The 484205-nt window shown below is 53.4% G+C and overlaps 173 protein-coding genes across 173 annotated transcripts; 83 read left to right on the top strand and 90 right to left on the bottom strand.

The window, feature by feature from the left end:
• Nucleotides 1–247: 247 nt before the first annotated feature.
• Nucleotides 248–2029, bottom strand: AYL99_04293 (hypothetical protein; the record flags this gene model as incomplete). The annotated part of the gene is made up of 1 exon (XM_018835807.1): nt 248–2029. One exon carries the CDS (start codon nt 2027–2029, stop codon nt 248–250), a length of 1782 nt encoding a protein of 593 aa, XP_018695457.1.
• Nucleotides 2030–2906: 877 nt separating this feature from the next.
• On the bottom strand, nt 2907–7122 carry AYL99_04292 (hypothetical protein; the record flags this gene model as incomplete). The annotated part of the gene is made up of 2 exons (XM_018835806.1): nt 2907–7013; nt 7069–7122. The coding sequence occupies 2 exons, from the start codon at nt 7120–7122 to the stop codon at nt 2907–2909; spliced, it is 4161 nt and encodes a 1386-aa protein (XP_018695456.1).
• Nucleotides 7123–7719: 597 nt separating this feature from the next.
• Nucleotides 7720–9897, top strand: AYL99_04291 (hypothetical protein; the record flags this gene model as incomplete). The annotated part of the gene is made up of 1 exon (XM_018835805.1): nt 7720–9897. One exon carries the CDS (start codon nt 7720–7722, stop codon nt 9895–9897), a length of 2178 nt encoding a protein of 725 aa, XP_018695455.1.
• Nucleotides 9898–9961: 64 nt separating this feature from the next.
• AYL99_04290 (hypothetical protein) lies at nt 9962–10786 on the bottom strand (the record flags this gene model as incomplete). Its single annotated transcript, XM_018835804.1, has 3 exons — nt 9962–10425; nt 10479–10610; nt 10669–10786. The coding sequence occupies 3 exons, from the start codon at nt 10784–10786 to the stop codon at nt 9962–9964; spliced, it is 714 nt and encodes a 237-aa protein (XP_018695454.1).
• An 859-nt stretch (nt 10787–11645) lies between these two features.
• Nucleotides 11646–13529, top strand: AYL99_04289 (hypothetical protein; the record flags this gene model as incomplete). The annotated part of the gene is made up of 1 exon (XM_018835803.1): nt 11646–13529. The coding sequence occupies one exon, from the start codon at nt 11646–11648 to the stop codon at nt 13527–13529; it is 1884 nt and encodes a 627-aa protein (XP_018695453.1).
• A 2588-nt stretch (nt 13530–16117) lies between these two features.
• On the bottom strand, nt 16118–17558 carry AYL99_04288 (hypothetical protein; the record flags this gene model as incomplete). Its single annotated transcript, XM_018835802.1, has 5 exons — nt 16118–16523; nt 16596–16682; nt 16764–17184; nt 17286–17387; nt 17480–17558. The coding sequence occupies 5 exons, from the start codon at nt 17556–17558 to the stop codon at nt 16118–16120; spliced, it is 1095 nt and encodes a 364-aa protein (XP_018695452.1).
• Nucleotides 17559–21088: 3530 nt separating this feature from the next.
• AYL99_04287 (hypothetical protein) lies at nt 21089–22390 on the top strand (the record flags this gene model as incomplete). Its single annotated transcript, XM_018835801.1, has 1 exon — nt 21089–22390. The coding sequence occupies one exon, from the start codon at nt 21089–21091 to the stop codon at nt 22388–22390; it is 1302 nt and encodes a 433-aa protein (XP_018695451.1).
• Nucleotides 22391–23459: 1069 nt separating this feature from the next.
• AYL99_04286 (hypothetical protein) lies at nt 23460–24275 on the top strand (the record flags this gene model as incomplete). Its single annotated transcript, XM_018835800.1, has 2 exons — nt 23460–23474; nt 23583–24275. 2 exons carry the CDS (start codon nt 23460–23462, stop codon nt 24273–24275), a joined length of 708 nt encoding a protein of 235 aa, XP_018695450.1.
• Nucleotides 24276–24941: 666 nt separating this feature from the next.
• AYL99_04285 (hypothetical protein) lies at nt 24942–25784 on the bottom strand (the record flags this gene model as incomplete). The annotated part of the gene is made up of 1 exon (XM_018835799.1): nt 24942–25784. The coding sequence occupies one exon, from the start codon at nt 25782–25784 to the stop codon at nt 24942–24944; it is 843 nt and encodes a 280-aa protein (XP_018695449.1).
• A 1632-nt stretch (nt 25785–27416) lies between these two features.
• Nucleotides 27417–30666, bottom strand: AYL99_04284 (hypothetical protein; the record flags this gene model as incomplete). The annotated part of the gene is made up of 2 exons (XM_018835798.1): nt 27417–27889; nt 28017–30666. The coding sequence occupies 2 exons, from the start codon at nt 30664–30666 to the stop codon at nt 27417–27419; spliced, it is 3123 nt and encodes a 1040-aa protein (XP_018695448.1).
• Nucleotides 30667–31267: 601 nt separating this feature from the next.
• On the bottom strand, nt 31268–32329 carry AYL99_04283 (hypothetical protein; the record flags this gene model as incomplete). Its single annotated transcript, XM_018835797.1, has 2 exons — nt 31268–31316; nt 31365–32329. 2 exons carry the CDS (start codon nt 32327–32329, stop codon nt 31268–31270), a joined length of 1014 nt encoding a protein of 337 aa, XP_018695447.1.
• A 2213-nt stretch (nt 32330–34542) lies between these two features.
• AYL99_04282 (hypothetical protein) lies at nt 34543–35823 on the bottom strand (the record flags this gene model as incomplete). The annotated part of the gene is made up of 1 exon (XM_018835796.1): nt 34543–35823. One exon carries the CDS (start codon nt 35821–35823, stop codon nt 34543–34545), a length of 1281 nt encoding a protein of 426 aa, XP_018695446.1.
• Nucleotides 35824–36542: 719 nt separating this feature from the next.
• AYL99_04281 (hypothetical protein) lies at nt 36543–38205 on the top strand (the record flags this gene model as incomplete). The annotated part of the gene is made up of 2 exons (XM_018835795.1): nt 36543–36637; nt 36693–38205. The coding sequence occupies 2 exons, from the start codon at nt 36543–36545 to the stop codon at nt 38203–38205; spliced, it is 1608 nt and encodes a 535-aa protein (XP_018695445.1).
• A 719-nt stretch (nt 38206–38924) lies between these two features.
• AYL99_04280 (hypothetical protein) lies at nt 38925–39815 on the bottom strand (the record flags this gene model as incomplete). The annotated part of the gene is made up of 1 exon (XM_018835794.1): nt 38925–39815. One exon carries the CDS (start codon nt 39813–39815, stop codon nt 38925–38927), a length of 891 nt encoding a protein of 296 aa, XP_018695444.1.
• A 21-nt stretch (nt 39816–39836) lies between these two features.
• Nucleotides 39837–42619, bottom strand: AYL99_04279 (hypothetical protein; the record flags this gene model as incomplete). The annotated part of the gene is made up of 2 exons (XM_018835793.1): nt 39837–42502; nt 42568–42619. The coding sequence occupies 2 exons, from the start codon at nt 42617–42619 to the stop codon at nt 39837–39839; spliced, it is 2718 nt and encodes a 905-aa protein (XP_018695443.1).
• A 414-nt stretch (nt 42620–43033) lies between these two features.
• AYL99_04278 (CCR4-NOT transcription complex subunit 4) lies at nt 43034–45487 on the bottom strand (the record flags this gene model as incomplete). Its single annotated transcript, XM_018835792.1, has 3 exons — nt 43034–45217; nt 45312–45378; nt 45441–45487. The coding sequence occupies 3 exons, from the start codon at nt 45485–45487 to the stop codon at nt 43034–43036; spliced, it is 2298 nt and encodes a 765-aa protein (XP_018695442.1).
• Nucleotides 45488–45944: 457 nt separating this feature from the next.
• Nucleotides 45945–46890, top strand: AYL99_04277 (NADH-ubiquinone oxidoreductase 30.4 kDa subunit, mitochondrial; the record flags this gene model as incomplete). Its single annotated transcript, XM_018835791.1, has 2 exons — nt 45945–46137; nt 46190–46890. 2 exons carry the CDS (start codon nt 45945–45947, stop codon nt 46888–46890), a joined length of 894 nt encoding a protein of 297 aa, XP_018695441.1.
• Nucleotides 46891–47541: 651 nt separating this feature from the next.
• On the top strand, nt 47542–49229 carry AYL99_04276 (hypothetical protein; the record flags this gene model as incomplete). The annotated part of the gene is made up of 3 exons (XM_018835790.1): nt 47542–47695; nt 47756–47902; nt 47983–49229. 3 exons carry the CDS (start codon nt 47542–47544, stop codon nt 49227–49229), a joined length of 1548 nt encoding a protein of 515 aa, XP_018695440.1.
• A 968-nt stretch (nt 49230–50197) lies between these two features.
• AYL99_04275 (phosphoglycerate dehydrogenase) lies at nt 50198–52067 on the bottom strand (the record flags this gene model as incomplete). Its single annotated transcript, XM_018835789.1, has 2 exons — nt 50198–51525; nt 51593–52067. 2 exons carry the CDS (start codon nt 52065–52067, stop codon nt 50198–50200), a joined length of 1803 nt encoding a protein of 600 aa, XP_018695439.1.
• A 585-nt stretch (nt 52068–52652) lies between these two features.
• Nucleotides 52653–53927, bottom strand: AYL99_04274 (hypothetical protein; the record flags this gene model as incomplete). Its single annotated transcript, XM_018835788.1, has 1 exon — nt 52653–53927. The coding sequence occupies one exon, from the start codon at nt 53925–53927 to the stop codon at nt 52653–52655; it is 1275 nt and encodes a 424-aa protein (XP_018695438.1).
• Nucleotides 53928–54935: 1008 nt separating this feature from the next.
• On the top strand, nt 54936–55968 carry AYL99_04273 (lactoylglutathione lyase; the record flags this gene model as incomplete). Its single annotated transcript, XM_018835787.1, has 2 exons — nt 54936–55083; nt 55142–55968. The coding sequence occupies 2 exons, from the start codon at nt 54936–54938 to the stop codon at nt 55966–55968; spliced, it is 975 nt and encodes a 324-aa protein (XP_018695437.1).
• Nucleotides 55969–59027: 3059 nt separating this feature from the next.
• Nucleotides 59028–60920, bottom strand: AYL99_04272 (dihydroxy-acid dehydratase; the record flags this gene model as incomplete). The annotated part of the gene is made up of 1 exon (XM_018835786.1): nt 59028–60920. The coding sequence occupies one exon, from the start codon at nt 60918–60920 to the stop codon at nt 59028–59030; it is 1893 nt and encodes a 630-aa protein (XP_018695436.1).
• A 1386-nt stretch (nt 60921–62306) lies between these two features.
• On the top strand, nt 62307–63593 carry AYL99_04271 (hypothetical protein; the record flags this gene model as incomplete). Its single annotated transcript, XM_018835785.1, has 1 exon — nt 62307–63593. One exon carries the CDS (start codon nt 62307–62309, stop codon nt 63591–63593), a length of 1287 nt encoding a protein of 428 aa, XP_018695435.1.
• Nucleotides 63594–64158: 565 nt separating this feature from the next.
• AYL99_04270 (hypothetical protein) lies at nt 64159–65385 on the bottom strand (the record flags this gene model as incomplete). Its single annotated transcript, XM_018835784.1, has 2 exons — nt 64159–65248; nt 65330–65385. The coding sequence occupies 2 exons, from the start codon at nt 65383–65385 to the stop codon at nt 64159–64161; spliced, it is 1146 nt and encodes a 381-aa protein (XP_018695434.1).
• An 821-nt stretch (nt 65386–66206) lies between these two features.
• On the top strand, nt 66207–71105 carry AYL99_04269 (hypothetical protein; the record flags this gene model as incomplete). Its single annotated transcript, XM_018835783.1, has 1 exon — nt 66207–71105. One exon carries the CDS (start codon nt 66207–66209, stop codon nt 71103–71105), a length of 4899 nt encoding a protein of 1632 aa, XP_018695433.1.
• A 993-nt stretch (nt 71106–72098) lies between these two features.
• On the top strand, nt 72099–76998 carry AYL99_04268 (hypothetical protein; the record flags this gene model as incomplete). The annotated part of the gene is made up of 2 exons (XM_018835782.1): nt 72099–72241; nt 72288–76998. The coding sequence occupies 2 exons, from the start codon at nt 72099–72101 to the stop codon at nt 76996–76998; spliced, it is 4854 nt and encodes a 1617-aa protein (XP_018695432.1).
• A 1883-nt stretch (nt 76999–78881) lies between these two features.
• AYL99_04267 (hypothetical protein) lies at nt 78882–81368 on the bottom strand (the record flags this gene model as incomplete). The annotated part of the gene is made up of 2 exons (XM_018835781.1): nt 78882–78962; nt 79017–81368. The coding sequence occupies 2 exons, from the start codon at nt 81366–81368 to the stop codon at nt 78882–78884; spliced, it is 2433 nt and encodes an 810-aa protein (XP_018695431.1).
• Nucleotides 81369–81994: 626 nt separating this feature from the next.
• AYL99_04266 (hypothetical protein) lies at nt 81995–82568 on the top strand (the record flags this gene model as incomplete). The annotated part of the gene is made up of 2 exons (XM_018835780.1): nt 81995–82003; nt 82065–82568. The coding sequence occupies 2 exons, from the start codon at nt 81995–81997 to the stop codon at nt 82566–82568; spliced, it is 513 nt and encodes a 170-aa protein (XP_018695430.1).
• A 186-nt stretch (nt 82569–82754) lies between these two features.
• On the bottom strand, nt 82755–84244 carry AYL99_04265 (hypothetical protein; the record flags this gene model as incomplete). The annotated part of the gene is made up of 2 exons (XM_018835779.1): nt 82755–84122; nt 84215–84244. 2 exons carry the CDS (start codon nt 84242–84244, stop codon nt 82755–82757), a joined length of 1398 nt encoding a protein of 465 aa, XP_018695429.1.
• Nucleotides 84245–84758: 514 nt separating this feature from the next.
• On the bottom strand, nt 84759–88985 carry AYL99_04264 (hypothetical protein; the record flags this gene model as incomplete). Its single annotated transcript, XM_018835778.1, has 2 exons — nt 84759–85631; nt 85680–88985. The coding sequence occupies 2 exons, from the start codon at nt 88983–88985 to the stop codon at nt 84759–84761; spliced, it is 4179 nt and encodes a 1392-aa protein (XP_018695428.1).
• A 642-nt stretch (nt 88986–89627) lies between these two features.
• AYL99_04263 (hypothetical protein) lies at nt 89628–89978 on the top strand (the record flags this gene model as incomplete). The annotated part of the gene is made up of 1 exon (XM_018835777.1): nt 89628–89978. One exon carries the CDS (start codon nt 89628–89630, stop codon nt 89976–89978), a length of 351 nt encoding a protein of 116 aa, XP_018695427.1.
• Nucleotides 89979–90312: 334 nt separating this feature from the next.
• On the top strand, nt 90313–92127 carry AYL99_04262 (phosphoribosylaminoimidazole carboxylase, ATPase subunit; the record flags this gene model as incomplete). The annotated part of the gene is made up of 1 exon (XM_018835776.1): nt 90313–92127. The coding sequence occupies one exon, from the start codon at nt 90313–90315 to the stop codon at nt 92125–92127; it is 1815 nt and encodes a 604-aa protein (XP_018695426.1).
• A 3544-nt stretch (nt 92128–95671) lies between these two features.
• AYL99_04261 (hypothetical protein) lies at nt 95672–96740 on the bottom strand (the record flags this gene model as incomplete). Its single annotated transcript, XM_018835775.1, has 3 exons — nt 95672–96171; nt 96228–96573; nt 96675–96740. 3 exons carry the CDS (start codon nt 96738–96740, stop codon nt 95672–95674), a joined length of 912 nt encoding a protein of 303 aa, XP_018695425.1.
• Nucleotides 96741–98471: 1731 nt separating this feature from the next.
• On the top strand, nt 98472–100079 carry AYL99_04260 (hypothetical protein; the record flags this gene model as incomplete). Its single annotated transcript, XM_018835774.1, has 1 exon — nt 98472–100079. The coding sequence occupies one exon, from the start codon at nt 98472–98474 to the stop codon at nt 100077–100079; it is 1608 nt and encodes a 535-aa protein (XP_018695424.1).
• A 3004-nt stretch (nt 100080–103083) lies between these two features.
• On the top strand, nt 103084–104136 carry AYL99_04259 (hypothetical protein; the record flags this gene model as incomplete). Its single annotated transcript, XM_018835773.1, has 1 exon — nt 103084–104136. The coding sequence occupies one exon, from the start codon at nt 103084–103086 to the stop codon at nt 104134–104136; it is 1053 nt and encodes a 350-aa protein (XP_018695423.1).
• Nucleotides 104137–105263: 1127 nt separating this feature from the next.
• AYL99_04258 (hypothetical protein) lies at nt 105264–108524 on the top strand (the record flags this gene model as incomplete). The annotated part of the gene is made up of 2 exons (XM_018835772.1): nt 105264–105489; nt 105541–108524. The coding sequence occupies 2 exons, from the start codon at nt 105264–105266 to the stop codon at nt 108522–108524; spliced, it is 3210 nt and encodes a 1069-aa protein (XP_018695422.1).
• A 1613-nt stretch (nt 108525–110137) lies between these two features.
• Nucleotides 110138–112687, bottom strand: AYL99_04257 (hypothetical protein; the record flags this gene model as incomplete). Its single annotated transcript, XM_018835771.1, has 2 exons — nt 110138–111302; nt 112212–112687. 2 exons carry the CDS (start codon nt 112685–112687, stop codon nt 110138–110140), a joined length of 1641 nt encoding a protein of 546 aa, XP_018695421.1.
• Nucleotides 112688–113090: 403 nt separating this feature from the next.
• Nucleotides 113091–113563, top strand: AYL99_04256 (S-methyl-5'-thioadenosine phosphorylase; the record flags this gene model as incomplete). The annotated part of the gene is made up of 2 exons (XM_018835770.1): nt 113091–113204; nt 113318–113563. The coding sequence occupies 2 exons, from the start codon at nt 113091–113093 to the stop codon at nt 113561–113563; spliced, it is 360 nt and encodes a 119-aa protein (XP_018695420.1).
• Nucleotides 113564–117657: 4094 nt separating this feature from the next.
• Nucleotides 117658–119480, top strand: AYL99_04255 (hypothetical protein; the record flags this gene model as incomplete). Its single annotated transcript, XM_018835769.1, has 3 exons — nt 117658–117917; nt 117977–118041; nt 118099–119480. 3 exons carry the CDS (start codon nt 117658–117660, stop codon nt 119478–119480), a joined length of 1707 nt encoding a protein of 568 aa, XP_018695419.1.
• Nucleotides 119481–120891: 1411 nt separating this feature from the next.
• AYL99_04254 (hypothetical protein) lies at nt 120892–122970 on the bottom strand (the record flags this gene model as incomplete). Its single annotated transcript, XM_018835768.1, has 3 exons — nt 120892–122481; nt 122529–122675; nt 122740–122970. 3 exons carry the CDS (start codon nt 122968–122970, stop codon nt 120892–120894), a joined length of 1968 nt encoding a protein of 655 aa, XP_018695418.1.
• A 485-nt stretch (nt 122971–123455) lies between these two features.
• Nucleotides 123456–126436, top strand: AYL99_04253 (hypothetical protein; the record flags this gene model as incomplete). The annotated part of the gene is made up of 4 exons (XM_018835767.1): nt 123456–123535; nt 123607–123813; nt 123886–124145; nt 124203–126436. 4 exons carry the CDS (start codon nt 123456–123458, stop codon nt 126434–126436), a joined length of 2781 nt encoding a protein of 926 aa, XP_018695417.1.
• Nucleotides 126437–127512: 1076 nt separating this feature from the next.
• AYL99_04252 (hypothetical protein) lies at nt 127513–127977 on the bottom strand (the record flags this gene model as incomplete). Its single annotated transcript, XM_018835766.1, has 1 exon — nt 127513–127977. The coding sequence occupies one exon, from the start codon at nt 127975–127977 to the stop codon at nt 127513–127515; it is 465 nt and encodes a 154-aa protein (XP_018695416.1).
• A 1475-nt stretch (nt 127978–129452) lies between these two features.
• Nucleotides 129453–130219, bottom strand: AYL99_04251 (hypothetical protein; the record flags this gene model as incomplete). Its single annotated transcript, XM_018835765.1, has 2 exons — nt 129453–129856; nt 129910–130219. 2 exons carry the CDS (start codon nt 130217–130219, stop codon nt 129453–129455), a joined length of 714 nt encoding a protein of 237 aa, XP_018695415.1.
• A 736-nt stretch (nt 130220–130955) lies between these two features.
• Nucleotides 130956–131851, bottom strand: AYL99_04250 (hypothetical protein; the record flags this gene model as incomplete). The annotated part of the gene is made up of 3 exons (XM_018835764.1): nt 130956–131131; nt 131182–131755; nt 131810–131851. The coding sequence occupies 3 exons, from the start codon at nt 131849–131851 to the stop codon at nt 130956–130958; spliced, it is 792 nt and encodes a 263-aa protein (XP_018695414.1).
• Nucleotides 131852–132528: 677 nt separating this feature from the next.
• Nucleotides 132529–136393, top strand: AYL99_04249 (hypothetical protein; the record flags this gene model as incomplete). Its single annotated transcript, XM_018835763.1, has 9 exons — nt 132529–132570; nt 132633–132785; nt 132865–132974; nt 133051–133445; nt 133523–133672; nt 134525–134605; nt 134663–135538; nt 135589–135661; nt 135712–136393. 9 exons carry the CDS (start codon nt 132529–132531, stop codon nt 136391–136393), a joined length of 2562 nt encoding a protein of 853 aa, XP_018695413.1.
• Nucleotides 136394–136555: 162 nt separating this feature from the next.
• Nucleotides 136556–137633, bottom strand: AYL99_04248 (aldehyde reductase (GliO); the record flags this gene model as incomplete). The annotated part of the gene is made up of 2 exons (XM_018835762.1): nt 136556–137215; nt 137313–137633. The coding sequence occupies 2 exons, from the start codon at nt 137631–137633 to the stop codon at nt 136556–136558; spliced, it is 981 nt and encodes a 326-aa protein (XP_018695412.1).
• Nucleotides 137634–138300: 667 nt separating this feature from the next.
• Nucleotides 138301–139660, top strand: AYL99_04247 (hypothetical protein; the record flags this gene model as incomplete). Its single annotated transcript, XM_018835761.1, has 3 exons — nt 138301–138750; nt 138818–138890; nt 138945–139660. The coding sequence occupies 3 exons, from the start codon at nt 138301–138303 to the stop codon at nt 139658–139660; spliced, it is 1239 nt and encodes a 412-aa protein (XP_018695411.1).
• Nucleotides 139661–139853: 193 nt separating this feature from the next.
• Nucleotides 139854–140475, bottom strand: AYL99_04246 (hypothetical protein; the record flags this gene model as incomplete). The annotated part of the gene is made up of 3 exons (XM_018835760.1): nt 139854–139921; nt 139984–140050; nt 140242–140475. The coding sequence occupies 3 exons, from the start codon at nt 140473–140475 to the stop codon at nt 139854–139856; spliced, it is 369 nt and encodes a 122-aa protein (XP_018695410.1).
• Nucleotides 140476–141067: 592 nt separating this feature from the next.
• Nucleotides 141068–142029, bottom strand: AYL99_04245 (hypothetical protein; the record flags this gene model as incomplete). The annotated part of the gene is made up of 2 exons (XM_018835759.1): nt 141068–141228; nt 141309–142029. The coding sequence occupies 2 exons, from the start codon at nt 142027–142029 to the stop codon at nt 141068–141070; spliced, it is 882 nt and encodes a 293-aa protein (XP_018695409.1).
• A 549-nt stretch (nt 142030–142578) lies between these two features.
• AYL99_04244 (hypothetical protein) lies at nt 142579–143095 on the bottom strand (the record flags this gene model as incomplete). The annotated part of the gene is made up of 2 exons (XM_018835758.1): nt 142579–142860; nt 142943–143095. The coding sequence occupies 2 exons, from the start codon at nt 143093–143095 to the stop codon at nt 142579–142581; spliced, it is 435 nt and encodes a 144-aa protein (XP_018695408.1).
• A 537-nt stretch (nt 143096–143632) lies between these two features.
• AYL99_04243 (hypothetical protein) lies at nt 143633–144382 on the bottom strand (the record flags this gene model as incomplete). Its single annotated transcript, XM_018835757.1, has 2 exons — nt 143633–143927; nt 144006–144382. 2 exons carry the CDS (start codon nt 144380–144382, stop codon nt 143633–143635), a joined length of 672 nt encoding a protein of 223 aa, XP_018695407.1.
• Nucleotides 144383–145089: 707 nt separating this feature from the next.
• Nucleotides 145090–146689, top strand: AYL99_04242 (hypothetical protein; the record flags this gene model as incomplete). The annotated part of the gene is made up of 7 exons (XM_018835756.1): nt 145090–145193; nt 145267–145496; nt 145559–145833; nt 145894–145950; nt 146004–146205; nt 146266–146519; nt 146588–146689. 7 exons carry the CDS (start codon nt 145090–145092, stop codon nt 146687–146689), a joined length of 1224 nt encoding a protein of 407 aa, XP_018695406.1.
• Nucleotides 146690–147355: 666 nt separating this feature from the next.
• Nucleotides 147356–147901, top strand: AYL99_04241 (hypothetical protein; the record flags this gene model as incomplete). Its single annotated transcript, XM_018835755.1, has 1 exon — nt 147356–147901. The coding sequence occupies one exon, from the start codon at nt 147356–147358 to the stop codon at nt 147899–147901; it is 546 nt and encodes a 181-aa protein (XP_018695405.1).
• Nucleotides 147902–148790: 889 nt separating this feature from the next.
• Nucleotides 148791–150574, bottom strand: AYL99_04240 (hypothetical protein; the record flags this gene model as incomplete). The annotated part of the gene is made up of 4 exons (XM_018835754.1): nt 148791–149051; nt 149111–149551; nt 149613–150272; nt 150341–150574. The coding sequence occupies 4 exons, from the start codon at nt 150572–150574 to the stop codon at nt 148791–148793; spliced, it is 1596 nt and encodes a 531-aa protein (XP_018695404.1).
• A 1020-nt stretch (nt 150575–151594) lies between these two features.
• Nucleotides 151595–152776, bottom strand: AYL99_04239 (hypothetical protein; the record flags this gene model as incomplete). The annotated part of the gene is made up of 3 exons (XM_018835753.1): nt 151595–152168; nt 152221–152361; nt 152424–152776. 3 exons carry the CDS (start codon nt 152774–152776, stop codon nt 151595–151597), a joined length of 1068 nt encoding a protein of 355 aa, XP_018695403.1.
• A 465-nt stretch (nt 152777–153241) lies between these two features.
• Nucleotides 153242–154315, top strand: AYL99_04238 (hypothetical protein; the record flags this gene model as incomplete). The annotated part of the gene is made up of 3 exons (XM_018835752.1): nt 153242–153379; nt 153439–153648; nt 153704–154315. The coding sequence occupies 3 exons, from the start codon at nt 153242–153244 to the stop codon at nt 154313–154315; spliced, it is 960 nt and encodes a 319-aa protein (XP_018695402.1).
• Nucleotides 154316–154623: 308 nt separating this feature from the next.
• Nucleotides 154624–156509, bottom strand: AYL99_04237 (hypothetical protein; the record flags this gene model as incomplete). The annotated part of the gene is made up of 2 exons (XM_018835751.1): nt 154624–155648; nt 155708–156509. The coding sequence occupies 2 exons, from the start codon at nt 156507–156509 to the stop codon at nt 154624–154626; spliced, it is 1827 nt and encodes a 608-aa protein (XP_018695401.1).
• A 1326-nt stretch (nt 156510–157835) lies between these two features.
• On the top strand, nt 157836–159640 carry AYL99_04236 (hypothetical protein; the record flags this gene model as incomplete). The annotated part of the gene is made up of 7 exons (XM_018835750.1): nt 157836–158099; nt 158157–158198; nt 158249–158483; nt 158538–158628; nt 158682–158935; nt 158992–159072; nt 159132–159640. The coding sequence occupies 7 exons, from the start codon at nt 157836–157838 to the stop codon at nt 159638–159640; spliced, it is 1476 nt and encodes a 491-aa protein (XP_018695400.1).
• A 403-nt stretch (nt 159641–160043) lies between these two features.
• AYL99_04235 (hypothetical protein) lies at nt 160044–161645 on the bottom strand (the record flags this gene model as incomplete). The annotated part of the gene is made up of 1 exon (XM_018835749.1): nt 160044–161645. The coding sequence occupies one exon, from the start codon at nt 161643–161645 to the stop codon at nt 160044–160046; it is 1602 nt and encodes a 533-aa protein (XP_018695399.1).
• Nucleotides 161646–163448: 1803 nt separating this feature from the next.
• AYL99_04234 (hypothetical protein) lies at nt 163449–164009 on the top strand (the record flags this gene model as incomplete). The annotated part of the gene is made up of 1 exon (XM_018835748.1): nt 163449–164009. The coding sequence occupies one exon, from the start codon at nt 163449–163451 to the stop codon at nt 164007–164009; it is 561 nt and encodes a 186-aa protein (XP_018695398.1).
• Nucleotides 164010–165351: 1342 nt separating this feature from the next.
• On the bottom strand, nt 165352–167666 carry AYL99_04233 (hypothetical protein; the record flags this gene model as incomplete). The annotated part of the gene is made up of 4 exons (XM_018835747.1): nt 165352–165643; nt 165698–167288; nt 167356–167533; nt 167589–167666. The coding sequence occupies 4 exons, from the start codon at nt 167664–167666 to the stop codon at nt 165352–165354; spliced, it is 2139 nt and encodes a 712-aa protein (XP_018695397.1).
• A 2397-nt stretch (nt 167667–170063) lies between these two features.
• Nucleotides 170064–171848, top strand: AYL99_04232 (hypothetical protein; the record flags this gene model as incomplete). The annotated part of the gene is made up of 1 exon (XM_018835746.1): nt 170064–171848. One exon carries the CDS (start codon nt 170064–170066, stop codon nt 171846–171848), a length of 1785 nt encoding a protein of 594 aa, XP_018695396.1.
• Nucleotides 171849–172955: 1107 nt separating this feature from the next.
• Nucleotides 172956–173810, top strand: AYL99_04231 (hypothetical protein; the record flags this gene model as incomplete). Its single annotated transcript, XM_018835745.1, has 1 exon — nt 172956–173810. The coding sequence occupies one exon, from the start codon at nt 172956–172958 to the stop codon at nt 173808–173810; it is 855 nt and encodes a 284-aa protein (XP_018695395.1).
• A 1632-nt stretch (nt 173811–175442) lies between these two features.
• Nucleotides 175443–176802, bottom strand: AYL99_04230 (hypothetical protein; the record flags this gene model as incomplete). Its single annotated transcript, XM_018835744.1, has 2 exons — nt 175443–176528; nt 176590–176802. 2 exons carry the CDS (start codon nt 176800–176802, stop codon nt 175443–175445), a joined length of 1299 nt encoding a protein of 432 aa, XP_018695394.1.
• Nucleotides 176803–177630: 828 nt separating this feature from the next.
• On the bottom strand, nt 177631–178469 carry AYL99_04229 (hypothetical protein; the record flags this gene model as incomplete). Its single annotated transcript, XM_018835743.1, has 2 exons — nt 177631–178349; nt 178418–178469. The coding sequence occupies 2 exons, from the start codon at nt 178467–178469 to the stop codon at nt 177631–177633; spliced, it is 771 nt and encodes a 256-aa protein (XP_018695393.1).
• A 509-nt stretch (nt 178470–178978) lies between these two features.
• On the bottom strand, nt 178979–181071 carry AYL99_04228 (hypothetical protein; the record flags this gene model as incomplete). Its single annotated transcript, XM_018835742.1, has 6 exons — nt 178979–179671; nt 179728–180074; nt 180141–180380; nt 180473–180543; nt 180593–180762; nt 180823–181071. The coding sequence occupies 6 exons, from the start codon at nt 181069–181071 to the stop codon at nt 178979–178981; spliced, it is 1770 nt and encodes a 589-aa protein (XP_018695392.1).
• A 1970-nt stretch (nt 181072–183041) lies between these two features.
• On the top strand, nt 183042–187856 carry AYL99_04227 (hypothetical protein; the record flags this gene model as incomplete). Its single annotated transcript, XM_018835741.1, has 9 exons — nt 183042–183379; nt 183436–184353; nt 184417–184724; nt 186224–186284; nt 186351–186840; nt 186895–187215; nt 187278–187327; nt 187386–187446; nt 187533–187856. 9 exons carry the CDS (start codon nt 183042–183044, stop codon nt 187854–187856), a joined length of 2871 nt encoding a protein of 956 aa, XP_018695391.1.
• A 157-nt stretch (nt 187857–188013) lies between these two features.
• Nucleotides 188014–189144, bottom strand: AYL99_04226 (hypothetical protein; the record flags this gene model as incomplete). The annotated part of the gene is made up of 2 exons (XM_018835740.1): nt 188014–189027; nt 189082–189144. The coding sequence occupies 2 exons, from the start codon at nt 189142–189144 to the stop codon at nt 188014–188016; spliced, it is 1077 nt and encodes a 358-aa protein (XP_018695390.1).
• Nucleotides 189145–189825: 681 nt separating this feature from the next.
• On the top strand, nt 189826–190779 carry AYL99_04225 (hypothetical protein; the record flags this gene model as incomplete). Its single annotated transcript, XM_018835739.1, has 2 exons — nt 189826–190321; nt 190400–190779. The coding sequence occupies 2 exons, from the start codon at nt 189826–189828 to the stop codon at nt 190777–190779; spliced, it is 876 nt and encodes a 291-aa protein (XP_018695389.1).
• A 772-nt stretch (nt 190780–191551) lies between these two features.
• Nucleotides 191552–194065, top strand: AYL99_04224 (hypothetical protein; the record flags this gene model as incomplete). Its single annotated transcript, XM_018835738.1, has 12 exons — nt 191552–191718; nt 191784–191827; nt 191903–192097; nt 192181–192270; nt 192324–192470; nt 192521–192873; nt 192930–192966; nt 193034–193163; nt 193220–193268; nt 193353–193454; nt 193569–193726; nt 193831–194065. 12 exons carry the CDS (start codon nt 191552–191554, stop codon nt 194063–194065), a joined length of 1707 nt encoding a protein of 568 aa, XP_018695388.1.
• Nucleotides 194066–194415: 350 nt separating this feature from the next.
• AYL99_04223 (hypothetical protein) lies at nt 194416–198266 on the bottom strand (the record flags this gene model as incomplete). The annotated part of the gene is made up of 8 exons (XM_018835737.1): nt 194416–194976; nt 195043–196191; nt 196242–196386; nt 196458–196582; nt 197318–197647; nt 197699–197938; nt 198005–198018; nt 198068–198266. The coding sequence occupies 8 exons, from the start codon at nt 198264–198266 to the stop codon at nt 194416–194418; spliced, it is 2763 nt and encodes a 920-aa protein (XP_018695387.1).
• Nucleotides 198267–198940: 674 nt separating this feature from the next.
• AYL99_04222 (hypothetical protein) lies at nt 198941–201191 on the top strand (the record flags this gene model as incomplete). The annotated part of the gene is made up of 11 exons (XM_018835736.1): nt 198941–199012; nt 199062–199102; nt 199178–199306; nt 199360–199504; nt 199569–199857; nt 199907–200002; nt 200062–200296; nt 200352–200432; nt 200483–200586; nt 200638–200735; nt 200847–201191. The coding sequence occupies 11 exons, from the start codon at nt 198941–198943 to the stop codon at nt 201189–201191; spliced, it is 1635 nt and encodes a 544-aa protein (XP_018695386.1).
• Nucleotides 201192–202084: 893 nt separating this feature from the next.
• On the top strand, nt 202085–204204 carry AYL99_04221 (hypothetical protein; the record flags this gene model as incomplete). The annotated part of the gene is made up of 7 exons (XM_018835735.1): nt 202085–202440; nt 202507–202716; nt 202771–202928; nt 202990–203308; nt 203371–203645; nt 203703–203910; nt 203985–204204. The coding sequence occupies 7 exons, from the start codon at nt 202085–202087 to the stop codon at nt 204202–204204; spliced, it is 1746 nt and encodes a 581-aa protein (XP_018695385.1).
• A 383-nt stretch (nt 204205–204587) lies between these two features.
• AYL99_04220 (hypothetical protein) lies at nt 204588–205693 on the top strand (the record flags this gene model as incomplete). The annotated part of the gene is made up of 4 exons (XM_018835734.1): nt 204588–204627; nt 204686–204910; nt 204995–205011; nt 205103–205693. The coding sequence occupies 4 exons, from the start codon at nt 204588–204590 to the stop codon at nt 205691–205693; spliced, it is 873 nt and encodes a 290-aa protein (XP_018695384.1).
• Nucleotides 205694–205939: 246 nt separating this feature from the next.
• On the bottom strand, nt 205940–207633 carry AYL99_04219 (hypothetical protein; the record flags this gene model as incomplete). Its single annotated transcript, XM_018835733.1, has 4 exons — nt 205940–206159; nt 206220–206641; nt 206697–207189; nt 207242–207633. The coding sequence occupies 4 exons, from the start codon at nt 207631–207633 to the stop codon at nt 205940–205942; spliced, it is 1527 nt and encodes a 508-aa protein (XP_018695383.1).
• A 1042-nt stretch (nt 207634–208675) lies between these two features.
• On the top strand, nt 208676–210856 carry AYL99_04218 (hypothetical protein; the record flags this gene model as incomplete). Its single annotated transcript, XM_018835732.1, has 6 exons — nt 208676–209015; nt 209079–209530; nt 209591–209908; nt 210011–210287; nt 210353–210441; nt 210551–210856. The coding sequence occupies 6 exons, from the start codon at nt 208676–208678 to the stop codon at nt 210854–210856; spliced, it is 1782 nt and encodes a 593-aa protein (XP_018695382.1).
• An 882-nt stretch (nt 210857–211738) lies between these two features.
• AYL99_04217 (hypothetical protein) lies at nt 211739–213914 on the bottom strand (the record flags this gene model as incomplete). The annotated part of the gene is made up of 2 exons (XM_018835731.1): nt 211739–213788; nt 213844–213914. 2 exons carry the CDS (start codon nt 213912–213914, stop codon nt 211739–211741), a joined length of 2121 nt encoding a protein of 706 aa, XP_018695381.1.
• A 658-nt stretch (nt 213915–214572) lies between these two features.
• On the top strand, nt 214573–216075 carry AYL99_04216 (hypothetical protein; the record flags this gene model as incomplete). Its single annotated transcript, XM_018835730.1, has 1 exon — nt 214573–216075. One exon carries the CDS (start codon nt 214573–214575, stop codon nt 216073–216075), a length of 1503 nt encoding a protein of 500 aa, XP_018695380.1.
• A 461-nt stretch (nt 216076–216536) lies between these two features.
• AYL99_04215 (hypothetical protein) lies at nt 216537–221353 on the top strand (the record flags this gene model as incomplete). Its single annotated transcript, XM_018835729.1, has 3 exons — nt 216537–216605; nt 216653–219487; nt 220463–221353. 3 exons carry the CDS (start codon nt 216537–216539, stop codon nt 221351–221353), a joined length of 3795 nt encoding a protein of 1264 aa, XP_018695379.1.
• A 1249-nt stretch (nt 221354–222602) lies between these two features.
• On the bottom strand, nt 222603–223874 carry AYL99_04214 (hypothetical protein; the record flags this gene model as incomplete). The annotated part of the gene is made up of 1 exon (XM_018835728.1): nt 222603–223874. One exon carries the CDS (start codon nt 223872–223874, stop codon nt 222603–222605), a length of 1272 nt encoding a protein of 423 aa, XP_018695378.1.
• Nucleotides 223875–224562: 688 nt separating this feature from the next.
• AYL99_04213 (hypothetical protein) lies at nt 224563–225788 on the top strand (the record flags this gene model as incomplete). The annotated part of the gene is made up of 2 exons (XM_018835727.1): nt 224563–224918; nt 224972–225788. The coding sequence occupies 2 exons, from the start codon at nt 224563–224565 to the stop codon at nt 225786–225788; spliced, it is 1173 nt and encodes a 390-aa protein (XP_018695377.1).
• Nucleotides 225789–226948: 1160 nt separating this feature from the next.
• Nucleotides 226949–228554, top strand: AYL99_04212 (hypothetical protein; the record flags this gene model as incomplete). Its single annotated transcript, XM_018835726.1, has 2 exons — nt 226949–227314; nt 227403–228554. The coding sequence occupies 2 exons, from the start codon at nt 226949–226951 to the stop codon at nt 228552–228554; spliced, it is 1518 nt and encodes a 505-aa protein (XP_018695376.1).
• Nucleotides 228555–229312: 758 nt separating this feature from the next.
• AYL99_04211 (hypothetical protein) lies at nt 229313–234094 on the top strand (the record flags this gene model as incomplete). Its single annotated transcript, XM_018835725.1, has 1 exon — nt 229313–234094. One exon carries the CDS (start codon nt 229313–229315, stop codon nt 234092–234094), a length of 4782 nt encoding a protein of 1593 aa, XP_018695375.1.
• A 2295-nt stretch (nt 234095–236389) lies between these two features.
• AYL99_04210 (hypothetical protein) lies at nt 236390–239162 on the top strand (the record flags this gene model as incomplete). The annotated part of the gene is made up of 2 exons (XM_018835724.1): nt 236390–238070; nt 238126–239162. The coding sequence occupies 2 exons, from the start codon at nt 236390–236392 to the stop codon at nt 239160–239162; spliced, it is 2718 nt and encodes a 905-aa protein (XP_018695374.1).
• A 2144-nt stretch (nt 239163–241306) lies between these two features.
• AYL99_04209 (hypothetical protein) lies at nt 241307–242650 on the bottom strand (the record flags this gene model as incomplete). The annotated part of the gene is made up of 1 exon (XM_018835723.1): nt 241307–242650. The coding sequence occupies one exon, from the start codon at nt 242648–242650 to the stop codon at nt 241307–241309; it is 1344 nt and encodes a 447-aa protein (XP_018695373.1).
• Nucleotides 242651–244552: 1902 nt separating this feature from the next.
• AYL99_04208 (hypothetical protein) lies at nt 244553–245166 on the top strand (the record flags this gene model as incomplete). The annotated part of the gene is made up of 2 exons (XM_018835722.1): nt 244553–244619; nt 244754–245166. 2 exons carry the CDS (start codon nt 244553–244555, stop codon nt 245164–245166), a joined length of 480 nt encoding a protein of 159 aa, XP_018695372.1.
• Nucleotides 245167–247006: 1840 nt separating this feature from the next.
• AYL99_04207 (hypothetical protein) lies at nt 247007–248479 on the top strand (the record flags this gene model as incomplete). The annotated part of the gene is made up of 1 exon (XM_018835721.1): nt 247007–248479. One exon carries the CDS (start codon nt 247007–247009, stop codon nt 248477–248479), a length of 1473 nt encoding a protein of 490 aa, XP_018695371.1.
• Nucleotides 248480–248737: 258 nt separating this feature from the next.
• Nucleotides 248738–249936, bottom strand: AYL99_04206 (hypothetical protein; the record flags this gene model as incomplete). The annotated part of the gene is made up of 8 exons (XM_018835720.1): nt 248738–248935; nt 249003–249070; nt 249117–249284; nt 249335–249532; nt 249586–249685; nt 249735–249782; nt 249835–249867; nt 249916–249936. The coding sequence occupies 8 exons, from the start codon at nt 249934–249936 to the stop codon at nt 248738–248740; spliced, it is 834 nt and encodes a 277-aa protein (XP_018695370.1).
• A 1364-nt stretch (nt 249937–251300) lies between these two features.
• Nucleotides 251301–255122, bottom strand: AYL99_04205 (hypothetical protein; the record flags this gene model as incomplete). Its single annotated transcript, XM_018835719.1, has 5 exons — nt 251301–251318; nt 251376–251411; nt 251470–252153; nt 252547–253103; nt 253169–255122. 5 exons carry the CDS (start codon nt 255120–255122, stop codon nt 251301–251303), a joined length of 3249 nt encoding a protein of 1082 aa, XP_018695369.1.
• Nucleotides 255123–256483: 1361 nt separating this feature from the next.
• On the top strand, nt 256484–257408 carry AYL99_04204 (hypothetical protein; the record flags this gene model as incomplete). Its single annotated transcript, XM_018835718.1, has 2 exons — nt 256484–256647; nt 256697–257408. 2 exons carry the CDS (start codon nt 256484–256486, stop codon nt 257406–257408), a joined length of 876 nt encoding a protein of 291 aa, XP_018695368.1.
• An 821-nt stretch (nt 257409–258229) lies between these two features.
• On the top strand, nt 258230–262385 carry AYL99_04203 (hypothetical protein; the record flags this gene model as incomplete). Its single annotated transcript, XM_018835717.1, has 2 exons — nt 258230–261451; nt 261510–262385. The coding sequence occupies 2 exons, from the start codon at nt 258230–258232 to the stop codon at nt 262383–262385; spliced, it is 4098 nt and encodes a 1365-aa protein (XP_018695367.1).
• Nucleotides 262386–263127: 742 nt separating this feature from the next.
• AYL99_04202 (hypothetical protein) lies at nt 263128–264244 on the bottom strand (the record flags this gene model as incomplete). The annotated part of the gene is made up of 3 exons (XM_018835716.1): nt 263128–263863; nt 263942–264001; nt 264069–264244. 3 exons carry the CDS (start codon nt 264242–264244, stop codon nt 263128–263130), a joined length of 972 nt encoding a protein of 323 aa, XP_018695366.1.
• A 667-nt stretch (nt 264245–264911) lies between these two features.
• AYL99_04201 (hypothetical protein) lies at nt 264912–266930 on the bottom strand (the record flags this gene model as incomplete). The annotated part of the gene is made up of 1 exon (XM_018835715.1): nt 264912–266930. The coding sequence occupies one exon, from the start codon at nt 266928–266930 to the stop codon at nt 264912–264914; it is 2019 nt and encodes a 672-aa protein (XP_018695365.1).
• A 288-nt stretch (nt 266931–267218) lies between these two features.
• On the top strand, nt 267219–268940 carry AYL99_04200 (hypothetical protein; the record flags this gene model as incomplete). The annotated part of the gene is made up of 1 exon (XM_018835714.1): nt 267219–268940. One exon carries the CDS (start codon nt 267219–267221, stop codon nt 268938–268940), a length of 1722 nt encoding a protein of 573 aa, XP_018695364.1.
• A 398-nt stretch (nt 268941–269338) lies between these two features.
• Nucleotides 269339–270982, bottom strand: AYL99_04199 (hypothetical protein; the record flags this gene model as incomplete). Its single annotated transcript, XM_018835713.1, has 1 exon — nt 269339–270982. The coding sequence occupies one exon, from the start codon at nt 270980–270982 to the stop codon at nt 269339–269341; it is 1644 nt and encodes a 547-aa protein (XP_018695363.1).
• A 2658-nt stretch (nt 270983–273640) lies between these two features.
• On the top strand, nt 273641–274258 carry AYL99_04198 (hypothetical protein; the record flags this gene model as incomplete). Its single annotated transcript, XM_018835712.1, has 1 exon — nt 273641–274258. One exon carries the CDS (start codon nt 273641–273643, stop codon nt 274256–274258), a length of 618 nt encoding a protein of 205 aa, XP_018695362.1.
• A 1273-nt stretch (nt 274259–275531) lies between these two features.
• Nucleotides 275532–276892, top strand: AYL99_04197 (hypothetical protein; the record flags this gene model as incomplete). The annotated part of the gene is made up of 2 exons (XM_018835711.1): nt 275532–276673; nt 276730–276892. The coding sequence occupies 2 exons, from the start codon at nt 275532–275534 to the stop codon at nt 276890–276892; spliced, it is 1305 nt and encodes a 434-aa protein (XP_018695361.1).
• Nucleotides 276893–277294: 402 nt separating this feature from the next.
• On the top strand, nt 277295–278008 carry AYL99_04196 (hypothetical protein; the record flags this gene model as incomplete). The annotated part of the gene is made up of 1 exon (XM_018835710.1): nt 277295–278008. The coding sequence occupies one exon, from the start codon at nt 277295–277297 to the stop codon at nt 278006–278008; it is 714 nt and encodes a 237-aa protein (XP_018695360.1).
• A 90-nt stretch (nt 278009–278098) lies between these two features.
• AYL99_04195 (hypothetical protein) lies at nt 278099–279310 on the bottom strand (the record flags this gene model as incomplete). The annotated part of the gene is made up of 3 exons (XM_018835709.1): nt 278099–278938; nt 278990–279073; nt 279134–279310. The coding sequence occupies 3 exons, from the start codon at nt 279308–279310 to the stop codon at nt 278099–278101; spliced, it is 1101 nt and encodes a 366-aa protein (XP_018695359.1).
• Nucleotides 279311–280621: 1311 nt separating this feature from the next.
• Nucleotides 280622–281656, top strand: AYL99_04194 (hypothetical protein; the record flags this gene model as incomplete). Its single annotated transcript, XM_018835708.1, has 1 exon — nt 280622–281656. The coding sequence occupies one exon, from the start codon at nt 280622–280624 to the stop codon at nt 281654–281656; it is 1035 nt and encodes a 344-aa protein (XP_018695358.1).
• A 1471-nt stretch (nt 281657–283127) lies between these two features.
• On the top strand, nt 283128–284768 carry AYL99_04193 (hypothetical protein; the record flags this gene model as incomplete). The annotated part of the gene is made up of 3 exons (XM_018835707.1): nt 283128–283369; nt 283474–284277; nt 284765–284768. The coding sequence occupies 3 exons, from the start codon at nt 283128–283130 to the stop codon at nt 284766–284768; spliced, it is 1050 nt and encodes a 349-aa protein (XP_018695357.1).
• A 585-nt stretch (nt 284769–285353) lies between these two features.
• AYL99_04192 (hypothetical protein) lies at nt 285354–287249 on the bottom strand (the record flags this gene model as incomplete). The annotated part of the gene is made up of 1 exon (XM_018835706.1): nt 285354–287249. The coding sequence occupies one exon, from the start codon at nt 287247–287249 to the stop codon at nt 285354–285356; it is 1896 nt and encodes a 631-aa protein (XP_018695356.1).
• Nucleotides 287250–287599: 350 nt separating this feature from the next.
• AYL99_04191 (hypothetical protein) lies at nt 287600–289189 on the bottom strand (the record flags this gene model as incomplete). Its single annotated transcript, XM_018835705.1, has 1 exon — nt 287600–289189. The coding sequence occupies one exon, from the start codon at nt 289187–289189 to the stop codon at nt 287600–287602; it is 1590 nt and encodes a 529-aa protein (XP_018695355.1).
• Nucleotides 289190–290196: 1007 nt separating this feature from the next.
• On the top strand, nt 290197–292050 carry AYL99_04190 (hypothetical protein; the record flags this gene model as incomplete). Its single annotated transcript, XM_018835704.1, has 1 exon — nt 290197–292050. One exon carries the CDS (start codon nt 290197–290199, stop codon nt 292048–292050), a length of 1854 nt encoding a protein of 617 aa, XP_018695354.1.
• A 1866-nt stretch (nt 292051–293916) lies between these two features.
• AYL99_04189 (hypothetical protein) lies at nt 293917–295294 on the bottom strand (the record flags this gene model as incomplete). The annotated part of the gene is made up of 5 exons (XM_018835703.1): nt 293917–294155; nt 294249–294354; nt 294432–294599; nt 294672–294735; nt 294807–295294. The coding sequence occupies 5 exons, from the start codon at nt 295292–295294 to the stop codon at nt 293917–293919; spliced, it is 1065 nt and encodes a 354-aa protein (XP_018695353.1).
• Nucleotides 295295–296287: 993 nt separating this feature from the next.
• On the bottom strand, nt 296288–296962 carry AYL99_04188 (hypothetical protein; the record flags this gene model as incomplete). The annotated part of the gene is made up of 2 exons (XM_018835702.1): nt 296288–296889; nt 296947–296962. 2 exons carry the CDS (start codon nt 296960–296962, stop codon nt 296288–296290), a joined length of 618 nt encoding a protein of 205 aa, XP_018695352.1.
• Nucleotides 296963–297617: 655 nt separating this feature from the next.
• Nucleotides 297618–301247, top strand: AYL99_04187 (hypothetical protein; the record flags this gene model as incomplete). Its single annotated transcript, XM_018835701.1, has 2 exons — nt 297618–297746; nt 297801–301247. The coding sequence occupies 2 exons, from the start codon at nt 297618–297620 to the stop codon at nt 301245–301247; spliced, it is 3576 nt and encodes a 1191-aa protein (XP_018695351.1).
• An 815-nt stretch (nt 301248–302062) lies between these two features.
• AYL99_04186 (hypothetical protein) lies at nt 302063–302949 on the top strand (the record flags this gene model as incomplete). Its single annotated transcript, XM_018835700.1, has 2 exons — nt 302063–302227; nt 302287–302949. 2 exons carry the CDS (start codon nt 302063–302065, stop codon nt 302947–302949), a joined length of 828 nt encoding a protein of 275 aa, XP_018695350.1.
• A 1585-nt stretch (nt 302950–304534) lies between these two features.
• On the top strand, nt 304535–306508 carry AYL99_04185 (hypothetical protein; the record flags this gene model as incomplete). The annotated part of the gene is made up of 3 exons (XM_018835699.1): nt 304535–305102; nt 305170–305644; nt 305713–306508. 3 exons carry the CDS (start codon nt 304535–304537, stop codon nt 306506–306508), a joined length of 1839 nt encoding a protein of 612 aa, XP_018695349.1.
• Nucleotides 306509–307182: 674 nt separating this feature from the next.
• Nucleotides 307183–311529, bottom strand: AYL99_04184 (hypothetical protein; the record flags this gene model as incomplete). Its single annotated transcript, XM_018835698.1, has 1 exon — nt 307183–311529. One exon carries the CDS (start codon nt 311527–311529, stop codon nt 307183–307185), a length of 4347 nt encoding a protein of 1448 aa, XP_018695348.1.
• Nucleotides 311530–313012: 1483 nt separating this feature from the next.
• AYL99_04183 (hypothetical protein) lies at nt 313013–314095 on the bottom strand (the record flags this gene model as incomplete). Its single annotated transcript, XM_018835697.1, has 1 exon — nt 313013–314095. The coding sequence occupies one exon, from the start codon at nt 314093–314095 to the stop codon at nt 313013–313015; it is 1083 nt and encodes a 360-aa protein (XP_018695347.1).
• Nucleotides 314096–314588: 493 nt separating this feature from the next.
• AYL99_04182 (hypothetical protein) lies at nt 314589–316059 on the bottom strand (the record flags this gene model as incomplete). The annotated part of the gene is made up of 2 exons (XM_018835696.1): nt 314589–315704; nt 315820–316059. The coding sequence occupies 2 exons, from the start codon at nt 316057–316059 to the stop codon at nt 314589–314591; spliced, it is 1356 nt and encodes a 451-aa protein (XP_018695346.1).
• A 1074-nt stretch (nt 316060–317133) lies between these two features.
• Nucleotides 317134–318561, bottom strand: AYL99_04181 (hypothetical protein; the record flags this gene model as incomplete). Its single annotated transcript, XM_018835695.1, has 1 exon — nt 317134–318561. One exon carries the CDS (start codon nt 318559–318561, stop codon nt 317134–317136), a length of 1428 nt encoding a protein of 475 aa, XP_018695345.1.
• A 284-nt stretch (nt 318562–318845) lies between these two features.
• Nucleotides 318846–320913, bottom strand: AYL99_04180 (hypothetical protein; the record flags this gene model as incomplete). The annotated part of the gene is made up of 2 exons (XM_018835694.1): nt 318846–320796; nt 320846–320913. 2 exons carry the CDS (start codon nt 320911–320913, stop codon nt 318846–318848), a joined length of 2019 nt encoding a protein of 672 aa, XP_018695344.1.
• A 1864-nt stretch (nt 320914–322777) lies between these two features.
• AYL99_04179 (MFS transporter, SP family, general alpha glucoside:H+ symporter) lies at nt 322778–324705 on the top strand (the record flags this gene model as incomplete). The annotated part of the gene is made up of 5 exons (XM_018835693.1): nt 322778–323044; nt 323121–323378; nt 323435–323683; nt 323736–324039; nt 324125–324705. 5 exons carry the CDS (start codon nt 322778–322780, stop codon nt 324703–324705), a joined length of 1659 nt encoding a protein of 552 aa, XP_018695343.1.
• Nucleotides 324706–325135: 430 nt separating this feature from the next.
• Nucleotides 325136–326803, bottom strand: AYL99_04178 (hypothetical protein; the record flags this gene model as incomplete). The annotated part of the gene is made up of 1 exon (XM_018835692.1): nt 325136–326803. The coding sequence occupies one exon, from the start codon at nt 326801–326803 to the stop codon at nt 325136–325138; it is 1668 nt and encodes a 555-aa protein (XP_018695342.1).
• A 497-nt stretch (nt 326804–327300) lies between these two features.
• Nucleotides 327301–329557, bottom strand: AYL99_04177 (hypothetical protein; the record flags this gene model as incomplete). The annotated part of the gene is made up of 3 exons (XM_018835691.1): nt 327301–327456; nt 327507–329307; nt 329355–329557. The coding sequence occupies 3 exons, from the start codon at nt 329555–329557 to the stop codon at nt 327301–327303; spliced, it is 2160 nt and encodes a 719-aa protein (XP_018695341.1).
• A 1309-nt stretch (nt 329558–330866) lies between these two features.
• On the top strand, nt 330867–332096 carry AYL99_04176 (hypothetical protein; the record flags this gene model as incomplete). Its single annotated transcript, XM_018835690.1, has 1 exon — nt 330867–332096. The coding sequence occupies one exon, from the start codon at nt 330867–330869 to the stop codon at nt 332094–332096; it is 1230 nt and encodes a 409-aa protein (XP_018695340.1).
• Nucleotides 332097–333091: 995 nt separating this feature from the next.
• On the top strand, nt 333092–334861 carry AYL99_04175 (hypothetical protein; the record flags this gene model as incomplete). The annotated part of the gene is made up of 1 exon (XM_018835689.1): nt 333092–334861. One exon carries the CDS (start codon nt 333092–333094, stop codon nt 334859–334861), a length of 1770 nt encoding a protein of 589 aa, XP_018695339.1.
• Nucleotides 334862–335447: 586 nt separating this feature from the next.
• On the bottom strand, nt 335448–336026 carry AYL99_04174 (hypothetical protein; the record flags this gene model as incomplete). The annotated part of the gene is made up of 1 exon (XM_018835688.1): nt 335448–336026. The coding sequence occupies one exon, from the start codon at nt 336024–336026 to the stop codon at nt 335448–335450; it is 579 nt and encodes a 192-aa protein (XP_018695338.1).
• A 698-nt stretch (nt 336027–336724) lies between these two features.
• AYL99_04173 (hypothetical protein) lies at nt 336725–339222 on the top strand (the record flags this gene model as incomplete). The annotated part of the gene is made up of 2 exons (XM_018835687.1): nt 336725–337123; nt 337180–339222. 2 exons carry the CDS (start codon nt 336725–336727, stop codon nt 339220–339222), a joined length of 2442 nt encoding a protein of 813 aa, XP_018695337.1.
• A 2211-nt stretch (nt 339223–341433) lies between these two features.
• On the top strand, nt 341434–342222 carry AYL99_04172 (hypothetical protein; the record flags this gene model as incomplete). Its single annotated transcript, XM_018835686.1, has 1 exon — nt 341434–342222. The coding sequence occupies one exon, from the start codon at nt 341434–341436 to the stop codon at nt 342220–342222; it is 789 nt and encodes a 262-aa protein (XP_018695336.1).
• Nucleotides 342223–342516: 294 nt separating this feature from the next.
• On the top strand, nt 342517–344728 carry AYL99_04171 (hypothetical protein; the record flags this gene model as incomplete). The annotated part of the gene is made up of 3 exons (XM_018835685.1): nt 342517–342564; nt 342639–342902; nt 342956–344728. 3 exons carry the CDS (start codon nt 342517–342519, stop codon nt 344726–344728), a joined length of 2085 nt encoding a protein of 694 aa, XP_018695335.1.
• Nucleotides 344729–345047: 319 nt separating this feature from the next.
• AYL99_04170 (hypothetical protein) lies at nt 345048–347031 on the top strand (the record flags this gene model as incomplete). The annotated part of the gene is made up of 3 exons (XM_018835684.1): nt 345048–345103; nt 345162–345562; nt 345695–347031. 3 exons carry the CDS (start codon nt 345048–345050, stop codon nt 347029–347031), a joined length of 1794 nt encoding a protein of 597 aa, XP_018695334.1.
• A 328-nt stretch (nt 347032–347359) lies between these two features.
• On the bottom strand, nt 347360–349942 carry AYL99_04169 (hypothetical protein; the record flags this gene model as incomplete). Its single annotated transcript, XM_018835683.1, has 1 exon — nt 347360–349942. The coding sequence occupies one exon, from the start codon at nt 349940–349942 to the stop codon at nt 347360–347362; it is 2583 nt and encodes an 860-aa protein (XP_018695333.1).
• Nucleotides 349943–350846: 904 nt separating this feature from the next.
• Nucleotides 350847–352806, top strand: AYL99_04168 (retrograde regulation protein 2; the record flags this gene model as incomplete). Its single annotated transcript, XM_018835682.1, has 6 exons — nt 350847–351063; nt 351262–351401; nt 351460–351479; nt 351537–351575; nt 351626–352043; nt 352153–352806. The coding sequence occupies 6 exons, from the start codon at nt 350847–350849 to the stop codon at nt 352804–352806; spliced, it is 1488 nt and encodes a 495-aa protein (XP_018695332.1).
• A 1048-nt stretch (nt 352807–353854) lies between these two features.
• AYL99_04167 (hypothetical protein) lies at nt 353855–354824 on the top strand (the record flags this gene model as incomplete). The annotated part of the gene is made up of 3 exons (XM_018835681.1): nt 353855–353997; nt 354078–354333; nt 354450–354824. 3 exons carry the CDS (start codon nt 353855–353857, stop codon nt 354822–354824), a joined length of 774 nt encoding a protein of 257 aa, XP_018695331.1.
• Nucleotides 354825–356227: 1403 nt separating this feature from the next.
• On the bottom strand, nt 356228–358333 carry AYL99_04166 (hypothetical protein; the record flags this gene model as incomplete). Its single annotated transcript, XM_018835680.1, has 3 exons — nt 356228–356265; nt 356337–356405; nt 356488–358333. The coding sequence occupies 3 exons, from the start codon at nt 358331–358333 to the stop codon at nt 356228–356230; spliced, it is 1953 nt and encodes a 650-aa protein (XP_018695330.1).
• A 753-nt stretch (nt 358334–359086) lies between these two features.
• Nucleotides 359087–361927, top strand: AYL99_04165 (hypothetical protein; the record flags this gene model as incomplete). The annotated part of the gene is made up of 1 exon (XM_018835679.1): nt 359087–361927. One exon carries the CDS (start codon nt 359087–359089, stop codon nt 361925–361927), a length of 2841 nt encoding a protein of 946 aa, XP_018695329.1.
• Nucleotides 361928–362241: 314 nt separating this feature from the next.
• On the bottom strand, nt 362242–364177 carry AYL99_04164 (hypothetical protein; the record flags this gene model as incomplete). The annotated part of the gene is made up of 5 exons (XM_018835678.1): nt 362242–362582; nt 362679–363004; nt 363125–363186; nt 363351–363974; nt 364040–364177. 5 exons carry the CDS (start codon nt 364175–364177, stop codon nt 362242–362244), a joined length of 1491 nt encoding a protein of 496 aa, XP_018695328.1.
• Nucleotides 364178–364888: 711 nt separating this feature from the next.
• Nucleotides 364889–366196, bottom strand: AYL99_04163 (hypothetical protein; the record flags this gene model as incomplete). Its single annotated transcript, XM_018835677.1, has 3 exons — nt 364889–365953; nt 366000–366103; nt 366154–366196. The coding sequence occupies 3 exons, from the start codon at nt 366194–366196 to the stop codon at nt 364889–364891; spliced, it is 1212 nt and encodes a 403-aa protein (XP_018695327.1).
• A 796-nt stretch (nt 366197–366992) lies between these two features.
• On the top strand, nt 366993–368900 carry AYL99_04162 (mitochondrial Rho GTPase 1; the record flags this gene model as incomplete). Its single annotated transcript, XM_018835676.1, has 1 exon — nt 366993–368900. The coding sequence occupies one exon, from the start codon at nt 366993–366995 to the stop codon at nt 368898–368900; it is 1908 nt and encodes a 635-aa protein (XP_018695326.1).
• Nucleotides 368901–369398: 498 nt separating this feature from the next.
• On the top strand, nt 369399–370094 carry AYL99_04161 (hypothetical protein; the record flags this gene model as incomplete). Its single annotated transcript, XM_018835675.1, has 1 exon — nt 369399–370094. The coding sequence occupies one exon, from the start codon at nt 369399–369401 to the stop codon at nt 370092–370094; it is 696 nt and encodes a 231-aa protein (XP_018695325.1).
• Nucleotides 370095–370656: 562 nt separating this feature from the next.
• AYL99_04160 (proteasome subunit beta type-5) lies at nt 370657–371559 on the bottom strand (the record flags this gene model as incomplete). Its single annotated transcript, XM_018835674.1, has 2 exons — nt 370657–371154; nt 371206–371559. 2 exons carry the CDS (start codon nt 371557–371559, stop codon nt 370657–370659), a joined length of 852 nt encoding a protein of 283 aa, XP_018695324.1.
• Nucleotides 371560–372635: 1076 nt separating this feature from the next.
• AYL99_04159 (hypothetical protein) lies at nt 372636–374825 on the top strand (the record flags this gene model as incomplete). The annotated part of the gene is made up of 2 exons (XM_018835673.1): nt 372636–373068; nt 373120–374825. 2 exons carry the CDS (start codon nt 372636–372638, stop codon nt 374823–374825), a joined length of 2139 nt encoding a protein of 712 aa, XP_018695323.1.
• Nucleotides 374826–375883: 1058 nt separating this feature from the next.
• On the top strand, nt 375884–377071 carry AYL99_04158 (hypothetical protein; the record flags this gene model as incomplete). The annotated part of the gene is made up of 1 exon (XM_018835672.1): nt 375884–377071. One exon carries the CDS (start codon nt 375884–375886, stop codon nt 377069–377071), a length of 1188 nt encoding a protein of 395 aa, XP_018695322.1.
• A 1496-nt stretch (nt 377072–378567) lies between these two features.
• On the bottom strand, nt 378568–379308 carry AYL99_04157 (hypothetical protein; the record flags this gene model as incomplete). Its single annotated transcript, XM_018835671.1, has 1 exon — nt 378568–379308. The coding sequence occupies one exon, from the start codon at nt 379306–379308 to the stop codon at nt 378568–378570; it is 741 nt and encodes a 246-aa protein (XP_018695321.1).
• Nucleotides 379309–380626: 1318 nt separating this feature from the next.
• Nucleotides 380627–381114, bottom strand: AYL99_04156 (hypothetical protein; the record flags this gene model as incomplete). The annotated part of the gene is made up of 2 exons (XM_018835670.1): nt 380627–380936; nt 380990–381114. The coding sequence occupies 2 exons, from the start codon at nt 381112–381114 to the stop codon at nt 380627–380629; spliced, it is 435 nt and encodes a 144-aa protein (XP_018695320.1).
• Nucleotides 381115–382197: 1083 nt separating this feature from the next.
• Nucleotides 382198–382803, bottom strand: AYL99_04155 (hypothetical protein; the record flags this gene model as incomplete). The annotated part of the gene is made up of 2 exons (XM_018835669.1): nt 382198–382626; nt 382681–382803. 2 exons carry the CDS (start codon nt 382801–382803, stop codon nt 382198–382200), a joined length of 552 nt encoding a protein of 183 aa, XP_018695319.1.
• Nucleotides 382804–383918: 1115 nt separating this feature from the next.
• Nucleotides 383919–385789, top strand: AYL99_04154 (hypothetical protein; the record flags this gene model as incomplete). The annotated part of the gene is made up of 6 exons (XM_018835668.1): nt 383919–384140; nt 384198–384238; nt 384286–384724; nt 384774–385173; nt 385229–385418; nt 385528–385789. 6 exons carry the CDS (start codon nt 383919–383921, stop codon nt 385787–385789), a joined length of 1554 nt encoding a protein of 517 aa, XP_018695318.1.
• Nucleotides 385790–391953: 6164 nt separating this feature from the next.
• On the bottom strand, nt 391954–392384 carry AYL99_04153 (hypothetical protein; the record flags this gene model as incomplete). The annotated part of the gene is made up of 2 exons (XM_018835667.1): nt 391954–392227; nt 392308–392384. The coding sequence occupies 2 exons, from the start codon at nt 392382–392384 to the stop codon at nt 391954–391956; spliced, it is 351 nt and encodes a 116-aa protein (XP_018695317.1).
• A 3899-nt stretch (nt 392385–396283) lies between these two features.
• Nucleotides 396284–397732, top strand: AYL99_04152 (hypothetical protein; the record flags this gene model as incomplete). The annotated part of the gene is made up of 1 exon (XM_018835666.1): nt 396284–397732. The coding sequence occupies one exon, from the start codon at nt 396284–396286 to the stop codon at nt 397730–397732; it is 1449 nt and encodes a 482-aa protein (XP_018695316.1).
• Nucleotides 397733–399419: 1687 nt separating this feature from the next.
• Nucleotides 399420–400553, top strand: AYL99_04151 (hypothetical protein; the record flags this gene model as incomplete). The annotated part of the gene is made up of 1 exon (XM_018835665.1): nt 399420–400553. One exon carries the CDS (start codon nt 399420–399422, stop codon nt 400551–400553), a length of 1134 nt encoding a protein of 377 aa, XP_018695315.1.
• A 235-nt stretch (nt 400554–400788) lies between these two features.
• On the bottom strand, nt 400789–403914 carry AYL99_04150 (hypothetical protein; the record flags this gene model as incomplete). Its single annotated transcript, XM_018835664.1, has 2 exons — nt 400789–401874; nt 401914–403914. The coding sequence occupies 2 exons, from the start codon at nt 403912–403914 to the stop codon at nt 400789–400791; spliced, it is 3087 nt and encodes a 1028-aa protein (XP_018695314.1).
• A 303-nt stretch (nt 403915–404217) lies between these two features.
• Nucleotides 404218–407693, bottom strand: AYL99_04149 (hypothetical protein; the record flags this gene model as incomplete). The annotated part of the gene is made up of 2 exons (XM_018835663.1): nt 404218–406277; nt 406325–407693. The coding sequence occupies 2 exons, from the start codon at nt 407691–407693 to the stop codon at nt 404218–404220; spliced, it is 3429 nt and encodes a 1142-aa protein (XP_018695313.1).
• A 450-nt stretch (nt 407694–408143) lies between these two features.
• Nucleotides 408144–409836, top strand: AYL99_04148 (hypothetical protein; the record flags this gene model as incomplete). The annotated part of the gene is made up of 3 exons (XM_018835662.1): nt 408144–408233; nt 408288–408767; nt 408802–409836. 3 exons carry the CDS (start codon nt 408144–408146, stop codon nt 409834–409836), a joined length of 1605 nt encoding a protein of 534 aa, XP_018695312.1.
• Nucleotides 409837–411226: 1390 nt separating this feature from the next.
• Nucleotides 411227–413734, bottom strand: AYL99_04147 (hypothetical protein; the record flags this gene model as incomplete). Its single annotated transcript, XM_018835661.1, has 1 exon — nt 411227–413734. One exon carries the CDS (start codon nt 413732–413734, stop codon nt 411227–411229), a length of 2508 nt encoding a protein of 835 aa, XP_018695311.1.
• Nucleotides 413735–417094: 3360 nt separating this feature from the next.
• Nucleotides 417095–422596, bottom strand: AYL99_04146 (hypothetical protein; the record flags this gene model as incomplete). The annotated part of the gene is made up of 7 exons (XM_018835660.1): nt 417095–417634; nt 417679–418592; nt 418672–419090; nt 419147–419202; nt 420040–420415; nt 420467–421463; nt 422386–422596. 7 exons carry the CDS (start codon nt 422594–422596, stop codon nt 417095–417097), a joined length of 3513 nt encoding a protein of 1170 aa, XP_018695310.1.
• Nucleotides 422597–422740: 144 nt separating this feature from the next.
• AYL99_04145 (hypothetical protein) lies at nt 422741–423058 on the bottom strand (the record flags this gene model as incomplete). The annotated part of the gene is made up of 1 exon (XM_018835659.1): nt 422741–423058. The coding sequence occupies one exon, from the start codon at nt 423056–423058 to the stop codon at nt 422741–422743; it is 318 nt and encodes a 105-aa protein (XP_018695309.1).
• A 904-nt stretch (nt 423059–423962) lies between these two features.
• AYL99_04144 (hypothetical protein) lies at nt 423963–425416 on the bottom strand (the record flags this gene model as incomplete). Its single annotated transcript, XM_018835658.1, has 3 exons — nt 423963–424233; nt 424302–424542; nt 424609–425416. 3 exons carry the CDS (start codon nt 425414–425416, stop codon nt 423963–423965), a joined length of 1320 nt encoding a protein of 439 aa, XP_018695308.1.
• Nucleotides 425417–426492: 1076 nt separating this feature from the next.
• AYL99_04143 (hypothetical protein) lies at nt 426493–429968 on the bottom strand (the record flags this gene model as incomplete). Its single annotated transcript, XM_018835657.1, has 3 exons — nt 426493–426796; nt 426857–426907; nt 426967–429968. The coding sequence occupies 3 exons, from the start codon at nt 429966–429968 to the stop codon at nt 426493–426495; spliced, it is 3357 nt and encodes a 1118-aa protein (XP_018695307.1).
• Nucleotides 429969–430400: 432 nt separating this feature from the next.
• AYL99_04142 (hypothetical protein) lies at nt 430401–431381 on the bottom strand (the record flags this gene model as incomplete). The annotated part of the gene is made up of 4 exons (XM_018835656.1): nt 430401–430660; nt 430712–431037; nt 431090–431188; nt 431242–431381. 4 exons carry the CDS (start codon nt 431379–431381, stop codon nt 430401–430403), a joined length of 825 nt encoding a protein of 274 aa, XP_018695306.1.
• Nucleotides 431382–431599: 218 nt separating this feature from the next.
• On the top strand, nt 431600–433141 carry AYL99_04141 (hypothetical protein; the record flags this gene model as incomplete). The annotated part of the gene is made up of 1 exon (XM_018835655.1): nt 431600–433141. One exon carries the CDS (start codon nt 431600–431602, stop codon nt 433139–433141), a length of 1542 nt encoding a protein of 513 aa, XP_018695305.1.
• A 1634-nt stretch (nt 433142–434775) lies between these two features.
• On the top strand, nt 434776–436404 carry AYL99_04140 (hypothetical protein; the record flags this gene model as incomplete). Its single annotated transcript, XM_018835654.1, has 1 exon — nt 434776–436404. One exon carries the CDS (start codon nt 434776–434778, stop codon nt 436402–436404), a length of 1629 nt encoding a protein of 542 aa, XP_018695304.1.
• Nucleotides 436405–436980: 576 nt separating this feature from the next.
• Nucleotides 436981–440865, bottom strand: AYL99_04139 (hypothetical protein; the record flags this gene model as incomplete). Its single annotated transcript, XM_018835653.1, has 1 exon — nt 436981–440865. One exon carries the CDS (start codon nt 440863–440865, stop codon nt 436981–436983), a length of 3885 nt encoding a protein of 1294 aa, XP_018695303.1.
• A 795-nt stretch (nt 440866–441660) lies between these two features.
• On the bottom strand, nt 441661–442995 carry AYL99_04138 (hypothetical protein; the record flags this gene model as incomplete). The annotated part of the gene is made up of 1 exon (XM_018835652.1): nt 441661–442995. The coding sequence occupies one exon, from the start codon at nt 442993–442995 to the stop codon at nt 441661–441663; it is 1335 nt and encodes a 444-aa protein (XP_018695302.1).
• A 268-nt stretch (nt 442996–443263) lies between these two features.
• AYL99_04137 (hypothetical protein) lies at nt 443264–444535 on the top strand (the record flags this gene model as incomplete). Its single annotated transcript, XM_018835651.1, has 1 exon — nt 443264–444535. The coding sequence occupies one exon, from the start codon at nt 443264–443266 to the stop codon at nt 444533–444535; it is 1272 nt and encodes a 423-aa protein (XP_018695301.1).
• Nucleotides 444536–444566: 31 nt separating this feature from the next.
• Nucleotides 444567–446174, bottom strand: AYL99_04136 (hypothetical protein; the record flags this gene model as incomplete). Its single annotated transcript, XM_018835650.1, has 1 exon — nt 444567–446174. One exon carries the CDS (start codon nt 446172–446174, stop codon nt 444567–444569), a length of 1608 nt encoding a protein of 535 aa, XP_018695300.1.
• Nucleotides 446175–447010: 836 nt separating this feature from the next.
• Nucleotides 447011–447466, bottom strand: AYL99_04135 (hypothetical protein; the record flags this gene model as incomplete). The annotated part of the gene is made up of 3 exons (XM_018835649.1): nt 447011–447063; nt 447127–447359; nt 447426–447466. 3 exons carry the CDS (start codon nt 447464–447466, stop codon nt 447011–447013), a joined length of 327 nt encoding a protein of 108 aa, XP_018695299.1.
• A 372-nt stretch (nt 447467–447838) lies between these two features.
• AYL99_04134 (hypothetical protein) lies at nt 447839–449041 on the top strand (the record flags this gene model as incomplete). Its single annotated transcript, XM_018835648.1, has 1 exon — nt 447839–449041. One exon carries the CDS (start codon nt 447839–447841, stop codon nt 449039–449041), a length of 1203 nt encoding a protein of 400 aa, XP_018695298.1.
• An 806-nt stretch (nt 449042–449847) lies between these two features.
• AYL99_04133 (hypothetical protein) lies at nt 449848–451836 on the bottom strand (the record flags this gene model as incomplete). Its single annotated transcript, XM_018835647.1, has 1 exon — nt 449848–451836. One exon carries the CDS (start codon nt 451834–451836, stop codon nt 449848–449850), a length of 1989 nt encoding a protein of 662 aa, XP_018695297.1.
• A 1143-nt stretch (nt 451837–452979) lies between these two features.
• AYL99_04132 (hypothetical protein) lies at nt 452980–454844 on the bottom strand (the record flags this gene model as incomplete). Its single annotated transcript, XM_018835646.1, has 2 exons — nt 452980–454530; nt 454581–454844. 2 exons carry the CDS (start codon nt 454842–454844, stop codon nt 452980–452982), a joined length of 1815 nt encoding a protein of 604 aa, XP_018695296.1.
• Nucleotides 454845–455696: 852 nt separating this feature from the next.
• Nucleotides 455697–458900, top strand: AYL99_04131 (Ca2+-transporting ATPase; the record flags this gene model as incomplete). The annotated part of the gene is made up of 2 exons (XM_018835645.1): nt 455697–458250; nt 458302–458900. 2 exons carry the CDS (start codon nt 455697–455699, stop codon nt 458898–458900), a joined length of 3153 nt encoding a protein of 1050 aa, XP_018695295.1.
• Nucleotides 458901–459864: 964 nt separating this feature from the next.
• Nucleotides 459865–461072, top strand: AYL99_04130 (hypothetical protein; the record flags this gene model as incomplete). Its single annotated transcript, XM_018835644.1, has 2 exons — nt 459865–459981; nt 460497–461072. The coding sequence occupies 2 exons, from the start codon at nt 459865–459867 to the stop codon at nt 461070–461072; spliced, it is 693 nt and encodes a 230-aa protein (XP_018695294.1).
• Nucleotides 461073–461572: 500 nt separating this feature from the next.
• Nucleotides 461573–463791, bottom strand: AYL99_04129 (hypothetical protein; the record flags this gene model as incomplete). The annotated part of the gene is made up of 3 exons (XM_018835643.1): nt 461573–461590; nt 461644–463499; nt 463569–463791. 3 exons carry the CDS (start codon nt 463789–463791, stop codon nt 461573–461575), a joined length of 2097 nt encoding a protein of 698 aa, XP_018695293.1.
• A 2607-nt stretch (nt 463792–466398) lies between these two features.
• AYL99_04128 (hypothetical protein) lies at nt 466399–468087 on the bottom strand (the record flags this gene model as incomplete). Its single annotated transcript, XM_018835642.1, has 2 exons — nt 466399–467666; nt 467724–468087. 2 exons carry the CDS (start codon nt 468085–468087, stop codon nt 466399–466401), a joined length of 1632 nt encoding a protein of 543 aa, XP_018695292.1.
• A 717-nt stretch (nt 468088–468804) lies between these two features.
• Nucleotides 468805–469840, bottom strand: AYL99_04127 (hypothetical protein; the record flags this gene model as incomplete). Its single annotated transcript, XM_018835641.1, has 2 exons — nt 468805–469310; nt 469393–469840. The coding sequence occupies 2 exons, from the start codon at nt 469838–469840 to the stop codon at nt 468805–468807; spliced, it is 954 nt and encodes a 317-aa protein (XP_018695291.1).
• Nucleotides 469841–470176: 336 nt separating this feature from the next.
• On the bottom strand, nt 470177–471313 carry AYL99_04126 (hypothetical protein; the record flags this gene model as incomplete). The annotated part of the gene is made up of 3 exons (XM_018835640.1): nt 470177–471099; nt 471145–471173; nt 471222–471313. 3 exons carry the CDS (start codon nt 471311–471313, stop codon nt 470177–470179), a joined length of 1044 nt encoding a protein of 347 aa, XP_018695290.1.
• A 572-nt stretch (nt 471314–471885) lies between these two features.
• On the top strand, nt 471886–473098 carry AYL99_04125 (guanine nucleotide-binding protein subunit beta-like protein; the record flags this gene model as incomplete). The annotated part of the gene is made up of 3 exons (XM_018835639.1): nt 471886–471965; nt 472030–472474; nt 472673–473098. The coding sequence occupies 3 exons, from the start codon at nt 471886–471888 to the stop codon at nt 473096–473098; spliced, it is 951 nt and encodes a 316-aa protein (XP_018695289.1).
• A 473-nt stretch (nt 473099–473571) lies between these two features.
• On the bottom strand, nt 473572–475938 carry AYL99_04124 (hypothetical protein; the record flags this gene model as incomplete). Its single annotated transcript, XM_018835638.1, has 1 exon — nt 473572–475938. One exon carries the CDS (start codon nt 475936–475938, stop codon nt 473572–473574), a length of 2367 nt encoding a protein of 788 aa, XP_018695288.1.
• Nucleotides 475939–477287: 1349 nt separating this feature from the next.
• AYL99_04123 (hypothetical protein) lies at nt 477288–479329 on the top strand (the record flags this gene model as incomplete). Its single annotated transcript, XM_018835637.1, has 5 exons — nt 477288–477730; nt 477783–478524; nt 478621–478856; nt 478918–479274; nt 479326–479329. The coding sequence occupies 5 exons, from the start codon at nt 477288–477290 to the stop codon at nt 479327–479329; spliced, it is 1782 nt and encodes a 593-aa protein (XP_018695287.1).
• Nucleotides 479330–480164: 835 nt separating this feature from the next.
• AYL99_04122 (hypothetical protein) lies at nt 480165–482008 on the top strand (the record flags this gene model as incomplete). The annotated part of the gene is made up of 2 exons (XM_018835636.1): nt 480165–480410; nt 480464–482008. The coding sequence occupies 2 exons, from the start codon at nt 480165–480167 to the stop codon at nt 482006–482008; spliced, it is 1791 nt and encodes a 596-aa protein (XP_018695286.1).
• Nucleotides 482009–482233: 225 nt separating this feature from the next.
• On the bottom strand, nt 482234–483817 carry AYL99_04121 (hexokinase; the record flags this gene model as incomplete). Its single annotated transcript, XM_018835635.1, has 3 exons — nt 482234–483106; nt 483160–483716; nt 483778–483817. 3 exons carry the CDS (start codon nt 483815–483817, stop codon nt 482234–482236), a joined length of 1470 nt encoding a protein of 489 aa, XP_018695285.1.
• Nucleotides 483818–484205: the final 388 nt, after the last annotated feature.

The raw sequence follows: 484205 nt of genomic DNA, 5'->3' as shown, positions 1-484205 counted from the left end.
AGATATACTCGGCTTGGGAATGGAACAGGCATTTAGTCTCAACTCAGTGGTGAATACAGTTTGGGCTGCAGCAGGTTGACTGATGGCTGTCCTCGTTCAGTGCCACCAGAGTCGGAGCTTGCTTCACAGCGACAGAAAGTAATGGCGCAATAATTACAAAGTGTGCCAGTATACATAGTTGAATACTCATATTTACAGCTCTTTGCACCCACGGGGATCACGAGAGTCGATGCAAGCGACCAGGTCCTCAACGAACCACGTCTTCTTCTGCTTCAGGCAAGCTCTGCTCGTCACCCAGCTTAGGATCGCGGAGACAGAATGCAAACATGATCAAAAGCGTGCAGACACAGATGCCCGTAATGCAGAGCAACCTCTGTGCATGCTGATATGCGGCGATGATGGCTGTTCGCACCGGCGTGCCGACAGGATATTCGTAGGCGACCGTGAAGGGGTCGGCGTAGGTCGCAGCTGCCAAGGTCGAATTTCCAAGTGGCGCCAACTTGTCCTCAAGCGTCGACGGCAGCACGTTGGTCCAGATTGTTCCGGAGATGGCACCACCCAGAGCAGACCCAATATTATAGGTGGCCAGATACAGACCAGTGATGACGGCGACGTGCTCGTGTTTGGTCGCGGCTTGGATCGACGCCTGGGCCGGGTATGGAAACATGCCTCCAGCAATACCCAGGAGGACCTGCGCACCAATAACGCCCGACTGCCCGGCGGAGGTGGGAGACCCGCGATAGTGGATGAGGAGTCCAAATGCAACCATGAAAAGACAAGTTCCGGCAACGATGAACCATTTTAGGCGTCTGACCTTGTAGACAACCATACCCAGAAGGAAGCCCGTGACGACAGAACAAAAACTGTACAAGGAAGAAATTCGGGTGGCGCCCATGACGCTGAAATCAAAAGCAATGATCAGCACCGTGTACAGATAGTCGCCTTGCATGTACCAGGCAAAATTCAAGGTACACGCGATCCCAAGTGCCCCCCAGACGCCGCGATCTTTGAGGAGATGGAAGGGCACGAGTGGTCGAGGTGCCTTGAGTTCCCACAAGACAAAAACCGGGACACAGAGGACCCCAATGACAAGTGGTGCAATGACGTGTGCAGTACCCCACGAAGAAGTTGATCCTCCAGCAATGGTCAGGGGCACAAGGATGAGAGCAAAGACCGCGATCAACAAGAGGATGCCAGGGATGTCCAGAGCCCAAAAGAGCTCGAGAGTCAATCTCCTTGCACCCATCATCTGGTACGGTGTTTTGTATTTCTCCAAGACGCCAGCGCTGCGCGCACGCCGACCAACGAAGAAGAGTGATATCATGAGTGGGAGCGCACAGACTGGGTAGATTATGCACCACATCCCGATCCCCCATTGCCAGGTTGTCGCACCCAGCACAGCCGAAGTAATGTTGCCGCTAATCCAGGTATTCACCAGAAATGGCAATGCAGGAATGTAGCTGAAGAAGAGTCGAGCTCGCAGGGACGTGATGTCCGCAATGATCACTTCCACCAGCAAGATGACGCACGTATAGCCGATCTGATATAGGACGGAGCCTCCTGCAAAGGTGTCGATGTTGGTCGCACAGGCCTCGATAATAGTTCCCACCACATAGAAGACCACGCTGACGAAAACCAGTTCCAGACGGCCGAAGACGTCGGCGATTTTGGCGGCAGTCGGCTGGGCGGCGGCAGCGATGACGGCACGAAGCGTGTTGATCGTGGCCAACAGAGAATGATGGCCCATCGATGCAGTGGCTGTAGTCTGGTACGTATATCGAACCGTGCCATCCAGTCCATAAGCGTAGGCGATGAGAAATACGCCAATGAAGAGGAATACACGATCTTTCCTGGTGAGGACTTCGTTGATGGCCTCGATCCTCACGACACCAGGCGATTTCTCTGCTTCAACAATAGAACTGCGTCGACGGGTCGGTTCCGCGACGGCATGAGGAGCATTGTCGTCCACAACTTTGGGATCTGATGCCATGTCTGCAGGCTTGGGACGGGAATCGTCCGAGAACGACATGAGAAATGAGAAACCGTGGTCTCACGTAGGCCTCTATCAGCGTATAGACGGTCAAGGATATCATTCAAGACAAGGAATCACAGAGAGGGAAGCGGAACTACTTATGTGGTAGTCGAAACACAAAGGCGAGTCTCGCTCGGCGACGCCGGCCTTGAGTTACTTTGCAGATGACTTCTCAAGCATTTCCAACATCCTTGGCAAAGACTCGAGCACATTATAGATCCCCAGCGGAGCGGCGCAAATGCCACAAGGGACATTGTCGCGCAGAAATTTGTCTTGATGTGGGAGGCAATGGTGGGTATGGAGTCGGCGCAAGGCACAACCCATTGGACAACACATCGTGATCTAATCAGATCATCAGATAAAAATTTTCATGGCGGGGCGGGAAAAGCGGCATTTTAGAACGAGACAGAAGTTGTACTCCGTAGCGTACTGACGCCAAGGGCATGGCCGAGAAGATGATTTCATTTGGTTCTGTTGGTGACAAGGAATTTTGCTTGTCAGATACATGGGTAGTGCGCAGGGATGGGAGCAAGCGAGCTGTGCCATGACCAAATCCAGGATCTAATCGGTGATCACAGGATCTAATCAGATATCGGGTCCTCTTACCCGATCAAAGAGTTTGACGGCGTCGGTGGCGTTGGATCTGTCAAATCAGGTTCTGCATAACAAGTACGAAGTGAGGTAGTGGCGGCCAGCAACGTCGCAGTTTGCACGACACAGTACCTCAGAAGTCCAGTGCCCAGCCTGCTCTAATTTGCAGAGTTAGGCCGCTTAGCCAAGAGAAACTAGACTGGGGACAGGGATTGCATATAGTGTAGCATTTCTGTGAGCATTGCGTGCCACCATGGTCCGAAGTCGGACATTGTCCCACCTACTAGAGGGTCTGCCCCAGCAGTTGCGCACCTCTAATCGCCGTCGCAATGTGCCAAGGCAGGCACTCGCTGTTTGGATCCACGCAGCCTCGAGTAGCGCCGAGAGTAACAAGGCCTCGATACTGCTTGATCAAATCTTCGAGCAACTCATCTGGCGACGTCTCGCTCGATGTATTCGATATGTGGATCGTCGACGTGACTAGGCTGAACTCAATCATGCTGTATCCGTCCTCCCACTTGGTCCCTCTGCGTTTAATGAGGTATCCCGTGACTTGAGAGGGTCGAAGCTGGACGAGACTCCTCGCCTGGTTAACCCCGTACGGTAGGATGACGCCCCAACTCTCCTCAGAAGGATCCAGTAGTATGAGATCACTCTCACTATTCGGATCGAAACCTGGGTCGGACGGTGTGGGAGCATTCATGAACGAACTGCCACCAGGCGTTGGGGTCGCTGGCACAGTTTGTTCAGGAGACGTCATACTGCCCTGCGGTGTCGAAGCAGGTGTCCCATATAGGTTCTGCGCCCCCGTCTGGGCACTTTTTCCTTGGTTCGCCGGTGGAAATATCTCTAACGTCGGGTCGAGTTGGACGGACAGAAGCACTAGGAGGCATCGTTTCTGTGACGTAGGGGCATTTTCGAAAAGCTGGTGCCAGTCGAGTAGCTCTGGTTGCTCATAGTATTCGTGCTTGACAACCGCCAGTCGCCACGGCCCCCGGACTTTGCTCATGAGGTCTTGTGAAACGTCCCACATCTCGCGGAAGATGTCATGCCGGGGCCTGCTCTTCCCTGATTGGCTGATGCGAAGACAGTAGGACATGCTAAGTGCAACCCGTCCTGACTCGTCCGTCCAAGCAGCTGTAAGCCACCTATTGTCATGGCTGACAGAGTATGCGAGGTGTAGGCATGGTCCATTCTTCTCCAGAGGCGAGCCATACGTGGGAGTCAGTTGCAGATGCACCGAATTTTCCGATTTCGAGAGCACCACGGCGGAGCTGCAAGCAGCTGGAGGCGCTGGTAATTCTGACGGGGGGAGCCGGTTGTAAACCTCAATGGCCAGCCGAATGTAGGCTGTCTGGGAAGGAATCACCAAAGCTTCCGCATCAGCGACAAAACTTTGCGGAATGACTTGCAAAGCAATGTCGGTGACGCCCTGGTTGTCCGTTCGCGCCTCGGTGAATGATTCGAACAGGCTGAAGAAACCAATGCAGGCCTCCAGGTACGAAATCGCGCTTTGGTTTCTGGCAATCATGCAGATAAGGATAGTGCCTTTCACGTCTGAGGCTTCCGCGAGAGCTGAACCGACCTTGTGGCACCTCTGGAGGAGGTTATGTTGACCTGTATCATTCGGACTCCATGATATCAGTCCAGTATCTGTCATACCAGGAAGTCGTCCAACCGTATGAGTCCCTAGCGAACAGGAGGTGTAAGTTTCTGTAAGTCGCTGCAGCAGACTAAAACATCCCTCTGTGACATTTTCTTGACTTGGATGGATACAAAAAGCCGTTACATCTTTCGGTCCGCTCTCCGGTTGGAGGTTCAACGAATCCCAGAAACTCAAGATAGCCATAGAGGCGGTGAGGGGCCTTTCCATCCGTCGAATGCGAATCTGATCTGGTTGGATTCTCGTCACCCTGCCAGGAATGCCGCCGTTGTTTGGTTCGGTCTTGGGGTTAGTAAGTTGAAATACACTCGAAGGCACCGCAGAAGTATTGATCCCGCTCAAATCAACGTTCACGTCCATCTGATCACGAGGAGGAACCTGTATCTCCCTCTCAAGCTCTCCGCGGGGGAGTAAGGTTGTCTGTGACATCTGCTCAACTAATACGTGAGCGATCTGCAGGAATTTCTGTGGTGATACTGGAGGAATTCTCCGAGGGCGGGGGTCATCCAGCTGGAAATCAGATAGCGTGGGAGGGTCTACCAAGCCGGACCTCAAACCCCCTAGTATCTGTTGCACGTCCTGATAGAACGTCTTCTTGTCGATCTCACTCTGACGATTGGCAGCGTTTGGCGATGGAGAACGATACTCAGTCCACTGTCTGAATGGCACATGGGTTGCGTTTTGCCAAGACGCACGTTCTGGCGAGTTGCTGGAACTGGTCATCAAGCTGTCACTATCTGATGAGCTCGATGCAGGCCTCTGAAAGACCGGATTTGGCTTCGAGGAGCCCTTCTTGTTCAGAATCGGCGTTGGATCAAACCAATAATCCCCGCCCGCTCCATATCGGCTGTCATGGCTCGACACGGACGGAAGCGAGCGTAACCCATCATACACACTTGAACGACGTCCACGATCAGCACCAATTGTTTGTTCCGGGGCAAACTCTGGTTGCCACAAAGGAGGAGGGCCCCGTTGGGGCGGAGGTTGGAGGATCTGCTTGCCTTTCACTTCTGTATCCATGGTCGGCTGCTCCATCTGGTCTTGGAGTTGCAGCAACTCGGCATTTGCAGGCGCCCTCGGTGCAGCATCAGGACCCATGCTTTCGCCCTGCACAACAGTTGGACCTTGAGAAGCGGCGTCTTGACCAGTGACTTCATCATTGGCTCTCATCATCCCTGGCTGTATCTCGCCACGCACCGCTGTCTCTTCACTCCGCCCATGGCTTACAGACCGCGCAGAGTTAGGGTCTATCCCAGGACGGTCAAAGAAATCCCAATTAGGCTCATCTCCATTGGCTTCTGCACCGAGATTGTCATCAGGGTTCTCCTCGAAGAGGTCTTCGTCATAAAATGTCTGCAGTCCGCTTGTTGTTGGTTCGTCCTCGAAATCCGGCATGTCTTCATCCTGCGGTTGAGGCCTTTCGACAGGACCTCGAGGGGGGTTTGCGGGAGTCATGGCCATCCCATCGACGGATGAGAAGCCCGGTGTAGGGTGTGTCATTCCAACGTCAGGCGGAGTCGGATATATCGTTTGGCCAGGACCAAAACCCGGAGGCCCAAACGGATGAAAATGCACTGGATCATCAAATGTACCTTCATCAGCAAATAGTGGTTCATCATCCTCATCCATCAAATTTTGCCGACCAGTCTCAACCTTTGACGTGCCGCCGCCCGTGCCAAGGATCCAGTCCCGCACAAATTGCATTGGATCCTGCTCCCCTTTCGTCTGAGTTACCGCAGCAGGTTCTTCGTTGCTGAAGATAAAGCACAGGTGCGCAGGCCAAAAGATTGTTCTCCAAGTGACCGAGTCGTAGTTGACATTATTGGGACTTGTATCATCCGGTTGGCTGTCGTTGGACGCGTGATCAATCTCTTCTATAGGTACCTCAACCTCGACCCAATCATCTTCCATTGCTTCGATACTTGTGTTCCTGTGCTCCTTGAGCCAAGAAGGTAGCAATTCTCTCCAAACTTCTCTTTGCGCATTAGAAAGCTGGTTCTCGTCACTGGGTTGATTGCCACTGGTGCCGTTGAGTTTTTTATGGGTGAGGATTTTTGATCGCCTTGTTCGCCCAATGCGTCCGATAGGTGCGAGGTATATGGCGGTTGCTTCAGAGTTTGCGTGCCCACTCCAGTTTAGCTTCATAGCACCGTCTCGTACACGAAAGAAGGAGAACGCACCATCCTTCGCGATTGTGAGGATGATTTGGCCACCTGGAATTACCTGTAGATCGATGCGGTAGAGAAGCCACCTTTTGATTTTGTCAAAATGGTGGATGTCGGTCGCAGACGGAGCTTGCTCAACCAGATACAGATTGGGGCCAAGCGGCTGAAGCTCAGCCTCGCCAATGGGGGTAAACTTGATACTGGATACAATCGCAGTAATAAACAGTCTGTAGAGCCGAGCCTGTTCCGGTTTCAGCAAGTCGGGAAGGCGCGCGGCGGTCTTGTATGCGATTGTACAGGTGTTAGCCCGCAGCACGTAACCAAATTTCAGTAGCAAAGTCTTTTGGTCTCTGGGAGCAGTAATATCCACCTTCTTGTAGAAGGTGAAAAGTTGGCGAGCTTCGACATCTAGTGCGGCAAGAATTGACGCCTCTCTGAACTGACGCTCAGTTTTCCGGAGTCGAGCAAGAGTGTTCTCTTTAGTGTTGGCAAATACTGCGGGATCCTGCGTGGGCGGAGTTGCTACCGTGCATACGATATAAGCTATCTCGCCAAAATCGGGCTGGACGTTCATTAGCTCGAGCGGGTCCGACATCCATTGCAGTTCGACAACTCACAAGGGTGTAGATATTGGTGGAACAATTATTCGGGAACTCCAACGAGGTATTCATGTCGTCAACCGTTCGGAGGAATGAGAACTGCTTGTCGGAAACAGCAACACGATATAAAATAGTCGAGTTTTAGGTGCATTGCACGAGTGTCTGCAAGGATTCGAAATTTTGATCGTTCCAAAGGACCCCTCCAGGCTGTAAGGACAATGATGCTGCGGTGTGTCGGCTGACTTGGTAAGATGACCGCAATACAAGCCGATCTAATTCGAATGTTTGGCAGTACTAGCTTTGATTGGGATGAAGACCCTTTGTCCTTGATGGCAATTTAAGATATAGAGAGAATGGAAGAGGCCAGCTCTGCTATGTTACAAGATGAAGGGAGAGGTTTGTCGTTGGAAAGACCAACAACGACCGCCGGAAGACTTGGACAGCCGCGCACGTGACAAGACCCGAAATCTTGGCGTGTATTTCGTGTGACCCGCATCTTTTTGGAGATTTCAGTTCGCCCGAAAAAAAAAGTGGAAGTGCCACCAGGTATGAAGTGGCTCCCAGTCTTGCCGTTCAGCAGCAGACGACTAACAAAAAGCAGTTGACATGCTTGCCTTCCTGATGGTTTTATACTGGCATGCTTAGTCTCCCTTCCTCTCCGAGCCCAACATGAGACTCACCAATAGTGCAGTTCCAGTCTATACGGTGTCTGGTTCGTCGACTTCTCGCAGTCTCCCCGACTGGCTTCCCAAGCAGCAGAAACGAAAGAAAGACCCCGAATATGCCAATCGTGTCGAATTGCTACAAGACTTCGAGTTTGAGGAGGCCAGTCAATGCGTGCGGGTCAGCGAAGATGGCGAATGGGTCATGAGCACGGGGACATACAAGCCACAAATCCATACGCATTATCTGCCCAACCTCGCGCTGTCATGGGCAAGACACACCAAGACCTTGAACAAGACGTTCATCTTCCTCTCATCCGACTACTCGAAGTCTGTCCATTTGCAAGAGGACCGCTCCTTGGAATTTCATACACCAGGTGGACTTCATGATTCGCTGCGAATACCCCGGTATGGTCGTGACCTTGCGTATGACCGGAGCAGTACCGAATTGCTGGTGCCAGCTGTCGGCGTCAATGCGAATGGTATGGGAGAGGTGTTCAGGATCAACCTTGAGCTGGGAAGATTCATGAACGAGTTCGAGGTCGATGTCGGAGGAGACGACTTGAACTCCATGGGCGGGGGTGCGTTGCAAGGAGGGATTGGAACTGGCAGTGTCAATATTGCCGCTGTGGCAGAAGGCAGTCACAACCTGTTGGCATTTGGCACGTCACTGGGCACTGTGGAATATTGGGATACCCGCTCCAGAGCCCGAGTGGCTACCCTTGGTGTACCTCCAGACCTTGAAGGGCGGCCGGAGGTGACGGCGTTGGACTTCCATCAATCTGGCATCAACATGGCTGTTGGAACTTCTTCCGGTCTTATTTATCTTTACGACCTGCGATCCTCACTCCCAACCTTAAAGAAGGACCAGGGCTATGGTTACCCTATTCAGTACGTGCAGTTCTTGACGCAAGGTGTCAGGACCCGAGACTCCATTGGAGATCCCAAGATCGCCTCAGCAGACCGACGGATATTGAAGCTCTGGGATGAGCGGGACGGGACGCCGTGGACTTCGGTAGAGCCAGCGGTGGACATCAACTGCGTTGCTTGGTGCAAAGACAGCGGAATGTTCCTGACGGCCAATGAAGGTCGACAACAACATGCATTTTTCATTCCTCAGCTTGGGCCGGCTCCAAAGTGGTGCTCGTTCCTGGACAATGTCGTCGAGGAGATGGCAGAGGATCCAAATGACCCATACGCCTTCTCGAAATCCAAGATTGGGGAGGTCTACGACAACTACAAATTCCTCACGCCATCGCAATTGCGGATGCTCAATTTGGACCACCTCGTGGGCAAGACGAATCTTCTTCGACCTTATATGCATGGTTTCTTCGTGGCTCAGGGATTATATGAGGAGGCCAGGCTGATTGCCAATCCGACCAGCTGGGAAGAAGAGCGAGCAAAGCGGGTCCAGGCGAAGATTGACAAGGAGCGCGAAAGTCGAATCCGCGGCAAGAAGAAAATCAGTGTCAAGGTCAACCGGAAGATGGTGGAAAGGATTCTTGAACGCGAAGAGAAGAATGAAAGGCGCCGTGCAAAGAGGGTCCTGGCACAGGGAGGTGATGAGGCTGCTGCTGCCGAGGCTTCTAACACCCTCTCTGCTCAGGACGAAGAAAAGGGTCTTCTCGCAGATTCACGTTTTGCCAAACTCTTTCAAGATGAAGATTTCGCTGTGGATGAAACATCGAGAGAGTTCCAGCAACTCAACGCTGGCACCAAGGTGCCTATGTCGGATGGTGACCGAGAAAAGAGACTGACCGCTGTCGAAGAGGAGGCGATCGATGAAGTTCCCGGTTCGAGTGACGACGACCGGACGGATGACGACGATGACCCGTCCAGATACAGAACGACCGACCGAATCTCTACCGCGGACTACAAACGCTGCACAGGCAAGAAACAGAAAAAGAAGGGGGATCAGATTCAAATGCGCGTCACTTCTTCTACGTCGAATAATGCTGTCAGAAGGCCAAATGACCGCTCATTCGGCTCGCGTGCTGAAAGTTTTCGACCAGTCGAACGGGCAAAAAGAAGGACTGGGTTTGGCGATGCTGTCGGTGACAAGGTCATCTCTTTCGATCCTACGAAAAAACCAAAACGCGCAGACATTACGAATGCTAGTACTAGCAAGATATCGAGAGGTCAAGATCGAAGAAGCGCATCGGGAAACACGTTCAGGAGAATGTGATCTCTCTGGATATCAAAGAAGGAGTATCCGATGAATGTTGTCTTTTGCGCGGCATGCTCGGAGATCAGGCCCACGTTTGCATCGCTTCGATTATCTTGCCTGACTGTGACACAGCGCCGAAGATACCACCTTCCATTTTGACCGACTCCAATGCAAATTGATGCAACTTGGGCGTGGCTGCGGCTGTGGCATCTTCGAGCACAAGGCAGTCAAAGCCGCGGTCATTCGCCTCCCGCATGGTTGTGGAAACGCAGACGTCTGTTGTTACTCCTGTTAGGATTAAATTCCTGATGCCACGCAGCCGCAGGATATGCTCAAAATCCGTGTGAGCAAATGCCCCCCTGCCAGGTTTATCGACAATGATCTCCTGGGGCAGTGGTCTCAACTCGGAGACCACATCGTGACCAGTTTCACCACGAACCAGGAACCTTCCCAGCGGACCTCTGTCTCCAATCCCCAGATGTCGAGGATTGTTACGAGATCGGAAGCGCTCCCGACTCGATAAAGTGGAGAGGTCTGGCCTGTGACCTGCAGGGGTTTCAGCAAAGCAGGACTATATTTGGAGGAGCTCAGATTCGAACCTTCCCGAGTGAAAAAGACTGGGAACGAGCCTTTTCGCGCGGCAGAAAGAAGGCATTGAATGGCCGGGATGATGGCACGGGCATCTGCCACATCGTACCCCTGACAGTCGAAATAGCCGCCCTTTTCGCAAACTGCAGCAGAGAATAGTCAGCGCGGCACCTCAAGCAGCCTGCTGAGCAGTCATCCTACAGTCTCGTTGCATATCGATGATGACCAGGGCGGTTGTTTCGGGAGACAGGGAAGCGTCATGCGGATATGGGTAAGGATCTGCCGGGACCTGGTCCCAGTGAGAGACTTCTTGAACCATTGGATGCGAGGAGGGGTGCTAAAACATCAGACATAAACCAAGTCTGGACATGACCAGTGTTACGAGTTTGGCCCAGTCAAAGACGTGTAGGAATAGAACAGTGCACGAAGAAAAAATTGAATGCCAATGGTCACGTGAACTCCCGCCTCGCATGACAATCTCCTAGGGCAATACGGAGTAGTCCGTACTACGAGGTACACAAGAAGAGCCTAGGTTGACACGAGGAGAGCTGCGCGTGGATCAGTCACGTGGAGATGCATACGAGATACATAGAACACGAAGATAATACTCGGTACAATCGGAGAATTACGCAGTAGCAGTTTGTGCACGAGATGACAGATCGGCTTTGCTTGGCAGTCGGGTGTTGCCTGTGCAGGTGCCCGTCAGCGGAGTGAGCGTTCATTGATGCCCCCAACCCCCCCGGGCTAGTGGGTTAGTGGGCTAGTGACGCCTAGTGCCTGGTGACCCGTTGTTTTGTCGTTAGACGTGCCTGCGTTTATTTGCTGCCCCTTCTACCAACTTTTGATACAACAAAACGGCGCCTCCATTGCCTTCTGCTGGGACCGTCACCCCAGCGCAGGCTCACCCTGCGAATACTAACCATAGCAGCAGCAGCAACAGCATCGCCCCCGAGTCCCCTGCGACCGCCAAATATCTCAACAACAAGCCCACCGACACCGACCACACCGCCTCCGAACCCGCGTCGCAATCAATTGGACTCCAGCAATAGCCCATCAACAACCCCTAGACGACTCACCACGACAGCCAGATCGCCCAGATTTCAGCCTTGACTCCGTCAAACAGAGCAACAACACTAAGCGACCACGATCAGCCGACCGAAGCACCACCAACGCCCAAGATGGCACATTCAGACGCCGTCCCTTCGTCCCCCCCTGGACCTAGCTCCTCTCTTGAGGAGTCACTGAAGTACTACAAAGCACAATACGAACTGCTGGAGGCCGAACTCGCAGACTTTCAAGCTTCCAGTAAAGACCTAGAAGCGGAACTTGAACGCGATATTGACGCATCAGAAAAACGTGAGCGCCAACTGAAAGAGAGAGCGGCCAATCTCCAGTATGAGGTCGAGGAATGGAAGACCAAATACAGACAATCCAAGACCGAAGCATCCAATGTCCAAAATACGCTGCAGAAGGAGATTACGGAACTCCGGGAGACCAACCGCGAGTTGAACCTGCGCCTTCGCGATATCGAAGTCGCCAATGACGACTACGAGCGCAAACAACGGAACACCGAGTCTTCCCTGGAAGATATGGAACAGAAATACAACCAGACAATCGAGCGGAGCGTCATGATGGAGGAAGAAATTCGTTCGGGGGAGCAGGAAAGGGAAGCCCTGCGAATTGAAGCGCAACGACTGCGCGACGAACTCTCTGACCTCAAGATTGAGACCGACATCACGAAAGAGAAGCTGCAAAAGGCCGTCGACCAACTGGCCCGGCGAGAAAAACACCTGTCGTTGCGACCCATTGCCACGTCGGCCTCGCCGCGGTCAGATCTATCTCCCACTACCACGAATGCTTCGTCGCCTACCTTTGACACTCCCCCTACAAAGGCCGGCTCCTCGTCCGGCCTATCCGACACACCCACCCCTCCATCCCCTCCAATCTCAGAGAAGTCGTCCCAGGTCTCCAAAGCGTTTGTCACGCCGGGGATTCCCAAGACGCGACCTTCTCTGACGGCCAATGGCCCGACATCCCGCCCATCCACTTCAGGATCTACCGGTGCGAGACCTGTCGGTCATGCTCGTGGCCCTTCAATCGCCGCGATAGCACGTACCGCACCTTCATCATCATTCCGTCAGAGCTTGTCAAGACCTGGAAATGCTCCGCAGCGGCCGTCAGGACTGCCCCAGTCGGCGTCGATCATCCATCTCAGAAATCTCCGCGGCAAGATTGCGACATTGGAAGAGAGGGTACAAACTGCTCGCTCGAAACTTCCAGCTCCTGTCCGCACTCCACCCAGATCTTCTCCACGAAGTGGTTCGGCACTTGGCAATCACATCCCTGCATCGGTCACTGTCCGCAGTCGAAAGAGGACAGGCGGCAGCACCATCAGTGGGAACGACTCTCTGATGGAGAAGGTCCCAGAGACGCCATCCGTACCCCGAACAAAAGCCAGTCGATCATCATTGAATCAGCAACCTCCGTCTCCCACGAGGACGGATTTTTCGATACCCAAACACAAGACGAGTCGACCGTCACTGAACCAACCTCCTCCTCCGTCCCCAACCAGGGGCGACATGGCCGCCCCGCCTCTGCGTCCGGCTTCACGAACTAGCGGACTTACATCGGCACGCTCGTCTTTCGCACCGTCACACAGCCGTCCCGGAAGCCGGGCCAGTGTCTCTGGCTTCCCGCGAGCGCCTCTCGGTAGCGGCATGGGGGCAAACTTCGCCCCGAACGCATCGACGGACCGGGTTCGGCCTAAAAGCAGCCTGAGTAATTATGGCAGCGGGTATGATGGCACCATGGACGAAGAGAGCGAGAACAGCCTCCACCACTTTGACAATGATACCGGCGTCACGCCCGTCGCTAGAAGAGCGACGTTTGCTCGGGGACGCACCAGTGATGTGGGTTCTGGAATTCCAAGTCCGACCAAACGGGCCAGCATCGGTGGGACTTCGAAACTGCCCAAACGACAAAGCATGGGTCTGAATGGGGGTCTAGCGGGGGGAGGCCTGAACAACGTACAGGAAGGGTACGACGTCAACGAGACTTTTTGAGTATGATTTGGTCTGGGAGGAACATGTCCAGACACCTGCTGAACCGCTGGTTAATGGTGATGATCATGAAAATTGAATAGCTTTGGTATAGCAAGCAGAGACGGTCTACAGATGTGAGGTTTGATGGGCGCCCTTCGCAAGTGATGCATCCGAGACGACGAGCACCGGGTCAGCATTTGCGATCTTAGCAGAGTTGATGATGATACCCTCGTTCGTTGGAAATGACATTAACCCGGAAAATTGCATACGATACTCTCCCGTCGCTCAGATCCCTGTTGACCCATACAAGCCCGCCTCATCCCCCCGTCCCAATCCTCTTTCTCGTATCCTCACAACTCCTTCCTCGAAAGAATACCCCGTCTTCTTGACCACACTGGCAGAGCTGGCGATATATACAGCAATATGTCCGTCCTGATGCGTCTTGTGCCTATCTCCCTTGTCTCACACTGATGGAAGGCAGCTTACTCGACTCTGATATATACCTCCAAACTCACCCGGGTTCTCCGAAGGAAAAATGTGGTCGGTATGCCTTGGCAGAGGAGATTCAAAAGTCATAATTATGCTCGGCCCGGTGGAAATGTTGTGAACTCTCTCCTGGTGCTCCATCACATCTTCAGTCTGTGGGAGACATTTCACGTTTCGATGTCCTATTCGGCCCCTTTGCGTGATGGGAGGGATCCTCGCTTCATGGAGAGGTATCTCAGTCGCTTTTGTGTTCTGCGGTGTCTCGATCAAAGAATCTCGTTGCCACCTCCAGATTGACCAAGTCTCGCAGAGAACGGGGTTTTTTGGCTTCTTTTCGACGAGACGACCATCGGCTTACGATACAAACACACACGTCTTGCCAAGGTGACTGTCCGAGAGAAGACTCTGCCGTCACGAAAGCCTCTCAAAACAATATGACAGCCATGAGATTCACCCCGGGCCTTGAAAGCCCTGGGTGACTGCCTCAACGTGGCACGAGCATGAACCGTCTCTATATCGAGCATCGCCCTCTTGCATGTGTGTGTGTGTGTGTGTGTGTGTGTGTGTGTGCACAGAGAAGCATGTGGACGTCTCTGGCCGCGAGGGCTGTCGCTCCATCACGCGCACATTCGAAACTGTCACCTTGTTTTACTTCGCTACGGCCTCACTCAAGTCCATCTCCCGTTCAACTTCGGTGACATGCTCACGGAGAGCCTCCCGATAAGATGACCGACACGAGAGCACGCTTGACCGGGGCATCAGCAAGCTCCCGTACCGTCTTCCGGGTATGTACAGCAACACATCGGGATAATATGACTTGTACTTGTTGGCACTCGGCTCGTCTCGATCGTGAGTAATCCCCGTGCGTGAGGGATTCATTCCTAACCTATGTCTCGCGGTGTTATGTATCACCGGATCCGGCAAACGAGAATCTTCTACTGCAATACTACTGCTCCTCGGACATGGTCACTGTGGATGAGAAGAAGATCGGAATGGAATCAGACACGGACGACTTCGTCCCCACGCACCCAACAACAGAGTCGCATTGCCGTTGCGTTTCTCACGCAGGTCCTGTATGCCTCGAAACGGGAGACACAAGGAAAAGCTAATCATTATTTTGTTGGAGTTTCCGATTACATGCGACTGAGTCCATCTGTCGGGACATATTACATCTCTTTGCCGCCCTTTTCCCTTGTTCGGTCGCGCCACACACACGGGTACATAATTAGTTACTCGGTCCATGATAGGACTAAAAGATGACCTGACCAGACCAGACCTGTTTTTGCCAGAGCGGAGTTCGAGGAATTGAATTGAACTAATAACTGGATGAGTGCACGTCAGATCTGAGCCCCTTCTTCCTTCCTGCCTTCTTCCCGCCGTCATGGCGGAGTCCTCGATCGGCGAAAAGCAAGAGGGAATAATAATGCTAATATTATTGTTATCACCATGATCATTGTCTGATCCGAGATTCGTCCAGCTTGTGGCGGAAATAAGACGATTTGCTACGGAGGGTTCCCATGTGGAAGGGAATTGTTCCTCGTGATCGATCTGATCTGGTCACAGACAGATCAATCCATTATCCTAGTGGTTCTACCGAACGCGAGATATACGGTTCACATACCACATCCCTCCCTACCCACCTACGTTGACTACCTTTCCCGAACTCAACCGCTATTTTTCTTCTCGATGGATCCGCCTTCTCACAGGACCTAGTGATGTCGTGCCGGGAATCCGGGCGGACGTTCATTGAGCGGGAATGAGTCTCCCTCAGCCACGCTAGGGCAAAGTGAGCCAAGGGCCATGTCTCAAAACTCAAGGTATGCATGCCTTCATTGGGGCTTTTGCGTCTAGCGGGCAGTTTGCGGTTGTCGAGTCGAGCAGGTTGGGGCTCTGGTTCTAGCCAGATGGCACACAGCAGGAGGACAGACAGGTAAGTGATGATCTCGGCCTTTGATTGCGACGAGTGAGGGAGGCATTCTTTCTTTTCTCGACTATACCAGTTTCCTTGACCTCCGAGATGCAAATGGGAGACAGTTGCTCTTCGACTGGCGATTTTATATCCAGCTTCTCATGTCTGTGCAACACTCATCCCTACGCTGGGGATCGTATATGTATGTACTCGCTCAGTCATAGTACCGAGCCTTGACACCTTTAATGATACTCTCCTCCTCCTTGCCAACGCGACTGACGTTCTTCGCGACCCGCGCCTTCACCCACTCGCCAGCGGTCAACCCGACGGTCGCCGGGTCCAGGGCCTTGTCGTACCCAAGGCGCTCCAGCACGGGGCTGCCCTGGATGGGCACCAGCTCGGTGTCGTCCTCGGGCCGGACAAAGTACAGGACACCGTGGCGGTCGACGTCGGCCTGGTCCGCCGGTGGCGCCACGACGCGGTGGATGCTGGACTTCAGGAACCCGTTGGTCAGGAACTGCAGCACGTCGGCGATGTTGACCGTGATGCTCTCCGGGTACGGCTTGACGTATTTCCACTCGCCCTCGGGCGTGCGCACCTGCAGGGCGGCCACGGGTTGTCTGGTGGCCCCCATGGATGTCAGTAGGACGGTCTTGAAGATCATTGCCCTCTGCTCCAACCTCTGGACTTACCGAAAAAGCAGGGTTAAACTCCCAAAGTCGGTATGTCCCTTGACCCAGACGTTATCGAGCTGTTTATTGACCTCCGGCGACCGGCGGCTGTGAAGAAAAAGGGAAGTCAGTCTTATACTCCCCCACCCGTGAAAAAACCGAAGATGAAGGGAGCTCTAGGAGACGCACTGGTACTTCATATAACGGAAGTGGCAATCACTCTTCTCGTCATAGCGATGGATCTTCAAAAAGTAATCCTCGGGCAACTCGAGCACCAGCGCGAACAACACGAGCAGCTTGCGCACGATCTGGGAGTGAATGTGCGTGGCAAAGTACTGGATCTCGTCCCAGTGTTCCTGGATGATGGCCGGGTGCGCCCGCTCGTACTGGGGGATGAACTTGGGGATGTTGTAGATCTCCGTGTTGTCCTTGACGCCGTTCTTAATCTCGCGGATGCCCAGGGGCTTGTAGCCGTTGTAGCCTCCGTGCTCGAGGTCGGCACGGTACTTGATCTTCTCCTCCGTTGGGAGGTTGAAGACCTGCTTGCACAGGCTGAATTGGCGGTCGACCTCCTCCTGCGAGAGGCCGAAATTGATAATGTAGAAGAAACCTGTCCAGGGGCGACAGTGAGCCACCTCCGTTTTCTCTCCACAGGCTTTCTTTTATGACCTTGATGGATTGTTGCAATTGAGGGAATATAAGAAGACTCACCTATCCGATTCACGGCATCAAAGAGCTGAGATGCCAACTCTTGTTTACCGCCAGGCTGGTCAAACTTGCTGAGGTCTAGGGTCACCAAATCGGCCCAGTCCACTGTCCACGACACGGCCGTTAGTTGTCACCGGTCAGACAATCAAGCCAAAGCCAAGGGGGGACTTGGAAGCTTGTGAGGGGGAAGCATTTACATTCATGTTTGGTTTCCGGAACCTGGTTCCATTTCGGTAAGGACAGAAACGCTGGACGCGTGATTGTCTCGGTTGCCATTTCTTAGGAAGAAACCCTGGTTCTTTGTTACCTATGGTATGCCGAAGGTGTGAAAAGCAGTTCTCCTACGGAGGAGGCGGCCCCTTCAATCAGTCATGCCCAAGACTGCAAGATAAACAAAACGGCAAGAATGATGCCATCCAGGCCGAATATTGCTCAATGCGGGGTCGGGGTCAACTCCGTCCTGATGTTGGCCTATGACGGTCGATGGTTGGAGATAGCGCTCCAATTGCTTACATATAGTATTGGGATACAGGAGCATCTCGTCGAGGATCAGCCAATAGCCTCGGTAACGGGGAGAGAAAAAAAGAGATTGCTGAGTTTTCTCTTTGGGCAGAAGTCCAGAGCCAGGTAATGCAACTCCCCAAGAGGGCGGAGAAACATGCTGCTTTAGAGGTATATGAGACGGGAGAGATGATAGCGACGGGTTGTGTGCCCTATGATAGGACGAAACTGACGGATTGGCTGGTTCTCAACGTCGAGTGCTCTGATAGCGGCACCATGCGGCATTGGAGAGTGCCGGCGAGCAGGTATCAGATGGACACTACCCTTCCATTTGTCTCGGAGTTTTGAGTGAGAGTCTGGTATATTTCGAGGAGCAAAGGTGGTCGTGGTAGCGGGCCCTTGCGCTGGGATCTCTCTCAATCACCACGTATATGAAAGAAGCTCCTCTGGAGCATGGCAAGATATTTTCACCCGGGATGATCACAGAACATGTTTGAACGCGACCATTGTAAAATTTGAACCACAAGAGCAGGAGCAGGCGCACAGACTCCTGTGGATGAGGTTAGCAACTGCCCCAACCCACTCACCTCTGCGTTCGACTGTCAACATTCCGATCCTTGGGCATAGGGAATACACTCTGCATAGAGGCTATTGTGCTGGAAGTCCCCAAACCGCCAGGGGAAATATTCGTAAGGAGTCAAGTTTCCGTCAACCCTTCCAAAGGTTTCTGGTAAAGAAGCACTAGCGAAAAGGGACCATGAAGGCGTCCACCTCACTAGCCCTTAAGTTCTAGACAGATATTTTCTTTTTCCCACTCTTGGAGACACTGCAGGAACGAGAGAGTCTCTGTTCGTCCTCCCATTCATCAAATTCCGTTCGTGGAACGCCGAATACGAGAAGGAGGTTTGGTTACGGTCAGTAGGCAGGCTGGACACTTCTGCAAATCTGTGCTCCTTTTGCTGTCTCCCTGATCGCCGTGAGCATCGGCGTATCACACTATTGCCGCGCCCCGATGACTCAATTCGAAGGAAGATTGCGTTTGGCGGTGCGGTTGGGGCCCGAGATCGCATTCTCACTCTGGATCTGCTATGATTCCCCGACATTACTCCCACTCCGTTGGGATGGCGAACGAGATCTCTGAGGGAAGATGGACAGACGCTTCCCCGACGGTTTTCAAAAGATAAAACTCCACGTCTTGCACGGTCTGTGCTGATGCTGCTCCGAGACATCAATTTCGTGGATCTCACGCAGAGATGTTCATGCAAGGCGTCGGGCTCCGGGGAAATAGATCCTGGGCGCTGATCGGCCAAGGCCCTCCGCATGGAGATTGCTTTTCCTATCCTCGACAGGAGCGAACATCGAGAACAAGTTGGTCTCTAGCTATCGAGCGGACTGCATCCAAAAAAGATTGAGGCACAAAAGAGTAAAAGAGAACATTAACTGGGGACGGGAAGTGGCCGTAGGTTAGCAGTATCATGGATTTCTCGCATCTGGTCAACACCTGGAAAATCCCGATGGGACACGTGGTCCGAATGACCGATTCCTGAGTGTGTTGCTTGCAGATGTTATGTACGAAAGGGGACAGTAAGCAGGGTCTCGACGCAAAAAATCAGCAACGGCTGGTGATCGCACGTAGGGGTAAGCCCTGCGGCCATAACCGGTCCTGTTCTCGCTCGGGACTTGCTCGTCCGCCTTGAGGTTGTCCTCGTATGACCGGAAGACGGGGAAGCTCCTCACGGCAATCGATGAGACGAGTGTCGGTACCTGTATCGGGTAGCAGTGGAAGGCCTGGGATGTCGCTTGGTTCGTTCTCCAGCTGAAGAACAATCAAGCTTTTTTTTTTGCGTGGTTTTCTACCGAGCACTGTGATAGTCTTTTTGCGGGGATAGCACAGCGTCAGCTCAACGAAGTCTGTGTTGCCGGAGTGGGATGGATGTTCTTACCTCTTTTGGTAGGGCAGGTAATACGAGTATGGGGACATGCACAGTGTGTAGGATCCTGGATAAGAGAGTGGGACGAGGAAGGAGGAACGACTGACTTTGGGCTCGTATAGCCACAATATGAGGCTGGACCCCTTGCGGGTGGTAATAGTGGTGGATGAGTGACAAACGAGGAGGCCGTGCACGATGGTTAATAATAGGTGGTAAAAATAGGTCCTGTGGGGTCAGCAACGTCCCACTGGCCAATGAAAGAGCCCAAAGAGGCCAAGCACCAGTGCCGAGGCAGCTTGCTCAGGTCAAGCCTTTTTTAGCGTCGCCCCTCTTGGCCCCCTCTGTGATTGGCCACATCCAACCTCGCCTGTTCCTTTTTTTCCCTCTCGCTGGCAGCTCCCTATTTTGAGCGCATCTCTTTGTCATCTTCATCACCCCCCCCGGTGCTGGGTGGCTGCTGGGTGGCTGCTGGGGGGTGCCATGGCCCTCAGATCTAGGTTCATCAGCACTAAGCCTATCACGTCTATCGCAATCACCGCCATAGCCCGATCTGTGCAAGCGCTGACCCTCCGGCAGCCCTCCAGCAAAATCTCCCGAGTTGGTTACACCTCCAACACCCATCCTCCGGATTTGGCCTTTTGTCCCCCCCCCTTGGATCGCACCCTAGTAGCATTGCGCTGAGCGAAGCTAGTTGCGAACACCCGTCGCTGACAGCAAAGGTAGGTCCTTGCCATTTCCACACAGTTTCGCTGTCCGCAACGAAATTGAGGATGTTGCTGGAAGCTAGTGTGTATGACGTGGGAATGGAAATTTGCCCGGGCCACCGAGTGAATCCTCCTTTTCTATTGTCGCCCATGCTCTTTGTGGTATCAACAGGGTTCGTGCGTGCATGTACCAGAGCGATTCCAAATGCAGGCCATGTGGGCGGTGAGCAACCAACGGCTGGAGGGACGGCCAGCTGTCGAGCAACCCAGCACCAAATCACCGCTTCGCCGCCCGGGTCAGCATGAGGGCAATCTCCTTCTCTGCGCTATGCCACAAGTCTAAGCTTGCAGGTCAAGCTTTGCCTCAACGACTGCTTAGCCTGGCCCCCCGGAATGGCGAATGCTAGCTTGCCACACGATATGGCTCCTACCGCATCCTCTCTGACGCACGTCGTCTATATATTCAGCTGTGGCTCTCGCTTGAAGTTAGGTCTCACTCATACAACAATCACTTCATTCTTTACTTCACTACATTAACAGCTCAGCTGCCTTCATTTTTGCAACACATTCTCTCGCTCATTCAAGCAACTTGCAACTAACACCAACAATAATCTTTTCGATTTCCTTTCGTTGAACACACGCTCACTACCACCAAAGCCACATATTCATAATGTATTCCAAGCTCGCCCCAGTCCTCGGCTCCTTGGCCATCGCTTCGCTCGTTGCGGCAGTCCCTGTTGACATCGAGAAGCGTGGCGACGTCTGGTTCAAGGGTACCGGCGACGGACGCCGACCTCATCTCGAGAACTACCAGGGCGGCCAACCTTCTGCTTCCTACTCTGGCGGTGCCAACGGCTACTATACCGCATCAGCGACCAGCGGCAGTGGCTCGTACTCCACCTCCGCCCCTCCGGCGTCCACTGCCTCCGGCTCCAGCGACGGCAGCAGCAACCCGTTCAGCTTCCCGCTGTCCAACGGCTTCCCCAACATTCAGAACCCGTCGTCCCAGCTCACTGCCATTGAGGCCCAGGCCCACGGTCTCCTGCCCAATGGCCCCCCGCCCCCAAGCGCCCCTGCCGCTGACGATCTCACGTCGCTGAGACTCATTGCCTTCAACGAGCTGTGGGAGGTGGCCTTCTTCACCGAGCTCCTGTACAACGTGACCCACAACGTTGCAGGATACCAGTTCCAGGACGAATCCCAGCGACAGGCTGTCATTGACGCCATCACGGCCGTCCAAGCTCAGGAGGAGCTGCACGCGTTGAACGCCAACGGCGCTCTCGCCCACTTCAACGCCGGCCCCATCCAACCCTGCAAATACATCGCCCCCGTCTCCGACTTCAAGAGCGCCATCACCTTGGCCCAGACCTTCACTGACGTGGTTCTCGGAACCCTCGGTGACGTCCAGACGCATTTCGGCCAGAACGGCGACAGTGGTCTCATCCGTGGTGTCGCTGCCGTCATCGGTCAGGAGGGTGAGCAGAACGGCTTCTACCGCAGCCTCCTCAACAAGATCCCCTCGGCCAACCCCTTCTTGACTGCCTCGACCCGTGAGTTCGCCTTCTCGGCCTTGAACCAGGACTTCGTCGTCCCCGGCTCGTGCCCCAACAGCAACACCATCAACCTCCCCATCTTCGGTGCCCTGAACGTCTTGACCCAGAACATCCAACCCCAGGACCAGCAACTCCAATTCTCCTTCTCTGCCACCGGCTCTTACTCCCAGTACGCCAACAACTACCAGGGTCTGAGCCTGGTCTACATCAGCCAGCAGAACGTGCCTGTCGTCGAGCCCATCACCCAGGCCTCGGTCAGCGGCAGCACCGTCACCTTCTCTGCCAACTTCCCCTTCACCGCGAACGACATGTTCGGCCTGACCATCGCCGCCGTGGTTGAGGGATCTGGCCCGTTCGCCTCCGTCGCTGACGTCGCCGCCGCGACCAAGTTCGGCCCTGGACTGATTGAGGTCAACTAAGTGCGTGCATATGCATATGACCCTTGACCGGAAAGAACTTTCTTGTGACGGGATTATGAAAAATTGGTACGACGCATTTTTGGAAGAGCAATTGTAATCTGGGTTTTTTGTTTTCCCTGGTAGCTGATTTGAAAAAACGTGTCACCGTTGGGATGTTCAGCTCGGGGGTTGTTTTTGTGTTCTGGCAAAATCTGGCGTTTCCTGGCATTATATTATACATACCGTGGTGAGATTCTGGGGGTTACCCGGGATCTGGAGAAGGTAGTTCCAATCTGAAGCTGTTCTCCCTTAAAAGCTTTCTGTCTTTCTTTCCCTTTCCCCCTTTGGCTCTCTATTAGAGTAGACGAAGGACTCGTGGGAGAGGCCGGTCGGCTGCTGATCGGTAGGAGCTGTTCGGTGATTTCCTTTTCCCACCGGCTTCGACCTGACCTCATCGGACGAGCGAGTAGATAGCCACTCTGATTCCTCCATCATAGATGGCAGGCCCACAGCAACTCGAAGGGGAGTCTCTTTTGATGGATAGCTAGCCGACAAGAGGGAACGAATGCTCGCTTCGACAGAGCAGGCACGGAATGGCATCTCTCTCTCCGCCTCCTCCCAGCACCTAGACGACCCCCATTTCTTGTCTGGCAGCCACCTGGTAGCACGTTTTCATTTTAGGCAAAATCACCTTCGGACCCATAGGGCGCGGGGATCTCATGGCATCCCTCGGCGACATGGCGGGGATGGAATGGATTGGGACGTGATCCCTGCGAGCGAGAAAGCGGGGTATCGCATATACGCATCCATACAGACATACATACATACCTTGGACCGAATGGTTCGTGACGAGGAGGGTCACTCCATACATACTTACATAGACGAAGACCGGGGTCAAAGCAGAAGGGCTATCTATATTGAGATCAGGTAGGGCGTGCGTTAGTTATCGTCGAGGCTGCTGTTCTTCCCCCATCCATCCACTCACTCACTCACTCGCTCGCTCAGACTCCCATATTGACAGCGGAAGAAACAAAAGAAGAAGAAGAAGACGAAGAGAATTGGACTACTCCAACAAAACTCCCGAGGCAACATGTCGGACCAGACGGTGTATTTTGTCACGGGGACCACACAGGCAAGTCAACGAACGACACCTCCCCAGCCAGCCAGACGGGGACCAGTGCACTGACGTGCCCCTTTTGGGAGAGGGATATAGGGGATCGGATATGAGTTCGTGCGGCAGCTGAGGGAGCGGCCGGGGGCGATCGTCTTTGCGACGTCGCGCGACCCGGAGCGCGCCACCAAGCTCCAGGCGCTGACGGACAAGGGCAACGTGCACCTCGTCAAGATCACCAAGCAGCCCGAGGCGGTGGCGGAGGCGCTCGCGGCGGCCGAGCTGGTCAAGAAGATCGCGGGCAAGGTGGACGTGGTGGTGGCCAACGCGGGCATCATCGGGCACGAGACCAGCATCGCCGACGCGCCCATGGGCATGTACCAGGACTTCCTGGACGTCAACCTGCTCAACAACATCGCCGTGTTCAAGGCGCTGCGGCCGCTGCTGCTGGCGGCGCCGCGGCCCAAGTTCGTGGCCATCAGCACGCAGTACGGGTCGCTGGCCATGGTCGAGGACCTGCCGGGCCAGTCGTCGGCGTACGCCATCTCCAAGGCCGCGCTCAACATGTTCATCCGCCACGTCGCCTACGAGGAGAAGAAGAACGGCATCGTCGCCTTCCCCATCCACCCGGGCGTCGTCGCCACCGAGACCGTCGAGCCCCTCGCCGCCCGCATCGGCCTGGCCACCATCTCCCCCGCCGAGAGCATCGCCGGCATGCTGAAGATCATCGACCGCGCCACCGTCGACGACGAGGTGCGCTTGTGGCGGTACGACGACACACACCTTCCGTGGTGATGATGATGATCCAGAGAGAGAGAGGGAGAGAGGGAGAAAAGGAGAGAAAGGAGAGACAGGGAGGGAGAATACAGAATGCTAAGCACCTTGTCTTTGATGCTTGAACCGCTGCTGATATCACAACATTTGATGGGTGGACGATGACTCGCTCGCCGGGTGATGATGGGTGTGATGTGTGGCCGTGCAATGTCGATCTCTGATGGCTGTCTGTGTCTGAATCCATACAGGCTCTTGCGTGGGCCAGAGTTCTCGTTGCTGCACATATTACTTTCGTCGTATAGCAAAAAGCAAAGCAATCTATTCCCACTGCTGCTCGATGTACCAATTCCACGGGCGTACGTACGGTACCTATTTCGCTGACTGTCCTTTCGAAAGAACGTTGGCAATAAAATGAGCGGCTTTTTGCTCTCCCACTTCGCAGTGGCAGCGTTCTGTCCACGTGTCAATAGAGTAAATGGTTCGAGGATTCTTGGGTTCGGCCATGTAGGGGATATAAAGCAGTATAATTCAATGTACCGACTGACTGACTAACTGACTCCTCGTGTCTAAAATACAACAAGCCCATGGCAAAGCGCAGCCATATGCGACCTTTTTTTTCAACATCAAGACGAGATCCCAACACGCCTGCACCAGCATCCCCGCCGTACCTCCGTTCAGACCTCTCGTTCACCTCGCCCTCCTCCTCTTCCCCGGTCGTGACTCTCCATCGGACTGCTCCCCCGATCCGACGGTGGAAGGTGATCCCTCCGACTTCTCCCCGACGCCGTGCCTCAGCTTCAGGTGCCTCTTCACCGCGTCCGGCCGCACGTGGCTGTACTGGCACAGATGGCACTTCGCCTTGTCCTTGTCCGTCGCCAGCCCATGCACTGCCTGGACGTGCTGGATGCAGCGTCGCTTCTCGGCGAAAGGGCGGCTGCATTGCGGGCATTGGAACGGTTTGGTGTGCTTGTATTCATGCCGCCTGAGTTCGCATGGGCGTGCGAATGATTCCGTGCAGTCGCCGAACTGGCAGCGGTGTTTGTGTGCTGGTAGAGGGGAAAGACTCTCAGCCGGCGACGGTGCTTCCAGGGCTGGGAATAGATCGGCATCGGTGAAAGGTGGTTGGATGAAACTTTCGTCGGATGGGAACAAGACGGAGTCGCCGTAGCTGTCGTACTCAAAGCTACTCAGGTTGCCGTCGTACCCAAAGTCATCCAGGTAGCTGAGATTGTTCAAGATGTCGTAGTCCAACCCCAAGCCTTCCATGTTGGAATATTGGTCGGGTGACGAATCAAAGGATAGAGGAGATGTTGATTGTGTGGAATGTGTAATCGGGCTTTGGGCCACGAGGGCCCGGTGCTGATGATGTGCTTGCTGAGCTTGATATTGTTGTAGTGGTAGGATGCTCTCCAAGGGCTGACACGTCGCTCCTTGGAGGTGGAAAGTATAAGGTGGTTCCCAGGTTTCGGTGTGGGTATGACCTTGCAACGGTTGACGAGGGTTCAAGTAAAAGGGATGCTGGGACGCCATGATTCCGCGTTGCGACTGCGTGCTCGATGGCGTACCTTGTAGTGCAGTCCGAGGACCCTCATTCTCTGATTGCGTTTTCCTCTGCCTTTTCGGCAATGGAGAGAGCCTCGATGATGAATAGGACAATCGATCAAGGAAGGCCGGGAACTGTTTGGCGAAATATCCTTGGTAGTCGTCGAATCTTCATCCGAGTCCTTGTCGGCATCAGGATACCCGGGATTGTCAGAACGCGGACCGTCCTTCCAAATCAATAGATCGCTATCCCAATCATCAGACCGTCCCGAATATTTCGTCCTGGGGATTTTCCCCGGTATCTTCAATTGCATTGCACATGCAAGGCATCCACAGCATCTACAGCATCCACGTAAAGATGGTTGATGGTCGTCAAGCATTGGGTACTCGAAGTCACTATTGTCGTTGTCAGAAGCAGACCGCTGGGTCGCCTCGTCAAAACCGCCCCCGGGACGTCGTTGGTTTACGAAGAGGTCATTGTTGTGCTCTTCGTCAATCGAAGCAAAGCTGGGTGTAAGAAGTATTTTTTTGCTGCCAAGTTTTTTGTATTCGGCTAAGAGAAATGATTAGCGATGCCAGGCGGGCCTCCTTCGAGCTGTGGCCATACGAGAATTGCGATGTGCCTGTAAAGCCAAAAACATTGCACCACCACCGCCAAAATCAATGGATCTCAAAGCCCGTCCAAAAGCCATCTGCCGCCGCTTCTCGACGTCGTCTACCCCGGCGGCACGATGGGATACTTCCAGTCGGATTGAGAGGCGGCCGTCGGAGGAAGGCGACATCGAGGGGGCTTAGTGAGACCGAAGAGTGAGAATTGTCAATGCGTTGAGGCGGGCTGAAGCCCGTGAGGATCTGTGCGGGAGAATGACAGTGAGGGAACTCGAACTAAAACAGAAAGGACCAAAAAGACTTGTAGAGAGAGAGGTGAAGGAAGAGAGAGAGGTCCAGGCGACAAGGCTGGAGGGATTGACGGGGTTTTTGACTCGGACGCTGCGCGGGGTGGAAAATGTGGCCTACAACTTTAGGGTTGGCGCTAATGTGGCTAGCCGTGGCGGTGCTGTGTGTATGGACTTGTTATTGGCTGTTATCTCGTCGGCCACACGGCACTAGGCGGCGCTAGCCCACGCTAATTGCATCATTTGAGGCTGACTCGGTGGAGAGGGACAGACACCACAGACCACATTCTCCTGCTGCGCCTTGACTCATCTCCTCCTCCTTGTCCCCGTATTGGACCATCTGGCAACGCATCTGTACTTCGTTAGATCCAATGGAGATCAGATCACGACAGACTGGCCATGGGGTGTCGAGATAGACTCTGGAACACCTCCATCGGCAGCCATGCTCGACTGATATGGGATAAGCGAGGTTTAAGACTCTTTCACTGGTCGGGCTGGTCCAGACAGTCCTTACGCTTATTCTCACTTTCCCTGTGTGGGAGAGAGTGCTTGATTGAGCCCGGAGAACAGACCCGTCTCACCTTCTACCACGAGTTGGGGACGGGCAGGAACATGGATTACTATCGAACAAGTGACTTGTCCAATGTACCTTTTTAGTTTCATCTGCTCTATCGGCTGGTGTCTATTCTGGTCCCCTCTCTCCAATGGCGCCAATGCTAGTCATTCACATGAATTCAATCTCCTGATCATCATCATTATCATCATCAACAGCGTTGTCGGCACTAACATCCAGATCCACCGCACGCTCTTTCCCTTTCCCTTTATCCTTCTTTTCAGCCTCGTCGCCATTGACCGATAGGCCCAAGGCTTCCATCTCGTCATAGTCGTCTCCCAGTTCCTCGATCCTGCTATCCCTGGAATTCGAATTCCTGTCCGCTGCGGCAGCCGTCGCCCTTCTCGCCATGTGGCTTTGGGCACTGTCCTTTCTGACCACCCTCGCTCGCCCGTCACTTCCCAGGCGCACCTCCAGTTTAAGTTTCTCGGTCGTCTCTCTGATCATCTCGGCGTCCTTGCCATCCGGTGGAGGGACAACTTCCCTTGCCTCGAGGGAGGAAACGAGCGCTTGGTTTTCGGGATTGTTCTCCAAAAGGAACTTGAGACACATCAGGGCGTGTTCTTTGATGTAGGGATTGCATGCTACACATTCCAGAAACCGTCAGCGAAATACAACAGAGAGACAACAAGACGACCGACCACGAGCAAATTCCTCCACGAACAGGACGTTTATTGGCGCATCAGAGAAACGGAATGGCTGATTACGTACCATCATAGGTTGTACAACTCAGGATCGTCTCAACCCCACCATACTCGCGGATCTGATTTTGTACCGTCGGGGACTTCCAGACCAGGCTTGACAACACCAGCACGATCAGTTTCTTGAGGTTGCGCCATTCAAAATCTGCCGGTTCCTCAGTCACAGTAGTTGCGGCGGGGGGAGCCTGGGCAGGGGTGGACGGTGAAGGGTGGTCACCTGGCGGTTGTGGGAGCGACTCAGGTGCGGTTGAGGTGCCGTTCTGTTGCGCAGGTTCTTCCGTTTGGGCAGCAGTTTCATACGGTCTTTCAACAGCAACGTGTGCAGGAAGTGCCGATGCTTGCTCCGGAGCTTCGAGATCGGTCGTGCTGTGTGGTTCACCGCTTCCATTCGTCGTCGCTTTCACAATCCCATTCGCACCTGTCCGAGCGGGAGGCAGAGTCTGCGTCAATCCGACCTTGGCAATACTTTGGTCCAACTCCTTGATCAACGTCACCAAATCATACACAATCTCCCACTGCACCAACAACTTCTTCCAGTCGTTATTCTCTGTCAATACCGCAAAGAATTCCAGGAACTGGTACACCCCTTCGTACACACGTTCCATATCCCACAAGTTGAGTGGGAAATCCTCCGCCAGGGCGAGGCCGGCGCGAATTTGTCCTTGGAGGTAGATAAGGGCACAGGTTTCAGGGATAATGTTGCCCCGGAAGACGATGAAAATATACCGGACCGTCAGGACATCCACACGGCTGAGTGGAGAGGAACTCAGACGAGGTTTCTGCTGTTGTGCTGCAGGTGGTTGTTCACCTGCCGCATTCTGTTGCTGTTGCGCCGCCGAAGGGGGGCTATATTTCGCACGGAAGATGTGCGTTAGAATCTTGATGACAACAGCTTGGGCTGGGGAGATGATGTCCTTGGGTTGCCCAAAGTCCGCGTACGCATGGGACATCAGCCCATTTTTCAGGATAGCTTCCATGATCTGCACCATCATTTTAAAGTAGAATTCATCATCTGGCAAATCCCACGCGGCGATAAAAATCAACAGCTCCCGCAGGACGTTGCGTCCTGCTTCTTGAGCGAGTAATATGTGACAGCGAACCGCCTGCATGTTTTTAAGACCTTGCTGGTGAGCAGTGGTGCCGTTCTTGGACCCGAAATTGTCCACAATGCCTGCTTGGATGATCATGGGTAATGCTTCGATTTCAGTCGGTCCAAGGACCAGGGGGACATCGGTGAGGAGGCCGCGTTCTTGGTCCCCTGATCCGCGGTAATCGTCGTCTTCCATACTATCTCCGACGCTGATGAGGTCGTCCTCATCATCTTCGAGTTCATATTCTTCTGGATCAACCTCGTCATCGTACTCGGGTCCGTCATAATCTACCATGGGAGGAGGCCGGGGGTGCAGCCGCGCCATGAGTTCATCTTTTGCTTCTTTCAACGTCGCAGCTGCAGACTGAGCGGTCCGGGGCATGCTCAAGTCTTCTTCTGTCAAATCCTGGGTGGATTCATTCAGGTCGCCGTACGAACCAGGCTCTGGGAGATCGCTCCAGTGAGAGTCCTTTATCTTGCCACCGGATTTGTAGCCATTGACCTGGGTTAAAGCCATAATCTTCTCGGCAACCTGTTTGACTTGCGGCGAATGGGTCTCGGTGGCCGCAGCATCTTCCTTAGTCTGTAACCAAGCACGCAGTTCGGCTCCCACTTTCAACAGCACATCCGGGCTGTCGTCCAGCTGATTCGCGTTCATGCCCGACAGATTTTCCATGTCAGATCTGATCTTGTCCATGAGCACCTTGGCCGCCTTCTGGGTCCGCTCATCATACTCCTTGTTGGTGCCTATGAGGTCGAACAGAGCATGGACGTCGTCGATGTTGTAGCCCGGGTCATCTCCATCTGCCGCAAACCGACCCACTCGTCGCGGCAGTTTCTCGACGGTCGACCTGATTCTGTCCTCCTTCGCAGCCGTCTCTCTGCCTTCCTCATTGAGAGTTTGCTGGTCTGTCTGACTGCTTTGGTCGTCACCCTCATTTGTTTGGGATTGTCCGAAGAGATCCAGCCACAGCACCAGCTTTCGCTGCTCATTGTGCATAATAAAGTTGTGCAAGAACTGCAGACACGTAATCAACAGCCTCTTGTACAAATTCACCACCTTTTGCCATCTCTCCTCATTCCGCGGGTTTGCCTCGCCGTCGAATCCCCGAGCTGTGACCTTAACGCAGACATCGATGAGTTTCAGGATCTGTTGATCGAAGCCCTTCTCCGCCGCGAGGTTCTGGGCCTTTTTGGTGGTGGCGAGGAGATTGCGCGCGATCGTGCATAGGTCGTTCAGCCGTTCAATGTCCTTGACGAGACTGAGGTAATGAGCAGCAATGAGTTCGGAGCTGCTGCCGCCAAAGCCCAGCTGCGGAGGGTGCTTGTAGGTAAAGGACTGTTGTTCCAGGGCCGGAAGAGCGTATTTCAGCACCGAAGTCAGACCCTCCCATATTCGAGGGTTGAATCCCAGCGCAGATCGGACATCACTCTCTTGATGCGACTTATACAGAATTTGTTTACCAGCGATCAACAGGTGCTCCAATCTCTTCTCATCGATCAATCCGGGGCTTTCGTAATGAGTTTGGGTGCCGGTGAGGACTAATTGTAAGAGTAACGAGGCGCTCATGCTGAGAGCTGGCACTCATAGTCGTTGGAACCTTGGTACAGCGTGTAGTCAATTTTTTTCCTAATGTCTTTGACGGAGGATTTCACCTGGAAACTCCGCAGTCTAGTTTTCGGTGAAGCAAACGATCCGCAAAGGGATGTTGCGGTCGCTATACTTGCCTGTTCACCGGCAAATAAAAAGTGCCGAGGATACGGAGAGGTACCTGGTCTGGACACAATTTTTTTGCTTTGCATCTGGCACCATCTATCAACAATTCTTTAGGATTAGCTACCTATCAACGCCCAAAGGATGCTAGATTTGTGCTGTATATGACATCTGCTAGAGTGCGCCATTGTTCCAAGGGTATATGCCACAGATTGTCGACCTGCCTGCCATAAATCACATCTATGACCTGACCCTGGAGATCGAGCGATATTCGGACCTGTCAGCCTGGAAGACTGTGCCGTGGACTGCTTCTGTGTCCCCTCTTTCGACTTTGGATGTCTCTTTGCGCTTTCATTCTTTTTGTGTTTTCTCCAATCCTACGGCTGGCGCCATTCTTATTCAACATAGCTTGACCGCGTGTCGACTCTTTCCAACCGTCGAATTCGGACCGGACGACTCAGGCCGTGATCAATTTCAGATAGTCGGCAACGATCAGGGTGATCATTCTATGCCACGTCAGCCTGCGAACATGTTTGGAGGGGTCTGTTACTCACGCATGGGGAGCGATCCTGACATAGTAAGTGCCGAATCCACGGTAAAATCTCAGCCAACCCTCATCGCGGATAACCTTCTTCGCGCAATCAAAGAAACCGTTGTACGGGAGCTTGCCGTCAGGCCCCCTCTGCTGTTTCTGCAACCGCGTCTTGATGAAGTCAAACGGCAAGCTGAAGAACGAGGCAAAGAACCCAGCAATCGCAGATGCGCCAAAGCGGTTCGAGGACTCTGAGATGTCGGGGAAATAGTGCTTCAATTGAGCCTTGGATTCGGCGAAGAATGTGAGTTGACCAAAGTTGAGAGCCATGGCACGGATGACGGTGGGGTACGCTCCGGCCCAGAGAGCCGTGACGCCTTCGGCTTTGGCAATGCGAGTTAAAGCGTCAAATACTGATCTATAGTTTGCGCGGGCTTCTTTGGGTTTCAGGCCATCAGATTGCATTCGAATGAGGGCGAGATCCGCGGGGTTGCCAACCATGGCAGCCAAACCACCGGCTGCCAGACCGGCCGCGCCTCGCTCCGCGAATGTGACCTTGGTGCCGTTCTGATCAGCCCGAGTCTGCAGCATGTTCTGGAAGGTGTCGAAGAACCCTAGTCTTGCGGTGGTATAGACTGCTTGTCTCAACAGACCCGCTGAGAGACCATTATAAAGGTCCAGCACCTTCCCTTGAGCAATGATGTCTCTTGTGATTCCCAGAGCCGTGGGCCTGGGACCTGTCTTCACACCCTCGCCCGCCAGCTGTAGGCGCACTTTGACCATGTCTATGGGCTGGATGCAGCCCGTCGCAAACATGCCCGCGAGACCTCCATTGACAAAAGGCAGAGCGGCGCGCACGACAGGGAAGTGGAGGAAGTCATTTTTGGCCTGAACCGGGTTGTTCACTGCCTCGGTCGCCGCTTCTTCGACCTTTGTGGCAGCTGATCGAGCGCCCTCCTTGATCCGGTTGGCAGTGCCACTAGACATTGTGCTAGAGGGGGAGGGAGGAGAGATACGAGGTGAGGTGACAAGGAACGCAGCCCGAAGAGGTCGGTATCTGGGATGTCGCAATGGTCCGTTAGCAATTTCCCCACTTTCGTCCACGCATTCCTAGGCTCGCGGTCGGGTATTGCAGAAACAGCTCCATTGACCGGATCGTTTTGCTCCTGAGGGTGTGTCTGGACATTGGGTGGACAGGATCAAAAAGAACCACTTACCAAGCAGGAACAAACTCCAGCAACTGTGTGGGAGTCGACGACTTGTCTCGTGCGGTGAAGAAGGCGGTCTATTACCTTATACACAGAGCGGGGAAGGACGACCTTGGTGCGGAGGCCTTGGAGCTGTCGTCAGACACACACACACACACACACACACACACACACACACATGCACACACACAACGCGATTGGGACGAGACGAGACGAGACTCGATTCGACAGCAAGGCGACTGACTAACTCTTTGATGTCGGTGACCGACAAGTATGGAAGGAGAGCAGAGGAGAGGAGAGGAGACACGGGCGGAGATGCGGGTGTGTGCTGGAATAAGAATGAAGATCAAAGGATGACCCAGCTAGGAGACAAGGAAGAAGTCGGTCGGAAGAGAGGTTGCCAACTCGGTCCAGGAGAACGTAGCAGAGTTTCGAGGGCAGCAGCCCGTGGCGGTTGTGCGTGTCTGTCAAGGGACTGCCTCGCCAGCTGTCTGACCCTGCTCAACTGCTGAGTACGAGCAACAAATGACGGAGGTGACCCCGGGTGGCACCCATGGCAGGGAAAGATGGGCATTATTCGAGTCACCAGGATTGGATGGAGGGCCGGGTTGATGGGCTCTGCCATACTCCGGACTCGGCAGCGATCAGATGGGAAGAAGGCGCCAGAGATGCGGGGAAGGCATTTTGGTGAGCCAACAAGCATCATGCACCGCCCGCCGCCGCCGCCAGTTAGCACCCACTACAACAAACTTACCACCAGCTCATGCCCACGCAGCCCTTTCCAGGCCCCTGTTTGTTGAAACTGCCATTGACGAGCCACCCATTACGCCGCCCGACCAGCCCTGTCCAGGCGAAGCATTGCACCGCATCTCACCACTTTTTCCTTTTCCCCCAATCCCTGTGATTTGGAGGTGCTACTGTATGTACGGACAGACACCTGGAGCCCATTTCCATCCCCTCATCACATGCCACAGACTTTGTGCCAATTCTCCCTCGACTACTTTCCCCCCTCCCCACCCCTATCGTAAGATGACCCTCTCTCTCGTCTCTAAAACAGCTCGGATATTGCTTTTTGGTCACTACCAGGCCGCCAAGTGGCGGGCGTACTCAACAAAGACTCCCTGCTCATCATCGGGACTGGGCCTTGTTCCCCGAAATGCCGGTTGGCAGCGGAAAGATTCGGACTATTCCTGACGCTCAATGGCCCACTGTTCCCAGGGGTCCATCGAGGCCGATCTAAATTGCACGTGTAACGAGGCTGACGGAAGCATTGCTTAAGGATTTGGTGGATTTGGTGGTTGAGCTTTGCAGAATTCATCAGCCTCGACTTGTTGGCGTCGGGATGTTGATGTCATGGGCTGTTGTTTGCTCCCCACTTGTTCAACACCTCGGTCACCCTTGGCCACCGTCGCCGCCCAAGTCAAAGCTACAGTACCTCGCCCTGCTGAAAGTTGCTTAGCGGGCCCCCCCCAATGTAAATCTGGGGAAGGCTAATAGTTAAGCCTACCCACTGTGGTCACCCTGCAACCACCGGTGCGGGCACTCTTTTCTCCAGCACACACATACCGACTTCAGATCCAGGGTAGGAGAAACTTTTTTCTACTACCTATCCAAAATCTACGACAACTTCAGCTTGGTCGCCATACGACCACGCTCTAAGATGAGGGCCTCGGAGAGTGGACAACTGCAGCTTCCGCCCCTCTGCTGGAGCAGCTTTTTTCCCGGAAAGTTCCGAGCATCTTCCGACCGAGTACCCTCGCACACGTGTATGAGATCCGGCCTGGCTCCCGAAGCATGGCTCGATGCCTCACACCAATGCCTTGAATATCAGTGGCCCCTAGCCGGTCACCACTCCGGATAGGACAATTTTCGGATCCTGTCCTGGCTGGAACAGGTTGAATGCGCCATTAATTTCTCGACGCGGAGGTTCTAGACGCCGAAGGCGATGATCTTGTCTGTGCAGCCCACTGTACCTACATACAGTAGATCTGGTCAAGCCTTTGGTTTGTCCTTGCGCCTCAGGAGGGCTTTGACGTTGAAGGGTTTTTTGATCTCCTTGATCCTCCGCAGTAAATCTTTCATTCTCTTCTCACGCTGTTCTGGTGTCGTGGACTCAGTACCATGTTCGCTCGCCACGGTCTCGGAGACTGCAGTTGAGGGCGTTGTGGTGGATCCTCTTCTCTGTTTGTTGTCCTTTGTGATCGCTTGATACACCAGTACCCAACCTGGCACTCGCTCTTTCTTCGGCACAATTTCCTCTCCCGTAGTGGTCTTACTGTGCCCCGTTGGTATTTCGGTGTCTTGAGCCTCGGCCGACCTCCACGGGCAATATTCTAGGTGGTTGTCAATGGCGTCCAATTTCTCGATCGCAGGTGATTCGCCACGATATAACCACAGACCCAGCGAGCGGAAACAGTGACGGCATTCAATGACATCGTCACACTTCCTCTCCCACCCACAGACTGCGAGTCGAAGCGTGTCGAAGTGAGGTCGTTCTTGCCCACCGAGTCGGAATTGTTCCAACTCGTGAGGATTCTCAACAGAGGCCAAGGGTAGAGGCTCAACCTGGGGTATTTCGTCTAGATGGCTGGCAAGACTGACATAGCGGGCTCTCAGGCTGGACAGGGCCGAGGCGGTGTTCAAGAGACCTTCAATGCGTTGAATTGAAGCGTCACATCCTCGCTTTCGCCAGAGACAACTCTCTGCATGCGCGGTGACAATCATGCCCTGGTATGTTTTGACAATCTTGTCGTAGATCTCAAATGAGATGGCGAAGCTGTCTTCCTCGTCCGCAGCTACGTCCTCATCCGCACCTTTGTCGCCCTCCTTCTCCGAGGACTTGAGCAGCTCCTTGTCGACATTTAGATCAATGTACAACCTCTCCTTACAGACACCACATGCCACTGTATCTGTATCGACACAAGTCCAGCCTCTTTTTGCCCACGCCGCAGCGTTGATGGGGTCGGTCGATGGGACATGCCACTGGGTCACATGCCGAAATGTCTCTAGTCGTTGAAGAAATGCGGCTCGGCTCGACGGGAGATACTGGCCGCTCAACGTGACTGGCGCAGAGGTATGCGATGCGATAGCCCTGGTGGGAGTTATGCGACGTCGCTTGGAGGAGTCAGAAGCGGCATAGAGAGAGAGGGAGGTGGTGGAGGCGTTGATCGAAGAGTGCGACGGTGAGGCGGGAGGAGTCGAGGCGGCACCGTCGGTTAGGGCCTCGAGGATGCGATCGAATTTGCGCTTTTTGGTCTCAATAGCATACGACATGGCCGGTAGAGGCACTCAACAGCAGGGTAGATGGATGATGCAGTTTCATGGATTCTGGTGCTGAAGTCGAGAAGGTCGGTGGCATTGCGCATCCATATACAGAAACATAAACATGCGCCAACCAAATACGGTTAGTGCCTTTTCTGGCTGAGGAACCGACGACATACGACGACTACGGACTACATACGCATCGAACTTGGCCGCTATGAGTCTGGTACTGAACAGGGAGACCCAGGGTCGACGACATGGAGAAGCTATGCACTGCGTTCATGTGACGGCGAGGACAGCTGAAACAGATGCAAAACTGATTGCTGCCATACAGGAGGCAAACCCCATTACACATTCTCTATCCCAATGCCAACTGCCGCACCTGTTGTCACCAACCCCTTTCAGTCCACGTGCACTCTGCAAATCTCTGAGTTGTGAAGTTCAAGGCGGTGAAAGAAAATCCACAAAGAGGCTCAAAATGACTCCTGCACTGTGGAATCACACCTTTTCAGTTGCAGCCAGTTCTGCTCCTGTGACAGACGGACTGCCAAAGTCATCCATTCCACGCCCAAAGTATTGGCTTTTCTCACAGACGACGTCGTCCTTCTTTCCAACTTTCATTCTCTGCTCCACCATTCTTTCCTTTGAAGATTTTCATCCTTAGAGCTTCGAGCTGTTGTCAAGGCTGTTGTTGTGGCGTGTGGAGCCTTGTCCAAGCCAAGTCCTTTGCAATGAGCTCCCCCCCATCCGCCTTGGGCTGGGTGTCCAGCAGCAACTGGGATGAACCCCAGGCAGTGATTGAAGTGGAGGCTAAGTTACCTGTCTGGTAGGGTTTCTGCCGGCAGACTGCCATAGCAACAGAAGAATTCTAACAATGGCAGGCAAAACAGTTGGACACCGATCAATCCGTTACCCACATCCACCATAGCTGCACTTCCTGCTCTTCCGCCACCTCCGTCAGATATCAATGACAGTGAGGAATCATTTATAAGCGCAAGTCTTCTTCGCGAGGCGATCCTCGACTCAGCCCTGCGCCTGGAGCAACGTCGCAGGGGAAGGACACGGAAGGCCCTCTCAGCTGTACTGTTGTCACTACGACGGGCAAAGCGAGTTACTTATGTCAGTTCTGGAGATGCCTCCAAAGGTGCGATGCTACTGAATGGAAATAAGAAAACCCCCCCAAAGAAACCTCGGGCCGTTGGGAAGCCTTATAATCGTCAATTTGAGATCGACCAGAGTCTCATGCCCATTGCCCGAACCACATTCAACATCGTTGCATCAGGACATAAGCGGACGTCTTCGGAGGCCTTTTCTACAGATGTAGAGACATTTGTAGCAAAGAAGATGCTCACTATGAGGGGAATGGGTCAGGGAACCACTTCGGTTGCTACGGGCGTCTTCATGGCACAGGAACAGCACACAACGCCAATGAAACCGACACAACCCGACACGAAACGTCATTTTGCCGCTGTCGATGCCTCCAACAGGGACAACCAGGAAGACCTCTTCGATGATGATGACTTCGCTGACATTGAGAACTTTCTCGAAGCCGAAAAGACACTGGTGGCCAGGACGACATACCCAACTCCGACTTCTTCCCGACCAGAAACCTTCAGGGCCCTCAAGACACCATCGTCACCTACTGAAGCCAATGTGACAGCGCCAATGAAGCCGGTCATCGGTCCTTTGCCTTCCCTTGCCTCGCCAACGGGACTGCCCACGAATTGCTCTGCCTTGCACCCCTTTCCAATCTGCCTCGGCATTGGAGAGGCTCTCCGCCACGTCTCGCTCGCCTTCTCCTCTTCACCACCGGCCACTCCAGCCCGTGCCGGGACGGGCTTTTGGATCACCACTACCACGTCGTTGAATCTGGAGATCTATGCTGTGGTGCACACCACTCGCACCATGGGAGCCAGCCGGACCGTCACACTCGCGGACTTGTACTTTCCAGACCGACCACCCTACCTCACCGGCACCACCGTTCCGCAACCAGCCTCGGGCGCCGCCACGGGACCCGCATTTTCCCAAAGATTTCCAGACAGATCTCTCGTGCGCGTCTTCGCCCAGATATCCCCGAAGCCCGTCTTCTCCGGCGCCTTGACCGCATTGGGAACAAATGCACCTCAAATCTCGTCGTGGAGTCCTGGCGTGAACACTTTACCCGTGACAGCAGCAGAAAAACACGACGTCGATGTCATCGTGTTGAGCATCCGTCGCTCCGATTGGGAAGAAATCCAGCGCGTGAAGGACATTTGTGACCGAGCTTCTGGGGCTTTGACGACAACGACCACCAGCACCACCACACCTGGTATGGCTTCGGTCTCGACGACGACGCGGGGGCACTCCCAACAGGCCAAAGCAGAAGTTGCTGGAAAGACACGCCGTTTGAGTTGACAATTGACCCAGACGTGAAGGAGCAAAGAAGAAGAAAAAAGGAGCAGCAGCAGCAGCAGCACAAGACAAAATACAAATCTGTGAGAGAAACTCAAGCCAAGACATTCATTCATTTAGCGTCCCCCAACGCACCCAGTGAGGAATGGATTTTGTGTGGAAAAAAAGAAAATGTCGAGCTAGCCAGACAGACAGATAGAGAGGGAGGGAGGGGTGAATGGATGGATGGATAATTGAATAATTTGATGGATGTGCTGTGCTGCTTTTGATCCAAATCGAGAAATGTCGGGGAAGCAAATGCATACATAACGTGGCGCACGATGTCTAGGACAGAACACACAAAGTTGCTAATTGCTCTTGCTTGCAAGACCTTGAGCTTCATTCAACCCTTGTGACAGATCGGAGATGGAGGGAACTCCACGGCAGAATGCTTGTGAAAGAATTATTGATTAATTACGTGCCAAATGCATGTTCCTATGCTTGGTACCATACCGGGCCTGATCATAGTCAGCAACAGCAGCAGCAGGACGATGCCCCATGCAGAGCGTCTAATAATACAAATACAAAGACGATGCCATGCTCTCTACCTGCCCGGAGCAGCAAAGATTCGAAAGGCATGACAGCCAAACCCGTTCCTGGTTCCGTTCCCATTCCCAACCCCATTGATACACATGGCAGTAACATTGCACTTCTCCCCTTCCACCAAGAGCTCCATCTATCCATCAATTGCTCCTCCCCCAGTATCCCCAGGATTTTCTTCCGGTCTGAAACCCCGCAATTAGAGTCAACGCGTCCAGACAATCGAACGCCCATTCCCAGAGCTTGCCTCTTCGCGTTGGCTTCTCGAACGCTTCGGTTGGCATGATCTCCTTGTGCTCCAATTGATGACGGCGATGGATGATCTCTCGCAGGAAGAGCATGGCCTTGACCTCTTTAGGATTCAACTTCCTCAGCCTCAGCCTACGCCCAAAGCTCCCCAGAGATCCACAGAGCTGCTGGGTTTCTGAGAGCGGAGGGCTAGCAGCGGCAGGGATGGGGGCGGCAAGAAGGCTGCTCCTGTTCTCCCACGGCTGGCGGATTGTCTTGGTGACGATCAGCCAATCGCGCATTCTCCTCCGGGGTGCAAAATCGCTTCTAGTCTCATCGAGATCGATGCCATCAAGTGCCGCAGCCGCAGCAGCAACATGTTGAATCAGGCGGTCCGGTCCACGCAGTCGGGCCACTGCGCCTTTGATATCGACTTGATCGTCGTGATAGCGCCAATCCCATTCCTCCATGACCAAGATCTTTGTGCAGAGAGCCTGGCCGTCGAAGAGAACAGTACCTTTTAGAAATTCGACCATTTGGATTTCTCGGTCATTCAAGGGTCGTCCGGTAGTTTCTGGAGGGTTGATATCTAAATTCCGTAACGCGTTGGGACGGCGTGAGCCCTTGATAGACATGGCACGAATTGGGGCATCCCAATCGGTCTCGAAGATATCAAGGAAGCGTGGGAGTAGTGGCATGGGCGGGGTTGGGGGTACCTGCCACTTGTCGGTGCTTGTTTGTACTCTCCCTTTGCCTTTGGTCTTTCCTGTGGCCTTTTGTAACGTAGCCTCTGGTGCTTTTGCCATTTGAGAATTGGAAAGGATCTCCTAGCCCTTCACACCCAATGACCCGATGAGGCCATCTCTCCAGCGGCCGATGTCCTTGGCCTTCTTGTTCCAAAGTTTCTCAGTCTTCTCCATGTCCTTTCGTGCGGCGTCGAGTGCCTTTTGTGACTCTTGGACACGTTTTTGCAGGGCATCGGCGTCAAGAAGACGCACGTTAACGTTTTCCGTCGTCGTTGCGCTCGCTGCATTTGCAGTTGCTGATGGTGGCCGGGGTTGTTTGCTTGCGTTTTGGGGAGCCGTGCTGGGACCAGCAGTAGTAACACGGTTGTCCTGTTGCGCTGGATCTTCGGGGCCGATCGGTGGGCCTCTTGAAGGCAGTCGCAGAGCATTCGTCCTAGAATGCGGTCCCAGGCCAGGAAGAGAGTTAATTCGCCCGCCAGAACCAACCCGAGTAGCATGGTGAGGATCCCGAGGTGGGTTATCCCAGCCACCTGGCATGTTGACCGAGTCGTCGGCTTCGAACTCTTCCTCACCCTCATCATCCAGGCCTTCTCCGTCGCCGTATTCCTCGTCTTCGACTTCTTCGTCGCTGTCCCCGATTTCGCCGTCAATCTCACCGTCTTCGTCGTCGAATGGCTCAAACTCGTCGTCATCGACAATTTCACCATCCTCACCCATGATCCAAACGACACCGTGCCGCTCGCCCTGTCTCGCAAGCCTCTCCATCCCGCCGCTGAGGTTGGTGTAATCATCTGTTTCCAGCGCACCCAAACCCCCCATGGTGCCCAAGTCTCCAAATTCCTCGAGGTATATTTGTCGTTTTTCCTCAAGCTCGAGGAGCTTTTCACCCTCATCAGCGCTGAGATGCCTCAGGACCCATCCATTAGGCGTCACCAGACATCTCTTCAACAGGTCGTCTTTTCGCTCTCCTGCGTCCGCAACACTGACGGCATTGCCGTCCTTCAGCGCTTGTTTCTCCTTAAGTGGCAGGTAGATATAGCCAAACGCATCGTTGGCGCTGTATCCGTTGCCGTCCAGGTAATCTTGCCCGCGTCGGGAGTCTGGCGGTAATTTGTACGTGGCTGAGTTGAAAGAGGGTGGATTGAGCCACGGATGATCCCTGGAGAGTTCCCCTATTTGGATGAGCGAATGAAAGATCTTAGGCATCGACGAAATATGCTCGTTGAGCAATTTTTGAATGGCGGCATGGGTCGAAAGGCCGTCAGTGGCTGCGGCCATCTTCTCAGCTTCATTGTACAGGTCGCGCATCGTGTAGGGGCCCTTGGCTTCTTCAACTTTAGCGACAGACTCTTGCCTAGGTGTGGCTGTTCGAGGAGTGCCCGGTTTCTGAGGCTGATTTGCAGATTTTTCGACCTGCTGCGAAGCGAGAAGGGCAGCCTTGTCTTTCTGCTCGATCTTCTTTTGGTCGACTCCATCTCCGGTAGTTTCCAATTTCTGTTTCTCGATTGCTTCTTGCAACTTTGTGCCGATCTCCTGGCTCTTTGGTTTCGCTCTCTCGTCGCCACTAGCCGGAGCACTACTCTCAATCCGTTGTTTCTTCTGCTTCTTTTGCCGAGCAATGACCGGTGCAACCTCTTCTACCACGGGCGTAGTAGCAGCGCTAGGGACTGCGTCAGCCGGTTCAGCTGTCTTCTTAGCTTTCTCTCGCCGTTCTTTCTTTAGTTGAGCCTTGCTTTTGGTTCGTTCCGGAGCAGAACCAACAATGCTCGGGGGTGGAGAGCTCGCGCGGGAAGCGTCATGAGAAGGCCGCTCGGACATCGCTGGAGTTGAAGGCCTACTAAGCTGGGCCGAAGAGAGAGATGGTCGCCGTGAGCCTTTCTTGAAAGCCGAAACGGGAGGTACAGTGCTGGATTTCTCGGTGGTAGCGGAAGCAGGGGTCTGCTCCAGCGCCTTGTTGACCATTCCAGTCGTTAGGCGGAGAGTTCTTGGTCGGGGCACGGATGTCTTTGACGTTTCCGACGGAGTTGTAGTCACAGGAGTGATCGGTCGTGGGCTCATTGTCGCCGGTGTGCCAACAACAGCAGAATCTAAAATTGGCGTAGCAGACTTGTCCAAGCCACCAGTGCTGACAGATGTTATCGGCGAGTTAGTACGGGCATCCGAAATGGTTCCTTGAGGTAATTCCGACTTCCCAGCCTTTGCTGTCGCTTTCCCTTTGCCCTTGGGGTCCTCAGCCTTTGTAAGAGGCCGCGGGTCATCTTTCTTCTCACTCTTCTCTTCAACCTTTCCCGCTACATCCGATTTCTTCTCCATTCCAGACTTTTGGCGGCTTGACTTTGGCTTGGGCGAGCCTAGACTGATTTCATTCAACCCGATGCTAGGCTTTTTGCTCGAAATCGGTGCATCGTCAACCAGTATGGCCTTGCTGTCTTCTTTCGGGAGATCGGAGCCTTTTTGCTTCGGAGTTGATGTGCGGGGAGCTAGAGGCACGATTGGAACTGCCGGAGCGATAGGTGCAGAACTGATCGATGTGCTTCGTTGTCCGATCGCCTGAGCAGGCGGAGTTGGAGACACCGACCTGATGGGAGCTGGATGTCCATGGCTGAGCTCGAAACCCGGTGGGACCTTCGGTGTGGATGATCGAAGACCCGAGCTGTAATGACTCTGGAAGGACGAGACACGGGAATGTAAAGGTGGAGGCTGTGTTTCTGGCCGGGTTGGTAGCGGCGGGAAATTCTTCTCATCCACTGCGGCGATAAGGTCAGCAAATCATCCAAGCAAAAGATAAAACCAGAAAGGACACAGCCAGAACCATCAAACAACCCGGCGGCGGGTACTCGAAACGGGCTCATGGGTACAGGCATAGACAATCAGGCTTTTCGCATCATCAGATCCCTCAGCACAAGCTTTTTACTGTCTCTAGAGCATTTCACCTAAAAGGAATTGTAAGAAATTGTTTTTCTGATCTGCCTGACCGTTCGTAACATGGTCAGAGAAGGGTACTAACATACATAACAGAACCGTGAAAATGGGACGATGGATGCCGCTGAAGAAGCCTGATGCCGATAGATTGGTTTTTCGATGCGTCCCACGCTCGCCCGGGACCATGACTGTGACCATGCCGTTACTCCACTAAGTTTTCGCCATTCAGCTACTAACTTATGCATTGCTCGCTGATCCGAATAATAAGGCCTCGTACCACCAACGCCAAGCAGAATCCATCATAAGAAGAGAGAGAAAGAAATGGGCATTGAGTGTTTTGGTCGGAATGTCTTCGATCACCATCGATTGTACCCGCCGCCGCCGCCGTATAGGTTTGATTGCTGGTACCCACCTTGATTACCCCCAAACAGCCCCTGCCCTGCCGTATTGCTCTGGTGGACTCTCGCTGATGCGATGCTCGGGTCTGCAAGATGCTCTACACCACCTCCTGAAGAGGAAGTGTTAGCGTGTCTGTGCTTCTTGCCCTTTTTCCTTTGCTTGACAAGCCCAGGATCTTGGTATGTTTGATATTGAGCGTAGAGCGGGTTGAGGACGCCAGGGGCAGGGGCTGATAATGGGGGTGACCGAAGGGGGTTACTTTGCAAGGAAAGGAGCAACTCACGCTTAGACAGATCATGACCTTGATTTGTTCCACTGCGATTCCGCGAATAGACTTCCGCGTTGATGTCTTTGGAAGTTCCAAAACCAGGGTTGGTGAAATTTTGGCCATGGGCGAACATGCCGCCTCCACTAACCGGAGGTGTACCGGCTGTTGGCAAGCCGGGAGGGGGTCCTTGAATTCCACTGGAGTAGAAGCTCTGCTGCTGGCCTTGAAAGCGACTGCCGGAGCCTGCTTTGGTATCGTTGTTGAAGTATCTGGAACCGTGGCGTTGATGACTGCTAATCTGTTCATACTGCGCTTGGCTATACTGTGGTCCTCTTCGGTCAAAGTCTGACATCTCGAAAGCGATGTTCTGGGAGCTTGGTTGCCCGAGGCCTGGAGCCTGTGGCAAACTACTGGTGTTAAGCAGAGCCAATTGTTGCCGCTGTTGAGGCGTCAGACTGCGATTACTCAAACCCATTGACGCAAATTGATCGCTCAAAGACTGGGTCGGGCGCCCAATTGCTCCACGTGCGGAAGAGCCCCTGGGATCATCCTCTGGTTCTCCACCGAGAGCGAGGCTACCAGCAACGACGTTGTCTTCTTCCAGTGTTTCTTCCGCGGCTGAGGTGGCTTGGGCCTCGAGTTTCGCTTTCGTTTCGGCCTCCAGCTTTGCACGCTCGGCTTGTTCTTTCTCCCGCATGGCACGGCGTTTGGCACCGCCATAAGGGTCGATAAAGCAAGGCATGTCATCCACCGCGGCGCGAGCTTCTGGACTGAGACACGAATCGTCGTAGATGAATCGATAACTCCGCGATACACATCGCAGGACCTCTTCGTATTGTTTTTGTATTGGGTCCAACGGTTTCGACTTCGGTTTGGAAATTGTCTGGTCTGGTCTAGGCGCGGTCTTCGGGGGAACTGTCGAGGTAGGTGGCTGACTAGCAGGAGGGTCCTTAGCTTTGTGGTCATCCAGCTTCTGGGCCGCGAGCGAAGCATGAGTGACTTGGGGACTCGGAGTAGCTCTACTGTTGGTTTGGCTTGCTCGTCTCGTTCGTACGACGGAAGCATTTGCAGTCGCCCAGCTTGCAGTGGAGGGCAGGGCAGAACTATCCTGAGAGTTCTTCCTGCTAATGTCGTTTTCTTTGCTACCTTGCCGAGCCATTGGTTGAGTATTCGCATTTTGGACGATTGACTGAGGTCGTGGTGGAGGGTTCATTTGCGACGTCTGGGTGGACACGGCAGGTCGAACGGGCAGTTTTGCTCCATGGGGTTCATTTTGTAAGGAGCTGTGCTGGCCATCTTCGCCAGTCTCATGGAGGAAGCTGCAGTTTTTGTTCGTGCACGTCTCCCCTCGCAAATAAGCCGAGCAGTATTTCGTGGTGCCAAATTGGGCCCTGAGGACGCGATCGCCGTTGAGAGACCCATCAACCGTGTTGATGCAGAGAGCAGCATCCTCTTTGCGAGCATAAGTCACGTAGACGCCGATTCCTTGGTTCGCAGCTCCTGGTTTGGCTTTACTGACGACGATCTTCTCAATTTCGCCGTATTGGCCGAAATATTCTGGACCGCGGAGAGTCTGCAGCAGTGCCTGCTCATCTTTAATCTGCGGAATGAGGCCGATAACATAGACAAGATTCTGTTGCTTGACACGCACACCAGCGAGGTTGCGACGTGATGAATTTTCCACCTCACGCTTCTCTGTCTCCTTTCGTTTGGCTGCGGCTTGCTTTTTATTTTTGTTCAACTGATCGAGTTTGAATTCTTCAGCTGTCGGGATTTTGTACTGTATGGTCTTCTCATCGTAGGGTCTTCGACAGTTCGGGCATGTACTCTTTTCGTATGTTGTCTTAAGACTGTTGAAGCAGAACTGACAAATCTGCGTCGAGCATCAGTATCGGCCAAGCGAAATCGAATGAGACGACGGAATACGAGGGGAGTCGCAGGAAGTGATAACGGGTGTCCAGACATACCTGATAGCCACAAGGACACGGTCTGAAGTTCTTGTCGGATAGGTCAAACTCTTCGATGCAGAGTGGGCTGTTTGTCACGTAATCAGCATCGAGCCAACATTGCGACAGACCGAGGGTAGCTACACTCACCAGGTTTCCTCGTCATCATCGATGACGGTGTCCTGCGACCGACTCATAACGGTAGATGCGATAATATTATTGTGAAGTGTTCCACCTCTGTCGACGCCTGCACCGGTGAATACAGGTCAAGAATGTCCTCCATGCACTACGGGTTTTAATGTCGAGTTTGGTGTGTCGTAGTCATCTGATGGGGGACTGGGCAGTCGGTAAACCAGTTCTCAGAAGCAATATTGATCAGGACGAATGGCTGGAATGAGGCAAAAGGGTGTGTTCAAAGTGAAGCGAAATGAAATATGCATCGAAAGCCACGGAGAGAAGGCGAAAGGTTGCGTTGCAAAGACTCGCGACTGCGGCAAGAACCTCACGCTAACCTCAATATCGTCTAGTGGACTAGCTCCGGTCTTGGCATGGCAAAGAGCTCCGTCATGACCACCAGTATGAGATGCTCCTGCAACCTCTCAATGAGACTCTATCAGATCAAGGGCCGCACATCTACGGTCTGGGACCTGTGAAATGTCGTCGACGAAGGCCATACTGCGTCTTGCCAGCAAGAGGCCTCTAGGGGCGGCTGCGCAGGCCAAGGGATGCGCCCAACGTGCCACCCTTTCTCAATCGACGAGGAGTTATGCCGCCGACAAACCGGCACCCGACATGAGGACAGCTGGGTCCGATCTCCTGTCTGAGTTGCGAAAGGCTCCTCGCCCACGTGAGTAGTGGAATACAAAAGAGCTGGCACAGATTGCTGACATTCGGAGCAGCCATGGGCAAGCTCTCCGCACCCATCGTCAACGATGCCGACAAATACGCAGATAAAGCCCTGCCACTCCATCAATACGGCCAATACCTCATGTCCTGCTTACCCAAATATGTCCAACAATTCTCGGTATGGAAAGACGAGCTTTGCATTTACATTTGTCCGACCGGCGTCATCCCCGTCTTCACGTTTCTCAAGTACCACACGGCGGCAGAGTATACCATGGTTGCGGATATTACTGCGGTAGACTTTCCCACCAAGAGTTATCGATTTGAAGTAGTGTACAATCTGCTCAGTGTGCGACACAACTCCAGAATACGAGTCAAGACATATGCGGATGAAGCGACACCGGTACCCTCAATCACGTCCCTCTACGATGGCGCAAACTGGTATGAGAGAGAGGTTTACGACATGTTTGGCGTGTTTTTCACAGGCCACCCCGATCTCCGTCGAATCATGACGGACTACGGCTTCGATGGGCATCCGCTGCGCAAAGATTTCCCTTTGACGGGATACACTGAAATCAGATACGACGAGGAGAAGAAGCGAATTGTGGTGGAGCCCCTGGAGATGACACAGGCGTACCGAAACTTTGAAGGAGGCACAAGCGCTTGGGAACAGGTTGGTGTTGGCTCGGACAGGAAACCAGCAGAGTTCAAGCTGCCCACGCCCAAGCCTGAAGAGAAGAAAGAAGAGAAGAAATAGGCAGACCTGGCATGCTGATTGAAGGCTGGGCAGGTTCATGATTTGGTGAGAAGAAAATGCGGAGCGTCTCAAGACGCCATTGTACATATGGGAGTCAATACATCAACACGGTCCCTTTCAGCCCGTCGCCTCCAGGGTTCTCGGTTAGATATATCAAGTGTTCGACGCCATGAACTGTACGACTCGCGCCACGGCACTCGGTTCACTAAAGCTTCCTGTGCGATTACGCCAAAGGTGTCGATGTCCGGTTCCCCAACACGAGTGTGCTTCCGGTTCCGGTTCTTGAGATATGTCGGCCCATCCCGAAACGGGTCATCCGGACCGTTAAGAGACGCCAACTACTTCTACGCGCTTATGAGGGCTGCCACTTGACGCTTCAGGACTTGGCTGACTCGAAGCAGGGATTTCCGGCTCGACAGCATCTCATACTCTCTCAAAGTTTGATCAAAATATGGAAGCTGGACTAACAAGCCGGCCTTTGTCGATGTCGCTGCTGGCATCATTTATCCGAAGAGCCTGATTCTCCGGTTTGTATATTCAGAACTTGGGCCGAACACTTATTGTTAGAGATCAGATACTCGTCCGTCCATAAGAAGAATCCCACTGCTTGCTCTCGGCCAATCTGTCCTAGGGTTGCCTGCGTCGTTCTCGATGGCTGCAGTCAATCCAATCATCCCGGGTTTCGCACCGGATCCATCGATCGTCCTGATTGACAACACATTCTTCCTGATCAACTCAAGTTTCCATCTGTTCCCCGGTCTGCCGATCTACGCTTCGCAGGATCTGGTCACATGGAGACAAATAGGTCAGCTACGCAAGTCCGTGTGTGGGCTCTGGGATGAATGAAGCTGACGTCTCTACCAAGGAAACGTAATCAATAGACGGACCCAGCTAAGTCTTTCAAGGTCTCCCACCGGCATCTTTGCTCTCAATGAGCGCGGCGACGTGTTGGTGGGCACAGGTGGTCTCTATGCTCCGACCATAAGATACCGCGATGGGGTGGTATATGTTGGTAAGACCCGACAAAAACTTCATCGAGCACATCAGAAAACCTGAACTCGAAATTGAGTTGAACCGCTAACGACGCGGCAGTGTGTACCAATATCATAGCACCAACAGGTGGCTCTCTGGAACCGGCCTGCGCAAATTTCATCGTCTCAACGCAAGACATCTGGTCGGACAATTGGAGCGATCCCGTCTACTTTGACTTTTGCGGGATTGATCCGAGCATCTTTTTCGACGATGACGGTCGCAGTTATATCCAGGCTTCAGCTAACCCCGGACCAATGAACAAGATAAAGCTCTTTGAAGTTGACCTCAAAACCGGTCAAAAATTATCCGAAGAGAGCATAATTTGGGACGGGACTGGCGGCGTAAACCCAGAAGGCCCGCATCTCTACAAGAAGGACTGCTGTTACTACCTTGTGATCGCCGAAGGCGGTACACACAAGGGCCACATGGTCACCGTTGCAAGGTCTAGAGCCGTATTTGGGCCCTATGAAGCATTTGAAGGTAATCCCATCCTCACGGCGCGTGGGACCGACGAATATATACAATTCACAGGGCACTGCGACATGTTCCAAGACCGGGCAGGGAACTGGTGGGGAGTTTGCCTCGGGGCGCGAAAGGACAGAGCAGGCCGCTTTATCATGGGCCGGGAAACATTCATCACTTCAGCGACATGGCCGAAAGGAGGTTGGCCCTCATTGGATCTCGTGACGTCCAATCCACAAGGACTAGCTCACCGGAACAGGACGGCTCTTACTGCTAACTCGATGGTCGATCTGGTGTACATCCGCGACGCAAACCTGGACGACTACGAGATCTTGCATGGCGGCCGCGATATCACCCTCAACGCACGGGACGTCGACCTCCGGAGTTCCTCTGCGTCTCCTACCTTCATCGGCAAACGCCAACGTCAACTGGAGGGTGTCAGCTCGGTGCTCATGGCCCATCCAGCGCCGCAATCGCCAAACGACGTCAAAGCCGGGCTCGCTGTATACAAAGATGAGCACCGCTACGCGAGGATCTTCTACGACACCCGGGAATCAGCCGTCATGTTTGAGGTGCGAAATACTGCACACAAGATCCACCGGACCATGACCCATATCATCGAGCCGCGCGACAGCCTCACTTTCAGGCTCAAGTACACCGAGCAGCAGTACCAATTCTCCTACAGGGTGCCGGAGACGAAGTCGTCTGCGGGCTGGATCTCCATCGCCACCGTTGACACCTTGGACTTGACAGATCTGGACTTTGTCGGTCCTGTCGTCGGCATCTTTGCCGTGGCGGCCGGCGAGCCGACCCCGGTTCGCTTCAGAGATCTGGAGGTCAACTGACCAAAGATATCGGTGGCCCCCGACGATGACATGCTAGAATCTTTGCGGGGGCCTGGTAATCCGACGGGTGAGGGCTATGTGTCGATTCGTCGCCGCCAGGGCCCTCACGACCATCTCCATCTTTGCACGACACCCACTTCCAAAGCAGGAACAATGGCAATACCTCAATCTTCGGACACATGTGCTCTCAAAATGCGGCCATACTGCAAGTCATTCGGTGCAGTCAAATTGAGTGGGTCGCTTTGGCAACCGACAATCCGAACTATATATTCTTGCTCCTCGAGGATCTCTCTGTGCTGTGGATGGCGATTTGCTCTGGGATCTGTCTGCCCGAGCGAACTATCGGCACTGGGGAGGAGGAACGACTGTTCTCGAACGAGAGATGGACACGAGCGACATCTAATTCGTCCAGTGTCTGTCAATCCTTGACGAAGGGCTGAACTCCTTTAGCTATCTGTCTGGGGGTAATAACCGCTCGCCTTCAGGCCAAAGTCGAGTACCCGTCATCCAAACCGTGCGTGAACAGGAAGAACAAAGGAGGAGAGAGAGAAAAAATCTGGACTGAAAAAGGTATTTGTGAACATTTAGTCTAGTGATCTAAGAAACTGTCCACCTGTTAAAGAGAAGTCGTTGCTGGATTGATTTGATATATTCCGCTGGGAACCTTTACTGGATTTTAGAATTTGCTTTGCTTTTTCGTCTTTCTCTTTTCTTCTTTTTTCATATTTTACCCGGACGACAACCCCATTGATAGGTTTATATGCCTCCAAAAACAAGATTCTTTCCACCGATGCTTTGATGCTTTGATTATTGTGCAAGATGTTGAAAGTTGGCAGACGGTGCCTGATTCCGTCTAACTGGTATATATATCTATTGTTTTAAATCCATGGGAACCCCCTTTTCTATCCGTTTTGGTTGAACAATTCCGGACGGACTTGTGGTCCATGTCATCTCTCTTTACATTCCCACTAAAGAGTGACGCTGCTGACGCTCAGCACGCCCTTTGCTCCCACTAGCTCTCTCTTGACGTTCTCGTCCACCTCCTTGTCCACGCCCAGGATCATGAGCGCCTCGGTCGTCTCTTTGGGTGCTGCGAGGCCCTTTGTGGCCCCAGTATGGGAGAACGTTGCGGGTGCCACGCTCATGAAGTTGATGTTGACACCTTCTCGGCCGAGGATGCTGCCCACGACGCCAATCTTCCCGGGGGAGTCGTAGTTGTGGCAGATCAGCAGGGTACCGTCAGGCACAAAGGAGGTGGCGAAGCGATCGAGCCGGGAAATGAAGGGCGAGTTGTCGCTGCAGTAGCCCGAAATTATGTGCTGCTTGCTAGCAGGTTGCCCTTGCTGGTCCCCCGCCACCGTATTGGATGATATCGAGAGCCCTTCGAGGGCACTGGAATGTCGACTCAGGGACGGAGCTCTGCTGGCGGGCCGTGCGACGAGGGTCACCAAGCTCGAGTACGCCTGCGTGGACGGATCTCGCGACTTTTGCTCGTTGACGAATATCCCTCTCTCTTTGGCGACCATCTCGGCGTTGACGATGTTGACGTTGAATCCCTCCGCGTCGGAAATGGGCAGTGTCAGCCCTTTGATTAGAGCCGCGAAGAGCGGTTTCGTACTCGACATGTTCGCTATCTCACCCTCGTAGATCAGGTCAAACGTGTTCATGTTCCTTTGATGGAGGGGTTGCGTCGGGGAGGTGAAGTGCTGCGTGTACAAAGATCCCATCTTTTCCACGAGCCGCACGAAAGGTTGGAGAGTCTTGTACTCGGCGGGTAGAATGATGGGCGCGTTGACGGCGCTTCTGGGTAGATCCCCGCCCAGGATCTGTAGGACCTGTTCACAGACGTCGATGGAGACGTTTTCTTGTGCTTCAACCGTCGAGGCACCGAGATGTGGAGTTGCGATACACTTGGGATGTTGGACAAGTCTGGCTGCAGAGGACTTTGGGTCTTTGTGGGGTGGTTCCGAAGTAAACACATCGATTGCCGCGCCGGCTATCTGTCCAGATTCCAACGCAGCAAGAAGGGCCTCTTCGTCGATGATGCCCCCACGGGCCACGTTGAGGATGCGAGCCCCCCGTTTCATCGAGTTGAGTTCGGATGTGGACAGCATGCCGCGTGTGGCAGCAAGCATTGGTGTGTGAATGGTCAGGAAATCAACGACAGGCAGGAGCTCAGACAGAGATTCGACTAGGTGGACGTTGGCGGCAGCAGCCACTGACGGAGAAGCATAGGGATCTGCTGCCACCACATTCATACCTAGGCCGCGAGCCATTCGAGCGACAATCAGGCCGACTGAAGAAGAAACCAATAGTCAGAACCAACCTCAACCCTCGAGGAAGATGGAGAGATCGTTGTATACCTTTCCCTAGTCCCACCACACCTAACGTCTTCCCCTTGACCTCCACGCCGACAAGCCTGCTTCTCTCCCATTTCCCGGCCTTGACGCTCGCACAAGCGTCGGGGACATTCCTGGCCATGCTCATCAAAAGAGCAATAGTATGTTCCGCGGCTGCCTGTATATTTCCACTGGGGGAATTCACCACGACAATGCCCAGCCTCGTGGCAGCGGGTACATCGACATTATCGACACCGACACCCGCTCGGGCGACTACCTTCAATTTTCGGGCTGCTTTTAAGAGATCATTCGTGACTTTTGTCTCAGAGCGCACAAGAAGTGCATCGTATTCCGGAATGATCGAGATGAGTTGCTCAGGGGTTAGACCTTGCTTCTCGTCGACGATGAGGGTTTTGCGAAGGAGGGCGAGGCCATCCGGGGACAGTTTCTCCGGACAGAGGACTCGGGCCTGGACCGTTTCACCGTTGGTGGTAGCCATTTGACTCTTCAACTTGCTGGTCAAGCTTTGTGTCCGGAAGGCAGAGTGGCGGTGTACGAATCACTTGTAAACCGAGGCGATCGACCACGAAAGATTTGTTCAAGGTGAAAATAGAAAGATCTCAAGAACTCCAGACCAAAAGGACAGTGATGAAGAGAGGATGGACTTGTGAGGCCAATGACAGGGACAGATAGATTGAACTGAGTTTTCTCCTACTTTTTGGCTACCCTTGATGTTCAGAAGAGAAGGACCAGTGACCGAACCGTTTTGTGATGCGTAAAGACATTTTCAATTTCTCCGTGGGCCGGCCCATGCTCCAAATCCATTCGTTGGCCGGATGTTGTGCGTCATGCACATTGGCGAGACACGAGCAATGAAGTCGAGGAATGGGGGGCAGTAAGTGGCCGAAGTCGCAGGGAGGATTTTGATGCCAACCCCGCGATCTGGGGGAGTTTGTTCAGGGGAATTCGGGGGGAAGACAAACCGTGCAAACACAGCAAACAATTTTGTCCCAAACCAATACCAGCAACACAGCCAGACCATGCTCTGCCTCCACCATAACAAGAATATACGCCGCAATCTTTCTCAATACTCGAGTGCCTCTTCGAACAGGCCTCTCAATTGCTCTCTTTCCTCATTCACTTCCGCGCTCAATTTGGGCGCCAACATGAGGACTCTCCTCTGAGGCAATGTTCCCTCTACCAAATCGTCAATGCTCTCACGGGTGAAACCCAGTGGCTTCAAGCCGCGTGGCTGGTCTCCTAAGCCGATGAGGAACTCTGCCAATGCTTCACTCAGAACCTCGCCAGCGCTTTCTTTCTTGACGTTGGAGATATCTTTGCCAAACACCTCTGCCGCTGCCAGGTGTCGCTCCGGATTGCTTGGACCGGTAAACTTGAACACAGCAGGGGCAGTGACAGCAACACTGACGCCGTGGGGAATGATAGGTGTCTCAACCACGTAGCCAGCATGTTTGTAGCCCGGGTTCTGACCACTGATCGGATAACTCATGCCGTGGCACAGATGGACACCAGCATTGCCGAAGCCGACACCAGCCAAAGTCGCCGCAAGAAGCATTTGGCTTTGAGCTTCGTGGTCCTCGGGGTCTTTAACAGCTCGAGGCAAGTATTTGACTGTCGATCTCAGCGCGGTCAACGAGAATATATCCGAAATAGGATTCGCGCCCTGATAGGCAGGGCGGTTGATTGGATTCGTGGGTCTCGGCGTTCTCTCGTGGTAGGGAATAGCGGTCCAGGACTCCAGTGAGTGGCAAAGCACATCCAGACCAGAGGAAGCATGAACAGCGGACGGCATAGTGCGAGTATTGAGGGGATCGCAAATGCCTAGGGTTGGTTTGAGGTTTCGGTGGGCGATGCCGGTCTTGGCCCGCTTCTCAACTAGATCGAAGATAGCTGTTCCTGTCGTCTCTGATCCTGTGCCTGCCGTGGTTGGGACAGCCACAAGCGGCTTGAGCGGCTTCGTGATTGGCAATCCCTTGCCGAGGGGAGCATTGACAAAATCCAGGAAGTCCGCATCCGGGAAGCAAGTGTATAGGTTCATCAATTTCGCCGTGTCAATGACCGAACCCCCTCCCACAGCTAGAAAAGCATCTGGTTGATATGGTTTGGCAAAAGCAATAGCATCCTTGACTGAGCTATCCTTGGGCTCGACCCGACACTTGTCGTATACGGTGAACTCAATTCCCTCCTTGTTCAACCCTTCAATAACTTGCTTCATTGCGTTCAGCTTCGAAACATTGCCGTCTGTGACGACGCAGACCCGCTTGGCGCCCATGTTTTTGAAGTCCATGCCCACCTCTTTTGTGCAGCCTGGCCCGAAGCGGATCGAGCTGGCGGCCATCTCGAACGCGTACTCCTTGGTTCGCGAGCTGTCAATGGGAGTTGCCAGGCGCCTGCGGGCCTCACCAATAGTCCCGGGGGCATGATGGAAATTGGGGTTTGAATGACAAGGGCAGTTAGGAGGATGGCCAAATTGAATTGCTCGCAACAAAGAGGTCGAGCGCTGGGAAGCTGTCCTCGCGACACGTACTGCGGGTGAAAGGACCATGGCTGCGAGCGACGAAACGAGTCTAGCTCGGGCTGGAGTGGTTGCAGAACTCGGTGCTGGCGACAGTGCAGCAGGTATAACAGGAGAGGGGAGGTTATAGCAAGTTAGATGATCGCCCAACCGTTTGCTGGAGATGTTCACCAGCAGCAAAATGTCTTATAAGAGAGAGTGCGAACATCAGGGAGCCCCATACGCATCGCTTGTGTCTTTGTGGAGGCAGGCCGAGGCAAGTGTGGAGGAAGCTCTCCCAGACTGGGTGAAGCTGGTGAGCTCATGAGCCCTCGTGATTGGGGGTTTCCCGGGCGGGAGTTCTGTGATTTGACGCCCAGAGCTGAGGGGCCGTGGCAGCTGGCAGCTCTTCAAATCTTCCACCGGAATGTCGCGTGGATGAAACTCGGGCACCCGACGGTTGGTAGAAAGGCGTGCGTCGTATAGGCATGGCGGGGTTCGACCGCCTAAAAGGGGAGCGCCCGCTCCGTGTCACAGGTGCCGTGAGGGGGAGAAGTGCGCAACCCCATTTCGTAAGCCCATCGATTGCCCCACGTCATGCTGCGACACTATGCATCATCCAGAATTTCAATGAGCAGTCGAGCGCAGTGAACGGTCTTTCGTGTGTTCTGCTCGACTGCTTTCTGAAGCTTACGTCGTTTGTATGTGGAAATCTGCATTCACTGGTATTCCATGCTATCGCGCCTCACATCACGCCTACCTCGACTCCAGCAACTCCTGCAACACTTCCAAGTCCCCAGCACAACTGCCGCGTCGAAGCCATTCACCACCTCTACGTCTCAGTCTGCCACCATGACGGATCACTCGAAATGGAAGTTCAATCACACCATGCTGCGGGTGAAGGACCCCCAGCGATCCATTGAGTACTATAACCTCTTGGGTCTGAGCCTGATCAACAAGTTGGATTTCCCCGACAACAAGTTTAGTTTGTATTTCCTGGGTACGATTCCTATGTCCTCCTTTCCTTGACAGATCCCCTCTCTAACGTATCGCAATAGCCTATGATGGCCCCTCCTCCTACTCGAAAGATGCACACTGGACCGACCGTGAAGGTGTCATTGAACTCACCCACAACTACGGCTCCGAGTCGGACCCCGATTTCACCATCAACAACGGCAACAAAGAACCCCACAAAGGCTTCGGCCACATCTGTATCTCCGTCGACAACCTTCAAGCCGCATGCCAACGCATTGAGGATGCCGGGTACAAGTTTCAGAAGAAACTGACCGACGGGCGCATGCGGCACATTGCGTTCGCGCTGGATCCCGATGGATACTGGGTGGAAGTCATCGGGCAAAAGCCGATCGAGCAGACTGAGGGTGTCACGACAACAGAGACAGGCACTTATAGGATGAATCACAGCATGATTCGGGTCAAGGATCCCGAGAAGTCCTTGAAATTTTACCAGGAGGTCATGGGCATGTCGCTCATGCGGACATCGGAACAAAAGGCGGGTGGTTTCACTTTGTATTTCCTAGGATATCCCGGCGAGTTTGGAATTCCCAATCCTGAGGACTCGCCCAACGGGGTCAACCCACTCGCGGGCAAAGAGGGTTTATTGGAACTGACCTGGAACTATGGAACTGAGAAGGAAGACGGCAAAGTATACCACAACGGCAACGACCAGCCCCAGGGGTTCGGACACATTGCCATCAGTGTGGACGATTTGGACAAGGCGTGTGCCTTTATGGAGGAGAAGGGGGTGAACTGGAAGAAGCGTCTCACGGACGGCAGGATGAAGAACGTGGCATTTGTGTTGGATCCAGATGACTACTGGGTTGAGATCATCCAGAATGAGAGACTCAAGAAGTCGACAGATTGGTGATTGCTTGCAGTCTTGTACTCGAGACGAGGTATAATTCCATAGGGCTCTGGAGAAGGCCGAAGCAGACCGGGTCCATGCTCTATGAACATTAGCGAACGTGAGACCCAGAGAGGAAGACCGCCCCGTTTTATCTTCTTGAATGATAACCCTCTCTCTCTCTCTCTCTCTCGGGGGGTGCTCCTCTGACAAATCAACAATATCCTTTGATCAAGGGAGTTTCTTTGGTGTGAGGTATCGGTGGTTCCTCAATTAGACCGATAGATTAATACATACATGTCGATGTATTACCTCGGGGCGTGGTCGAGATGCCGTAATAGGAATACATATATCTCTCTAACGTCTCCCACTCGTTTACTTACCTACCTACCTATCCAACTACCTGCCGATGAATCTCCTCTACCAATGGCTCGGATCCTAGGAGGCAGCAGGTAGGAAGTAATGGGTGAAGTACTGTAGGCGAGTTGACTGACCAGGTTGTTCCGACTTCGTGAGGACAAGGGGCAAAGACAAGAGCAGAGAAGAGCAGAGAAGCGTGGATGGACGAGGCACGGTGTCCACTGTTATCCCCTTGTATGTATGTACATGAATGTATGCATATCGTTCCATTCCTTCTTATGTACCTATCTCACTCACTCACTCACTCACTCAACCCCGCCAACGATCCTCTCTCCTATTCTGCTCTGTTCTTCTGGCAAGTATGCAGCCTCCACGATGCAATGCCTTGTTTGAGGAAACACCATCTTCGGCCTAGTCTTACAGTTCTACAGTTCTTGCAGTCTTAGTCGGCCCCCCCCTTTCGCTTCCTCGTTTCAGCCGTATGCGAAACGCTGTGTTCAGTCCCGGTAGGGCTGGCTTAGCTGATCTGCATTAATACATACATAATTATTTTTGTGCCGTCGTCTCTCCTATCGCCTATTCCCTGAAAAGGTGTCCACCCCCCGAACGGTTCGTTCCTGGGAGAAAGGGAAGTGTTTGCGCGACGAACTTGGGCCTGTGTCTCGTTCTGGAGACGTTTCGCGACCTGCAGCAGCGGACACGGAAGCAGTAGGCAGAACAGGATGGATTGAACTTCCGAGACTACTGCCTGAGCTGCGCTTTCTTTCCTGGCGAACACGGCACCCCCAGGAAATCAGACAGGTTACGCTGGCTCATTTATTTCGTGTTGCTCAATGGGGTTTCCCCAGTCTTCCAATCCTCTTCATGCGATGGATTTCCGGATCAGACTTACTTCCTGTCCTGGAGAAGACGTACTCGGCACGCAGCGCGTAATCATGATTTTGTTCCGTCAACCCATTCTACCTCTTCTGAAGCTCCTCGGAGTCCGATCTACATCGGGAAAGTGTAGCGTTTCTCACCAGGGCCTCTGCAAAGAACAACTTCCCCATGGAGAAAGACCACCAACGAGCCAAAGGTGACCAAGAGCTGCTACTGAGCTCGCCTCTCGCGGGCTGCTCGTTAAGAGCTGCGGAACAGATGATCGGACGTGGTAGCCTCGATCGAAGCGTCGTCTCCCTTGCTGCACCCTAGCGGGCCTCTTAGTGGGCAGAACCTGTCTCCTCTTTTGGTAAGTTGACACGGATGACACGAAGCCGGGTTAACGCCCCCTGGTCACGGCCAACGCACGTAACGACCACCCTTATGCAAGGCTTGGGAGGCCGAGACGAAGCTAGCTGGCGCAACAGTTGAGCCATTCCTGGGGATGGGTTCGTCATGGACCGCTGATGCTTCTTCTGTTGGTTTGGCGGTTTGACACAGGGGATGAGGCTAGTGAGGCTTCCTATCCGCTAGACCGAGGACATATGCTACGATGAACATGATCCTCTTTGAATGCTCGGCGGAAAGATAGAGACAAAGGTAACAGATGGAAGAAGATCGAGACAGACAACTAGCCCAAAAGAAAACAGGGAACTGAACGGTCCCCAAGACAATAAGCTTTGGTCGTTGGCCTCTAATTTCCTCAAATGGCAGAATGTTGATTGAAGAGCTGCTTCGGTAGGGATCCACGAGTCCAGACGGTGGTCGGGGAACAAGGGAAGCCTCTGACTTCAAAAGGCTTGCCCCTGTCGAGTTTCCCCATGCTACAGGCGCCGCCGCCGCCCAGACCGGCTTTGCCTGCATCCATCTCATCCATTTCCCGAAGTCTTCGAATTCTATACTTCCTGAAGCGGCAACAGCTCCAAGTCGCTGGTTCATGAAAAGCCCCTGGGACTCTCAAACATGGCAATTACATTGCTGGTTTGAGTAGTTTGACGAGAATGTCAGCTGGTCGTACCTTGACAAGATGGCACAGTCACCTCATGCTTGGTAGCCAGCGTTCATCCTTGCCCTAGATGGGGAACTGGTTGTGGGTTGCGATATGTTGTGGCAACCATGAAACCCCTGTACGCGGGGAGACAGCCCACTCAGACACCTCTAGTCTCGTGTCCGACCGGACATTGGCTCTTTCGATCAAGGATCCTCCCCTCGTGACGCTGTGTTAGGCCATAGAGTCATTTCTACCCCTTGAGTCTTGCCCTCTGTATAGGAACAACATATGGCTCAATTTGACACTCGCCTCACGACTGTTGTCGGATATGGAAGTCCAGTTTGGCCAGGACGCAGATCGTTCAGTGTAGAGCTGGAAGTAGGAAGTTGTTGGATTCCCCTTTGTGGAAGCTAACGGACATCAGGCTGCAGGAGATGATACCCGGCGACCCAGTCAAAGTCACAACGGTGGATACAAGTTGAGGCGATTCCTGCCCTTGACTGGCACGCATTAGGTGCCATCCGATTCGAGCCAGCAGTTACCTGTTAAGGTAAAAGGCTTGGTGGGTTGACTCCAAATGCTTTACGTAGCACTGTCCAATAAGGAACACGACAGGTCAATGAGCAGTGAGCACGACAAAGAATACGCTTCATAAAGAGTCGGAAAGCCTCGAAGGTCAGCTTCCTGCTCCAGGTCGACTTGGAGCTGTACATAACCCATTCGTGGTTATCGCAGAGGTTGTCCGCGCTGTCGCCGTGGCAGTGGCAAGTAATTTCACAAACACCCAGTATGGTAAATAGTGGATAGAGCAACATCAATGGCCTAACGGACCTTGGGCTGTAAGGAAGCCAAAGTCGCAGCCAAGGTGTGCTTGGTTGACCTCCCGCTCGTAGAGGCCTCGATAACCTCTCCGGCCAGCTCTCTCCACCCAAGGTTCTGAGTTGTTAGACATTTGTCCGTCAGTAGGTCCAGAAGAGGAGGCGACCTGGGACCGCGCTTTGCGATCAGCAATACGTCTAGCGATCTCCTGGTCTTCTACGTCCAGCAGTAGTTTCCTCTTCTCGATGTCGCAAATGATCTTATCACCCGTCTGTACAATACCAAAGACCGAGTCAAGGTCCGCGGACTCTGGTGATATATGCAATATGATTGTGCCACCAGCAGTGCCGCTCATTCGCCCATCACTGATCCGCAACATGTCGGTCACGCCTTGTTTCCCCAGCTTTTGAGGGATAGGGATCAGTCCAGCCTCGGGCATTCCCGGGTTGCCGACCGGACCAATACTCTTGAGGATCAATACCGAGTTCGCATCAACTTCCAGATCTGGGGAGTCGATACGTTGGCTCATGTCTGCAGTATTTTCGAACACGCAGGCCGAGCCACGGTGGTGCAAGAGCTTCCGATCCTTTGAGGCAGAGGCTTTCATGACAGCCCCTTGTGGGCAGATGTTGCCATGCAAGACCACCAAACTCGAGCTAGGGTAGAGTGGATCTTCAAGAGACCGAACAATCTGCCTGGAGTATTGGAACGACTTGAAGGGAGTGGTGTCGAGAAGCTCGCCCAGGGTCTGACCAGAGTAAGTCCTTGCACCGAGGTGTAACAATGGCCTTAGTGTATGCATCAGTGCCAACATGCCACCTGCGTTGTGGAAGTCTGTCATGTAATTGTCACCGCTGGGCTTTAGGTCAACCAGCAACGGCGTCTTCCTGCCAATCTCGTCAAACGTATTGAGGTCAATAGTGCCAGCCACTTTCGGGTGTCGGTTGATAATGGCCAGCAGATGCACCACAGCATTCGTGCTCCCACCAATGGCTTGGAGAACGATAATGGCGTTGAGAAAGCTCTCCCGTGTAAGAAGATCTTGTGGTCGCATTCCTTCCTTCTTGAGCATGGCCACTGCATTACGACCTGCCTGCTCAGCGACTCTCAGTCTGGCCGAGCTCACAGCGGCGGCGGTGGCACCAGATTTAAGTTCAAGCAGTCCCAGGCCTGCCGTGATGCAAGCCATAGTCGACGCGGTGCCCATCACGCCGCATGTGCCTCCTGTGGGTGCCAGTTCCTCATTGACGGACATGATGTCCTCCAGGTCCACGGCGCCAGCTCGGTACCGTGCCCAATAGCTTCGGCAGTCCGTGCAAGCTCCTACCCTGACCCCTTCCACTGAGCCGGGCATCATTGGGCCTGTGATGAGAGGAATGACGGGTTTATTTGCAGAGATGCCGCCCATCAACTGGGCTGGGACTGTTTTGTCACATCCACCTATCATGACCACAGCATCTACCGGCTGAGCCTTGATCATTTCCTCCGTGTCCATACTCATCAGATTCCTCAGATACATGCTGGTCGGGCTGGCAAAGCTCTCATGGATACTGATCGTCGGGAAATCGACAGGTAACCCTCCGGATGCCAATACCCCTCGCTTGACCGATTCGATGAGTTGGGGGACATTAGAATGACAAGGATTGAATGAGGAGTAGGTGTTGATGACGCCGATGATGGGCGAAGACAGTGCCGAGTCCGAATACCCTAAGGCTTTGATGAAGACTTTTCTAAGAAACAGTGAGAAATGAGCGTCGCCATATGAAGTGAGGCCGGAGCGAAGCCCGGACGTCGAGGTAATGGGCTGGGATAGATCATAGTCCTTAGATATCGAGCTACCACCGTCGCCGTTCTGCACTGCGGCTGTCGACGTGTGGTTACTCGCCATGATCGCCGAAGGAATCTGTCACTTCACTTGTAACACTTGACTCTGGTCCCAGGAACGTGGGCTTTGAGGTCTCAAGACCGCGCGAATGGAGGAGAAAACATTCGCTTCCTGATGGTCATCAGGTTGCACACTATTGGAGAAATTGCAGTCGCGCAAGCCAGAGTCGGAGGAAGGCCGGCTATTTGACCCTCTCGGGACAAATATCACCGACGAGGGTGGAGAGCAAAGTATTGGATCTTTGATAGAATTGGGGTTTGTCCCTTCCGTTCCGTGACGAGGAAGATGTCGCGGTCGCGAGCCCTGAACATGTCTTTCCGACGGCTCGGAACTGCCGTTGCCCCCAGAATTGTACTGCTTCGTTTGCCATGTTCCCATATAGATGGATTTTCCACCGCTACCTCATGTAGAATCCAGGCCAAGGTTGTGAGCTTGTATACAGGAGTATTCGGAGTATTGTAGACCTCCCAGGACATACATTGGTCACCAGGAAGGGATAAAATTCTTTTCTCAGAATGAAGAAATCTAAATCTTGGTACCAAGTAACCAAATATATGGGTTGTTTGAGAGGGAACACCCGCCTGCTGTTCTGCAGAGTAGTGTGCGAAAGTTTGTCACTAACGTAGTAGCAGTGGTAGAGTAGCCTGCCTGGTGGCACCGTAACTTTGTGCCCATGACTCAAGCCCATCGAATCCCTCTCCACAGTGCGAAAATAAGGGTATATAATTTATAATACAAGACTTTCCTTCAACAATCACCCAGCACTGCCGGGGGTAAGTCATACCAACTCAACCACCTCATCAGTTTCTGACAATCTCTACAGTAGCTCGTAAGTTCCTGTTTCCAGGCCCTTGCCGCCTCTGATCAGCCTTCTAACGTCCTCCTCAGAATCGGTAGAGCGTGTGGCTCTTAGCAAAGACCAACCTCAAGGTTGCGGGTTCGAGTCCCGCCTTGTGAGTAACCTGCTTCAAATAAAGTGTGACATTCAACTAACATCCATCAAGCGGCTCAATTCCCAAGGAAAACCTCTTTTTTTTTCTCGTTTAGAGAATTTTTTTTGGTCAGTGTGTGTGTGCGATGGCGGGGTATTAGACTTGATCTTCCCCACCTACGTCATAGGCTCTATACCCTACAGTGGTGGTGATTGATGGCTTTTGATACATCCGAATGCTCCTTCAGGCTCGCCAGTTCGGGGTGTGGCCCTGGACGGGAATAGCTGTAATCGGTGGGACGAATATGTGGGATTCCGCCTAAACCAGTCCTGGTCTCTGATAGAGTCAGGCGCCGCGTTTCTTACCACGACTTTACCTCATGGACATCCCCCGACTCCTCGCCTGTCGCATTCGAGTTTTGTTCTCCCCTATTCATCCCTTGCCGCTCCGCAGAAATATGGCGACCTCGTCGACGCAGATCACCCCCACCGTAGGTATCCTTTCCATCGGCGACATGGGCATGGGGGTTGCCCGCCTGCTTCGTCATCACGATCACACGGTCTACACGGTCGCCAAGGGCAGAAGGCAAGTGGCTCCAGATCTCCATCCAGATGACATTGAACTCTTTGCTGAGCGGCCATCAAGCCAGCATACCCTTGACCGCATCAAGTCCTCGCAGATCACCACCTTGGAGTCGGATGAACAACTCGTGGCCGAAGCCGACATCATCCTGAGCATTGTGCCGCCTCGCGATGCCATCGCCACGGCCCGAAGGGCGCTCGAAGCCTGTCGCTCGCAGACCGCCATCAAGCGGCGCAGTGAGCGACGAGGCACCGCAGCGGTGTCGCAGGCTCCAAGTCTAACGTACATCGACTTGAACGCCATCAGCCCCAAAAGCGCCCGATCCATCGCCGCCATGTTCTCGACGCCCGCGTCTCCTGCATCGCCCCGAAGAGCGTCCATCTCCCGCACCTTCTCATTCCACCCGAGAAGGGAATCTGAGCCCGAACTCGACCCCATCCCGATTGACTTCCTCGACGGCGGCATCATTGGGGGTCCTCCATCACTCAGACAGGACCACAGCTGGAAAAAGCCGTCGGTCGTCATCTCCGGGCCCAAGCATGCCGAGCTCCTGACTCCGGCGTTCATCGACCTGTTAAACATGAAGATTCTCGGCCCCCAGATCGGCACGGCCTCGGCCTTGAAGTCCTGCTTCGCCTCCCTGACGAAGGGCATGACGGCACTGTCCATCTTATCCTTCACCACCGCACACACGTGCGGCGTGCTCAAGGAATTACAGGCCCACTTACAGGAATTCAGCCCGCAACTGCTCGCATTCGCCCAGGGGGGCCTGGTGAGCATGCCGCCCAAGGCGTACCGCTGGGTGGAGGAAATGCGTCAGATCAACGAGACTTTCACGGAGGAAGGTGGTTTCACGAGCGCCGTTCTCTCCTCCAACGGCCACAGTAACGGTAACGGCCACGACAACCACCACGGCCATCAATCCCCAGACAGCAACGGCAAGCATGCAGCCGCGGCCGTGTTCGATGGCATCGCCGAGGTGTACAACCTGGTCGCGAACGACACGATGCTGGGCAAAGAACGCGTCGAGCATCGCAAAAGAGGCACCAGCGCCGAGGACGTGGCCGAATGCATGAGGGATGGCATTGCGAGGAAGAAAAGAAAGTTAGCTGGCGAGGAGTCCGAACTGGAGGCCGCATGGAGGGGCAGCTGGGGTGCTTGAGGCGTACAGTCAGAACTCTGCTTCTGCCTGCGGCCTCTCTCTCTCTCTCTCTCTCTCTCTCTCTTTCTCGCATTGTCTGGAATCGGCCGCGGAGAAAGCTAAGCTTGGGAAATGAGTTGCGTGGGGGAAGAGACACAGATAACGGAGGACAAGGAGACTGGGAACGACACTAACAAACCTCGCACCAAATGTTATACACTCATCGAGTTTTGCGGTTCCCGACAAATGAGGAAAGGACTGGTCGAAGGATAGATTGATCAATTGGTTACAATGGCACGACTTGCACCCCATATTATAGACCGGTTCGACGGAAGCTGTCATCGACATGATGTGAACAAGGCGTATTTGGCCTTTCAGATCATCTAAATTGCAACGCGGGTGATAGGATTTTCAATATCATTACGACTGCCACAGCCATTTCTCAGGGGGGTCTAGAAGATATCGTCCTATCAGTCCCAGTAATTTTAAAGAGGAGGGCCCTTTTCTCCCTGGCCTTGCGTGATCTAATTCGACATGTAAGAAGGCAGGATGTCATGTCTCCACCTTGCTGACGATATAGTCCATTTCATGGGCGAGTTGAAGCCAGCGTCAGCACTGGAGCGTGGCAAGCGGTGGCCGTATCCCGCATTCTCTGAGCATCCCCACTGGCACCATAAAGCAGCGTCAACTTGAAGCCGAGCGTTACCTGTGTCGTGAACAAGGACAAATTGAAGTCGGAGTCGTCTTGTAGATACTGCTCCATGTGCGCTACTGCTGGACCAAACGGCGATCCTGCGACGCTGACCGGGTTGGCTTTCTCTGTGCCCGGACAGTAAAACTTCTGCCACCGCCACAACGTCCACTTCATTCTCATGCGGTAGGCCCGTAATGCAACCTTCAGTGCCTCATATGCAGAGAGCTGCTCAAGCTTGGCCAGGAGCCCATCGATCCAGGCCTTGGCCGAGGTAACGACCGAGATTGCATATACCATTCGAGCTTTCCTCGTCGTGGCCGACATTGGTGGGAACGGTTGTAGAACAAGGTGCATGGTTTCGATAGAAGTCAAGAGGTCTCCCTCCACGTATTCGCCCTTCATACGTACGTCACGCCCTAGGTCACGACAGTAATAGATGTGTCGATTGAATTCCTCCCAGCGTCCGGTCCAGGCACATACGATGGCGATCAGCAACGCGGCCAGTACGGTGGATAACGCCGGTTGTCTCTCTTTGAGGATGGCTTGTATGGCCATATGCATCTGAATGACGGACTGTTTCGACAATGTTGACTGGAGCTCCTGGCTCATGTTCGCAGCTCGAGCTTCCAGAACTAGGGCTGTGGATGCAGCAGAGAGTAAACTGTGCCTTACAATATCCAGATTCCACGCCGCTTGTGGAATATAAGACCCGAGAGTGTTTCGAATTACATCGGCCGGACAGTCGGTACCCGCTGGAGTGGTCAGCCGTAGCCAGAATTCCAAAGCAGCTCGAGCTTCGCGTGTCTTGTAGGGCGAAGTCAACACGTCGTCGGAGAGCCGCACAATGGATATAGGTTCTCCGCAGAAAGCAGTCGGAGCATGATTCTCGCAACGACGATCGGCACGGTCGCTCCAAGGGTCAAATATCCAGGGTTTCGGGTTGTCTGCATAACCGCCACATATTTTACCTGCAAGAATGCAACTGCGGATCTGATTAGCCTGTGGACCTGTTCAAGGGAGGGTAGTTGACGATACCGGAGACACTGTGGTTTCTCTTCGGTACATTTCACATGGCGGGCTTTGCAGGTTTTGCATCCAGTCCGGGCCTTGGAGTGCCATGCTTTCCGCCGCTTTGGCAAGACTCGATCAACCATCACACTCGAAAACTATACTGTTCAAGTAGTATGCAATGCTAGGAAAAAGGAGGCCGTCTGCAAACGGGGCTTCTGAAAGCCTGATCGGGAGTTTCAACCGGGATCTGAACTGTCAAAGGTATATCTTTGTCTGATGGATAGCATGCGATGAGCTGCACGCTCAGACTCGACTTTCATCCCTGACTCTCGTAAGTTGCGCGTGAGAGAGAGAACACAGTGCGGGTAGAAGTGCTGCAAGGGAGCAGCAAGGCCACCCAGGTGGCAGACGGGGAAAGCCGGTTGGCCAATCATTAGCACCAAGGCCCTTCTGGCTCACCTGCTGCATACCCTCTGGGAGTCCTTGCTTAGTGTCACCGAAGTGGATATTGACTGGGAATAGAGCAATGATGAGTGAAGAAGGGTGAAGCCTACACAGCTCGACAGATCGGATCAGCGCAGGCAGGAGTGAGGGAATGCTCCACCGTGGCAGAATGGAGGCCACGTGACCTCTCCGTCAAGCAACCGACATCATCAGAAGTAACGACCACCTGGGCACTAGTTAATGCTGCCCACCAGACTGCGCCGCACCCCAGACGTTTTGTCCATTTCATCTGCTATTTGTTACCCTTGGAAAGATAGGGACTCTTCTCTCCTAACACGCACCCAAAACAAAGACAGTGAAACCTTAGGACTGTCATTTCCTTTCTCCTCCTCACCTCCGCCCTACGATGGCTTGAGTTCATCGCCTTGCCGATATGCAAATCGTGGAACACCCTCCAAACCGTACTTCCGTCTGTGTCAGACAAGATGCCTCCCGATCCGTTCGAAGAAAGACCACACAACACCTTAGCTCGTGCTGCCACTCGCAGAACCTCTACCGGTACTGCGGGCAATGAAGAGGGACAGGACTACTGTCGTATCTGCCGTGGTGAAGGCACCAGCACGCAGCCTCTATATTATCCGTGCAAGTGCTCTGGCAGTATCAAATTCGTCCACCAAGAATGCCTCATGGAATGGCTCTCACATTCCCAGAAAAAATACTGCGAGTTATGCAAGACTTCGTTTCGATTCACCAAACTCTACGACCGGTCGATGCCTGCCAAACTCCCGTTTCCCCTCTTTCTCCGTCAACTGGTTCGCCATGGAGCCGCTGAGTGTGCTCGCTGGTCACGCTACTTGCTGGTGGGCATTATCTGGACTTGTTGCTTGCCTTGGTGCATCCGACAGATATGGAGAGGTTTATTCTGGCTCGCTGACGGAAACTGGGTGGACGAGCCCAACCTGCAAGCCACATCCGACCGATCTTCAAACATAACCGGTGCCGTCTTCGGGTCTGAAGCCTCACTTGCCGCCTCCGTGAATTCCACTATTATCGAACAGCTGGAGAAGATAAACTTAGTGTTTCCTCCGATCCAGATTTCCTTGGCTGACATTGCGCGACTGTTTCTTGGTCAAAGCATGTTTGGAAAGATACTTCGCTTCTTTCTATCCATCTTCATCCCACGTTTGAGACAAATTGATACGCCTGGGCATGGCCAGAATCCCGTTTCGGAAGTGTCTCCGTCAGCCACGAGGCCTCCATCAATGCTATCCGACGTTCAATTTATAGCGACATGGTCGACTTCTCCCATGGTCAACCACATCACCATTGATGTGATCGAAGGCCAATTAATCTGTGTCTTGCTGGTTGCGGCATTCATCCTCGTGTTTCTAATCCGAGAATGGGTCATCAACCAACAACCCATCCTGAACATGCCCGACCCGGATGAAAATGCTGAGGCTGATGAGGGAAGACTACGAGTACGTCCTAACCTGCCGCGCATTGCCCGCGCTGGCGAGAATGCCGCAAATGAAATAGCTGCTATTGAGCAGCTCGCAGCACAATTACATGCCGATGAGATAGCTCCGATGAGACTACCTGCCCACCGACAGCGCATTCCCCAGTTTGGTGATAATATGGCAGATGAAATGGCTTTTGAGCGTTTTGCTGCACAAACCCCTCCAGAGGATCCACGTCCACGGACTCTGTCGGCTCTGTCGGACGATACCGTGGGCAGTGGATCGGAACATGACTTTGAGAGACCGGTTCTGATGGCTAGATCGCATAGCGCATCAGCAATTCCTGACGCAGTTCAGGAGCAGAGTGCCGTCTGGGAAACTTTTGCGAACCAGGACGTGGCGGCCAATGAACCTTGGAATCAGCCATTCAGAAGACACAGCGCCGACGATACTGAAGCTAATCACTACCTGCCTATAGTACCTCCAAGTCGACAGCTCGTTAACACGATTGTTGGCGATGAATCCCCCATTGAGATGGAACATTACCTGTTTCCTGGGAATATTTCTGAGATGTCCGGAGCAGGACGAATGCAATTTTCAGAGCATCAGCTAATTGGGCAAGAAGAATCTGAATCAGCGGACGCATCCAGCCGAAGAATGTCGTTCACCGGGGCGTCAGATGTAGTTGATGATGCAACAAACGGGCTCCTAGACCCGAATTTTGATGGACAGGGGTCTGATTCAGACGAGCCAGTCATACCCACACCAGAGTCCAATGATGCCGATCAACTTCCTCTACCAAGGGAAAGCTTACCTGGTGGCGAAGACCAGGAAGCTCCTGTTGACGGTGCAGGTCGGACGCAACCGGAAGAGGTCCATACGCCCATCGATGAGGATGTGCTAGAAGATACGACAATATGGGGAAAACTATCACAGTGGCTGTGGCACATCGATTTTGAGGCTAATGACCGGCTTCGTGCGGAGCCTGGCGATCCCGTACGCGCAGAGGATCAAGACGAGGAACGCATCGTGGAAGACGTCAACGCAGAAGCGCCATTCGTACCGGTCCACAACCGAGATGCTGCACCGGGGCCGCTGCCTCCTGCAGCCATTGACGCACCACCTGCTGCTGCACCCGCAGAACCCAGGGAGCCCAACATGCTATTCGGCGTCGACCTCAACGAACCTAACCCGGACGATGCAGAAGACCTTGATGGCATCCTGGAACTCCTTGGTATGGAAGGTCCCATTTTTGGCATGGTTCAGAATGTCATCTTTTCCTTCTTCCTCATATCGGTGACCTTGTCGGCGAGTGTCTGGTGTCCCTACATCTGGGGGAAGATTGCATTGTTGTTCCTCTCAAGTCCTACCAGCATGCTGGTGAAAGCCCCGTTATTCGTATTGTCACGGACTGCGGATATTGTGGTCGATATCATTTTCTTCGTGGCAGGACTTGCCGGTTTCCTCCTGAACCAACCTATCAAAATCATAAAAGCTACGATGTCTCTAGTCATGCCTCGTCTTGGCGGCATCCTTGACACTGCTACGCTGGAAGGCTTTAGCCTCGACTTGAGTCAAAAGAGTGGTCTCCGCTTGGAAAGGACACTCTCCGCTGCGATCCTCAGCTTGCGGCCGGATTTGCCAACATTTTCAATGCAGTCGCATCGAGCACTCATCTCTTTCAAGACCTCCCTACATACAGCCGTCCAGTGGATCAGCTCCACCTTAATGCAGGGCCAAACGATGTTGACAATGGACCGCCAGGACTCCAGCGCCCTGTTGACCTCCTTCTGGTATACCTTGAGATCTGTTCCTCAACTACTTGGAAAGATCCCTCAGCTCGGTGAATATGTGACCAACCACTTCCGGTCCCTGGTTACGGATCTAGGTGCCTCGCCATCTAGCAATGGAGATGGTATGGATACTTCTCTGATTCAGTGGGGTACAGAAGACCGGATCCTCACGATTCTGCTCGGTTATGCTTTCTTCGCCATTGCGGGAGTCGTGTTTCTTGAGATTGCTCATCTCGTCCTTGGCCTGAAAGATGGCGAGAGGGTCGACGGCTATTTTGCGGATTCCTTACGGCAAGCAGGTGGTGTGATGAAAGTCATCGTCATCATCGGAATTGAAATGCTGGTCTTTCCTTTGTACTGTGGACTGCTCTTGGATATGGCACTGCTTCCCCTGTTTGCCAAGGCCACCGCTGCGAGCCGCATTGCTTTCCTCATGCAAAATCCTTTCACTGGGATTTTTATACATTGGTTCATCGGAACCTGTTACATGTTTCACTTCGCCCTTTTTGTATCAATATGCCGGAGGATCATGCGAAAAGGAGTCCTGTATTTTATTCGAGACCCCGACGACCCGACATTTCATCCGGTGCGCGATGTCCTAGAACGGCCTGTACCGGCACAACTGGGCAAAATTGCGTTCTCGGCGTTGGTTTACGGTGGCTTGGTCATTGTCTGCTTGGGTGGCGTGGTATGGTCGATAGACTGGTTCGGCGGCGTTCTACCGATTCAATGGTCGACCTCGGAACCCAGGCTGTCGTTTCCTGTCGACATTGTCTTTTACAATTTCCTCCTTCCGTTCGCCTTGCGCAGGGCCGAGCCGTCGAAAAAGATCTCCGCAATGTATCAGTGGTGGTTTCGAGGATGTGCCAGGTACTTGAGATTGACTAATTTTCTCTTTGGGGAAGAGCGCAAAGAAGAAACCTTCAGTCACCCGAAAGGTTTTCCCTGGAGCCTATTCACCAAAGACAATGTTGCAGAACCGAAGCGTGATGGACGCTATGTGCGAGCGCCTGCATCTGACTCTGTGCGCATCGCGAAAGGCCGCGCAGTGTTTCTCGAAGTTACAGAAGACAACGAGAGGCTAGATGGCTCACCAGAGTTACACTATGCGCCACATGGCAAGAAAAATCCCCAGTTCACCAAGGTCTACCTTCCTCCGAACTTCAAAGCTCGGATTGCGGCCTTCGTGGTCCTATTGTGGCTCTTTGCAGCCTCGACTGGTGTCGCCCTCACTGTGGGACCCCTGGTACTCGGTCGCAAATTGATCCGACTCCTCTCGCAATCAACACCTCCGCCAAACGATCTGTATGCTTTCACTGTTGGCATACACATCTTCGCAGCGATCGGTTACGGTGTTGCCTACGCCCGGCCCGCTCGAGACTACCTGCAACAGAAGTTCAACTGGTCTGGAAAGCAGTTCCTCGCCACAACGCTCCACGTCCTTGGCCTGACGTACCTCGGGGTTTTCACTGCCATAATTCTTCCGTTCACTCTTTCTCTGATCATGGAGCTGTACATTCACATTCCACTCTTCGACTTGCTCGAACTTCTTAATCGTCAAAAGCTCATCCACGACTCTTCACCGTCTTCGTCCTCAGCCGCAACACCCTCTCCAGGAACGGCGACCACCAGGCCTTTTCCGCCTCCTACAATCTTCATACTCCAGTCCTGGACGATTGGTCTCGCTTTTCTACGCTTGACCTTCCGCATCCTGGCTCACGTCCTCCCACCAACTGTGCGACCTGCCAGGGCTCTCGTGGGGATCGTCCGCAACGGAATTTTCCGCGCCGACGTTCCTCTCGCATCCCGGGCTTTCGTTCTTCCTGCTATCATTATCTGTATTACACTCCTCATCGCACCTCTCGTCTGCATGCGAACGATCATCACCATCCTCCAGATTTCCGACATCGGAAAGCGACTTCGGCTGTACCGTTTTGCTTACCCGGCTTTCTTGTACATGATGGTCAACTATATAGGCTTCCTGTACTTGAGGAAGAAACTGGAGAATTGGAGGGTCAAGATTAGGGACGAGGTATACCTGATCGGCGAGAGGTTACATAACTTCCAAGAACCGAAGCCAAGAGGGAGAAGGGAGGCTGTGTCGAAACGGAAAGGCAAGGAGCGCGCTTTTTGAGGATGCGATGGCTTTCCAGGTATTGCATGATAAGGACGTGGACATGAGTCATGATTTGGTATAGAGATAGGCGGACATGGCGGATCAAGCATGTCACATCAGACAGGCATCTCAGTCAAAGGGTGCAGTCCCTGTGTTCCAAAGACACAGACAGGTACTGACAGCAAACAATACCTACAATATTAGTTCCAGAAGCAAGTGGCAATGTCGTAACGTGGCAGTACGATGGGGCACATGTCGGTCCGGTGCAACTACGGTGGGCTATGCAGTCCGTGATTGTGACGCGATGGGGCCCGCAGGCAAAAAGCCACAGTATCCCACAATCCACACAATCCACCATCCCATCCACCACTGAGCCGTTCCGTTGGTTGTCATTGAACTGAGCATGTGCAGAGTTGACATCATTCACCAAGAATCAATTCTCATCGATGATACAACTGTCGATCTGACAGCTTAATCTCTTGCTTATCACAAACACCTCCTCCTTGGTCCCTTGGTCCTTAGGGGTTGGCCACCCCTACTTGACTCTTCCTGGCAGTGACTGGCTGCCACCGAGCTGCTACGGTCCGTGTCGCAGGTTTTATGCCATTTTGGTGCCGGGTGACGCACTGGCTGCAACTTGTGCCTCGCAAGTTTGACGCTTGAACCCCGAACCACGCCTCCAAGCTTCACAGTCTCCTCACTCCAGACATCCTCCACAATTTTCGAACAACGGGAATTCAGCTACCACTTACCTGCTCATCCCGTCCACCACTCGTCCTCGGCCATCATTAATCACACCACCAGATTTGCTCTGGAATCTACATCTCTTTCCACTCCTCCTGTCTGCGTCCACTCTCCCTGCTGCATTGTTCCGTTTGAACATCGGCATTTGAGTAGTACACTTCCTCCACCGGGTTGTCCAAAGTGTATCTGTGCTCTGGAAAAAGTTGGCAGCACACACTGCACCTTAGGCGGGAGCGAGGAGCAATCCTCCAGGGTACATCAGCTGCGATGGCAGTGGTTGAGAATGGAAGACCTATAGAGAGTGTCAAAGACAGGCCCAATGGGCACGCTGTAGGTCCGCCTGCACGGCGACCTGCTCACCAGCGTTACCGCAGGAGCTGGACCTCCTGGCTATTCAACAACTCAGCAAGGTATGTCGCAACTTACTCATCGAAAACATCTCTGACCGTCCTGTAGGCTTGCCATATGGTACTGCCTCTTCACAATCCTGTTCAGCTGTCCCTCTACTCGGACTGCCCTCACCGATACCTCTCCGCGAATATGTGGACCATACCTTTCCGCAAAGGAATACATCCAACCTCATCTGCAACCATATTACGATGAATATGCAGCTCCGTACGTTACCAAAGCCGAGCCATATGCACACCTAGTGAATAGCCGCGTGGTGCGGCCTGCGACCAAAATTGCCGTGGTCAACTATGAGAAATATGCCGCTCCGCAGTTCGATGCTGCGAAGGCCTACTCTCAAGCGCAATGGGACAAAACTATTATGCCTCAGGTCAATCTCGCTCGGGGAAATGCTGTCAGGTTCTATGAGAAGCATGTAGGACCTCATGTTGACCAGGTTGTGGCGTTGGCTGGTCCTTACTACACCCCGGCACGGGATCAGGTCTATCAAGTATACCGACAGCATCTTCTTCCGGCAATGGAATACACCCAGCCACATCTCCACAAAGCATACAATTTCTGTCAAGACTTTGCACTGAACACCGCGTATCCTGTTCTGCGACATGCTTGGTCAGACCTGGTTATTTTCATGGACGGCACTTTCTGGCCCTTTGTGAAGGGTCTTTACAGCGACAACGTTAGGCCTCAGCTGGTCATGATCAATGAGAGGATTGCCAAGTATCGAGAGAGCCGCCAGTTGAAGGCCGCCATGGATGAGGTAGATAGCACCCAGTCGACCTTCACGGCCTCTGCGACTTCAACCGCAACCACCGGCATCCTGGATGATGTGTATGCTATGTTTGAGTCGGAAGATGAAGCAGAGTCCTCTACTACGACCACGTCCCAACAAGCTCAATCGACTCTTCAAGAACGAGTGAAACGGCCAATTGAACATGCTACAGAAGAACAAATCACAGAGGATCTTCGAAGCTGGCAAAAGAAATTTGCTGTGGCGGCAGATAAGGGTAGCGATGACCTTCGCGAGCGGGTCATCTCCATCGTCGGTAGTCTTGTCACGAGCGACATTGACGGAGTCGGTCGAGGATTGGCCAAAGCTTTGGAGAAGACGGCGGAAAATGAGTTGGAGAAGGTCAAATCGAAAATAAAGTCAACTGTCGCTTCCCTTCCTGCCGATGCGAGTGCACAGACAGTGAAAAAGGCGGCAGAAGATATTCTCGGGTCCATCCGATCCTCAGGCACTGAGATAAAGGAACGCGCCCGGAATGTCCGTGACTGGTCTAGGAACTTTGAGCAAGGCTTGATACAGAGACTGGAAGCCGCCTCCGCGTCCACTCTGGAGGTCTTGGATGGAATAAAGGACATCGGGCTCCAAGAAGTTGGAATGCGCTGGGCCTGGATGGAAGGAGTCACCTACAAACATTGGGAGAAGTTCCATGAGGTCCGGAAGACGCTCGACGAATGGAAAACTGAGGTCAAAGACGTTGCCATGAAGAGCCCAGAGGCGGAAGAAGCAATTGCCACGGCACGACAAATCCTGGAAGAAAGCATGGCAATTACTGAAGATGCCGCAAAAGAACTGGTGAGGCTCAAAAGCGTTGCTCAGTGGAAGCTGAAAGCCCGCGATTCCTCAGATGATTTCGAGACTCGAAGTATGCCCGCAGAAGCTGTTTCAGCAGCTTCTAGTCTGGTTGCTGAGCTTCGAGACGCACCCTCAGCAGCGGCGGAGTCCGTCAGCTCTATTCTCGCAGAAGGGAGTGCCGCTGCTACCGAGGCGGTCTCGTCTGCATCCTCTGCAGTCGTGGGCACCACTACCGGCGCCATCGAGTCTGTGACGTCCAAAGTTGATGAAGCTGCAGATGACGCACTTTCGTCCGTCTCCTCCATTTTGGACTCTTCTATCGTGGAGCCTGTTGGGTCACTTGAGTCTGATATTAGCGCCACGGCTGGAGATGTGTATGATTCTGCATCTTCGGCCGTCATTGGAAGTGTCCCTGGGACTGCCGAGTTCATCCTTTCTGACGCCTCGGAGACGGGCTCAGACTTCACGGAAGACGTGATGGAGTCGGCGAGCTCGACATCATCGACGGTGGAATTCATCGCTTCACCCTCATCAGATGAACTCTCCTCCGCCTCCGCCGCCGTAGATTCAGCAAGCACGAGAGCAGCAAAAGTCTTTGCAGGCGCTATGGCCGCAGAGGTGAAGGGCTCTGTACCTATTCTGGATGACATATTTGACAACAACGAGTCGACATTCTCCGAGAGTGTCCAGAGCGTGATCAACCAAGCAGGCGATCGCTATGCAGAGGTTACTCGCGCGGTATCTGAAGCCATGTTCGGAACACCTCAAGGCACAGTAGAAAGCATCACATCTGTGGCGAGTGAGCAGTATGCCAGCGCTTTAGCTGCAGCTTCCAATATCTTGTATGGTACCCCTACTGGCACGGCTGAAAGCGTCGCAGGAGTCGCGTCTGAAAAGTATGAGCAAGCTGTGGCTGCTGCGAGCTCAATCATCTTTGGTACGCCAACCCCTGTCACGGAGTCATTGCTTCACAAGGCCAGCTCCCTCTACAGCGAGGCTATCAGCAGAGCGGAAGATAATTACCACGCCGCAAAATCGATTGCTTCTCAACAGATATCCGGCACTCCGAAACCTATTCATGAGCAAATGTTCTCTTCGATTGAGTCGGCCTATTCTGGTGCCGTGGCTGCCGCGAGTGACAGACTCGAATCTGCTCGAAGTTCGGCCTCGAGTGTGCTTCCAGAGACTAAACCCCTTGAATCTGTGTCGTCGATGGCATCGTCAATACTGCAAGACTCTCTGGCCGCCGCTTCGGCTCAATACTCGAAGGCGAAGGCTGCTGTTGGAGCCACTCCCACACCGGCTCGTGCAAGATATCTCCAAGAAGCAAGGAAGAACTACTATGCCGCTGTTGGATTGGCGCACGAGCAGTACGATGACTTTGTTGCGGCGGCTTCCAGCGCAATTTATGGGACGCCAACACCCGTGTTGAGTAGCATGTCAAGCGCTATTTCGTTTGGAGTTTATGGAACGCCGGTGCCTGCATACCAAAGCTTCCTCGACGCAGCCGCTTCGCAATATTCGGAGGCCTCATCAGCAGCCGCTTCCAGCTTGGACTCGTTCAGATCTGCCTCGGGTACAACTGTTCAGAGCCTCTGGGACGAAGCTGTGGCGGCTTATTCAAGTGCTGTTGACGCAGCCTCATCATCGCTGTCTTCGGCATCACATGCTGCAAGCACTGCTGTCTACGGCACTCCTGCGCCATTCTATCAGACCGCTTTGGATGCGGCGTCGTCACAGTACGAGATTGCCTCCTCCGCAGCCGCTTCTCATATGTCAGAACTGCTCGAGTCAGCGTCCTCTGCCCTTGGTAAGGAAGAGACCTCTCCAGCACAGAGCATTCTTGATTCTATCTCGTCACAATATGATGGGGCCATTTCTGCCGCCTCTTCATCTCTCTCCGCAGCCAGCTATGCGGCGAGCACCGCCATTTACGGCACGCCCGCCCCATACTATCAAAGTGTTCTGGATGCAGCGTCGTCTCATTACGGAGCAGCATCCTCAGCGGCCGCTTCTCAAATGTCCGCGTTGCTGGACTCGGCCTCCTCCGCTATGGGCACGGAGGAGACATCCCCGGCGCAGAGTGTTATGAATTCTATCTCTTCGCAGTATGATGCTGCCATCGCTGCCGCTTCTTCATCTCTCGCTGCGGCTAGCTACGCGGCAAGTACGGCCGTCTACGGTCCTCCAACCGGCTCCGTTCAATCAATCTCCAGCGTGGCATCTGAGAACTGGCAAGCTCTCGTCGCCAAAGCTAGCGAACAAATCTATGGCACTCCCAAGCCCTTCTATGAAGATTTTGCTTCCCAAGCTGGAGAATATTCTGCCCAGGCCACGGACTTTGCGAACGATAAATACGTCATTATCCAATCCTATGTCTCGGAGCTGATCGTGGGCAAGGAGCCCGATTTCACCGAATCGGTCATGAGTCGCCTCAGCTCCGCCTACTATACGGGCTACAGCTCAGCTTCGAGTCTGGCGAGCGAAGCTTACGACTCGGCATCGTCCATGGCTTCTTCTGTCTCGTCCGTTGCATCATCTTATTTCACCCCTCCCCCTGAGGTCTCTTCCATTCTGGATTCCGTGACGGGACAGCTGAATGCTGCTGTCGACGCAGCAAGTGCACAGATTTATGGCACACAAAAGGGAACCATCGAACAAGCAACTTCCGCCGTCGCCGACAGCTACTCCTCGGCCAGCGCGGCAGTTAGTGAAGCAATCTACGGTACCCCCGTCGGCTACGCGGAAGCTGCATCGTCCTCATTTGCAGACTTGGCCAAGAGTGCGCAGGATGCCGTAAGCGTTGCTATCTACGGCACGCCCACGGGTACAGTTGAATCTTTGACCAGCGCTGCGGCTGACACATACGCATGGGCATCGTCCATCGTTTCCGAGAATGGGGCGGCGGCAGCTTCTGCAGCCAGCGATGGTGTCGAGAGCCTCACCGCCATGGTTTCCGAGGCCATCTATGGGCCTGAACAGAGCTACATGGAGAGCATCAATTCACAGATCCTCGAAGCCGCGAGCAGTGCCAGCAGCAGGATCGCCGCCATGGCAAATGAAGTCAGTGACGGCGCGGCCGGGGCGGCGAGTGCCGTGAGCGAAAGTGTGGAGAGCATCGCCAGCGCAGTGAGTGAGACGGCGAGCAGCGCGACCAAGTATGTGAAGGACGAGTTGTGAGCAGATTAGTGAGTGAGCGGAGAGTCGCAAGGGGGTCACGAGCATGTTCAAGTGCATGGCAGGAGAGGCATGGATGAACAACGACTTGATGATGAAGCGATGTGAAGGACGAGGGCGCGAGGTTTTCTCCCTGTCTGCCTCCCTCTAATCCTCGATCAGACCCTTTTTAAAAGTACCTATTTATCTGCACAAATCAAACCCCATCGCCCTCCCAGAAGCTCGATCGAGTCCGACAAGCAATGTTCAAAGGGAGCTAGCTCGTTGAGCCACTCGAACCCACGCTGGAGCTGATGCGAGGGCAGAAGGAGAGGCAGAGAGAACAGTTGACAACTCTGTCTGTCTGCTCTGTGTGTCTGTCTCCATTGATTGTCATTGATTCAGCGACCATCAGCTGGGGTCATATCTCTTGCCCTGCCCCTTCCCCTCCCGGCGTCTTTGTCAAACCAAGTCACGGCCTCTCTATCGCTGGTTTGGCTGGTGTTGGTGTTGGACTCTCACTCAGACGGCATGCGTGGATGGATGGGAGATGACATTGTTGTTTTCGGGCGTTGCTATTGCCCAATGAATGATACCACCACCTTTTTCCTTCCTCCCTCTGTCTGTCTGTCTGGCTATCTGGCTGTCTGTTGTATATGTGTATTTATGTATGTTTGTATGGTATGTGCGTATGTACGTATGTAATCGTGGTATGATGACTATTGCTTGCTGTCTGGCTTGCTTGCTGTTTGGCTGGTTTTTTTCCCCCCGAAATACTATTCATTCAATAATAGTCTTCCTTGGCTGGCTGGCTTGCCTGGGATCTAGTTAGTTTTGCAGCTACAGTACATGTATACCGACTAGAAGAAAAATTGCTCCATTTTCTTGTTGCTTACTACCAACTACTACCACTTCCCATCTACGGTATAGACAAATCTGTACCTCGTATACAGTCCTGGTTGCGTGTTCGTTCATTTAGGACAATTACAATAATATTATTGATTGATTGATCAATCGATCGATATCGATGGAGGAACGGAGTAAATAGGTCTGTAGGTACCAGAGGTACACCGGGGCTCATCCATATGGACGGACATCCGTAGAGCGTTTCAGCGGCGAGAGAACTCCATGCGTTTTGCTGCTCTCGTGCGTGTTGTGTGTCCATATCCGTGTCTCTGACGAACTGTCAACCGTGACTGTAAACCGTGTGTCGCTATGCTAATTCATGCCATGCCATGCCAAACCAAACCAAACCAAACCATGCCTGTGCCGTGCCGTGCCGTCCCGTGCTCAGGCCCCATGTTCATCGTCGACTCCGTCAGGTGCAACAAGACGCTCGAGCTTCCAAGGCTGATAGCCCGTAACCGCAAAAATACAGCTCCGAAGAATGCGCTCAACCCATTGCAGTACACATGCGTGTGCTCCGCCGGCCCATGCAGAAAGCACAAGCCAAATACACGCCCTTCCAGTCCATGCAATAAAGTCGGAAAGGTGCCCAGGGACGGACTTTCCGCATCAGAACGCCTGAAAGCAAAGAAGAATTCCAGAGCCTGCTTTCGAGGGTATAACTCTCTCTCTGCGAGCGAGAGCTGGAGTCGTTTTTCATTGTCAATTCCCTTTTCTTTGCTTCTTTGTATCCACAAAAGTGTCGTGGCATCTTCAATCCAACCTCCTTCTATTCCACTGGATGCGTGCATTCGTGGAGGATCCGAAAAAAAAAACACATTAAGATGGTAGTACCCAACATGTGATCAGCGCTCGTCGCGCTAACATGGACGATATTAGTCCGAATAATGATCGGGACGTTGTTGGGAAAACATGAACAAGGCCGAGGGTGACGATGAGTAATCGCCCTCCGGAAGCAGATGGAGCGTATGTGGAAAGAGAAAGAAGTATCAGGATCATCATCACTCCATGTCTTCATCCTCATCGTCGTCGTCGTCATCATCATCCAGACTCTCCATTGCGTCTTTGATGAACTGAGCGGCCTGAGTTCCATGTTAGTCACCCTTGAGCCACGCGAAAAAAGTGCAAACCCTTACCTTTGGATCCAGGTTTAGCGCCATCGTAAAGGCCCTCACCGCATTACCTTTGTCTCTCAAGGTCTTGTATAGCCGTCCCATCAAGAACCACACATTCGCCTCATCCGGTACCACATCCCTCAAGATCATCAGTTCGACAAGCGCTTCCCTCGGACGCCCTAGGCTCATCAAACATCTTGCCTTCTTGAATCGACTCAAGGCCGACTGAGGCGCCAGGCTGCATGCGCGAGTGTACATAAGTAGGGCGTCTTCGGGATGTTTCTGTTTTTCGAGAACCAGGCCGATACAGCAGATTAACACGGCGTTGGTGGGATTGATCCTGGCTGCCGTTCGGTAATGCTGCTCCGCAATATTCCACTTGCCCAGTTTCTCGTAAACCTTTCCTAACCCATACCATGCATTGTAATGTCTGCCATCTGCGGCGATGGCGGCTCGGTAGGCTTCCAGTGCTTTCTCATATTCCTCATTGGCGATGTATTCGTGACCCTGGAGCGTGAATCCGTACGCGAATTGTGAGTCGAGTTGGGTCGAGCGCTTGAAGCATTTCAGCGCCTGTTCATGTTCGCGCTGGAGAGAAAAGGAATTCCCGATCGCGCACCACGCTTGAGGGGATAATCGGTCAATTTCGATGAGCTCATGCGCCAGGTAGGCAAGTTCAATCTCTGATTTCAAGTGCCAGAGAACGGTGGAGTAGACTTCCATGTCTTCGAGACGATTGGGGGCGAGTTGATGCACGCGGATGAAGAATTTCTCTGCCTCGGTGTACGAGGCCTGTTCGTAGTACGCTTTGGCAATTTGACTGAGGACATAAGGCGTTTCACGTTGTGACGAAGGAAGGGCATTCAATACCTGGATGGCGGTTTGACAGTCATAATTGGACAGGCAGAGCTGAGCAGAAGCAATTCTCCCGCACAGGTCTAAGAGCGTCTGGAGTGCTTCGATTTCTCTATCCGCGGTCGACGGTGCTCGTGTTTTGTGGTTTGGGAGAGGCGGTACTGGAGGAGCTGCGTTGGCGTTCGGCATATTTTTCTGTTCTTTCGTGTCCACATCCATTTGATCTGACGATCCGGTCCTCGTTCTATTCCCGCTCACGACTCTGCCCACGGTCGATGTGTTTGCTGTCCTGCCCTTCGGGGCTGGGGCCTTCGCTTTTCTGATATCCCGTCCTTCTCGTAGACCGAGCGTATTCGCCAGAGACGAAATCTTGCTCCCAGCCGTGCTGGTCGCACTGGGTGGTCTGGTGGTGTTGAGCAGTCGATTGCTTCTTCTCGTTCCTTCGGCAATGCTTGAGGGAGCAGCATGAGACGACGTTGGCGCAAGCTGGCCCGAGACCGTTCTCTTAGACGGTGCTGCCGGTAGTGGCTGCGGAGGGGGATCTTGTAAGACGGTAGTAGAATCATCCGATGAACCTTTTGCTTTTGCCCTTATCCGAGTAGATCCTGACTTCCACCTAGGAGGGGGATCTGTCTGTGTTTCCGTCAAGGCCTTGGCTTTTCTGACTGGGGCCGGCGGTGGTTCGTGAAATTGGTTGTTGAGTGGCGCGCCGTGAAGGACACCTTCCGCTTCGGCCTCTGTTGAGGAAGTAGCAAGACCCTCCTCATCCAAAATCGTGCTGACCGTGTTGACGCTCATTTTGCTTCCATTGAGCTTTTCCCATAGCACTGAGTTGCCCGATTGTTGCTGCAGACTTGACTTTTGTGTCGAGACAAATGGATCTGATGGTGCTCCCTTCTCGGCCGGTACGTTCTCAACCCTTACGCTCTGCTGTTGTGCTGAATGCGCGGCCGCTACCATCTCATTATTCAGCTTGTAGATATTCGGCACACTAATCTTCGCGCCTGAATCGCATAACTCGGTGAAGGCATCCCACATGAACGGGTTCAGTTTCAGAGACGCCGCCCAACACTCGACAGCCTGGTTCAGATTTTTATGTGCCTTCCAGAGCTTGCCTTTGAGGCATAGGATGGCCGCGGCATCAGGAAGATGCTGGCGTCTCGACTCGTTGTGCTGACCCCACGTGTTTCTGTTCTGCCAGAGGTGTTTGCACATTTCCAAGGCCGTGAGACCTTCGACAATCCGACCGAGCTCGAGAGAAGACTGAGCGAAAATGTAACTGCATCCCAAGTGGGTACCTTTCACGGCGGCGGCGCGTGAAGTGTCCCATGCAGCCTTCAGGAACCCTGATTGCAATTGACAGGATGCGAGCAAGTAGGCCGCTTCGGGGGAGCGAGGTTCATAGGCGACGAGACGGGAAGCAAGGAAGAGGGCGTTCTTGAGCAGGTTGTTGTCCAGGTGATAGTAGATAAGTTGGCGGAGCTGAGCCGCAACGTGAGGTTGTTGTGTAGGAGCCATGATGGAATGAGGCGAGGTGACGAGTCGATCGACCCGAGACAAGCTGAAGGATGTTGTTGCGGGGATGAAGACGCGGTCGAGAGGTCATGGAATCAAACCCCCCGGGAGGCTGCTGTGACTGAAACAAATGCGCCACCCATCCGTGAAAGGCGCGGCAGAGGGTGGTCGATTAATGCATGGAAGGCAGTGAGTGCTCAAGGCCAGCAGAAGCAACGTATAAGGGAGGATGAAGTGCAGATGACGGGGGGTGGGTGAGTATCAATAGAATAAAATGCGATGCGGGCGGTTAGTGTTGTTGTTCAGTGTTTCTGTTTGCAGCGCAGCAGCAGAATCGTGAGGCAAAAGCTGTGGCTGGAAACCGAGAGTCCATTGTGGCTGCGGCGGGGAAGTGCACAACCTCTTTCAACTGCCAGTCACAGGCTTCTTTCTCTACTACTGTCAACACCAGATTAGTCTGTCGACCTTTCCGGTTTTCTCGAGTCTTGCACGGTGCAAGACCTACTGCAGGCCAGTAGGGATTGTGTTCTTCTGTGTTCTGCCAGCTCCCGTCGCCTGCCACACATATTGAGCACGAGCACGTCTCTCCCAACCTCCTGCCACCTCACTGGCTCATTTACTACTCAATCATGGCTCAGGTGAGTGGCCGTCCTCTCGTTGATGTCCTGATGTATCTCTCTGACTGTGCCTTCCGACTAGAAAGCTGCCAAAACCCTCGCCACTCGCAATACTGCCCGCCTCCGCCAAACCCACCTCATAACCCTCTCGATCCATATACTGTTCCTCTTCTTGAAATTCACGATTCGCCGCTCTCTATCCTTATGGCGTTATCTCCTGTTCAGCGCTCCAGGTTTACTTATTGAAGTATACCTAGACGTCCTCGCCCGTCCGACCTACCACGCCAACGGCGAGTTGAAGAAGGCGGGAGAGGATCTCGACGCAAAAGGCCTCACCGAGTTCATGTGGGACATCCTGTACTGGACCTGGATTAACCTCATTGTAGTCCTGATCTTTGGGAATCGCGCATGGTGGCTCTACTTGGTCGTTCCTGCATATGCCGTATATTGCATTGCTGGGGCTGCCAGGGGTGTCAAGGGCATGCTGGGAGGACTGGCTGGAGGAGGTGCAGAGGGTGATGACATGGCACACAGCAAGAGGCAGACAAAAATAGAGAAAAGAGGACAAAAAGTCAAGTATCGCTAGACAAGGAACGAAAAGAAAAGGAATGTTTTAAGCCTGGAACAGCATCTGCCAAAACCTGTGTGCGCACATGTTTCCATCCCACCGCTCCGTGTGCGCCAATCCATCCACCAATTTACTGCCGTTACATGTTGCTCTGGAATGCTGTTCCGCCATCCATTCACCGACTAGGGAGTCCTTCTGCAATTCTCACCTCTCGTCACTCGACTTGTCGAACCATCGGGCCAATCCCACCGTCCCATACAGCTCCTTCCATTTCTCCCCGAGCTCGTCATCCTCTTCCACGTACTCTCCCACAAATTCCGCCGTCTCATTTGCTTTCGTTCCGACACTTTCCTTGACTTTCTCGGCCGCCGCCTCAATCTTCTCGGACGCCCGTGCCATTGCGAGATTGTAGTATTCGACACTGGCTTTGGCTTTTTCTGCAAGGCGCTTTGCACTTGCCTCGCGGCGCTTCTTGTAACGTCCGAGAACGATGGACACGAGGTAGTAGGCTTTGACGAGGAAGCGTTGGATGATCTGCTTCACCAGCATGGTGATTCCATGGGAGAAGAAGGCCCTCAGTACCTCAACATGTAAGCCCTCGTAAAGGGCGCTGATACCTTCCGTCTGCGCAATGGTGAGGACGGTGCTGAAGATTGTGGCTCGGGCGGCTTTCCGAGTTTCTTCATGTTTGAAATCTTCGCTGATGACTTCTTTTTCGTCCTGCTCCTCTTTTTTCGACGACGCACCGCCGGCTTGCAGGCGAGTTTTCGCCAGGCTAAAAGGGTATGTAATTGAAGAGGCACAAGCTTTGCTGATGGCGGATAGCAGAAATGTGAGGCTCGGTGGTGGATTGTGACGTGACTCTCTGCGAAGGAGAACCTTCTTGAGCGTTTCAAACAGAAAGAAAGTGAGTGTCGGATTGAGCGTGAGGACTAAACTCGCCGAATAGCCGGACCAGAACCCAAGAGCACCTTTCTCCGAGAGGATGTCTCGGGCGATTTGTCGCGCGGTGGGCGTCCTTGTTTGTTCGCCTGCCTCCGACGCCGTCAGCAACGCCGCCGCTTGCTTCCGTGTGACTATATTCGCAATCGGGGTTGTTGCCAACTTCGTGAAACTCCCCGCAACGAATCCAACACCCAACTCTTCTAACGCAGGCAGACTGACTTTCTTGCCGCCATTCAGCCTTGCGTGTTTAGCGATCCGCCGATCCCTCAAGAACGAGTATAGCAAAAAGAACAAGAAAGAATCCACGATGGTCTTGCCGGTATCCTGCAGCAGGCCCGTGTATAATCCTGCTATTCCCCCTTCTTTGTGGTAGATCTTCTGGAGTCCATCAAAGAAGCCTTTATATTCCTCCTGGGCAGGCCGCGACTGGTCTTTGCGGAGTTGGCGCTGTATCTGGAGGCGCGTTATGATGAGGTCAACGGGGTAGAGCGCGGCATTGGAGATGGCAGCGCCGAAGGAGCCCGAGAGGGCGTGGCCTAGAGCCTCCAGGGCATGGGACCTCGGTGGTCGTGCAGACGAGCGAACAACATCCTCTTCTTGGACCAGATGGAAGAGTTCAAAGGCGTCCTGTAGCGGGAATCACATGAATTAGCCCATGGCATCGTGTAAATGGACAGACAGAATGAGGCGGGAGAAAGCCCTGTATAGAGCGGACGTACGAGTTGGCTATTGTACACAAAGTTCGCCATGGTCACTGTGTAGAGCCTGTCTGCACCATATTGTTGATGACGAGGAACAAGTTGACCGAGTGTGACGAAGAGAAAGACAAGACACTAGGAAGCATGGATGAAGGTGGAATGGTTGAGATCGTCCCTCGGTGAGCGATTGAGCAATGATGTTATTACCCCACACTTTGCCCTTTGCTCGGCCTAAGACGGACGTCCTCGTCGTCACGTGCAAGGGGTAGTTTGATATATGCTATATAGAGGAAGATGCAAGAACCGGGGGAAAATGTACATTGGAAAGCTCACGGTAGTGCCCTCGGGTATCCATCGCGCTTCGAGGGTATTTTATTGAACAGAAATCACGCACGCGAAATTCCCCAAGCCAACCAAATCTCACTCCTTGGTCGTCCTCGAGCAGCGCAAGATGGCATCCCGAATTCAATCCATTGCTGTCCCAGGCTCCGACACCATCTGAACGCCATCTTCCTCTGTCATGTCATCATAAGCTGCTGTCCCCCGGGGCTCAGCCGAGGCCCCTCTAAGCCCTCATACTGGTCCGACGCCTTAACCCATTCTCTGCCGCTTGCAGTTCTCTGGCAAACTTTTCGTCGTCTGCATTCACATCACTTTCTCCCCCTATACTTCCTCTGCTCACAGGTCGAGCAGGGGTTTCCAGAGACGCACTACGTCTGCTGGTCAGGATGGCCGCGATTTGGTGCGTGGTACCCGAAGTATTGCTAGATGAACGTTCACTCTTGACACTGGTCACCACCGTGTGTACGCTCGCAGCGCTCGATGCCCGTCGATCGTTCCTCTGGGGCTTTGGATGCAGCTTGGTGGGCGATCGTTTCTCTTCGGGCGTGTATCTTTCTACTTGTTTGGGTTGGCGAGACGATTGTCTCGATCCAGGCGTCCAAGCGTAATGTCCAGAAATCTCGCCGTCGACAGGTGCACCATTTTGATTCGTGTTCGGAGTGGAAAGATTGTTGTTTTCGTTCAAGGCGCTCGTGTCTGCCGATCCTGCAGTTGGATCATGCTCGGTTTTGATAAGTGCTGCTTCTTCCTCCATGCTCTCTAGAGCGGGATCGACCACTGCGGTATTTTCGCCGACACCATTCGTCATGAAGACATCTTCATCTGCGTGTTTGTCTTCACTAGTTGGGCTCCCATCGTTCGCAGGTCCTGGCGTATGAAACGTCTCGTCGTCAACATCATGGGCTAATTGAGAGGTATCACCATTGATCAGGGCAGGGTCGATTAAGTCCTCGAGGTTGTCAATTTCTGGTCCTGGTTGTTTGGTCTCCTCATTGGCGTGGGTGCTGCGTTTTACATTCGTTGACCCGCGAGGCTTCGAAGGCTCTGCTACTTTCGCGGGGTCGATGCGACCATATTGATCGTGAACACAACGACGCTGGGCTCTGTCAGTAGGAGACAAGTTCACCATGCCAGGACCGCTTACCTTGCTTTTCCTGCAGTCTTCACAAGCTTTGCTCCGACTTTTCTTCGATGAGGACTGAGGGTCAGCCTGCGCAACTTCTGCACCAACCCCGTCGGGTATCCGGGTTTCTGGGGAGACAACCTCTCCTAGGGTGCCGTTGGTAAACGCTGCTGCGCCAGCTAGGGAATGGTGATCGGCACTAGAGAAACTCCTGGGACGAATCTCCGGCGTGCGGCGAGGTGTTTCACCACCCGACTTATGTCGACATTTTATACGGCGTTTCCGACAAGGCTCACATGCGACTCTCAATCCGTTTCCTCTGGGTCCGTTTTTGGCCGGAGGTGTTTGAGCCTGTGTTTGCGCGTGGACCTCTGCTTGTGCCGCCTGAGCCTGTGCTTGCGCGACTCTTCGAGAGGAACTCCTTTCTCCTGCCACGCGAACAGGCTCGGGCTTCTTGGGCTTCTCCACCTCTAATGGGCCATCTGAGTAAACCCAATCTGGCGCGGTGGTGTTACCGATCTTCCATGCACACCAGATTGCGAAGATTTTCGTCATCGTGAGTGGATCACCATAGCCCTTGGGTATAGACGCCTTCACAGCATCGATCTGTTTCTTGGTGATATCTGGTACCGGCAAGCCCGCATCTATTCGAGCTGTCCGATACAGAAAATCTCGTAATGCCGGCCAACCGTCCACCTCAGACTTCGGGTAATGCCTTGAATTGTAAGCTGGATCACCAGGCTGTGCTGTATTTTCAGACTCTCCCATTTTCTGCCAAATCGGGTTTGTTCGTGGGAAAACATAGGCATGGTTATCGCGGAAGTCATTCAACATCTCTTCCGGTACGGGATCTTGGTCCAGGTATTGGATCAAAGCATACCACATGACTTTCTGGAAGTACGGATAGCGGAATTTGGGCGCCACCTTGGTGGCCTTCTCAATGCTCACGATTTTGAGCTGCATCTCGTAGTCCAGACGAGTCAAAAAGTTACCGCCGATCACCAAGCTGTCTTCCGGTGTCCAGACTGAGTGGATCCAGCCTGCGGGAATGAAAGCCGTGTCTCCTGCGTGGAGGTCAACTCTTGTACAGTTGCCACCGCAGAGGTCTCCCAGCCACGTCTCGTTCTGAGACTCTGAGTTGCACCATTCCTCATACTTCTTTAGGTACTTGTCCTCCGGCGGTATGAAGAAGAATGTCTTTGTCCCTTGCAGAATGTGATAGTACACAGAGGAGCCTCCAAAATCAATATGGAAGTCCGTGTAGCTGTCAGCAACTGACATCAGGCAATAGAACGATACTGGCCTCTTCTTGAGTCGGGTCTCAGCATCAACCACCCAAACATGGTCGTCCAGGTCGAGATCTCGAACTACTTTGGGCCGCTGGATAAGTTTGCCGAGTGGAGTGTGTGAAACTTCGAGGCTGATAACATTTTGGACAGGCTTTTCACCTTCCTGCTCATAGTAGCCCGCCCATTCTCGGAGGGTGTAATAGCCCTTGGTCTCTTGAGACTTGACATCGATCACGGGCACAGGTTCATCAGGGCCACAGAGCTCGGCAACTTTTCGGACTGTCAAACCGCGTGGCATCACCATATCCATTGAGTCCTGATCACAGTCGATGACCTCTTGTTCCCCAAGTTCCAACGGCGGCGTGGCGTCAGGATCTGGGTTTCTTCCGGCGCTGTTGATGAGTGTGAAAGCTGTGGAATCTTTGGCAGGACGAGTCGAACCACGTTCGACAGGACCGGGCCTCACAAGAGTTCGAGGGTTCCATTCAGCCGGAACCACAAAGGGCCGTTTGAATCCCTCAAAGCTTTCCATGAACTCCATTGTAAGCTCTTCTGGCCGGACTCGAGCGAAATCATCTGGTATGGTCCTCATCTTGCCTTCTTTGATTGGCAGGATATAGTGGTGATTCGTGGTCTCTATAGATGACTTTACCAGACCTTGGTTGAGGCCAGCGTAATCAATGGCAGTCCTCGGACGGGACGACTTTCGCACGTATGTGGTTGGCCCATGTATAGGTTCACAGTCTTTGCAAATGTACTTATCCACACTCCTTGCTTCTGCCTTTGTCTTGAAACCAGCACATTCTGCATGAAACCAGCGTTTGCAGGCGTCACACCTGATCCAGAAGGTAGAAGTGTCTTGTTTATCCACCTTTTCCAATTGTAGGCGCTGACATGCTGCGCAAACCTCGGCTTCTTGTTCTGGCTTGATACGACGCTGCTTCTTGGACGGTTGCTCCGCTTCGGTCACTTCAGGCTCGGGAGGTTCTGCAGACACCGGTGGCAGGGCATCATCAGCAACGTGGGTTCCTGTGGACTCTTGTGTTGGAACGTCCGGAGCGTTTCCCCCGTTCGCCGCTTCCAGGTGTACCGACTCGGATTTCTCTGCCATGGAAACACCTCTCACACTGGACACATCTTCAGACATGTGCTGTTCTCTAGACCAACTCTTCACGCTCGGATGTAACTGTGTGGTTGGGCTTCCTTGATTCCGCGGCTTGGAGGAGGACTGGGGAGAGATGGGTGACATCGACAGCTGGCATTCAGGCACCGTATCAAGCTTTGGGGTAATTGTATGATTTTTGAAATTGACTTCGTTCTTCAGCTCAAGTAGTAGAAGTGCATCTTCATGGTCGACATCTGATGTACTATACCCTCCGCTTGTTTTTGGTCTGTCCGCACGCGGCGACCACTCGAGGCTGGGTATTCGCTCGGATTTGATGCGTTTTGCGGGCGGACCATTTGAGGGACCTTCATGACTATAGCGACGGATATAGGAGGTAGAAGGGCGAGTAGCAGTGTACGAGCTTCCCTTGGGTAGAGAAGAAGTGGTTGCGCTAGCCAAAACGGGGCTTGTTGCAATTGCGGCGGTCGCAAGGTCATCGATCGTAGAGCCGGAGCGCGTATGTCCCTTTCCATGGAGGCGTCGATTGTCTTGCAGGAAGCCGGAAGTAGGATTGGCGCTTCTGGTCGCCCAGTCTAGCGACCCGACTCCAGAGTGCCCGAAACTGGTACTCGCGCCACCTTTTATCTTACCCGCAACATGGGCTGCGCCGTCCTGGTCATAGTATAGGTGATCTGGTTGTAGAGCGGACTCATTGTTCTCGACTTCTCCAATATCAGAGAGGCCAAGTCCTCTCAATGTGTAGCCGCCATCGGGTGAATACCGTAGAGGGAGCGAGGCGACTTCGACGGCAGGGGATTCGAAAGTGGGATCAGGGGACAGGCGTTCGATGAGTTCGACCGACGGACGTACAGGGCTCGCTCGCCGCAGGCCTCCCAGGTCACGGCCCCGGCGCCAGATGGTCGAGGTAGGCATAATCACCCTCGAGCGCGAGCGAAAGATCAGGGTCGAAGTTGAAGTCGAACTGGTTGCGGAGGCGGGGTTCGCGAGTCGGGAGTCGAGTTAGCTGTGGGAAGGAGGGCCACAGGAGGATGGCTACATTGGTGAATGTGCCGATCTGACCTCCGACAGGAGGCCGCAAGCAGTGACAAAAGAATTGAGTGTCGTCGGGTGGTGGACGAGGAGTTGTCACGGTCGAGGTGGTTGTTCGGAGCAGGGTCGAGGTAGACCGCAGACGGGAGAGTCGATTGTGACAATACGGCGCGTACCGAGATTTACAAGACAACTTTACAGCACTGCATTTGCTCCCTGCGCCGCCCGCCTTTCAGCTTTGTCTTTCTCTTCGTACTTGCGTTCCTCTGTGCACTGTGCTCTGAAGACACCTTGAAGATAGTTGGATTCCATTCCATGTGTGTGGCAGTTGCAGGACCGCTCAAAACCATCGGAACACCGATACACGCTCTTGTACGTGCATTTACCAATCTGCCGTAAATTCTCCTCTCGCATCTTTCCCACGTCCTTCAACACAACAGGCACGCCACTCCCCGCTCAAACCTCGTCGTCGACAACTCCCTGCCTCTCAAAGGAGCTGCAGTCTTCTTATTCTACCCCTCCGCAATGTCACGCAGCAACAAGCTCGCGCCCGAAGCAAATCGGATCCTCTTTGTCAAAAACCTTGCCTACGACATCGACAGCCCGGCCCTCTTCGATCTCTTTGGCAAATTCGGGCCTATACGTCAAATCCGCCTAGGCACATCGAATACTACAAAGGGCACGGCCTTCGTGGTCTATGAAGACGTCTTGGACGCAAAACAAGCGTGCGACAAGCTGAATGGGTTCAACTTTCGCAACCGCTATTTGGTAGTACTGTACCATCAACCAGAGAAAATGAAGATGGAGGTCAAGGAGGACATTGCGGCGAGGCAGGCAAATTTGGAAAGGATGAAGAAGGAGCATGGTATCGAGTAAAGGACTGGTGGTACGCAGGCTGGAGGCCCGCAGCCAGAGCGCTGAGGGCGCGAGCGGCGTGGACCGAAGTTGTGCCGCGAAAATAAATTTTGGTCGACCGCCGAGTCTTCACACAACAAAAGGTCCTGATATAAAGGTGTTGGGGCTCTTTCAATTGACCCAGGACATTGCAGAGTCAAGAGTCCTCACAGGCGTCTGGAAATTTACTGGATTCGCAGCAAATTCACAAGTGGGTCTTTTTTCATTCACCATCCAAGTCAGGAGCACGACTGAGATTTCTCTTTCCGATCCCTATTGCACGGTTACTCTTATAATCGCAGCCACAACTGCAAACATGGACGACCATATCGTGGGTGTTCTCGGTGGCGGCCAACTAGGACGTATGTTAGTGGAGGCGGCGAACCGACTCAATATTCAGGTTGGAGTCCTTGATGCCGACAGCGCCCCTGCAAAATATCTTGCAAACTCTGATAGGCATGTTACTGGGTCCTTCGCAAATGCGCCCGATGTCAAGGCACTTGCTGCCAGATGTGATATCCTGACCTACGAGATCGAGCACGTTGGCACCGAGATTCTTGAAGAGCTAGATTCTGAGAGACCCTTTGTCGAGGGGACCAAATGGTCGAGGTTCCAGCCTAGTTGGCGAACAGTCCGCACGATCCAAGACAAATTCACTCAGAAGCAGCATTTTGCGAAATATGCAATTTCCATCGCTAAATCCATTGCGGTTAGCCCGTCACAGCAAGGACTGAAAGAGGCCGGCGAGGCGCTTGGGTACCCTTTCATGTTAAAATCTCGAACCCAAGCATACGATGGGAGAGGTAACTTCCCGGTAAAGTCGGAGTCCGATATAGAGCCTGCCATCTCAGCACTTGCGAATCGACCTCTATATGCGGAGAAATGGGCTCATTTCAAAATGGAACTCGCAGTCATGGTGGTGAAAACAGCCCAGGAGGACGATCCGGACGCGTGGGAGAAGAACACCTTGGCGTACCCTACCGTCGAGACCGTCCATGAAGACAGCATCTGCAAGCTTGTGTACGTTCCACCTCGAGATGTCTCACAGCAAGTGGCACGCGCTGCCCAAGACCTGGCTCGACGTGCCGTTTCAACCTTTCAGGGAACTGGCGTCTTCGGGGTTGAATTGTTCCTCCTTCCTGACAACACCCTCGTCGTCAACGAAATCGCGCCCCGACCACACAACTCTGGGCACTACACTATCGAAGCATGCCACATGTCCCAATTTGAAGCACAGATCCGTGCTATTCTGCCTGATCTCGCTTCAAAGATCCCTGCTGGAGCAACGGATCTGGCGGTCAACGCAGCTATGATGTTGAATATCCTCGGAGGACCACAACCGGACTCACATTTGCTGGTCGCCAAAGCCGCCCTTGACGTTCCAGGAGCTAAAATTCACCTGTACGGAAAGGGTGAAGGTCGACCTGGACGGAAGATGGGACACATCACTATCACCGGGTCCAGCTTATCGGAATGTGAGGTCAAAATGCATCCTTTGATTCAGATGGTAGATGCAATACGCGTGCATCGCAACGACAGATCTGGCCAGTCCTCTGCTACTTCGATTCTGAAGACTCAGGCAGAACTTCTTGATTCCAATCCGACACCGTCTGCTCGAGCTGTCGTAGCGGTAGTAATGGGATCTGACACCGACCTGGCTACACTTCGCCCAGGCTTAACGCTGCTTGATACCATGGGCATCCCTTACGAGGTGCACATCACCTCAGCTCACCGCACGCCGCAGTACATGCTCGACTTTGGCAGAGCTGCGGCTGGTCGTGGACTTAAAGCCATCATTGCCGCCGCCGGTGGAGCGGCACACTTGCCTGGCATGATGGCCTCGGAAACCCCTATACCCGTCATTGGCGTGCCCGTAAAAGCTAGCTCTTTGGACGGGCTGGACAGTCTATTGAGTATTGTGCAGATGCCGCGGGGCATTCCTGTGGCGACAGTGGGAATTGGGAACTCGGTCAACGCGGCGATCCTGGCGGCGAGGATCGTGGGATCAAGCGATGAGAAAGTACGGACGTGGGTAGCTGACCACCTGCAGCAGATGGACGATGAGAACATGGAGAAGGAGCATCGACTGCAGAGAGAAGGCTGGAAGATCTACAAGAAATTGGATGGGTGAGTGGGTGGCTCCGTGCTTGGGAGGGTTTGCTGTTATCGATTCTTTCAAGGGGGGATCGGATGTTGGGCACAGGATCTTGCTGGAGTGAGAAATTTCTGAGCCTGCGACACAGCCGCCTCTGCTCAATCCCCCCGGGCCCGTGACAGAAGAAGTAGTAATACTGGGAGATCAGACATGCGCTCTACCTGTGTCACACATAATCTCTCCTGGGAAGCTTGTCATCAAGCTACGGCCACTCTTTTGCCTTGTTTAATCACGGTCGTTCAAGGAAAGCAGGAAATCATTGCCCCCGTAATCCCACAGATTCCCGGAGCGTGGCTTCCGGGGAAGGCAGCCCATGTACATATCGTTGCACGACAGCGGCATGGATGGGCAGACTTATGATTTTGATTTTTTGATTTTGATTTTGGAACAAGTCACAGCATCATCGGTGTGTGACTTTCCGGGATGGGAGGAGAGAACGGACCACGATGTGAGGTTGAAGTTGCGGTCGAGTTGGAAAGCAGCCAGGAGTGGCACCTGTCTAACATGACTGCTGTAATAATTACATGGTTGTGTCCTAATGTAGCCCGCCCTCCCCGGTGGGTGCTTGATCGTAACCTCGAGCTGGTGGTGGTGTTGTTGGAGCTAATCTTTGTGTACGAGTATACTGGAGGATACTGGAACGCCACTGCGGCCAAATGTGAATGCAATAGCTGCATGTCTGTAGGCAGCAAACTTAAACACGAGGCACACACCTTTCAAAGCTAACGGTAACCAGTACGAGGTCCTGATCCTCTTTCTCATCACACCGCTTTACTGATTTTTTTTTGGCTTTGGCTTTGGCTTTGGCATTGGCATGAGGCTGCAAGGACTGCATCGAGTAAATCGCGGCGAAAGGCGAGCGAGCGAGCTAGGGCGGAGAATGAACAACGAGCATGTCAGGATACCCATCATGAGACCAGGGCTCCCAGAGTTCCAGAGTTCCAGAGTGCCAGGACCCAGTAGTATTATGAGCCAACGGAGTAATTGTGATCAGGGTGAAGGCCAGTTCATCAGTTTGATTCGATGTGCATTGATGGGCACGGTGATACAAGGGACGATCGCCTTGGACTCGACCTCGTTTTCTCCAGTTTTCCTCTTGCTCATTCCTCATCCCGGCCCCCAAGGCGCCTCGAACCCGACAATCACTCCCTGCCTGAGGCTTTTGTACGCAAGGGCTTACTTGTTTCCGCCTGGGCAACCTGGCTGTCGTATTTTGTTTTGCGGAGAAGCTCGCACATTCCCCAGTACCCCTCGCGATGGATTGAGTAAAGGAAATGAAATGAAATGCTGTGTGTCCACGGTTCACCGGTCGAACGTGTCCAGGCCTCACTCACTCATCCACACACTCATTCCACGCCCTTTCATCACAGTGACCTGCTCGACCTCCTCGGCCCGCTCGGTCGGTGTATTGGGCATCAATGCACTCACACTCGCACCCTTGCGTGAGGTGATGATGCAGAGCAAAAGGTTCGGGGGAGCTCCACAGCGAGGAAAGGACAGTATTACCAGGAGGAGGAGCACAACGCACAAACAAACACAGCGGCCTCATAATAATATCCAGCTAAAACAACCTTTCTGTTGCCCACATTTCGCTTATGGCCAAAAAGGAAGAGAAGGGAAGGGCAAGAGAAGGAAATGGGGCGCTGGTCACATCCGGCGCCAGCCGTCATCCCCCCGTGCTGTGGTGACATCCACCCTGAATTCCTCTATCCTGGCGCCTTTTGGTTTCCCGGGTTGCTCATTCCGCGCGTCCACCCACACACGGCGGCCGAGGAGAGGAATGGAGAATGGAGGCTGTCCTTTCGGGCTTTTCTAATCCACCCGGGTCGCCCAGCCCAGACGGACCGGGGGAATACGAAACGCTGGCAAGCCCCCCTCCAAAACTTGGAAAATCACAAAAACAAAACAAAAAAACCCTTGCAACCGGGATTCGGTGATGGGACTCGTCTGAAGCCCCGGCATAATACGAGCGTGGGATGGGGAAAGGAAACTTTGCATCAAATAGGCTGTTTGTGACTTGGCAGCTCTGCAAGCCTCAAAACGATGGTGCAGCTTTTTGTGTGTCTCCAGTCACCGACCAGTGGATCATACCAACGAGTCAGGACTCTCTCACTCCTTACTTTGCCTCCTTCGATGCTTGCACCGGTAAGTTTCCCAAAGCATCGGGATTGGATTTGCCCACTCTGCCTAGCCGAAATACGGGGAGGGCGACAAGTCTGCTGTGCTTCGGATCCTCTTTCAAATCGATCGAGCGCACGTCACCCCCTGCGACTTGCAGCTTGCAGTAGGCAAAAAAGGGGGCGATCAATCAATCGCCTCACGGATCCCACCGACGCATACCACGAAAAGGGCGATCAATTGTCTCAGTCACGGCTCAGAATAACAAACCACAGAAGCCAGATAAGCCCCCCCCAAGGCAAGGGAGGGAAACTCACGGTCGGGCCCCCGTGTCCGGGACAAACACCATGGAATTGGATGGTCCTGAAGTCCTGCCGTCAATGACCGAATGGGCTTGATGGAATTGCCATCGGCTCGACATTTGCGGCCTAGCCCTTTGGCCCTTTGGTTCGGGTCCATTCCTTCCCCCCTGCTCCCTGGCACGGCGCGCCTCGTGGCGCTCCGGGGAAACCTCTGGTGGCTTTGGGGAGGAGCTTGCAAGGTCCAGCCGGATTCGTTTGAAATGCGACAATCCCACGTCGCCTTGACCGCTAGATTTTTGGGGGGAACCGAACATTTGCTGAGCACACTCCCACTCCCACATTGGCTTGCGAAGGGGTATATTTGATTCAGGCTCCCTCGAAAAAAATCTCCCTTCCTTCTTTCCTCTTTGCTTTCTTCATCCATCATTCAGCCCTCTGATATAATCATCCTTCAGTTTCATTGTTGATCCAGGATCACTATCTTGTTCCATCCTCCACCAGCCTTGGGCCCGTGGACATTTGTACCTGCAGCAATTGCCGATCAACGCGGCTACCGAACAGACCAAGTGCCGAGCACCAGGCGTCGTGAGTTGATCTTCACCTCGATAATACTAGGTCTGCATGGATTAGCACTGACCAGCTCTTGACAGCTCCAGCACACCTCTGTCCATCTACATAATCTAAACACATCAGACCTTTGACACCCTCCCATATCCGGCACCATGCAACGCATCTCCTACCGCTCCACGGTGCTCGCGTCGGAAACCTCGAGCCGCGACATGCACAAAGCCTTCGAGGCATCTCCACGTCCCAAGTTTGTCTCCTATTCCGATCGACGACAATATCCTGAGCATCACCCTCCTCCACCGCCACCGTCACCCGTTCACTGGACCCGTGAGAAGCAGAGCCGCTAGGTCTATATTTCCAGCACGGCGTTTCGGGATTCATCGAGTTTGGCGGGCGAATAGTGTGTTGTTTGTTTGGATTGATTGGCTTCTGTACTGTCATTCTCATAGGGATTGTTATTTTGCACTATGTGTTTTGAAAAATGGGCTAATGGCAACAACGTCTTGCGAGCGAGAATGGGTGTTCTGCTCCTGTTACATAGTTATGTCGGCCTCATCGTGGGCCTCTGCAGGTCTCTCTGAAGACTCTGGAATCTGAGAGGCCTTGCCATCAGACTGAGAATAGATTTCTTGCAATCTGACGAGAGCATCTGGGTTTCCCCGAAGCACTTGGACATTGAGTTCTTGGATTTCGTCACGATGCGATTCATGTACCCGTGCCAGGTCAACCGACGCAGTCCTTTCGTCCACGAATGTGCGAACAAGATCTGTTTCGCCGCGCTGCCGTTTCACTTGCATCAATTTTTCCAAGAAGGAAGCCTGTTTGCTCGCCTGATCCTGGTCGTGTCGGGCTTGGGCGAGCTCGCCACTCGCACCCGCTTGGGCACTGACAAGCGGATCATCTATCCGGGTTTCTTCCGCCGGTTTCTCTTTCTTCAACATCTTGGCTGCCTGACCGACCAGCTTGATGCGTGACAGGCCTATCAGGTCGTATTCGTCGGTTGATCGCAGAACGTCGGCGCCGTCCAACACGCCTGGAAGGGTGAAGAACATGTTTGTACCCACCATGTCGGCCCACGTACAGCTATACACTTGGCTTGGTAAGAGATGATGGGGTTGAGTGTGGCCAAATCAAGAATCTGCACACGTGAGGGTGCGGGCAGGTGTGCATTCTCGTCATCATTGTCATCTTGTTCATTCCGGGAAGGTGTCTGGTGCGGTTCCTGCGTCGAGTAGTCACGGCCTTCGCCTGCTCCGGGTTCTGCAGCCTCAAGACAGCCGCCGCCGCCGCCGCCCACGGGGTCGTCCGGGCCAGGCGCGGGAGTACCAGAGTCGGGTCTTTTTCTTTTGGCCGGCGTCACGGGCTTGAGAGGGACGGGGAGGTGCGACTTGATGTTAGAGTTCAAGGAGGACAGATCAATATCCACGAAGAAGGTCTGTCCATAAGAAAAGTGTCAAGGAATGAACAGCTTTGTGAATTTGGGGGCCGGCAGCACAGAGGCGGCTTGGTTTCAATTCATTTGCAGCAGGCCCCTACCTCTGTCTCGATGTCATCGTATTCATATTCAAAATCCTCTTCTGATATGTGTTCAGGTGGGTTCATAGCGGCTCATTACCAAGCCAATGGCCACGAACCCGGAAAGTCTTGTTTTGAGATGTTGATTTGCAGATGGGATAAGACAGGAAGAATCACTTCAAAATCTCAGTAGCTCCCATCCACTACCCGCTTGAGGCTCTGATTAATCCGAGGGCTTTTAGCGGCACGTGATACAACAACGAATGTTTCAAATGACACGTCACCGATCTCCGTCCTTGTTTGTCCCTTGCTTGATCCAGATTCCAATAGCCCCTCCATGATGCCATCCCACTCTGATCCTCTGTCTCGTCCAACGTGCTAAAAATTACTGGCTTCATTGGAGGTCTCACCCACCACGACCGCCCTTGTTCTGTTCCCATATTTGCGAGGAAAAAGAAACTCACGCCACGGCTGAAACGGCCATGTGTAACCGATGAAACAAGTCAAGATCAGCGGCTAGACAAGATGCCAGATCAAGGCAGGTGGCTGGATTGGTTCACCGACTCAAGTCCGCACCAGGCTCTACTTCCGAAGTACTGGTAACCTTTGCAAGGTGATGGTTGGGGCCGTTGCTACGTTTAACCACAGCAGGCTTGACGCCGGACTAGCGCCCGGGTCCTGACGAACGAGGGATGAAGTCATTGACAACAATTCGGTAAATGACAAGTCAGGCCGAGCCAGGAGAATCCGAGACAATAATTGAGGGAGACGGAGAGGGAGCGGAGGGAACAGCTGGTGCCAGTCAGACTCCGTCATTATTCCCTCCTCTCTCTCTCACCCCCTCTCAGCTCCTCCTTCATTCCAACTTTCTTTTCACTCACACTCCTCACATGTGTCCCATCTTTGACATGGGCATTTCATCTCTTTCTTTGGCAATCATTCATCCGCCACCCCCTGGCATGACTGACCTGACTGTCGACTGACTAAAGTAGCCGCCCCGCCCAACCACTTGTCAGACGCCGATAAGGTACCAACGAAAACAGAAAACACCCCCTCAAACGAGGTCCCCCGGACAGTCGGACATTCGGTCAGCCTGCGTCCCAACCACCAATCATAGCAAAGAGTACGTCAATGCTTGTCTTTTCCTGGCCCTGAGACCTGTATTACACATTCGGCAAGCGGATGTTGGCGGAATGGCCTCTTCACCACAGTATTATTCATGCCCAGCGGGACTCCCAGCACACCCACCCCCCAGGAAGTTCTTCGGTCGCTTACGGCGGCGGAGAGTGATGCGGTAGTGATGAAAGTCCATCGCATTACCCTTGCCGTTGCAACGCTTTGGTGCTCCTCAGACATATTTCTCTCAATGCAGTCACCGCGCTGGCCTTCCGGGGCGCCTTGCTGGGCCGCGTTTCCGCTCTCGCCGTAACATCCGCGTGGGTGGATGAGGCTGTGATCAAATCACATTCCTTCTCTTGTTGTCAGCTTGACTTCTTCGTGATATTCTGGCTAATCCTTTCGGGTTCGCTCTCATGTACAGTGGCCTTGGCCTTGGGGTCTCATTATGCTAGCCAACCATCGCTTACCCGAGCATTATATGCCACTTCGGCGGAGCCGTCTATATCTCCCATCACTTCCTCCCCCGCGGCCTGGGTCACTCCAGCACACGACCAGCACCCTCTCGCTGCTCAGCCTTCCTCAGACACAGCACTCGACTCCGAAACCTTGACTGTTATCGTCCCTGCCGACCCCAACACTACTCAATCCCATCCTCCATATGAACCGGTGACCGGGAAGGCCTTGGAGGGAGAAGAGCAGATGGGTCCAGTCAAGACAAAGGCCACCATTGGTGTGCTATCTACCATCATATTTTACATGTGCGCCAACAGCATCCTGCGGGCCACACGTCCAGAGGTATTCATTTGGCAAGATGAAGACCGAGAGGAATCCAGCTGGATTGCTACCTCCCGGTATTGGCTCGACCGGAAATGCTGTCGCTGGCTGGGCGTCTGTGGTGCATTCCACATGCATTACATCTCGGAGCACGCCAAGTTCGGTCATCGTCCCTCGATAGGCCATCGAGAGCGGTTAGTGGTTCCCACGCCCGACTGGGACTGGCAGCATGCCTGGACAGAGGGCAACGACCGGCCTGAAGACTGGACTCACGACGAACGGGTGCTGAGGGAGATCCCAGACTACGTGTTTGAGTATGCTCCTCTCGTCCACCTCTACTCGGGAGAACAGTTCTGGCCCTGCGACATTGCCGAGCACCTCTACCACATCACCCCAACCTTGAACTACACGGCAGTGCAGTCCGAGCAGCAACACCCAACCCTCCAAAACTTGGACGAGCTGAACCAGTGGGACGGTGGTCGGTGGGTGTTTCTGACTAGCAACGACAACGTGGAACAACGGCCAGACTGGTTGGAGGGAGAGAAGAACATCCCAACAGGACCGTCGAGTCCAGATGACCCATCCGATGACAACGAGGGCTGGGTCCACAAACCAGGAAGAACATACCTTCAGGGTGTGAAGGATGCATTGGATGACGCGAAAGAATGGTTTGCACCGGACTTGGATGGCTTTGAGGAAAACGACGATTTTCAAATGACGGCCTCGGGCCAATCAGAGCAGACGGAGGCCGCACGCCGGATTCATCACGAACTGAGACGCTCAACCACTTCGAATCACGCGCCGCCAGACAGGCTCCGAGGGGGTCGGAGCGATGCGCCTGCGGTCCTCGTCACTGTCAACAAGGGCCATGGCATCGTCGACGCCTTTTGGTTCTTCTTTTACAGCTTCAACTTGGGGAACGTGGTACTCAATGTCCGCTTCGGCAATCACGTGGGAGACTGGGAGCACACCGCCATTCGATTTCAACACGGCAAACCCAAAGCGGTTTTCTTCAGCGAGCACAATTTCGGATCCGCCTACAGCTATGAAGCGGTGGAGAAGATCGGGAAACGCCCCGTCATCTATTCCGCTTATGGGACTCATGCTATGTACGCGACGCCTGGCACGCACCCTTACATCCTACCATGGGGAATCCTTCACGACATGACTGACCGTGGTCCTCTGTGGGATCCGGCCCTGAATTCACACGCGTATACATATGATCACAAGAACGAGACCCTGCGGTCGTCGAACCGTACCCCCAACGCCCCAACCAACTGGTTCCACTTCGCTGGACATTGGGGGGATAAATTCTACCCTCTGGGTGATAAACGGCAGTATCGATTCGCCGGACAATACCACTATGTCAACGGCCCACTGGGCCCGAAATTCAAGCATCTGGGGCGAAAGAAGATTTGTCAAGGGCCAGACACTGCCCCTTGCGTGGTCAAGAACTGGCTCGGCAGCGGGGACAAGATTGCCCATTTACATCTGTCTCCTCTTGAAGGGGAGGAAGGAGACAACGCCATATAGATGAGTGCGCGAGGATGTGCAGACGAGACACAGGATACTGACATGACTCTTGCTATGTGTTTTTTTACCTTGTTGACAGTCCTTTGATGACCAGCATCATGATACCCTTTGCGATACAGGATTTTGGGGGCCGGGATGGGCTTTGGCGGACGGCGTTCTGGGAAGATGCACGGGATCTTCGTTTTGATTTTTCACTTGATACCCTCCTGCCCTAGACTCGGTTGGATATCTGTGACTACATACTGTACCAACGGCTGCAGACAAGAACAGTGGGTGGAGTGAGGGAGTGGCCTGAATAGGAAAGTTGAACAAGACTGTTCTCAAACTACAACACCCCAACGATGCTATTCATTTCCTGCTCTACAGTACGCCTAACTGGAACCCAGGCTCTGCTTGGGCGACAGGGACCCCAGCTTGGAGTTGCCAGCTTGGAGCTAGAAATCCCCCCGAGGTTCTCAAGTATTATTACAAATAGCGGCGTGCACAACTACGGAGGACGGGTGCCCGTTGGGACCGCACATTAGGAACCACAGATCGACCAACACACCGCTGATAAGTCTGGACCTTGTTGTCCCGTACTCTACCTATGGATGTAGCATGTTACTCGCCCGACTAGATCCACCCTGAACATCCGGGACTTAAGCGTCCCAGCGAGCCAGGGTGCTCGTTATCTCCGTAGAATGCAGGGAAACTTGGTACTTGTGTAGTCCGATCCCGGCCAGGAACTACCAAAGAGACTTGGGTAGGTCAACACCCGTCGTTGATACGCGAGGACTTGTTGTGGTTAGGGAATTGACTAAACAATATGTCTGTCCTGTACATAGGTAGCTATCTTCTCCGTAGCTACTGTACATACATACAATACTTGGTGGATCCGCAATGTCTCAGTCCATCTGGGCCTCGTCCTCATCCTCGTCCTCGCCCTTCGCTTTTATTTTCGTCCGTTCCCAGCCTCCTCCATTTGTTCGCTGTCACTATCCACAGTCAGTGCGGGGAATTATAAGCGATCGGCATGGTGTATGGGGGATGGAGGGAGAGGGAGAAGAAGAAGAAGAATGTTTGGTGCGTGATCTGCTAAAGAGAGCCTGCCAGCCGATACTCTGCATAACTTTTATACATAGGTACACAGATCCCCGCCTGGTCTGGTCCGCCTGGTCAGCTAAATGACCACTGCTGGTGCCGCTCTCAACCTGATCGATAATCTTGTCATGCTCCAAAGAAGGGGATATAATACAACTACGTTTTACCCCGTACCATATTACATCTACGTCACCCTGGTGTGTCAGTCAAGATCTGAGGCGAACCTGCATCCATCTAACCTATAATATATCTGTCCGCGTACATACTCTCACCAGATCTTCCCCCAGTTTGGTCAGGTCAAAGCTCCCCCCTCCCCTCTCACTCAGCCCACAAACCTGGTGCCGCCAGTTCTCCAGTGGGCAAGTATACAGGTTTCCTCTTCCATCCTCCTTTTTTGCTGCGCGTGATGTTCCTTCTTCATCGCGGGCTTGATTGGTAGGCTGAATGAATAGCCGGATCCCGCTCTGGCTCCCCAGCAGCCCGGCAGCTGCGGTGCATTGCAGTGGGACAAAGCGGTATCACCCGGATGTCAATATCCAGGAAGATGTTAAAGGGGTACGTGGTGACCGATGACGATGTCGATCATGGGTGATGGTCATCCATCTGGGGACTACCACACCAGAAACCATCACACATCGGCCGCCTCGGAACCTCTGACTAACCTAGGTACATGGCGACCAAGCGAGCAAGGGGTAAGGATCAACCTTGACAATGACGCGGTATCTTTGTACGGAGTACACACAACACACAGCACACACCACCTCATCCAGTCCAGTCTGCATGGTTGTCTTATCAGTTTCCTCGTCGTCACGAGGCCGGTCGGGTTGGGGTTGTGTGACGGAGAGGCCATGGTCGCGGCAAAGGTGAGAGAAGGGAAAATCTCAAGGTTGAACAAAGTTCAATAATGTTCCCTCATACCACACATTGTTTAGACCTTCCTTCCTTACCCTGGTACATCCATGGAACTTCGTTCTGAACCAAGACTCTCCTCTCTGCACAGGTCCATGGGTTACTAAATATTTCACTGTAAAAGCCCATGCCTTTCAGTCCTGGACTTCTTGCATCGTCTCGAGTCTCGACCAGGTGGCAGACTGACACAAGCCCACAGATGTGGATTCCGAGGTGGTTTGGAATCTGTCATGGACGGTGATGATCGCGAGGTTGTTGTCTTTTGGCTATATGAGTGCGAATCTTCAACTCCCAGGCGCTGGTGGCATGGAGTTCAGAGTTGTTTGCAAGATCACTTGTTTCCGGGTACTCTGCAGTCGAAAATGCAAATTTGGAGTTGTTAGTATTTCCCCTGTGAATACTTCCAAAACAACTGCCTGTAATAGAGATTGGCATTCGAACCAAAATGTAGGTCGTCAACCTCGAGAGACAGTCCAGCGATTCGCACTTTCCTCTCGTATCCTTGACTTTGTCCCGAATTCGCATCATTCCGTAGTTTCTCCTCATCTTTACCTGCATCGCCCTGGAGACCCTATACCGGCTCAGGTCAACCGATAGCCGTATAAGGAGTCACGGCTCAGTCACTAGGAGGCTGTAAAGAAGCCACAGACTCAACTTGCCTATGTTCATAGCGTTCTCCCCGCCATGGGGCTCCGCCTTGGCTGATTGGCAGGGCCGAAGAATGTCTTGGCACGGTCATGACGCCAAAAGGCCCCCGCCAACGGTCCTTGATACTTTCCCAACGAGCTGCGCCTCCAGCATCTGACCAAAATTGCAACATCTTCAGCCGCAGGTTTTCTGAGCAAGTTGATAAGAACTTGCCGTCGAGACGAATACATGGGACGATAGCCGTCACAGCAGAGCACCGTCCCGGCCTCCGCACATGCACCCTCCCGATCTCTCACCCTCAGCTACTGAGTTGCACGATGGTCTCGTTTCAGCATTCCAGTCATCTGACCCTTCCACCAGCCTGGCTATGGCCGCTACATCTATCCTCTTCAGTATAGCGACAGCAGCGGCTTCGCCTCTTTCCACCGCCATCCCCTCGCCGACTTCGTCGCCTGTGGCGAGCATGTCCGACGACGAGAGCAGTGGCGAATGTAAACTACTGGGCCCTTTTGCTATACTGGTGCAGGGAGCGCTGGGCGCTCTGGCTTTATTGTCCTTGGTCTTCAAGAGATGGAGAGAAAGGCCGCAACGACCTCTCAAGGTCTGGTCCTTTGACGTGTCGAAACAAGTCGTCGGGTCGATTCTGCTCCATCTGCTGAACCTCCTCATGTCGCTTTTCTCCTCCGGGCAGATTGGAGAGACTGTTGTGAATGCCGCAGCAAGCACACTCGGAGCCGAAACAACCGCGGAGTACCAACCAAACCCGTGCTCATTTTACCTGCTCAACCTGGCCATCGACACGACCATCGGGATACCCATCCTCATCGGCATCCTCAAGATCTTGACCATGGGCGCACGGTATACCCCACTCGCGAAACCCCCCGAATCGATCGAATCTGGACGTTATGGCACACCACCGAAGGCCTCCTGGTGGGCCAAACAGTGCCTCCTCTACTTTCTAGGGTTAATTGGCATGAAGATCTGTGTATTTATCATTTTCCAGCTCTGTCCTTGGTTAGGACGCGTTGGCGACTGGGCACTGGGCTGGACGGAGGGCAACGAGGCGGTTCAGATTGCATTTGTCATGTTTATATTTCCCTTGATCATGAACGCTGCTCAGTACTACATCATCGACACATTTATCAAACAGAAGGGATCACAAAACGAGGGACAAGAAGACACCGAACATGAAAGAAGTGAAGAACACGGCTCTCTCCTGCCAGATGCAGGACCTGATCATGGTCGCTCGCTCAGTGAGGATGAGGCCTGCAAAGCCAAATCCTCCAGCCAGCTTGAGAGAATTGTTTCATATGACCCTGACAAGGACGGGGAAGTTGTTGTGAGGGAACAACCGGGCGAGAGCAGCGGGCTGACCGCTCATGCAGAAGAAGAAGGTCTGGAAGATCGGCCTCGGATATGATGACTTGGATTTTGTCTGCATTGCGTTGGATGGTATACCGGAAATGGGAGAGTAGCCGCCTGGGAGCTCACGGGATCATTGTATATTTGGATACTGGCAGGAGGAATATACGTAGGGAATACCAGACCGCCACATGCGGCCCGGTCTTCGTCGTCATGATCAATCTCTGCATTCTGATTACGTCTGAGGTTACTCCGCATCACGATTCTGGGGATCTTTTGCTCGCAAATTTCTATGTGACCGTGACCTCGCGCCGCCCTCAACGCCGCCGCATCTGCACCTCTTCCTATTCGCTCCGATGCTAAGCGGCACAAGGCGGTACAGGTTGAGTAATGAGGAGGCACGTGGGAGGGCAGCTGATAGGGCCGTGCCCCTGTGCAGTGATGGATATGGTTAAGAGGGGCTCCATCCGTGCCTGAACGCCCCTTCGTTCGGGTGGTGGCTATCCAATTGCGGGGGAACTGGGCGATGCTGTCTCGTAACAAGTTCCTGAATTCTCTCATTCCAGTAGCCATGTGATGTAGGCAATGAAAAATTCTGCTTCTTTGGCGCGGGGCGGCGCGTTACGTCTTCCAAAATTCCATTGTATAAAAAAGGCTCAAGGATCCGCCCTTGCTGCGCCCTCGGAACCCCCCATCCACAACCCCCCATAGACACAGAGCTGTTTACGCGCACTTTCGCCCCCAAAAGGTGTTTCAGCTGCCGTGAGACTTCTAGCCATCCGGTATCTTTGTTGCTTGCTCTTATCGAACCTGCGCTATTGGCGATCACGAGGGGCTGACTGACGCGGTGCCCGAATTGGATATTGCTCTGGACACAGCATTGACCTTGCCGACAGCCTCATTAGCCTCCTTTGTTCTCATAATCAGTTCTATTCCCGCATCACCGAACCATATCAGAACGTCGTCAGGGGTATCACGGGGTGCGGCTGACATGCTCACCCTTGGAGACAGACACATTTAGCTGAACCTACGTATAAGCTGTTCAAAGAGCTCCTGGGCTCGACATCTGTCTCTGCCTCATTTCACTGGCATCTTACATTCCAGTGATCCTGTCGCTCACTCCTCTGGTTCCTCTACAACGAACATCTTCTCCCATACCTCACTCCACTCCCTTCCAGAGCGACCATGGACCACCTCTCACCCAATGGCGACCAGCCGCTCAATCCGGCAAGACACAGACTGGTCGAACAAGTCATCAGGACACCAGGAAGACAACCGTCACCACAGCCGACATTGCTAGGAGTGCCCGGTGCCTCCCAGTCCAATCAGTCATTACACCGTATCCTGTCGGATAACAGTCCTGGCTATGTGGCTCCTCAGTTCGAGGGCAAGAGGGCACAAATGGAAGAGGGTGCGTTCACAGGCTATATGGTGTGATTAAGAGAAGCTGACACAATCGCAGTTATGGACCTCATCGAAGAGAAGGGCTTCCTGCCCACTGAATTTATCGCCTCTGAGACCGAATGGTTCTACAATTCGCTGGGGATCGACGACATGTACTTCTCCACCGAGACCGTCGAGGCCGTGGCAAGCAACATCCTTTCGTTGTACGCGGCCAAGCTCGCTGCCTATGCGCGGGATGACAAGAAGCTGGAGATCAGATTGGCCAAAGAGGCGTCCGATCATGCGGTCTACATTGACACAAGCAAGCCCGGGATCAGTGTCATTGACGGGCCGAGATACGAGCAGAGAATTGACGAGAAATACATTGATGGCTCGACGCCGGCACGGAGCTTCCGTGTCGAGTCCTTCCGCTCGAACAATGCCCTGCCAGAAAACCCAGACCAATCCTTGCGATGCTATTTTGTTTACGAGTGTCAATTCAAAAACCCGAACCCTGGGCCCGATGAGACCGATGTCGAGGTCATTGGGGAGAAGCGGTTCCTTCAGAAAGCCACACAGAAGACCAAGGAGATCTACCAGGAGATCATCACCTATGCGGTTGCCCGAACGGGCCCCGTCATTGAGATGTTCGAGATGGAGGGCACCCGGGAAAAGAGACTGGTCATTGCCTATCGTCAAGGCTCTGCCATGGGGGTTTTCAGTGCGCTGTCCGATCTCTACCACTACTACGGAGTTACGAGCTCTCGAAAGTACGTCGAGCAGTTTTCCAACGGCATCACGGTGGTCTCTCTCTACCTGAAACCCGCCAGCAACGAAATTGCCAAGTCGAGGTATCCTCCCATTGAGGCATCGATCCATCAGATCATCAAAGAGGTCTCGTTGCTGTTCTGTATCCCTCAGAACAAGCTTCAGGGACAATTTGCCAGCGGCAACCTGAGCTTGCAGGAAAGCATTTACGCCCACTGCGTGCACGTCTTTGTCCAGCAGTTCCTCAATCGGCTGGGCTCCGAGTACACCTCGCTGGTGGCCGCGTTGAAAGGAGACACCAACGCCAATGCGGAATTGCTCTCGAAGATCAAGAAGCGGCTGCGGACGGAGACGTTCACCTCGGACTACATCCTTGAGATCATCAACAAGTACCCCGAGCTCATTCGCAATCTGTACCTCTCGTTTGCCAGCACCCACTATGTCCAGACTCGCGGGGAGCAGGATGATTTCATTCCGACGCTGAGCTATCTGCGACTGGACGTGCAAAACGTTCTCGACGATGCCACTTTGGCTGAGATGGTGTCCACCACCACCCAGAACCAGCACGACGAGATGGTGATGCAATACTTCTTGACCTTCAACAGAGCAGTCTTGAAGACCAACTTCTACACCCCGACCAAGGTGGCGCTCAGTTTCCGACTCAAGCCCAGCACTGAGTTCCTGCCCGAGCATGAATATCCGCAACCCCTGTATGGTATGTTCTTGGTCATTGGGTCAGAATTCAGAGGATTCCATCTTCGGTTCCGCGATATTGCACGTGGTGGCATTCGAATCGTCAAGTCTCGTAACAAGGAACTTTACGCAATCAACGCCCGAACTCAATTCGACGAGAATTACAATCTGGCCAACACTCAGCAGAGAAAGAACAAGGACATTCCGGAAGGTGGATCCAAAGGGGTCATCCTTCTTGACTATCAACATCAAGACAAGACCCGTGTCGCTTTCGAGAAATACATTGACAGCATCATGGACCTCCTTTTGCCTCCAACGAGCCCTGGCATCAAAGATCCCATTGTCGATCTGCACGGGCAGGAGGAGATCCTGTTCATGGGACCCGACGAGAACACTGCCGACCTCGTGGACTGGGCCACGGAGCACGCCCGTGCCCGAGGTGCCCCGTGGTGGAAGTCCTTCTTCACCGGCAAGAGTCCGAAACTGGGTGGCATTCCTCACGACTCGTATGGCATGACAACTTTGTCCGTCCGCGAGTATGTCTTGGGCATTTATCGCAAGTTGAACCTGGATCCCAGCAAAATCAGAAAGCTGCAGACTGGTGGTCCGGATGGAGACCTGGGGTCCAACGAAATCCTCCTCAGCAACGAGAAGTACACGGCCATCGTCGATGGTTCTGGTGTCCTCGTTGACCCGGCAGGGCTGGATCGTGCAGAGTTGATCCGTCTCGCGAAGAAGCGAGTGATGATTTCGCAATACGACATCTCCAAGCTGTCACCGCAGGGATACCGCGTGTTGGTGGACGAAAACAACGTCACGTTGCCTTCGGGCGAAAAGGTCCACAACGGCATGACGTTCCGAAATACCTTCCACCTGCGCGATGCTTCGCAATACGACCTCTTCGTCCCTTGCGGCGGTCGGCCGGAATCAATCGATCTGTCCAGTGCGGGCAAGCTGATCGTGGATGGCAAGTGCACGATCCCATACATTGTCGAGGGGGCCAATCTGTTCATCACACAAGACGCCAAGCTTCGGCTTGAAAAGGCCGGCTGTGTCATATACAAAGACGCCTCGGCCAATAAGGGTGGTGTGACTTCGTCGTCGCTTGAGGTCCTGGCCAGCTTGTCCTTTGACGATAAGGGCTTTATTGAGAACATGTGTGTCCACAGTGATGGAACTGTTCCCGAGTTCTACAAGACCTACGTCAAGGAAGTCCAGGAGACCATCAAGCGCAATGCACGGCTCGAGTTTGAAGCTATCTGGCGAGAACACGAAGCCACGGGGGTGCCTCGCTCCACCCTCTCTGATCAGCTGTCTCTTGCGATCACCAAGCTCGATGAGGATCTCCAAAACTTCAATGATCTGTGGAACAACAAAACGCTTCGGCACCAGGTGTTCGAGGAAGCGCTGCCCCAGACGCTGCAGCAGAAGGTGGGCTTGGACAAGATCTTGAGCCGCGTGCCGGACAACTATCTCAAGTCCATCTTTGGGAGTTTCCTGGCCAGCCGATTTGTGTACGAGTACGGGTCGACGCCGAGTCAGTTTGCCTTTTTTGATTTCATGAGCAAAAGGCTTGCAGGTGCGATCACGAATGGACGGTAAAGAGGGGAAAGGAAAGGGGACATTGCGAAAGCGATCTCCTGAAAGGGAACATGTATGAGAGCTTCTCTTGGTTAGCGTGTCGCCCTGGAATGAAGTGTGATGTGTTTACTTTTGCTGTATACGGCGATGGAGACTCAAGAAGGACGAATCGATGATCCTAGCTGGAGCGTGGGGGGAAAAAACAAAGGGAAAGATAAAAGCCAAAGATTGTGTGAAACCGGTATGGGTACTGGCAGCCAGCGACACGAGCAATACAACGAATGCAACTACAATCAATAGTAGCAGTATATCCCTGATCTGATTATGCCGATTGTTGAACCGACTGAAAAAACGCGCCAAGTTTTGGTTGGTTCTCCTTTATGTATACTTCGACTTACCTCCTCTCGACTTACCTCCTCTCGACTTACCTCCTCCTGCAAGTGTGTCCAGCCACCTTTTTCTCTTTCCCGTGCAGTCAGCAGAAGTAAAAACCTTACGAGGGTATGTACATACTGGATACATACCCAAGGTACCGAGGACTACTCGACGGGCAGTTCAGTTGGGTAGTTAGTCCGTCAGGGTTAGACGATACGACCCATGGCAGGGAGGTGTCGTTGTGTATGTCAGCTTCCCTCCCCAGCCTTATGGGTGAGGTGGCACGAATATATACAGTATACACACAATATATCCATCTGACATCATCCGCCATTCTACCTACAGTGTCTGTGTATGTGTCCACCCATCCATCCATTGATCTATCTATCTGCTTCCTCTCCGTGGTGGATAGGTGCTCTTGTTCTATGACCAACCGAGTCAATTCCCCAGCAGCTACGGCATCATTGCACCACGAGACCGACAGAGGAGCTGTGATCGGGCCGTGGCGGCAGCGAGTAGGAACAAACAATAGGGACAAGAAAAAGGAGGAGCAAGGGTGTAGCAACGAGACCAAAGCACTGTGGGAAGGGATCTTTCTTTTGTTGTGGTAGAAAAGAAGGCCCCAGGTGGCATTGCCGGTGTGGTGTCGCTCGATACCTGGTAAGTCGGCACAGACACGCCTTCTTCGTCATTGCTTTCTCGCAAAGTCAGCATCACGCTGGCCCGTCCTGGGTTTGATTGCTCTTTTGACATCCCGACGGAGAATCTGATCGCAGAACAAACCCAAAGTTGTCCACGACAACCACTCTCCTTCCCATGATATCGGCCATGTCGGTGCTCGTCGACAGTGACGAGAGCCACCCAAGACGCAGACCGGCTGTGTGAACTGCAAGACCCGCCGCATCAAGTGCGGCGAGGAGAAGCCGTCGTGCCGCAGGTGCCTGGTGGCGCGGTTGGAATGCTTCTACAAAGTGCCCACGACGTGGTTCTTTTAAGCAACCCCCCAATGCCGCTACCACCTCCACCACATCCACCGCCAAGTCTCGCTCCAGTGGCTTAACTGCGAGGCGGCCTGCCTCGTTGCCGAGGGACTGTATAAGTTCCTCAGTTGACAAGGATGATGCGCTGGGCGAAGCTCGGGTGAAGCTCGACAGGAGATATCAACGGCGTCGGCGCAAGCGAGCCATCCGCCAACCTTGTCGTCTTGGTCGGGCCCCAAGTTATACCGGTCGCAGCACGAGCGTAACGTATAGACTAGGTCACCTTCCTCGTCCGATATGTCGAGCCGCGGGGTTCACTGGTGCGGCCGTGGTTGGGGCTCTTGACGTAGGAGCTCTTCGTGTTGGTGCTGAGGATTGAGACGCGTTTGTCGACAGTGCAGCAGCAACAGCAGCATTTTTCGTGGTTGCCGCCAAATCTGGTGGTCTGATAGCCGAGCCCCTTTTTGATCCGGTCTCTCCCTCCCGCCCACTTTGCGCCTTGATATCGCCTCCGGCTTTGAGATCGCGTTCCTCGGCGGCAATGAGATCCTCTCCCTCGCCTCTCTCATGACCCTTACCTTCCTCGCCACCAGCAAGCTCACCCTCGCCTTCGGGCGCTTCCATCTTCTTCCTTTTCTCCCTTTCTTTCCGTTTCACTTTCTTTTCCCGGTTCCGTCGCGTGCGCTTCTCTTTCTCCGTCTCCTCCGTTACCCTTGCCTGGGCAGCGAGTTCCTGTCGCAGAGCCAGCCGGCGCCGGAGGAGGATGCGACGTTTCTTCGATGGTCTTTTGGGGCGAGGCTGGGACATGTGGGAACTGGAGTCTCTAGTGCCCATAGCAGACACGGCGGATTGAGCCACACCCTGAAATCGGTGGCTTTTATCGAGGAGTTCCACATGAATCAGACGCCAGGGCAGGGCAGATCCAGGCCATTTGGTTGATTCTGCCCTGCAGAGAACTTCGGAGGTTGACAGTGCAACGTCTGCATACTGTGACCTCAACGCTTCAATGGTCTCCTTTGGAAGTGCGGAGGTGAAATAGTACGAGTCCGGCCGGTTAGGACGAAGAAAGTGTGCTCTCTCCAAGGACAATGAGTCGGCGAGCTCAGCAGGCTCTGGGGTCCGTGAGAGCCTGATTTTTGAGTCTGCGACGGGCACATCGGGCTGAGAGGGCCGGACGGTCGGTTTCGAGGTGGATGTGAACAGGCGGAACTCGAATTCTTGATCTTCCTCCTCTAGGTTGACGTCCGGTGCCGGTTTGCTTGGTGCGAGAGTCGATGTCCGTAACGATGGGTTTGGTGCCACAAAGTCGTATTCGAAGCCATAGCTTGCTTTCAAAATACCCTCTTCCTCGTTTTCCACGGATCTTGCTGGCGACACAGACCGACTCGATCCCCGAGAGCCTGGAGCGTCATCATCGTCTCGGAAAAGATCCGATCTTTTCACCCTTCTTGGGGTCAGCAACCTGATGGGCAGATCTCCAGAGGAAAGCTACCTTTTTGCATCTGGCACCTCGAACATGCTGCTGCTAAGAGATATCCCAATAATGTCACATCTGGGTACGAATGAGGATGGAAGGAATTGCTCAGCCTTGAAAGAGCTGGTGGACGCGGAATTTAATTTGATTTTCCGGATGGCAGCTTGGTTGGATGCTCAGTGTTTTTGCCGAATGTGGGCGTCAGCACTGCAGCAGCGGCAAGATCAATACTTTGGTTCTGTCATAAGAAAGAGGTATAGCCAAAAGATCCTGGACCCGTAGCCGTCATTGCTGCAACGAACAGAACAGAGAGATGGAATGGCGCAATTTTGTGCGACGGTCCCAGGAATCTGACTCGGTGAAATGTTGCTCCGATCATCCGATGCCACCAATTGCGTCTATCAACGTGCGTTTCGACTTTTTCAGAACAACTGCCTCCATTGGAGAACCACCACGTATTACTACATAACTTACTATTATCACTCTTTAGTGGACGTCTAGCCACTCTTTGGGGGGAAAAACACCAGCTTGAGATCGATCCCCTTCGACTTGCTCGTACTTGAGATTCAGGTGTCACATCTGAGCCGCCCACTTCGCTGTTTGCCGAATTCCTTTGCCTTTTCCAGCTGGAGGCTGACATCGTTCCCGGGTATTTCACACTCGAATTTTTCCAGAGGGATCCTGGACACAGGGCTACAGTCTTATTGCCATCGTTTTCTCGCCGATTTCACATCCCTAGCAGACGCCGAGGTCGATATCAATATCAATGGAGGTCCAAGTCGAACTAGACCAAACCCCGACCACATATCCAGGTCTGCCTCTACTTTGACACTCACTTGTCTTACCCTTCCGATGTCATTGTAAGTACTGGCAGCTGACCGTGGTGTATTTCCCTCCCAGGTCCCGTGAACATCGCGGTGATAGGTGGCACCGGGCTGGAGCATCTGCCTGATTTTCACAAGGCCGCGGTACTGACCGTCAACACGCCCTGGGGCTCGCCATCCTCGCCTATCACTATCCTCGAACACCCCTCCCCAACCACCGGCAAACCCATCCCCATCGCCTTCCTGGCTCGCCACGGTCCACACCACGCCCTCGCGCCCCACGAGGTCCCCTCTCGTGCGAACATCGCCGCCTTGCGTCATATCGGCGTGAGATGTATCGTCGCCTTTTCTGCGGCAGGCAGTTTGGCCGAGGAAGTTAAGCCAAGGGATTTTGTCGTCCCCGATCAGGTTATTGACCGGACCAAGGGGGTCCGGCCATGGACCTTCTTCGAGGAAGGTGTGGTTTGTCACATCCCCTTCGCCGATCCTTTCGATAAAAAGGTAGGGGACGTGGTGAGGCGGTGCGGCCATAGTTTGGAGGGAGACGGGGTGGTCTTACATGATAAAGGGACCTTGATTGTGATGGGTAGGTTTTCTTCCTCTTCCATTCTGCCATCTCTGGAGGTTGCATGCCAAGTATGCATTCCTTTCCGCGAGACTTTGCCAATGCCATGCGTGATGAAACGAGTGGCTTGAGGTAAGAGGATTCGAGGATGCAAGGACAGTCCAACAGCGGGCGATTGAGATGGTGCAGCTAATCGTCTGTAATCGCATCTGCCGGAATACACTGCTGTGACAGGGGCAACTTGTGCTCGATATAGCGTCAGAGCTCTCAAGCTTGCACCTTGAGAACGAGGTCTATTTTGGCAAGGCTGACTGTCTCTCTTCTCAACTTGCAGAGGGGCCACAATTCAGCACGCGCGCCGAATCAAACATGTATCGCTCATGGGGCGGCACGGTGATCAACATGTCAACCTTACCAGAAGCGAAGCTCGCTGCGGAAGCTGAGATTGCCTATCAGGTTATCCTGATGAGCACAGACTATGATGTACGTCCCATTCCACCAGCATTTCATGTTGACGTTCAAACATCCCCACTCCCGAAATCATATCTTCGACATTCCTGCGCAATACGCTGCCTGATTTGTCTAATGCATAACAGTGCTGGCACGACGTCCATGGCGACGTCTCAGTCGAGATGGTCATGGGCCACATGCGTGCCAACGCCGTCAACGCCCGCCGGTTTATCGCTGCCGTTCTGGACGAGCTCTCCAAAGAAGAACATAGTAGCCTTGTCCGAGCCACGCATCTTGCCGAGTCAAGGAAGTTTGGCGTCAGCACCTACCCTGAGGGACGTGGAGAGAAGGCACTGGAGAAGTTGAGATGGCTATTCGAGGGCTATTTCTGAATGGGAGAGAGTCGTCGTATGTCAATTCACAAAGTTTGACAAGCCTTCTGCTGACTGGAGCTCCTAGCGCCGCGGCACGACAAATTGATGATTTCAAGCGACACGGAATAGATATTAGTACACTAGGACTGTCGGTTCATCCATGGCAGGTAGAATAGAGAGCGGATGGTTCAAGAGACCTTTCCAGGGCCCGACTTCAACGTCAGAGCCAACAATGAAACGACTTCAAGACTCTTCAGCTGTTCCAGTCGTCTAAGCTGACTGTGCCCGTAGGAGTACCACACCTACAACAGTAAGCTTGCGGCACATGCTAAATAGCTTGCAACCATTGTTTTGGCCGCCCACGTATAACTCGAGCTTGGCAGCTGCTTTCCGTACTCACTCCTGTGCAGATAGAATTGAGTTTGTTCGGAAATTGGCATGGCATTCTTCGACCCTCTCCCGGGTTGGCAATCTGCAGATTGACAGTGCTGATCGCCCAGTACTATGCGGGATGGTCGTGTGAGCCGTGCGATCATGCGTTCGTCAAATATGTTATATGATCTAATAATAATAATATTTCTTCCCAGGGTTACCAATTGAGCATCCCTGGCACCCTGGTATCCTTGTAGAGCACACACCGCCAGACATTCTTTTGGAATATATGACGCCGGTGGCGACGAATGTGCAAACTCTGGGATCCAATGTCAAGATAGACCCACGTGTTCAAGCTGCAATATCCTTGAGTATGAAAGCTTCTCGAGGATATATTGCAGAAAAACGTTGTTGCTCACGGGCAAGGCTGTAACGCTGTATAGAACGCCACAATAATGCTCGACGTCTGGAGCAGCTATCCGGGAATCGGGGCGATACCTGTTACATCATGAACTTGCCGGTCAACGGCTGGCTTTCACTACTGGGTTGAGAGCCATATTTCTTTCCTTCTGGAGTCAGGACGCTGTAATTAACAGTTTAGTCAAGGCAATGTCCGCATCTGCCGATTGAATCACGTGGACAGGCGACTTGAACGCGCTCATTGTTGATATTTATTCTTGGCAGACACGTCCCCCGGTGAGATGTTCAACATAGTCCAGATGACTTACTTCAGTCCATGGTACAATCGCCGAACTCGCGGGGTGCCCATGCCACTCGAGCAGTATTCTGATCGAGACAGCATTCGGCTGAGATGATTATTGAAGCAATCGTTCGAGCTCCACGAATAATTCAGGCCACGGTGGTGATCGGAGATCGCGTTGGGCCCTCTGTGCGAGCTCGGTTGCAGGAAGCAACACTGGAGCTGCACAGCAAGTCACACCAGGAAAATCTCCGTGCATGGTCGTGTCGCAGTAAGCGGGGAACTGCCTGTCATCTCGATAGACTCGTCCAAGAAGTGCACCTGGTGCCCCTCTGTCAGCCTTAAAACGGGCCGCATGGCTGCGTCACCAGAACGGGTGAGAGAGCGTGTTTACTGGGGACTGTAAGAAACAATTTCGATTCAAAGCAGCTTGCCCGGTTCTGACATCCGGAATCAGTATGAAAACCAAGAAACCACAACGACAATCCATTAATAAATGACGTAGGAAAGCGTCTGGATGGTCCGCAGGTCGGCGAATATCCATCATGTCGAGGTGTTGATTGAGATCCGTCCTCGAGCGGACACTGTGGGGGATAGGTGGTTCAACGCCCTAGCCGATAACAATCTTGATTAGTGTGAAACAAGCTTGCCGAAAACAAGGACCTATGTAGCTCGACAGAAGGTGCTTCAACTCTGTCCTTGCAAGCGGCCGGTGGTTCACGGTGCGAAGGATTCCGTTCCAATTGAAGGGCGAAAAGGTCGCTTGAACTCTGTGCTGAGCCTTGCGAGGTTTGCGTAAAGACATGCCTTATTCGCACGGTGTCTCCGGGGACAACAGCCACAGCCGAGAAGATGAAGCACCCTAGGGCCTTAAGCCATGCTTGAAGTGGACAAGGTACGAGCGGCGCTGATGACCAACCATGATAAGGACAGAGGATGGCGCAATCCATCGACTGATGACCAGAGGGGAAAGTGTCCTTCTGGTGGCACCCACGTGAATACTCGTACTGCGCCGCAATAAAACAGAGGAATTGATGTTTATCCAAATGCTGTCATGTGAACTCCTATAGTATGAACGTAAAATCCACCAGGGAACTCTGGAATGCTTGGAAGGCGGCTTGAAAAGTCTAAGAATAACGATCAGCAAGAGTGTCCAGGCCTGCCGCTCATCTCGTATTGATCCGTGCTTTTCCACATCGTGTAGGTCAGCCTGATGCTCAAGAATGACCACCTGATTTCCGCACGCGCCCTTTAGCTTGAAGCAATAACATAGTGCCCGGAAGGGTCGGACTTATCGGTATCAAGATCAATGGGCTTGACCGCGATGTCATGGAGAAACGAGACTAGAGGACAAAAACAGAGCACAGCGTCTCTGACGTGCAGCTCTCGCAGATATGATAGGCCGATAGTGGTCGGTTATTGCACGGGGCAACCTCGCGTCATGGCGCATGAACCTTGTCGGTCCTGCTGAAAGATGGAGGGTCTGGAGGCTTGCAGGATGCGCTGAAAGTTCTTTAGCCTTCCTAACAGGGCATTAGCTTGAGGAGATGAAGTTTCGCGCCCAGGTGGGAAGGGTCCCCATCTTGTCATCAAATTGACGAGGAGGCATTGGTGAGGACAGGTTCGCGAAGCGCTATGGACATGAACTCATGAAAAGATTTTCGGTCAAGATCCAGATACGGGATGGGATATTGCGACCCGTCCATGGACCTGACTATCGTAGGGCGATCAGCCGATCAGAGGGAGGTATCAAAGCTATGACATCGTCTGCATGGACAGCTTGGTATAGAGTCGTCGAGTGGATGGCGCTGAGTGGTTGTGTGATAAAACGAGAGAACTTGGAACAAGCTTGGTGTTGCAGCTAAGGTGGAGAAAGTCCGGACGACGACGAAGTTTGTTCAAGTCTTCCGGGTGACGATAGGTAGGCCTTGGGGCAGGTCGCCCACAGTGAGGCTCCAGGCACAGAAACTTGACCTGTTAGACTGGGGCCCTGGTGGCCTGTGGAGGTGGAGCCATAGGCAACCTGGTGGGCTTAGGGCAAGAAGGTTATGCAGGAATGGGCGATACCCCCAGGCGTCGGGGCGGGCGCAGCTGAGCTCCCCTAGGTATGTGAGTTCAATAGGCGGTTACCGATCCCCGTACCTCGTACATTACGAGAACTCGTATTGAATCGCGCTCTCGAACCTCGCCACCCGGGCTTCTGGTCTGTGTGAGAGGGAACATGTGCGTGCGTGCGTGCGTCTCGAACGGTAACTTCCTGGTGGTAATCATACTTGATTATTCGACCCATCTATAGGAGGGATCGTGCAGCGCCTCCAGCGGCTGTCAGTGTCAGTGCCAGTGCCAGAGCCAAGCCGTTGTTCGGTGCCAACCAGACTTCTGGATTCGCAGCAACTCTCAAAGGCGGGCCCCGCAGTGCGTCTCTAGGCCCTTTGGGGCTCTTGGTCTCTGTACCTTGCAGACTGCAGTGCTCCCAGCGAGCCCGGCTAAGCTGATTCTGCTCCCACCGTCGCCCGCCCACTTCTCCAACTTCAATGCTGCCCAGCAACAACACGGACCTGACTTTGCACCGGCCTTAAAGCTCTCCTTCTCCCCTCCTTCAAGCCACCGAGCTGCAGGTCGGACGCTTCTTCTCAGTCTTCTGTCTCCTGTCAGTGCGAGAAGAGGCTCCTGCTCGGTGGTCTGCCTCTCTCCATTGTGTGTTGGCCTTTCGCCCATCCCCACCTGGACCATCACGGGCAGAGGGACAGTCGACCGCATACATTCCCACGAGCCCCCGGATCTCTAAGCAGTATGAATCCTTAGAAACGACCCGGTATCAATCTGCTCAAGCCTCAGTTGCCACCGACTGGCCAGGATCCCTATCCACCTCCACCGAGATTTCGACGCCGACGTCCTTGTGTTACCCGCATTTTTCAGACGAGATCCAAATCAACAGCGCCTTCTCTGACGCCGTTCCTCGACGACCTTCTGGAAGGGTGGCTTGTCAATGGGAATATAAGAGGCAGCATTTTGAGTCAAGGTCTTATTATTCGACAACATGATTGAGGCTTCATCACCGTTGGCTGCTATGCAGCCTCCGGCGTTCTTAGGCCACTGCGGTGGTTATAGAGCGGATGCCCCTACATCCTTTGCCTCGTTCGCGGCTGCCAAATCCTTTGCCACGAACAGCTTCAATTTCAGAGATCTGTCAATGAAGAAGCCAAAACCGGATTACTTCAGCCTCAAGTCGGTTCGAGGGTCTTCGCCCACGGCCAGCCTGGCTGCTGACCTTTCACAAAATTTCCACATTGACCAGAGGTCTGTCTGCAGTTCTTTAACGAAAGAAGCCATTGATCTCGGTGCTAACGATTGTCCAGTCCGCAAGTACCTACTCCACGGCGGTCACTCTTTCCCAACAGCTTGTTTGCACAGGACGGCCAGAGTAAGTAAAAAGGATCGCTGTGGGTGCACGAGTTTCTTGGTTGACATTGCAAAAAAGGACACCTGACGACGCCTCCCATACCGTCTTCCTCGCCCGCACCAAATGATACAATGGATATGGACCTGGACATCTCACCCTTACCACACAAAATGCCATTTTGCACAGTGGCAATAGAGCTCCAGTCACCAACACCAGACCTGACGCCCTCCGATACTTCTTTGTTGTCGATACCCTCACCGTCTTGCGGTTCGCCCACCGAGTCATTCCAGATCAACCTCCCTCAAGACAGACGGAAACAAGGATTCTTACGACCTACATTAACCAGAGCTAAGGGCTACAGTACTGGCAATCTGCCCCAGAGACCTGCACCTGAAAGTCAATTACCACCGTTCAAATTCGGCAATGGCAACTATTCGAGCAAACCTGCCACGTCGTCCTCGCTGTCTCTGTCGGAGATATTTGCAGACTCGCCCGGTCAGGAGAAGGTGGCCCCGAGGTTAGGTGCGCCAGCCTTTGCCCCCCCAAGATCCCGCCCAAGTCTGGCTGGATCTGGATATTCGTCTCGTAACGGATCTCCTGTTGGGACCCATATGAGAAAATCTTCCAATCCTCTTGTCAGACCTCGAAAGCAGTTCCGACGATCTCTGAGCATGTTCGAACACCCGGAGGACATAATGAAGCAAGAAAAAGAACAACTCAGCCCTCCACCATTGTTACCTTCCATTATGGATGTTGAAGCATCTCATGTGCCTCAGCTACCCCACTTCACGCCGGAAGGTGAAACAGGTTGTCTACCTAGAATAACAAAGGAGACAATGGTCTCAGTCCTAGATGGTCGTTTCGATCATCTATACGAGAAGCGAGTGATTATCGACTGCCGGTTCGAGTACGAGTTTGACGGCGGCCACATTGAAGGTGCTGTAAATTTCAACGACAAAGAGAAATTGTCAGCCCAGCTTTTCGACGTCGAGCCGACCCCCAGGGCTCTTCTTATCTTTCACTGTGAATATTCTGCCCATCGAGCACCTCTGATGGCCAAATACATCCGCAACAAAGACCGGGCTGTCAATGCTGATCGCTACCCGGCACTCACATACCCTGAAGCCTACATATTAGATGGCGGCTATAGCACGTTTTTCAAGGATTATCGATCACGATGTTACCCCCAGAATTATGTCGAAATGGATGCAAAAGAACATGTTCTTGACTGCGAGCGCGGTCTCGGGAAAGTGAAACAACGATCCAAACTTCTCCGAGCGCAGACCTTTGCCTTTGGCCAACATTCACCTTCTCTTGACTCCAGTCCTACTGCTATGGGCAGAAGGACCCTGGACAGCGACATGGACCTCGACATGGGTCTCCAGTATACCCCTGTTGCTGGGCCAAGGCCTGGGGTTGACGCCCTGCGCACTCGCAACCATCGAATGCTTTCGTATTGACGGCATTCTCTCTTCTCAACTTAACTCGCGTTTTAGCCCGGCGTTGGCAGCGGTGTCACATCATGTTCCAGGGATCATTTTGGGCTTCGGATAAGTTGAGCTTTGGACGCGACCTGCTAGCGATGTTCACTTCTTGAGCTCTTTTCGAGCTAGCCCCTGGAATTCCTACCTGTTCTTTGTGTGTCCATCATTGTGCTATACCAGCGAGTGGGCATTGCTTTGGGAACAGAGTCCTGGTTGGAGCAACCTAGCGCATGACACTTTTCTTTACTGTTTTAAGACGATCTTCAACCTTGGAGCTTGGAGACGACGACACTGCCTCGGCGGCTTGGTCCAGACAGCTGACCGCCCTTTTTCTTTTCTACTTTCCAACACCCATTATGTGTACTTGTCAAAGTCTCAAAAACGGGGCTCTCCACGAGCAGAGCACCCTTCAACGGCTAAAAATGGAACAAAAATCCAGACCAATTCAAAACTCCGACCTTTTCACAATTGTTGATCTCTCGCTTCAGCAAGCTCTCGCTCTTCTCTCGAATCAGCTGTCAAGCAATGTATTTCTTGGTTGCTGTGCTTTTTTCTCCGACCTAGCGTATCTGTGTTGAGTAATATGGGTCTCTTTTTTCACTGTTCAAATACTTTGACAGGCTATTTGTAGCTGTCACAGGCGTCTGGGCGGGCGGTGAAGCATCAGGAGAAACCGGACGACACTAGGGTATCGCTCTTCATCTTCGCCATTCATTGGCATATCCTAGCTGGCAGAGGGCGATGCGGTCTGCGCTTTCACTTTGTGACTCACGAGAGCAGCCGGCTTCGCCACGAGCGTCAGCCTTAAGAGATTCATCGAGGCAGAGTAGCACTTCCTACAACACGGATAGATAGCTTGGAAGGAAAGGACTCCAACATGAATACACTGTTGTCCACTGACTTTGTTATGCTTCTATTCTGTGCGTGACATCTATGTTTCTTCTATTGTATGATCTTGAGTTCCATGTCACTGCCGTAGTCTGAGAGCCAGCTTCGAACAACCACCCATAAGCTCCGAGCAAGGGCAACACTGTTCCGAGTATGTATTACCGTTTTCCTTTTACAAGCTCAAACCTACATTCACATGGACAACCGGTCTGAAAAAGCTGTACGGCGGCCTGAAATCAAAACCAGTGCATCCTCCGGGCCGAGCTTCTTTTGTAACTTTGAGATCCCTTGTTGCATGCGCAGACTGATTGACCGACTTGTGTGCGGCGTACCTCCCCAAATTTTGGATTCTCATCCTTTCTTTTTCGCCCTTGTCTCTTATTCCCGGTTCCCTTTCTCATTCTTCAAACATTTTTTTTCTTGGTCGCTTTTGGTCCAGTTACCCATCTTACCTTTTCGTCTCCCACGGGCTCATTCCTCAGTCTATGGGTGTAGAAATCTAATCTTCCTCTTCAACCCCTTCATTCGCCGCCCGTGCTGCCGTCATCATCATCATCTTCCCCTCCAGGACTGCGCCTTCCCAGAACATGTCCACGCTCTTGCACAACTGGCTGAACCCCTCGGTCATGACCAAGTCGCAGAAATAAGCCCTCAGTGCCAACGCACGCGCCGGCTCGGGGAGCTTGAGCCACGCGTCTAGGCGAGATTTGGCGGAGGAAAGGTCGAAGGCAGGGTCGGTGGAAAGGCACTGCTGTGCGACGGCGAGCAGGGCGCTGTCGGTTACCGGAGGTGCTCCTGAAGACTGTGGTACTCGCGTGTTGGAGCTAGTTTCTGAAAGAGACGTAGGCTGAGGGGGTGCGGAGGTGTGTGTCTGGGTGACTGGTGACGCTGGCGTCGCAGGGCTGCTCATGATCTGGTCTGCCGGTGTACATGGTGGAAGGGTAGCTTGGTGGACCCGTCCCCCGCTCTCCCTGGCGTGTTGCAACGGAATTGACGAAAGGGCTCGAGATACAGAGCGAGTCATGTGCCTGTTCGTTGTGCTACCAAGGAATGGACTACCCTGAGTTTGAAGCTGGTCTGCCTCGTAGTCTGTTTCCGCAATTTCCAGGTTTCTTGTCTGGACGAGTTCGGTTGTATAATCTTCCACACGTGGATTGCAGGGGGCTCCAACGGTCGTAGTATTCGGGAGCAAGCTGTAGCCCGGTTGTTGAAGTAGTTCATCCACAGTCGGCACACGTTTATCCTCTGCTTGCTTTGTTGTACTCGTCTTGCGTGATGCAGCAGGTCGGGGCTTCTTGGCTACTGGAGTCTTTGTGGTCTTGTTAGTCGCGGCTCTCTTTCCCTTGCCTTTTGTGGTAGTCCCGGTAAGCACCGAGTCTACTTCCAAACCTGTGAGGTGCCTGTCACTTTGGCCTTTTCCACTGCCGACATCGCCATTTCCACGACCAAGTTGGGAGTGGCTGTGACTATTGACTTCGGATCGTGTGACTGTCGGTGCTAGCTGCCCTCCACGAAGTCCTAGACCTATATCCCGCCGAGAGGTTTCAAACCCAGGGCGCGGAGGAGATGCTCTGGTCGACTGCCCGTTGCGTATGTCACCGAGACCCTCAGGCTCCGATTGGTCTTGCACAGCACGGAACGTGAGCCGCTGTCCGCCGGGAACAAGAGTAGTGGCGGTGCTGAGCGAAATATTAGATTTGGGATATGCAGGCTGAAGATCCGGCGCCTGGGCTGTGCGCAAGTCCCCATCAGGCGGTGGCCGCACACTCAAAGAATACTTTCCTCCTTGTGCAGGCACCGGAAACATCTGTGGAGGAGGCATTGCGGACATGACCGTGGGGACTGGCCGAAACAGTGAGAGAGCGTCATCATTTGTCGGGTGTTCCCTCTGACGAGGTATTGATCGCCCCATTTGAGAAGCGGAATCGCTGGGTGCTACTAGGCTGCGGGCGACTGATCTTGGTGCTGGTGGTGGTTTGCGAGTTGGAAAGGTGCCTGCCTCAACGGTAGGCACATCTGCTCGTGAAAGCATTTTCATCGCTTCATAGTAGTCTTCGTTCCTGGAGAAGCGAATCTGAAAACGCCGAATCTGGAGACTGGTGAGCAATGAAGGCTTAAAAATGGGAGTTCTGTCACCTGTCCACTTGGCAAGGGGTATTTGATGGCAATTAGAGGCACCTGGACTACGATATTGACTTCAGGGTCGATGGACATGGAGCCTTTTGGTTTTTCCATGAGAGAACGATGGGCCTCGACCGACAATGCATTGAGGTCGAGCTCTTCCTGTAAGCTGATGAGCGTTCTGCCCCCCGGAAACGGAGGCGAGTCTGAAGCGGGTTTCATATACCATGACTTCAGGATCTTGCAAGACTTTGAACTTTTGCCTTTGCTCAATTCGACCATCTTCCAATTGAACAGGGCTAGTTTCAAAGATGGCGAACAAAGCTTTCTTGTTGCCGATATGAAGCCACGGGATGGGAGCAACGCCTTCACCAGATACAGTTGCATAAGAAAATTTGGCCAAGGGAAGACACAAAGGAGATGATTGGGAGAAGCTTTGAGATCCTTGAGAAGGCATTGCGGCGTCACTTGTCAGAAAATGCAACAGGACAATGTCTTACACACGGAGGGATACGGGAAGGGGTGTCTTGGACAATGATCGGTAGACGAAAAGACCGCCAGGAACATAGAATACTCGATCGAATATAATGGCATGAAGGATGGAGCGAAGAAGAAGACAGAGAGGAGTGGAGAGGTACCGCTTTATTATTAGCCTCTGGTGACAATGCAGCCAGTCGGAAATGTCCATCCGCGCGGCGGGAGCCGAGAAAAGTCAAGGCCGCTTCAACTGCAAAGGGCAAAGGACAAAAATGCGCCAGCATCGCGTCAATTTATTCTCTGCCACACTCCAGATTCACCTCATCTCTCGGCCTTGAGATTCCTGACCCCCTTCGCTGTCTCCTCTCTGAAACCCCCCGACCGCGATGAGCCCGTCCGGCGCAACCTCTATCACCCGGTGACCCTGCGATCCCTCGCGACTGCGGTTAACTCCCAAAGGCCAGCATGGCGGCCCCGCCCCGGAAGATGATCGAGGATGAGGAGGAGTTTCTCAAGGATCTTGCGGCTTTCCATGAGAAGCGAGGGTGCGTACCGAGGAGACTCCTGTGCGACCACCAACAGGACATGATGCTGACACCCTCCTTTCTCGAGATAGGACCCCCTTCGACCGCGAAGGCAAAGTTAGTGGTCGCCCCATCTCCCTGTATAGGCTTTACAGAATGGTCATGGAGAAAGGCGGCTATGATGCTTTGTCTGCAGAACGAATGAAATGGAGGACTCTCGTCAAGGAGTTTGGCTTTGGCAAAACCCATGAGGCCGTCATGACATTTCAACTTAAAACGGTATATTACAAGAATCTCGCGTGAGTAACACCAGACACAGTTTTGCCCTCTGATCTGTTCTCTTCGCTGACACATGTCCTTCTCTCACAAAGCGCGTATGAGATTGCCACGTACTGGGGAGAAGAGCCGCCGCCCCGGGAAATTCTCGAAGATCTCAGTGCAAAAGGGGGTGATCTGCGAACACGGACTCTGGAAAACTACCCAGTGCCTGTCAACCGGGCTGCCCTTGAGCTTGCCATGACGGACACGGGAGGAACAGAAGCAGAGTCTGGCGAAGAGGACGTTCAGATGACGCCCAAGGCGGAGAAGACTGAACCCGAAGAGCAGGGAAGCGCAAGCAGGTATCCCACTCGTATGTTCCGACACCTGACAGCTACCTCATCCCCTCCCATTGACACGCTTATCACAGGCCAATTGCGACAAGACCCCAAACGCACCCAACTGTTCCAGCTGGACACTGCACCTACACGCGTTCGCAACGTCCGCGCGACCGACTCTCCTTCGGCTCCGCCGCCTCCACAACAGCCCTACACACACACCTCAAATGATCCTCGCAGCTCAACTTTTGACTGGTTTGATAAGTACGAGCCACGACAGCCTGTTGCGTTGACTCTTCGACAAGTCATCACTCCTGGGAATGATTCCATGTTTTACGCTCGCAAGGCGCATGCCAAAGCCATGGCCGCGCCCCGACCTTCGTTCGAACCACAGCAGTACCTCAAGTCACATATTCCGACGGGGATGAATGGCCCAAACATCTACCTGAGGTGCCTTTATGGTCTGCGATCAGGTGTTCAAGAAGAGCAGGACTTTGCTTTACACCATCTTGTCAAGGTGTCCTATGAGCGGGGGGACAAGTACAAGTTTGAAGGATTTCCCTTCCTCGCCGAGTCCCTTTTAGAAAAGGCGCTGGAGATTACACAACTGATCTGTGGCGTCAAATGGGAGGTCAGCTACGAGGAAGACGAGGAAGGTCAAACACTCAACACCCTGAATGCGGCTTTCGGCACATCAAACTTGCTCGAACGCATACAGGCCGTCACCCCAAAGGTCGTGGATAAGGATTTGGAATCCGCCGAGTTCTCCGAGAGATTGGAGAAGTTGAAAGAAGCGGTCCTCGTCCTCCGCAATATGGTGATTCTTGAAGAGAATGCTGTTTTTCTCTCTAAATTTCCCTTGTTCAAGGACTTCCTCGCAATTGCCCTCTCGCTTCCACACCAACCCAGAATTGTCGAGTACAAACAGTCGGTTCTCGAAGTTACTGAGCAAGTCACCAGATACTGGGAAATGAAGCCCAAAGATCCGCTATACATGTCGCTCCTTCCATACCTCGAATCCGACGACCGGAGTATGATCATTTCGGCCTTGCGGTCAATCAATAGAATCGGGCTCGAGATGGCCGATGCACACCGTCTCACTGACGTCCCTCTGTCAACCGTGGAACGATTGTTCTCATTCACCCTGCTCGATGACATCGAGCTCCTCGAAAACTCGCTTGATTTTCTCTATGAATACACCGCAATTCCAGAGAATAATACAGAGCTACTCTCAAACGCATTCCATCTTCTACCAAACATCATTTCTCGCCTCACAACTCTTCTGCTTTACCAGTCAATCACCCATGAAGAAAACGTCGTGGCGAAACCCTCGCCGAGGATGGCATCAATTCCCGCCACAATCCCCATTATTCCCCCTGAGGTGCATGCACATCTTTTGCAATTCGTCGAGCCGGAGCGTTCCTCGAGATGGCTCCGGTGTTGCTTTGAAGAGTCTTTGATGGACGACATCACGCAAATCGCGATTTGGCAAGCATATCAGGGCAAATTCGCGCAAAACAACCCCGTTCCTGCCGCTGACTTCATTAAGAATGTCTCAAATACTTTCGTCTCTGCGCAGGCTCAAGTGATTAATGGGCCAACCCCAAGGTTCATCATTAAGGGGATCAAGCCACGAAGGATCCTGGTCGATCTTCAAGGCCGACCTCTGTTCAAATGTCTGTGGGATATGTCTCGCCCTGACATGCAGGACCCGAGTGGTCGAGTCAATCCACGGAATCTCTGTCCTGTCTGGCATACAAGACGTGAAACTTTGTGGAATCACATTATGACGGATCATCTGAGAATTGAGAAGAAACCTGAGGGACGGTTTGTGCCCCAACCTGGTCAAACATGGATTTGTCGCTGGACACATTGCGGACGGAAATCTGCAATAACGAAGAGCAGCGAGATCGGCCCTCATATGCGCATGCACATCCCCCAGGCGGCTAGTGACCAATCCAAGATCATCCACGAACTGGCGCAGGACAGCAAAGATCCAGATCCCGTTCAGATGAAGCACGAATGGCATTATACAGCGATGGATCAAACCAATCATCCCTGCGGTATACCCTGGATGAGCGTTATGATTCTACGGAATTTGGCGCGATTTGCCAACAAGCATGGTCAGCCCTTTGAAAGAGAGGGTGTCAGGCTGAATGAGAAGTTGTTTGGAGCTCACAAATATGGCCTTTTTCATGTGTTGAGTGTAAGTCGGACATTACGGGATTATGTCAATGACCTCCTGAGAATGATTGAGGAAGGCCAGAAAGATGAGAAGAGGGGCGTGAAGAGGGAGCACGACCATGAGGATGAACATGAAGACTAGACGTCGGGAAGACAATGGCAACACATCCAAACCTGACCCGACTTCTAGGGTGATATTGTGGACACAGATTCATGGGGCAAGGCTGGCATGGTAAGGCCATGTCGTTTCACATTGCGCATTTTCTACCGCGGCGCCCGCTGGTTGGCATGATATGGTGGGTGCGAAGGGTCGCATGGGCACGGTCTTTGGTCGGCGTGTATTTCTAGATGCCGAAGATGGTGGCAATGAATTTTGCGGGTTCTCAAATGGCTTTTTTCGTCGGTTGACTTGGATGATAGAAATCATCCTTGATGCCTCAGCGAGATTTCTGATACAGACAAGAAGGCTTTGGGAGCATTGTCTACCTATTGTGGGAGGCACAGAACGGATCTGAAACGAAGCAGGGCGAGGCAACAGAAACATGAGCTTGACAAGAGGGGACAAGATAGCACGGTGCAAGATTTGGTCCAAGAATTTGCATTTTCCTGTCTATTCCAAAGTGCCTAAGATGCCAACTCTTTTTCCAGACCGATGAGAGAAGCCTCCTTTTTCCTCCCTCTTAGTTTGTACCCTCAGTTCCAACCATCGGTTCCAAAGGGTGGACCAGTCCTTGAAAGCACCAAACACGCTGATGCTCGCATGGTCGATGGTTGTATCCTCCTTTTAGGTGGCGGTGGGGAGTTGTTAGTGGCAAGGCTGAACGCCCCTGAACTAAAAATGTCGTTGAACGCTCGGGAAGGAATCTAATAATGCTCAGGCGCAGTCGTTGTGCTGAGACAGGCAGAGAAGCAGCCTCGTATCTTTGATGAGGTCATCCGGTAGCTGAAGGACTGAGATCTGTGTTCGGGTTCCTTGTCTTTCAAGATTGAGTGGTGGCTTTTGAAAAAGGCAGAGTGCGGTTAGTAATGCTCAACATGTTTGGGCACATCAACGGATTGGACGACAGGTCTAAGGAGCCGGCTATAGATGCCTCCGGATACGTCCAAGGAAGGCCAGTAAAGTAGAAAACGCAACGTGCTAAAGTCCAGAGTTAGATCTACGTTGTCCACAAAATGATGAGCAGGTGAATGATTCACTCACTGTGGATAAAGGGGGTGTCAAAAAGACTTCTGCTTGTCGGCCGCAGTGCGACTGTGAGAATTCTTTTTGTCGCTCACATTCCCGGTCTGAGAAGCCTGCGATTTGGGATTGCCTTCGCCGCCTGAGCTCTTTTCCCCGTTGCCACCACCACCGTTCTTGCCCGTAGTAGTACCGCATCCGTCATCTTGATCAACACGCGTCCGAGGGCTGACTGAACCGGAGTCGCTTGTGGGTGGTCTACGCCGCTCGCCGTCCCAGATGTCCTCGTCAAACGCTGGGGCTTGTCCCCGAGTGGCCGTCAATTCTCGCAGATTCCTCGCCTGCGCGTTGGGCGTGAATCTCACTGCCTGCTTCGCCTTGGCCTCTTCTTCCGGAGTCTTGAATATTCGCTTGTGATGGAGGCTCCCACGGTCCAGTTCTCGCTGCTGGAAGAGGTCTCGCATCCGCTGGCGCCCGGTTTCTTGTTCTTTGCGATGATCCATGATTTTGTCTGAGGAGAGCCGACGTGAACGGAATCTGAGCGGAGATCGAGATGGCTCTGAGACTTCCCGGACAGCTGAAATCAAGCAGATTTTTGTTTGACCTTGGTGGTGGAAGCTAGAAAGACAGGCCAAGGAGGTCTCTATCGTCGTAGACTGGTGGAAGAAAGAGGAGTTGTTTGTGCCATAAAGAGAGTGGTGCAGGCGGAACGGGATCTTGAATAAAGCAAATGTGGACTGTCTGAGAAGTCACCCAAAGATGTTCAACTCACAGATTTTCAAAACCAGGGCAGAATCCAAGTCGGTGTATGTCCCAAGCCAGAGGACGAAGCTTGGATATTCTGTCCATCGTTGTTGTCACCTTCAGCGAAGAACGAGGAGTGAGCCGCTACCTCCACCACTCTCGTATCTTGCACCACTGACGTGGCGGTGATGTTGACTTGACAACTTGCAGCATTCGTCGTGGCACTTGAGACAGTCCTCTTGGATCCCGTGATGATAAGTGCACAATGACTCTGATAGAGCTCTCCGTTGGCTCAGTCTGCCTCATTTTCCGAGCCCAGTGGCTTGGGAAATGAGATCAACGTCAAGCATCTGCAAAGTGTGGATGTATAGTATATAATGGGAGCTTTGGCCATGGCAGAAACTCTTCCATCACCGTGGAGTGAGGTGGAACTTAAAAGTCAAGGAAGGTGGAGGTCGTTGACCATTTTATAGACAGAAGATCCGCGGCTGCTTTTAAGTTCAATCTTAGGGGCGATTTATTTGTTTCTGTCTGACCGATGCGATTCTATTTTCCGCGACTTACATGAACTTCACAGCTTGATACAAATGCCTCCTGTGTGAACGGGCTGGAATGTTCTACCTTGTACAATTTGGCATGAATACCTATACTTTATTCCACTCGGAAACACCCATAGTGCTTCCAGCTTCACGAGTTTTGCCCTTTTTCTCTTTAAGGCTCGCTGCACTCACTCCGCCATGTCCTTATGCTCCAATCATGCTAGACGTGTCATTGTTTGCCACTATAACAATCAGAATAGTGGAGGCACGTCTCTATAAGCATTGTTGCGGGAACGCGCCTTTGATGGCTGGAAAGTCCGAGCAGGCACAAGGATCTGATCGCATGTTCAGAAGCACCACGTCCACTGACTTCAAGTCTGCACCCACTTAGGCAGTCATACTGGTGTTTCATGCTTTGGGAGGCTCGGTCTCTGCGTCAGGAATTCATTTTGCAGTTGAATGCCCCAGCAGCGCGCGTGGGCTCCCGACACTGATCCAAAGACTAGCAGGATTGTGAACGAGAAGAAGGTAAAGAAAAAAAACTATAAACATCCGATGATGTCCTATCTCAAAAAGGCTGCAGTGGTTCCTGTTCACGAGCAACAACAGCTCGTGGGATTCCATAAGCACGCACAGGGTTAAACGACAGAGCACCAGGTCCTTCCCAGGTAAAATCCCATATCTTGCGCCATTTATCAGTGGGCGGTCTTGCCGATGTCTCCAATGATGCTTTTCATCTCTCCGTTCAAGGTCTTTGAAAGCTGCTCCTTGAGCAGTTCAATCTGGCGAGGGTCACGTCCGTCTTCCAACCCGCAGTCAACCTCCTCCACAGCCCCATTGTCCTGGTTAAAGATCCAGCCGGTGATGGGAATTGACGGCTTGATCAGGGGGTGGCTTCTCAAGAATTGGACGTCCTCGACAACGCTTCTTTCCAACACTTCTCTTTCTGACTCCCCCTTTTTCCACGAAAATGCATAGTAGGTCAAAGCCTCCGCCCATTGCTTGGATCCCTGCAGGAACGGTCCATCTTTCATGAGAGGGTCGTTGTTCGTTATCATGGATCGGATAAAGTCATCGGAGCACGATAAAGCACCACAATCTGTGTCGATGTGAGCGAACACTCCTCTCAACTGAGGTCAAGGGAGTCCATACCTGTGTGATGAATAACCTTCAACTCTTTGATGTCGCTCAAGATTTCAATGCTGGCAATTGTCCGAAGAACATCCATGGTAGCAGTTCTTCCACCTCCGTTTCGAATGACAAAGGCCTCGTTCTCGCCCAAGCGGAAAAACTGATCTGGACTGCATCGGGCGTCACAACATGTGATTATGCCAACGCGGGATTTTGCTCCCACTATCATATTTGGCTTCGAGAAGACGTTTTCCATATAGTCCTCATTCGCGGCTTTGAAATCGTACGGTCTGAACGCCTGAAATTCCGGGTGGCCCAGTCCTTTCGCCATGATTGCCTGTGCTTTAAGAGGTCTGTGTCGCTGAGAATATCGCAACGAGGTTCCAAGAGTGTCAAGAGATGGCGCAGCTAGCTCGCTTCGAGAGGATCAAGAATGCCTTCTCATTATACATATGCAATGCTGATATTTTTGGGGGTTCTAGTGCGGTGTTCGCGGTAGCCGTTCTCAAATCCGGAGTTGCGAGAAACACCGTATTGCGGTGTTCAAAAGCCCCGACTTGACTCAACCACACCCTTCAAAGCCATGCTCCACTCAGCCTTCCGTCAATAATGCAAGCGTTCAGCTGGTACATGCCAAGGTCGCAGCAGCAAGTGAGCTCTAGATGAGGAAGACCTGGGAAAATCCCCAAGATCTCAGGGAGACCCCCAGGTCTCTAGGACGCCGTCGGATGCCGCCTTGTGTCTGGAATGTGTTGTTCAAGCACTGACGATTACGAATTGATCAATCAGCTTGTCGCGTTAATGGTATGCGTCCATTTCGAATCCCTTAAGAATACGAATGCGACACCTGAATGTTGGTTGCGTGCAAGGATGCAGCACCCGGATTCGGTCATTCCAAAAACCACGACACTCTTCCTGGACCGATGGAACATGACTACAACGGTCAGATGGAGTTCACGACTGGCTTCATAGAGAATGATCTCAAAGTGGCTATGTTGCAGAGCTATCACGATCTTGCGGATGTTCTGATTGATTTGCCTTCATGCTATCACAAATGTCGACGTGCTTCAGAACCAGTTCTTGTCCCCGTGGTGTGACATAACAGCACCCCCGTCACCGTTCTCAACGCTTTTCGAGTTCACAACGCTCAGCACTTGTTCGACCGACTCAAGTGCTGTCATAGGACCGGGAAAGTTGGGCGCAGCTTTCAGAAACTTCTGAACAAGTCCTTCTATTCCAGGCGCTGGATACGAATGAGCAGGAGTCGTCATTGAAGGCGGGAGATGAACTTACCTGCAGCTGCAGCTGTGTCTACCACCCCGGGAGAAATGGAAATGAATAAGATGCCCTCGTCCTTGTATCGGGCACTGTACTTGGCAACTGCGATGTTGACCGCCGCTTTGCTCATGCTATACGGTGCTGACTCCCAGATCCCGAGGTCATTGACGAAATCCAGATCGCCCATGCCAGAAGTTAGCGTCACCACTTTCTTGACACGGCCCTTTTTGATCAAGGGCAAGAAGGCATTAATGGTGTTGATGACCCCGACGACATTTGTGTTGAATGCCGTCTTGATATCTTCGTCCAACGACGTCGGGTCACTCTCGAACTCGTCGAGAAACTTTCCCGTGGTCAGGTGCGAAACGTATGCAGCATTGTTGATCAGGTAGTCGAGTGAGCCACCGGTTAGGTTTTTGACAAGATCCCGGGCAACATTCAGAGATTGGCGGTCGGTAATATCAGCTTGAATGATGGCAACATTTTGCAAGCCGTCCTGCTGGATCTTTTTGTCTGTCGCGACTTTGTCTCGGACTAGACCAACTACAACATTGTCTGGATCTTTGGATAGGTACTGAATGAACCCGTACTGACTCTGTGTTAGCATTTCGAATCGAATTGTAACCCAAAGGGACCTCCTTACGCCAATTCCCCGACTAGCTCCAGTCACAACGTATGACGGCATCTTGTTGGATTGCGAACCTGCTTAAGTCTAGGAATGTGGGCGAACTCTGGAAGCCAGACCTTTGCCAGCGACATATTTACATTTTCAACCTGCGTCTGGAGTAACAGCTTCACAGCGAATTTGTCAGCGGAGGATGAACTTTTGCGGGCTCCATGTATCCAGCATGGTTATGGAGATCTTATGTCGTATTCCATCGTTAATATTGGGTCAATGGTGAGACTATGCAACCATCGAGGGAACAAGTCCAAAGGACACACGAAATGATTGACATGGGGGTTGCTTGAATTACTAACGGGCACGGGCTTAGGATACTGGTTAGAGGAATCCAGAAGCCCAGAAAGTGTCTGGGGGTTTCCCAGATAGTGGCGACACAGTTATACCTTCGGCCCTTCAAACACCGTTGACGGCTTTCTGCTTGTACCGGCACGACTGAAGCACTCGTTCCCTGCACACACGGCGGCTATTCCTCCCGACAACGACTATTCAGTATTCTGTGGCGACTGTATGTGCGAGATCTGGATTACGTGGTAGCATGTATCAGACCAAAGCTATAGACTAGCCTAAAAAGTCAGGTTTACTACTATCGGATCTTGGGTCTCATACAACGACGTTGCACACCTTCACGACCTACATTTCTCAATCTCTGGTACTGGTGCAACAGCATATCAACTGCAAAGATGCCTTCTTATGTGATCACTGGCGCAGATCGGGGTATAGGGGTAAGTGTTGGGATCAAACTCTGCTATTCGAGCCATGGACTGACGGATGAAATCCGCAACAGTATGAGTTTCTCCGCAAGCTTTCAGCAGATCCAGACAATGTCGTTATTGCTTTAGTGTTATCAAAGAAAGCGACAGAGGAGAAACTCGCGGAGCATGGCATCAAGAATGTTCATGTGTTTGAAGCCGATGTTACTGATCGCAGCGCTTTACTAGTATGTATCCTGCCTCTACCCGTTTTGGACTCCCTTCGTATACACCAAAACGGATATAATAGAGCTGACGAAATCCTAGAAAGCGGCAGAGGAGACCGAGAAGGTCCTTGGTGGGAAAGGTGTAGATATTTTCATCAACAATGCCGGCTTGATAGCGAAGCCCTCGGCCTTTCGAACTTTGGAAGACTAGTATTTCCAACCCTCCCCAAGATTCCGGCAACATTTATTGCAAGGAAAGTGCTGACTGTTTATGCGGCAATCACAGTTACGACATGCCTGAGGTATTTGACAAGGACATGCACGAATGCTTCAACATCAATGCCATTGGGACCATGAACGCAACGGCAGCATTCATTCCGCTGATACGAAAGGGAACGATCAAAAAAGTGATTGCATTGAGCAGCGGCATGGGCGATCTTGACTTCACCAACATGCTGGATATGGACATGGCGGTGCCTTACTCCATAAGCAAAGCCGCTCTGAATATGGTCATGGCGAAGTTCAGTGCCTCGTACAAGAAAGAGGGTATCCTGTTCATGGCCGTCAGTCCTGGTGCGGTAGACTCGGAAGACGACGGTCGAGGATCCAATCCGCCCGTCGAGGACGTCGAGGGGGATCTATCGCAAACACTCTACCCCGTCCGCCCGTGGCATAAGCATGGTAAGTTCGCCGTGGAACAAAGTTCCTACCTTTTCCACCTGGACGCCAAAAGCTAACATGAGTGTCTGTCGATGCAGCGAGCGTTCCAGAGCTGCAGAAGCGCAAAGAACAGGGCTTGAAGTTCCACAGCTACGAAAACTCTTATGTCAAGCCACTGAATACGCAAGAATCAGTCGATTTCCTCCTGAAGGTTTTGAACGAGAAGAGTATAGAGAACGGAGACGCAGGTGCGTTCCTCTCGCATCTGGGCAACAAGAAATGGCTTTAGCGGTCTTGAGGGCCAGGACCTGTTGTAATCACGCTATGAGCATTTCCATCTAGCCATCCTTCACAGAACTGGTACATATTTGTGACCATGATAGAAAAATACAAGCATCGAATCACACAGCGCTGCTGTTTGGTTCCGTTGTCTGTGGGCCGAAACATAGCCTTCTGGAACGGTTCTAGATCGATAATAGGGAGACTTGTTGTTGTCGTTCTTCTCGTATTCACCGGTTCACCGATGCTGGTGAAAGACACGGCCCTGGGGGATGGATACAGCACGCATACTCCAGTCCAGACACTGTGGAGAAAGAGAAAGCTGAAGGTTACAGAGTGATGCTCACAATCCACTCACTGTGGATTTTCATGATTACTCAACGGCAGCCATCATCATCAACGGCAATTGCCAACGCCGCGATCGGTTCCCCGAAACCACGGGAAGCGCGTAACCATCTTGGCCTGTGGGAGCTTGGAAGGCCTTTTCAGAAAGGTTAGCTGGCTACTCGTTGCTTGTCTTGGGTAAGGAAAACACCGCACCGGAATGCAACAAAATCGTGGCATGATAGAGATGAATAAATCAACTATGTCCCAGGCGCCCTTTTCAACTGCTCTCACAAACCCCAACAGCTTGAGACTTCTCTGTCACCGGAAGCATGGCGAACGCAGAATCGACCCCGAGGGACTCGTCTGCCCCCGACTTTGAGACTGATGTCGTCGTTGTAGCACCGGGCCTTCGGGAGGCTCCATTGCCTCTTTTCTCGGATCATATGGTAAGAATTGGGAGAATTCTTGGGCTAGTTTAAACTGACGGTGATCAGGCATCAAGGGAATCATGATCGGGGCGACGTCCACGACGGCAGAGACGCCTCGAGCACATATCACGAACATGGCAGCGCTGGGTAAGACATCCCGTCTTCCAGGCAAAGTCAGACCTGAATCTAACACGCTGGATCTAGAATGTCTGCGCGACATCGATCTGGAGGTCGAATGTCGCAAGCTGGCTAGCCCCAAAGACAGCATGATGCACACGCGATGGGGATACAGCATGGCCGGGGAGGAGTACGCCCGACTCTACTCCTGGGGGAATGGCCCAGTCATGGAAGGCAAATACGCGCAATGCAGCCCGTGCGAGCCCGTGGATCTGCCTCAGACTCAACTCGAACCGATTCTCACTCGCAAGGCCACGACCAGCGGGTTCATCTGCCGCTTCAACACGGAATTTGTCAGTTTCGAGGACCACGAACAGGATGGCTTCGTCGACGTCCTGGTCAAGGATCTCGTCTTCAACGCCTTCTACACGATCCGCTGCAAGTACCTGTTCGGTGCCGACGGCGCGCGGAGTAAGATCATTTCACAGCTGGGGCTGCCGCTCAAGCAAAAGCCTGGTGGTGGACTCGCGTGGAATGTCCTCGTCAAGGCAGATCTGAGCAAACACGTCCAATATCGAAAGGGGAACTTGCACTGGTGCTACCAGCACGACATCGACCACCCCGACTTTGCCTGGATTGGGTTTCCCCGGATGGTGAAGCCGTGGAACGAATGGGTCTTCATCATGTTTCCTGTCCAGGGCTACCAGCCGAATCCCCCGCCGACCGAGGAGCAGTGGATGAAGCGCATCAAGCAAATCATTGGCGACGACTCCATCGACGTCAAGATCCTGAACATCAGCAAGTGGATGATCAACGACATTGTCGCTGAGAAGTACTCCAAGGGGAATGTCTTCTGTCTTGGTGATGCTGTCCATCGACATCCCCCCTCGAACGGTCTCGGTTCGAACACTTGCATCCAAGATGCATATAATCTGGCGTGGAAGGTGGCGTATGTCCTGAAAGGTGAGTCGTTGCGCTGTCCACACGCCCCTACAAAACTGACATTCCGCCAGGTCTGGCCGGGAAGGAGTTGCTGGATTCCTACAACCAGGAACGGCAACCAGTGGGCGAAGCTATTGTTGAGCGGTATGTATGAACTCCATTTCCCCAGAAGCATCTTTCTGACGAGATAAAAGGGCATTCCAAGGCTACCTTGACCATCTTCCTCTGTGGAAAGCGGCGGGCATCCTGGCTCCCGACGCGGCCACTCGGGTCGCAGAATTTGGGAAGCTCGTCCATGCCACGCCAGAGGGCCGAGAACGTCGAAAAGCGTTTTTCAAGGCCATCCAGGGCACGCGCTTCGAGTTCCAAGGACTGGGTATCGAGATGAACCAACGGTATCAATCCTCAGCGGTCTACCAAGCTGACCAAGGACCCATTCCCTCATTCCCAGGACATCCCGTCCTCGACCACACCAAGTCAACGTACCCGGGCTCGCGGCTGCCGCACGTCTGGTTGAACAAGGCCATTCCCGAAAAACCCACTCCCATCCTCGACCTGGCTGGTAAAGGCCAATTCACCATTCTGACCGGCATTGGTGGCGATGCCTGGAAGCAGGCCGCAGCCAGAGCGAGCACCGCCTTGGGCATTACCGTGGCTGCGTACTCCATCGGATTCCGGCAGGACTACGAAGACATGTACATGGAGTGGGAGAGTGTCCGGGAGATTGAGGAAGATGGCTGCATCCTCGTCCGGCCCGACAGATTCATTGCATGGAGGAGTATGGAGCTGGTGGAGAATCCGGGAGAAGTCCTTCTGCGTGTCCTCCGGACGATATTGTCGCGTACGGACAAGGAGGTTAATGGGACGATCAGATAGAGAGGGTATACTCGATGATCATTGCTTGCTCTTTGTCATCTATCTGTCTGCCTCTCTATCTGTCTACTTTCTAAGCAATGGAGATATATCAATATATTTGGGAGACAGTTCTTTTGATAGATCTCGACTTTTGATCACCATGTACATATGTATTCATGCCTCCTACTTGGCAAAGGCATCCATGGGGGCATCGTGCTTGACCGTCTCCCACACCTCATCGATCCTCTTGACCACGCTGTCCTTCAGCCTCCCCCTCTGCAGCCCTTGCAGGGTCGGCTCGATCTGCTCGAACTTGCTGGCACCGATGATGATGCCGTCGCCCAGCTCGGCCCGCAACGCACTGTGGTAGGCGACCCAGCGATACGCCAACTCGGCGCGCGAACAGCCCTGCTCGCGCGCCACGTCCTCCCACAGCGCCAGCGCGGCCAGGTACGACTCCTTGAGGTACATCTGGTCGTACATGCCGGCGGCGAAGTCGGTGTTGAAGCGGCCGGCCCCGTCGACGATCTGCTGCTTCGTCTTGGTCAGGAACCCGCCCGCGAGCGGGGAGTAGGCGTAGAACACGATGCCCAGTTGGCGGAGCGTGGGGAGCAAGAGGGTTTCGAGTTTGCGCGCCACGGGCGCGTAGTTGCCCTGGAACACGCTGGGCAGCACGTACCCGTGGGCTTTGCAGTGCTCGTAGATCGCGACCACGTCGTCCGTCGGGTAGTTGGACAGGCCGAATCGCTTGAACAGACCGAGCTTGTATGCTTCGTTGACGCCGGATAGTGTCTCTTCGATCGGGACGCTCACGTCGGGACAGTGTAGGTAGAAAACGTCAGGCTGTGAAGGGCACACATGCCATGTTCAGCTTCTGTAAGAGAGAGAGAGGACAGGACATGGTAACTCTGTAAAGACCAAGACTTCATCGATCACTCACCACGCAACCGAGCTTCTTGACACTCTCCTGCGCGCCCGTGACGATGCCGTCCTTGGTCGCCTTCCCAGGACTCCATCCCATCAACCACTTCGTGTCAATCGCGAACCGGTCGCCCGCCTTGGTCTCCCCTAACCGCCGCTCGCTCTCGCCGTACAGCTGCGCCGAGTCGAGCCGTGTGACGCCGTACTGGGAGATCAGGTCATACGTGGCCGTGAGGCCCTCGTCGCTGATGAAAGGTTCGGCATTGCCGAAGAAGCCCGCCCCGAATATGACCTGGGGGCATTGAGGCGAAGAAGAAGGAGGAGAAGAAGAAGAAGTCATGGTTTTTTCTCTACGGCGTTCAAAGTAAACAACGAATGATGGGAGGGCTGTACTCGTTCTCGTTCTCGTTCTTGTCCTCTTCTTATTCGTGTCTTTTCTTGGGTGACAGGATCACTGGCTGACACCATCTCCCACCAAGTTTGCACCTACATTTTGAAGCATGCCTAGAGACGGATTCCTGCTGGCAGAATTGATTGCATTTGAAATCAAGCAAATCCTCGGATCCAGTCAGGTTCCACAGTTTTCCTGCTGCTCCACTGGCACCCCTGTGTCTGGTCGTGACAGCACAAAAGCCGTGGCAGATCTGCGTGTGAGTATGTGTTGCTGTGTCTGTGTGTATTGCTGATAAGGTATTTGTGCGAGTGGGTTTCGATCACGGTCTTACGAAGGCCGAAACCCGCGGCAAAAACTGGCTATCTGACTACGGTATGGGCTAACGACGTTCTAGATCTTATCGACCCATTGATTGGACGCGGCGTACAGTTCGGCACTCCACTGAGAAGTCGTCGTCGTCATTGGGTGGTGGGCGGCAATGCAACGTCCAGCATACAGACATACACACATACATCGGTGTGTGTATTATGTCTCCAGGGATTGGTGATTTCCCCCTTTAAAAAGGGGCTCCATCGAGCAGGACATTCGGTCATTCAACAAGAAGAAACAAACAATGTCGCCCATCACGCCGTACAAGATCAATGTGCCCGAGGAGAAGATCCAGCGTCTGAAGCAGCAAATCGCCCTCGCTGACTTCCCAGATGAACTCCCCGACGTCGAACCCTGGACTCGAGGCACCCCCTTGTCTGATCTGAAGCGCCTCGCCGCGTATTGGAAGGATGGCTTCGACTGGCGCAAACACGAGGCCAAGCTGAATGAACTGCCCCAGTTCATGACCCAGATCGACGTCGACGGCTTCGGCACCTACGACATCCACTTCGTCCACGCGCAGAGTCCCGTCAAGAACGCCATCCCACTGATCTTTTGCCACGGGTGGCCGGGCAGTTTTGTGGAGATCACCAAGATCCTCCCGCTGCTGCTCGACGGCGGGAAGGACGCCCCTTCGTTTCACGTCGTTGCGCCCAGTATGGTCGACTATGGATTCTCGTCAGGGGCCGGAAAGGTAGGTGGACAGCCAGCAGCAGCCCATGCATATGAACGAATCAGGCACTGACCGAGACTGTGACTAGGCGAACTTTCAATTCGAGCAGCATGCCGAGGTGGCTCATAAACTCATGACCAAGCTGGGCTACAAGCAATACGGTAAGCTCGTGAAGACAGCCTCGTGAACCAAACCACCGTTAACATAGGTGGCAGTCGCTCAAGGAGGAGACTTGGGCTACTTCGTGGTGCGCTTCCTGGCGATGCAATACCCAGAGTCGTGCAAGGCGCAGCACATCAACATGTGCCACCCACCCGAGATCAGCGCCACGTCGCATCCCGCCCTGTGGGCGCAGTACCAGGCGACTCCGCTGACCGAGTACGAGAAGGCGGGCATTGCTCGGTCGCGCTGGTTCCGCCAGGAAGGGTTCGGGTACAACCTCCTCCACAGCACGCGGCCCCAGACGGCCGGGTATGCCATCACCGCGAGCCCCGTGTCGCTGCTGGCCTGGATCTACGAGAAACTCCACGACTGGACCGACGGCTACCCGTGGACCGACGACGAGGCCCTCACCTGGATCAGCATCTACTACTTCTCGACCGCGGGCGCGGCGGCCTCGCTGCGCATCTACTACGAGAAAACGCACCGGACGCCCCGGGAGGGATTCCCCCTGAAGGAGGCCTATCTCGAGATCCAGCGCTACGTCGACGTGCCTCTGGGCTACTCGCGGTTTCCCAAGGAAATCGTCCTGCTGCCGAATATCTGGGTGAAGGCCATGGGTCCCGTCGTGTTCACCAGAGAACATGAGAAGGGTGGCCACTTTGCCGCCTGGGAGTTGCCCGAGGTGCTGGTCCAGGATATCCGCACCATGTTTGGCAAGCGGAGTGCCGCGCACGGCGTGGTGCAGGGGAAGTCAGGGTATGATGAGTAGGTAGATGGCAAGCAACAGTTTTCTTCTTCGTCGTCTCGTTGTCTGTGATGAAAGTATGGAACAGAGCCTTTGTGACCCGGTCTTCTCCCCCAGCAAACGCACAGTCCCTAGGTTCTCTCAGGAAGCATTTTCTGTGCCCGTATACACCAGCCTGAACTTCCACCCCTACTATCTCTCCCCAGGCTAGTGAGGCCTACTCGGGCTTGTAATCCGGCTTCTGCCTCCACCAACCCGGTATCCGCTCCCAGTCCTCGACGGTACCTAAAAGAAGGTCCAAGTTAAAGGAAGATCACCATTGTTAGATAAAGTGAGATTCGACTCACGCTCTTTGATGTACATCTTCTCCGTCGCGACGCGGTACGGGTCGTAGTATGCCTTGGGCATTTGGACCTAAAGAGGATGAGGATTTCAACCCATGCTTCTCACCAAAGAAATACAGCCCTAGAGACGAAACTAGCTTCTTTCCCCTCGAAACGACTTTTTCTTCTCCAGCTTAGATCACACAAATTGTCTGAGTAGAGCGGTGCAGATAGACTGACCAAGCAAAGAGGGGAGTCAGATAGACACAGATAGAGACATACATTCACAAACCACTCCCGATCACACGCCCACTCCTCGACGATCCGAATGGTGCCATGATGGTTCGGGTCCCAGTACGTGTCGACGAACAGGCACTCGGGCTCGGCGGTGACGGCCTCGAACGTCGTGCGCAGGTGCCGCAGGAACTCGTCGGCGTCCTTGTCGGCGACGTGGAATGTTACGTGGAACATGAGCCGTTTCTCCTTGTTTGGTGCTGCTGGCGCTGAGGGAGACATGTCTTGCCGGAGCCGGGAGGAGTAGATCTGGTCGATGTGGGCTGGGGTCTGTCTACAAGGGAGGCGGGATGTCGACGGTCTCGTGGCAGGGGTGTTGGGGCGTGAGGTAATATAATATATATATATAACTATATTGGGCTGGAAGGAAGACCTGGGAGAGATATAGTTGATTCCTTTGTCGTATTTCACCAGGATATATGTTGGACTTGTCGCTCATCCGTCCACTATTGCTTCGGACTATTTCAGCTACCCCATGTGTCCCTAGCGGGGTTTTCGAAGGCCGGCTAGTCTGTCCCGGGGTTTGAGGTAGATACGGAGACTGAGCTTGAAATCAACAATCAACGGGGCCGAGCTGGGGACGGTATACTAGCCCTCGAGGGGATTGTATCCTGGCCGCTGTGAGATCCGGCACCTCACCTTCGTGGGGATACTATGTCCAGCGGGAGAGCAGGTGATGTATCGAGTGGAAGTGGTGTCATGGATAGAGAGACAGACTATAGCTGAGCTATGCATAGGGCGAAGAAAGTCACCGTCTGATACAGGTGTCTATATTATAGCAGAGGTAACTAACTTTCTATACCTACCAGCCCCCTCATATACCTGTCAATTCGATACGCAGGAGATCCTTCTCTATGATCTCGTCCTTCCGCGACTTCATCTCGTCCACGTCCCAGTTTGCCCACACCAGACGACCTTTCAAAAACTCAGCCTCAGGACTAGCCAGCCAGATGGCGAAATGGGCCGGCAGATTGACTGTTACTCGTTAGTTTTCTTACACTTTCAATGCATAGTTTTCTCCTGGGCTAGACTTCTTAAGTTCAATAGGAACGTACCAGAATCCACCGACAGAGCAGTATTTCCTATCTTGGCCGACATGGCTGTGGCTATCAGCCCCGGATGCAGATTGACGATGCGCACCAAGGGCATCTCCTCCTGGATGACGTCCATGGCCTTGGTGATGGCGATCTTGGACGCGCAGTAGCCGCTGTGGCCCCTGCAGTGGCCCGCGCGCACGCCGTAATGCGCCAAAATACTTGAGAGGTTGATAATGATGGCGTCGGACTTGCCGTGGCGTAGGAACTCGACAGCCACCAGGAAGCTGCCCTTGACGTTGATCTCGAAGCACCGGAACCACTCGTCCATGTCGATGTCCAGCACCGGTCGGCCGACGTTCTGGTATCCCGCGTTGTTGACCAGCACATCCAACTTGCCGCCCACCACGGCCTCGATAGTGGTGAAGGCGTCGCGTACCGCTTTGGGGGAAGTAATGTCCACCACCAGCGGGTGGATTCTGGTCCGGCCCAGGCTCAGGTCTTCGAGTTCGGCTTTGAGCGTCAGCAGCCCCGTCTGATTGAGGTCGATCATGACCAGGTGTTTAGTGCCTGCCTCGACGAACGCGCGACACATCGCCGACCCAATCCCCCCTGCAGCTCCGGTCACCACCACGGCCTTGCCCGCCGTTGACAGACCTGGGAGCGACGGCGAGATGGCCGGGTAGGGCCCATGGTGGTATTGGGTAGTGAAATGTGCCAGGACCGGATGTTCTGTTGCCATCCTGATGAAATACAACTCTTCCGACCCAGTGAGTGTAAGTGAAGCACGACGAGTATTACGCTGGTGGCGTGAGGGCCTCAACGTCGGGTGATTAGCTCGAACCAGCAGTGTTATTATTTACATTTCGTTACTGATATTCATGAAACCCGTCACATCTACTTTGGCGGAGATAGTCGGCCTTGAGAAACAGCGGGCACACAAAACTTGAACCTCTTCTGTCCGGTCAATTGACCCTTCGAAGCTTCTGCCCCGGCAGGAAGACACAGATCTCCAAGACCGTGGGTGGGCTTAGCCTTTGACTTCAGTCGGATGTGCTGACAAACTCCCTTTCTCCCCCACTTCACGAATGTGCTAGTCGAACAAGGAGCACTGGGCCAAAGCGTTTCGCAGGATCCGGTACGGAGCATTCGTCCGTGTCTGGCTATCACTCTTCAAAGACCTGAATACGACGTCAGAAGTGGGCGTTGAGCGTTGAGTGTACTGGAAAACGGGGGTTGTAAATCGGTAACATCCTGGTTCTATCTATCTCAGGGTACATACACTCCTCTGTTACGGAGCATTCACCCGGGCCTCGCTGTCCGGCACGATCTTGCCGTCGAGAACGTACACCTCTTCCCAGCCGATAGTCCAGGCCATGCCTTTCACGTCGAAGAACTTCTCCTCGTCGGGCCGCACCTTCTCAATAAAAAAGGGGTCGTCTCGCGACTTTTTGATGCCCTCGATGTCCTTGACAATGAATTCGGCCACGCCGTCGTAGGGCGTCACTGCCAGGGCCTGCAGTTCTGGCCACGCGGCCATGGTGGTCTGCTGGACGCTTGTCGAGGTGTGGTACTGCAGTCCGTCGAAAACAAAACCCCGCTGGTTAGCTATCGAGAGCGAGAGCCTGAAAATAGTTTGGGACTCTCACACTTACCTGGGTGTATTTCAAAATGCCATATTTTTCCACCAGTGGCCGCACCAAGGGTCCGTGGACGTGCGACCAGTAGTGGTTGAACTCCTCTTCGCTCATTTCCGGCTTTCTCTTGAGGTACATCGACACCCGCAGGACTTTTTGCTTGGTGGCCATGGCTGAGTCAAACGGTTCTGTTGAAGCCAGTGTGAGGAGTATTCTGTTTCTGTTCTTCTCGTAAGAGGATATGATTAAAAATACGACAATAGATGGCGGTCTTTTTAAGGGACATGTGGTCTGCATTGGCCGAGTCGCGGCGAGGCTGCCTCTACAAATCCCTGCCTACGCCGACTCTCTCAACCACAAGAAGTGTTATTGGCTCGTGTGTGATCAAAGACCTAGTTGGTATCAGGAGCGAGCTGGATGTGTAATCAAGATACACTGAGACGGCACCAGACGGTGTTGGGCAACGCCGATTGTTTTCCCCAGTGCCACCCACACTCGGCTGGAGGCTTTGCGGGTTTTGTGGGGGGATGACTTGCTAAAGATATTGGCCAAATTCTACTACACTGCGTACTGCCCGTCATATTCCGACAGCTTGAGACAGCATATGAGAGTAATTCACAAGCTGCAAAAGTGTCTTTACAACGACACTCTGGAAGCAGTGATCGTGGATAGTCATGTCATTGACCCTATCGGACTATCTACTCTGGCCTACTCTACCTGCCCTGCCGCCTCCTTGATCTTCCCATATGCCGCCTTGACCTCCTTCGTCTCTCCGAACGCGTGGAACCACTTCGCAATGAGTGGGTGCTTGTCCAGCGTCAGGCCTGCAAAGCCGTGCAGACGAATCCACGGCTCGTAATGGCAGTCGACGGAGGTGTAGCCACCCGGGATGATCGTGGCACCGTTGGTCTTCCTCAGCTGGCCCTCGAGGATATCATAGCACCGCAAAGTCTGCCCCTGGTATCGCTCCAGTGCATCTTCGTTTTTCGTCTTGTTGTGAAATCTTCATCGGACGCTCTATCAGTACAGCCAATCTCAGGGACATTCAGTGACACAATTTCCTCACCGGAACCAATTTCACTGCCCGCTCATGGGGGCCAAGGTGGTTAAAAGCAGGTACTCCCACTTCTCCAAGTCGACGCGGTCCTGCTCAGTGTCGCCCCGGGGACCGATCTTGTTGTCCTTGTCGTAGACGCGACGGATGTAGTTCATGACCGCCCCGGACTCCCAGGACGTCACGCCCGTGTTGGGGTCTTCCAGGGCCGGGACGCGGCCGTTCTCGTTGATCTTGAGGAACGCGGTTCCCTTGACGCCATGCTCCGGATCGTCGCCGCCCTGCCACAGCCGCAACGTGTACGGCACCTGCAGGAACTCCAGGGCGATGGCGATCTTGATGGGGTTGGGCCCATTGTGGTGGGCGTGCAGGAGGAGCGGTTTGATTGTGGAAGAAGAAGCCATGGTCTGAGACTCTGATGTTCAAATACTAGTCTATTCCCCTCTCTTTTTGGAGGTGGTCGAAATGCCTTTGTTTAATTCTTGGGAGGATAGAACCAAAAGGTGTCCAGATGGGTGTACCGCCGTCTCCGTCTCTTTTTGTTATTTGTTCTTTCAATTGAAACAAGTATCAAAGCATTTCAACAACTCCGCATCGCCAAGGGAGTCGGCGCCCAGACCCAGGGCCAGAACCTCTCTGCTTAGATAACCACAGACGGATGTGTAACCCAGTGAGTATAGGAGCGATGCCGGCGGCAATGCACCCTGGATACGGTGGTGTGCAGCAGAACTGTGCTGAAAAGAGAGACACTCAGAGTCCCGACACCAGATTGGCTTAGATATAATCAGTAATCATCGATAATCCATTCTACATACATAGAGAAGTAGAACGGACGGTATTGCCGGTGGCAAACGAACCCCAATTCAACGGTGTTGGGAAAAGCCGTCCAAGAGAAACGATCAGCCCACCAGAGATCCTGGGCGACGGGCCCCGCCTTTCCCCGGACCATTAAGTGCGACCAAGGCGAGTTGTATCAACGATATCAAGAAGGAATGGAGTATAAAGATGATGTCGGATTGATCTCCTGTATTTCCATGAGATAGATGAGGCAAGTATTTGTGCTAGACGAGCACAAGACATCTATTCCCCTTGTGAACGCAGCCTCGCCAAAATGGAACAACTCGTCACGCCAATCAAGCATCTCGCGCAACCCCTGCAAATAGGGCCGCTGAAACTCCGTAATAGGTTTGGGATGTCGTCGATTTCTCGGAATAGGTATGTATGCATGCAATGCTGCCCAAAAACCCATCCAGCCCTTGTGTGCGTGGTTGACCTGATGACTTCCTAGGTCTTCCAACGGCACGTATCCCAACGAGCTCAATGCCGAGTACTTCTACCAGCGCGCTCTAGGCGGCGCGGGCTTCATTTCGGCGGGCGGCGCCCTCATCGAACCCCAGGGCACTCCGATGCGCGAGACTCCCCAGATTGACACGCACGAGCACATGCTGGCGTGGAAGAAGGTCGTTGACAAGGTGCACACCGTGCCCGGGTCGATCTTCTTCTGCCAGCTTTGGCACTGTATGACTTGTCTCGACGGTGGAGAGCTGGTCGCGATTCATTCCAATGCTGATTTCTTACAGGTGGCCGGATGACCTATGCGGACGCCAAAATCCAAAAGGACTACGGCAAGCCGACCATCGCGCCCAGCGCCATCCAGGCCCGCATGGGCATTGCTCCCGACAACGACGGCGTGTACGATCTCGAGCCGGGGCTGGACAAGGGCTACTCGGTGCCGACGGCCATCGAGGACCCGAAGACGGTGGTCGAGCAATTCCGCCAATCCGCCATCTATGCGAAACAGGCTGGATTCGACGGCGTCGAGTTGCACGGCGCCAACGGGTACCTCGTAGCACAGGTCTGCTCACACTCAAAGGGCCACAGTTACCTGATAACTTCTGCTGACTCGATATTCTAGTTTCTTGACGACGGTGCCAATATCCGGACAGACGAATATGGTGGTTCGGTCGAGAATGTAAGCCCTGAGGCCCTCCTCTGGTGTCACATGGATATAACTCAAGTCTCTAGCGCGCAAGATTCTGCTTGGAGTGCATCGATGCGCTTGTCGAAGTGTGGGGACCCCATCGCGTGGGCATCAAGCTGTCTCCGGCGGTTGGTCGAGGCGACCTGGGCATGTTCCCCGTGGAGAGACAGATTGAACAATTCACCTACCTGATCAAGGAGCTCGACAAGCGCCCCCTGGCTTACATAAACCTGGTCAGATACCTGGGTACGTTTGTAATCCCTCCCTCCGAGAATGCCACGAGCCCGTCTAATGATCCAAAAACAGAGTGGATGGACATGGAAGTCGACGGCAAGATGCGAGGGCCCGTGCACCCCGTGTGGGCGACATATCGCCACCTGATCAAGAACGCCAAGGTGTTCCTAAACGGCGCCATCTCCCTGGTCGAGGCCGAGGAACTTCTCAAAGACAATACCGGCGACGTGATCATCTTCGGTCGCCCCTGGTTGATCAATCCGGACTTTGCCAACGCGGCGATGGCCGGCAGGGAGAAGGAAATCAAGTTCGACTACAACTTTGACGTGAGTAGTCTTCGCCACATATCAAGCACTTTGAGAGAGATGAGATGATGCTGACAAATAGGGGATAGTACTTTGCGCAGTATCCGCCTGGAGACCAGGCTAAGGGGTATATCGACTATCCTTTCATAACGACCGACTACCGGGCTCCACAATTGGCGTCGAAGATTTAGGGAAGGACAGAGCCATGGAAGGTGTAGTCACGAAGCTAGTGGAGAGAGAGTGCATGAAGTAAACTGCGATAGTGCCATAGTCTCGATAGTCAACTTTCCCTGCAGGCTTGTTTCTCTCGGTTGTATTTTGGAAGCCTCCTTTTCTCCGTTCATGGTATACAGAAAGGCTCACCTCGCTGTCTGGACACTGCTGCCATTTGAAAGAACATTGTAGCGGTATACATTCAGTATTGTTGCACCAGTATTGTAGACTCTTTGACATAGATAGCCGAAGCAGCAGGCATGGCCACATGGCAGGAATCATCATACCCTTTCCTCATTCTCCGATAGGACGGTCACGGTTGAATGCGTAAAGACCGGAGAATGCTGCCATTAATAATACTGCTGAGTATTCTGTGCATATCTCCCAGCATACAAGCACAAGGTCAATAAACAGGGAGGAATGATTTGCTCAAGTGACAAATAAAGATACAGAGGCCCTCATACTTTCCTCCCCGGAAATGGGGAAACGGGGTTCAGGAAGCCCGTCTAGCTGTGGTATACTGTGAGCATAAAGAACCCCGTAAACCCGCCAACCTCCAACACCACAGCAGACGCATCCATCCTTCAAGCACTCACAGCCCGGAAACACACTTCTTACTCCTCGCAAAGAACTAATTTACCAAGATGGGCAGCATTGAACCAGACTACACCTCCAAAATCGCCACCCTCACCGAAAAAGTCGCCCAGCTGGAGCGCCGGCTGCAAGCACAAGAGGACGTCGAGGCGGTACGGCACCTGATCGACCATTACACGGCGCTGCATGACCAGGCGTTCACAGACCCCGCGGCGCTGCAGCAGTGGGAGGACCTGTTCACCGAGGACGCGCACGTCAAGTACGCGTTCGGCGAGCACTTTGGCCGTAAGGGGCTGGGCGCCTGGGCCTGGGGCCCCGAGGTCGCCCAGTACGCCCAGTGCCATCTGCAATCAAGCAACTTCGACATCCACTTCAGTCCGGACCGCCAGCTGGCCTTCGTCCGCAGCAACGGCATCACCCATTGGCTGTACGAGCGCGACCAGCTCGACAGGCACTTCGACGCCGGCGCCGTCTATCGCTGGACCATCCGCCGCGAACCGGACAGCACGTGGGCGATTTGGAAGATTGACCTGTACTGTGCCTGGATGACCGGGCAGGATCCGAACGGTGTCAGTGGTGGCGGGAAAACCAAGTGAAGGATTCGCGTCACGTTGTCGAGGCTGAGAAGAGAGCGTGGTCGTGGTATTCGGAACGGGGCCACCCAGGGGGTGCATGGATAGATAGCGCCTGCATACTGTGGCCATGATCACCTGGATGGATGGACGCGTCAAAGCATGTCATGTTCCTTGCAGAAAATAGCCCTCCTTTCCTCAAGCCACCGTACCAAGTACCACTGCAAGGCTTTCTCCACTGTTCGCCTGTTTCGTTACGTCGTGCACGCGCAATGTAAACTTCTGCTAGTGAGACATAGACGCTTTCGCGGTGTCTGGAATCCCGACCCCATATTTTGTCAGACCCGGTAGCCTAGCCACTGGGGACGATCCCACTGGTCGGTCGGCAAAGCGAACTCCGCAATGGGCCTAATTAGTGCTGAGATCCCCAGACCATTCAGGGAGAAGAAGAAAGAGAAGGAGGTGGTGGTGGGGGCGGAGGAGGAAGAGGAAGAGGATCCCCACGCGGAGATGCTCGATGCAGCCTTGAATGACAAATCGTGAATCCCCGCTGAGCTGCATGGAGATGCCCATATGTTCTCGTTATTACCACCAATTCTGTCACCACTGATATTCGATGCTGCAGGGCAGGAATAGTGATCACATATTTTGTTTGTGGTAGTGGAGACACGTGTCAAAATTGAAGCTAGCCCGAAATGGCCCAAATGGTCCGCTCCACCCTTCACCCCAGCCCCTTTTCTTCAGCCTTGCCGGGCATAACCAGAAACGATGCTTAAATATCTGAAGTGGATCAAGACATCTTCGTCAGAGCATGTGGTTTAAGATGGAAATCGACGGAGAAAAGCCTGCGACTCCAATGTTTCCGGGTTCACCTGCTGGCACCTCCCTCAGCCCGGCCCTGGCGTCGATCTGTCTACACTTCGGACTTTTCCATGTGCACAGCTGCCGTGTCCTTGGTGGCGTTCGTCTCGGTGATGTACGTGGGAACAATATCGTCCTGGCTGTGCTTCTCCAAATGCACTTCGTGCGCGTCGTGGTCGACGGTGATGTCTGCGGCGTGCACGGCGATTTTGTCGCCAAAGATCTCGGCCAACTCCTCCAACGCGATGCCCTTGGTTTCAGGTACGAAGAAGAAGACCCACACGAGGCCGCAAGCGGTGACTGAAATGAAGAGCTAAGACAACTGCGTCAGATACTTGACATTTGTGAGGAGTACATCTTTTGTATGCTTACCAGGAAAAACCGCCAGTGGATGTGGGTAAACGCTGTCGGCGCCACCTGGAGATACACCAGGTTGGTCAAGGCGTTGGCCGTGTAGGCGACGATGCTCCCCTTGGAGCGGAGATGGTTGGGGAAGATCTCGCTGACGATGATGAACACGCACACGTCTCCGCAGAGCGCGTAGCTGGCCTGGAACAGGAACAGCATTGCCGCACCCGTGGCCAGGCCTGCTCGGTTGGTGCCTTCCGCACCGTACAGCGCAATCATGGCCGTCTCGATACTGACGCACGTCAAGCACATGCTCAGGCCGAAGAGGAGCAACGTGCGCCGTCCCATGTAGTCCGCAAAGGCGGATCCAATCACGTTGAAAATGGGTGACACAGTGATGTAGCCAGCCTGGAAACACAGCTGAGTGTACGCGTCGTACCCGAGACTGCTCCAGAGGGTTGAGCCCTAGTTTCATCCATTAGCACTTGCGGAAGAAAGGTAGACTCTGGGTTTGGGATCTGCCCACATAATTGTTGATGACCAAGTTGCCTGTGCTCTGGGACAGAAACGCGAGTCCCACTGCAATGGCCACCCGGCGGCGGACAGAGGGACTGGCATAGAACTGCTTCCACGACGCATCGCTTTGCATGTCGAGCTCGGCCTGCTTCTCCATCTGGAAGAACTCGGCGCGCGCAAAGTCCTCCCGATCTCCATGGCCGTGCTGTCTCAACATGATTTTCAGGGACTCATCTTTCCGGCCTTCCATCAGGAGGTGTCGCGGCGACTCAGGCACAAAGAGGTAGCCGACGGTGAGCACCAGAGGGAAGACGATGCCGAGGGCGATCGGGACACGCCATTGAACCTCGTTGGAGACGTTGTAGAATGCCACGCCAAAGTAAGATGAGACGGCGAAGCCCAATGCGCACAATGCGCCGTTCAACCCGACGTAGATCCCGCGAAGAGCCGCAGGGGCAAGCTCAGCGCAGTAGACAGTCATGACAGTCAGGAAGGCGAAACCGGTAGCACCGGTAAAGAAGCGAAGGGCGATGAACATGCCCACATTCTGTGAGGCGGAGATAATGGCCGAGCTGATGATGCCGAGGATGCCAATGGAGATGGACGTGCGTTTGCGGCCGATTTTGTCGGCGAGGTGGCCAGCAATGATGATGCCAAAGATACCGCCAGCCTGAGCAAGTTCGTTGACGTCAGCATCCTGTACCGAGTTGCCTGCGGAGGATAGATATCAAAGCATACCTGGAACACACCGGTCATCGCTCCGATCAGGCCTGGGGCGTTCTTCGTTTGGTTGCCGTCTGCGTCGATGAGGCCCATGTACGACAGGAACGAGGCCTTGGTGAGGGTCGTGCCAATGATGCCAGCAAAGTAGCCATACACGAAGGAGCCGAGTGCAAGGAGAAAGCAGGTGGAGAAGTTGAGCAAGCTGAAGGCTTGCTTGGTACTGGTGATGAGTCCACCTTCGACCGTCATCTTGCCGTTAGTGATATCGTGATGCTAGGGGAATAGTCTTTTGCCGGGGGGAGAAGAGGAGTTACTGAGAAGATGTCGAGGTTGAGAAGAGAATCTGTTGAATTCCAGGGGTGAGAATCGGCTGGATTAAGAAGTCCTCGAGCGTCACCAGGACCGAAATCCTAGCACAGGTCTCACGCAGACGTAAACGCCTGGACCTACCTGGTGTTCCAAATCCCATGTTCCCTGGCGCCGCTTGAGAAACCATGGGGTCGGCGTGGGAACGCCGTGACGCTCGTGTTTCCAAATTGCTCGCTTTCTCCAGGAAAGTTAGAAACCCCGGATCTCACAACTCCGCACTCGGCATTCTGGAGCGTCAAACTTTGGCTTTTTTTGGGGAGGTAGGGGATGGGGCGATCCGGTGTCGAGAACTTCTCATTTGTCTTGTAACGAGCAGAAACCAGAGCAACATCCGATAGAGTCGAGATTTCTGGAACTGTTCCCTTGCGCCCCAACCCCGGGTCTAGACGAACGGGCTATCCTCGTGGCCTGAAGGACGCCTCCGCTCTTTTGGTGGCCCGGGGTCCGTCTTCTGGTGACCATGAACCACGAACCCTGACCATCATCATTGGTTGTTGAGCATCGGTCAGCCTCCACTTTGCCTGGCCAGAAGTCCAGGCCCAGGCAAGGCAAGGAGAGCAGACGTAGCAAGCGGAGTTTACTCGGGCTCCAAGAGAGAAAAGCGTGTAGCAACGCTGTCTGCGTGCGGGTGTCCCTGGCAGAAACAGATGTTTCTCATCGAAGAGACAGCTGGTTGACGACGTTCGTCGGAGGGAAGCCATCTCCCATCCGGTTCAGATCCACTCAGGAGGCCTTCGAGGAATTGTGACCCAGTGTAGGTAAGTCTCCCTGTTCGAGTCCTTTCGTCGAGAAGCTATCCATCTAAAATTCCAGGTCACAACCAGCAACGAATGCTCTTAGCAATCAAACAACAGACTGGTTGGTCTCAAGCTTTACAACCTGTTGTCTCGTTTACAAGCTCTAGTTTCCCTCCAGTGCTCCCTCAAAGTCCTCCAGAAACCGCCAGTACGCCTTCTCCCGCCACCCTTTCACCATCCAGTCATTCGCCAGTCCCGGAAATAGGTCGACTATGCCTCCGATGGTGCTGTCGTGTGCATATATGAAGAAGACATTATCCGCAGCATCTGCGTCTTGGACCTTCTGAATCGTACGAATGGTTTCGGGAATGTCATAGCCTATAGCCGGGTCGAAGAACGGTTCGTCTGGTGCTCGTGACCGCTTCGTTTGAATGGCCTCGAGCTCGGCACCGGGACACATACACCCAGGATACCGTACCAGATTGGGCAAAAAGACTTTGGAAGGAAGACGCAAGAGCTTGGACGGACGCAGCTCACCACCGTGGTGGCAGAGGTCGCCGCCCATCATGACAAACGTGTCGGCAGTCGTCCTTACTAAGCCTGCCAAATGCCCGATTGCGTGGCCGGGTGTGTCAAGCAAATAGAAAGAACCGTCTCCGAAGAAATCAAAGGCTCTGAATTGCCCGATCTGGAGGGTGTCTGGCTCTTGGAAGCTGATCTCTCGTACTTGCCGTCCACTACATGAAAGGACTGAGCTCTGAGCGCGGCCCGGAGTTGGGGGCGACTTACTGGAAGTCACTCTCACGTACAGGAGAGTCGGGTCTGGCCGGCCACCCCGGTAAGAAGGCTGTTTTGAATCCTGGCCCAACAACCAACTCGGTGGATGGAGGGAACGTGGAAGGGTCCCCTATGTGATCATAATGCCAGTGACTTCGTGTCCGGACCGTCAACGTCAATGACAAATAAGATGCACGGTGCCCCATTCCACTCACCTCCAAATGATGCTGTTGATGCTTGAAATGTCAATGCCTTCGTCAGCCAGGATATGAGCCACGTGCTTCTCCCCAGACGGCTCACCCCAGCCCCGAGTCTGGAGAGGCTTTGCCACGACAGGTGAAAAATCTCTCCAATTCGGCGGAACGCCCAGGTCAAACAGTGCTTTGCGGCCCGTGTCAGTCTCTATCAGGAATGACCAGGTCGGAGCTTCCGGCAAGACTTCCATGCCAGGCATTGGGGGTGTCATGAGGTAGTCCAAGGGAAGACCTTTGATCTTAGTGGTTGAGTCGATGATCCGCAGCTGGGCAATCGCTCCAGCTGGGACGGCGAACTGAGTGCTGGGGGACATGGTTGGCAACGAGTGAGGGACATGGTGGAGGGACCTGCGGTGATACAGAAGCACTGCTTGATCTAGAGAATGGTTATCGGGGTTTGCAGCCTCGCAGGACAGTCACGTCAGGTGAATAGAGGAATGTTCCGTGATGCTTTCCCCAATCTTCACTGCTGGTGTAATCAGGCCTGTGTTCTCCAAGCCTTGACGCTGCTGAGAAGGAAGCATTGGAGACGACCATGGCTTCTTCTCCACCGAGGCTGCCATGACCCCGACAGTGCGAAAAGGGGCAAAGGTCGTCATACCACGCCTTTGTCGAGAACTTGGAGACGCAGCAACGTGGGCTAACCTCGGATTTCTTGAATGGATAAAATGCACACACGTTGAAGGTACCGTACAGAATGACAAAGCCGGCTCGTGCAAACTCCTTTTGGTGCAGATTATCAGAGCACAGTTATTCGCGTCTTAAGAATCAAGCCCAACATGCCACACGCTGTTGATTATAGCCTCATTCAAGTCAAAGAACTCCACCCGACCTTTGGCGCTGAGGTGTCGGGTGTGGACTTCTCTCGCCCCGTGCCGGAAGACGTCTTCCAAGAACTCTGGAAAGCCGTCAACCAAGTGAGCAGAACCATTCTGTGGTCAATAACACGTCAATACACAAGGCTGATTTATACAAGTATGGTGCCTTGGTCTTTCGCCATGCCAAATTGAATGATGAACTCCACATCCAGTTCTCTGAGAGGCTGGGTGAGCTGGATGATGTTCTCCCGCACATCCAAGCGGGCCGTCCGTTTCGCTTTAAGCACAAGGAATTGTTTGATGTGGGAAATATCGAGGAAGATAACAGCTTGGTGAAACCGGGAAGCCATCGGTGGTATTACGGCAAGGTATTCCCTGACCAGAACCTTGGGTGTTGGGGACGTCCTTTGACCACAGTGCCAGGGCAACAATCTTTTCCATCATGACTCCTCCTTCAACCCACGGAGGGCTGGGCTCTCGCTGTTACGCGCTCACGAAATCCCTCCTCCCGGCCAAGGCCTTGGGGGGAACACCGACTTTGCTGACTGCCGGGCCGCCTACGACGAGCTGCCCGCCGACCTCAAACAGCAGCTGGACGAAAACGACTATGTTGTCTGCCACTCTCTGCTGCACTCACGCAGGAAAGCCGCCCCCGAATACTTCGGAGACGTCGACCCGGACAAAGGCTACTACTCTCGTCACAAGGTGGTGCAGACGCATGAACGCTCGGGCCGCAAGACGCTGTACATCGGCAACCACATGCACCACGTAGAGGGCTTGCCGGAGCCAGAAAGCACGGCGCTGATCAACAGATTACTGGAGCACGCTTGCCAGGACAAGTATATCCTGTCGGTGGAGTGGCAGAACCCGGGAGACTTGATCCTGTGGGACAACACGTCTGTGATGCATCGTGCCCACGGCGGTGCGTATGAGGGCAAATACCGCAGAGACATGAGGAGGACCACGGTCCATGATGATTCGAGCTATGCCTGGGGTTTGAATGAGAAGACGAGCATGAGGGTTGGGTTACCGTGACATTGCGTAGTGAGAGATCAGAGTAGAGTAAACTTATGTGGATGTATATCTATTCTCCCAGGATCCCCAGATCAATGTCTTGTGCCTTCCGGTGTAGGCCTGCCTGTGCCGAACTCTTATCGTTTGCACTCTAGACCATGCAAATTTGAGAAGGAATCAACAATGATGAAACATATTCTGTGATGCACATTGTCCTCATACCCTTCTAGTACGACCACGTCTAGCTCACCAACCCTCCTTCTACCGTATAATGCAGATGCAAATTGTAAAACAAATCCAAAGCTGATCTAGCATCTCTCCCCACCGCCTCACTTCTTGACAATGTTACTCGCCCCCCAGTTTTTCAGGTAATCGTCAGGTCTGACTCTGACGTCCAATACCACCGCCTCCTTTTCGTCTCTGACCAATCTGACGGCTTCCTCCAACTTTGCCTTCAGATCAGTTCGTGTCGCGATCTGGCCACCCAGTGCCTTCAGGCCGAATCCTTCCGAAATCTTCCCAATATCTGGAAGTGGATCGTCCAGTCGCATGCCAATCCACTTATTCTCCACCGGCCTACTGCGTGTGTTCGCCACACGTTCCTGGTGCACCTCGTCGTTGTAGAAACTGCCGTTGTTCGAGACGATGATCAACACTGGGACACGGTACCGGGCTGCCGTCCAGATGGCAGAATTGCCCATCAGGAAGTCGCCGTCGCCCAGGATTGCGACCGGCACGTACTTCGTTCCCTTCAACGCCAACGCCGAACCGACAGCTTGACCCGGCCCGGACCCTATGCCCGCTCCGCCGTCCATGCCCAGGTACGCCAGTGGGTGCGTCGCCAGGAGATCAATCCCCCGGAAACTCAGCGGCAGGCGGATGATGCACATGTCTTCGGGGCTGATGGCGGCGTAGAGAGCGGAGGCGAGGTCTGCTTGGAATATTTCTTCGCTGTCGAGATTCACCGGCTTTTGCGAGGATGACGGCTGCGTCGCGGGCCACGCCGAGTTCGGGAAGCCAGAGAGTTTGCTAGACTCGAGCTCGGCCACGAGGTCGGTGATGAATTTGTCCGGGTCGGCGAAGATGCTGATGTCGGCTGGGGGTGTCTCAAAATGATCCTTCGACCAGCCATTGTGGAGCTGGCTGTCGACGGAGATCTCGATCACCTTCGCTTTGGGCTCGATCAACTCACCGTGAGCCAGCGTGAAGAACCCGGCGAGATCTACCCAGTCGAAGGAAATGATCAGATCGGCCTCCTTGATCAGATTGGAGCCCTCAGGAGCTAGGAAAAGCGCAGGCGCTGCAGGATGTAATCGGTGCGTGGTGGGAAAGGCGACTGGTTGTTTGATATCGGCTAGAAGCAAAAGGTTAATACCTCCTGGCCCGGCTGCAACAGATATGGCTGGTACGTACTAATAACCTTCGCATCAAACATCTCAGCGAGTCTGATCCTCTCGTCCCAGCTTTTCTGCGTCCTGTTCATCCTGCCAAACATGATCAAAGCTTTCTTGGACTGCTGCAAGGCTTGTGCAACTTTCTTCACATCAGCTGGGCTGGCACCTGCTGACTGCTGCGTCAGGTATCTCTCAGTGTCGGGATATCGGACCTCCTTCTCGTCGTATTCCCCTTCCTGAAGAGCGACATCCAGAACCACATATGTTGGAGCGCAGGGCTTGACGGATGCCACGGCGGTGGCTTTGATGACGCTGCGGATGGCCGAATTGACACTCGCAGGCTGATCGTCCCACTTCGTATAGTTCCTGACCAAGGCGGCCTGATCGACAGCCGTGTGCGTCGAGTCGATCCACGGTCTCCGTTTCGTCGTGTCGAACGGGCCGCCGGCGCCCAAGATCACCATGGGCACTCGATCGATAAAGGCATTAAAAATCGCCATGGACGCGTGCATCAAGCCCACGTTGGCGTGCAGACCACATGCCAGCGGCTTCTCCGTTACCTTGGCGTAGCCGTGGGCAATGGCAATGGCGTGTTCCTCATGCAGGCAGACCACCATCTCAGGCGAAGCGTTGCCGTTGAGATTGACCAGGCTGTCATGGAGCCCGCGGTAAGACGACCCGGGGACTATCACGAAGTACGGGATATGCAGCTTCGCCAGTTGGCGTGCGATATAGTCAGACCCCCAGCCTGCTTTGGGAGAGGCTGCCCCATTTTGCAGGTTGGGAGCGTCGACCGGAGAGAGGCGAACGGGCAACGACATGGTCTGTCTTGTTCAATGCGTTTATGAGCGTTCAAGGTGTGATGCAGAGGTCGAGTATCTACTATTGAGGATGTTTTTCAGCCAAACTCCGCGTCGACGAGCCAGCTGTTTGTTGATCTCCGAAATCGTCATGCCCAGACGGTAGGTGTCGCCTCAGAAGCATATGGGGGTAGTAGACCAATCCAACCCCCCTCGAAACCATCTATCCGAGGTACCCCAACATCACAGGCTTGTCATTGACCACAATGCTAGCCGCCGCCGAGACTGCTTCTCCAACTGCACGGCTAACAGTGTCAACGAGACCAATGACCATTAACTAACATGGCAGGTCGATCTTTCCATTAAGGAACCGAGTTGAGAGCAAAGGACCTCCGGACACTCTCCGGCACGGCATCATATATGTCCTTACTCAGTACTACACTAGTCGAATCCACCTCCGCAGTAATCCCGTCTCCACTTCCTCCGCTTCCACCGCCTCCTCCCCCGGACTAGTATGCCTCCAATAACAAGAGCTCCCCAGCCAACATGGTGGATGCCGAATTTGCCGAGTGTGAAGCACCGTCACGTGGAAAAAGGAGGTTGGTTGAGTCTTGTGAGCCGAACCACGTCCAGAAAACACGCACAGGCAGCGTGCAGAACTTCTTTAACCTGTTTTAGGTTACTCCCTTCAGGTAACTGCTTTGGAGACTAGCAATCCTGAAGACCGTCCGGGACGGAACCGCAAGCGTGTGCAATGGGCTCCAACACAAGGCTAGCACTGTGCAGAAGTACCTCCCCAATGTTCTCCATGCCCTCTGTGCCAGCAGACGTGATAGATCTCCAAAGATACACCGCTCACGCATCTCAACAGGTGTTGGAGTAGGTTGAGATAGGGGCGTTCAAGCAGCCTTTCACCGGGGGTGAGTTCCCGATCTTCCCGCGTGAGGCTACACTTGTGCACATGGCCGGTTTGGTTAAGCGAAATAAGACACGATTCATCCAATGTCAAAAGAGAACGAGTCATGTCGCTTGGGCCTGTTCTGCTGCAGTTCAGATCTGGCGGATGCATTCTCCAATTCCATCTATTCTTTCTATCAGCACTACGCGATCTCCAAAGTTCTAGGTCTCTGGTGGCTCTCCCAGACCCCATGTTTTGTGATCTCTGTCCCCATGGGGCCCAGCCCCCCGGGCCCAAGGCAAGTTATCATGCTCTGAGGGCGTTCTTTGTCTTTGTCTGTCCCGAACTCTCCGTCGAGATCTCTTTCTTCGTATAACGAAGCTTTCATCTACAGCCTACCCCTTCGACCTCACTGCTCCGTGAGCTCCTCAACGAGTAGGTCATTCACAATGAGCTCCCTGGCACAGAATCTCGAAGAGTTGAAGGGCAATGTGCACCTCGAGGAGTTCGCCGGCGATGGCGAGCACGCACTCACCTCGGAGCAAAAGGAGTTCATCAAGAAGGAAAAACGCGTCGTCCGGAAGCTGGACATGTACATCACGCCGGTCATGCTGCTGCTCATGCTGATCAGCTACCTCGACCGTGGCAATATCGGTTTCGCCGCGACTCAGGGCATGACAAAGGACATCGGGCTCACCGGCAACGAATTGAATGTGAGTTGTAGAGACAACCTTGTGTGAATGCAGCAATCTCTGACAAATCTATACTAGACCGCGGTTTCGATCTTCTATCTCACATACATTCTATCCGAAGTAAGGGGGACAGCCTTTAACACCCAGCAACCCTGGCTAACATGAACAAGTTCCCGTCCACAATGTTTGTCAAGCGCCTCCAATTCTATCGAGTCATCCCTGTCCTCGTCTTCTGCTGGGGCCTTGTGTGCATGTGCATGGGCTTCATCCAGAATTACGCCGGGTTGATCGTCTGCCGGCTGCTCTTGGGCACGTTTGAAGGGTGTCTATTCCCGTCGATGACGATGTTCCTGTTGAACTGGTATCGGCGTGAAGAAGTCGGCCAACGCGTTTGCTACCTTTATAGTATGTACTTTGCCTCGATCTCTCCATCTCGAAAACTAACGGGGATCACCCTAGTTGGTTCGGCTCTGTCTGGAGCTTTTGGCGGGCTGATCGCTTTTGCCATCCTGTACATGGACGGCACAGCTGGGTACCCTGGATGGCGCTGGTGAGCGAGACATTGCAAGTTCTGAAGACCCCCCTTTCCTGACGAGACCACAGGCTGTACATCATCGAAGGAATCGTCACCATCGTCTTTGCCTTTGTGTGCTACTTCCTGATTCCTCGGTCCTACTCGACCGCCTATTTCTTCACCGACGAGGACAAAGCCGTGCAGAAGCAGCGGCTGGAGCTCATGGAATCATACAGTGGCGGTGACGGCAAGTATACCAGGAAAGACGTGAAGAATGCCTTGCTTGATATCAAGACCTGGCTGCACGGATTCAATCAGATTCTCATGTCGACCATCATTTATGGTAATCACTCTTGCGCTTTATCCTGATAGTTGGCCTTTACTGATCTCATTTGACAGGGTTTGGGACTTTCCTTCCCATCATCCTCAAGGACGGGTTCAACTATTCCACCAAGAAATCACAGTACTATGTTATTCCAGGTACACAAACACTAGATTCTCTCTCCCCTGTCTTCGTCCACTAACTCATAGCTCTCCAGTCCAAATCGTCGGGGCGGTCTGCTACTTCATCGCTGCCGTGCTCTCTGAGAGATTCAAAGCCTACTTTCTGGCCATGGTGATTTCGGCGCCCATTGGCATGGCCGGCTACGCGATCCTGCTCACCAAGCAACACGCCAGCGTCTGGTACGGCGCGACCTACATGATCGCGTCGTGCTGCTACATTATCACCGGCACGAGCATCGCCTGGCACGGGATGAACATCGCGCCGGACGGGAAACGTGCCGCCGCCATGGGTGTGCACCTGGGACTCGCCAACGTCGGTGGCATCATCGCCGGGCAGATCTACCGCTCGACTTCCGCGCCCCGGTTCCTCCTCGGCCATGGCTGGAGCTTGGCCTCCATCGGGCTCGGCTTCGTCTGCTGGTGGATCCTCTTCTTCATCTACAGGCATAGAGAGGCGAAGAAGGCAAGGCTGGTGGCTGAAGGCTATGTTGTCCCTGATGGTGAATGGACCGATCGGTCTCCTGGCTTCAAGTACCAGCTTTGAGATGGTGACATGGTGAAACGTTCAAGACATCTCATCTTGGACGAGGGTATCTTCGTGAGCGAAGAATGATTCCGTAGTATACGCGATGCAATGAAATTCGTCCTCCTGCTTCCAGCTGAAAAGGCTCGTGGTGCTAAAATCACGCAGCCACGATCCGGTCGATAGAGTTCCGTTTCAGCCAGAGCGTATCCGTCGACAATCGCTTCGGGAATCGCGATCTGCCAAGCCACTCACACGTAAACCCCCTAGGATAGCCGGCAGAGCCAGATTGGGAAAGATGAATCGGAAGCGAAGCAAAGCCAAGGGCCCAGGGCAGGTGATAAGTTCATCTAAAGCCTAGCGCAGGTGTATGGTGAACTTCTGTCTGCTTTTCGCTCAAGTAAATACGATGGGTCTCCTTCAGCTACTGGGATCGGCTCTCCGTCCCCACAGTCAACTGAACCATCATCAGCTCACGATACCATTCAGACGGATCCGGCACCATTGCGAAGTACATGAAGCCTTCTAGTACTTCTTTGACACTGACCCAAGTCAGCAGTTCACACCTCCTTGACTGCTTCGCCAATTGTATGTTGAACCAGCCTTGAGACGCCAAAGCACGGGGTTGCTTATTTAATAGAGCTGCTTGATATTCAGACTGTGCGCCAGCAAACAACGCCCATAATCTTGCCTGCGAGTAAACGTGCCAATCTTTCAAGCTGTCACTGATTTCGAGATGGTAGCGCAGTCTGCTGAGAAGAGCTGCATGAGCAGAGAAGTGGGATTTTGTGACAAAATGTTCCGGCATAGTAGATAGACGGATGAAGAAGAGTGCTGCCAGCAAGATGTAGGCTTGTGTATGAAAGAAAGTTGCATTCGTTGGGTCATGTTGTCGATTGGCCTTGTCTTCGGCATCTAAAATGCGATTGACCAGATCGATTTGATTCATGAAGGTCCATAGTCTTCGGCCATAGAAAGATGTGATCGCGAGAGTTTGGGTCCACATGAGAATAACGTCCTCCGATTTCGTGTCTACTATCTGACCGTTTAGACGTTGCGTGAGGCTGATGGGCACGTTGCACTCTTCTCTGGGTGGAGCACCACTAGCTTCGTAGAAGGCCTTAATTAGCTTCTCTGAGGGCTTGAAGTGTGGTCGAACCAGAAATGTGGTGGCCATATGTACGTCGGCATATAAGGTCAACAACAATATTTTCACTTCGAATCTCTTTTCTCGAGCGAGCCATGCGTCATATAGACGCTTGAGCATTTCCCCATGAGTGACTGCAGCCGTCCGATTGCGGGCAAATGTTGAGACGCCTTGCAGCAGAGCCACATGTCGGAAAAGTCTGAAAGAGTCCAAGTCTTCTTTTCTGTTCTCGAGTCGCATTCGAAGAGCAACAGTACTTCGGTGTAAGTAAACGAGTGCCAGTTCAAGATGTTGTCTCGATTCTACCGTTAGGGCTATCGAGGCGCTCACTTGTGCGAGCAGAGCGTATCCGAGACCGTGATCCGATAGAGACCATCGTGCATCTTGCCAATCCGAGACTGCGCTCGCACTTTGATACCATGTCTTCGCATTCACATGATGTCGTGGGAAGAGATATTCGTTTCTCCAGTACAAGATGAGTTCGTGGGCCTTCGAATCGATTCGAACTGGGGATGCGTCAAATGGATCCGATTGTCCTTTGATCAGGATGCTTTGTGGCAATAGCATAAGCATGATCTCAGCGGCAGACCAAACCGCATCAGCGTCAATATCAGCCTCACCAGCAGCGTTGGTGTCCTCAGAATCCTCCACAAGCGGTGTGCTCGCAGCTTCTTGTGAGTTATTGTGATCAGCTGTCTTGATGGGCTTGGTGCGCGTGTCCCTCGTCCCAGGACGAGGTGGTAATCTTGATTTTGCTTTGATCCACCTTTTCGAGTATCGATGAGAAAACGTCGCGGCATGTGAGCGTGCCGCTGCATCTCGAAGCTCGTAATCTTTCCTTGATAACTGTTCTTTGTTGTCGATGAAGAGTAGCTGCATGGTAATGGGAAACTATATACGTCAAGAAATAGGTAAAGCGAGTCTGCGGTCTCTAGGAGATGACGATCTTGTCTGCTCAGTCAGAAAGATGAGGTAAGATGCCATTGATAAATGAATCGGAGCGAGACAGCTGGTAGGTCAACCATCTGCAGCCATAGGACTAAACCGCTTTCAAAATGACATCTGGATTAGTGTTAGTATGTGTGTAGACCCCGTAAACCACCCTGCATGCTCTAGCCTTTGCAGCTTGTGCAATCGTGCCGGAGCCAGACCACCAGGCCTCGCTGTAATTAGTCCCGCATGTAGTGCTATCTTCCGACATCACGCTATTCGTAGCTATCAACAACTCTAGCACAAATAACAATTCAAAAAGGCTGTGACAAAGATGATTTCATAATCAATGGGAAGTTAGTAAATGCAGAAAGTAGGTTCGGTAGTGTTCATCGGACCCCGTCGATGTACCGAAGACAAACAAGCAGGGCGCAAGGGAGCACACGAAGAAAGCGATATTGGTTTCAATGTCCCTGTTCGCGGAACGCTTTTCCCTGATAGGATTTTCCCTTCAAACGTCCTCGGTTGTTGGATGTAGAGTGTGAACAGGCATCGCCAACCTTTTTTCGCCCTTCGTGGACCTAGGCACAATGTGGTTGCCCTCCTATTTTCAGCTTCTCTTCAGGAGTCAACAGAACCCTGGTGGTTTTATTAGTCTGGGGTTGACAAGATACTTGGCAAAATGCCATTTTCACTGCAATTTCCAGGGCTTCAGCCCTGATTCGTTTTAGATCTCTCTTCCGTTGCTGGATATTGCAGACATTTTCATCCATATGAATACCAGGTCCACCAGACCCGAGGGTTGAGACTAATTCGCTGACTGTCGCGATCTACGACTCGGCTTCTATTTTCTCATACCCAGTCTCAAACAAATGATCCCCAGGGGTTGAATGAAAGATTCTGGAGGCCTCAGCTCTTGGCCAATGATAAGTAGCTACCAGACTCAGGGTCGATTGATTCGGGTTTTGTGTCCACTGGGTACAAGTAGCCGTGGTTCAACCCAATGGTAAGATTGCCGTCTCGCACACTAGAGATGCCAAAGCGAGTAGTGGTAGCTCTCCTGACTTTCTCAAACCATCAGAGCCAGTCTCAAGATACAGAGTTTCGGATTTTACGGCCGTGTAGACCTCTTTTTGGCTTTCCTGCATCCATCCCAGATAAGCGGGGTTTTCGTGAGGATCATTGGGAAGGCCACCGACTGCGGTAAATGGATTGATTCTCTAGGCAAGTTCCTTGGGATGCCCGACGGCAAGTCACTACATCCATGGGTGCTCGAGGCAAGTGCCACTGCCCCATGGAAAGCGTAGGCAGCCACGTGCTGTATTGATTCCACAACAATTATGGAATCAGATGCCGATTAGTGGGGTGTAACTCCACATGAGGATGATGGAATCAGACGCCGATATTAGTGGGGCACGACTCAACGTGATAGCCCCAGAATCAAGACTTGTCTACCTCGTACACGGGACTGCAGCTGACAACAAATGACAGCTGATGGGCCCTAAGCGCTGTAAGGAAATGAGGAGTAGCAGCCTCGCTTCTCACAATATTGCAAGTGCGTTAGGTTAAATTAAGTTTTCCCCGCCCTGAGCCGGAACTGAGCCATCAATGCATGGAGTGTGGATAACACCTGGTGCTTGTTGGCGTCTGAGTGGTCCATTCAGGTTTAGAGTTATCTACGTTCAGACTTTAAGTGAGGCAGACGATCTAAGTTGGTAATGCTGCTTAGACAAACCATTCATTCAAAACAATATGAAGCAGTACGGCTCGAACATGCTGAGCAAGTACGATCGCTTGTTCTCCTTCGCCACGTTCGATGTTCTTTTTCTCCATGAAGCGAAATCCAAAAGCGAACTTGATATCATGCGTACTTTGATCCTTGGCCCGGTTAATCAGTCTTCGAAAAGAGAACGTGAACTGCAGAACGCGGCAGCGCGCTCGCATGCTGCAAAGGCCTCATATGCCCATCCGAGGAAACATCACAAGGTCGTAACAGGACAATATGATGCTCGCGATGGCGCCAATGAAGATGTGGGAGTTTGGGGATCGAAAGTCTTCACGGGCATCGACCCAACCCTAACAACATCGATATACCCCGGTTTCGGCAGCTTCCGAAGCGAGCTCCTCAATCTTCTTCCACCCGATGCACAAGCAGGTGACTTTCAGGCCCTAGACTTCTTTGTTGAGGTTACATTACCTGGCATTGATGTTGCGAACGAGATATTCAATAATTCAGGTGCTTTTCATTTCCTGCTACCAACCCTCGTAAGTTATCAACTTTACTTATTTCTTTGGAGCTCTCTTCACGATTAGATTGCTGTCGAATTCTCGATGTTCTTTTCCACCAAAACTGGTTCTGATCTGTTTAGCAGACTTCCCCAGTCTCTTACCATGCGATTATGAGTCAGCTCCACCTCACCCACACGATGCACCGCCAATCCAAGGTGAACCCCAACATGCTTGTGCTTAGACACCGAGGCAAGGCGATGGAAAGAGTCCGCGCTTTTCTTAATCAACCCAACTTTTGCTTAAGTGAAGCTCTGGTATTCGCCATCGTGTGCCTGAGCACAATCGAAGCAGCATTAGGCAACCTCGAATCATACAGGCTGCATTTGTCAGCTCTAAAGTTCTTGGGGCAAGAAAAAGGACATCTAGAGCTCCCTTCCGGGCTGAGAGTAGCAGATATGGTGGCCCTGTACAGCGACACAACCTTTGCCCTAAAGACTGGCCAATCCGCTTTCAAGCGCCGACAATACGAAGAAATATATGCATCCACACCTTTGCCCAAGCAAATCCGGCTTCCTCTTGGCTTTGACCTCCTTATCCGGGAGAAACCGATCACCCAAGACACGATCTCCGTCCTCGTCAATGCTTGCAGGCTTGGTTTTGGCACCACATGTGTGGCACTCACACAATCGCAAAAGATGTTCTTCGCGGGGCGCCGACAAACATTAAGAAAGTATCATTGCTACCTTGACAGCGTGCCTATTCTCCTCGTACCCGATAATATACACAATCTCTTTGAGAAGATGTTGGTCTTGGCACTGTCACTCTTCGCCTGGTGTGGCTTCAGCACCTTGCGATATCCTCAATTCTCAGTGTACAATGCCATGATGATACAGCTCTGGGAAAGACTCGTCCCGTTTCAGCCGGCCTTGGGGATTGAGCGGCAATGTATAGCATGGATGTGGCTGATGCTAATCGATGCATGGCGGATGGGCGGTTATGACGGGACTTTATTGCCACAGGGCCTTGATGTTCTGTGGCAGTTTCGTCAGCGTTTTGGGGAATATCGCTCTTGGGCCGATGTAAAGGGCTTAACCAGACTTTTCTTTTGGACCGGTGACATGGAGACCTTTTGGTCTCGGAGGTGGGACTCGTTGTGACTTGGGAGTCTAGAGACACGATGTGGAAAGCATGCCCTTGACAAGAGCGAAGCTTTTTGACATTAGAGCGCCTACTTGGGTATGCTTAGCGGGTGTCTTTCCGGATTCCTATTCGTTGTGGTTTGCTATATCCTCTCTATGCTTCAATGAAGACTTCAGGGGGGAAATGAGGGATTCAGTGTCTTCATCGCCTGATATTTCTATGTCACTTGAACCGTGCGAGGTGATAAACATGAGTTCCACACACTCGCGAGATCCATCACACTGATTTACAAACAAATCGCTGGGTCGTCCACTGGAAAGCGCTGGAAGAATCTGGCTGGCCCACTCAACGCATTCAGGACGTTCATTGTCACCGTTGGCACGTTCCCGGTATACAGGCCAATGGATGAATTGGCATTTAGCTGTAGATGCTGGAGAAGTTGTGCTCCGTTGGAGCCAAGCGCCGCAATTGGCTTCCCATGGGCATAAGCATCAAGAATGAAGTGGCTTGCTGCCATCGAGTTAGGCGTCGTAGAGATGCTTCCATTGGCAGAAGACCCAATGAATACGGCGTCATACCTATCGATTCTTGATCAGCCTCGGGATTTTCATTCAAAGGACACTTTGACTCACATGACTTCGCTCGTGAGAGTGTAGGAACTTGTGGCGTTCACACTTGATGCGAGCATCCCTACATGAGGGGCAACAATATCAAATCCAACTTGTTGTGAGGAAAGGATTGGCTCCATGGCTTGTAAATCAGACACAGTCAACATGTTGTCGTCGGCTATGATGGCAACCGTGAGACCAGCATTGGATTTGTTGGACTCCACACCAGGGTTGAGAGGATAGAGGGATGGGTAGCTTTTGTTACTTCCAGGCTGAGTTATGGGGCCGCCAGTTCCCAGTGCGGGCATCACAGCCCCAATCCCGTATGCAACCCTTCGGGCAAGGCAATTGTCGATTGGGTTGAGAATGGTGTTGATGTAGGTCATGGTAACGTTGGGGTCAGTAACATGGCCCAGCTCGAAGCGATAACCATCGACCAGGTGCTGCTGGCCATATGCGTCCAGAGTGCCCCAAAAAGCTCGGGCTTGAGCCGCCCAGTCGTAATTCAGGTTTCGGTATCGACCAATTTTGCCTGTGCCAGAGATTCCAGCATACATGAGGGCCTGTGCGGGCCCGGCAGGTTGCACGCCACCAAGACCATCTGGGCTTGAAGTAGATTCTCCTTTGAACAGCGAGGGCTGCATGTATCCGTCTCGATAATTATTGTAGACCGGAGCAATGGGTCTGTTGATTGGGAGAGTGTAGCCGTTCGGACTGTTGTGTCGATGGGTCGATGTGTCATCGTATGCCATCAAACGCCATTGCAAGAGGGCATCTGGAACCCACGAGACACCGTCAACCACATTTGATGGAGCAAAACTGACTGATTCAGGCTCCGCAAAGAAATTAGTTGGGTTGCGATTCAGTGTAAGCTTTCCCAGTTTCATTGGCGGGTTATCCTCGAAGGGTATAATCTGAGTTGGCTCGGTCAGGTCGTAACCCTGCCACATGTACGTGCCGTCGTCTGGGAATAGCTGCACAGCAAACTCCCACTCAGGAAAAATCCCGTTGGCAATATTGTTGTAGAGGTCAATACGCTGAAAGTTGGCGTTCTTCCCAGCCAGGGTGGTGACTTCATCATACACCAAGCTTCGATGGCCAAGAACCGGTAACCAGTACCATTTGAATAATGTAGAGTTGCCTTGCCCATTGATGAAGCGATATGTATGTACGCCGTTGCCACTGATATGTCGTACGTCTCTTGGAAGACCCAGGTCTGAGAGCACGTACATAAGCTGAGCTGCGCCTTCTGGATGTTGAGCGAAAAAGTCATAAGCAGTGGTATGCGCAGAGCCGCCTGTTGGGAAGCCTTTGTCCGATTCAAACTTCACAGAGTGAACCAAATCAGGAAACTCGGAGCCATCATTGATGAAGAATGATGGGACGTGATTGCCAACCAGATCCTGATTGCCGCACTGACTGTATATCTTCGTCGCGAAACCATGTGTGTCCCTCTGGACCTCACTTCCACCCGTGCTTGAAACAACAACGGAAAATCTTGTGAAGACCTCGCTAGTTGCATTATTTTGCAACCAACAGGCCATTGTCAAGTTGCTCCAGTCGGCATAAGATTGGAACATGCCATACGCACCATGGCCTAGCGCGTGTACAACACCTAATAAGAAGTGAGCCAAATTGTCGCCAACCTGTGGATAGGTTTGGAAAGATCTTTCCTGACTTACGTTCGGGAGCTCGCTCCCTGTCAAAGTGCAGCAACTTCTTTCGCACCACAGTATCCTCTAATAAGACATATCCTCTCGGACCTGCTCTTAGAGAGTTGTTGGAATTCGCTTGGACACCGTTGTCTGTTGTTTCCGTTTGCCCTTCTGTATCAATTGTAGCAGCCTGGAGCTGGCCGAGCTGTCCAAGTGTCAGTATGGCACGAAGGGGTAGAATATGGATAGAGATCGATGACCTTGCTATCAGTAGCATCTTGAGCTTCAACAGTAGCACAAACCAGGAAGGTGGCCCACAGGAGAGTTTGATACAACATCTTGTGAGTTTACCGCACTTAACATATCAGCAAGCAACATCTTCGAGAGGAGTCCGTATGCCATCTCTTATAGAAGAATCCCGCTCCGAATCTCGTACGCTCTATAGCTCGTACAACGCGTGAGTGAAATGGTTGATTCCGTCATCAGAGCCATCGTGCTGGAGGCTTCCTAACACTCATGGCTTTGTCAGGATGTGAAGATTTGGCGATTGTGGCTGTGGGATTATTGATATTGCACAATAGTGGACCTCTTGTAGTTGACCCGTGACTTCTGCTCAGTAGTGCCGGCCGCCGCTAGCACTGCCCAACTGTATCGTCGAAACTTCTGAAGGGCAGGATCTTAAGGTTACTGGGTCAATTGTTGGTGTCACAGCAGTGATGTTTGGTCACAAATGTCTGATGCTGAGCATCTAAGTGTTTCTTTTTAGCTATTTTATCCTGGTTCTTCTCGACGGGCAGGTACACCGTAAGCATTGGACCCATAAGACCGTGGCCAAGACCATCAACCATTTGTATCTCTGGCTTGAAAGTGCCCTGTAGAAATCATGGCGGGAAGCCTGCCAACGACAGCAACGTCAAAGGTGAGGTGAATTGAAATTGTGCAGATGAGGCCCGATTCAAAGGGCTGGGGTGCAAGATGTGATCGTCTCCCATACTCCACAAATAGTATCTTTCCTCCAAAGAGGCGGACACTCCGCCAGGAGGCCTGGTTGCCAACGCCTCATATCAGATATCAGCGGCGTTCGGCCACGTTCAATTGCCGAGTTGGATTACATCTAATTCGGAATGTTTGCTGACACGTATAAATCCTTGCAAGCCAATTCGTCAGACATGCTCGTTCCAGTTTGATCTCTGCACCGTTAAGGGTCTAATTCGTACACCGCTCAACGGATTCATCAATTTTGAAGGGAACCCAGTATGTACCTGAAAATATATTTAAAAAATCTCTCTCGGTCACCAACGAGCATATACAGGTGTCACACCAGGGCTACAATATAGCTAAGAGACAGAGAACCACATGTAGGAAGAGATGTTCTAGTTCAAGTTAGATTGAGCACCACCAGATATATCACACTTTTCTAAGCTCAGCCTGTCCAATGGAGTGGGAATCTCTACCAGCTATTCTTTGGACAAAACCTTGATTACATCTCGGTTACGCTTTATTCTTCCAGAATAAAGATGTTTAATCACATAGTCTGCGTCATAGCTGATAAAGCTGCTGAGATGAGCGAGAATGATGGAAAGCCAGCGGGGTTTCTTTTTCTATTTAGTTATTCATAAGAAGACTAAAAAGTTCATTGTGTGTGTAACATTATCAAGGTCTATCATCTCTGATTCAATACTTTACAGACAGCCTATCATCACTACATCTTAAGGAGATCGCTCTCTCTATAGTATAGGACTACGAAAAAGAGCAAGTCATCCCAAATCTTCTTGGTTCGATTGCAACAAGTAACGATCAATTGAAATCTGAAGTACAATATGATTTCGACGATACATGCCAAAGCAGAGCCGTCTGTTAGAGATCCGTCCACTAGCAGCAAGTCTTAGCTTTAGGCTATTGAAGACTAGGCTCCAGGTCCTGCTGAAGCCTACTCAATGGCCAACAGCCAATTCGGATATGTGACAGGCAACTTACCGTAGGTAGCAGGAGTGGCAACATCACAGTCGCCAGCGGACAAATTTTGAGACAAGAGGCCTCCCGGGATCGTGCTCCCGTTTGGGTCATCGGCGAGCATGAATTGATGGTCGATATATCGTCAAACATACTGTCAATTCCAACAGCCTCAATGTCTGGAGCCAGCTCAGGAAGATCTCGTGCCGAATACTCCGGCCCACCTCAGAGTATTCTCGGCCGGAATTTGCGCCAACTGGGATGAGTGGAATCCGTCCATGCGCTTGCCAAAGACTTCCGTTGTGGAGATGCCAGCCTGCCGCTCCCTTTGTCATCGAAAACCCTCACCATAACAAGGGAAACCGGCAGAAAGTGATCCGATAGGGTTCGTTCTAACTCAATACGGTAGGTGCCGTAAAAAGGGTGCCTTTCCAACTAACTAATTTCTTTAGCGGACCTAGGTTTTTGCCAGAGCGCGAGCTACTGAAGTAGTTACTGAATCACATTTCACACAAGTCAATCATAACTCGCGTTATCTGGCGACTACACCAACAATTTTCACCATACTTATCGAGAATAATGGGCACACGGATGGGCGGGCCGCTCTGCTACATTTTTCGGCGAGTCCGTTCTCGAATGCGCCTCCGCTGCTGCTCGACTGTTTACACCAAATCCTAGTATTTTATATGAAATTCCGTCTCAATATTTCGTTTTGTCATATGAATCATTGTGACGCTGCTCGTACTGCGAAGGAGCTGGTCTTCACAAGAGATATGAGACAGATGGCAGCTTCTGGCGATCAAGCCCGGCCGCGCTACCCAATCTGGGGTTTGAAAGCACGTACAGCTCCTGGCGTCACTTTCGAAGAATACTCGTTCTGGGCCAAGATCGAGCGTGAGATGGAGGAGAAAGAGCACGTGCAACTCCTCGCGACGACAAGAAAACTCAGCTTCTTCGACAGCATCAGGGTCTATCTCAAATTGAGTCCGAGAACTCTCGAAGGTGGACGGCCTGTTCCATCTGAAATCCCGCTTGATTCACATGGAAGCGACAACAACAAGAACACTGCCGCGGCCGTGAATACTACTGTCGAAGGACAGGCCGTTCAAGAGGATTCTATTATACCTATTTACGACTACAATGCGGAATGGCGACGTGCTGCTCGCGCTCTTCGTACGGCTAACTGGATGACAACGTTTTACCTGATTACCACTGACGTCCTTGGCTGGAGCCAAACACCATATGCATTCGCCAGTGCAGGGTACGCCATTACCGCAAGTGCCTTTATCATCTTTGGACTTGCTGCTGGTGCTTCTGGCTTTATGATTTGGAGAGTATTCATGATGCTCGACTCATCAAGATACCCGGTCTTGAATTTCGGCGATGCTTTCTTCAGGCTCTTTGGACCCAGGACGCGAACACTTATCAACATCTTGCAGGCTTTCCAGATTCTCTGCTCAGTTGCTGTCATCTTAATTAGTAACTCACAAAAGCTCTCACAACTAGCACATGCTCGAGTCTGCTATATCGTTATCGTTATCATCAACGTTGTTATCGCCATGACCTCCTGCACCCTTCGAGCGCTCAAACAACTGGGCTGGTTGTGTAACTGTGCAGTTTGGATTAATATTGTCACCTTCATCATCATCATGACCGCAGCTGCAACTCATGGTCCTGATACAACTATTGTGCATCAGATTACACTTATCAAGGATACGGCGCCAGTGAAGACTTTCAGCGGCATTCCCCCTTCTGGATACCAACAACAGACGACAAACACGTTCGCTGCGGTGTTCAATGCAATCGACACCATCGCGTATGCTTATTCCGGCACACTTCTTTTTATCGGCTTTATGGCGGAAATGCGTCATCCCATGGACTTTTGGAAGGCAATAGTCATAAGCCAAGTATTCATCGTTTTGGTCTATTTTCTCTTCGGCATCTTCGTCTACCATTATATGGGTCAATACTCCATCCTAAGCATTACTCAAGTCATCAGCCCACACGCCATACAAATCCTATGCAACATTTCCGGCATTATCATGGGCTTCCTTTCCACATTTCTATATTTCAATATCGGCATGAAGACTATATACCTTGAAGTTGGACAGGAGATATTTCGATTACCACCAATCACCGAGAAGAAAGGCTACTTTCTCTGGTTAGCTCTCGGCCCGGTCTACTGGATTTTCGCCATGATACTGGCGGTTTCTATACCCAACTTCGCTGGCCTTACCAATTTGATTGGCGGTTTGCTGCTTCTGAACTTTACATACACGATCCCTCCGGTCATCTATCTTATGTACGTCATTAAGAAACATTCAGCATTACCAGGCGAGGGTTTTGATCCACAAACCGGTATCACGACTCGCCACGACAATGGCTGGAGACGGCACGTGCGTGGAGTTAAAAAGAGTTGGTATATCAGCATTCCACTTATCTCACTTGCTTGTGCCGGTCTTGCTTGCTCCGGTCTCGGTACCTGGTCTGCTATTGAGTCACTGATTCCAATTTTTGGCCGCGGTGGCACTATTCAGACTGCTTGGGGATGTACAGCCGTTGGTTGAAGGCTGTGAAACTCGTGAAGGTGAATGGGGATATGCTATTCCTGCTGGTTAGAATGAATTGAACATCGGCGACGGAACTCTCAGTCGGCTATGGGTTGTTGAAGAGAATCGAATTAACATATATTTCAACAGTGGGGAGTCAAACTTCGGACAGAAAACCATCACTGTCACAAGATGTCCTTTTCCACGTCAGATGGTCTTTGCTGGTTTCTCCCAGGAGCAAGGAAAATTTTGTGACACTCCTCCCTTGCACTGTTAGGCCATGCCAGGAACAACTCATACAACAGCTACATATCTCTCAGTTTGAAAACTACATTACGAACTTAAAACTATACGCGTCGCTTACACACACACACACACACCGATACCAACTCTGGAGGTGGGGCTCCTAGCGTCTTGATACAGTAGCTCCGTATCCCTAGTTAATAGCCGAGAAGCTTGCGCTCTCCAAGATAGACCTAACCAAGCATTCCAGAAATCTTATTTTGTCATTGTTTGTCCGCCCACAGACATGGTCAGGAAGTTGCAGGGACCAAGCTCTTGAGAGACTCGTACAGAGGATTGTATAGTGCAGGTGCCCCTTGCTCTAAGGAACAATTTCGCGAAAGTTCCGTCTCCACTAGACGTGCTTTCCCGGCGGTTAACTCAAGATTTGGAATCAGGGCAAGACGTGCAGTTTCGTACCCTGGTATCTCGTCACCATGGAATTTCCATCCGCCAAGGTTGGTCGGCATTAGTAATAGCGTTTCGCTAGACTGGAGATACCATAATCATTTCATGAAATCCACCAAAGTGACATAATTGATCAGTGGCAGCTCGTGCTTCCGCATAGATGCGTGAGTCAGCCAGATACCGTTTCTTGACTTCAGAGTTCGGACTAATCCTCTGAACTGGTACACACATGTCGCTGCTTGATGTGCGCTCATGCTGCTACTTTGTAAGCGGCCTGCTCAGAGCTACGGGTTTGTTGTTTAATTCCCCTTTAAGACGATCGGGGCCACTGTATAAGATGAACACCTTTCATGGCAGCTACTCGAATCTTTGACCACCATTTCTTTTGAAAGGCTGTCCGTTACATTCCTCTACATACCTATAAGCTCCTGGAAAATGGCGTCAGACGTCCAGTACAAGACCATTGAGATCGACTCCGTGAAGATTTTCTATCGAGAGGCAGGATCGGCCTCACTTCCAGGGCTTTTGCTTCTTCACGGCCACGCCTCTGCCTCACACACGTTTCGAAACATCTTGGTGCAGCTCTCTGACACATTCCATGTTGTGGCGCCAGATTATCCAGGTTTTGGCAACTCTGATCGGCCTGAGCCGAAGAATTATCCTTACACCTTTGCAAACATTGCCAATACTATCGATAAGTTCACCGAGCAGGTTGGTTTGACCAAATACAGTCTATACCTCTTCGACTTCGGAGCACCTATCGGACTCATCATGGCTTCGAAGCATCCCGAACGCATCAGGGGATTATTCACGCAATCTGGAAATGCGTATGTTGAGGGGCTGGCACCCGCATTCGACGGCATCAAGGCACTGTGGGCCGATCCTGAGGACCCAGCAAAAGTTGATGCTCTCAAACCTATCTTTTCGCCCGAGGGCATCGACTGGGCTTACAAACATGGTGTAGAGCCGCCTTCTCGGGTCGGCCCCGATGCGCCGGCTTTGGATGCCTACTACACATCTCGTGAAGGTGCGGTCGATATTCAGCTTGCCCTCTTGCGCGACTATGAGAACAATGTCAAGTCGTATCCCGAGTGGCAGGCATATCTGCGAGAACACAAGCCAAAGGTCGTGGGATTGTGGGGCAAGAATGATCCATTCTTTGCCTCTCCCGGCGCAGAAGCTTTCAAGCGCGATGTGCCAGATGCAGACATCAGTATCATCGATGCTGGTCATTTTCTCAATGAGACTCATCCGCAAGAGGTTGCCAAGGCACTCAAGAAGCTGCGTTGATCAAGATCAGGGCAACGTGGTTGCGTTGGAGGGGGAATAGTATTTCGAACATGGATTGAATGAGAAACACATTTTTTAACTTGCATTCCTATGTAATAGTCTATCCTTGCTTTTGTATCAAGGCCTACGCCACACAGATACTGATAGACTAGGCATCTATAATCGATAGACTACGTGTGATTCCTGTGGATAAAGATTCAATGTTGAGAAGCTACAAGAAATAGCTTCTCATAGCTTCCCCGCTAAAAGGGAACAAGCACAAAGGCATCTATTCCGATGGCATTGCGCTGCTCAGCCCGGTCTCTTGGCAGCGTTTTGTGCAACACCTGATTAACCTACCCTCTTGCTCCATTTCTCCACTCTTGGCCGATTCGAACCCATGGATTGGTAAGGGAGATGTTTAAGGAAAAGATCTACTGGAGGGCTTACAAGAACCTCGTAGTCGGAACTCACGGACTCGGCGATTGGCCTCCGTTTATCCTTATACCAGACCGCGTTGTATTGATGCGCCTGCCGTAAAGGGCTTGGTCAAGTTTCTCGCAAGAGCCATTCGTTTGCCACGGCTGATGAGGTCTCATAGTTCAGGCGTGGCTTCGATAATGCATGACCCAAACTGCTCCTGTGTATGGTTGCAAGTATAATCCAAAGTTTGATGAAATATTATGAGAGTGTCTGTCGTATAAAGGGGCCATGTATTGGTTCCGCAACTCCTATTCAGCTCAAGCATTTCCTGATCACCATTTCCCTCAGCGATCAGCTACTTCCACGATCAACTTGTGCTGACTGTTTGCCAATTCAACTTTTTCGACATGTTGGATTGGAGGTCCCCACTCGGCGTCGACGAGCTTTGCCAATGGAACGGTCCGTTTGCCTCGTCCCTGGACTCGACCACCACGCTCTTCAATTCTGCAAACAATGCTACGAACGCGAATGCTCGGGATTGTGGCTTTCACCTTCCTCAAACGGCGATGATCTACCAGTTTCTCTCGGATGGCCCAATCAGCTCAACACCTTCAGCGCGGTCTGAGAGTTCAACCAGGTCTAGTGTTGAGATTAGTTATCCAAGCCTTTGCGACGGTGTTGGAGAAGTTCAGACGACGAACCCTCCAAATATCGAGGTGGTTCTCGCCCTTTTCGTTTCATAACCGAATTTCTAACAAGGGGAATAGAAGAGACGAGCCCAAAACAGAACAGCTCAACGTGCTTTCCGAAAGCGCAGAGAAGAACGACAACAGGAGCTACAAGCCCAGGTTGCGGAACTAGCACGCACCAATTCCTTACTATCAAGCTCGTATCGCCAGCAGAAGGAAGAGCTTGATCAACTCAAAGCTCAATTGAGGACCCAACATGCTGTAATCGTTGCCCTTCTAGGCCGACGATCTAGACAACCCGCGACGTTGGGGAATGAAACCTCTCGGAGATCATCCAACAAGCAAATGGCGTTACTCTAGCGTCACACCCGATCAAGCTGGAAGGCAACCCCTGGGGAGTTGCTGGCATCAATGTAGCTAAGCAGACGCAGACCATGTCCTTTCACACATCGACGGAAGAGACACAAGAAACACTGGAGTTACAGTACTCATAAGCTTGTAGGGACATAAGATATACTACTCTCCACCTCGGCATAATGTCTCACAATTTCCAACCATTCCTCTTAGCAATGGCCGTCTCCTGCCTGAAGGCGAGATCCTGAAGGATCTCCTCACTGCCGCCGCCGACGACCATCATCCTCAAGTCGCGGCTGATTTGCTCGACTCTGGCACCAAGACCGCTTCTTTGATAGCCAGCGCCACCGAATATTTGTTGGGCTTCGCGGTTCGCCAATTCCAAAATTCGGCCGCCTTGGACTTTGGCAAGAGCCAGCTGGCCTCCAATATCTGGACTTTGCCAACCCTGAGGCTGACTCTGCACGTTGTAGGCAATCTGTTCCAGCCAGGCCCAATGTGACTCAATGTGGCGCGCCAGTGTTACGATCTTGTGTCGGATGATTTGATGCGAAATCAAGGGCTTGCCAAACGTGTGGCGCGTGTGAGCGTAGTCGAACGCTTCGGAGAGGCATGTGCGGGCGTGGCGATTGCAGCCGATGGCCATGATGAACCGTTCGTGGTTGAAGTTGTGCATGATGATCTTGAAGCCGTTGCCTTCAGTGCCGATGAGGTTCTCGGCGGGGACCTTCACTTCATCCAGCGTCACAAAACTCGCGCCACCGGCTTTCATGCCACTGTTGGCGATGCGTCGAATGGTCAGGCCGGGTGACGACATAGGAATGACGAGGACGCTGACGCCCCCAATCCCAGAGCCCGGTGGTCCCGTGCGCACGGCAGTGGTCATGTGAGTCGCCCAGGGAGCGCCGGTAATCCATTTCTTGTAGCCGTTGACAACATAGAACTTGCCATCTTCAGTCTTGACGGCAGTGGTTTGGATGTTGCCGACGTCGGAACCACCAGTCGGCTCAGTGATTCCCAGGCAAAAGCTAGTCTCGAAGCTGAACAAACCCGGCAGCCATTTACGTTTCTGCTCTTCGGTGCCGTGTGCTAGGACTGGGGGAAATCCAATAACTGATCCGCTCGTTAGAGAACTCATGCCGCCGCCTTCAATACGGCTCGTCTCGTCGCGAATGATCATGTCGTGAAAGACGTCGAGATCCTCGAGCCGAATCCCAGCCGGGTCCGGCACCGTGGATGGTCGGTACTCGTAGGGGATTTCATGGAATGGAATCTATATATTTTAAGAACTAATTATTCATGTGCAAACATACTGGAGAGACTTTTGAACATACCCCAGATGCCACCCATCTCAGTTGTTCCTCCCTAGGCGCTTCGCCTTTCTCCTCCCACTCCAATGCGTTCGGCGACACATGGGTTTCGATATAGTTTCGCACAAACTGTCGAAGTCGTCGATGGCTTTCATTGTAATAAGGAGATGCTCTCGCCGTCCACCATGCGGGCTCACTCCATGGAGCGATGGCTTCTGTTTCTCGTGGTTGCGACATTTGTGCCTGGGGTACATACATTCAAAAGCGTGGAGGTAAATGTGGATTTCGCCTTAATAGGGCGAAAAGGTACCTCGGCTCAACTCCCGCCCTCCACATTCCATACCCGAGACATGGAGCCTTAATCAGCTCACAGAGAGTCAGAAATACCTAATTCTATGGCATATCCATGGTAAAAGCGGCGAGAGCGAACGCCCAGGTAATGGTGTCGGTATCTACAATGCTCAGGGGAAATGCCCGTCGGTTATGGTGCCGCACCCACTTCTGAAACGAATTGTCTGAACTGCTGACATTGTTAGATGCAGCATGTATCGACCCATATCCATTCAATGCAGAGACCATAGGTTCTAGCAGCCTCAAGGGCTCGTCGACAAAAGGCTCGTATCTTACGACAACGGTCCCTTTTCCTCTTTCTCCACGTTCGGAGGTCACAGTAAGAGATCTCATTCAATATGATAAGATGGCGTATGCCGGGATGTCAGCATCGAAAAGCTCTTACAACTTGAGGGTGTATCAGGTGGCAAGATGCTCTTGTGTCTACGATCCGTGGGAGAGTGGCGATACGTGCTCGGTGAGGAGTGTTATATTCATGGTCTGATTTTGATAAAACGGATTGCTGAAGTGACCTGGGAGCTTAGATCTAGCTGAGCAAATCCAGCTTAGCGCCTTGGCACAGAGACCTTATTGTTCTATCAGTTCTCGGCTTAGTTACCCTCAACGGGGAGGACCCACAAAACACGGTCTAGACTCTACCTAATTTGTGAGTTCATGGCCTCTAATTTCAGGAACTCCCTCTGTCCATACTCTCGGCTGAATTGTCATGGCAGTCTAGCCAATGGCGCGTCCTCCGTCCACCTCCAGGTTGGTCCCCGTCACAAAGCTGGACTCGTCACTTGCAAAGTACAACGCGGCATTAGCCACGTCGAACACGTCGGTGAGCCTTCCCATCGGAACGTTCGCGATGAACTTGGCTCTGTTCTCTGGAGTATCCTCCACACCCACAAACGAGGAAAACAGTCCCGTTCCGGACAAAAGAGGACAGATGCCATTGACGCGGACCTGGTGAGGCGCAAATTCCGCCGCCAGGCCCTTGGTCGCGTTGAAGACCGCCCCTTTCGAGGCATTGTACCACACAAGGCCCGGACGAGGGCGCAGGGCCCCGATGGACGCCACGTTGATGATGGAGCCTCCTTCGCCTTTCTCAATCATGTACGGCACAATCACGCGCGTGGCCTGGAAAATCGACTTCAAATTGACGCCCACCACGCGGTCGAACTCCTGCTCGGTCACTTCGAGTGTGGGCTTGTTGCGATACGTCGTGCCGGCGTTATTGACCAGGATCGACACCTTGCCGAATTCCTTGAGTGTGAAGTCCAGGAGACCCTGCCAGTCTTCCAACTTCGTGACATCGGCGGGAAAGAACTTGATTGAGGGCGAGGTTGCGGCCACGCGTTCGCCCCCCGCGCGATTGATGTCGGATATCACGACTTTGGCGCCCACTTCAGCAAATCTTTTGGCTGTGGCTTCTCCAAACCCAGAGGCGCCTCCTGATGGACAGTTAGCTCTGCCTTCCAAGTCATCCCTCTGAAAAGAGACGGTCAAGGTATGTGCTGACCTGTGACAATCGCCACTTTCCCCGCCAGCCGCGAGTCTCCTGATTGAGCCATGACCAAAAATAAATGCACAAATGATCACTGCTTCGATACACAAGTACCGACACAACAGACGGATGCCCTTATAGAGTCGTGAAAGTTGGAACTCGAAGCCGACAATAAATACGAGAATCACTGTCTTCGTCTCCGTCTTCCACCCTCCGACCATCATGCGATCCGACAACGCAGAGCCATGCATGTCTCCGGTTGTCGGCGTGCGTCCGATCCAGACCGAACATGCACCTCATCCGATGGAGACTTAGTCAGAAGAACGAGTTTCATTTCTACGGAATGCCGATGAGGTGCTGTGAAGTCCAAGCCGGCGTTGTGATTACCGGCTTGAGAATCTCTCAGGGCATGATTTATAAGGCAAGTATGGCGGTTTTTAGGATCCATCTACTTGCCAAAGCAGAACGCATAAAGAACAATGGACGCACTAGGGGTGACTTCTCGGAAGCCACCGTCGTTCCTTGTCAAAAAGCCATATATTGTATTTTTTCTCGGGCACTCTCTCTCCCGCCATTTTAAAGCTTCGGCACCAACAGATAGCTCTCAGCGTGGCTCCCGCCCAGATGCACCCGGTGGTGTCCTTTGTTAAACTGCGGCTCCATATGTTTGACCATCGGGGTGTCCCACTCGGGCAAGACCATGGTCTTTCCCGATATCTGCAGACGCAGGCCCTCGCCCTTCTCGTACACGATCCCCATCGGCCAGATGCCGATATTCATCTCGACGACGTTCCCTGGCTCAACGTAGTCAGCGCGCAAGTGCGGATGGACCGGCCAGTACTCCGTGGACTTCTCGGGATCGATTTCTCTGTGCGAGGCGCGGAGGATACCGGTGGGACCGAGATACTTGGTCGGGTTCACGTTGGCAACCTCCTTGACTGACTTCACAGGCAGCTCGTGAAGGGGCACATTGGACTGTTCCATCAGCTCGCCGTCCACCGACAATTTCCGCAACATGATGTAGATGTCGAGATCGTTGTGCTCTTGACACGACACGAAAACCTTGAGCTTCGAGAATCCAGCCAGTGTGGTTCGCTCGGGGAAAATGTAGTCGTAGGTTACCATGTCGCCATTCGTGGAGTCATATGAATGGACGGCCTCTTCTTTGCTGGGTGAGTCTTGGAGCGTTTTCTTCGATGTCAGATATAGTTTTGTGTATTTCGTGCGAGGGATCGGGTAGTCAGTCTCGACCTGGTCGTAAAGAGGGTACTAGATAAAAACGTTAGCGTTGGGAGCCCTTTTGGCTTATTACGGATTCCCAGTACCGTGTCCCCAAATCGATACATCGACACACGCACTTTCGGCGTGTTCTCCCAGCCGTTATCTATTCCCTTGAGATATCTCTCGAAGAAGCGATCCAGATCGTCCACCGAGCGATAGTGATAGTCTTCGTACCATTCCTGATGGGGATGAAAGCGCAGCCATTTCTTATCTGTGTTAGTGCCTCTCCAAGCTCTCACCGAGCCCATGGTGTGCAGCATCGTCGAGTACGAGGCCAGAATGTACGACGGGACCTTGATCTTGCTGAAATCAACCTGTTTCGACTGCCAATACGCATCGTAGAACTCGTGAACCTCGGCCATCTCCGTGGCTGCCTCCTGGAGGCCTCGACCTAAGCGTGTAGACTTAGTAACGCGCAGACGAGCACAGCGAGTTGTTCGAGATTGGGGCAACCTACCTGGGATACCCATCAACACCCATTTCAGGAACGGCGCCCAGGGGATTCCTCCGCGGCGACACAAGTCACGGTAAACGTCACTTAGGCCTTCCCACGGCGCGATGGCCTTGAGATGTGGCGGTTGCTCCATGGCGGCCCAGTATTGCACGACACCGAGCCAGGAGTTACCAGCCATGCCGACCGCACCGTTACACCACTCGTATTTCGCCGCAGTCTCGATGATGTCGTAGCAGTCCTCGCCTAAAGAGAAACTATCAGAAATGTATTCCTCAAGGGTCGGCTGAGAGTCAACTTGCCCTCCTTGCGGCCGAAGTAATGTAAATTCCCTTCACTGTCGAATGATCCTCGGGCATTGGGGTCGAGAATCGCGTAGCCCCGGCGACACCACTCGTTGGGATCAGGCCTTTGGCCGAGTCAGCGTAGTTCTCTTTCTTGCCTGGAAAGATACCAACCCTTCAAACTTCTCAAGTCCGCTCTGTCGACTCTTTGGAACTCCGACCCGGTAGGGCACCACGTCCATCAAATTCGCGCCGCCTCCTCCTTTTCCGTACGGAGAATAAGGCATGATGATGGGAAGCTTCTTGCCGCCCGTGTCGGCAGGTCGGTAGATGTCGGCATATATCTTAAAATGAAGTTCAGCGAACAGTTCACCGTCCACATGTATCAGCTCCTTCAGACTCACCTTGACCCCATCTCTCATGACTATCTCAACGTCTTTTTCAAAGATAATGTCCAGTTCCAATGGCTTGTTTTCGGGTGTTTTCTGCCATCCTCGAGGCAAGACGCGCTTTTCGTAGCCAAAGGGAATCGTAACCACTTTTACAGGCCGGTTAGGCTCATCTGCCGGGGTCGCTTCCTGCCAGATCCATTCGAATCCATCGTTAGGGATGGTCCCTTTGTTGTAACCGGGCCAAGATTTGTCGATCGGCATTTTCGCAGTGATTGCTGAAGACAGTCCTTACAGGTGTTCGATAACCTTGATGTACTCGAGGGATCGACGGACATCTGCAAGTGGCTTCAAGGGCGTATTTGAAGTGTCCGTAACACACTCGAGGAGAGACCGCAGTGGGCGAACACCGGTGGAGTTTCTGAGGCTCCATCGAGCCGTAGGGAGTGAAAAGCACCGTTGTCTGTGCCATGGTGGTGTCGTTGCCGGGTTAAAAAAAGGCCGTACCTTGGTAGACAATTAGCCCATCGTCCTTGTAAGTCTGACTCGGATGGTATACCACTCTGGAAGGTGTCTGGAAATGCTCACACCCGATGCCAGGGCGCCAGGGCGTGCCATGGGTTGAGTTTTGCGCTTACCAAGTTGAGCATCGCTGTGTGAGATCCGGTGTTCTGAATGCCGTGCTGAGAAATCTTCCTCCCCGCATTCTGTTCCGCTCTCTGTTGCCCAGCTTTGGCTTCGATCGAGGAGGACATACATGGGCCCTCTCAAAGCTCTCACTTTTTCTAGCCATTTGGGTCCCAGGGCGTGGCAAGCCTCAGCCTTGCATGAAGACGGTGTTCTCGGTCAACGCCGACTCGCCACCTCCTACAAATTGGCTTGACCACCTGGTGTGCGTGTACAACTTAAGATTTCTCAGCTTGGACTTCCTGTCCACTCCACTGTCATCCGCTGTTATATGGGAGATCGCTCGATCAATAGTAAAGAAACCAACAATCAGGTTACAGCCAGTTAGACAAATGCGCAGTCATTCCGACGTCTAAAGCTGCTTGAGTAACTTCCATTAAACTGTCGCCTATCCACGTGGCACAGTTCCCACGATGAGAAGAGGAACTATTATATCCTTTCACAAGCAGCCATCTGCCCTAGACATTGTGTGATGAGAGGTGGCTACGGGTGATATGGTATCTGCGACAAGAAATGCCCTAAGTAAGGAAATATGCTTCTTCTCGAGATGAGCATGGTTCTTCTGTTCCCTGCGCCAAGAGTAGTTCTTCCTCAGAGAGTTCGCTGGGAGTATAACTGTAGCCAAGGTAGGCACGCCGGGTGGTTTAGGGGCTTCCCCGGCCGCAAGCAGGACTGGTAGTTGCCTAGCTCTGCCTATCTACTCGCGAGCTCTAGGGGCGCCACCCCCTCCTTCCTCTCCGTCGCCCACAACCTTAAGTGCTAAGTTCGCAGTGATGCAGCGTGATCCCTCCCGTCTGCACCCCCTCCGCCCTTTGAAATGTATAACTGCAAGTCTCCCCACAAAATCCAAAAGCTTTTCCAAGTGCCTGACACTACGTTCGCTCTGTCATGGATACCACCATGGACACCACCATGAATGACATGTTCACCGGAGAGGGCTCGGATGAATCGAGCCACGAGAATGAAAACAACAGCAATGCATCTACATACGCGCCCACCGCGGGAGAAAAGCCAAGAAGAGGCGGACAAGCTCGAGCATGTGGTGAATGTAACAGGTACCACAACACTCCTCCCCGATCACGAAAAGTGTCGCACTGGTCCTGACACGCTCAAAGAAAGAAAATCAAATGTATGCGGTCGCTGCAGACCCCTGTTCAAAGCTGTGCAAATAACCATAATAAGGTGACAAACGAACTCCAAGGTGTTCTTTGTGCGCCCGAACTGGGCAAGAGTGTTATTACCCTAAGAAAAGACGGCCAGCAACCCGCCCCTGGCAATTGAGCGCTTCCCCTAGGCGTCTCCTGGAGATGGAAGGAGAAGAAGGGCTAAGTGAGCTTGCTGGACTGTTCAGAGCAAGAAAGCGACAAGCTAATTCCCTTCTTCCAGATCGCATCCTCGACCTTCTGGATTCCAGTATGCTAGAAAATGCGCTGTTACGACGCAGAGAGAGACAGGACAGCCTATCAAACGCGACTTCCCAATCCCCACAGGTCTCTACAACACCCAACTTCTCCCCTAACCACGTAGGCCAAATAACAACAACCGACATGGAAAATGGACTGCTCTGTGCGAGTGACATGAATCCTGCCCTCCTCTCGGGACAGGCTGAAACCCGATTCTTCGCAGATGTCTTCGATCCCACCTTAGGGTCTTGGCTGACGGACGGCTTCTCGAATGCCCAAGGCTTGGAAGCCCTCCAGGGAAATGCAGGAGAGATGTTGGACTTATCTCTGTTGCGAGCACAAGATCCCACAGGAGCGCTGGAGATGAACTACAACTTCCAGTTCGGCTTCTTTCCCGCACCCAATGCAAACTCAACGAACCCGGGAAATGCCAGGCCGAACAGATACTCGATGCCGTTCCCTGCTATGGTCGTGGATGACGCGTGAGTAGAAAGACGTTAACCCTCTATGCATGCTACTCAAGACTCACAATAATTAGGATTGATTCATTCTTCAAGTATGTGGCAGGTTGGCTGCCTCTTTTCCACAAACCGCGATTCTATGAAAAATATAACGTGCACGGTCAAGATCCCGAAAAATATCAGAGCCTGTCCCTGGAAGACTGCTTAATCCTAGATACCATTTGCGCCCTCGCCGCCCGCTTTTCTGCCTCTTCGTATTTTGCCCATTTACCTCCCAAGGGACGGGCTGAACCATTCCTCAATCAGGCGACGCAGCTATTTCAGGACGCCATGAAGCTAGATTCAGCCATCCAACCAAATCTGTCATTGTTACAGGGATTACTTCTCCTAGGCTGGTACCACCAGGTCTGTGGTTCTAGTGGGCGATGTGGCAATCTAATTGGTGTCTCCTGCCGTTTGGCATACGACCTCGGCCTCAACAACATCGACCATGACATTCTAGATTCAAAGGCCACGGCTCAATGGACCTCGAGCGAAGAATGGAGCAGGAAAGAAGAACTTCGCCGGGCCTGGTGGTTAGCCTGGGAGCTCGACATGTTCTCGGGCACGATTCTAAAACGGCCACACACGATTGACAAAAGCCACATCAATGTGCTACTCCCGGTATCCGATGAGGCATGGTTCTCCGACACACCAGTTGCATCAGTTGCGATCATACCCGACCCACTGCACGTTTGGAAAACGCTCAAGGATTCCCCTAATGACAACGATCGGGCTTGGTTCCTGGTCGCGTCTTTCCTCAGGGCGTTTGCTCACGACATATTCCACAGACGACACACCACGGTGCAGACGGTTCTCGACTTCCAGTCCTCTCTTACTTGCTTTTCCTTGATCCTACCTCAAAGATTTCACCTTTCGGCGAACTGTCTCAGCTACGACGAGACTAACTTCTCCGGGAATAATTGGATTATTTGCACTCATTTAATCCTCCATTCGTAAGAGCTTCTCAGCAGAGCTTTAGAAGAACCAAGACCACGAATACTGACTCAGGAGGATAGCTCTCGTTCATCCCTTCGACTGCTTTGTCACCGCAAGTTCCCAGAGCATCTAGACGTTTCCCTTGAAACATCGGCCTTGGAAGATGAGAAGTTGGTCTGCCGCGTCATTCGGGAATGGGATCCGAATTTCATTCCGCGAACCTGTCCGCTGGTCACCACAACCCTGCTCGGTCCGGCGGCGATGAATGCCAAAACAGCGTGCGAGCTCGCCGCAAACCCTGACGAAAGCAGGCCCATATATCTCGAGATGCTGAAGCTGGTTCTGGGCGCGATCGGCTCGTTCTGGCAAATTGGGGCTTCTGTACTAGGTGAGAGTTCCTCCGATTCGCGACGAGATTCTCTGTTCTTCTGACCACCCTAAAGAACTTGTGCAATTGCTGGAGGCTCGCCGGTCAATCAACGAGCTGGTCAATGCGCGCAAGAACGACCTGGATCGACTTCCCCTCCTTCTCCCCAAAAATGACGAAGAGCCCGACAGCTGAATCGAAACACCAGGGGCGATGACCGTCACGGTATACGCCAATGACTTAATTATATAGAGGCTGCTTTGCATTCCTTTCTTTTCTATCGCCAGAGTGTCTGGATACCTAGGACTCGTCACGTGGAGCTAAGTCGGCGATATGTAACTATACATCCAGAACCCTCTGCCCGCGCAGTAATATAAAACCCACTACCTCTCTAACTAACTCTGGCTAAGGTTGTGTTTGGAGAACTGAATGGATTGGGTGTGGGTGCAGACCCGAAGAAGATAGGAGCTGCGAAGGCTTCAGAATTGATATACGGCTAACTCGACTAACTAATAGCAGGGCGGGAATCACTCCCGAGTAGTTCGTCAAGAGTCACATCCCTATTGGTGTGGAGCAATCAAGGACAAGCGGCGAGCATATATTACTATTTCCCCTGTTGCCGATAACAATGATGTCATCCCTTTGTTTATATATCTACCTCTTTATGTCAGGCCAGTCCAATCACCCTTCAAAGTCCCCGTATATAGAGCGGGTAGCTCTACTGACGGAAACATGCCGGCCAGCTGGAGCAATCGCGCCACTGCATAGAGCCGGGCAGAAGTGTTGTTCCGGCCGAGTGATTCCGCGGACCGTTAGGAAGCTGATTCCGGATACAATCTGCATCTAGCCAGCAGGCATTCCGCCATGAAAGAGACCGTACAAGTGTATTGGACGGAGCTTTATGTATCTGACTTGAGGATCGTCTCTATGGATGTGAGGACCTGCGCCGGGGCTGAATGAGGAGAGGGAGAGGGAGAGGCCCGAGGTACCTTTGGTGATTCGCATACAAAGAATTCCGATGACCACACAGACCTCAAGATCCGTCGCTTCTCCTTCCACCACATCGAGAGGCTAAGCATTTTATGCAACGTGGAAGGTAAGGACGTCAGTTCTAGGCCGATCTTTATATTAGGTGCAAGTTCGAGGACCCTAGACCGCGCCCTGGGAGTCATACGGCTATTTGCCATTTCTTTGCGACACCAGCTGGGCGACTGTTCCATGTCGGGATCTTCGTTTGCTTCTTTCACCAACACGTTTTGAGATGGATCTCTTGGTACGGTCTTTGGCAATCAGAGCACTAACCACTATCTGTGGTCTGTTTATCCTGCGTATTATTTACCGTCTGACGTTGCACCCTCTGGCAAAATTCCCTGGCCCGAAGTTAGCAGCAGCTTCATCGCTATACTTGGCGTGGTATGACTTGAGACCGTCGACTTCCTACATCAAGGTTTTCCCGGCCTTGCACGAGAGATATGGCAAGTCCTTTGCGGATTGGCGCTCCCCAAACTAACCATCCGCAGGGCCCATCGTGCGCATCACGCCAGATCAGCTCCATGTCAAAGATATGGAGGCGTATAATGAGTGAGTAGGGCAATTCGACATTCTCCCTCTCCCCCTCAATCTTCTTCCCGTCCTGATTGTGTCAAGGATATTCCGATCGGGCTCAAGGTTCTCCAAATGGCCGCAGATGTACTCAACAGAGAGCGCCAATGGCTTCTTCAACGTGGCCGACTCGAAGGCCGTTAAGCCGTGGAAGGATCCCTTCCGGCCATACTTCTCCAAGGCAGCAATCACCAGGCTCGAGCCACTAATCCACAACCGCGTGCAGAAGTTCGTGTCAGTTCTCGCCGCCGCAGCATCCGCCGGCAAGGCCGTCGATCTCAGTCTCGGCTACCGGAGCTTGACCAGCGACGTGGTCATGAGCTACTGCTTCGCCGACCAGGGGTTCAAGTCCCTCGAGGCCGATGAGTTCCAGTCGCCCATGCTCCTTGCCCTGGAGCAGATGTTCGATGTCATGCAGTATACCATTTACTGGCACAATGCGGCGAGGATGCTGCTCCGACTGCTAAGTCGAATGACTAAGGAACAGGCAGAAAAGTATGTGCCAGCGCTCGCAGCCACGAATTGGATCTCTGAGGTAAGAGTGGAACAAGTACGGAAAAATCGCGGCACTTTTGACCTTCGATGACAGCAATGTCGACAAAAAGTTGAGAAGATTATGAGCCGGCAGGGGTCACAGTCCAAATACCCGACCGTTTTCGATGCGTGGGCGGACCCGTCGTTCAAAAAGGACTCGTTCAACCCAACCCTCGAGCAGTTGACGGCCGATGCCTTTGTCTTCCACGGTGCCGGGACCGATACCACGGCACACACGCTAACGCTGGGCTCGTGGCATATCATGAACAATAAGGAAATAGTGTCGAAGCTGAGGAAAGAGCTGGAACGCGTCATTCCTGATCCAGACAGCACGCAAATGGTCAGCACGACTGTCCTAGAGGAGTTGCCGTACCTCGTGGGTGTGCCCTTTACCTAATGTGAGGGATGAAGGTCGGCTATTTACTGAGTCCCATCCAGCATGCCGTTGTCAAGGAAAGCCTAAGGATGGCTCTGGGTGTGCCGGGACGGTATGTGATGAGAACCCGATCCACCGTTTGAGATCTGTTATCTAACCTGATACGGCAGAATCCCCCGCGTGGTTCCAGAAGGGGGCGTTGTCCTCTGCGGCCAAATGATCCCGGCAGGAGTATGTCCTTCTTCTTCTTCTTCAACTTTGGCACGATCACTAGCTTCCAAGCCTCCGCCGTTCCTGACTCGTTTTTACCTTCATAGACGCCCGTTTCGAGCACGGCATACGGCTACCACTACGACCCTGTCTTCTTTCCCGAGCCCCATACATTCCGGCCCGAGCGCTGGCTGGGCGCCAACGCACGAGAACTCGAGAGCCAGCTCATCTCCTTCTCGCGTGGCCCTCGGTCGTGTCTGGGCATTAACCTCGCGCATGCAGAACTGTACCTGACGTTCGCTTACTTAGTCCGGACCTTTGATTTGATGCCATATGATATGAAGCCGGCTGACATGGAGTGGAAGGATAATTTTGTGGTCACGACGAAAGGTCACTTGAGAGTTACCGTGAGGAAGGTGGCAGCTATGTGATAAAGGCAGTGAAAGCAGGGACAGCTCGCTTGTCTCGATCGCCTTCTTGTTTCAATCCTGGCTCTACAGCTGCTAGCAGTCTATTCTGATGCAGATCTATGTCTAACCCCGTCTCCTCCTCAAGTGTGCAGCGGGTCGAGACTGCGCAGATGATAGATTAGACATCCGGAGCTTTTGCCTTGGTGACTACCTTGGAAAAGTCCGGCGTCCTGCCAAGCAGCCAGCCCATACCCTCGACCTGCTCGACGCGAAATTTCTCGCTGGCCTTCAAGAACGGAAAGATCGCCCAGTGATAGTGCGGTTGGCCCGGGTAGACGTACGTCTTCGTCTTCACACCGCACTCCTCGCTGAGCACGCGTTCGTACAGCAAGCCTTCATCCCGTAACGGATCCATGCCATCGATCTGGAACAGCGCGGGTGCCACTCCCCGGTGGCCGTTGGGGTGGTTGAATACCGCCCAATGCACGCTGTCGTGGTCGTCAGCTGCGTAGCCCGCCAGGAACATGTCGATGGCTGCGACGGGCAGCACCGGGCTGTTGCGGTTTTGCTCGTACGACAGGTAGTACTCTTTATACTTATCCGGCACCACCGTGGGTGGGAGAACGGGGGGAACTGCGAGATATTGGCCCGTCAGGGGAGGCGAGAGGCCTTCGTCTCGAGCCAGGTGTGCTAGCACTGCTGAGATATTGGCGCCGGCGGAGGTGCCTCCGACCACGAAGCCTGCCGACGGATCTGCACCCCACGAGGACGCCTGTGCCGCTGCCCACTGCACGGCGTCCCACGCGTCGTTGACCGCGTACGGGAATTTAAATTCAGGCGCGAGCCGGTACGCCGCCGAGACACATACGGCGCCAAACGCTTGCACGAAGTTGCGGCAGCTCCGCTCTTCGGCTTCTGGGATACCGACGCAGAATCCCCCACCGTGGAACATGACGATGAGCGGACGGCCACGCTGGTCTGACGACGACGACGCCGCCATGTCGGAAGGCTGGTACAGCTTCGCTCGGACCTTGCTGCCATCTCGGGTCGGGTATTCGAGTTCCGTCTGTCTGACTTCGGGAGGTGCGTCGCCCAGGGCTTTCAGCATTTCAGCGTCGCGAAGGCGCGCCATCTTCTTGAAGGCGTCCAAGTCATTGTAATTCGGGGGAGGGAGCTGAGCGGCTTCGAGAAACTGGAGCCGGCGTCAGTCAAATGGCATTGCGACGTATTGTTGAATAACACCTACCGCCTTGAGTTCGGGATCGATAGGCGCAAGCGAGAGGATATATTCTTTGTCGAGGAAAGACATGTTTATCGGTTCCGATTCAACGATCTGCCTAAGATCTCACTGTCGACGTCGTGATCAAGTCAACCCTTCAGAGACAGACTCCTTGAGACAATTATGTTTTCATTCAAGAAAAAGACTGACTCGGCGAATTGAGGGGTTCCAGCTTAGTAAATCTTACTCTGGAGAGGGGCTCGGAATGCCACGACTTCTTGGGACGGCAATATTGATATATTATTACTGCTGACGCTGGTGGTCTGCTCTGCGGTATCAACCCTAAGATGCCCAGTCCAGCCAGACTCTCCACGATAAGTAGCCTTGACGAATGGCTGCTCAGAAGGCGTCCTTGTATCGGAATACCGTGGGACAACGTATATGACTGAGCCGAGGTCGGGTTTGCCGGAGCGGTAGGAGAGTAACTTTGCATCGTATGTTTCTCTCCTCCTTTTGTCCCTCCTAGCATCTAACCGACTCGCCCGTTATTTATGCACACAATGGCCATGCCTGGCGGAGATTCATCCAGATCTAGGAAGTCTCTGGGGACGCCGCGAGGACGCCGGGACTCAAGCGGATACTTATAAAACAGTACCGTCAATCCCGACAGAGTTGAACATTATATTAGCCCAGGAGCAGCCCAGGAGCTGCCAAAGTCACTCGCCAAGTCTCCAAGGCTCCGTCTTCTCACTTCTGGTTGATGCTGCAGCAATGCAATACTTCAAGGTCGATGAATCCGAGCTCGTGGGCCTGAAGGACAAGGTCGCCCTGGTCACCGGTGGCTCATCTGGGATCGGCCTCGCGACAGCAAGACTGTTTCTCGACAAGGGTGCACGCGCTGTCGTCGTCGCAGACATCCAACCTCCCCCCGACGAACTCGGGTCTCGAGTGCTTTACGTCAAAACCGACGTCGCGTCGTGGAAGGACCTCGTGAACTTGTTCCAAACAGCCATCGATCGATATGGCCGCATGGATGTCGTGTTCGCCAACGCCGGAGTCGCCGACTCGATCGACTACGTGAACTTGAAAGAGCACGAAAAGCAGCTTCTGGAGCCGAGTCGACGCCCCATCGAGATCAACCTGTTTGGATGCCAGAATACCGTCGCTCTCGCAGTCCACCACATGCAACGGCAACTGCCGCCGGGCGGGAGTATCGTCATGAATTCATCCGGGGCAGGCTACGTGGGCGTGACTTCAGCGTCGTACAGTCAGTATCTCCCATCTCTACGTTCCGGATCTGCTTCCTTGGCCATCTGATAGAACACTGACGGACAGAGTAACCCAGCCGCCGCTAAACACGGCATCATTGGCTTCCTCCGCGCCATGAAGATGCAGCTCCATCCCAAACTCCCCATCCGACTCAACGCGGTCGCCCCAGGATGGACACAGTCCGCCATCACCGCCGGTGTCATCGACACGTTCAAGTCCGTGGGCGTGCCGATCCAGCCGGCCTCTGCCATCGCCCTCGCCGTGGGCAAGTTAGCGACGGACCCAACATACCACGGGCATGCGCTTTTCGTCTCCAACAACGAATGCGCCGAGTTTGAGGAGCCCATCCAAGCGGAGACGGCCAGGTGTATAGGTGCCTCGAACGGTGACGAGCAGCAGTTCCAGGACCTCATGATGGCGCTGAAGAAGCATCGCGAGAGAAAAGAACAGGGATAGGAGCCGGAGGGCGGATGACGCTCGGCTAGATCCTGTGAGAGAGGCTACTATGGGTTCTATAGGTAGATAGGTTACGAGAGACTTAGCAGTCTCTGATCAGGTAGAGAATATCCAAGAGTCGAAGAACTATTCTCGAGATGTTCGATTTTGACTGTAGCTAATCACATCGCGTTGAAGGCACGTATTTTCTTCTTCCGCCACGCCGTGGCTTTAGGTCCGTTAGAAACGCTTCTTCTCGGCGCCCCCACCTTGCTCAACACCGTTTTCACATCGTGGCTCACAGATACCGGTATAAACTACAATGGTCGGCCCTGGGGCTCATACTGCCGCCTTGCTGTGCCGTGTGATTGCCATTACCCCCCTGGCTCGAGTTAGACACCTCTTTCGGCCGCGGGGACTCGACAACCAGATGCTGCGGAATGCAGTGTTCGGAATGAACTGCCGCGGAAGCCTGTGCTGATGGGATCCTGACACTTGGTGTAATCTCACGCCGAGGTTCGAAATCGAAAAGTCCACGCTTGACAGACGATGTGTGATCTGTATGCAAAGCTGTGAGCCCTAAGCACGCGATGGAACGATTAACAGGGTGCGATAGTGGTAAGAGGGTATATCTCCGTATTTGTAGTCCACGGTTCTGTGAGAAGGATCTCATTTCTGACCGTCGTGAAGCCTTTCTCTTGTCGCCTAACGGAATAAACACCTTCAGGTACATCGTTGATCGCTTCGAGCATTGTAGAATATCTACACTGCTGTCAAGCGCCATTACGCGAAGATGCCTCACTCCGACCCACCTCCACCAGTGATTGATATCGTCGACGAAGTCCACTCCAAACCGGACCACATTAAGATCATCCATGTAGGGGCCGGAGCGTCGGGCCTTCTGATGGCCTACAAGGCTAGGAAGATGCTCCATAACTACGAGCTCATTCTTTACGAAAAGTAAGTCCACAGCATTGCCAATAACGAGTTGAGAGAGGAAAGTTTCCCTACTGACTCCTGGAAAGAAACCCTGAGATTGGAGGCACTTGGTGGGAAAACCGATACCCAGGTTCGACAGCCCACTCATCCTTCGGATTCATTTCTTTGAGAATAGGCTGATCGTGTCCCTGCTGGGGTGATTCAGGCTGTGCTTGTGACATCCCAGCACATTGCTACACATACACGTTTGAGCCGAACACCGAGTGGTCTGCATTCTACGCAGGCAGTCAGGAGATCCAGGACTATTTCTTGAGGTTCTACAAGAAGTACGAGTTAGAACCCTTTGTGAGGCTCGAGCACGAAGTCCTGAGCGCAACTTGGGATGAGTTGGAAGGAGTTTGTAAGTCAGTCGTGGCGATTTTCCCTCTCGTTGTTCTTCATCCATTTGACAGACGGCTGACAACTAGTAATAAATACTTCAAGGGGATGTTGAAATTCGACATAATGGACAGGTATTCCATGACTGGTGCAACGTCTTGATCAACGGGTCTGGAGTGGTTAACAAGTGGAAATGTAAGCCAAACCATGCTACTTCTCCAGTCAGACATGCTGATATTAGAGGACAGGGCCCGCCATCGAGGGCCTACACAGCTTCGGCGGAAAGCTAGCACACTCAGCCGCCTGGGATGAGACGATTGACACGGCAGATAAGAGAGTAGCCGTCATTGGGACAGGCTCCAGCTCTATCCAAATGGTCCCGAGCCTCGCAAAGGGTCTGTCTTTGTCTTTCACTCTTCGAAACGTGCTGCTGATGCCCTCACAGGAGCAAAGTCTTTGACGGTGTTCATGCGGAACCGGTTCTGGATCTCGCCCCAGATCCCGACCGACACGCAGAAGCTGGAGACATCCAGCCGAAACGCCATCATCGGCCGGCACTACTACACTGAGGACGAGAAACGATCGTTCCGGGACGACGAGGACTTCCACCTCGCCTACCGCAAAGAACTCGAGTCTAAAATGGGCAAAAAATTCTCGGTCTTTTTGCGCGGGACACCCGACAATGAAGCAGCCAAGAAGATCTTCCGGGCCGATATGCTGAAGAAGCTGGGTCCCGGTCAGGAAGACCTGCTTGAAAAAGTGATTCCCGAGTGGTCTCCTGGCTGTCGGAGGATGACCGTAAGTCATCGGGGAGAGGAAAAGCAGAGCTAGCTACTGACATAGTGCACCCACAGCCGGGGGAAGGGTATCTCGAGGCTCTTGCTCAGCCACGTAAGACTACGATGTCCCCTCTGTCTTGTCGACATGGTTTCCCGCTAACGTATCTATACCTCTCTAGACGTCTCCACGGTTCATGAAGAAATTGTCCAGATCACACCGAAGGGTCTATTGACCGCCAGCGGACAAGAAATCGAGGTAGACATCATCGCGTGTGGAACCGGCTTCGAGACCGCTTATGTGCCGCACTTGTACGTCCTCGCAGAGTGGCATCGTCGTGGTATGTAATCTGACAAGTACCTCGTAGCAAGATCATCGGTACCAACGGTCTCGTCATGCAGGAACACTGGGCTGAGGTCAGTAGATGCCACTCACTCACTTTCATCTCATCATATCCCCACCAAAGTGGTCTTCGGTACCTGCACTGACCCCGGATAAAGGAATCAAACATCTACTGCTCCATCACGGGCCCGGGATTCCCAAATTATTGGGTGATTAACGGTCCGAGGGGGAACTGGGGCCAAGGCTGTGCGCTTCCATCAGTAAGTGACCGACCGATTTCGAAGCACCTTCGGTTCGTTCTTGAGCCTACGCAACCAGTCAATCAATCTATGGGTCACGAGATAGCTGACAGTTTGGGTGTCTGCTCTGTACAGCACGAAGTCCAGATAGAGTACGCGATCCAATGCATCGACAAGATGCAGCGACAGAAAATCCGGAGCATGGAAGTCAAGCAGCGCCCGACGACGGACTTCAACAACCACATGGACGCCTGGCACGCGAAATACTCGGTCTGGGCCGAGAAATGTCGAAGGTGAGTGATGAGCTCAGAGCATTATTCCACAATCACCTCTTCCATCTTTCATTCCCTCGGTGCCTTCCCGGTGCTAACCTCAGACACACTCTTCGTCATCACAGCTGGTACAAGAAAAACAAACCCGAGGGCCGCGTATACATCTGGGGCGGGTCGCTCCTGCACCTGCTCAAGACGCTGCGCACCCCGCTGTTCGAGCACTACGACATCACATACAAGAACCCCGACGACTGCTGGGCATTTCTGGGCAACGGTCTCACCGAGGCTGACGTCGCGGGTACCGTGGAGAGATTGACCCCGTTTATCAGGAACGCCGATACGCCCTGGGACATTGTCTAAGAATGGGTAGGAGAGGATGTGTCACCTGTGTCACAACGGGCGACCAAGTCAGTTATGCATCTCAGATGGTGTGAAATCGTGCTTGATTTGGTCACGAGTTCCGGATACTGCGTTGTTGGGTTATATTGTTGCGTTCACGTAGTGAAATCCTTGTAACCTCGAACAGAAAATGATCAAGGCTCCAATTCAATCTTCCAAGTACTTATCAAAAGCACGGATCCTGTCGCCGCTCCCTGTTTCAAGGAGTCTCCATGCCGGATCAAGTAAAATAGAAGCTGGCGCATGCCTTCGGAAAATACTTCCGTCTCAAAGTATCCAGCCTTTGTGCACAACTTTGGCTGCCATGATTATCACATCGGAATGAGACCCAGAAAATTCAGCGTCTCCGCAATGTTGGGATTGGCATACTCGTCGAGGAAATCGCGATCTCTGTCCACGAAGACGGCGGGGTCGTCATGAAGCGCCCCGTTGTTGCGGTCGGGCTCTTCGAGAAAGCTTGTCCGAATGCCATCGGATCCCTCCAGTCCGGCACCGTCATCCTCCACATCAACATTACTGCTAGGGATGACGAGGACGCAACGCAGCGCGGCGAGGGCTCGCTGTGCCGACCCCACCGTCATCGCCAGCGTCTCGAGCAAGCGCCCGATCTCAACGAACACCTTCTGCAGCCCGGTCTGGTCCAGCCACGGGGACTGGTCAATGTGCTCCCGCTTGAGGGCGAAGACGCAGTCGACCAGCGAGCACGTCAGGTAGTACCCGATAGGCCGCATGCAGAGGAAATGCTTCATGTAGCTCGCGATCGCGCCCACAATGTCCTTGCAGATGCTGACGCACGAGCGTTGCCGCTCGATGTCCCCTTGGGCCGACGAGACGCGCGTTTGCCGGATGATTAGGCGCAAAGATTGGTGCCACTGTCACATTCTCCATCAGTATCCCAGCTCAAACGCCGTGACAGTGCGGATCAGGGCTGCACTCACCAAGAACGCTTGTAGTTTATGACGCATGTCGGATTCAGTTGTTCCATTGCCAATCCATTCTTGGACTTTGTCGGTTTCCCAGAGCAGACCAGGCGCCAGTTCTCGATACCCGATCATCACCCGGGCGTCGGCGACCTGCACTTCGGCCCATTTGCCGGCAAACCGAGCATTGGGAGCCAAGAAGTCGGACCAGATGGACGTCCACAGTTTCGTATAGCTGACCATGCCTTCGATATATTCGAGCTTTCCGTCGTCGATTTCGGACTCACCATACATCCGAAGCGTCTCCTCCACGTTGACGTCTGCGGGTCGCAGGAGGTAGGGCGCGCCGCACCGGTAATGGACTCGCTTCTCCAGGAAATATAGGACCCACCACAGGCACCTTTTCGACACGATGTCGTCCGGATCGTGGTCCCAGCGGTTCTTGTCGTTGAGTCCGATGCTTAACGCCGCTTGTAGGGCTCGAAGGGTGTGTGTGGCCGCCGTGCGGAGCCTTTCGGCCTCCATCATGCTTCCGGCAGCTAGCACGTGGTATACGACAAGCTCAACTGAGTCTCCAACGATGTCCTCAAAGGTTTCCATGAGCTGTTTGCCCTGGAGAAACCAGTACTGGCCGGTATTAGAGTCCAGAGAGCTATTGCTTGAGGTGACAGTCTCGGCCTGGGAGAGGATATTGCACAGGATCGCAAAAGCGGTACAGTGCTGCGTGGGGATGTGAATGGTCCCTCGACGCTCGCTGTAGGAAACGGAATGCAGGGCGATGGCGAGTCGTTTCTTGAGTTTCGAGGGGCGAAAGCAAGGAGTCCAGTCGTTGAATTCGCGGAGGTACAGATCGATTTGATGTCGTAGATGGGCCGGTGAGGGCAGTGTAAGTGAAAACTTCTTACCGCCGTTCAGGAGGATCGATTCGCTCACGAGGGAGTCTGGAAGGGTGGTGCCTAGTATTGCGCTGATCTTGTTCGGGATGGCATCCGGACCTGCCCACAGGTTTGAAGGATTGAACGTGTCTGTGCAAGGCGAGCATACTGAGAGTTTGTCCTCCTCGAAATGCAACGTCGCTTGGCCGTCCAATGGGTAGAGATAGTCGGAATGTCGTTGAATATCATTCATCGCGGAGCTGGCCCGACGGCGTCGTAGTGGCTCGTTTTCCTGAACTTCTCAGAGCACTGCACGACATGCAGGCTGGTATCTTGACCTACATCATTGGCTTTAGAGAGGAGGTCGACATCGCGGCGAAGCCTCCGTATCTCCTCTCTCAGCACCTCATTGTCGTCATTCTGAGGCTGAGGCGTCTTCTTCTGTTGGCTCCCTGTGAAAGGGGCCTGTCGTGCCACAAGAAGATCCCTAGCCGAACAAGGTCAAAGCCATGCTCTGTCCAGATGAATGATGACGACGATGATGTGAGAGTGGCTTACGTGGTGGGCCTGGGTTTCAACCTCGGACGCTTTGCGGCAGATGCGGCGTGGTCTGAGTCGATTTCTGCCGACTTGCACTCGACGTCGCGGACGCGACAGCTCGGACAGGGTCGTTCTTCGGTACACTTGTCGCCCCGTTAGCGATGGCGAGATCCCTGGAAGAAATCGGGTGCAGGGAAATGTGCCCTAGTCTTGCGTCTTTGACATTCAACACTGGTACAAGTGATCGAGAGTTAGACGAGTCCGGCCCCTATCAAAATATACATCAACCTTCGTTGAAGTTCCACTTACCAGGCTCTGGACGCATATGGCCGGCGTTTGTTACCCGAATGTGGCATTTGAGAGGTTTGCAAGTCTGACATTGTTGGTCGTCTGTTTTCTTGTGTGCCAAAGAAGGAGAGAAGATGCTTAGGGGACATATAGAGGAGGCGAGAAGTGGATTAGGGAGTTCTTAGGGAGTACATAAGGAAACCTGGGGATTGCGGGGTCAGCATCGGGAGACCCTCGGCTGGATGGTTCTATATACGGATGCTGATATCGGGCTTTATCATGCGTTGAGAGGTTCGTGACTGGTATCCAGACCTAATATTGTTGGAACTTTAGGTTCTATGTAAGCATCGAGTGGAGGCTCTACCTATATCCGTTGGTTTCACACTTTCACCCGACAAGTTCAGCATTTCCCAACATCATATGGACAGCCTTGTCCGTCTCTAGAAATATACAACATTATTAGCAGTAATAAAATGTAGTCAGGATGGAGAGGGGGTCTCGTCAATTGTCACTGCAACGAAAGCAGCTCTTTTGTGGTGATTGCTAGCACCTGTCCAGCTCGGAATGACCTCTATCTACTACTTCCTGACAGCCTGCTCCTCTCCCGGTGCCAGCAAAGACTTCAGTCCACCCGTCATCAACCACTTGGACCCTTCATTGCTGAAGGGCATCCCTGGTCGGTAGAAAATTTCCTGTCCACTACATTCGGCCACTTCGCCAGTCACCCCGCGGTCTTCAACGAATCCAAGCACAGCCTTGACGATCGTCGCGGTCGGGGTGATGTACTTTTCTGGTATTCTCTTGACCAGGTCTGGGTTCACCAGTCCGGTGGCGACGAGAGCTGGGCAAATAGCATTCACCGTGATGCGCTCGCCGCGCTTCTGCAGTCTGTATGCCAGTGACTTGGTCAGTCCGATGACCTGTTTCCGTCTTCATCAGCTCAGACCTCTACCCAGACTCAGGCATCTCACCCCATGTTTCGATGCTCCATAGACGGTGACACCGGGAGCTGCGTAGATGCCAGCGATACTGCTCGTCATCACGAGGCTCCCGTCCTTAGACTTGTTTTTACGGAAGAAGTGGAGGGCGAGATAGCTGGTGTACACCACTCCCAGGAGGCAGACGTCCATGACCAATGTATCAGGCTTTGGAGGAGCACCATTGTCCTGCTCCTCTGCCGGCTCTATGATATCGGTTCGGTCAGAGATGCCCTGGTTGTGTCAAATCTTAGCCAAAGTTCCACCAGCAGAGGAGCTCCTGAGACATAAGAATCATACAGCGTTGGCAAACACTAGGCGATAGATCAGCGAAACCCTCTTTTGGGTAAGTATACCACGTACCGAGATCAAGACTATTCCACTGCTTCCAGGTTGCTGTAAAGGCCTGGGCTTGTTCTTCATAGCTGGTGACATTTGTTTCAAAGAACATGACCTGATCACCCAATCGCTTGGCGACCTGTTCGCCAGCACTGCGATCCTTGTCCGCAATGGTAACCTTCCAATCTTGCTCGACAAGGCTCTCGACGACCGCCAAGCCCATTCCGGACGCTGCGAGGAGTAATCATAGTGAGCGACCGCGAGGGCAAGAGTCGACTTTCCAAACACTCTCTATCTGGGGGCGCTCACCACCACCAGTAACTAAGGCGACTCGAGATCTCATCTTTGGCGAAAGTGGCAGTCAACAACTACCGTTCTAGGTCTTGGAAGGGATGCCAAGAGCAGATTCTGAGAGTTGTTCAAGGGAAAGATTGTCGTGCGTCTGACCTCATCCACTTCATTTGTGAAGGATGGGCTAGATGAGGCTCAACGAATGCTTCAACCAAGCTTGATGGGGATCACGGGCTACAGGCCACGCAACTGAAGAGATTTCGGATGAGACCGACTCTGAATTGACTCGGGGAGGTAATTCCTGGTGGTCATCCTAGGCTCGATTTGTTTTTTGAGCCCGGAAAGGATTGTTTCTACATCGGACAATCGGAATCCTTCTGTGGGACAACACTGCCGAGGTGCCAGGGCTTTTGAGCCACGCCTCTAAGAAGAGTATGATACCAGCAGTATACTTGGATCGATTCCACGTCAAAGGAGTCATTGACCCAAATGCGATGGGATAAAGTTATCATACCACCAACTTCTCGTCCTCCATCCACTCGACTCACAGTCTAGTCTAGGTTTCATTGTATTCGGCAACACTTATATCCCAGATCTATCAGCGCAATGTCCACCTACTTGGGCGCTGTGCCCATCTCTCCCACAGCGTCCGTCGTTGCCGCCATAGGAACTGGTTTGGTCAGTGTCTTGACTAGAACTCGTGGTTTGTCGCCTAACGGGAGTCCAGGTTGGACATGTGGTCTACAATCGACATGAGCCAACTATTCGGTAGGGCAGACTATTGCCTTCCAAGACCGCCTCCTTCCCAGGGTTTTATAGTACCTTTGGCTTACAATGAAACAGGAGTTTCATCCGTGACTTCCTGGCCACGGTAGCTATTTTTACCGGTCTTGCTTTCCTGGGTTCTCAAAACTCCAGGTCAACCATGTTTGCCGTGATTACTTTTCCATTGATTGAGCTTGCCGCATTGGGGTAGGCTCAACATCGAAATCCATCCGTTTGTTGTTAATAACAGCTTGTTCCAGGCTCAGTATTGCGCTATATCGCCTCTTCTTCCATCCGCTGAGGCGATTCCCGGGGCCATGGTCTGCGAAACTCACGAAGTGGACTGGTGCTTATTGGGCCTCGACTGGCAAGCTTCACGAGATTATTCCAGCACTTCATGAGAAGGTACTGATGTTCCACCTCTTATATCGATATCTTGACACCACTCACCAATGAATATCTCTGACAGTACGGTGATGTTGTCCGGATCGGGCCCAATGAGCTTTCCTTTGCAGATGCAAAGGCCATCAAATTCTTACACGGGCCTCAAGGCTCCAAGCTTCCGAGGGGACCATATCATGACGGATCCGTCTATGGCTCTCGGGGGACTGCCATGCCCAATACTCGCGATTGGCACGACCACAAAGTTCGCCGGCGCATGTGGGACCATGGATTCACTCAAAATCAGCTCAGGTCTTATGAACCCCGTGTGATAGCGCTGCTGGATGTTCTCTGCGCACGATTGAGAGAGCTCGATGGTTGGTGATAGAGCCAATTCCGTCCCTGAACTATCTAACAGGGGGACAGGACAAGTCGTAGACCTTGGATGCTGGCTCGACTATGTCACATTCGACGTGATGGGTGACTTGGCTTTCAGCAAATCGTTCGGACTCCTTAATGATGGTACCTCTTTGACCACCTGCCCCAGCAACCTTCGATTTCAGACATTGACATTGGTGCAGATGGCCCCCGCTACTATTCCAAGGCTGTTAGAAGTGGCCTCCGACTTCGAAATATCATCTCAAATGTCCCGTGGATGTCTCCTGTCGCCTATCTCCTTCCCATGAACAAGGAATTCAAGGAGAATGCTGGAAGATTCAGGGCACTGTCCAAGCAGTCATATAAGGAGAGACTGGCGAAGGGCACAGAACCAAATGACATCTTCACGCATATATTGGCTGGTGACAAGGACGGGGTGTTAGTTTTTCAATCAAGAAGTGATATCTCTTCAGAACTGACTCATTGCACCCAGAAAAACGAGAGAAGCAGATGTCGAGGCAGATGCTCCGATTTTGATCATCGCTGGAAGCGACACGAGCTCGATTACTTCTACGTATGTTGGCAGTCTGTATTCATACTTCGATCCGCTAACCGTCCATGCAGATTCATCTTTTATTTCATTACCAAGGACAAACTGGTCTATTCGAGACTCCGGGACGAAATCGATAACGCCCTGAAAGGAAAATCTATCTCCTCGGATTTGCTAGGTAGCAGACTGTCCAAGCACAACCCATTCTGTGGATACTAACAACTCAAAGCACCCGACAAGTGCCCCTATCTGAATGGGGTTATCTACGAGGCGCTCCGCATCTGGCCTCCAGGCCCCAACAACCCACAACGTCGTACTCTAGACCATGTTTGGCACGAAGTTGATGGGCTGATGATTCCTCCCAAGACACAGGCAAGTTGGATACATTGCGGAGTTCGTTGCCAATTTAGAGATCAGACATTGACGTGAATCTTGTAGGTGGGCACGCACGTCTTGACGGTCCAACGAAGTCCGGAGAATTTCACCAACCCACTCGAATTCGTTCCAGAGCGATGGGACGACACCCAGCGCGATCCGAACTGGAAGCACAACCCACAGGCGTGGATCCCCTTCCAAACGGGAGCCTATGCCTGTGCTGGGAAGCAACTTGCGTTGGGTGAGCTACGGCTCCTCGTTGCCGCGCTTGTCCACAACTTTGATATCATCATGCCCGACGACTTTGACGTCGAGGCATTCGACAGCAGCATCAAGAGTTTCCAGTCATTGGTTATGGGCCCGCTTCCGTTGCTTATTAAATCGCGGGCTGCTGTTGGGGAGAAGTGAGTACACGGCAGGGATAAGACTGAATAATCTATCGAGGCCACCTCCAGCCCCGGGATATGTAGCTCAACTCGGCACCCAGAGCGTTTTGGTCAGAAGGTGCTTGGACGAAGGAGACTGCGGACAGGATAAGTCCAAGTGTAGAACTGTTGTAGGATTCTCGCTGGAGAGGAAATAAAACAGATTTTCTGCGTCTAGAGTTCGTTTCTTTGCACATTCGTCTCCAAACTATCGTACCTTCTGGGCTGATCCGCTATGCTTCTTTGGCCCATATCTATGACTGTTCTCTTTTTACTTTACAGGGAGATGGGCGAGATGGAAGAGTGGATGGTGTGAGATGGGGTACGGACCAAGGCTGAACATGCAAGAGCAAAATCCTATTCTAAGCATCCGCTGTGTATGACTGTAACTGGCATGTTATGTGGTAGGTAAAGGGAATGGGTGTCTGAGAGCAATAGCGGTGGTCACGGAAACAAAACAAGAAGCCTTTCGGAATCCTTCTTTCGGAACGACCGGCCGCGACTGATTGGCTCTTCTTTCCGGGCCTCGGTCCTGGAGCTGATCAGGAACATATTTCGCGTAGCAGATGCTCGAGCACTGGAAGACCATGGACAATGTGCACAGCGACAGCATCCCCTTGTGCTCCAGGCGTGCCTCTCGGCAGATAGAACCGGGCTCTGGAGGTCCAGTCGCGAGATAATATGGCAATATAGTTTAAGCAGGTGTACTATGTGGCAGAGCCTGATTGAAAAAGCCAGGGTTGAGAGGAGGCGTTTTCTTTGCTATTCGGCATCTCCAAGAACTCGATATCACGTATCGACTTGTCTCTGGGCTGATGCTTGCCAATCATTGAATCTATCTCCCGTCTGAACGAGGGGCAGGTCTTAGAATTCAACATGGGTGACCCTACCGCAGATTCTAATGCATTGAATCTAGCAGTGGACCAAAAGGATGATATAGAAGGAAGAAACCTCAAGCCGCAAAGTGGCATCAAAGAGCAATACGTCGTCTCGCAAGATCATATTCACAAGAAACGCCCGCTGCGCATGATCTGCATCGGCGCTGGCATCGCAGGGATCGCGGCCGCATACAAGTACCAGCGACGGCTCAGCGATGTCTCGTTCAGCATCTACGAAAAGAACCACGACGTCGGCGGTACGTGGCTGGAGAATCGATATCCCGGATGTGCGTGCGACATTCCTGCACATGGGTACACGTATTCTTGGGAGGGAAATCCCGAGTGGTCACGATTGTTTGTCCTTTGCCACAACCCATATATTTGTCGAGATGATCGATTATTCTCTAACTTCGTCCTTAGCTACGTGGAAGCCCCCGAAATCCACGCTTATTTCAAAGGATGTGCCGTCAAATGGGACTGCATGAAGTACATCAAACTAGGACACCGGGTCATTCGAGTCGAGTGGTCATCCACCGATTCCGTGTGGGAGGTGACTGTAGAGGTTCTCGCAACCGGGGCTATAATTCACGATCGCTGTGAGGTTCTGCTCAGTGCCACTGGAGTTCTGAAGTATTTCGCGATCGAGCACTGAGCTAGAGGTATTGGCTAATCATTTGTTCTTAGCAACTGGAAGTGGCCTGCGATAGACGGCCTCAACAATTTCAAAGGCAAACTGCTCCATTCAGCCCGGTGGGATGATTCGTATGATTTCACAGACAAAACTGTGGCAGTCATCGGTGCCGGCTCTTCTGCTATTCAAATAGTGCCGAATCTTACTCCCAGTATGTCTGGCTCTCGAGATCCCAACGTATCTATCTAGGCTAACTCTTCCTCCTCTCGAAGAGGCCCGCAAGATGATCAATTTCATTCGCTCCCCGACCTGGATAACACCCGAGTTTAGCCAGTCCCTGGCTACGGAAGGCCGGGACACGAAATTCGCTGCGGAGGAAATCGAGCGGTTTAAAACTGACAAAAAGTACTTTCTCCAATATCGCAAACTGGTCCAGAACACGGGGAGTTCGAATTTTGGGACCTTCTACAAAGGATCACCCCGCCAGCTGGAGGCGGTCAAGAATTTCTCCGCGATGATGAAGAAACGACTAAAAGACGACGAAGCGCTGGCCGCCCAATTCATTCCAAAATTTCCGGTGGGATGTCGTAGGTATGTGCTAAGATTCGCAGGCTAAGCATATATATCGTCGCTCGACTAACTATGAAAACAAGATATACACCTGGCAGCGGATATCTAGAAGCTCTCGTGGCAGATAATTCCCAGGTGATCATGAACGAAATCGATCACATTGATTCCAAGGGGCTCGTCACCAAGGATGGAAATCATTATGCCGTTGACGCCCTCATCTGTGCCACTGGTTTCGACACCTCTTTCAGACCGGCATTTCCAGTCATCGGGCTGGACGGTCGGAATCTCGCAGAATACTGGGGAGAAGAGCCTCTACATTACCTGTCAATTGCAGTCCCCGGATTTCCCAACTATTTTAGTAGGTCAACAGCTGTCAATAATGCTCGTCCCCTCAAATCCGTCTAATCATGCGCAGTTATCGGAGGTCCCAATAGCCCGATTGCAAATGGCTCATTGATCTCTGGGCTCGAGGTCGAGATCGACTACGCTTACAGCTGTGTTGAAAAGATGCAGACCGAGGACGTCGCCTCATTGGAAGTTAAGGAAGAAGCCATGCAAGACTTCATAGAGCACCGGAACGAGGCCATGAAGGCGTTCGTCTGGAGTGGCGAGTGTCGGAGCTGGTGAGTCCCGAATGACACGTTTCCGAGATCTCGACAACTTCATCTGACCACACACTTCGTGTTTTGCCTTACAGGTACAAGAATGGAAAATTGGACGGCCCGGTCATAGGGCCGTGGCCTGGCTCGTCCTGGCACTTCAACGAGGCACTAGCGACGCCCCGGTTTGAGGACTACAATTTGCGTTACGTGCGGCGCAACCGGTTTGCATATTTGGGATATGGCCGAACGCGGCGAGAAGAGCTGGGAGAAAGCACCGCGGAGCATTTGACGGAGGAAGGAATCGTTGGTACATAAAGTGTAACCGCCAACATTATTAGGTTGACAGCACCGAGGATACAGTCACCATGTATGTAGCATAAAAACGGTAAATGCAGTAGCTAGTATCAAACTCTATCCGGCAATTCAATTGAGTCTACGCCAACGTTAGAATCCCCAAAGGCTATATCTATTATAGATGCTAGGACGATCACATCTCACAGGTCTGAGCCGAGGCTCCCGGAAACATTCCATCAGGAACATGCAATCATCTGCCGTGCATGCAGGCTATCAGCATAGTACTGTATCAGTCCAACTCGAGCCGTGAAATGATATCAAAGTTCCGATCACTTCTCTCTATACACGCTGGTACTTGCCCTTCACGTGCAATTGCAGAAGCATCAGGTAACACTCTCTCAAAGATGCAGCTTTTGAATGGCGTTGCGCTCGTGATCGGCGGTGGTATGGCACAATCTTTCGCGACTCAGGTCGAATCAACACCACGAACTGACTAGCCCAGGTTCTGGGATAGGCCGGGCTGTCGCTCTGGCCTGTGCCAACAGCGGATGCCGAGCGGTTGTGATTGCAGATGTCAATTCAGATGGAATTCAGGATGTGAAACGTACCATTTTGGCCATTGACGCAAACGTCAAGGTGCTTCCCCTGTTGGTCGATGTTACGAACCCGGACTCGGTGGCTGCGATGGTAAGAGAGACAGCAGAGGCTTTCGGCAGGCTCGACTACGGTAAGAAGGACCTCTCTCCCTTCAAATATGGGACTAGATCTTGTGAACTTTGTTCGCTCTGAAGCTAACCCACGTTTCGACCAGCATTCAATGTTGCAGGGGTAAGTGAGTGTCTGTGAAGGCCGGAATTTCATGCATATATGTCCTCTATACGCGGCTCGAGCCATCTTGCTAACGGTCGTTGGTCTGAAGATATCCGTCAAGGCCCGTGTCTCTGCCAGCAAGTATCCAACAGAGGAATACGACGACATCCAAGCCGTCAACACACGAGGCCTTCTCCTTTGTACTCAGGCCGAAATCCGAGCCATGTCGGGGCAGGAACCCATTGTCACGGTCGACACGCACAGCCCGGTGCGTGCCCAGCGAGGGAGCATCGTCAACATCGGGTCGACGTGTTCGTTCTCTGTCATTTCGGAAATGCTTCCCTACGTCGCCTCTAAACATGCCGTGATTGGCATCACAAAAGCCGCAGCCATCGATCATGCAGCCGACAAAATTCGCATCAATGCGATCTGTCCTGGGCTCGTGGAGACTCCCATGATTGCCAGGAGAAGACAACAGCTGCTGGAACGACAGATGGACGGATCTCCGGACACATCTCTTCTTGACGGGAACAATTCCACTGGTACGTGGAAACCGGCGGACATGTACAACACTCCCATGAGCCGGTTGGCGCAGCCGGAAGAAGTGGCTGATACATGCATCTTCCTTGCCAGTTCCATGGCGAGCCACATCACGGCCTCTTCTCTTACGGTGGATGGTGGCCGGTCTGCCTCATATTAACTATCAGTTGGAATACTTGTGATTGTTAGGTAAGTATAGAGCAGAGGGTCTTTCTCGATTTATATGGGCTTTCCTGTCCACACATATCTCTATCTACCAGATAATTGACGCAGAGCATATCAGTGGGAATGCTTGTTGCTGAGGCGGACTTAACGCGTTAGCCTACAGCTCCTATAGTATCGCGACAACCTGAACCTTTTGTTGTGCTGCTCTCATGCTCGATTTGGCCATGGGAAGGACACACGCCTACAAATTTTCGCTCTCATAGACCTCCTTCTCGCTCTTGATCATTTCGTCCTGAGTCTCGACGATGAGGTCGTCGCCGAACAGTTTTCCTATCTCTTCCAGAGGCTTCCCCTTCGTCTCCTTTGCCAGAAAGATGAAAATGATGAGGAAGACCGTTCCACAGGCTAAGAAAGTAAGATAGAATTTCCAGCCGATGGTTGAAAAAGCGTAGATCGAAGCCCTAGATAATGGTAGCTTAGTATCAGTTCCCATTTACATGAAGCAGCCGGGTTATACTTACTCGACGTAGACCATGTCGATGAGATACAGCGTGGCAATTCCGATCGCAGATCCCCTCGCACGAAGATGAGCTGGCCAGATCTCGCTAATGTAGGTGAATGAAGCCCCCTCGACGAATGCACCGTAAGACAACATGAAGAGCCAAAAGATGGCAACGATAGCACGCTGAGCCGGTAAATTGGTCGTCCCGGCGTATGTGGCAATTAAACCCGTGGCAATCGCGAGCAAGACGAGTTGAGCAGTGATACCCACCACCATCATCTTCACACGACCGACCTTGTCGATGAAAAATGATCCTATAAAATTGTCCACCATTCCCGATGTTGCGTACCCTGATGTCAGGCAAAGCTGGGCGACTGGTCCGAATCCGATCGACTCATAGATGACAGGACCATAGACCACGATTACCACGTTACCTGCAGACTGGAAAGAGGTTAGCGTACAACCAGAGAGATCCCTCGCCAAATGCACTCCTTACTTGAGCCATGAGCATAGTGATGATACAGAGAGCCAGTCTGGACCGGTATTGCTTCGCTGTAAGCATCTGCCACAAGGAGACTTCGTTATTGCGTTCGAACTCTATTTGGCGTGTGATCTGCTGCATCTCAAGCCGCACGAAGTCATGCGAGCTCTCATCGCCTGCCCTGCAATGAAGCTTGTTGAGAACGTCCCCCGCTTCTGAGTGTCGACCCTTCATCACCAGCCATCGCGGTGACTCCGGGACGAAGTAAACGAAACAGAAGACGACCAGCGATGGGACGCAACACAGCGCGAAAGGGATTCGCCACTGCACTCCGCCGGCCGGAACGAAGTAGAAGGCAAGGCCGAGCCAATTCGAAATGACATAGCCAAGGCAGTTGAGGATTCCGACCAAGGCTACCATCAGGCCTCTATGGTGCGGAGGTGCCAGCTCCGACAGGCTGAGGCAGCAAATGGTGATATATGCCCCGGAGGTCCAACCAGCTATCGTTCTGGGCTCGGTCAATTCGGTGGAGAATTCCAATGGACTGAGGTAGCACCTACCGAAACACAAGCAGCATTGCAATGTGCACGCTCCCTGCAATGAGACCGGAACACACAGTCGCCACGAAAGCTGTAACCAAGAGGGCCAATTTCCGGCCCCAGCGATCCGCAATGTAGCTGGCATTGAAGGATCCAAAGAAGGCGCCCCCGAAATATACGCCATTGATCGCGCCAATAAGCGCTGTATCTTGAGAAGAAGCCGTGTTGAAGTGGAAATATTCGAGGAACGTGGGCTGGCCCAAGGCGGTGCTCATGACACCCGTCATCATGCCGGAGGCGGTCGCGCCGATGGCAATGATGGCGACGATGAGATAGTTGTATAGATACAGCTTCTCCCGGGCCACCACAGCAGTCTGGTGTTCTGCCGTAGCAGATAACATTTCCTTGGTCATGCTGCCGAATGTGGACAATTGGTACTGGTGACGAGATGGCGATGAGGAGGATGTCGAACTTCAAAGCAAGAGGAACACGGAAGCGAGGTTGGCAAGAGGAATCTCACAGATTGATCATACGACTCTGAATACCCCGGGCATATCGCCATCCGTGCCCTTTAATGGTCCTATGAACGTCGCTCGAAGTTATCGGAATTGTCATTTTCGGAATATTCGACGGGAACTCCGCAAAGCTGTCTCCACGGGGTTCCCCAGACTTTTCGCAAAGTCGGAATCAATGCGGTCTTAAAAAGCTCTTTGAACCCAGGCCAAAAGCTTTGTCAATTGCCGTGTGCGAGAGCCGACCAGTTGGGAGTCCAGCCGTGAGTGCCTCCCGTCCTCCTCTCATTACGGTTGAAACGTCTTTTCCTACCAATGAGTTTCGACGCCTTGGAAAGAAATGGACCAAGCTGTTCCGCCCTCGAGGCCCAGGAGCAGCTCTGAGGCGCGTAGCTCGCTGTGGGAAGTCCAGCCTTCTTTAGCAGGTACTTCTCTCGATAATTGTTGGGCCTAGAAATCCGGTTGCCACTGAAAATAATGCCGAGGGCTTGTTGGGCTAGCAAGGACGTCTCTGTTCTCGCCAAGCAGAGTTCAGTCGTCATACAACCACACTTCACCGTGGCTCAGTCTCTCTCTTTTAAGTTTGAATACACGACTGGGTTCCGGAGAGATCCAGATTCAGCGTTGAGTATGGAAGGCATCCTCACAACTTGCTGCTGAAGAGGTCCATGTGGGGCGACGCCTCAGTAGCCCCAACGCGAGGCTGACCAATGATGGCAACGACTGGGGTTTCCCGTGGGGATTGGGAATACACGTCCCACTCAGCTCACAGTACTTTCGAATGTCTTCGAGGCATATATATGCCAGTATGTCACAGAGTGAGGGTTCTATGCATCTCGTCCGGGTACTTGATAAACAATATCTTGTGCTCGGTTGAACCACCCCTCCCCCTACAGACTCTTGGCTCTGCTTTTTACACGGGCAATCGGTTGAATGCCCAGCCATGACTTCCATTTCTCTCCTCGACTCACTCAAGGACGAGGATCTGATAACTCCACCAGATGTCTCCTCAACTGTTCTGAGAGAGGCTCTCAAAAGCATCAGCCTCGTCGTCGGGCCGGAGAACGTGCACGTCTGCACCAGGGAAACCATGAAGCCCGATGAGGACGGACACTACTACAACCTTCCAAAAGAACATGATCTGTTTTACATTTTGGAGAAAGACGTTTTCCTCGCCAGTGCGTTGGTCCGGCCAGGTTCAACAGAAGACGTTGCTGCCATTGTAAAACTAGCCAACAAATATTTGACACCGCTGTGGCCCGTCTCCATGGGCAGAAATCTTGGTAAATATGCACAATATCTGTCTCGGCTGTGAAGGTCTTCTAATCAGGACTAAACAACGACAGGGTATGGAGGCTCGGCACCACGCCTTCGTGGCAGCATTGTTCTTGACATGGGTGCCCGCATGAACAAAGTGCTGCAAGTCAGTGACCGAGACTGTACTTGCCTTCTCGAGCCTGGCGTGTCATATTTCGCACTCTATGATTATCTGCAGAAGAATGGATTCAAGCACCTCTGGATCGACAACCCTGATCTGGGAGGTGGTTCGGTCGTGGGCAACGCTCTCGATCGAGGCGCCGGGTACACCCCTTATGGAGACCACTTCTCGTTCCATTGTGGGATGGAAGTCGTCCTGCCCAGTGGCGAAGTGATGCGCACGGGGATGGGCGCCTTGCCAAACAACAACACCTGGCAGACTTTCCAGTACGGTTTCGGTCCCTATCCTGACGGAATCTTTACTCAATCGAACTACGGCATTGTCACGAAGATGGGATTCTGGCTCATGCCTGACCCTGGCGTAAGGCCTCTTCTTCTTCCTCTAAGTTTGATCCGTGTGTTGGCTGACCGTGCTGCCCAGGGCTACCAATCCTACCTGTTCTCTTTCCAGAATGAGACTGATCTCCCGGCAATTGTCGAAGCCATCCGTGTTCTGCGGATTGGCATGGTCATCCAGAATGCGCCAACGATCAGATCGACGCTCCTCGATGCAGCTGTCTACGCTCAGAAATCTCAATATACAGACTCCAAAGAAGTTCTGAGCGACAGTGAGATTGACGCCATCGCCAAAAAGATCGGGGTGGGTCGATGGAACATCTACGGGGCCATGTACGGCCCGAAGCCCATGCGTGATCTGCAGTGGGAGGTTCTGAAAAGTACATTCATGCAAATTCCTGGGGTGGGTCCAATTGATGGCTGTCATATAGCAGACCTGAGCACCAGTGGCTATTCTTGCTTTCCTCCACGAGATGTCCTAGTTTCCTGACCACCTTCTTTGCAGGCAAAGTATGAATTTCCGGAGCCTCTGAAAGAGGGCACCCAGAAAACCGTTCTTCACATGCGGGAGGAAACGCTCAAGGGCATACCCAACACCTACGAGCTTGGATGGCTGGATTGGACCTGCAAGCGCGGTTCGCTGCTGGGATTTTCGCCCATCTCGCCCGCCACTGGTGTCGACGCCAACAAGCAGTATGAAATGGTGAAACGGAGGCTCGGCGAGTTCGGGTTCGACTACCTGGGCACTTTTGTCGTGGGATGGCGCGAGCTTCATCATATCGGTTCGTTTGTGCTTCCGTCGCACGGACATTTGACTGTTAGATGCTGATCAACGATTCCGTCATAGTGTGCTTGACCTTTGACAAGTCGGACCCTGATTGCCGCAGAAGGGCACATCGATGCATTGAACTCTTGATCGACGATGCGGCAGCCGAGGTAAGCTGGAACGATCAATCATTTCACCCTTCCGAGCACTCAACCGGACCTTTCAAACCAGTCCTACACGTCAAAGGTCCGGAGCCATGGCTAAACCTTCATCCCTTAGGGCTACGGCGAGTACAGGACGCACCTGTGCTACATGGACCAGATTGTGAGCGTGTACAATTGGAACAACGGAGCCTCGCTGAAATTTAACGAGCAGCTCAAGGACAGTCTAGATCCGAACGGCATCCTGGCTCCTGGGAAGAGTGGCGTGTGGCCGAAGCGGCTACGCGGTCGAGGATTCGAGATCCCGAGGACCCGGCCATATGAGACAGAAGGTGGACGACCGAAGGATGCTGAGCGTGACCTAGAATCCAAAGCCACAGATGATACTGAAGCATCGGCAGGGCAGTTGGCTGCGAGTCTGTAAATCGAAAGGAAATTTCAGAGGCTGGTGAATGTGGCCGCGATAATGAGTCTCATCAGACCCCTCGGTCTGTTTGCGGTAGCCTGCAGAAGAGTCTTGATAAAACCAATGGCACTGGCTATCTTCACGATGAGACGTGCCACCTGAACGCTGTTATGTACCTCCAGGCTATGATGGCTCCTGGCAAGACCACGGCCCGTCATATTGTGCGCTGGGCCCTCGCTCCCTTCTCCCCGGTATTTCACTCTCCTGGGAGAGCGACGTGCCCGGGGAGAGGGATCCTTGCGGAGGCAGCTAGTACGGCTATCCTACCCGCCCGTCTGCGTTCGACCGCAGAAGAGGTTTCCTTGTTTGGCTGTGTGATTGAAGCTGCAGGGAAGCTGAAGTATGGGTAGGCCCCACACGGGGGTCCTGCACACAAGCCCTATAACAGGCTAGAGCCAAGAGCATGTGGGGACACATACTAGGCTGGAGACACTCGGGGTTGCTGTATATCCCAAGGAGAGACGGTGCACGTGAAGGAGACGATTCCACATGGGTTACAACAGAGCATTGGACCTCCTAACGAAATCATGGAACTATGCCTTGTGAGGGTGCTGTTGGATCCCGCTGAACGAGTCTGAGAACTGGAGCCGGGTTGGAATGCTTGAGTGTGAGGTGTTGAGTGGGATCCAGTCCATGTAGGATTTGATAGAGTTGACAATCTTATGCTCGCTATATAGTGCAAGGCAAGTTGTGGAGAAATTCCACGTCGCAGTTTGCAGCCAGCGCCACCGCTTTTGGGAGGTTTTCTTCTATCCCTTGATAGAAATGTCGTCTGTCCTGGCCTTGCCAAAAGGAGAAATGGCCCTTCTATCCTCTTCGAACTCGAGTAACTCGAGTGATTTATATAGACAACACCGCAACTCTCTTGGCAGCCTCCTCTAGTCCACCGTCCGCATCCACGATACCTAGCGCGAAGTCTTCTAACCTTCCTCTTTGGGGCGACAAACCCGTTGGCACCGTGGATTGCCGTGTGAAGTTGTTGCTATTGATTTCTGACCCAGGTAGAATCTCCCGCCGAGTCTGCATGTACTGGCCAGAACCTGAAGCCGGTGTCTCGCCTACCGTGTATTGTATTTGGTGGTTCTCAGGCCTGGGATGGCTGTCAGCAACGAGGCCAGCATGCGAATATCCGTGCCCTGGATGCAGATTTAAGTGTTCGGCTGGCTGGCTGTTCGCGTATGGTAGAGTTCTCTCGCCGCTGCTACTTAGGGACGAATCTTCGGACAGATATGGCGAACTCGTGCCTGAGGCTGACAGAGACAAGCCGTGCGCGACGTTGTCACTTGGGAACAGAAGAGAGTCGTCGGGAACGAAGAATGCAGCTGCATCGTCAATCAGATCCGACTCACTGGTGATCAACGAGGAGAATTCCAGGTTGAGATAGTCTGTCTCCTCGCCCGAGCTGAAATCTTCAATGTTGAAAGTTGACGTCGCCGCTGCCCCTGACGTCTCTTCTACGACAATATCAGGCGCGCTCACACCGATGTCCCGATCGCGGATCTTGATCACATTCTTTACCACCATCTCCGCCATGCTGGAGTCCCAGAGACCATCGCGCGAGTTCTTGAGCAGAGGGTGGGAGAACAGCTGGTAAGACGTGGCTAATGTTTCTTGGCTGGTGGTTTTGAGACACAGGAAGTATAATGTCCCGATGAGGAATGTGGATAGCGTATAGGTGCGCTGTGAGGGCGAGGCTAGTGGGAATGATGCACTGGCAGAGTGTGATGCTGACTTGCTTGCCAGTGAGAGGAGGTCCAGGACTTCGGAAAGAGCCGTCCTGAGAGTGTCTTCGCCATTGATAGAGCACCCGGCGATATCGGCGGCATGAACGTTCTCCTCGATAAGATTGTAAAAGGTGTGGAAGCTTATCTGCAAGAGTAAGAACTGTTGTAGCCGAAGTTTCCTCCGGTCCTCTTGGCTGCCCGTCTGCGGGATACCCAAAGGTGAGTTCTCGGGGTGGTGATCGAGGATGCTGAGCGCCTGTCGGTATTTCTCATATTGCTCGCGAAGGACCACTCGTTCGCGCCATAAGTCCTGAGGAAATTCATCTGACGATTTGCCTTTATGCTGAACGTGGCTGATCAACTGACGTAGAGTCCAATTTTGAAGTTTCACCAGCACGCGTTCAGCATGACCGAGATTTCGAAACGAATCTGGCACGACCGACAATGTTCCTCGAGTCTCTTGGGGAGACACAAGCTCCAGCACCGGAATGCGAAGATCGTCATAGCAACTTGCTTGAACGTCCAGACGTTCGAAGAGATGCGTCAAGTGCACAAGCAACGGCTCAGTGGCCCATTTTGCTTCTGATTTGGTTCGCTTCAGCAGCCGCAGCCCGCTGTCGAGATGGGATATCGCCTGCCGAATATCACCGAGGAGTGACTCCAGAGAGTAGAATATCACGCTGCAAACCAACGCGACATCCGGCAAGGCCTCAGACCGCGCGAGATAGTTCTTCAATTGCCCGTAGCATTTGCTGACCATGGTCATGGTCTCCACGTTCAAACTCGGTTTGGCCTTTCGACTCTCGGTCAACGACCCAGAAACAAAGTTCTTGTGCAGAAAGCTCAGGGCGACAAGGCCATTGCGGATGACAGGTTGATCTTGACATCGCTGGAGAATCAGTTCGGTCCACAAGGTCGGGTCGGCGTAGCTGGAGAGGTTCCATGCTGCTTGAGAGCAGTAATAGTGTAAGAGCTGTCTGTCGGCTTGGCTCCCAGGAACTTTAAAGGGGATGTGGTAAGAGGCAATAGAGCTTGGGTCGTGAGGTGAGCTCTGTGCACCTGAAGCAGTGTTGGGTGGAGGAATGGGATAACCCAGGCATTTTCTGTTCGACAAGGTGCAGTTCTCACACTCCGGCCTCTTCTGGTCACATCTAATATGGCGGGCTCTGAGAGAACTGTCATCAGTATTGCGTCTGCTTGTCCACAGGGTATACCACTTACTTGCATGTGAAGCACCCTGATCGAGACTTTGGTGCGCTCTTCCGCGGCTTCCTAGCCGACAACTTGTCCATGGCAGCAATGAGTGCACGCGCAGGCAGGATGGATAAGAACAGACATTGCTGCAGAGTCGAGATTTAGAAATTCGAGGGCAGTCTGGAGACCTAAGCCCGATGGTTCGTACGTGCAGTTCTACCTGGCGCAAAGAGAACAAAAGGACCAAGTGGAAGAATAAAGAGCCTCAACCTCCTTTTTGGGGGCCGTTGCAGATTGCATTCAGCCTTGCGGGGCACTATACAGCGTGCCCAGCCAATCAGATACCCGAGTATTCCCGAAGTTGAAGCGTACGGACAAGCGAGAATCCGCTTTCTGATTCGTCTCTGAACTAACCTCAGACAATGCTCGAACCATACCTCTTTGACACGACGATGCTACTGCCACTATTCAACGACCATGGTCTATATACCACCAGATGGTAAAGGCCCATGTAGGGCCACCCATATATTAATGGTCTTTGCTTTGTCAGGGTTTCACCAGAAGATGGCTCGCAATTTACGTGCCCTGTCACCGTGTCAACGAGGGTCCTGTGGAAGTGACGAACCAACAGTTATGCTGTATCGACCCTCGAGGTATAAGAACCCTACGGTAAGTGCTTGGACTTGTCAGTCTGAGGATGCTTTTTCAGTTGCAATCGTTCGAAAAGCTCGTGTTTTGCTCGTCATACTACTCACCATGGGAAACCCGTCCGCACTCTTTCTTACCCTGGGGTTATTCCAACCTCTCGCTCTCGCTTTATCTTCTAGCTCTGCTCAGCATCTTGTTCTCAATCGTCGGAGCTCGGCGGTGACCAGCAATGCCACCGCAGGTCTGTTGGCCACGACGTTCGGCACAATTTTCGACGTCAATGTCACCATCGGCGGTGAAACATTCCCTCTCCTAGTCGACACTGGAAGCAGCGACACATATGTAATGAAGAAGGGATATCAGTGCTTCGATAAGGCCAATGGTACCGAGCTTCCGCAAACTGCCTGTTTGTACGGCAGTGCGACGTATTCTCCGTCCGCTACCTATTCTCAAATTCCGAATGAGATCTTTGGGGTTCAGTATGGCGCCGGCATTGCCTCTGGTGTCTTAGCCCAGGAAGAGGTCACCCTCGCTGGCATCACAGTCAAGGATGCAATCATCGGGGTGGCCAACAGCTCGACTCCTATGGGTGACGGCGTCAACTGCGGCCTCTTGGGCCTTGCGTATCCGGCATTGACATCGGGTCATCCGGGCAATGTCACGGACAACACGACCTACTTCTACAACCGTCTCACTTACGATCCCCTGCTGTTCACCATGCACCAACAAGGTCTAATAGACCCATATTTCAGCCTGGCCTTAGCACGAACACCCCAGAATGCCACCCTTGGTTTCGGCGGGTACTTGTCTCTCGGTGGTCTTCCACCCGTCCCACACAGCGACGAATTCACCAGTGTCCCAGTCGAAATTGACAATTCCGTCCCCGTGCAAGTCACATCCAACGAGCGTGTCCGTGCCTACTGGACCCTGACCGTCTCGGCTATTGTCTACGGACCTGGGAAAAGCACCACGTCCCATACTGCTCCTCAACCTAACAACATCACGACCTCTTCCACACACAAAAACACCACCGCATTCCAAGCATTCATCGACAGCGGCAATTTCTTCTCTTACCTTCCTGACACAGTGGTCACCAGCATAAACTCCCTGTTCTCACCTCCCGCGGTATTCGATGCCACCACTGGCTTGTGGGCAGTCGATTGTGCCGCCAACGCACCTCAATTCGGCCTTGAGATCGGCAACCAGACGTTCTTTCTCGACGGACGTGATCTGATCTACCAGACTGCTCCACCAAGCAGTGGTGAGGCACAATGCGTCTCCAACATCTTGAGTTCGGACTTCAATGGAGGAACGGAAGGCGACATTACGTTAAACATCATTGGCGCACCCTTTCTCAAGAACGTGCTTACGGTCTTCGACTTTGGAGCCAATGAAATTCGGCTGGCGAAATTGCAGGGAGAGGTCACAGAGAGCGAGAGTCAAGCTCAAAGTGGAAGTGGTGGTAGTGGTGGGAATGGTGCTTCTGGAAGCGGGACCGATGATGGCACTGCCTCAGCCAGCAATGCCGGCTTATCTGCGAAGACTTGGAACTCCTGTTCGTTCTTCGCACTGCTGACTTCGATCGTCGGTGTTGGGCTCTGCTTGTTCTGAACAGTAGGGAGAAGAGGCAGGGGGCTGTCGTGGCGGGCAGACGAGGTGGAAGCTGACCATGATCAGGGTGATTAGCTTAGTGGACATCAGAAGCCTATGTTAACAACAACGAGTAGGTAGTGGATGTTGATCGTCTCGAAGACTTGAAGAGTAATAGCCTGTGATGATTGATGTTGCCGATGCTGGAGATCCGGGGAGTGACGTATGGCGAGATGGTGGATGGTGGAGAACAAACTCCAATACATTATTGTCCTCCTCGCATCGAACTCTCCAACCGTCTCGCGCCCTGATTCTCTGCGAAGTGCTGGTCACAAATGATCGCTGCCGCGCCAGCCTCTCCCTACGATTGACTATTACTTCCCCTATTCCTGTTCTGCTTGATGTTGGTTCTATAACCACTGCTCTGACTGTTCCTGTAACAATATGAAGCCAGCCTGACGCGTGAGCTGCGGACCAAAACCATGACCATCAACACACTTACTGCCGGTGCCGCAGTCACTCCCACTGTCATAAAGACATGCATTTCACATGTACGGATGCTGCCTCTCACAGAAGTCTGTCCTAACTGAGAACATAGTATGCCAACCGGAAGCCCCGCCGCCAGAAACCAACTGCCCACATCTCCTACGATGAAGGCCTCCATCTGATGCGAACCTTTCTCCTTTACGCCTCACATCACACAGTGGAAGATCTACAGTCCTTTACCGCTCAATGGGTCCCCAGCCCGTCTTGGGTAAGAACCGAAAGCGTCACAATCACAACCGACCATGTCTCCAAGGCTGCGAAGACGATCACGGCCCAACTGGGACCGACAGGCATTGAACAAGTCGGCGGCACTCAGTGGTGGCAATGGAGGCCCAAGGGAGCTGATCTGAAAGCAGAGTGGGTCGAGATGCGTGCACATTACAACGAGCTGAAAAGACAAGGCACGAAAAGCAGACGGATTATGCTCTACATCCACGGCGGAGCGTACTTCTTCGGTAGCGTCGACGTCCACAGGTACCAGCTTCAGAGGCATGCTCGAAAGCTCAAGGCTCGCGTGTTCGCCCCGAGGTACAGGCTAGCGCCACAGTTTCCCTTTCCCTGCGGGCTACAGGACTGCCTTGCCGCATATTTTTATCTGCTTAGTATACATGATCCTACCGAGATCATTCTGGCGGGCGACTCGGCCGGTGGAGGCATGGTTGTCTCGATACTCTGTATTCTCCGTGATCAAGGCCTTCCCTTGCCTGCTGGCGCAGTCCTCATCTCCCCATGGGTGGACCTTACGCATTCTTTCCCCAGCCTGAGTGGCAGCGCAGAGTTTGACTATATACCACCCTATGGCTTCATGCAGAAACCTTCAACCTCGTGGCCCCCTCCCAACGACGAAGAGCTAGCAACCATCAGCAGATTGGCGAAAGGCAAAGATGTCCCTCTTAAAAATAAGGAAGACGGTCCAAGCACGTCGGTACCCATCAAGGATGACGGTAATGTGGAGCCTGGTCCTCAGCTACCTCTATCAATGGAGTTGGACGGAAAGCGAGTTGTCTTGCGAGATCAGATTCAGATGTATACGACCAACCAACTATTGGCCCACCCCCTAGTGTCACCCGTCTTGCAACCCTCCCTAGGAGGCCTACCTCCAGTCCTGATCCTTACCGGCGGCGGGGAAATTCTGCGAGACGAACAAATCTATCTTGCTCACAAGATGGCAAATCCGTCCAAGTTTCCCCTAGGTTCTATTTACAAGGCAAGATATGATCCAGATGGTGCTCTCCTTGCTAAATACAAACCCACGCCAGTTCAATTGCAAGTGTGGGAAGATCTGTGTCACGTTGCTCCAACGCTGTCTTTCACTCGCCCAGCGAAGTTCATGTACCGTTCAGTTGCACAGTTCGGAGCTTGGGTGTTAGCTAAGGCTCAGAAGCGAGCGATCGAGATCATGGATGACGACAATATCTCGGTCATTTCCTCACAGACGGATAATAACTCCCTGCCGGACACCGACGCCGACTCATCAAGTACCGGCGCAGCAAAGGCGAAATTAGACCTGAACAAGGTGACGGGAAGTGTTGGTCGAGCGGGAGACCCAATCCCCCCTTTCGAGAACAACATGATTCGTCAACGGATTGACCGTCACGGGAAGATTTACCCTTTGGCCGAACCACATGAACTGCCAGCGTTGCAAATGCATCCAGACCAGGTGGGAGTAGTCAAACCTGGTCCCGTAAGAAAATGGCTCGAGGCCAAACAGACGTGGGATACTAAATATGCCAGAGTCAGGACGAAGGTGCAAAAGGAAAGAGTTGCAGCTTTATCCAGTGGGAAGATCAAGGGCTTTGAAGCCGGTGAGCACCCTCCGCCGTGCGCTCTTGCCAGTCGGCGGACAGACAAGGATCTTTTCGTCAAGAAGAAGAGGAAGAGTTATGGGTTGGCGATGTGGAGTATGTGGGGAAGCAAACATGATGAGTCGGTGCTGAAGAGGGAAGAGGAGGCGGTCCAGCTGGAGAAGTCGGAAGACAAGCGCCTAGGCAGAGAGCGCGAGGACGGCGTCACGCCCACTATAGTCGAAGGAGAACAATCCTCGACACGTTGGCGTCGAAGCAACAGCGGAGGGCGAAGTGCGAGCGCAAAACGTCAGACAAGCCAATCAAACACTCGAGGCAGGAGACGCACCATCTCTGTCACGGACAGAGGCCAAGCTGAAGGTCGCAATGTACCCCCAGTTGTGCTTCCCTCAGATCCTGCAAGATCCAAGGAGTTACCAGCCACGGCAGGGAACGAACATTCGGCTCAAGACGGGCACATAGCTTCACCTGAATCATCCTTGCTATCAGCGGGCTTCATTCCGAAGTTCAAAACAGCAGTGCATCTTCGTGATGATAGCGGTGGCCAACACACGCCGGTGCTGTCCGACGCCGCTAGCACGATGACCGGACGGAGCGGGTTCGTCGCCGATGATGCTAGCACCCGTGCTGTCTTCGCGGCCCCAGGAATTTCGAAGAGCGTTGACTCCCAGGAGGTGGAGAAGGCGAAGCCATCAAGTCCAGCCACGAATACAAGGCCGGGAAGCCCCTTGGCAAACGAAACCAGGAGTTTCGTGTCCGGGAGTGAGGAATTCAACGAAGGTGTGGCAAGCATACATCTAGGATCTGAGCTAGGCAGTGTTACTGCGGGAAGATTTCACACCGGGGCGCATGGGAACGATACACCTCGAAGCCAGCGCAGCCTGGAGCGGCTACAGAGCCACCAACGCGACGAGGGAATGGGTCGGCTGGCGCCACTCCGAAGTCCCAGCTCCACCGCCATCGTCAAGGCCGAGGGTGTTGTAGGCGTGGTTGAAGATACAGAGTATTCCAGAAAAGAAGGAGTCGAAGATTATGAGATGAAAGAAGGCATGATAGAAAAAGAGAAGGATATAAACGGGGTGGTCAGTGAGTCCTCGAACACGCATGACGAATTAGAGGGAAGACAGGTTGAAAGGGGTACTCCCGAACGGCCCAAGTTGTATGAGAGGACGGAGACGAAGTTCCAGACCGCGATGGAGAGCCCTTCTTGACGCCGTTGCGAAGATTGACAATGCCATATTGCACCATTTCGGCCTGCCATACTTATGCCATGCCTGTCCAGTCGAGACTGATGGTACCCAGATGCAGGTTTCATTGCATTTGGTCACTGCGATCCCTTATCAATATGGTTGGAGATGTCAGATGAAAGATAGGCATGTGAGAAGGTAAATATGGGAATTGTTTACCCCAGACATGGTTTCGAAAAGCATCTGCCATATAGTGAAAAGCAAGTATCAGCGGAATTAATGCTTTTTCATCGTACCAGAGCCTGTCTTTGTGTTGGCTTGTCTCGCCTCTCATAAGGAGACATTTGGTCCATGGGAAATGAACGAGGACACAATCCGTGTTAGCTGCTATACCAGCAAGTCAAACATTACCACAAGAACAGGGATCGGTAGCCACACAAGAGAAATGGTAGCGTATGCATACAGAGATAGAGAGAGATAGAGACCAGTCTGTATACGCTCGGAACAAAGATAACCCGAGCGGCATCGTCGACCTTCCCGCATTGTCAATATTCTCCAATTGCCAGCTTGTCGTGCTCGCCCACCGTTTCTCACGATCAACCTTGAAATGGTCTCCCTTCTTGGTCGCTCTCTGCCTTGACCTTGGAGAGCCCATCCGCTAGAGACTATGCGCAAGTGCTTCAGCACATGCGCGAGAGTTTTCAGTCATGAAAACCCCTTAGTACGTTGCTTCCCGTCCCCAATACCAACCTGTTTACCTTCCGCACCGTCTGTGGAGGGACACGCGAGATTGGAGGCGCCCTCATCTCCTTTGCCCCCCGCTACTTTGTGTCGATACTGCAGCAGTCCTGACTGACACCGCCCCTCTAGGGTCTTCCTCGGTCCTCTGCACCAGGCAGCAAAGGGCCACCGCCGACGATCCCACGCGCCCAACGCGGGCTCCCCCAAAAGCGCCCGCTCCGCCATGTCCGACACACCATCGCTGTCTCCTCCGCTAAAGGCGGCGTCGGCAAGTCCACGCTGGCCGCGAACCTCGCGCTGTCGTTCTCCCGGCACGGTCTGCGGACAGGGATCTTGGACACGGACATCTTCGGGCCCTCGGTGCCCACGTTGCTCGGACTGGCCGACGCCGGCGAGCCGAACCTCACCCCGCAGAACATGCTGGTGCCGCTGACCAGCTACGGGCTCAAGAGCATGTCCATGGGCTACCTGCTGCCGAGCGAGTCGGCGCCCGTGGCGTGGCGCGGGCTGATGGTGATGAAAGCCTTACAACAACTGCTGCACGAGGTCGACTGGTCCCCGGGTCTGGACGTGCTGGTCCTCGACCTGCCGCCTGGCACGGGCGACGTGCAGTTGACCATCGGACAACAGGTCGAGATGTCCGGGGCGGTGATCGTGTCGACGCCGCAGGACATCGCGCTGAAGGATGCCGTCAAGGGCGTGCAGATGTTCCGCAAGATGAACATCGACGTGCTGGGCATGGTGCAGAACATGAGCGTCTTCGTGTGCCCGCACTGTCACCAGGAGACCAAGATCTTCGCCGCCAACGACACCGGCCTGAGCGGCGCAGAGGCCAAGGCGGCGGAACTGGGCGTCGATTTCCTCGGCGACGTCCCCCTCGACGCGAGGATCTGCGCCGACGCCGACCGGGGCATGCCAACCGTCGTCGCCGAGGAGGCTGCCGGTGTCAAAGTCAATTCCGGGTACTATGAACACATCGCCGAGAAGGTTGCCCGGAAGATCGGGTTGGGATGGCAATGAGGACGATCTGGTCCGACGAAGGCAGGCAGCCTCGTTGTGCGGAGTCATGCAAGCGCCGTGAATTGGTACAAGAACAGCGATCGCACGGATTGGACGGATGTCGGAGGAATGATATACTACTATGCTTTGTCAGGGTCCGATCCGAGCACACCTTCTTCGAGAAGAAGGCGATCTCGGCCTAATCCACACGTGGGCGGAAGAAGAGAGCACAAGCTTCGCGGATGCCATCGCATATCAGTCCAATATCTCCTGCTGAAGAGAAGAGAGCACGAGTTTCTTCCTACTTCAACCATCTGACGCACCGAAGGGTTTATGTATCCAGGACAGTGTCATGCAGGTCCCGAGCATATTGTACCATTAATTTATTTAAACACAATACAAATTGCACGGTTGAGCCGGGCAGACTGGGACGGCACCTTACAATAAAAACAAAGATCATGCATTTTCCTCGTTATGGGAGAGCTTTTCAGGCACCATCCATCCGTCTTGATCTGATTCAACCCCCGACGATCTTCATCTCGTTCGTCTCTCCGTCCATCCATTCACCGCGCATAGTAAACGACCCCAAGCTCACCCATAGTGTGCGGCAGCTTCGGCGCTCCTTGATCTCCTCGCCGCATCTTCAATGCGGCAGCTCCGTCTTTGTGATATCAATTCCAACCCGTGGCTCCTCCCCCGAGCTCGACCCAAACCCGTCAAGAAATCTCGTCTCCAACCCAGAACTCCACTGCGCGACTCATCGAGCTTGGCTAGGGAGGGTGCTGATTTGGAAGCACGGTGAGATTCACCGCCCGACCAGGCTCTTTTATCCGTAACCGGACCCTGGCTCCGGGGCATTTTATACCTAACCGGGGCCAGCGTGAAGTGACACAGCACAAAGCAAAAGCATGCCCGGTCAAGAGGGAAGTTCGGGAACATGCAGGACTCGAGGACCAGAGCTGCATCCAGCATAATCTCCACCTGGCTTCCAACAGCAATTCGCAGAGGTGATATATAGAGTCTGAAGCCGGTCTCACCAGGTCGACATAACGTCGCTCAATGATCGGGCAGTACACTCTTCTCCCACACCGGTGGAGGTCGGTTCCCGTCCCTCTATGGCGTAGCTGAAGCGGCTCACTCGCAATAAAGCCCTCTCTCTCACCATCAAAGATATTACGCGTGGTTGAGGAATTTGAATCCGTATTCCAGTCGTAGTTATGAGAAGGATCGATAGTACAAGCAAATCCCTCCGTCGAATAGTTGCCACAAATCAATCGAAAGTTATTCGTTTTCCCTGGAAGGTAGCCTGGCCTTGATCCTGCATCTTTCGCCTCTTCGCGGCTTCCCAGGAGGGATGAAGCGGGCCTTGGTCATCACGTACATTAGACCTGGGCTTCGGTGGATGACCTGACCGGCCAGCCGCATGGACTGCTGCCGGCTTCTGATTGAGTTTCCTGTCGTGGAATCGGTCTCGAGGGCGGTCCCCGCGACTCACCGCACCTCTCTTCGGATCCCATCCTGTGTTCCTTCCGTCTCGATCCTTTTGCTTCTCCAGGTGTTTAGCATGTTTTCCGAACTTAAGCTCCGCTATTTGCTGTCGGGCACGTTGCCCACGTCGATTTTTTCGGGGTTTGGGAAGCGCCGGGCCTTGGTAACCATTCGCGTTGTCTTCGGATTCTGATCCGGAGTAGTAGCCTGCCATGCTAAGGGATGGTAAAAATGCTGTTTTCTTCGTGGTGTCAGTGGAGTGTGACTTTCGAGAGATCTCGTCGTCGGGTTCGGACACTTCGCTAGGTGATGGCGATATGGAGAGATCCTCATGTCTAACATATCTTCCCGCATCAGCCACCCGCATTCGGTCCTCAGGGGTTTCTTCATCAGACTCCTCTTCAGAAGATGCTAGGCGCCCTTTTCCGAGTTCAAATATGTGGTCATCCAAACGTCTAGAACCCTCGTCTTCGGATGCGTCCGGGGAAAACCCATCGAATTCATCTTCCTCTTCTGGGCCTGCCCTCGAATTGGTCAGTTTCTCGGATGCTTTTTTTGTCCCTGTTGAAGCAATTTGCCCTGACTGAGGAATCTCGAGTGCGTCGTAGATAGTTTTCATAATCTCAGGCAGTACCTGTTTGACGGGATTCGAATTGAACAGTCTTCCGATCACATTTGCCTCGGCGCTTGACTTCACAGGTTCCAGTGCGGGATCCAGCCCATAGGCCTTGATGAATACAGGGTGCTCCTTGATACGTTTTGTTCTGACCAAGTGCTTCAGGAGTTGGTTCTGCGCTGTTTGTTCGAGCTGCAGTTGTTTGAGGACGACAACTTCTTCTCGCAGTCGAAGTAAGGTTTGAGGATTGTCGCTTGCATTCTTCTGACGGCGGCCCAGTTTCTGTCTCTCGAAACCTCGGGCTAGCTTTAGGGCATCGTGGAGGATCTTAACGCTTCGAGTGACTCTGGCCCTCAACCCAGACACCTTTAACCCGAGGTACTGTCGCTCTTTCTCGGGTTCCTCGGAATCATGGTTCTCACGCTTTCGCTTCAGCATTCTAGCGGCGGGGTTGATATGTTTCCGGAAACTCATTCATTAGCAGTAGCTACAGTGGTTTTCGAGCTGTAGTCGAGGACTTTGGCAAAAGGCATCAAATTATTTTTCAAATGACGAAGTTCGCATGGTGGCAGCGAGGCAGTTTCGCTTAGGATGAGTTTAACAGACTAGTCTCCACTAACTCTGATCAGTACTAGTCTCTATGACTAGCGCCGGCAGCTGCCGGCACCTCAAGTTGCGGGCACCAAGACAGGCAACAACGAGGAAAGAAAGAACTATTATTCGTGCAGTAACACCCGAAGGCAACTCCTTTACTGCAGTGCAGGTCATGCTTCAGATCAAAACAATAATGCGACGAGGTGTCATGTCTCCCAGCAACCGGTGAAGTTGAGATACCCAGGTCTGCATTTCCTGCCACCAAGGCGTCCGAGTCTGACCACCAATCAATGGATACAGGCCCTTAGCTTGGGGGCTTGAGGCTGAGACGCGACGAGCTGAAAATCCCCCGTGTTCTACAAACCTCCTCCCAAGGGTATTCTCAGGCTGCAATCTCTCCTTGTTCCCATGATCAGCCGATTTCCATCGTCATTCTCTTTCCTTATATATCTCTTCATCCCTCTAGCAGACGTTGTTTCCGTCAAGTCTATCCAGACATTCCAGCTTGGCGTGATACAGATCATTTCTGAATATGGCGCTTACCGTCCCTAAAGTTCTGCTCATCTTGCTGTCCCTGGCCGGCTTCTGGACGCTTTGGGGCTTTCCATATCAAAATGGACTTCTCAAGATCTTGGGCCAGCAATCAGAGCCCGGCGCCGTTATCCCTGGTCCAACTTCAGCTCCTATGAAGCAGACGTACACTGGCATTGGACCGGTCGATAAGCAACTGACGGTCTTGGTCAGCTTCTTTTACACCGCTATTGATGGCAACCGAGCAGATGTGTCTCTGTCCTTCCTCTACCTGGGAGGTCAGGTCCTCGCCTCTTGGGTCTTGATCATGGTGGAGGGTCTCAGACGTGGTAATAAAGACAAATTCCTGCTCACCGCGTAAGTCTCAACCCTAGAGGGATAGTTCCAGTGCTGGATCTGATTATCAGCAGGACTACATTGCTTGGCGTTGGAGTTGCTATTGTGGGCTACGCTTGCGTCGCACCCTTGTGGTTTGCTCTGCACCTGTGGACATCACCTACAGTAGTGAACCCCAAGGACTATGACCTTGATGTCAACACGCCAATCCAAGTCGCCATTGCACCCATCAGCATCCTCGTCGGGTTCGGGCTTCCATCCCTGCTGATGTGCCTTCCAGCCCCAACTGTGGTTTCATTTGAGACGAAACAGACATGGACGGGTATTCAGCAGGGCTGGTCGATCTGGATCGGGTTAACACAACTTATCCTGACCACTCTGGCTCTTAGATTCGATCAACGGGCCTCCATCTTGACCGAAAACGATAAGCGATTGAAGAGTGCCCGATATCTCCGACTGGCATACGCGTTTGCGATCATGTCGTCGGCCGGATCCCACCTAGCGGCGCTGAGCTTGTCTACGCTGGCCTACCTCTTTCCCGTCCTGTTCAGCTCCACCTACCTCCCTCAACTTCAACCTGCCAGAATCTTTGTTCCTGTCGTGCCATTTGGACAGCCGCAGGTCAGGGTCTTGGCTGATGGAGCTTTATGGTTCCTTCAGTGGGACATTGTCGTTGGGGTCTCCGCCTCGCTTCTGTGGGCATTGACAGTGCGAGATGCGAGCAAACACAGGAAGACCAATATTGGTCAGACCCTGCTCGGAGTCGTCAAAGCCTTGCTGATGGCGGGCTTGTTCGGTCCGTGTGGCGCTGCTGCCATCGCCATCTGGACTCGTGATGAACTAGTTTTGGGGCGATCGAATGATGAGGGGAAGAAAGACAAGAGCACCTGAAGCAGAAATACGCAGGTACTTTTCCATACAAGGACTGCGTACCAAATGCGGGAGAGCACAAGGTCTTCATGGACGGTCGTTTAATCTGGGCTCTGGGTGGGTAGTCTCTGAGCATTCCATGCGTTGACGGACATTTATTGGATAAGGGAACAAACGTGTGAAACGCGGGCTGGATGAGGAGTCGAGGGAACTGAGGGAATTTGCAGAGATCCAGGGTAGCAACAAGGAGTGGGCCAAAGGCATCAGTGTGTCTTTACCGACTTAGGTGCTGAAGGAATGCAGTTAGTTACTGGCAATATTCTACCTTTTCATCTATTTTTGGGGCGTTGAAAGCCGTGCGACGTATGTACAAGTACAGAGTACGAGTAAGAAGCAGGATTGTTAGCTAGTGGCCAAGACGGCCGTCTTTTAAGCATGGGATGTAGGGTTTAGGTGAGCCTGGGATCCTTCACTAGCCCAGTGAGCCTAATTTGCCTCCTGGTGGGATTGAGGTTATGCCCTCCGCAGGGGCAGGGGCAAACCGTTAGGCCTTACCACAGCACTGGGCTTCAGCGAATCTCAGAGTTTCGTGATCTGAACTTAGTGCCTTAGTGCCACCGGGGGCCATGCTTCAGCTGACCCAGCGGGGCCAAGCGAGCCTTGGAAGGGTGAGATCTAGATCCAATCCGTCCTCGAGCAATAGGAAATCTTTTCACTTGCCCTGCTGGCCAGGCTGATTGCACGCTTAGAACCAAGGCACACAGCATCCTCCAAACACAAAGTCATCTCAATCCTGTATAGGAAGCTGTGGCGATGACGTGGGTTTTGGGGCTGCTGCTCGTGCAAGCTCGCTGCGTGCGGCCTGCACCTCAGCTGGCCTTACAGGGAAAAAAAACTCCATCAAGTCAACAAACGCCCTCCAGTCCTTGTTGCTTCTCGTCACTTGTTCTCTCGATCTAGCCTCTCACCCCGAACTGCCAGTGTTAAACAGTTCGCCAGTCCCTGCCGCTCCGTTGTGGCTGTGTGACAGAGCCAATTGACAAATCTAGCCCTTGACCTTCCTTGCTCATGTGTACATAATACCGCCGCTCTTCGTTTCTTCCTGTCCGGCCTCCACCTCGACCTTCGACCTCCGGGCCCAGCCTGGCTTCCTACATCGGCTGCACGTCAAAGTATCCACGATGTATCTTCTTGCCGCAACGGCCATTGCGGCTCTGACGACCTCGTGCGTCGCCTCACCAGGCTATCTCAAGCTAGACCTACAGAGGAGGACTCCGTCGGCAGGCAGATTAGTGCGCAGACAAAATTCAGATGGAACGCTGGACACAGTCTTGACACAAAGCACTGATAAGCTCGAATACTTGGTGAATATCACTGTTGGCACACCTCCACAGGATCTCGGCGTTACTCTTGACACTGGCTCCTCTGACCTTTGGGTCCCCGCATCTTCAGCCAAGCTCTGCCAGAAGGGCCAATGCGACCTGGGTGACTTTGATACGAGCGCATCAAGCACTTACAAAGTTGTCGAGCAGAACGGATTTAACATTGTAAGTCTCCGTGCCCAAGGTGCTACAAAATCCGTCAAGGCGGCCCCGAGCGTGAGAGGGTGAGGTAACTGACTCATTGGCGTCACAGACATATGCGGAACCAGGAGACAGCGACGCTGGTGACTGGGCTTCTGACACCATCACAGTTGGAGGATCTCCTTCCATTCAAAATCAACAGATCGGAGTAGCATTTGAACTGTTCGACCAGCATGGGGTGATGGGAATTGGATTCGATACCAATGAAGCCAACAACGACGGCCCGAATAGCGTCTATCCCTCAGTCATGGACAATCTCAAGTCGTCCGGGGTCATCCAGCGCAAAGCCTTCAGCTTGTATTTGAACGACCTGGAAGCAACCACGGGTGCAGTCATCTTTGGCGGGATTGATACAACTAAATATTCGGGAGATCTTGTTGCCCTGCCCCTGCAGCAGGGCCCTGAAGGAATCGTTTCGGAATACTATGTTACCCTGACCAGTGTGTCCTTCACGGATTCGACGGGTCAAACTACGCAATTGTCGCCTGACGGGTATTTTCAGGCTACATTGCTTGATTCGGGTACCACCAACACCCTTCTCACCAACGACGTCTTCACTGGCCTAGCCCTCGGACTCGGAGCGGTGGGTGATCCTTCTGGAGACGCCTATCTGGTTCCCTGCAGTCTTGTGTCGGCCAATGGCACCATTAACTATTCGTTCGGCGGCAACGACGGCATCACAATTCAAGTTCCTCTCTCGCAAGCGGTCGGAGGTCAGGGATACACATCATCGGAATTCGGCGATCCGTCAGGAGGTTGTGTATTAGCTTTGGGGACTCCATCCGACAGTGGAGGCTTCGCTATCATGGGAGACAGTTTCTTGAGAAGCGCCTACGCGGTTTTTGATATCGACAACCAGATGGCGGCGCTTGCCCAAGCCGTGGAAAACGAAGCAAGCACGAGTAACATCGTCGTTATTCCGGCGGGAACAACCATACCGAGCGCGACTGTCACTGCCACGGCAGGTGGAACTCAGCTCACTGAAGTCGTCGCAGAAACAGGTGTTCCACCAGCCAGTATCGAGAGCTCCACCCTGATCCTTCCAGGGACGCCAACATTCAACTTGCTCACCTTTTCGGTGACAGCAACATCAACGACAACCATAGAAGGAACTTCGACGCCGGGTGCAGCAAACCATGCGGCTGTTCCGACCGCGGCTCTGCTGGGACTGGGTCTTGCCGCAGCGGGAATGATGGGACTTTGAAAAACCGGTGGTTGAGTATCTCTGCAATGAGTCCTGTGGCCATTGACACGTACATCGGTGGATGGATCACGAACAGATAGCAAAACATGAGCGAATTAATTGAGCATCATTTCACCCCGCAGATACACAGTAGGCCCTCGCTTCGACAGAGGTACACCGCTCTTTCGAAAGCCCGCAGTGCTCTCAGATCGCGGGTCCCATTGTGAGTCGCGTCAGTCAAGCAGATGGGGTACCCCTCCTCTTGCTTTCTCTGTAAGTTTCTATGCTTTCAAACAGAGCACGACAAACCTTCCTCTCCTCAATTTCCACACTCTTGTAGAGGCGCCACTAGACAAAATGCGCTTTCCACCATACGCGGCTCGTACTGGCACGAGGGCGTGTGATTGGTCACAACGCCATCCCCAACATCATTCCAAGCACCTTCGCTGCTCCGCACAGTTATCGCATCCGCGACCACGAGCTACGACATTACTTCTCTTATACCCCTCCATAAAGACACTTCCTCGTGCTCATCCAGCTTCTCGCCTCCCAGTCGCGATCTTCTACAGAATCGCCTTCCTGACTACGTGTGAATCGTTCTGCGACACCAGAGACACTCAGCAACCCCCTCGCAATGATCTCGATTTGAGTCACTCTCACTCATCCCATCCTCTTCGTCTCCGATCGACCTTCTGCGCCTTTAAATACGCCGTGATCCGTCGAGATTACAGCGAGGCGCGTCCAAGGTCACCGGAGACATCTCTGATTCCGTCTGACACATGAGCTACAATCTCTGGCGCGCTTTCTTCGAAGATGATGTCGATTCATTTCGACAATACCTGGCCAACGCCACCTTCTCCTCCGTTGCGCCGAGAACCCCTGGCGCCGGACAAATCGGGGGTGCAACCTTGAAGATAGGTAGTCCTGGGAATCTGGCAGTCTCCCCGAAGACACCCTTCAAATTTCGAAAGAGCTCGGGAACCACACCTATCAGTGCGACGCCTGGGAAAAATGCCGGTTTGGTGCTTACGAGGGCGGAGGTGAACACCAAAGACAGTTTCGGCCGGACAATACTTCATCATGCTGCGTCCTCCCAGAATGATGATGCTCTGGCTTTCGTCAAGGCTTTAATGGAAATGCCCTTCTTGGATCTCTACGTCCAGGATCTGGAAAGTGGGTGGACGCCACTCCATCGTGCGCTATACTTTGGCAATATTTCAGTCGCGCATGCTCTAATGATCCGGGATATACAAGATGCTACGGACTACACAACCAACGCTCAGCATTCCCACGCCGGTGGACTGGTGAAAATCAAAGATCATGAAGGCAACAGCCCGTTTGAGGTGTTTGGTTTGACCATTGCGCCCCGGTCTCTTCAGCAAGATTCCTCCACCCTCCCGTCTGGCATTCATGACGACGACAGCATCAACGGAGTGGATGATAATGGTGACCACCAAGAGCATGAGCGATCAAGGCGCCATGTGACCCCCCTGATAGATCTCGCTGGTGATGAGGTCTACGCGTTTGGAAGCAATAAAAACCTATCACTAGGTCTGGGCGATGGAGACGATAGGCATTTCCCCGAGCGTCTACAGTTTGAACGCCCTGAACACTTATTACGCCGTCTCCTTGACGATCATCTTGCTGAAAGACGGAAGACATCGGTCCAAGAAGATCTGGCGGATAGTATTGGGGATCTCCAGACACGTCTAGATGTGCCGGCCATTATCCGTTATCGGCCCATAACGGTTCAAAACGTGGTCATGTCGAAGCTACATACGGCCGTTCTGACTAACGACCCGATCTCCAACCTGTATATATGCGGGTACGGTCCTGGTGGCCGTCTTGGCACTGGCGACGAAAACACCAGCTTCACCTATCGCTGCATCCAAGCTGGTGGACTGGCGAAACGACGTATCTCGTCGATAGCCCTTGGGCAGGACCATTCTGTGGCTGTGTGCTCTCAGGGTGAGGTCTACACATGGGGGAGCAACCGCTTTGGGCAGCTGGGGTATGCTCTTCCTGAAGTGGCCAAGAATGAGGTTCCAACTCAATTAATCCCACGCCAGCTTTTCGGCTACATCAAAAAAGAAGTCATCATTGGGGCCGCAGCATCCGCGATTCATACAGCGATATACACTTCCTCTGCGATGTACACGTTCGGCAAGAACGAGGGTCAACTTGGCTTGACCGATGCTGAGGCACGCTCTCTAGATATACAGATCTTGCCACGCCGGGTTGGCGTATCAGTCTTGCAATCTCCAATTCAAAGCGTGAGCGCGATTGACCGAGCTACAATTGTCCTGCTCGAGAATCATGATGTGTTTGTCTTCACACATTATGGTTGGACTAAGCTTATATTCCCCCTGGAGACCTTTACCAACTACTACATGGCCAATAACCTTTCGACAAGATTCAACATGGAATCCAACTACATTAAACATATCACCAGTGGCGGCAACACAATATGCGCAATGTCCTCGTATGGAGAAGTATATTCAACTGACGTTCCTAAAGTCCCGGAAACTGTACCATCGAATATGTCAACAACGAACCCAACTAAGGCGCGCAACGCTCTACCTGCGCCTTCGCGACTCTGGTCCCTTCGCAAGGCTCACATGTCGGCCATTGACGTGGCTGTAGGTCAGGATGGCTCCATCATTATCTGTACCGCGTCAGGCTCGGCCTGGCGAAAGGAGAAACGTGCAAACATAAAGACCGTACGAGATGCGAAGTTAAGTCCAGGACGTCCCAAAGACTACAAATTCGTCCGTATTCCCAACCTGAATGGAGTTATCGCCGTCAGGAGCAACGCATTTGGAGCCTTTACCGCGGTGCGTAAGGACGTTAATGCAACACGGGACCAGATCGTGCCTGTCCCACCAGGCTTGTGGAGATACACTTTGCGCTTATTGCCCATTCGAGAATACGGAGTGTCTGAGATGGAACTTGGGTCAGCAATAAATGCATTCGGCGTTGCTCATGCGATAATCTTCAGAAGTTCCGCTGAAACGGACATCCTCACCATGTGTCAGCAGTACGAACCTCTGTCCCGGAGCCAATACGACCTGTGGATCACTTCTACCGTTACGGATGTACGAATTCCTGTCCATTCCTTTATTCTTAAGGGACGAAGCCGTGTCATGCGCCACGCGTTGACCGAAGTTCAAGAGACGTACTATTACTCCGTCCCTGATATAATGTCGATCGAATACGGACAAGATGGCCAAATCCAAGTCTCGTTTCAAGGCGCAGATTTCTTGACTCTAGCTAATCTCGTACTGTACCTGTACACCGACAAGCTGGTTGACGTGTGGCATCATACGTCGAAGGCTTTACAATCTGCTGCTCGTTACAGGTCAGTACGTGTCGAGCTTATGAAGATCGCGAGCCACCTCGAAATGCGAGGCCTTGAACGCGCTGTAAGAGTGATGGTTGACCCCGCCCGAAGTCTGGCGAACGATATGGAGCTTGCAGTGGTGGATCCTGACTTCTTCTCCGACGCCGATGTGGTCGTGGAGCTCGCAGACGACGCCGAGTTGCCCGCACATAGCGCCCTGTTGTGCAGCCGTTGCCCGTTCTTTGACGGCCTGTTCAATGGACGAGCGGGCGGAATGTGGATGGCTTCGCGACGAAATGCAGCTGAAGAACAGTCTCAAGCTGTACGTGTGGATCTGAAGCATATCGACGAGAAGATTTTCGCCATGGTCCTCCGACACCTTTACGCTGATACTGGAGAAGAACTCTTTGACGACATCCTCACCAACAGTCTGGACGAATTTGTTGATATTGTCATTGAGCTAATGTCAGTAGCCAACGAGCTCATGCTTGATCGCCTCGCACAGATCTGTCAAAAGACTCTGGGCCGGTACGTCAATCTCAGAAACGTGTGCCCTCTGGTCAACATAGTTGCAGAGTGTACAGTCGACAGCTTCAAAAAAGCCGCTCTCGAGTACATCTGCTTGAACTTGGAAAGCATGTTGGAGCTGAAATTGCTGGACGATTTGGATGAGGATCTTCTTCTCGAATTAGACAAGGTCGTCCAAGCCAATCAGCTGGCCTTCCTTCCTTTTGCTCGCAGCAATCGAGCTGAGGCGGAACTGTTGAGGAGCTATCCAGGTCTATTGGGCCAGATTGAGGCTGGCCGACAGACAAGGGTGGATTCTATGAGATTAAGATCAAGGTTGGTCGAAGACGAGGGACGTTTTGCGGCATCGTTGAAGACGCGATACGGGAGCCTGGAACGCTCAGCCTATTCGCCTCAGAACAGGAGCTCGTTGCCGACCCCCGTGGATTCATCACCACCTAGCACTCCAAGTCGCAGCCCGGCGATCAAGGCCACTGATACAGAAGACGACCTCCCGTTCGACATGGATGGCGATGATCCAGAGCTGCTCCCTGTCAACGAGGGGGGAATTTTACTGCCTCATCTTGCAAGAAAGACCTCATCCCTGGGGGGCGTGGCTCCATCTTCGACACCACAACTTCCCGAAAATGATTCGCCTCCTTCAACGTTCAGGTCGCGCGAAGGATTCTCCGGTTCGCTGAGGTCCAACGACGACAACTTGTCAGATTCCACTGTGGCCGAAACCCCGACGACTGGATTTGCTGCACAGAGGGCTCCATGGGGGGTTCTTGCTCAAGGCGTCAAAAAAGACGGTCTCAAGGACACTATGGAGCAAGCTTCAGCTGCCCGGGTGTCTAATTTGACTCAGGCAATGCGGACAGTTTCGACGGGACCTAAAGCAACGGTCAAGGTTTCGCAGAAGGAGCGCAAGCGACAACAACAAAAAATCAAAGAGCAGGCTACCAACCCCACGGGTCTTTCGTCCGCGAAACCGACAACAAACAGTCCTTCTTCGCCATGGCAGGCGATTGCAAAGACACCTAAGCCCAACTCCTCACCGACTACAATTGCACCAATCGAGGCGGTCAAAGAGGTTCCCACGAAGCAGCCAATGACAATGCGCCAAACCATCGCCAGAGGCACCTCGACTCCCGGTCCGTCCCCCAGGGGTCCAATTTCTGCGGGACCTGCAATGGACCTTACAGCCCCTTCAAAGCCGGCCGCTCCGCAAATCCAATCGATCCGCCATACGCCGCTACCGACGCGGGTCTCAGCGGTGGACGCCCGCACATCAATGGCTGAGATCTTGGCCCAGCAGCAAACAGAGAAGATCGCGGTCAAGGAAGCGGTGGCGAAGAAGTCACTACAAGAGATTCAGCAGGAACAGGAGTTTCAGGAATGGTGGGACAATGAGAGCCGGCGAGTGCAGGAACAAGAGGCGCAGGCCAACGCGGCCGCTGCCCGTCGTGGAAAAGGCGGCCGGGGACGAGGCGGACAACGTCGGGGGGGAGGACGCGGAAAAGGCACGCCGGATGTTGAAGTCGGTGGCCAGCAGAAGCAACCTTCCCTGGATTCAGCACCGGTGAGACAAGAACCTGAATCAGGACGAGGAATTGGGCGAGGTAATGTGCCCCGAGGCGGTGCCAGCAGTGCGCGAGCCCGGGGTCATGGAAAGTCCCAGCAGGCCCCTCGAGGGGCCAAGGCATCAACTTGAAAGAGTCATAGAGGTCCAGGAAAGGACGGGAATTTGGAGGAAAGACTTTTTGTACATCATGGTAGAAAAGGGTTGCTTCTGCAAAGACGTGGGGGATTTACCAATTGTACCGAAACACACTAAGAGTAGCCGAACCAGGAAATGCTGCTTTTCTGCCTAGGAACCAATCACCAGGAACCTTTCAATCCTGGCTGCGGCATTGGACGTCTAGCCAGCAGAGGAAAAGTCCACCGTCGACAGCACTTCTCCAAGCACCAGACGAGAAGCGGAATGAACCTATGCACTCATGTAGGATCCTCGCGTAACCGGGTCCTGCATCAAAGGGCCCATGGTACCAGTCTTGACAGGGTAAAGCTCCAGCAGGCTCCCAGTCCTGGATCCCAAGTTTAGCACTGGCGCTCTGCAGGTGGCCGCACACAAAAGGCCACAATTGTGTTTGCCTGGAAAAGAAACAGGAAACGCGAGGTGAAGATCCATGGATGATCACACTCTCACCACTGATGCCTTTGGAAGAGAAACGTGAGGGCCAAGTAGGCAGAAGAAGAGAGAACCAAGAGGGAAATTCTTTCCCGGTTGCTCTCGATTGATCCTTGACTGTGTTGTGGAGAGAGAAAGCCCGAATGGACGGGATCCATCCGATCAGCCTGGTGATTTTCTCGAGACAACAATAGTGACTCCCACAGGCCCAGTCAAGGGGATACTCTGGTATTATGGTCTTCACCCCCTGTGCCAAATGAGGACCTTGGAATCAGCCTAGTGCCACGGCACCGACGGGGAAGCAAAAGATGGCGTTGCCACGGGCGGATTCGGGTCGATGTGGGTTAATATGGTTCGTAGATCGATTGGGTTGAGGTGTCGCCAACAGACGCGGGGCACGAGGGCAAAGGAATGCTTCTGCGTGTGGCGGGAAGAAATGACGGTGGTCGATGGAAGGGACGTTGACGACAATGACGACCTAAACCGACATGTGGCCGCCGAAATGTCGACATGGCGGAGGTGTGTGTGTGTGTGCGTGGGAGCATTTCAATCGCCAGACGGGCACGGCGGCACGGCGGCACGACACAAGATGCATGTCAGTCAAAATAAAGCAGCCTATGGGGCGCACTTGGATGGGGGTTCCATCCACAGGGATTAAGGTACGATGCAGGCGATGCAGGCGTAACCCAGGGTCGTGCATATGGGGGACATATGATAGCTGGCGAGTGGTGGACGAACAACAAAAGCGGTGATGAAGAGGGATGTAAGACAGTAGATGGAGGTGAAGAAGAGAGAAGGAGAAGAGAGTGAGAGGAGTGTGCCCTTCTCCCAGCTTGCACCTTACCTACCGAGCTACATACTGTAGGGACCTACAGTAGGTACCAACGCAGCCGTTGCGTAGGCGTTTTCGTTCACCGGCCAGTCCAGCCCAGCCTAGTGACCACCGCAGGCACCACGCTCAGTCACCGCAGTCACCGTCACCGCAGGGCAAGTTAGGCGCAGCCCACGGCAGGGCCAAGAGATCGTACAGTTAGTCAGGTACTAAACTCGTTTGGTTCAACAGCTCCCAGCTCCCGCCCAGTCCCTGTGCCCACCGCCCACTACTGACCCGCCCACCCCCAGAACAGAACCGCATGATGCGTGAAACCTGCTGCTACGGCTTGTGCTTGTGCTGCTGCTGCTGCTGCTTCTCCTGCTGGCCATCCGCCCTCGATATACATTTTTCCCGACATTCGATGACTCTTCCAGTACTTATCTCTTCTCCTTCCTTTCTCCCATCTCCTTCTCGTCCGCAGTCCTTCTCCACCTCAACCTAGCTCCCGACTCATTGTTGCCTGTTCACCTTGCGTCCTATCCTTCATCGCCTGACCCCATCTGACCCTGGCCGAAAAGTAACCAGTACCTCGCGCCGCCAGCCCGTGCGACACCCCCAATCACATGCGGCTTCCGTCATATGCCCACGACTCGAGACCTTTGTGAACAGGGAGCACCTCGACCTCCGCTGACCATTTCCATCCCACTTATCGCTTTTCACGGTCCCGACGCCACAATGGCCCCTTCGTCGACCTAGTCTGCTCTTTTATCCCCCGTCCATCAGCCTTGCTCGTCAAAGTCCCAGATGCCTTGACCGCTATCCACTCCTTCCCCCCCCCGGTACCGCTGAAGACGTTTTGTGGATATCACATCAATGAAAAAGCAATGGATGGCTATCGAATACGGATCAGTCCCAACTCACCCCTACAACTACAACGTTAAGCCAGGCAGTCGAAAGTGAATACACCAGCAATCCTTTACGTTCAACATCTTGTTTGACCCAATATGCATCAACACCCTCGACCGCCGCCTCCCACAGCCTCCCCCGCAACCTCTGAGCAAACAAACCCCAGCCGTACAAATAACCCGAGAGATCGAGACGTCCACGCTCTCCGAACAAACTCTCCTCTCACCCAAGGCTCCAATTCCTCCGAGGACTTTGCCTCTGCCCGTCAAGATCAACCGGCGGACAACCCCGGCGTCCAAATGCAGAGGCTTAACCAGGTCATCCAGAACTTCCACACCAAGTCCGCCTTAATCATCCTCCAGTCTCGAGTCGAACTGGCCCCGGCATACTCGCAGAAGACGAACGACAAGAGAGTGAACCGGTGGTTCAACATAGACATTGAAGAGACGGATGAGTACAAAGACGATATCAAGAGGTGGAAGACCTGTGATGTCGAGTACAACAGACCTCCTCCGTTGGTCATCGAGGTATTCCTGAGCACCGAGTCCTTGCAGCAAGGACAGCGGTTGGTCATCGTGGACGAAGATGGCAAGCGGTGGGATGTCATGAATACCTTGATGTCTGCCCGCAGTGCTTCGCGCGGAAGTCTGCGCCGAATGGGGGACATTGACGAAGTCATCCTCGAGCGGTGGACCATTGAACTCGGCGAACCGAAGGCTCCCATCCCTGCCGACCTCGCCATGGTCCTGCCGCTGGTCTACAAAAAGAGCATCGTTTTCTTCCGATCCCTCTACACCTATAGCAATTTCCTTCCAGCTTGGAAATTGTCGAGGAAAATTGGCAAGGGTCGCTCCCACATGGCCTTGAAACTGGGTTATAGGTTGGTGGACGGCTCTCAAATGCGGAGTTTGTCCCGCTCCGACAATCTAGGCACGCGACTTTTCGACAGCAACTCAGGCGTCTTGTTATCGTACGATTTCGGCGTGACCGATTCACCTGCTGGACCCTTTTCCGTCAAGGTCGATTACCGCCAGAACTGTGACTTCCGGATAGACGACTCGGAGGAGCTGTTGAGCTCGCGGTTCTTGGGCGCAGATGACGAGCTATTCCGGCCGTCACTACCGAGTGAGAAGGCGCCGCGGACAGAGATCGGATCCTTACCTGCAGACAGACGACAGAGACTACTGGAACAGGCAGAGCTGGGTCACGCATATGGAAGCCTGACAAGTTTCCACCAGGCGGGTATCGCTACAGGGACCGACCCTATCTCTGCTTTACGAAACGCTCAAGATTTCAATGCGAGCTCTCCTCCAACTCCGGAACCGGCCAGGCCAGCGGTGCCCTCCCCTGCAGCAGGCCAAAACTCGCGAAACTCTCTCAGAGCTGCAGCAGCCGGCCGACGAAGTTCAACTTCATTCTCCGTCCAACCGTTCAAGACACCTACTTTGTCAGCATCTCCTCTTGGCGCCTCTCCTATGGCCAGTTCGCCAAGAACTTATTCTGCTCGACTTCCTGTGCTAGGCTCGTTGACGGAAGAGGGCATTTCTCCCTCCGCAGCGGCTCCTCTCACTCTGGCCGGCCGACGAGCTGGTTCTCTTGCCTCGGACAATGCTATCGCCTCCTCAACCTCGAGTTCTCCCAAACCCGCGCCAGTCACGAGATATAGCAGCAGTTTCAGCCACAGGCGTGCGCGGCTTTCTTCAGGAGGTACGACCATACGAACAGACGAAGACCAGACAAGCAGTGGAAAAGCAAGCGCCACCTCTTCCGCACAACCTGGTTCGGGATTGATGACAGAAGGGGCCGGGAGGTGGAAGCTCAGGCTCGATGGCAGATGACGACGGTGAGAATATCTCCACTTTCCTGAAGATGCTGGAACAGCAAAGGGACCTCCTAACTCCAACCACTCCCACTGCTGCCGAAGCAAGTACCAGGAGAACCGCTGCGGCATTGAATCGATATCACAGAATGCGAGATTCCAACACTGCGTTGTCGGATTCCATGTCTTCATCACTAATGATGCATAGATCGTACGCTTCGTCCAGTCGACAAATATCCGGGGTACCTCCGATGGTAGCGGGAACTTCTATCTCGACCTCTTCTTCTCCTGGCAAACCAATTTCACCTCATACGCCGCACACCCCCTTTGCTCCGTCCCGACTGAGTGCTGCTTACAGTCACGATGATGCCGACGAGCCCCATCGTTTGGCCCCCGAGGAGCCACCTTCACCCTCTGAGGCTGCGACAGAGGAGACTGCACACGCTCAGTCAACCTCCAATGTACCTGCCATCGATATTCCCAGCTCTCCCAGACCATTTCCGTCGTACCAGCGGTCAAGTTCTGCTCAGCGCAGACCGTTGAGCTCCGACGAAGACATTGGTGATCTCTATGGGATGCGAAGTGCCAGCATGGGAGCTGATCGTCGGGGACATCGCCGGGAGTCCGCTCAGGATCTCGCGGATGGAGCTGCCGGCGAGGGCCAGGGGCCAAACCGACCAACGCCCATCGGGTCACCTCGACGATTGTCCCAAGTTCATCGTCATTCTGGCCTTGCAACGGCCCTCACGAACGATGACGGCGCCTCTGATTCTGCCTCGGGACGATCCTCCGCCAACATTTTCCGTAACCAAGTTAGCAGCAGAAATGGTATCGGCCGACGAGTCACGCCTCCTCAAGGGTCGACGGCAAGCACGGGTGGAAGACGAGCCAGCATTGATCCCGGAGGCAGCAGTGGCAGCGCACCGTGGCGAGGTAGAAGTAGTGGGAGTCGGCCAGAAAACCGCTTCGACGATGACGACCTTTTACCTTTTGCCATGGAAAGGAGCGATTTCAATACGGCTGGGAGAGCTGATGGTGTCAATGGAGGATAGAGGAAGAGCAGGATCTCCTGTCCTGAGCGATCTTGGCTCAGCAAGTGCGTCGTCCCGAATGTGCATAAGACGCCACGTGGCGCAAATCCAATTTCGGGCATGAATGATAGAGGAGCTCCCCGATTACGGAGCCAACGACTTCTTGGGGTTCTACACTGGTGTTTCAAAATGGGTGGATATTTTGAATGGCGTTTCTTGCAATGGATGGTTCCTTGTGTTTCCGAGTGTCAAATCTTCTGTTTTGTTTCTCGATGGCGTCGGACTCGACCCACAGGATGTCTTGTGTTCTGTCAGTGAGCGTTTCAGCGCAATCTACGTTGCACCCGAGGGAAGGCTGGTTTGACTTCTCACCAGGTGAGCTGGGTGGAATAGGTCATCGTTGTGCTAATACAAGGATTGATGGGAGATATGCGAGAGCGGGCTGGTCGGAGCTGGACGTCAATTGGATATGGAGTATGCGCTCGTCCCTCATCTTCACGGGAGGCCTGGAGCCTGCGACGCCGCCATGGGACCCAGTCAAGGTATCTGGATAAACAAGAGGCAAACAGGTGGCACTCTTTCTGAAATCACGGTTTGCTCAAGCAAATCGAATTGTATGGACCAACTCCAAACGGGCTTTATGAATCCAAGGCGTTCCCCAACTGAAGGGAAACAGACGAGGAGGATGTTGACCGGATCGGTGACATCGTATTTTCGTCGGTCTAGATGACTTGGCGGCTGCTGGGGCGCATTGGGAGCTGGGGACACTTGAAAGATTATATAGTGAATGTACGATTTTACCTAGGGCGATGTTTCCTGCTGAAGAGCGTCCGTCTTTCTCTTTCATCCTTCAGCTTTCCCGACAGTCGGGGCGCGCACACAGGGCGAGGCTGCCAGGAGAGGGAGGGGCGTCTGTCCATGCCACGGACGCGGTTCAATCAATCAATGGTCGGTCGAGTTTCATCCGCCTCATGTACACAGACCTCCAGAGTCCTCCAACACTAGTTTGTTCGTTGATAGGTGTGATGCGTGTATATCTCACATACTGCATGCACGTATAGACGGACGACCATAAATAACCACCTTGCAATGCCTGAGCTTGACGGTCTGAGTGATTGACGGACTGGTATTTATCTGATTTGATGATCATCATCATCATCCTCATCGGGGAACAACCGGTGCTCGTGGGTGGATTGGTGGGTAATAATGAAATCCATCCAGCCAGGGTATTTATGTTCGTATTTGTGTATGTATGTATGTACGCCACACCCTATCGATAAGTCTGTTCTTCCTTCCCGCCGGGAAGGAGGGAGGGAGGGTCGAAATAGACGGATGATATACGTGTGTGTGTGTGTGTGTGTGTGTGTGTGTGTGTGTGCAGATACGAGACGCATGCATATACGAGGTAAATACGGGAGCGCATATATATAAGCAAATTAAGCATATAAGTATATAAGCATATCAATCTATTCTACACCACCACCACACCACCACCAGCGAGTACGGTATGTGTTGTGTGTAGGGTATATTATACTATATTATATTAGATTACATACTACAGCACGCCGCGAAATGCACGAGAGAGAGCGAGAGAGCGAGAATAATGGTGGTGAGGACATTATTTGTCCAGAAGATGACCATATACGTACGATACGGGTGAAGTGACGGGGAGAGAGGAAGACATTCTATCTAATTCTTCTTGTCTCCTTCCATCACATCTCACTTATATGTGTATGGGTGTGTGTGTATGGGTGTGTGTATGGGTGTGTGTGAAACTATATGTAGAATTTGAATGCGACTTGAAGGCAAGAAGACAAAGCAGACAAAGGATATATAAAGTAAACATTAAAATTCAAGTCTAAGGAGCGACGTGGTAACTATTTTGAGAGACAGAAAAAACACCCATAGTCCCCCCCCCCGGCCCAATGCCCGGAGTTTCGTAGTTCCCGTTAAGTGCACATGTGCGCGATCTTCTTCTTTCTCATTAAATCAATGAATTAATCCTCCCCTCCTCGGTCAATGTCACTGTTTTGACAATCCTCTCATTTTTTTTCATATCAACTTCAATTTTTTTGATTGCTCAATCTTCTTACTCTTCTTCACGGCTGCCGCGCGATTGATGAGGGAGACTGATGCGGACTGGATTGGATTTTTCCTGCTTAGATCTAATTCTTCCATCCCGAGCTGTGGCTGGGGGCCGAGCCGTAGCTCTTGCTCTGCCAGTCAGACCAACCCGAGGTGGTGGTGGTAGCCGAGCAGCTGGTCACGGTGGCGGTGGTCGTATCGGTCACGGTGGCGGTCTCGGTAACATAGACCGTCGAGGCGGGAAGCGTGACGTACACGGTGGAGGGAGTGCAAGTGCTCGTGGTCGTGGTGGTAGTCGAGTGCCAATCATTCCATCCGGCAGATTGAGAATGTTGAGGCGCGGGAGCGCTGGACCAGTCACCCCAAGCCTGGGAGGAAGAAGAATAGATCGGCGCGACAGAAGACGAAGTCCAGTCATTCCAGCCCTTGGAGGTCGTGACTGGGGTGGTGTAAGGAGTCGTGGTCGTGGTGGTTGACGACGTCCAGTCGTTCCAGCCCTTGGAGGTCGTCACTGGAGTGGTATAAGGGGTCGTGGTCGTGGTTGATGACGTCCAGTCATTCCAGCCCTTGCTTGTGGTTGTGACTGGGGTGGTCGTGGTGGATGACGACGTCCAGTCGTTCCAGCCTTTGGTAGAGCTGGTACTAGGAGTGGTGGTCGACGAGCTCGTCCAGTCATTCCAGCCCTTGCTCGTGGTGGTGGTTGTGCTCAGAATGGTGGAAGAAGTACTCGTCCAGTCATTCCAGCCCTTGGTGGAAGTGGTGCTGGGAGTTGAGGTGGTCCAGGTCGAAGACGAGGTCCAGTCGTTCCATCCGCTGGGGCTCGTTGTGGTGGAAGACGAGGTCCAGTCGTTCCATCCGCTGGGGCTGGTTGTGGTGGTAGACGAGGAAGTCCAGTCGTTCCATCCCTTGCTAGATGTTGAGGTCGTGCTGGGAGTCGACGTTGTCCAGGTGGACGACGAGGTCCAGTCATTCCAGCCCTTGGTAGAGGTGGTGCTAGGAGTGGTGGTCGACGAGCTCGTCCAGTCATTCCAGCCCTTGCTCGTGGTGGTGGTTGTGCTCAGAGTGGTGGAAGAAGTGCTCGTCCAGTCATTCCAGCCCTTGGTAGAGGTAGTGCTGGGGGTTGTTGCAGACGAAGACGAGCTCCAATCGTTCCAGCCAGAGCTGCTCGTGGCAGGGGTGGTAGTGCTGGATTTCGAACTCCAGTCAGCCCAAGTGGTAGAAGGTGTCGGAGTCGTGGAGACGACAGTTGTGCTCGAACTCCAGTCGTTCCAAACGGAGCTGGGGGTGGGGGTGGTCGTGGTCGTGGGCGCGACGGTCGTCGTGCTCGACGAGGACCAGTCATTCCATGAGCTCTCTTGGCTGCGAGGCAGGACCGCTGAGAGAGCGGGAGCGAGCAAAGAAAATAGAACGATTGGTTTGGCCATGGTGGGCGAGAAGAACGAATGTGTGTATAACAGAATGGAAAGACAGCGAATGACGGGAGGACTTGGTAGGAGATGGAAGATGCAAACGGAGAGATGCGGGCAAATACCTCTTTCTTATACCTACCTTCCACGATAGTTGCCGCGACTCATATAGGTGACCTACTCGATCGGCATCCAACACCTTGAGGGCGCAGCAGGGTAACATCCCATCGAAGGGAAAGGCTAACCCGGCTGAAAGGTGCACGTTGGGTCAAATTCCCCACCACGTGGAGGCCGAAAAAAGTTGTATGTCTCCAGTGCCATGAGAGAGAATCGGTGGCCGGGGATCCTACTGGGGCAGTTTAAGGCCGCCAGGTCATAATACGTGGGTGAGTATATGCCTCGATGTGTCAGTTGCGGCAACCGTTCGTGAGTTTGGCGAGTGGTTGTTGGGAGGCGAAGTATGGGTACGAGGAGTGGTGGATTTGGCCTGAGTCTGACTGTGGCAAAGCATTGGTCACTTTACATCGGTGTACCCGCTCCTGTCCTTTAGCGAGGGCATTTTGTTGCTCTTATTTGTCCATACCTCGTCGAGCCAAGTACTCAATATGGATAAAGGACGGGTAGAAGGGTTCGCAAGTCGTGGTCGTCTTCGTAGGCACCCACGGCACCCATGGGCAATGTCTCAGGAACGGTGGATCAGTCTGTCAGTCTTCTTCCACTCGATTCCAGTGTGTGGTGAAAATTGTGCAATCCGATCCACAACACCGAGTATTCCGAGTACTGGATTTGACGTCAGGGAAGTCCCGCCTGCTGGGGCGATGGAGCAACTGTATTCTGTATACTGACATCTGAGCGCATAGCCGTCGGTGCCTTGGGTCGATGGCAGAAAGTGGCATGGTGCGTATGGCTGCGGAGAATTCCTTCTGAGACAAGGTGTGGCTTCGAAGGGCTGATCGAATCAGGATAGGCGACTCTCGATTCTAAATTTATCGGCCTGTGGCAAAGACCACGCCATCGCCGCCCAGCAGCGTGGCAGCGCCTTCGACGATCCCGAGGTTCCGAAAAATGGCAGCAAAGTCGTGAGTCGTCTCCACTCAGGCTCGCCTGTATCGTGTAGTAAGAATTTGGCTCAAGCTTACTCGTACCTTTCCTTTGGGGGCTCCAAAAAATCCAAGGGCACCCAAGAAGCAACGAGGAAGCTTGGCTTTGAGAGGATGTCACCCATTGCGTGGCATCTGATCCAGATAGCGCACAGTGGGAAAGCTATGGGAGGGGTGGTCAATGAGACATTTCTCCCAAAAGGCCATTGACTCCCCAGGCATATAACAATCTGCTGGGTCGTATTGGATTGAACAAGATCAAAAACGGTATCATGTGAAGTGAAAGTGGACGGTGAGAAGAAAGTGGGTTTCTGCGTTGCTATCTGGGGTTTGTATGCTTCACAGTAGTACCTGACTCCAGCGGAGCATATGATCGTGAAGCACAATACTTTTGAATTACGCGCGACACACCAAAACTTTGTCCCCTGTACGCCTTCTCCATCACATGGCTTCGCTGTAAAGACGATGTCGCAATCGAGTCACCGTAATTCCTGTTCCCTGCGCTTGACGCTGACGCCAGCTGACAACGCTCTCGTGTCACCTTGACCGCGAAATGCAGGAGATCCTGCCTGGCGCTTGACTTTGATTACCCTTGTGAGAAGCTGGGTGGAAGCAAGAAAACGGGGCAAGTCCAGGCAAAAGGAAGGGCTGAGTTCGAGTTGCAGCGTCCGAGGGCTCGCCTTCGGCCCCAAAGACGCTCGGTTGAGGTTGCTGAGGGACTGCAGAAAGACAGTGAGAGCACTTCTGAGAAGAGCTGCTGATAGAGTGGAGAGGCTGAAGACTTCGAGGCTGGGGCGGGCGGAGCTGGACCTTTGGCAGAATGGAATCGACGACTCCCAAAAGAGAGACAGCCTCGGACGCCGTGCCCACGGCCAAATTCTTACAAGGTATGTATGTATGCGCAGCCACTTGGGCAGGTGTCATTGGCCCCCCGGCTCGTATTATCCCTGTCCACGCCTTGGTCCGGTGGACGATGGTGGCCTGTAATCACAAACGATATTCTGACATCTACCCCTCTCAGCCCGCATCACGGCTCTCTCAACCACCCTGATCAAGAGGCTCGAGAACATTCTCGCCGTGGCTCTCGATGATACGGCCGCACAAACTGCCGCGGCGTCTGCACGCACGGGCAATGCTCCAGTGCCGCCATCCCTGACAGACACGGCCGTTCAACAGTTTCAACTCGACGTCGAATCGACAGCAATCGTCCGTGCAGCAGAGGAGATCATGATGTTGACCCGGACGATGAAGGAAATTTGGCTCTTTGGCGGGTTGGACACCCTCAAAAGCGACCACCGAAGCCGGGATCCCAATGGCATGGACGAGGCGGCAAGGAGGAAGATGGAAGAGGACGTCAAGTTGGTGGAAGAGGGGTTCAAGAAGTTTCTCGAGAAGTACGAGACGACGCTGGACATGACCGAGGGCAAAGAATAATGGATGGTATTCACACGATCGAATCTCATCATGCGTACCCCAGCACAGGATATCGAGATTAAAGGGACAGCGAAGCCATCGCCGGATTAAGGCCCTCCTTGAAGCTCCTGTCCCTCTTAAGCATCAATTACTCAAATCTACGATATGAGAGGGGTGAACAAGGTACTATTTGCCAACGTTTTGAACCAAGATGCCCTCCTCTCTTGACCTGGGAGGAGATAGATGGGGAGTGTCACACACAAGAGACAACATGACCTAGTATGTGCAGATTCTGGGCATCATCACCTGTGATCGGGAAACACCTCGAGGACAAGAATGCTGATCAGCTATATTTGGGCAACTCAACTCGCTGGCTTGAGAGGAGAGGTCACCGATCGGATCCCTTCCGGGGGCCACCTCATCCATAAAGCCATGGCGATTAGCAAGAGGGCAACAGCCAACAGATGGTATGCACTCCGTAGCGATCTGTAGCTAAGTACCTCGTACATATTCCAACTACATGGACCCTGAGCCTACAGCACCTAGTCATCCAAGTACACCCCAGCTAGCCTGTGAGTTACTTTCCGGGAGGCGATTCCCCCGAAGTCCTACGTAAAAAAGAGGTTAGGTACTTGAGAATCTAGGTGTCATTCTCCCTACAAGAGGTAGGTACATGCAGGTGCTCCAGGCTTACTCATAGGGGAAGGTACCAGCATTATAATACTCATCAAACTGCTACAGTACCGAGTACATATATCCTCCTTCCCCGCTCGGGCAGCAACATTGCCCACTCAGTAGGTATAGACATACCTAGGCACCAATTGGCGCTGCCTGCCTTTCTGCTACTGCGGCCTAGGCGCCCAAGTACATACATAAGTTGCCAACCAACCCTCACCTGCAACCATCGGTCGGGGCTTCCCTGTACCTTACCTAGGGACCTATCCGGCAGGCTGCAGGCTGTCCATAGGTGGCTCCATCCCGGGCGTTCTAGGCCGCAGGCGGCGCTCGATCCAGCACAGCGCGGCACAGGAGGCCCAGCAGCATATCCGCTAGTCCAGACTCTGGCTTCTGGCCTCTGGCCTCTGGCGCGATAACCTTTTCATATCTTGGATTTTGAGGGGTGGCATGTCGTCGCGAATGGGAGAGTCTAGGCCCTCCTCCATCGTCATCTCGATCGATCTACCAAGTAATTAAGTTCATCGTATCTCGAATCGCCCACCTCGATGATAGCTGAACCCTTGAAACCACAACACATCACGAGGTGGCCGTAACAAAAAGACAGTCAGGTTTACCAATACCAACCACACCATACGTTACGTACAATATACATACATATACATGTATCCAACCTGCCCACTGGCTGCCGCTGCGTAGGTAGTAAGCGAGAGAGCGTGTGTATGTGTACATCACCGCGTCACCTGTGGGTGATTTCCCCTTCAAACCAGACGCACTTGACTTCGTTGTCTGTCTCTCTGTCTCGGCCACTTATTCTTCTTTATCTTCCTCGATCAACCAGAGGTGGGGATATAACTAGAAAAGAACCAAGACGAAAAGGGAGAGACCAGACCGAGAGTTGAATCGGGGCCGACTATTACTTGACGGCTTGGAAAAAAAAACAGTCATTACCAGCTCCATCTCTCTCTCCATTCACCCCGTCGAAGAACCCGAGCAACTCAAAGGGGGAATTGATAAACACCGATCGACATTTCCAAGACGGGATATCGATATAATAATATTAGCTAGCGAGGCATCCCTCGACGATTACGACGAACCTCAGGAAATCTCTACACACAAAAACACCAAACGCACTGAACTCAGGTTTAAGGACGGCTGGAAGTAGGGAAAGGAGACAATAATAATAATGTCCGTGCCGACTCCGCCATCAACCACGCTCTCCGACCCGCCGTCGCCCACGGAGCTCGCCACGCCCAGGCTGCCCCCGAACTTCGACAAGGCCAGTGACAGTGACAGCGAGGAAGGAGAAGAAGATCCCGACATGCTCTCGCCGTCGGCGAAGCGCATCATCAAAACCACCACCACCATCGTCACGCCCATTTTCATCCGGCCCAAGCCCATCTACGTCATCGTCGCGACGTCGCTGAATCCGCCCATGGGCATCGGGCTCCAGGGCAGGTTGCCCTGGCCGCCCATCCGCGCCGACATGGCCTTCTTCAAAAGCGTCACGTCTCACGTCCCGAACGTCGCCAACAAGTCCGGGTCGCAGCAGCCAGAGTCTTCTTCTGCGTCGTCACAGACGACGGGGCTGAGGACGCTGAATGCCGTGGTCATGGGCCGCAAGACCTGGGAGAGCATCCCCCCGAAATTCCGACCGCTGGCGGGCAGACTGAATGTGATCATCACGCGTTCAGATTCTGACGCGCTGGGCCGGAAGATCCTTCAGGAGCTCCAGTCCGCGTCCGCGACCAAGGGAGCCGACGCCGCGTCGTCGTTGTCGTCGTCGTCGCAGTGGGAGCTACACACCCTCCCGCCGCCCAGGCCAACTGTGAGGATCACGCTGAACTCGACGTCCAAGAGAGCCTCCCAGAAACGGCCGAGCACGATCCTCGTCCCGCCGCCATCTTTATCATCCACCACCACGTCGATATCCCCGATCCTCATCTCCCCCTCGCTTGCGTCGACACTCTCCCTGCTCTCGTCGCAAGCCCCGATCCACATCCCCCCGCCCACTGCCACCACCAGCAGCAGCGCCAACACCGCGCCCACGTCCGCCCCGGCACCGCGCGACCCGTCGCTGTCCCTGTCCCTGTCGATCCACAAGATCTTCTGCATCGGCGGCGCCGAGATCTACCGCCAGGTCCTGTCGCTGTCTTCCGCCAACCTGCACACGCCCACGACGCCGGCCGGGAGTGAGACGGGCACGGACACTGAGGGCGAGACCGGCGGCGACGGGGGCGGTAAGCACTTTGACGTGAGGATCCTGCAGACACAGATCCGCCGCATGCAGGTACCCCGGACTGCCGCCACCACCACCACTACCACTACTGCCACGACCGCCGCCGACGACGACGACGACTTTGAATGCGATACCTTCTTCCCCGACCTCCTCCCGTCGCCGCATTCGGGCGTCAAGTCCGCCAAGTGGAAGCACGTGCCGCAGGCCAAAGTGCAGGAGTGGATCGGAGACGACGTCGAGCTGCCGCAGCACATGGGGCGGCGGAAACAAAGCATCGCGGATGCCAAGGCGGGACAAGATGATGAGAGTGAAGAGGAGGAAGAGCAGGTGACCCCGGCAGACAGCGCTGGGAAGGAGATGTGGCTGAAGGACGAAAAGGCTGGTGTTGAGGTTCGGGTGGTTGGGTGGGAGCGGAGATGATACAACCGGTAACCATCCTGCTTGACTTGGTTTTTGAAGGCATTATCATACATTTACTGCAAGTGTACGCAGCGAACGGGGAGCGGCATGATATCTTGGATCAAGCATAGCCTCAAACGGAGTGCGATGTTCCTCATTCGTCATAGAGCGATATGTCGCAACTGGCCGAGCAGTTCACGACTCATAGTGTCTCGTTCCATCTCCAGTTCGCATGGTTGACAATGCCATCCCAGCATCTCTACCATTTCTTATCTCGACCTAATAGTCATCGTTTCCAGTACCACGTCTCTTCTCGGCACCTCTCTCCTCCAACTTGCTGCTTCCGAACATACTGCCCGCCTTCTCCATCACTTTACCCATGGTGGAATCTTTCTTGCCACTCGAGGTGTCATCATCGTAACCGCCACCGCCATAGCCGCCCTGCTCTTGGCCCTGGGTGCGGCCGGAGCCCATGCCCTGGAAAATATAGCTGTCAATCCTAGTTTCGAGACCTTCTCGGTCCGTGCCACAGGGTAGTACTCACGTAGTCGTTGTCCCGGCCCGTAGAAATGCCTCCCGTCTGGGTCGAGTCGCCATAAGTATCGTCGGCGCCTTTGATAGGTCAGATGCTATCCAGACATATGCATGGGGGCCATACCAAGTCCGCCTCCAGAACCGCCGGAACCGCTGAAATCGTCGCCGCGACGACCAATGCTATCATCTCCGAAGCCACGGCCACCGCCGGTGCCGGTGCCGGAGCTATAGTTGTCGTCGCTTGCACCGTAGCCGCCAGATGCTTGAGCTCCGGTTCTGCCACTACCCAAACCTTTTACACGAGGTTAGGTCGCGGTACTGAAAGCTCCAGACAAAACTCACCGTATTCATTGTCACGGCCAGTGCTTTGACCGCCGGTGGTTGTCGAATCTCCATAGGTGTCATCGGTGCCTAAACCGCCCCCAGTGCGGCCACCACCTCCATAACCACCAGAGGTACCTCGGGTTCCGGAGCCGTAGGTATCATCACTTGCGCCAAAGCCACCGGCATCTTGTGTGGTAGTCCTGCCACTGCCCATGCCTGGATGAATGTTTAGTTCAATGAACTTGCCGTAGGACTCGACGATGGCGCACCGTATTCGTTGTCCTGGCCAGTGCTTCTGCCTCCTGTGACAGTGGAGTCCCCGTAGGTGTCATCGGCACCTAGGCCGCCACCAGTGCGTCGGCCGGAAGACTAAGGTGTGTAAGTATCGAGGGCAGAGTGTCAGATGTGAGAAGCATACACCGTAGTTGTCGTCGCCAAAGCCGCCTCCTTGACGTCCGCCTGAGCCCTAGCTTCCAGTCAATGTGAAAGTTCAGTGAGCTTGCGGAGTGGTGACATACATAGTTATCGCCACCGTAGCCACCGCCGCGTTGCTATAGAATGTCAGCGGAAAGCCTGTTCAAGGTCGAGCCTGATCGTACGCCGTCATCGTTGTAAGACATTCTGACTCGAGAGACTGTTTGCTTGTTTTAGTTTGGGTGAAATAATGTGAGGTTCAGCAGTTTCGTAAGATTGGGTACGGGTATGGGAGGGAGGTCGAAGTGTGGTCCAGAGGGAGCAAGACGAGGTTTTTAAGGACACCACGAAGGAACCCACGACCCTGTCTACAGTCCAACACAGTTCATTCCAAAAGCACGTCAGGCACGAGTCACAAACCTGACGCGGAGGTTATTCGCAGCATACGTAAGTCTCGATGCAGAACCAATGGCTTGAGGGAGAGACCCCGCGTGAAACAAGGCCAGGTGTTGGACAGCTGAACCCAGACAAACACAAACAGGAAGGAAGCTGGGAAGCCGCAAAGTATCGTCATTTCCTGATGCGAGCATTGGCTGAGGATGGAGGAGGAGGGGAGTGGATGGCGCCTGTGTGACACCTTGACCCGGGCACGGTGCTGCACCTGGTCTGGCTCCGAGAGCTGATATTTGTGATGGAATGAGGGCACATCGCTGCCAGAACTGGAGGGAGAAGCTGTTTGGGGACAGAGAATGCTGCTCAGAGGACGAGCAGACTGAAGCTGTGGCTGCGCAGGGAGCTGAGTGGGTGAATGGGAGGGTTGAGCCCCGCAGTCAAGACATGTGCAGCTCCCGGCTTCCAGATGCCTATGACGGCATTGCGCGCGTCACTGCGTCGCCCGAAACATGCACGATCTGCTTGCTTTTGCTGCCGGGACACAGATGCCTGTGGCTTTTTGGGGGGGTGGGCGGGGGTTGCCTCTCAGGGGTCCTTTGGTGGCCTGGTCCAAGTGGTTGCCACCCCCAGTCGCCCTCTCATCCTTGCCCCTCCCCACTTCCCATCCCCTTCTCAGGGTCCCCTCCGGCTATTCACGCAAGCCCGATCCAACTTCCGCCAGATGAAGAACTCCAAGCTGATCTTGCCCTGGAGTTTGGAAGGTTCTTAGTCCAGAATTCAAGATTCAAGATCCAAGTTCCAAGGTCGCAACGACAAGCACAGACCGACGCTTGCCCAAGCTTTCAGACTTTTGGCGTCACTCGCATGAGAGTTTGATTTACAACCACATACCCCTGCCGAGCACCCCGGGCGCTGTGCCTTTATCCGAGCTTCAGAACTAGTACCCATGTCTAATGCACGACCTGCAGCATTTTCAGCTTGCTTGATAGTGCACGTGGTCATATCAAAACCCTCCAGATGTTTTGCCACCAGCCGGTGTCTTTGGTATCGATCCAGCCGGGAGGGACAGCGTTCCGGGTCAGCGTTCTCATCTTCGGGAGATCCAAGGTCGTAGCACGTTGGCAACCAGCAATGCGTGTTGTACTCGTTGCCAATGCATTCAAGTCTGATCCATGGTTTATCGGACATATTTCGACTGGAATAGAACTAGTTAGTCAAGCCAGAAGAGTCTTCCCAGCACCGAGTCTCTTACCATAAACTTCTTGTGGAAGTCCGACCTCAGTAGATCCTGCAATCTCGTCAGCCTTGATGCATATGCACGTTGCAACAGTCTGGAGTAGACGCACATTGACAAATTCCTTGTTCCCTTTCTGTTCCGTGCCTCGAGCTTGGTTTTTGAAGACCACATCGTCGTCCCATCTCCGCTTCACGTTGAATGCCTTTGGATTGAGCAGCGGGTTACCAAGTGCAATGTCTCGTTCTCGCTGGTCTTGTGCCTGTTGAGCCTGCTCTGCTTCTTCCCGTGCCTTTTGCTCTGCTCTTTCTTTTTTGATCTTCTCGAGCTCGCGCATCAGTTCTGCCGTCTCGTCTTCTTCATCACTCTCTTCATCGCTGCTTTCTGTATCGCTTCCGTCTGAGTCCGCGTCGATATCTCGGGTATCTTCGAGTATCCTTCTTCGTTTGGTTTCAGGATCTTCATTGTCGCTGTGACCAGCATCAGAGGAATCTTCGAGTTCTCGCTTTATAGCTTTAGAGGGGCTGTTCGTGGCTTCTGCAGTTGTCCCCTTCGTCTTGGCAAAATGAGCCGCTTCGGCCGCAAGTAATTCTGCCCTGAGATCTCTCTGCTGAGCTTCTGCGGCTCCGCCTTGACCAGGTTGCCTAGTGATGATGGTCAGAAGCACTTCTTCACGGAAACTTGATCGCAACCGACCGAACTTTGAGAAGAGTGTAGGCAGGGAGTAGCCGCTGGTGATAAGCAGGGCCTCTCTGCGCCTCTTTTCCTCGTGCAGGGTCAAACGTCGGTCGGTGGGCTATTTCTAGAGTTAGAATGTCGTGCGAGAAGCGGGAGAACAGAGCTTGCCTGTCGTCATATTGGGTGTAAGGTATCAGTAGGTACACAGCAGGAAAGTCGTCAGTGGGATCAAGGGGATGGAGATGGGACCAGAATGTGTTTGCATCAAAGATCCGTCTGGAAAAACTTCCAAGCGACAATCGCAGGTTCGCAGGTTCGCAGCCTGGCGGGCCTTGGCGGTCGCCGCTCTAGCCTTGCAGATCCAAAAACTTTGCTTATCAAGAGCTTGTTCAGGGCCAAGCATTCCATTCGTGAGTAAGACTACGCTTCTCTGAGATATTTACAAGCTGAATAGTCCGCTCCTCCTCTTGCCGAAGGGATACACAATTAAAGCGCTCAAATAAAGACCAACGCTAATACCGATTGCCACTTGAACCATCCCGTACCCAACATTGAAAATCGTCCCGCCGTAGACACTCGCACTGGTTGTACTGTTTTGGGCGTCCAGAAAACCCGCCGTGCCGTTGTTGATGACACTAACTCCTGTCATGTTGCCGGTGATTTGATCGGCACTCGTGATGCCAGCCACTAGACTCCCGCTCGCAGCCAATCCGCTGGGAACCTGAACAAAGATTGCCGGTAGCATGGCGGCAGCCGCCAGACCATGGAAGAAGCGAGAATATAAATTAGCCATTGTCCCTATTGCAAAGGCGCCGATCGCGTTGGCCACCTGGATGTTATTCGAAAGTTTCGTCGAAATCCAAAAATTTGCTTGGTAGCCGACAAAAGCGATGGCACTCATGACCGGCATTTGCTTCCATTTCGCTTGGTTGATGATAGCAAGGCATATTGCAAATATGGGTACCCAGATAAATCTGACATATAAAAGCTTGGGGCCGTGATTGGAGTCGTTCCACCAAGCTGGGATGTTGCAGGTCACGTCGCTCTGTGCTTGAGGGTAGATGAGGCCTATCAAAGGTCCGTCAGTAAGAATATTCGGGAATGAAATTCGTTCGGAAAGGGAGACGACTTACCCATAACAACTGTGCCGATCAGAATTCCGAAACCGAGAAATAACGAATATATGATGGCGTATACCATTCTGACCGACCCTGAAACGATGCTTTTGCTTTGTAATTCCAATGCAGAGCATAGCACCATGTATCCCGGCAGGATCAAGGCTATGCTACTTTGCGCGATGGCCGAGAAGCAGAACACGGCCGTGCCTTTGTGGTAGATAGAGCCCAGGCCTCGGGAAGCGAAAGAAATGAGAACGGATGCAAGAATTTCGAATACGTGCGAGAACTGTTCCGATCGTGTCACCACCACAAGCTGTAACCAGCCCAGAATGCATCCCAGGATAAAACTTGGACCAAAGTCAACTGGTCGAGCAGAAAAGGCGAAAGGTCCCACCGCAATGGCCGCGATGCCGTACGCAAAAATCCGTAGGAGAAGAGGATGCCGTCCGCGCTTCTTCATGATCTCGTCTAGATCGGCCGTCCCTTGTTCGGCAGTGTATTTGCCGTGAATGACCAACTTGTACACGTCAAAGACGTCTCTGAACTTTCCCAGATCCACACTCTGCGACTCCTTTACCAGAGTGACTTCAGTACTCATAGTAACTCTATCGTTGAGGGAGATCAGCATTGAGCCTGGCATGTAGAGAAAGTCGCCGTCGATATTGAGCGCCCGTGCAGAGGTCTTCATATATTCCTCAAGACGATGGGTTGGTGCTCCGACTGCCATCAGACATCGAGCTAATTTCTTCAAGTACTTGCGACATGCGATGATTTCGGCGACGTCCAGGATGACTCGCTCCTCATCTATCAGGAGGGACTGCGTAGATTTGTGATGGAAATAGTTTGCGGGGTGTTTGATCATGTCCACTGCTGTGGCTATCATGCCATTAGACGACTTTGTCTGGTGATCAGGTGGGCGAGGCACGTAGTTGCTGGTCTGAGGCGCCGCCGGTGCTGTCGAGGTCATGGAGGCTTGAGCCAATAAGGTTGCCAGGGACCCGGTTGATTGGCGTTCGTGGTTGTTCTTATCATACCACTTCGGCCTTTTAGAGGGCGTGGCCCTTCCTGATGAAGGCGTAGAGAGATCGCGACTTTCGGAGCCTGCACGAGAATGGCCTTTGGAATAGTAGCTTTTTGGAGAGTACTTGTTGGGCGGGCGTGGGGTTGGCTCGTCGTGGTACGCGGGATGTGTAACACCATTCCGCTGTAGATGTGCCAGTTTTGAGGCAAGAAGAGCCCCAAAAACACTGGGACGATATTGATCGGGGGGGGGAACATATTCCAAATCATGGAGGTGCTTGTCAACCGCGGGCGTCTCTGTTCCGGACCGGGGTTCCTCCTGCCACACGGTTGCATTCTGACCACTTGTCAATGTTCTAACGAGCCGTCTTGCTTCCTCGATATTCTCATTTTCTCGATGTAGAGCCTTAGGGTGTTCGCTGTCTGTCTCATCGTCACTCGTTACATCGTGTAGCGCATAGAGGCGTTTGTCCTTTTCAAGTGGCTCTAAGGGGATTTCGTCGTCGTTGCCAGGCCAATCACTCAGTGGCTTTGTGGGAGGAGACGAATTCGGAGATACCAACGTTTGAGGAGTCGTGCTTTGAGAAATAAGAATTCCTGAATGTGGTCTCGGTTGGGTCTGAGAAAGGTTTAATCTATTGGCTAGGCGACTGGCACGGTCTTGGGCTTGAGCGGCGGCAGCATTTGTGATGCCAGCCCAATCCGAAGCGGGAAGACCGTGGTCGGCGACGTCTTCGGAATCAGACAATCGAATTGTCGGGACAGTTCCGTGCGCGCCAGCCTCGAGATGAGAATCCTCCACACTGTCGGCAGTGTCGGAGAACTTAACCTTTTGGTGGTGTCGGTTCCCATGTCTGAGTCCTCTGAGACTGTGCCGTCGCGCAGGGTTCGCGTCGGAATCGTTACTGGCTTTCTCGGATGTTGGGGGCTGTATATCCCTTTCAGCCATGACCACGAATGATCAGAGAGCCGATTGTATCTGAGAACGAACCCTACCTGGCGAGTATGGGCAAGGATAGGAGTGAGATTAAGATGGGGCAAAGGTGGAAATTCGAGCTCAAATGGCAACAAAGGGCTGCAATAAAGAATCGACCAGATATATGTGACCCCACGATCACGTCTTGGGCAAAATTGCCTGAACGCAAGGAGTGCGTTCGGCAGAAAGGCCTCGAAGAACCCAGGATCACAAGTTGGGAAGTTTTTTGGAAGAGGGAAGTATAGAGAGTAAAAATATCAGAAGCCATAGCGGGCGTGTGGTTCCAACCACTAGAGGGGCGAAGAGCAACAGGTCTGCCGTGATAGAGGTTTGAGTACAGCGGAAAGCTTGAACAAAATTGCATAAGAACAATTCATTACCCACCGACCCACGTCCTTGATAACAAACAGAATCGTCATTGCACGTGGTGGAGGCGTCGGAGGTTTGTCAGGTATTCCCAATATGTGCGGACAGGGATCTCGCGAGTCAGCTGTGTATGCGAAAAGTGGAAAAGAACCACGGAGAGAGCCGAAAAATGGGCTTCGTTGCCAATGGGAGATGTAGAAAATGACATGAGACAGGAAGTTCCTCAATAGGGGCCCAACAAATATGGGTATGGGCGAGGCTCGGTGGAAAAGTTTGAGCAAGGCTGACGCAACCTATGGCTCAAAATGGGAAGCCGGAAAGGAGTTCGCCAACGGCGCGACGTTGGAAGTAACTGTGTTCCTGTGGCGTGCTGTGATGATAAGTGCATGGTAACGTACCCTCGCACCAGTGCCTGAATCTGCACTCTGCACTCTGCTTATCTCGCATGAGAGACAAAATGGATCGTCTGGGCGGCTTGTGGATCACGCCGTCTGCTATTTCGAAGATTTGGCATGTGAAATGTGAATTGTGGTTACAATCATGTGACTGTGGACATCTCAACATTCTCGCGGCGCCGCGGCAGTGTCGGCCTTACCGTGAGTCAGATTCAAAGCATAACGGAAGGCTGGGAGCAATAATCTTTCCGGGAATGAAAATATTGTAAAAGAATGGAGGAAAAAATGGATCAAAGAGGCGATGATGATTTTGTTGAGGCAAGAAACCCTTCGCCTGATGGCCGGAATAGTCCGCCGTATTGATCCGGAGTACTTGTCCGGCGGAGTTAGTAGGCATCAAACGTAAGGATATTTTTGGCCTCAAGCAACAGACTTTATGGGAAAGACCAAAATCGTCGCAATTCAAGGACTCCGTACCACCACATCGATCTTGTCGTGAATCCACCTACTGAATGGCGTTGAAGTCGCGCTACCACCATCACCTGCCGTCCCCGCCGACGGTGCCTCGTTAAGATGCCGCGCGAAGTCGACATCTCCAACATTGAGCGGAATTTTATCCTTCATGCCCTAGAACAAGGCATCCGAGTCGATGGGCGACAACTTGACCAATTCAGAGACGTTGACCTACAATTCGGAGATGAATATGGAACAGTTACTGCCCGTCTCGGGAAGACGAGGTAGGCTACTCTCGATGCACATGTAGGCAAATACTAAAAAAGCGTGAAGAGTACACGTCCAAGTCTCAGCAGAAGTCACGAAGCCACTCGAAGACCGCAAATTCGATGGCATCTTCACAATCACCACTGAGTTGAGTCCCATCGCGTCTCCCGCATACGAAGTCGGCAGACCAACCGAGCAGGAAGTCTTATTGTCCCGGACCCTCGAAAAGGCGATCCGAAGATCTCGTGCCATTGATACAGAATCCCTGTGCATTATTGCGGGAACAAAATGCTGGTCCATTCGAGCGGACGTGCATGTTCTTGATTCTGACGGTGGTCTGATCGATTGTGCTTGTATGGCAATCGTGGCGGCATTGCGACACTTTCGAAGACCCGATGTCTCAGTTGACGGAGAAACGGTAACCATCTACACCATGGCCGAACGAGTACCGGTTCCCTTGAGCATCATGCACCATCCTGTCTGCACAACATTCAGCTTTTATCACGGAGGGGCGACCGTCTTGTTAGACGCCACACGCAGTGAGGAGCAAGCTCGAGACGCATCGGTGACTTTTACTGTGAACGACTTTGAATTATGCCAGATTTCCAAGATGGGAGGGAGCGCGATCGATGCCCTAGTTCTACTGAGATGTATCAACACAGCGCTGGCAAAGGGAAGAGAAGTCAATGGGATCGTGGCCAAGAAACTGGCAGAGGATGCGACCAAGCGAGACGTGGGCGGGCTGATTGCCGAGCTAAGAGCTGAGAACGAGAGGTGACTACTCTTGGATGAGGCGAGCTGACGGGGAAGGGGACAGGAAAGAAACGTGGTGCTGCATGGATGATATGGGCTCGCCAAAAGAAACGTTGAAGCCTTGGGTTGATATGTAACAACAACGCAAAAATCATGGGATGTGGCAGTGCAGTCTCAGATGCCATTTTTAAATTTCTTGGGAATCAACCCCCCAGACACCAAGGATGCAGTAAGCTGCGAATCAATTTCCCCCGTGGCATTAATCTATCTAGCCACTGGCCGATGGAGAGGTATCCGGTTCACCTAGATAGTTTCCAGGCTGCAGGCAAGCTGATGCTTGGTTACTGTATGCTCAGTCTTGTGCTTCGTTATATGTACGAAATATATTGCATACGCCACCAACAATTACCCAGTGTCGCAGGACCTCTGGGGGTGATCTCTGCTTGCGCCTCAGAGCCTGTAACGTGATTAGTGTCTCGGTTGGTGCCTCTAAAGTCACTGAAACAGAGCGCTAGGCTCGCTAGGCTGCAATTGATAGGGGACCAGCCACTTAACATTGCTGCCCGCATGGGGGCAAGTAGCCTCCAAGTCTGTGCTACAAGGTGTTGCTCCGCCTGCTGCCGCGTATCCAGATCGGACTTGGGTCCTTGGTATTGCCATTGTCACCGTCCATCTCGACGGAACAGACCACGCTGACATCTACTCTGCCAACACTGCCATCTAGCGCGACATGTCTGCAACAAACACTCGCAATTGTGATAGAGGACTTTCATAATTCTTATGGCACGATAACGCACATTGTCGATTCCTCCTCATAAGCCCCTCTGGCGCCCATCCGCTTGAGAAATGGACGGGAGGCCCGATGCGCCTCAAGCTTCCAACCATAACAACAACATATTGGATGGCCTAGGGAATTCACAGCCGGCCTACAGCTCAGGGCAGCGCCCTCCTGTAGATGACTCGCAACTACTGAACGTGTTCAATATCGATGACTCCGAAGAACCTCAACCGAGACCGTCAACCAGCTACGATGAATTTGTCGGCGGAGGTAGGCCGGCGGCAGCTGGCCAGGGACAACCGGCAACGTCCTCCACTCGACCCTTCACTGCTCCGTACATGGACGCAGGTACTCGAAACTACTCCCAGACTTCGGACCTGCAGAACTACGCGAAATACGGGGACGGGGAGGAACTGACCGAAGAAGAGTCTGGATACAAATACTACGACAATGCAGGTCCCTCAGATGAGCATATCCCCGGTGGAGGTGTCAAGGTTGTCGGGCGGCATCATAGGCGCGATCGGACGAGTCTCATGTCCATGTCGGGTGTTATGGACAGAGCAAAAGGAATGCTGGGAATACGGAATAGCAACTACTCGGACATCAACCTTCCACTGACAGAGGCCGGTCTGCAACACTCGAGGGTAGACACAGCCGGGACTGATGAGACCCCTCCAATCCGAGAGAAGAAGGAATTTAGTTTCGACAATATCAGAGATATGTTCACGAGGAAGAAGGTCGATCCTGCAAGTCTAGGTCCCAGGATTATCCACCTCAACAATGCCCCGGTAAACGCTTCTAACAAATGGGTCGACAACCATGTTTCGACCGCCAAATACAACGTCGCGACCTTTCTACCGAAATTCCTCTTCGAACAATTCTCCAAATATGCCAACTTGTTCTTCCTGTTCACCGCCGCCTTGCAGCAAGTACCTAATGTCTCCCCCACGAATCGCTACACGACAATAGTCCCGCTGCTGATTGTGTTGACGATATCTGCGATCAAGGAACTTGTGGAGGATTTCAAGCGCAAGACTGCAGACAAGGCTCTCAATGACTCGAAGGCACAGGTCTTGAAAGGGTCGAGTTTCGTGGAAACAAAGTGGATCAATGTTGCCGTTGGTGATATTGTCCGCGTCGAGTCGGAGGAGTCCTTTCCTGCTGACTTGGTATTGCTCACCAGTTCCGAACCTGAAGGACTTTGTTACATCGAAACTGCCAATCTTGACGGTGAAACCAACCTCAAAATCAAACAGGCGATTCCAGAGACGGTTCATTTGGTGAACCCAGCAGACTTGGGGAGATTGAACGGACGGATAAAGTCTGAACAGCCGAACAGCAGTCTCTATACATACGAGGCAACGTTGACTGTGACTGGCGGAGGGAACGAGAAAGAACACCCCCTGACTCCCGAACAGTTACTTCTTCGTGGAGCGATCCTCCGCAACACTCCCTGGGTACACGGGGTGGTTGTTTTCACTGGCCATGAAACGAAGCTGATGCGAAACGCCACTGCTACACCTATCAAGAGGACAGACGTGGAACGGATGCTTAACAAGCAGATTCTGATGCTTGTTGCCATACTTTTGGTTCTCAGTGCCGTTAGCACGATTGGCGATCTCATCGTTCGATCCACTGCTGGACAGAAACTCACCTACCTCTACTACGACAACTTCAACGCCGCCACGCAATTCTTCCTCGACCTCTGCACCTACTGGATTCTCTACTCTAACTTGGTCCCGCTGTCCCTGTTTGTCACCATCGAGATCGTCAAATACTTCCAGGCATTTCTCATCAGCAGTGATTTGGATATGTACTACACGGACACCGATACACCCGCCGTGTGCCGGACATCGTCGCTTGTGGAGGAATTAGGACAGATCGAATACATTTTCTCGGATAAGACAGGGACGCTGACTTGCAACATGATGGAATTTCGCCAATGCACGATCAGTGGGATTCAGTATGCAGGTGTGGTGCCCGAAGACCGCAAGGCGGTCGGTCCTGACGATATGGACGGCATTCATGATTTCAAGCAACTCCGCGAGAACATGAAGACGCACCCGAGCGCCGCAGTCATTCAGCAATTCCTCTCATTGCTCGCCGTATGTCATACAGTTATTCCAGAGCGCAAAGACGAGAAATCGGAGATTAAATACCAAGCCGCATCACCGGACGAAGGCGCGTTGGTCGAAGGCGCCGTCATGCTTGGATACCGGTTTGTGGCCCGAAAACCGCGCTCGGTGATTGTCCAAGTCGATGGCCAAGATGTAGAGTACGAGCTCCTAGCGGTCTGCGAATTCAACTCTACCAGAAAGCGGATGTCAACACTCTTTCGATGCCCAGACGGGAAGATCAGGATATACTGCAAGGGCGCTGACACGGTCATCATGGAGAGACTGGCCCCAGACAACCATACAGTGGAAACCACGTTGCGGCATCTGGAAGACTATGCCACCGAAGGCCTTCGAACACTTTGTCTTGCCATGCGCGAGGTTCCAGAGCAAGAGTACCAAGAATGGCGACAAATTTTCGACAAGGCAGCAACGACTGTGGGTGGTAACCGTGCTGAAGAGCTTGATAAGGCTGCAGAGATCATCGAGCACGACTTGTATCTATTGGGAGCGACTGCCATCGAAGATCGCCTCCAAGATGGAGTGCCAGATACCATTCATACGCTGCAGCAAGCGGGCATCAAAGTCTGGGTTCTTACGGGTGATCGACAAGAAACAGCCATCAACATTGGCATGAGCTGCAAGTTGATCAGCGAAGACATGACATTGTTGATTATCAACGAGGAGAATTCCAGCGCAACACGAGCAAGTCTGCAGAAGAAATACGATGCGGTGCGAAGTCAAGCCGCCTCAGGTGAACGGGATGTCCTCGCACTCGTCATCGATGGCAAATCCCTGTCGTTTGCCTTGGAGAAGGATATGGAGAAGCTGTTCCTTGATCTGGCCGTGATCTGCAAAGCCGTGATCTGCTGTCGAGTATCGCCTTTACAGAAAGCCCTGGTGGTCAAACTGGTCAAGCGGCACCTCAAGGCCCTTCTGCTAGCTATTGGCGATGGAGCGAATGATGTCTCGATGATTCAAGCCGCACACGTCGGCGTCGGTATCAGTGGCGTGGAAGGTCTGCAAGCTGCTCGCAGTGCCGATGTCTCAATCGGCCAATTTCGGTATCTCAGAAAACTGCTCCTCGTGCATGGGGCCTGGAGTTATCAACGTATCAGCAAGGTCATTCTGTACTCCTTTTACAAGAACATTGCTATGTTCATGACACAGTTCTGGGTAAGCGAAGGAGCACTATTGTCGGTCGGACTGGTGATCCGTGCTAACAAGCGATTAGTATGCCTTCCAAAACTCTTTCTCTGGCCAGGTCATCTACGAATCTTGGACGCTCTCCTTTTACAATGTCCTCTTTACATTTTTCCCACCTTTCGCCATTGGTGTATTCGATCAATACATCTCCGCTCGTCTTCTGGACCGCTACCCGCAATCGTACCAACTCACCCAAAAAGGGGTGTTCTTCCGCATGCACAGCTTCTGGTCTTGGGTTGCCAATGGGTTTTACCACTCCATTCTCGCATATATTTTTTCGAGTTATTTCTTTCTGAATGACGGCATTATGTCTAATGGCAAGGTTGCGGGACACTGGGTTTGGGGAACCTCGACTTACACCGCAATTCTGTTGGTCGTCCTGGGCAAAGCCGCGTTGATTACAAACGTGTGGACGAAATATACCGTGATGGCGATCCCAGGAAGCTTTGTGATCTGGCTCGCTTTCATCCCTGCCTACAGTTACGCGGCACCGAACATTGGAAGTGGATTCTCGACCGAGCTTGATGGGATAATTCCCGTCATGTTCTCGTACCCGGTCTTCTACGCCCTTTGCCTCGTCCTTCCGCCGGTCTGTCTGGTGCGAGATTTTGCGTGGAAGTATGCTAAGAGAATGTATTTCCCGCAAAGTTATCACCACGTCCAGGAGATCCAGAAATACAATGTTCAGGATTACCGACCGAGGATGGAACAGTTCCAGAAGGCCGTGCGAAAAGTGCGGCAGGTACAGCGGATGAGAAAGCAGAGAGGCTACGCATTCTCTGCGGGCGACGAGAGTACGGGTGGACAGACGATGAGAGTATTGAGTCTGTACGACACGACGAAGAACAGGGGACGGTACGGCGAGCTGGGCAGTGTCAAGGGGGCGCCGCCGGGTGTATTGTGATCCCGCGCCAATGTTACGCAAGGGAAAGGGAAAGGGAAAGAAAGCATCATGGAGCGAGGTCGACAAAAGCTACGCGGAGACGCTTTTACCGCCTTTCTCTGTTGGTGAAGATTTCAACGATGAGATGTATAGCATGAAAATATACTGGTGAACCCAAGGCGTCTTAACTTAAGAGAGGCACATTTTGTCCCATGTGCATGTACTGTATTACGTCCGCTAGTTCTTTTCATTTCTCGCGCTCTCTCTTTCTCTCTCTCTCTCTCACTTTCAGAGCAGACACGACCCGATTCGAACCAGCCGGGAGAAGTAAGTCGACACCTGATAAATACTTCGGTACTCGTAGATCTATCCCTCTGGGTCGTTGCGGTTCCACGACTCCGTCCGTCCGGAGGGGGCCAGCGCGGTGGAGTAAAGTTACGCGATGAATGAAGGCTTTTCTTCTTTGGAGAGCCCTTGAAAACACAAAAAGAGAGAGAGAGAGGGAGGGAGAGAGAGGATAGTGTGGGAGAAGGTGTTCCATAAAGCACAAAACCAACATAATAAATCCGAGGGTATCAAGTCTATTGTGCGCGCATGTGTTATACTCCCAGTGTCGTCGGGATCAATGCACCCGTCCAACCTTCCTTCCCCATGACTCATTTCATTACCTCCAGAAAAGATGGCCGTCGTCTAGTTCCGCCGTTGCCTGCACACAAGTTCGCTCGCTCACTCGCTCTCTCTCTCTCTCTGAGGTGAGTAAAAGTCAAGAACCCTTCCCGAACAACGCTCCCAGTCCCTCGCCCTTCGGTGTCGCGGCGGGCACGATGGGCTTGACCACTTTCTTACCCCAGAGGTCCACCTCGAAATCCACCGTGGGAACCGACCCGGCCAGCGCAACGTCGCCGACGACCGTCGAAGCGGGAGGTGGGATGTGCGGCGTCACCAAGTCGATGCTTCTGGCGTGGCCGGCGCTGGTACTGTACAGAGGATTGGTGCGCGGGGCCAACGGGCGCAGGTTGAAGTCGTACAGGCTGCCCAAGCTGGAGGAGGTGGTGGTGGGGCTGTTGGCGAGACTGGGAGTTGCTGTGCTGGGTGTCAAGGTGGACATGCTCAAAGTGCTCTTGTGCCGGGTTGCGGCAGGGCGTTCGGGCTTGACAAATTGGCCCAGGCTGTCGGAATGATCAGGGGAGTTGTTGTTGTTGGCGGCTATCATGTGTGTCTGGTGGAAGCGACTTAGATAGCGGAAAGCCTCCGAGTTAGTCGAGGCGCCGCGGGAAGGTATTTTGGGTTTCCATTCGGTTGGGTCAAGATCTGAGCGGTGATCGTGCAGATCAAAGGGTATCCGAATGGTCGGTTTGTCTTGATACTCTGGGGATGCGCTGGAAACGCGTGTTGTTATGCTTGGGCGCGGGGAGGAGGGGAGGGACGACGGCGGTGTAGAGGATTCCACAGACAGATTAGAAGCGGAAAGGGGCTTCGCTGCGTCCTTGCGCCGACATCTGCACCGCTTATCAGCCTCTGTACTTGACAGAGAGAGAGAGTGACGCGTGGATACAGAAGAGGAAGAGAAGACTTACGCTTCACTGCAGTAAAGAATCGAGTTGCATGGAGTCATGATCTGTTTCTCGCACATGGCGCTGTATGGTTGCTGGTCAGTGGAACTGGACCTGCAACAGAGATAGAGAATGGGACATGTGGCCTTACCAGAACTGTAGGAAACTGGCCGCCATCACTTGTTCTTTGTCCCTCCTGTTATCGCCTGGGGCGAAGGAGCGAGGAGTGAGCACTGAGTCACCACTCCTGCGCTTCAGTTTCCTGGCAGAGGAGGAGCCTTTGCCATGTTGGATTTTGCGTGAGGCAGGAGAGGGATCGTCTCCCATTGAGGGCGGTGAGGTACGTATATGTACCTGTGACGAGGGATATAAGAGGAGGGACAGATGCCTTCGGGGTTGGGCAGCTGATGATTTGTTGTACACCGCAAAGTGAATTGGGTGCATTCCATGGGTGCCAGGCTGCGCCCTGGGTGGATGACGTTAAAAGTGGGCGTGTGTCTTGCCCCATTCCAGACGAGGCCACTTCCCGCGTGTCCGTTGTTTCGGGGCACCATGCACTCCGAAAGGCCTATAAGACGTGGGTGCTCTAGGGGTTCCGGGCGAGCCACTGCAGCTGGTGCATGTGCCGCGAGCCCTATGATCCCCTAATCGACCGCCTAGGCCGAATCCGGCCATGGTCTGACGGGTGACAGACGGGGGGAGAATGGAGCCCACCAAAGGTCCCTCTGGCCTTGTGCAAGGCACAGGGGGGAAAGAGCACCTAGGAGAGTCAGCCTGACTACTCGTAGCTAGCTTCATCGACCGTTCTTCTCGTAGTGGCATAGCCCCTCGTTCTGACCCCCTCTTATTCCATCATCAGTATAGGTAGGCCTCTACTCCGTACTGGCATTGCATTTTTCTTTTTTGTCAAACAACGATCGTGGCATGCTTCATTTGGGACTATCCACTCTTATACCTGTGCCCCTTTTGCTCCTTTTCACATTTCAGGACAACCTCAACCCCATCCTTCGGGTACTCCCCGGGCTACCGGCCCGCCTTCTCGACCTACGTAGCAGCCGAGCATGCTGCTCCATACAAACTTGTGCTCCTTGAGTTCTTGGAGTTTCTTGTATGCGCCTGCGTTGGCAAATCCAATCCCTGTTTTTTGGTCTCGGTATCGAACAGGCAACATGGTGATTGAACATAGCTCGGGGATGTGCTTCACGGGTTTGGCTGTCTTGCGATTGTTGTAGAACAGCGAGAACTCCTGCCGGGCCTCGCTGGATAGCTCCTCAAACTTCTCCAAAATGACCAGATTTCGCGTCGAATATTCTTCAACCAGTGGAGGCTCCGGTGCTGCCGGTGGCGCGATGGCTCCAGCCACCGATGTGTGTTCTGGTTGTGTGACCGCTCCCGAATTCTCTGTCAGCTCGGACTTCTCAATGACTTTGGCTGGCTGCGTCTGTTGTGTTTGGTCTATGGCTCCGGAGGGCTGCATCTGCTCCCCCTGTTCAGCGTTTATAGACGGTTGGGTCCGCCCTGCTGCTTCAGTGGGCGGGTGCACTTGCGTCTGCTCTGGTAATATGCTCGGTTCAGGTGTATGCGTGGGCTGTGTTTGTGCTTCAGGCTTGATGGCGACAATTTCCGACGCCTCGCTAGACGGTTTCGGAACCTTGAGAAGATGGCTTGTAGTATTTTGCGCTGAAGCAATAGCACTCTGCTGTGTGTCTGGACGCATTGCTGGAGCTTGTTGTTGGGTTACATCTTGAGAAATGGGACTGACTCGTCCGCTCTCTGTGGGGTTGCTGTCCATCTGCATTTCAGCATACTCGTGTATCTGTCTCAAGAAAGTGTCCTCATGTTCCTGCGGAGCTTCCTGAGGAGCTGTCGGCATAATTGGCGGGTTAGCCCCCTCCGAGACAAGAGCTGCGACCGTCGTCGTGATCGGGGTCGTGGCCGTGGCCGTAGCCGTTTCTCGGGTAGGTCCATTCGACTGACTCGATAGAGGGATTGGTGCCTTCGCTGTTTCCGCAGTAGTTGTTTGTACTGCTCCGGCCCCCTCCGCATTTGCACTCTTCTCTGCGGCTAACTGCTCGAGGTACGCTTTCGACTTCCTCCCACGCTTCTTCGGCTCTGTTCCTCGTTCGCCCAGGTCTGTGACATTTCTCGTACCGATTTTGTCCAATCTAGGCCCAATCCATTTGGCCTTCGCACTTAGCCAAGTCACCACGGGACCTTCCAGTTTCCTGTCCTTAAGAGCTGCGAGTTTTGCTGCTAGCTCTTCTTGCCTCTTCTTCTCCGTGGCCTCCCAACGGTTTAGGCTCTTAGAATTTTGTCGCTCAACCCTGGCCGCTTCTGCCAACCGATCCGCCTGCGTGAGTTCTCTTGGAGCATCCCTTGCTTTTTCCTTTTCCCGTTGTTCCTTCAGCGCTTTCAGCTTCTTGCTCTGGGCTTCGCTCTCCTTCAATCGGGCAATGGTTTCGGCTCGATGGGCGATTGTCTGCTTGCGCAGAGAACTTCGACCGGAATCTTGATCGTGAACCCATGTCACTCGCTCTTTCTTCTTTGATGGTTTCGGTGCGACAGATGCTACAGTCGGCCTCGTAGGATCGGTCTTGAGTTTCTTCCTCATACCCACGACGCTTGTAAGGGCCAGGTCTGCTTTCCGTTTCTTTGCTCGTTCCTCCTTGGCCTGCTTTTGTATTTCCTTCTCTCCTTCGAGGTCATCGGCTTCTGCGTTGGGACCTTGATCCTCATCATCGCTGGAGGACATATCTGCATCGTGATCCTCGTCATCACTTCTGAATTCCTCATCGTCTTCATCTTCGTCGCCAGCGAATAGTAAAGTGACCTCGTCCTGATCGTCGACATCCTTCGCCTCTTCCAGAACCTTGTCCCTGTCATAGCGATTGCCAGCAGTCTTCCGTCGCTCTCTGCCAGCAACGAGGGTCTCGACGAGTTCATCCGCTGATTCATCTTCGCTGGACTCGGTCGCCGAGAGCTGAGGCGTATCGTCATTGGTTTCGTCCGCCATGATTTGAAAGCGCAGCAGTAGAAGAAAGAATCAAGATCTCATACTTAACGGATCACCAAGGTCGACTTTCTGCGCTTCCATAGCATAAGGAAGGCGACAAGAGATCCCGCAAGTTGGAGACTTTCTAGGGCCGCGAAGTTATTTGAGGAAGGTGCGGCGAGGGCAGGCCACTTTACGCGTCGGCTCCGAGAGACGCGTTAGAATAATCATCATCTCCAAGCTTCCAATGAACACCTCCTTACTAGATGACTTGCTTAACATTCATTACAGATTCTCTTTGGAAGCATCATGCCTCAACTGCGCAAGACTGCCCCAGTCTCTGCTCCAAAGACCGCACCAGGTAGCCCGGATGCTAGGAAACGCAAGCGAGGTGGTGCAGTCGCTGTCGACGTCCCTGACAGTGAAGCCAGTCCCAGGGGCCGCAAGCGTGTGAAACCAGCTGACCACGGCGCGGACCTCGGGCCGAAGACCTTTGGAAAGAAGCACGAGGAAGCGGCCGTGAGCGTGGAAAAGGAAGTGACCACGGAAGCCTGCGTGGCGGCGAATGGTAAATTGGCACTGAAGGAGGAGGCGAAGGTAGCGATCGAGCAAATCGAAACGCCCAACACGGGTGCTCGCAAACGAAAGACCAAATCGAAGGTCAAGCAAGAAGCTAGATCTGACTCGGAAGCAGACGAGCTTGAGGCAGACAAAATACAACAGGACGAACCGGTCAAGCCGAAGCGGAAACGCAAAACGAAGGAAGAGAAGGAAGCTGAAGCTATGCCCCTTGCTGTTCGTACTGTCGGCTTGAAGATGTACGTGGGCGCTCATACGAGTATAGCGAAGGGAGTGGAAAATGCAGTCACAAATTGCGTGCAGATCGGAGGCAATGCGTTTGCATGTTTCCTCAAGTCGCAGCGGAAATGGGAGAATCCTGCATTAAAAGATGAGAACAGAGATGCGTTCAAAAAGGCCCTGGTAGAACACAAATACGACGGACTGTCGCATATCGTTCCACATGGATCTTATCTCGTCAACTTGGCGACCGAGGATGAGGATAAGGCAAAGCAATCTTATGATGCGTTTATTGACGATCTCCATCGTTGCGAAGCCCTCGGAATCCGATACTACAACTTCCATCCAGGGGGAGCTGGCCAGAGCCCTTTTGCAGAGGCGGTCACTCGACTCGCCAACAACCTCAACCGGGCATTATCGGAAACCAAAACTGTTGTCCCTCTGTTAGAGAACATGGCGGGACATGGCACCCTGATCGGAGGACGGTTTTCGGATCTACGAGATGTGATCTCCCAGATCAAGCCGGAGTATCGGTCCCGGATTGGTGTCTGCATCGACACATGTCATGCATTTGCGGCAGGGTACGACCTGCGCAGTCCGGAAGAGTTCAAGAAGACGATGGACGAATTCGACAGTGTCGTGGGCTTCAAGTACCTCAAGGCAATGCACCTGAACGACTCCAAGATGCCATTGGGCAGCCATAGGGACCTCCATCAGAACATCGGCCTGGGGTTTCTTGGACTCCGTGCGTTCCACAATGTCATGAACGAGCCGCACTTCCAGAACCTACCCTTGATTCTCGAGACACCCTGCGAGAAGCCGGACCCGAGCGACCCAAAGGGAAAGAAAATGATCGACGACAAGAGCATCTGGGCGACAGAAATCAAACTCCTCGAGAGCCTAATCGGAATGGACCCCGAAGGGGAAGACTTCAAGCGACTGGAGAGCGAGTTGAGTGAAAAGGGTAAGAAAGAGAGGGATCAGATGCAGGCGCAGTATGAGAGGTTAAGGGAGAAGAAGCTGGACCAGGAGAGGAAGAAACTGGCCAAAGAGAAACAACCCGAGAAGGGGCAAAAGAGTCTGATGGACATGTTTGCTGGAAAACAGGTCGTCAATGGTGCAGTAAAGGGCAAGACGCAGAAGAGGCGGAAGGGGAAGAAGGTCGCGGAAAGCGAGTCCAGTGAACTCAGCGACTTGAGCGATATGAGCGATATGAGCGAACTCGAGCGATGAAGAGAACCCAGTCTAATCGTGTGAAGAATATTCTCTTCGAGAACAAAGGGGAGCTCGAACGGCAATGAGATTCTTGGCAGAAAAGCCCTGCTCCAAGGGCTAGGGCGATATATATCTATATATATATATATAGATGCGACTGTGCTCGAGGTAGCCCCGAAATGATATGAAACAACCCTGGTCGTCGCAGGGAAAAATGACTTCAAACCGCAACTGACCATTCCTGAATGAACTGTGGATGTCGCGAACTCACTGGGATACACATATGATCATCTCGCCTGGTCCAAAGGGGGACAATCAATATCCACGCCGATATCTCCGCTCGAAATTCAATCTCCGGGCCCGGGCCTGACTGGGCCTATCCAGTCTATCACGTCAAGGATCAGATATACATATACTCAGTTCGCCCACCCCTCCACGGGCTTCAAGTAGACCTCGACACCACCCTTGGGGCGGGCCGTGACCCCGCCCTTGACCTCGATCGGCTTGTCCGGGTCGACCATCTCGAACTCCCAGCTGCCGACGAAGGCGGCGAGCAGGCAGGCGAACTCGGCGACAGCGAACTTGGCGCCGATGCAGCTGCGCGGGCCGTGCAGGAAGGTCAGGAAGGCGTAGTTGCTCACGGCGCCGCCGGCGTTGGCCTGGCCCGGCGCGGTCCAGCGGTCCGGGTTGAACTCGGAGGCGTCGTCCCCCCAGAGCGCGGTGTTGTGGTTGATCGCCCACGGCGCCAGGATCACCTTGGTGCCCTTGGGCACGAAGTGGCCCAGGATCGACGTGTCGCAGGCCGCGTCGCGCAGCGTGAGCGGCACGGGCGCCCACAGCCGGAGCACCTCCTGGCACACGGCGTGGAGGTACGGCATGCCGTCGATCACTTCGGCGGTGATCGGGGTCGCGGTGTCAAGGTTGGCGATGTGCGCGCGGATCTCGTCGCGCAGGCGTGCCTGGATGTCCCGTCGCTGGCAGAGTTGGTAGATCGCCCAAGTGAACGCCGACGCCGTGGTCTCGTGGCCTGCCGCGAGGAAGGTCATCATGTTGTTGACTAGGTCTTCGTCGTTGAATCCGCCGGACTCGAGCGCCACGGAGATGATGTCGGGCTGCATGGGCTCCTTGTTGGCCATGCGCTGCTTCTTCTGCACGATCAGCTGCCGGCAGGTGTCCTTGGCGACATTCGCCGCGGCCTGCACTTTGCTGTTCCGGTCAATGGGGAGGTTGTTGAGAAACCACGCGGGAAGGAAGAAGGACAAGAGACCGATGATCTGGGCGGTCCGGTCCGGCTGGAAGACTGCTCGGTAGACACGGTTCAGTTCGTTCGTCGGGTCTTGCAGAGAGTTGAAGTCTTGACCCATGCCGGCGACACCGATGATATCTAACGTTGCGCGACTGCCCCATTCGCTGACTTCAACGACAGGCCGTGGCGAGGACGAGGATTTGAGCTCCTTCTGGATAGCGTGCACCATCTCTCGAGACTTCGACCAGAATATGGGGTAGAGTTCCTTGATGTGGCGAAAGTGGAACGCCGGCATCAGGTTCTTCCGCTGCGCTTTGTGGTCGTCGCCCTCGGCCAGAAGAATGCCCACGCCCAAGACTCGTCCGACGCCATTGCGAAGGAGCTCAGGCTTGATGAACTCATAGCTCTTCGTGTTCAGGACTTCGGCAAGTCCCTTGGGGCTCGTGACCAGGAGCCGTTCCCGGTTGTAAAGGTGCAAATAGCGGATTAAGCCGTCGTTGGGAATTTCTTTCGCCCAGCGTCGCTGAGGCACCCCCGAGGGTTCTTTGAGCATTGTGCCCCAGTGGCCGGAAATCCTGCTCCCTCCCGTGACTGTCGGGACGTGGCGGAGAGGGCTGACGTAGAAAGGATATATGAAAATAACGTAGACTGCCCAGATGAGCGCCTGGAAGAGAAAGATTACAGAGGCGGTCCATGTGTAGGACTGTAAAATCGAATATTGAGGGGCAAACCTGACCAGAGCCACAGAGCCACCCAGGGAGGCAGTGATCCAGAAGCGGTAGGTACCTAGGAATTCTGGGACCTGAAACGGCATTCTGGATTCAAGGAAGAGGTAAGCCGTTTATCAAGGCGGATAAGGTGAAGTCGGCCTGAGGTCTCGCACAACGCCACTGTCCTTTGAGCAGCAGGACGAGCGGCGACGGGCAGAGTCGAAGGATTTAAATGAAGTCGACAAGGACAGGCAGACACAGAAGACGCAAAAAGACACTGATCCGAACGAAGAAGCGAAGGTAGAAAAGGTGGACGATGAGGAATCCTCGTTGCCTCGATGGAGTCGGAACAACGACATTCCATGTTAAGCGAGGGAGGGATGGAGTTGTCATTTGATGGATAAAGACCGCCGTCTGACAGTGCGCAGTATGACCGTTTGCCTGATCTGATAGAGCACCTCTCGCAAGATAATGTCAGGATCTCTTCCGTCAGACAGAAAGAATTTATGCAACCGAGGGATCCTCTGGCGCTCCATGCCCAAAATAGGTGGTTGTCGCGAGCGAATCGGCCCGTTTGGCATCAGTTCGTCCGTCGAATCGGACCCAGCGCATACGAAATACGTTCATGGAGGGAAAGGCCAGTGTGTCATTCCAAAGCATGTGTACCATCAGAGGAGGGGATCATCGACTTGGAAAAATTCAATTTCACAGACTCACCGCCTTTCTGTAAAGCCTTGTCGGTCGTCGTCATCAGGTGTTGTTAGGTCACCTTCAGAGAAGGGAACCTGATAATCCCAGAGGTGTGCAGGCAAGAAAAGGGGAGTGCCACCCTCAAGAGTCCTGATCATCCCCATGAGCCCTATTCCGAAGCTCTTGTTCTTGTGTAGGAATGGAGATTGCATCCCGTCCCTTGAGCTCAACCGACGCCATGGCGCTGAGATCGCCTGGTCTCATGAGGCCCCTCGCTGTGGTCGACTTTGCAGGTTGCCTTCTGTCTTTCATATGACATCCCCTATCCACCTTCCTTCCGACAAGAACCCATCTCAGGCTGGATACATGCCGTGGGACAGTCTTGAACTTGCCGTAGACAGGTGAAAGTTGGTGTCAGCAAGGCGTTGACGTATGTGGCTTTTTGATCTTGCCACAAACCCGTTCAGCATTGCGGCGACATATGGGAAGAGTACGGCCTAGACTGCTGCCAGGGGTTCATATTTTCTAATGACGCATTCCCCTGCACTGGCGAGATTGCGCTTGTGGAAGGGATGTCGGTTACATTTTGAGACTCTGAGGCTGAGAACAGTTGCCGATTCCACCAATCGGGGATGTTGCGAACGATACTGTGATCCGGGGAGTTTCCAGGCGAGTGTCACTCGGGGCAGAGTTTGGGAAGATCTGAAATGTCGGCTAGCAGCCACGGATCTTGCTAGGAGCCAGTGACAGGCGCCGACCAAAAGATGGCGGGTGATAACATGCGCTCAGAAACTTGCATGTAGGCATGGAAATAAGCATCAGTCACGTCGTGAGACTGGTCTCGAACGCTCATTTAGCGTCACTGTGCAAACCTGGGGTTATTAGGTCAGTCAAAGGCCTTGTTCGACCCCACCACCAACTATCGCGAAAAGCGCAAGCAGGGTCGGGAGGAACCGTGAGAGTTCATGTTTTCCGCAGTATTGGCCGGAGAAAGTCGGACATGGTTGGCGATCTGCCACGAAATGCGGTCTCTGTATGTCCGCTGTGGAAAGCACGAAGGCCCAAGAGATGATCGATTCGAGCAGGTTTTTTTTGGGGGACGACCGTGTGACCATTTCAATGGCAACCAAACACCTTCAGTTACGGCCTGGTTAGGAACTTGGGGGTATTCCCGACAGGCCTCGTCTCTGGGCTATGAGCATAGGAACAACAACTCACTAATCACCCCCTTGTACCTTGAACTGCCAATGGGAAGAGGAGGGCAGTCCCTTGAGACAAAGCCTCTTGACCGACAAAGGTTACTGCTGGTGCTGGAAAGCGGGGGTGGTTGATGATAAGTCGGTGGTGGCTGTAGGCACGAGGTACTTAGTACCTATACAGCAGTTACCTCGTGTTGCCCTCAGGCTAGTGGTGCTAATAAGCAGTGCTCCACTCTCCACATTGGGTATAGCCACCGTCTCGATATCACGTCACTGATCCAATCATCTCCCAGCTCCTCGGTTAACTCCCCTTCTTCTACTCCTCCTTTGCAGGGGGGAAAATTCCCGCAGCATGCCAGCCAGTGTCGCGTCTGGATTACCCCCGCTACAGCACCGCTTCTCCCAGCCGAAACTCCCTCATCTCCCATTCCTCGCTTTGTCAGAATTATGTCTCTTCCCACCCCGGTGTTCCAAAGGTGAGTTAGTTCTCGCCAGACCGGTCCCTGCATATGTCAGAAGTCCTGGGCTCTCTGTCATGCCATTCCGAACAGGGCAGGAACCCCTTGTCTTCCCCCGATCGTGCGTCATTCTTGGGGTGACTGAGTGCTCGCGCATTGAGGGCCAGCCTCGTGGATATAACAACACCACAACACCCCTTCCCTCCACCGGCGGTAGTTGCAGTCTTCCATCGACCACGTTCACAGATAATCAACAGGACTAGCAAATTTATTTCGCTCCAGCGACAGACGACCCAACCTAACGTGTTTTAGAACTTGTTGAACCTCGCAACAATAGCAAGCACCGTCGTTGTCAACTTTGGGATCGCCTGTAACGCATTCCCAATAACGAACAATGCAAGCAATTGAACAAAACATGGACTTGGGCTTCCCGACCAATTCCAGCCCCGCCGCTTACGGCTGGTCGTATCCCTCATCAGCCTCTTCGGATCAAAGCTCCATAGACATCTTGGACTTTTTGTTCCACTCGGCTCCAAACTCGCCTGCCGTCCATGCATGCCCGCTCCGCCGGGAGAGCGAGTCGCAGCAACGACGGCAACCTACCCTTTACGGAGACCTATTCTCGCAATCCCCGGCCGTTGATGTGTCGGTCGACTATGCGAGCAGCGAACAGTCAGATGACTTTTGGACGACAAAGGAGGCCACCACCACCGACCTGGCAGATCTGCCCTCGGACTCGACGGCAGCCCAGTCCAAGACGACGGACCGCAAGCACCGGCGTCGAGAGCAGAACCGCAAGGCGCAGAGCAATTTCCGACAGAAGAGGAAGGAGGAAGTCCGCCGCCTCGAGCAAGAGGTCGAGGAACTCAGGGCCCAGGTCGCCTGGTACCACAAACGCGGTCCCACGGTCGGCCTGACAGTCTGCACCAGTTGCCGCAACTTCTTCCCGGCATCATCAGCGGATGTTGTAATGCCTCACACCACAGACTCCGACTTCTTCAACTCAACTCCACCCAATACTTGCACGAGTTGAAAAATTGGACGGCGACAGAGTTGCGATGCATCGCCGAGGCGACCGCTGGGTAGCTTCATGACGGCTCTGCCTCTGGAGAAACGCAAATCAACGTTTCAACATCAAGACAGTGAGGGAGTCTCGGCCACATTCTCGATCACCACACTGCAAATTGCCTATTCCACCAGTTATGGCCTGTGGCATTGGAAAATGCTTCCAACACTGGCCATTCCAGCGCGAGGCCGATACCATTACCCGCTGTCGGGCTTTCCGATGAGCCCTATAGTCCGTCTAGCCCATGTTCGACCAGGCAAATGGGCTTCGACACGGAGACCTGCGACAGGAAGCGCAGCCATGGCCTGATCGGGGTAGAATCGGCGGTGAGGGAATCCAGTCGAGCTGTTGAGCTTCAGAGGTGGTCTTACTGCTGACGTTGGGTGGAACGATTTGGCAACATATCGAGGCAGGAAGCAAGGCAGGCAGGTAACAGCTGTGCTCTATCTGACATCCGTCCCCGGCTTGAAAAGGACTGCGATATGAGTTTCGGAAGGGGGACGGACACCTGGTCAGAGTCTAGGAGGTAATAATTCGGCTTCGGTACATTGCTCACGGCTACCTAATTACTCCGGGGGCCTGAAGTGACACATCATAATAATAACACGCAGGTTAGGATCTCCCAATCAGGAGTCCAGGCGTCCACACGAGCAAAGCTAGCCGTTAAGGTCGGTGCCACCCGCATCTTCACCCCAATTATATTGATCGGTCGAGTCGAAATAGCCTGGAAATTAGTCGTACATGCACAAGTTACGTGCAGGTATTTGTCGTCATCTATACCTATCAGAGATGATTCCCTCCCCGGACTTAGCACAATCAATTAGCCTCATCCGCTAATAAACGACATCCCGGAAATGGATAGGTAGTTGGACGCAATGGGGTTGTAAGTCAGCAGCATCTCTCTACCTCGTTCAGAAACAGTCAGTGTTTGCAATACAACTGGGGGTTTGCCCTCGCATGGGTCTTTCAAAGATATGGCTCCATGCTGGTTTGATTCAGGCCGCCCACGAGGTCGCGAATCTATCTGCTCTACTCTGGCTTGACGGGCTGGATTACTGTCAGATGGGCCCGCACCGTGCAGGGAGTATACCGATATTGAGGAGCGACGGTTGTTGCATAGGTAGGGCCCAGGGATGACTGGGGAGAGAGGAGGGATATATATTACCCCGGGTAAATGCCCTGAAGAAACCGCCCTCTAGAGGCACGCAGTTTGTCCTTCAGGTAGTCCGCCAACGCGAAAATGACCGACCTCAATCTTTCCATCCTCGACCTCGCGCGGCAGGTTCAGGACAGTGCCAGTACAATTTCCAAGTACTTGGAGCAGAACTCCCTCCCTACTCTCTCGCTTGCTGCAGATGCATACCCATTCTTTCCGGGAACAGGGCCAGCGAGCGTCGACAGCTATCCAAGGCTTAGTGAAGACATTTTGAAAGCGCGCTCCCAGATCCAAGACGCATGCAATGCCCTGTCGCAATTGGTGTCAGGTCCAGCTGAAGCATCTTTCAGTTTCTTGACACAACACTTCATGTCGGCGTGCATGCAATATATCTATCATTATCGGCTTGCCGAGGGGGTTCCAGTCTCCGGGGACATCAGCTACAAAGATCTTGCTGCAAAGACGGGCACGCTGGAGGGTCAATGTGCCCGAGTGCTGAAACACGCCATGACCCAGAACATGTTCCGGCAATCCAGACCGGGTCATGTGGCTCATACTGCGTTGTCCGCGACATTGTTGCAACCTGATTTCCGAGACATCGCTGGGTATGTGACCGAGGAAAGCTTCCTTGCTGCCCCCAGGCTCGTCGAGGCCGCGGAGAAGTATCCTGGAAGCCAAGAGAAAAACACGACTGCGTGGAATCTTGGCCACAACACCGACCTACCAATGTTTGAGTTTTTCGAAAAGCATCCAGCTCGATTGCAACGGTTCATGGGCTGCATGAGGTCGCTGGCATCCGGAGAGAGCTACAACTTGAAGCATTTAGTAGGAGCATTCGACTGGAAATCATTGGGAGACGGTCTCGTGGTCGATGTGGGCGGCAGCTTTGGGCATTGCTGTTCCGAAATTGCCAAAGTCGCCCCAGAGCTGAGGTTCATCGTGCAGGATCTCGAGAAGGTGGTAACTCAAGCCCAACAAGAGCGGGCCAGCGACAAGCACGTCGACAGGATCGACTTTCAGACGCACAATTTTTTCAAACCGCAGCCCGTCAAGAATGCCGATGTGTACCTCCTGAGGTTCATCTGCCACGATTACTCGGACAAGTATGCTGCACAGATCTTGAGCAATATTACTCCGGCCATGGGCGCCAACAGCAGGATCATGATCGTTGACTCCATCATGCCTGAAGTTGGTATTCTAGGCAAGTTCGAAGAAAGTCGAGCAAGGTAAGGCTGTCGGTTCCCACGAGAACGAAATAGGAGCACTGACCATTGGCCTTTAGGATCATGGATATCGAGATGATGCTCAGTTTCAACGGGTGCGAGAGGGACGAGAGTGGCTGGAAGTCATTGTTTGAGCAGGCTGATCCAAGTCTGGAGCTGCGTAGCAGTAAGAAGATACCGGGCAATATCCACGCAGTGATGGAGTTGGGACTGAGGAGTTGATGGAAGACACCCAGAAGAAGTAATCGGATTATTATGTAGAGAAATTGACGTGCTGAGCAGCAGAAGTAAGAACCGACTTTCTACCGTCTTGGCGTAAATATCTCGGTAGGAGACTCCAGCCACGGGATGTTGCAAAAAAAACCATCCTCATGTCATCCTCTCTTCGCAGACGATAGATGAATGCCGACCCATATCTACCTAGGAGCACAGAACCCGGACACGATAGAGCGTTGCTCTCGAACTCAATCATGAATTGACGAGGTCTAAGCTGAAATTTCTCCATTCCAACTGCTAATTAATCTTTCTGGTCGCGTGCCACTGGTACAAACGCCCCGAGGCTGATACCCACTTCGCCATATTCTCGCTTTGTCAGTGTTTTCGACACCAATCTTGATATCCAACATGGCCAAGGACAAGAATAAGTACGTCGATCCAGCCACCTATCCCAGCCTTTCCGACCACGAAATCTCCACTGTCCGGAAAATCTACTCCTTCACAGAGACGTACTTCCAGAATCCACGCTTCGACGCATCCCATGACTTTCAACACGTGCGGAGAGTCCTTGGTAATGCTCTAACAATCCTTGAAAAGGAGGAAGAGGAACGGAAACAGAAGGCTTTGCCCGCGTTGAACCCGTTGAGTGTGATTTTAGGCGCGTTGCTGCATGATGTCGAGGACAAGAAGTATGTCGATGTGACGACAGACGGACAGAAGATGACCTTGCAAAAGGCGGTGATTGAGGCCGGTATGTCGCAAAGCTATGCTGAGCATGTACAACTGTTGGTCGAGGGTGTATCGTATTCCTCCGAAATCAAGAATCCTCAGCACGTCAAGGACCTTATTGACATCATACCGGAGCTGGGTATTGTTCAAGATGCTGATCGACTGGACGCCATCGGAGCCATTGGAATTGCTCGATGTTTCACCTTTGGAGGAGCAAAGGGTGCCAGGAGTCTTCAGGACTCGATTCAGCACTTTGAGGACAAGTTGCTGAAGCTGGAGGGGATGATGAAAACTGAGGCTGGAAAGGCAATGGCTAAGGAGAGATCGGACAGGATTCGGGAGTTCATGAAGTGGTGGAAGGATGAGGCTGGTCCGACTGTTGCATCGAATTGAACCACTCATCAGATGCTTGACCTTTGAGACTGGGTTCCCCATCGAGGAATATTCCAGACTGCCAGTGATTGCTGAGGGTTTTGCCGACTATCACGTTTCCTCGGCATCCCCGGGTTCACCAAGATCTTCGCCTGCTTGCGCTAGGGGATCTTCTTTCTCGTGGGTGACAGAATGTGGTGTCGGTCCAGCAGACGTGACCTTGGGTGGCGGAGCAAGTGGTGTTCCCTTCCTCGAAGGTACATGATCTTGCTCGGCACTCTTTTTGGCCCCTTCGGCGAATATGTCATCGAAACCACTGTTCAGAGCGGCTCCGGCGTGGTGTCGCCCCTTTCGTGATCTAGCTGGTAAGGAGGCATTGGGTGGTTGAGCACTGGGGTTCATCAGTGGCGGAGGAGGAATATTCGGGTTAACCATGGGTGGTGGAGGTAGATCCTGAGCTGGCGCAGGCTGGAAGGTGTTGGCGAACACCTCCTGCTGCCCGTTCTCCCAGCTCTTCCTATCCGCATCAAATAGATTTTCTCCCGGGGCCTGCACTTCCTCTCCCAATCCCACGGGCAGGCGATGTAGAGCGCCGAAACCAAGGATCGCTCCCAAAGCGCCCTCACCTCCCCAACCTCTTCGTGGCACGAGTTCCACCTCTCTTACCACATCGAACTCCGAATTGTAGACCCATAATACCAGACTGCGGTTCAGGTGGTCTTCAACGAGCTCGCCGAGAGCAGCTTCCCCCTTCAAGGTACCGCTTGGCGAGCCAAGTATATAGTCGCTGTGTGGTAGGAGGCCCGCTTGATGGGCCGGAGACAACGGAGAGGGAATGTCAAGGACGTGCCAGATATTGTGTGAGGAATTCAGAGGTGCGAGTTGTAGCGAGAGCCCGAGCGTTTCGGGCGGAACAGGAACGGCCACGCTGACCGAGTGTGTTCTTTGGCCCTGTCAAACCGATCAGGAGGGAGTTTATCCAGGCGGAAAGGGAGCTCCTACCTTTGCGCTCCATATATCCAGGGAACAGTATCCGCCGGCGCAGTTGCGCAGTTCGGTTGTAAACAGGGTGGGATCCGGGGAGTCCTTCAGGGAAGTCAGTATGCCATTTCACATGGGTTGCTTCTTGATGAGCTGGACAAGTACCAGATAATGGCCGTTGATGCCTATTATGAAGTCGAACCAGGGTTCAATATGGAGGTCCTTATTTGTGTTTCGCAGGACCTGAAAGCCGTACGAAGTATCCGACGGCCCTGAGTCTGACTGTCGTGGAGGTGGCTCACCATCAAGGCGAGCTATAAAGCGGTTCAATGCACCAAACATGATGGGCAACGTAGCTGAGAAAAGAGAAGGCAAGACTTTATTGGTGTTTGGGCTTCGTTGGAGCTGGACGCTGGCGACCCCAGACAAATTGCAGACACGTGTTGGGATCGATGACGCGCTGGAACATTTGACTCGGCAGGGCACGGCCGAGTTCAGCAAGTCACGCAAATCAATATTCTTGTCCTCTCAGCAACGATGAATGAGGCTCGAAGATTAATGCTATACGAGCTTTTCTTCGGCCGTTCTTGACCAAAGAAATGGCTACATTCATCATGTTTGCTTGCCCTGAAGAGCCTTCAACTGCAGTTCAACTTAGGCACTCATGCCCTGCCCCCTCTGTCGGTCCATCCTTGGATTTTCTTCTCTGTATCATGCATGGGATAGATGTCCCTTCGCAGATGTCCCATGTACACTACTTTGAGGGAGTTTGATGGCATTCAGGCAAGTCACGATAACAGTGAAATGTGGAGGCTTCGGAAATAGAAACGTCTTCAATCGCAACTACCTTTGAAGATGTCACCTCACGGGAGGTACCAGCACTCACTCTATTCATATCATGTGTCCATATGTCTCAGTCCAAAAGAAGATACAAGCTCGAGACAATACGCGCAGCCTGGTGTGTGGCAGCTGTTACTGTAGCCGCTGAGTGCCACTGGGACAATACCACCTCGCGGCTCAACCTCGCATCGGATAAACAGCTTTTCCGTTACGCCGGCTAGCTGGACCATATGCGGTTAGACTTCTTGGGTTTACAATGTCATGATTGGTGGATTCTCAACGTCCTGATTTGCTGCGCCTGCAAACTGGATCTCAGCCTTTTGGTTGCTCAGCCTCCCGAATTATTGAAAGCTCTCTCCACAGAATTCTCTCACTTCAGCTTCGACGTACCTCTGTACCTAGCTTGAGCAATGTCTCGCATGATTTGCCCTTTTGCGAACCAATCGCAACGTAACTCTGACACTGAACACACCACTCACACGTTACAGCAGCTGCTCGAGGCTCAGCACCACAGCCTGTGCAAAACCGAGCAATGCTACACCTCAGTCGTCACCACGGCTCGCATGACGGCGGCAAAGGAGAATTCCTGGTCTACATTCAAGTTTTATAAGAAAGGTGAGTGCCTCTCTGCAGGTAAGTGAATTCTCTATCATCACAAACAACAGCAGAACAACCATAGCAACAATTCCCTTGCCTCCGTTTCCTTACCACAGTCGTTTGAACCAACTCAGCTTCCTTACAACACTCGCTTCAAGCAACACTCCTACAACAATTTCATACTCGTCTCCAAGTATAATTTCGTCAATATCAAAAATGCATTCTTCAATTTCTCTCCTTGTCGCGGCATTTGCTGCAGGCGCTTTGGCTATGCCCGTGGCCGAAACAACTACTTCTTCCTACTATTGCGGCTTCGGTACTAATGCAGATGGTTCGTGCGTCACCCCAACCACGACCTCGAGCTCTGCTTCCTCCACTACCACATCGAGCGTCTATTGTGGATTCGGAACAGCCCTTGATGGCAGTTGCGTTACTCCCACATCCACGTCGTCATCGACTTCATCCGGGACCACGACAACGTCGTATTACTGCGGCTTTGGCACGGCCTTGGACGGCAGCTGCAACACACCCACATCAACTCCATCAAGCACAACGACGACATCATTGTACTGTGGCTTTGGCACAGCGTTGAACGGCAAATGCGTTACTCCCACAACCACCACTACCTCAGTCTCATCGACGACGACGACCTCGTCGGTCTGGTGTGGATTCGGCACCGCGCTTGACGGGAAATGCGTCACTCCCACCACCTCTACAACATCGGTCTCATCTACGACGACCTCGTCGGTCTGGTGCGGATTTGGCACGGCCCTCAACGGAAAATGTGTCACCCCAACCAGCACCAGCACGTCGACTTCCAGCACCAGCACCAGCACCAGCACCACCACCCACTCCTCCTCTCACTCAACCACTACCACAACAAAGAGCTCTAGCAGCAGCACCAGCAGCGTCACGACTACTTCAGCCAGCACCTCCCCGTCTCACTACTGTGGATTTGGCACTGCCTTGAACGGGAAGTGCAACCCAGCCCCGACCTCGACCAGCACCTCAACGACTTCCACCTCCACTCCAGCCTCCCACTGGTGTGGATTCGGAACCGCTGCCAATGGTCAGTGCAATCCGGCACCTACAACCACCACAACTCCTCATTGGTGCCCTGCTCCCGCCACAGTGACTGTCACTGCCACCCCTACCTTGGCCCCAAACTTTTTCTATGGCCTAAGTGATTGTGTTGGTTGCCAAACGATCACGATTACCATGGCCGTGCCGACGTCGATCGGTGCCTGGTAAGAACTGGTTCCAAGTCGATGAGCAACGTCAGTAATGTATGTGGACAAGAGTTGAGCTGCAGGGCAGCACGTCTTTCTTGGAGCGGTTTGCATGTCTTTGAGCATAGCGGGAGTTTTGGGATAAATAGAGTAATATACACATCGACCATAATCACTCCTTGAAATATATACAAACATTACATTTGAGTCTATCCGACCTTCCTGTTATGATTAAAAAAGATTCTGTCTGACAACGCTATTTGAAACCCCTCAACTGCACTAGAGGCAAGGAGCAGTTTTCGTCAGACCGACACATTTCTTTTCTTAACTCCTCGCCAAATCGTCACCTCATCAATGCGTCTCTCTTCTTGCCTCTACCCTTTACATCTCCAGCGAAACCTACCCCTTCCGCGAAAGCCGGAGGTGACAAGGTGAAGTCCAGAGCTCCTCCTTCAACACCATCTTCCATCTGCACAGTGCATGGGCCATGGTCAACGTTTTTTTGCGTGACTGGTGATGATTCATTCACCCCCCTTGTCGAGCTAAGCAATTCTCACCACTGCAGGAGAACTATGCTATACTATCTACCCCTGACATAAACATCCCGGTAAGATAACCAAACACCTCTGTGCGACATGGTCTCAAAGGCTAGGAAGGCTTCAAAGGACCTGCGATGTCATCTAGACGAAGCTCTCTGAGTCTGGGCCAAGTGGTCCTGGATACACCCCTACGTCAGCCCTTTCCTTTTCTTCTCTCTCAACGGCCAAAATACGCACCGAAGTGAGTCTGTGCGCAAATAAATGAACGTCTTGCTCTCTTGAATGCCGACTACGCAGAGTCACCGACGGGCCGAAGGATTCTGTTAAGGCCACTGGGAGAATCGTCCACCTACCAGGCCATTTTCTGCCGTTGAAGGAGTCATCCTTTGCGGTCTGACCGTCGACATGGTAGCCTCCGCCTCAATTGGAGCAAGGGAACGTGCAGTGCCCTTCTGGAAGCCGCTTGGTGCCAGGGGAGGTCAGTGACATTTTGATACACTATTCGTCTGAACACCTTGACCAGGGGCAAATCTAGCCACGCCCGCAACCATCCCCTGCGTCTGCGAAGCCTGCACTGCGCCTCTGGTCCGGCCGATTGTAGCGCCACCTGAACGACAAACCGACCAGGAACTCGATGCTCTGAACCAATTACTGCGAGAGCCCCAGCAGGGTCGGTGCGGAGCGGCCAGATGTACTTCTGCCCGTCTCGGCACCAACTCCCGAATCGTTATCTTGGAAGGCAGCAATGTCAGTGGCTGAGTATTGGACACTCGCTCGGAGTCTCACCGTGCGAGTCATCGATTTGGCTGAGTTATTTCTCTGAGAGAAGGTGAGGTGAATCTATAAAAGACTACTCAGGTTCCGGCGAGTCCCCTCTATATTCGTCGATCCACAATACATAACTCCCCTTACTCCTCAGCCTTCTGAGCCTGTCATATTCGACTCTCCTTCAGCATGCTTTCCATCCACATCGACGGGCTCTACGAAGTTCTCGGCATCAACGACCCCGGAATACAATCTACATGCATTGGGTACTGTAGAAGTGGTCGGAGGTGCCGAAACCCAGTGGCAGAGGCATCTCGCGACGCAGCTGAAGACCAGCTTGAAGATATCTGCGACGCTTTGGGCCGGGGAGTGGAACCCTCGACGCTGGAAACACAGTTGCAAAGCGCGGCAAAATTGCTCCATTGCAAAAGGTACGTCTGTCGCGTACACGCGCAGACTTGCCTCAGTCCGCGTGGTTTTCCGTTCAGAAAGGACCAAACCACCAATTGACACGGATTTTTGACGAAATCATTAGATACCACCAGTCCCAGGCACCCGAGAAAACCGAGGAATGGATTGATGATTTGGTCAAACACATTGAGGAACGCAAAGTGGCAAGACGCTCTGAAAGGGGTCAGCCTCCACGCTCTTCTCAACCTGGTCAACGGCGATCCAGCGATGGTCAAGTCGTATTGCCAATGGATAGAGCAGCGGAATCTCCGCTCTCGTCGGCCGGGAATAGGGACCTCTCTGCCGCATTGGACCGCCAGTTACAGACTCAGCAAGAGATTCTGAGAACCCTGGGCGAAATCTTAGCCAGGCTGGACCGATCGACATTCCGAGCGGCAATTCCAGCCTTTGACGCGCGCCCTGGAAGTTCTGGCGCTGGAGCACCCGCGGGAGAAGAAATCCACGACGAAGTGTCGTCTTCAACCTCTGGTCATGACCATACCCGCCAACCTATCTCCCAGCCTAAAGTCAGCATCGGCGAGCTGCCGGGAAGATATCCACCACAGCCATCTTCATCTCGCGGTCCGACTGCCACCTCTTCGTCCTCGTCCTCGTCTTCGTCTTCGTCTTCGTCGTCATCTAGAAAAAACCTCATTTCTTCCGCGCGCACTTCCACTTCCACCTCCACTTCCACCTCCCTGTCTGCGAGAAGGGGAAAGGTAGTGGCGGCAAAATGCGGGATCTGCCTGTCCCAACTGCCCTCCACCCGCAGTCGAGACAACAGTGCTAAGATCTGGCGCTGTACGACGTGCCACAACGAGACGCACGCCATGTGTTTCGACAAGTGGATAGAGCAATCCTCCGACAGCGTCGTGAGGTGCATATACTGGTACGTTCTCCTGTCATCTCTTGGGGGAGTTTCTCTCCGTCCTCTCCCATCTTCTCCTACCCCTCTCCTGGTTATCATGTATTGTGTCCACACGTGTGGCAGACGTGCTCTCCAGACGGGTATTTTCAAGCATGCAAGCAAGCGAATGACAAATCGGAAATCTGCATCTTCTAACTCTTCTGTTGCTAGCCGATCATCCGTTTGAACAAACTAGTGAGTTGGACCCGTGGTCATTTCACTATGCTATGTCGGTCCGCGACGGCTTTTTGACGGTGTCACCACTGGTGTATATTCATCTTGTTCACACCAGCTAGGAGGTTGATGGGTAGGGATGCGAGTGCGGTCGTGCTGGCTGGTCTAGGGAGGGGTCTTCGGCGCAATGAGTGGAATGGGTCGCATGTCTGGGAGCCTTCATTTCTATGTATCTGGACTTTTACTTCCTTACAATCGGAATTCTGACACTCTGGATCGAGATTCTTAACAGAAGGTAGACTACAGAAACGAATTCTCACGCGACGTCTCGCGAGGTATCGAGCGGTCGAGCGCCTATACAGACTGTTTGGTATGGAATAGCGGCGTGGTTGGTACTTGTGGGACGAGAATGGATACACACGGAATGGTCTTGTATCTCTGCTCGGTGTTATATTGCCACGAGTAACTCATTCTGCAGAAATCACGTTCTTCAGGGGATAGTGGAATGCTCGAGGGCGAATTCTGGCTTCTGGATGCGAGACGCTTCATGTGACGTATCCCCTTTGCTTCGTTCTTGGTGCCAATGGAGAGGGTAGGTACTCATGGACCAATTACTGTAAGTAGTGTCTCTGTCCTATTGTTGCATCTGGCATTGAAGACTGTCTGTCTCTCTGTACGGACTAACTGAAGAATCTATATGCCTGAGATGCCCCCCTTCTCGTCGACCTTCTTTTTCGAACGAGGCTGGGGCAAGTAAAGGCGCAGAATCCCCGAGGATGAAGGACTTTTCCATCCACCCAACCGTGCCAGCTAAAACCACAGGTATCAAGCAGCGTCCTCATGCACTGCCAGGCTGCCGTGGATGAACCAAACCAAGAACCAATTTACACTTTCACAAAGCAAAAAGCATGGTAGAACGCCACGGCATCTTTCTCATCCTCACTCAAAACCATCTCCCCCCCTTCATGCCGGGTCACTCCCATCCTCGCCGCCAGACTCATCATCTCGTGATTGCCTTGCTCTTGCTGCCAAATATCCAAGAACGGCTTCCTGTAACGTTGCTCCAGGTTGTAGTTCTCCGCCAACGCCCGAAACGCTTCCCAGGGTACCACGAATTCAGGAACATCCACGGCTTCGGCCATCCAATAGGTATATTTCCAGCTGAAGGGTGGACGAAAGGATCCATCTGGTTGCAAGGGACGCAGCGGGTCCATTGGGAAGCGGACGTTGTAGATGGAATTGCCCCATTGAGGGCCTTCCTCGTCGGCCTCACCCTCTTCTTTCTCACTCTCAGCGCCACGCGAACCGTTCTCCGCAGCCCTCTTCGCCTCTTTGTCCTTGAACCACTGTCGAATCTTCTCCGCGCAAACATCGCTGTTGGGGACCACTCCAATAAAGCGTCCTCCTTTCTTCAGACTCCCTGCCACGTTGCGGAGCATCATTCGTACTTTCTCCTCGGACTCGAACGAGTAGTGCATGGCGAACATACAAGTCACAACGTCAAATCCACCACCGCCCCAGCGACTGATTTGGCCATTGCCCGCGTTGGGGTCGATGCCGACCTCACGAATGATGCCGACATCACCAATCCAAGCACCGAAACAGTCTTGCGGGACGAAGCGCGCGTCAAAAATTGGACGACGACCTCGCCGCATCTGTTGGTATCGTTCACGAGCTTGTTGGATACTCGTCTCCGCGGGATCAAGACCGACATACAATCCAATTGTTTGCGGAGCCAGCTGCCATTTTCCCAAGTCACCACCTTTACCGCATCCGATGTCGAGGACACATAGCGGCTTCTGTGCCGCTGGTTCTTTCGCTTCTTCGCCCCATCCCAACTCTTCCTCCTCAACCTTCTCTTCCGGACTGAATTTGTGGATGAGGCATGACTTGATCCAATTATTGAAACTGCGTAATCCTTTGATTTGAGACTCATTTCTTCGCCAGTCTCGTCCCCTCTCCTTCACCCACTCCGGCCTCGCGTTGTAGAATTGATTTGAGACTTCTTGAACGCCACGGTTGACTTGAGCGACTAGCCCGGCCTGTTTCTGCTCGCGTTCCGCAGCAAGGCGCTGTTGTTCGGCCAGCACGTTGCGGCCACGACCCCGAGCGCCGCCGGGACGGATGATATCTCGTGGTGGAGAGTCTCGGATGGGAGAGGGGGATCTGCGGTGCTCTCGAGGAGGAGACCGGCGACGGTAGGCGTCTAAAGGAGAACGTCTTCGAGGAGGGGATCGCGATCGTCGGTTGGACAGCTCGTCCCTCCGACCTCTTCCTCGTCGGTCATCGGTATCCGGTCGTCGACTATATGCGCTGGGTACCGGGCGAGATGTGGAGATTTCGCCTTCTTCTCTTGCTTTGCGTGGGATACGGGGAAGGTCTGCGGGTGTCTGGGGCTTAGGTTTCGCAGGAAGAGTCCCATTCATTGGAGGCTTGGGGGAAGAGTTGTCTCGTCTTGACGGTGAAATGGAAGCGCGTGCTTTCTTCGTCGGAGGCGTGTCCTCATTGTCCTGTCTTTTTATCTTGGACGTGAGCTTTACATCTCCGTCAAGCGACTCTGATCGCCTGCGCTTTCGCGACGGGTCCGCAGCGTCTTCTGCCGTAGGACTTGACGTAGGCGGGGCGGTAGTCTTTGCATCTTCCTCAGCATCTTCGGCAATGGCCTGTTCAGCTATGGTGTCTATAGTGTCTGGCAATTCTTTAAACGTGTCGCGAGCAGGATCATACGCAAAAGATGATCGTCGCCTAGGGGGCCCGGGCGCGCGAGGGGGGTTGGACATGTTTGACGAGAGGTGCTGTGGCCTCGGCAGTGGCGAACCTGTTATGCTGGCAGCCCGTGTTACAGAACGGGGGTGAGTGTCAGAATATCCTCACTCTTTTTCAAATCAGAAATGCAGGATGATAGGAGTACCTGAGACTCGGTATTGTCGTAAAGGAAAACGGAAACGGTAGACGACAATTGCACAAAGTTACGGTGAAGGAAATGCGCACCGGGACGTGCTACGGCGCATCATTAGATCCAACTTTTGTATGTTCGACTGAGAGCTAGGACATCATCACTTGTGCATGTCTCCATCTCACATACACTATTTGAATCTGGTCTTCTTGAGTTGACCATCTATATATCAGTTCACTTGGTGGTTTCATGGATTTCCCTGGTGGTGTCGTGTGCGGCCTGTGACTCCACCTCGTCATCATCTTTGGTGGGAAGTCTGTCCACGGTACCAAAGACAATTTCCATCTCTTCCAAGCTCTTGCCCGTAGTCTCCTTGAGCACGAAATAGCTGTAGACGATGATGGCATAGTTGAATATGGCAAACATGAGGAAAGTCCTCCAGCCGATATTGGAAATGGCGTGGGGAGTGATCTGGCTCATGACGAAGTTGAAGAGCCACTGACTGGCCGCACCTGTCGCAACACCAATCTCTCGGATCCGATTGGGGAAGATCTCGCCTATGTAGAGCCATGGCAGTGGGCCCCAAGACATATTGAATGAGAATGCTTCGAGATAGACCATTGCGATGCCAGCCGCTCCCGACGGTGTGATGCCCTTGGCGGATGGTTTCGGGGGATGCGTGTCAACGATCAGTGCAATGATGAGCATGAAACTCCCCATTGCAAATGCGCCCACCATGAAGGGGATCTTGCGGCCAAATTTTTCGACGAAGAAGAGGATGAAGATCAGGACACCGGCCATCTTGACAAGCCCGAAGAAGCCCGTGATGAAGAGTGTCTTGTTGCCAGCTCCGATTGTGGCGAAGATCTGAGGGGCGTAGTAGGCGAGGGAAGTGTTGCCCGTCAATTGTGCGCACAGCTGAATCGTGATGCTGATGAACATTCGATATCTGTTCGACGGCAGAAGCAGTTCCTTCCACGTCAAGCCTTCAGATTCTCGCACTTCCAATTCCACCCCAGCAAGGATCTCCTCAAACTCGGCTCGAATCTCTGGGCTATCGACGCCGCCACGGACCCAAAGGAGGGAAGCATAAGCCTCTTCGTTGCGACCCTTCTTCGCAAGCCATCGAGTAGACTCCTTCACCAGCAACATGCCCAGCCCAAGGAGGCCTCCAGGGACCAGCTGTAGGCCAACCGGAACCTGCCATTGCATTGACGAAGTCTCCGAAATGCCCACCTGAGCCGCATAGTCGACCCAGTAACTGACGCATACGCCAGTTGCAAAGAAAAGCTGAAAGCAGGAGCCAAGCTTGCCTCGAATCTCTTTCGGCGCCATCTCTGCGGAGAACATTGGCACCAGCACTGTGGCTGCTCCAGTCCCTAGACCGGAGATGACTCGCCCAGCATAGAAAACGCCAATGGAATGCGACTTGACTACTTGCAAGATGCACCCGGTGCAGAAAACGACAGAGGCGATAATGAATCCCCATCTCCGGCCCAGCCATCCGGTCAACGGCCAGATGAAGAAGCAGCCGAAAAAGGCACCCGCTTGCAGAATCGACACGCAGTTTGAATTGACCTGCGTCTTGTCGGCCTTTGAGTAACCGAAGTCCCTTTGAAAGGAGGGAAAGGTCAAGACGCCTCCCACAATCCCCGTGTCGTAGGCGAAAAGGAAAGAGCCAATACAGCACAATGCCACAACGTAGCAAGCTCGAAATGTCCCAAGTGCTTTACCCATCTTGATTTCCTCTTCAGTCGCGACTGGTGGTTCGGGGGTGTCGCCTTGCTGCAAAAGCTGATAACCGGCGGAAGAGGAGGAGGCCATGGCTGAGGTCTTATAACGACGCAGCTGACCGCCTGTCGCACTCGCTTCCTCGACCACCCTCCGGTGCAGTGGCCACCGGACTGCAATTCCTATGGACAGGATGGGCCAAAATGTTGGAAGAGAGAAACATGGGTAGTCAATCACGCCATGGATGCGGGGGACTCTAGCGTTTGGATAACCAGATGTAAAGGGTATGAGTCGCGTAGATCCAGGTGGTATCTGTGAGGGGTGTGAGAGAGGATCGACAAGTGGATGGATGCGAGCCGGTGTCACATTGAGGAGTAGGTAGGGGCGCGAGCCGTTCGTGACAACTTAGATATACAACAGGTGACGAGCAAGGATGTGTGTGCATGTGTCGTGGGTCGTGATCGAGGAAGATTGGCTGAAGATGATGGTGGTTGGAGGGTGAGACTGCGAGCACGCCATCATGCGCATGTACAAAACCTGCCAAGTTGCGGCGTTGTCATTGGCGATGGGGTGCATGTGCTGTCTGTAGATGGTTCTTTTGCGCCGATTATGGCTATGGCTTTCTTGTTGCTCGTATTCTTCTTCATAAGCCTCCAAGGGAGGGAGTCACCGCGATCTATTATGGCTGTAACAACCAAGAGAGCAATGCTTGCTCCAGCTTTCCCCAGATTCTGTGGCGTGGGCCAAGGCACTTTCACAAGGACTTCCCCGCCTTTGACACCGACTAGGTGGCGAGTTTAGGCACCAAGCGCCTAAAGTTGGGGGTGCTTATGACTATTGTCGCAGGGCCTTTTAGAGCGGCGGGTCTGCAAACCTGCCCCTCCACAAGCCCCTCAGCTCCTACCTGAAGTAGTACCGAGATTGGTCCCTGGCGCAATACCTGAAGCCTCGTTGTGTGAGATTGCTCCGGTCACTTCGTCTCCCCACTCGCTACCAGTTCGAACAGGCATCTCGCTGTCGTTCTCATTGTTCTCGTGTTTATGCTTCGGGGTTGGTTCTTTTGTTCCTGCACCATTGACCGTGTATAGGCTCTCTCCAGCATGGCTGCTAAACGCCCCAACTTCCTCATCATCGTTGCCGATGACATGGGATTTTCAGACGCCGGCTGCTTCGGGTCTGAGATTCGCACCCCCAATATCGACAAGTTAGCAAGAGAGGGCATTCGTCTTACAGGCTTCCATGCCGCCGCCGCATGCTCTCCGACGAGAGCAATGATCCTGACGGGTACCGATCACCACATTGCAGGCTTAGGCAACCTGATCGAATGGACGGATTTCTCAGGGCAGAACTTCCCCAAGGGTAGCAAATATTCGACCGCCCCTCAAAGAGGCATGCCGGGCTATGAAGGGTACTTGAATGCTCGAGTGGCCGCACTGCCCGAGATCTTGAAAGAAGGAGGATATCACACTGTCATGAGTGGAAAGTGGCATCTAGGACTCACTAAAGAGCGAAGCCCTCAGGCGCGAGGATTTGACCGAAGTCTAGCCCTCTTGCCAGCGTGCTCGAATCATTACGACTGGAGACCGGAGGCCGACTTCCCAAAATTCCTGGAGAAGAGTGTCATTGCATTACACATGGAGGACGACCACTATGTCAAAGATCTGCCCGAGGGATGGTACTCGAGCGATGGGTACGGAAACCGGATGCTGCGCTATCTGAAAGAATGGAAAGAGGACCAGGAGCTGTCCAAGAAGCCATTCTTCGCATACTACCCCTTCTCTGCCCCGCATTGGCCTCTCCAGGCCCCCAAGGAATATATCGATCACTATCGAGGCATTTACAAGGAAGGCCCAGAAGCTCTCCGTCAGGCCCGGCTGAAGAAGCTGATTGAACTGGGGATGATACCCAAAGATGTCAAGCCCCATCCAGTTGTTGCAGACGAAGTCCCAGGGTGGGACGAAATGGACGACTTTCACAAGAAGGCGTCTTCTTGTTCGATGGAAGCCTACGCTGGGATGGTCGAGTGCCTAGACCACAACATCGGCCGCGTAACCGACTATCTGGAGTCAATTGGCGAGTTAGACAACACCTACATCATGTTCTTCTCAGATAATGGTGCCGAGGGAGCTGCGTACGAAGCATATCCCATGGTGGCGGGTGAGTTGATGGAACATATTGGCAAGTACTACAACAACTCGCTCGAGAACATTGGCAACAAGGACAGTTTCGTCTGGTACGGCCCACGTTGGGCTCAGGCCGCAACCGCCCCGAGTAGACTGTATAAGGCATACACGACAGAGGGAGGCGTCCGCGTGCCTTGTGTCATTCGCTATCCGCCGATGCACAAAGGGCGAGAAGGTGAAATCACCGAAACATTTGCAACCGTGATGGACATTGCGCCCACACTGCTTTCTCTCGCAGGCATCGATCATCCCTCTCCCGAATGGAACGGTCGGCAGGTTGTACCCATGCGTGGCAAGGACATGATACCGTGGCTGAGTGGGAAGCAAGACCTAATCCACGACCCCGACGAAGCATTTGGGTGGGAACTCTGTGGACGTGCTGCAATTCGCAAGGGACCGTGGAAAGCAGACTTCATTCCCTTCCCCAAGGGCACCTCGGCGTGGCAGCTGTACGATCTCTCCAAGGATCCTGGCGAGACGGAAGATCTGGCTACCAAGCACCCAGAGATCCTCAAGGAGCTGCTTGATCTGTGGGAGGTTTATTGCGAGGAGACTGGCGTGGTCCCCTTGCAACCAGAACTCGGTGCCCGCTTCCACGAAGCCGTTGAATCACAGATGAAAGAGGGCGAATGGATCGAGTACGAGTACTGGAAGCCGGGGGCGTTAGAGGAGAGGAGACGGCAAGAATTCGTCCGAGAGATCGCGAAGGTGAGTGATCCCAGAATCAAAGAGGCGGCCGGGGGACAACCCGTCAACGTAGCCGGTGCGTGAGAGACGGTGCGATCGGTCGATACGAATGGAACCGCAAAGCCTTACCGCGTAGCTGAGGCCGCCATGATGCGCACGAGGATAGACCAAAAAGCATGAGACCTATTGAAATACACGCAGTAGACAGGGCCTTGCACCATCAGCGAAGGAATCAAACAGTCGGCACATATCGACGTCGATGTCGATGTCACTGGCAAACAACAATAGTGCAGTACTTCAGCTGTTGCCGTAGCGGGCCTCACAGATCGGTTTCCTATATTGGCATGTGGTCTCCCTTCCGTGGCGCGGACCTTTCTAGCCCTGAACACAGCTGCCCTGCCCCTGCCAGCCCGCCACAAGACTAAAAGCAAACAAGAGCACAGCTCTCGGTAAGCGCTAGATCCCGTCTCTGACGTGGACTGCAGCTCTGGCCCGTGGTCGACGCCTAAAATCAAATCTACAAGAGTACATCAAGAGCCTCGAGAGACCACTCGTTCGAACATCTATCACTGCTCCCTGCTCTCCTCGTGTATAATAACGCAGTTCTTTCCCCAACCTCTGAACAAGAAAGACAACAATTCCTCGACTGAACCCGTTTCCAGAGTATCTATCACTACCAAGCCACAATACAAACATGGCTGCCACCAAGCGCCCATCGCTGTTCTCGCGTCTCTCGTCAGCCTCGTCATCCTCTACCAGCGACGCTGCTTCTATCAAGTCCGCAGCCTCGGTGTCCTCCATGCAGCCGCTGCTCTCGAAGGCTCGGGGGAAAGTCACTCTTCGATCATCATCGCAGGCCAGAGCCAACGACAATATGTTCAACTTCAACATGAGCTGGCCCTACTGCACCTCCGACGGGGCAGCTATCTCGGAAAGCAGGTCGCCTTAGGCATCTCTCTCCTCGTTCAGCAAACGTCGATCGGCAGCTGAAAAGCTGTGCTCTGCAATTACTTGGCCCCTTTCAACGGCTAGGACGGAATCAATCATTCGATCATTGGCAGTCATCACCCTCCTCAGACCAAACGCCTGCCGAAACCGGAAGGCGATCTGCTCCTCGCATATTACATTTGTTTATCAGCTGTGCCCTATCCACTGCACACCCTCGTGGCCATCTAGCTCGATCTTGATGGTCGCATCCCCGCCCCACAATTTCCCCAGATGTGTCGTATAGGAGTCATTGTCCGGGTTGATTGATTATTACTTGTCGCATATGGGCGTTGTTCCATTATTACTGAACTCAGCTGGCTGCCAGCTCTTGGGGGTTTCGGTACGAACCAACCTCCCCCTCGGGGGAATTGACAGCTCGGTTTAGGTGCCCCCCCTGGACTGGCCTGGTGAGCCTATCGTGTTGCGCTGGGGCTTCTTCTGTGGTGGGTGCACCAGTGCATGGTGGTGCCTGGACTATGTATTCCGTCCGTCTACTATCACTCGTACTACATAGGCTATGATATATCTTTACACTCCCGAATCGGAGAAATGACGACGAATACAAACTTTTCTTCAATTGGGAAACACATGTTTCGAAAGATGTAATGAGCTCACTGAAACAGCGGTTTTAGGCTGGTTTGGCTTCACATGCTGAGGTACTGCAATTACTACTGCACCCCTTTAAAAAAAAATAACTATAGCGAACCGACTGAGCAGTCCATACATGTCCGAACAAGCCTCAGTCTGGCATGGTAGGGCAGGTCGGGGAGGGTGGAAATCTCGTCGAACGAACCCAACTAGATCCTCGACGGGTATCAATGGCATAAAGATATCTGGAGGAAGTGCCTACGGAGGAAGTATCTAATTCCCTTGTCCGGCAAGAGCCTACCGGGGAAGATAGCCCGAGGCAACTCCCCTACCCCCCTTCCCTTTATTTTCTCTGTCGTGTCCTCTGCTGCTGTCTCAGACCAGCTTGGTGACCAACTTTCCCCGGTTGCCGCCGTCAAACAGCTTCAACCACGTCTTGGGCACGTCCTCGAACTTGGTGTCGACGACCTGCTCGCTCTCGGCGTCGGAGATCTTCAGCTTGCCCTCCTTGACGGCCTGCACGAAGAGCTCGATGGTTTCCTGCGCTTTGGAAAGGTAGTCGACCACGATGAAGCCGCGGATCGACAGGCGCATGGTGATCACTTGGAAATAGTCTAGAAACAGGACAAAAACACCGGGGATCAGTCAAACCGGTTTCAAAGGAAGGGGGAAAGAAAAGGAGAAAAGGAGCAAGGGGGGTTGATTACTTTTCAGCACGGTTGGCTCGTTGGAGTTGTAACCAGAAATGGAGCCGCATGCGACGGACACTCCGAAACGCTTCAGCCTGGCGAGCATCAAGTCGAGGATATGGCCCTGGATCAGAATGTTATCAGCACAATAATGTTCTGCCAAGGGCTCGATCACTCTTCTAGGAGAGGGAAATCACTCACTCCGACATTGTCGAAATAGATATCCACAAACCCGTCCGTTGCCTTGATCAGATCCTCTTCAAAGGTCGGGCTCTTGTAATTGATGCATTTGTCTGCTCCAAGGCTCTCAACCCAGCGGCATTTCTCATCCGAGCCGGCAATGCCAATGACCTCTGAGCAGCCGACAATCTAGAAGGCGACACCAGGGAAGTTAACTCAGAAACAGAAAACACGAACGAAATGGTCTCGGCTTGTGCTTACATGCTTCGCAATCTGCACCACCATGCTGCCTGTGGCCCCCGCCGCGCCGGAAACCACCACTCTCCTACTTCATCGTCAGAGCGTCGAGAGATCGAACAAAGAAGACAGGGGTACAGGCTTTCCAGAGACACTCACATTCCTTTCTTGGCTTCACCAATGACAACTAGGCCGTAATAGGCTGTCAAACCCGTCCCGCCGAGCGCGCCCAGGTAATGTGTCATGCTTAGGCCACCGGGAAGCGGCTGTCGTGGACTGCACTCGGCTGCATCCACGACAGCGTATTCGGTCCACCCTGGCGCTACGGCCACGATGGTCCCCTTGGGCAAGTTGTCCGCAGTCGAGGCAATGACTTCCGCCAGCGAGCGCGCCATCATGGGTGCCCCAATCTCTACGGGCGCAGTGTAGTGCCTCTCCGCCTTGACGGAAGCATCGATGGCTGGACGTTGTGCCGGGTCGTTGGAGAAGAACAAGACCTTGACCAGGACTTGGTTTGGCTTCAATGGAGGCAGCGGTCGTTCCACCAGTTTAAAAGTTGGGTTCGCTTCTGTGCTGGAAAAGGTCGGAAGGCCATTGGGACGGTTGGCCAGGATCCAGGTACGGGTGGATGTGGGAGTCGACGCCATGCTGTCAAGTTCCTCGTGTGCGGTGGATCAACGAGACGATAACGTGCGTCCTCAGGATGATGTCAACCTATTTGTGTCTGCACAAATACTCAAGCTCTTTGATAAAGGGAGCAGTCGGGTGAATAGCGTGATATAAAATGTTTTCGGCTATCCGAAGGTTAGTAGTTAATACTCCTCTTAGTATTATCCGATGGACAAATGAGTGTCTCCGGCAAGAAGCTGTGCAGCGAATGACTCGAAGACGAGACACCGACGAGAAGGGGAGATTGTTTGCGCCAGTCTTAAGCATTTTCGAAGAGTCAGACCATTGATAGTTGCAGCATGACGTCCAATACTCCCGCCCGAATGGAGGGGCACAAAAGGAGAAACATTGTGCCTACTTTGGGTAAAAAACCGAGGTACATATCATAGTCTCTGGGATTCATGATTGGCGGAAGCTTTGTTCTTCTCCGCAATCCGGTTTGAGAGCAAGTTACACTGACACGACGCATCAGCGGGCAGGTTCACATTTGTCAGCATCTTTGTGTTGATATTGCACCTATGTGCTGTCTTATGTTGGTACTCGTCAGCCTCTACCATCGGGGCTGATGCTCCAGCCCGGAAGGCTGTGATACGGCCGTCAAAGGTGATATTCCGCCGGAATGAGAACAGCGGACAGGGCATACATCTCACCGACTTGCCCGAGACAGCCAGATCGAGGAAAGGTCGAAGCGCCTTGGTACGAGTGCGGACACCGTATGACTGGGAGAACGTTTGTTGGCTTCGAACCCCCTTTGACTCGAGATGAAGCGTTGTTACGGCCGACAGCATTCGTCAGGGCTTAGGATTGGGCCGGAGAGACTGAGTGTGTCGGCGCTGCTCTTCAAGTGCAGGTCCACACCTGGCTCAACGATTGAGAATAACGGAACAGCCCCTTGAGCAGCCAAGGCACGTGCAGTTCAAGGAGATTGTCCACCATTGATTCCTTAGCAGGGCGGGTATTGTCGATATGCTTCAGCCGTAGAGCCCATCCCACTCCTCTTCCTCATCCTCCGGAGCAGCATTCTTCTTGATATCTTCCAGCCGTTTCTTCTTTCGATCTCTTTCCCTTTGCGCCAGGTCAATCCGGTCCAAAGGACAGGTCCCGTTCACCAAAAGCCATGGTCGAATGCACTCAAGGTCAAAAATATGACTTTGATGGCAAGGGAGGCGCACCAGGAGCGGGTGAGGGTCTTCGACGAAGGCATTTCCACAGATGGGGCAGTCAGCATCTTTGCTGACTTTCTTGATGTTGACCCGCTCCAATGCAGCAATGTATTCTTCGTCCACCCCCTTGACTTCCCGGGGAGGTCGTTCGGCCGTGTCCATCAGGTTCTGGATCATGCTCTCGAGCAAGTTGGAGTCGGCATGGTCATTGACCCTACGCATGACTTCAAACGCCTCTGCAAGCGAGCGAAAGACGGCGGAGACATCAGCAGGAACAGGAACAGCACCTTCACGAGCTCGTTCTTCTGGTCGATCCGGTGTGACTTCGGACAGAAGGCTCAGGAATGTGGAGAGATCTGGTCGGCGTGGTTGGCCTTGATTGCCATTTGGAGGATCCGAAGCATGTTCAGCTAGAAAGCGTCAGCCCAGTGGGCTCAGTCGGCGTCGCAAGAAAGCATTGTGCTTACTCTCGTAGCTGCTCATCGTTACCGTGTGAGCGCAGAATTGTTCTGGCGGACTCCTGGCTGTCAAGAAGCAGGGAAAGGAAAGCGAGAGCAGTGCGTGAGCAGTGGGGAATAAATAAGTGACAAGCGAGATACAGGCACGAGTTGATGGCGCGGCCTCTCTGAACAGGTTAGCGATGACAGTGGGGTTAGAGGCGGCAGTCAGTTGAATAGACAGTCAGTAGTGTCAGTCAATCAGAACAACACTTGGAAGAACCAACTCGAGCAGGTGAATAGGACAATGGGAGTCTGGTGGTTGATACGTGGGGGAAACGAAGGAGACATTCAAGACATGGAGAGAAAGCTCAGGAGGCGCAGGCTGGTGACGCCACAGTGTCAAGCAGCACCAGCCACATCCCAAGCCAGAGAGACCCAGAACCACCACAACCACTTAATATGGTCAGGCCGGCTTCTTCTGCTCTTGCCCTTGACTTCACCCATCAGCCATCACTACCCAGAGTATTCATCCTGACAAGCAAACGACTTACGGCAAACGGCCACTATGATATGACGAGACCCACATCCATGTAATCCAAATCGTCCTCGAAGACCCTCATCCCCCGAACTACGTTGCCCTCGTCATGCATCGTCCTCCGGATCTGCGATAGCTCAACACCGTCGGCATCAGTCTGCCCATGGAGGCAGATTGGGACGAGATCACTCGCATAGCAGTGCCGTCGTCGGGACTGCATGCAATTCCCACCCCAGCCAGTGCCGTCGCTTTTGATGATTTGCAGGAACTTCTATGGGTCGGCAACGATCAGGTAAGGCAGCCTTTTTGGAACTGTTGTCTTTTCACCTCTCACCTTCGAGGCCAGGGACGAGTCACCTCATTCTATGGCCCCGAGTTGCAACGGTACGTCTCGGTCAAGGCTCATCTGGGAGAAGGCCCAGTCAAGCAACTGTTGGTCCACGAAAAGGGTATCCTTTCCATCTCGTCTTCTTCCGTCCACTTCGTCAGTCGCAGAGGCTTAACACAATGGCACATCTCACACCGCCTGATGACGGATCTCCGCTGCATGGGTTTTGCTGCTACAAACAGTCTCGTCCTTGTGGCAGGATGTCAAAGCACCTTCTTTGTTATTGACGTCGACAAAGGCCAAATTGTCTCGGAACATCCCGCACAGGCAAAGTACACCATCCTAAGGAAAAGCCGCCACATATGTGCCGCGACTGATGACGGCAACGTGCATATCCTCAGTTTGACCGACTACCAGCTCCTCAAATCCTGGAAAGCCCACTCTAGCGCGGTCAACGACATGGATGCCCGCAATGACTTTCTTATCACTTGCGGATTCTCGGTCAGGCAGTTGGGCGTGCCTATCGTCGACCCGTTGGCCAATGTTTACGATCTGAAGTCTCTCACATCTCTGCCTCCGATACCTTTTCATGCGGGAGCCGCATACGCGCGCTTACATCCTAAACTCCAGACCACCAGCTTCGTCGCGTCACAGACCGGGCAAATGCAGGTGGTGGATCTGATGAACCCGGTGAATGTCATGCTTAAACAAGCGAATGTTCAATTCATGCTAGGAATGGAAATCGCCTCCTCGGGAGATGCCCTCGTGATTACTGATTCCAACGGGTGGATATATCTTTGGGGGTCACCTTCGAAAGTCCGCTTCAACAACATCAGCCAGGAAACAGAATTTGCAGATCCTCCCCCCCAGCAGGTTCCCCATGTCGACTGGAACGACTCCCCGCTCCATACCATAGGCATGCCGTACTATTCAGAGCCTCTTTTGTCGGCGTGGCCAAGCCACATGGTATTTGAGGTAGGAGCGCCACCACCGCCGGTCGAACCGTCGCTGCTGTTCCACATGCAGACGGCCGAGATGGGACATTATGCGCCGAACCTGAATCCTCGAAAGCTTCTCCGCTACCAGGTGGAAGATACCAGAATAGGCCACGTCCCTGCTTCAATCACTGCGCCCAAGTTTCTGAGCGAAAAGGCCAAAGAAGCGCCCGCCAATGGAAACGGCCGGAAGCTTTCGGACGCCGCTGAAGGATTGGCCGGTATATCTCTCAATGGCCGGGCGCAAACCGACGAGGAACGAATGCTCAAATACAGCAATGTCGAGATCAAGTACAGCAGATTCGGGGTTGACGACTTTGATTTTCGATATTACAACAAGACTCCTTATTCTGGACTGGAAACGCATATTGCCAATTCATTCATCAACTCACTGTTACAGCTGTACAAATTTATTCCTCTCATCCGCAATGTGGCCATCCAGCATGCCGCCACGTCGTGCGTGGCGAGTCAATGTTTACTGTGCGAATTTGGCTTTCTCTTCGACATGCTGGAAAAGGCAAATGGCCAGAACTGCCAGGCGACAAATCTTTTGAGAGCCTTTGGAGCCTCTAGGGAAGCCGCGAACCTCAGCCTTTTCGAAAATTTGTCCCTGGCCAACGGGACGCCGCTCTCGACCACGATCCAGGCCGTAAATCGATTCTTCTTAAAGCAAATGGCGCAAGACTATGTCACAATGTCGACGAGTAGTGATGGGATCGATGAGATTATCGCGAGTAAAGCGTTTGAAGCCATCCGTTGTATGTATTGCAACAATGAGACGACCAAACCGGCAAGCACGTACGTGCACGACCTTGTCTATCCACAATTCGAGCCAAAGCACTCTATGAGATACATCAAGTTTTCGTCCATCCTGAAGACCACCATCGAACGAGAAGCTAAGAACCGGGGTTGGTGTAGCCGATGCCGAAGGTATCAACAGTTGGCGATCCGGAAAACAGTCCGGCAACTACCTTTCGTGTTGATGATCAATGCGGCACTCGGGACTAACCCTGCAATGCGCGCCATCTGGGAGACCCCGGGGTGGCTTCCTTCCGAGATTGGCGTTATTGTACAGGATAGGAACGTGTACGTCTTCGAAGGTTCCGACCTCGCCCTGCATCAGCGAAACAAATCACCGGGTCTGGTGATCTACGAGCTCGTTGGCTTCGTCGCCGAGATTGACACCAGTGAACGGCATCAACCTCACCTCGTCAGCATGGTGAATGTGGAGATCTCCAGCAGTGGACCCGACATCTCCCAAAATCACAAAGTCTTTCCCAATTGGCATCTCTTCAACGACTTTTTGGTGTCTCCGGTTGATCCCCGCGAAGCCGTCCATTTCAACAAGGGCTGGAAAATGCCTAGCGTCCTTGCCTACCAAGTGAAGAATGCGCACGGCAAGCTTGATCACAACTGGAAACGAAGTTTGGACACGACCTTGTTGTACCAACACTATAGCATCAATGGCATCTATCCCAAGGAGGGCTGCAAGATCCTCGCACCAGAAGAGCACCCCGCGAAAGGCACCCCCATTGCGCTAGACACGGAATTTGTCGAGCTGGAGAAAGCCGAGATCAATGTCAAGGCGGACGGAACGCAAGAAACCATTCGGCCGGCGAAGAGTGGTCTCGCCCGTGTCAGCGTGTTGCGCGGCCAGGGCGAGGACGAGGGCGTCCCTTTTATCGATGACTACATCACCATCTACGAGCCGATTGTTGACTACAAAACTCAGTATTCCGGCATTCGCCCAGGCGATCTTGATGCCCAACTTTCACATCACAACCTCGTGCCTCTGAAGGTGGCCTACAAAAAGTTATGGATTCTGCTTAACCTGGGCTGTATTTTCGTGGGCCACGGTTTGGCGTCTGATTTTCGGAAGGCCAATATCCATGTTCCCAAGTCGCAAACCGTCGACACGCAGTACCTGTACCTCGCCCCTGGCAAGCATCGGCGGCTTTCCCTACGATATCTTGCGTGGGCGGTATTCAAGGAATATATCCAGGAAGAAACGACGCTGGATGAGGCGATGCAAGTCGATGGGCATGACAGCATTGAAGACGCACGCATGGCGCTACGCCTGTGGCGCAAGTTCCAGGAATACGAAGATGCGGGCATCGCAGAGCAGATGATCGAAGACATTTACCGCAAGGGCACGAAATACGGCTGGAAACCTCCTCCACGCAGTATCGGTGGAACTTTAATGCCTTTGGACGGTGTTGGTACCGGAGCAGCCAACAGTGCTGTACAGAGCGGGAGAAACACCCCGGATTTGATGGCTTTACCCTCGTCGTTGGCCGGCACACCCTTGCCGACCTCGCCGCCCAAGGGGATTGGTGCTGCTGGCGGCAGCGGCAGCGGCAGTGGCAGTGGCAGTGGCAGTTCAGTGGGAGGATCGTTCAAGTTCAACGTCGCCGGAGCGGGCAGTTTTGTCCCGGGCAATGGGATCATCAAAGAGAGTCCGCTCCGATAGAGATGAAGCCAAGAAACCAGGCTGAGATAGCTGGAGTCGGCCAAGGAGCTTTTGACTCAAGAGGGCCGCGAGACGTGCTCCTCTGGCTTTCAGGCTGTTGGGTGGCCGCAGTTCCTTGGATGTTCCACCACACCCCCAATACACTCATTTGATCCCAAGTATTCCGTACACCGCAGGCTTTTTTTTTCTGCCATCTTTTCTCATTACACTCTCTCCATTTTCGTATCCCATTCCGGATCGAAAGGTGATCCGGACCGTAGAGTAACCATACCAGTAGCATGCTACATCTTTCATTTATCAAAAGCATTCGTGGCAGAGCCCCTCGCCAATTCACCCACCCCCACTAGGTGATCGCCTATTGGTGAGCTGTATTCTCCATCAGCGATGGCTGATTGGCTGTTTTTTTGAAAAAGGCCTAGCGTAGTCCTATTTTCAGCTTGAGGCTGGGGTGAAACCGACAAGAAAGCGCTAAACCTCTCTTGGGATCTGCCCCTTGTTCTTGTTTGAATATACAACACCAACTGCGCTGTGCCTCTGGACGTCCTTCTGTGCAGTCGTGTGTATTTGATTCCATATATCTGTTTGATTTGTTGTGTTGCTACGACTTCGTGTTTCAGGACCAATTGAGCAGTGGGCACGGTACAGCCTCCCTGAATCGTTTCAACCTACCCGAGCCCGCATTGTGAAACGGACGGCGGCCCCAACTAACAAAGAGAGCGTCTCGGCGAGGCCAGGCCACGACACTCACATCTGCAATATATACCTCCGTCCGTCCCTCGAGCTGTGCCTCCGGGCGCCGACCCCCTGTCTCCATCATGCCGTCCAAAATGAAGTCGCGCCCGCAGGTCTATCCACGACTGGCTTTCCACCTCATCCGCGCCATCGCCTTCGTCAGTGCATCGATCGTCAGTGGCATCCTGATATACTTTTGCATGCAACTGCGTCACGATGGGTTTAAGTTGCCCTGGACGTTTATCATTGTACGTGGAAATTACTATGGGGGATGTCATCATTGTACTGACTACTGAATGAATCTCAGGTCCTCGCCTCGACCCTCCTCTCCCTCATCTCCCTCACCCTCACCTCGTTCCTGTACACCTGCTTCTTCCTCTCGCCGCTGTTCAACCTGATTCTCAATGTCACCATCTTCATCATCTGGGTGGTTGGGTACAGCCTGTTGACGTGGAACATGTACGGTACCCTGGGCCACAGCTGCTCGCGCGCCAACTGGGCCTCGGACGACGGCATGATGATCTGCCGCATCTACAAGGCGCTGTACTCGTTCGAGGTGTTCGGCCTGCTGGCCCAGATCGCCTTGATCGTGTTGGACGTGCGGACCCGGCGCGCGCAGACGGCGTTGGGCAAGTACAACCCGATGGCTGTCGGTGCTGCCGGGGCGAGAGGCGGAGCAGATGTGAAACTGGACGACCTGAACAGACACTCCGGGTCGGGACTGCTCGGCGGCCACGAAAGTTCCCAGGACGGACTGCCCTATGGCATCGGAGATTACAACAGCCACTCCGCCCACGAGTCGAGATTAGGCTTGAGGGACAACGCTGCGCACACGGACTACAGCCACGGCCAATCCGGACAGGTCAGGGTGGACGATTTCAACAGCTCGACCAGCAGTTTTGGATATAACGCATACGCCCCACACACTGGGTATGCCAATGGCGGGTACGGATACGAACCCCAGCGATGAATGGAACAAGCGAGCAGGTGAAACAAGCAAAAGAAGACCAGTACGCGTGAGCGTTCTTCGGTGAAGAATACATGTATAGGACTTTCATCTCTCATGGCATACCAAGCATGGCGCGGAAGGGTGGTAGTGCTATTGGATCCGGACATGTTGGTTTGAGATTACCCAGGAAATGGACACATCTATCGACACCCACGGGGGTGACGGATCTTGGAAAATGTACAAGCACCCACAGGTTCAGGGAAAGGCAAAAGGCAGAGCAAAGGAAGAGTCAGGCACAAGTTCCTAGACTTCTGGGATATATGCGGCGTATCTTGGGCGCAACATCCAATTGTCTGTATATCCTCAATTCATCCATCCGTCCAATAAAGGAAGCAACCGGACGTTTTCCAACAGAATTCGCTTCAGCTTCTGCTGCTGGCTCCTACGACAGGAGAGGAGCAGCAATGGACAGACCGTTCCCTGCAACCATCACTCCCCCTTGGGAGCATTCCGCGCCCGTCTCTTGGTGGTCTCAAAGTCAAGCTTCCAGACGTCCAGCTCGGTCTTCGTCTCGTCTCTCGTGAGCAGAAGAGCTATTAACAGGAGACAAAGGCGTTTCGTCGACCTCTCATGTGTTGGGGGCACTCCGTCTGTCTCCTTTTGAATCTGTGTGGCATCTTGAATCTTGACAGAGGGGGACCAATGCTAGAAAGACAGGCAAGCATCAGTGATGTGCATGTCCCTGGCACATACAGAGCTCCCTATGTATGTTAGCACGGATCGAGGCATGTTCCCAAGCGATTGTCCAAGGAAAAGACCCAGAGGTTGCTGTATGCTGGAAAAAGGGGCCTATATCTACATATGCAATCGTCGTGCTCATATTGCCATGGGTTGGCTGATCTGCTGTCTGGCATAAAGCTCTACTAATACAAGTTGTCGACGTCAAGACTTCTACAGCAGACCGCTCAGAACGGAAAGCGTGGAGAGCCGCGATCTGCCGAGTTCTGCTTGGCGGGCACACGGCCTCTGGGGGTGGGGGGGAGAGCTTTTGGCTGGTGAGGCTTATGATTGCGGGTTGCGGGGGCAAAGGTGCAGCCAGTGCCAGCCAAGCAGGTGCCGCCCACTAGCTCCTAACCGCCCCCAAGACCCCCGGATAAACTCCACCAAAGACCACTACCACCACGTCTTCCTGCTCTTCCTGCTCCCCCTCCACATGCTTGCTCTCTCACCCGCCTCAACTCCATTCCATCCATTCAGCCACCATCCAATGCACCCATCACCCATCGCCTATCACCCATCACCCATCCACCCCTCCCCCTGGCACGAACTACTGAAGAGTGCACCGTCGGCTTTCCACACCGTGGCCGTGTGACCTGCAGCCATGGCCTTTTTCGAACCAGATTCTTCCGTGCGCAAACCCCACACCCGCTAGCGAGCCACAATGGTGCCCTTGCCCGCCCGGCTCATCCTTTCTTGATTTCACCAAACTGCGGACGTGTGTGTGTGAGAGAAAGAGAAAGGAAGAGAAAGCGAGAGCTGTCCAGCTTCATTCCTTGAACAGGTCAGATTTTTGGTCTCCCATTATTATGTCTAGGAACGCCAGGACATGTACAAGGCGCGAGCCGTGACTCCTCGGCCGGATCCCAACGCTGGAATCGCAGCGTCGTCGAGCCCTTCCCGTGCTTCTTATGACGCCGCGACCACCGTGACCGCCGCAGCCAGCAGAACCTTTCAGTTCGTCACCGCAAACCCCTCTACCGACGCCGAACGCTGGCGCAACAAAACCCTTGTTCGCTCCAATGCTTCCAACTACCACTGGCGCCGCGTCAGGAACTCCTCTGCTGGTAATGGTGGCGCCCCCGCCGCCTCAAGTCGCCCGGTAACGCGACGTCGTTCTTCTGCCCGCAGCCACGCCAGACCGTCCAGGAGAGTCCTTGCCCCCGCGACACCTCAGACGGACGGATCCTCCTCGACAGAAAGTGAAGACCTGACGCCCAAGACTGAAGAGGAGTCGATCGAGTTCGTCGTCACACAGTCACCTCTGCCCGGAGGCGAGCTGGTATCTACCCCCAGTGCCAGTCTGTCGAGCCTGCTGATTTCCGGCCACTATGACCCCTTCGAAACATATCCATGCGACCTACCCAAGGAGTTTGTTAGTCCTGTTCTCGACCAAGGTGAGTGCTCGTTTGCCTTGCATAAAACGAACAGGGAAAACCGGAAAAGACTGACTGGTGGCGACAGTGAACAGCTTCCTGTCTCTGATGTTCCCCCCCGAGAAAGGACAGACGCTCAGTCCCCATTCCGAGAAATGGCTGCAGATGACCTTTCGCGACCGTAGTCTCTTCCACGCATCCATCTTCTGTCAACTCACGCGCAATCGCATATTCCTGTCGTCGCCCGCCGACTCGCCGGAACAAATGCAATGTTACACCGAAACCATCCGGGGCGTGCATCAGAAGTTCGCCGACACGTCCATGAGCTGCGAGGATGAAAACATCCTGGCCGTGTACGCCCTGTCCTACCACGGCGAGCCGCGCGTCCATCCTCCCACGCCGGCACCGTCTCAAGGTCCATTGACCACCTTGCAACTCCTTCACCTGTACGGGGGTCGCCTGCAGACTGTCAATCTGCATCTGCAGGGACTGGCCAAGATGCTGACGCTACGGGGCGGCCTGTCGCAAATCAAGCTGCCTGGGCTCGCACAAGCCATTTGCTTGTAGGTGGTCCTTCTTTTGTCCTTCTTCCTGTTCCCCCAGTCGAGATATTAACGCTCGTCCCTGCCAGCGGAGACATCATCCTGGCCAGCCAGACGCTCACCAGACCCATGCTGCCGTACGAGCAGATGTACGACGACGTCTTCGGGCTGTTGAACGCCGCCTCGCGCAAAACCCACCCGCTGGTCGGCCTCGGCCGGGGGTTCCGCGTGCTACCGGAGATCCTGGGCACCGAGATGGTCGAGAACCTGCTCACGGTGCTGAAGTGGATCATCCAGTACACGTTCGCCGTCGACGACCACGTCCAGGCCCGCCCAGAGGCCCAGAAACTGGGCTGCATCTCGGACGGGCGTAACTTCGTGCAGCACAGCCTCCTACGCCTCACCCCGCGTCCCCGCGACGTCCCCGACGAGCACCCGCTGCTCCGCCTCACGCGCCTGGCCACCCTCGTCTACAGCCTGCTGGTGGTGTTTCCGCTGCCGGCCATTGCGGCGCCCTTCCACCGCCTCGCCCGCGACATCAAGGCCCAGCTCCTCCTCCTCGCCGGCGACGACGACGATGACGACCGCGGCAGTGGCGACCGGTCCGTCCACCACCCGTGGACAATAACCCCCGCCGCCACGGACCTGATCCTGTGGGCCACCGCAATGGGGGCGATTGCAGCGATCGGCTCGCCCGACCGCCTCTGGTACCGCACCACCCTGGACGAGCTGACTCGCCGTCTGGACATCGGCACCTGGCCGACCATGCGCGACCGCCTGGGCATGTTCCTGTGGTACCGGTACACCAACGACTCGGACGGCATCAGGCTGTGGACCGAGATCGAGGAGTCTAACATATTCCGCCTTTCCGCAGTGAGTCAGTGAGTGAGTGAGTGACTTGAACCACCAAACCGGGTGGAAGTGGTGGGTTGCTTGGTGGGTTGGCGGCATGGTGGGAGAGTTGAGACAAGTCAGGAACAGGGGTTGGCGTCGAGGAGAAGAGGAATTGGAAGGGTAAGTGTGGATATTGGGCCGGTGGAACTAACCGATGTACATCCTTGTTTATGATGTATTATGCCAGATGTGGATTGCCACATCTGCACAGATATCTATATTATAGCAATATCTCAAGTTAGAAGACAACGGGGATCATGAGATACGACCAAGAAGACTCTGCTTGGTCGACGGCCAATCAATCCTTCACTCGCAAAACACCTCGTCCTTCTCATTAAACATGATCAAGTTACGAAGCTTGCACACCCAACGTTACCAGAGAGGAACGTGTTTTTCCATTGACCTCGAGCCGCTGGGGCTTTGACTATATCTATCAATTGGACACTCTTTGTAACCCAGCTCGCAAACACCGGGATGCGCCATGCACCTAACAACGTCGTCGTACGCGATCCTCGCTTCCAAAGGATAACTCCTTGCAGAATTCGTGACATGTTTCATACACACGTAACGCATATACTTGGAAATGAACCAAGGGGCCCTCCTAAGTGACCTCCCAACCTGAGGTTCATTGGAGAGAATAACCGCTTTCATCATGTACTTTCGTCTCATGGTACAACAGTTGCCTCCGAAGGTGGCGATTCCTCGGCCGACAGGGTCCCTGACTTCTGGTAGTCGTGTTGTTCAGTTTGTATGGTAGGTTTCTGCTGGCTCGGCGTGGTGTTGACATCGAAAGATCCTCCCTGTTCGTCTCGACGAGAGAACCATCCTCCTCTTTCCCATTTGCCCGGCTCATAGACACATTCCTTGCGCGCGTCTTGATCCACAATTCCCTTTAGCAGCAGATCCACGCGTTTGAAGTCCACCGGTTTCAATATCCAGCCGTCAAAGCCCGTTCGCACATACTTGGCGCGCTCCTTCTCGACGAGCGAAGCGGACACCGCAAAGATGGGAATCCTTCCGTTGCCCCCAGCTCTACTGGAGAGACAGGATTTGCCGTGGATCTTCTCGAATGATCGAATCATCTTCGTGGAACCAAAACCATCCACAATGGGCATTTGAAGGTCCATCAGAACGGCATCGAACGAGGCCGGTTGGTCACCGTGGGCCGAAGAACACTCCTCACCATTCACCGTCATATGGACTGTATATCCCAGCTTTTCTAGGCGTTTCCTCATGATTTTGCTGTTGATCGGGTCGTCCTCCGCAACGAGGACCGAGAAATTATCCGATGATGTCGCCTTGGGGGTTTCGGTCGTATCTGATCTTGTACCCACAGACTCCGGCTCTTCGAAAAGGATCCTGGGGCCAGATATTGATCCACTCACCTGTTCCGGCTGGCCGTCGGACACCCGGACTGGTCGTAGTGGAGTTCCAGAGTCTTTAATCTTTTCCGACCCGGCCGTCCTGAAAAATGCCGACCGGAGTTCTCGTGGAGAGGGCAGGCTTCTGGATTTTGGAGAGCTCGGGGAGGCCTCTGATAAATTGAGCGAGAGACGATGAGAATCTTTGACATTGGAACTGGGACTGCCTTGTATTGGTTCACCCAGCTGCAAAGGCTGCTGAATGGCGTCGATGAGTCTGTCGGCATCGCTTCTTTGGCTGGTATCGCTTTTGAGACTGAGGGCACTTTTCCCGCTCTTGAGACTGGCCAAGCTATTGATGCTTCCACCACTTTCTTTGCGAACCAGGGGAGGCGGCTCGCTAACTTTTGGCCGTTTCTTGTAAATCAAGGTGACTTCACCTTGTTGTTGTTGTTGTTGTTGTTGTCCAGAAGACGTAGACGGTCGAGAGATGGCGTCTGATGACCGAGGATGGTGGTCGAGTTGAGCAGCTTTAGGCGCTTCATTGATATCAAAGCCGAGAACAATGACGAAACGGGAACCCTTTCCCTCCTCCGTCTTCACTCGCAACTGTCCATTCATATTCCGAATGGTCCGTGCAACTACAGCGAGGCCAAGACCAAGAGCCATGGTTTCGGGCTGCGTCTTGTCGGCGGGTTTATCACTCGTGATCACTGTAGGGGATTGCAGATCCTCTTCGTAAGAAACTTCTTCAAGTTCTCTAAACAACGCGTCGACTTTCGTTTGCGACATTCCTATTCCAGAATCCTCGACGGCGACTTCAATCTCAATCTTGCCCTGTGTTTGTGAAGTTGGTAAAGGATATGCCTCGACGATAACTCGTCCTTCTTTTGTGTGTTGTATGGCGTTCGCAACGAGGTTAGACACCACTTGTCGAACTCGTCGATAGTCGCCCACGACTTGTTGTGGCAGCTCGGGGTGCAGTATGACCTCATAGTGTAGACTTTTTCGCTTCGCATCGCCGACAAAAGGATCCGTGGCGTCCTTCAATGTCTGCAGGAGGTTGAAAGCTTCATCCGTGACCAGTGTCTGGCCCCCTTCTGTCTTGGTCAGATCCAGCAGGTCGTTGATGACATAAACCAACGATTTAGAGGCCGAATGGGACTTAGCCAGGTTCTCTCGAGTGTCCTGATCCAGCTGGCCTTCAAGCGCGATTTCCAGGTAGTTGATGATCGCGTTCAACGGGGTGCGGACCTCATGGGCCGAATTCGCCAGGAGAAGCCGAGTCAGTTGGCTGTTTTGGAGGGCGGCTTCTTTCTGGCGCCAGACCTCGATGAATTTGCCGTAGACGAGACAGAGGACGGACGCGGTCTCTATTTCTTCATCTGTCCAGTCTCGACATCGACCTACAATGGTCTCGCTCCACGCTTTGAAGCTTGTTCGGGGTTCAAGGTAGCCCTCAGTACCTTCCCTGATGAATTTTTCGTACGGGTTGCCGGCCCATTTAACTTCTTGCAACACGCCCTTGCGGAAGAAGGCAATAAAGTCGTTGCCACCGGTTGACAGAGGGACGAAAAGAACACCGGCCAGGAATTTCCAGCCCGGTTCGTAACGCAGATCAGGAAAATCGTTAGTGATGTCCTGAGAGCAGCATACTGCGTTCATCTCTCGCATTCGGAGATATTCGACCATCGCAAGGACCTCTTGAAGGTGGCCCCTGGGGTTGCCCAGGATCTTCGTCTCATCCCTGATCGAAAGTGCACCAACATCGGCGTCGAACAATTTCAATAGGTCGTCAGATGAGGCCACAATATACCCCGATGGGTTTGTGGCGGTAGAGGCGGTGTTGATAAGTTTACGAGCTTGTAGTCTGGAAGCGTAAGACAGGCGTTCCACGTTGCGAGAGGCATTCTCGCCGACTAAACGACACATTTTGCGGATGGGGAACGACACCCTCATCCCCTTCGCCCCATATGAATGGCAAGAGATCAACCCCCACAGTTCATTGAAAGCATTGATCGAGATCGACATGGACGACCGGACGCCCATGTTGGCGAGATATTTGATGTGGATCGGAGACATTGCGCGGAGGTTCGCATGCGTCAAGTCGAGAGGCCTCTCAAGGTCCTCCACAGTCCGGCATACGAGTCGGGCTGTCTCCTGATCACGATCATAGAGCAAGCGGACTTTGTTGATCTTATACAGGTCTCGTGCCTGTTTGGGTATGTCGGACGCGGGAAAATTCAGACCTTTATACAGGTCCCGAGTCGATCGAGGATCAACCAGTTCGGCGACAACTCTCCCGTTCCAGGCGTTGTCGAATTGATATATCATGACACGATGAAAGCCGGTCAGTTCCTTGACAATGCCAATGAGGACTTTAAGAAATGTTTGTAGAGTTGGCGCGTTGGCAAGTTGTTCCTGGATTTGAGACATTACGTTGAATATCTCCATTGCTGCCACCTCCGTCCTCTTCTTCCGCGCGCTCCTCAATACACGTAGCGGTTTACTAATAGTGACAGTGCTGTCCATGAGTTCTTCCGCTGTAGGATTACTCCCGAGAGTGTTTTCCGGAACTGGAGGCGTCATGTCCTCCGGCGAAACCAACGGATTCCTCGTGTCGTCTTCAATTTCGAACTCACAGATCACCAAGCCTGGATCCGACTCGGACAGGTGCATGGCACACCATAATCTCCGGGTGCGAGCGTGCGGAGGTTTGATTGACAAGAGAAAAACTTCCAGTCCATTCGTGCTGACATCTCCTTCACCATCTTGGATGAAGGCCAGGTGGTCCGTCAAATTTTCTGCTTGGTCTTCACAAAATATGTCGAGGAAAGAGTCGAGTTGGAAGAGCTGATGAGGTGTGTAGCCGATAATTTCGGCCGAATTCTCGCTCACCACGCGTACGACCAGCTTCTCGTTCTCTTCACGGAGAGCGACAAGGAGACCAAAGCTTTGAATGGCGCCAGGGATATGAATTGGTTCATCTTCGCATCTCTGTAACGTTTCACCGTCTCTTCCGGTGATGACGGCGTGGCCACCATCGGTCACAACATGCTTGAAGCGTGCCGTGACCAATCCAGATTCTGACGCTGCTGGGGTTGGTACTCCACCGGACACGCTCGAGACCTCCGACTTGCTGGAGAAGTCATCCGCGACCATATTATTCAGAAGCTGATGGTCGACCTTGCCAGTGGAATAAGTCGTCGAGCCAGCGTCTGATCCGTCAGATGTCGACGCGTTCCTTGTTCTGGTGGACGCACGTCCCAAAAGTACGCGGCTTGCGTTCCTGGAGCCAGTGGGAGGTCTCATTCCAGGATAGCCACCACCCAGATCCATACGAGGCATTGGGGTAGCAACAGGATCGATGGAAACGGTCGACCGAACAGGGAAGACACGATTGATAGACCCTGGACTTAATGTCAATTTACTGTCGTCTGATCTTGCGGATGGCGAAGGCGGCACCAGTGGGTCAGCGTCAGTTCGTCCTGTGAACATGCTGATATGTGACTGAATAGGTTCAATGGGTATCCATGTCGGAGGTGTCTGGTGTTGACGTAGCGCCGGGGATGCTGAGGTCGTGGCCTCTCCCTGCGCAGAACATGCTGAAGGGTTTGCGTCCTTAAAGTGGTCAGTGGCATCGGTCGACATGTTTGTGAGAATTGTTCTGGAGCCAGAGGCAGGTCCGTAGTAGATGCGAGGTATCGAAGTCCTCTGGGCACTTGTGTTGGTACCCACGAGCGACGTGTGCCGGCGAGGACATGAAGCTAAGGCGTTACAACACTCGCATCCTGGTGGTATCTACCAAGTCCCGATCCCTGGACGCTCCCCCCTCTTTACCGAATCTCGACCAAGTACAATATATTGGATCTTTACCCCAGGAATTGAGTATATTTCTGAGCCAGCCGTGTCGCTCATCCAAGTTTGGGCAACACAAGACCTTAGTCGATTGGGAACAAGGTTGGAGCAGATGGCAGGTGAGTTTTAGCAGGATTGAAGCCTGCAAATATTGATAAGAGTGTTAGGAAAGGCCGGAGGAGTTTGGCGCATGGACATGAATGGAGACGGGTTAGGTCGTCAGAGGGTGCGTAGAAATGCAGGAAGGACGCCCCGGGACCAGCAGGGCAAAGAAGACGCGGTCAAGCAACAGGGATTGCCGTGCAAAGCCCAGTGCAAACGGTCAGTTGGCTTCAGGCGTGGCGAATGTGGAGGGTCAGTCTCGCAACAGTGCGCCTCACAAGGGCCGTTGGAGGGTGGAATTTTGGTAGGATTGGAAGTGATGCTTGCAGATACAGCATTGACGCCAAAATCAGGTAAAGGCTAATGAGGGGGATATGAATATACGAGGTTCAGTATCGTGAGTTCGTATGCTGCAGACGAGCAGATTGAAGTGGTGGTAGTAGGTAGTGACGGTGGTGGTTGGGCCAGTTTTGGTGTTGGAAGGAAGGTGGAAGGAGAACCCGAGCCCGCAGTTTGGGAGTTTGGGAGCCACGGACCTTACTGTAGGGGTGGGTGGCTGTCTGCGCCGAACATCCTCGACAACGGGAAGATCTCTACCCACCCTTGTCTGCACAAGGAGGATCCCGAAAGTCGGACTGCGGCTTCATCATTGTCTCTCTCTCTCTCATTACTGGCGGCAATGCTGTTCCTAACCCGCCAACTTCTCCACATGCAACCCTTGTGCAACACCATCCTGCCCTACACCAAACGAACCTAGGCTAGCGAGGTACGATTACCGGCTGCATGACTTCTCTGGCTCAAATCTTATATCTTGGGTTTCTGCAATAATGACCGTTCCGGGTCTGGACAAGATGGCTGAACGAACTGGGATCGAGGAGCAAGTCAAGCAATAAGACTGACATTTTCTTCAAACAGAAACTTGGGATCCAGGTCACTCAGACGCCCCTCCCCCTTTTTCCCTCCGGGGCCACATGCGAGATGACGAAAATGGCTTGTTCGCCTAGGTGGCTTGATGGCGAACCGCCTCTCGCTTGCTGACGAGTTGGACGAGTGCCGCGCCACTGACGGAAGGGCCCCCCCCAAACATTCCCATACGCAACAAGATGCAATTGTTCTGCCAGCCCCTGGGAATCCCATCCCATCTCCGGCCCCAACGCCACAGATAGACAGGAGTTTAAGAGGTTGAAGTCTCCAGAAGCACAAGCTGCGGTTTACCCACCCTCAAAGCCTCGTCATTCAGTGCAGAGATCTCTGCTTCGACCAAAGGAATCCCAGACTCCATTCTCGCCGTTGCTGTCCTCTGTTCGATCTCTCCCGGGAAGAATATCCGATCGACCCCCTCCATCTTCTCACAGCCCACGACCCGCTGGTACAGATAATCCATACGGGCCTTGAAGTCTTCCAGGCTCATGAAGAGATCGGGTTTGATGGCGATGAGAAAATGTCCCGTATCCGCAGGCTTACTGGGGTCGTACGGATTGGTTACATGGCCAGCAAACGCACTGCCAGAGAGTACCCCGGAGAAGACGTCCATCATGATGGAGAGACCCGACCCCTTGGGCCCGCCCATGGGCAGCATGACTCCTCCCAACGCCGCCTCGGGATCATCGGTCTGCCTCCCATCCTTATCCAACGCCCAGTCCAGCGGGATTTTTTCCCCGCGGCGCTTCGCCTTGTAGATTTTGCCTCTGGCGGCAACACTGGGTGCCATGTCCAGGATGAATGGGGGCGCCTGTCCTGCAGGCGCCCCACACGCAATGGGACTGACGCCCATGAGTTTCTCCTTACCTCCCCACACTGGCAGCGCCGGGCTCGAGTTGGTAAACACTAGACTCATCATCCCGGCGTCGATGGCCTGCTGCACGATCCAAGCAGACATACCGAAGTGGTTGGAATGCTTGACACTGACCATGCCAATGCCGTACGTGCGAGCCATCTCGATCGCGTGCTTCATGCCCAGATGTGCACACAGGAATCCAAAAGAATTGTGACCGTCGACTTGGCCGACCACGGGCGTGATCTGACTGAACACAGGCCGGGCTTTGGGGTCGAGCACTCCTTGTCGGACACGCTCCATGTACGACGGGATGCGGTTCATGCCATGAGTGTCGACCCCGCGCAGGTCGGCCTGAATCAGACAGTCTGCGATGATCTTTGCATTCTCCTCCGACACGTTGTTGCCCTGGAGGACGTCGGCCACGAACCGTCGAGCGTTGTTTGCAGACACGCAGCGTTTGGGGGCCGACTCGTTTGCCATGTTCCCGGGATTTGCGTGAATAGACGAGGTGGGACGGAAACAACTTGCCAGATCAACCAGACAGCATCAGCTCAGCTGAAACGGAGTTGCAGCCTTTTATATGCAGCACAACGGAGTCATTTACTCCTCATGCAAACATCTTGGCAGACGAAAAGGGTCGCTCGGTCAAACCGGGGCTCAGGCCGATACGATGGAGGAGCGAAACCCGCTCCGTGAGGCTCCGTATCCCTATTGGGAGGTGACGCCAGCAGTATATGATTATCTCAGGGATGATAACCCATTCGACTATATTGAAGTCTTTTAATTCTTGTGGAAGTCACAGCCATGCCAGATGGTTATTTGCTCCTTCTGGATTACTCTCATCTCGCCAGACGTAATAAGAAACAAGGGAAGAGTGCGACAGTATCCCAATTTTGGCTACATTCAATGCGTGCACACCCCAGGCGTCAAGTATCACTCACTCAACCAAACCTTCTTCTCCTAGGCACTCGCCCTACTTACTTTCCTCGGCGCCTTCGTCCTCGGCGCCGAAGCCCCCCCAGCTATTGAACTCGCTGGAAAACTTGACCGCGGCCTTGAGGAAGTACGCGTCGTCGCCGGCGTAGCCGCCCCAGAGCCGCTCGGCCTCGCGCATGGCGCGGCACGCCTTGACGAAGTGCGCGTCGAACTTCCACTGGCCTTCGACGGCCCGGTGGGTGACGTCGTCCCAGCTCCGGCCGCGCAGGTCGACATCCGTGACGTGCTCCGTCTTGATGGCGGGCCGCAGCTGGGTGATGTAGATGGCCAGCGCGATCAGCAGCCACTCGCGCACCAGGGGCACGTGGTGGTGCGGCGCGGGCAGGAACGGGATTAGGACGCGCACCGCGTGCGACGTCGTCAGCAGATGCACCAGGAGGAAGTCCCAGCCGTGGCCGCCGACGCTGGGCCCGCTGGCGATCAGGAGCGCCGTCGCCAGCGCCTGCGACTGCGCGAAGTCCCTGGTCGGGTCGACGATCTGCCACGCGTGGAAGTGCTCGAGCAGGACCGATGTCAGGGCAGCGTCGCTGAGCAGGCGTGTCAGATTCTCTCCCCCGGGGTGCGTGAAGACGCCGTCGAGCCGGCTGTCTCCGTGAACGCGGGCAAACACCTCAAACAAATCATTCGTCGAGGAAGGAGTCAGCGGGTTGGCCGGCGCGGCGGCGGTCTCGAGCAGCTGTGCGAGTTTCTGGTCGTAGCACGTCGCCGCGAGCCCCAGCGCCTCCATCGCCACCTCGCGGCTGTTCAGCTCGTACGCATACCCGAGGTGGATTAGCGAATGGCCCAGCCCGCCCGTCAAGCAGTGGAACATGGGCTCCGCATTGGGTTCGCCCTTCGTTGCGTCGCCCCTCTCGAAGAGGTACTTCTCGACCACGCGTTTCCAGTCGTAGCCCTCGAGCACCATCTGGTCCTCGAAAAAATCGACGAACGCGCGCTGGTACTCGCGTTTGCCCAGGTAGTCGCGGTAGTCGTGCGGGGCGATCTCCGAGGGCGAGTCGACCCAGGGCTCGTGGCCCTCGTTAGCGGCGGCTTCTTCGTAGACGGCGTGTAAATGATCGGCGGACGACGAGAGGAGGTATGCAGAGCCGAGGAGCTAGAACGATCAACCACATGCCATGTAAGTGAGATTTTTTAGTAGTAGTGGGGAAGACGTGGGAGTTGCTGGGAAAGCGCAAGGAGGAGGAGGAGGAGGATATGGAAATTCATACGTGAGGCGTGTGATTGTGGAATCTCAAGTGGTTGTATAGGATGGAAAAGTTCACGTGGTTGAGTTTCAGCAGGTGCTTGAGCGCCCGGCCTCGCTTGTCCGCGGACGTTTCCACGTCGTGCACGTCGACAGGGGGAATGGCGATGGCGTCTGCAGCGGTGGCACCTGCGGCAGAGGTTGAGGTTGAGCTCCGGCCCAAGCCGCGGCCAAAGGGCGAAAAAGATGCGAGTGAGGAGAACATGATTGAGCAACAGGGCAGGGCAGTTTATGAGAAGTTGGGTTGGTTCATCTCTTTTCTTTACATGATGGATTGGACGGTGGGTGAGAGTGAGAAGCAGGCTCAATGACGATATACTTATTATTATATGATCCCCGCACAGTCGTCTGCCATCACTCGCCGCTTTACTCTTTGGCTAACCGCGAGCACCGCAAGGTTCGCTTAATTTTGCTTGGCAGAATCTCGCACCACGCTATTGATTGGCTACACAGATCCACTAATTCAGGCAGCAATTGATGTGACCTCGTCGCTGCCTAGTTTATATAGACAACCTTGGTGTTGAGTGCCCCCTCCTAGCCCACTACCTAGCGTGCTAATCCAGGCTGTCCTGCGCATCTCCGCCGGCCTCTTGAGAGGGCTAAAATAAACACCAAGGTTGGCTATACAAGACAGGCGGCGGCGAGGTCAAATAGACGGTGGTAGGGTGAAGGATAACCCAAGGAATAGATCGATATTATGAAGAGAGTTTTCCGCCAGGGCAAGTCCGGGGGGGGGGGGGGGGGGGGGAAATACGGGAGTGAATCGAAGCGTGTCGAAAGGGAGGCTTGTAGTGATCCTGGTTTTGATTCAACACCCTACAGGTATCTAATGATACTTCCTGCCCTGAACGGGTCGCGAGAGAGTAGGGATGTAGATATGAGACCGGCCAGGCGAGGGTAGAGTTAGTTGAGTTGTGAGTCGAAAGGTGGCTTGAGATGTGAGCAGGTCGGTTGTACCAAGTACAAGGAACAGACGTCAAAAGTCGCTGAGGGTAATTACAGTATATGCCCAGACCAGACCAGGACCGCTTCATTCTCAACCGCCCTCCACTGACTTTTACATCACCAAAGGTTACACTTGAGCAAACGTATGGTGCAGCTATAAGAATAGATTGCTGCTCGTCCATCAACGAGGGATCTATCTGCCAACGACATACAACACAGCAACATCCTTCTATGTCTTCCCTCGTACAGATGGCAAGATTCCCATCATCATTGTTACCTATCACCATTAAGGTATTCAGAAATCCTTCAAGGTCCTCGCATACGCATCAACACGTCAAGCTGCGAACTCCTTCTTGACCTTGACTGTCGTCGTCCAACAAGTCTCGTCCTCGTCCTCATCACCTGAGTCCACTTCGATGACGTTAGGAATGGCTGTGGACGAGCCACCAGTGTCTGCAAGCACTGCAGATCCACGGCAGCAGATGAGGGCATCTGACGGCGTAATAGAGGCTCTGGTGCTGGCTCCTGCATGACTGTTTCTCGTAGTCGGGCTCCACGCTGCTGGTGGTGGTGGTGGTGTTGCTGTGGTCGAAGTAACACCTGGTGGTGTACTCCCGTGCTTGTTCTCTTGATCCTGCTCAACCACGCCTGACTGGGCTGCAATAAATTGGGCCTTTGCTTGTATCGGCTGCGATGCGGCTGTCTCGGGATACAGTCTGTACAGCGGCATATTCAGCAGGTCCTGGTATGACACGGCATAGGGATTCAGAATCATTTTGTCGCAGGCATCATCTGTCGAAACCGTTCCGAAATGTTGACCTGTGCCCACGGTGGACCACGGCACAGCACTCTGACTCTGCGGGCGATCACTGAATGGCGGGTAGTAGCCACGCGAGAAGGTTTGTGGTGTTGAAAGTGGAGACATGTTGTTTTGAAACGAGGAAGGCGGTCTTGCGGTCGATGCACTTGGCTGAGGGCCGAAGAAAGTATTGATCGTCCGAGACAGAGGATAGCCGAATGAGACACTATTGCGACTCTCCGCGGGAGGTGAGGCCGGATGTTGTATTGGTGTTCCTGGTTCCCTCTTGACAATTGTGGCGCTGAGATCAGCTTCTTCGCAGCAGCGTGCACATCCCCCAGGCTCCTGCTTGATGACCGGGGTTGCCGTCTCAATATCGTCGCGAACGGCCAAAGTTGTGTTGGGCTCCGTCTTCATAGGGGGTGTCGGGGGATCAGTCTGAGCAGGGAGATTGGGCAGTCCGAATGATGCTTGTGGCACCGCTTTGAGTGACATGGCTGGTTGGCCCCAATATGGGTTTGGGTACATCTGCGCTGTCTCTGCAGAGTACGGAGAGTACCATGGGTGATGGATGTACGACTGCGGCTCGACCTTGATTCTTTTGGGGTCATGATCTGGTTGCATGATATGTTGACACGCCGCTCGTTCTTGGGCCAGCCGCTCATTCTCTTCTTCCTCAAGCAGGCGCTTGTTCTTTGCTTTGACTTTGGAAGACTTGTTATCGGCAGTGTTGGGCTTCTCCTTCTTCGGCTTGGGTGGTTTGGCCTGGTTGGATGTGCCTTCAAACTGTGACTTCATGCGACTGTATCTCATTCGGGCTGCGTGGCCATTGGAGATACCGAGAGAGCCGGCGACTTCGTTCCAGTTGATCGACCGGAGGTCCAGTTGCTTGAGGATAGTGTAAAGGAATATCGGGGTCTGAGGGTCGTTTGCAAAGTTCTTGGTGCGTCGGACGGAAACCATGGTGGCAAGAATCTCTGCAAAATCCGGGCTTCGACTGCGCCAGAGAAGGCTTGAGAAAGTGTTGAGAGTTGACCGGTTCAGAGTGTGTGATATTTATTTGTGGCCTAACGTGTTCTTGCGCCAGGGCTGGTCTTTGTGAGCGCGCTCACCAAGAGCAAACAGTCTGGAGGTGTCATCTCAGATGCTTTGTTCAGCCACGACGGCAAGCGCTTTTAGAGGTAAGGAACATGGACAAACAACTGGGCATTGTGGGAGGAAAGGGTACTCTGTTCACCCTGCATGCCTCACAGCTTGCTTTCGAACGGCAATGCACCGCTCATGGTGAAATCTTGGTCTTCGGGTTGCTCCCCGTACAGCACGTGCTCCCGACCTCCCCGGGAAGTCCACCAAGCAACGCAAGTTGCAGCACGCTCAACGTCCATCTCGCCATTGCTCAGCGTGTCCCACAATCGCTGTTGGCATTGTTTCCTTTGGCTCGGATTCCCGACCTTGTGCAGAAGCTCTGCAGTTAAAGGGAGATATTCCTCCAATAATGGCACAGGGAGAAAACTCAAACAATCAATTATTGCAAGAAGTAAAACAGCCTTTTCGGACAAAGGTCGACTGTTCTCGATGGGGAGATCAGGGTTGGGAGGAAGTGAATCTTCCGACGCATGTTCCATGCGTTCCCTAAGCAGATCAAGAACGACGGCTTGGGTTAGAGGCATAGCGACAGCGATGGCAGAGGGCGGCGCGGCGATACGAACAACAGATTTGATGGCTAGCCGGAACTGACGTGGTGAAAGTGGCTTTGGAAAGCTCTGTAACAGTGTTTCGACATAGAATGGAACGATTGTCGTTGCCAGCTCCGCATTTTGAGGTGCTGCAAGGATGGCCAGCACGACACTGTGAGCAGCTTCAAAGATCTCCGCCAACCGTGCATCTCCTTGTGGATCAACATACGGTGCCGCCGCACTAAAGAGGAGGCCTTGGTTTGTTTGTGGTGGCAGGATCAAGGTGAAGTGTTCGGCAGTGTTGAGGAAGAAGAGGTCCTGCAGCCTGTCGAGGGGGTGAGGGGGAATCCGACCAAGATCAGCTGGTCGGATAGAGTCGAGGAAATTTTCCGATTGTAGCGGGTACTGGCTCAGAATATCAATGGCTGTGAAGTTGACAAATACGTACTGTGAGGAGGATGTGAGGCCAAATCGGTGCGCTATGAAGTACGTGTCACGCAAAATGTGCAAAGATTGCATCGCGATGCCTGGGCAGTTCGAGTCGGATGCTAGAACATTGTCGCAGAGCAGTCTCCCCAAAACTGACCGGAGGCTGATGACCACGGAGAACATGGTGTCTCTGAGCATCTGGAGGAGAACGGGAAAGGTCTTGTTGATAGTTTCCTGGTCCAAGCATTGAGCCTGTTCCTTGATATCGACTTCGGACAACTTGTTCTGTCTCCATGACGTGGCGAGAGTGCGTGAAAACTCCGCCAGTCGGTTTACGCAATAGATGATGTGAGATCGGTCATGGACGTTCTCGATGCTATGAGCGATCAAGCGCGACAGAGCACCAAGAGCAGTTACCAGGTTTCTCGATTTGATCTCGGTGACTTTGCGGAAAGACGTGGAGGTGACTGTCCATTTGAATTTCTGGTCGGGAGATGGTCGGACGTCGTAGTCGATGACCCCTAGCCAATATCCGTGCTCAAGACCCTCCCGAGAGAAGAATGTCGCATCAATCAATACCGGCAGAAGCAGGTCATAATCGACCTGTTGCCGCTGGGCGTCGGAGAGGAGAGGGAAGGTATGGTTTAAGACAAAGACGACAGCCAGCTCGCAATTAGGCTCAGCATCCTTCTCTTGCAGGGCCAGGTTTGATGCAACCACCAGCGCAACTTCGAGTCTATTCTTCAGCCCCGAAGCCAGTCCTTCGAAGTCTTTGGAGTGGAAGGCCAGGAGCAGCGCCCCCAGCAATAATGTATGCCTCCATCGAGGGGATTTGTCATTGGCCCCGTGCACAACAGCCGTCGTCCATTCGGTGATTGTGAGATTGCTCCGGGTATGCTCCTGAGCCAGGCTATGTTTATCTTCAATCAAGCGCAGAACCGCAGTATAAAAGACGCTGAATATCTGCCGGCACCGAGCCACCTCTGTTGGAACTGGGTAAAGCACGTCATTCGACAGTAGCTGGGATGTCAACAGCGTGATGTTGAGGGGATTCGACAGGCGCGAGAGAAGGCCCGTGGCCACTGGGAGTAATCTGAAGTGACTTAGCAGAACGACATGGAGCAACGTGTTGTGCTGCTTACCGGGCGGCATCATCTGGATGGTCTGAAGTCTGCAGAGACCTCAGTAGTGTCGCGAGCGACCTGTCCATGGCCTACGGGTGTTTAGTCGCACGCAGACATCTGGGAGAACATGCGAAGAGTACGAACGAGAGTCGTTTCACGCAGAGAATGAGCGAGTGAGTGAGTGAGAGAGCCAGCGAGCGAGTTGCTGCCGCCGCCGTAAACAGCCGAGGTTCGAGCTGATAAGTCTTGGCGCGAACGACGAGCTGTTTCCACACTGACGAAACACTCGCCGCTTTACCTCCTTAGTTAGTACTCAGTCCTCGCCTTCAACAGGACATGCTTCCTTCAGACGGTCTCCCAGAGCTGTATGACGCGCTCTGTAGACTCGAACACTTGGACCACAATCGCACCATTCAACTACAGTCCACCCGCCTTGTTGGTTGCCTTTTGGGGCCGTCCGGCTGGGCCTGACAGCCGTTTCTCACTCCTAGGCTCAGCACATCGGCCCTTCAACGCCCCGATGGAACCGAAGCGTTGAATCCCCGGAGATAGCTCGACAAGCTCCCTCGTATTGACCTCCGGTGGCATTATCGAGTTTCTCGTATAATCACAAAAGCCTCCCGTGCTTCCCTCCTTCGGCTTGGCGGGCGGAATGCAAACTCAAACCTTATTTCAGTTGCATCAAAACGCAACAGATGCTTCTGTATGAACAGACGGGAGTCGTGATCGATTCCGGGCTCCAGAGTTTCGATCATCCACTATAAGCATCTCGAAACCTGCGTCAGACTATGCAGCATTCCTGGTCATGAGTGTTTCAGGCAAGGTGCAGCAACATCCGGAGTGCTCGCCGTGGAGTCTGGGGTCATATGTGTCGCACCCTCCGCTCCGCTTCAAATACGGCAGTCATATGTGTAAGATCAATCCCTGAATCTGCCTTGCTGGGCAAAAGTACGAATCAAACCCCGCACTCTGCTCTCCAACATTCCAAGGCCTCCACGCTGGCTGGCAGCCTGGCAAGGCCATGTTCGCCATGATATCGACCGAGGGCGGGGCCAACATGGGGAGCACCAATGCAACGTTGATCTTCAATTCGCCATATACGGGTCCTTTGTGCCTCCACCATCACTCTCGTGCTAAACAGCCCTTGGCCGACCCTTGGACCTTTCTAGAAGAGGTTTGAAGATGGCCATCTGTAGGAATGGTAAGCTTCTCAAGCTTCCTAAAAGATGCATTTTGTGAAGGATGCCGACAGCTAGAACAAGCCCCATGGAGCGAACACCGCAAACTTACCCAGGGAGGCTAGGCGAACGCAGAGCACAGGACGGATAAGACTCGCGGGATTCAGAGGCTGCGAGTCTTTCCACGCAGGATAAAGAGGAACACTCAATATACTCGCTCCTATTGGCTCGACTGCTCCTATGGCCGTCCCTTACACTTTTCTATCCCCACCATCCTGCTCAGGTGAGGTGATGACAGGGCCCGTTGTAGGCCCTTCAAATGTCACTACATCACATGGGATTGTCGAATTGATGCCTCGCTTAGAACCTGAACGCAGACTGGTTTACAGGGAACGAATGACAGAATGTTAGGTTACACTCTCTGGTGGTATTTCCACATGACCCAGATCGTCCTTCCAGCTTCCCAATGGAGCATGGAGTGACACAATGCCCCATACACCGCCCAACGACATGGCAGTGGCACATCGGCCTCGGCGGTATTGACCAAACAGACAGGATCTAAAGGTGTGCCGTGGCGGTCGTGCTGCTCGGCACATCAACCGTGAGCCACAATGAACTGCCACCGGAATTTCGGTCGTTTGGGAGGGAGACACAGCGGCGTGCCTGACATACAAGTTAAGTAGGAAAGCTTTAGGACCCTCCTCGCCTGTCCTTCGCTCCATTGCTTTCAGTTGCTCTCAATTGACGCATTAACGCTGCGAGCATTCCCATAATGTCGTCCGATAGCGACAAGTCGAAGGGTGAGTTGCACCAGGGCGGTCAGAGTGATGTTCACAACTCCGACGTCCTGCTCGAGTCCAGGGGCGACTTGGGCCAGAGCGAGAAGGGTGTCCTGGATCATTCCGAGGTTTTGGTCAACCCGGATCTCATGAATGATGCCGTCGATGGCGAGGTCCGTGAACATGGAATGGGCATGTGGGCTGCGGTCAAGCAACACCCCTGGGCTTGTCTATATGCATTCATCATGTGCTTTACCATTGTGAGTTCGACTTCCTCAATTCCTAATCGCAGAGATGTCGTTCCTGGAATCCGGAATCACAGCTGATGCCCTTTAGGTCATGGAAGCGTTCGACATGTTCCTGAACGGCAACTTTGTGGCGCTTCCCGTCTTTCAAAGGAGGTACGGTGTCTTGCTGAAGGGAGGAGGCTATGCCATCCCGACGAGATGGCAGAGTGCCCTCTTCCAATCTGGTCAATGTGGTGCTTTTGTCGGCGTCTTCCTGGCTGGACCTGTCACCAACCGTCTCGGCTACCGTTGGACCACCATCTTGGCACTGATCCTTATGAATGCCACCATTTTCATTTCATTCTTCGTGAGTACCACGAATCCATTGCCGAGCTGGCCGCCTAACCGTATCCACCTGATCAGGCCGACTCACTCACGGTCCTTACGGTCGGACAAGCGCTGGAAGGCGTCCCCTGGGGTTTCTTCATTGCCAACTCCCCGGCCTACGCCAGCGAGATTGTGCCCCTCGTCCTTCGAGGTGCCTGCACGGCCAGTCTGCAGATGGCGTGGTCTGTCGGTCAAATCATTGTCGCCGCGGCCACCTACGGCTATAACAAGAAGAACAACCAGTGGGCATGGCGCGTGCCTCTGGCATTGCAGTGGCTTTTCCCCGTAAGCCCCGCGGCTTTGGAGCTTTGGATCGAGACGCTGACCCGCCAAACAGACCCCCCTTTTGATTCTCATCTTCCTCGGGCCCGAATCTCCGTGGTGGCTCGTTCGCCGTGGGCGCAAGAAGGAAGCCCTGCGCTCCATCAAGCGCCTCGGTACGAAACCAGAGCACGCAGAACAGACGCTGGCCATGATGGAACGGACGGTCGAGATCGAATTGCGCCAGGGCGGTACTCCTACCTTGCTGGATCTTTTCAAAGGCACCGACCTGAGACGAACCACCATCATCTGCTTGATGTACGCCTCGCAGAATTTCGCAGGGAACCTGATTGCCAACCAGGCCACTTTCTTCTTCGAACGTGAGCTATATTCCCCTTTAAACCCCCCTCTCTCTCTCTGAATGGCTTTCATGCATGAATGGCTGACTTGACTCCTCCCGTGCAGAGGCCGGGATCTCGACCGACCGTGCCTTTGAGCTCAACCTGATCAACTCGTGTCTCCAATTCGTCGCCAACGCCGTCTCCTGGTTCCTGACGGCCTGGTTCGGCCGCCGAACCATCTACCTCTGGGGCACGGCCACCAACATCACGCTGCTCTTCGTGCTGGGCATCTGCGCCTCGGTGCCGCAGAATAGCGCGACCAACTACGCACAGGCGGTGCTGGGCATCCTGATCTCGTTCGTCTTCGCCGGCTGTATGGGCCCCATCTCGTACACCATCATCGCCGAGACGTCGTCGGTGCGCCTGCGCGCCCTGAGCACCGGCGTCGGCCGCGCCGCCTACTACGTCGCCGAGATCCCCATGATCTACCTGGCCTCCAAGATGCTCAACCCCACCGGCTGGAACCTCGCCGGCAAGTGCGGCTACGTCTGGGGCGGCACCGCCTGCGTCTGCTGGGTCATGGCCTTCTTCTTCCTGCCCGAGCTCAAGCACCGCTCGTACCGCGAGAGCGACATCCTGTTCAACCGCCGCATCCCGGCCCGCAAGTTCAAGTCCACCGTCATCGACGTCAAGGACAACGACTAAAAGTCCGAAGCCCAAGGAAAGCCCTTTATCATCGTCCATGGCGGGTTGTATGAGGAGAAGAACGAAGGAAACGGCAGCAGCACGGATGAATGAGAAGATAAGGCTGATTGGACTTCGATTCGATGCGGGCGGGAGATATGTAGGTAGAGGAGAGGGTTTGCTGGGCGACACCATGCAGGAAAAGGTAGAAGCATGGATGTATGGCGTGGTATCATTATCCCCGTTGACTATCTGAAAGGAAGAGAGCTGCGCTGGGTATGAATAAAAAAAGTCTCTGGACCACGACTCTTCTCTCTCTCTCTCTTCTCCCCTCCGCCCACCTTCCATAAGTGGTCATTCCCTGGCTCTATCGAGGTGAACCTATCCGCAAATGAGTGCTGGTACCAGTGCCTGCAAAGTATGCACGCTCATTTCTTCGCCCAAACCCCGGCTACACCCCTTCCATCTCGATGTCGCTGTCGGCTTCGGCGTCGAAATCATAGTCCTCGTCAAACTCGGGCCCCTCCGGATCCGCTACGGGCGTGGGATGATCCTCCGGTAACCATTCGGAGACATCCGAGTACTCTGACACATTGTCGTCCTGGACATCATCAATATAGTCGGCGAATTCGAATTCATCACATAGCTTCCACCTCCGGTGCTTGAAAGGATTCGTTCCACCACCACCCCGCTGATTGATAAAGGCTAGAAGAGCATCGCTGCTGACGCGAGAGGGCATGTTCCATCTCCCTAAGCAATCTAGCCTGGTTTCGAGATCTCGATTGTCATGATCCCAAGGGCTGACCAGTTCGAAGGAGTCGAGCTGAAATTCTGGGTTGTCCGACCATCTCTGGAGCACGTCTTGCCACCGTCCCTGCAGATACGGTCTCCTCAGGGTCAGGTGTCTCAGCTTCGGCTGCATGAACAACCAAGAGCAGATCTGCCTAGCGGTGACGTCGACCTCCTCCAAGACCACCGTGTGCAGTTCCGGAAAGGAGACAAACGGCAAGATATTTTCTCGGCGTGTGTCCTCGTAGTCGCCGAAAGGAATGCCCTCGTGGGCGAGTTCGTACTCCGACCTTCCGTCGCCAGGGAAAGTGACGCCGCAAGACGTCAAGCAGATCTCGAGCCGCCTCAACTGAGTCGCTCTGGCTAGTGCTCGGGACAGGAGAGGTGCCTGGGGGATTACAAACGACCTTGATGAGATATTCACCTCGAGGCAGAGACTGAGTACCGTCAGATTTCGAAACCCGTTCACAAGTACATGAGCTTCGGGCTCCGCTGGTTCCATTGAGATTGGGAGAAGGAATATACCGCGCTTGAGGAAGAGATCACTGTCTCGTCGGATTTCAAAGTGTTGTATACCAGGGTTTGAATGCTGGTCACTCAGAGCACGCCATATGCCCATGAATCCATGCGATGGCCAGTTCCACGAGTCCGGCTGGAGGCAAGACCTGACGGCATGGTCGCTCAGAGGGAAGATGTTACTCAGTTCCTGAAGAGCTCCTGCACGTTCCAGTCGCAGAGAGTCCAAGGAGGGGCAACCAGCTTCGGGTTCAACGCAGATAACTCGACGCAATTTCGGAAGTTTCCGGAATGCGTCGCGGAAGACTTGATGAAGGTAAGAGGGAGTTTGTAAGGCGGCGAGGTCGCTGTACGACTGCTTCACTGCAGTAAGCATTGGGTCGATCTTGACCCGTTCAGCCTCCACCTCCGCCTTCACCATGCTTGTTTCATCCTCAGGTAGACCTGATCCCGGTGACTCTTCCATATCGCCTTGCATCCCCCGCCTTACGTACACATTGAATTGGGCAATCGTCTCGGACAAGTAGGACATCCGTACATCTGAGAACCATGGCCGATCCGCGTCCCATTTGGGTGAAGGGTCGAAGTCGCACTCTTGATACACAAGCTCCTCCACAACGATGCTGAGCTTGGGGTCCGACGCGATTTTCTGGAGCCGGTCTATAGTGAGGATTGAAACGCATATCGTTCGAAACAGGACAGGCTCTACTTTTCTCGACAAGGCGCGGTCCACCAGGCGTAGCGCCTGCAGGTCGTCACGCTCCAAGAAGGAGAGCACATGGCCCAAGATCTCCAGGGGGAATTGGTTGAGCATCTTCTGTGGAATATGGATCGGGGAAGGTACCGAGAGAAGTGACGAAGAGAAGAGGTCTGCAATCCCGTGAGTTTTACAAGTCGGTGTAGGCAGACGTGGCTTTGTCTAGAAATAGGCAACCAACCTGTCACCTGTCACTTGTCACTTGTCACATCTTCCCAGCGAGCCGCCTTTTGGCCCCCACGCCCTCTGGAAATGCCAGGAATTGGGGGCGTGAATTGATTGTCTGTCCAAGTTCTACAGAATGCCCAAAGGCAGCTCTGCAGGGGTGCATAGGCAGTGGCAGGCACATGAGGCTCTCGTGCCACAGGGAATCCGGCCACTGCGACAGAGGTTACAATGGCTGGTCTGGTCTGGTGGACGCTCGAACTACCATGACTACATTAGATACGACATTGGGTTCTTCAGTCAGGGTGCTGGATGAATTACAACTGTCTACATTTACTGGACGGCCCTGCAGTTGGTTTTCCAGGCATAACTAGACCAAGCTAAGTAATTCATATCGCGAATTGGAGAACGTTGATCGACCATGCCGGTACAGCCCAATCGAACGTCGTTTGATTCCAGCTGCTCACCGGAAGATCAACAATTGGAGCAGGCGAAACAGAGGTTGCGTTGCCGACGTAGTTGAAATCACTGAGTTTAGACGAAGTCTTGGTGCGTCAGTATTGTCAGACAGCAACATGTTTGGCGTTGAACTCACAATGATCGTTCCGTTGACCGCTGCCCAAGGCTTGTCGAAGTCGAGTTTCAACGGGACAGAGCTGTTTCCGGAATTAATTACCTTGAAGTAGACGGTGGCATCTCCTTCCTCCACTGATGCAGCCCACCAAAGGGGATTGAACGTTCCTGCCACCGTGGTGGTAGGTAGCGTCTCGACTCCTCGGTGATGTGCGAACAATTGTTGCATGTAGTAACTCGTGCTGAGAACGGTCAAATCGTAGTCGGCCTGGAAAGTCACCAGATTTGGGGTCCACTCTTCGTAGTTGAGATTTGCAAAGCTCGGAGCGTAGGCACTCATCTTCACCACATTTGGGTTGCGCTCCGCGCCGAGCAGATACACACCCTCTGCAATCGCCGCCTCGAGGGTCGGATAGAAAATATGTATGTCTGGGGGCCGGGAGTAATTGATATATCCTGAGGGGGTGTCAATCTGATACATTGAATACTCTCCCACGAAGATGGTGACGTTCGGATTGTCCGTGTCTTCTTGCCAATGGTCGTAGAAGTCGAAACCCTCCACGAAGAAGGATGCGTCCTCGTAGTGGTGCGTGTCCCACATCGAACCTGGAGGAAGCGTGATGTTGTAGTCGGGATTCTCGTTGAAAGCGGTGGAAACCAATGTGAGCTCTGGGTAGACAGCCTTGATGCCGTTGTAGAGATAATCCCATCGGTAAGGGTAGGTTGAGCTGAACCAATCTTCGTTTCCGATTTCCACATAGTTGAGGCTGAATGGTTCAGCACGTCCATGCGAAGCACGTCGGGCACCATATGGTGTATCCGTACCCCCACTAATATATTCGAGCTCGTTTAGGATGTCGTCGAGCACCTCACCCATGCGGTCCTCGGGAAAGGAGACGCCATCCTGGCCCCATATATCCAGAGAAAAGCCGGCGTACACGGCGAGTAGAGGTTCGATACCGCCGTCTTCGCAGAATTGCAAGTACTCTAAAAGCCCCAAACCGTTTGTATTAACGTATCCCCAGTTTCCAATGCGACCTTTGCGATCTGTCAGAGGTCCAATTGTTTCATTCCACTTCCAACGCTGCGCCACACTGAGCCCTTCAATATTGTTGCCTCCCGGAAAGCGAAGTACTTTCGTGCCTAGATCCACAATTATCTGACCTAGATCTCGCCGCATCCCGTTGGGTCGGCCGTTGAATGTTTCTGGGAAGAGACTGAGCAGGGAAAAATAATAAGTATTGCCTGCAACTTCTGCGGCGTCAAATGTGACGGCAAATGTATTGTTAGAATCCGGGGCTTGGGCGGCATTGAAGAGCTGCGTGGCGTACTGCACGTATTCCCAACTCGAGATATTGTTATATGGGCTGAAGGAAATGCTCGAAGTGCTCCAAACATCAGATGTCAAATTGGAACGTAATGAGACGTCTATGTGGGTGAGTGTGCCGTTGTTTCGAGGCTTGTTCGCCTTGATGTAGAAGGAGGCATTGTATGTGCCTGGCCGCACATCTATACCCCAGAAGCCTTCGTTCAAGAAGCCCACTTCGCCAGTTGCGTTGAAGGGGATGTCGAGCTCCAGAGCAACGGGGAGTGCCTCGGATAGAGGATGCAGTAAGGTCAAGCTCAAACTAACATCACCTATACCGCGCCAACCATTGATGACAGGACCCCAGGGCAGAATGGGATTTTCCGCATCCAGGACACTGGTCCCAGGGATCCCGGGAGACGACCCGGTACTGACACCAGAACCCTGAAAGGCACGATTGACCAGGGCCTCGCCATATATGCCGCCGTCGCCAGAGTGAGATATGTCCTCATGCATCCTTCGTCGTCAGCGAAGCTCGGATTCCTTGCCAGCAACAAGTCTCACCAGCCGTAAAGAAGGGGCGCTGTCTGGTTCCGTCCTCCGCCAGCAGTTGAGATGCTGACTTCGACAGGTCCGGTGGTGCTGTTGTACTGCGTGGCATTGATGAACTCAAAGGATTGCCTCTTTGTTGGACTTCGCACAGTGCTTCGAGCCCATGATGTGATGCTCAGCAGCAGCAGAGCCGCCGAAATCCTGGGAGACAACATTGTGATGCTCGTTCGTCAGAAGTTCCTCCCAATCTCATCCTCATATACGTAGATGCTCTGCACAACATTGCCTCCTCAGACAGAAATTCCCCGGTGGTCATTTTGTGGGACACGCGTCGATCGCAACTCGCTGCGTAAATCAACATTCTGTAACGAGTAAAGAATGAAGCTTCGTCAGTTGTAAAGGATGTCGAGTAAACATGGGTCTTTTCTTGGAAAGGCAGGAGGGATTCATGCATGAGTCCACGCCTGGAATGAGATTTGCGCATGGCTTCTCCAGCCAATGGGTGAGATATCTCAATAGCAACATGGGGAAACGGGCCCGTTGCGCTGGCTTTTCTGCCTAACCCCCGGGTTTGTCCCAAACTCGGTCAAGGCTAGAAGTTCGTTGCAGATCATGGACCCACTTCATGTTTCCAGCTGCTCAATCGGTATTATATATTCTACCGTTGCCGGTTGGGAAAAGGAGTCTCCCGGCAGATGAGGTCACATCACCAGACATGCCATTCCCGGTCGGACTCGTTTGAGCAGAGGCCGAATGGGGGCTCACATTGAAGTGCTCTAGGGTGCTTTGGCACGTCGCTTGGGCGGCATGGAGAGACGAAGACACACTGGAACAGACGTGATAGATGATTTGGAAGACGGAGCAAGAATTATTCTGTGGAAGTCGCCGGAACATCTTTGTTCCGTCAGCCCACCAAACTGCCCTTCGTCCTGGTCTGAATATTTCAATTCCCAACATGATGCACGTATGATTGTGGTTCCTCTAGTCTCGTGTCTGGACCATTGTAAGCACCATTAACGCCATGTTCCACGAGCATGTTGAATCATCTCTGACCAGCCAAGGCTGTTGGAGGTGCGATAGGCCTGATCTGATCAACTGACCACCACGAGCCACACATTTGCAGGTAATGTTTGTTTTTCCCGGCTCAGCATCTGTCTGAGAACCCACGACATGGCCTCTGTAAGTGTCAGCCGCGTTGGCAAGGGCCTGGTATCTGCCGTCCAACAATGTTGGCTTTGATACACGATATGTGCGATACACCAGCCAAATGACATCATGTCAATGAGGGTTACAACGTCACGACTTTTTAGCTTTCAACACCAAACGCTGACGCTCTTGTCCTTGAAATGCTTGGGGGCTGTCAAATGAGTACTCGTTTCCTCGAGACAATGTACCTCAAGTCTTGTGTTTCGATCTCCGGAGCAAGCTTGCGTGACCTGCGAAATCCGTGGCGAGGCTGCGCATCATCTCATTTCTCGAATCCGAAATACCATTCTTGAAAGAGACCTCTACCGAATCTGAAGCATGGAAGGAGATAGCTCGGATCATACGCTGCAGTCGGAACGTGGAGATGAAGACGAACAACGGGAGAAGCCATGCAATGATTCCGAGCATGAAAAGGACGAGAACCAAGCGCCAGGTGGGACAAGTCACGACGAAGAGAAAAATTCGCCGGAAAGTCCTCTTCTACCAGTCGGCTTCTTCGATCCCTCGCTGAAGGATGTACGCAAAGAGGTCGCGATGAAATGGGCCCTTACAGTCCTGATCCTCTTCTGCTTCATCCTTTGCGTTCTTTCGCTCTACTGGGCTGTTCTTTTCCATGTGCCGCAGAATCTATCAGCCCTGACTGTGGCCGTCGTCAGCTTTGACGGCCGGGTCTCACCCTTCGAAGGCACGACACCCTTGATTGGGGAGATAGTTGAGAGGCTTGCGCGGGAACAGGCAGCACTTCCTGCTTATGCACTGGGCTATATCGTTGAGCCTCCAGAGAAATATGGTGGGGACCCCCTTGCGGTGAGACAAGCCGTTTACGATGAGCATGTCTGGGCGGCCATCATTGTCAATTCGAACGCCACGGCACTGCTCCGACGAGCTGTTGCGATTGGAAATTCCAGCTACTCTCCCCGTGGCGCCGGTCAGATCATTGTCAACTCCGCCCGAGATGAGACCACTTACGCCAACTACATCACTCCTCAACTGTTCGAATTTGCAATCAACGCGGTGTCCATGTTTGGAGAGCAATGGATCAAGAACGTCCTATCTAACACATCGCTTGATGTGGCCACCTACTCTCGTGCGCCACAAGCATTGAATCCGGCCATTGGCTTCTCTTTGTTCGATCTCCGACCCTTCACACCCGCTCAGGCTACGCCGGCCGTCACAATCGGCCTCATCTACCTCATTATTATTGCTTTCTTCTCCTTTTCCTTTTTCCTCCCGGTCTACACCAAGTTTTTGATCCCGAAGGGCCACGCTCCCCTTCACTTTTGGGCACTCGTTCTTTTCCGTCTGTTCATGACGACGGCGGCCTACCTTTTGATGTCGCTGGCTTACTCATTGGTGTCACTGGCATTCCTCATTCCCTTCTCTAATGACTATCCGCACAACGATACCACGATGGCAAAGGATCCAGACGCCTACGGGCATGCAACATTTGTGGTGTATTGGATGCTGAACTGGGTGGGAATGTATGCATTAGGTTTGGCCAGTGAGAATGTCACCATGATCATTGGCCAGCCGTGGACTGCTCTGTGAGTTTCCCCATCCCTCTCGTCCCTCAAGAGACGAGTATCAGCGCTAACCATCTCATCCAAGGTGGCTCATCTTCTGGGTCATTTCCAACGTCTCAACTGCCTTCTATACGATCCCCTTGGCGCCAGGTTTCTTCCACTTTGGTTACGCGTGGCCTTTGTACCATATTGTCAACGCCAGCCGCACGATTATATTTGATACACACAGCCGGATAGGCCTGAACTTCGGCGTTTTGTGCGCATGGTGCGCGGTGAATACGGCGTTATTTCCTTTGTGCTGTGTTTTCATGCGTTGGAAGACCAATAAGGAATTGATGAGAAAAAGCCCCAGAAGGAAAATAAAATACTTAGTCGACGGATAGATCTAGAGCATCATACTCACACCCAGACTTTTTGAAGGAGATACGACTTACGACTCTCCCCAGGAGGAATTCCCCAAAGTGGCAATGGCCATGTTAACGCCTCCGAGAGGAATATCCACAACCGAGATGGGATGTCGATTGCACGGCCAAATTCTCGGACAAATTCATCTCGCGGTTCCCGCAGTTTCCTTCAGATGTACCATGAGATCTATCTCTTCCCCCTTCTAGACGACCGTCCCCAAACCCCTTTCTGACAGTTCTAAGCGGTCTGATGGTTGTATCTGCACTGCCTGGCACAGTAGGGCAGATACTTCCCGGTTGCAACGCGTGCCGCCAGCACTTCCTGCCCTTGGTTTCTCCGAATAAAAGTTCGACAGCTACAACATGATCTCACGCCAGGGGCATCAAATAGAACTCACCTAGAGCTCATCTAGAAGGCGGTCCGTCGTTCTTTGTGATGTTGCCAACTGGCTCAAAGGTATTTACGCCGGCTCTCCAACCCAGACTGCTTGTTCTGAAGCCTGTTCAAATCTCTCTCGCTCTCGTACTTCTCCTCGTCCCGTGTCCCTCCTTTCATCCTTTTTCACCACCAGGAGTTCCATCAATCTTTTAGTTTTCGAAGTCGTTCACCCAGAACATGGCTGCGTCGAAGCCGAATTGGTGGAAAGCCAGCACCTGCTACCAGATCTGGCCTGCCTCGTACAAGGACAGCAATGGCGATGGAATTGGTGACATTCCCGGCATCATCAGCACATTACCCTACCTGAAAGATCTCGGGGTGGAAACAATATGGCTGTCACCCATGTACGACTCGCCGCAGAAGGACATGGGCTACGACATTTCCAACTACGAAGACGTCTATCCCGCTTACGGAACACTGGCCGATATGGATCGGTTAATCAAGGAGTGCCACGACCGCGGGATGAAACTGATTCTGGATCTGGTCATCAACCACACCAGCGACCAACACTCGTGGTTCCAGGAATCGCGCAAAGGCAAGACCAACCAGTACGCCGACTGGTACGTCTGGCGGGATCCGAAGATGATCAACGGCAAGAGACACCCGCCGAGCAATTGGCGGTCCATCTTTGGCGGCAGTGCGTGGGAGTACTGTGAAGAGCGCGACCAGTATTACCTCCACCTGTTCGTAAAGGAGCAGCCGGATTTAAATTGGGAGAATGAGGAGACCCGCAAGGCAGTCTACAAATCCGCCATCGAGTTCTGGCTGGACAGGGGCATCGACGGATTCCGCGTGGATGCCTGCAACTTGTACTCCAAGGACGTATCCTTTCCCGACGCAGTCACGAAGCTCCATGGGGAGGAATTCCAGCCTGCGGAAGATTTCTACATCAACGGCCCGCGCATGCACGAATGGTTCAGGGAGCAACGCCAACAGGTCCTCGACAAGTACGGTGACATCTTGATTGTTGGGGAACTGCCCGGCACGGACGCGGCAGAGGTCCTGAAATACGTTTCCGCCGAGGCGAGAGAGCTGAGCTGTGTCTTCGACTTCGATGTTGTCAACCTGGGAACGCCGAACGGAGGCGGAGGGAAGAAGCACCACACAGTGCGGCACACGTTGCCACAGTTCAAAGAAGCGATTCGCAAGGTGCAGCGTCTGACCGACGGCACGGATGCCTGGACGACGGTGTTCCTGGAGAACCACGACCAGGGCCGCAGCCTGTCGCGATTCGCCACGGACAAGCCGCAGTGGCGCGAGAAGGCGGCCAAGATGCTCGCCGTGCTGATGTGCACGCTCACGGGCACGCTGTTCATCTACCAGGGCCAGGAAATCGGCATGTACAACCACCCGGAGCACTGGGGGGTCGAGGAGCTGCGGGACATCGACTCGCTCAACGCGTACAACGACGTCAAGACGCGGCACCAGGACGACCCGCTCTGGCTGAGGAAGGCCATGAAGGGCTTGCAGTTGGTGGGCCGAGACAACGCCCGCCTGCCCGTGCAGTGGGACGCCTCCGCCAACGCGGGCTTCACAACGGGGAAGCCGTGGATCCGCGTGCACGACGACTACCGGGCCGTCAACGTGGCCGCGCAGCGCGGCGACCCGGCCTCGGTCCTGTCCTTCTGGAAGGACATGATCCGGCTACGCAAGGAGCACGTCGAGCTGACCGTCTTCGGCCGCGACTTCCAGGTCTGGGACTTCTTCGACCAAGACGTCTTCACCTTCACCAAGGCCCACCCGGACGGCGGCGGCCGCAAGTTGCTCGTCTTCCTCAATTTCTCCGACGACACCCAGCCCCTGCACTACCCGCCCGGCTTGGAGGAGCGCGTGAAGAAGGAGCTATTGGTCAGCAATCTCGCCCCAGGGAGGGAGGTCGGCAGGTACTTGACCCCGTGGGAGGCAAGGGTGTACTTGGTCAGGGAGAGCGTGGTTAATGGGCATTGAGAGACGAGTGTTTAAGCCTAGAGTGCGCAAGACGGCGACTGTTTCGTTAGAGGGATAAATACGCTGGCGTTGAGACCTCAGAAAAGTGTTGGCTGGCCGAGACAACATCGTTGAGAGCGGTAGAGTCATACATAATCCAAGACTAATAATATCAATTTTGGACGCCATCTATCGTGTTGATACATTTTATACATACATCCGTCAGACAGCCCGGGGTATTCCTGTCGGTCAGTTCCCTAGAATCCCTGGAAAAGAAACGTGATCTCCACACACTCCATCAACAGTATACATATAGTACAGTGCGACATCGGCTGGAATGAACACAGCAAGACCAGCCATTACCCCGGGAATAACAGGGTCGTAGGATCGGAAGCGGGAAGCCAAATCACTTTCACAGTTGGCTAGTCCTGTGTCGACAAGAACACGGCGCGGCAGAGCGGATATTGTTTGGTCGGTGTTTCCTGTCCGCGATTGGGACGTTGACGTCCCTCTGTTATCACTCCGTCGACCAGAAGCATGGAAAGCTGTTGCGACAGCAGGGTGTGAACACGGCCCTTTTGTGGTGTGGTTTTACCGGATGGTGATATCAACTTTGTTGACCTCCTTGCTTTTCCTCGATCGGAGTGTGTACAGATTCAGTGCCGTCATCCCAGAACTCAAGATCCTCTTCGCCTTCATTGCCCACCACCTCGCCCGGCCGGATACCCAATCTCCCCTTCTTCAACAGTTTCGAGATATCTTCACCGGCGGCTGCCTTCTTCCGTAATATATCCTCAAGCGTCGAACTCTTGTCTAGAAAGATTTTGAGGTGGTCGGCGATCACATGGCGGGCTTTGCAGGACGGGCAGGTAACCAGAACGGTTCCGCGATGGTAGCCGTGTTTCGTGATGCGATGGGTGGACCGGTAGAGGCAAGGCTTGCAGGTGAAGCTCAGCTCGTATGAGGGCTCGTCTTGTGCTTTCGCTGGCGAGGGTGGGGTGCCGGGCACAGATAGTGAAGAGTTGTATCGGTTGATCGGTGCAAATGGGCGGCGAGTCAATGTTGGCTGTCGCCAGACGAGAGGGTTCCTCGTCACGAGTGATGAAGCCCGTGAGGAACACCCGACTGATCGAGACGCGAAGGCGCTGCTGGCAGCCCTGCGTCCCACGTGTGATATCGATCGCATTGCTGCCTCAAATGTCTCGAGAAATGTGAACTGGGCGGAAAAGAAAATAGTGAGAGGCAGTCCTCCGATGACGAAGGGTTTCTCCGAGAATGGCCTTTGGATTTTCCGATCCGCCTCCGCTCCGATGTGACGCCGACGCGGTCTCGTTCGTACCTGAGATGGGCACCTTGCAGGCAAAAGGCAAGTGAATGAACGACGACGCCACCACGAACACCAGTCTTCCTCCCGTCTCCCATTAGACCTCGTCTTCGAGCTGGCCAAACATTGAGGGCACGAGTAGGACTCTGCCATCTCCAGAGAATTCTCTATCATCCCGCGGCCACACTTTCTCCAAAAAAGGCTTCTCCACCACCTGCACCTCGACTTAATATCTGCTCAGCTGCTGGGACACACTGCGACCTCGAGGGCTGCCTTGGTGCGGGCAATGTATCCTGCCCATCATGTTGGCTAAGAAAGGTGGCCCGAAGATTAGAGCCCCGAGAAGGGTATGTGTCTCACCTCTGAAATCGATTCAGCCACGGCGGTTCGGCTGGAGTTTGCTGTCACCTTTGTTCATCTCGCAAGCCAAGGCCTGTTGATTTTCCTGCCTCACTTTCCCAAGTCATGTTCACTCTCTTAATGTTGCCAGACCTATATCCATATTCAGGTCACTCTCGCCTTTGCCAACCAAAGACCTGAGCCTCTGGCACCTTGCTAACATGCCCCGCTCCCAGGGTCTCACGAAAGACGACGTCGACTTCGATTCCACCTGGACCACTCTATCCACCGCTTTCCAAGAGATCTTCGCCAAAAACGCTTCCAAACTCTCCTTCGAAGAACTCTTCCGCAATGCATACAAGCTGGTCTTGAAGAAGAAGCAGGACATGCTGTATGACAGGGTCGTCCAATTGATAGAGACTTGGTTGCGGGAAAACGTGCGGCTGAAGATACATCACCTCATAACGCCTGCTCTTTTAGCTGGTCGTCTGGAGCAAAATGCCGCCGCCGTGTCCGAGGAGACCAGAGTTGCTAGCGAGAGGTTTATCAGGGCTCTCAACGACGCCTTTGCCGACCATCAACTCTTCACCGGGATGATTACCGACGTTCTCATGTATATGGTTAGTGTCCTCGAATTGTCTCCGCTGCGCTGATACGATGCTTATAGCCTCACCAGGACCGCATGTTTGCCCAAGAGAAGAAGAGACCATCAATTTTCGTAGCGTCGATGGCGCTGTTTCGAACCCAGATCCTCAACACTCCTTTAGATAATGATCTGACGGGCTCTATTCTCTCCCTATTGGAAACTGTCCTTCTTGATATGATCAGATCAGAACGTAAAGGCGAAATCATTGACCGACCGCTGATTCGTGCATGTTGCTACATGCTGGAGGGTCTCTACGAAAAGTTCACCGAGGATGAATCCAGCAAACTATACATCACATCATTCGAACCCAAGTTTCTCCAAGCGAGTCGAGAGTTCTATTCGACCGAAGGCCGTACACTCTTGGTCGAGGCTGACGCAAGTACTTTTTGCACCCACGCCAGAAAACGGCTCGCCGAAGAACAAGAGCGTTGCCAACAGACTATCTCCCCACTTACAGAGCAAAAAATCAAAGCTGTAGTGGAAACTGAACTTATCTCGGCCCATATTCGCGACGTCATCAATATGGAGGGCACCGGGGTACAGAATATGCTGGATAGTGACAAGATTCAAGATCTTTCCAATGTCTATGAGCTCATCAGCAGGGTCGATCCGCTGAAAACTGCGCTGAGGGATGTGGTTAAGAAGCGGGTGATAGAGCTTGGGATGGATATCAACAAAGCTGCGAATGTGATTGTTGATACGGCACCTGCGCCAAAAGCCGCTCAGAAAGCTGGTGGCGAAGGCAGAGGCATTCAGCAGGAGAAGGCGCTGAGCCAACAGACCCAGGCCGCCATTGTGTGGGTGGAACAGATTCTGGTCTTGAAGACCAAGTTCGACAAGCTCTGGATTGAAGCATTCCAGAGAGACGCAGTTCTTGAGAAAGCCCTTGAGAATTCGTTCCAGGATTTCATCAATATCAACGATCGCAGCGCGGAGCATTTGTCCCTTTTCCTGGATGAATATCTAAAACGGGGCGGCAAGGACAAGAGCGATGCTGAAGTCGACACGATCCTTGACAACGGCATCTTACTTCTTCAATACCTTGCGAACAAAGATACGTTTGAGACATACTACAAGAGGCATATGGCCAAGCGGCTCCTGATGAAGAAATCAGTCAGCCGGGAAATGGAACGCCAGATGCTTTCGAAGATGAAGATGAAGATTGGAAACCAGTTCACCCAGAAGCTGGAGGGTCTGATCAGGGACACCGAGACATCGGACGATCTCAACATGAAATACAAGGAATACGTCAATCAACTCGGCGACCCCGATCCCAAACGCGTCGAGCTGGATTGCAGAGTTTTGACCACCACTATCTGGCCGTTCGAAACGCTCAACAAACCTGACGAGGACTCCACCAGGGTCGATTGCAAATTCCCAGCTCCAGTGGAACAGGTGCGACAGCGGTTCCAGAAGTTCTACCTTGATAAGCATACTGGTCGAAAGCTGACATGGATGCCCGGTCTTGGAGACGCTGACATGAGGGCGACATTCACGAATGGTGGGAAGACCCGACGATACGAACTCAACGTCTCGACCTACGCCATGGTCATTCTCATGCTCTTCAACGATCTGCCGCCCGGGGAATACCTCACCTTTGAGCAGATAGCGGCCGAGACCAACATTCCCAAGTCTGAGCTCATCCGCAACCTGCAGTCATTGTCATTGGTGACCAAATGGCGAGTTCTCCGGAAAGAGCCGGTGTCGAAGGACGTCAAGCCGACAGACAAATTCTTCTTCAACGAAGACTTCACCAGCCAATTTCTCAAGATCAAAGTGAGTGTGGTGGCAGGTGGTGGCAACCGGGTCGAGAACTCGGAGGAGCGGCGTGCGACTCAGAAGCGAACAGAAGAGGAGCGTGGCATCGTCATCGAGGCCGCGATAGTCCGTATCATGAAGTCACGCAAGACTCTGTCGCATTCACAGCTCATGACGGAGACTCTGGGCCAGATCTCGTCACGTTTTCACCCGGATGTGAACATGATCAAGAAGAAGATCGAGTCACTAATAGAGAAGGAATACTTGGAGCGGGGTCCGGATCCGGCGAAACCGTCCTACCAGTACTTGGCTTGAGAGGAATGATTCCACACGTCCAGGCTGCTTTGGTCAAGTTTCCCGCAGTGGCGCATACACGGCAGGACCATGTTTGGAGGGATCGGATGGCACGAGCTTTATGACGAACGACGGCAAATGACATTCATGTGCATGGAGCACTCAGGGATGGAATGGGACAAGCATCGGCATGGCGTACGGTCGACCAGTTACCGTCCACTTCTTCGACTTTGAGCGGTAATGGACTGAGATTCTTGCATAGGGGGAGCTGGACAAGTTTTCGACTTGAGATCCATACAGCGAAGTAGGGGGGAATATCACAGCGCAGTGCGTTGACAATCTCGGCTATTCTAGCGTTGTTGGGTTACCATCGCCGAGATCCTAAAGGTGAATGTCTACTGGCTGCGTATGAATATACTACTTTTTCCCGTCCTCTTCTCAAGCCGGGCCGTGTCGAATCGCGGTTACTGTGGCTTCGGCTTCACCAGCGTCCCCAGCTGCGTCCGCTATTTCTTAATCCTCATTTGCATTCCTCGGTTTGAGGCCCCTGGAATTTCCATTTCCACCGACAATCGCCATGGGTAAGTAAGTAAGTGAGTACGCTCTTCCATCAAATCAACGGTCTCAAATGCACCTAAATGCCGCCGCCATGTCTAAACGGCGAGAGAGAGAGAGCGAGCGGATCAAGTCGGCGGTTGGTCGGTCGGTCGTGGAAGGGGTTCTCAGTGCTCACTCACTCACCTACCTCAATGATACCTAATTTTCTCGGATCATTAGTACGTGAAGTCAATTATTAGTTGGGGTCAGTAGTAATCGTGGCCAATTAGTTGGGTTCTTTTTGTGTTTCTTTCTTGTCTTCAAAGGGATAAGCTGGGTACCAAAAGGGGGGAAAGGGGGGCTCTCGAGGCCGAACGGACGGAGGATGTACCTGGCTATACCTTCGCTAATTAGAGCCCGAGTAGTGAAGGGTATTACAGTAATAGCTCTAGTGTTAGCGGCCCACGTTGGTCTAGTGGACGGCTACACTAGGCTAATAAAGCTATGGATGTATATATAGGTATACACTTGGACAGATGTTGTAACGCACACGGATACAGCAGCCTACATATGTGCTCCCAATTCCCACTGAACGGGGACGAGATGACCCCAAACGTTCCAAGAACAAGACAGAACCCCCCAACCCCCCATTGCCCCTAATTCCCATTAGCACAGCCAAGCAGACTTACTATAGGCCCTACTAGTTATGCTCCTAAGGAGGTGATGGCGTCAGGACTTGAAAGTACTCTGGGTGCCCGACACCTCCTAACCCTCCAAAGCAAACCAAGCATGTTGCAAGAGTTCTTCTGGCAACGATATTTCAAGGGGACAGAGCACGAACTGTCTAAGGTTGCAGCTATACAGAGGCAAATCTACGGCTGGGACGGCCTGGACGTTACGCATAGTACTCGCGTGCAAATTCAACCGAGGCCACGGCGAGCCTCAAGGAGACAGAGGAGGCTTTTTCGAACGCCTCGAGGTTGCCACCTTGGCTAACGGTTTGGTGACAAGACGCTGTGAAGGAGATGTGCTGGAAAAGGAGAGGAAGCTGACTCCAGCTCGGATGAATTTATGACACAATTTCCCGCGAGTGGGCTCTCCATATGGACGGTCACTCGCATGATGGAGGTATTATTGTTCCGATGTTGCTTTGATGTTGATGCTGTGGAGTTTTGAAAATATTGTACCACCTTCTCATCACATCCAGCAATGGTGGTTCACGGCAAAATGAGGATTAATCATGCGATATGATATGCCAAATGTACGAGGTACCGACATAGAACATCCATGATTTTTCACATCAATACTGCCTAGTAGTACATATTGATGTGTAGTGGGCGGTGGTTTTTGCTTGCCAAGGACCTGTCAGACACGCCATTTTCGTGATTGAACTTCGACATCAAAGAGTCCATTCGAAACAGATCACTATCAGAACAGCCCAACCAAATCTCCAGAGTATATGAAGTCCGATCCAAGAACAACCACAGAGGTGCTCTAAGGTGGTGTCAAGCATTATTGTCTCCCCAGTTCTGCAACTCAGACTGAGCCTGAGACGTTGGTTGCAGCCGTCTGTGACCGCGTCGACACTACCCCTATTAAAAAGAGACCGATACTTGCCCAGTCGTCCACAGAGTTATCCATTTATCTATTTTTCATTTTTTATTTTTGGAAAGGGCCGGCTATTTGTGAAGAGCAATGGACGTTGATATCTCAGATATCCTTGCGGATGTCTCGCACTCTCAACCCTACTCAACAACAACACACCCATACTCTATCAGTGACACGGACGCCTTTATAGACCATCAGCTCCTCACACGCGCATGGACCTCGGAGCGCTGCGCCCCGGACTTGCTCCCCTATCCCACAGAGCTCATGAATCGCGTCCTGGCGCGTGTCCAAGCACAAATATCGCGTATTGAAGATCTCGCGAGCGGGATGGGCGACGATTACCCCAAGTCGACGGGAGCAGCTGGCGGCAGCACACAGAATGCCAACCTCGTCCTCGCCATATTACAGACGGATCTGTCCCGCACACAATTCCTCGTGAGGAGTTTATTGAGACAACGACTCGCCAAGATGACCAAATACGCCACCTATTACCTCTCTCAACATCTGAATTCCGACACCAAAACGTCCGCCATCATGTCACCATCCGAAGTTGCTTTTCTGCGGCATCACCAAGCGCTGCTCGGCGACCTCTACGATTCGAGTTTCCTGAACTCACTGCCGGCGGGCCTACGGAGGATGGACGACTCGAGCGGAGGGGTGCCCATGATCGAAGGGCCCGACGGCTCCAAGGCCGTGGTCGTGAGGTGCTTGAATGAGGGCACGTGGAACAACGAGCGGGATGTCGATGAGGCAAGGGACCAGGGCCAGGAAGACGGGGCCAGTGTCGTGCTGAGGTTGAGGAGAGGCGAGGTCTGGGTGGTGAGATGGAAGGACGTCAGGAAAGGCGTCGAGAGGGGGGAGGTAGAGTTGTTATGACAAGCAATTTGCACACCCATCTCTCGAGGCATGATTACTCTTTTCGAACCAATGACTTCTGGCTCTGGCAAGACCCTCTATAAGTAGACGGCGACGAGGCTGGCGGGTCTGCAAAGCCGGCACGTGATCAGGCTGCCGCGCCAAGAACCCAGCCTCGTCCAAAATTCATTGATCGCGTCGCAGTCGCAGGCGCGCTTTGACCTGCCGCTTTTTTGGTGCACAACCTCTTCGCAGCCTCATTGTTGTCCTGTCCATGATATCGATCGCCCGGCTCTGGTCGCATTCTGCTTCAAGATGAATCCGATGATGAAAGACCCGGCAGCCGGCATCCCGCCGCAGCTGGTGAGTTTGCTGCAAAATCCTCACCCTGGATTGAATTCCGCGCAAGAGAACTGACTGGTACACAACACACTCAGTTGCCCCATCTGCATCTGGTCTCTAAGTATCGCTACCCGATCACGAGCAACCCGGCCGTCGACACCATCGTTGGATACCTCCTGGAAGCGCCCAAGATCGTGCGCGACCTCCAGCCCATGCAATGGCAGTTCATCGACACTCCGGCGGACGGCACGTTGATCCTCGAGTGGCAGCCGCTCGAATACCTGGGCACAAGCTATGCCAGTGATGGCTTCATCTGGGCAGATGTGGAACATGTGTACAAATCCGAAGTTCGGGGATATGTAGGGCAATCATCGACCGTCTTGAGGGCCCAGGGCTAATTGTATCCGGACAGACTCTGGAAATGTTTCTGCAGAGAGCGGGCTTTCGAGCCACGGGCGAGATCATGGCTACACACTGCAGACGGCGCTATCGACTACTTCCTGGGAACCCGGCCCATGGCCTCCCAAACCCCGATCCCAGCTTATGGCTGACGCACTACTCCAAAGCCTCTCCACGCGACCACGTCCCCGCCGCCAACATCCCGATCATGCCTCATGTGCACGCGCAACTGCAACAGCGTCGCATGATCCAGAGCCAAGGACAGCTGCCCCGAAAAGAGTTTATGCTGCACGATCGGTCTAACTGGCCCACGATGCACTTGCCTCCCGGGGTGGCCAGAGGACCGCCTCAAGGGCACATGCCACCCGGGGTCGGTCACAGAAGGGGTCCGAGCATGGCCCCAGACCCAACGGTGGAGGACGAAGAAGACGTTTCTCGCGGGGACTTGCTTGATTTCATGTCCCCTCGAGACATCAGTCGCGTGCGCTATGAGCAACACCATGAATGGATGGAGGAGGTGATCGAATCGCCATACCCCACTCTCTCCATCATTCCCAGTGAGTTGGGTTTTGGACGGAAGGGCCCGCTGGAAGAACTGACCAAAGACTTTTTCGATGCGCCCGTGTCGGTGGCGCGAGAGTCGAGTGACGGGCCGCCGCCACGAGTTGGTAAAATGCCTGCAGGGCGCGCCGAGGACTTCTTCAAGCGCGCTTCGGAAAAACTCGCCAATATGCAAAAGGAACTGGAAGAAATGAGGAACAGACACGCACGGAGAATGGAAAAGTTGCGTCGATCCACGAAATTGACGGCGGCCGAGAAGAAGCTGCGAACGGTGTCGGATGGGGCCGAGAGACCCAGTATCTCGAAAGACGGGACCTCAGCCGATGCCGACACCGTCTCGCGTGATGCGATTGACGAAATCATGGAATCAGTCGAGTCGGTGGTGGGCCAGAAGCTGACCAAGACCAATACGGTCAAGCTCATTTCACGAGGAGGTTTAGAGGAGCGAACCAAGGTCGCTGCAGTCCCAACTGTGCCTCAGCCTCCGGTGGTTACTTCACCGCCGCCAAGTGTTCACCCTCTTCCCAGTGCAGAGAACGTCAGCACCCAGCAACCTCCACAGCCACAGCCACCGGCACCGCCACAACCACGACCACAAACACAGCCGGCCGTGACGCCCGTGGAGGAGCCCAAGCAAGAGCTGCAGGACACCCCTGTAGCCACGGGCGAGTTGCAAAGCCAAGCGACCGCGGAAACACTCCCCACACCACCTGAAGCCCCAACGGCGTCGTCGACGGGTCCGGAACAGCAGCCTGAAGCAGATGCCAGCCAGCAAGTCGAAGAGCTTCTGCAAATGGACGATATCGTCACGGACGTGAACATGGATGGTATGGATGACCCCACCGATCATGGTGACCATGCCCACCAAGACGCCGACGAGTGGGTCATGATTGGGGAAGACGGAGGCCAGAACGAGCTGGAAATCCCGGAAATGCCAGAGGACGGTCACCATGATCAAAGCCCCGTGGTGGAGGACCGTGCCGACAACCAGTCTCATGGGCCGAGCACCGATCAGCCTCAGCAAGCCCCAGCTCAGGCCCCTCCCGATGGGGCACTGAACACTCCTGATTTCGGGATGGGAGGGGATTTTGACAACATCGAAGTGGACACGGCAGGGGATGCGCTTGCCAGTTATGACCACGACGACGATCTGAACCTGGACGGCATGGAGGGCTCGGCGTTTGGAGACGCCTTCCACCCAGAGGACGACGAGGAGATTTCGTAGGACGAGTATGTGCCTCTGTTTCCGGAAGGTGGGCGGCCACGGCGACCATGACCTTGGATATTTGATGTTTTTGGCAGGGAATGGGTGTTTCGGGATGTGTATCTTCATTAGTAGTGTGGCGGATCACCTGTGGAGGAATTCCCACGTGCGCGCCGCGACTTCGTCCAACTATTACTATTACGTGAACAGAAATTTCTTCTGTTCTGCCCGTCGCTGCCTCTATGTAAGAAGCAGACTTTTTCCTCATCCCTCGTACTCGGTTTCCCGCCGTTGAGCGAATACATACATCTCCGATTGTGAGGGTCCGCTTCCCACCACAATGACGTTGCGCACGCCGTCGCCAAGCAGCCTCTATGGCTTGGTGGACATGGGCAGGTAGGTACCTGTATCTCTATATCCATACCTTCACATATACCGACAAACTACGCGACAGCAATGGCATCCGGTTCTCCATCACCGACCTCTCGCCTGCCACGGCCCGGTCTCTGCCCACCGTCTACCAGGACCGCGAGGGCATCTCGCTCTTCGACGCCCAGTACTCGTCGGGCGGCGTCCGGGGCCCCATCCCCCAGGAGACCATCGACGCCGTGCTGTCGTCGCTGACCAAGTTCAAAACGGCGTGTGCCGACTTTGGCGTGCCCGAGCCCAACATCCGCGTGCTGGCCACCGAAGCCACGCGCACAGCGGAGAACTCGGTCGACTTTCGCCAGCAGATCAAGGACGCCACCGGGTGGGAGGTCGACATGCTGCCCAAGGAGGCCGAGGGCACCATCGGCGCCATGGGCGTGGCCAGCAGCTTTGCGGAGGTCGAGGGGCTGGTCATGGATCTGGGCGGTGGGTGGCGACTGTTTCTCTCTCTCTCTCTCTCTTCCTCACTCTTTTATCCGTCTCCGTCTATGTACAACCGTCGATGTCTTCTCCTGGGGAGGGTGGGAGCGAGCCGTTGACCGACTGACCCGAATCCAGGAGGAAGCACGCAAATCACCTGGATGATCGCCAAAGATGGCCACGTCCAGACCAGCCCCAAGGGCAGCATCTCGTTCCCCTACGGCGCGGCCGCCATGACGCGACGACTGCGAGAACTCTCCCTTGCTCCCGACCAACACCAGCACACGTCCCCCGGCGTCCAGCAGTCAGCATCATCACCCCAACAACAACAGCAGCAGCAACAGGAACTCCTGGCCGAGGAGATGAAGGCGCAGTTCCGCCAGGCCTACGACGACCTAGCCGTCCCTGAGTCACTCCGCCACAAGGCCCAGCACGGCGGCCTGACGCTGTACCTCTCCGGCGGCGGGTTCCGCGGCTGGGGCTACCTGCTCATGTCGCAGCACAGCCGGGTGTCGCCGTACCCGATCCCCATCATCAACGGGTTCAGCGTCACCAAGCGCGAGTTCCAGCAGACGGGCGCCCTCACGGCCGTGGCCGCGGCGGCCGCGGCGGCGGGGGAATCGATCTTTCGCATCTCCGCGCGCCGCGCCGCGCAGGTCCCCGCCGTCGCCTTCCTGGTCCACGTCCTCGTCGACGCCCTGCCCATGATCCAGCACGTGCGCTTCTGCCAGGGCGGCGTGCGCGAGGGCTTCCTGTTCGACACGCTCGACGCCCCCACGCGCGCCCTCGACCCCCTGCCCGCCGCGACCGCGCCGTACGGCACGTCATCCGCCGCCGACCTCGCCGCGCTGCTGTGGGCCGGGCTGCCCGGGGCGAACCACCTGGACCGCTCCCTCCCGGCGTCCTTCACGCCGTCCCTCGTCCGCGCCGTCGCCGACATGATGTACCTGCACCTGCCGCTGCCCAAGGAGACGCGCTCGCTCGCCGCCCTGCACGCCCCCATCACCGGCGTGCTGACCGCTGCCCACGGCCTGGCGCACGCCGACCGCGCCATCCTGGCCCTGACGCTCTGCGCGCGCTGGAACGTCGACCTCCCCCCACCGCACGACGCGCTGCACGCCCGCCTGCGCGCCGTGCTCACCCACCAGGAGGGTTTCTGGGCGAACTACCTCGGCGCGCTGGCCGGGCTGGTCGGCGCCGTGTACCCGGCCGGGCGCATTGTCGGGGGGAAGGACCGTCTCAAACTCGCCGCGCGCTGGGCCCCGGGCCTCGGCAAGAAAGGCCTCAGCCAGGGCGTCGTGCTCGTCGTCCAGTGCCCCCGCCAGGAGAAGGGCGGGGACCCCATGACCGCGCCCGCGGCCCTGAACCCGTTGCTCCACGAGATCGAAAAGGTCGGCAAGAAGAAGAACCGCGTCGGCGGCGAGCATGGCTTTGGCGTCCCCGTGGAGGTCGAGGTGGAGAGGGTGTTGGATTGAGGACCTGACACAAGCAGGTTCATAGGGGTGTGTGTATGAGTGTATGTGTGTATGTGTGTACGGGGTGTGTGGTTTCTATCAGGGCGGACATATGATGTGTTCTTCTGAAGACACTGATGTTGCCGTTGATATTGACATTTGTCATGGTCGGAGGAGAAGTAGTTTGTCGCTAGAGCTACCTACGCGACGTACCTACCTACCTCCATATACATTTGACAGACGGTAGTATGCTAGCCTTATATAAGTAGCTGTGTACACGGGCAATTCGCTTAGTGGTGATTAGCCACGATAAGCGAAACGACCCACGAGCCTCGACGTTCTACACATCTCATACAATCCGGAGTTTCTCGCTGCCTACCATCGCATCCCAAAACTCCGCCGGCTCTTTGCATCCGTTTCTCCCCTTCAGGACCTCCCCCTCCATCCACCCTTGCACAAAACACGTCCCCAGGAACCGGTACGCACCCTCAATCTCCGGGTGGTCGACCAGTAGTACTGGGACGGAACACGTCGCCAGGATCGCGAGGTGCAGCGGCCCGCCCTGGCCGAAGGAGTTGCGGTCCTCCCCCAGTGCGCCGACGTAGTCCGGTATCAGGCCCAGATACCCCTGGTCTGAGACGAAGAGCTGCCGTCCGCGCATGATGGTGCGCACCGCGTCCCACGCCTCCAGCGACGAGTAGCCCCCGCCGTACCAGGGGACGTGTCGAGATCGATGGGGGTTCTGGTCGCGCGCCCGCCTGGGAAGAAACGGGATGCAAGCGTACGGCGCCGTCCAAATGTCCTCGTCGTGAGATATCTTGGAACTCCCGTCCTCTTCTTTTGGCCAGGAACCTATGCAGTCCCCGTGCACCATTGCTACCATAGCTTGCGCCACGTCGTCGTAGGTGGTGAGATTGTGCTGGGCGAAGAAGTCTTTGCAGAACCCCATCAACCCCGGGACGACCGCTTCCAAGGGAAGATGCGCGCTTCTGCTGGCCACAATGCCGTCCACCTTGTCAAGAATGACGCCCATACAATGTAGCGTGTTCCCCTCAAATTCAAAATACTTATTTTCGTCCGGCTGCTGAAGCACACCGCCGTCGGCACAGTAGACTCTGCCGTTGATGTCATCCTGCATGGACATCCGCTGCGACCGAAACCTCTCACGACGGACGAGGGAACTCGAGAGGGACGGGGTGCTCCAGTCCGGACACCACGAAGATGCCTTCGAATAAAAAACCCCCTGACCATCGACAGGCTGCGCAAACTCGGACGCGGCGATCATATCGAGAGTCCCGCTGCGGGCACACCAAGCTTTGGTAAAGTCCATGTACGTCTCCTCGTAGGGGCGTGAGTAGTCTGCGGTAAAGTCCAAGCCAACCTTGTCGCGTGCAACATTCCACAGCGCAAACAGCTTGTCGTGTGGGATTGAAGCTTCGAAATCTCGGGCAAGGATTGCCGCCTCGAGGTATCCAGGCGCGGTGTCTCTGACATCGCTTCTAATAAAGTCCGGGCGGATCCCGCCCATGTGGAGGTGACGAAAGTATAGCAGCTTGCGTATGAAGAGGAGCTGGGTTGGATCAACGCTGCGCAGATCGGGAGTAGACTCTTTCATTTTCTCAGCAAGGTCTGGGTCTCGTGCTAACATATCGCACAGATTGCCCGCTGCCGTATCGAGGGCTTCAAAGGCGGTGGTGCTTCGTACCCCACAGAGAATGACTGGAAACGAGGCCAAAGCCACCTCTTGAAGGATCCATACTCTCCGGAAATAAGGCCGTGTCAAGAACAGGTACAAGGCAGCACAGAGTCGGGGGATCTCGCCGGGGTCGATCCGATCTGGCTTGCCGACGATGAATTCGTAGTCGTCGTCCATGCGGATGACGGGGTCTTGGAGATGCTCGACAAAGTTCTGGGCAAGGTCGCTATACTGGTCTGCCTCGCCGACGTCACAAACCACACAGGCGGCACTGTCGTAGACGTCGGCGATGCGAGGGATCTGGTGGTTCTTCTCGCTCGTGTCGGACTGATTGATGCATATGGCATCTGCCCACACGGCGCAGCCGACCGACGAAGACCCCAAAAGGCTTCGGAGGGCGCGATCCAGATTCTTTCGAATGTGCATCAGTTGGCCCATCACGGTGACCTCGACGTTGTCTTCCGAGTCCCCCCACGCATAGGATAACGCGTGGTAGCGTACGTCGGAGGCAAGTGGACAATGCGCGAGATAGAGCGACAATGGCGCCTGTTTGTCCTCATTGGGCGCAATCACAATGATGCGGGTCTCGTCGGCCACGGTGTCCAGAGGCACATACTGATACGTTTGGGTTGGTTGCTCAGCAGAGGGTTTGGTTCCGAGTCTGATTGGAAAGACCTGTGGCAGAGGCCATTTCTCTGGCATCTCGTGCCAATTTTTGGTCCACTTACTGTATCGAGAGTCAATCACCCTTTCAAACACTTGTCGGTCCATCAGGTCTCGCAGAAAGCGTTGCATGTCGACCACCGATTCGGCCATCTCGTACATCTTATCCTGGAATTGGCGGGTCCAGTAACGATCCATCTCGTTTGGGTTCTCCTGGTCGACACAAATGTAGCGGATCCAGAGTCTCACAGCCTTGTCACCGGGTGGACTAAAGTGTCGCAGAAATCTCTCCAACGCCACCGAGACCATGAGGCACTTCCCATCGACAAGGATCAGTTCTTGGAGCAAACGGTATCCGCGAGCATTCCGGACGGCGATGAAGGGATCGGCACTACCCAGTGGTTGGGTCTCCATGGTGCAGCTAACCAGTCCGTCCAGTCCGGCACCGTCTGGACGTGGCTGTAGGACAAGAAAACGAAGCTCTTCGTTCTCCAAGTCGAGATGGCCATACTGAAATGGGTCTCCCTGAGCTATTTCCCGGAAGCCTTGCTCGTTGACCACCACTACAGCCATTGTGCGGTTCTATGTTGACGGGATCACGTAGGCAATGGCTGGCTTTGGGAGGGCGCCTGGGAGGCATCATGTACTAGGTAGGTATTTGTACGTCGTACTGAAGGTTTATGGGAGGTTGAACGGGGCTGTGCTGGAGCCTGACCGGACGAGGTACTGCACACCAGGGCACCTCTAAAGAGAGCTAGTATAGTAGTCGATACATGGCATGGATAGCTTGGGGGCCATTTGACAAAGCTGCATGTGAGGTGAGAGTGTTCGCAGGAGGAGTGCCAAGATCTGAGCACGTGACTCCATGCCACTGGCGGCATCTCGACCTCGTACCTCGTATTACAGTGCAGGTAGTTGGCGGCGACCCCTGATCCTCGCCCTGACACCTACTCTACTTACTGTATGTACACCAGCCTAGTGACTGAGTCACATCACAGACTTCCAACTACTACTGGGAACCACATGGCATCTTTCCAGAATATGCTTCATTGCGTAGGTCCAACGCCAATGACCAGCAACGACGGCTTTACTTCCGGCATTCGCCTTTCCTTGCCACCAGAACTGTAACAGGTGCAGAATGGCGATGATCGGCCAGCTTCCTGCTCCCCGCAGTGTGATCATTGCTCTCTTGGGTGCTAGACGCCGACACTGCTGCAGTGCAGATCGCTGGTGTCCATGCCACAAACAAGCCTCGCACAAATGCTTGTACTCCACGAAGCACAAGCTCAACAAATTCCGCTTGTTCTAGCGTATGAGTTCATTGCTTGATGTACGATCTTCGCCCTGGGACAAGCACGCGACCCTACATGTTGAGTTTTCCGCCTTTTGGTTAAACATTGCGACTCGTGTTCCTTTCTTCTGTCTTTCCGTCCTTCCTTCCCCCGTTTACACCCAGATCAAGAACTCACCCAGCAATATGGGCATTTTCAAAGCCCAACATGTGGCTCCCACAGGGCTTGTCTCACACACAAGCGGCCCATCGTCAGAACCTCGAACCTCGAAGGATATCGAGAAAGATGGAGGGTTTGAGCTCCAAGAGTCGGCTGCAGCCAATGTACGAATCGATCCTGCATTGGAGAGGAGAGTTGTGCGCAAAATCGACCTCCGTGTGACTCCACTGGTGACCTTCTTGTGTAAGTCGCACACTGGATTGCTTTGTCTTGGAGGAAAGGGTATACTGTCTGAGTTGTAGAAGTCCCCTGCAATTCCAGTCTCTGGGCGGGGAGCTTCTGTCTTCGCTCTGCTGGACAATACTGTTTTTGACAGAGCTCCTTGCCGAAGCATGACTGTACTTTAATTCGTGAAATGGCCACCTCATTGACAGCTCGCAGTTTTGCTCTCGTTCCTCGACCGTTCAAACATCGGCAACGCGCGTATTGCTGGTATGGAAGACGACCTCGATCTAACCGGTAATCGGTATGACTGGTTGTTGACCATATTCTACATATCATACATTGTGTTCCAATTCCAGGTGCGCCTTCATAGCCGCATCCACTTCAGCTGTCCGTCGGACTGACCGTCTACTGCAGGGGTTCATGTGGAAAATAATGTAAGCGCTCGCCCGGGACGAATGATTTACCGATTGAGCTTCACTGACAGACACCAGAAAGCCACATACATGGGCTTGCTTTATCACTCTTGCCTGGTAAGTCCTTCCCCAGTCAAAACCCGGGAGACCCTTATCAACGACCTCAGGGGTATTGTGGCCACCTGTCAAGCTGCCACCCAGTCATGGGGCGGGGAGATGGCTCTACGGTTCCTGCTCGGTGCCGCCGAGGCGGGCTTCGGGCCCAGCATCCCATACCTGCTTAGTTTCTTCTACCTCAGACACGAGCATGGGTTCCGCAGTGGGATTTTCCTCGCAGCTGCTCCTCTCGCCAACACGTTCGCGGGCGCTCTGGCCTACGGAATCACAAGTGGCCATCCAGGTATTGCCAAGTGGAGGTTGCTTTTTCTTGTGGAAGGCATCCCAACCATCCTCGCCGCTCCAATTGCGTGGTTTTTCCTTCCCGATAGCCCAACCACTGCCAGATTCTTGACTGCGGAAGAAAAGGAGGTTGCCAAAGCGAGGGTCATTCGGCAGCATGGTCACCAAGAGGAAGGAAAACACCGTGTCAGTATCAAGGAGATTGGCCAAACGCTGATTGACGCCAAAGCGTGGTTTACAGCGGCAAGTCCCCCGACCCATTGAACCGAGCGTAGCCGACTGACAAAGAATCCAGTTGATGTATTTCTCGTGCAATGTCTCTTACTCCTCGTTACCAGTCTTCTTGCCTACAATCCTCAACCAGATGGGCTTCTCGTCCATCAACGCTCAAGGTTTGTCGGCACCACCGTATTTCATCTCCACCATTGTCACAGTCTTGACATGTTGGATTGCGGATCGAACTCAGCAACGAGGCTTGATGATCGCCTTCCTCAGCTGTGTGGCGGGCATTGGGTATATCCTTCTCGCAACGTGCACGGCGGTGGCTCCGAGATACTTTGGCACGTTCCTCTGTGCGTCCGGCGTATTCCCTGCCATCGCCAATATCTTGCCGTGGGTTGTCAACAACCAGGGAAGCGATAGTCGCCGGGGGATGGGAATCGTCCTCCTCAACCTGGTCGGTCAATGTGGGCCACTCCTCGGAACCAGGATATTTCCTAAATCCCAACAGCCGCGTTACGTCGAGGGACAGAGTATCTGCGCAGCATTTATGTTCTTCAACGCATTACTGGCCTTGTCGTTGAGAACGCTCTTGGTGTGGGAGAACAAGAGGCTGGACAAGAAGTATGGCTCCCCGGGCGGTGCCGAGATGCAAAGGACGACAGGTGGAAAGGCTGACACGAGTGTGGGAGAGGAAAACTATGGCAACTCATTCAGGTATATTCTCTAGTGGAGGATGCTCGGAGGAGCTCTCAGGGATGACTTGGGTGTGCACACGGGGAATGCCTCCGGACCGCAAGTTCGCTTGATGCTCGGTAGAACTGACCACACCAAAATTGTATGGGATCCAATTCTTCACTGCATTCATCCATCTCTTCGCGTTATCATTGACCTCGCCTCCGCCTGTTTTGTATGGCTCACCTTGGGAAGCCCTATTGCTTTGATATTACTGCCTAGTACTTTCTACGGGAATCGGAATCTATGAATGTCTCTCAGTCGGGTGCCTAAACTATCGGAGCGATCAAGCGAAAGGTGTGCATAAACGAGCTCTAAGGCTGTTAAAGCAGGCGGTGGCGAGGTCAAAACGCTCGATTTAGTCCATATTAATTGCTCTCTAAATTAGTGGAAAGGAGACCACAGCTAGTAGTCTGCCTAGCACAATTAAGCGGAACTTCCGGTTGTACGAGCTTGCAATGAGACTTCCGGTCCGGAGGCATTCCCGTGCACATGCAATCTGACGGACTGATATGGACCTGTTTACGGACTAGCTCCCAACGTTCTCAACTTGCATGAACTTTTCGCTCCCATGACATCATCTGGCGCGAACAGGAAACTTATCTCCGACATTAACTCCAGCGGGGCGCGTCGCATCGCATTTACTGCATTACATTGAGGCTCTCTCACTCTCTCGCCCAACGTGTGGGATTTGACTGGATTGATTGTCCTATCAACGGCCAGTGACGGTGCTGCACACTCAGGCAGAACAGCGTGGAAGCATGCCGATGCGGCATCGGCCCTGGATCGGTTTCCGGACTCGAATCGACTGCCCCTCCTTTCCTTAGTGACTCCTCTTGCGTGATCCCAATTTCCAACGGCCGGTGGGCATTGGTGACATTGCCTGCAGCTTAGCAAAAGATCCATCTCCCGAATCTGCGGAGTAGCGATCCCATCTCACCCTCGCAAAGCTTGCGTGGCTTGTATAAAAGACACGGCCCCTCCCTCGTCGGTCTCCTCTCTCCTCGTCGTATCAGATCTCGTCAGATAATCCCGTCAACATCATGGCTTCCAACCCTCCCGGCTCCTGCTGCTACAAAGGCGTCAAACACGAAGGCACTCCTACGGGCGAGTTCTCTCAACTGGGTGATTTTGAGGTCTACACAAAGTATCCCGAGAACAAGAGCACCGACATTGGCATCCTCATGTATGTTCCCACTACCTCTGCTAGCTGTCCGGTTCTGGCTCTGTTTCACTGAACTGACCCGAGCCACTTTTGCTGTGTAGCATCACCGATGTGATCGGCCACCGCTTCAACAATGCCCAATTGATCGCGGACCAGCTGGCCGCCAACGGCTACTTCGTCATGATGCCTGATCTGTTCGACAAGGACCCCATCCCCCTCAACCGCCCTGGCGATTTCGACATCATGAAGTGGTTGAAGGGCGGATATCACCCCAAGGGGACGGCTCACTTGCCGCCCACCGTGGACCCCATCGTCGACGCATGCATTGTTGAGATGAGGACGAAGTACGGATGCAAGGTAAGATAGTCCACTTGGAGAGAAGACAGATGGGACAGAAGCTCGATGGAGCAGAATGGCTCTGTTCAATGAAACAAGGAACGAGTGCTGACACATACTCTCTTCCTCCAATATAGAAACTTGGCGCCGTGGGCTACTGCTTCGGTGCGAAATACGTGATCCGACACCTGCGCCCGGACTCGGGCAAATTCGACGCCGGCTATTGCGCACACCCGTCTTTCGTCGAGGCCGACGAGCTCCGCGACATCAAGGGCCCTCTCGCCATTGCCGCCGCCGAGACCGACCACATCTTCCCGCCCGAGAAACGTCACGAAAGCGAGGTCATCCTCAAGGAGACCGGCCTGCCGTACCAGATCAACCTGTACAGTGGCGTGGAGCATGGCTTCGCCGTAAGAGGAGACGTAAACAGCAGAGTCCATGTGTACGCCAAGGAGAGTGCTTTCGTGTTTGCGCTCCAGTGGTTCGAGGAGCATTTGAAGGGTGGAAAGTAAGTCGACACCTTCGCTTTATTGGGGCGTGGAAGGAGTCTGTCTCTCTGGGCCGCGAAGGTGGTGGTGGCTGTTGCTGCGGTGAAACAAAAAGAGACCATGCATGCGTGGTTGTGACAGACAGGCAGACACACACGCCGTTTGCGTGGTGAGTGCGATGTCGACTTTGGAGTTTACAGCACCTGAATGTTTCTTGACGATACCGAACGGTGCTGACGCTGACGGTGTTTTGCTTCGCATTGTAAGCAGAGACGGAGCGAGATTGTGACATCTGATTTAATACACTTCTGGTCCTGAGCCTGCCTGACTGTGACCCCCGCCGCTCGTGGCTCCTGGGAGACGGAGACAGAGAGACAGAGAGGGAGATAGAGACAGATCGGCGCCCCCTTCCTTCATTCTTCTACTTGTGCAGTAGTGGGCGGCCGGCCACACATCGATTGATTGAGTGATTGATTGATTGACCTACCTACCTGGACTCGGGACGAGTTATGTACCTCGATCACGATGAGTCAGGCAGTCAGTAAGTAGTATGTAGATGGATAGACAGACAACCACACCCTCCTCGATATGAGTACTTCGTATTACTGGGCAGGCAGGCAGGTAGCTAGCATATACATGCCTCATCTACATCTACATGCATCTACGTCTATATCTAACTATATCCACACGTCTCTCCCTCTCTCTCCACATTATCATATATCATATATCCAAGATCCAAGATCCACGATCCACAGTCCCCAATCCACGATGTAACTGCACGGAACAAGCTTTGGAAGAGTGAGCGATAACCATTCATTCAAGCTTTCCAGAACGTGAATTCCACGATCACGCTCCGTCATTCCCGACAGAGTCCCCACGTCCCGAATAATGATAATGATAATGGTAATGATTAGGAGAATACTAACTACCCGACAGGGATTTAAATCCTCAGAATCGGGTGTGCCTGGCGTCGTCGTCGGCCGGAATTCCTTATGGAGGTACATACATACATAGTTTGCGGGACGGGAAGATACAACAGTTGAGTGATTGATTGATTTGCTTTTTCTCATCGGTCTGCGCTACTTAGGTGTCGTCGTAGTATCGTAGTACCCTAGCAGGAGATGCAATCAAGTGTCTCTCGCTGCTCGCTTTCCGCCACGAAAAAAGAGGGTGGCTCTCCATTTTTCTTGTCCAAGGGCGCTTCGCTATTCGCTCAGCGTTTGCTACTGACTCGTTATGATTCCCTCCCGCACTCTCGGTTCTGATCCTGGCTCTAGCCCATCTTTGGTCCAGCCTCCGTGTCCTGATCAGCGGAAAGAGAAGAATACATCGAAGAAGTTTCATATAGTTGCATTGTCGCCAGAAGATTAATGTCAAAGCCTCCATAGCCTTGGTCCGCGCAAGGCGAAAGGTGGCAGGTGACCGGCTTAAACGCCCATCTTCTCCGCCGTCCGCATGAGAGCACCTAATTGATTACCAAGTTAGACACCTATTTTCACCACAGTGGAGGACTGAAGCATTATTGGCAGAACTTACCAACAAAAGTGGTCACCAATCTCGCGCGTCCTTGGACAATATCATCAGGAAGAAGGTAAATGGTAGATCCTGTTCACACAAAATCTCGTCAGTATGTGAGGACACTTTCGACGAATCTAAAAGCCGAACAAACGGCGCAGAAAATACATACCCATCTTTCTGGCGATGCTGATACTCAACTTGGCATTCGCATATGCATCATCGGTCGTCTTCCCGGGCGTGACCAGATCGTAGTCGACATAGTTCGCTTTCATGCCGTTCAAGACGTCCAGCAGGAAGATACCGCTTGTAATGGCGGGATCTTTGAATGACCTGACGGCAGAGCTCTTGCCGCCCTTGCGGGACATCTCATTGGCCCATTTTATCATGTCTGAATCGCTGAGGTCGCGTTTGCCCATGCGTTGCGCGAGCCCGGAAAGCGTCGACACGATATCCCGGCGCATAAGCTGCCAAACTAATCCCAAAGTCAAGGTACGCTGGCCATCCGTGATATCTGCACCTTGAATGCCCACGAGGGAGAAGCGATTCTGCTTGCCCAGTTCAACAGCGTAGTTGGTGTTTTCAACCATCTTGAACCGGGACATTTCGCCGCCGTGCGCAGGAGGCTTATTCACATGACGGAAATTGACGCTGCCCGGAATGACCTTGTCGTAGGCTTGGAGGAGAACTGTGCCGTCGCGGAGATCATCAAAAAAGGAATTGACCGGTGGCTGGACGTCAAGACTGTTCAGCCAGAGGGTAAAGACGCGGGCTTCACGCTCGCCTTCTGCATCAAAGTCCTCAATCTCGGGTTTCTCGCCTTCTTCGAGCGGATCTAGACCTGGGTGGGTGTTGAAGAGGTTGGCAACAAAGGCCAAGTTGAGCTTTGGATTTCCCGCGACCAGGGCGGTTGGCGTCAGGAACTTCCGGCAGTCAATCCTTTCGGCATTTTGGAGGACTTCTTCAGCGCGTTGGAGGAGATCTCGCGTCTGCAGGGGAGCGCGTGAACAGATGTCGGGTTTCAGCTGGTTGAGCAGGACGGTGTAGTTCTCGCCATCCTTGACATCGCCGGAAAAGTTGGCCACTCGTCGTGGCCAGTTGGCGTTCTTGAGATGGTAATTGAACCAACGAAGCAAGATCTGTTCGGGCGGAAGTCGAAGGAATTGGTCCAGAGTCTCATCCTCTTCCAAAAGTCGGTACAACTCAGGGTGCAGCTTGATGTCAATCTTTCCTAGAAGACCTCTTCGTATCACCTGCCAAATCAGACCCAGGATCAAATGCTCGCGAACCTCAATGATATCCCCAGCACCCACATTGACCACGGAACAGCCGATACCTTTTGCTGACTCGATGACAATGTTGTTGTTCTCAGTCATGTGGAATGCATTGAGAGTCTTGATCTTCTTTCCCGGTTTGTTCAGCACACGTTCGTCGATGGTATCCGGGACACTGTCGTTGATAAGTTTGGAGAGGACCAGCCCATCTTTGCAGTGGTCGAACATCTCGAAGGTATCGGTTGGGAAGGGCAAGAGATGGCCGATGTCGGGATCGCCGGCAAGGACCGCATTGATATGGGTGGTAAAAGCAGTTCGCTCTTCCTCATTGATGGTGTGCGTAACGTTGGCAGAAGAGCCTTGAACATGAATCTTCCCACCTCCGCCGAGGCTGGGTTTCGAAGCATGCGAGGGGGCAGAAGGAAGCCCATTGCCAGCCGCAGGTCTCTGTGCGCCCACTGACATGCGTCTTTGCGCGGGAGAGGACTCGCGGACCTTTGCGATCAGGTCGACATAGTCCTCTAATTCGACTCGCCTTGAGCTGTCGAGATCCACCTCTTTCAACGCCTGTCTGACTACATCGTAGGATTGCCTTTCTGACTGCTGGGTAGCCTTGATGACGGTGGCTTCGTCAAGATAGCCCTTGTCGTCGACGTCCAGTTTGCGAAAGGCATCCTGCAACTGGAAGATTTCGTTCTGAGGGAACTGGGGATATTTGCGCTGAAGTTTGAGGATGGCCGCCATGGTGGGAGGAGGGGGAGGGGCAGCCGCCGACACGCGAGGAAAATCTACGGGGAGGGGGCTGGAATGCAGCCAAAGGGAGAGGTGGAAGAGGAAGAGAAGAGAAGTTGAGCTTGACTCAGGAAGAAGGAGATTGAGGAAGAAGAAGATATGGAATGTGTCTTTATTGTGGTGCCTGGGTCAAGCGTCGCAAGCTGTAGTACTTGGACGATGTGCAGTAAGCCCGGATCGATTGGGCGTCCCTCGCTGCAATGGGGGGGCCCGATTGCTCCATGACGCAGCAGTTGGGTGGCAGTGGCGCAGTTTTTGCCTTAGTCACACCTGGAACGCCGCCTGGTGCCGCCCAGCTGAAAGCCTACTAGGTAATAGGGAGCCCGGAGGAGGGGAGGCCCACTAGGCACTTGGGCATGACTAGCGTGGGGCTTGGCAAGGCTGCTATTGTTTTGGCTTCACTTCTTGGAAACCTGCTAAGCTGTGAGCTGGTCTCTCAACTGGCTGCCATCGTCAACTACCTCGTACACACTTCAGATATCCTCAATCTTACATCGTATCCTTACGGTCTCCATTGAACAAAGCCCCCTTCACCCCCTATTGTCGCGGTACTCTACTGCACAACCGACCCAAAACTCCTCTTTCACGCTCTTCTCCAGGGTTAACATTCAGCCTCGTCTCATCCCCTCCCCTTAACGAGGCGTCCAATTATATGCTGTCATATTGGATCGATTCCCGGCCCTGATCAGGGCTGTCCGCAAGGGCATGGCCGAAGCAGCCAACAAGTCCTCTCTGGCGAGCTCAATCTTCTCATGGTCCCGGAGCAGTACCCCTCCGCCCAAGTCACCGCTACCGAAACCGGTCGATGCATCCCCAGCTCTGAGACAGTCGTCGGGCCTTGATCATACCGTCGGTCTAAATCGATCTCCCAGTCTCCGCAGATATCCCAAGGACTGTCCCCCTCTCAAGCCGAGATGGTACTACGCTGTCGATGTGGCCAAACGGAAACCTTTCGCCCCGGATCCGACACCCGAAGAAAAGGCCAAACCCCCGCCAGTTCCGAAGAAACTGGTGCCTTTCTCTTCGTCAGACTCCCAGAGCATTGAGAAAGCATACCAGACCCTTGCTCAAAGGAACCCGAACAGAGATGGAGCTAATGAGCCCCCGGTCGTCACGACCGTACCTGTTAACGAAGACTTTTTGTATGATGTTGATATTGAGAAGCGTGAACTTCTCCCTGCCTACTGGTTAGGTCCTGTGTACGAAGTCCGCAGAGGGACCTGGTTCTATGCCGAAAATCCACTGAGACCTTGCGACGAGAATTTAGCCAATCAACTCGAAGAAGGCTATATCAAAGTGGCACCTTGGAGACGATTGAACCTTCAAAGCCCTCGTTCAGCATCACAACCTAGGAGTCGACCCAACTCGGCAATTATCGACGGCTCCGCCGCTCAGACGCTGGGCAAGTCGCCTCCCTCACAGGACGACGGTCACCCTTCAGGCCCAAACACATATCGCTTGTTCGGAACTCATATGAACACAACCGTCACATACCTGGACGATACGGTAGCGTACCTGACAACGGATGACTTCCTCTCGCGCGTCAGCAGTACAGTCTATGGCAGATTTATTGGATATGGTGGTACGAAGGTAGTTCGCGGCTGGTCTGACATAAAGCTTGCCGATCCGCCGAAAGTCGGTCTAAAAGATGATTCAAAATCCACGGAGACAACAAGCACCAAAGAGAAGCGAAAGTCTGCCAAAGTTCCTCCAGACGGTACGCCGGGCGCCGAAGAAGATAAAGTTCAGGCAAAGAACAAAGACAATGTCGAGAAGCCTCGGCGGACTGCGTTAGAACGCCAGATCTCGTCGCTGGCGGGCCTTCCCAAGGCTGACGACTCGAACGATCTGGGCGAAGAGGAAGAAGCAAGGGAACAGGAAGAACGCGAAATGGAGGACGCCAGGGAAAAAGATGGAGCAGATCAAGCAAGACAGATTGACCACTTGGTGCTCGTGACCCACGGCATCGGCCAACGTCTTGGCCTTCGCCTCGACAGCATCAACTTTGTCCACGACGTCAACACTCTGCGTAAGACCATGAAAGCTGTATATGAGTCCGCTCCTGACCTACAGGCTCTAAGTGGAGATCCGAAGAATTGCAGAGTCCAAGTGCTGCCTATCTGTTGGCGACACATGCTCGATTTCCCCAAGCAAAGTCTGAAGCAGAACCGCAAAGAATATGACATTGGAGATGCTGATGCCATATTCGATGATGATTATCCTTCATTGCAGGATATCACGGTGGACGGGGTACCAGCGGTGCGCAACCTGATTACCGATTTAGCTCTGGATGTTCTCCTATACCAAAGTGCTTACCGAGAACACATTGCCTCTATCGTACAAAAGGAGGCCAATCGTGTTTACCACCTCTTCAAAGAGCGAACGGGCTTTTCAGGAAAAGTCAGCTTCTGTGGCCATTCTCTTGGGAGTGCAATTTGCTTTGATCTCATGTGCCGACAAGAAGATGATCTCAAGACTCGACCGAGACGGGTCTCCAGCAAAACATCACGAGAGCACGGGGTCGAACAGAAAGATCTTCGTCTCGACTTTGACGTGGAGAACTTCTTTGCCCTCGGCTCGCCTGTTGGTCTCTTTCAGATGCTCAAGGGGAGGACGATTGCCGCTCGGCCTTCTCGTGGCGCCAGTGCATTTGGAGCCACTGTCGTGCCGACATCACCATTCGACCCGGACCCTATGCGAAACGATCCTTTCGACAGTGCTACATCGAAATTGGCCACCGGGAACAGCTCCACCGGCCTCATACCCATCACTACTTCGTCGCCCAAATGCAATGAACTGTTCAACATCTTCCATCCCACAGACCCAATCGCTTATCGCATGGAGCCCCTCATTTCACCGGCAATGGCACAGCTGAAATCACAACCCATCCCTTATACTAAGAAAAACCTCTTTGCCGCCCCCGGTATTTCCAACATTTCTGAACGGGTTAGCCAGCAAATCATGTCGAGTTGGTACAATCTTACCTCGGGCGTGGCATCCAGTCTGATTAATAGAAGCCTGGGCATTACTGGTGAGGAGCAAGCCTTGTCCCAGGACAAAGCCAAAGCCGTGAACGCGGCCAAAGAAGGGAGCCAGACCGCTCCTCCACCCGACACGCTTGTGGCAGATGAGAAAAAGCAACAAGACGTCGCTGAGGCGGCCAGATCGTCCCCAACGACAGAAAAAGCGCCCACCCTGATCGACTCTGAAATGGAAACCCTGTATTCAGGCTTCCAGAAGCTTCAGGTTGCCACCGACGCATCCGACGACGACGCTCAAGCGCGCACTTCGGCCGAGTTCCGCCAAGCGCAGGAGCGGGCGAGGAAGCTCAAGCGTGAAGAAGCCAAAGTTCGGGCATTGAACAGTAATGGACGCGTCGATTACCATATCCAAGAGGGCATGTTTGATGTGTCCCTGCTCGCTAGTATCGCCAGCCACTTGAGTTACTGGGCGGACGAGGATGTGAATCACTTCATGGTCGGACAGATGTTGAAAACAAAGGGCAAGGAGCGAGAGCGGGCGAGAGCGATGGAAGACTCGTGGTGATTGGGAACACGGCGTTGGATCGACAAGACAAGAAAGTCTCAGGGGCAAGGCAGTGTGTCTCTCTTCTCTCCTATTCATGATGATATCCCCTATAGATCAAATCAATCATATCTACACTCTGTCCTCGTTACATCTATCCCGTCACTAGGGACCTACCTAGCTAGGTATCAGAGCAGAGTGAGATCCTGCACAGCGCCAAATTCGTAGTCTTTTGCGTATTCATGTTCCCCCATCTGCCTACCTGCCTAACGGACATACCACTCGTCCCCTCCCTCCCCCTCCCTCTATCCGGCCCCCCCTCCCTTCTCTCGCTCTCACTCTTTCTCAAACACTCTCTCCACCCCCTCTTCCTCTTTGCCGGCACGCTCAATCTGCACGGCGCCGGCTTTTTCCACATCGCCGTCGCCCTCTACCGGCACACCGCCACCACCACCACTCTCGCCGTCGCCGTTGCCGCCGTGGTCCAATCCGACGTCCGAATCGCCGATCGCGTCCGCGGGGATGCGGTAATATGGCACAAAGTTGACGCATAGGGCGTACGTCCAGCTCGCGATGAAGAAGCACACAGGCACCACGAGCGCGAAGGGTGTGCTGTTGTGCCAGTCCGCAGTGGCGCCCAGGAGGGGCGGAACGCAGGCGCCGCCGCACACGCCGCCTGTTTGTGGTCAGTAAGGCTTGAGGTACGAAGGGGTGGGTGAGTGAATGAAGCGAGGAAGAGATGGTTCTCGGGGGATGGTGGTGGTGGCCTTACCAACAATCCAGCCCGCCGCGCGCTTGGTGTGTCTGCCCTGGCCGCGGATGCCCAGGGCCACGATGGTCGGGAAGCACACGGACTCAAAGAACAGGGTCAGCATGAACATGGCGATGCCGGTGTTGCGGCGCTGCGTGATGGCTGCGGAGCAGAAGGCGATCACCGACGTCAGGTAGAGCAGGAAGATGTAGCGTGGGCGGATGAAGCGCATCAGCAGCGACCCCGTGAATCGGCCCATGGCGAAACACCCCTGCGCACCGGCGAGGAGGGCCGCGCCCGTCGAGTTGGAGATGGGCGCGATCTCGGTGAAGTAGTTGATAGCATAGCTATGAAGAGAGGAGAAGGAAGTCAGTCATTCAGTCAGTTAGTCAGTTATAGATGGGGTCGAAAGAAGAGTTGTGTTGTTGTGATCAAGGGGCATTTGCTGATTTTTCAGATTGACCTACCCTGCCAAAGCCACCTGCGACCCGACGTAGCAGAACTGAGAGAATGCCGCGTGAAAGACGGTCTGTGGGGCACGAGACAGACTTCGTCAGCGAGAACGTGATATAGAGGAGTACCACGAAAGTCTGGGCTGAGTGGCTGACCCAAGGTCTGCATAAGAGCAAAGCCCTGGACTCACAAAAGTCTGGGATACACTCCAACTACGGCTTGGGAAAAGGAAAAACTCACATATTGCTTCCAGAAGGGCTTCTTGTTTCTCTCCTCCAGCCCGTCGTGGGTGACGGTGACCTGATGTTCCATATCCGCATCTGTGACCTCTGGGATCGGGGAGACGTAAAACACGAACGCGAGGATAAAGACGAATATGGCAATGGCAAGGTACACCCACTGCACGTTCTTCAAGCTCTGCAGGCTATCGCCGGTGTTCTTGAAGAAAGCGTAGCTGCCCAGAACGGGTCCGACCACCGTTCCTACGGCATTGAACGACTGTGCCAGATTGATGCGCAACTCTGAATACTTGGGTGGTCCGCACACCGCGATGAAAGGGTTCGCTGCCGTTTCGAGACTGCCCAGACCGGATCCAATAATGAAGGTGGCTCCACAGAACCCGCCAAAGGATCTCTTGAGGCCGGCAGGCCACATGAGGAGTCCCCCGATGCCGTACAGAGTCAGACCGAACATGAACACGGCTTTGTATCCGAAGTGGCGTAGGATCCAGTTGGCATAGCCCAAGGATGCCAATGGATAGGCGCCAAAATAGGCTGCTTGTAGACCAGACGAACGGGCACGAGAGATGCCGAGCACGCCTTGGAAGTGTTTATTCAGGGTGTCGAGGAGGCCATAGGCGAAACCCTGTGGGAGTTCCTAGTCAGTGGCCTGAACGAGTTCAGAGACACAGAAGGGAGAGGAAAACATACCCAGAGGAAATAAAGCGTTGTGACCAGAATGATGGGCAAGATGGATTGTCGAACTGAGAGCTCTGACGCCTTTGTGACAGAGTCATCCCGCACTCTGAGGGTGGTGTGCTTGAAGAATCCCGATTTCCTTCTCGCCATTGCGTTGCTTTACTGCGGAAAAGAGTGCAGGGTATCGTTACGGAGATACTTGACGAAACAATGTCGATAAAGACATGTAGACACGGGCAAAGCATGACCAGCAGGACTAGTACCACGTCCCATGGAATATATATTGTTGTAGTCACTGAATTGGTCATGCCCCGGGAACTGGAGAGACCGCCGCAAAGACCAGGGCGCCCTGGCACGAGGTTGCATCTCTGTAACCCTGGATGCATTCAATCCCTTTGAAATCGACTGGATTCGACTTCATGACGTTAAGAGCCAAGGTAAAGTACGGTAGGGGTGTGCTTGACGGTTAAAGGCATATGGTTGGAATTGCGGAGGAAAACGAGAAGTGGACACTTTGTGGAGGAAGATCTGCAAAGGATCAGCATTACCAGCAGCCATTTCGGGTCAACAACCACCGACACAATCTGCCGACAGGTGACAGCAGGTCAAGGTCGAGAACGGCCGGTGCAAGATAGATTTCGCAGGTGTGCATCACATCCTCATTTTGTTCGTCTACTATAACGATCCATTGCGCCAACCCCCAAGGCCAAATACGCCCACTCCTGTCCGAGATGCTGAAGGAATGTTTGGTGCAAACTCCGCCGCTAAATGGACCCGGCAAACAGCAGAAGCAAGAGGGTATAAATGCCATATTTTGTCGCCAACATCCCAGCCAAGAAGCAAATCGTAAATCAAACCGTCTCATGAGGCCGTCTCGACATAGTTGGAAGGGAAAATCCCCGTCCGGCCATCTTCGGTCCGTCCTGTCCACCAGTCGGTCTTGTTTTCTGTTCTCTTCGTGATGGTGATGATGTCCCCTTTCTTAAATCCCAAGTCGCCCTCTTGGTCCGCATCGAAGGTAAATAAGGCGATGGCTTGGTCAGCGCGCAACGACCCAGTTCGCTGTCTGAAGACAGGTTTCGGGGCCGTAGGTCGAGTGGGCTTGCTATCTGAATAGCTGTATTCATTTTGCAATGTGCTTGACCGACTGCGGTTGTTGAAGCTTTCGGGCGTCCCATTATTCCGACCAGCGGGTACTCGATCGTACACGTCATCGGCCCAGGTGTTGGCACGCCGAGGATTGGGGTTGTCGCGGTACACGTAGTTGTCGTCCGCTGACGTTACTGTGGAAGAGCGGTTGTTGCGTACATTTGCCCCATACGCTTCACCAGTTCTTCCCTCCCAGACGACATCATCGTGTTGGTCGTCGTAGATGGGCAGGTCATTGTACATGCTGTTGTCATTGTAGGCAGAGCCTGAGAAGACTCGGGTGTTGAGAACTCTCATCAGGGGATCTGCTGCAGGGGGTGGTCTGACGGCTCCCTCCAAAAGTTGTTTGGCCGTCACGCGCCCGTTATAAAGCTTTTCGTTGGCATCTCTCCTCTCGATCAGGACACTGCCCTCCAGACTGACACCTGCGAACAAGCCTTTCGTCTTGCTGTATGAGAACACTCCTGCCACACCCTTTAAGCTGGCAGCCCCCGCAGCTTCGGCATTTCGTCCAACTGGTCCCGCAGCAATGGAGACATTCCCGCCAAGGGTCACGGAGGCGGCTTGGGAGAAAGCTCGAACGGCGTTGTAATCGTTGAGGATGAAGACGAAATCGGTCAATTCAAACCCTATCTGGCCACCAAAACCACCACCAGCTGTGGCGATGGCCGAAGGAGCAGACCAAGAACCATCAGCCAGTCGGGCCACGACGACACCGGATCCAAGTCGACCGGATCCAAGGAAGCCGGCTTTGAAGACAGTCAAGACTGCGAGACCCTAGAAACCGTCAGCCTAGATCCTGAGCAGTCCGCAGAAACATTACCTTTGCATTCGCAAGGATCGAGGGCGGGATCACTTTATCAGGCCCAAAGCTCTGTCTGGGGTCGACGAAAGATGCGAGGATTTTGCCAGCCTTTTTGCACTCGCCTAAAAACGTGTAAATATGAGGACCCCGAATGAACGCAACTTTCACTTACTCCTCATAGATGAGGGTAGTGGGTTATTGATCCCAAACGGCATGTTGGAAGAAGCTGTGGCGAAACCTTGCCTTCTCTTTTAATTGGTCGTGTGATCAGGTCCAGATCGTGAGCGTGAGCAGATGTACAATCAGAATTGTTGCAATCGAGTCAGAGGTGAGAAGACTGCGAGTCGGAAATAGGCGGGCTGCGATGACGAGACCTCGGTGTGGGGGAGGCCGTGAGCTGCACAAATCGAGTGGGCTTCGAGGCTTGTGTTCGAGTTCGACTCAATGGACATACGCGGCTTGAACGATGGAAGACTCGGAGTGAGATGTGAGAATAATATACACAGGCAGCAGCATGGAAGCACCGAGATCAGCTGCGGAATTTCCTGGGAGGAAAAGCCAGTGATTGAACGGCTGGAAGCGTGGAAGCGAGGGAAGATTCTCTGGAAAAGGCGGGACGTTTTAGCGTCACCAGCATCGGCTGTCAGGCGGCTTGTCAGTTGCCCGCAGCTGCCTCCGTCATCGCCTTGGCGTTCCGCATGGGACGATGTCGTCGCAGGTGAGGCGCAGGCTGCGTTTTCTCGTGTTAGGGATTTCGACTACCTGGCTGAGAATCATTTGCCCGCCACACCCGCACCACGCAAGCCTCCGACGTCTCCTATTCCTACGTATTACTCGGGATTCTCATCCGTCTCGTCCTGCCCACGTTTTCGCCGATCCGAATTCAAAAGGCACAGGTCTCCGCAGTCAACGGTTCTCCACTCCTAACTCAAGCCCGGACCTGCGGCCACAGGGGAGGTAAACAATGAACACCTGTGACCGATCTCTGCCTCTCTAAAGCGCACGAAAGAGATGGCTACCGTGAGAATATGCGTTTGCGGCGACGAGGGCTGTGGTAAGTCCAGCCTGATCACCTCTCTGGTGAAAGATACCTTCGTGAGCACCAGGATTCAAGCTGTCCTGCCTCAAATCACAATCCCACCGACCCTCGGGACTCCAGAAAATGTTACCACCGTGATTGTCGATACTTCTGCCCTCCCACAAGACCGTGCAACTCTAGCCAAAGAGCTGAGAAAGTCCAATGTCATCCTTCTCGTCTATTCCGATCATTACAGCTATGAGAGGGTCGCTCTGTTCTGGTTACCCTACTTTCGTTCTCTGGGCGTCAATCTGCCTGTTATCCTTTGCGCAAACAAGTCCGACCTGATCACTACCTCTACGTCCGCTCAGATAGTGGAGGAGGAGATGTTGCCGGTCATGTCGGAGTTTAAAGAGATTGATTCATGTATACGAACTAGCGCCCGTGATCACTACAATGTCAATGAAGCATTCTTTCTCTGCCAGAAAGCTGTCACTCATCCAATCGCTCCTCTGTTTGATGCGAAAGAATCGGTCCTCAAACCCGCCGCTGTAGCCGCATTGCTCCGCATATTCTACCTCTGCGATAAGGACAAGGATGGCCTCCTGAATGATAAAGAGATGGAAGATTTTCAGGTCAAATGCTTTGACAAGGGATTGAGCTCTGAAGATCTACAACATATCAAGGAAACTGTCGACAATCATATCCCGGGAGCCGCCTCTGCAAAAGGCATCACTTCTCAAGGCTTCCTCCTCCTGAACAAACTCTACGCTGAAAAGGGTCGCCATGAGACGATCTGGGTCATACTCCGGACATTTCAATACACTGATAGCTTGTCTCTACAAGAATCATTTTTACATCCCAAGTTCGAGGTGCCCGAATATGCTTCTGCCGAGCTGTCCCCAGCTGGTTATCGCTTTTTGGTCGATCTGTTTCTGACTTCCGACCGAGACAACGACGGCGGTTTGAGAGACGAGGAGCTGGCATCTTTGTTTGCCCCAACGCCCGGAATCCCGCAACTATGGGTCGACAACAACTTCCCTTCGTGTACGATGAGAAATGATGCGGGCCATGTCACTCTGCAGGGGTGGCTTGCACAGTGGTCCATGACCACCTTTACATCTCCCAAGACCACGCTGGAATACCTCGCATATCTGGGCTTCGAGTCAACAGATCGCTCAAATACCAGCACAACCGCTGCTCTGAAGCTGACGAAACCGCGCAAACGAAGACGGAAACCAGGTCGAGTAGGCCGGAACGTCCTTCTCGCTCACGTTCTGGGTGCTCCTCAATCTGGTAAGTCTGCTTTGCTGGACGCGTTCTTGGCTCAGCCCTTCAACAATCTCTATCATCCCACTATTCAGCCTCGCGTGGCAGTCAACACCGTGGAGCTGCCCGGTGGAAGACAATGCTATCTCATATTGAAGGAGCTGGGCGAATCAGAGGCGGCCGTCCTGGAAAACAAGAGCAAACTTCTAGATCAGTGCGACGTAATTGTCTATGCTTACGATTCGTCGGATCCAGACTCATTTGCTTACATTCCCAACATCCGCAAAACATACCCCCACCTGGAAGATCTGCCGTCGGTGTACGTCGCTCTGAAGGCAGACCTTGACCGAACCACCCAAAGAGCTGAAAACCAGCCGGATGAGTATGTTGCTCAAATTCAGCGCATGCCACAAGGACCTCCCATGTCCACCAGCGTCACCTGGCCTTCCATCCAGGAGCTGTTTGTGGTCATTTCTGAAGCCGGTCTGGAGCCAGTCACTGCTTACCCGCGGCCCCTTCAAGAAGATGATGATGGACAGTTGATGAGGTATGGGCTCGCACTGGGGGTGGTGGTGTGCGCGGCAGCAGCGGCAGTGGTGATATGGCGACGCTCAGCCAGTCCGGGAAGTTGACAGAAGAAGCGGCCGTCAAATGATACATCTCACGAGCATGAGTTGCCTATCTGCGGCTTGCTCATCAGTCTGACGGAATTCCAAGCAGAGTCATCCCACTCCTTCGAGTCTCAGGTGGATATCTACCAACTGTGGCAGGGTGGATCATCCCAGCCAACCAAGCATTCCTTCTATGCACGGCACCAACGCATCCACCGATTCCGGCCAACTTTGCTTAGATAAGCATGTGATTCGGTCTAGCCAGCCACAGCGGTTGTCACCATTGCGTCCTAATTATGACGCCTCCTACTTCAACCTCGACAAACTGGCCCTGAAAGCTCTGAAGTTCTTTCCAAACATCACGGTGGAATTTCGATCAAGTATTGATCCTTCTGTCAAAAGGGGTGGCACCTCTCAGCAGGTGGCGTACAGCAGCACTAGGTCTCTCGAGTGCAGAAGCTTCCAAATCACCCCGTCTCCATTCGGTGTCCCGTCCAAAATCCCAAGGAAACAGAAACGATGTCGATAACCCCAAGAGATGATAGACACTATACCCGTTCCCTCCTCAGATCACCACCGTCTGCCGAATCCCAAGCTATCTCGCACACCATCACCACCCTCCAGCTTCAATCCCACATTGAAGGTGGCTATTTCCATGAGACAGACCGCGACCCACTCCTTGTGCCCAACCCGTTCAAAAACCTTCCGCTGTTGACCAACGCCACGTCTAGGGACACATCGGATACCAGGAACGCGTCGACGACAATCTACTATCTCCTGAGTCCAAAGAGTCCCGTGGGACGGTTCCATCGCAATAGGGGCCGGACAGTGCACACCTTGCACTGGGGTCGAGGGCGCTATGTCATCTTGCATTTCGATCAGAAGGATTCCTCCAACGGCGAAATTCCCGTCGAGACCTTCGTTGTGGGGAAGGACATTGAGAAGGGAGAAAAAGTCCAATGGATTGTTGAGGGTGGGAAGTTCAAGGCGAGCTTTCTGCTCCCCGACGACGAGGGGGGTGACAGCAGTGAACAGGGCTTGCTGATCAGCGAGACTGTTGTTCCGGGGTTCGAATACGCCGACCACGACTTCATGACTGCAGAGCGAATGGCGGAGGCTTTAGGTAAGGAATCTAGGGAAGAATTGCAGTGGCTGTTGAACACGGACGAACAGCGCCGGCTGCCGGGCGTGCTTGAGACGATGGGCAAAAAGTAGCTGGCTCCACCGCAGAATATGTCCTGCACAAGCGGCATGCACAGAGAACGGGGTGTATTCCCCTTGGCCCTGACTATTTCTCTGTGCTCATCCTTCCAATACAGCACGGTCACTCACTCATTGAAAGCATGACACAGAAGGTGGAGGGAGCCTACGACGTTAGAATGAGCATGACAGATCAGGTCACGGGGTTCCCCGGTGGTACGGAGGACTCTTATGAGGCACATTTGCACGAAGAAGACGAGACACAGCGGGAAAGGAAACAAGACTGGCACCGTATGGGATTATGAGCACGGTCGTCGGATAGTGCTCTCTAAACTGTATGCAGCACACGCCAGGAGAGGAAAACACGTTAGCGATCCTGGCGACAAGCAGTATTGTGACGCCCTGAGTTGCATGACCACCTTGTTCTCATTCCCAGTAATTGTAATACGCTGGGCGAAAAGCCTTGGAAAGGTCGTCTAGTACACACTGATTCAGTATGTTGGTACAGTTCCATCCGCCCCAGTCCAACGCCCGGCAGCGAAAATGCAAGCACCTCTTCTCACTTCACAGCTCTCTTTCAAATTAGCTCGCTTGTGACGTTGGAAAACTCGCCCTTCTGCAATTTAGTTTCCCAGAAAATCGGGTTTGTGTCGGAGAAACCATGCTTGACCCATCCATCCTCCTTGACATGATAAAGGTTGATGTAACCACCGGAGTAAGCATCTCGATGGGTGGCTGCCAAGATACTCCGTCTGCCCAACTCCAGGGCCTCTTCATCTTCCAGATCGTATTTGTAGAGAGCGTCCAAAACACCATAAGCGAAAGTCTGACCTGATCCCACACAGAAGAGATTGCCCGCCAACCGTGTGCCGTCCGAGTCAATGTAGTACAGTGCAGGTCCTTCTTGAGGTGTCACCCCCGTAATCATCGTTCCCATCGACAGTCCCATTCCTTTGTAGGAATACACTAGGTTGGCCAGAATCTTCGAGGCTGCGGCCACTGAGATGCGTCGCTTGTGGTGAAGTTCGTGTAATCGACACTGAACACCGAGGTAGGCAAGCCAATATTGGCAGTCCTATGAATTGTCAATAGATGTCCCGGGCGCGATTACATGCATCAAACTTACAGCAGCTCCTCCGGCCATGGTCCCCAGCAACATCGGATTAATCTCAATGACCTTCTTGACCGTCTGCGATGCAATCCAGTTCCCAGCGGTGGCTCTGGAATCGGTTGCGACGATGATTCCTCCTTTGAATCGGAATGCTAAGGTAGTGGTACCATGAGCGATCTTGATCGGGCAATTCGGGTTGGAGTAGTCATCGGTCGCTGCTCGCAGAAAGGCAGAAGGTCGTGGAACGGGCGGTAGGGCGAACTTGAGGGACAGAGGAGGTAGCGTTTCGCAGTAGTCATTTTGTTCTTCTGAAGTGAAGCCTTCGTTGGCAAAGGGGGACTGAGTGTATTGGGCAACGAGAGTGTCCATGGTTACAGGGAGGGTGGAAGGTGTTGATTGCTGTGGACTGATGCGGAAAGAAGTCTCTGAAAATACACGAGTCGAAGAAGGGTGTTGGTACAGAAGCAAGAAAGAAAGGAAACGGAGAGCTGCAGCAAGGCAGAAGTGGGATGATGGATAGAGGGATTGAGGTGAAGCTGCTTGGATGGTTTGGATGATGAAGCTGCGCGTCTTGAATGGCGCCTTGCGTCTCGACCAGGTGTCGGTCACGTGCTCGTGCTCGACTCCCGAACCGGCTGGTCGGCGGCTCTGTGTCTGTGACTCTTTTTCTCAATCCTCCCATGTTTCTCCACTGTATTCTCTCAACTTCAAGGCATAATGCTGTATACACCGCTCAACGTCGTGTTCCGAAAGTCATTCTGTTCTGCATTCCTACTTTGGCAACTCTAAATTTCTCTCAGCGTACTCGCCACTTTCATATTTTAGCACATGGCATGTAAGCCTGAGGCTATGTCGACTGACTCAACCTCAAGTCAGCAATGCCGCTCTGGCTGGCTGGCTGGCTGGCTACAGCCCTCACGCTGATCATTGTGTGGTGGTCTGTGGTCAATATTTCGGAAAACATGGCTATTCTTCCAACTGGCTCATGCAAGAAAGATAGGGCCACCAAAGGACCCTGTGCCAAGGGGTTACGGTAACACCATTCAAAAGTTCTGCTCGTCAATGATCGTATATGCATGAACTGCCTCTTTCAACCTTACCCGTTCCAGCTGAAACCCAGCTGCGCAATCTCAATGGTCCACAGCTATATACAGGCAGTCCCATGTGCAGCGAATGGGAATATCCGCCGCCATCGAGCTGGGATGCTGACCTTCAGCGCCATGTTAGCGGTTGCCCCTAGCCTTGCGCCATCAAACCATGCCTTCGCAGCCCAAAGCGCAGGCAATAACAGTAGCTTCAGACGTGCAGCCGCGATTATAGGTATCGATCAGGTGGGTATGATTCTTAACCAGGTAGGTCCATCTGTCTTGTGCTCACCCTTTATATTCTCGGTCCCCGCGACAAACCTCATTTCGTGTCGGTGATTTACCCTGAAATGGTCCGCCATGGAAAGCGATAATCGACGCCCCAAAAACCTCGTTCCCTTCTCGGAGCGTGTTGCTGGCTTTCTCACGAACAGGTACAGCTGGAATTTCCCTTTTCAAGAGGAGATTCTCGTGCAGAAAAATGGCACACCATCTCTGGACTTTCGAAACGAATTGCCACTTGATCAGGACGACTTCAGAAAATCTTTCATACGACGGCAACATGACGCCCCCGAGGAACAGTCTCGGCTCGATCCAGAATTACTTCCGAATGAAAACCTAGTCCAAACAATATTACTGCCAGCGACGATTATTTGCATCCCTATCACTCTTCTAGCTGGTACTCTGCTTGCCCTGATCTATATGTACCAAGTCCACCCTGTCCCGAATCTGTTCAAGCCAACAGAAAAGTCACTTCATGGGCCTGGTTTTGTTCTCGTCAACTTTGCTGCAAGTGGGTTTCCCGACGTTGGCAATGCTGTTGCTGGATGCTAACTCTCTAAAGCCCGGTTAGTTTTCGTCGCCAGCTTCCTGTCTACAGTGGCACCTTTGCTGGGTTCCTTCATATTGTCTATCTTTGCGCTTCCCGTCTCGAGGAAACTGCGGGATGCATCCAGAGAAGCAAAATATCTCAACCTACCGACACCCTTTCAGATGAGCTTACTGATCGGGATTCTGGTCGCCTCTGCACAGCAATTACGATCGTACCTTTGGTATCTCGTCCGCCGGCGGAGACCCAGCATCCCGCCGGTCTTGCACTGTGCAGCCTCCATGATGCTCCTCAGTTTGTTGATGGCTGCCGGTGTGTTCATAGCGGACACTATCTTGCATTACACGACGTCGACCGTTGAGTTTGATCAGATCTTTGTTCCTCCGGAACCCAACCAGGAATTTGGACGTGGCCTCTCAGACTTCTGCTTGACCTTTAACCGAACCTTTGTGGGATTTCCCTGTTCCGACACGACCGACTCCGGGGTAGTTGACCCCAACGCAAACTTCGAGGCAACAGAATCAAATCGGCTCTTCCACAACGCCTCGCAACTTTCCGAGATTCGAATCACGGCGACAGACGGCGTTCCAGAGGCTGATCTAGCATATCTCATCCCACAGCAAGAGACCATTGTCCCCAACACTGATTATGAAGCGTCCACCATTGGTATCTCAACAACATGTCGTTTTGTCAATCCAGCTAGCTGCGGCATGGTACTCTGGGATGATTACTATACCAACTTCAGCTGCACCAACATGTTCCACGGCACCATCGGGATGCCACCCATCGTGAGCACCAACTTAAACAATCCACGCCCTGCGGATCCATATCGCTCGTTCTTGATGTACAAGGTGGCTGCGAACCTGATGTACTCGTTTTTCAGCGACTCAGGAATGGAAAACATTTACAATACCGTCGGCTACAACGACTCCGGCGAATTCGATCTGAGCATCTCTCCATATCCCAACTCTGAATTGGTGAATCCGTTCTATGTCGGCATCGCTGCGCGAATCTCCACAACAAGTGGACAGTTTGTGGCTGGTAATGAAATGACGGCGAACAACTCGGACGCCACTTTCGTTAGCAACGGCGTCCTGGACTTCATTCTCAATTGTGCCGTGGCCTCTTACGACATCTCGTATACCTGGGTTGACGGAGGCTTGCAGAATATCAACGCCGTGCCAACCGGCAATGGCAGCGTTCTGGAAATATTCCATGGCTCTTTACTGTACGCGACGATCAATGGAGGTGATCCTGATCTCCAAGATTTCCTCACGCAGGCTGCACTGGCTGGAAATACGACTGGGTCCTTCCTGCGGAAATTCGGAAGTTTGTACTCTACCAAGGTCTTAGCAAACATCGGCGGTTACACTACGGGTCGCCTTGCCCTTGCTCAACAGCAGCGTGACCACATGCTGCTTTCCAAAGTGCCTATCCCGCCTCTGGCTATGCTGGTGGCGTGGAGTTTCTGCTATCCCTTGCTGGGGCTGATACTTGCTTTCCAAGCGTACTGGGCATCCCGGGGCAATGTTCGCGATATCGCAGCAAAATTGAGCTTGCTCGGGCTCTCTCAGGCCGCGTTTGGAGATAAGCAAATGGGAGCATCGAGTAGTGGAACCACATCGAGGGAGGATGTAGACCAGACTCTCAAGCAAGAGACGAGGCGGATTCTTGTCGACGGTAGCGCCCAACAAGGCTTCGAGTTTGGTGTCATGCTATGAGACCAGCCCGTTAATGAATCAACAACAGTTCCAAGGCACAGTCAAGCTCTAGAGTTTTCCATCCCATGGCGCAAGTCGAATTCCGACATTTCTTTGGCCGCACCACGCAACCGAGCCGTCTCTGGGTTTACGTACTGCGGTCTCAATAACTGCCAAAGATTTAAAACCTCCAACCGGAGCACGGCATGACCAATGGGGCCGAGAGCCTCGATAGACAAACGTTGACGTTTGTGGATTGCGACGCCGGCGCCTGATGGGGGTTTTCCCTCCCGCCGCGCCAATGGCCAAACAGATTTGCGGTTCTTTGAGCCTCGACGTTTACAGGAATAACTGCCCGTTCAGGCGCCCAGGACTCCTCGTAGGTGGGAGATCAGCCAATAAGACACCGGACTTCACAACCAACGGTCGAGTTTTAGGCAGTCCTCGTCGCCTCCTTGACGTTCAGCTGGCGTCGCAAGGCGAAAACAACCCCCTTCTTGCTCGCAATCATTGACCAGGGGGTTCTGCATGTCAGCAGCCTCATCGGTGGTACCTCTTTTACTGTACAGGCTTGCATGTGAAGGGCGTTCAGCTCTCCCGAGTTAGGCCAATGAACCGACCTACCCACCCACTACCACATGGCTATTCTAATATCACAATCTACCAATGGCGCCTGAACCAGGGATCTCTTGTCGCGATTGCCTTCCCGGCTAAGCCTTTTGCTGGCTGTGTCCCCCTTGCCGCTACATGGTCTGCCTCAGCCCGTTCGGTATTGACCGACGATCGCTAAATCTCAATGTTTCTTGCTTTTCTCGACCCCCCTTGCACAGTTTGGTTAGGCGACCCGACACTGTATCATGTCCAATAGCGGGGTAGACATTGGTTCAAGCTATGACTCTAGGAACCTTCGGAGCGGTGAAATCTATTTCGAACCGCGATATGGTATCAGAGGCGACCACGGCTACACCGAGTCGTTGAGAGCCTGGTTATATAAACGTGTCACCAGTCTTTGGACCTTGGGGCTTGGTTCAAGACCGTGGACCGAAAAGAAATTACTCACTACCTCATAATTCAGCAAGATGCTTCTTCCAGTGTTTCTTCCTCTCTTTGCTCTCCTGCTGTCTTCGCTCGCCAATGCAACCGAGCAACCGCAGAAAACTCTGAAACCGACGAAGACGCAGGAACCCAATCCAACCATCACGGCCAGTGTGAAGTCAATCTTCAGTTCCTTGAGCGGCGACGAGGGCACGACATTTGATCCCAAGTTGGCGACTGGTTGTTGTGGTCCCACCTGCGCCTTAGGATTATGCAATGGCATCTATCCGTTCGACACAACACCTCCTGCTGATGCTGCTCGCACAGCAACAGCTTCGCCTGCCAGTGTCACGGAAACTTGCTGTTCCGCTGGCTGTCCCGATGGCTTCTGTCGAGGCTTCGAGCGCTGGAAGCATTGGTGGCCCATAGCCTGCGTTGGCCGGCACTGCGCTGTGCCCACTGGGCAAAGATGGGCACATTGGCCACCCGCTAGACCACACCCTGGACAATTCTGTGTTGGCCGTAACTGTGGACCAGGCAGTTCGCAGAGCGACTCGATCATAACCAGTATCTTTAGGGAGGCCGATTTGGGCGCCATCCACGACGTCAAACCTACCGGCACCCCTTCACCAAATGCCAACGTTGCGGAATCGGACTTGACTGATTTCACGGAGCAGTTCCATGCTGCGGAGCTCGCCGGTCAGGATCAAGATACTCTTCCTATCATCGTGGAAAACAACGCCAAAGAGCCCGTCACGCTCCTTGCAGACATCGACCTGGCGCTGATCGAGAACTACATCTCATCCGGCATGCTCTCGGCTTTGGGCATCCCGTCCGCCTCGTCCGCAATCAGTCCGATAGCTAAGAAAGACCAACGACCCGCTGCTTTAGGTACCCCAGCTTTCAAAGTCACCCCAGCCGCCAAAATCACGCTGAGCCTGCTCGCCGGACCCCAGGGGGCTCTCAAGCAGTTCCCCGATATCGAGTTCAACGTCTTCGACATGCCCCCGGTCTCCGAACGGGGTGGTGTCCCCTGGGAGCCGGAGGTCTTTCTGGGCCTGGATTTCCTGCGCGAGGCGTCGGCGTTGAGACTGGTGGATGAGTTTGCCGGACATGCGGCGCTTGACGGCCTGCCCGTGCTGGTGAGAGACATCAAGGGTGTGTTTGCCGTCGCGGGGGTGGACGGTGACAGCAAAGAGGCATCCGAAGCGGGCAAAAAAGACGAATTGTGAGAGAAAAACCTTCCAAGGTAGCGGGTGGTGTGAGACGGTGGTGGTCTTCCAAGTATGATACCTCTGGGAACTGCGAATGGAGCCAACAGGGTCAATAGTGAAGGGGAGGAGATAAGGAGAAAGAGGGACCCAAACAGACTGGCTGTCTTTTACGGTGCACTCATTCCACCGCGTGCAAGCCTTTGGATATGGAGGCAGGCACCTCCAGATATGACGGGATGTCAGAAGCAAGAAAGCAATGGCACTATAGAACGTATTCTATGTATTTGAGATCTTCCCTCTACACTGTCTTCTATCTATCTATCTGTCCGTCTGTCCGTCTGTCTGATCGTCTTCTGATTCAAGGCGTTCAACGATGAACGCACATGTAGGCACGGAGTCGTCTCTTTTCAAGGTATGTTGTGTACGTCGGTAGATATCTAGATACCCGGCTCGGCGTGGACACATTCGGTCAAACAGACCACCAACTCCACTTCAAACGATATATGTAGATATAGATATAGATATATGCAGAAACATGCACGGATCCCAAACCTTCACGTCCACACAGTCCTCCGTAGCTAGCTTGGCCCACATTCCGCTCGCTCATTCTTCGGAGAGAGAGACGCGAACGAGAAGAAGGCAAGCAAAGGAAGTAGGCTCAGAGGTTATTTGTACTCGATACGAGTAGAGCAGTTCTTCTGCACCAGCTTATTTATTGTCAATTGAAGAGTCTCGTCCAATTCGTACCTTTGCGTCTTGAGACTCTCTCTCGGCTCTATTCCCGTGGGTATGATTCTTCGAACGGCAGCAATGATCTCGCGTTGTCCAGATATCCCGTGTCCAACGTACAGTAGGTAATCATCAGATGATTTGTTTCCTTTTGAGAGGCGAAAAGGCCGTGCAGGAGGAAAAGAAAGAAAAGAAGAGAAAGAGAATACTTTTCACGGGGTCGGAGATTTGTGGAACTGTTTGATGTTGTTGTTGTATGAATCATACATAACTGGTATAGTACAGAGCCTGGGTGCGATCCTGTCAGGTAGGGAACATCTCAAATGAGACCCCGTGTCCTAGAAATGAGGAATATATGATATCCAATTCGCACTCTTCTCGCCTGTCGATTTTTTGAGGTGGAAGTCATAAAAGCTGTCATCATTTTCTGTTCGGCCCCAGGGTGGTTTTGTGGTTTGATAGAGATCGATATTTTGTTGATGCTGGAGATAGTGAACCATAAGCCATGTTCCACTTTGATTGTATGCGGCCTTGTGCTCAAATCCAACCCTCGGCGGCCACCCTGTGCGGCCCAATTCTGCGATGGCTTCTCGCGCGTGGGTCGGTGACGAGAAAGCGCCATGCTTTTATAATTTCCAACCAAGATAGTACCAGCAAATCAAACTCCGGTAAGCTGGACTCGATCATGTCTCGAGTTCCAGACGTATGCTGACCATCGGCTCCACCTCCGTTGAGATCGCAAGAAAGCAGATCAATTCAAGATTAATTCTCTATCCTCGTCACGCTCAAACCTCCCTCATACTTCCAGTAACGGGTTTTCTTCCCACCTGCAAGAAACTGGGCGGCCGCGGTTCATATGGCGACGCTTCGGATACTGGGTATGGAGCCTGGGCCGGTGGTGGGGATGGCCCAGGGTTGAACGGCTTGGGCATACTGATTCTGTGTGAGCTATAGTCGTTCTGTGGCGGCTCGTATCTCGTGCTCGCAGCGTTGTTCGGGGCATAGGAAGGTTGATAGCCGGACTGCGGCGGTGGGTTCCGGTTATACTGATAAGAACTCGGGCTGGCGGCGCCGGCAGCAAACCTGTCGGAGTTGCTCGCAACTGAAGGCGCTGCGGAATTAGAGCGGTAGGTTGGAGGCGGGCTTAACGGGACAGCTTGGAAGTTGCCCTGACCGTTATTGCCCAGGAGTCTTTGATCGCCCAAGTCGGAGTTATACGGGTGGTTCATGCCAGGGGCGCCGTTGTGAAGATAATCTGGATGCGGGTTTTGTGAAATAGGCGACATGGGTCGATTAGGGACGCTGTTATAGCCTCCTCTCGCCCTCTGCGGTTGAGCGTCGAGTCTCCTCATCTCCAGATCGCCGTTCGCGTTCTGCTGTGGTGGCTCGCTGGTGTCTTCGACTCTTCTCTTGGTTGCAGTGTCCCAGCTGGGCATGGGCGGGAGACTATCCTCGTTGATCATCCTCTTGGTGCTGGGATCGTCGAACGTCGCAAATTGAGGCGCGCTGGGGTTGCCGTACGCCATGGGGCTGGGGGCAGGTTGGTACCCCTGGTAAGGAGTCGGAGGCATACGAGTATAGTCGTCTTTGAATTGCGAAGGACGTTCACGACTTCGTCCTCCCCGACAACAACCGCCACAACAGCTCATGCAGCAAGAGCACATCTCCACCCCGCAGCAAAGGCATCGCGCAATACAAAAAAGGACCGAAAGGAGGATAAGGGAGCCGATGACAATCGCGGCAATGACAGGCCACCTGGCGCGACGTCAGAGTAAATCACAAGGGGGGACTTGGCTGATACCTACTTGCAATATGCTTTCTGCATGCACTTATCCCAGCTGGAGAATGTCTCTGGGACTGATTTCACGTCAGAGACGACATCACGCGCATAGAGATAGTGCGCCATTTCGTCAAGGGTCTCCTGAAGTAGACCGCCGACGCAGGATAGTATGTCGTCAACTCATACACGGTCGTTCAAAGTGAAGGCAAGGGACTCTTTTGATCCGATCGAGAGAGAGTGGTAGGTTGGGAGTTTAAGGGAGGCTGGGATCTACTGTGAGGTACCGAGGCCGGCCTGCGGACAGTTTAAAGTGAAGAATGAGTGAAATGACGAACGTCGTGCGAACCCACGAGAGCTGGAAGTGAATGTAATGTCAACGAAGAGGACCCGGAGTGAGGCAAAAAGCAGAAAGAGAGGGACATAAGACAAAGACGAGGTACTCGCGGAGTTGCTATGAAAAGAATCTGAAGTAAGAGAAGGATTGAGTAATGCAGGAGGCGGAGCAGCGATGCCACAAGGCCATGAATCGCGGGTTTGGGTCGAAGCAGGGGTCGCCTCCAGGCTAGTGGGCCAATAAGCGCACTCCGGGGGGGAGCTACTGCGGGCTCACTAGGCTCCTCCAGGGCGATCTGACCCTGCCGAGCTTGCATCTTGCGGGCACAATCCAGCTGAAACGCCGGCGCTCGTCAGAGCCCAGGACCTCCGAACAGGGGATGCCCACCCGATTTGGTGCGAGGCTGTAGGGAGCATATCGGGTATACCACTTTCACGGTACCATCAGGGAGAAGCAAACTTCATAAAAAGGTGATGAATTAGTCCATGTTCATAACGCTACATTGTTCGTGATCTTGCCCTCTCCCGTTGCTATGCTTTTCGAGTTCCGATCACATAGGATAAGCCAACGCCCCCTAAATCTATCGTACACTCATTCTCTGCAGTTTCTCCTTCTACAGCAATCCATGTCGCGTTGACAGCATCTTTCTCATACGCAGCTCTTAAACATTCAACCTTTGCAGACACACAAAATCACTATTATGGAGGGGGATCAGTGAGTTCCATCCCAATCACTTTTTGGCTGGTGGAGGTCCGGTCGGGGGAGTATAGACATCATCTCCTCCCCGGTAGGTGTTTGGCGGTGGCTGCATTTCGACGTCTGTCTGTCTTCCGCCAAAGTACCCTTGGTTCTGGCCGTAGTAGCCTCCGTAGCTCTGAGTTTGGTTGTAGGTAGGCGGCGCTTGGTAAGGCGTTTGCTGGGTTTGCTGGAAGCCCGGGTTGTACTGGGCAGGCGCATGGCCCCAGGGTGTGCGGCCTGTCCATCCTGTGCCGTACAAAGGTTGTCTGCCCAGGCGACGTCTTCGGCGAGCGCTCCACAAGCTGTGTGTGTTCAATTAGTACAAGAGGGGCCACGTCTGGATGATTCAACGTACCTGAAGAGGAAGAAGATGAGGAATGCGCCGATGATGATGATGGCGAGGGCGACCCATCTGCCCCAATTATACCACGCTGTGTTACATCGGTATGCGACACCGTTGTTGTCGATACATCTGGCCATGACGAATGAAGTGTGTCAGTAGATAGAAGTCTTGTTGTGGAAGCGAAGGTGACGAGAGGCAAGTGGGGAGAATGAAGGGCATATAAAAAGATTTTATTCGAGAGCGGGAGGGCTTACACGTTGTCTCCGTAATACTGTCGGGTGACGAGTCTGGAGTTCATGGCTGCTGGGTGTTGCGTGGACGTGTGTGAATGTGTGTGGGTGTGGAAATGATGATTATGATGATGTCAAACGAGGTGGTCGAATGGCGATTCGTATGCGGTGTTACTTGCCGCGGGAGGTGCCCACTGGAGCCTGGAGGGTGCGTACACAAATCAGCGAGGCTGAAGGGATGGATGCTTGACTTCGAGACAGGAGCAGTTGAGGCAGTGATGATGATGATGATGATGGGATCAGAGAGGATACGTATAATCAAGATGAAGGAATAATGAAGAAGACGCAGGCAAAAGAATGAACGTATGAAGGTGATGGCATGGAGCAGAAGGCGCAGCAAAAGCTGGCGCAGTCGGGGATTTGCGTGATGGCCACGAGGTGTTTGGAGGGAATTTCGTCGCACGAGAAATAGTGCCTCTGGGCGTGGCGCAGCATCACCATTCTAATTGGCCTATGTCCCCCGAAAGCCGCCCTCGGCACCTGCCACCCACCTGCTCTCTCCTTGTTCCAGTGGGCGGCCAGGCACTAATTGGGCACAACCAACCACCACAGCGAGGACCTTGGGGGGTGCAGTGGGGGGTTCCTCAATGCGAGCTGAGTCTTGGCTACGCGTCATACAGGGAGTGGTCTGCCGGTGCCGTGATGAACCCAGTGGATCTCCTATCCAATGCCCTAGGTGCCTAGGTGTCTCGTACTGTGACCATTTTCCCCTCTCAGCAGGTGCCTGGAACATTCTTCGGGGGGGAACACGAGCAGAACACGCCCGGACTTCCCCTCGCTGGCTGCATTATGCGTACTGTGTACTCCGTATTCATACAATGGTCCCAAGTCAACAATGTACCGTTGATCCATCAAGGCTGTGTAGCACCAGAATTCCAAACGCCGTACTTGTAGTTCTTTCGCCAAAACACGACAACGCAAGAGGGGTTTTTATTTCGCAGACCTCGCTACCAGCCATTGGAGCACAGCTTCCAGATTGGTCTCTTCCTTCGCGCTGATTCCATAACAACTGATCTCCCGCCGAACGATCGACTTCAGATCCAGTTGGTCAATCAGTTCATCCACCGACAGTTTGTTGGGCAAATCCGACTTGTTGCCGAGGACGAGGAGAGGGATGGCGTTGAGCGTAGGCTTGTCCATAAGACTGTGCAGCTCCTCTCGCGCCACCGGAATGGCGGCCTTGTCGGCGGCATCGACCACGAAAATAATGGCATTGACTCCGCGACAATATCGCTCCCACATAGATCGATAACGTGGTTGACCTCCGAGATCCCAGCACTTGATGGAAACATGGCCTTTCTTGACTTCTCTCTTGTTAAATGCAACTGTGGGCACAGTGTCGACGGTGAATTCGTTGCCCTTGATATGCTGGGTTAGATCCCCTTCCACATTAGCTTAGTAGACTTGACTCACCGCAAGAACCCGCACTAAACTCGTCTTGCCGGCATTTTGTAATCCAACTATGGCAACATCCATCTCGGTCGCCCAGAACATCCATAGCAGCCAGTCCCACAACCAGGTCAAGAAGCCCGCCATCCTGAATGATAGTTTGGAGGCCTGGTCGTGGTCATCTGCAGGGAGATCAGGAATGGTTGAAGGGAGGAACTTTCCGGTCTGCGTTATGACATGGTGAGCACTGGCAGGCAAACACGTTTGAATGAGGTTGAAGAGTGAAGTAATAATTGAACGCCAGGAACGCGCCCCGAGGAAAAGCCACGGGAGCGCGGGAAAGGGGGCCGGCACGTGACGTCACATCCTCCGCCTCCACCATTTTGTCCTGGACAGCCCAGAACTTCCTCCCATTGTGGCTTCGTGGATGAAATCAGTCACCTAAGGGCTGTTAGACCAGAGTTTGGCCCTGTCCTTCCCCGAAAACCGCTTCTTCGAATAAGCTGGCCCATGCCTCAAAGGCCTGTTCACTCTGGCTCACGGAATGGCCTTATCTGCGGCGTTGAACCAGGATGGGACGCCAAATACCATGTCCACTGCCTTTTGCATCCTCGTCGACCCCCTCTCCTTGCGTCTCCCTCTTGCCCTACCATAGCGTCATTTGTCCTCTGGTTCTGGGTTGAGTCTAGGCGTCCCGTTGAGCATTGTGTTCCCGTGATACCTCGCTAACCACTATGATTAGGAGAAGAGATGAGGGTGAGTTACATCAGAGTGCTCGTTGCTCTGAGGTGACTGTCCGAGCACACTGACTCAACTCTATCAACAAAGCTTTGATGGCCAAGCACACCAAGAGTGGAACCACTGGTATCCTTCAACCATTGCCCGAATCATATAGCTTTGCGCGGAGCGGCCAGAAGCCTCAACCGCAGCTAATGCAGATCATTACAGCACCCCCGGGGCATGGTCGCAAAACTCCGCATTCGATACTCACATTGGGAAGAGAAGTAGAGATACCACCTGCCGGCCAACGGACAACACCTTTGCATTTGCATTGGGACACTTGGAGTCGATACATGCTTCTTGCCGTTGGACACTCTTATCCCACCAACCACCTGCGCCGAAGAGCTATCACCAGTTTGTCCCCTGCCGATAACGATGGCTTCCGACGGAGTCGAAACATACGTCTATAAGACGCTTCCGCCATCCCAGGAAATCTTTCCGTTTCACAAGTGCTGCGTCCGTTTCGAAGCTGCGCATTGAAGATGGCCGACATAGAGAAGACTCCAGCTCAGGTCGTCGAACCAACCCCCGAAACGCATCCAAAATCTTCACGGAACCTCCTCGACCGCCTCAAAGGTAGTACAAATGATCCCGACGCCCTGGGCAGGGAGCTGCTGCAGAAGGCTCTTGAGTTTGACGAAGCTCAACTCGAACGAGATGCGGTCAAAGTTCGGCGGAAGCTTGACTGGATTGTTATCCCCATGGTACCATACCCCTGCGACGATGTCCAGCAGATCACGAGCTGATATAGACAATGGTAGATGATGACAACCTACATGCTAAGTTTCCTCGACAAGCAGACGTGAGTCTGGACATCACTGCCCCTCGCCTCAGCTCTGACGTCTGCAGCCTCAACTACTCGAACGCGTACGGACTTCAAGAGGACACTCATATGAAAGGAGATGACTATTCATGGGTGGCATCGGCACTATACTTTGGCTGGCTTACTGGCGCATATCCATGGAACTTTATCCTCCAACGCTACCCCATTGGGCGAACGATCGGATACATGCTTTTCGTCTGGGGCGCTGTCTGCATGCTGCAAGCGGCTGTTTTCAACTTTGCCGGCTTCTTTGCCATTCGCTTCTTCTTGGGAATGGTCGAGGCTTGTATATCTCCGGCCTTCGTCCTCCTCACCTCTATGCTATGGACGAGAGAAGAACAAGCACTGCGAACATCTTTCTGGCTATCCACAAATGGCGTTTCTTCGATTCTCGGTGCCTTGCTTGCGTACGGAAGTGGCCATGCAGTACACCTCGCTGTCCCTAACTGGAAGTTGATCTATTTGGTGCGATAACCTTCCAGCTCCTCACGGACCGGCAGCTGACGTCCAACAGATTGTCGGAGCTATGACGTTTTTCTGGGGTTTCGTTATCGTTCTCTATCTCCCCGATGGAGCTCACAATGCCAAGATGCTGACCGAGTATGAACGGATGGTTGCTGTCTGGCGCGTGTCAAAGAATCAAATGGGCATCAAACATCACAAGATTATTCTCGGCCATGTCAAGGAGGCGTTGCTCGATCCAAAGACCTACCTCGTCATCCTCATGGGCACCTGCACAGGAATTCTGAACGGCGCCGTCTCAAACTTCTTTTCTGCTTTGATCAAAGGCTTTGGGTTCGATGCGCTTCGGGCGACTCTGCTTCAGACGCCCGGTGGCGCGTTTGAGATCATTGGGTGTATGGGTTTCGGTTGGGTGGCCACCAAGAAGAATCTTCTGGGCATCAGCATCATCGGTAAGTCAAGCTCCTGCTCCTGGGTTTGGCCAAGTTAACGCTTCTTCCCCCTCAGTTGCATGCCTACCGGGGCTCGCCGGCTTGATCGGTCTCTTGACCATCAACATCAAGCATCGTTATGCGCTGGTAGCTTGTTGCTGGCTACAAAACGTTCTTGGAGCACCTATCATCCTGGGCTGGACTCTCCCCGGTGTGAATGTGGCAGGGCACACCAAGAGAACTGTAGTTGTGGGAGTCTTTTTCGTGTAAGTGTCTGGTTCTTTTTCTCTCTCTTTCAGCTCAAGACTCTCCATGAACGGGGTTTTCGCAACTGCATATCACCCAGCTAACACGGATTCCCTTAAACCTTTTCAGATTCTATTGCGCCGGCAACATCGCAGGGCCGCACCTGTTCTTGCCCTCCGAGACGCCGCGATACTTCACCGCCGTCAGGGGATTGCTGGGCACCTACTGCGCGCTGTGCGTCCTGCAGGTCATCTACACGGCGCTGTGTTACTTTGACAACAAGGCCCGCGACGCCAGGGGCCTCCACGCCGCGCGACAGCAGGAGGAATTGCTCGAGGGCTTTGACGACCTGACGGACAAGCAGAATCTGCATTTCAGGTACAAGATTTGAGAGCAGCAACTTAACTTTTTTTGAGGCGAGTGGGTGGTGTGAGGACGGGCGGGTAGGGGGGACGAGCGAGCGAGCGGACGGACGGAGTGGACATCATTCGCAGAGACGGACATTGATTGCGCCGTGAGACGCCACTGACCGAAGTGATAGAGACAGACACACACACATATATATATATACACTATATCACATACAGTGCGAAACCGCGAAACTGGCCCACTTTGCACTTAGGACTGTAGCACAACAAACTTTGTTACACATTCTATGCCCCTGTAAAGGCCCCTGTAATACGCAGCAGAAGAGGCTTCTGTCCCTGCTCGTGACCAGGAGATAGTGTCTCTTGTTAGAACCCGGGGGGACAGAACTGAAGGGTGATGACTATTTCTCGAAGAATTAAAGTGTGCCGCACGATGCCTTGAGCTTAAGAGTTCCAAGTGTATTATGTATATACGACTGCACAGAGAATGAGATTGAGTTTTTTTTTTCTGAGCAAACAATCAAATTATTGCCGACTGTTCTCTCTTTCCACACACAAAGTTCGAGAGATATCGGTACGGATGATCTGCGAAGTCGTGGTTGGTTACCAGCCGTCTAGGCTAGAAATTCCATCACGTACTGAGTCATCCGGTAGAGCACGAAGTTATATAAATATCTGTCTCTCCCCTCCCTCCATCTCCCCTTTCTCTTTCCACGAGCTGACCCTACTAAGTAGTGGAACAGTCGCGTATATCGTAACAGGTGGAAAACAAAGAATGATGATGACTTCTCGAGAATTAAAGTGCTGTACTTGGTTTACTGAGTGCATGTACACTGCGCAGAGAAAAGAAATCTGACTTGGACATGGGTTTCGAATGGGTTGCCTTACTTCGAGATCGAGACGAAAGTCCCAACACGATGATCAGTTGCTGGAACGGGGTCTTAGGCAACGTAGAGATTTAAATCATCGGGCGTTGCAGTCAAAACCGATTGCTGGAGACGAGTAACAGAGGTACTTGAGCGAAAGGGCACAGGAAGGATTTGTCTGCTGGAAAAACTACTATTAGCTCATTCGTAAGTGGAATGATGTCTTCCGTCCAGAGAAAATGGCTTCTGCCTTGGGGCTGCCAGTGCGGAGCCCATCATGATCTGCTCAAAAGATACAGGATCACTTTCACTGGTGGCGCTCAAGACAATCAATCTCCAACACCTTCTCACAGCCAGCCACGTCTGCAAGCTTGCTCAGGGCCTACCTATCACCTTCGATCCATCTGTGGACCCGAGTTCCCATGTTCTCATGATTGCAGATTGATCCAGCTGAACCGTGCGACGGATAAACTCGAAGAGAACCGATCTTCTGTCAAGTCTTGGTAAAATTAGTGGATTGTCATTGATAGGGAGACGTTGAGAACTACTCACAGGAAAATGACCAAGTGCCACGAGCTTTGAGACCGATGTTGAACGACGATTGTTGCGGCGGGGGATGAGTCAGCGAAAGAATCGTGGCAGTTGACAGTTCGGGGACATTATATATATATATATATATATATATATATGCATATATAAGCTGCATCCAAGCCGGTATATGATTCGACTTGCACCGAAGAGGGGAGCCTGCCTGCCTGTGCCTGGTTCAACTGATTCTCCTCTCTCTGGCGTCTAGCCCGATCTCGCGGCAGGGGCAAGGAGGGGAAAAAGCATGAAGTGGTTGAGATGTTGTTGCTGTGGTTGTTGTTGGCGTTGTCGTTATGTTACCGCGACGCGAGCCTCGTCGGACTAACTGACTGACTGACTAGCTTGTTGACCTACATGATGACAACCTGTGGCATATATATAATTATGTGCGACGACTTCAACGACATTAACAACGTTCTGTATTATTACATGCCCCGTATCCACACGTCTTCGTGTCTACTTAATTCTCTCTCTCTTTCTGTCTGGCTGGCTGGCTAGCTGGCTGTGTCTGTTCCAGACTCTCACTGATATTTCTTCTTAAACCCACCCTCATCTCATCCTGCCTGTCCTCCGCAGAATTTGGACAGCCGTTCGCCATGACCGCTCAACCCCCCTAGGGGCTCTTCGAAACACCACGCACTCCTTCCCATGAGTCCGGAGGCTCCAAAAGCGAACGAGATCGCCCTCAATGTCCTATGTCACCAGATGCCCAATCGAACCTGTCGTCATCGCAGAAGTCCGCTGTTGGTGACCAGTGCGCTGGCTGGCTGGTTCATTTCACCTTTCTGTCAGCTCCTGTTTCTTCGGTTCGAGTCCTCGTATATGTCAGTTGCTATTGACACATCCGGACTGGGACATGGGTCTTAAGAGGCAATAGCGTCAGGTCGGTGCTTGTCTGTGACGCACTGAAAAACCTACCTTCCTATTTAGCACACGGCATTGTGTGTTAGAGATGCGCTTCATATTGTGTGGTGAAATGCCTAGGCTCTCTCTCAAGGGTCCTCTGTAGTTAGTTCTTCATGCCCCTCTTTGTGCCTCCCCCCATCAGCTGAGGCATCGGCATCATCACGTTCGATAATTGCCCCGAAAATAGACCGCCAAGATCGGTGGGATTGTCTGCTCGTGGTATGATGGTCAATCAACGATGCCCCATCAACGATTCCCCCTTAGCGGGCCCGGCGCCTTGAGACAAGATGCAGTGAGCACAGAAGTCCACGACCATCTTTGCCGCCACCACCAAAAGGCGGCGGCGGCGGCATTTGTTCGTTACCTTCAGAAGAGAAGGGGGGGCTTTGGAGCCTTTGGTGGGCTTGATTCTCACGGCATTATGTGCGCGAGGAACTCCACTCCCTCGCCCCGCCCCTAACGGAAAGGAGAAGCAGGTTTGAGTGGACGGGCCAGGGAAGGGACTCAGAGCACAGCTTGAAGGAAGGGCCTTGCAAAAGCCGCATCTGGCATGTGGGGATTGGGCATTCTTGTTCAGCGAGGAATCAATCGTTGTGGAGTGGATGTGCCATGCCATGGCACATTCCTTCGTTGCAGATCACAGGGGTCTGTGGGTGGTTTGCCTCGAGAGACAAATTGCGGGAAAAATGCAGACAATGGGGTATCATTCGCCGCCTTGGAGAGTGGTAGCCATGGCGGCAAGGGGTGTTCCTTTTACTGAGGCGAGTTGTTGGTTTGTTTCGTGCGACAGCGCAAGGCGGATGGCCGGGCCGCATAGGTAGATGGCAACCGCAACACCAGGGCTGACATTCCCTCCTACTGCTGCCTCGTTCATCCTACTCAGCTGAGGACTGGGATCAAAAACGATCAGCAATCGACCTTTCATTTACCTTGGGTTTTACACAAGGACGGGCACGGAACCGGTCTCGTCTTATTCACCCAACCCACCGTCAGCATATCGCCAGATAAAGCCTTGATGTAGCTGGCTGGCGGATACAAGGGTCGATCCATTGTAGGGAATATGCAACGGTCTCGTAGAGTCTCTTTGTTCCGCGGTGTCCAGGTAGTAAGCAGGGACGAGCGTATTATCCCTGTCACCCACTTGTCAGTCAGCCACTCTGCCACGCAGCCTGCCAGGTTTAGATTATTGGTGGTGTAGAGAAAATAGGCCATCGTTGACTCCGGCGACGGGACCTGTATACCTTGTCCAGTGTGGAGGGAGGACTCTGTCAGTACTTGTAGGAGTTTGCGCCACCGTGGATAGAATGTGGAATTGTCCCGGCTTGTTTAGACTCAACTTTGCCCTCCTGGGACATGTAACCACAGCTAACTGGCCACAAGTATGGGAAAACTACCGTGGATGCTTGAACAAAGCTTTGACGCCACGGATGTATTGACCAAGGTGATTGGGGCCGACACAATAAAGGCGGGGATAGAGAGAGGGATTGAGGTGGATGGATGAGGGATGCTTTGTGGTGGGAAACCAGCAGCGGCGATGTCTTTTTAGCATGGGATGGGTCGACATGATTACGTGGTACCACTGGCTCTCGAGGAGCAACAACGACTCCACGATTGGCAGGGCTGAGTACGCACGGGCATGTTATCAGGTACATGGATAGAGATACCTACCTACCAGGGGCTCCTGACACCGACTGTCACATTGTCCCTGGGATGAGGGACTGTGGCAGGATCTCAGACTGACAAGAATAAAAGTCACGAGTAAATCCCCGCTCGAAATGGATAGTTGGCCAAGGAAGTCGGCCAGTCGGCGCTTAAAAGTCGCTATGCGTCGCTTGTACTCGGTATACTCTGTACTCCATATAAATTTGGCTTTGTGGGAAAACCCTTTCAGGACAATTAGGAAAGCTCTCGAAAATTGGGTCCAAGCAACGACAGAGAGAAGGTCGAGGCTGTCTGACACAGGAGCAGCACGGTCGAAAATGCAGAAACCTGTTTCGGACGCTAGATGGATCTGGCAATCCACCACATTCGTTATTTTATGTCCGTCCCACACAAGCGAGAGAACTGGTGGTGTTTCGGTTTCAATTCTCACCTGTGTCGCGACTGGTGACCTTCATACATACGGAAGGCGCACTTACCCGCTTGTTGCACTTGCACGCACATGTGCGTCCCTCGTGGCAATGGTGACAATGGATTCTCTCAGTCGGTCCGCCGAGGTTGGTTGGTTGGGTCGCGTTCTTTTGGATGGAGCCTTGAGGAGTTTAAGAAATTGGCCAGAACTGGTTCGTTTCGTCTGGAGTTTAGCAGCGTAGGAGATTTGATTTGGGCGATGGAGGATGGGGAAAGGATGACGGTGATTGGTAAGCAGAGATACATACCAAGTACATTTCTCGGCGGTCACAGTTTGTATTCGCATAGAAGTTGCAAGAAAAGATGAAGGAGAAGCGGGAGAAGCGGCCGATCATCGTTAGGCGGAAGAAGGAAAGCGGTAAGTTAAGGGCTTCCTAATCGGGTAATCCCCGCGGCCCGTCGTCGTAGTCGTGCTCGGAGCTGGGTAGCTCGCAAAAGCTCCACAAGCATGGACATGTTCACTGCCTTGTCATGGAGAGAATAGAGAGGGCGGCCCTGCCTTTGTCATTGAGTTTTGTTCCCGGGGATCTGCTGCGCGTATGGGTCCGGAGCACCCGCGGAGGATTGCTGATTGATGTTGGTCATGCTCTACCTATGTAGCGACGCCTTGGGAAAGAAGGGCAACTGACAGCCTTCCGCTTTGATCAATGGTACGTCTTGCTGATTTGGGTCATGTTGGGCCCCATATACTCACTCAGTCTCTCTATCAAAGCCTTCCCCCAGCTTCGACTTGTATTTGTCATGCAGCTGAGGGGGCAGCCGTCGTGAGTGAGCATGCTCTCGAATGAGCCGGTGACCGTGCATGCATTCTACCGACGAGGGAAGTGCGGAATAGTCCGGGCCACAAGGAAGGTGTTCAGCGGGACCTCTTGCACGTAGGAGCACCCAATGAACTTGAATAGACCACCAGTCTGGACCGGTACATTCGAGATACTAAAGCCTTGGTTCTGCTTGACGAAGGGATCAGCAGTCCTTTGACCGTGTAGGGAAATATACAGAAAGTCCCCGGTTGGTTGCTCAACCTACATGAATAGCTCCTCTTAAAGAATCGAGATCCCCTTCCGCCCCTGGGTGTGCTTCCCCAGATGCGTCACCGGAAAGGAAGCCAGAACCCTACCGGCCGTGGTCGCTGCAGGGGTTTTGATTACCAAAAGACTTAGTAAAGAATGACTTCCGCCGATGTTTCGCCCACGTTGGACCGGTCGTCGCAAGGCGGTGGGTTACAGCTTTGGAAGTTCTTTTGAACCGGTGCTACGTTTTCCCCATGAAGATGAGACTTGGATGTTGGTCAACATAGGTAGCAGAGACCGAGCCGCCCGAGGCCTTGACCGATGATCCGTCAAGGTGGGTGCTTAAAGCTGCTGGTGGAAGAAAGGGAAAAAGGCAAGTGCTTGACAGTCCTTCCACATGTCTAAAATGGCTGTAATAGGAAGCAGGCTTGCTGGTAGGTGATTGGCAGGAAACACCAACTTTCGGCTCAGGTTCGACGTCCAACCTCATGGCTCCCTGTCCTGTAGGGTGGGTTCCCGGTGGTAGACTTTGTACATACCAGCTATGTCAATTGCATATCACTTATGCCCCTCCGATGACAGTGGATGGGCGCATCAACTTTTGTAGCGACGACTGAAGCTCACTCTTCGATTTACCGTTTGTCGGAAACGTGCCAGAAACACCAAGTTGACTTGAGCATCGTGTGCTCACGGCTGCTTCGCCGCAGCCTTGTCGTGGAGATCTTCGTCCTTGCCCACCTTCACGCTCTCGTCGATCCGCTGTGCCTTGTCCTGCGCCATGCCCGCCCGGCCCTTCAGAGCTTCGTTCACGCTGTCGCTTAGCGACTGTCCCCCGCTACTGATCTCTGGGAGACCGTATGCCCCTCCGGTCGACACGTTGGAGGACGGCATCTTGCCTCCGATGTCGCGATCCACCGCAGTTTTGGCGCCGTAGTTGGATTTCTGTTCGTCGATAGTGTTTCTGAAACGGGGGCAAGAAGGGCGAGGTTAGTGAGTGGACCGCTGCATGCTTTCGAGTAGTCCATTTGGGTGGGAACTTACTGTGCGATCCCGTGCTGATTCGCATCGAGTGACGTTGGGTCGAATTGGGTCGAGTGCCCGCCCTTGGGATCTGTCATGGCTGCTGCAGGGGTCTAGAAGTTGGCATTGATCAAACAAGCTATTTGCCTCTTGGCCTGACAAGTACAATTGATTCAGTGTGATGTTACAGATACTGTACAAGGTACAAGCAGAGGTCAAAGAGTCCCTCGAGTTCGGCCTTGAGTGGCCCACAAAAAAATGACGTCATATGACCTCACAGCGAATCCGGGAGGCATCAGGGACTTCAGCCTCGTCTACCACATGGCAAAGTCGCCGACAGATGCTCCTTGTCCACATGTATCAGCATTTCGTATTGCTTGGAGTAAGCGTTTGATGTCCCAACTTGCAGGATCATGTAGTGACGCTTGTAAGCCCAGACAGTATTGTCTGGCTCGGAGACATGAGTGATTTGGGGATGATAAGAGATGCCTCTCATGGTGCGAATTCAGGGTAGATAACTCAACTGCAGGGACGTACGAAGTACAAACCCGACCCCAGGAGATACATTCCGGATAAGAAGATAAGTGCACTGCTCGCAGGGCAGCAGACACTTCCGCACATCCGTTCCTCGTGGTAATACCAGATTCGACTCCCAACCAGATAACTGGATCCGCCACCGCGAACCGCCATCAGAACTCTGTGGGGTAAGGTACTATACCACGCGGCCGCTGAAGGCATTCCATCTTAACTCCGTCACAATGTGGATGTGACCCCCGCCGTGCATCTTTGGATGTGACCCCCGCCGTGCATCTTTGGATGTGCTTGGTCATATCCGCGATATTGTGACCCATACTCTCGCCAGCACAGTATGAGCTACCAGGCTAGGAAGGCGCAAAAAGCACAGGTGACAAATCGACAAATCGACAACGGTGCAATTGTAATGCCTCAGCTCACCTCCTTCATGTTCCCCCGTCTCGACGGTGCGTGGAGTCTCCCCTGGCCGAGCTGCCGCGGGAAGGATAAATCAGATGAGGAGGCCCTATAGGTCATAGTAGTTGAGTCAGAGCGGGTGGTCGGTGAATGACTTTGGTGGGATGTGTAGAGAGAGAAGAATAATTCCACTCTGGGCCATTCTCAGCGACGAGGAGTGGGAATTTTGTCCCATCACGTGGCTTTCCCTCTCCGTAGGGAGGTCGGAACCGACGGTCACGGAAGGATATATTTCCGGAAGGCGTAAATGCTCCCCGTCCGCCCACGGCTGAGATGTGGGACGTGGGATCTTCGGTAGTCCCTGCAATGGGGACGGGAGGCGAGGGACAGAGAACGACGGGACCGCGTCCTGGTAGCAATGCATACGAGGGCTAGTTCCTCGTACCCACCCGCCTGCTGCTCTTCACAAACTAGCCTGACGCGGCTCCCGAGCAGCGACTAAGGAAATGCCCATGCAAGGTACCCCGGATTTTGTCCGTCGTTCTGTTTCGTTTTCTTGCTTACGCGTCATGGATTTCCTGCTCAGCAAGATTCCAGGCGATGGCACCTCTTGTGTAGTCAGCAGTTGCTCAAGCTTTTCTAAGCTTCCAAGAGGGGTCGCTTGAACGATTACACAGCACACCGTTCCACCACACCTCGCGGCCGATGGACCGATGTTCACTTGGGGTGCCGGGGGAATGCCCTCGATCCGGTTGGCCACACCTTCTCGACTAGGGGTAAGGGGAACAGGGGGAGCTGAGTGGGTGCCGGTTGTATGAGGTTGAGAGGCTACGCGAGGTTGAAGATGCCCGAAACGCTCACTCTTTCCCACTCGCTTCGAGGCCGGGGTTCGTAGCGGAGCCTTGCCTGAACACGAATTACATTCTGGCTCGCTTGGTTCGGCCAGAGCAGTCTATCCCCGTGTGGCATGTGATTTGGAGAGAGAGAGAGAGGTGCAGAGATGGATGTCTTGGGTGCAGGGCGCTTGTGAGGCTGTCTGACTCAGGTCACTGAAATAAATCTCTGCCTCGTGGGTAACAACTCTTTCTATAGCACCTGCGGCCGTAGGAGGATCGACTCTTAAACAAATCGAACCGTGAGATCTGGGGGTGGGAGAGAGGCGAAGTTGTCGATCAGTGCGGTAGGAATGCATCGCTGCAATCCTGGTGGGAGGTGGGAATTGCAAGGGGTTCCTACTCCCGAGAACGAGGTTACCTGTAAAGGTATGGGGCCAGTCCTTTGTAACCGTTAAGTGCTGAATAGTCATCGCCCCCTTATCAGCTCTGCTTCATTGGCTCGGTCCCATACATGTAGAGAGTCATTGCATGCATACCATGTACCGAATATACCAGAATACCTGTAGCCAGTAAGTGGGAATATCCGGTTACACCACGACAATGTGTTGTGTGTACCTCGGACCAGTGCAGATTGGATTTCTTTCATCTTTTTATCATAGGGAGAGGTGCGAGTAGTCAACAATGATCGGAGGGAATTTCAGATTACACCTGGATTACATACTTAGTCGGCAATTCTCGATATTGGTCGCTCTCCTGAGTTTTGGACAGGTGGATAACCGTCAGATATTCTTCTCTCGTGGGTGGCGCCGATCAGCAGTGCCACTACGTCCCCAGCTAGTCACAATGCCGTCGGAAGAGAGGGTCATGGGCGGGTTTCTGACCCTGCATGGAGCTTTTTGGATCAGATCGATAAGGTCTGGGAGACACAAAAATACTTGAGACAAGCTCTCACGGGGGGGTCTGCGCATATTCAAGTGGGGAGGAAGATGTACATACGGAGTCAACACTTGTATATCAATAGGTTCCTTGGATTCCACTCGTTTTGTTTGGAAACCCAAATGCTCATGGAGCCCCCGGGGCGGCCTTGGCCCCGACGAAATGTCAGCGTTCCCATGATCCGCTTCGAACGCTAGGTACTGGGTCTGTGGCTATAGGGAAATTCCAAATTTGACATGGATATTCTTTAGCGAGGTTGAGACGGGGGTTACAGAGCGATGCAGTCAGCGTCGACTAGCATACGATCCTCGCCGCATAGAAGTTTTGGCCAGGAGATCGACCAAGAACAGGCCGACTCTCCAATGAAATACATCTCCGTCCACAGCGTTTGAGGACATCCCCCTCACGAGCTGCGACTCGAACACAGTTGACCGAGATGCGGCTCGCTTCAAGCTCCAGCACGGTTCTGGGGGGGCAAGAACTGCCCCAAGGGAGATCGCTTCGAGCATCCTAGGAAGGCGATGGACAAAACACCATGTCATTCTGCCTCGCCCTGGGGGTCGGCCAATGCAATGACTAAGAAATTTGAAGACGATGGCGGCTGACAAAGAATCCAGCGTGAAGTCTGAGGCATGATCTGGCCAGTGGGACGTGTAGGCCAGCAGGCTGGATGCTGGCCAAGTGGCGTCCTCGTATGCATGGCGTGCAGAATCCCCTCCAGGTCCGCCGGCGAGGCTAGGACGTCCCGCAACGAAGGACTATCGGCGAAGAGCCGTAGTGATTGGCCGGCCGAGTAAGCTAAGGGGCCGGATGATATGAGACCAACGAGAAGGAATCGTTTATGAGCGCCATCGTGTACGTAGTTCGTCGCGGATATTTTTCTGCTTCAAGACGCGCACACAGGAGAGCCCGTCTCGCCCTCTTCCAACGCCAACGGCCAGCCAATCAGGTGCGTTTTCTTCTTCTCAAAAAAGGGAATAGTGTCGTCTAAGGGCCGGCACAGTCTTGCCGATTGGATTGTCGTCGCTAGGCCCTGGCGGTTATCGCCGTTTCAATACTGTCGAAGATCCTGCTCCCTCAGACCTCGACTTCCTCCCCACTAGCCACCACGGTCGCCCTGTGCAGAGCGTTCTGGTCGATGGGGCTCAGGGATGAGTAATATCGGAGAGCAGCCGCAGGCAGATCCCCCTCCAAGGCTCTATATACCCGAGGACAAACAAAATACATCGTCACCATCCAACAGGGAAGGGACAAAGTCACCCCCCGTCGCCATACATCGCCCACAACCGCCAGCAATGTCGAGCCAGCAGCCCGAAGAGAGGGTGTTCACCTTTGTAGACTATGACATTAATCGACGCGGAGTCACGGAGACGGCACGGGCACATCTGATGAAGGATCGTGTGAGATCGAAAAGAGAGGCTCGATCAGAATGGGTTTCTCGCAACCAGTTCTCGCCGTTGCGCTGGATGCGACCCAAAGAGGAAAATGCACAGCCAAATCCAGACCCAACAAATGCACTGCTCCCCAGGGCTGGCGAATCAGACCGGCCACCCAGAAACCGCATCTCTCATTATGCAGCCGTCATCGATTTCCAGAGGGATAGCGTGACCGTGTCGCCATTTCTACGGAAGCCACGCTCAGAGTCACCACGTTCAAGGACCGCCGTTAAAGCCGAGCCACGGACCAAGCTGGAGGGCCAGGACAACAACAATTCGTCTGAAAGGGCCGCTGTCGACAGGAAACGTCGTGCACCGTCACCGGAAGAGGACGATCCCCCTGAAGAGTCCAGATTAGGCAATTCTCCCTTTCCTTTTACCGACACCGAGTCGCCCAGATCCAGTGCCAGTGCCTATGATGTGGAGCGCCATTCTCCCCAACTGTGCCCCAAGTCGCGAAGGCCCAGTACGGAGAGCCGTTCAGAATTCGGATTATCGTTACTCGAAGGCCTGAAGATCGAAAACACTCCGCCCGCGCAGCAAGCGACCCTGCAAGATCGCTTTCCCGGATCCGACGAAGAGCCGCAGCGCACTGTCCTTCGGGAGCTCCAGCAGGCCGTCGACGTGTCGCGCATTGGTCTGACTCCCACCGATCGTAACTTGATCCGCTACTTCGCGCTAAATGCCGCGACCATGCTGGGCCTGGATGTTTACCCGGAGATCGTCCAAAAACATGACCCTGTGCTCAAACTGTTCATCCCATTCGCTCTCTCGAGCCAATGGTGCTTCGAGACCATGATACTACTCTTCAGTGCCAACCATTACCGAAAATACGGAGCACGTCCCGAGAGTGACTTGTTCGATGCCGAGAACCACTACCTGGCCGCCCGACAGAATTTCATCCTGGCCCAGACCCGGCAAAGGATATCCGCCTTGGCCAGCCAAAAGGACTCGAGCGATGAAGACGTGGTGGCCTTTCTGTTCCTGGCCCTGTCCGAGTACTGCGCGGGCCACCGACAAATCGGGCTAATGCACTTCAAGGCCTGGAAAGAATACTGTGAGATGCGCCGAGTGCTCGGCATCAAGCCGTGCGGTCTGCCCTGCAAGACCATCGTGTGGTGGTGTATCTCGGTCCTGACTGAGAGCGACGTATTGCTCGATTCGATCATCAACCCTTCCACTAGATCTCGCGTAAGAGAAGATCCAGGGAAACTCTTCAGGTATTTTGAGAGTTTCAGTGGGGAACAGTCTAGTCAGACAGACAAGTTGTCAGTGCCGGCGAAGCTCGACAGGCGGATCACCTGTTAACCTGACCGGGCCCGCAAGACCCTGTAACTCATTTTATAACACAAGCGTTTGTTTCACACCTCAGTGGAGAGATCACTGCCACTAGGGGCAACAGAATCCCTGATGCAATGATAGTATGCATTAAATGTACTTCTTGACCACTCACAAGTTTGATCCTGCCATCGTTGTCAAGCTATATCTCCCCAAACAGAGTCAAGCTGTCTAGGCTGTGGGCAATTAGGCATCAGGGGAGGGACTGGCCCATTGAGCCCAGGGCATACCCGGGAGGCAGCGGTAGCTTGCGCGGGTGGCCATTAGTGCTTGAAAGGTCGGCATACCTAGTGCTGGGTCCTGGAACAATCAATCTTAGGTGAGAGCCGGCAGAGTGAATGGGTACCTGGCTGTCACACAAGTACGGAGTACCGAGTACGCCAATTTTGCAACTGCCGCGACCTGAGAGAAGGAGCTGAAAGCACTGGGAGGGCATCGTGGGCATCGCAGGGAGCTAGAAGTGACTTTCGGGTTCGGCGACATAAATGCCCGTCGGTGGAGGCATGTGACCATCAGGCTTGGCGCCAAGCTAAGAGGGTCTGGGGGGATCCACGTGACTCCTCCACCCACTTTTATAGTCCCCCTGAAATATTTTGTCTGCACAACCCCCCCCCTTTCCTCTCTCTCCCTCTCTCTTTCTCTTCAGGCAGATCCGCCAAGTCACAATGCCATCGATGCTCTGCTCAATCGACGCGTTTGAGACTGTCCCAATATGAATATTTCGAACATCGCAAAAGGTGAAGAACGATTTGTTTCCCCGCAGCCAAGCTAGAACTTTCCTCTTTCCCCCTATCCCGTTTGCGCATAATCCCCCGCTCCCTTTCCCCGACCCTCACAGAACTCGAACGTGAAGGTCTAACAGGAGTTTGAAAATTCCGCCTCTGGTATGAAACGATCAAAAGCAACATCGGAGTGTGTATTCTTGAGAAGGGGCACTGCGTGGTGGCGATCTGAGGTCCGTACAGATGAGCGGTTGTGCCCACGGTTCATCGGAACCCATCAACATGTGCCGGGTATTCTCTTCTCGTGGGATGGCCACAGCAATGCCAGTCGGCATGGGAAGTTTGAATAGACTTTGGTCTTGTCACCCGATACCGGTCAGCCTTGGGCAGCCTTGCGGTTTCTTCCAGCACGCCCGCTGTCTCTCCGACGGCATCTGGTGGCCGCGACACGATTGGCTCGCTTATGCCAACCATGCAGGTTCTGGAATCTTGCCCACTAAGCGGACGAAGTCGTCCATATTCACCAATCGGGCCGCGCTCTCGGGCATGTTGCTGACCAATACGGTCGAGGAAACCAACCAACAGAGAGAGCCTTCTCTCTCATTGCCCACCCAGTTCAAAAACCCCCATCCCCCGAAAACCCCCCTGCCGATCCCTCATTGACATGTCTCTCGTACCATCCTCTCCTACGATAAGGATATATATTCTTTTCAACAACGCGCGGGTCAGAGTCTCAAGGGAATCATCGCTGCTGCCGTCGCCCAGACCGCCTTATCTATAAGAGCCCCTCTCTTTCATCCCCTCGACAAACCTTCGGCTGGAGTGGGTTCTGGCAAAAAAAATTCCCCGCAAACCCCAGGCTCTACGTACCACCAGGTATCCAGCAGTAACTAACGCAAGGTCCCCAACATATAGAACCACAAGAAACGAAAACTATGGGCTCTCTCCCCGTGCTGGCGCCGTCGCGGCTCTTCGAGCCGCTCAAGATCGGCAATGTCACCCTGCAGCACCGGCTGGTGATGGCGCCGCTGACGCGGTTCCGCGCGGACGACGCGCACGTGATCCTGCCGATCGCGACCACGCACTACAGTCAGCGGGCCTGCGTGCCGGGCACGCTGCTGATCACCGAGGCGACCTTCATCTCGCACCGGGCCGGGGGATACATGAACGTGCCCGGGATCTACACTGACGAGCAGATCGCGGCGTGGCGGCGCGTCGTCGACGCCGTCCACGCCAAGGGCTCCTACGTCTACCTGCAGCTGTGGGCGCTGGGCCGCACGGCCGACCCGGCCATCGCGGCGAGCAAGGGCATCGAGATCGTGTCGTCGTCACCCACGCCCGTGAACCCCGGGAGCAGCCCCGTGCCGCGCGAGATCCGCCGCGACGAGATCGCCGGCTGGGTCGACGACTACGTGCAGGCGGCGCGCAACGCGGTGGAGAAGGCCGGCTTCGACGGCGTCGAGATCCACGCCGCCAACGGCTACCTGATCGACCAGTTCACGCAGGACGTGTGCAACACGCGCACCGACGAGTACGGCGGCAGCATCGAGAACCGGAGCCGCTTCGGGCTCGAGGTGGCGCGCGGCGTCGTGGCCGCCGTCGGCGCCCACCGCGTCGGCATCCGCCTCAGCCCCTTCAGCACCTTCCAGGGCATGAAGATGCGCGAGCCGCTGCCGCAGTTCCGCCACTTCATGGACGGCCTCAAGGACCTCAACCTCGCCTACATGCACCTCGTCGAGGCCCGCATCTCGGGCAATGCCGACGTTGAGACCACCGAGACAATCAGCCCCCTGGTCACCCATTGGGGTCACGCCTCCCCGCTGCTGCTCGCCGGTGGCTTCACCCCGGCCAGCGCCCGCCGCGCCGTCGATGAAGATTACAAGGATCTGGATGTCGCCATTGTCTTCGGTCGGCATTTTATCTCCACGCCTGACCTGGTGTTCCGAATCGCAAACAACATTGACCTGAGCCCGTACAACCGAGATACCTTCTACACTCCCAAATCAGAAGTGGGCTACATCGACTACCCTTTCAGCAAGGAGTTTGAAGAAGCACAAAGCAGGCTCTAGGACACCCATGTAAATAGATGATAAAAACCATGGAGTAAATATAAACTCAATTGGGACGTGCATTAAGAATATGCCTTCGCCAATGCTAAACTTATCTTGTCGTATGGAAAGACCATCCCACTGATCCCGCTTCTTCTTCTCAAACTCACACTGTCCATCAGTCCGAGAAATACGAGGTTGAACAAAGGCCATAGACCCCTCCCTGTGGTCAGCACCACAGGAAAAGACTGAATGCTCACATCAGCCCAGCCTGATGGCGGGGTGACAACTGCCCACCATGCTCCATGAACGCCCGCTTCTCGTAAGTGAGGTCCGGGTCATTCTGATCACATGCTTGCCGATACAATTTGATTTTGTTTCCTTCCATCTCTTCCGCCAATACCTGCTCCAAAATATCTGGAACCATTGTAGGCTGACGATACTCATAACCCATGAAGGCGCCGAGTTTCCGAGTCTCCAATGCTGGTGGACCCGTAACAGGATCCCGCAAGATGATGTCCCTGGGTCTCTTCATTTCCTTCTTCCTAGCTTTGGGTTTGGGGTTCTCGGTGCTGACGGTTGCTAGAGGGCTTTCAACAGGGAGACCTGTCCCCACAAGCGTGGCTCCGGTTGTTGGGCAGCCGTTCAGCCGTGGTTGCATGAGAGGATTCTTCAACCCGTCGACGTGCTCCGCTGCAACATGGATGCGACCAGGTCCGAGAGGGTCCTTGGGAGGAAGATTCATGGCGGCGGATGGGATAATGTTCTGCCCTTCTGCGTGATGATGGCTCAGTTGAGTAGTCTTGTGCTTTGCGTTTGGATTTGGAGCAGCAGTTTCCGCCCCGACGACAAGGCCACTATCGTCCAGAGTTGTCGCTGAATCAATGTCGGAGATGGGTTCTTCGTCATCAAAATATTTGGTATCTTCCCAATCTCTAATGCGTGGCTGATAAGGCGGACGTTGCCGGTTCAGTGTGTCCCAGTCAATGTCTATAAACCATGCATGGCGCTTGATATCTTCTGCGTCACCAGGGTAGACAAAATATCCCTGGTAATTTTGATGAGCCTTGTCTGTCGCGCATCGGACAAGCCGTCCGCCAACAACCTTCCTGGTAAAATCATTGTGCTCGTACTGACGGCTGCAGAGGCGCTTCTCCTTCTCCACAAGGATTTGCATCATCAGGTCCAATGCTTCTATGCTCGGTACCGAAGCATCGTCTCCGCGCGGAAACACCAGCGTTTTCTTGTGCTGCAGAATCTTGAGCTTGGTTTGATGGCGGTCGTCGCAGGCAAAAGGAGTGAAACCGAACAGGCATTCATACATGATGATCGCGATGCTCCACTAGTCGCATCGTCCGTCGTACAACTCGCCACGAATGACCTCGGGAGCCATGTACTGCGAAGTGCCGACGACTGAACGGGCCAAACGTCGACGTTGCGACCGATTGCGCCACTCCAAGATTGCCTCTCCAGGTGCGGGTTCTTCCTTGTGAGTCGAATCTTCCTTCCCATGCTTCTTGATTGCGTGATCGTCCTTCTCTTGTTTGTCCTGCTCGTCGCCGTCAACGACAATCCCTAAATCATCCAACAGTGAGTGGCGATTCTTTTGATAAAACCTTTGGTCGTGGGACCAGTCGCCATCAAAAGCCAGGCCAAAATCTGAAATCTTCAGGTGACCGTCGTATGCAATGAGAAAGTTGTCTGGTTTCACATCTCGATGGATCCACCGCATGCGATGGGCTTCTTCGACGCAGAGAATCATCTCCGCAATGTAGAACTTGGTGAACTCTTCGCTGAGGACGTTCTTGCGGATGAGCAACCCAAGAAAATCGCCCCCAATGCAGTATTCCATCACAAGATACAAGTGTTTGCGGTCCTGAAAAGCAGCAATCAGCGGAATGACCCATTTCGACCCCTCGGCCGCGACGAGAAAATCGCGCTCGGCCCGTAGATGTCCTTCTTGTCCATTCCGAATCATATCGGACTTGCGGATGACTTTCATGGCATAGACGTCCTTCCTGGCCTTGATGATATCCCTACGTTTGTTATTGAAAAAGCCACCAGATAACACCCTGCCGGGAGACATCAGGTTAGACAAAGAAGGTACATTGATCAGTATTTTGTTGGCCCCATTAGTTTCGGGTGTTTGCAACCCATCCCGGCTGTTTTTGACCTTGACCAGGCGAACGACCCCAAAGCTGCCCTTCCCGAGGACATTAATCACTTCAAAGCCTCCGACGCTGACCCCTTGGCTTGCTTTCGCTTGGTTGGTTGTGTTTTTCAACACTCGATGCTGCCGGAGATTCTCGCTCTCAGCCACCTCCCATGCTTTGCGAGCTCGATCCCGAAGATCTGAAGGCAGGCGGAGTTGATGCATCCGCATCTCCAATTCGTTGGCCCGTATTTCTCGAGGCGAGCTACAGTTTAACAATGAGTTGAAGTGGAGCTCGAGGAAGATTCTTGTTGTCGCAGCGGCTTCGACAGTTTTGATGGTAACGAAGGGAAAACTGAAGCTTTCCGGAATTGGGCTGAGCAAGCGACATTCTCCTGCGAATGTTTGGTGGTTCATGTCACATGAATCGACGCTCCCACGGTGGACAATTGTCGACGGCGTCACAGGTTCAGAAGTCGGCGGCGTCGATGCATCTCGACGAACGGAGGAAAAGGTGCTGCTGTTAAATGTGGAAAGGGTAGATGAGAATGGCGTAGCGGACGCCACGGCTGATTCCTGTAACAGAGTCTGAACGCTGGGTCTCGAGCGTAAATCCGACCTTTTGATCACGGTCGAGTTCCCGTTACCAAAGGTTTGATGGAACTTCTGGCTGATGCGGCGCTGAAGTCCAGGGGCAGATTGACTCCGGAAAATCTCTCTGCGGCTGTTGGTACTGAGAGAGTCGTATGGGTTGTCGTCTTCATTTTCAGCGACGTCGAGCGACCCCGGAGAGATCGGAGCGCTCATAGTAGTTGGCGATGCAGATGTGTCCCCATCTTCTTCTGGGCTGTCCGCAATTGCAGTCAGTCGAAGTCTCAAAGGTTGGTGGATCAATGTCATAGCGGATTCATTGGCAAGGAAGTATACAGAGTTGTTTCCTTGGGTCAGGGGAAACATGGACTCGGTATTATGCTCGACACTGCTATCACTGCATCTGTCTCCTAAGCCCAGGACCGTTTTGATGGTGGAGACCCCTCTCCTGAGCTGGCTCCTGACACTGATCTTTGAGCGTCCGGTGCTGGTGGACTCCATCGATCGCGAGCCCGTCCCGTCGAAGAGATGGTTAAGTTTTTGTATCTTGGAGAGAGGCGGGGTGGCACGGCGAGCTGAAAGGGGGAGTGGAGGAGAGGCTGGTCGCCGTTTTCGACTCAGAGCCGTCACGAGCGTCATGGCGTGGGGAAAAGCCGCCTGGCCGCGGGAGTTGCGGCCGAGCTCTGTATAATGTATGCGTATAAGAGCAAAGCCAATGTCTATGTGGATGTGGATGTGGATGCTAACGGTTGGATGAGCAAAGAGAGCGAACACAGAAGATGTGGTTGAGCAAAGGGAGTGGAACGCAGGGATAGTAAAGGAACGCACTTGCTCTGAGTTGTTCAACGGCGTGTAGCAAGAGCGTGTATCGGAGTTGAAAAGCCCTTGCGAGTATTGCTGCTGCCTCGTCTCAGAGTCTCCGGGTCCCGTTCGAAGCTCGATTTAGTAGTCAAAGACGACTGCAGGCAGGCCTCTATCCATGACAGCTTTCTGCACGTCTCTTTTCAGAACAGCCAGCGCTTTCTCCCACGAACCACGGATTCGGTCACTGCCGAAGTTCTCGTACTCTATCACCAACCCCAGCCAATTGACCACAGCGACAGCCTTGGCCATGTCCCGCTCAACTGAGACAACCTTGCTCAGGTAATCACAGAGTGCAGTCACATCCTCCAGATCAGGTTCCTCGCCATCCACGGAGAGCTCTCGAACCCAAGCTGAGATGGCATCCCGCAACTCCGGCAGCGAACTCAGCTTTTGAGAAGTGAAGGTTGGCTTATCTGGCTTATTTGCTAATGGAAGTTTCTGTTGCCCCCGTCTTGTGGCTTCTGCTTGAGTGGTAGTTTCGGTCTTCTTCCGATTAATGTCGTAGTTCAGACCAGATCTCGACTTCATCCGGTTTCTCTTCTGTTCCGCGAGAATCTCCAGCCGAATGTCTTCGGGCAGCTCGTTCAGAAAAGCCTCGGAGATCTCCTCAGAAATGGGGGATTCCTGTTGTGGTTGATCTCTGTTCGTCTTGGGCATTGACACAAAATTAGACTGTGTGAGAGTTGATGAAGAATCGCCACCTCGCTTGGGACCAGACTTGCCGAACAATGATGTCGTCTTCTGCTTTTTGGTCGGCGTCACGACTAGCTTCTTCGTCGGGCCCGACGCCTTGGATTTGTGAGGCGATTGAGGTAGAGCGCTTTGGAGAGTAGGGAGTCCTTTTCTTTTGTCTCGCGGCTTATACTGAGCCAGCACCTCATCCCTGACGTCTGGCGGGAGTGCTGCAAGTGTTTCGGGGTCCAGTTGACTCTGGCTGGGTAAAGCGGCCTCATGGTCACTCACGAAAGGCGAGACGGAGCGCGACAGAGGCTCATTAGAGGGGGAAACTGCGCGATTAGAGGTGTTCATAATGTCCAAAATACTTTTTTGTCTGGGCGCAAGTTTGTTCCTGATGTCCGCTGGCAGCTCCGCCAGTACGGCTGGATCAATCTGAGACGGGAGCACGAACTGCGTACCGCTGATATTCAGCGGCTTTTGGGTGGACTCTTCTTCGTCGGCGCCGGTAATCGTCTCGATAGCGCCAGTAATGACTTCATTCGCTTTCGGCTTCTCGGGAGTAGGCACTTCTTCGATCGGATCGTTCGACTCTTTAGACATCAGCGTCGGTTTAGGGAGCGGGCTCTGTCTGTTCTGATCACTCAAGGTCGATGTTTGGGTGACGGGCTTCTTGAACTGCAGCCTTCTTTGGCTGCCGTCCATCAAGCCGCCTACGCTGGCAGTGGACGGCTTCAGAGGCTCCAGTTTCTGCATTTGTACTCCTAGGCCTCGTAGCTCTCCAGGCGGAAAACCATAGCCACGCAAAATGGAAATTGCTTCCTTTCCTAAGATAGCTGCGTCGTTCGTGGCAACTCCCAGGACAACACTCTTGTTAAAGGTATCACACTTGCCATGACCCAAATTCTTGGGAGGATCTAGGCCGGCGTCTGCAGCCTTGCGCATGATCTTCATGGTCAGTTGTCTCCCTTTGACCAGTTGCTCGAGAAGCCGCCGCGAGAGCTCCTCGCAGAGACTCTGCACAAACTCTTCTGCCTGTTGTTGATTGACGAACCGAATTCCCCAATTGATTTCGGCCGACACGGACTTTCGGACAACTTGGTCACCCACTTCCTGTCTGTCAATGCCTCGGGAGTAGTCCCATATCTTCTCGCCAGTTTTAGGACCCAAGGTGGTGACGAGTCTCTCTTTAGTGCAGGCCCTGATATCCTTGACGAACTTGATCCCGATTTCTTCCAGCTTGTTCCCAATACTCCAGGCAACACCGGGCAGATCCGTAACTGTCAGGTCGCCGATGAAGTCCAGAACTTCCTCTGGCTTGATCAGATGTTGGCCGGCGGGTTTGGCCTTGCGCAGAGCAACCTTGGCGAGCAGTATATTGCCGCCAATACCCACCGAGACGTCGCAGCCTGTCTTTTGCTTGACAGAAGCACGTAAATCCTGGGCAAGACGCTGGGCCGCTTCTTGTTCACGGTATATCGATCCCTCCGAGAGAGCTCTTCCATCTGACCCCCGGCCTTGATGCACTGCTCGCTGACGTCCAGCAAGGCCTCATCTATACTTATGCTTTGAACCACACCATCTATCTCGAGTATGGAGTCATAAAAGTGACGGCTGGCCTCCTCGTATGCCTTGTAGTCATAGGGTAAAATTTTGAGATCAGGGCACATCCCCAGCGCAGATTTCATCCACATGCCGTTCTTGATGCCGTACTTTCTGGCGGGGTAGTTGCAGCTCGCAATCTCAGAGCCCGGTCCGCTCCCATGCGCGATCACCACGGGTTTGTCCACCAAGTGAGGGTGTTTACGCAGAGACACGGCAGCGAAGAAGCTGTCAAAATCGACGTGCATAATATATCTCCTTGCACCTGGTGCTCTTCGAAGCTTGTTTTTCTGAGAGGACAGCTTCTCCTGGGTGCGGGCCTGTAACTGCGCTTTCAAGTCCGCTTTCCAGGTGGATAAGTGGTGCAACCTGGATTCACGATAGTACTGGTTGATAAAGTCGGGATTTGCTGTACTCGATTTGGCCATGTGAGGGTTGGAGAGAAGGATAGCATTGTGCTCTTCAGCAGTCAATTGGCGCTTTTCGGGCTTTGGGGGGTCCTCCACCGGAGAGTCTGCCGGTTGACCCAGATCCGGTGATTTGTGTTGCAAGTCAGGTATATCATGTGGGGGAGCCTCATGCCCATCATCCATCTCCGGTGCTTGCTCACCCAGAAACATGGCAGCATCGGCTTCTTCGTCACGGCGATGGTCATCTGCCTGCCGAACTTGTGTATGGTCTTCACTTGGGCTCTGTTGCCCTCTGGGCAATGGAGAGGCATACGAACTTCTCGGGGTCTGATCCTTGTATCTGCTCTGTTGAGTATTGACCTGGCTGACAATTTGACCACTCTCAAAGCTCAGCACCTTCTGGGTGACGCCTTCGTCGACCAATCTGTAGGCATCCCAGGGTAACAGTTTCCCGGCCTGCACACTGTCCACCACCCACGCCGGCTTCACAATGCGGTATCGTGCAAACTCAACGGTCTTCTTTGGAGTCAGGTGGCTTGCAACGACATGAGTGACAGCAGTCTTGCCGTCGAGGTATTGAAGAAAGCCGCCACCATGGGACACAACGAGGGTGTGGAGATCGCTTAACGAAGGTTGGGTATAGCCATTCACATGGACGACAACGCCACGGAAGATGGGAGGCTTGCCGGATGAATGAGCGCGTATTTCGACGTCGAGATTCTGTAGTTTGATTTTCTTCCTCCGCATGTAGTCGGCGAACCCGCCAAACTTGGAGGCTTCATATTCCTCGCCTTGCTCGTCGCTGAAGGTGTGGCCCTCGATGCGCTTCCGCACCAGCGCCGAGTTCTTTTCTAGTCGGGAGCCCATGGCGGGCTAGGAAAGCTCATCGTCGCTGCAGGGTTGTTCTGAGCATCACGACCAGTCGGTTGGTCTACCTACAGTATTTCCAGGTGAGAGGCAAATGAGGTTGGGGCGCGTGAGGAGTAAAGCAACGCGACAGGCGCAGGCGTAGGCGCAGGCGCAGGCAGACGGAGACGAAGCCCCACTACTGCTGTACAAACAGTGGCTGTCCTTATCGATAAGCAAAAATTTCTGGCTTGGCTGATGCTCGTTTCTGAGGCAGCGAAACTCCAAAGTCTCTCCCAATTATTGTAAAGCTCGTTTTTTACTTTTTTTCACCTCTCTTGTTCTGCGCTCAGACTCGAGTCTCTCCGAGTTGACCGTGGTCTACAATATTCTATCTTCGCAAGCACCCTTTCCGAAAGTCAACCTAGCCTTGTTTTCTTTCTGAGATACCGCAAAAAGCGCACCACCAACATGTCGGGCATTCAACCTGTCGCGCTCTACACCTTGAAGGTGCCTGCGGGCGATATCATGGTCCCTGCCGTGCCTGCCTTTGCTGCCATGGTATGGTGCAATCCTATACTACAAGATATAAACGATGCTAACCGGTCCTTCCAGTTTCGTCTGTCCATGGCCGCCATTGATCCCAGTGCTGAACCTGAACTTGAAGACCCCGACGACAAACGCCCTCCTCGCGCCACCCTCAAACTGATTCGCGTCCCAGAGGGCCTGCTTGATGAGGGTGACAGTGATGAAGATGAAGATTACGACGACGAAGACGACGAGGACGATGAGGACGACGAGGAAGTCAATGGCGGTCCGAGCGAGAAGAAGTCCAAAGCCAACGGTGGCGAGGATGACGATGACGATGAGGATATGGAAGATGAAGACGACGAGGACGAGGACGAGGACGATGCAGCAGCCATTGCAAGACTGTCCGCGCTTATGAAGAGCGCCAAAGGAAAAGGGAAGGCCAAAGCCCTGGACGGCGAGGACGATGCCGACGACGAAGAAGATGAAGACGATGAGGCTCTCGAATTGGATGAAGTTGTGGTCTGCACCCTCGATCCCGAAAAGGCAAGTCACCTCCACTGGACTGTGAGATCCGACCAGCGTCTAACCCCACTGACAGAACTACCAACAAACCCTGGACTTCGTTGTCGGTGCAGGCGAGAAGATCTTCTTCAAGGTTTCCGGTGCATACACGGTCAACCTCACGGGAAACTACGTGATCCCTCAACAGGAGCACCCTGATTTCCCGTCTGATGATGAAGAAGATGATGAGGAGGACGACTATGACTTGTCTCCCGACGAGGACGAGATCCTTGCCGCTCTCGAGGACGCCGATGAAGATTCTGACGCGCTTGATGATCTTGAGGACCCCCGCATCACGGAAGTGGACGAGGACGATGAAATGGAAGCCCTTGAGGCCATCAAGCTGCTTGGCAAAGGCAAGAACAAGCGTCCTGCCGAAGAGGACGAGGACGAGGACGATGAAGAGGACAACCTCGATGACATTGTCGCCAAATCGCTCAAGAAGGATGCCAAGACAGCAGACGCGGCCGCAGCGATCAACGGCGGGGCACCTGAGAAACTCAGCAAAGCCGAGAAGAAGCGTCTCAAGAAACTGAAGAAGAACGATGGTGAGGCTGTGGCTGTCGGAGCCCCGGCCGCCGCAGGCAAGAAGGACGCCGCGCAGACAAATGGCGGCTCTGAGAAGAAGGTCCAATTCGCCAAGAACCTGGAACAAGGCCCAACTCCGTCGGCGACCCCCCCTGCGTCTGCCAAGGCAGATAGCAAGGAGAAGTCAGGCGCCTCCGGCCCTGCCTCTCTGAGCGTCAAGGAGTGTCAACGCGTTTCCATCGATGACCGCAAACTTGGCAGCGGGCCCGCGGCAAAGAAGGGGGCGCGTTTGGAGATGCGTTACATCGGCAAGCTCGACAACGGCAAGGTGTTTGACAGCAACAAGTCCGGCAAGCCGTTCAGCTTCAAGCTCGGCGCCGGTGAAGTGATCAAGGGCTGGGACATTGGTCTCCAGGGCATCCAGGTCGGTGGGGAGCGAAGACTGATCATCCCGGCGCATCTGGCATATGGCAACAAGGCGATGCCTGGGATCCCCAAGAACAGCAAGTTGACGTTCGACATCAAGTGCTTGGCCGTGAAATGAGATGCGGGGCGTTGCTGAAGGAGATAGTGCATGCGGAGCATTGAATGGACGGCGAACGCATTGTCACCATCCACCAGCCGTGCGTGAGCTGTGGAGAGAATGTGGCGAGCTGGTGAATGTTTCCTCAAAAAGTTGGTGCCTTTTTTTGGGCTGGAGTGTGAGGCGTTCAGGGTCATGGCATTGCTTGCCTTCTTTTCATGGATTGTGCTGCGGAGTGGAAAGGCAGACGTGAGATAGAGATGGTGCGTGTGTGTGTGTGTGTGAGTGAACAAGGAGGATTCGACAGACTAAGCAAGTGCTAGCTAGCTAGTTAGTTAGTCCCCAGCGTGTGCGAAGCTTAGATGGAGCATCTCTCTCCCTCTCTCTCTCCAGACCAGGCAGAAGGGAAGGAGGGAGGTATTTGTATGTCTTGACTACCAATTACCAATATAATTGAGCAACATATGATAGAGGAAGGGCAGGCAAGGGGAGGGCATGGCCTTCTTGGGGAAGCCTACAAAAAATCAGTCAATTAATCAATCAGTCAATTAATCAATCAGTCAATCAATCAATCAGTCAATCAATCAATCAGTCAATCAATCAATCAGTCAATCAATCAATCAGTCAATCAATCACAGGTTTCAAACTACTGATAGAAGTATATATGAAGAGTACGACTACAAGTAAAATGTCGTCCCCAAGAGCTCCGTCCATCCATCCATCCATCCTCCTTTTTTTCTAAAAGAAGAAATCAAGAAGAAAAGAAGAGAAGAGTTGGAAAGAGGTACAGTATTTTATCGTCCTATCGTCCTATCCATACGCCATGTTCCATCCATACTCCGGCCATGTTCGTTGGCTTCATTTCATTTCATTCCATCTTGTACCGTCTCGTCTCGTCTCGTCTCCAATCTCCCTTCCACCAAACCAACCAAGCAAGCCATGTAAGTTTGTCTCGGTCTCTCCCCAGGCGGAGAATCATTTTTTCTTGGAAAGCCACAAAAAGAAATGAAAAAGAAACAAAAAAACAAACATCACTCCAACGCCATATGTATATAACATATGAAATCATGAGATCATGCTCCTCCGTGCCCTATACCCTACCTTGCCTGTGCCCTCACAGGGGAAAGAAAGACGAAGAAAGGAAGAGGCACCCGGTGGGACAACTTCTGGAGGAAGCCATGCATGCATACATACATGCAATCCGTTTCCCTCTCTTCCCCTCCTCTTTTTACCCCTTTTTTTTCCCTTTCGAAATCCAACCTGAATATATATTATATTCAGAAGGAGACAGGTAGTCAGTCAATCAATCTGAGGCCCATCACTTGCTCCTTCTTCTTCTCTTTCTCAACAACCCACCCTTCTCAGGGCCAGGACCCATCTCTTCATTCACGGTAGGTTATACTAACCCCTTTCACCCGCGCAGCCGGCTCATGGACGGATCATACAGCGGCTCCGGGGTGACGGTGGCGGGGACGCGGGTGCCAAAGTACTCGATCTCGACTTTCTCGCCCTCGCCGACGGCGCTGGGCAGCCACGCATACGCGATGGGCTTGCCGATCGTGTACCCGAAGGCGGCGCTGGTGACGTATCCCACGGCGCGGCCGTCGTGGAACACGGGCTCCTTGCCCAGCACGACGGACCGGCCATCGTCGACGGTCAGGCAGCGCAGGAACCGCGTCGTCGTCGCTTTCGACCGCCCTTCCAGCGCCGTCTGGCCCACGAACCCGCCGCCCGGCTTGGTCAGCTTGACGGCAAAGTCCACCCCGGCCTCGAACGGGTCGTGCTCCGTCGTCATGTCCGTGCCCCACGACCGGTACCCCTTCTCCAGACGCAGCGCGTTGAACGCCGTGCGGCCGGCCGCCACGACCCCGTGGGCCTGCCCGGCCTGCCACAGCGCGTCCCACAGCCGCTGCCCGTTGTCGGCGCTCGCGTAGATCTCCCAGCCCAGCTCGCCGACGTACGATAGCCGCATGGCCACCACGGGGATCCCCGCGATACTGGCGCGTTTGACGCGGAAGTAGCGCAGGCCCTTGTTGCTGAAGTCGTCGGTGCTGACGGCACTGATCACGTCGCGGGCCCGTGGACCCCAGAGCCCGACGCAGCACGTGCCGCCGGTGGTCTCGCGCACGTACGCCCACCGGCTCGGGTCCTCCTGCGACTGCCGCCGCGCCTCGCGCGAGAAGTAGATCAGGTCGACGCGCCCGTTGACGCCCACCTGGAAGAGGTCGTCGGCGAGCCGGGCTACGGTGATGTCGCTGCGGATGCCGCCGCGGCTGTCGAGCAGAAGCGTGTAGGTGACGGCGCCCGGTTTCTTCGACACGTCGCCCGTGGTCAGGCGCTGGAGGAGGTCGACCGCGCCCGGACCCGCCACCTCTAGCCTCCGGAGCGGCGTCATGTCGTACATGGCCACCGCGGTGCGCGTCTTCCACGCCTCCACCGCCGCGATGGGCGAGTAGTACCGGGCCGACCAGGGGTCACGCTCGACGGGCTTCCACTCGGGGGGCAGCTGGTCGAGCAGCTTCGCGTTCGACTCGTACCAGTAGGGACGCTCCCACGCACCACCCTCGAGGAAGAAAGCACCCAGCTCGCGTTGCCGGGCGTAGAACGGAGTGACTCGCAGGTTGCGGGGAGACTCTCGGGGTTGCAGGGGGTGGAGGATGTCGTAGACCTCGACGAAGTTCTGCTGGGACGTCTCCTTGACGTAGGCCGGGGTGAGTTGGACCTCCTCGAAGCGGCCCAGGTCGCACTCGGCCAGATCGACTTCGGACCGTCCTGTCGTCAGGATTTCAGCCACTGCACGCGCCACTCCAGCAGAGTGCGTCACCCACACCGCCTCGGCCACGTAGAAGCCGTCGAGCGTCGGCGACTGTCCGACGAGAGGGCCACCGTCCGGAGTGAACGAGAAGATGCCGTTGAAGCCATCTGCGATCTCGCTCTCCTTCAACGCCGGCAGAAGCTCTCGGGACAAATCCCACGCCGATGTGAAGTCCTCCGGGGTGAAATCCAGGCGGGAGGGCATGTTCTTCTCGTCGACCGTCTTCGAGGCGAGCGGCAAGGTCGACGCCACGACGGGAATCGGCCGGTGTGCGTATGAGCCGATGCCGTACTGGTCGCCGTGCTCGCGATAGTAGAGGTCCTGGTCCTGGTACCGCAAGATGGGCAGGTTCGCCCCGTTGGGTTGGGGATTGCGACCCGCCTGCGATGGCACGGGCGTGGTCTTGACGTACTGATGTGCCAGGGGCAGCAGGGGGATGGGGAGCCCGACCATGGCGCCGACTTCGACGCCCCAGAAGCCCGCGCACGACACGACAATGTCCGCCGGGATCACGCCCTCAGGCGTCACCACGCCGGTGACGCGGTCTTTTGCCTGTTCGATGCCCGTGACTTGCGTGGACCCCAGGTACCGCACGCCAGCCTTGCGGGTGCGTTCGATCAGTAGCTGGACTGCCCGTGCGGCCAGCGCCAGCCCGTCCGTGGGGATGAACAGGCCACCGAGCACGAGGTCCTTGTTCAACAAGGGATACTTTTCGAGGCACTCCTCGGCGCTGAGGAGGCGGGTTTCCACGCCCCATGATGATGCCCAGCCGTGCTTACGCTTCAGCTCCTCGATGCGTGCCGGCGTGGTCGCGATCTCCAGGCCACCGACCTGGTTGAAGCAGCTCTGGCCGTCCTGCTGCAGCGAGAGCAGCTTGTCGACCGTGTAGCGGGCAAATTGGGTCATGGTCTTGGATGGGTTCGTCTGGAACACTAGGCCGGGGGCGTGCGACGTCGACCCGCCCGGCATGTCCAGCGGGCCCTGGTCGATGACGGTGATGTCGGTCCATCCGCGCGAGACGAGCTCGTCAGCGAGGTTGGTACCCACGATGCCCGCGCCGATGATGGCGACGCGGGGCACGGGCGTCACAGTGATGGAGCCCATTGGCAGTGGTTTGGTCGTGGACCAAGTCAATCAGCAAAGGTAGAGGGGTGTGTGTGTGTGTATAAGTGTGATGTTGTGTGTGAAATGGAGATCCTGACTGTGTCGTCTTTCTTCTATGAGGGTGATTGATTGATTTCTCGACTCCTTTCTACCTCTTTTCTCGAGGAGAACATAAGCACCAGCAGCACCATCCACCTGTCCCTTCCCAGGCACGGCCCTTATTATTAGAAAAGCAACAAAAGCACCCAGTGGTATCGAGACTGTGCTTTCCTATTTGGGGAAACCGTACCACTCCCACCCACCCCGGCCGGGCTGCGGATCACGGTCACCTGATCGGGCCCCGGACTATCCGCCCCGGCCGACCGTCGCCCGGCACTGTATGTAAAGGGGGTTGACACGTAGTCGCCAGCCAGCCCTTATCAGTAGGTAATTAGTGGCCCGGCCATTCTTACGTGTTGTTCGCCTCCCAAGGAGCAAGGACGCTATCGGGACGGGCTAGACCCCCCCTGCCTGTTCTGGACTCTGTTATCTCAGTGAATCATCGGTGCTGTACATAGTGTAGGGAATGTTCGTCTGGATGTTGCGGCACCGCTTAACATATACTCGGTCCTACTGCCGTGCGTAGCGAGTCCTTGGCGATGCAGCTCGAGGTGTGTTTCCGAGGGGGGCGCTCTCATAGGTCCGAACGATGATAGAGGAAGTGTGTACGTTCCTGTTATACATCTTCCAGGGATTATAAGTCTCAGGGATGAAGTCCCAGCACATGGTCGCGGTATATAAGTCTAGCCAGGCATTCCCAGCTAAGTCCGGAGTCCATGTGATACTCACTCCTATTCTCTATGTCAGCGGCATTCCAACGTTCAAAACGGTCCACGACTGTAGAGACCGTCTTTTGCTTGCCCTTGTGAATATAAGACGGTACGCCGCCTTCTGAGCCTCTCTGCCTGCCTTCAAGATCTTGATGGGTATATGATCTTGAGATGCTGTGTTGCAACCAAGGGATCACGTTCGACGCGATGATCTTGCTCGCCGTTTTGTTCGCGAGATCGAGATCAATATGGATTTCCAGCGGCAGTGTTTGGCCACGCCTCGCTCCATCTCCTCCTTTGCTCTCCCCGGAGAGTATCGCGAGAATGGCTGTCTCATCTCCCTCTCCTCCATGGCCTGGCAAGAGTCAATGTCCAGCCCACCTCGTGTGCGCTGACGGAGGAGGCCATTCTCAGATTCTTGCAGGCCTCCAACCAGTACGACTGGCTGGTCCAGCACCGGTGAGCCCGTCTGAGGAATTCCCGGCCGATGGAGAGAAATCGAGCGGCGATCTGTATTTGATGCTGGGGGCCGGCACAAAGAAAAGGTTCCACGTTCCCCAGGGCGAAAGAAAATGAAGTTAGTTGTAGAGGAGGACAGACAAGAACCGGCGGGATAATCGGCCCACAGGTCATGCACAGCAAGGCTGATCCCACTTATTTGTACAGAATTCGCTCTTTTTGAATAGAGGTCCCGGTACATGACTGGCCCGTAGCGATAGGGAGAAATGGACATGCAATTTTAAGATAATATATAGTGGCCCAAGAAGTCTGCCTCCCCCCCCCCCACACACACCGCGTTCGGGAGGTAGTGAGATCGAGGTAAGCGAGCGAGCCGGACGGATCAAGGCGATCGACGTGCCGAGGACCACCTCGACAAAGGCCAGGGAAGGAGAAGGCTCAGGCCTTCTAGAAGGGCCAAGACACACAACGGGGCATTTTGCTTGCTTGCTCTTGACTGGAACGGTGGAAGTAGAAACGTATTTGTCCAGCGTCGGGCCGCGTATGATCCAGTGGTGCAGGACAAATACCCAAAGGATAAATATTGCTGGCAGGACAGATAGATCTCCCGTCAATCCCGTCACCGAAACCGCTCACCGTATCAGACAGCAAGATGGTGATTCCAAGATATTTGTTTGCTCATTGAAATGCTAAGGAGTTGTTGAGGCTTTCACTCGTTCCAGGGGAGTTCGCAGTACCTGGCTCAAAACATGGAGAGTTGCGATTCGAGGGTACACCCTATCGCCTGTCCCAGAGGTAGTCTTGAGGAAATGCTGGAACTATTCTCTAAGAGTCAGTCAGCATTGATTCGCCTTGGGGTTGTAAAATGTTGAGGTATATAGATGAGCACAGTAGTAACTTCCACCGACCTGTTCACATGATGGAGACGACGACGACTCCGACACTAACCTGCTAGGAGGCGATCAAATGAGCACTAATTAGAGAACAACTATCTCTGATCATATTCCAGGTGTCACAGCTGCTTCAACCTGGATACCTGTACACCATCATAGACTATGAATGTTTTATAAGACGCCCATCTAGCCTCTCCAGCCAATAAGAGAATCCAGGTATAGATACACAAGCACCGTCACCAGAAATACGACAAAACATCATCGTCTGACAGATCCCAATCAAAGATGCGACTGATATCGGCCGAAGCGATAAGATATTACACACACTCCCCGATCGGGAATGATTCCATCCCTCGCGGTTGCAGTCTCCTGACACCGAAGTCAAATACTTTTGCTCCCTCTGTTCGGCATACGGAGCCGACAAGCCGGCCTTCTAGACCAACTTCGGTCCTCTTATCCGTCTCGCCTCGTTCGCCTTTGTCCAAAGGGGTGGTTGGTGTCTGTTCTCCCCACCCGCCCAGATACAGACATAGAGTACCCCGGAGCGGGTACCCCGGCTGAGACCAGACAAATACCCAGATCAGACGGCCCGAGTCCTGCATTGAGAGAGGGCGTACAAATGTCTGCTGATCGCTTGCATGCCTCCCTCCCTCCCTCCATCCTGGCGTGTCGTTTCGTTTCGTCGCTTCGACCACAGTCCCGTGAAGAATGGCACACGTGTCCATGTCTGCGCTGTGTCGATGGATGGCGTCCGTTCAGCATCATGCGTCCGCTCTTCTGCCCGCAAGTAGCTGGTTCACGTTGTCGAGAAGGGAGTGCCAACTCAGACACGGTGCCGCAATGGCATGCATCCCCCGTCCACATTTCGATTGATAATATATTGGTCCCTCGCACTATTTCTTTGTACACGGTGAAAAGAGGCTATCGGATCCAAAACTGTCGAATGAGGAATATTTGAATTTGTAAAAAAAATCCCTCAAAGCCACGGTCTCACTCGCAGGTCATTTGCGCCCGTGAAACTCCTAGCTAGCTTGCATCGTAGATGGTGTAAATTTAACATCAAAATCGCAGCAGCGATGTGGTCGTGTCGCTTTTCGCTGCCACACTAGGTATTAGCCCTTGGAAGATCAGACCCACGGACGCCAATCACATACCCTTATACTCCAGAACAGTGCTTCTAAAAAGGAGGATATGCAGCGCTAAAAGTGATTAAACATGACGTTACCAATGTTCTCGACTTCCCACCACGCGGCAGTTCTGACGTCGCCCATGGCATTTTGCGAGTCGTGGTAGCCCATATCTCCCATGCCGACAAACTGTGAAGGATCCGCCCATAGCCAGGGAGTCGTGTTCAGAGTGAGGCTGTCCGCCTGCTCGACAGATATTTCATTGCACACATTCTTCTGCGCGGATTCTAGCGCGGAAGAAACAGGAGCCCTGTAGGACAAAATTGGGGCGTCTTGTCCTCCGTCCGCAGTGTTAATGCTGATTTCGGGCGAGGTGGCGACGATGATCTCCAGGGTTGAGCTCTCGTCGGCGTATTTCTGAGGCACAGCAGGGGAGAGTGAAGCATCCAGCAAGCCGGCAGTCGGTGGCTGTCGGGAGTCTGCCATACAGTTGAACTGGAGAATGTCCCACATCAAGGGGACACTGAGGTAGATTTTGGATGGCATCCAGTCTTCAACATCCATGCTCTCAGTCCCGGCCGCAATCCGTGTCATCTTGTCTAGATTAGTGTCCTAGAAGCCGTCAGCTGAGTCTTTCCAACAAAGGAAGGACATACCAAGGCTTTACACGCCGGCGAAAAGGGGACAAAACTCTTCAGAAACCGCCTGCATTTTGCAAAGTCCGTGTTTGATTTGTGTTTCAGCCGGGAGTCGGCCGCACAACAGTAGTAGAGATGCACGGTGGCTGCAATCGCAGCCACATGGCCGAAAAATGGGTCGACCAGCGGCATCTGCTTGTCCAAGACCATATCAATCATGCGAACAATCCAGGTCGAGTGTAAGAGGGCGAGCTCGGAAGATCTCCGCCAAAACGTATTGGGAATTGCCAGGTTTGGATTATGTTGTGCTCCGATAATGTAGAGGAAGGGGTGATTCAAGACTGTCGGGATGGCATGGTACGTGAACTGCTCCCGCAGCCACGGCGCCCAGTAGTCTCGATTGATTTTCAGCTCTTCCACTTTACGCTCGTAGAACTTGACCGAGTCGTATCGGTGGCAGATGGGGATCCTGTTCTCGGTCTCCATGAAATCCGACGACACCATGGCATACATGGAGTCGTGCCGCCATGGTTCCCTCCAGATATTGTGAGCACAATTAGACACGTATTTCCTGACTCGGCTCCACACCCAGCCCAGCTGGACGCTGGTGTTCCAGATTCCCGGCTCGGTGGGTGATGAACATCCCAGGTCATCTCTAGGTAGAGGCGGGGCCTTTTGGTCCACTTCTCTGTCAGGTCCTTGGCCTCTGCCACTGGAAGAGTACGACGGCCGCCACGTCTCTGTTGGAACACTTAAAAGACCATGCTGTCGGCCGAAAGACTGCTCAAGTAACTGGAGACTCCAGAACAACCTTTTCTTGCGCTCTGTAGTGGCATCGTCGACGGTGTAGGTAGACTCGAGGTCTAGCGAGGCGGATCGACAAAGTTGAAAAGCAAGACCGACGTGAAATTGGCCAAGAGACATGTTTCCGTCTGTGAGGGTGTCAGCAAGAGTTCACTCAGCAATCTGGCCGGATATCCTTGCCTATGAAAAATGAATACGAAAGTAGACACAAGCTCTCGATGGTGGCGAGATCCACGGTTCCATTAGCGATACGAAGCATAATCAAATTGCGTGCATTCTTGCCGTAGCGCTGCGTCTGATCACATTTCGGAGGAAAACGGGAAGTCAGTGCGAGGATGCTGCAAGCAAGTTCTTCGGGGAGAGAGCCATGGTCGCCGACGTCTTCACGCCCAAAGCACCAGATCGGCTGCTTGTGGCAGTACTTGAAGTACAGGTCGAGCCCCACGGCGATCTCGGATGGGCGCGGCCGTGGATTCGCAGTGTCGGCGGCGTCGAATTCGAGGTTCGAGGAGGGATGGCTGGTGGGATAGCTGGGCTCGCGGGCTGGAGGAGTGACTGAGTACGACTTCTCTGAGTAGTCCACGGTCTCCTCAAGTGCTTGCTCCTGACGTGTGGAATGACTCGGCCTGGAATATCTGGTCAGAAGAGCAGAAGAGGGACATAGACTGCGGGCGGTCCGTACAGGCCACCACTCAACAAGAGATCCAGTTTCTCCTCCAGATGTTGCAGCCTCTCTTCCTAGAGACACGTTAAGTCCTGCAGGCTACTGGAAAGCAAGCCATGGAATATACCGATCGGCCATTCCTCGCCGCTCTGACCACGGGGGCGTAAGAGCATGGCTGCTTCAGGCGGACGCAGCTCGAGCAGGCAGGCTTTTCTCCCGGACAGCGAGTCTTCTTCCGCCTAGAATGACATTGGTACACGAGACGTCAAACAGCACCGCAATATGAATGACAGACCTGCATGTGAGGCAAGCATGATGTGATCGTCGTCGTGTATCGAACTTGGCACTCTCGTCCATCGGACTCATCGTGGATCTCGACTGGAGGGCCCCGGCTGACCTTAAAGGTCTGGGAGACTGGACACTGAGGATGAATGCATGAGTCTAGGGCATGTTTCCATGTGGACAGCCAGACAAAGGGAACAATCTGGCTTATCTGCCGTGTTTTGGTGTCGTAGCGGATATGTACGTTAAGGTTGCGAGCAAAGGGGGATTTTCTTCCGCTAAATACTTCGCCACCTTCGCGCACAAGCCCCGCGGGAATCAAGTGCATTACGATTGGCGGGGATGACAGCCTCGAGCCAGCACACGGTCCGGAGATCATTCAGGGATCATTCCCGACCAATCGAACTCAGTGTTGATGAAGGCACCAGGAGACGTCACAGGATATAGACTTGGTCAAGGGGACGCACAATGAGAGATTTCAGCAATGCAGTTTCAATTCAACTCCAAAAGATGGCGAACTCTATGTCACTAACGATGCTACGCCAAATGATTACTATCAACCCCCGAAACATCAACCATCATGACCGCTAAACAGCAATAGGCTCTTTGTTGATCCTGCAGCAATCCACAGCAGAGCAGAAGGCAACGTCCTTCTGGGCGGTGACGTCGGTCTTGGGCAGCGTCTGTCGAGCCGGCCAGATCTCCTCACGTGCCTCCATCTCTTTCTTGTGGTGGGCTGTGACGAGGTCGCGCACTGACTTCTGGAAGAACAGGGGGCCTTTCTCCATGCGTGGGTGCAGCTCGCCATTGACAAACACTCCGGCGTTGAGGTTCTTCTGGGTATTGACGCAGAGGTACTTGTCCTCTGACATGATCCTCTTGTAGATTTGGTTGACCAATTCAAAATCTTCATCGCTGGAGTTCTTGTTCCTGTAGACCTCATATCTCATGGCTGACTTGACAGGGCCGCTGGGCACGAATCTCTGGATGAAGAAAAAGTGCGGTCTGGGCAAGAGTTAGCACGGTGACAAAGGAGATCGGGGATAATGTACTCACGAAATGTTCAAGGATGCATTGGGGAAGTAGTATGTGGCAGCCACCCTGAGACCACGAGCAATCTGTTCGGGCGTAGGGTTGCCGAAATGTTGAATGTGGCCACCCTGGGTCGAGACACCGTAGGAGCTGAGATCTGCGATGGTGGGAATGTCGGGGTGGGTGGTCTTGCAGTGATAGCACTCGTTGTAATTGTCGGCCAGGATCTTCCAGTTATAGTCACCTTCCATCTCCCAGCTGTGGTCAAATTGATATTCGTCGAAGTTGTAGTGTTCGAATCTGGCTTGCCTGTCGACTCCCTCGAAGTCGTCGCTCCAAGCGATTTCTGGCTTCTCACCGCCGTCCAAGTTGACCCAGATAAAGCCATTGTGGTCGATATGGGTGTGAATGGGCAAAAGGCCGTTTTTCGACTTGTCAAATCCTGGAAGGTCTTGATACTCTGGTGCTTTGGCGAGCTTGCCATTGAGGCCATAGGACCAGCCATGATACTTGCAAGCAAAGATGTTGCTGTGGCCGTTCTCCTCGGTCACAATAGGAAAAGCACGGTGTCTGCAGACGTTGTGGAAGCCATTGATGTTCCCGTCGCGGTCACGACAGAGAATGAACTGGAAGCCAGCTACATCGTACCGTAGCCAGTCTCCTGAGTTGGGCAGTCTCAGTTGGTGGGTGATCAGAAGCCATTTCTTGGAGAAGATCGCTCGTCTTTCCAGCTCATACATTTCCTGGGAGGTGTACCAGGAGGCGGGCAAAGCCCTAACGGGCGTCTTGTCGTCCGCTGGCGCCGCCGACCCTCCGAAGCCCAGGTAGTTCTTCAGGAATGATTGTGCCATGGCTTTGTTGAGTATAGCAAGATTAAACAGGGAGGTAACGATGATGATAATGATGATGATGAGGTTGAAGAGACGATGTTCAACACGATAATGGGTAAGCTTAAATCCAGATTGCTCCCTTCTCAAGACGCCCCTCTGGAGGTCCTTATCGGACGCGGCGGTCGGTTTGTCTCAACCAGATCCGTTAGACTGGCCTCAGGATTTCGAAACCCAAAGGGGTCAAGGCGGAATGCCGGTCATATGACCGGGACATCGGGCCCGGCTGCGATATCAAACAGGAAGGGCAACCGCTGGCGGCAGCAGCGGAGATTCATTGGCAGATAAAGAAGCATGTGCGTGCCTTCGGAAGGGCTAGAACTCTCCGACATACCAACCCCGTCCTTATCGACGCTTCTGACAACACATCCCGAGAGTGGTCGGGAGGGTGCAACATTGTGATCGGACTCGGGCTGATGACCTCCATGACCTACCTGGAATTTATTGGCCTGTTACAGACCTGCTGATCTTCTAACCATGGTGGGTTTTGCAATCCAGGCACCCAAAACACGGACTTTCGTCGCTGGCCCATACGGGACCGTAGAGGTCGCACGGTTTTGATGAAATCATGATGACGAGAGTTCGGAGGTGCGGGAGTCGGGTATCAACACCTTAGACCGCAGTGTACAGTAAGCGTTAACTCTCATGAGAAGGATCTCGCTGGATAAGCGTTGTCGCTTCGTTGAGGATAATAGTGGTGGTGAAATCAAACTACTTGCGTGCTGTACTCCGATTGGAACCGGGATAGAATTGAAGGGATTGTTGGGACAATTGTCTGACTTTATAAAGTCAAGACACGACTCTGCGTCATTTCAAATGCTTGGCGTCTTTGACCGCTCACGTGGTGTCATGTGACTATACCTATCAAAAACCCCTGAGCCTTGAGGCTAGGATCTCTATCTCTTCTCTAAGACGGTGCTTTCCGCATCTAGTAGACAGCAGGGGTTTCGAGGCTGTGGAAAAGGGGCGTGTCTGACGCTTGCTGTGGTATCGAAACACCTATCTCACCACCATTTCACCCCTTCATTCACAGCGATCCTCTGAGCCCTGACATACGTGCGTTGTTGATGGTGCTTTCTTGGATGCTCTCCTCGGACAGCATTGCGGTGGGCGAGTTCATGAGCACATCGATGTTGATGTCGTTTCCGCGGCCGACCACGACGATCACTTCGCTCGACCGATCGAGGGTCTTCCGGTCGCCCAGGACTCTCTGCAAAAAGCCCCCGTAACAAACCGGTACGTTGATGCCCACGGTCAGCTCGACCATTATCTGTTCGTGCCCAACCAGGAGACAGCACCCCACGGGCAGCTTCGGTATCGGAGAAGACGAGGCTTGGGATGTAAGGGTGCCGGGCGCAATCTAACGTCTTGTGGGAAAGCCTGACGACACCCAGGCTGGTGGCCAGCGATGTCATGCGCACGTCAACGTCACGAGCTGCCCGGCATGCAGGGTCTGGTTCAACGAGTCCGCGCCCTTGGCATTGTCGACGCAGGCAATGCCTGCATTGCCCCCCGATGCTAAATAGAAGTGACTCTTGCTGGAAGACCTACGACGCACAATAGCTCGACAGGGGATGTAGTTTCCAATACCTCGAGATTTGAAGGATCCCGCGGGTTGCAGATTGTCGAGCTTCAGGAAAACTCTGCTTCCACGATTCAGATCGGCCTCACGGATGAAGAGAGGTGATACAAGGTCTGGGACAGACGCAGTGTTCACGGCATACGCCATTTCAGATCTATTCAACCCTGACAATGCTTGCCCCAGTTCCGTAAATGGAAACCCCGGAGTGCCTCTACATGGATCTGGACTGAAGCATAAGCCGCCCACCCACCGTCGACGGCACCCCGGAGGACGGCACCCAGCGCCGAAGTGGCGAAGGACGCCCCCTCTCGAAGTGGCGTAGGACATTTGTGGGCCATGTTGTCAATACGCTGCTCGCCCAAACATCCCTTGCCCGATCGATGTAAGTAAGATACGAGAGACATCTGAATTGCTTTTCGCAGTATCCCGTGCCGAGTTGACCGTCGGCACTATTTCTGGCAGTCTATGTGGTGGCCCAACATGCAGCCACCCTTTGAGACATCCACATCTGTCCTTTCCGTCCCTAGCCTCCTCCCGCACATTTTAACTCGAAATACTTGCTCAAACCACGACTGATCGGGCCAATTACGACTTTGGAGACTCACTGCTCGTGATCCAAAAACACCACTCTCTAGGTCCACCTGCTTTGTAGTGGAGCCTTACACAGACGGTCAATACAGATATCTGCGTCGACACTTGGAGGCAAGGTAAACATTCCAATCGGCGGATGTTGGCAAGAGGAAGGAATCCTTGCTAAGGTTCCTGGTCGTCCACATGGCTGGACACGGGCAACATCTCTGGAATGTGATCTCCCCACCGTATATCACGCTGTGCTTCTCACGAGCTTAGTGGATGATTTCATTGTATCTCGACGGTAGGACTGACCAAGAAATGAAGAAGAAGAAGGAGACAGGTAACAAGCTCATCCATTCATGCATAAATACGATATAGTTTTTTTCCCCATCAATTTCATGCATGCCTTTCCAGTCTATTAACAACTTCAAAAAGACTCTCCCCTGAGCGCCACATGATCTTTTTTGGAAGAGGGATGCTATAGCTTCGAAGTACGGACCGGGTCCAAGAAATCCTTCATCTCCCACCGCGGCCAGTCCGGGTTGAGCGACGGGTCCGGCCGCTCGCGGTCCCAGGCCCATTTCTGGACCAGCTCAGGCGCCAGCGAGCCCTCGAGCATCTGCAACACGTATTTGCCCAGCACGGGGAAGAACTTGTAGCCGTGGAACGAGCCGCAGGTCGCGAGGTACAGGCCCTGCGCGGCGGGGTGGGGCGAGATGATGAAGTCGGAGCTGGTGGTGAAGGCGTCCCTGTTTTCAACACAGTAAGGTTAGTTTCAAGTAAAAATGGGGGATATACGATTGCGGAAATAACGTACCAGCAGATCCGGTGCTTCTCAATCGTCCAGTTTGCGCCGTTCTTGCCGTAGAACACTTTGTTCGCGTAGTCGATGTCCTCCTTGAGTTTTCTGGAGACGTTCCATTGACCGTAGTCTGGTTTTGCGGGCGGTGCTGACACTTGGCGACCGGGGAGCACTTCATGGGTGTTCTTGAATATCGTTTGTCCCCACCATTTGATTTCCCTGTCTGGAGTCGGGGGAAGACTGCCAATGAATGGACCTGTCACGCCAGTTAGTCGACGATCGCACAGACGTGAGTGGTCAGGGATGGGGGCTGCCTCAGTACCTATTTGTGCCGTGTAGCCCTGGACACCCACGGGCATCTCGGCGAATCTCTTATACGACTCGTCGTCGAGTTTCGTCATCCCGGTGGTGATGCCACCTGCCACAATCCTGCCTTCCGTTCGGAGATCCTTCAGACCAGTGCTTGCAGCGCTCAGCTCTAGCAGTTTTGGCGTGTATGCACCCGTGCAAAGGACAACGTGTGAGGCTGTCAAAGTCTCGCCTTTTGTGGTCTTGACTCCGGTACAGCGCCCATGAGGGTCTAGTTGCAGGGTCGCAATCTCGGCCGTCACATACTTCACACCGAGTTCGAGGGCTTTGCGGGTGACGGCTCGCAGGGCATCTCCAGCAGCAGCCCAGCCACTGGTCTTATTGACCAGCACCTCCTGGACTCCATTATAATCGGCGTCCTCGAACAGCCCGCCGTACAGCTTCCGGGCCTCGTCGACGGACACCGCCCGAAGATCTGCCGTCCGACCGAGTTTCTTGTAGTTGTCGATGACTTCCTGGGCGTAGTTGCTGCGGCACGTCCAGAAGATGCCGGTCTTGTGGAAATACGGTTTCCACAGCGGATCCGTCTCGAAGATATCTTGTGCCTCGAGAGCCAGCTGGCAGTAGACGATGTCGTCGTAGTCGGCGCGCACTACCTTGTTCCAGTCCCAGGAGGCTGCTACGCGGCTCTCTGCGTCAAAGGCATCCCGATCGACTAGAGTCACTGATGCATCGGGATACTTCTTGATCAGGTGATAGGCCGTGGATACTCCAAACACGCCGGCTCCGACGATGAGGTATGACTGTTTGCCAGAGGTCATCTTGAGCGTAGGAATACTTGGTCTAAGCTCTTTCTCGCCTGTACCAAGAGCTGCTCACATCGACGGAGCGGTCGAGTTTTATGAAATGATTTGTGGGACACCAAAGAGGCAAGACGAAAGGTTATTATGCCCGTTTATAGCAAAGCCTGTATTCCCCGGCGGTCAGAAGGCGCGTTGATAGCATCAACGGTTATGCCGATAAAACTCCGTCACGAGATCGGTCACTCATGCCGCAATGCCGGCCACGTGACGAGGCGAAGTGCTCCTGGTTATCAGGAGATCAACTGATCTGGGTGAGACGATACGGGACCAGACCAAGTATGAGGTATCCTATCGAGTTTTATATCTTGATGAGGCTGCTCAAGAATCCTTGTATCATATTGGTACATGCAAGAGACAAGACCACATTCAGCTGATGTGGTGGCCCACGCTATGCAATAATGAAGGTATCTATATAAATAGAACGATGTATCTGGTTTTCTGCCTGGCAAACGTCACCGACAGCCTCGCCAGTGAAAGCCACTCAGTCCAATGTCGATGTTGATGATGAAGGCATGCTTCGACCGGATATTCTTGTCCGGGTTCGAACATTCTGGGCTCAACTCTGCAGCCGGCAGAGTAGAACGACCGCACCAGCAGAATGTGGATCCGTGGATCAAGAGACCGCTTACGACATGGAAGGTGGTGCTCCCATGAACGCAGCACTGCTGTGGCCTTCTTCGTGTTTGATGGTGCCGTTGAGGAGGGGACATAATCTTGATGGTGAAATAATGTCAGCAATCGAACAATGTCTTAGAGTTGAGAGAAGAAAGAAAGGTCGAGCACGGCAGCAAGGGGAAGCTCCAGATCGCGTAGATGGTTTGCGCAATGTCGGGATCGTGCACAACTTACATCCCCAGAGCGAGACATGGGAGATCTTCAGCCTCGTATGGGAAAGTGTTGGTACGCCGCAGAATGTCCTCGAGTCGGACGACCATCAAGTAAGATGAGTCGAGTTTCCTTCTCGAGTTTCAAGCTTTTCAGGGGGGCCGCCATTTCCAGGCCGAGGGAAGGACAAAGCCGTCTTCTCAATGCATTCAACCAGAGAAGTTCGGAGCACTCAGCCACAGGGATCCAACCTTGCGATCAATGGGGAGATGGCAATTGTTACACTTAACGTGGGTGACTGACTTTTTGTTGGTCTTGATGTGGCCTACCTGGCCACAATTCGCACACTTCCGCTGCGTGGGATGCGAATTTCTGCCGCCACCAACTCCATCCGCGTCTGGAGACATGGCTGTGCCGCCGGGTGAGGTAGCGGCTAGGAGGGCTTCCTTGTTCTTATTGCGCTTTTGCCGACGGGCTTTGTTCTTCTCGAGTTGCGCGAGAGCATCTTCGAGTCTGTTTCACGTTGTTAGCAATGTCCGAGTCCGAAATGCATGTCCGGAGAGATTTGCAGACCGTTTCTTTCGCCGTGCATCCAGCTCTGGATCGCCGGTAGGTTCGAGTTCACTAAGACTTTACGCTTGTCAGCACGAGAATGGTGATATAAAGTATGGTCGCCCACAAACCTTGTGGTCTGCATATCTTCCGCTTCCTTAATCTTGATATATCGCTTGATCACTGCCGGGTCAGTTTCAAAGTGTTCTTGCTCGACGATTTCACCATCTTTGGTTTTGACGCGGCGCACAATCCGTAGCGCTTTTTGAGCCTGACTGCCGACACTGCGTCTACTGAATGAGGTAGCCGTATCGTCATCTCGCCGTCTCGAGATCGAGGGTGTCTGCGTTCCCGACATTGGTGTTGCTCGGAGATTCGACCGGCTCTCCGGATATTTATCTTCTTGTGCATCAACATCCCCGTCCATGTCGAGGTCTGACGGTTCAATCTTCGACCCTAGACTAGCCTTCTGTTTGTCCCAGATCCCGCGAATAGATTCTTCGTAGGATTTCTGTTGCCGCGCGACATTATAGCTGTGACCGCCGAGTTCCCTCTTCAAAGCAATTGCATCCATAGCAGAGCCACCAATTGGTCGAAATCCACCTTTCATGCTTGTCTTGATGAACGAAAATGCCTCACCGCGGCCCGAGGGATCACCCTCTCCGAATAACTTGAGCATGGCCTTGCCTTGGGTAGCCTGTAGGAAGTTCTTTGTCGTTCTCCACGGCGCGAGTTGCTGCTCGACACTATCGGCGTCATTTTCTTTTGTGTCATCTTCCTCATCATTGTCTGCATACCCGGCATCCTGGAGATACTGTGCGCCGACTTGCATTGACTCGAGAAGACAGATATCTTCCGGCCGAATCATACTTTGGATTTGCTCTTCACTCGGAACCTTGTCTCCCGGCCTCATTTCCCATTCCTTGAATTCTTTGTTGAAAACCATGAACTCCTTCATCTTTTGTCGGTTCTGCATGTCTGTCGTGCCTGGGAAGTGTCTCGTAATATCTTCGACATGGATGCGGTTCGTTCTTTTTTTGCGAGCGATGCGGTATGAGATGGCTTTCAGTCGATTCTTGGAGGCAGTTGTGACCATGCGTGAATGTGTTCCGGGTACGGCAACCGAAGGCAGTTCTTGTCCAACCACGAAAACGTTTTCGAGGTTCCTCAAATAGTGGCTTTGCCCGTGCACTCCCGTTGTCTCTCGAATGACCAAGAAATCGTGGGAATTGACATCCTGGGAGAAGACGGGGGCTCTATACATGGAGTTATAGAGAGCTGTTACCGTTTCGCCCGGATCGATTTGGCCGAAGATATGGAAGGGAGATTTATCCTCCGGCAGCAACAGCGAGGTCTCGCCGATATCATATTTCGGCCTAAAGTTGTCTTCATTGCTCTTCTTGCGATAATAATTAATGATCTTATTACCCATGCCTGTTTGAGAAAGCATCGGTGGATGCTCTTCGGAATATTCGAGGAGAATGATCGAAGAATTGTCGGCCATCGAAATCTCTTTCGTGGTAGGATAAAGCTCCAAGGCGGATCGATGTTTTTGGTGCTTTCTCTTGATCTTTGCCGGTTGCCGAAATACTATAGGGTGTCTGAAGTGCATGCGCTTCCGGTGGTAATTGCGCAACTCTTGAAGGGACAACTGGACTTGGTAATAGGGGTATTGCAAACGGATAGCAGGAAGCGAGTGTTCAATGGTCAGATTGGTGAGTTGGCCTCGAACCTTATGCCTCTGATTCTGCTTAAGAAGGTCATATTCGGCATCATTCGAGGTTTTGAAGCGATATTGAAGGCGTTCCTTGAGCGTTTTGATGGTGGGTTGCTTCTCGCCGGGACGGTTCTTTGCTCTGAGGGCCTCTGGATCGACCTCTTCAACAAGGAGATCGGTGTCATTCAAGTCCAGAACGACCTTGGTGGCGAGTCTGGCGGTCATTTTCTCGGGCTCGTCGAAGGAGGGGACGTCGAGCTCACGGATTTTGACGATATCCTGTGGATCCAACCCAAGGCGGCGCCTCTTGCGGGGCTTCTCCAGATCATGATAATTATCGAAACCAAACACCTCTTCGTCGCTGTCGACAATTCGAGGGCTGATCTCGACAAATTCCTCGTCTGAAGGTGCCAGGTGCGACAGCGTATCGAAGTCAGTGCACATGAATTCCAGATCACGCATCGTGAATCCGCCAGGGAGAGGCTCGTCAGCATCGGATTCTTCCGATGACTCTGCAGCCTCCACAGGGACTGCAACTTCTCGAATCTTCACAAAATCCGCGCCAACATCTGTCGTTTGAATCGGGGCCACCGAATTGAACGCCACCCTCTGGTCTTGCTCGATTTCCAGGTTGACTTTGGTTGGGCGGACTTGTTTTGGAGGCTTCAACGGCGCTTTCCCCTGCCACTTGTGCGGTCGGGGAGGGAAAAGCTCATTGAAATATGGTGCCTCGTCACGCTTGAACTTGGGAAACTCGACTTTCAACCATTCTTCAATGTTCTCCTGCTCCGTTTTCGGAATGTAGCCTTTACCGGATTGTGCGAAGAGCGCCAGCTGTATGCGATACTCTGCATCTTCAACCTCATCCAGTTCAGCCTCCAGCATCGACAGGTCCTGTGTTGCTTCGTCGCCATGCTCAGAGGCAAGATCCGACTCTTGGTCCGCATCCTTCGCGGGTTTGTCGTCGAGTTTCAAAGGAGCAGCAACCGGCGGCGGTGCATTGACCAGGATGGGACTAGAAGGGCCGAACAGGTCGTCGTCGTCCAGGCCATCTAAAGCGTTCTCCTCAATTCCAGGCAGCATGTCGGTTGTTATCTCAACTTGCGTCGGCTCTTCCTCAGGTAACGAATCATCGTCGCCGATGTCTTCGTAATCCACCGCATCATCCGCCTTCTCGCCCTGCTCCAGTTCTCTTTCATTCAACTCATCCAAGTTGAAGCCCTCGCCACCACCTTCATTCAACAGCGCGCTGAGTTCATCATTTGTCTCTCCCGGCACAGTGAAACTCTGGTCGAGGGGTGTATTGGCTGCTGAATCGCCCATATCGCCCATATCGCCCATCTCGGCCATCTCGTCGTCGACATCGTCGAAAAGACCGTCGAGGTCGTTGGCCTGCTGGTACACATCGGTGGTCATCGTGCTGGGTTGGAGGAAGTGATGTTTGAATGAAGCTGCGCTGACCCCGCAGCAGTGTTGCCTTTGTCGCCAAAGTCTCGCATCGCTTCAGGTAACGGTAGCTGTCATTACGATTCTTCAGATGTTTGGGTGAAGAGTCGATATAGATGCCACAACTCAACGACAGAAAGAGTACAGGAGAGGCGCAGGAACACGACAGTTCGGAGATGGGGAAGAGTCACTACTGAAAGGGAGCAATCGGAGCGGGTGACTCGTGTTTAGCGTGTCTTGGCGGCAGCCTGACGCGCTACTGTCAGCCTCATCAGAGATATCAAGGTGAAATGAAAGGTCGCAGTCATAACGAAGGTATGATTAGTACACTAATTCAGGGTATCATAGCGGAGCAGTAATACGTGTAGGGCGACATTATGCAACAGTCCGTGCCAACTCGAATCACAAATCTCCCAATTTCAGCGACCCCCAATCTCCCAGGTATGCACAAAGGGCCCGGCTGCTGCCCCTGGTGCAGTAATGCACAATCTGAGTCTTCTTGTCCTCCCCCACCACTTTAGCGATTTGCCGCAGGTCGCTGGTTCTCGGCAAATACAGAACCACATTAGGCGTCAGCTTCGTCAGAGATTCGTAGAGATAGCTGAAAGGATAGGGCTGCATTGCCTCGAGGTCGAAGACTTCCGATTCTCGGTATCCCGGCCCTATCAAGGATAAGCGTTTTGGATTAACTTGCTGGGTATTTGAGGACATACCTCCCCATGGGGGACTGGCGAAAATGACACCGTAACTGCTGGCAATCGCTCTAAGTGCCTCCACGGTGTTCTCCTTGTTGGTTTCATCCAGCCCTAGTATCTCGAAGCAATCTCCTTGGAACCAGGTGATCCGATCAGCAACGCCGTAGATCTCGGCATTGTGTTTGGCACACGCCAGAGTTGCGGCGTCTTTTTCAATCGCGTAGACCCGTTTCCATTTCCCGGAAAGGGCAAATGCAATTGTGTTTCCCCCAACACCACACATGATATCGAAGATAATGGACTTGTCCTCTGGCGCGGCTTCTGCCATGTGTTGTGCAATGGTGCTAATGAGGGTCAGACAATCCTCAGCCGGAGAAAGGGAGAGGTAGAACCTACTTTGCGACTGACTCATGAGTGACTTCATACCACGCACCATCGGTCATCCAGATACCTTCGTCATATTTCGAAAAGATTGAGTAGCCCTGATGCCAATATCTGCAGAGGCGGAACATGTCAGCCTCTGTAGAGGTGGGTTATACAATTCATACTTCTGGATGTCCCAAGGAACTTCCTCGATATTCTGGTAGTGATGGACGCCTTCGGGCAAAGGTGTAGTCAACGGTCGCTTCTTTGGAGGAGTTTCATCGTAATGTTCGACATGCTCGATGTTCTTGCGTTTCCTTCCCATCCTGAGCCCAACTGTCCTATTTGGTACTTGGGAAAGATGTTTGCGAGAAATGAATTGGCGGGGTGGATTCGGAGAATGGGCGGAGCCCAATAAACAGAACCTCCGACCACGAATTATTCCAGGCTCCAACTCCGCCACAACTTTCTTCGGCAGGCGCACTCTCTTGATATCTCATCGACAATTTGGGAGGCTCCCTGCACCCATTATTACAGCCTCTGATGGACAACTCTCAATTCCGGAACCTACTCCAACCGGCCCAAAATGCAGATCCGTCAATCAGCGGGGCCTCTCCGCAAGCCTTCAAGAAGCCCGCGCTTGGCTCCAGAACCCGCGCATCGATTCCCATGACGCCTCGCTCCGTAGCAGGATTTAACGCCTCTAGAGTTTTCACACAGCAAGTTGCAGAGTATCGAAAAGAGCACGATGGACAACCTCCTAGCAAGAAGTTCAAGTCAAGCGCACCGAAAGGCAGCAAACTCGCTTCTGGCTACCAGGACCGAACCCTGGCTCGACGTACGGATGATGAGGGTGTAGCGGCACCAGATGACAAGGAAAAGCGAGTCAAAGCATTGGAAGAGATGTACAAGCTACAACAGATTGATGAAGCTACCTTTGAAAAGCTGAAGACCGAGATTGGGATTGGTGGCGATCTGAGTAATACACATCTAGTGAAAGGTTTGGATTGGAAACTGCTGGAAAGGGTCCGACGAGGTGAAGATGTTCAAACCGCTCCGAAAACTGAAGAAAAGGAGTCGGCCCCAGTGAACGTAGATGACGAGCTGGAGGAAGCGCTGCAGAAGGAGGTGAAGGCAGAGAAACAGTCCTCAAGGAAAGCACACGATGAAACCTCTGGGCAAGTTCAAGAACCCATGACACGAGACGAGATCTTGCGACGCCTAAAGGAGAGCCGAAGTGGAATATCAGAACGCTCACATCCAGAACCTGCACTTGGAGCACGCTTCAAGAAGGTGACCTCGGAGAAGCCAAACAAGAAAAAGTTCGTCGAAATTGTCAATGGACGACGCCGGGAGGTACTACTTATCAGCAATAAAGATGGAACAACGAAGAGGAAGACTCGATGGCTCGACAGGGAAGAGGATGTCCCCAAGAGCGATCAAAACCATCCTCTTGGGATGGAAGTGCCCGCTGAATTTCGAGCGAAGCAACAAACCCTTCTGGATCAGCAAGCGGCCGAAGACGAAGACGACGATATCTTTTCAGGGGTGGCCGATTACAATCCGCTCGCCAGCATCAGCAGCGAGTCAGAAGATGAAGCTGGCGACAAGGAGGCAGCAGCCAGGGCAGACGCCGCTGAGAAGACCGCTGCATCAACGAACAACAAGCCACGAAATTACTTTGCGACAAACAATCAGGAAGAGGGAGCCGAGGACCGCACCAATCCGATTCTGAAAGATCCCACGCTCCTTTCGGCTCTTAAGCGGGCCGCGGGTCTACGAAGAAATGAGGAGACGGATGGGGATCCAGCTGTCCAGTCAGATCCTGATAAAGCCGCAAAACAGCAGCAGTTGCTCGCGCGACTGAGAGAACGAGATCGGGCAGATGCCGCAGATCTGGACCTAGGATTTGGTGAAAGTCGAATCGCCGACGACGAGGATGATGAGGACGAAGCTGGGTGGGCCGAGGGTGGAGGACCAGCAAAGAAAAGTGGACGGAAGCGTGGTCCAAAGAAACGCAAAGGCGATAAAGACAACATGAGCGACGTGATGGCAGTGCTTCAAGGGCGTGAGAAGAAGCCCTGAAATCTGAAGCGCTGTCTGAGCACGATATCTGGTCTCCGATCCTCATAGAGTTTCGCTTCTGCACGACATTTGGACGCGTGGCCATAGACGAAACTAATTGGCCATATAAATGCTTGAAGACGATTACAACTCCTTTGTCAGGACAATTGGGCCGATGCCCGGAGCAAGTCTCTAGATTGCAGAGGGAGATTTGATTAGACAGGATCCGCCAGCGGGGACGGCGACCTTTTTTTTCCTTTCGTATTATTATTCCCCATGTCAATACCGTGCGGATTTCCGGCATGGCGGAGAGGTCAGATATCCAAGACAGCGGAGGTAGATGGTGGCTGGGATGTGAATCCTTCGTCCCTAGTAGTATCTTGCTATGTATATTTGTACAGTAGGACGTGAGCTACAAGCAAGTGGTACCAGGCAGCTACGGAGAGACCATTCCGCATATGGAAGCACTCCGTACTAAGTATCTCCTCCCCGTTAGCAATGACCAGATGACGTGTCGATGCCAAGGTCCACAACCCAATCAGCCTCTGGGCACACTCTCCGAAATTCTCTCCTCTTCCTCATTTCTACCTACCTGGTCCCATGTAGTACAATACAGTGCTACTTCTCTTTTCATCATTGTTGCACAGAAGTCCATCAGCTGAGTCCGACTTGACCATTCCGATCTCCGTTCAGGAGTGAGGGGTCGGGGCTAGTGTCCGTTTCTGCAAGGCTCCAAGCAAGGGTCGTTGCGTGGCTGGCAGGTTCCTGGCAGCAAATAGCGTGGCCGCTCGTCAGGCTAAAGTTTATCGGGTCTTCTCGATAGCCTAGCCGGCTCGCCCGTTTGCTGGGCCTCTCTTTTGTGGACGTTTCCCCTGCATTACCGCCCCAATTGGCGGTTTCAGGCCAGATCTTTACCAATCTGGACGCTGACTGGCTTCGGATCGACCAGGTCCTGCGACGTTAGCCTCGTCGCCAACTGCCCTCGCCTGTTCTGCAGCTTTCCCCTTTTCTGGTCCCAAGCTGGCATCCTGGGGCTCCCATGCCAGCACCATGGGCCGTTGGGATGTCTCGACCCACGGTCACTGCCTTTCTGATACAGGTCATTTACACCCCTTCACTCTCTTATCGCCAGCAAAGAGGGCCTTGAAAAGACCCGTCTCTTACACCGGCGGGGAACATGCGGTCTACCATCTACCAGGGTCACCGTCACACGAAAGACCACCATGAAACGTGCCAACCCATTTCGCTGTCGTATTCACAATTCTCCCTCAACCCCTTCAGCCACGTTCCCCATCCACCCCTCTGCTGGCAGAGGTATAACTCTGAGGTTCTTGTCGTTTCATTTGCGTCCCCTTCCTTCTTTTCTTTCCCAAGCTATCTTCCCTCGTCTTTGCAGGCTCCCTGACACGTTTTGTGCGACACATTGCACTTCGTCTTTCTTTCAGCAAGGCTAGTCCTTCGTTCTATCATTCGCCAGCGGCAGAGCTACGCTCGCGGTCACTCTTTCATCCAACCAGGTCCTTCATTGATTGAATCGGCTGCTGGATTCCCCAGGCGGGTCGCTCATACAATCCATATACTATACCTCCAGCCCCTTTCTGCAAGACAACCTCGCCAACACTATCTCCGTCACAAGCTTACTCATCTGATCCAACATGGTTGCCAAACTTTTGTCTATGGCGGTGTTCGCCTCAGCTGTCTTGGCTCATCCCAAACGACACGAACGATTCCATTATGGCAGTGGCACTGGGGGCGGCTGGGCTATGCCAACTGGTGGTATCTTCCCAATGAATGGCACAGTGCACACCAAAGGTTCAGACTCTGGTCCCTCAGTGGAGTCCCCTTCCGCTGTCGTGGCTACTGCTGTCAAGACTGTCACCGTCCTGCCCATCCCGGTCGATTCATCTTCTCCGGATACAGCTTCGAGCTTCTCAAGTGCACCTGAAGTTGCAGCAGTCGCATCCAACACCGGCTTCGCAAACACCGACGTTGCTCCGACCGGTGCTCCCATGGACTCGTGCTATGTCTTGACTTCCACTGTCACCTCTACATCTGTTCAGTATGTAACAGTCACAGCAACTGCTGGCGTTGGCGGATCAGAGGACTCGGGCTCGAACCTTGGGGCCCCTTCAGGATTCGCTCCCTCTAGCGGTGCGGGTCAATTCCTCGGAGCCTCATCGAGCTCTACTTCGACCTACGTCCCATCTGAAGGTCCTGGCGGGTTCTATGGCGGTTCTCCAAGCTCTTCGAGCTCCTCCAGCCCCCCGACTCTCCTTTCATCAACTACGTCCAGCGGACCAGGTGCATTCGCTCCCTCAAGTTCAATCAGCATTGCTGCTGGTGCTCCCACTGCTGGAGAGTTCTTCCCCGGCCCTGGAAGAAGCACTGGTGTCCCATCCTTCGGCGGTAGCTCTTCCATGTCTCCCCCACCTGTGGGGTCTCAGGGCGCCCCTTCTTCATTCATCCCAACCACCTTAGCTACTGTGACTGGCGCGCCTCCTGCTTCTAGCCCAGCCAACAGTGCATCTACTGTTTCGTCGCTCTCCTCAAGCCCAAGCTCATCTCCCAGCACTGGATCATCTGGCAAGAGAGGTCTCTCTTATAACGATGCCTCCCTGACGGACGCCTTCGCGGGTAAGGGCATGACCTGGGCGTACAACTGGGCAGCTTCACCGGGCGGTCAGATTGTGTCTGGGGCCGAGTATGTCCCCCTCCTATGGGGCCAGGACTCCATTTCAGGCTGGTCCAGCGCTGTTCAGTCCGCCATTGCCAGCGGATCCAAGCACGCCCTAGGCTTCAACGAACCCGATCTGGATTCCCAGTCAAATATCGACCCCACGACGGCCGCCCAGCTGTACATCGCCAATATGAATCCACTCTCCGGTCAAGTTCAACTTGGCTCACCCGCCATTACCAACGGAGCAGGAACGAGCCCCCTCATGGGGATCGACTGGCTGAACGCCTTCTTCAAGGCTTGCGCCGGCCAATGCAAGGTTGACTTCGTGGCGTTCCACTGGTACGACTCAGCCAGCAACATGGCCTATTTCCAGAGCCACGTGCAGGACGTCATCACTGCCGCTCAACAGAACGGCGTCGAGAAGGTCTGGCTCACCGAGTTCGGTGCGAGCGGCTCCGACTCGGATGTTGCCAACTTCATCACCGAGGCTACTGCATTCCTCGACTCGACACCCCAAGTTGAGAGGTACGCCTATTTCATGTGTTCAGACGGCATCCTCGTCGATGGTAGCTCCATCTCAAGCCCTGTTGGCGAAGCATATGCTTGAGAGAACTACTCCGTTCTCCGTCATACGCATTTTCCCAGCACACACTTTTGTATGTGCTGCGGGTATGTATGAAGGACAACTCGTAAGTGGCAGAATCTTGTCGCGCATTTCTTGAATCTAGGAGGCCGGATCATTCATGGTCGTCGAGATCTTTTTGGGTACATTCTTGTAACATACTTTTCGTGGAGAAGATTTTGGTGTGGCGTGGTCATATAACGCGAGACTTCAGACTCACGGACAGATAGAGAGGCAGAGAGGCCCGGCCATATCAAGCAAAATGGCAGAAAATTTGTTTTTTATTTTCCACGCAATGAAGGGAATAGGGAAAAAGAAAAGGAATTTTGATGAACATGTTACGAAATCTGAGCGGTTTACTTTTTATGTCATCATCTATCGAGAGATCTATCGAGAGGACAAATCGAAACACTTGCAAAGAGTTTTGGAAGAAAAACCAATGTGATCAAATTGTGTAGCGATAACGGGAAAATTTTAAACCCGAGCTCTCATAATGTGCTCTGACCTCGCCTAGCTTCCCTACTCTTATCATCAGACGCTGAATAGACGGGCAGACCGTAGTTAAACTCGTTGCTCAGGCTCGACGAAATCGATACCGTACCTTCTTTCCCTGGTAGATCCTTGTGCCACACCGAACACAGCACGTTCAGTCAATTCGTCGGGCGCGTCGTCCCACCAGCCCAGTCTGTAACATGTCGTATCTTCGTCCTGTTTCAAAGTCTCCAACCTTCGATCCCGACACAGTCTACTGCCCGCCAGAAGAGCCGCAACACCGAAGATCGTGCACGGGTTATACGGTACCACTTTGTCCAGTTTGGTCAACATGCACGCCAGGGCGGTCAGGATAGCCATTAGGCCCAGCAATGCCTGGAGCGCGAGTTTGGCGCCGTTGTGTTGGACCAGCCGGACGGACAGGGAAGCATTTGAGACGAAACCGGCGTATGTTTGAGCTTCATTGGTCGCAGCACTCGCGGGTGAAGGCACACGCATATTGCTGGAGATGGCTTGTGCCATGTATCGCCGGTAGAAAGCATTGATTCCTTGGAATACGGTGGCTCGGTTCTCTTGGCCAACGAGCATCGATTCTGGGAGTGGCGTCTTGCCGAATAACACGGCCTGGAAGAACCCGTCAACGGGCGACTCCGCCAAGTTTGCGGACGAGTATTGCGTCTGATTGAATAGTGAGAGAGATTGATCCATATGCTGCTCGATGCGGTAGGAGAATGCGGTCTCTCCGTGAACTCCAGCTGGGAGCAGTTCCACCGAAGCCTCATCCGGCACCGGGGGCTGTGTTGTTGAGATGGACAATGCGGGCAGATCGAAAGTCACTGATGTCCGAACCCGCTGCATTTCTTGATAACACATCAAAACAGTAACATCACTGCGATCCATCGTGGTGATGTCGGCGTACCCGTATATGAACGCCAAGGACGGGCAGCCGGGAGGATTGTCAGGTTGAGACCCCGGGTCGGTCTCACCAAAAGCACTGCCTTGGATTGCATCGTAAGGACCTACGTGGAGGTCTAGCACCTTGCCAAAGTACGATGCGTTCGCTTGTAGCCCGGCACGGTATGCAACGTTAATATAACTCAGGTTTCCACCAGGGCCCCCCAAGAGACAGTTCGGAGGCAGTGGTACTATGACGTTGACGTTGGCACTTGAAGTTTCAATTCTGGGATCGTAGTCGGCACTGAAGTTGAAGGATTCTGAACTCAGAGTAGAGCAATTCAGCGAAGCACGGACGGCAGGGTAAGTTACTTCCAGCGTTGACGCAGTCATGTTTGACGGTATTTCAGGCATTGCGAAAGTTGGCAGAGCAAGCTCATTATACGTGAATGCTGGATAGCTAGAATTCAGGCTTTCGGTCAAGCTCACAATGAGAGCAGCCGTGCTGTCATTAGTTGCACTCTCTGGCCAGCTTGTGTTGAAAGCATCGCTCGCCTTGAGAGCTATTGCGGTGGTGCCCGGAATTGCCCGAGGGGTATAAAGGCCAGAAACAACGATTGTTAGTATGCTTCCAATGATTGCAGCCGTCGACGAGCAGACTGTTGCAAAATGGCGATGCTTGATGGCCTTCCAGAGTGCCAAAGGAGGAAGTTGATCGACGAGAGAAAGCTCCATGCTAGCCTCTGCCAAGGCTCTTCCAGACTTCATAGCACTGAATGGTGCAAGAACCATGACATTGAAGTCAATGGCATTGACAGACGTTGCAAGGATCAGAATAACCAGGGCAGGAAGCAGACGTGTGTACACGGTCGTGGTTGTGGTATCGATTGCAGGTAGCGTCAACACTCCTCGATTGCTGTCTGAAAGTCGCTGTAGAGCTTCCAGAGCAGCAATCGTGGTTATAAGAAGTAGGACTACCACAACAACGATGAAACGTCGAGTTGGTAATGGATTCCACCATTGCATTTGGTTGGGGTCTGGAAGGGCTTCCGTTGCATCGAGATCCAACGAGCGAGGTGAGTTTCCATTTGGAAAACACTCAACCACGGTGGTGGAAGCCCCAATGGAATCTTCGGTTGCGAAGGCAGAGAACTTATACTCCGCCAGTTTCAGAGCTATTTCGGTCTCTTTTAGGTCCAAGAGGGTCTCAATCAGACTTTGAAAATTCGGATTCTGGTCCAGAACCAATGCCATGCCGTACGCCGTGTGAGAATATGGTGGGAGAGGCTTTCGAGGTCGCAAGAAAAAGACAGCTGAAGCCAGAACAGCCATGACGGCAAAGCCGCCCAACATAATCCATAACGAGAGAGGATTCACTTTCAAGCGATTCTCGACAGATGTAAGGTCCCCATTGAATTCCGACCCGTCCGGCTCTAGCAGATATTTGCTGGCAAATTGGACCGCCATCTGCCTATACGTTTGTTCAGCTGCATCCTTCATAGCATTACCATCCATTAAGGATTGGTATTGGCCATCACCGCCGGCAGCAGAAGCCATCAGACTGAACATCGTGTTCGGAAAGTCTTGTTCCAGGTCAGATTCGGGAGTGATATCTCCAAACATGTTGGCACCCGCTACCAAGGAGCTTGTAAATCGTGAGGCCAGGTCATCGTCTTGGAAACCCGCAAGATGGCCATTGGTGACAGTCGGAGCACCAACTGTGATCAAAGGAGGGTCTTCGGAAAAATCATAAGTCACATTAACTTTGCCCATGCTATAAGCCGGGCGACAGAGCAGACTTTTGGTTTGATTAATAGCAATCGTCCAAGACACAACATCGATATCGGAACTATCCACAGCCGTCGTCGTATTCGTGGCGGAGTTGTTCAAGACTTGTTGATAGGAAATCTCGGCCAGAGTAAGGAGTTGATAATTTCGCAGGTCGACGGAAGACCCCATCCTGGAACAGTTGACCCGTTCCATATTCCCCCTGAACTGGGTCTGGGGACATAATTCAGTGTTTGCATCAAGAACAAACACTGGCTGAGCCCCACCCATCAGTTGACAGCCTGGAGATAGGATTGAAATAGTCTGACCAGACTGTTCGCCATCTGTCCCGTAGGGAGATGGGTTTATGGAAACCGTGGCATCAACACAATTGAAGTCGGGTATGAAAGCATTCATTTGCGCTACCAGTCGCCCAGACTTCTGTTGTAAGTCGGGAGGAATTTTGAATGTTTCGTAGGCGAGATCATTCGTGGTGCCGAAGCCATGTGTGGCGACGCCGCGTGCCAAAACGCCATAAGCTTCGTATACTACGGACGCATCTTCGCTCCCCAAGGGTTGTGTGATATTCCAAAGTGATCCATTGAAATTCACATTGCGTATCAGGCCGATACTCTGACTCGAAAGCTGTGTAAGATCCGCCACGAAGAGGCCGGTGGAGGCTAGTGTGATGACTTTCAGCAGAACAAAGCCAGTAATTGTAGAGAGCACGCCAAACTGGCGATTCCTGAGCGCTCGCCAGAAAGAGGTAGGTTGAAGAGGAGAAATGTAATCAAGGAGGAGGGTATCCTTTCCATTTGCGTGTCCATGCTGAAGAACAAGCCACGGTGCTGCAGACTTGAAATTGAAATCCACCTGGCGCCATAGAGCAACGACAAAGACAAGGATGGCGGTAGGGCCGTAAGTCCAGGAGTAGTGGTTGTCTGTGACCAAGGCATATCCATTCCCAACAATGTTGTAATGCCAGACTAGAAGAAGTGCAAACCCGAGTGTCATGAACAAACCCGTAATCATCGACAGGCTGACTGTAGAAAGCCATCCGAAGGTCGATATAGACACGGGGGAAGGACCTTTTCCACGCTCACTGGTGAATCTCGCATTCGACTTGTCGACCGTAGCGGCAGATTCATGTCCTTTTTGGTGCGAGCCTTTCCCGGTCTTTTCTGCTTTCGAACGTAAAATGGCATTCAGACCAGAAGGGAAACATAGTCTAATCCAGTCTCGAACGCGGGCTACACTTTCAGATTGCACGACTTTTGAACGTTCTTTCTCCATGGTTTTCGATATGAGTATCGACAAAGTGGTTCATATGCAACTGCAGAGTATTTGTTTATCTCAATGGGTTATCGATGCGCAGGCGCTACATGAAGCCGGCGCTGGACTCCAGGCCCATGGCCAACGGCTAGGCCAACGTTTGAGGATTGGAAATACTGGGTCTCGGGCTCAGTAAGCATTCTGGTCAAGTAGAACGGCATCGGGCGATTGTAGATTCATGAACGTAGCCAGGGACGGCGCTAAGCTCAGGCAGAGGCTGGAACGCTGAATGCGCCTGTTTCGAAGGCCTACTGCTCGAATCATGACAACCTGTGGTAAGCGCCGGACCACAAGTAAAGGCCATGAGTTAAAAATGGACAATGTTGGCGGTTGCTGAAACATGAACTGGGGAAAGGAGATTTGTTGTATCAGGCCCCTCATTGGTCAGCCTCGTTGATATGAATAGAGGATGGAACCAACCTGAAGTGCTCGACCACTGCTACAGAAAGCCACTTTGGAACATAATTTTCGTGGTTCAGAAGACGAAATTCCTTATTAGGCTCACTCCTTTTCGAAGTACAGCAAATCCGGTGGTGGGTGTCTGAGAGTCGACTGCGAGCATGCTTAATCAGGTAGAAGGGCGTCCGCACCACAGGCCAGCAAAGGGCACACTACGATAGTCACACCAAAGTAACGGTCGTAATTGTTGTTGCTCTCAAGAACTTTTCAACTTTGTGTCGGGCATTTGTATAGATATCGACCTCAAATACCGTTGCCATAGTTGCTGCTCGAAGCAGGCGAATATAGATTTTGGGGTTAGGTGCTAGCCCTTTTCAGCCCTTGCTCTGCGGTTTCGATCAGAGGAAGGAGATTCCTCTCCCTCAACATAGGCAGCAGACTCAGAAATGCCTCGCGGGCCTTTGCCTTGTCGCCACTGTCCAGCAACAGGTCCGCGCGGGTCATCTGGGCGGAGATCAGAGCGGCGGTGCAGATTTCATCGCGCTCTTCCGACGTGACCACGTCGGCGGCGGCGATGGCTTGGTCCGCCCATCTCAGAGCAGCTCGTCGTCCGGCCGCCAGCGTGTCCTTGGTCGCTGGCTTCCCGTTGATCTTCGCCGTCGGCTTCTTCAGCGCCATGTCCATGGTAGACGCAATGTTGCTGAGGACCTGGGCTTCCTTGCAGGATCTCGTGCCGTTGCACGACGCCCTCAACGGCTTCAGCGTGAGCATGTAGAGTTGGATGGCATTTTCCTCTTCGCCCGAGGTGGCGTACAGATCGCCCATCTGAGACAGCATCGCAGCAATTTCCCCCGTAGTCAAGCCCGCCGCGTTGTCCTCCGTAAAGGTGTTGACCTGGGGATCCTTGGTCTCCTTCACGACAAGGCCCACCGCATCTGACAGCACGTGTTTGGCCATCGTGGGGTTCTGAAGATAATCGCTTTCGTACATTGATGATATCTTGATCTTTAGCTTGACAATTCCCTTGATCAGGTTGGCTCGAAAATCCGCAGTCTCTGGTTCCAGAGGCGACGGAGGATCTGTCTTGCTGGACGAGGTCTGGTCAAGCTCGGCCAGTTTTTGTTCCAGGTCGGAGGAGATGCCGTCCAGGATCTCGATGGCCGCCTTGACGTGTCCGAACTCTTCTAACATCTGGGAGAAGCGGACCCGAATGCCGACCGTGTCTTTGCTATAGGGGTCCATGCCCACCTCCTCCGCCTTCTTGATGGCTTGCATGAAATATTTTGACGCCGTGTCTGGGTCAGGGGAGATGTGGGTGTAGTGCAAGGCCAGCCGGAGCTGGTCCTCGACGGCTGGAGGATATACCGAGGTGCCTCTCTTCTCCCTCCGCCATTGATCATAGGCCATGATAATGAGCAAGATCACCGAAGCCGTGGAGCCAAAGAGCAGGAATGGGAACAGGACTGGGTGTTTCACCCGGGCGTCAATGACGGCTTGTTCGAATCGATTTGGAGGGCGAGCATATTTCCTAGCGTTTCTCGTCTGAACTCGTGCATTGAGGGAGGGCGTGCTGCGAACGAGACGCCGTGCTTTCGATAAGTTGTGGAAGCTGTTGAGCAGAGCTCGAGAGGGAGCGGGTGGCGCAGGTCTGAAGTTGCGAAGCAGCTGGCTCGTGAACATACTGGAATTCATGTTCTGACGCCGATGAGGCTGACTGGAGAACAGTAAAAGGAAAGGCAAACAAGAGATGCGGCAGGACAAGTTGAACCGTTATGTACATTTGAACGCGAAATTTTGAAGTTTCATGTACCCCGGATTATCGTGACTGCGCCCGACGTCACCAGCGTCGCGCTCTAATATGTAGCGAAACACCGCCACCATTCGTATTCCCGTCGTATTGGCGAACTGCCTCGCACACCTGCTCTCTCTATGCTCGACACAAGTATTCTGCAGCGCCAACATGTGTGGGCGATATGCACTGGGCCTCCGTGCCGCATTTGTCCGCTACCAGCTCCAGCAACAGGGCATGCCCGTTGACGATGCACCGGAGGACGACGAAGCCCGCGAAACATACAACTTCCCACCGGGATCCTTTGGCCTCGTCTACCGCGCAGATGTGCCCGACCAAGGTGTCAGGGACACCAACGAATCTGAAAGTAGCGATGCTGCCGAGCACGACGGCCAAGCACAGGAGCAGGAGCAGGAACAGGAACAAGAACAAGAACAAGAACAAGAGCCGCAGGAGTCCACTGCCCCAACGTCCAGTCAATCGAAGAAGCACTTCAACTACCAGCTCAAAGTCATGAAATGGGGACTGATCCCTTTCTGGACCAAACGCGCCCCCGACTACGGTTCGATGCTGCGCACCATCAACTGCCGTGACGACTCTCTGATCGAGAACCGGGGCATGTGGAACACGATGAAGCAGAAGAAGCGCTGCTTGGTCGTGGCACAAGGCTTCTACGAGTGGTTGAAGAAGGGGCCAGGCGGGAAAGAGAGGATCCCGTACTTCGTCAAGAGGAAAGATGGCAATCTGATGTGGTTCGCGGGACTGTGGGATTGTGTCAAGTACGAAGATACCGAGGAGAAGCTGTACACCTACACCATCATCACGACGGACGCGAACAAGCAGTTGCAGTTCCTGCATGACCGCATGCCTGTCATCCTGGATCCGGGGACAGAGCAGGTCAAGATGTGGCTGGACCCGACCAGGAACAAGTGGAGCAAGGAGCTCCAGGCCATCTTGAAACCGTATGAGGGCGAGCTCGAATGCTACCAGGTGGATTCGGCCGTGGGCAAGGTGGGAAACAACTCACCCAGCTTCATTGTTCCCATCGACAGCAAGGAGAACAAGAAGAACATCGCGAATTTCTTCAGCAATGCCAGTGCAAAGAAGCCCAAGGAGAAGGTCGGAGTAAAACCCGAACCCACCCAACCCACGGCCGAGGATACTGTCAATGTAAAAGACGCTCTGCTGTCCACACCGAGTACCCCGGTGGAAGAAAAGCAAGGACAAAAAAGGGGGCATGATGACGAGTCCCAGGAAAGCCCGACCAAAAAACAGGCGAAGCTGTCCTCCACCCCTCAGTCCTTGAAGTCTCCTCAATCCAAGACGACTCTGGGCAAGAAGCCGAAGAGCGCAACCAGTAACAAGGACATGACTCTAAAGACGAGCCCTTCCAAAAAGGCCGAGCCAGGAATGCAGCGAATCACGAATTTTTTCACCAAGTGATTATTGATATTAGAGCCACCATGAGGGCTAGTCACGATCGTCTCAATCGCAGGTGATCACTTACCATGGATGTCACCAGATCTTTGTCGAATTCGACCTCAATCCACTTCCCCCCGGCCTCCTTGCGGACAGCCCGCAAATACCGCGAAACAGACCACGCCGAGCATCGAACCCTGTCAAAACGTTCCCGCTCTCGCTTATACCGATAAAGTCTGCGCTCAGCCTCCATATCCTCGTCCTCGGCAGGAGAACCGTGTCCAACCGCTTCAGGAGGAATCGGTCTCCATCCCACTCCTAGCACCAGCCTCTCCAGCCCGCGCCAGCCGTTGTTCCATTCAGGACCATACCGTCCCTTGTTGAGAGAATCTCTCTGCGAAAAGAAGCGACCGGGATTAGAGGGCTGCCATTCCAGTGCAGCAAACCAATCCCCGCAGCCTGTGAGATCCAACCATTTCAGGCAGTAGAGTGATCGACTCAGCGTCCGGAGTATCCCTGCCGCTTCTCGCCAGTCATGATCGAAAGCGGGATAGAAATCCGGTCCAGCATACCTGGCCGATCCAGGACCGGTGAGGTTGATGAGCGCCCGTGTGGATGCGGCATTTGGTGTGAATGTAGGCTGAGGCCAGTATGCGAGCGAAAGAGAGGTCAATGTGCTCAATTCAGTAGCCAGGGAAAGTAGTGAAGACCACGAGGCGGCTCTGGCGTTGGATGGAGAGATGGCGAGCGACAGGTGCTTCAGATTTTGAAAGGTGTGTATGGTTTTAGGAAGTGGAGCGATCTCTTCAAGTTCTGCCACGACTTGGTCGTCCACATCTGCGTCCCAGCTATCGGGTGTCAGATCCGATGTTGCAGCGTGAGCGTCTGTCGCCGTATCGATCGCATTCTTGACGAATAGATCCTTTTCCAGCTGTCTCAAAGTCGTCCAATCCCCTAGAGCGTTACTTAAGTCCAGCCTCGTCACCGCTGCCCGGTCCTCCCTGTCCGTTTCGTGTATGAACAGCACTCTGAGCGGATTTCTCGTGACCTCCTCGTTGTATACCGCAATGTAGCTTAGCAGCTGTTGCCTGAGCGCAATGGGCAGACAGTCAAAGTAGCCGCGGTCATTCTCTGCATGCCATTCCCAATTCCTTGAAATGCTTTTCAACACGAGATGCTGGAGGGAGGCGGGAGCGGGAAATTCCCCTTCCGGTAGATTACTCGACCGGACGTGAAAGCGACCGTTTCCGACGTTGGGATCAGTGGTATCATCCGCCGAGCGAGCAGAGGGAGGCGCATAGGCGCTTCCAGTGAGCCAACTCTGGGGCGGAGGAGGCCCAGGGATGCGCCGCACTCGAGTCGGACCTGGACCGCCACCGGCCGCGCGCTGAGCAAATCCTGGTCGTGGGGCAGGTGTGAGCGGCGTGGGCAAGTCTAGGACTGCTCTCACGGAGGGGTGGACGGAGGGGGCGTTGGAGACGGTGGCAATTCTCGAGTCATTGTTCAACTGCTGGCGACGAGACTCCCGGATCAGGTCGTTGACGGTGCGCGCAGCGCCTTCATTGTCTGCTTTGGGGGCTGGGGACTTGGAGAGCGAGAGGGCCGGAGGACTGCTGGACGGTGGCTTGGTGAACAGGACTCGTTTTTGGTGTTTCTTGGGCATGTATCCGGATTTTGAGGGTGTTTCATGGACAAGAGAGTGAAATTCACGGAGTGAGGCAAGACAGAATATCTACCTCGCCTGTTCGTGAGGAGTCATGAAAAGAGCGCAAAGTCATGTACGAGTAATATGGAGTCATGAATGGAGGAGGGATGCGACAGTCATTGCCTGCCACATACCAGACTGGGCAGATCACGTGTAGCCAAAGAGGGAGAAAGTGCCACCCTCCTTGCATTATTCGGATGCACTCACTCCTATGGAGGAGGACATTGGGCAAATGATTGTCCTTTGACCACGAAGGGTCTAGCCATGGTCACTGCTGTTATACAGATCAATACAGCCTCTCTTCCCAGTGAGATGTAGAGGATGCTTTCACTGCTAGGGGCCCAGAGCAATCATCATGTGTGTTCATATCCCATCCAAGAAACACTAGGTCCACTTCAAGTCCTCTCTGCTTGCTATCCCGGTGCCTGCTGCATTCTGTTCCAATCAGATATGTTTCACCAGACAGCTGTCTTCCCATCTGCACTGATAGGCTACTGGTCCCCGTCGACTTCTCTTCATACACCGGCGCTGCAGGCACTGAGGGCGCGTATGGCGTCTTGGTTGCTTCATCGCCGCTTTTGTAGACAGGCAGCCTGTTCGGTGCTCCAGACTTCAATCCCCTGTAGGTCTTGATTGTGGGAGGGCGTGGCTCAGTCTCCGTGAGCGTCAACATCCGCAATTCAGTGCAGGGACAATGGCTTCGAGAGGGGTTAGAGAGGCGAAAGGCATTCCCCCGGAGACGAGGGACGTAGGTGTGGTATATGTCATCAATGGTATCGATCGAGGTGCGTCCTCTAGAAGCCGGGCGGGTTGAGTCTCTGACTGACTCTCGTCCATTTCGGCAGCTCTGAAACATTCATTCATCAGCACGGGGGGACCGAACCGGAAACAAGCTACTCAAGCAACATACTGTGAATGCCCTTTCTGTATTTCTTTTCCTTGCGGTCAAAAATCGTGTATTTGTCCTTGGGCAGCATCTCTTCCTCTCGGGGCATCTCCTGGTACCATCGCTCGACCGCCTTTGCCGTCATGCCGCCGTTATTCTGCAGCGCTGTGCTGACCGTGTCGACTACCTTATCGACCAATTTCAATCGTTTCCGTTGACGCGCTTTCTGCATCGACGAGAGGCGCCAGGGGATTTTCCTGCAGGCAAAGAGTCAATCAGCATGGATGACCAGCGAAGAGCTCTAATCCCAAACAAAGACGCACCATAGAAGGCCTCCTGCTAGAGGGGACGTCGGCTTGAACATGGTTGATGCAATCCAGCAGAGTGAGCTCGACTGATCTACTGTGCACTGCTGGAGGTTGACAAGTGATGAGCTGTTGTGGTCGCAGCAGGAGATTGAATGGGACAGTTGAGAGTTCAGACTCGGATCGGAAACGTTCCCGCAAATTGCTCCGCAGCTTCAGAAAAAAACCCGCCGACAGACTGACAGCCCGACAGCCAACAACTCCGGCACGACGCCTCCCTCCAGGGAAAGCATGGGTTGATGAGAATAGAAATTCTACAGGGGCTCACCTTCTTCTTCTTCATCCTCCTCCTTCTTCTTCCCTTTCCCCTCTACATAACTACTCGATGGACTCCTTGATAACAACTCTCTCCCCGCTCTATTACATCCTCGATGCCCTTCTTCCACCGCGATGACCTCAACCTCTACCAAAACCTGGAGTCCCCGAGCTTCTTTTGGCGCGGTGCCTCGTACCAGACGATCCTCACCGTCGCCACCTTGTCACGTCTGTTCCTGTATGCGCTCAACAAAACCGAAGTCCATGGCCTCCCTCGTTTCCTCGACCTGTTAAAGTCGCGTTCCGACTACAAGACGCGTCGCCGCGGTCTGCTGACCGTCTCGAATCACATCTCCGTCCTCGACGAGCCCTTGATATGGGGCGTGCTCCCAGTCTCCTTCGCCGCTTTCCACGGCTACATGAACCACCGCTGGAGCTTGGGTAGTCACGACATCTGCTTCACAAATGCGCTTACTTCGCACTTCTTCACGTTGGGACAAGTTCTGCCCATCCACCGCGGCGCACACTCCCCTTTCGGTGGACCGTACCAGGCGACGATGACCGAAGCCGTCCGCCTGCTCTCCAAGATCTCGGCACAAAAGCAGTCGCTCAGCCCTCTGAGCAACCCACGCTTTCACAAGGATTGGAAACCTCCTCAGTGGCCCTGGGACTGCGTGGACCCGTTCTCCGAGATCTCTCCTCCGCCCTGCTATCCGTCCCAACCCTCCGATGTGAGGTGGTACCTCGCCCCTTCGCGTTACGCGAGCAATTCTTATAGCTGGGTACATATTTTTCCCGAGGGGATGATCCACCAAGCCACGGACAAGACGATGCGTTACTTCAAGTGGGGAGTGGCACGACTAATCCTCGAGCCGCCCGAATGTCCCGACGTGGTGCCCATGTTCATCGAGGGGACGGACCAGGTCATGCATGAGAGTCGGGCGTTTCCGCGCTTCATCCCCCGGATCGGGAAGAGAATCTCTCTCACGATTGGGCGGGAGCTGGACGTCGAAGCCGTCTTTGGCGACTTGCGCAAGCGCTGGAGAGATCTGGCCGACCGACACGCCCGTGAAGCCGGACTGCCGGGATGGGACGAGATGATATTGGGCCTGGTCCCCGAGAACCTGGCCAACCATCCCGAGGCAATGGAGCTAAGGATAGAGTGTACAAAACGGGTCCGCGAGGCGGTCCTGGAAGTCCGACGATCCAGGGGTTTGCCGGACGAGGATCCCAAGAATGGGGTGGTCGAGACCTGGGCGAGAGAAGGGCCGAAGCGCGAAGGTTTGATGGATGACGGCACTTGGGTCAAGGATACCTAGAGGGGAAAAGGACAGTGGAAGGACTATGCTGGCCTCATGTGCCAACCTAACATTAGAAGGATAGTATATATCTGAGCAAAACACAATTTTTACTACAAGCGCCGACACGATTCATCAGAGCCGAGACCCGTTCTTCGCAGACGATCGCTAAGTTTCCTTCCTGCCACCCTGCCCGAGTAACAGATAGAATAGAGATTGAGGGCCATAATACGTGGCGAGTAGAATACGTTGTCGAGAATAGTGACAGGACGTAGACCCTTCACGTGTGCCCTGTTCCGCCGAGATATGGTCTCGCAGTTGGTCTGGCGTATGGAAGAAATCCCTTTCGACAGCGTCGAGTCGACTACTCCGACACTGCTGAAGGCAGACCGGGCCGTGTAGTGGCCTTGCCTTCCTCCCATGAGACCATTACTTGATCCCTAAGTGGAAAGGCTGCCGGTGAGGTGAGGTGAGGTCGAGCTGTTGCGATCAGCCAGCGATTGACTGAGTATATCGGCTCGACTACTCTTACTCTGCAAGCCTGGCCGCACCATGGCCATACACAACAGCCGCATGCCCGGCACATCCGGGACAGACACAGCAGCCTTCGGGGGAGGAAGACAAGAGGTTCGTCCTGTCGTCGTGTCGTGCATGGCCTCTCAGGTGGAGCTTCTGATTCCGCATTCTGACCTGTTTGGGATGCAACAATTGCAAAAGCTTGAGGCATCCTTCCGGAAAATGGTCGTGGAGAAGTGTCGAAACAGAGGGGCATCTGTCTTATGCCATTGCCGGCTGTCATGTGTACCGGTCAACTGGGTCCGATTCGATCAATCGTCAGAATGCAAGAGCAGGCGTTTCCGCCCAGGACCAGAAACCATTAGCGAGACTTCCGTCGTGCTCGCAGCTTTCTCCATGTCGCTGGTGGTCTCATACGTTTTCTCGTCGTCCACCAAGTGGGCTTCTAGGCCATGGTAGAGGAGCGCAAAGGCCGAGGATTTCCATAACGGTACTTTATTCCGTTTGGTGTAGACTGCAGTTATCAGGAGAAAAATGAGTCCCAAAACATTCAGACCTAGAGGGAGAGACAGCCAGACCCAGCGGACTGCGACGTACGTCTTGTTGGTGAAGACAGTCCCTGAGACAGTGTTGAAGTAAGAGGCCTGGTGACTGAGGAATGTCAGAGCCGTAGCGACGTTGGGAAGGAACACGCTCGGATCAGCCTGTAATTGGAGCAGAACATCGTCAAGGATGAAGTTGCCAGTGTCGTCGGGGGTCGAAAGGCAATCATTCCTGTACGGGTTCCAGGTCGCGTTTAAGGTACCATGGAGCAAGGACAGTATCTCTTGAATCCAACTTTGTTGTATCAAGCAAAATCCAAGGTCTTCGAGAGGAGTGGCATCTGGGGGCCCATCATCCACGGTGTTCACTGTCGTTGGTAGCCAACAGAGGTTTCCGAGCTCCGTTTCATCTGAACTTATCGAACCGTAGTTCACCTCGAGTGTCTGGTTGATCGTGCGCCCGTTGACAACGGACACATTGTATTTTCTGGCGCATGGAGTCAGGAAGCACAAAGCAGACTGTGACATGGTGTCCGGTAGTGTTGTCTTGTTGTTTGGCACTGAGAACAGTGGCGGGGCATAACCTAGAGCGAGAAGCGGGTTCGTTGCTCCAAGGAACTCTCTAGAGTCCTGAAAGTAGTTGGTGATAAGTGTTGTGTTGGTATGGTCGTATGCCCCGACCGATAGTGGCCAGATAGGAGTGTAGTTCAGAGACAGTGAGAGCTGGTTGTCCAGGTTTGTCTCGGAGCACATCCCGCTTCTGCCGGTGCTGGCCTCTAAGGTCGCTTTGAGTGCATTGCCCTCAGAAAAGGAGAAATCACAAGCTTTGGTCACATTTTTGCCCTGTTTAACGATTTGTTTGGGAGTCAAGTTGCACGACCGAGATTGGAGCTTCCTTTGCTCGCATTTTGCACACCAACCGACGGACCAGAATGGATCCCAGGTACAATTCCCCGTCGAGCAAGACGGGGTCCGGTCGGGAAAAGAACTGCCATAGAGACCGGCCACCGTGAAACCCCTTAGAGTCTGAGAGAAGCGGTAGTAGTCCAGGCCGACCACCTGCTGCACTGAAGCATCTGGAGAGGTTACGTTCGTTTGATGCACAGGGAAGCTAACAACCTGCTGGATGAAGGGCTCGTAGACTAGCCCAAGAATGATAATGACCGCTCCTATATAACAGAGGGATGCCATGGTGCTGCCAAAGAGCAAGATGAGTGATCCAAGAGGGCCACGGCTTGCTTCGTCCACGTCCTGCAGATGTCCGAGTCGCCTTTGGCGCGCCGGGCCACATTTGAGCCAGCACCATTTGCACTGGCTCATTGTACCTGCCACGGCAAAGATCAGGGAGGATTTCGAAGCCGCAGCAAGGCCGGAAAGTATCGTGTTCAACGTCAAGCCCCATGGCAGCCGAGAGAGCGGATATCCGCTGAAGTAGTTGAGGGTGATGGTGATCTCGACCAAGCAGGAAAAGCTGAACGTCAGGGCCAGAAGTTCGGGCCACCAAGTGTCAGTCAAGACCGCTCTCCCATAAGAGAGATATAATTTCAGAGTGCTTTTCCATCTGCGAAATTTTGTCCGTGCCGTCGAGTCGACGCCAACCAACAAACGATGTGATGGCCCTCGGTCGAGATAGGGTTCGTATACCGCGATGGTCGACGCTGTCGAGATGTCTTTTACACTTGGATCAATGTGGGCGAGCTCGAAGGAGACAATGCTGCTCACATCATCTCTGGGGGCACCGGCCTCAGAGGCCTCCATGTTGACGGAGAGATTAAGGAAGACATCAGCATCCAGAAAGCCAGGTCGGGCTTGCTGGGTGCGTTGATGTTATACATATCTCAGCCGTCCTTGCAGCACATAGTTCACACTGGTGTACTGTAGGTATCTGCCTTCCACTAGGTTCTTGAGTCGCACAGCCCTCAACCTGGCATCAACCCCGCTCTTTTGCATGCAAATGGCCGTGCTGTGAGACTAGCATTCCCGAGCGGCCGTTGATGGGTTAAGAGACGAGCAAAAGCGGGCTGATAAGGTGAATTCGGCCACAGGCACGGCAGCACGTCAAGGCCTAAATGGTGCTGCAGCTGTCGAGGCCGGGAAGGGTTAGCAACCGGGCTGCCGAACTAACAAGGCGCACTCAGTCATCAGGCTGTCACCTTCGAGGGAAAAGACTTGGGGTGGCAAGCCGCCCGTCTCTTGGACATCCCGGCCCCAACCCTCGCCATCAACTCGCCAGATCCTTGTCGATGTGGAGCGAAACTGGGAGGCCTGAGGCAGAGGCGGGCGCCCGATCACAGTTTCTCTTCGATACATCCTGCTTGTTAATTGCACTGTCGAATGTGTACTGGAATGGCATGTGTATGTAAATAAGTGCCAGTGTCAGTGCCAGCAATGTGAAGTAGGTGGGTAGATTTAAGCTTCGAGAGGCGCCACAAGGCCCGAGTCGTAGGATTCGAAGCTTCGACCCACGAAGCTCCATTTCAAGCTCCGCAGTAAGACTTCGAGAACTTGGTAGCAGGAGCACGGGAGAGGGATAGACACAACATAGGAAGGATCATGGACGGCCGTCCGAACGTGGGTAAAGAACAAGACTTGTCCTCATTCAAACCTAACCTGTATCTGCAGTATTATTGGGGTATCGATGGCTGCCGCAACAACAGCCTTACCAGCCCAAGCCCTGCACATGCCCACGCCTTCGCTTTTATCGTTGCAATTTTCCCAACGAATGGAATCCTGTATCCAAAATGTGCGCCGAGGTCATCAACCTGGCTCTCCCAGCCCGCTAGAAATACAGCCATCGCAGGCGCAATGCCACCCAGGTGCTACCAGAGTTCTCCCAAAAGGAACCATCCAATATCGTAGTAAGTCCCCCCCGCGACGAAATCGTTTCAAAATGTAACCGCTTTAAGCTGAGGCAGCCACTTGCTGAGAAGCTGTTGGAGCAGTGGGATCCTCCCCTGGCCTTGTCTCTGCCCATGACCCCCACAGACCTCGTTTTGCTCTGATCCGCACGGGCAATCCCAATTCGTGGTCGCCTTGTTCGACCTTTATTGCATCCTTGGTGGCCAGTACGAGCACCTCGAAGAACATATTGGTGGCAATTTCTTTGCTTGTCCGACCCTCTGGGACGAGTTGTTGGAGGAGCACGGATCTGTTGACCGGTGAAGATGGCTGGGCACCCCCAGCACCACCAAGTCGATCACGCAGGAGATGGACTGCATGCTGCGTGCCCAGTGAGATGGGACCACTATCCGCGGGATGGAGAAGCGGGACCGTCGTATCGTCGAAGGTGTCGTCACCATCAAAACTGGCATTCTCGTACTCATCAACCTCATCTCGGACCGCTGGGCTACCCTCAATCGTGGCTTGTGGGATCGTGTCATTCAGGGTGATGTCGCGACCAGCATCGTCGAGATACACACCCTCATCCTGCACGGCGTCCTCTGGACCTTCTAGCCGTGGAGACTTTTCACTGTGTTCGTCTTCGCTCAGGCCAGCGATACCGCTATCCCGTTTCCGTTTGAGTTGCCCGGATTTCATTACTGTTTCGAATGACAACAGACCTTGGAGCTCAGGTGCCCAATCTTTGGACCGGCCGTCATTCATTGCGTTCAAGACAAAGTCGCCGTTCTTTTGCATGTTCATCAAGGTCAGCAGGAGAGGGTCCCGTGGGAGGAATGAAGGGGCGCGTAAGATTTTCGATCGGTCTTCTGCTTGTGCTCCGAGTTGCCTGTTGGGGAGGACGGTCACAACGTCGGGCTCGAGTGGTTTCAGCTTCTTACTCCGCTGACGTTGTTGGACCACGACTTGTTCAATTTCCTCGTCTTTTAGGTCCTGGAATGTCCGATCGAGTTCGCGAAGGGTGTCAGAGTTGGCTTCTGACAAGGGAGATTCCGTGTCTCGTTGCCGGTTTGCGGAATCCGCCATGTCCTGTAACTGGAGGGTTTCATCATCTCCAAACTCAAGCGGTCTGGCATCATCGACGGGAGGTAATGTATTATCCGCCCTGGGCGAATGAGGCGGGTCCGGCATGGGTGTGTCCTCCCCAAAATCCAAGTCGAGGGCATCCTCGTCGTCATACAGAAGAACCTCGTCGTCGCCAGTGGGTCTGGGAGTTGTTGCATTTCGGCCAACCTGCATGCTGATGGTGGTGTCATTCATGTCCATATCATCGCCTTCTCCAAAGTCGAGGTTCAGGTCATCCCCGGTGTATAGTGCTTCTTCGGCCGGGGCGGGCGTTAATTGTGTACTACTTTGCCGGAGCCTGAGAGAGCTCGTCCAGTCGTCATCCGCCAATAGACTTTGGCCTCTTATGGTGGTCGGCTCCTGGGTCATGGTCAATGTGAAGTCCATGCTGGAGAACAAGTCATCGATGGTGAGCAATTCAGGCAGGTTGAGATCAGCAGCGGTCGTCGCATGAGCTGGCAGATCATGATTGTTGGCCAATCGAGGGGTCTGGTCAATATTAGCATGGCATCGTCGCGGAGGAAACCAAAGCAGCGCACCAGTCTGATCTTTTGCAGGACGTCGTGGCAATCATCGAGCAGATATCTGGCTTTTCTCCCATAGATTCGCACCACGCCCAGCATGAGCTGACCACTTAGGCGCAATGCCATAGGGGCATGTCCTTGGTCAACAATAGCGCCCACACTGCTCTCAATATCTGACTGCAGGACTTGCGATTTCGAGAGCTTGCGCTCGACATTGGAGGCGAGCCAGACGCGAGCGAGAGGCCCGGTCTTGGCCAAAAGTTGTTCTGAATAAAACATTCCCAGGTGGACGAGATGTCGAGGTGTGTGTTATCAGATAGTTCACGCGAACATGTGGACGGTAAGGATGTATTGTAGGGTAGGACGATGAACGATCGACGCGTCGAGGGAAGGATGTTGTTGGAAATCTAGTCGCGCAGGTGGATGCGAAGACGAATCTTTGTCAACAGGCGAAGAAGATCGTGTACCGAGTACGATGTACAGATTCAGATCCAGCGGCAGAGACGAGGAAGAACTGCGAATGTGAGTTGAGTAATGGGAGGCTGGTGGGAGGTGCGACTTGAGCGATGCGAAGGATCGGGGAGGAGAAGAAGAGGTGGAGAGTGGGTGAGTGAGTGAGTGGCTGGGCGAGCTGGCGGGTTGATCTTGTTTGTGGCCAATGCCCGAAGAGTAGCCTATTTAGTGGCCCAAGCAACGCCTATGTAATAGTGCCCACTGCCCGCCACTGTTGTGTCCTTCGGAGGCTCGGCTCGTACTGCGCTCGTGCGTACTCGACCCTCGCTTGACCTTCCTCAAGGCTGCTCAAATTGGAGTTTCGGCCAATGCTTTACCGTACCGTAGCGTCACTGCAATTTGCAAAGGCAAGATTTCGAGGACGGGACACAAGACAGGACAGAGGAGAGGATCCCTATCTTACTGCTCCTTTTCCAAACAGATCCATTGTGCGCCGTCTTTCAGGCTTGCTCGTGTGACAATCAGTTAGCCCTTTTATCCTCACTGTCGATATCTGTTTTGCATTCACTCTCTCACCTCCATCATCCGCGCATGCGTTGTCACGGATCATCCACCCGAGTCTTCTTCAGATCTAATTGCGGAGGATGGGGCGGCTTTCAATATAGCTACCATGCAATCATGTCAACGTTACTACCGGTCTTCAATGCAGAGTCTCAGACGAACAGGCCGCGGAGTCCCGCCCGCTACGCTTCTACCTCCTCCTCGATAACATCCTCTTACTCTCTCCTCACTCCCCAACAGACGGCCGAGCAATTGAAGACTTCCATCACTCAGGGCTTGCTACAACATGAGGCCCATGCGCGACTGGCCAAGGACGGGCCCAATGAACTGCCCCATGAAGAGGAGGAGCCGTTGTGGTTGCGATTCCTCAAGCAGTTCAAGGAGACCCTGATCCTCCTGCTCCTCGCGTCTGCCGCCATCTCGCTGTTCATCGGGAATAAGGATGATGCTGTCAGCATTGCTCTTGCCGTCACCATCGTCGTCACGGTCGCTTTTGTGCAGGAATATCGGTCGGAAAAATCCTTGGAGGCTCTGAACCGGCTCGTCCCCCATTATGCCCACGTCCGACGCTCCGCGCCCAGGTCAACCATGCATCTGACCAGAAATCAAAATGCGGGAAATGATGCGATTGAGATGGAGCCACTGGCCAACGGTGCTGCGGTCGCGCCTGAGGAAAAACTATCTACCACCATACCTGCGTCTCAGCTAGTGGTGGGAGATCTGGTCATCTTTGCGACCGGCGACCGGATTCCAGCCGACATCAGAATCACCCGTGCTGTCGAACTCACAATTGACGAGTCCAATTTAACCGGCGAGAATGAACCGGTGGAAAAATTCCCTGCCGCTCTGGACCCGACCATTCGGCGGTCGGAGCACCATGGCACCCCCGAACCGTACAATGCCGCCGGCACCGTGGGCGCCGACGTGCGCCTCAATGAACAGCACAACATCGCGTTCATGGGGACCCTGGTGCGATCAGGCCACGGGGAGGGAATCGTCATCGCAACTGGAGGAAAGACCGAGTTTGGGACGATTTCGCTGTCTCTGCAGGAGATAGAGGCCCCACGGACACCTCTCCAGCAGTCGATGGATCTGTTAGGAAAGCAGCTCAGCTACATGTCTTTCGTCGTCATCGGAGTCATCATACTCATCGGGCTCCTTCAGGGCAAGAAACTGTTGGATCTGTTCACCATCGGAGTGTCTCTGGCTGTTGCTGCAATTCCTGAAGGGTTACCCATCATTGTCACCGTCACTCTTGCACTGGGGGTGTTGCGAATGGCGAAACGAGGAGCGATCGTCCGCAAGCTCCCAAGCGTGGAGACCCTGGGTTCGGTAAATGTGGTTTGCAGCGACAAGACGGGCACTCTGACTCTCAACCACATGACGGTGACTAAATTGTGGCATTTCGACGTAGGCAAGCCATTTTCCGTCGACCCCACCACTGCACTCACGTCCGCGACCAAAGCCATTCTCCGCATTGGCAATATCGCGAACAACGGACGTCTTTCCCAGAACGCGTCTGGGACCCCTGCAACTGCTGCCTCTGCGGCGGTGCTGTCCTCTACTAGAGATAGATCATCGACCGTCACCAAGAGCCGGTGGCTAGGCCAACCTACTGATATCGCCATGCTCGATTTGTTGGATGCGCACGGCGAAGACGATGTGCGTGAAAAGATCGGGCCGCGAACAAGCGAGACACCGTTTAGTTCCGAGAGAAAGTGGATGGGCGTCGTCATTGGTAGTGCCCTGGGCGAAATGACCAACGGATATGGGGTGGGTTCGGAGACGGCATACATCAAAGGCTCACTGGAACAGGTTTTGAGCAGGTCGGACACATATTTGACCAAGGACGGTCAGGAAGTGGTGCTTGACGAGAGCCGTCGGAAAGAAGCCAGTGCGGCGGCACAAGCCATGGCCGAGGAGGGCCTGCGGGTGATTGGGTTCGCGAGTGGCGTTCTCAGGAACAAGACACGGCAGACCAGCAGAAGCTCGACGCCATCATCGGGACATAAGAAACCCGTGGAGCCAGAAACGGACGTCTTTACTGGCCTGTGTTTTGCGGGGTTGGTCGGGATGAACGACCCTCCACGAAAACATGTGAACAGATCGATCCGCCGGTTGATGAATGGAGGAGTGAAAGTCATTATGATCACTGGCGATGCCGAGACGACAGCCGTGGCGATCGCGAAGAATCTCGGGATGCCCGTCAACCAGGCAAGTTCAGGCTCGAGGTCGGTTCTTCGAGGCGATGAGCTTGATCGTATGTCGGAGCAAGAGTTGTCGGAAGCGATTGTACGGACGAACATCTTTGCCCGGACGAGCCCCGACCACAAGCTGAAGATTATCCGTGCTCTCCAAGCTCGGGGAGACGTGGTTGCTATGACGGGAGACGGCGTCAACGATGCGCCAGCGCTCAAAAAGGCCGACATTGGAGTTGCCATGGGAAAGCTCGGCACCGATGTGGCCAAGGAGGCGGCCGACATGATCCTGACGGACGACGACTTCTCCACGATCCTCCGGGCCATCGAACAGGGAAAGGGCATCTTCTTCAACATTCAGAACTTTATCACGTTCCAGCTGAGCACCAGCGTGGCGGCGTTGAGTTTGGTCCTTATCAGTACCATGTTTGGTTTCAAGAATCCGCTCAATGCCATGCAGATTCTTTGGATCAGTAAGTTAATCGGCACGGTCCCGTGACGGTTTATGTACTAACACATGTCAGATATCCTCATGGACGGGCCTCCTGCCCAGTCACTCGGGGTCGAACCCGTCGATCCTCGGGTCATGATGCAGCCGCCACGACCTCGAAATGCGAACGTGCTGACCAAGCGGCTGATCCGCCGCGTCCTGACGTCGGCGTCTCTTATCATGATGGGCACTCTATTCATCTATGTGCGAGAGATGGTGGACATTGACGATGTGTCTGTCGACCCGTCGGCCGTCAAGTCGACGCCCCTCCGCACCCGCGTGGTGACCAAACGCGACACCACCATGACCTTCACGACGTTTGTGCTTTTTGACATGTTCAATGCGCTGACCTGCCGCTCGGAGTCCAAGTCGGTGCTGTTTGGCGAAATCAAGCTCTTTGGAAACAAAATGTTCAACTATGCGGTCGCGGGAAGTCTCGCCGGCCAACTGTGTGTCATATACTTGCCATTTTTGCAACGGGTGTTTCAAACCGAGGCGCTGGGTCTGTGGGACCTGGTCTCGCTGGTGTGCATAAGCAGCGCTGTGTTTTGGGTTGATGAATTGAGGAAATGGATCGAGAGGAAGAGAAGTACTGGACGCCTGCCGAGTGTTGGGTATTCGGCCAATGTATAGACAGACGACTGCCGGGAGTGATACGGTGGCGGTGGACGACGCTGTTCATGGAGCCCGGAGTATAGTCGAGGGTGATGTATAGATTAGGGAAGGGCGTGAAGTGACGAATGTTATCAATTATCACCCTTCCCATTGCTCGGTCGCTGCTAATCTGGCTGATTTCGACGACAAATCCATATGGATATATAGAAATATATGTATATTCATACGCTCGGTATTCCGTCTATCCTCCATAATAGATATACTGTATATGACTATATCTTGTGTATGCATGTCTATGTCTCGGTGGACGATACTGACACACTGTACATCATCCGATTGGCCATTCGGATTCCAGATCTTCGTTCTTCCGCCTCGTAGTCATACTGTAGTTGATGACTATTATTATTGAGTTCGCTCATTATCGCTCCCTCGGGACGCTGCAGGTCTGGTTCACACGCGGCTCGGATCTTCGAAGTCCCTTTGCTCCAACGGGGTCCCAAGGAATTACTCTCAGACTGCCGATTAGCTGCGCGACAAAAGCCAAGTGATTGGGTTGGGGACCAGAAACGGCCGATAGAAGGTGGCAGAACCACACGCCCGGGAAAGGAAAAAAACCTTGTTCATTGAATAATAATAGTCAGCAGCGGGATCGGATACGTTAGGTACGGACATAGCAATCGAAAGACCACACACGACGACAACAACAGCAACAACAACAACAACAACAACAACGGCAATATCAACACCGAGACTTGGGACATATACCGCTTGCGAGGATCGTCTCTACTACCGCCTCCGAGTTTCATCTGCACCTACATATCTCACTCAGCCCTGCCCGAACCCATCACTACCTACAACTACTAACCATCACCCGCCGATCTACCCGACTTTCCACAGGATATTGGTCCAGGAGCTACTACCTACCGCTTGCGACTTCAGCTCAATACTACCCAAACCTAAGAAGAAGAAAACCCTCCAAACGATGCCACCCAACGGTCCACGCGACCCGTACGCTGGGCCTGACACAGGGCCCGAACCGCCGTTTCCTATCAAGCTGTGCGGCCCGGTGATTAAGGGGTTTGGGAGGGGGAGTAAAGAGGTGAGTGTTCACTCCTATGCCACCTATTGTTTTTTTACTGTCCCGTTTCGTGCCTCATCTTGTGTCTGTGCTCCCTCTCATCGGATACGAAGAGAAAAGGAAAAGATCTGGCTCTGGCTCTGGCTCATTGCCACGGAGTGTGGGTTTGTGGACGGGAGCCTCGCCCGATGAAACTTGATCAGGGCTGGATACCGGACTTCTTTGGCCTCACGTCACTGCATCATGAACATGAAGGAGGAGAATGTGCTCGCGATCGTCCTTCTTCCGCCCCGGGCTTCAGGACAAAGCCAATCTCCTCTGTGAAGTCGCCAGGTGAACGCCAGGACTACCCCAAGAAGCCAGTCCGGATCAAGTCTCTCATCTCGGCCTGCCTCTAAACCCCGGCGAGACGTCTCTTCTTCCCCTGTCTCCGTTCCTCATCTTCATCCTCAAATGCTTCTTCCATATCTTTCCAGCACGAGACCCCTTCGCCCCAAAGGATTCACGTTATTGAAACTCACATCTCCTCAATCCAGCTCGGCATTCCCACAGCCAACATCCCCACCGAAGGCCTCTCGGCCGACCACCCAACGCTGCCGAGCGGGATCTACTACGGCTTCGTGGGCCTGTCGCTGAAGAGCTGTCCGTCGGCTGCGGCGCCAGTGACCAGCACGAGCACCAGCACCAGCACGACCTCTGCATCTTCACCCGCCGCCACCACTACATCTTTATCGTCCTCCGTACCCCCACCCCCACCGCCGCCCTTAATCTCGATCCACCCGGCGGTGCTCTCCATCGGCTACAACCCGTTCTACAAGAACACGGTGCGGTCGGTGGAGATCCACATCCTGCACGAGTTCCCGCGCGACTTCTACGGCGCCGCCCTGAACCTGCTGATCCTGGGCTACATCCGGCCCGAGTACGACTACGTCAGCGTCGACGCCCTGGTCGACGACATCCACGTCGATTGCGCCGTCGCCGCCCGCAGCCTCGAGCGCCCGGCCTACCGCGCCTTCCGCGCCGGCGACTGGGAGGCCTGGCTCACCGATTTCTCGTGGATGGACCGCGTCGACCCCGCGCAGGTCGAGAGGCAGGTCCTGAACAAGGAATAAGGAATGATGATGGGTGGACGAATGAAATAGGAGACGGGAAAGGGTCATGTACGTTGGACGCATTTATAAGATGGGTGGGAGGCTTAGACGTTGGTGGAAAGCAGTGCCGTCAATGGGATGGGGCAGGTGTATAGATTTACGGAGCCGGGCACCAGTCAAAACGGTGGACGTCAGATCCGGTCAAGTCTTCCTAGGCGAAAATAGAAACAAGGTTTCTCTGCCTCGAAATCTTTTTATACTCATAGACAATGCCAGGCTCTCGGGCCAGGAAAACCAACACAGCGGAACCATTCCCCGACCGACCGTCTCGAGACCGTTTCAAAGGGTTCCCGTCCCGGCTCAAGGGCCACGGTGATACAAATCCTGTCCTCCACAATGTCCTTCGCCTGATCCACCCTCCATGTCATTCCCCTACATGGTATGTCCAAGCTATCCAATCTCACCACACCTCCAGTTGATACAAAACAAGCAGTCGTGAACCACAAAACTTTTGAGATCGCCTATATACAAGGCAAAAACTATGTCTCATGTCAGCCGGCGAACCGCAAGAAGGGGGCAAGGGAGCACTCACATTCATAACAATAAGCATGGGTATATCAAAAACGTCACGTTTCACCGTCCAACAATATGTGCAATCCACTTTCCCATCGGCAGATCCCAGTTTTTGCATGCCTTTTTCACCAGAAATACCATCGCGCTCCCGCTTCGATTCATGTTGTTGACGAGAACCGTCTTTCTGTCGCAGCTCTGGGGGACCTTGGCGAGCTTGTTCGGTTCGACCCTCGGCTTCGACGTGGAGATTCTGGGTGATTTCATCGTCTTTGGTCCGATATTTGAGGAGTTTGGCTCTGCCGCAAACGCTGCCGCGGCTGTCTCCAAATGCCAGTCTTGCAAAATCCTCGTAGAACTGCACCACCGATTCATCGTCAAGCAGTTCCGCGAGAAATACAGGTTGCGGTCGCTTTTCGCCGTTCTCGGTCTCGATCAACATTCGTTGCGTAGGAGTGTTAGTGCCTTTATGTCTCGCGGTATTGGTTCCAGATCCGGTGCCGGGCGTTTGCCCAGAATGGCCCCGGTTCACATTCAGGTTGGGCGCCCGACCGAGGAGCACGTTCTTCGTCCAGCCGGTGAGGATTTGGAATTCCTTGCCCACAGCTGCAACTTCCCCTGTCCTCCTCGCCACAATGGTGGGGGTACCCACCCCTTCAATGAAACCTTCATATTCCCACAGCGTGCGCTGAAAACATTTCTCCATGAAGATGAGGTCTTCCCGGTTCAAGGTCTTAGTTGTTGCAATGAAGGAGGGCCGGATCGACGCCAATGACTTGGCTATGGCAAGCGTCTTGGAAGGATGTGCGGCAAATCGTTTCTGGAGGTATGCAATGAAATTGTGGAACCCTGCTGTATAAGGATAAGGCTGGGTGACCGACGTGTAGATCGACGACGGATCCTTAGGCCGCTTCAACGCTTTGACAGGCAGCTGAGATCTGGCCTTCAATTGCGGAGTCGATATAGCTGGAGGGGGCCGGTTGTGTCTGGGGTCCAGGGGTCCGGTTGAATGAATGACCGGACCACCGTCCAAGGCTGAAGGGGGAACCTGGAGGCCTGAGCTGGTCATCAACGGGGACTCTTCGAATTTGACTGCATTATTGGGCGTGCCATTGGTGTCCGGGGAGGTCCAATTGACCGCGTTGGATTCTATCGCGAAGGCGTTGGGAGCGATATGGCGACCGTGTCCATGAGCGGCGTAGGGGTCGGCGCCGTTGGACCAATCTGGCAGCATCGTCTCATTGTATATCTGTTGCCGGGCCGTCGGACTCTCGCTGAAGCTTCCAAACGGCATACGATATTGCGTGATGGACCCGCTCCGTGTCGCCGTGTCGCTGGGAGGAGTGTCTCCCGCATTTGTCGCCATATGGCCAAGCATTCCGAACTCCAATGCGCCGTAATGATTGCCAAAGTTCATGCTGGCAATATCAAAGTTGAACATGGGATCATCACTGTACATCTGTCCTGGCCAGCCCGCGGCCGTTATGTTGGCGGCACTGGGTTGATCGGCTCCCATCACGGGGCTTTGCAGCGGAACTTGTGCTCCGACATTTGGAAAATTGGTGGTGAGCGGGGACTGCTGGGTGAAGCTGGCCGTGCTCATGCTCCTCTCGTGGAGCATTGGGGGAGGCATATGTGAGGGCGTGGAAAAGTTGTTGTACGTCGGCGTTTGCTGAAAGAACGGCTGTTGATGGGGGGTGTCATTGCCAATAGACGAGCCTGATTTCGCACCCGCTTGGTTGTAGAGATTCCCTCCAATCCCAGGCATGAGGGCCTCATTGGGCGCATCGTGCAGATACTTTGCTTTTTTCCTGACGCCGTCCTGACACGCATCCTGTAATCCGCGTTTTATGCACCTTTGGCACGGTCTCTCGTCACCTACAAAGAGTATCAGCAGTTGAGAATGACAGGCTGCATTTTGCTATAAGAATGAACAGTTCAACCTACCACAGGTCAAATGGGCACGTTGGCAAGCGTAACATGCTCTCCGTGCCTTCTTTCTCCGGGGACGAGAAGGATCCTTGGGATTGGTGGGCTGGGCTCCATTTGGCTGCTTTTTTACGTCGTCCTTGCTCTGACCTTCGGCCATGTTCACTTGGACCTGTTCGGTCCCACTGTCCTCAGGAGAGACCGAATGAGAGTGCCCATCCTCGACATCTGAGGCCGTCATCTTGTTATAACGACACCATCAATGAGATGCCAGAGAATGCAGGTTCCAAAAAGATGGCTTGCACAAGAACAGCCAGAGGTAACACGACAATCCGAAAATGTTTTTGCCCGGCTGGAGCAATGACCGAATGACAGTTTCTCAGAAGCAGACCTCCGCTCCCTTACGGGCCCACCGTCGGCTCAGCTCGCGCAAACCAAGGGCGCAAGCCCCCTATGGGGACCAGGCGGTTGGATCGTAGGAAGCAGCTCCCTCTCAAGCACAATGGCAGGAGAAGCGACAGCTGTGTATGACGGCGGCGCAGGATTGGGAGTTGATGGTAGGTGGGGTTTCGCTTGTCCAGCCAGATTGCGTCAGGAGGCCAGCAACAAAGTCCGTGCGACTCTGCCAGGTATGACAAAAGGAGCAATTTTTTTTCTTCTGGCGCTTTCGCGTCGAGAGCCCTGGAAGGACAAAGGTCGTGCGGCGGCTTGGAGAGGCGGCGGAGGGGTGCAGGTGGCACCGGATAGCAGAGGAATAGCTGTCTTCAGGAGGATTGCAAGGCGACTCTGTCAGCGCCGACTTCTGAGAGGACAGATTGTTAGCAGGGCGGAAGCATTTTCAGGTTTTGGATTGAGGTTGGTGGGTGGTCGAGTGAGTCGAGCACTGAGGAGGCACGCAAAATGCGGGCAGCAGGAGGATCGCCCAAAAGAGGAGGGCGGGCGGCGTCCAGGGTTCTCTCTCTCCAGCCAGGGCTCCGGCCGCGCCTCGGGATGCGGAGTCAATTTTCCAGATACGTAGCTGATATCAGAGTGGCCTAATGTGGCGCTGTCAATGCAAAAGGTGTCCGGTTCGTTGTCGCCTGCAGAGGTCAAACTTCCCCTGCGCCGTGCAGGAAGGGAAGGGAATGAGGAGCAGAGGGGGAGCGAGGAGACGAGGTGAGAAAGAGTTTCTTGTTCCAAGAGTGAGTGTGTGTGTCAGTGACCGACCTGAAGTGCGCTCGCGCAATAACTAGATTAGTGTGGGTGATGATTTGCTAGGCCTCTTTTAACTATAAGCGACCCCACAAAATCTTGTAACGCCTGAAGGCATGGACGCGGGCGCGGGTGAGGGGCTCACTAGGGGCCCGGCAGCTTGTGCACTGGCACCTGGCCGGCCGGGCACCAAAGAGCTGGGAGCTGGGAGCTTGGTGCTGAATGAACCACAGCTGAATCGTCAGCCTGATGATGCTGGTTACCCACCCGGCTGCAACGGCCTGCACCTGCCTCACCTGGAGCCACCAGTTCATCCATCACTGGTGCTAGGCACAGCCCCCGGGCCACTTCCTTGAAGAAATCCCTCGGCGTCCCCCAGCCATCCAAGTCATTAACCAACCAACTGTCCTCATAACTGCCTTTCTTTCGAGGTGACACCCCCGGCCTTTCAGGGCTTGGGTGGTCACTGAGCTCGGAGGTCCTTAGCTTCCCCCGTCCACGATCAAGGTAATTAATACGGAGTAATTAACTTCACCTCATCCCCTAGGCACCTCGGTGGCTTCAAGGTTTGGACTATTACTTGTCTTCATTTCACCTAAAAACACCGCCATCTTCCCCTCCTACGTACACAGCTTCTAACACCCATAGTCTTTTAGCAGATACTTTTTCCAACGAGGGGCACCCAAGGGGATGTGACTTTGAGTTACCAATCACTTATTCCGTCAGACTTATGGATACATGATTCCCACGTCTGGCACAGCTGCCGAGGTCGGTCTGACCTCGAGACGAGGCTGCCCGAGTTCACCCGGCGTCCCCGGAGTTCCTCGGCTCAGGCTCGTCATGGTCATTGCCGTGATGGGCAACTCTTCCACTCTCGCAGAGGCACAGCAACAGGAGGATCACCTCTCATCGTTTGCCAAGTAGCCAAATTCATTGTAAACCTTGCCCCCAATGTCGTACTGATGACTGTCAGTGTCGAGAGAGACATGCACACCGACACGATGAAGCGACACGTGCTCGCCGTCGGGATTTGTGCCACCATCTTGAAGCACTCACCTCATCATGTCTGGTGCAACCCAGTATTGTCCTGGGACGGTTGCGTGCCATTCGTTTTCCCTCTTTCGCGTTGCTCATTGTGATCGAGTCCATGTCCAAACCCTTGAACGTCCATCCTGAATGCCACGCCTTGTGGGACACGACACGACAGTGCACGCCCCTTCCCTCAATGGCAAAGCCAGCCGTGTCTGTGTGCTTTGATTGACAATGCTTCATGCAGTACAAGGCAGAGTAGCCCCCTATTAGACTGCATGTTTATTGACTCATACAGCTCCGACGAGCCACCTGCAATCACCACTTGTAGGGCCCCGTCCGGTCGCTCCTTGACACCGGGACCTTCTCTCGCCACCCCTTCTGATGAGGCAAGGAGCAGAGAGAATGAGAAAAGCGGGCTTTGACAGCCGACTAGTTCAGAATTACAGGTTGAGGTTGTTTGCTGCAGTCTAACTCGGCGCAAGGACCTGCAGATTCGTAATGCATTGTATGGAACTTGGCATGTTGCGGTGCCACGGACTGAGATCCATTGGATTTGTCTGACACCTTATAAAATGCACGAGAGCCCAGTTCCCGCGCCCAGCCAAGTTACCAATCATGCCCATGTTCATCCAGGAAGCGTTGTGAATCTGCTCTTCTGCCGCAGCCTCTTCCCGTAAACGAAGAACAAATACGGGAATGGCGCCATGATCAAACAGAGGAATGCCAAAAGCGTGGTGGCCCAGTGAAAGCCGAGCTTTCTGTACATCTGAAGCCCGAACAAGGGGAATGCCCCTGCGAACGAGCTCCGCGCGAAAGAGTTGGCGGAAAGAGCGCTAGCCGCATAAAGGGGATACGCCTCCACGAGAAAGGTGAAGACTCCCGTGAAAACAAGAATGATCCCGAATCCGAAAAACCCGCTGCCCACGATGGGAACGATAGGATGTATGCTTGGATAGATTGTCCATGCGAACCAGAATAATCCCCCCACGCAGAACCATCCGCCGAATATCGAGGGTGGCAGCCGGTATTCGGGTTCCGACTTGCGTTCCCCGGTGCTCTCCTCCCGCTTTTGGAGAAGTCGCAGGTAGTTCTTGTGCCAGATAGGGTCGGATGAAATCGCCAGCATCATTCCAATCATCATTCCGAGAAAAGACAGACCAACCTGCCAGATCTTGAAGTGGTAGACCTCGGTGAAGACAAGATTGAAAGCTCCAAAGAAGAGGTAGAGGATTCCCAGGAGGATGGAGGAGAACAGGCATAGATTGAAACACATGGGTTCCAAGAACAGAAGCATGAAAGGACGATACAGAGATCTTACCACTGTCCAGAAAATAGACTTCTCGTAGACCTCAATCGGAGCCTTGTACCTCTCGTCTCCGGTCTCTTTACGCTTCATCTGCGCTTTCTTCCTCAGCACCACCGGCATGTACGTTTCTGGCACGATCAAAGTGATGGCGATCACCATTACCCCGGACCATATCAGGAGCATGTAATACGACCATCGCCAGGTGGTGTTGTAATTGATGAAGCCTCCTATGACAGGGCCAAGCCCCGGGCCAATAAAAGGGGAAGCCGTGTAAATCATCATGGGAGCTTGAAGCTGTTCGCGATTGAACATGTCTCCGACTGTACCGCCTGCAACAGACAAGAAGGCACTTCCAGAAAAGCCATCCAGGAACCGGGCGATCAACATGGTCTGAATGTTCTGCGCAAAAGCACAGGGAAACAGCCAAATGGTGAAGAAGATATATCCCAAAATATATATAGGACGGCGACCATAGAACTCGGACAGAGGACCCAAGACCATGGGGGATAACCCCAGGCCAAAGACGAAGAGGGCCAAGCCGAGTGTTGCCACGATACGTGAATTGCCAAACTCTGCGTCCATTTGCTCTGTCGTACCATCAGAACTTGAGCCTCGTTTGAAGGAAGTGTTGGCTTTGTACTAACCATAGGTGATCGTATAGAGTGAAGAAGTGCACGTAACACACAACGAGCCAAAGGCCAGTGTTATGACAACCAACCATTTTCTTGCAGTGTGCATATTTTTGGGGTTCATAGGATCATCTGGGCCGTCCCAACCCACTTCGAACGTCTTCGAGACATTTTCCACGTCCACCTCTTGTGGTTGATCCGGCCCATCGTCAGGCTCTGGGTCACTGAAGTATGTGCTGTGTCCATCCACGTAAGATCGGCCGGAGTGGAGACTGGGACGAGGCTGACTTCGATTCGTCGAAACGGGAGTCAATGAGGCTGGATATTGTTGCGGGACATCCAAGAAGAGCTCCTTCTTCTCGGCCTGCTTGGCTTCCATGTCTGCCATTGGTAACAAAGCGTGGTGTCTGCGGCTCCAGAGAGGAGTCCTGGAGCGGCAAGGAACGATTCGAATCTGCACGAGATACTAGCCAATCTCGAGATATAGAGAACGCAAGGGGTCACCAGCACCGAGAGAGAGTGAAGGTGAGGTGGGGAAGAAATGTCGACACAGAGCAATGAATGCCATCTTGAAGGAGTAAAATACAAGTGACGACGATCGTAAAGCCGGCTATGATTTCGAATCACTCGCAAACTGTGGAATTTAGGTGCAGCGATCGTACAGCGAGCAGTCGAAGATAGTTCGGTGGAGTAGCCTAGAGGCAGAGCGGTACGCAGCCCCGGTGAGTAATGATTCCGCAGCAATCAAATTCCCAATTGGTGAGTCGGTGAGGTAATCCATCTCAACAAGGCAGAAGATGTTCGCAGGTCCTCGTGGGACCTCAATATGTTCGTACCAGGTCGCCACTTGACGGTACGAGATCCTCGGGTGTCAGGCCCCCACCAGTTAAAGCCGGGTTCGTGGGTTGCTTGTAAACTGGAGCGAGGGTAGAAAGCAACGGCCATTCGACCGATAAAGCCGTTGGCGCCGAAACCCGGGAACAAGAAGGCCGCCTCGAGGATCTGCGGTGAGCAAAAGATGGAAAGCAACATCCACCGCTTTCGCCTTCATTGGATAATAATACTCTGTGGTTGTATGTACAAGGTCAAGACAAGCTCAGTCAAAGGTTTGGACATCAGGCATCCTGCCGAGACCACTACCGCTACCTTTGCTGTTGGGAGTTGCCTGAACATCCTCCAGAACGCCGCCAGCACTCCTTTCCCTGACATGCCTTCGCAGCATGTGCAGAATATCACTGTCCCTCCATCGCTGTGGGACGGGTCTATACGCTGGCTTGAAAGTCCCCACGGTCTGAGCCCACTCTCCACTGCGCGGAGCTCCTTGCCTCCATGCATCGGTCTCTTGACTTTGCCCCGGGTTTGCGGGAGAGATGTATTCGGTCGTCTGGGTCTTCTTGTCACTCGTAGCACCTTCGGCAGTCTCGAGCGAGGTAGGGGCATTGGCTGGGGATTGAGTTGCCCAGTAGTAGATGTCCCAGTCGTTCTCGTCCAGAAGGAAGTCATATTGCTCGAGCTGGGTTCTATTCATAGAGGATAGATTCTCTGCTGCAAATGTGGAGAGTAGGAGGTCAGACTCTAATGTCCCTCGTTTCCTGCTTTGGTCTATGGAAATGCGTCAGCAAGCTCCTTGGAATTTTGAAATCTCCTGGGTGCACAATGTTGCAGTCCCAGGGTGTGCACCGACATAGTAATCTGGCTCTCATGGTGGGAAGGTCCTCTCCCGTACGACGAAGAGGCTCAACTCGAAACGAAATGCCCTCCATTTCACCAACAGCATATTCTGACTGGCTTACTTTGTTGGGATCTCCCGGTTGTGTTCCCCCTGTCATCTTGTCTGTGTTCTCCGGGACTCTGTCTTTGGGGATATAGTTGGGATCGGTAGAACTAAGCATCTCTGGCGGAGGCGCATCTTTCCCCACCGACGGCATCTTGTTGTGAATCGTTGAGTTGGTGTTTGTCATGTGTGGATTGTCTGCCTTTTCCTTCTGATATTTGCGATGTTCTTCGGCATTGGAGTGAACTCGAGGATTCTCACTGAAACGTGATGAGGTAGAGGAGATGCAGCGTCGTGACACGCTTGCAGCCAGTTGGCGACCGGCGAGACGCCCTGTCAATAAGCGTGATGGATTCATGTTTGCGTATCAGAGAATAACTTGGACACGTAGGAGCTTGAGGATACCAGTGGCTCTCAAATTTTGTTGTTGAAGTGAAGATACAGTCAAAAGGTGGTTCTGTGGTTGAACCTGAATGCAGGGAGCAAAATGTGAGGTTTCGACGTTGACATCATACATCATCACTTTTCTCCATCGACCAATCCCAATCACGTCCTTGTCAATTCCAACCCCAGCAATCAGGATCCTCAGACCTAACTTCAGAGAAAGTTGAAATGGTCGATCAAGTGATTGTCCACTTTCCACTTGTACGGGACCTAAGCTGAGTATCATCCTCCCAAGTGGATGACAATCTATCTACAACCGTCTATATGGCAGTGTAGGCTTGTTGCCGAGAATCTCATCGATCTCCGCCATTACCTTGTCGTCTAGCTTGTCAACCAGATCCAAAGCCTTGACCGATTTCGTGATCTGTTCAACCTTGGATGCCCCAGTGATGGCCGAGCTCACCCGTGGGTTCTTCAAGACCCAAGCCAACGCCAGGGTTGCCTGATCAGTGCCCAGCTTGTCCGCCACCGGCTTCAGCTGTTTGACTTGAGCTAGAGTCTTCTTCCACTGCTCATTTCCATAACTCTCTCTTTGGGAGGCGGTGAACCCGTCTGCGGCTTTGGCGATTCTGCTGTCTTCAGGAATGCCATCGTTGTATTTGCCGGTCAAGATACCCTGCTTGAGTGGACTGAAGATGGTCAATCCAAGACCGTAGTTCTCGTACAGCAGAGCATATTCTCGCTCTACCCGATCCCGAGCCAACATGCTATATTCTGGTTGCTCCATGACAGGTCCGATCAAGTTGAGTCTTTCGGCACAGGCCCAAGCCATGGCGATTTCCTCACTGTTCCACTCGCTTGTTCCCCAGTAAAATGCTTTGCCGGTATTGATAATATAGTTCATGGCTCGGACGGTCTCCTCGATTGGAGTGTGTCTGTCTGGACGATGACAGTAGATCAGGTCGACATAATCTAGCTGCAGTCTCTTGAGTGCATTGGCAGTCCCTTCGATGATATGTTTCCGGGAGAGACCACCATTGTTGACGGGATTGTCTCCGTGGGCCTGGCCCCAGTAGATCTTGGTCGAGATGACCAGATCATTGCGCTTCCAGCCAAATTTCTTGATTGCCTTGCCCATGACAATCTCAGATTTGCCTTCGGCATAACCTTCAGCACAGTCAAAGAAGTTGATGCCAACATCATAGGCAGCTTTCATGCATTCGAAGGCAATCTCTTCGCAAAGTTAGATTGGCCCGACTGGATGGGGTCAAGCCTTACCATCGCCCACTGCATCACCGTAAGTGACCCTGTTGCAATTAGTCCTGGGTTCTTGATGTGGACTGGAGATGACTCACCATCCTCCAAGTGAGATCGCAGATACCTGGAGCCCGGACCGACCCAGGAAACGGTATTGCATTTTGGGAAGACTTCCACCAGAAGAAGCCATGGTTTGAGGTTTAGATCACGAGATGTCACAAGGATAGATCAAGGGCCGAGCAGGGAAAAGGCACAGGATATAGATGAAGACGGGGGCTCAGCAAGAATCAATTCAGGCACATCTGGATTTGGCTTCTGGTTATATACATGCGAGCATCGTTGTATTTAGCCGGTACTCCGCGATGCATGTCGGACATGATTCCGGTACCACGCCCTGGGGTAACGGGCCACATAAGACAGAGACTGATGGTCATTCCAAGGAGACTCGAAGGTTGGACAACGACGGACCACTTTATTGGCCGCTCGAACACAAGCACATGCGCCGCCATCTGTGTGATGGTCTCGTTGTTATCATCCAGAAGTGTGAAGAGCTGCCCAGCCAGAGTCAGAGTCACCGGTGTTTAGCCGCAAATCCAGCCACGCCGTATTGAGACTAGCGCTCGCGAATCTTGGCGTGGATTTGGAGAGCGCACACTGCAGAGAATCTTTGGCGGAGATCGCAAGTCTCGACAGGCGAACCTCGACAACCATCTCTTTCAGACACCAGCCTGTTCTCTCCTTCTTCTGGATCTTCAAGTCGCCATGGCTGAACAACTTATTCAACGTGGTACTCTTGAAGGCCACAGCGGCTGGGTCACCGCCCTCGCGACCAGCTTGGAGAAGTCAGTTGTGCAAAGAAAAACCACCCTGCATCTGCGACCCTTTGGACTGACATAGAAAATCTAGCCCCAACATGCTGCTCTCGGCCTCGAGAGACAAGACCCTCATCATCTGGAACCTGACTCGCGACGAGACTGCCTACGGCTACCCAAAGCGGTCACTCCATGGCCACTCCCACATTGTCTCCGACTGTGTCATTTCGTCCGATGGCGCATATGCCCTCTCATCTTCCTGGGACAAAACCCTGCGATTGTGGGAACTGTCCACGGGCAACACGACCCGAACCTTCGTTGGCCACACCAACGATGTCCTCTCCGTTTCCTTCTCCGCAGATAACAGACAGATTGTCTCCGGGTCCCGAGACCGAACCATCAAGCTTTGGAACACCCTGGGAGATTGCAAATACACCATCACTGACAAGTGCCACACCGATTGGATCTCTTGCGTGCGCTTCTCTCCGAACCCTCAGAACCCTGTCATTGTGAGCTGTGGGTGGGACAAACTGGTCAAGGTAAGAAACAAATTCCCAACCAACCTGCGTTTTGCCCAAGATGCTACGCATTTTATAAAGTATTTGCTACTTCGGAGCTCTCTCTGGAGAGCTATGAGACAACCATTCACCGGCGGACTGAGGCCCAATTTTCGTCTAACAATCCTGCTCGATTTGATGTTAAGTAGTGGGATGGGGGCTGACCTTCCGCTTCTGCAGGTCTGGGAATTGGCTTCGTGCCGCCTTCAAACCGACCACATCGGCCACACCGGCTACATCAACACCGTGACCATCTCCCCCGACGGCTCGCTCTGCGCCTCGGGCGGCAAGGACGGCACCACCATGCTCTGGGATCTGAATGAGTCCAAGCACCTGTACTCACTGCAGGCCGGCGACGAGATCCACGCGCTCGTCTTTTCCCCGAACCGATACTGGCTCTGCGCCGCCACCACCTCGTCCATCACCATCTTCGACCTCGAGAAGAAGAGTAAGGTCGACGAGCTCAAGCCCGACTTCGTCGAGAAGGGCAAGAAGTCCCAGGAGCCGTACTGCGTCAGCTTGGCCTGGAGCGCCGACGGCCAGACCTTGTTCTCCGGCTACACGGACAACAAGATCCGCGCCTGGGGCGTCATGGCTCGAGCATAAAAGTGCCACGCGCCCGGGTCGGATAATGGGGGACTTTTGACATGACCGCGAACGAGCATGCGTTGAGAGGAGAAAGATCCCCGAAAAGAGGCGCAGGGACGCAGAGAGAATTCGACGGACACAGCCGGTGAACTGGGACTGCTTGCACGAGGGATGGAAGGGAACGAGCAGCAGTGTCAGGCATGTTCTGCTACGGATCTATCAGCCCCCCACACACCGCCCAGCAGAAACCAAAATGTAAGCCCCATACTTCATCGTGGAAATGGTTGAGATACGGCGCATTACCTTTGAGGCGTGCTTTGTGTCTCTTAAAGGATGGTCCACGAGAAACGCACCACCTCAAGAAAATATGATCAAGACCAGTAAAAACCACATCCCAATCCACGAATGCTTAAGATGACCGTGAATACTTCTTGGGAGGACCTCCCGCTTGGGCCTCCCCTCGTCTTCGTGCTTCTCGGGCTCTCTCGGGATTAGGCAGTAGTGTCCTTGACCATATTCCGGGCCCTCACGCGCTCCTCGAACTTCAATTTATCAGCGACCTCGCCGCCGGAGTTCAGCAACTCCTCCCACTCCTCCTCGTCCATGTTCATGATCATGCAGATCTGGCTGCAGCGCAGGAAGGCCTCGCGCAGCGCGTACTTCTGGCCCTTGACCACCACCTTGATGATTTCGTTGACGTCGTGCTCCAGCCTCGCCGCCCCGACCTCGTTGACGCGCCCGTGGTACGTCCACAGCCGCTTCTCGAGCATCTTGCTCAGGTAGTTCACCACGATGGTTAACAGCTGGTCGAAGGTGCGCTCGGTCATGATCCGTCCGATCGGTTTCGTCAGGGCGTCCCACCCGAGTTGGAAACGCATGCGAACTTCGTCCGAGAAAGCCTCAGTCTCGTCTGAGCCGTCGAGATCCCCCATGAGGTCCTGCAACTGCTCCCGCGTGAGCTGGTAGTCCGTGTCGCGGAAGGCGTCCATAAGGATTGGTCGCAGACGAGGCTTCATGACGTTGTGGAAGACCACGTTCACGCCGTCAGAGATGAGCTCATTGGTTTTCTCCGAAAAGGCTGACGCGAAGGAGGTCAGGGCGGCTGCAACTTCTTCGGCCTCTCCAGGCCCGGGGAAGAGTTCTGCCAGAGGTCGATGAGGTGAGCCTGCGGTGGGCTCTACTCGAGCACGGGCGATTTGGACAACGTAGTCCTTAGCTACGTCAAGATTGTTGATGAGGACAAGGAACGAGACGATTGTCGCTTCCGGTGGAAGTTGGCCTGGAATCGCGGCTTTGGGATAGCTCTCGTCGCGCATCTTGCGCTGTTCCATCCCGATGAAATCGGAACCTAGTATTCTGCCTAGAGTTGGAACGACGCTAGAGACGACCTGCTTTTGCGATGTTGCTAAAGACTGCTGTAGAACTTTGTTGACGATGTACATGATGTCTTCGATTGCTGAGGTGACGTGAGGAGGGTTGGAGTTGAGTGGCTTGTGGGGATTGAGAGAGAGATCTGGCGGTTGCTCATCTAGCTGGAAGGCCTTCTCAACTGAGCGTCGGAAGAAGAAGGTCGTCATGATGTTGAATGGGGCGAGGAGTTTTTCCTGCACCTTTCTGTACAGGTTTGAGTCGAGGAGAAACGGCGGCATTGGGAGCGAATCGTTGAGACTATCGGGATCGTGGCATTTTTCGGCAATAAAACCGGTGTACAGTGACCATTTGCCCAACATGAGAGTCATTTCATTCAGCAAGGCGTCCACCTGTTTCATATCGACAGACTCATCCTCACTCGACCTTCCTGGTGCGGGAGAACCTGCGCGCGGCGTTCCGCTTGAGCCTCGCTGTGCATTCATAAAGCTCTGGACCAAGAAGGTGAAAGCGTATGCCTTGATGTCGGTCAGCTGACGTTCAATCTTTCTCTCGTCGCTCCAGGTGTCCAGTATAATCCCCCCTTGGAGATCAGCCTCGACTTGCAATCGTTCAATGACTCGAGCCATCTTGCCGGCACCGTAATGGCGCTCGACCAGGCCACCGTGTCCCTCGATGATTTGGGCAATATGCTCAAACAATTTTGTCAGGGCGTTGGCATAGAAAAATCCATCTTTGCTTTGATTTCCACCGGTGCCTGCATTGAGGTTTGCTCGCGCCCGAGTAGCAACGCCCTGGCAGACATAGCGACCGTAAACGTCGAGGCCAACATCAGAGCGATTGATGAGAGGGAAAAGTTTGAAGAAACGTGTTATTCTGGCGCCGTCGTTGTCCTTGACTGCTTTGTCGAACTCTCTCAGAAACAGGCTACACAATGATTCTGATGCATTCTCCAAGGTGACAGCCGGGGCATCTGGAACTTCTGCAGTGGGTACAATTCTTGCGGCGAACGGGCCATTGATGACAGCGCTGGGAATCTTCGAGGCTCTGCTGAGATAACTGGCAGCGGTTTCCCAGTCCTGGGCCGCTCCCATAGACCCGGAGACGCCCAGCACACATGCCTTCAGCTCCCCAACCTGTTCAACGACGGTGAGCGTCGCCTTGACCCTCTCCTGCTCGAGATCCAGTCTTTTCACAGAATTTGAGATTCGTTTGGCGTTGGCGGCAGCGTCTGAGAGCATACCATTGCTGATTGCCCTTGCCTTGGAAGCTTGTGCAGTCGCATTTGCGCGGAATAGATCGAGACGACCAAGTTCTCGTTGGAGATCTTTCTGTGCGTTAACAAGAGCATCGAGCTGTGAGGTTACGGTGGCCTCTTTCTGGTGGAGCTCTGCCAGTGCAGCACGAATCTCTGACACGGATTTTGCATTGTAGACGCTGATGGATTCGTGCTTGTCTTCAGGCTCAGAGACGTGGCCATTGATTGTCATATTGGAATGACGACCTAGCGATAACGAAAGGACCGAGCTGGTGGACGAGAAATCCCTTTTTACCCGGTTCTGAAAACGTTCTTGGGAGGATGGTCAGTTCGTTGGGCAGTCTGGACAACCAGTGACGACGAAGTCACCATCGATTGTTTCCTTTGAGTGTAGAAGATAATAGACTTCATCCTCACCGTGGTATCATTATCTCCAGCAGCACCATCTAGACATCAACCACAGCTTCTAACAGCGGATTTAGTAACATGTGAACACCTAACAAGAAGCCCAAAGCGGCGGCTTTGCTAGCCACCGCGGTATCTCCAAGGCTTGGCATTCGAGCCACTTAAGGACGGTCACGTGCTACTCACTTCAACCATGCCGCTTTTACCGCGTGCTATTGCTGGATTGATTCACGGCCTCGAGGTCCTCCAAACTTACTTCCATCAGTAGGAAAATCGAATGTCTTGCCTGGAATGTGGGAAACACCACCGAGACTGCCACATTGTTGGCGCCCTTCAGCCTCGAACTTGGCTCGTCCTCCGCTGTGGTGTCGGGCTTTACAACCTTCAACGCCATTTGACCGTGGCTAGCAGCGGCTGGAACTGATAACGGATACCTCGTCAGGCTTATAACGAGCGAAATGCTCTAACTTGCGCTTCTCATCGAATCGACCCCTCAGAGGCTGTTCCAGGCCAACGTTTCCTCTGTTTCTGCAGATAGGGCCGGCATCGTTGGGGAGTACGATTAATGTACCCCTTCTATTTGTGAAAGGACGGCTCTCCTGCTGTGACTAAAGCGGGACTTGTTTCTGGCCCCACGGAAGCCAGTACACGTGGCATTCATGTCTGGCTTGAGGGACGACCACAGTCAGGCTGCACAGGAGATATCGGTTGCCTTCTTGTACTTGCATGTATTTGCATGTGCATTGCACGCAGTGCCTCAGTTCTCACGCTACGATTATGGAGCTTCCATCCTGATTGGCGAGCTACGCCGGCCAGTGACCAATCACAACATCCAGTGTGGGTTTTATGACCAGCCGGGAAATTGAGACAAACACCTCGTACAGGTGCTACCCCAGGCGCTGTTTCACGACTCCAGATTAGCACTCAGTGGCACCATTGCTGTGTGATTGGATCCCCAATGGCCCCCATATTCAAGCAACGGCGGCTGGAACGTTCCAACTCTATCTATAAGGCCCCCAATATACGTAAATCAGAGCCTCACCGTCAGTTACGGAGAATGCCTGATGGATGGCTTCGACTTCACAATGAGACGGCTCTGAATATCTTCGGAGGAGACGACATACTCTCAGACGACCTCAGATCTCGACGTAACACGTGGAACAGTGCTGGGCCGATATGACACCAACACGCACTCAAGATGTCGAGTACGAAGTGCTTCATCCCGGCCAGCACGGTCGTAAGGACGGCACAACACCGAGAGCACCGCGAACTTGGAAGGTCGCACTGTCGATGGCTTGCTCGATCATAGCTGGGCTGGTGTTTGCCTTGGTTCATCACTTCTTCTACACCTATTGGAATGGGAAAGTCGTGTCCAGCGACGCACAACAGCGTTGGATCATACGAGGCGGAACTGCTTTTGCTTTTGGCTTGAAAACAACCCTGGCTTTGGGCACCAGCATCGCCTATGTCCAGTACTTCTGGTTGACTGTCTGTTCCAAGGAGTTTGAGGTGGGCAAGATCAACTCGATTTTCAAGGTTCTGGGCAATGCCTTTGAATTGTGCGATTTGAAACTTTGGTTTCGGCTGCCCGTCCTGGCCTCGTTGGCCATTGTAACATGGTCAGCCTTGCAGGGAAACACATCCATTACTTATGGCTAACCCGTACCGCAGGACTCTCCCTATTGCGGCCATCATCTCACCTGGCACGCTCATAGTAACTCCGTCGACGGGAAACAGAACAGAACATCTGGGAGTGCCACAGTTTGACTATCGAGATTATACCCCATTTGCTTCGCCCCTCCCCTCCGATGACGCCAAATTCGCCGGAGCCAGCAATACACTCGTACAACTGGCCCTCGGAAGCGCTACTACCCAGTCCATCCTGTCTATATCGCCGCCAGTCGCCAACTCGACATACGCCGTCAAGATGTACGCCCCGGCCCTGACATGCCAAGTACCAGCCCGGAACGATTCCCTTGCTATAGAGGGCGCGTATACTAACTATGCGGACACCTCGGGCGGGTTTGGCATCAACTATATGGCGTGGGTCCCCTACGGCGACGGTGCCGAGAACGGATGTCAGAATGGAAGCATTGCCATCCCGTCAGATCTCACCACCAACAAGCTACCCAGCACAACCGACAGTTGTTACGACGGTTACAGTGCCAAACTCAACATTTTCATCCCGTTCAACACGGCCAGCGACGCAACTTTCTCCGAGTCTTCGGTTCTGCTCAACTGTTCACTCATGAATGCTTCGTACACCGTCAACTTTGATTTTCGTGATCGTGCACAACGTGTGAACGTCCAGAGTCGAGAGCTCTTGAACGGGGTTGCAGGTTTGTCAAGTTACGAGGAGTTGTTTGACGACTCCCCATCCATGTTTAATAAGCTATTGTCCTACATGTCTGTTGTAAGTTCTGTTATTCCTCTCACTGATAAGAGACCGTTGGGCCCTTTTGCGTCGCTGTTGATACTCCTCTCTCTATTTGTTAACATATGCTAAAAGAATCTACAGATGGATGCGTTTGGGCGTATTATGGTGGGCACGATAAACACAGATCACTACGGGACGATTACGCCGGCCTATACCCTCGTGCTTTCCACCGGACTCCGATCGCAGTTGTCTGGAGTCACGAACAACGTGCCTAGTACCAGTAATGCCACCTTTGCGCGGTCGGTGGAGAATCTATTTGAAAACATGACCATGAGTCTCCTCAGCTCAAATGACTTTATTGTCGACTTGTGAGCCACCCTCAATCCTTCCCCCGCTTGCACTACAGAACACGCCTAACGTGCGCCTTAGTTCAAACGAGACCGAAGCCGCTGGGACACCCTTGACGGCCGTCACAATTTACTATCCTCAGAACATCTACACATATGAAGCAGCGCAGCTGTGGCTGGCCTACGGCATCGCCATCCTCGCCAACGTCCTCTGTTTGCTGACCGGCATGTTCGCGATGCGGCGCAATGGACTCTCCTACAGCAATGACTTCACAACCATCATGAGAACGACCCGCAATCCCAACCTCGACCTTCTGGTACCCGAAGCCGAATCCAATGGTGCGGAGCCGGTTGCGCCACGGACGAAGAAGGGGACACTCACGTACCAACGCTCAAATGAGTATGGGTGGGCCGGCTTTTCGGCCAAGGGAATGCAGTAGTCCGTGTTGTCTTGAGATCGTGGCGTCTATCAAGTCTAACTCACAGAGAGTTGAATGTCCAATACGGCAGCAATTTCTGTTGTACTATGTGTACTTCTTCGCCAGAGGCCGCAAAACAGGACTTTGCCTTGAACGTGGTGCTGAGCGAGATGGCGTTATCCGTGCTTGGGAAAGTTGACAATTTGAATATAGAACTAGTTGAATCTCACCGACGACAAGAACGGCCAGTTAGGAGCGGATTTGCCCGGTCTCCTTAGAACTGAAGGGGTCGGGCGTTGTAAGGCTCACAGGAAAGGCATCTGGGACGTTTGTCATCTTTGTTACAGCACATCAGCTGAAACATTTCTAGGACTCTCCAGCTCTGCTGCACACTAGAGTGCCCTTTCTGTCGATTCTTAGCACTGCCGAATTACCCACATCGCCTTGGACCACTGTGCTGGCTTGCGTCACATTATATTGATACCTATTCTGTCAACGTAAAACACGTGTCTTGCCTTGAGGAGTGACACAATGCAAATACTGGCAGGATCGCAAGAGCAGGCCAAATAATGCCTGTACGATCTACGTCCTCCTGTGCGTCCTTTTTGTTTGCTGGGGAGAAGGAGGGTGATGAGGAGCAATTATTCGTCCCTGGAGCTGGCTGCTGTGTGGCGGCTGTTGTGCTCACAAAGAGAACACTAGGAATAATAGCCAACACGTCGTCTTTCGGGGAGAATGCTGGACCCTAGTCCAAATAGTCTGTCTATGGTTGCTGCTTTTGTTGCGCTTGATTCTTTCCTTAAGGCAGCATTAAATCTTTGCCCGAATGGGTTGAGTGGAGACGCAGATTTATATTCCATACTTTTGAAGTTCGACAAACAACACGGAGCAGACACAATCAGCCTGCACAATGCAAGCACCTAAGCGGCTGAAAAAGGGGGCCGAAGTGAAAATACAGGCGGAAGTGCTTGAGAAAGATGAGACCGAACTGCGGCTCGAGAAGGCACTCTTCGGAGACGAGGCAGGCTTTCTTGAATCGCTGAAAAGAGACCAAGTCCAGGACGATCGGTCGTTGGTGCGGCGCAAGCGTGGAAAGGACGACCAGTCTGAAGAAGATGAGGCTGATGGGGGACTGAGCGACGTGGCGGACGGAGACGTTTGTGTTCAGCTTTTCCTGGCGATTACTTCTCCATCTAACAAAATTTGCAGTTGTTTTTTCTCGACTCCGGAGCCGACCGTCTGCCTCCCTCCGTTTCGAAGGAACTCGAACGTACCGAACAGGTGCACACTCACCTACATCCAGATGCCGTGTGGCATGATAGCGACGATGACCGAATAACCGTCTCGCTCGCCTCGAACACTCGACTGCGAAAACTTCGTGACACGGAAGCCGACGACGTGGTTAGTGGGAGAGAATACATCCAGAGACTGCGCCGACAGTACGAGAGGCTCCACCCCACGCCGGAGTGGGTAACATATGCTAGGAAGAGGAGAAAGCTGTCATCTCGTTCCGACGAACATGATGCAGCGTCAGATTCAGATGTGTCCATGGGCGAGGACACCCTGCCCTCGGCCCAACCACTGGCGGAACTTCTACGAACAGCAGGTTCTCTGACACGGACAGACACCAAGCACCCAGGTGCCAAAGGAGTGCGGAAGTTACGGCCTGAAGTCATCGACATCCAGCGCTGCAAGGATGTGGCGGGCTCAGGCCCTTCGTCTGTCGACACCTTGCAATTCCACCCCTACTACCCTCTCCTTCTTGCGGCCGGTCCAAGTTCGACAGTCACGCTGTACCACATCTCGCCCCAACCGCCGAACCCGAACCCGATTCTGACCTCCCTACACCTGAAAGGCACGCCTCTGCACACGGCAGCCTTCTGCCGGCCGCGAGCACAACCTGCGCCGGACGATGCGAGCGAAGCACATGATCCGACGAAAGTCTTCCTTTCCTCCCGGCGCCGTTATTTCCATACTTGGTCGCTGTCCACCGGCACTGTGACCAAAGTGACTCGTGCGCTCTACGGCCAGGCCCGCAAAGAGCAGCGGACAATGGAAGCCTTCAAGCTCTCCCCCTGCGGCCGCTACATGGGACTTGTCGGGTCGTCGAAGAAAGGCGGCGGAAGCATCAATGTGTTGTCGACGGAGACCATGCAGTGGCTGTGCAGTTGCCGGATTGATTCGCGCGGGGGCGTGGCGGACTTTGCGTGGTGGCGCAATGGAGACGGGTTTGCAGTGGTGGGCAAGAACGGAGAGGTGAGCGAGTACGACATCGAGGCGCGGAGGGTCGTCATGAGATGGATGGACGAGGGCGCCGTCGGCACCACCGTCATTGCGTTGGGCGGCGACGCCGGGCAGCAATGCCAGGGCGGAAGCCGTTGGGTCGCCGTGGGCTCTTCGAGCGGCGTGGTCAACTTGTACGATCGGCGCGGGTGGATGGGGACAGGTGATCCCGGCGACCACGTCGCCGACAAGGACGACAGGCCTAAGCCCGCCAGGATGTTCGACCAGCTCACGACGCCGATCTCGCACCTCGAGTTCTCGCAAGACGGCCAGATGCTGGTCATGACGTCGCGCTGGAAGAAGAACGCCCTGAGACTCGCGCACCTCCCGAGCTGCACGTTGTACAGGAACTGGCCGACGGACAAGACGCCTCTGGGTAGGATCAGCGCCGCCGCTTTGTCCCCAGACGGGAGCTACCTCGCGGTGGGCAACGAGCAAGGGAAGATCAGACTGTGGGAAATCCGCGAGTAGCAGCAGTAGCAGCCGCAGCTGCAGGATGATTACTACCCTCGTGTCAGTAAATGCCTCGATCACGAAAATGCGTCGGCCGTCTGTGGTGTCACGTATGATATGGTATGTACGAATGTATACATGACATACATGAATGGCACAACCTCTCTATATCCAGTCTGTTCCCTCACGACCGTCCAGTTCGCCCACACCCCAGATGTACTTCTTCCGCTTGGGGCAGACGCACTACGTCAGGCCCGGGAAGTTCTTGACGTCGCGCACGCCGGCGGTGTTGCCCTCCTTGATGCGCTTGATCGTCAACGCGGCGATCAGGGCGGCGCCCACGCCGCTGCCGTCCTCGGCGCTCAGCATGACGATCGGGTCCTTCTTGCCCTTGGGCCAGTCGAGGATCTCGCGCAGCGCCAGCGCGCCCCGCGCCTTGAAGTGCGGGTACTTGTTGAACACCGACCCGTCGGCGCCCACGTGGCAGCTCTCGATGTTCTTCTTCGTGCAGATGGCCGCCACGCCGCACGCCGAGAGCCGCGCGGCGCGCGTGCCGATCAGTTCGGCCAGGCGGCGACACAGCTCCAGCTCGGGCTTGGTGGCGTGGATCTTGAGCTTCTCCTCGAACATGTCATGCGTCTCCTGCAGGTTCTCGAAGGGGTCCTCCTCGATGAAGGACAGGAACGACGCGTCGAGCGTGTACGGCTTCTTCAGCGCTGAGATGTCCTGGCCCTCGAATAGAAGGTTCTTGTTCTCGTGCAGGTCGACCAGCACCAGGCGGAAGATCTCGCCCAGGTACAGCCCGGCGATCATCTTCTCGAACGCCTGCTGGCCGGGTCGGGGTGAGGTCTCGTCGATGATGGTGTCGTATTTCGTGACCGGGAGGACCTTGTGGTCGTTGTCGAACGCGCCGTACTCGCAGTTGATGGCCATGGGCATGTCGTCGGGGAGGTTCATGTGTTTGAGCTTGGGTATTGAGCCACAGTTCTCCATGTAAGCGGCGTTGCAGCCGGTGCCGAAGATGCACCCGATTCGTATGGTCGGGTCCGTGTAGGCGGACGCAATCAGGGTGCCGGTCGTGTCGTTGATGATGGCGACAAGTTTGATGGGGAGGTTCTGGTCTATGGTCAGTCATGGCAGAGCGGTTTCCGGGGTGGTGCGTGTCGTACCCGTGATTCAAGGGCCTTCTGGAACTGAGGAACCACATCTTGCCCTTCGACACCGGAAATGTCAAAGCCTTTGGTCCATCTCTGGAGCACACCGTGATCAATGTAATCTTGTGTGGCCGGGTAAGAAAACGTGAAGCCCAGCGGCAAGTGCGCCAGGTCCTCGTCCTCGTGGTGATACTCGATGAACTGTTGCAGGCAGTCGGCGATGTAATCCCACAGCTCCTCCGCAGTCCCTGTCTTGAGCTCCTCCGGCATGCGGTATTTGCTCTGGATGATGTCGAACTCGCCCTTTTGTTCTGTGAGGGTGATCTCGCAGACTCTCAGGTTGGTCCCGCCCATATCTAACGCGAGGAACGTGCCTTGCTCGTTGCCGTCCGGGAAGCCCATAACCCAGGTCGGGTTCATGGGGATGTTACCACCCTCTTTCTCCAGGCCAGCTTGGAGCTCCGACACGAAGTGGGTGGTGATCTTCTTTAGCCGTTCGGCGTCCACGGTGAACAGGTTCTCCAGGGTTGCAATTTCATCCAGCAAGCTCTTGGGCACATCGGCCATCGACCCTGTCAGACATCAAGACTCAGCAACTATTTCCGTTCCAGCTCAAGAAATGGGTCGACTTACCCTTGCGGGACGGCTTTCGCTTTTGACCCAGCCCGACCATTTTGCCTGGTGCTGAACTGGAGAGGGAGAGGGAGGTGGAAGGCTGCGGGAAAGAGGGCTCGCGGCGGTTAGGACGAGAAATATGAAGCAGATGGGCCCTCAGGTGAGGGTGTCCAGAGAAGCTGTTTGCTGGGCAAGATTGCGGCGAGAAACGGAGGCCAAAATGTTGATACAGCAAAAAGTTTGGCGGGGTAAATAATACAGCGGCACAGCGGGTCGAGCAAGGGGCCTCGACAGAGTTCGTAGCTACGTAGCTCGGTAGGTACAGTAGGTATGACAGCACGCCTCGGAGGGGAGGGGGGCCATTTTGGCAGTATTCCCATCTTGGCTCAGTCAGGTTCAAGAAGCTCCGTTGATGCTATCTCATTCGGGTATCAGGATCGCCAATC

Source organism: Fonsecaea erecta (genome assembly GCF_001651985.1).
Source record: "Fonsecaea erecta strain CBS 125763 chromosome Unknown Scaff3, whole genome shotgun sequence".
In the NCBI taxonomy this organism is placed as follows: Eukaryota; Fungi; Ascomycota; class Eurotiomycetes; order Chaetothyriales; family Herpotrichiellaceae; genus Fonsecaea; species Fonsecaea erecta.
Note: the sequence above shows the minus strand (reverse complement) of the source record. Positions and strands in the feature narration are given on the sequence as shown.